Genomic DNA, 576,716 nt, shown 5'->3' with positions numbered 1-576,716 from the left:
ATCTTGGTTGGGATTCTCTGCACTCACTGGACTTACACATCTATTCCCTTCACCAGGTTAGGGAAGTTTTCTGTCATTATTTTTTCATAGACATTTTTAATTTCTTTCTCTCTCTCTTTTCCAACTATATATTTTTGGATTTATTTTTCTCTTTGCTGTTCTGATTGGGTGTTTTCTGCTTTCTTATATTCCAAATAGCTGATTTGATTCTCGCCTGCATCTACTCTACTGTTGATTCCCTGTAAATGATTCTTCATTTCAGTTAGTGTATCCTTTATTTTTGACTGGTTTCTTTTTATGGTTTCTATGTCTTCACCAAGTTCCTTAAGCATCTTTATAACCATTGTTTTAAACTCTGTGTCTGGTACTTTGTTTGCCTCCATTTCATTTACTTCTTTTCCTGGAGATTTCTCCTGTTTGTTCATTTGGGACATGTTTCTTTGTCCCTGCATTTTGACTGATTCTCTATGCTTGTTTCTAGGTATTAGATAGAGCTGCTACGTCTCCCAGACTTGGTAGGGTGGCCTTGTGTGGCAGGGGTCCTGTAGGGCCCAGTGGCTCAGCCTCCCCCATCACCTGAGCTGAGCACTCAAGGTGCGCTTCCGTGTGGGCTGTGTGTACTATCCTGTTGTAGTTGAGCCTTGACTGCTGTTGGCATCACTGGGAGGGACTGACCCCAGGCTGGTTGGCTGTGAGGACTGGCTACAACTGTAGCAGAGGAGCTGCTATGCAGGAGTCAACCTTATAGAGCAGGACTTGCTTCAGTGGGGCTTTGGTGTCATTAAGTCCGTCCCTTGAGTGTGTCACTCAGGGAGGTGGTAGGGTTGTACACTAGTGTAATCTGAAGCTGTCCACCTGCTGCACTGGCTCTGGGGCCTAAGGCCACCCAGCACGAGCTACAGAGTGCTATGCAGATGGCTGCTACTTGTGCTGGGCTTAGAGGTGCCCAACAGAGGCCCAGCTGTGAACCAAGGCCGGCTGCCACTAGTGCCAGGCCTGGGGCCACTTAGCAAGGAGTACAGGGTGAGCAGAAGCCAGATGCTGCTTATTTGAGAGATAAAGTAAAGTCTGACGCAGAAGCAAGGTAGGCCATCATTTGTATGGAAAAGTCACTAAAAAAAGCTAGGGTGGCCCCTCAAGTTGGGTGGGGCAGGGCCTCCAGGAATCACCTGCTTGGGGGGAACAGTGTGAGCCAGGTTGATGGAAACTCAGACATGGTGCCTACCTGCTAGCTGTGTGTGTGTGTGTGTGTGTGTGTGTGTGTCTGTATGGGGTCTCAGAAAAGGAACAATGGCTTCTGCCAGCACTTCTGTCTGGAAGAAAGTGCCCCCTCCCCCAGCTCTTGCCCTGATGATGCCCAACAATCCAGTTTTTTCCCCGTATGTTCCTGGTTCCTTTCAAGCTGCTGACCCAGGGCTGGGGCTCAGAGGGAGTGAGTCTGAGTAAGTCCATGCATGGGCCCTTTAAGAGGAGCTTCACATCACTCTCTTAATTCTTGATGAAATCTGGGATTAAGGTGAATCTGAAAGTTCCATAGAGGAGGAAGAAGAGATCATCTCTCGTTTGGCTTGACTGCTGGTTCAAACATAAATTTTATTAGCAGTTACCATTACCTGTCCGCATTCCTTCTTTAGACTCATTGATAAACTCAGTTCACTGGTTCAGAGGTATCTGAACTGTGTGGGGTGGTGTGGCCAATCTTTTCATCCCTTTGACCCTGTGATAGTGAAACGTAATCGTTAGGGGCAAGAATTTATAGCAGCTACTGCACCTGCCTCACACGGACTTGACCTCGTGTGTTCTTTATGACCCATCCACATGTTTCCCTTCACCATTCTGTAGGCCCACAGGTTTGCTACAGGGAGATTAAGGACTAAAGGCTAAAGAATGTTCCCATGTGGGTTAGTCACAGGGAGGGGCCAGTGACTAAATTTGCCCAAGAAAAGCACCAGGCTTTTTGGTTTTATCCAAATAATAGACTTTGAGTTGAAGCAGTTAAATCTTCCTCCAAATAGTACAAATTTTCTACCCAGACTATTAAAAACAATAAAAAAGAATAATTTTTGACTTTTATACAATCTGAATTATTGCCTTCAGATTCCACCCCCTCCACACACACACATATTTGTTTTGCCTTGCTCAAGTTAAAACAATGTACTTGACCATTCAGTTTTAATAAGGTAACTCAAAAACTGAATTAGAAAATATCATTGCCAATAGACTTCTTAAATGCTTTCAGAAACAGCAGTGAAAACAGTATCTGAATATAAGTATGTAAATTAATGTATATTCAAAGACCTAACATGTAAAAAAATTAGTTAGCCTTAAAGAAAAGATGCAAGTTATATATTTTGTTTAAAATATAAAACTTACGGCAAAATAATCAGTTCCCCAAATAAAAAACATTTGCAGAGATGGCAAAAGGAAACAAATTATGAAATTATATGATGCAGGAGAAGAAGCTTAGCATTTTAACCAGATCTCACCCTTGATGCAACTGGGCTGATGGCTTCCTGGGTAAATAGGAACAGTCTGTTGGATTCTGATTTTTCTCTGCTGTAAAACAATAATAATAATGAAAACTATATTAGAATTTATAAGGTTGAACAGTATTATATTGCCAATACTGGACCATTTTTGACCTGGAACAAAAGCCTTTTCTTATCATTCAAAAGAATAACAGAGAGGAGACATGATAAGGTGAGCTTTCTCCCCCATTTTAACATTGTCTTTATTAATGTTTCCCTGTGCCTATTACCTCTTTGTCTTACATGGACATTGGTGGTTATCTATGTCCCATATCGTCTCATATTGTTGTCATTCAGTAAAGCGTATTGCTTAACAATTAAGTTATTCTTAGCACTTCTCACTAGTAATTGGCTGCATTTATGATGCTCTTGGGTAACCAGGTCCAGCCTGTCCCAAAGGGAGAGCAGTTCACTGTCTTGTGACTGACAGGATGGAAGGCAGGTCACAGACACATTCCCTACGCTTTGAGTTTGTCTTTGTGACGTTATCTTACTACGGTCCTCTCTCAACTACACTCATTTAAAAAAAATTCTCACCTGTTTTCTAAGGAATACAAAATTTCTTTGTTACCATAAATTATTCCCTGGAAAGCATATTCACTGGCAAATTATTTTTGGAAAGGCTGAGTTAAATAAAAGTAAACAGATTTCTTTAAGTCAGAACTTCTTAGGAACTTTAATATGCAGTATCTGCATTGTGAATCTCTAAGAAAGGGATAGAGCAGGAGGTTTTTTTCCAAACTTATTTGCCTTCGTACACTATTTAAAATTTATTGATTTTATAGAGAGAGAGAAAAAGAGAAAGAGAGAAACATATATTTGTTTCACTTATTTATGCATTCATTGGTTGATTTTTAAAATAATTAAATTTTAAAGATTTTATTTATTCATTTAACAGAAGAAAGACAGAGAGATTGAGAGAGAGAGAGAGAGAGAGAAAGAGAGAGAGAGAGAGAGAGAGAGAGAGAGAGAAGGGGGAGGGAGGATCAGGAAGCATCAACTCTCATATATGCCTTGACCAGGCAAGCCCAGGATTTCGAACTGGCAACCTCAGCGTTCCAGGTCGTTGTAAGCACTGTGCCACCATGGGTCAGGCTGGTTGATTCTTGTATGTACCCTGATTGGGGGTATTGAACCCAAATATTGGCATATCAGGATGACAGTCGAACTAACTGAGCCACCTGCCCAGGGCCTTGAATTCACTTTTAACATCATAAGAAATGTTCTTTGGAATATAGTTTGCCAATGTATGTAGCAATTGTCCTTAATAACCCAAATTTACTTAAAAAAAAATCTTGAACCTATTAGTTTGGGATGTAAGCTTAGATCTTTATAGTAGAACAATATTTAGGTAAACAAAAATTTAACACCATCCCTGACATCACAGTTCTCTTAGATATCTTATCCATAACCTCATGCAATAATAAAAAAAAAAATCCCTCTAGAAGGAGAAATGTATGGTTCCCAAATCAACTCAATGTAGCTAAGTTAACATTTCAATACATATATCTCACCCTTAGATAATGAAGAGGGGCCTACAATTGAGTTTTGCACATTTGTATTTTCTTATGATGATAAAATTGAAATGCTTTAAAATGAATTTTAGTTCATGTTCACTGTGGTTTGCAAGAGACATTCTGGGTTTGGGAGAGAGCATGTTGGTAGCTCCTTCACTGAATGGGACAGTTGTACAACCTGAGAAGCATCCTTCCTCACAAGTCACCTCCTGGGAAGACCCACCTCAGAAAGAAGTGGATGTAGTGTATTGAATATACCAGAGCAAGATTTTAAAATTAAACTGATTTAAGGTTTTGAGATTATTGGAGAAGGGGCAAGCTTTACTGGTTCACTTTAATGGCACACTGAGGAAAGGGATTATATGTTGAAAAGAGACATGGAAACTCAGTTCGGTGCAGGCAGGAAACCTGGGTTGAATAGATCTCACAGAGTTCCCACAATGTGACATCTAGTCTAGCTGAACCGAAGAGGGTCTTTCACTGTCCACTACACGGTTTGTAACATGCTGTGCTAACTATCGATGACATAGTTGAATCTGGGTTTTTCCATGATTGTCTAACAGCTGAGAACTGCCAAGAATACTGTGTGTGTGTGGAGCAGGTGATCATACCTTTCGATTTACCTGAAGTCTCGTTCATGTGTTGTCCCACTCAAACATGTCTGGGTTTAGAGGATACATACTTGACTGCCCTAGGAAATTTCCATTGTCATTTTGCCTGCGCTGAAGGTTGCTGAGAGGCATCTAGGATGCCCCATTCCCGTGTTACTGCTCACTTGATTTCAGTTCTGTCTCCTAGGAAAGGTAGGGTGGAATTTTCACTATGACTAGTGTCTCTGACCTGATCTTTATGCTTCGTTAAACAGAGCAGCAGGAAAATGAATCCAAGCTATTCAAATGTATTCAGACCCTCCACACTCTATGCTTTCTTTCTTCATCTGCTATTAAGACCAGTAGGACAATGGTGGTAGAAATATATATATATACATATATATGTATATACAATATATATATATATATATATATATATATATATATATTGATGATAGTCAATGGTACTGGTACCGTCTGATAAATGAAAATAAAAGAAATGTATTTGGGCAGAAAATGGCTTTTCTAATCCCTAATCTTTTATAGATGCTGGGTCATAATCAATTACTTGTCATTTCAACTTGGAGGTATATGGCTATAGTAACAGTGACATGATTTCATCTTGGCTTCAGAGAGGAAGGACTCAAATAGAAATGCCGAGTCCTTGTCTCCAATAAGAGTGACTTCCTTCACTTCCAGTGGATACAACCAAAAAAAAAAAAAAAAAACTTGACAAGAGAAGTGAATGAATTTGTAATGTCCTCTGAGAAGAGTAGATTTCACTGGTTTAAAAATAAAATGTTCTATGGGGTACAGTAAAGCTCTTAAGGAAATGAGAGTTTAAATCTATCCATACTATCTTTTTTTTTGGGTCAATATTAGCTGAAATGCCAACACAAAGTAAGCATACCAAGATGTCATTTAATTATTTGTCTAAGAAAGGCAGTTATAAAATAATATTTTTCTGTGCTCCTAGATACATCAAAGGGATTTTACCTTGACCTTTTAGTAACACTGTCAATGGGCTGGAGCATTTAGAATGTCAGCCGAATCCGTGCATTTTCCGGGCTTAGCTAGGAACTAAATGTGATAATGTACTACTCTGTAGCAGCAAATTTAGCTGCTTTAGCGAGGTCGCTAATACACTGAACTAGACTGCAGAGCAATTTTAAATTTTCATCATGGGTTGCTGGACTCGGAGTGGCGTTTCTCTCAGCACTAAAGGTAGAGTGATGTCATGGTTACTCGAAGCTATCCTTTTATTTTAATGGAGAGAAGAACAAAAGCAGGAAATAAGATCAGGAGTCTTAATTTTAAAAATGAGACTTCTGTTACAAACATTTAAAGATTTCCAAGAATTAGTAGTCAAAAGAAACATACTTTTAGAAATCTCTGGGCTACATCAATATTTTTGTTTACACCCGAAAGTTTGTGATTTAAAAAAAATACATCTACTACACAGCACGTCACAATCCTCCAAATTCTTATAAAGAATGTGTGTGTGGGGGTTCTTATCCCTCCGCTCTTATAGTTTGGCATCCACATGACTGAAGGAACTTATTTTGTATAAAATGTCATGTACTTTAGGTACACAGACAAGTCTGAATTTTCCCAGGTGATCTGGTGACTTTCTTTCAGTGAGGTGCTATGAGCTTCCCAGGAAAAGTGTGAGATGTACCGATATTATGTCCCTAGAACCAGTCTGATGTTCACACATAACCAGTGTTTGCAGGGCAAGCTTCCTGTTGACATGAGGGGTTTTAGGCCAATAAAGTGGACAGAATCTCAGTGTTTGGTTATATGTCAGCCTGCTGACCAGGCTGACGTTGTTGAGGGTTGCTCTGCAGATACGCTGTGCTTGTTTTCAGTAGTGGGCGTGGAGTGGAAGGTGGTCCTCTGACGGGCCGGTTTGGGACAAGGTCGCTCACTTTACCTAACACAGCAAAACAGCACAAAGTGCATCTCTCACTGGAGTGTTCAAACATCAGGCAGGCCCTGAGGAAGAGTGAGCGTTTGAGGACTTTGAGCGAGGATTCCCTGGACGTAAGAAAATGTATAAATAAAATCTTTTGGAGAATGAAGGATTTAGTTTGCTTGTGTTTGTCTGTGTTCTTGGTAGTAGACCCTATTTCTTTGGATTGGGTGAAGCACTTAGGTGTTTAGAAGGCAAGTGTTTAACTATTTCTCATAAAGCTTTTAGCAGTATATTAATTCAATGTCTTTTTGAAACCAAAAGAAAGGTAGAAAAACTAAATAACAATAACCCCCATTAAGAAAAAGTTTGTTTGCTATGAATAGTCGATAATGTATACCATTCATGGAAATCCAAATGTGTGACTTTTAGGTACTGTCGGAAAAACACCTCTAGCATTTCAAGGTCAATCTTTTTTTTTTTTTTTTTTTGTATTTTTCCGAAGCTGGAAACGGGGAGAGACAGTCAGACAGACTCCCGCGTGCGCCTGACCGGGATCCACCCGGCACGCCCACCAGGGGCGACGCTCTGCCCACCAGGGGGCCATGCTCTGCCCCTCTGGGGGGGTCGCTCTGCCGTGACCAGAGCCATTCTAGCGCCTGGGGCAGAGGCCAAGGAGCCATCCCCAGCGCCCAGGCCATCTTTGCTCCAATGGAGCCTTGGCTGCGGGAGAGGAAGAGAGAGACAGAGAGGAAGGAGGGGAGGGGGTGGAGAAGCAAATGGGCGCTTCTCCTATGTGCCCTGGTCGGGAATCGAACCCAGGTCCCCCGCACGCCAGGCTGACGCTCTACCGCTGAGCCAACCGGCCAGGGCCTCAAGGTCAATCTTGATGGCCAACAGCCACTTTATGGAAAGCCTTGTTGGCTCCTGTGCTTTCGACAGTCCAACGCAGTGAGAAGGTTTGCACTTCTTCTCTAACAATGGGTTCTCAGGAATGAGCACACCCCATACCCCTGCAGCACAGATGTCTCTGGCTGGCCAGTCTCCTCCTCAGTAACCCTGACTGGGGAAGTGGTCTTCACCCGGAAGGCTGCGTCTGCCCATGCCTGCATGGCAGCTTTCTCTGGAAACCACACATGCCATAGTTCCCTGAGTGGGAGGCAGGCCGCTGACTAGTGAAGATTGTCACTGTGATTGTGAAAGTCACCAGGGCCAGCAGATAGTGAGTCCCTGCTGCGCTGTGGAGTGAAACGATGCATTGTAGAGACAGAGGCTGCTCTGTTCCCTCGTGCTTCTTCCTGAGCCAGCGTCCGCAGACCCATGGTCCCCTATGCACATGTGACAGACCATGTCTGTGTCCTCAGTGACACAAACCGAGCAGACAAGTCTCTGCTGGAAGCGCAGACCGTGAGACCTCAGCCTCAGCCCTGGGCTGGGAAATGGCAGGATCTGTAACTTTGGAAAGTCCGCTTACTGCCCAGGCACTTAAAAAAAGAAAAAAAATGTAATAAAAATAATTCAAATTGTGATGAGTTCAGTGCAGCAAGCAGTGTAGTGAAATCTTCATTTCAATTTTAAAATCATATTTAAATGTGCTCATTATAAATCTCACATTTCTATTTTTCAACAGCTCTTAGAAATCATCTCTTTTGCAGCATTTTAGGGGCATGAGATGGTGATTCTAGAGCCGTCAGTGGGCAGCACTATTACCTTCATCGTTCTGACATCAGAGAGATCAATCGTCAGAGAAGTTGACAGCTTGCTCATTCCAGAGACAGAGGTAAATAGAACCGGAAGACAAAAAGGCAAATAAAATAAAGTTCATCACTTTTTTCCCACTATATCCAACATTTAAAAAAAGATCATGGCCCTGGCCAGTTGGCTAAGCGGTAGAGCATCGGCCTGGCGTGTGGGGGACCCGGGTTCGATTCCCGACCAGGGCACACAGGAGAAGCGCCCATTTGCTTCTCCACCCCCCCCCCCCCCCTTCCTCTCTGTCTCTCTCTTCCCCTCCCACAGCCAAGGCTCCATTGGAGCAAAGATGGCCCGGGCGCTGGGGATGGCTCCTTGGCCTCTGCCCCAGGCGTTAGAGTGGCTCTGGTTGCAACAGAGCGATGCCCCGGAGGGGCAGATCATCGCCCCCTGGTGGGCAGAGCGTCGCCCCTGGTGGGCGTGCCGGGTGGATCCCGGTCGGGCGCATGCGGGAGTCTGTCTGACTGTCTCTCCCTGTTTCCAGCTTCAGAAAAAAAAAAAAAGAAAAAAAAAATAAAATAAAAAAAGATCATATTGCCCCTAAATCCATCGGAATAAGCAAAACCTAATGGTGACTCTTCCCAAGGGATGAGGGGTCATTTCTTCAGAAGCTCAGCCGCGGGCAGAGAGGCAACCTGGGAGCTACCTGGGGTCCGCATCTCTGGCTGGGCCACTCACTGGCTCTGAGACCCGACCACACCCCCTGAGGCTGTGTCCTCCTTGGCAGGTCAAGGCTGGCACTACCCTAACTCCCCGTCGTGGGTCCGGTGAGGATCATGTTTAGATCACAAATTGGAAATGTTTTTGTAGAGTGCAGCGTGCTCTGTCGAATGAGACATTATCACTGACCATTAGTGCAAGCGTCCTAAGCAAAGCCCTGACAGGCAGAAGCTCCTTCTTCTGGGGGACCTGGGGACGCCGTGAGGACTTGGCATGGAGCTGTGACGGGCCCAGAGCCGCACTTCCATCAGGGACAAAGGAAGGCTGGGCCACTCTTCATGACCCAGGCCTCGCTCAGGGGAAACACATGGCAGATGGTGTGTTTGTGAGGTGATCCCAGATCCTGAGGCCACCCTGTGAGTGGACCCCAGATCCTTGGCAACATTCCTGGACACCCAGCAGACTCTTCTTTCTGACCTCCTGACTCAGTTCCTGTCACAACCAGCATGTCACTCCGGCACTTCAGACTGTGAGCAGAGAAAGTGGCCTGTCTGTCTCCCCAGGGACGTGCGCATGTGTGTGCAGCTGAGCTATAACCATTCTTGTCAGTAGATCCTGTCAACATCTGCTGACCATTTTGGCCTTGAATATAAAACCTTCAGACCAGCTTGACCTTCCTCCTCCCTAGTAGTTGTCACTGGAATGGTCACAGCCACGAAGCACAAAGGTTTCTCATCTATAGGCCCCCAAAAATGTCAGAAGCGTGAAGCAAAACCAACCAAAACCCCACCATGATGGGTGTTGGGTAGCAGCCCTGTCCTGGCTCCCACAGGTGGCCATGGTGTTGACATGTTTTCCTTGGCTACTTCCTAAACCTATGTATTAACGTTGCATATAATTACAATGTCAATTTGCTTTTTTTGGCCAGAGACAATTATATGCTCAGAGACAAAGATAAACTGGGTGTTGCTTGCCACATTATGACTTGCTGCCGATAATGCACAGTGAGCCCATGTACGAGGAAAACATGATAGGCAAAGACATCAACAGTGGACGAGAAATGTTTGCATGTGTCCGAGGGTTGGTGTATGAAAGATGCTGTCAGGGGCTGAATGACAGTCCACCATCTCGGGGACAGGTAAAAGTAGAGTGAGGAGGGCAGTGAGGGTGTGGTTTTCTGGGCTCCATTCCCACCGGGTAACAGACTCTTTAACTGCTGGTAACATGCTTCCTTCCTCTTGCTTCTGGAGTCAGTGGGGAAGTCTCACTGCTGTTCCCCTTGGAGTTTGAGCACTTCAGCCCCAGGCTGCTGTGTTCCTGTTCTAGCCTCTCATAAAACTGCAGAGGCTCCCACAGAAGAAGAGGTCCTTCTTCTGGGGGACCTGGGGACGCTGTGCTCCGAGGTTCCATCACGAGTGACAGCCTGCTCCCAGTCCAAACCCGCCGAATGCTGAGGGGAGAGTGTGTGTTTGGGACACGTTCGTGGCTGAAGACAGGAGGAATGTGAGGTGCTGTGTGTCGCTCTGTCATGTGAGTATCAATGTATTGCTGTTGTGGGAGTTTTTAGTGAAAACAACTACTTCAGGTTTTACTTGAAGTGTCTTCTCTTGCGGGGATTGTCACAGGTGTACGGGGTCAGGAGTGACAGTGAGCTGGGTGACAGACTTCATACAAACACTAGACTTTTCTCCTACCTGACGAGGTGATGAAGATGCTGGTTCCAGGATGGAAGCACGGTCCGAGTCCAGCTCTATGCACACTAGTTCTGTGGCTTTGGGTGGGCCGCTGACTTCTCCGTCTGGGCGCTTGTCTCTTCCCCTAGAAGTTAAACCTAAAATCCGTGTCATAGTACTATGAACCTTCCAAAGACGTGGCAAAATAATCCATGATAAGTCGTTGGCATAGAGAAAAGACTCAATAAATATCCGCTATCTTATTCCTCAAAACATTCACAGTTCAGGGAAATCTAATTCTTAATGTGAAAACAAACTGAGACACACTAGTGTCAAGTGAGCAGAGGAAATACGTCTTTTACGGAAGCGTTTTTGTGGGCACAGGAAGGAAGTCCTTCTACCTTCACAGGGTGAAGTGGCTCCCCACACTGGCTCATCTCCATGCGTTAACTCACATGCTGGGCAGGTGCGGGGGTCTGAGGTTCCTAACACGTTTGTGTCTTGGGTCCCTGTAGTCACATCATTTAGGGCAGGGGTCAGCAAACTGTGGACCATAGACCAAGTATGGCCCATAACCTGATTTTACAAACAAGTTTTATTGGAAGGAAGTCATGTTTATTTATGAACTGTCCATTGTTGTGTTCATACATAAACAGCAGAATTGAGTAGTTTCAGCAGGGACTATATGGCCTGTAAAGCCAGAAACATTTACTATCTGGCCCTTTACAAGAAAAGTCTGCTGACCCCCAATTTAGGGCATCGCTATAAAAGTATGCATTTATCTTGTTTGGTTTTATTTATTCTCCAGATGTGTGTGCCATGGTCTTGATCATGGCTGGGCTGCTATGTTTCCCTCCATGTCTGGAGCAGCTACAACCCCGGAAGAAAATGGGTATTTTGGGCACAGTGTAAGGCAGAGCCTCAGTGTCTCCATTCACGCTGACTTTCTTTGTCAAATGACAATAACCATACAACTGCAGGGGATGCACTGGGAAGTGACGAGGAAAGTCATCCCAACACTCAGAAATTCAAAGTCTCTATAAATAGTAACGATGCACGGGAGCTACAACACCGAGGACCTGCTTTATTCCTGAAAACAAGCATCTGCCATATACCCACATCACAGGAGATGGGAGGCCACCTTACGCTCAAGTCAGGCTCCACACCTGACCCCTGTCCACATACACAGGAGGACAAGGGAACTGGGGTCGGAATGGGAACCTAGGCATTTCTATTGGCATGAACAAAGCAGAGTTATTTTATATTTTCTGAATCTCATCTGCTGCATCTTCTCAAGGGATAATCTATGAAATAATAATAATAAATACCCCACAAGCTTCAAAAAATTAAATTTTCTCTTCGTTTTGTATAGATACTTTGAAGCATGAAGTTCAAATTCCAAAAAGTGCCTCAGTAGTGGAAGGTTTTGACTGAAGAAACAAACCCTTGTGTGATGAAAATTGCCTGAGAGGGTTTCATTGCACTGACATTCTTTTATTCATGAGTAATAAATGCCAAAACTCATTTCAGAGTTCAGTGATGAATATGCTAATACAAATTATGTTCTCTCCACAAGAAATTGAATCTCTTACAGGCAAGAACTAGCTCGTTGTCACAATGCGAAGGCTGAACTGAGTGGGTTGTTAGGGGTGTTCTTGACCTCTTCTGCATAAACAAGACCGCCTGAAATCAAGTTGTTATAAATACATTTGTACAATGTCAATTTCCCCTCCATTTGGGTCAGCTGAAACTATCACATGGTATTTCCTAATAGCAAAACAAAGAATATTTTTCCTACCTGTTACTACAGTGGTGGTTCTAAGATATCAAGATATAAAGTCACTGATAATTGCTGGTTGAAAGTTATAGTTCTATGGAGAAAAAATGAAACCAAGCTTTATTTATACTCAATCTGGTAAGATGTAGAGGTGTTCCTGAAAACAAGAGGTTTGAATAATGGACATGTTACTACCAAATCAAGAAATGTACACTGTATCTAATAGAGGTAACATTTATTTATTAGACTAAATAACAACTAAAAGAAATAGTATGTGTATAACACTTACAAAAATTAGATCATTGTCAAAATATCACCACATTATTGATAAAATGACATAAGTATTACATTATTTTATTTTTTTTTACTGTGGATTTTAGGTGCTTCTAAAGTACCAAACCTTAATATTGTATATTTCAAAATTGAAGTTTGAAAATCTTCAATTAAATAACCAAATCCAGTGTTTAGATATCAAGCTGTAAGACACTCTGTTACTGTGTTTTAATGTCAACTGGTAGTTTTACAAATTTAAAGAGATTTGGGAAGTTATTCTTGTGTGAGCAAAGAAGAGAGGTCTCTTGTTTGTGGGTGGTTTTCACAGAGGGATGAAGAAATGTTCTTGGAGTAGTTGAGTCAGACTGTACCTTTTGTTCTCAAATGGATATTTGCCATCTCCAAAATGAAAGGCCAGAAATATCTTTCTTACACATCCATCACTTTGCTCAGATTTTCTTACTGCTCTGTCCTAACTCCTGATGCTGAGTGTGATGTTTATTGTGGGGGAATTGCCATTCTCACCATTTGATTTGATATTTAAAAAGCAACGGTACTAGTTTCAGAATGCCACTGATTTTAAATGATCAAACAAAAGACATGTATGGGTTTGAGTCTACAGCATTCATAGTAACATTTTTTGATTCATTTCTTTAAAATCCCCGCTTCCACCCAGCAAGGACGCCTATTTGTGGACAGGCTTCTCTTTGGAGGTGCTGGTGGTGGCCTGCCTCCCGGGCGGTGATGCTGGCCACTGCTCTCCTCGCTGGTTGGCTTCTTGGTCAAACTGCAGCAGGATATTTGTTTTCATTAGAAAAAAAGAAAAAAGAACCAGAAACAAACAAACAAAAACAACCCTCACTGAATTGAGCTTTTCTTACTAATGAAGACAGTATTTGTGTAAATGAGACATTTCATAAAAGATAGATACTTTATCGTGGAAGCCTCTTTTGCAGAACTTGGGTGGGTGTCAGGGAAGGTTGCTGTCTCACTTACTTCCAAAATGGGCACCTTTTATTTCACAAAGTGGAGTATTTTTTTTTTTTTAAACCAGAGGGCGCCTTCAAAACCATTTTTCTCCCATCAGGTCGTTTGGGAAATGCTCTGTGAGCTCAAGAGAGGCTTAATGGGAATGACATAACTCTGTCTAGAAACAGGGCTTCCCAGGTGGGGAAGCCTGGGTGCTTCTGCTTCAGAGTTACACGTGAGAGTGAGACCGGGTTCTGGTGAGCAACCTCCCGCCACGCTTGCTTAGATCATCTCAGGGATAAACGGTGCCTATTCCGCCAGCACTCCCTGGATGGCAGGGACCCAGACCCTTGTCACTCTTCAATATCAACCGCCTCCCTCTGGAAGTCCTCCAGCTTGCCCTGTCCCTCCTGGTGCAGGCGGTACAATCCTCGCTGCTGATGGGCACTTGGTCTGTTTCCAGGTCTTGGTTATTATAAATAATTCTGTAATAAATGTCCTGCTTTTGATACTGTTCTGTGATTATGTGAGATGCTATGTTGGGGGAGTCTAGGGGGATGGCACATATGACCTCTCTGTTGCTGTTTTGGAAGTTCTGGTGTAAATTTATAAATATTTATAAATAAAAAGTGTTAATAAAATTAGTAATTTACATTGTTTAAGACCACCCGTCAATGTTTTGGCTCAAGTCTCTGGTCATATCTTCATTGCTTTAAAGAAGCAATGTGTCCTTCATTGTCCAAATGTGATGAGCCCTCATGTTACCTCTTGGTAGTTCTGTGAAGTTTAATTAACTCTTCTTAGTACCCATTTCCTCATTTTTGCAGTAACCACATGCATAGTAGTCACTTAAGGATGGAGTTAACACGTGCTGGGAACAGCACCTGGCACATAGTAGGCACCTGTGAGCACTGACCTGCTGATGTAAACTAATGAGGGTGACACAGGGGACCTGTGCTCAGCTGATCTCTGACAGCGGGTATCTGACCACCCCCCTGCCCCCGTCCCCCACCCTCACAGCTGGCCACACAATGCTCTGAGTGGGACATGTGGGCAGGAATGGGTCTAGGACAGGATGCAGGGGCAGGAAAGGCCACACTTCAGGTTTGCCAGGAACACGCACAGAATCAGGAAGGTTGAGCAACTGTGGGGGTCCCATCGTGTGCACAGCCGCCTGCAGAGGGAAAGAGGGTCATTCTTAGGAAAATGCCAGAAGTCACTAGAAGATTCACCTGTGCTGTGGCTCACACACTGGCTTGCTACTGTCCCAGGAGCAACAATGTGGTTGTGTCTTGTCTGCCTCCACATTTTCTGTAAGTGCCTCTCGTGGCCAGATCCTACCCAGAGTGTAACTAGCAAGAGACCCATGGAAATGCAGCTCCCAGTCTCCAGCCCCACAGGGCAGGAGAATGACAGAGACACAGGAAGGACCCCAGCTGGACAGTGGATGATGGACACCATGCTCTTCTTGACTCCTGTGGTCACCATCCCAGCCAGTTCTCTTTATACCCTTTCTGGAGCTTCTTACATGCGACCTGATACTGTAGCCAGCTGTGAATGTGCTCTAGAAGCTTACCACGGGTTTCTGAGTATAATATACTCTCAGTATATATTTAAAAATAAATGAGCATACTGATGTGTCCTACTCTTATTTTTTAGTAATTTATTGTTTGATATCCATAAAAATTTATAATAAACAAACCCAAAACTCTGAGTAAAAAAGACAGAAAAAAGAATCATTGAAATAAAGAAAAACTGAGTAGTCTGTTTCACATCTTCTAAAAAATATGTGCAATGTTTCAATAAAACCCGAAGACCTCAAGCATGGATTGAATGCTCTGCAGAGGGTGACCAGCAGCCTGTGGTGACACCCTTCCAACAACTTCTGCCACATAGAGAGGGGCCTCTTGCCCAAGCACCTGTCCTGGCTCATGGGGTGCTCAGGCTCCAGCTTCCACATCTCACCCCGCCTGCCGGCCAAGCTGCGTGGATGGAACGGAAAATGCTGGGCTCAGAAAAGTCGGGACTTGGACTCAGAGAGCACAGAAGGTAAGTCATTGCATCAGGTGTGTCCCTTGTAGATTTACTGACTTGCACAGGACTGTGTGATAAAACAGCACAGAGTCACTGTGAGGATGTGCTGTTCCACTTTTGGAGGAGAAATAGCCCCCGCTGCGCATGAGGAGGAGCAGTGCGTGTGGCTCAGAAGCCAACATTGGGAACTGCAATTAGCAGCTGCTTCTCCAAATAAACATTTTTCCCCCTTTGGGGCTGAAATTCTTCACTGAGGCAGCTGCTAATTTCCCAATCAATTTTGCTGGGTGAAGAGTGTCTATTTATAGAGGTTCTATTTGGGAAATTTTGAGAAAGACACGAGCTAGAACTGACATTCTCTGGTCATGAACTCACTCTGCTCTTTTTGTTTTTATCATGACCTTGGAAGACTCAGTGCAGTTGAGAGTTCATCGTGGGACCATTCTCTCTGTTCTTACCTGTGTAACCTGCACACTTCCAAAGGTAACATATACAGGGCCCTCATTATTTGCCACTTAATTATTTCCTTCTGCAGCTCCAAAAATGAAGAGAGATTATTTTAGAGGCTACATGAGGGGCCCAATATATAAGTACTAGCTTGCTGATAGTGTCAAGTGGATGGAAAGTTTCATTGATAACACAATGGCTCTGCCCTCAGCAGTGTTGGTTGTGACATTTATCTTTTATAATCTGCTCATAGGACACAATCCACTGACATACATTTTCACCCAAATATACTACTGCTTTAAGTCTAATTTAGAATGGGCACATATCCCTCATGTACAAGAACTTTAGGCTTCCAAAGCCAAGTAAATATGGTGTCTGAGGGGACGGCGTGCCCTTTCTGCCGCCTTCACACCCTGCAGGGTGATAGTCCCGTGTGAGGACATGACTCCGGCTCAGAGGTGGAGACTCACTCACCATTTGTCCCCGAGCAAGAGGGTTCCTCACAGAATCTCACCTTCTGCAGCTGCAAGATAAAGGAGGCTGTGTGAACCCCATGAGTTTATTCCATATAGGGTGTCAGCGCCGTCCTCGCTCTGGGCAGCTTTGCCTTCAGTGGCAGCTCCCCACCCCCCGTCACCCTGTAAGACAGCTGTCTGGGCTGCAGGGTGATTATCGTTTTCAAACAACGTACTGGTTACAATAACACACAAACAGGAAGGAAGAGGATGAGGCAATGCACTTTGCATTCAGAAAATTATCAAAGCCTTTTCTAAATGTCAATAAGTTTTCATTTAGGTGGAAGGAATCAGCCTCTTTGAAGATACATGTGGATATTCTGGATTGCTTTAAAAATAAATCCAGGCCTGTCTGATTCAGGGTTACTTCTCTTTGTCACTGTCACAAAAAAAAATCGTGCAGGAAGTATTGAGCGCCAAGAGTACATGAAGCCACAATAACACATCCCCGACCTCACAAGAAATAAAAGCAAATACAGTACAGATGATGTAGAGTCACGAAATATTTGTGGCTCCTTTTCTTTAGCTCCCTCCCGCCTCCTTGTTTTCCCACTCCCATGATTATTAAAAAGTGTTTCTGTATCAATGTGATTAAAGAAGCTTTAGAAATATCAGGCTCATGATTCTTTCCGTTTTCAAAATGAAATGGGAATGATGGTCATGGGACAACTTAAACCTAATTTAAATAATCGGGTAAAACCATAACCTATAAGCACCACTTTCTACCTTGGGGGAACACAGTAGAGTACACCTTTCTGAATCTGGGTACATTGGCTCAAGCCTCCTACCGTTCATGACGATGATACTAGAAGTCTTTCCCATGATGCTCAGATTTAGAGAGGCACAGGCAAAGTGCCTCCAATAGCTTTGAATGGTCCTTCTGTTCAGCGCGGAAGAATCTACCCTTCACACTCTCCTCTCTGTCTCTCACCAGTGGCCGACCCAGAGACAATTTCATCTTCAAAACACGTCTCTGGTTCTCCACCTTGCTCCCGGCTGTCTTTCCCCTCTTCCTAATGGGAATTCCCACTCTGTCTCCCCTTTAAATGTTGGTCTTCAATGGTGTGGTCCAAGGTCCATTCTTCTCCACTTCTCATTCAATTGTGACTTATTTGCAGGTGGCTGACAGCAGACATCTGCAGCTCTGACCTCTTTTCTGAGCCTATTTGAAAAATCAATGTGGAAGCCTCATATTAGATTAAATTTAGCATGTCCAAATCTGAATTTATAAACTTCTTGCTTAAATCCTAGACTTACTTATTTCATTTCTCAGTGACTAACATGTCCCCCCACCATCCAAGCAGTTGTATTAGTCTGAGAGCTCACAATTACCCTTGACACCTCCCTCTCACACATCAAATTGTCAGTCTTACCAAAAAAAAAAAAAAAAAAAAAAAAAATCTATCCACTTCTTTCCATCCAAACCACAGCTTATCTCATTCCAAGTTATACTCACCCCTCGCCTGACCGCTTCTCTGCCCGTGGTCCCCCAAATCACTGTCCCCCAAATCACCATCCTCTCCCCTCCCTAGGCCTGAAACCCTAACCCTTCCCATTGCAAACTTGAAAACAAAATTCCCTAAGCTGACTCACATGGCTTTGCACGGTCTCATCCTGAGCTGCTCCTTGTCTTTGCTTGCCCTTGGCCTCCTCTGCTGGAGACAGACCCCCAACCTCAGTCCAGTGTCCCATATTCTCTATGTTTCTTTCAACCACAGGGCCTTTGCAAAACCATTTCTTTTTTTATTTTTTTATTTTTCTGAAGCTGGAAACGGGGAGAGACAGTCAGACAGACTCCCGCATGCGCCTGACCAGGATCCACCCGGCACGCCCACCAGGGGGCGATGCTCTGCCCACCAGGAGGCCATGCTCTGCCCCTCCGGGGCGTCACTCTGTTGTGACCAGAGCCACTCTAGCACCTGGGGCAGAGGCCAAGGAGCCATCCCCAGCACCCGGGCCATCTTTGCTCCAATGGAGCCCCGCTGCAGGAGGGGAAGAGAGAGACAGAGAGGAAGGAGAGGGGGAGTGGTGGAGAAGCAGATGGGCGCCTTTCCTGTGTGCCCTGGCTGGGAATTGAACCCGGGACTTCTACACGCCAGGCCGATGCTCTACCACTGAGCCAACCGGCCAGGGCCGCAAAACCCATTTCATCGTTCTGGCATGCCTGTGACTTTCCCATCTCTGACACAGTGAATCTGTCTCATTCTTTAGACTTTAACTCAGTACTTCTCCAGGAAAACCTTTCCTAAGCTCCTTGACACAGTCAAATCTTACTAGTCTAGACTCTAACGATACTTTGTATCCCTCTTATGTCATCTACACAGTATTTCTGTCTCACTTTTGTTTACATAATTGTTTGATAATTACCTGACTCTCCCAGTTGCTCTAGAGAGGACAGTATACTGAGTGCTTCTGTTTTATTTTGTTTTCCTTTTGTTTTCCATGAGAGTCTTATACCTGGTGAAATGTTGAGTACATTGCAGAGGTTGAATTAATATTTATAAATTTCACGGATCTGGGTGACAGGACACTTGTATTGTCATCGTGGAGAGAATTCCCACAGTCAGCTCATTCTCAACGCCCTCTCTTCAACTCTTCATTCTCATTTCCACATGGTCCTCTCCTCTCCCGGCTGTGAGCTGCCCGCCCACCTCCTGGGAGTCGTCGGTGGGTTCCTGCCTCCCTAGGACAGACAAGCTTACACTCATGAAAATGAAACAACAAACACTCATCTCTTTAAAAATCTTCTATAAAAAAATTATAGAAATGATGAGAGAACACCTGCCACAATTTCTTACTATAGGACACAAATGAAAATCGAGGTCACAACGTTAGAATAAAATGCTTAATTACCACCGTTCCTTACAGCAGTGATTTTCAACATTTTTCATCTCATGGCACACAGAAACTAATTACTAAAATTTTGCACCACACCAAAAATATGTATTTTGCCAATATGACCAAAAAATAGATATAGTTTTGATCTATTCATACCAGGTGGCTATTGTTATGTTGACTGTTGACATTTTGTTATTTGACAATCTAAGGGAAAAGAGGTCAGTGCCCCTGACTAAATAGTCAGCACACATTTTAAAAATTCTTATGGCACATAGGTTGAAAATCACTGCCTTTAAGCAAACAGTATAGCTGTCTAATGCACTTTGTCTCTTAGGTTGTACTTCTCTGTGTCTTGTGGACATTGTACAAGTATCAACTCATTGATAATAATTTTAATTCTGGCTTCACCTTGGAGTCAAAACTTTCCTGCTAACTCTTTGCATAATGAGGAGAGAGCAGGTGTAACAGAGTCAATATGAAGTGTGTAAGCACTCAGTAAAATTGTCAAAGCCTCAGAGGAAGAGAGATGGTGAACACTTGATCCCCCCTCCCCGCATTTTTAGATGGCTGTCACGTTTGCTCTCAGTGTCTCCTTCCCAAGCTTAATGTTGCCGGTTCCCTGAGGTCATCTTTCACTGTCCCCTCTCTACCCTGCCACCCTCCACGCTACCGCTCTGGAACATCCTTGGCATGTGTTCTTGTCTCTTGATCCCTCTTTCCAAGTGCATCACCCCAAATTTGAGACATTGCTCCAAGAATGGCAATCGCAGTGCAGAGAACAAACACCATTCCATATGTGTCTGTCAGTTTGGACGACTATAGCAAACAATAGAAATTTGTTTTCACAGTTCTGGAGGCTGGAAAACTCAAAATCAAGGTGTCGTATAGTCGGGTACCTGGTAAGAGCCTCTTCCTGGTTTGCAGATCAGCTAGATGCCTTCTTGTTAAATGCTCACATGGACAATAGAGACAGATGATGGAAAAGTTCTCTTGTGTCTCCTCTTATATGAGCACTCATCCCTTCATGAGGGTGACCTAATTAGCTCCCAAAGTCCTATCTCCAAATACCATCACACTGAAGATTAGGGTTTCATAATACAAAGTTTTTTAGGGGGGTGCATAGACATGTACTTCATAACATGATCAGGGTACCACTCTTCCAGTCTCCTTCCCTGTGAATAGGCCCTTAGGCTCAGTGGGATGAAGTCTAACTTTGAAATCATTGTGCATGAAAACAGCATGTAAAGGTAATTCATTTTCTCACCCACTGGTCACCAGCGGAGCCAGTGCCACACATTTCAGTTTTTTTTTTTATTAAGAGACCACTGACAGGATATAATTTATGCAAAAGTTATGAATGTCTGTGTTAGTTAAATGAATGCTAACGACTGTAAACAGATACATCCCCCCAGATCAGTGGCCCGAAAATTTCTCTTTCTTTCACAGAACAACCTGACATAGCTGTCCTGTGTGTGGTCTTCCATGCCGTGATTCAGGGGTCAAGGTTTTCTCCATCTGTGTCTCTGCCCTCTGGTAAGTCCTTCTAACACCCTTGGAGAACGGGCAATGGGAAAGGAAGCCATGGGGGAAGCACCTCTACTCGACAGTCCGATCTGGGGAGGGGCAAAGCCTGGTTCTGCTCAGAGGCACTGGCCAGAGCTCAGGCGCCTGGTCTCATGCAAGAGCAAGGAGGCAGGAAAATGCAGTCTGCCTACAAGGAAGAGAAAATGGATTTTGGTAAATATGTTATTGTGCCAACACTTTTCTGACCTGTGTGAGCTGGCCCCTGTTCCTCTCTGGCTGCTTCTCACACCTCAGCCCTCACACCAGACCCCTGCACCTCCTGGGGTTTGCATGGCCGTCCTCTCTGCCAAGGACAGTCTGCTCACTGACCCAGGCGTCCTCGGTCCCTCTGCAGCTGTCCACTCTCCAGTAGCCATTAGTTGTTCTTATCATCACTTAATAATAGCTTATGATTTTAAAACAATATCAATTTACTCATTAGCTCGTTGCTTGCTTTTTCTTGTTTGTAAGAATTTATTATTAGTTTGTATCAGTACTTACTTCTGATTTAGTGTATGCTCTACTACAGGATACTATTCCTAGCTGTGGAGACTGAATAAGTCAGCAAAGATCCCATCCCTCCAGCCCCTGTTCCTCCATCTGGTTTACATGTGTGATAAGATCAATAATGTCCCCCCCCCCCCCAATGTGTCCAGCCATGGTTCCTGGAACCTGTGAATATAGTAACCTTCCCTGGCAAAAGGGACATGGGACTTTGTAGATGTGATGAAGTTAAGGATCTTCTGATGGGGAGATTTTCCTGGATTATCCAGGTAGACCTATGAAATCGTAGGGCTCTTACAACAGGAGACAAGATTTTCTGTACACTTGAAACCTATATAATTTTATTAACAAATGTCACCCCAATAAATTTAATTAAAAAGTATGGCTTTCACTGATATTTTCCTTTGAAGAGAGAAAGAGAAAGGGGTGGGGGAGAGAACAGAGTATCTGGATACCTAGGAAGAAACAAGGGATACAAAGAAAGCATTCATAAGAGATCACTTCAGTAGGAGCTTCTGTATAACAAAGACACTCGGAACATAGAACATGACTTTTAAGGTTTGCTTAGAACCTGGGTTTTCTGACAATGATAAATTGTTCTACTGCCTGGAAAGCAAAACTTTATCTTAGTACCAGACATCCTTTATTAATTAATACTGCAAAGTTAGCTGTAGCATTCTTAAAGAGAATAGTGAGCAAGGCTGAATGGTAGACCACGCTGACACTGTTGGTTTGGGGAATCCCACAGGGAGGCAATTCCAACCCTTGGGGCAGTATTTCCAGCAGATTCTTTATAATCCAATGTGGTCTTTCACTGGCACCTTCCTGGGCCGCCTCCTGACCTCTCTGATTACACTATTTTCTTTACACAATCAGCCTGGACACCATGACTCTAGCACCCCATTTTTATAGAGCAAATAAAATTCATGTAACTGTCACCCAAAACGATAGCTTACATCTTCTCAGAGCAAGATCACTTAATTCATGTGACATTTTACCAAGAGATATAAGTCAGAGCTCAAACCAGATAACAATAGATCTATTTTCATTAAAGGTTCTTGAAAGATGTATTACTTGGAATCTGTAATAAGATTTGACTATTACTCAAAAAGAGGAGGCGATGTCCTAAGAAACAAGAACAGATTCATTATGATTCAAATTGTGAATTCCATTCCCTTGCTAGTTAGCTCATCTGGACAGAATACTGGGGGAGTAAAGGAAGATAAGCATTTCTCATCATTTGGTGCTATTCACATGTAGAATATAGCCCCCTCTTCTGCAAAATCAGTGGACTTTTATTGCAACCATGTCCTTTTTCATGATTGGCAACTAAAGAAAACATCTTTAGCAACTTTAAAGGGTAGGATAGCTGTGAGAATGAGTCACTCAAATTAGCATTATAATAGAAATGTATTTAAATTATATATTTTTTGAAAATTAAAATATACAAAATTCTGTAAGGTAAAAATATAAAATAAGATAAATGTATTTTAATGTCCTCTTATACATTAAAAGGATGCAATTTACAGTGCAGGAGAATATGAATTTACAAAACATGATATTGAAAGCCATTATTACTAGTTCATTAGCTTGCTAGACAGACAGGTAAAGCAGTTTAGCTTCAGTCTTGAATAACACCACCACAGAACCCAGCCCTACCATGCTAATCAAAAGAATGCAAAAACCTTCCTTTTTGGAGGCCTTTTAGATCAGCTTTGATAACCCAAAGGTAAAATTATGATCCAATTATAAGATATATACAAGAAACATGTTAAAGAAAGACTTTCTTTATTGTCCTTTTCACGTGATATGCTGAAATACAGCCCATTTGCAAAGTGGAAACTTGAATTAATAAGGCACACATCCATACAGAGATGATAGTTAATCCTCTAACTTCTGGAGCCCCACATGCGTCCTGAATTCTTCCCACCAGGCCTCATCGCTCATACCCACTGGATAAGCTTAATTCATTTTCAAAGGAGCTGGTATAAGGTGAGTGAATCATCATCATCTTAATAAAGACAATGCATCCATAAATATAGTGACAACATGGCCAAATATTAAAATGCTTAAAAACAATAAATTATTTATTATGCTTTGAATTTTCCTGGATCTGAGTTATGTTTCTTTTTCTTTTTTTAATTTATTAATTGATTCATTGTTTTTTTTTGTTTGTTTGTTTTTGACAGAAATTCATGACTTTAATTGGATGTATATATGTGAAGGGGCAGGAGTTCTTTTTGTTTAAATAAATTTTTATTAATGTTAATGGGATGACATTAATAAATCAGGGTACATATATTCAAAGAAAACATGTCTAGGTTATCTTGTCATTAAATTATGTTGCATACCCCTCGCCCAGAGTCAGATTGTCCTCCATCACCCTCTATCTAGTTTTCTCTGTGCCCCTCCCCCTAACTCTCTCCCTCCCTCCCTCCTGCGTCCTCCCTTCCCCCACCCCTGGTAACCACCACTCTATTGTCCATGTCTCTTAGTCTCATTTTTATGTTCCACCAATGTATGGAATCATGTAGTTCTTGTTTTTTTCTGATTTACTTATTTCACTCCGTATAATGTTATCAAGATCCCACCATTTTGCTGTAAATGATCTGATGTCATCATTTCTTATGGCTGAGTAGTATTCCATAGTGTATATGTGCCACATCTTCTTTATCCAGTCTTCTATTGAAGGGCTTTTTGGTTGTTTCCATGTCTTGGCCACTGTGAACAGTGCTGCAATGAACATGGGGCTACATGTGTCTTTACGTATCAATGTTTCTGAGATTATGGGGTATATACCCAGTAGAGGGATTGCTGGGTCATAAGGTAGTTCTATTTGCAGTTTTTTGAGGAATCACCATACTTTCCTCCATAATGGTTGTACTACTTTACAGTCCCACCAACAGTGGATGAGAGTTCCCTTTTCTCCGCAGCCTCTCCAACATTTGCTATTACCCGTCTTGTTGATAATAGCTAATCTAACAGGAGTGAGGTGGTATCTCATTGTAGTTTTGATTTGCATTTCTCTAATAACTAACGAAGCTGAGCATCTTTTCATATATCTGTTGGCCATTTGTATTTCTTCCTGGGAGAAGTGTCTGTTCATATCCTCTTCCCATTTTTTTATTGGATTGTTTGTTTGTTTGTTGTTGAGTTTTATGAGTTCTTTGTAAATTTTGGATATTAGGCCCTTATCTGAGCTGTTGTTTGAAAATATCATTTCCCATTTAGTTGGCTGTCTGTTTATTTTGATATCAGTTTCTCTTGCTGAGCAAAAACTTTTTATTCTGATGTAGTCCCATTCATTTATCTTTGCCTTCACTTCTCTTGCCATTGGAGTCAAGTTCATAAAATGCTCTTTAAAACCCAGGTCCATGAGTTTAGTACCTATGTCTTCTTCTATGTACTTTATTGTTTCAGGTCTTATATTTAGGTCTTTGATCCATTTTGAATTAATTTTAGTATACGGGGACAGGCTGTAGTCGAGTTTTATTCTTTTGCATGTGGCTTTCCAGTTTTCCCAACACCATTTGTTGAAGAGGCTTTCTTTTCTCCACTGTGTGTTGTTGGCCCCTTTATCAAAGATTATTTGACCATATATATGAGGTTTTATTTCTGGACTTTCTATTCTGTTCCATTGGTCTGAGTGTCTATTTTTCTGCCAGTACCATGCTGTTTTGATTATCGTGGCCCTATAATATAGTTTGAAGTCAGGTATTGTAATGCCCCCAGCTTCATTCTTTTTCCTTAGGATTGCTTTGGCTATTCGGGATTTTTTATAGTTCCATATAAATCTAATGATTTTTTGTTCCATTTCTTTAAAAAATGTCATAGGAATTTTGATGGGAATTGCATTAAATTTATATATTGCTTTGGGTAATATGGCCATTTTAATTATATTTATTCTTCCTATCCAAGAACAAGGAATATTTTTCCATCTCATTGTGTCTTTTTCTATTTCTCTTAACAATGCCTTGTAGTTTTCGTTATATAGGTCCTTTACATTCTTTGTATGTTTATTCCTAGGTATTTTATTTTTTTGTTGCAATTGTGAAGGGGATTATTTTTTTGAGTTTGTTTTCTAATATTTCATTGTTGGCATATAGAAAGGTTATGAACTTTTGTATGTTAATTTTGTATCCTGCGACCTTACTGTATTGGTTTATTGTTTCTAGTAATCTTTTTGTGGAGTCCTTCGGGTTTTCGATGTATAGGATCATATCATCAGCAAAAAGTGATACCTTTACTTCTTCTTTTCCGATATGGATGCCTTTTATTTCTTTGTCTTGTCTGATTGCTCTGGCCAGAACTTCTAGCACCACGTTAAATAAGAGTGGAGAGAGTGGACAACCCTGTCTTGTTCCTGATTTAAGGTGGAAAGCCCTCAGTTTTATGTCATTTAATATGATGTTGGCTGATGGTTTATCATATATGGCCTTTATCATGTTGAGATATTTTCCTTTTATACCCATTTTGTTGAGAGTCTTAAACATAAAATTGTGTTGTATTTTATCAAAAGCCTTTTCTGCATCTATTGATAAGATCATGTGGTTTTTGTTCTTTGTTTTGTTGATATGGTGTATTACGTTAACCGTTTTACATATGTTGAACCATCCTTGATTCATTGACTTTAGTGAGAAAGGAAGGGAAAGCGAGAGAGACATGAACATAGATCTGTGCCTGTATGTACCCTGACCGGGGATCGAACCCACAACCTTGTCATTTCAGGATGATGCTCTTAACTGACTGAGCTAATCAGCCAGGGTGCAGATATAACCACTTTTAACTTTTCTGTTTCTCTGTCTCTCACACACATACATATGTGATGTTTAAGATTACAAATGACAAGTAACACTGTTAAATTACATAAAATAGCTCAGCTGATCACTAGGCGGGGGAGTGTCAGGGGGGAATTTAATGGAATTAATATGTAAAAGAGTTTTGTATGTATTGGCTAGTTTATTTCTACAACCACTTGCACTAAGTATTATCTCTGTTTGCAGAAGAGGTGGGCGTATTCAAAGAGATTAAATATTTATGCCAGGTCTAGGAAGTGGGGGCGCTCATGTCCCATCCACCGCCCTCTCAGGTCTGTGGAGGAGGCAGGTGTGTGGTCAGGATCACTTGGTATAGAGCTGAACAGTCTACTCTAAGGTAGGAAGGTCTAAGAGCTTGGTAGTTACTCTGTTCAGTGCTGATTACACTCAGGCGAAGAAGTGACTTGTGTTGACCACATTCACAAGACACCAATTGTAAAAAGTCAGTGTATTATTTAAAAACTGTTCAATAGACCAGAATGTTTGTGTTGGCTTTTTCTTCCTTGTAAAGAGTTCTGACAGGTCACCAAGTTATGATGACATGTTTGCTCAAACTAAACAGATTATACTAGTCGTTGAGAATATTGCCACTAATTCACAGAGAGTCTGATACACACGCCTCCATTGTGAGGAGATGTGGAGCCACCGTGAACCACGGCTGTCCATGTTGGCTGCTGGGGTATCCACTCTGAACACTGGGGTCACAGGCTGTGTTCTGCTGTCCCCTCCCATGGGCCCCCTGCAGAACCCCTGCCTCTCCTCCTCACACGCTTCTCCCCACTTACATGAATGTCCTTGTTCAGCTCCGTCCACCATACTGCATTATGGTTGGAGTCCTGGGAAGCCTCCTCCTGCTCTGTCTAGTGGGACATCCTGCTCCCTGACTTCGTGGTGCTCAGATTGTGGTACTTGCGATAGGAGCGTCCCAGTCATGTGAAGTCCTTATAAACAAAAATGTAGAGCAAGTACTAGTCATAATCCCCAAGCAGGGACCTGAGGACCCCGGTTTTTAGGACAGACCTGGGTGATCTGCGTGCAGACCGTGAGGTCATTCTGCAAAGGGCTCCCCTCACCTATCCCTCGCTGGTTGTACTGATTTAACCCTGAACAGGCATCTTAGTTTCAAAATGTCAGGTCACTTAAAGTGAGTCCTGTACCCAGAGTATGGTTACAAGTCAGCTCAAGTTAAACATAAGAGGAGTTATAAAATCTGACCACCAATTGTTGAAACAATGGACAAAAGAATCCATTGTAATTTAAACATCCATTTAAATATTTAAGTAACATTTAAACATTTTATGATAAAATCAACTAGAACATTATCATGCTTCACTGAGTGTCAAACACAGGAGACCAAAGAAAAGAAAAAAATGAGGAGGATTGGACTGCATCTGTGACATAAAAAAAAAAAAAAGATGTAAGAATGACCCAGAGGCTTCAGTGTGTCTAACACCTGGTCTGTGTCCGGGCATGGTTGATCGGGTCGCGCTGATATTAGGACGCTGCAGTCAGGAAGGACTGAAAAGTGATCACCTCCAAGGCCCCAGAGACCAGGGGAGACAGACATGTTCAGCAGACAGGGATTTGCAGGGAAGAGACAGTCTCCTTCATGGTTCATCTAGGATTATCTAGAGGGCCTGCGACCTGATACCATGATCCAAAGTGATTTTTCTAAGTCACTGGCTCTAATCTACTTAGTCCCTAAAATCCTACCTGGAAGACGGTAGTGGAAATGGAGGATGACAAACACAAGAAGCCAGCAGAGACCACGAGGTCCCTGTTAGCTTGGACGGGAAGGAAGTGAGCTTCTTAGCTCAGCCTGTGGCCACCAGACAGATGTCTGCACTTGGGCCAGTGGGCAGCCCTTCGCCGCGTCTGGTGAGGAGGGGAGCGGGGAGACTTTCTGTTAAGGCAGGGCCGTGCAGTAGCTCCGAGGAGATGCTTTCTGCCTGAGAGGGTGGGAGCGACTATCCACGAGCACCAGTTCTCTGGGTCTCTCTAGAAAGCTTCAGAAACTGATGGAGACCCTGTAAGAACAAACGAGACACTGTTTAGTTGGTGACTCTCTGCCTCTTCCCAGATACCAGGGCTGGGGACCCCTTGTCTTGCCTTCTCTGTCTTCCAGATGGGGGTGGGTTTCTCCCAGCCCAGTTAACACCCAGTGGGACTCCACCAAAGTGTCACTTCAGCAATTTCACAGGAAATCAACATAAAACCGTAGAGTTGAGTCTATCGGAAAGTAGGAGAATTTTAATTTTTTTTTTTTTAATATTTTATTTATTGATTTTTAGAGAGAGGGGAGAGAGAGAGAAGGGGGAGGAGCAGGAAGCATCAACTCCCATATGTGCCTTGACCAGGCAAGCCCAAGGTTTTGAACTGGCAACTTCAGTGTTCCAGCTCGATGCTTTATCCCACTGCGCCACCACAGGTCAGGCAGAATTTTAATTTTTTGACTCCATTTTTTTTCACTCCTCATACTAATTGTAGTGAATTTGAAGCAGAATGGAAAATTCAGTTTTAGGTGTTGAATGATAACATTTCAGGCACACATGGGGGCTCTGAAGGGCTGAGATACTCTGCTGTGCAGCAGGGTCTGATGAGAACAGCACTCAGACAGGCGAGCTCCTGCAGTTAGCTTTGGAGATAAATGCCAAGCCCCAGAGAAGTTAGTGTTGGCTTAGTTACAAACAATGAACAGAGTGGCTATTGCATGTTTTCCACTTTTTATCTCTTTATGTTTTGGGGGGAGCAAGAAGCTCTTGAGTTGGTCCATTTTGATTACTGTCCTGTCCGTTTAATTCAATCATGGGTTCATTTAATCAGACAGTCAGTTGATATTGATTGAACTGAATGGACATGTTGTTCTGAGGTCTTTAGGAAATCAACTCTGAGGCTGTTTAGTCTGCTGGTGTGTGTGTGTTTGTCCATCTTCTGTCCCCATGAGGGTGGTCCAGGGGAGAATTACAGTGTTAACTGTAAGAGTATAGCTTTATTTAAATATATCTAGAGCCAGTGTACACACAGCAGGTTCAATATAATCCTGTGCGACCTACATTTTCTTTTTTAAAAGTTCAAAAGTCAGTAGAATTATTTTTTTAAAAAAGGACTGACTCTGTCAACAACCACAGTGATACTTTAATTCCTGTCCACCTTCATAAAGGCATCACCCACTTGTAACAATATTAAAAACATTGCTTTGCACGATGTCACGTTCTCAGACATCTCTTAAGCTGGGTTGGTGAGAGTATCCTCTGCTATATCTGTGACCAAGACATCGTAGCTCCCCTGCTTTCGTCAGAAAGTGTAAGAAGCAATTTGACAACATTGAGTACTGTCGGGGACATCATGGTGCTCGTTTAGTGGTCTAACTTCAAGTGGATTTACGTCTGTGCAGAGAAAGAGGGAGATGCTGTCGGGAATGGGCAGCGGGGAGCAGAACCCCGGGATGCTTCGTTCCGGGTCTGTTGGACAAGTGGTCCCTTCCATTACTTCATACCACGGTGTAACTCTAAAACAGCTCGTGACCCTTTCTGCGTGCCTAACGTCAGCACAGATGCTGGGCCCTTCTCTGTGAGGTGGAATGAGCTCAAAGACATATTTGAACTCATTTTAAAAGGGACTGTTTATCAAATCCTCCGTTTCCTACACCCATCCACTCCTCCCCTGAGGGAGACCTACTCTGAAACTCCTGGGTTGCCATCGTGGGCCCTGGAGAAAAGTAATGAACTAACTTATTGTGTTCGTTTGTTTTTAACTTACAAGTTCCGTGGAAATAAGCAGCAAATCTGAAGAGTTATTTTCCAGGAAACTTACATGGGTCTTATATAAACTATGATGCATCACCCACAAGAGGAGCAAAGTCAAGTGAAAAAAAAAACACCTGACTGTGACCATGACGACTGAGCTCTGTGTGTCTCCCCACCCCGCAGTCTGCTCACGTCAACACACGAGCGAGCTCCTGACACTCTCCTTTCCTCCCCACGACCTCCTCAGACATCCTCGCCCGGCTGAGAGCATTGGAAACTGCCCTTCTCAGCTACCTACACAAATATTCCCCTTATTGATCACGGACTAGTCTTCACGGAGTGTCAGGGGAGTGGGAAGGAAAGGTATTCATAGACGATTTTAATTTGCATTCCTTTTGAACAGAGGAGCATTTACAAAGCGTTGACCTCATCCCAGATACCAGCCTGCTGTTCCCCAGGTGTCCAGGGAGCAAACGGTATCAGCTTCTATCACTGCAGGAAGAGCCTCCCCTTGTGCAGTCTCAGGCCCTGAGAACAATGACCAAGGTCACCCGCGCAGCCCGGCGGTGCTTTTGTTTGGGAAGAGATAGCCCTTCAATGCTGAGAACCGCAGCTTCCAGGAACTCCGGCTGCAGCCCAGGCCCAGGCTTTCACGTAGCCCGTGGAGAACAATTGTGTGAAGCACAGTGACCTCACAGGCCCAGAGCCCGGCCGGCTATTTATGAACTCAGAGTACTGAGAGAACAGCTCAGGATGAGGAAACCCCATCATCACAGCCCGATTTAGCTCTGCTCTGGGAGCATCCTCTGAGAACACAGAGTAAATATAGCAAAAGGTCCCGTGCAAAGGGAGGGGGCATGCCGCATATCCTGCTCAGAGGGCTCCAGTGATGGGTCAGCCAGAGAAGCAGAATTCTGGGGGCATTTGTCACCCAGTGAGACAATCAGTTTTCTGTTATGGCCCTTGTCTGATGAAGGTAAAATCTAGGCAATGAATTCTTACCCATGTGAGAAAATATTTTACGTTGACATGAGAATTCTATCATTCACCTTTAAAATGTGATGGCTCTGCCATTATCTCCAGAGCACGCTAGGGACATGACATGACTTCTTTCCCAGCAGGGCAGCCATGCGGGGTGAATGCAGCTCAGCGTGTTTTGTTGTGGGAAGCAGTCCTGGCCTGAAATGACCTCAGCGGGCTGCTGTATCGTGTGCCTGATGTGACACAGTCATGTGGGTAGCAATGACGGAGGAGGGTCACCCCCCCCCCGTGCCCGCCCCCAGCACAGAGGACGAGGCCCCTCGAGTCACGGACAGCAATGCAGAACGACGCAGACCCCAGGCTCCCGCTGGGCCGACTTTCCCTCTTTGTGAACTGCTCCTCTCCCTTTCCAGAGCATCCAGGCTGCCCGGGATCCAGAGTTCCTTTAGTGCCATGTCACTGCCTGGTTGAGACAAATGCTGATTTGATAAAAGTGTCAGGAAGCACCTGTGTTGTCCCCTCCAACCGGCGCTTTAGGGGGAAGCACGTGGTGTTCAGCAGCCGTTCAGGTTGTGGCAACAGAGAAAGTGAAGGTGGGGGTCGCTGGGGTGGGAAATGCTACAATTCTGCCAACAAGCAACACCAAGGGTGCCCAGGGGACATCTAGTGCTGACTCGGTCACGCTTTCTGAGCTTTCCCTAAATAATCAGTAAGGGAAGAAACCAAAATCACAAGTACAAAAGGGTTCGTTGCATCAAGGTCTGTGACAGCCAATACTGCCATCTGCACAGAACAGAACACAAAGCCTCCATCATAGACGCATGTGGTGTCCCAGTCTGGCCACGGGTGTAACGACCCAGACATACTCTAACTTCAAAAATTACATATGTAGGCCTGGCCAAATAGTTCAGTGGGTTAGAGCATCGTCCCAAAGCACAGAAGTTGCTGGTTCGATCCCCAGTCAGGGCACATACAGGAGCAGATGGATGTTCCTGTCCCTCTCTCCCTCTCTCTCTAAAATCAATAAAATAAACATTAAAAAAATGATATATATATGCATATATATGTTCTCCACATAGCTACAAAACAGCTATATATACACACACACATACACACATATACATACATACATATATACATAACTAAAACATATATACATTAGTTTGAAAATGTGAGTCGAGTGTTAGTTGCCCAAAGAGATTTGCCAAGTTAGTACAAATAATCTCGATGTAATTTCCTGGAAAGATTATAAGACTTGTTTTGATCTTTTTTGTATCAAAACAAAACTCTGTTGATAAAGGAAGAAGTGCTTCCACCCAGAGCTCCTTAGTGTCAGGCGCTCTCCACCTGTCACCATGGGCGGGTGGCCGTGTCTCCCCCAAGTCCCAGGGTCACATACGGTGAGGCTCGATGACCTCAGGCCTGGCCTTTTCTTGTTCTTGGTCTTACTCAAAGACGTGGACCCCATGCCCAGGACAATGGAGCCTTTTGGGAAACAATAGAATTCATAAAACGGCAATGGCCCCTTGAAAACAAAGCTTTGCAAGTGGCACGAAGGAGATGACGTCACTTTGAGACTGACCAAGAGCTGCTTATGTTTCAGAGACCATGAGAACGTGGTTGTCCACCCTGACAGAACATGCCCGTGCCCAGTCACCTCCAGAGCAGGGTCAGAATGATGCAGAGGTCAGAGGGTGCAACAAAAGGAACAGACTTTTAACCTTTTTAAATTCTGCATCATTATTCTGAGGGTTATAAAAGTGACCAAGGACAATGGCTCACTGGCTTTCTGAGTATTTTACCTGAGACAGTAAAAATTTCCAAATGCACAAGTTTTTAGAAGTCAAACGAGCACTTGGCACTGTTCAACGGAAAAGAATAAAAAGCACTTCTGCAAAATTGTTTTTCATCTGAGGGGATAGATTTCAAATCATATTCAAGGTTGTGGCTGATGAGTTGATATAAAAGTCTGACCTTTACGAAGGAACAGGAATTCAAGGGGAAAAATGTGTTTTGAGGAGGAACGTGCTTTATGTAAAAGACATTGAAATAGAGATTTAAAAACCTGTATGTGCTCAGGGAATAAGAAAGGAGAAATTCGCTCACAAGGGACAAGGACAGATGTGACATGTGGAAGGAGAGAGGTCCACAGACACACATGTGAGGACAGTGCCCTGCAGCCTGCAGACCGAGCGGTCACTCTGGGCTCTGACACATGAGGATTTTATCCTGCTCTGCAGCGGTCTCTGTGACCACATGGGACTTTTGTTCCCACAGCTCATGTTCCTGAACAAATAATAAAATTTCAAATTTACCCATCTGAGTTCTGTTGAGAGTTTCATTATAAAGTCTCCAAATCCAGCAGCTTAATTATGAGTTCAGCCTTGGCGGAGAATGCCAGGCTGGGTCAATATTGGCTGAATCTGGTGTGTGACATTTGAAAGTTTGGAAATTATAATGCATTGACTTTGACCACCAACCTAGGAAGTCTAAAGGCAGCGAGACTGACATAAACCTTATTTCAAATACATAACTAGGGCTGCGGGCTTAAGTATAATAAGAACCCTTCATAAATCTTTTAACATGGTATATGCTCACGTCAGCCTCTCTCCAACGTCCGAACCATCTCAAAAAGGGGAGTTGTGCGGACTTCATCACAGTCATTCCGGACTTCATCTCAGACTATTGAGGGAGGTGTTTTTATGGGTGCACGGGAAGTATCCACAGACCTTCCTGGGAGAGGTAGGGCACTGTGCACCTGCTGTTCCCATCATTGTTCCTAACACAATGATTTGCCTTCAAAAGCTGTTCCTAAGTGACTAAAACATAAACTGCTTCCTGTGTGCATTACCCAGTCGACAAAATTAGAAATAATTTTTTGCTTTCATGTCAGGAAGGTGACTGTGCGTTTCTAGCTACAATTCTGCAGTGGGCACTGTGGAAACAGGTGGGCTGAGCTGGGTCGGTGCCTGGTCCTTCTTCTCAGTGAGGTCACCTCAAGAGGAGAGCTGAAACTTCCTCCCGATACTGGGAGACAGGAGAGAAAATGTACCTGGCCTCTTTCCTAAGACTGTGTGAAGACTGATTGTGAGACATGTGAATGTCTGGTGTAAAACATACAACGCACACCTGCGTGCGTCCTCACAGAATTGACAACCACATCACCTTGCCAGTCTGCTGCCGACCCTCTCACTGTCCTCATGTTTATATTTACAAGACCTTTCCTGTTGCCAGCGAGGACCACCACCAGGATTCAGGTAACACAGAGACCACTCAACGAGGCTTCCATAGAGCGAACATTCACAGCTCCTGCAAGCTGTTTCTCATTCTGGTGAAAGCTTTCATTTTGAAGGGAAGCTCATGTTTTGCCAACCAAGGGAACGTGCAAACAATGTGAAAATTATTGTGTGCAACTCTTTTCTATACCTAATTCTAGGACTGCCGAGGAAACGGAAGGGAGAAAATGAAACCTGCACCAGCTCCAAATGTATACGTTGCCTCAACCCGCTCACTTTGTGAGCGCCGGGGTCTGAGGCTGATTTCTAAATTAGGAATGGTTTCCTAGAGGTTCTATATTTGGGAGAAGGAGATTTCCCTTGTGTAGAAATACACCCTTTCCGGTGTGTGGTGCAAAAACCCAGCGGGGAGTGTCCCCAAACCAAGTAAACAACCCTAGCCCCTTGGCTGTGACCTTAAATTTGAATGGAGATGAGTAGCCTTGGACAGACATCCGGCTGGGTGACAGGAGCTGACTGCCCTGCTGTAAGAAAGGTGAGGTCCCGCCTCTTCTCAGCTCTCTCACCTGGTCGTGGTCCCATGCTGCCTGTGACACGTGACAAGTGCTGGTCTTCATCTCTCCTTGCTACAGACTCATCTTTAGTTCTCCCGGGCTTGGCATGGGTTTGGCACGAGCTATGTGTCTGGTAAGCTCTTGTGGAAGGGATGAAGAAACAGATTGCCTATGTGTGTGTATGTAAATTTAAATCAAATCATAAAGTGAAATGAATCTATGGGACAATCAAAACACGCTGGTTTAACCCACGTTGTTGGGTAATTCAATCAGGGGTGGCAGGCGGCGTAGAGCTAAAGGAAACAGGTTTGGACTGAGATGGAACTGGGTTCAAGGTCACCTCCGCCCCTTTCCCTGGCTTTGTGACTTGGGTAGGTTATTCATCTTTTTGTAATAATTATAATTCTACCTCTTGGACTCTCATTCTCTTCACCTGAGAAGTGTGAGATGAGGCATAAGAGCCAAGGAAACCAAATGTGCATGACATCTAGCAGTGGTCGGGTGCATGGCAAATCCTCGGTAAAGGGTCATGCTTGCCATTAAGTGCTGGTTATGGTAGAAAAATTAAGAATGGCCTGACCAGGCGGTGGCGCAGTGAATAGAGCGTCAGACTGGGACGTGGAGGACCCAGGTTGAAACCCCAACACCACCAGCTTGAGCACGGGCTCATCTGGTTTGAGCAAGGCTCATCAGCTTGAGCCCCAGGTTGCCAGCTTGAGTGCAAGATCACTGGCTTGAGCAAGAGGTCACTTGGTCTGCTGTAGCCCCCCGGGTCAAAGTACATATGAGAAAGCAATCAATGAACAACTAAGGTGCCACAACTTAGAATTGATGCTTTTCCTCTTTCTCCCTTCCTGTCTGTCTGTCCCTATCTGCCCTTCTCTCTGTCTCTCTCTCTGTTTCTGTCACATACAAAAAAATAATAATGTTTTAATAGTTTTTTTGTTTTACCAAAAAAAGACTTTTGACCACTAGAAACACTATTGTTATTGTTTTGGAGTTATTCTTCCTTCATAGAGCTTTTCATTCAATCTTATCCAAGTTTGGCCCTGGCCAGTTGGCTCAGTGGTAGAGTGTTGGCCTGGCGTGCAGGAGTCCCAGGTTCGATTCCTGGCCAGGGCACACAGGAGAAGTGCCCATCTGCTTCTCCACCCCTCCCCTTCTCCTTCCTCTTTGTCTCTCTCTTCCCCTCCTGCAGCCGAGGCTCCATCAGAGCAAGGTTGGCCCGGGCGCTGAAGATGGCTCCATGGCCTCAGCCTCAGGTGCTAAAATGGCTCTGGTTGCAACAGAGCAATGCCCCAGATGGGCAGAGCATCACCCCCTGGTGGGCATGCTGGGTGGATCCCGGTTGGGTGCATGCGGGGAGTCTGTCTGACTGCCTCCCCGTTTCCAACTTCAGAAAAATACAAAAAAAAAAATCTTATCCAAGTTTAAGCTTTTCTTTTAGCAAATTGTTCCATTTCCAGTTCTCCCTAAAGGGTGAAATCTTACCCCCCCATTTATGATACATTAAACAGGGGAAGCTGGTGGCCACAGACCCCTCTAACTTCCTTTAGAAATTACTTCATTGTCTTCTGAAATGGTGGAGGAGCCACAGTGCACCTATAAATACTCTTTACGTCACACACTGCTCACGGCAGCAGAGGAAATCTCAGAACACCATCCAGGCATGTTCCTCCCCAAACACGCACATTTCTCAAGGGCCCGGCCAGATCCACTGCCATCCGTGCAGCTGGAGCCGGAGCCACGAGGCACAGTTGGTCCCAGTTCTTCATCTTCTCTGAGTGCCCACGGGGGCCCAGGCACGGGCCGACACCGTGGGTCAGCGCTTGGGGCATCTGCACAAAGTGAGAGGAATGTTCACTGTTTGCTTTTCTGTTCCAGGATCGGGGATCGGGCACCACAGGTGTTTTGTTTGGAAGCATCACACTGGGGCTCCGTGCTCTGGGACAGGTGGGTCTGCCCACACTCGTTACAGCCAAACCAAACATGAGGATGTCAGTGTCGGTCTCACGACGTGTAAGTGAGCTCCCGCATGCTGACCAAAAGGAGACAGTGCTTCACACCTCCATCTGGAGCAGGGGGAGCCTTCAGACCATTGTCTCAAAGCCCAGTGTACACACCCATGGTAGGCATGCACCAGCAGTGACATTTTAAAGCTCAGTCAAGCTCTGATCTTGCTGGGGGCCTTGATGACAAAAGTCATTTTTTCTTCATAGTGTGTGTGTGTTCTCCTCGGACCCCACACTGACTACTTTCTCCTCCTCCCCCCAAACCCTCCAGGACCTGCAGTTTTACAAGTGTCTAAATAATACAATTCTGTGTTATGTGGACGAGCACACAAACGCAGCAGCCTTCGGGCCGGCCGCCGCCGTGGCCTGGAATACACACTCATGAGTGCCTTGTGCTGCTGGAAGGACGGTGGTGCCCTCGGCTGTGGGGGTGGCATGGCTCTGCTTCCACCAAAGAGGCTTCACAAGGGAACGGCTCGTACACAGAAAGGTAGCAGTTTGACCCAAGTGCGGCATAATCTCCTTCTGATAATGCACCTTACATTTATTTCTCATGTGCTCTGTGGGGACTTATCATCCCCTTGAGGACAGCAGGGTGCTTCAGGGTCACCTGAAGGGTGCATATTAAATTCCTGTGTTCACTTCCTTAAATGGGTCCCATTGTTCTTGGCTTTTGTGGAATGGAAAGAGTGAAAGGAGCCCAGCAGGCACTGGGACCAGCAGCCCAGAGAGAGAAGTGACCCTGAGGGGGCTCTGGGGTCCCTTTCTTCAGAAAAGTGATCAGGGGTTTACGCGGTTTCTCCTGGAGAGAATCCACCATGTGTCTGCAGTGACTCCAGTTCCCTCCTCTCGCACCTGCCCTGACACGAGCCCCACATTAAGCCTGGAGTTTAATCCTCCGTGTGGCTGCTTCATACTGTGTCCACCCTCTTGCCGTGGGAATAGGTCTACAGCTTTTCCACTTATTAATAACTATTAATTTCTGTCATGGCCAGCCATGTATATGTATTTTTTAAAAGGAAACTCTGGTGCAGACTTCGCCTATTTTTTCATAGAATGAGAATTAATCTCCACTCCTATCTTCCACCATCGGGAGACTTCTGTGTCTCCAGTAGCCTTTACATCAATCTCCTTGTGGCCATTTAAGTCTGGCTGGTGCGCAGGGAGGCCGCCTGCCTGAGCTCTTGAAGGCAAGGGCCGGCATACCCTCTGATGGTTAAAATGTGAATAATTCCAGACAGGGGCATTTGAAAGCTGACAACAAGATGCTTTATATCGGCAATTTTTGGATAGAAATTTTTCTAAAGGCTTTGACCTCTTTCTTAAACTATTCTATACATGATCTTCATTCAGCTTCTTCATACCCTAAGTAATTGCGATGAGGGTGACTACATCCCTGTGCAAGGACACGGTGGCCTGGGAGCTGCTGAGCTCTGTGACTGCACGCCGGTGTGTCGGCAGCCCACACTGCTGGACGTTCACTGTCCTCGGTCTGGAATTTCTAAACTACCTTCTTTATTGCTCTTACCGGATGCCGTCGCCTCACTATGAGCTCTGGGTGTCTCTCAGCACCCCACCCCAGACTAGTAGAGTACATGAACTCTGGCGCCTGAACCTGAAGGCACATGTTTTGACTGTCCTGTCCCCCGAGAACACGGGGTTCAGTAGGTTTTCTTGTCTCATGTACAACCATGACCCAGGTCATTCTGACATCGAAAGGGGTCTGTTATGGTAGGACACGAAGTATTGGTTTGTGACGTGACTGTAAATGTGTAGGGCATAAAATTCAGAAAAGCAAACACGGATATAGACTGTCATTAAAAACCCAGATGGACTAGAATTATAATTTAATCTTTTCTTAAACTATATATGATGACTAAGGACTATGTTAAAAATTCAGGTTCCTTCTGGGTCAGAATTTCCTGAGGTAGAATTTGGGATTGTTAAACAAGGAACAGGAGTAATTCTGACATACACACACAGAGAAATTGACTTTGGGTCACACTCTGCAAAATGCTGAGCATGGGTTATCAATATAATAATGAATAATATGCTGTTGAAGCACAGGGTTCCTGGATATAGGAAATACTACTTCATAAATAATATAATTTCTCTTTCTTTCTTTCTTTTTTTTTTTTTTTTTTTTACAGAGACAGAGAGAGAGTCAGAGAGAGGGATAGATAGGGACAGACAGGAACAGAGAGATGAGAAGCATCAATCATTAGTTTTTTGTTGCGCATTGCGACACCTTAGTTGTTCATTGATTGCTTTCTCCTATGTGCCTTGACCGCGGGCCTTCAGCAGACCAAGTAACCCTCTTGCTCGAGCCAGCGACCTTGGATCCAAGCTGGTGAGCCTGCGCTCAAGCTGGCAACCTCAGGGTCTCGAACCTGGGTCCTCGGCATCCCAGTCCGACGCTCTATCCACTGTACCACTGCCTGGTCAGGGTAGAATTTCTTTTTTATTTATTTATTTATTTTATTTTATTTTTCTGAAGCTGGAAACGGGAGGCAGCCAGACAGACTTCGGCATGCGCCCAACTGGGATCCACCCGGCATGCCCATGGGGGCGCAATGCTCTGCCCATCTGGGGCGTTGCTCTGTTGCGACCAGAGCCATTCTAGCACCCGAGGCAGAGGCCACAGAGCCATCCTCAGCGCCCGGGCCAACTTTGCTCCAGTGGAGCCTTGACTGCGGGAGGGGAAGAGAGAGACAGAGAGGAAGGAGAGGGGGAGGGGTGGAGAAGCAGATGGGCGCTTCTCCTGTGTGCCCTGGCCGGGAATCGAACCTGGGACTTCCACATGCCAGGCTGATGCTCTACCACTGAGCCAACCGGCCAGGGCCAGAATTTCTTAATAGTCCTTCCATCGTCATGAATCTTCCATTTAGAAAAGTTCTGTGAAATGAAAGTTTTATCTCAGAGTTAAAAAAAAGAATTAGGTAGGTGTTTTTACTCTCAAGACACTGCATGGGCTGCAAGAGTATTCGTGAACCTCTCAAAGTACACGTAGAATTTTTGGTAGAGACGTACTTTTCCAAGAAGAGAGTTGATAACCAAGTCTTGGGCCCCAATTTAGAGATGAGAAAAGTAAACTCAGAGAGATGAGGGATCTTGCCCCCAGGAGCTAAGAGAGAAATATTCTTGCCCTGAGTAGATAAGAAAATTCTTAGCTGGATAGAACTGGCCTCCCAAAGGCTTGGAATCCAGTTCCAAGTTCTAGTGTTTGCCACTCAAGTTCAGGGCCTCTTAAGTGGCTCAAATGCTTCCCTTCATTATTCTCAGAGAACTGGCCGGCTGTTGTCACGAGGCTGTCCTTTCCATGGCCCTGAGCACTCTCTAAGGCTTAGTTCACCCTCTGACAGGCCGGCTGTGTCTCCTGACCACAGCGCTGTCAAATGCCTTTCTGACCATCGTCCTGATCTCTGTCCTGTGTGACTGCATGCCGCTCCCAGTTATTGCTGACTTGGTTTCTCCAGGAGGGTTGCCACAAGATTATCAGGTGACGACCACAGCACACCCGTGCCCGGACTCTGTCCATGTAGTCGCTGAAGAACAGCGTCCAGATCCTGTCTGAGGACCACCAGCTTGATTTCTGCCTAGCAATAGGGCACCGGCTCCCCGCCAATGGCAATGCTGATCTCACACAAGTGCCTGCACCTCTGAGAAGCAAGCCAGTCCTCTCGGTGGGGTCATTATCTGTTTCTAAATAATTGTCTCTCTTTTATCATTCATCTAAGATGGATCATTATTAACAGGTGGGCTGCCCCCCCCCCCCCATGGCTTGGTAATACTCTCAATCTGTAGCAGGTATGATATCCTCTAACTCCCACACAGAAGCCCAAGGACAGCCCAGGGGATAGAGAAAAGTGTGTGATGTTGGGGGAGGACCCTGTGGCGTTGGGAAGAGGGACATCTGGAAGCCCTGTGAGGTTACCACAGCTCCTGGCTGTGGTCAGCGCAGTATGTTTTAGGGCATCTGCTGTGTGTCATGTGCATGACTGGCAGCCAGGGACACCCAGGCTGTCCTCACTAAGCCCGGTATCTAAATAAGGAGACAGGGAGGGGGCTGTAGTCTGCGTGTGTGTTAGGGACACTCAGTGATGACACGTAACAGCTGGTGTCATGGGACATGCAGGGAGTAACGGCTCCTTTGTCCGACCTTGGGTTTTCTAGTCACTGGTCACCCCCTCGAGTCACATCAGTCTGATGGTCTACTCCAGGAAAAGCACATGCTCGCAGATAGTTAGATTTCTGAGGGCTTGAGGCCTTTAATCGCCCAGAGCTACTCCCCTAAAGCGGCAGAGAGCCCATCAGCCTGTTGCTGAAGCCTGCCAGCGGTGTGCTGTCCAGTGGGAGGGATCGAGAGTTGGTCTTTTCCAGAGCTCTCGAGACTGGAAACTGCTCACGGCGGAAATCAGAACTGACCCCAGGGAACAATGCTCCTGGACAACACCTGATACCTTAGAGAGAGAGCCCAGAGCTACCCTGACGTTTTCCCTGAAGCTATTCCGATTTTTTCCTGAAATACATTTTGCCCTGGTTGCTTCAACCACCTTAGATTCAGATTCGACCAGAGTTCTATGATTCAACTAATGGGATTAATTTCGGCTGATTTACATGCAATTGGGTTAGCAAATAAAATCAACCACACGCCAATTAGTTAGCATTGTGCTAAAACGTGTGAGAGGTAGTAAAATACATTTTTTGAGTTATGCTTTTGAAAAGCCTTTTACAGAAGGGTTCAATCAACGCTATATTCCCTCTTTTTCAGATGCCATCGGAATAATAAATAGTTCTCAAACCCACAAAATTATATTTTTTATATTGCACCTATCAGCCTGTCTTTCTCTGTTGATTTGTTTTGAAATGATACATCAAGTGGCTCCCAGGTGCCGGCTCCCTTCCATGCTCCCCACCGTGGAAGCAAATGGCAGGAACAGCCCCTCTTCAGAGCTCAGTGGTAGCCACAGCTTTAAATACTTAAAAGTAATTTTCAAACTGGAATCAAAATAGACATTGATTTTAAAGTTTAAGCCACAGTGATCTGACCACCTTACCTTCACACGGGGGAGGGATCTCACAGGACTTCCTTCCGGAAGGAAGCAAGGCTGGGCGATGCTCAGGACTCTCGCGTGGAAACCCTAGTGATGGTCACGGAGCCCCTCCTCGCCACGTCCGGCCCACTCCAGGTGTTGGGGATGCAGGTAACGCCTTCTTCCACGGAGGGGCAGCCAATGACCCAGCAAGCCAGCAGGCTGACCAATAACCAAACAGCATATACAGGACTCACAAGAAAGAGGCGGGTGTTGTGCTGGATTAAAATCGGTGATGAGATGGACAGAAGGGGCCCTGAGGGTACGGCGTTTGCAGCCTGAATGACCAGGAAGAAAGCTCTCTGGCCAGAGCGTCACAGGAGTGAGGGGTCAGCGACAGGCCCTGCAGAGCCAGGTGCCAATGTGGGTGTCAGCACCCGGGGGATGGGAAAGCCTCGGGGCCTTTACAAGCAGGGAGTGCGTCTGAAGGAGCAGCTTCAGAAGGTTCATCTGTGTGGGGAGGGGCTGTAGTGGCCAGAACAGAAGCAGGGAGTGGTCAGGACTCTGAGAAGGCGCGTGAACGCGGGAACCTGGGAACGTGCGCGGTGAGGGTGCGTTCTGGAGTAGGTGATGTTTCATCGTGGACAGTTGTGGGGGGCGGTGGGGATCGAGAATGCGCCCTATGTTGTTTCACCCACACCTGCCATGGTTATGTCTCTAAGACGTGGTGGTTCCAGAGATTTCCAGGTCGCTGTGTGCAGTCAGACAACTATCTGTAACACTTCACATGCCCAGCTAAACCAAAGGACGCTACTGGACACATTTTTATTAAGAGTGTGGAATTCTATGCTGTTAATGTCTCATTAGGCTCAGATTTCCTGTCCCAAGACCTGATGGTACAGTTGGCTTTCTGTCCTGGACCGAGATGACATCTTTATTCTCATAATTTTGTATAGAAACACTGCCCCGCCCCCCATTATAGGTGATGCTTTCTCTCCACTCAGGCCTTGGGGGTTAACAGGGACCAACCACCCTCTTGCATGAGAACAGGAGCTGTCCCCTACAATGTGGGGTTAGAACTTCTCACCCAGGAAAGGCAACTACAAAACATCAATGATTTATCTTTTTGTCGGGTACATTTACATACATATTTGGGTGAGATTTTATCCAACAGTGAAGTACACTCCGACTTTCACTACAAAAACAAATGTGTAATATGTACCTGTCGCATCTGCACGCAGCTGCTTCGTCATTTTGCGACAGTCTCCAGGAGCCAGGGGTTGGCATTTGCTATATTTTCCTCTTGACTAGATAAAATTCTTATTGAATGGCTTTGTCCATGTTTTGGGGATATTTGGCTTTTTTTTTTGAAACAAAGTGATTCTTCTCCAAAAATAATGGTTCTCAACCTGTAGAAGCCAGTCAGTTCTAACAGGGTCCTTACGTCACTTTTCCATAAGTAAAACAATAAGGCAGTTTAACACGACTCCCTTTGATTGTTTCTTTGCTTGTAATTTCTACACCAGGGGTCGGGAACCTTTTTGGCTGAGAGAGCCATGAACGCCACATATTTTAAAATGTAATTCCATGAGAGCCATACAATATGTTTAACACTAAATACATGTAAATGTGTGCATTTTATGTAAGACCAACACTTTTAAAGTATACATACAATAAGTTTTTGAATTATTTTTAATAACGTTATGTTGTTGCTAACCAATGATGAATAAAGTACTTCTTACCATTAATGCGACTTCTGGTGCTGCATGGTTTTGCTGCTGGAGATCAAGATGGTTTTGTAGTCTGGTTGATACGTGGTGAGATTAAGCTTCATGCAGGCGTTGAGACTTCCATCCATTAAACATGATCGTAGGTTGGTCTTAACGTTCTTTAGATGTGAGAAAGACTGCTCACATGCATACGTAGAGCCAAACATTGTCAGTACAGCAATACTCACACGCTGCAGTGTGTGGTATGTGACGGGAAGCACGTTCCAAGTTTTGATAATCAGCTGGTCTGCGGGTTGAAGTCTTTTCATTTCTCCCCACTTGTGTTTGCTCGCCAACTCTGCTTGCTGTCATGCAAGTCTTTCCAAGTCTTCATTCAGTGACTTGAACTTATTCACCCACATGTCTGAGGCCTTCAGGTCAGCAGCTTGTAGCTCAAAATCTCTGATGGAGACACCAGGGATGTAACTCCGGTCAGTGCTGTCCACTACACACTCGTGTGGATGAGTGATGAACTTAAAAAGACGAGTGCACTCACGAAATTCTCCAAAGTGCACTTTGAATGACTGCAGGAGATTAGATGTGAAGCCCGCTAGCTGCTGGAGATCAAGATGTTGAGCAGGGTCACTTGCTGTGCATGCATCTTTAAACTCCCAGTTTTTCAGAGCGTAGTAAACGACCTGTTTCAATGTCAGCGATGAAGAGTTCCAGCTTGTTTTCAAATGCAAACACTGCTTGTTGAAGGGATAAGACTGCATTTCCAATGCCTTGCATTTTCACATTGAGCTGGTTCAGATGTTCAGTCACGTCCACAAGATAGTAGAACTTCAGGAGTCACTCAGTGTTAGCTAACTCAGGATGCTTCACATTTTTTATTTCAAGAAATGTCTGGATTTTGCTCAGACAAGCCGTGAAACAGCTGAGCACCTTCCCTCTTGACAACCAACACACATTGCTGTGCAGAAGCAGACCAGGATAATTATTCCCAACTTCATCCAGCAGTGTTTTAAACTGGCAATCATTTAAAGCTCGGGCACCAATAAAATTGACCCCTGAATGACCAGCAACATCACCTCACCAAGCTGCTCGCCACACATCTGAGCACGAAGCACCTCCTGATGTAGGATGCAGTGAAAACTTAGGATGGGTCTCTTTTCACATTCATGAAGAAGCGCTACGAATCCTCTGTTTTTCCCCACTATGCACAGAGCACCATCAGTACACACTGAAATAAGTTTATCCATCGGTAGATTTTTTTCTTTAGTGAACTCAGTGAAAGACGAATAAATCCTCCCCTCTCGTTGTCTCTTTCATAGGGCAAAACAACAAGACTTTCCTCACATAGTGTGTCACCAACAGCATACCTTGCAATCACACTGAACTGGGATAAATGGCTTACGTCTGTTGACTCATCCAAAGCGAGAGAAAAGAATGGTGCTACATTTATGTCCTTCACTTGTGTTGCCTCAATTTCATTTGCCATCATGATGGTACAAACATGAACAGTTCTTGCCAACAGAGGCATGTCTTTTATTTGTTTGATTATCTTGTCTTTATCGGAAAAGTCGTCAAAAAGTTCATTGGTAACATCAAGCATGATTGTTTTGGCATACTCCCCATCTGTGAATGGCTTTCCATTTCTCTCAATTGCTAAAGCACCAGCAAAGCTAGCCAAATTCCAGTCACCTTGTTGGGTCCAAACACAGAGTTGCTGCTGACTAGCTTGCATTCTGCACAGTAGCTCTTGACATGCTTTCTTTCTGCTGTCCTCCACTGGATATCTTGATGCAAATGTAGGATGGCATGTGTTGAAGTGCCACTTTATATTTGACCATTTCATCGATGCAATTATATCATTGCATATTAGACACACTGCAGAACCTGCTCTTTTCACAAAGGCGAATTCCTCTGTCCATTCCTGCGGAAAAGTACAATACTCCTCATCTTTTTTTCTTTTAGCCATCTTCTTTGTCAAAAGGGTTTCTGTAATTAGCTAGCTGACTACTTGATTAAAAGGAGGGAAGTTTACTTCCTGACCTCACAACAACCCGTGTACGTTACACATTATCCAATATAATTTGGTGTTGTCCCGGAGGACAGCTGTGATTGGCTTCAGCCACCCACAACCATGAACATGAGTGGTAGGAAATGAATGGATTGTAATACATGAGAATGTTTTATATTTTTAACGTTATTATTATTTTTTATTAAAGATTTGTCTGTGAGCCTGATGCAGCCATCAAAAGAGCCACATCTGGATTGTGAGCCATAGGTTCCCGACCCCTGTTCTACACTGTCATCAAAGGGGAGGGGGCATGGAGAAGAGAACACTCTAGTTCGTTTCAGTAATAAGTGGGGATTATGTGTCCCCATGGTTTCAGTGAAGGGGTTGAGGGGGTTTGCATTAAAATCACCTGAGAAACGGTTTTAGGTACACGTTGCTCCTTCTGTCCCTGTCAACCAGTAACTTACCATCAGCGAAGTAACAGAAAAGGCCCATGCACATTCCATTCTGCAAAGCCAGCTTTATAAATTCTGGTTATTCACAAAAGAATGAGTCATGGAGCTCAGGAACCACCTGGTTCACATGTGACGCTATTATGTAACCGACAGAATAGCATCATTTCCATTTTTTTCATGACTCAGGAAAACACACTGCCGTTGCATGTTTTATGACTTCTGGGTCCGGAAGATGACAGAAAATATTGAATGTGCTTCTCTGAAGAATGAGGAAAATACACAAGCCACATTTAACATGTAAGATTCTGGCTTTTCTGATAACATTTCATTTTCTTTGGGTGATGGTTGTAGCTTCACCTAAAACAAACTGGATCACAGAACTGGAACACAGAGAGGAGGAGCATGTTTGGGGGGCATAGGGTTGCTCCGGCAAGTGGAGCCCCGGCTCTCAGGTGTGCCAACCCCACCACACCTGCCCCGTGGTCCGCTCCTCTATCCTTCCCATCGCTCCTCTTCTGTCTCTGCCTCTCTTTCTCACTGTCTCTGCCTCACACTCCTACACACACCGACCTACCTTTTACAAAGTGAAAAATAAAAATAAGTAAATAAATCACTGGCATTTGAGAGACGGTGACACAGCAATTTTGGCAAATGATTCCAGGAAATTCTAGCAAATCTCTCTGCTCCAGACCAGGCCCTTGCAGAGAAGAGCTCGTGAAAAGAAGAGCTCCGTGTCAGGTGCCTTCCCTGTCACAACCCGTGTGCCCTGGGTGTTTCCCTGTGAAAACAGCCCCTAGACTAGAGGATGGTCACTCAGCCCCTGTGTTCCTTGCTGGCACCTTCCTCAGGCCACCTTGACCTCAGGCGTGCATCCGTCAAAGGCCCCGCGAGCAACCTCACTACTCACTCAGCTTCAGGCCTGAGTGTGTTGGAGACACAGACAAGGCATTGCGGGAGGGCGCCCTGTGGGCCCGGGCAGCTGGCCTCCCTCTGCCGCAAGCTCACCCACCTCCACTGCCCGGCAGGCAGAGCGAGTGGCTGCTTCCAGCCCGGGAAGCCGTCCACAGGCCTGCTTAGTGCTCCTCAGTCACAGTTCTCCCCAGTCCTGGCTCTGAACCCTCCCCATGACCCGACTTTACCTTTCTCTCTTCAGTCTGCACGTCCCAGTGACCCTCCCATTCTCACCAAAGCCAACAATGCCAAGTCCTTCTTCACATAGCTGATTCCAGCAGAAATTCATCTACTTTCCTTGAAGCCCAGAGCCCTACTTGTACAACAGAACCCTGCTGGAACTTTCTCTCTTGTTACACAGGTGACCTGGTTTCCCTGCAGGTTCCTGCTGCCCCGATGACATTCCTGGCTTTGCACCCGTCTCATAAATGCACCCACGTTGGGGATGCCACTCACATTTCCAGGACAGTTTCACAAAATCTCCGGTGCCTCTCAGCATGGGATGATTTTCCCCAAACCTGATCGGTTCTACTTAAGCTCCTCTGTTGGCTTTTGACGAAATGTGTTTATTTATAGTTTTAAAATGAGAGGAGAAAATAACATACTCTGGGGAAATTTACAATACCATGGTTCTGTCTCCGAGCAGCTCCTCATATTCAGGACTATTAATACTTCCCCCGAGGTCCCCAGACCGATGCCACGGGTGCCGTATTCCTGTCGGCACAAACTGTCCCCGGAAAACACTCAGCACCCACCTCCCCGGGCCTCGCTGACACAGTGAGCAGGCAGGAGACCGGACAGTGAGGGGACAGCATGTGCTGCCTGAGCTCCCCGGCTCTGCTCACACACGTGTCCCCCGGTGCACACAGGTGAGGCGATGCTGTTCCCTGCAGGCCGAGTAACTGTGTGATGAGGAGCATTCGCGAACCTGTCTTCATGTCGGACGCCAACAGTCCCACATCTGTGTGAGAACTCGTCCATCATCACTGGAAGGGTCCAGGGTCACTCCACCAACCACAGAATCACCTGCAGCTCGGGTACAAAGCCGTGATGCCCCAACTTCTTTCTAGTCTGAACATGGAAAGTCCAGTGGGATGGAGCCAGGCCAGGGCTGCTGAGATGAGTGCTGGTGGATAGTTACGGGGTGCCGGAGCGGACACTGGAGAAACAGACGGGACGCTTCTGCCACCCCCCCAGACGCTCAAAACCACATGTGTGGCAACAAAACCCACATTTCTCCAAATCGGAGGAGCGTAGAAATGTTGGAAAAAGAGATGATTAGCTTACACGCCTTCCACTAGAATTCTTCAAAGCCCACGAGGACCTCTGTGTGGGGCCTGGTGGGGAAAAGGGAGATGTGGTTAAACCCGAGGGTCAGGACAGGTCAGGGTGGTCAGTTAACTGTCTGGGGAACCAAAAACCACACACGAAGCGGGTGGGAGTCAAGGTCTCAGTCTTCTCGTGCTAGAAGGTGAGGCGCAGAAGGTATGTGTGGGAAAGCAGGGATCGCCCTTCAGCGCCAGCCGACCTCAAAGGGCAGACGCCTCGACAGGCTGAGCTCTCTGACTTGATACTTTCCCAAAGAACTTCAAGAATGTTCTCCCTGTAATGTGAACAGAAATAGCACATTTTGCCTTGCACCTGTGATTCAGGCCTGGGTCCAGAGGGGGGACACATCATTGTCTGTTTAGGTGTCTGCTCTGCTCTGCTTGTCCCTCCCGGTGACTGGCTACTGCCGGCTCAAGTACAGTCCTGGGCTGCCCCGGGCAGCTGGGCCAGCAAGCAGTTGGGGGGCTTCGGGCTTCATGGCAAGAGGTGGGCGTTTCACAGGGGAGAGTGGACGGAGCCCAGGTCTAATTTGTTCTGTAAGGTGCCAACAGCTGGGGTGGTCCAGGACAGAAGACCACATGTCAGGGTAAGACATGATTGCAGAGAGGGGTGATAACATTAAAAATGATAATTAGTGTGCTACTAAAATGCAAAGAAAGGGAACAGGAACAGGTCTCTCTCCTGATCTGAGGGGAACCCAGCAGCCAAATGGAGGAGTGAGAACAGCGCTTTGCATCTCCCCCAGTGTTGGCGGAGGCCTGCCTATCGAATGTCAGTGCCCGCGGGAACAAACACGAACCCTATCGTAGGTGGAAAGGGAGTCAAGAATAATAATTAAATGGCCCCTGTATTCCTTCTGTACGTCTGGCTCTCAGTTCAGCATCCACTGACGGGAACCAGCAGCCTGTCTACATTCACTGTCGGAACCTACAGTCCACCTGCCCCCCACCTCCAAGCTCCTCCTCACCTTGTGGAAGGAGAGCGAGAGGCTAGGTTGGGGGTCTGTGGGCACAGGGGCTGGAACTGGCCACCCCTCTTGGAGCTACTTCTAACTAACATGACGTCTGGAGAATGCATATTGGTGACTGACAGGGGTCCGGCCAGGAGCTCCTGAGCCAGAGCCAAGTGCAGAGTTGCCCAGAGGTGCCCAGGTGTCTACATCCCAGGGCTGAAGCTGCCCTGTGGACTTCTCCTCATCATGACAAGGACACGCCAATAATAACAGAGCATGTTTACTATAAAGCAGCCCCCTCATTTCCTTCCTTCAACATACATGACCTGATCCGTGTGTGTATGTGTGTGTGTGAGTGTTAGTGCTGCTTCTCTCATCCGTGTGGCCTGACGTGCCCATGGACTGGACAACAGGAAGTGCGGGAGGGTGTCTGGAGGCGGCCACTGGCTTCGGCAGAGCGGCCTTGAGAGCAGGAGCCTCTTCCAGGAAGCCGGGCCAGGAACGCCCACCTCTGTGTTCCTCTGCTTGTGGTGGTGGGGCGGGAGAAGCGGGAGGAAGAAGAGGTTTTGCAGGCAGCATGGCCACTCCCTGGTCTCATCCTGCCCCAAAAGGGTGTCAGAAATGACTTTCTTCTCACAACTAGAGGCACACACAGGTGACAACAGGGGTTGCCATGCCGACAGCCATGGGAGCTGCCCTGGCACTGGGTGGGTGTCCTTGCATGGGCCACGCCTGGAAAGGAGGACTTGCTGAGAGAAAGGACATCAGTGCGCCCCTCATGTCTACAGATTGTGCAAAGTCACGCCCAGAGCTTGGGGCTCCCGGTATGGGAAGCGCCCAGGGTGCCCACGGCTGGAACTGTTCCCTGCACGTGGGGGTCTCAGCTACGTAGTGTGGACGGCAGCAGAGTGGTCACTTTCATCCCTCGTGCAGCCCAGGGGACTGTCCTGTCACGGGGGCCTCAGGCCGGGGGTCAGGGGCTGCCGCTCACGTTGGCGTCCCCACAGGGAGCATGCCCCCGCGAGCCTCTCCACAAGCGAGAAATAATTAACCTCCCTGTGTTTAATGAATGGAGGGAAGTGACCTACTTGCCTTCCGGTGTTTGCGGTGACTGAGGGTGGCCAGCGCGCATGCAGGCGGCTTTGAGTGAGCATCGCATTTAGGTAACGGTTGGAGGAAACGACAGACGAACGAACTGACGTGTCAGACCAGCGGCTCCACTGTCCCCTGCGATGTGCCCTTTATTCAGAGCGCTCTCCAGCCTACAGGGCGCTGTTCTGGGTGCCACTTCACTGTGCGGGGCCTCACAGGCGGGCGTGGTGCATTGTGTTACTGACACTCCACTTCCCATCGCGGAAGCTGAGGGTCAGCCAGGGTGGGGGCCTCCAGACCCTCAGCCCACAGGTGCTGGAGGGACAGAGACCCCGAGGCTCTGGTTCCCACCAGTGACCTAGCTGCTCCCACAGCTGTCCGACGCTCCTCTGCCATCGGAGTCGGCTCGTCATCAGCACGCTGACTCTGACCTGCCCCAAGGCTACACACACATGGTCATCTTGGGCCCAGTCTCAGCATCCTGTCTAGGGAAGACGTGGCGACCCTCCTCTCAAGCTGCCCCCTGCCCGGTGCCCCCAGCTTGCGTGACTTCCATGTCCTGTCTGTTTGCACAATCAGCTTGTCCTGCCTTCGTTTACTTCTCTTGAATTCGGGACACAGCAGCGTCCCCGGCAGGAGCTGGGAACCCGGCCCCGCCCACAGCGCTCCGCCCCATCCCTTCCCACAGGGTCCCCGTGGCGTTCAGCACTGTGACGGTTCCTCCAATACTCGTTCCTTCACTGTGTCCTGTTGGCTCAGACTCGAGGGGGGAGGCAGAGGCTATCCTGTGCCCCCCACCCACGCCCAGTCTCCATCAGTGTCGTGAGTCATTAGACAGTGGGGGGTGGTGATTCTGCACACAGTATGTTGCTTACATCACACCCTGGCCTTGGGTGGAGGCTGAGTTTAAAATAATAAAAAGAGAGAAAAAGAATGTTTGTTCTCTTGGTCATTGGGATTGATTTTCTTAATTCCTTTAAGCCTGATTTCCATGTCTATGCACCTAAGAGAACAGGAGAATGCACCTGGTGGAACGATTCCTGACCTGTGTCCACTCTGGTCTGGGGGAGGGATGTGGGGCACTCCTGTGTGCTCTCGGATCAGTAGGACTGAGCTTCATCTGTGAGGAACACGCTCAGAAAAAGCACCAGAAAAAGGGATTTAGGAGTAAACACCATGTCTGCCGTCAAGAGTTAACTTTATGTATATCCTTTAAAAAAATAGAGTGAACCACAGTCCAGCCTGAGACCCCTGTGAACGCCAAGTTTGTGGCTCATCTTTAAAGGGCAGTGAGAGGGACGAGAAGCACTGGCCACAGATGAAAATGGATCCTTGGTCATGCTGTCCAGGAAGTGAAGCACCAGCAGGACTGGACGTCTAAGATTCAGTTGATCTTTTAAGCTTCAAAGGAAAGCTGATATAGGACAGGGAAGTGGGAGAGAAGCAGCAGCCCCATGGAGCTGCTAAACCCCCTGCCCCGGGAGGGAGGCCACTGAGGTCCCACGGCCACCGTCACCCTTGTTCACCTTTGACTGAGATTCAATGGGTGTCATTTTAGCTTTCTGATGATCAGACAGCTGAAAAATAGCCAACCAACTAATTTGCTTTGTATTAGGACAGAGTCTCGATGTAAAAGGAGTAAAAGAAATAATAGGAATATATATATATATATATATATATATATATATATATATATATTTTTTTTTTTTTTTTTTTTTTTTTTTTTTTTTTTTTTTTTCCCCATGGGGGTGGGGAATGGAGAGCACATCACCTGGGTCAGAGCTTTCTAAGAAGAGATCTCGTGTGTGTGTGTGTGTGTGTGTGTGTGTGTGTGTCAGAGACAGAGTCAGAGAGAGGGGCAGATAGAGACAGACAGACAGGAAGGGAGAGAGATGAGAAACATCAATTTTTTGTTGCAGTTCCTTAGTTGTTCATTGATTCATTTCTCATGTGTCTTGACCGAGGGTTACAGCAGACTGAGTGCCCCCTTGCTCAAGCCAGCAACCTTGGGCTCAAGCTGGTGAGCCTTGCTCAAACCAGATGAGCCCACACTCAAGCTGGCGACCTCGGGGTCTTGAACCAGGATCCTCCATATCCCAGTCCTACGCTCTATACACTGTACCACCACCTGTGCAGGCTAAGAAGAGATCTTAACTGAGTAAATCTGAAGGTTTGTGAACAATTTCAGGTTTTGGTTTCTCACAGCCTTTACATGTCATGATACTATGTTCAAGGGAGGACAGCTCCACTGAAGTCATTTATACTTCAGTCCTTCCCTTCATTACGGTTTTTCCTGTGTGATAGGTCTGCTTTAAACTAAAAAACGCAGTTCGGGGGCCGAGCAGACACAGAATGGAGGTCGGGGAGTCATCTCCTGGAGCCGTGGCGTGGGTCTTTGCTTGCTCCTGACACCCTGACTGTACTAAGTTCTCTCCGTGTGTACCCCCCTCACCCCCATACTCCAAACGCTCAGTGAGGTGTGGAGCCCATGGTGCAGAACACACAGAAACATCAACAGGCCCGGAGCTCCCAAAAAGATTTTCCTACAGACTCGAACGTGCAAGTGGCAGTTCCTTTGAGTACAAATATTGATCGACTTACAACCTATGTAACTTACGACCATTTGACTTTACGACCACAATCGCTAGCCACGATTGCTCCATGTCTGGCAGTGCAAACATTGCCCACCGGCAACACTACCATCTCCACGGGCACCATTTCAACTGTTATCCCAGACTGGCAGACTGGGTACAGCAATTTGTGTTTTGTGTCTTGGATATTTTTCATCAAACCCCTCCCAAGATGTCTACCAAGAAGAAATTGTCTTTGCAAATATTAAACCAGTTGTACTGGTAATGCAGTGTTTTACTTAAACCTGACGAATGTAAAAATAAGGAACAAAATGGTGTAGAGATGATACAAATGGCATAAAATGAACAAATAAAATTATGATATATAACAATAATAAAAGAAAATTATGATAAAATATGACTTAAAGATTTTTATAACATCATTTCACAGTACTGTACATATAGCCTACTCAACTTACGACCAAATCGTGTTATGACCGGTCTGTCAGAACCAATCGTGGTCGTAAGTCGAGCACCAGCTGTGACAAAATGTGAGGGTTGTGACAATGCCACAAGGAAAGACCAAGTGGCAGTTCCTTCGAGTACAAATATTGATCGACTTACAACCTATGTAACTTATGACCATTTGACTTTACGACCACAATCGCTAGCCACGACTGCTCCGTGTCAAGCGATCTCAGCTGAGTTCCTATCAGAAAGCATTTCCTGTGGCCGAGAGTGTCCCCAGAGGAGCTAGAAAAGCCCTTTGACAAACACAGGGACTGAAAGATGAGGGAAGCCGGCCTCACCCTCGCGGAGAATCCGGGATGCGGGCCCTTGAAATGACCCTGGCTTTTATGTATGTGATCAAGAAGAAAAGCAGAGACCGAGTACGCATTGATTTAGTTATCCTAAGTGACCCTGTGTGGTGCTTAAAACAGAGTCCATTTGAAAGGTACACACTTTTTTCCTGAAGTGTGCCCTCGGTCCCTCTTCCTCACACACCTGTCGCTGACCTGCCACCTCGCACACCTGTTGGTGACCTGCCACCTTATACTTGGGGCTCTGGAACCTGAAGCTGTCCATTGGTTTAGTCACTGTTAGTGAAACTCCTTCTGTTTGTTCCCCTTAAACATTCACTACCCTGAGAATGGGCCCCGACATTGGCTTTCAAGTCCCCTTCAAGTTCAAGTGGCTCTCAGTAAATAATGACTGAAATAATTCTCAGCACTGAACAGCATGAAGCCATGACGGATGCCCCCCTCCCCCACCTCCCCATGTCTGTAACTGTTTACATTCCTCAGTTTATCTAGAGACCCAGTTAAGTTGGTGGCATTCTGAATCTCACCAAGACTTAAAATAGCAAGTTAAAATGTTTAGGGATCTCCTAAATCGTTGTTTCTCAACCTCAGCCCGGCAGAAGTTTGGGACTCAATTTTTCTTTGCTGTGGGGACCGCCCTGTGCACTTTATCTGGTCTGTGTGTGTGTTCATGGTCTGTTTATAATGAGAACCACAAAAGGGATTTTGTGGAGGGTGTGATCTGACTATACATTCCAAGTGCCCCGGGCTCAGAACTCCCCTGGTGAGAGGTCAGCTTTGGCATAAGTGAGCCCTGCTGGTTGTTTCTGTGCATCTGGGTTCACACACTTTCAAAACGCCTCTGTTCAGACCCCTCCCTCTGAAGCAGATGCCCCTCAAGAGAGCGCATAATCTTAACTGTCCTGTGATCCAAGCTCACCTTGCTTTCTTCCGCCTTCGTACAACCTTCCTCTACATTCTCTCCTTGATCTCGAATACACCAAACAAACAAAACCTGCAAGCTGTTACTCTGCAGAGCATCTGATATCTTGCTCCCTGGCTTATATCCTCAGTTTGGCTCAAATAAAACTTTATAAAACTTCCCTGCAGATGTAGACATTTCTTACATGGTCTACATATATAATATATTTAAGTGGTCCACATATACTTACGCGGTTGATGTACATGTGTGTACATACATCTGTGTACACACACCTGATCTATGGATATGTGTGTGGTCTATGTACATATATCAGCTGTTGCTTTTGAGCAGCAACTTTGAAAAAAAAAACTGTAGCAAAGAGGAAACCATGGGGGAATCCAGAGAAGAGAGGACTTCAGATTCCAGAAAGGTCAAGTTTAACATGCACACTGAGACAGCCCCATGTGGCTTGTTCCACCGAATAAAGCAACTCTTCCCAGAGATGTAGAATTAAGGAAGAATAAAGCTAATTGGAGCAGTTTAGTGATAGCCCCATTTTGCTAAGGAATTTTTTTGGTTTTATTCCAGTTCAATTCACCTTGTCTGTATTTGGAAATTTTACTGCATCTTGGAACTAAACATATTGATTGATAAAGGTCTTATGGAAACACGTGAACTCTCATCCTCCAGGATGGCCAGCCCCGCACAGGCCTCGGGGCACCTCCCCACGATGTCCACCCACGAGCGCCATAGGCGACTGTCGGCTCCCTGGGCTTCGTGACCCTCCAAGCTCATCACGACTCACTGGGGTCTTTCCACCTGAAACATCAGCCTTCGGGGTCCTCGGGCCAGTGCTGGGCACGTCAGCACGCTAAGTGAAAAACGGAATGTCCGCAGAGGTGATGACGGGGAGGGGGGCTTGCCATCGGCCTTGCACAGCTTAAAAGTAAAATACACAGGGACTGTCCAATCTACCAGCCAAGAGGTGGAGCTCAAGGTAAAGTATACACCAAATAATCTTTATTGCTTAAAATTTTATTTATTTTTTTCTACTTCTTGACTAGGTCTCACTCTAAGAAGAAGAGTCCCACCTGCAGCTTGAAGTGCAACAAAACCCAACTAGAATATTTCCACTTAAATATTGATAGGAAAGCATAAAAGGAGACACTGCTTTGGGAGAAACATAGACCGTCTCTCTCTAACAGCCTCAGCAATCAACCTGAAGTCTGATGCCTGAACTTTCAGGAACCTAACCCGGCTGATCCGTAGGTGACACAGAGCACACCTTCCCGGAGACTTCCCAGGTCATGGCTCACTGGGGGCTCGTTAACCAAAAACCACTTCAAATATCTGCATGTGACAGAAACTGCTTGCTGGTGGTGAGCCCCTAGCACCCCGTAAATGAGTCATCAATAGTGACTCTAAGCAGCAGCTGCCTCCGGATGGCATTTAAGCTCCTTGCCAACACTTGGGAATATTCAAGTGCTCTCCTACATGCTTGCTACACTCCATAATTAAAGCCTAATCCCAATAAAACTTAACTCTTAGGCTTTAGGTAAATGTGAATTATGCTTATATTATCTATTGCTATGTAGCAGATTACTCCAAAATTTAGTGGCTTAAAACAAGAAGCATGTATTATCTCACAGTCTCTGTCAGCGAGGGGTTAGGGAGCAGCTCGGCTGGGCCGTTCTGGACTGGAACCTCTGTGAATTTGCAGTAAAGATGTCGAACATAGATTCAGTTGTCTGAAGGCCGCCCTGGGCTGCAGAAGCAATTCTCAAGATGGCTCACCAACCCGGCTGCTGGCCAATAGCCTCTGTTTTAGCCACACCGACTTGTATGTCACCCGATCACAATGCAGGAAACACAGGACCTCACTTCTCTAACTTGACATTTCTCAGATCAGTATTTAGTAACTACAGCCTCAGAGAAACATCCTTAAAATCATTCCTTATTTATACAATTTTGCCCAGTTTTGCATAGTTAAAACATCCATATTCCATGCACACATACAGAGTCATGTGGAACTCTCCCTGGGCAGACGGCCGTGCGCACACTAACATGCAAACCCCGCCGAAGCATGCCACGTGCAGGATGGCGAGGCTGCCAGTGACCTTGGTGGGGCACCTGCTCTGTAGCCATGATGCTAACAGCTCAATCGTCGACGTGAGGGACCCTGTGCAGAGCCCGAGGACGTATGCATCGCGGCCCAGACACAGCCACCTTGCCACCTCACTGGGGATGGAAATGTGACAGTAAGTTACCATGGAGACGGAGCAGCGAGTGCAGCCGCTAACTCCGAATACCAGTAACAGCTAGTGCTTCTTTATGTTACTAAGATTGGTTGCCAGGGAAACTCACAGGATTGGCTCAGGTTATCAAACAAATTACAAACCAAATCCAAAATGTTTGGTTCTCTGGATCTTAGAGAAAGTGTGTGTATGTGGAGATCCGTGCTACCCTGAGGTCTCAGGATAGAATCTTGTTCTTCCCGGTCCTTCCTTCTCCCTGCTCTTCTTTCCTTTAAAACCTTTAGCAAGAGACTGAGACATGTACCTTAATATCCCCATTTATGTCAGCAACAAAAGTAAAATAAAATAAAATAAAAAAAAGTACCATCATGTAACAAGTTCTTTGAACGCAGGTGAATGCAGACATTCTAGGTCAGGGGTAGTCAACCATTTTATACTTACCGCTCACTTTTGTATCTGTTAGTAAAATTTTCTAACCGCCTACCGGTTCCACAGTAATGGCGATTTATAAAGTAGGGAAGTAATTTTACTTTATAAAATTTATAAAGCAGTTACAGCAAGTTAAAGCATATAATAATAATTACTTACCAAGTACTTTATGTCAGATTTTCGTTAAGTTTGGCAGAATAAATCTTTATGAAACAACTTACTATAGTTAAATCTATCTTTTTATTTATACTTTGGTTGCTCTGCTTCTACCCACCATGAAAACTGGAATGCCCACTAGTGGGTGGTAGGGACCAGGTTGACCACCACTGTTCTAGGTTATGCCTACACAAGATGGCTGATCCCTGGATAGTCACATTTTATGAAGGAGCTGCTCTCTCTTAGCTGAGAGATGCTTCATGTGTTGTCTCTGGTTCTCAGGCATCCAGAATGGTTTGCTGAGCATTGAGAGTTAAGTTGCACTGTTTGCCAGGGGCAGGGCTCAACCTGAAACCACCATGTCTTCCAGGGTCCGTGGTGTAAGCACGGCAGAGCCTGCCCTGCCCTGCACTCTCATTCAGCAACCCGGCTTCTCACTGCTCACTGAGCGTCTGTCCTCATGACTGAGGGCCTCCCAGAGGTATGATCCCTTCTCCTGCGTCCACCGCAGCCTGGCTGGAGGTGTCACCTTCCCAATCTGTCCCCAGCACCCAGCACTCAGCTGCCGGAGACAAGAAAGGGTGTTGTGAATGGGGGCTCACTCACACCTGTCTGCATCCAAGCTACCTGAGGGTCAAGTCAAGCTAATCTAAACAGAGATGCTCCAAGTCCAAAGGCAGGTCCGGCCCCCCACTCTCCTCCCTCACAGGATATCACAACCTGTTCTCCTATCAGCATAATCAGCAGCTATGTCACTCTGGCTCTGAGATAAATACTAATTAAGGAACACTTTTATGCCAGTAAACACTTGCCTCGCAAACCAGTGCTTTGAGATGTGTTATCACCTGGTTCTATAAAAAGCAGGCTGGGTGGAGGCCTCCGCTGGGGTAAATATTTGCCACTATTCCCAGCGAGCAAGAGGAGGCTTCTTTTGCACACAAACCGCTTTGTAAATATAGCTCACAATTGTCAGGCTGGAAAACAGGGAAGAGAGTTTCAGCGGAGAAAACAGAACTGTTTGCTTATTTCCACAGATCCGGTGGTTCCGACTGGGCCCCTGCTTGGGGGCGGCCACCACAGCGGGCCATGCCAGGGTGGACAAATAACACTTCCCCCCACCCCACTCTCCTCCTCGGCCACCCCTGAACACAGGCAAAGTTCGTTTACAGCTATTTCAAGGGCAGACTGGAGATGACTTCCAGGGCTGGAACGATATTTGCTTTGCTGAGGAGGCACGATACCTCCTCTTGGCCGGCTCACAGACTTTTAAGCCTTAGAGTATCTCTATACACCGGGCAAACCTCCATAACGATAAAACACACACTCTGGCCATCCACACGCCTTAGCAAAACAACTTGAAAACAATGTACATTTTCTCCGTTTCCTTTGGTATAAACTTCCTCGGAGCAAAGCACTCTCAGGTTTCTTGATAGCAGAAGGAGATTAAACAAATGCTGAAAACAAACCATTGGGTTTGCTGGGCTGGATGTTTGAACGGCGTCCAAATTCCAACACGGCCACTTCTTTCTGATGTGCCCTTTTCAGCCCCGGGATATTAGAGCGACGGTAAACATTAACTCACAGGGCCTCTTAAAAATCCTTCTTCGTGGTGGTGTCTGAGCTCACAGGGGGGTGTTGGCAGGCGTCCACCTGAACTCAGGCTCAGACCCGGCCCTTCTCACTTTCACAGGGGTCTGTCGCTGCCTGGTCAGGGCCTGTCCATCACAGATGCTCAATGCACCTTGTCAAATGAATGAGATGGCACGCTATTCAGTGGTGGGATTCAGCTGGTTCACAGTGGTTCGGCAGAACTGATACCTAATATTTTGTTGTGTTCAGCACACCGGTTGCTAATCACTTGGTACCAGGGTTCTCTCTCAGGTGGGTGCCTGGGCAGCTGCCCAATGTGGAAATCAAACATTGACATTCCTTACTCTTAACATTCACCTGCATAATAGCGTATTCTAAGTGCCGAAAAAACGCAAGTGAGGACGCCAATCAAGAAGCAATATGGACATATCTTAAATAACAGTCTTATTTTTATTTTTTTGGTCAGATATTATTAAATATTTTCTCATTCATATTTTAAAACTTTCTTATAATCTAGTTTTGTGTGCCTCTTTTATTTTTCTTACTGAACTAGTAAATGCATGAAATAATAAACCACCTTTCGGTATATCTTTTTTTTTATACTTAAGTCAGTCCAAAAATATAGTTTAAAACGTCATTTTCCTCCATATTTCTATTGGTCGTCACTCCTTTGGTCACTACTGTCAACATGACACCTGTCGATTACTGCTCAGCCACCCCTGTGGGGAGACGAGTGAGGTCTGGGGGTAAGGTTCAAGGACTGTAGCTTATCTCCTTACTTGTAGGGCTTTAGTCCTGTGAGTGAACTATGTTCAGTGACCAGTCTCTGTGCTGGGTAATTACTGAGGTACGACACTCCAGCTCCCCCAGATCCACCACTTGGTGCCCGCGAACCCCAGCGTAGGTGAGTTGTGGGCGTGCGAGGCTGCTGCAACACCACCTTCCTTACGGGGAGAATTCTTCAGCTTTATGGTCCTACAGTGAGGCTAGAAATGCCAGGAATTAGAAACGATGACTTAGGCAGCCCGTGTGGGAGGGAGATGATCGCATTTCAGCAGGAGCATGAAGGCCCCCTGTTAACCATCTTACTTACTGGGGGAAGGATGTCTTGGGATAAAAACTCCAACACAGTTCTCAGGCCACAGAAGTGTTTCTGTCCTGAGAACAGATGGCCTTGTGTTATTGAGAGGAAACAGAACTATTTAAACCAGATCATGGTTAAAACGTTTACACTGCACAGCGTAGAAATGAAACGGAGGTGCGCAGCCTGCCCCCTCTCATGCTCCCTACTTCAGGTCGTGAGCAGATTGTGGTAAGTACGTTTGACATTCCACTTTCTGGGGTCCTGTAACATTAGCTACGTGAGTGGTTTTACTTTAGCAACACTGATCTTAAAGAAGTCGGTGGTTTTTCTCCTGGGCGCAGTGACCAGAGGGAGTGATTGAGGCATCAGCGGCTCAACCATTAGGATTTCTCTGAGTGAGCAGTCGGGAAAGTGGACATAGTGCAGATGCCACCTGGCCATGCTTTTACTTTTTTAAAACATAAAATTGTCACTTTATTTCCTGGGTCGAAATCTGGCCTGTGCTTGCACCCGTGAATGTTCTGCTTGTTAAAGCATCGAAGTGCTTCCCCACAAATTGGTCAATAATTACTGCCTGGGGCTCCCTGATGCTCTCCCAGAGCCTGAGCTGACTCCGAGCCTCTCCTGCACCCCACACCTCACCCACCAAATTCCCCTCAAATCACTTTCTTCCCTGTACCCACACCCCTTTGCTGTGTGACTTGTGGTTGTACCCATCAATAGGTGGAGTCTTTTTTCTTCTTGAGTTCAGGATGATCTTGGGACATGACTTCACCCACAGAATGCAGTGTCATGGTGTTGACCTACACAGGTCCTGTGCACACGTGCTTGCTCTCAAGCAAACCCAGATGTCCTGGGAGGATGGGGGACCCAGTGCGGTAGAACAGGACTACAAATCTGGCCCATCTCAGACCAGACTAACTGGTTGCTGACCAAAGGTGGAGCAGTTTGCCCGGCTGAGACCCAGACTGCGGAACCCAGATCTGTGGCTAATATTTCAAGCCCCTGGATTTTGAGATAGTTTCTGGTGCAGGGACATTGCACATTGAGAAGATTATATATAGTTTATAATATTGTCTGTACAGAAATAGGTACATGATACACCACCGATTCAGCATCCAGGGGGCTGGCACCTGGGACAGCTCGGAACCCAGAAAGTTGCCCACTGGCCAACGCCAGTCTCTGTTTTGATTGGTGACCCTCCTGGTGCAGCAATTATTTCATTAGGAAGGAGAGTGAGAACTTGTACATTTTAAACTTCTCTATTGAGTTCAAAAAGCCAGTGAGTACAACTTATACGTTAGGTTCTAGGTACGGGGAGATTTGCCATATTTCAGAAGAAATGATGCTACTTTGGAATGCTTACACACTAGCTGCCTTCTTTCATTTGGGAGCTGCCCTGGGAAATTCCTGGATGAAACTTTAGAACATTTTTTTAAAGTTTAAATTACTCATTAAGATGAATTTTTAGCGATCACAGTTTATCATCCCAAAGTGAATTAGAAAGAAAAACTTCTCACTGAAGTAAAAAAATTCCCATCTAGGTAAAATTGAGTAAGAAGACAAACAACCCAATTTTACCAAAGGGTAAAAGAAACCCACAAATGACCTGAAAATTGGCGTCCACATAAAAATCTGCATTTAGATGTAGATAGCGACTTTCTTCACGATTGCCAAAATGAGGCCACAAACGAGACATCTTTCCATGGATAAACGGATAAACCAATGGTGGTGCACGCATATGATAAAATATTGTTCGAAGGTGAAAAGAAATGAGCTGTCAAACCATGGAAGGCCGTGGAGGAAACACAAATGCATATTACTGCGTGACAGAACCATCAGAAAGGGCTATGCCGGGAGGAGTCCAGCTGTGTGACATCTGGGAAAGGCAGAGCTCTGGAGGCAGGGAAAAGTCCATGGTGTTGGGGTTCGGGGGGAGGGGGGTGCAAAGACAGCACAGGAGAGCCTTACACAGTGGACACAATCTGCAGGATGCTACAATGGTGGACACATGTCACTACACACTTTTCAAAAACTCAAAGAAGAATAAGAATCCATAGAACACCAAGAGTGAAACCTAGTATCAACTCTGGACTTTGGTTGATAATAATAATGTGACAACGTTGGTTCACTGATTGGAACAAATGCACCCCACTGGTGTGGGATGTTGGCGGTGGTGGTGGGGGTAGGCTGTGTATGCATCTATGTGGACAGGGGAGATACATGACAATGTTCTATTTTGCTGTGAGACTAAAACTACTCTAAAAAATAAAGACTGTATTTTAAAAAAATTGTGTAATAGACTTGAACAGACCTTTGTAACAAAGGGCAATGGGCACATGAGAAATATCCTCAGCGTTATTTGTCACCAGGGAATGCAAATTATGACAGCAATGAGCACCCACCAGCAGCAGCAAAGCTGAGGATAAAAGAGACCGTCGGCCCCGCTGTGGGCCAGGGTATGGGAGACCCAGAGCATCGCTGTCGGGAGTAAAGCGGAGCGACCACTATTTTGTGTAAAGTCACAGCTGCCTTCACACAGTAGATCTGCTCTTTGGTGCTGACCCGTGAGGACCAGAAACATTATAATAAAAATGTGTGCACAAATGCTCACAACCTGTGTCATCCATAGTAGCTCCATACTAGGAACAACCAAACGGCTACCCTCTGGTGAATGGGTACACAAATCATGGTATGTTCTTGCAGTAAACTATAATAAGCGATAAACTGAAATGAGCTGATCCAGGACTCTAGGTGGATGGACCTCACAGTCGCTCTTTCAGGCAGGTGAAGTCACACACAGAACAGTGCTTACTGCGTGATTGAATTTACAGGGAAACCCATACCTGGAGGAACTCATCTACATGACGAGAGCAGGGTGGTGGTGTTCGGGACTGGGGGAGGTGGGAGAGGCTACAAAGGGCATGGGGACCTTTCTGGGCAGACTGACTGTCTGGTGTTTTGAATGGGTTGGTGATCATATACAAAGGTACATATTTGTCAAACGTAAGAGAACTGTACCTTTAAAATGTGATATATAAAAATTATACCTTATAAATAAAGTAGATTAAAAAAAATTCTTCCTAAAGTGAGGTGTCATTTCTAGGGATGGCAGACATATCCCTTGCTCATGATAAAGGTTGCTAACTCATTATTGTGCATTTTACAGCTTGCTAGGCACTCAGGCCCGGTGCCCCAGGCAGTCCCGAGGGACCATTAAATGTAGGCCGGGTTCTTGAACCTCCTTGCTCTTCCAGATGAAGGGCATCCCAGGCTAGGGCTCCCCATTGCTGAGCCCCCGCGCAGGGAGCAGCGCTGCTCCCGGAGACGTGGTGTGAGCAGCTGCACTGAGGTGCAGTGGCTGCGTGCCTGGCTTCACATTCGGCTGTGTGTTCTGCAAGCCAGGAGCCACTTCTGACATGTGGCTCCGGCCCCTGCCTGCCTCCCAGCCTTCCTGACAGCTGCCTCTGGGTCCTGAAGCCCCTGGACTCAGTTCAACTTCAGTTTTTAGTCTTTAGTTTTCTTAAGATGTAAAGATAATATCCGTCCTTCCCTTAATGTTTTCCTTTCTCAGTAAAGTAGGCTGAAAAATCTTCTGTGATGGGAATCAACATTATACTCTCTCTCGAGTCAGGAAGGAGTAATTGCTGCTTTGAATGGGCTTGATTTCTAAGAAGACTTAGCTGAGATTTTTGTTTTCCCACAAGGCTCCCTGTAAAGAGGCCAGGCCTCTGAGTGCCCGGAGCTTTAAACCACAGGATGGGCATTGTCGGTGGACTCAGTTTACAGTCTTCCTTTGGAATCCAATTTCTTTTATTGCTTTAGCACTGGTGTTAGCATGAAGTATAATAAAAATTTCTCTCTACTACTGTTATGGGTTGAATTATGTCCTCCAAAACAGGTTGCAATCCTCACCTCCAATAACAGCTGTGAACGAGACCTTATTTGGGGAAGATGTGAGACAGAGAGAGAGCACGCCTTCGGAGCCAAGCACACCGGAGGCCACCAGAGCTCAGCGAGGAGCACAGACAGATCTTCCCCCGGAGTCTTCAGAAGGAACCAGACTGGGGACACTTCGTCTCAGATGTCTGGCCTCCAGACGGTGAGATGCGACGTGAGTTTCCGTTGTTGAAGATGCCTGACCTGCGATGCTCTGCACGGCAGCCCCGGCCAAGTAACGGGGGCCCGAAGTCGAGGGACAGAAACCTGTTATGATCTGGCTACACCCCAGGATGAACTGTGGGTCTCCTCTGTCTTCTCCATTATTTGACACGTGTGTGTGTGTGTGTGTGTGTGTGTGTGTGTGTGTGTGTGTGTATCTGTTTCCTCATCAACACTCTTGTGGGCTTTTCTTGATTCGAAGATACTCTCAATGTAAGAAACTTCCAAACCTGTGAGACCATTGTATAAGTTCATTTGAGCCAAACTGTCAACAACTGCTGGGAAGCAAAGTCTCAATGGATTGAGAAAACACTCTGGAAAATGGCGGTTTCACCACTTATTTTATACACTATGATCACAGGGAAAGGGGGGGTTACACGACATCCACTGGCGATCAATCAGGGAGGTGGGAGAGAGCGGAGTGGGGCGATGGGTGAGCACTCGAGTTGAGGGGCGGTGAACACGCGATACAGTGTATAGGTGAGGTGTTGTAGAACTGGGCACCTGAAACCTGTATGCTTTTATTAACCAGTGTTTCCCCAATAAATTCAATACATTTTTTAAAAAGTAAAACAGACACATACTTGTTTTCATTGGTGGAAATAAGATAGTTAACAGTTAACAATTAATATCATATAATAATAATAACAGGGAGGGGATTTGAGGGCTCTGGTCTGTTCTGGTGGTTGCGTTGAGGGGCTTCAGGAAAAAGGAAACTGCTTTGATATTCTCAAGGTAGTTCACTAAAGGTAAATTAAACACTGACCTTTGTTAGGAAAAAATACCAGCCTAGGACAGGACTCCCCACCATGAACTGCTTTTAGTTAGAAAGTTTTAATTTCAGACCATCCTGGGTGGCTACTTTGGGTCTCCGAGTCTGCAAGGCGGCTGTGCAGGCCTCCCCTGTGCTTGTCAGGTGCAGCATGTGGCCCCGTTTTCGTCCACACTTCCACTGAACCGGTAATCTGATGTAGCAACCATCAAAGTGTGTACAGCGCACACTAAAGGTCTGAGAGGAGCTTGTCTGCAACATGGTTTCTGACCAGCCCAGAGCTGCAGACCCACACTCTGGAGAAAAACAGCCCAGGAATCTTTATCTTGTAAAAGCTCCCAGGTGTTTCTGAAGTCTAGTTAACTATAGTGGGTATAGAGTGTCTGGCTGGATGGCCAAGCACCACACAAGGGATCAATTCACAGACAAGGACAACCTGCCCTCCCTGGGGTCTGTGGACCCAAGAAGAAAGATTCATTCAATGTGAACCCCGAGAAAGAGCTAATCGGCTGAGATGAACTCCCCAGGGTCACCCACCAGCCCAAATGTGATACATAATGCGTCTAGCAGCCCCGTGCTGATGGGGTGCCTCACATCCTCTGCACCCGGCAGGAATCCCAGACAGAGCTCGCTCCCCCCCCCCCCACCACAGGTGCTCTGCTCGTGAGCCTCCCAGTCACCTCTCACACGGAGTTCCTGCTTTTGTCTTTCCTCCAACTTACTGAGACCTGCTCCTTCCACTCAGGACTGTGACTTTGGCCAATCAGAACCGTCAGGATTGGGATACCTCATTTACATAAAGCGGACCTAATTAGAACCCTGGGTAGGAACTTTCTGTGTAAAACAGGCACACACTCTTTTCTGCTGGAGGCTGCTAGTGTAAAAACCTTTTTAAATTTGTTCACACTTCAGCTCTCTCTGGAGCTAACAGCCCCCACTCCTTCACCTGGACCCTCTACCCCAGAGGAAGGAGCCACTGGGCCCATGCCCCGGCTGTGGGGGAGACCGCTCCGTCCAAGTCAGGAGCATCGGCGGGTCTGGAGCCAGACCTTCCTCCCGCGTCCTCCTCCCCCGAAAGTCCCCACCCACAGGCAAGGGGTATCTGAGCAAAATGGTGAGCTCTTACTGACAGTGATTTTACCTCCTCACCACGGAAAACCAGCCTGCACACTGGGAGCTTCTGTGCTACATTTGCTTCAGTGAAACTCCCCTATGGGCAAAAAGCTGTGCTGCCCGGCACCCGAAGGTGACCTCTGGCTGCTGCGCAGCCCAGAGAGACCTGTGTGGGGCAGCTTAGGAAGTCCTGGGCCCCCACGACGCTAGTTCACATGTCCCTCTTGTGGCGTCTGCCTGTTAACTTCACACGACAATGCAGGACAAATAACTGTGTCTTGAAAGAAAAGGGGTCAGACCTCAAATAGAACGAGGCAGCCACAGAAGGAAGCCGGCGGTGGAACGACCAAAATCCCCCGAGTTCCTGAGGTGTGTGTACACGGAAGTGGTTGCAGGCCGCTTGCCTTTTATCTTATCTGTGAGACAAGGAAGGTGCTGGAAGGCGGGGTGGGGGAGGGTGTGTGTGTGTGTGTGTGTGGGGTGGCGGCTCTCCAGGTTCTTCTATCCACAGCTTGGGGTCTTCCTGGATCAACCCCACCAGCCTCTCTGAACCCTGCTTGCTAACTCAAAGATCACATCTCCTCTGCCCTCTCCTTCCCCCTTTCTCAATGCAAAGTCAAGTATAAGACATATGACTTCAGATCTGATCCATTTGAACCAATCACAGCACTGAGCTTCCCGGCTTGAGCAGATTGGACCACCAGGGTCCACTATTCCTAGACCCCTCCAAATAATAACATGTGGTTTTCTTTACACCTTCCTCCTTTGAGTCAGTCTCCGGTACGGTACCTCTAGTTAGCATAATGAACTTCTAAGTTTACTGTCAATGCCCAAGTTCAAGAAGCAAATGTTTGCAAAATGAGATATTGCCGCTTCTGGATGCTTCCTGGTGTGGTTCCTCCTCGCCTGTGCCCTCAGCCTCACATGGCTGTGAAGGCATGGAGTGCACACGTGTGGGAGGTGAGCACGTGTGAGGCTAGCATGTGGCAGGTGCCTGTACTGTGTCTGGGGTTTGCTCCCAGAGGAATATCAGCTCACAGGCTTACGCAAAAGTCTTTTTTTCTCTCAAGTCAGTTCTGTTTTAATTGTTTGGACTTGTAAATTAATTTTAATACTTACTTATAACATGTGACTTATTAGCCCTTATCAGACTTTTGAAAAGTGGAGACAATTGTGCAGGAAAGGAGCTATTAGATTTTAAGTGCAAGTTCAAGAAAAATTTAGAAACAATTTTCCCTCACACAGGCCAACATTATCAGCCATGACCATTTTCATATGGCCCCATAGTCCATAAAATTTATAAATATGATTTATGAAAAGTAACAATTTACTTAAGATTAAATTTATTTTTTAAATATCATAATTTCTTGCTTTCAAGGGAAATACCCCAACAGAACCAGGTATTTCATAAATTGAACTGTAATTTTTTTCTTCTTAAAACCATTCCAATTTATTTAGATTTAGCAAATAAATACCACATACCCCAGTAACTGATCTTTTATCACCATCAACTATATGGAAACAGTATTTCACAATGGAGAAGTTCATCGCATGTAACAGCAGACTACTACACTATTATTGAACTGAACAACGTATAGGGCAGACCTTTGTACCTAGGTAAATTCTGATAAGAAAGACAAATGAAAAATAAGGAAAAAGAAATGCTAGGAATAAAGTGTAGTTAAATAAAAAAACACACAACTATTTTTAAATATCAAAACTCACCACATTTCATATAATTTTTAGGAACGTCATGAGAGATGCTGCCCATGTGACCTAGAATCAGCACCTGGGGCTGTAGCTGAATAAATGTGGAGGCAAAAACAGGGGACTCGTCCAGGAGGAGACTGCTACTTAAACAAACAGATAAATAAAAACTGAATTTAGGATGGTGGCCCCTACATGATTACTAAACTCCCTCCCCCCAAAAGAAATAGCCATATGTTGTGTTCTTCCAGGTAGCCTGTCTTTCTTGGAAAAGACATCCCAACCTTGCTTAAAACAACAAGCAAAACACCTGACCTGTGGTGGCTCAGTGGATGAGGCGTCCACCTGGAACGCTGAGGTCACCAGTTCGCAGCCCCAGGCTTTCCCAGTCAAGGCACCTACAAGAAGCAGCTACTAAGAGTTTATGCTTCTGGTTTCTCCTGCCTCTGTCTCTTCCTCTCTCTCCTTTCTCTAAAATCAATAAATAAAATCTTTTTTTTTAATAAAGCAAGTACACATATAAAATAATAATCAAAAGATCAAACAATAACAACAAAAGCCTGTTACAGCGAATCCTGTCCCTACCAGGACAGCTAGGGACTCAGCAACACCCGTGCCACCTGCCCCTATGCGGCTCTCCCTCCTGGCTGTCACCTGTCCAGGACCAAAGGGCAGTGACTGCGGATTTGGAGGCTCGCTCATGAAAGCCACATACACAGGTGTGGCCAGTGCCGATATTCATGTCTACCGGCTGTGTGTTTCTCGGGAAACACTTACAGGACCTTTTTCTTCACAAACAAGTTCTTGTCAATATGATTTAGAAAGAATCTTCATTCACCTACTTGGATCTTGGTGGAACAGAAAACAACTCCAATCACGTCCCTTTTGCTAAATCCCAGAGCCTCTGTTATATCACCTGACCGACTTCATTAATGTGGCAGAGATTTAAAATAGTGCAGGTACTTGCCGCATTTAAAAAATACTTTTTTTTCTAGATTTTAGAATCCCATATCCCAAATTTCATATTTTTTATGTGAATTGATTTTACATAGGGTGGATTTTTTTCAGAACACCATGCTTCATAAAAATGCATGTTTGGTATATAAGAGTCACAAAGCATTCTATTTTAAGTTATATGCTATGTTTTTCTAGAGACATTCTGTATTTAATCTAAAATTGTAGTCAATATTTTTCTGGAAACATTTTGGACAATAGTTGCAATAAAAAGAATTATCCTTAGAATTATATCATTTTTACATTTTTTATTTGTGTTTGCAAATCATAAGGTCTATACCAACTGCTTCTCTCTCTCTCTGTCTCTCTCTCTCTATATATATATATATATTTTTTTTTTTTTTTTTTTCTTCTTCTTTTCTCTAAAGACAAAGTTCTGGAAATCTGGCCCGTAGAACAGCTGTCTTTGAGTTGTGGTCTGTTAGTCATAATCTTCTTATGAAAAAGCTCTTCTGCTTTTTTTTTTTTTTTTTAATTTTATTTTTTTAATGGGGTGACATCAATAAATCAGGATACATATATTCAAAGATAACAAGTCCAGGTTATCTTGTCGTTCAATTATGTTGCATACCCACCACCCAAAGTCAGATTGTCCTCTGTCACCTTCTATCTTGTTTTCTTTGTGCCCCTCCCCACCCCCTATCCCTCTCCCATTCCCCCTCCCCCCCCGTAACCACCACACTCTTATCAATGTCTCTTAGTTTCACTATTATGTCCCACCTACATATAGAATAATACAGTTCCTGTTTTTTTCTGATTTACTTATTTCACTTCGTATCATGTTATCAAGATCCCACCATTTTGCTGTAAATGTTCCGATGTCATCATTTCTTATGGCTGAGTAGTATTCCATAGTGTATATGTGCCACATCTTCTTTATCCAGTCATCTACTGATGGGCTTTTTGGTTGTTTCCATGTCCTGGCCACTGTGAACAATGCTGCAATAAACATGGGGCTGCATGTGTCTTTACGTATCAATGTTTCTGAGTTTTTGGGATATATACCCAGTAGAGGGATTGCTGGGTCATAAGGTAGTTCTATTTTCAGTTTTTTGAGGAACCACCATACTTTCTTCCATAATGGTTGTACTACTTTACATTCCCACCAACAGTGTATGAGGGTTCCTTTTTCTTCACAGCCTCTCCAACATTTGCTATTACCTGACTTGCTAATAACAGCTAATCGAACAGGTGTGAGGTGGTATCTCATTGCCGTTTTGATTTGCATTTCTCTAATAGCTAAAGAAGATGAGCATCTTTTCATATATCTGTTGGCCATTTGTATTTCTTCCTGGGAGAAGTGTCTATTCATATCCTCTTCCCATTTTTTTATTGGATTGTTTGTTTGTTTGTTGTTGAGTTTTATGAGTTCTTTGTATATTTTGGATATTAGGCCCTTATCTGAGCTGTTGTTTGAAAAAATCATTTCCCATTTAGTTGGCTTTCTGTTTATTTTGTTATCAGTTTCTCTTGCTGAGCAAAAACTTCTTAGTCTGATGTAGTCCCATTCATTAATTTTTGCCTTCACTTCTCTTGCCATTGGAGTCAAATTCATAAAATGCTCTTTAAAACCCAGGTCCATGAGTTGAGTACCTATGTCTTCTTCTATGTACTTTATTGTTTCAGGTCTTATGTTTAGATCTTTGATCCATTTTGAGTTAATTTTTGTACAGGGGGAGAGACTGTAGTCCAGTTTCATTCTTTTGCATGTGGCTTTCCAGTTTTCCCAGCACCATTTATTGAAGAGGCTTTCTTTTCTCCATTGTATGTTGTTGGCCCCTTTATCAAAAATTATTTGACTATATATATGTGGTTTTATTTCTGGACTTTCTATTCTGTTCCATTGGTCTGAGTGTCTATTTTTCTGCCAATACCATGCTGTTTTGATTGTCGTGGCCCTATAATAGAGTTTGAAGTCAGGTATTATAATGCCCCCAGCTTCATTCTTTTTCTTTAGGATTGCTTTGGCTATTTGGGGTTTTTTATAGTTCCATATAAATCTGATGATTTTTTGCTCTATTTCTTTAAAAAACATCATTGGAAGTTTGATGGGAATTGCATTAAATTTGTATATTGCTTTGGGTAATATAGCCATCTTGATTATATTTATTCTTCCTAGCCAAGAACAAGGTATATTCTTCCATCTCATCATATCTTTTTCGATTTCCCTTAACAATGGTTTATAGTTTTCATTATATAAGTCCTTTACATTCTTTGTTATGTTTATTCCTAAGTATTTTATTTTTTTTGTTGCAATCGTGAAGGGGATTATTCTTTTGAGTTCCTTCTCAGTTGTTTCATTGTTGGCATATAGAAAGGCTATTGACTTCTGTATGTTAATTTTGTATCCTGCGACCTTACTGTATTGGCTTATTGTTTCTGGTAGTCTTTTTGTGGATTCTTTGGGGTTTTCGATGTATAGGATCATATCATCTGCAAAAAGTGATACCTTTACTTCTTCTTTTCCGATATGGATGCCTTTTATTTCTTTGTCTTGTCTGATTGCTCTGGCTAGAACCTCTAGTATCACATTAAATAACAGTGGAGAGAGTGGACAACCCTGTCTTGTTCCTGATTTAAGGGGAAAAGCCTTCAGTTTAGTGCCATTTAATATGATGTTAGCTGATGGTTTATCATATATGGCCTTTATCATGTTGAGATATTTTCCTTCTATACCCAGTTTGTTGAGAGTCTTAAACATAAAATTGTGTTGTATTTTATCGAAAGCCTTTTCTGCGTCTATTGATAAGATCATATGGTTTTTGTTCTTTGTTTTGTTGATATGGTGTATTACATTAACCGTTTTACGTATGTTGAACCATCCTTGAGATTCTGGGATGAATCCCACTTGATCATGATGTATTATTTTTTTTAATATGTTGTTGTATTCGATTTGCTAGTATTTTGTTTAGTATTTTAGCATCTGTATTCATTAGAGATATTGGTCTGTAGTTTTCTTTTTTTGTGCCATCCTTGCCTGGTTTTGGTATGAGGGTTATGTTGGCCTCATAAAATGTGTTTGGAAGTATTGCTTCTTCTTCAATTTTTTGGAAGACTTTGAGTAGAATAGGAACCAAGTCTTCTTTGAATGTTTGATAAAATTCGCTGGTATAGCCGTCAGGGCCTGGACTTTTATTTTTGGGGAGGTTTTTAATGGTTTTTTCTATTTCTTCTCTACTGATAGGTCTGTTTAGGCTTTCTGCTTCTTCTTGACTCAGTCTAGGAAGGTTGTATTTTTCTAGAAATTTATCCATTTCTTCTAGGTTGTTGAATTTAGTGGCATAAAGTTTTTCATAGTATTCTACAATAATTCTTTGTATATCTATGGTGTCCGTGGTGATTTCTCCTCTTTCATTTTGGATTTTGTTTATATGAGTTCTTTCTCTTTTTTCCTTGGTAAGTCTTGCCAAGGGTTTGTCAATTTTGTTGATCTTTTCAAAGAACCAGCTCCTTGTTCTATTAATTTTTTCTATAGTTTTTCTGTTCTCTAATTCATTTATTTCTGCTCTGATTTTTATTATCTCCTTTCTTCGGCTGGTTTCGGGTTGTCTTTGTTCTTCTTTTTCTAGTTCCTTAAGGTGGGAAGTTAAGTGGTTCACTTGGGCTCTCTCTTGTTTGTTCATATATGCCTGGAGCGATATGAACTTCCCTCTTATCACTGCTTTTGCTGCATCCCATAGATTCTGATATGTCGTATTGTCATTTTCATTAGTCTGTATATATCTTTTGATCTCCGCACTTATTTCTTCTTTGACCCATTCATTTTTTAAAAGTATGTTGTTTAGTTTCCACATTTTTGTGGGATTTTTTCCCTCTTTTTTGCAGTTGAATTCTAGTTTCAAGGCTTTATGATCAGAAAATATGCTTGGTACAACTTCAATTTTTCTGAATTTGCTGATGTTGTTTTTGTGGCCCAACATATGGTCAATTCTTGAGAATGATCCATGTACACTGGAGAAAAATGTATACTCAGTCACTTTGGGATGAAATGTCCTGTAGATGTCTATCATATCCAGGTGCTCTAGTGTTTTGTTTAAGGCCACTATGTCTTTGTTGATTCTCTGTTTGGATGACCGATCTAGAGCCGTCAGCGGTGTATTGAGGTCTCCAAGTATGATTGTATTTTTGTCAGTTTTTGTTTTAAGATCAATAAGTAGCTGTCATATATTTTGGTGCTCCTTGGTTTGGTGCATATATATTAAGAATTGTTATGTCTTCTTGATTCAGTGTCCCCTTAGCCATTATGAAATGGCCATTTTTGTCTCTGAGTACTTTTCCTGTCTTGTAGTCAGCATTATCCGATATGAGTATTGCTACACCTGCTTTTTTTTTGGATGTTATTTGCTTGGAGTATTGTTTTCCAGCCTTTCACTTTGAATTTGTTTTTATCCTTGTTACTTAGATGAGTTTCCTGTAGGCAGCATACAGTTGGATTTTCTTTTTTAATCCATTCTGCTACTCTGTGTCTTTTTATTGGTGAGTTTAATCCGTTTACATTTAGTGTAATTATTGATACTTGTGAGTTCCCTATTGCCATTTTATATCTTGCTTTCTGTTAGTTTTGTGTCTTGTTTGATCCTTCTCTTTTGTTTTTCTATCTTTTGTTTTTATTTGGTTGTATTCCATACATCTTTCCTCTGTTGCTATCTTTTTTATCTCATGTGCTTCTGTGGTGGTTTTTTCAATGGTGGTTACCTTTGAGTAATGAAAAGGGTCCCTACCCTGTTCATTGTAGTGAACTATTTTGTGAGTACTTTTGCACTCCATCGTCCTTTGCTACTGTTAATCTCCATCTTCTCCCCCTCTTTCTTTTTGTTGTTGTCACAGTTTAAATTTGGTTTTATTGTGTTCTTCTTGGAGCTTTTACTTGTGGCTCTGTTTTTTTTGTTCTTTGTATCTGATTGGAGAACCCCCTTTAGTAATTCCTGGAGTGGGGGTTTTCTGATGATAAATTCCCTCATCTTTTCTGTATCTGTGAATGTTTTTATTTCTCCTTCGTATTTGAAGGATAGCTTTGATGGGTATAGTATTCGTGGCTGAAAGTTCCTCTCTTTCAGGACTTTAAATATTGGGGTCCACTCTCTTCTAGCTTGTAGAGTTTCTGCTGAGAAATCTGATGATAATCTAATGGGCCTTCCTTTATATGTTGTATTCTTCTTTTCCCTGGCTGCCTTGAGAATTTTTTCTTTGCTGTTGGTTTGTGTCAATTTCATTATGATATGCCTTGGAGTAGGTTTGTTGGGGTTAAGAAAACTTGGAGTTCTGTTTGCTTCTTGAACTTGAGGCTTTAGTTCTTTCCACAGGCTTGGGAAGTTCTCATCTATTATTTGTTTGAGTATGTTCTCCATTCCATTTTTTCTCTCTTCTCCCTCTGATATACCTATTATTCTTATGTTATTCTTTTTGATGGAGTCAGATAATTCTTGTAGGGCTATCTCATTTTTTTTAATTTTTGAGTCTCTTTCTTCTTCTCTCTGTTGTGCCTCAAGTTGCTTGTCTTCTATTTCACTAATCCTCTCTTCTATCTGACCTGTTCTATTAGCTAAGCTTGTTATTTCGTTTTTCAGCTCGTGAATTGAGTTTTTCATCTCTGTTTGATTTGTTTTTATAGTTTCAATTTCCTTGGACATATATTCTTTGTGTTCATTGAGTTGTTTTCTGAGCTCCCTAAATTGCCTTTCTGTGTTTTCTTGTATATCTCAGAGGATTTTTAGGATTTCTATCTTGAATTCTCTGTCATTTAGCTCCAAGGTTTCCAATATATTAAATTTTTTCTCCATAGATTTTTCCTCATCTAGCTGTGTTACCTCTCTTTCTTTTGTATCCATGATATTCGATTTTCTCTTCCTTAATGGCATCTGAGGGTGGTTTTGTTGATAGTATTAATGAGATTTAATAAAGAATAAAAAGTTAAAAAAATAATAAAAAAAATAAAAAATTGAAAAGAGTTGTTTTTTTAAAAAAAATTAATAATGAAATAAAGAAAAATAAAATAAAATAAAAATTAAAAAAAGGAAATTATTCCCCCCCTCCTTTTTTCCTCTCCTCTCCTCTCCCCTCTTTCTTGAGAAAATCTTGTGGTGGACTGTGAATTATAACAAACAATGCCTGTGATGGAGGGCCTGAATTGGGGAAAAGTAATAAAGGGTCAAAAAAAAAAAAAAGAAAAAAGAAAAAAGAAAAAAAAAGAGCGTATGGACCCACAAAAAGCAAATAAGGAAAAAATTTGGGTCAAGAATAAAATGATTTGCTTTTAGGTGTTGGTTGTCTAAGAGTTATGATGAGAGGAATAAGAGGAAAATGGAAAAATGGGGGGACAAATTAAAAAATTACTATTGTATTTAGTGGAACAAGAACTAGATAATATGGAGAGCCAGGGATGGGAGCACTGCTAGTGAGTTAAAAAGGTGAAGTAAAAACCCCCCAAAATGCCACAAACATAAGTTTGAGTCCCAGATAAGATAATTTGTTTGTTATTGAGGTTTGAATGAGAGGAGATGTAAAGGAGAAAGGAAGAAACTAATGTAGAGGGAGAAAAGAAAGAGAGAGAGAGAAAAAAAGAGGGAACCACTAAAAGAAGAAAAAAGAAAGGAGAGAGAGAGAGAGAGAGTTAAGGGTTTTGGAGTGCAACCCTCATAGAGAGAAAGGAAGAGAAGAGAAAAGATAATGGGAGATGTAACACTTATGGTTAGTGTAGTTCAAGGAGAGGAGAGAGTAAGACCGGTAGAGAGTTAATCGGCCAAATTGGAGGAGGAAAAAAAAGTATCAAGAATGAAGATAAGAGAAACAAACGAACAAATATAATAAAATAGGATAGGTTATAAAGTCTGCAGATTATTCTTGATTTTGAGAGGTTATCTTCTTGCTTTTTCTTTTCTCTCCCTCTTCCTGGTCGGTGACTCTGTACCCCGGGTTCTGCCCCTTTGGCACGCTCAGGTAGAGATTTGCAGTTGATAAGTATCTTTGGGTGTATTGCGAAGCATCTGGAAGCTCCAAGTATAGGTTTTTCTGTTTCTGGTTGAAGATCTTGTTGAGTTTTGGGGGAGATTTATCGGTATCGCTTCCTACCCCGCCATTACTCTGACGTCATCTCCTCTTCTGCTTTAAGAACTAATCAGGACAGAACTCATTTGCTGTAGAGGAAAAGGACTTTAGTTTCCTGGCTGGATTAGGCAGTAGGACACCCAAACAATCTTGACACTGGGAGGAGAACATGCTAAGAAACAGTACTAATTTAACATACCTGTTCATCAACATGTTCTACAGTTGTATACCTTTTACCTAGTTCTCTAGCCCGTTTACGCTTCTGCATGTGAGCACTCATTGTCTCCCTGCCAGACTACAGAGCCCTGTCGGAATCAGCTCTTCTCTCCCTAGCCTACATATGCTTATTACGTAACGCCTTTAGGCATGGTATAATTCATAGTTACGAGACACTTTTTCAATGTGTGCCTTATGTTAATTTAAAGTCCAGATTGTCCTCTCCTGCTTTTCCTGAGACCTGAGTGGCACCATCCTAGTGTTGAACAGGTCTATCCGACGCCCCCCAGTGAGCTCAGCAGAAGCTCAGTGGTCCCATCATTAGTGTCCTGCACAAGAGTGCTAGGTTGCTAGGGACTACAGTTCTTATTGTCGGCTGCATCTGACCATGTCATACGGTTTCATTCAGTTGTCTTCCTCAGTGTATAATGTTGGCTCATCCGAAAAATCCTGCGCACTGTGGAACAAGAACTTCTCTCTCAGAGAAGATGAAGCTGAGGGGCCTGCCTGCCCCATCATGTCACCAAAGCCCAGCGACCACATCAGACAAAAGACTTCCATAGACTTGGGACCCCAAAGTGAATTCATTTCCTTGACTCATAAAAGATAAAACCAGTGGTCCCTGAGTTGTATGTGACTTTAAGAATCAAAACTTTCAAGTTCAGCTGAATCGGGAGCAAGATACCAAGTTTTCAATATTCACTACCAGTTCTCTGCTTGTCAACTGTTCTTAAGATCAGGGGGGAAAAAACCAAATTGAAATATCAAAAAGAGAGCCCATATTTAAATGGAACATTAGCTCAACATTTTGTATTTGACATGTATTCTTGTTCTTTAGTTAATGTCTATGTTAGTGTGTATAGAATCAATTAATCCAAGTAGATGAACTCTATCTAATCACGGCAGTTGCATAACCGGCGATCAGCTGCATTTGCATGGCAGGAGGACCTGGTGGCTTCGATGGTGGCTGGTGACCCGCCCAGCAGAGTTGTCACTGCAGTTTTCTGCGGTGTCAGCTCGAGACAGTCCCGTGCCACCCTGTTTCCTTAATCAAACAGGCAAAGAGCTTATTTCTGTGCTTGGTTTTTCCCAGAAAGTCTAACAAACGTTTTTTAGTCTCAAGATAAAGTGAGGTCCAAATGCCTCAAAAAATATGAAAGAATGAGTATTTTGAGGGAATTAGTAAATGTGCTGTCAGTGACTCACCCTAATCCTACAAAACGGCTCCCTCAGAGAGAGGTTATGGCAGTTCATTTTGCATAACTAAAAATGTGATATTACGTGCCACATAAATGGGGGTTTTGGAAAAGACTGCTCCTAAGACTCTCTTGGGGGGGGGGTTATGGCCCCACAAACATTGCATTCTGGTGCAGTAACAGGTATTTCAAGAAACTTCTCCCCAGCGGCTCTGCCTGGGTCAGAACACCTCTCTGTAAGCACTCACAAGCAGCCAGCAAACACGCTGTGTCTGTTCCTGCACACGCGCCTGGTGGTGCACCGGGCTTTGCTCTGGCCCCTCAGCACTGGGGTTCCCAGAGCTGAGGGGTGGGTGTGTGGCCCCTCACACTCGGCTGAGTCCAGAGAGACAGCCGTCTGTGCACTTGACTCTGCAGGGCAGCTAGTTTCACACCTGAGGTCCTGCTTCTCCTCGGGAGCCCTGTCTGGCGAGCCAGGGTGACAGCAGCTGACTCCATATGGGAGGGACCACCAGAGAACCGGGCTTTTCCAGAACTTGACCAGAAACTTCTTCTTAGAAGACGAAGATCTTTTTGGCCCCACAAATACCTGATCATCTATCTGAGAGATGTAACTAACTTGTCACTGAACTTGAGGCAGAGGCAGGAACACCAGGGAGCTGTGCCCCCGGCTCGGCCATGACAGGTGCTGATCGTGAGGGACAGCAACAAGCAGTCAGAAGCAGCTTACCTGCAAGGTGCTGCAACCACTTTCCGGGAAGCCCAGCTTCTCGTTTTAGAGAAATCTTGATTGTTTGCATTTCTCAATCTGTAATCTCGACGCAAACTTTCTTGGAAACTAAATCTATTATTTAGTTTCCACCGAGGAGAAAGGCTATCCTTGTAGTTCAGGGAAATGCAGACAAGGAGACGAGTGAGCTAGAAGCAGGACCAGCCGGGCGGAGAAGCCGCTCGTGGTGAGAAGCAGGGCGTGTGATGTTCTGATGCAGAACAGAGAATCCTGGTCCATCTCCCCTAGAAAACAGCTGAATCTCCGCAGCACACTGCACTCTCCCTAACCTCCTGCACTCTCCCTAACTCTCCCACATCCCTCCGTTCTGGGCCGTGCGAGGCCAACTGCGCCCTACACCCGGAGAAGTGAGGGGGGACAGTGTTACAACTGTGCCTCCTTCGTCTGGAAAATGCACGCATGTCTCTTCAGGAACAAAATTACCTCCAACTCGCATGTCTGGTCTCCCCAGCTTCTGGGAACGCGAGGACAGCCCCAGCTGTGTAGACACAGTCAGAGCGCGCAGAGAGGCTGACCACCACGGCAGCTCGGGATGCAGCTCCTGACCCTGCTGTCACGTAACCTGCGTCCTCAGGGGCTGCTTCAGCCGTGCCTGTGCCCTGGGCTGTGGTTTCCAGGTCTCTGTTTTCAGTCAGCCTGGCACTGCCCGTGGCTGTGAGGAACAGTCTGAAGGCAGCTTGGCTGAATGCTATCTGTATGTCCCCAGTGGCACCCCAGGAGTGGGGACTTGGGGGCAGTTAACTCCTCATGCCAGTGTGACCTCCAAGTGAGGCTGAGACCATCCAAACGCTAACACTATTGAGCCAACAGTTGACATTAAAACTCTCGATCTGAGTCACTGGAAAACCTAATGCCACCATGTGGAAAACAAAGTGCCTGAAAGCTATAATGTTATTTTCATTATTGTGACCTTTGAAAAAGAATGCAGTCTCCCCTTTCCGGCAAAAGCTACTTAGTAATGTGGACTATTTGTGGGTTGTGCCCACCACTCCTGATGCACATGGACGTCCCTGTGTAAACCACGCGGCCGGGGCCGAGGTGATCGGCACACCGTGTAGGCAGCAGGGTAAGGACCTAGCAAACAGACCACCCTGGACCCGGGAAAAGGATCTGTCCACCCTGCGGCCTCACCTCAGTTGTTTTAGGCTCTGAATGTTGAGGATTCTCGAGAATATATTATGTTCCAACTGAGTGCGTCTCAGATATGTGGTTGCGCAAATTTCGACCCAGCACTTTGAACGTTTGTTAATTCATCATTGACTAAACACCTGGTATGTGCCGGGTCTGTAACCAACACTGGAATTAGTCGCAGAGAAACTCGCTGCCCGCCCTCGGGGCCCGCAGGTGTAATGGGAAGTGCAGAGACCGACATGGGTATTTCATTACGGGGTTTGCAGGTAAGGCAAGGTAACCTCGGGCAACTCAGGAGCCCAAGAGAGCTCGTGGGGACTGGCAGGGGAGGCCCCGGGTATGAGGTCACTGTGAAATGGGAACTCACTGGGTTGAATGTGCAGAAGTAGGAAGACCCATTGGCTGAATGAGGGGCAGGGGGGCACCAGGGAGAGTCTGGGCCAGGGCAGGAGCTGCACGTGTTACAGTTTAGAGTGAGCAAGATGAGGCCAGGACATGGGCAGGCAGGGGCCGGACCTTGCTGGGGAGGCTGGCCTTATCCCGAGGGCAGTGGACTCCATTGAAGGACTCTGATGGGAAGCGACATGACCCCACTGGCAGCTTAGGAAATCCATCCCAGCAGCCTTAGTGGGACGCACCAGAGGACAGGACAAGAGAGTTGGGGACAGTCAGTTAGAAGAAGAAACAGGCCAAGGAACTGAATGGATGTGGGCAGGCTGAGCTGCGGCACACACGTGCTCACGCATGCAGTGAGGGAGTGGAGGTGGTGCATGCTGTGCTCACGCCCCGTGTGTCCACACTAACAGACTGGCTCGTTCCCATGCATCATGCTCCTGAGCTTAGGTGTTAGGTGACAGTGCTCCACAGGGCTTGACAATTCTTTGCTCTTCATCCAGTGCCAGAAAACTGGGTTTCGGGAGAAGAGAGGAATGAGGTCCCCTCCACCCACTGGTCTGCTCAGATCCTGGCTCTTGAACTGAGAGATAAACAGCAATGAGTCAGCCCCAGATTGGCACCTGCTGTTCATTCGGATTTCATTCTCACCATTGCCGAGTGCGGCTACACCAACCACGCGGTTTGATGTGGCGTCAACAGCAGTGGCCACACAGACATTCTCTGAGTCACGCTGGGATCAACCAGGCTTGTTGAGGAATTTCAGAATACTGACAGGACTCTAAAGGTATTTTAGGTATGGCAGGATGTCGGGGACTCCCTTATTTATTAACCAGGGTGGAGAGCAGGAAAATATCCATGCAAACATTAACTGAAATATTTGCATCCCCGGATTCCAGGATAAAAAAGATATTTCTGCACAAAACCCTGTCAGTGTGTCCCATGTTAGTGATGAATGGATGAACAGAAGTCTCTGGGCATCTCCCTGCATCGAGCACTGTGTGGTGTGTACGTGCACGTGTGTATCCGTGCATGCATGTATCTGTGCACACGTGTATCTGTATATACAGATGTGTTCCCACCTGAGGTCCCATCAACCTCGAGGTAAAGTAACCTCTGCAACTAGGGTCGGGTCCATCCCCAGGTGTGACATCGAACAGTGTGCCCTCCCTCTGTGCTGACCGGTCCACCAGCCTGCTGTCTCTGGAATATGCACCTGTTCCCTTCTTTGGGAGAGAGGGGTATTTCTGCACCTGCGTGGCCTCACCTCTGAAGGAACCTCTCATCCAGGGGGTTCTGAGTATGTCTGGCGGCTCCAGTTCTCATTCACAGACACGTGGAGGAGAGCAGTTACCATCCCCTCCGTTCTGCAGAAGTAACAGCCAAGAGCATAACTCACCTTGAGCTGGGCTCCTAGTATAGCCTCGAGTTTGTGCTAAGCACGTTACATCACTTCGTTTAATCTTTACCCTAGTATCTATGAGACAGGTCTGTCCCAATTGTGTAGGAGAGGAAATTGGATCAAAGACATTGAGCGATTCATTCAAGGTCATTCAACTGCCGACTGCTGGGCCAGGGTTCCGACTACAGAACCAAGAGTCTAAGCTCTACCGAGTATATGGTGGTCAAAGTGGTATGAGAGTGACCCCAGTGCAGTCCGTCTACCAGGGTTACTGGGCCCCAAAGGGATAAAGACTTCTCCCCCAGAATCTGAATTCACACACCGCTTCCTTTCTTGGGAAAAGTATGATATTAAAGAATGTCTAGTTACTGGTGTCGTGGCCCAGGGCTGGTCAAGCTCGGGCTCACCGGCTGCAGCTCAGTGACAGTCACAGACGTGGTCGCTGGCCTCGGACCAGGTCATCGTGCAAAGCCATCCCAGGGAACCTGCCACGAAACAGTCCATGAGCCCGTGCATGCATCATAGTGAACAAACATTAACTAATAACTAAAGGAGTTTCATAGGCATATTTGAAATTTTTAAGTGAGATCCATAAATCTTCTTTTAAAAAGAAATATTTATCATATCTTGTATTCCAAAATGAAGTTAACTTTTTAGAGTTCTGAGGTAGACAGAGTGCTACAATTACACGCTGATTTACAAGACTCTATTCATAGGATTTATAATGGCTATATTATTCAATGATTTGGGCATATGATATATTTATTTAGTTCATGTTCACATTTTTTATATGCCCTTTAAACATATGAATAGGATGCTATAAATGTATCTATAGTGAATTAAAATAATAGGAAAGGTATAGAGAAGTAAATGAACAACTCTCCCTAACAAGCATCTGCAATAAGGCTTTGGTGAGTTGTGACAAAGCTATTTGAAAAAGCACAATTCCCAAGTGTACTGCAGTTCTGAGGTCTTTTGGTCAAAGTCTACTTCATACAAGTATATTTACCAATAGCGTAGGGAGAAGGCTTTGTCTACAACATCACTGGATAGTTCCCCTTTTCTCTTCTCCCTCTCTCTCTTAAAAAAAAACCTGGTCTGTCCAAACCAAGTTCAATGCCTTTCTAAATTCTAAGAAGGCAAGGACTCCATTATTTAACTTAATGGCTGTTGTTTAGCTAGGAGCAATTTCAAACCCAGTCGAGACACTGCTTTTAACTATGTGGGCACTTCTCAGCACACTGAAGTATTGTATACAATTTTTGAAAACTGCAGCGTGCTGATGGCCATTGGTCTCTGGACATAATTTTGCACTTTTCAATGATATAAATAAAGGTTTTGAGTTGCTATATTTCTTGCCTACGGGGCGCCAGGTCAGAAATGCCACATGAATCTGTCTAATGAGGCAGGAACTATTTATACAGGGGTAAGCTTTTCATCCAAAATTGTTGACTAAGCACCAATTATGTACAAGGACTTAGGAAACATCTTGGCCCTGTTTCTGAAATGTACTAATGGAGAAACAATGTTATTTTTTCCATTTGGGCTATAATTCTGTTCCAAAATTCAAGAGCAAAGATTGTGAGTGTGTGTGTGTGTGTGTGTGTGTGTGTGTCTCTCTCCCTTGGACTCAATAGGTAACTACACAAACCTGGGAGGCAACACGAACTCATGTTAGCATGTTGGTTTGGCTTTCAGCAGACAGCACGTACTTTAACATGCTGGTTTACACATGTGCTTCACAGTCGTTCCTGAACGCATGACAAGGGTAGCTTCTATATATCATGGAAAATAATACCCCGAATTGATAAACTAGAAGCTGTAAATTTCCCAATAACCCTTTCTGAAGATGATACTTTTTTTTTTCCAATTTCTCCCTCGATATTGAAGTTCACAGGAGAAATATGATTTTGCTGGCACTTGGTGCCTGAAATAAGTCGTCTCCGTGTCCCATCTTCCGTGAGACCTTTCAGTCCTCATGGCCTCAGGAGGCGGAGAGCAGAGCATCTGGGTTGAGGAGGGTGGCGACAGTCATCCGCACACTGGGACAGCCTTCTCCATCCCAGAGCAGGTTGCTCTTCTCATGGGGCATGGGGCTGTCTGCGTGGGTTCAAATCCGACTTCACGCTTGCCCAGTGTGTGTGATTCGGGGCAGTTCCTTACGGGCTTTTGCCTCAGTTTCTCCGTCAGTGAATTGTGGGCTAACAACACCCGCCTCACTGGACTGTTAGGATGACTTGGGTCAGTCTGTGTGAGGTGGGCCTGAGAGTAGTGCTCGGGACGCGGGAGCCACCTCGCAGCAGGGTCGGACCTGGGCTTCTGACTGTGTGTCTGGAGTCCCTCCTGTCACAGTTGTGTCTCAGCAACACTGTCTGTGTCCACTTCTTATGGTCATACCAAACTGAGGGACAGAGCTTATCTATGGCTTTCTCACCTTCCTGAATTAAATGCAACCCACATGACAACAATGCCAATGCAAGGAGTTCACTGGTTCAATAAAAATGACTCTCAGGTAAGTTGTTTGGGGACACACAAAGGTTTGGGTTTACGTAAATGAGAAACCAGTTACCCCACTAAGTTTAGAGCATTCACTCGGACTGTGGAAGAGATACACAGTAAGCTCTGTAGGTGACAGGTGTCCCTTTCTACGTGACGGTCACTGATGCTTCCCCAGCGGAGAAGGAGTCATGTTACTTGAGCACAGAGAGGTGAGCCTGTCCCCCAAGGTCACCTGGTGCTTTGCCATGAAAGTATGGTACACACTTGCAACCTGCTGTTATCAGATGCATTTTTCAGGGCTTCTGTGTAGAAAAGGAGATACTAAAAGATTACTGTGGGCCCTGGCCAGCTGGCTCAGTGGTAGAGTGTTGGCTCGGCATGTGGATGTCCCAGGTTCGATTCCCGGTCAGGGCACACAGGAGATGTGACCATCTGCTTCACCACCCCTCTCCCTCTTGCTTCTCTCTCTATCTCTCCTCCCCCCCACCCCTGCAGCCATGGCTCCATTGGAGTAAGTTGGCCCTGGCTGCTGAGGATGACTCCATGGCCTCGCCTCAGGCACTAAGAAGAGTTCAGTTGCTGAGCAATGGAGCAATGCCCCAAATGAGCAGAGCATCACCCTCTAGTGGGCTTGCCAGATGGATTCCAGTTGGGGCACATGTGGGAGTCTGTCTCTCTGCCTCCCCTCCTCTCACTGAACAAAAAGAAAAAACAAAGGATTTCTTTAAAAAAAATCTTTTCTCTGTATCTTTTTATTTTTCTGTGCTTGCCATTTTCTATAAGAAGTGCTTCATGTGAACAAAATCTTACACATCAAAGACATAGTCTCCACAAGGGAATTCCACCACGTGCAACAAAACTACCATGACAGGATGGTGGTAACGGACAGAAATGGACATGTGAATCAGTGTGATTTTGTTTCCGTCAGCTCTTCTCTGGAACAAACTGCCCGGCTGATTCTGCTCAGATCTGTGGGGACCTTCTATAGCTGGCCAGCCCTGCCCAGCTCCTGGCAGGACGGCTGCTGTTCTCTATATCTAACAGCATTTCCTATTGTTTTTAGATTCTCACAGGCTGATATGCTGGTTCTGTTCTGATGGAGAACCCATTAACTGTTGCCTTCTTTGCCAGAGAAAGCATTCCAGGAAGGCTACAGCCGTCTGTGATAAATCTTTTACCGAAGAGTAAAAAAACGGTGGAAGCTAACCTGCCAAACTGGGAGAGGAAAGAGGCTCAGACCGCCTAGCTCTGGTCCCTGCGTGTCATAGGAAACACCAAGGAATCAGCAGAAGCTGTATTTAGCTCAACAGGAAAAAACACAAATATTTGGACTTCTTGTCATTTTCAACTCCAGTTTCCTAACACGTGGACAGTTTTGCTTCATTCTCAACCCTCCGCAGAGAGACGAGCTGTTTGTTACCTTGGTCAAGCGCTGTTTTTTGTGGAAGGTTATTTTGATGGTCCCGCCTGGTGAAACCGTTAAAAATAGTCTTGCTTTCAGGACTGGAAAAGGAAAAGGACTTTCTATCAAAATTGGAAAACAGTTGCGTGGCTGAGTCAGAACCTCAATGCGGAGTTTGACCTTTGGGAAGTCTTGATAAGAATTATGCCTGCAAGAGAAAAGACAAGCAAAACAACAACCCACAAGGGGCAGTAAACACAGTCTTCATGAAGTTAGGGAAGGAAACTATCAGCAAAACGCATGTTTGTATCAAGCTCTCTTATTTAAGATGCGCATGAATTTAACAGATGTTTTTGTGTTGTTGGTGTCTCTACTGAGGATGTCGCTGATCGGCTGAAATCTGTTGTTGGCTCAGTTCACATCTCTGACCACAAAGGTCCCCCTGCTCCTCCCACCAGAGGGCAAAGTCACAATCATGGGGTCTAACAGAAATAAAATAAAACTCTTATTTCAAGAGAAATAGGGATTTACGTTCACACAAACACTTGTACACAGTGTTTCTAACAGTGCTGTCCTCAAATTTCCTGAATAGGTGGACGGATAAACAAACCATGGTACACGGAACACTCACACGCAAATCAGGGGTGGGTCTTCGTCATTGCGGTGGGAGTAGCTGGTCTCCAAAGATGACATCATACGCGATTCCCTTATGTGACTTCCTCAAGAAGTCAACACTATTGTGACGGAAATGGACCAGTAGCTGTCAGGAGTTGCAGGTGGAGGGGGTTTTGCCGCAAAGGAGCAGTGGGGAAGTATTTCTCGTGGTGATATCACAGTTCTCTCTTCTGATTGTGTGGTAGTTACACAACCCTACACATGGCTGAACATTCCTAAAACTGTGCAACAAAAGAAGTCAACTTGGTGATAATTTTTAAAATACAACTTACTATAAAAGTAGTAAACGAGATTTTAAAGATCTTTCTCACCACCGTCACTTCCTCTAAAATTCCATGGGAAGGATTCCGCTCTTGGCAGGTAACAGAAGACTCGTTCTCTGTAACCCTTGGACCTCCGCAGGCTAACACCAGCTTATCCTTCTTAAGGTCAAACCTGGTGATGACAGTGACAATGAGGTATTCGACCATGCCAGACATTATCCTAAGCACTCACACATTTCCATATTCCTTATTCATAACAACATGGAGGAAGTAGAAATTTTCAGGGTCTCCCTTGTGTAGTGGAGAACACTGAAGTGTAGAAATGTGAAATAACGTCCCCAAGATCACTGAGTTGGCATGGGGCTGACATCACGCTCAAGCTGAGGCTGTCTGGGTACAGAGTCTGTGTCCCCAACCCTGATACTAGACCACCTTCTGAAGGCTGCTGGGTGAACCCTACCAACAAAGGGAGGCTCAAACCACTGGGCTGGACTTGAGTCTCTAAACTCGGGCGAAGGCAGCGTGTAGGCACAGGCTCTCCAGAGTCTCTCCTCTCCTACTCAGACCCGCCTTCCAACCCTCCTATTTCTGAAGGTGTGTTACTAGCTCTTGAACATTTTAATAGTTTGTAGTTAACTCTTTGAGTATAGTGTCTGAATCTAAAAAATATCATTTGTCATCTTCCTGTTGCTAACATGGGTCAGATCTTAAACACAAATTTTATTGTCATGTTATGTGACTGAATGAGACATGTCACTGTGAGAGGTTCATGCTTTTTTTCCCCCCTAAGTATGAGGAGAGAAACAGACTCCTGTATGTACCCTAACCAGGATCCACCCGGCAACACCCATCTAGGGCCGATGTTCTGCCCATCTGAGGCCACGTTCAAAACTGAGCTATTTTTAGCACCTGAGGTGGAGGCTCCATGGAGCCATCTTCAGCACCTTGGGTCAATGCACTCACTCCAATCCAGCCATGGCTGTGGGAGAGAAAGAGAGAGAGAGAGAGAGAAAGAAAGAGAGAGAGAGAAAGAAAGAGACAAGAAGAGGAGGGATGAAGAAGTAGATGGTCACATTTCCTGTGTGCCCTGACCAGGAATTGAACCTGGAACACTTACACACCAGGCTAATGCTCTACCACTGAGCCAACCAGCCAGGTTGTAAAATGAAACTTTTTCTGAGCATCCAGAATTAACTAACATTTTCTCTTTATCATTTGCATAAACACAAGACCACTCAATTTTGGATCTTTTTAATTTCTATAAGCTCATTAGCACCATTGAATGAATATTAAACTGAAGTAGGACTCTAGTGTCTAAAGAAAAAACACTGCATCATAGAAAAAGTGTGATTCATTTTAGGTATTGAAAATTTCCCCCCAGATCTTTTGTGAATACCTGAAGTTATTTGCACCTTATCATTCTTCAACAGGTCAAACACTGCTACTGCCACCCTGCTTGACACTCCAAAAATAATAAATAGATGTACAAAGAGAAAAGCTGATCTCAAGAATAAATCTGTCATTCCGTCCCAGAGACAAACAGTGGTGGTTGTGCACTTCCCACAAGGAGACAGACAGTTCTGGCCTCCCCGCGGTCCCGAAGCACTGAGCCAGGCGGCTGATCTGAAATAATATAAAGGGCTCAGGTGATGGTAGGACCTCCAGCTTCAGGATGTGGTAGTAAACCCCAGGGGCAGGAAGAAATAAGAGGAACCGTGTCACAGAGATGAACAGTAGGAAACCCAGGGCGGCCGAATGACAGCCTGCAATCGCAGGGCCCACGCGTGGACGGACATCATTGGTGTGTTCCTCCTGCTCTTTAAGTGAAGGAACCAGTTGACTGTGACCTAGTTGTTTGACCTGAGTCACGCTCTGCCATTTACTGATATCAACTAAGTTACCACGGAAACCCTAAAACGGGCTGCCCCATGCGTGCCGAGCTGGTGAACGTGGGCGACACTCCCTGTTCTCCCCTGGCCCCTGCCCAGAAGAGAGGGACCCTAGAGAAATGCGCATTAGTCACCCCTGCCTGCAACCATCCAGCGGCTTCTCAGCACAGTTAGAATAGGACCCAACCAGCACAAGTCCGTCTGGCTGGCCAAGATCACGGACGAGACTCCTACTGTCTAAAGTCATAGAAGCAGAATGCAGAAACCGTCACGTTTGATCAGCAATATGGCATCACAGACTACTTCAAACCATGATGGTTACTGCATTAAAACTGAAATGATTAGCCTGCTCCAGGAATTTGATTTTATAATATTTATTCATCAGGATGCTCAAAGAAGGATGAAAACTGTTCGAATAAAGGCTTCTGTGAATAGCTCCCAAATTTTGTCATGATATCAAAAATATATTCCTGCCCACACTGTAATACATTTCCATTTCTTTTTATTTTTTTCATTTAGCCTTTAGAAGTTATTTTTTCACAGAGCATTGACAAGGGTGTTGGCGGAATGAAGAGCCCAGTTCCTGCTAATTCTGCAGCAGGAGGGAGGAGGAAGGATACGCTCTCAGGGGCCCTGGGACACGGCAGAGGAGGGGGGCCCTCTTCTCAGGCAGAGACTCATAAACATGGTGGCCTCCTGCACTTTCTCCAGCTCTGGGTCACCCCCAGGAGCCTTTCAGGCTGCAAACATTTGCCACAGGGCACTATGCCAACATGCACGCATGACCCCGACCTTGGCTTGCCTGCCACAGAGGTGTAGGCAGGAAGGAAGGGCCGCAAAACAACCCCTCTTCTGGGAGACAGTTTCCTTCTCAAATCTACCCTCACCCCAGAGAGCGTGGACTCTTCTATGAGTCAACAGAAAGGGGGTGCGTGAGCCTCCCACATGTGTTCACTCTTGGTGGGAGGACAAGCGGATACATCCGTTCTCGGGGGCAATTTTGTAACTTGCATCAAAGCCCTTAAAAATAGTACATTCCAACCGGCAAGTCCCACATCTATGAATATATATCCAAAGGAGATCATCAGACAATTGAAAATATGAATCTTTGGGAGCATTCATTCCAATTTCATTATTCATGATTTGTAACCACATGAAATAGAAACAGTCACCTAAAGGAAACTCTGTAGCAGGTACACCCTGATGTCAATCTATTGTCTGACATGTAAAGATGCTCATAATATAGCAGCAAATAGAGAATTCTTAAGTAGACACAGTCTGTTGCCATTAAAGATTATATTAATTATATAAATTAAGATAAGGTAGTTGCATAGGAAACTTTTTAAAAGGTTATATGTACCCAACTGGTTGTTGCTGGGTGATGGGCTTTTGTTTGTTTGTTTTATTCTTAATTTTTAGAATGAAAAGTTTTGTGTTCTATGATGAAGAAAATGGTAATTCTTTCTGTTTTGAAAAAAAAATAACTGGGGGAGGTAGGAGAGGTGGTTTTTCTCTCCACTTTAAGAACTCTGATTTGCAAGGAGAGCCCTCTCCTCCCCGCAGCTCAGATGCAAATAGAGCAAATGCTTTGGTTACTTCCTGTCAGTAACCGGCTCTGGGAAGCCATGGAAGGGCCAGGCTCTCAGCCGAAAGGACTGATGCGGATGAGGCAACTCAGGATTAGTAAGTGGCTGGACAGTGGTTGGATTCATGCACGTGCCCAGAGCTGCTGCTCTCAGAGGCAGAGGCCAGTGCTGGGGGGGCAGGCAGGGCGGGGTGCAGAGCTATCCCCGGGAAGCCTGGGCACTGGTGAGCCACAGCCCCCTGGAGTCTCCCATCCCACCAGGCCCTCCTGATCCTGAGGGAACAGCCTCCTGATTTGGGCCCGCAGAGCCTGCAGGCACACCCGATGGCACTGTGCATACACGCTCGTGAAACTGCTGTCGTTAGTTGTGCACAACACCAGATGGAGGTGTGATGATGCTCTGTGTGTCCACATTAGACATGGGGTTGCAAAACAGACTCAGCTTTTTCTTGCATAAAAGTCCTCTGCAGCCATCAAAATAAATTCGTGATTATTTCAAAGCCACTTTATGAAACATACTTAGGATAAGTAATTTCTTAGCTATTTTACTGGCCCTGATGTGTTGCTTCAGAGACACCTGTGCAAAGTTTTCAGCAGAAAATTAGTAATATTCTTTAAAAGCAATCTATTGACTTTGTAGACATTTAAGGAGACATACCGGGACATCTGTTATAGTCATTCTATAAGGGCTGAATGTAGCCTAGAAATTCTTATCTCTGTTTTTCTTTTCTGATAGTGAAGCTTATGAAAAATGAGTCTATTCCAAAAATATGAACTTGGCAGAGATTTTTTTTTTGCCCTCAGAGATATAAAACTCAATGTCCTCAGGTATAGTATTTTTATAGCATTATAAAACGTAAGATTAAAGAATGCCTTCCCATCATTCCCCAACATCAGCACAAACCCTAAGATCAACATATGAGGTTGAACCAGGAAAATGCCAATACTCGACTGAAGCTATTGGCAAAATCATAAGTTTCTGGCAGAATGAGCCAAAGTCTGTCTTTAAACAATCTCTGGAGGGACTCATAATATTGGCCATAATTATTTTTGGTAGAATATTATATTTTATATTACATTCCTACCCTGTTTTGTTTTTCTAATCACTTCTAACCCTCAAAGAATTCAGTCTACTTTGTAACTCAATCACATGTGTGAGGATTTCCAGAGCGGGAGTGGGGGCATGGCTGGTCCCACAGTTGAGATGATTTCTGTATCAGCCTGAAGGCGGAACAACACCGAGTACCATAGCACAGGGGTCCCCAACCTCTTTTGGGCCACGGACCTGTTTAATGTCAGAAAATATTTTCACAGACTGGCCTTTAGGGTGGGACAGATAAATGTATCACGTGATTGAGACAAGTTTATAGAGTGAGTCTTAAACAGATGTAACAGAGGGAATCTGGTCATTTTTAAAAAATAAAACATCGTTCAGACTTAAAATATAAATAAAACGGAAATAATGTAAGTTATTTATTCTTCCTCTGTGGACCGGTACCAAATGGCCCACGGACTGGTACCGGTCCGTGGCCCGGGGGTTGGGGATCACTGCCATAGGAGACACACCTGAATTTGACTTCATGCCCCCCACTTGAGAGCCTGTATCTCATCTTCTCGTCTATGGACGGGAGAGGCAGCCACGTGAGCTGCAGAGTATTGGCTGGGCATGCGGAATTCCTCAGAAACGACCTCTCCTCTCAGTAAGGTGGCCAAGTTTTTTACAACGAAAAGGAGGACAAAATAAATTGAAGAAAACAATATCATAAATAAAAGAAACATTTTATTCATTGCAACAGTAATACACTATAATATGATAAATGCATAATAAAAACATTTGTAATATTTTATATTGTAATTATGCTTACATGTCTATTAATTTTTAATAATAATCGTAAGAAAAAAGAACTCATTTAGATACAAATACGTCACATCACATGCAATGGATCGACGCTGCATCGATCGAATACAGACATATACAGATTAGTCTTCCAATATCAGAAAGGAGCACATGTAGGAGGACACTTTTCTAGGGAGGACAGAACTTACAAAAGAGGGACTGTCTTCCCTAAAGGAGGACGATTGGTCACCTTACCTCTTAGACAGCTGAGGCCGAGGTCAGGATGTCAGAGGCCCTCGTGGATACTCACGATTGTGGTCTAACACTAGAAGTTCGGCTATGTGCACACCTCCGTAACCCTCCCTTACAGGCTTATTCCACTTTGCTTGAGTGGAGCTACAACAGTTATCTTTTATGTCTCTATCTGCAACTTTCCATTAGCATTCTAATTTTAAGTATGTGATCTAAATTAGTGGTTTTCAGCCAGAGGCTCATTAGCCCCCAAGGGACATTTGACAAAACCTAAAGACACTGTGATGTCACAACACAGGGTGCAGTGGGGTGCTTCTGGCATCTGGTGGGTTTACAGTCAAGGATGCTGTTAAATAGCCCCCAGCACGGGACAGCCCACAACAGCAGGTTAATCAGCCCAATGTGTCAGGGTAACCGAGGTAGAGAAACTGGACTAAATAAAGAAACCCCAGTATCTGTGTCCGTGCCATTTGTTCTTTCCCTAAACATAAAGAGCCAAATAAAGTTTCAGTTACCTATGGGCTACATTTACATGAAACTGAAAAAATAATTCTGTAGACACAGTAGTCAGTAATGACAAAAACAAACAAACAAACAAACAAAAAAACAAAAAACAAGCAAGCAAAACAAAAACTGTCAAATCTGGGTAAAATTTTTCTTTTTTAAAAAATTTATTTATATAATTAATTTTAACAGGGTGACATTGATCAATAAGTGTACATAGATTTCAGATGAACATCATTCCACAATCTGATTAGTCAGTTATGTTGTATATCCATCACCTAATGTCAAATCATTTTCCGTCACCTTCTATTTGTCCTTCTTTACACCCTTCCCCCAACCTCCCCTCCTCCCCTACATCCCCCCCCCCCCCGTAACCACGACACTCTTACCTGTGGCTGTGAGTCTCTCTGCTTTGTATCCCACCTACATGCAAATAATTCCAATAATTCTTTCAAGCCAGCTGACATTGTACAGAGAGACAGATGAATGTTCTTACTTCCTCAGCAAGGCTGCTAGTCCATCTGTAACAAGTTCCTTCGGCGTAGCCTGAGAACCAGCCTAAATGTTCTCCTGCTGTTGTGGTGAGTGAACACTCAGGAAAGGGTTGTGAAGCACCTGTTGGCACCTAAGTCCAGTGGAAACAACCAAGGCTAGTTTTTCACCTGCACATCTTCAGCTCTTGGACCAGGAGTAAACGGAGTATTTCAGATGGGCTGCGTGGGCCCCTGCCGTCCCTGGGCTGAGCCCAGGACTTCCCAGTAGTCACTCATAACCACCCTCCGTATAGGCGTGAGCTTCCTGAGCTTCCTCAGACTCGTCCCTGCTGTGGGCCACCCATTCATCTCCGGCGTCTCAGCTGAAATATGAAAACCTCCTGCTGAGGTCACCTGGGGAGGAGATGGCTTGTGGCTAAGGACACATATGGCTTTCACACACTTCGTCTCCAGCTCCAGGGCTGGGTTTCCCATGTGCTGGGCTGGTCACTGTCACCTTTTAAGAAGGAAACGTTTCCAGGACAGCAACCTTGTCCTCTGATCACCACATGATATTTTCTCCATTTTAATGAAAACTCGACTGCATTTCATACATTTGAAGATTCACAAGGGAACGCAGAATAGGGCACAATGGGCAGCTTTTCCCCATCCCCGTTTTAAGCATAGGTGCATATTTCTTAAACGTAGGTCCAGCTAGATAATAGCTTGATTCCCTTTTCCTGGGGAAATCAAAATTCATGTAAAGGAAATATAGATATAAGTGTATAAGACAAAACTCGAGTACATTTCCTCATCGTGTAGGATTGCTCTCTAAAGGTGGAGTTAATGTTCCATTTTTTCCTTGTATTGATACATTTGCCTTTAATTTACTTCTTATTGTTTTCTACATTAGTTCTACCTAAACTTTCTATGTCGTTCTTCTTCTTTTTTTTACTTCAAGGAAGATGATGGATGATATAGGCTCTCCACACTTTTCACAGACAGTCCCTATTTGATGATAAATGTGCTAAAATGCAGCCCTATTAATTTAATGAGCAAAAGTTACTGATGGAGTGATGACTGACGAACTTGACTGAGCATGTTACAGGCACTGACGGACTGATAGCCAGGAATTCACACAACACTGAGAAGGGTCCGTGTATTTAAAAGAGGCGGTTGAGACAACTTGATATTAATGTGTAAAATAAGTTGGAAGTTAAAAGGAGTTAGGACACCATGATATGCTCCTTTGAAGGGAATCTCACAGAGTACCTGTGATGGGCTGAACAGTACGCCAATCACTGGAGTTACCCGAATGAATGGCATTGTCCCTGCCTCCTGGGAGGTGCCTGAGGTTCACGTCATCAAAGAGAATAGGCAGGCAGTTCTCTTGGGCTCCCAGATGCTGGGAAAGCATGACTAAGAGGCAATATGAGAATGTACAGGAAGTCATCCATGTATAACAAGTAAAAACTGTATCTGTAAATGTGGATAAAAGCAATGTAAATAATATGCTCACATTTATCATAATTGTGGAGAATGCATTTAAGCTATGGACAGAGTTTTAAAATTTATTTGGTCTTTTTTTCCTTGTTTTATTTATTTATTTATTTATTTATTTATTTATTTATTTATTCAGTGAGAGGAGGGGAGGCAGAGACAAGACTCCTGCATGTACCCCAACTGGGATCCACCCAGCAAGCCCACTAGAGGGCAATGCTCTGCCTATCTGGGGCATTGCTCCGTTGCTCAGCAACCGAGCTCTTCTTAGCACCTGAGATGGAGGCCATGGAGCCATCTTCAGCTCCTAGAGCCAACTTGCTCTAATCGAGCCATTGCTACTGGAGGGAGGGAGGAAGGGAGGGAGGGAGGGAGGGAGGGGGAGGAGATAGAGAGAGAAATGAGAGGGGAGGGGTGGAGAAGCAGATGGGAGTTTCACTTGTGTGCCCTGACTGGGAACCAAAACAGTGATTTCCATACAACGGCTGACGCTCTACAACTGAGTCAACTGGCCAGCACATCTTCTTCCCTTGTAAAGTTGGCTGCATTTATAATGTTTTAATTGCCAATGAGAAAGAAAGCCACTTATCATAATCTCTTTACTCCTTTTCTTAGTCCTTAAAATAATCCTCTTTTTAGATACACTCTGAAGGTAAAGAGGAAACAGAGCTAACTTCTTGAGAGGTGCTGTGCTCTGAGCTTTGTATGTTTATGTCAATGTATTTAATCCTGTCTTCAATTCTATAACTTTAAAAAATCCTTACAGAAAGAGGATGTGAGACACAGAGGGATTATAGACTCTCTGTGAGAAAGAAGAGTAGTGGTTTCCAAAGGCTGCTCTTCCTCCCCATGCGCCTTTTCCTAGGAGATTAGTAAACCCAACAAAAGAAGGGATTCTGTTTCAGCAACACAATCGAGTTCACTGCACGGCTGATAAGCTGCTGCCAGTCCGCTGTGAGCCCTGGGGGTGTTTCTGGCCTCAGTGTCCTCTGTAAGTTGGAGAAGTTGTTGGGGTCCACTGAGCAGGTCTGAGAAGCCACGCCTCTGTGGGTGATGAGGGTGTATTATTCTCAACCATCCAAAAGTAGCCGTTTCACAAGCAACTTCCATCAGAGCAAATAACATGAGTGTCATAACCCCTGAGAAAACCTATGGTTCCATGTTGCTTGGAGTTGGACTGTGTGAGCACTTACACGGATAGAGGCATTTCAAACATTTTCATTCCTGTTCATGTTGACAACACATGCATTTGACTTCTCTTTGTCCATGTGTCTATCATAGGCGCAAGCAAAAGAAGCTCATTGTACATTTGGCTCATTTAAAATGAGAATTATTTTTTTAGGATACTTCCTTTTAAAGGATTCAAAAACTAATTTTCTGCATGCTAAACCACACTGAGTTCCGCAGGGTCCCCTGAGCACCTGTCATGAGGTCAGCGTGCTCCACTTCCACACTGCCCACCACAGGTCCATCTGCTATCCACTATGTCCACCTGTGCCGCACATCATTTAATAGTTTTGGTTAACGCTGACTTCGAGTTTTAACCTAAATACATTTATTTTGATAAATATGGATCGCTCGCCACAGTTACAAACCAAAGGCAGCAATAAAATACGTTACTCCTGGCTTTTTTTGCTCATGTCAAATCCCACCATCCGTGGGATGCTTACAGCAGCTGCATACTAGACTTCTGAGAGCTCATTCCCCCAATATGGACTGATCCAATGAGCTCCCTCCCGACAAACAGGCATTTATTTAGACTGTAAAACTGAGGCTTACTCAGGACAAATAAACCGGGCAGCTTGGGCATGTCACAGTCACTTCATTTTATCTGATTCATTTAGGGCTCTGGTAAACAAATCAGAAGATGAGTGCAGAAGCACACCCTTTAAGCACTGGCCTGCAGTACAATTATAAGCTAGCAGCATGCCTTTGGGAACCCCCATGCCAGGGACCCAGCCTCTCCGCCCTGACCTCATTTCCAGCTCCAGGCCACATCCTCCTCCACGTTACCCTCCCTGCTCCTCAGTGCTTCTTACAACCTTCAGAAAAGGACCGAGCTTGCTCACACGAAGCTGACCACGGTTAGGGGTTTCCGTCCCCAGGACTATTCCCTTGCAGGAAGAGGGAACTTGACAGCAAAGTCCGGGGTAGAGCGCTTGGGTTTGAGCGTTGCTGCCCCAACGCACCCCACACGCCCCCATCCCACACCCCCAATCCTACGTGATGCTGAGTATATGGCTTCCTTATGTGCGCTTCCTTATGGGCAAAGTGGGAATAATGATGTTTTCTTCCTCATAGGTGTGTTAGAGACTCTGACGAGATAACTGGAAGTGCCTAGCAAGCTTCCGCCCCGACGTGACGTGTGAACTTCATGGACAAGAATTGATGTTGTTACGTAACAGGGTCCACCAAAGAAGAAGGCCAGCCCGACCCGAGTAAAATTCAAAACATTCTGCAAACTACAGGTGGGACCTGATACCTTTCTGCTGTTCAGCAAATGCTTGTTGACAACAAGCTTTATTTGTCAGGGTATTGTTTTATTTCCTTTAAAATCTTAAATGATTAGTAGAAATGACTCAACAACCTTGCAGGACAACTAACCAAAAGGGAAACACTTTGAAGCTATTTCACTCAAACAGAAAAGTTACAAGAAGAAGTTTTATAACAGAAAGTCATCCTTGCCTACCCTCCCCCCACCTCTAACCATCACCCAACAAAGGACTTAAAGTTTGGCTCCAAAACACCACCTTGCTTTCTATCCTGCAGGCTGCAAGGGCTGAACCCACCTTCCCGATTGTTCCCACAGTGTGGGTGCCACAGACCCAGCTGATCCAATGTTCTGTTTCTTCTCTACTTGCGTTGTGGGAGGGGGACCCCAGCATCTGGAGGACTGGCCCAGGTCAGCTTCACCAGGACTTGAACGGAGACAGAGCAAAAGGTTGTGACCAGCATGTGACATGTGTTATTTCCTGAACATGAAGGTGTTTATTCAGACTCCTTGCCTGGGGTCCTGTTCCAGGGTTATCAACTGAGAACATCACCTCCAACTGCTGCTGCTGTTGTCCAGGGATCCCCGACCCAGGGCTGACTGGTCCGAGAGCACCTGCTGGCGAAGGAGGGGAGGGCATGAGAGTCAACTACGTGATGGGCGTTTCCTGAGCCGTGCTGACCCGACCCTTGGAGACGGCCCACCTTCTCCCGCGGGCCTATTGTGAGCCTAGTGAGCCCGGCAGGACCAGTAAGGCTCAGCAGGCTCAGCATGCACTCTGGCCAGAACCAGCTTCCCATCTGGGGCACTGCTGTGTCCACACATGGCCGTGCCTCCCCACCCTCCCAGCCCCTTCTCTTAGGCTTCTGTTCTTTCTTCTCCCAATCAGCTGGGGTGATTCTTTTAAGCTTGACTTTCTGTCGTTTGTATTGCAGAAAAAACCAGATGAAATAGGTTTCACGTTTTATTTCATACAATGTCTCAAATTATATTCAGCCCTATTTGGCACGGCGTCCCTTACCACCTGACCCCATGCCTTCGAGACTCTCGGGCCAGTGAGCCTAGACTGGCCTTCATTCCACAAACATCCCAGGACCCAAGCTAAGAGAAATGTTTCCATCCCAGAATCCCAAGAAAGAGTCTGAACATGGTTCATTATCCCTCCAATAATTTGTTTCAGGAACGTCTCTAATGTTGAGCTAATAGAAGTATTAGGATCTTGCAGGAATTGGAGGAGGTGTATCGGATAAGAGATTGAAACACACGTCGCGTGCTCTGTGCTGTTCAAAGGAGCCAAGTCTACCCTTCCCGGGGAGCCAGTCGTCAGTCTGGGAAACTTCTGAGGAAAATAATAATGGACTGGGGCGGACCCCGAGGGCCTCTCTGACAATAACTGTAAAGGCAATGCTGTGGGTTACAGGAACCTCTGATGGAGTATGTGGGAACCGGGTATAAACTTACTGGAAGGAGCTTCATTTACATTAAAACCCTGTTAGAAGCTGAGTGCCTGAGCCCTTGCGTCTCCATCTCTAGAAACAAGGAGTTGGTGACTCTCAGCTCCCCTCCACGCCCACTGTTCAGCCTCCTTGATAAACATTCCTAAGATGCACAGACTGAAGTGCATCATTTGACAAGACAGTATCTGTTGTTTTGTGAAAGTCATGTGTGCACACGTATGGCGACACCATAGTTGATGATGGAGCTTCATTCTTTTTCCTGTTAACAAGGATTTGGGGGGAGGTCAGGGTGGTTGTCAACAGCAGACACAAGTTGAGTGCCCACCATGGGCGGCGCTTCAGGAGATGCAGGTTCAGGCCGTGCAGAATGGAGGGCAGAGGTGTCCCCATGGCTGAGACCTTCCAACACCCTGGTCCTCCTAGGAAGAGCAGGTCCACCCTGAGCCCCATCAGCCAGTGCAGGAAGGTGGGGGAGACCCACCTTCTGACCTTATCAGCCGCTGCCCACCTGGGAGAGCGCATTTCAGCCCCATTGTTCCGCGCTTCCTGAGCCCCTGCTCCCTCTGACTCACCACACATGAAGTCACAGTGCAGGAAGCTTCAAGGGGCCCACGGAAAGCCCTTGGCACCCCGGCCTCCATGATTAAATGGTGCCAACTGTGACGAGGCCACCAACAAAACTGAGACAGCTGTCCGATGTGAAGAGTGCCCCCAGATACAGCTGGGGTCCCTTAGGCTGCTGCCCAGGCCTCGCAAATCCCAGCTACCCCTTCTTTCAGTCTGTGCAGGTGTGACGTTCCAACCCTTCTGTACGCGACATGCTTGTTTCTGACTGTGACCTTTGAACTTAGTGTCACACGTCCAGCACACCGTATCCACTTGACGAAGTCCTGGGCACAGAGAGCGAGCTCAGCCATGTGAATTATTGACCAGATGGAAATTTCTGAGTGGACAGTGAGTACTGGCAGTGATAAATGAAGACCCCTGGATGGCAGAGGTGCATGTGCCCACAGCCTGCGCTGACGGGACACAAGCTGCACCCTCGTGACCTTTCCCTTCTCTGTGCCCATGCAGTGCCTTGCGTCCCTTCACATGGCACTGTGCCGAGCCCGTGGCTGGTGAGCAGCTGAGATCTGGTAATGAGAGAGCAACATCACCAAAGTTCCAACTGAAAAGCTGGCCACTAGTTTCTCCATTTGTCCACCAGCATGTCTCCCTTGTAGCCCTGCCCGACACAGCGGCCCTCCTGTCCTGCTGACCACAAGTCCCCAGGGCAGGAGGCTCCCGAGCGTGGCACACAGATCTGTGGCCCTTCACGTGGAAACTGGCTGCCCACAGGAACCACGCTGCTGGGATTCAGCGGTTTGTGTGTGGGGGTTGGGTGTCTTCCCCGCAGGCTGGGGGCCTCGGCAGCGACTCTTCTTTCCACCGTCCTGACCCGTGTGCCCACCCAGACGTGGCACAGGACCAGTGGCAGGAGCTGTGGCAGAATGATAGTCCCTGTCCCCCCTGACAGCCGCCACCCAGCAGCTGCTGCGGAGCAGAAAGAGGAGCTGGGGGTGGGGGGAGTTTGAGGCCATTGCCGGCAGAGGAGGAGGGGACAGCTGGTGGAGCCAGGGACCATGGAGTTGAACCCCGCTGAGTCACCACCCAGAAAACAGAACATCAGAGCTGAGACTATGATGGTGAGGGGGGAAGTGAGCCACCCAGGGTACGAAGGAAGTGTCCAAGGGAGGTGGGGACGTGACAGTCTAGGCTCAGAATCACTGATTTCTGAAGTCAAAGTCAGGAAGGTCCAGATGCCCAGGCCGCTGGCCCAGCAGGAGGCCTGTCCCCCCTTCCTGATGGGCTGTGACAGGAAGCCCCTCTCCCGGCCCTGCACAGGGCTCCTGGTCCACGGGGCCCCCCACTTGGTCTCCTCTCTGTGGTCTTGCAGGAGAATGGCCACAGACTCAGCTGCTCCTCAGTTTTGCTGGACAATGTTGGCGAGTGATAGTGTCCAGGATCAAAACGTCAGGAGCTCGTGGCAGCATATTTATGCTGTGGTACAATCGCAGAGGGCTCTGCTGACACAGCCTTCCTGTCCCCACATCTTGCTTCCCCTCAGGAAAGTGGGACGTGTTGGATGATTTCCCAGCTTCGAGTTGGAGAGGAAGTGACCAGGCCTCCTCCGGCCGCCCCCGCCCATCTGCACCAGGAGAAACACCTGCGACCACAGCGAGGCTGCCCCCTTTGTGCCTTTGCAACTATCCAAACAACCTGCATCCTGCAGGCGAGCTCCGCCTCTGCCCAGAGCAACCCCTGCCCTGCGCGCTCTGGATGACACGCCCCAAGGTCACGCACACTCATCACAGCCAGTAGGTGACCAGCGGGTGCTCTGCGTTCACATCACTGACCATCTCAGAAGAAAGAGCTTCTGGAAGAGCTCAGGCCTGGGGTTTTCCCTGGGTCCTGCCCATTTATTCGTCACATAATAGGTGCTTTTTTTTTTGAGAGAGAGAGACAGACAGACAGACAGGGATAGACAGGAAGGGAGAGAGATGAGAAGTATCAATTCTTCATTGCAGCATCTTAGTTGTTCATTGCTTTCTCATATGTGCCTTGACTGGGGGGCTCCAGTAGAGCCAGTGACCCCTTGCTCAAGCCAGCAACCCTGCGCTCAAGCTGATGATCTTGGGGTTTCGAACTTGGGTCCTCAGCATTCCAGGTCGACACTCTATTCACTGTGCCACCACAAGTCAGGTTTCAAACAGTAGGTACTCAAATCCACGTGATAATGGAACACGGGGACCGGCCTGCCTCCCTACCCGCCCGGAGGAGTCGCTCACACAGCACTAACAGCCCTTGCTGGGTCTGGTCCTCTCCCCCTCACCCGTGTGCTCCCGTGCGAAGCATCTGTCTCACACGCCAGTGTTCCACAACAAATGCTGACACTGTGCTCCCCCGCCCCGCCCTGGGCTCTCACGTTGGCTCCGACAACCAGGAGCTATGGCAGCTTCGTGCTCAGCCCACAGCTGGACACAGAGACAGAGCTGTGTGCTAAGATGCATGTTCATTTATTGCTATTTGCAACCATGGCTTTGAGAATGAAAATAACCCCTTGAAATTCCTTTGATATCACACATAGGTGGGATATAAAACTGATACTCATGGACATAGATAAAAGTGAAGTGGTTACTAGGGGAAGGGGGGTGGGAAAGAGGGACAAATATTTATATATGGTGATGGAAAATGATTTCACTTTGGGTGATGGACACACAACACAATCAACAGTTCAAATGCTATAGAGATGTTTACCTGAAACCTATGTCCTCTTATTGACCAATGTCATCACCATGTTTAACTAAGTTTTCTAAATAAATTTTTCTTAAAAATAAAGAAATCACTTTGATAGAAAAACAATAAAGAGGACAAAAATCCACAAAGAACCTGCTCACTAGACCAGAGGAGCCCCAATGCCTCCCTGGCTCTCTAACATGTCAGTTATTGGGGTGCCTTGGTAGCCGCAGGGGGTGCAAGGGGGGGTTGTGAGAGCACAGATAGGTCTGTCCACCATGACGCAGAGTGCTGGTGCGTGAGCCCGCCTCCTGCTAGGGCTTGCTGGTCCCCGTGGCCGGGTGTGGAGGGAACAGACGGTGCTGCAGGCTCATCCTTCCTCGGGCTTCCTGACACGCCAGTGGCCCCACACCAGAAGTGACCACGTCCTGTTCCATCAATCACTCCACAGGGATGGGTCACTTCCTTCAGAGTGACTCAGTGCCAGGAGATCAGAACCTTCAAAGAATGCCACTCCTGACCTTTTCTGCTCAGACTGACGTCACAGGAACGTCCGCCCAGCGCCCATCTCCTCCAAGTCCCTCTGATGTTTTCAGTCTTCTTGTAAAATACTCTTGTCTCTGTCTTCACTATAGACAGGGAGCTTTCTACTCAGAAAAATGCCACATTTTCTCCTTACGTTGACTTGTCCCATCTGTCCCAAACTCACCATCTTTTCTGTTTATACAAAGTCGACCAATTCTTCAAGGACCCAACAGGAGTCCGTCTCTGAGAAGAAAGCCCACTCTGAGCTCCCCCTAGGACCCCCAGGGGGGCTCTCTGCCCGCTGAACTCACTGGTCAGTGGTCATGTGGCCCCCATCATGGTCGGTCACTTTTATACATACAGGTCTTGCCATCAGCTAGACGGGAAAATTTCCTAAGAGTCAGCAGTGCACCTGGCAACAGTCGGTTCAGGTGCTTGGCTGACCACAGAGCTTGGCTCAGGCTCAGTCCCCCGACAGGGTGCTTGGTAACGGAGCAGTAGCAGGGTCCATGGCTGGCCAGTGAATGCACCTCCTGCATCAGTGGAAAAACACTGTGGTCACTGGACCCCCTCCAACCAGGTCTCCCTAACTACGATGATGTGAAGTGTCCCCTGCCCAGAGCTGACTCCACCACAGGCTGCCCTGACCCCACTCCTCTCTCTCTCCCGCGAGCCCGTGTTCCTCTTTCGTCTCCACAACGGCTCTCTCCTGACCCCAAGTCTCACGTCCTCGGTGGCTTCACTCACCACCTCCCCCAGCTCTTCAGAAGACTGCTCCATGTAAGCCACTCCATCTCTCCATCTCATCCTTCCCGATCCTCTGCCGCTGGGCTTTAGTCCGCTGCCCCAGCCCTGCTCACGCTCACTGGCCACCTGCCTGTCCAGCGGCCAGCACGCCAGCACCATGGCCACATAGCCTCCGCTGCATCGCACATCGGGGCTCCTTTCTTTTTCAGGCTTCTGACTGATTGGCTCTTTGACACTAAACCCTCTGCTTTGCCTCCTGCTTGTCCAGTAATCCCTTAAATGCAGACTTTTCCCAGGAGTCTGTGCACAAGTGGCTTCTCCGTATCCACATTCCCGGGTGGCCAGTTCACACTGGACACGGGAGATGGAGCGTTCTTGCAATAATACTAATTACTAATATTCATGAAGCACTTAACCGCACAGCATTCTAAGTGTTTGTGTGTGTGGTGACCTCCTCAAACCCACAGTTGCTGTGGGGCAACAAAGCATCTCAAATGAAATGTAAATCTGACAATGTCACCTCCCCACTTTAAACTCTGTCAATGGGTCCCAAGTCAGTGGGCTCATGTCCACGTTCTGGAAAATGGCACACAGAGCCCTGGATCTTGCCGGCCCCTCTGCTTCCTTGGTCACAGGAAATCACTCGCAGTCCCTGTACTGAGGGCTTCTGTCTTCTCCGCACTGTCTCCTCGCTTACCTTGTCTGTGTGCCTTCAGGTCTCACCCAAGGCTACACGGCCTGTCCTCCTAGTTAGTCTGATTGCATTTTTTACAAAGTAGTGACCACCTGTGTAAGAATCTGTCCTCCCACGGGGTTATGAGCTCCCGAACATCAGGGCTTGTCCCTATTCCCTTCGGATTTGCAATGTTCATTGTGCTGGCTACAAAATATACACTTTATAAATGTCTGTTTTTTTTTAAATTTTTTTTTTTTTATTATTCATTTTTAGAGAGGAGAGAGAGAGGGAGAGACAGAGAGGGAGAGAGAGGAGAGAGAGACAGAGAGAGAGAAGGGGGGAGGAGCTGGAAGCATCAACTCTCATATGTGCCTTGACCAGGCAAGTCCAGGGTTTCGAACCGGCGACCTCAGCATTTCCAGGTCGACGCTTTATCCACTGCGCCACCACAGGTCAGGCATAAATGTCTGTTTTAACAAACATGCTAGTGAACAAATAAATGAGCAAGTGGCTATGTTGCTGTTTTTCTTTTTCCATGAATTATTTTTCAATAGAGTGCACGTGCACGCATGTGCACACACAAACACACTCCCACAACTTGAGCAAAAAAAAATGTTCCTGTTTATACTGATGGACATTTTATAGCAACAAGTATCAATTACAATAGGGGTCGGGAACTTTTTTGGCTGAGAGAACCACAAATGCCACATATTTTAAAATGTAATTCCATGAGAACCATACAATGACCTGTGTACATTACGCATTATCCAATAAAAATCTGGTGTTTTCCCGGAGGACAGCAGTGATTGGCTCCAGACACCCAAAACCATGAACATGAGCAGTAGGAAATGAAAGTTTTATATTTTTAATGTTATTTTTTTCTATTAAAGATTTGTTTGTGAGCCAGATGCAGCCATCAAAAGAGCCACATCTGGCTCACGAGCCATAGATTCCCAACCCCTGAATTATAACATTGTTATTTTTCTCAAAGCAAGACAAACATTATAAAAAATGCCACCGAGGGAGATGACGTCAGAGTAATGGCGGGGTAGGAAGCGATACCGATAAATCTCCCCCAAAACTCAACAAGATCTTCAACCAGAAACAGAAAAACCTATACTTGGAGCTTCCAGATGCTTCGCAATACACCCAAAGGTATGATTGAGTGAAAAATTGGCTAAATATATAACCAAACCCCGAAGGAAATAGGGAGTAAGAAATGCTCCGCCTTCCTCACTAACCTAAACAGGGCGGCTTTCTCTGGTAACTGTGAATATAGAAACTGAGGCGGGCAAAGGGGGTGAATAGATCCAGGCCGCCACGGCACAAACGGCCGAACCAGGCTGTGGCACGAAGATCCAAGCCGAGGAAAATCTGATCCTGTGGCAACCTGGGCAATACAAGCTAACACTCGCGCCAAACCCAAACAAAGAAAGACAAGCAGAGCGGCCATTTTACCCGGTCTCCTGGTCGGTGCGCAGTTAGTGGGCGAGAATTTCTTCCTAGGCCCTGAGAGTGGGTGCCCGTGTTGCCCCACGGAGAGGCAGGGTCAGAGGCCTTTCTGTGGGCCGAGGGCAGAGTCTCTGGGCATCCGCAGCACCCTGGGAAAGCCACGCACGGGAGGGAGTGAGAACTAATTCCAACGGTGGAGATTTTCCGTGCTGGAGGGTGATTCACTCAGAGGGAAACGCGGCCGGCCTCATATCCTGGTTTGCGCGCGCAGATAAGGAGTGAGCAATTCCTCCGAGTGCCTCGGCAGTGCGCGCCCGTGTTATCGCAGAGAGGGGCAGAGTCAGGGGCCTTTGTGTGGGCCAAAGCGGAATCTCGAGCTGCCCCAGCGCCTTGCAAAAGCCGCGCACGGGGACGGAGCGAGACTCAATTCCAACGCTGCAACTTTTCCCTGCAGTTGGGGGTTTCACTCAGAGCGTGAGACTGCTGGCCGGATATCCTGGTCGCAGACAGTGAGTGAGAGTTTCCTCCAAGCGCCCCGGAAGTGGGCGCCCGCTTGTGTTACCGGACAGAGTGGCAGAGCCAGAGGTCTTTGAGTGGGCGGAAAGCCCGCCTGATTATGCTAGCAGCTCTGACTGACTGAGCCTTACCCAGAGCCCTGTGCTGAGTGGAAATAGAGTGGGGAGTTGCCAGCTCCTTGAGCTCTTACTATCCAGGAAGAGGCAGCAGCAACCCCATAGCTGGATTATCAGGCTACTAATTGAGGAAGGAAAGATTAGGAGAAAGGCTCCAGGAACACGGACTCTCTCACTGTCGGAGCCTATAAATGCTAATGAGCTTCGACTGCCAACGAGAATAAAGCACAATACATGACATTGCCATAGAGACTTATGAACTGCAAACCTCTACCTGAGCGTGCCAAAGGGGCAGAACCCGGGGTACAGAGTCACCGACCAGGAAGAGGGAGAGAAAAGAAAAAGCAAGAAGATAACCTCTCAAAATCAAGAATAATCTGCAGACTTTATAACCTATCCCATTTTATTATATTTGTTCATTTGTTTCTCTTATCTTCATTCTTGAGACTTTTTTTTCCTCCTCCAATTTGGCCGATTAACTCTCTACCGGTCTTACTCTCTCCTCTCCTTGAACTACACTAACCATAAGTGTTACATCTCCCATTATCTTTTCTCTTCTCTTCCTTTCTCTCTATGAGGGTTGTACTCCAAAACCCTTAACTCTCTCTCTCTCTCTCTCTCCTTTCTTTTTTCTTCTTTTAGTGGTTCCCTCTTTTTTTTTCTCTCTCTCTTTCTTTTCTCCCTCTATATTAGTTTCTTCCTTTCTCCTTTACATCTCCTCTCATTCAAACCTCAATAACAAACAAATTATCTTATCTGGGACTCAAACCTATGTTTGTGGCATTTTGGGGGGGTTTTACTTCACCTTTTTAACTCACTAGCAGTGCTCCCATCCCTGGCTCTCCATATTATCTAGTTCTTGTTCCACTAAATACAATAGTAATATTTTAATTTGTCCCCCCATTTTTCCATTTTCCTCTTATTCCTCTCATCATAACTCTTAGACAACCAACACCTAAAAGCAAATCATTTTATTCTTGACCCAAATTTTTTCCTTATTTGCTTTTTGTGGGTCCATACGCTCTTTTTTATAATTTTTTCTTTTTCTTTTTTTTTCTTTTTTTTTTCTTTTTTCCCCTTTATTACTTTTCCCCAATTCAGGCCCTCCATCACAGGGATTGTTTGTTATATTTCACAGACCACCACAAGATTTTCTCAAGAAAGAGGGGAGAGGAGAGGAGAGGAAAAAAGGAGGGGGGGAATAATTTCCTTTTTTTAAAATTTTTATTTTATTTTATTTTTCTTTATTTCATTATTAATTTTTTTTAAAAAAACAACTCTTTCGATTTTTTATTTTTTTATTATTTTTTAAACTTTTTATTCTTTATTAAATCTCATTAATACTATCAACAAAACCACCCTCAGATGCCATTAAGGAAGAGAAAATCGAATATCATGGATACAAAAGAAAGAGAGGTAACACAGCTAGATGAGGAAAAATCTATGGAGAAAAAATTTAATATATTGGAAACCTTGGAGCTAAATGACAGAGAATTCAAGATAGAAATCCTAAAAATACTCAGAGATATACAAGAAAACACAGAAAGGCAATTTAGGGAGCTCAGAAAACAACTCAATGAACACAAAGAATATATGTCCAAGGAAATTGAAACTATAAAAACAAATCAAACAGAGATGAAAAACTCAATTCACGAGCTGAAAAACAAAGTAACAAGCTTAGCTAATAGAACAGGTCAGATAGAAGAGAGGATTAGTGAAATAGAAGACAAGCAACTTGAGGCACAACAGAGAGAAGAAGAAAGAGACTCAAAAATTAAAAAAAATGAGATAGCCCTACAAGAATTATCTGACTCCATCAAAAAGAATAACATAAGAATAATAGGTATATCAGAGGGAGAAGAGAGAGAAAATGGAATGGAGAACATACTCAAACAAATAATAGATGAGAACTTCCCAAGCCTGTGGAAAGAACTAAAGCCTCAAGTTCAAGAAGCAAACAGAACTCCAAGTTTTCTTAACCCCAACAAACCTACTCCAAGGCATATCATAATGAAATTGACACAAACCAACAGCAAAGAAAAAATTCTCAAGGCAGCCAGGGAAAAGAAGAATACAACATATAAAGGAAGGCCCATTAGATTATCATCAGATTTCTCAGCAGAAACTCTACAAGCTAGAAGAGAGTGGACCCCAATATTTAAAGTCCTGAAAGAGAGGAACTTTCAGCCACGAATACTATACCCATCAAAGCTATCCTTCAAATACGAAGGAGAAATAAAAACATTCACAGATACAGAAAAGATGAGGGAATTTATCATCAGAAAACCCCCACTCCAGGAATTACTAAAGGGGGTTCTCCAATCAGATACAAAGAACAAAAAAAAACAGAGCCACAAGTAAAAGCTCCAAGAAGAACACAATAAAACCAAATTTAAACTGTGACAACAACAAAAAGAAAGAGGGGGAGAAGATAGAGATTAACAGTAGCAAAGGACGATGGAGTGCAAAAGTACTCACAAAATAGTTCGCTACAATGAACAGGGTAGGGACCCTTTTCATTACTCAAAGGTAACCACCATTGAAAAAACCACCACAGAAGCACATGAGATAAAAAAGATAGCAACAGAGGAAAGATGTATGGAATACAACCAAATAAAAACAAAAGATAGAAAAACAAAAGAGAAGGATCAAACAAGACACAAAACTAACAGAAAGCAAGATATAAAATGGCAATAGGGAACTCACAAGTATCAATAATTACACTAAATGTAAACGGATTAAACTCACCAATAAAAAGGCACAGAGTAGCAGAATGGATTAAAAAAGAAAATCCAACTGTATTCTGCCTACAGGAAACTCATCTAAGTAACAAGGATAAAAACAAATTCAAAGTGAAAGGCTGGAAAACAATACTCCAAGCAAATAACATCCAAAAAAAAGCAGGTGTAGCAATACTCATATCGGATAATGCTGACTACAAGACAGGAAAAGTACTCAGAGACAAAAATGGCCATTTCATAATGGCTAAGGGGACACTGAATCAAGAAGACATAACAATTCTTAATATATATGCACCAAACCAAGGAGCACCAAAATATATGACAGCTACTTATTGATCTTAAAACAAAAACTGACAAAAATACAATCATACTTGGAGACCTCAATACACCGCTGACGGCTCTAGATCGGTCATCCGAACAGAGAATCAACAAAGACATAGTGGCCTTAAACAAAACACTAGAGCACCTGGATATGATAGACATCTACAGGACATTTCATCCCAAAGTGACTGAGTATACATTTTTCTCCAGTGTACATGGATCATTCTCAAGAATTGACCATATGTTGGGCCACAAAAACAACATCAGCAAATTCAGAAAAATTGAAGTTGTACCAAGCATATTTTCTGATCATAAAGCCTTGAAACTAGAATTCAACTGCAAAAAAGAGGAAAAAAATCCCACAAAAATGTGGAAACTAAACAACATACTTTTAAAAAATGAATGGGTCAAAGAAGAAATAAGTGCAGAGATCAAAAGATATATACAGACTAATGAAAATGACAATACGACATATCAGAATCTATGGGATGCAGCAAAAGCAGTGATAAGAGGGAAGTTCATATCACTTCAGGCATATATGAACAAACAAGAGAGAGCCCAAGTGAACCACTTAACTTCACACCTTAAGGAACTAGAAAAAGAAGAACAAAGACAACCCGAAACCAGCCGAAGAAAGGAGATAATAAAAATCAGAGCAGAAATAAATGAATTAGAGAACAGAAAAACTATAGAAAAAATTAATAGAACAAGGAGCTGGTTCTTTGAAAAGATCAACAAAATTGACAAACCCTTGGCAAGACTTACCAAGGAAAAAAGAGAAAGAACTCATATAAACAAAATCCAAAATGAAAGAGGAGAAATCACCACGGACACCATAGATATACAAAGAATTATTGTAGAATACTATGAAAAACTTTATGCCACTAAATTCAACAACCTAGAAGAAATGGATAAATTTCTAGAAAAATACAACCTTCCTAGACTGAGTCAAGAAGAAGCAGAAAGCCTAAACAGACCTATCAGTAGAGAAGAAATAGAAAAAACCATTAAAAACCTCCCCAAAAATAAAAGTCCAGGCCCTGACGGCTATACCAGCGAATTTTATCAAACATTCAAAGAAGACTTGGTTCCTATTCTACTCAAAGTCTTCCAAAAAATTGAAGAAGAAGCAATACTTCCAAACACATTTTATGAGGCCAACATAACCCTCATACCAAAACCAGGCAAGGATGGCACAAAAAAAGAAAACTACAGACCAATATCTCTAATGAATACAGATGCTAAAATACTAAACAAAATACTAGCAAATCGAATACAACAACATATTAAAAAAATAATACATCATGATCAAGTGGGATTCATCCCAGAATCTCAAGGATGGTTCAACATACGTAAAACGGTTAATGTAATACACCATATCAACAAAACAAAGAACAAAAACCATATGATCTTATCAATAGACGCAGAAAAGGCTTTCGATAAAATACAACACAATTTTATGTTTAAGACTCTCAACAAACTGGGTATAGAAGGAAAATATCTCAACATGATAAAGGCCATATATGATAAACCATCAGCTAACATCATATTAAATGGCACTAAACTGAAGGCTTTCCCCCTTAAATCAGGAACAAGACAGGGTTGTCCACTCTCTCCACTGTTATTTAATGTGGTACTAGAGGTTCTAGCCAGAGCAATCAGACAAGACAAAGAAATAAAAGGCATCCATATCGGAAAAGAAGAAGTAAAGGTATCACTTTTTGCAGATGATATGATCCTATACATCGAAAACCCCAAAGAATCCACAAAAAGACTACCAGAAACAATAAGCCAATACAGTAAGGTCGCAGGATACAAAATTAACATATAAAAGTCAATAGCCTTTCTATATGCCAACAATGAAACAACTGAGAAGGAACTCAAAAGAATAATCCCCTTCACGATTGCAACAAAAAAAATAAAATACTTAGGAATAAACATAACAAAGAATGTAAAGGACTTATATAATGAAAACTATAAACCATTGTTAAGGGAAATCGAAAAAGATATAATGAGATGGAAGAATATACCTTGTTCTTGGCTAGGAAGAATAAATATAATCAAGATGGCTATATTACCCAAAGCAATATACAAATTTAATGCAATTCCCATCAAACTTCCAATGATATTTTTTAAAGAAATAGAGCAAAAAATCATCAGATTTATATGGAACTATAAAAAACCCCGAATAGCCAAAGCAATCCTAAAGAAAAAGAATGAAGCTGGGGGCATTACAATACCTGACTTCAAACTCTATTATAGGGCCACGACAATCAAAGCAGCATGGTATTGGCAGAAAAATAGACACTCAGACCAATGGAACAGAATAGAAAGTCCAGAAATAAAACCACATATATATAGTCAAATAATTTTTGACAAAGGGGCCAACCACATACAATGGAGAAAAGAAAGCCTCTTCAATAAATGGTGCTGGGAAAACTGGAAAGCCACATGCAAAAGAATGAAACTGGACTACAGTCTCTCCCCCTGTACAAAAATTAACTCAAAATGGATCAAAGATCTAAACATAAGACCTGAAACAATTAAGTACATAGAAGAAGACATAGGTACTCAACTCATGGACCTGGGTTTTAAAGAGCATTTTATGAATTTGACTCCAATGGCAAGAGAAGTGAAGGCAAAAATTAATGAATGGGACTACATCAGCCTAAGAAGTTTTTGCTCAGCAAGAGAAACTGATAGCAAAATAAACAGAAAGCCAACTAAATGGGAAATGATATTTTCAAACAACAGCTCAGATAAGGGCCTAATATCCAAAATATACAAAGAACTCATAAAACTCAACAACAAACAAACAAACAATCCAATAAAAAAATGGGAAGAGGATATGAACAGACACTTCTCCCAGGAAGAAATCCAAATGGCCAACAGATATATGAAAAGATGCTCATCTTCTTTAGCTATTAGAGAAATGCAAATCAAAACGGCAATGAGATACCACCTCACACCTGTTCGATTAGCTATTATTAGCAAGACAGGTAATAGCAAATGTTGGAGAGGCTGTGGAGAAAAAGGAACCCTCATACACTGTTGGTGGGAATGTAAAGTAGTACAACCATTATGGAAGAAAGTATGGTGGTTCCTCAAAAAACTGAAAATAGAACTACCTTATGACCCAGCAATCCCTCTACTGGGTATATACCCCAAAAACTCAGAAACATTGATACGTAAAGACACATGCAGCCCCATGTTTATTGCAGCATTGTTCACAGTGGCCAGGACATGGAAACAACCAAAAAGCCCGTCAATAGATGACTGGATAAAGAAGATGTGGCACATATACACTATGGAATACTACTCAGCCATAAGAAATGATGACATCGGAACATTTACAGCAAAATGGTGGGATCCTGATAACATGATACGAAGCGAAATAAGTAAATCAGAAAAAAACAGGAACTGTATTATTCCATACGTAGGTGGGACATAATAGTGAAACTAAGAGACATTGATAAGAGTGTGGTGGTTACGGGGGCGGGGGAGGGGGAATGGGAGAGGGATAGGGGGTGGGGGCACAAAGAAAACAAGATAGAAGGTGACAGAGGACAATCTGACTTTGGGTGGTGGGTATGCAATATAATTGAACGACAAGATAACCTGGACTTGTTATCTTTGAATATATGTATCCTGATTTATTGATGTCACCCCATTAAAAAAATAAAATTATAATAAAAAAAAAAAAGAAAAAAAAATGCCACCGAATTCCACAGCACGGGCCCCAATTATTTTTCTATCTTCCTTTTCCAAAATGTCCATTCATATTTTCCTAAAGCAAAATGTAAACGATCCCCCAATCACAGCACGTGCTCACTAGTAGTTGTATGTATTAGATTAGGATTAACTGCATGTTATAAAAAACAACAACACACACACACAAGTGCGTAAGAACAATAGAAATCTCTTTCAGTCTGATAATGAAGAGCTCTGAGCTGGCGGTCCAGGGCCGACAGGGCAGCTCTGAGGACACGGGCTTTGGCTACCTCCTATGTTGCTGCTCTGTGATCACGGCCTCGTAGTTGGAGACGGTGGCTGGCAGTGTGGTTACCGTGCCTGCACCCCAGAAGGCAGCAAGAAGAGGACAAGAAGAGGTTCTGTCCCTCCCTTTCAGGAATGCTTCCTGGCCTGACCTTTGGTGGTGCAGTGGATAAAGTGTCGACCTGGAAAGTTAAGGTCGCTGGTTCAAAACCCTGGGCTTGCCTCGTCAAGGCATATATGGGAGTTGATGCTTCCTGCTCCTCCCCCTCTTCTCTCTCTCTCTCTCTCTCTCTCTCGTTTTCTCTCTTTCTAAAATGAATAAATTTTGGGCCTGACCTGTGGTGGTGCAGTGGATAAAGTGTTGATCTGGAACGCTGAGGTTGCTGTTCAAAATGAATGAAAAAAAAAAAGGAATGCTTTCTGGTCAAGGGATTAAGCAAAGAAAAAATATACAGACACAGACAACAGTGAGGGGACTGCAGGAGGGCGGGGGGTGGGGGTGAATGGAGAGGGAGGGAGACGTGACTTGGGGTGCTGAACACACAATACAACAGACAGACGATGGGTTGTAGAATTGTACACCTGAAACCTGTATAACTGTATTAACAAATGTAACCTCAATAGAGTCAATATAATTTTTTTTTTAAAAAGATAATGCTTTCTGAAAATCCCATGCAACCTATAGACTGACAAGCCACATTAGCAGTGAAGACAATCATAAAATACAGTTTTTGCTTGTTTGTTCATGGGTTATGTTGGCTGGTGGTAGTGTGAGCAGTAAAAGATATTTAAATTTTGGTTAGAAGGAGGAGGAGATGTTGATGTCGGCAACTGATCGTCTCCACCTCCATTTATAGACACCTCAGGAGTATTTTTCCGATGAACAGCCTGTGATCAGCTGAAAGATGACCCAGTCACCACCACCCAGGTAGCAAACTTGCAGATAAAACCACGAGCAAATTAACAGAGTGAATGAAGTCCCACATTGCCCCTCCGAAACCAAAGGTCAGGAGTAGAAGTGTCACTTCACTGAACCAAGAAAATGTATGTGGTCTTTCTGCCGTTACTTAAATTCACTATAACAAACACCAAGTAAACAGACGAGAGACTCATTCTGCATATACATAGTCCTAGAAATGGGGTTAGAAAGGTCATGAGATTCACGTACATACCAACTTGTTTGGGTTGGCCCAATCCTCTAGACCAGTGCTTCTCCGACTTGACAGAGCATAGGAATGACCTGACACCTTGCTGAGGGTCTAGTTCAGCAGGTATCAGGTGACGTCACAAGTCTGTTGAACTTTGGGTAGCAAGGCTCGGGAGCCTCCGCACCTGTCCATCCAGGTGTGAGTTCAGGTTTCCAAGGATTTGTACAAGATTCGTGAAAGGCCTGGAGAGTAGAGAAGAGAGGGGCCAAAGAAGGTAGGAGAGGCTGCAGACCTGACCGGCGAGTCTGACCTGGACAGGAGAGGGCGGAGGAAGAAAGGACGGTGGGCAGTGTCCTTTGACCACATTCTGCAGAGAGACCAGAAGGGAAGTGACCCAAGGTGCCCATCACAGTCCAACGGCTCACGGGAAGTGGTTGGCCCAGGGCCCGCAGCCACGCTCAGTCGTCATCGGGGCAGCTGGCGGGAAGCAAGACCTCGGAGGTGACAGAGAGGTGGATGGGGGGTGAATGCGGGGGCAGCTGGGGCTCCACACAGCAGGACATCTGCAGGCTGTGCTCTGATTGCTGCCAAGTCACTACCTGGGAACGTTTACTACAAATACTCATTTTCCAACATTATTCCCAGCACACTGCCTAGAGAGAGCAGCCAGTAAATATTTGTTACCGAAAAAAACAAACTGAAGCTGAAGGGAGGACCACAGTAAGGAGTGAGTCGGGATAGGACCCAAGACGCACAGCAGAGTCTGCATGGGCAGTGAGGACCGTCTGCAGCCTACAGTCACGGTTTCGCTTCTTCCTCATAAAAGCTGACAGCAGCGAATGCTATCCGATTTCAGGTTCCAGGGCGCAGTATTTGATTGCAATTAGTTTAACAATGTGGAGGCATTTTCCTCTAAAGAGACCGTGGAAGGATAATTTAATGGAAACAAATTAACCATCGTGGAATTTATACCATCCACCCATATGCACTTTGAACACCAACGTAATTACATCACAATTTTAATTTAAAATGAAATCATTGAGTTACACTTTTGCAGAATGAAAATTAGCAAAGTCCAATTTAATTTGTGTTAGGGCACCAATATCCTCTGCTTCTGGAAATAAAAGTCCTTGGGAGATAAAAATTCAATTGAAAGTATATATATTACAGCTTTGCTCAGATTCATTTTTCAATTTGTTATAGTTCATAAAATTACAAGTCGAAATGATGGTTTCTGAATTTATAAAATGTGTAAAACTTCACAGAAAACTATATTATGATTTTGATGAGTTTAGGGGTTTCAAATTTTCTCCAGTTTTTTTCTTTCTTCTTATCAGAATCATAAGTCAAATGATGTACATCTTTATTATTATATAAATAGTGATAAAACTCGGTACCTTTATACCAAAGTGATTGACAGAATTTATGGAAAAAGGTGCCATGTATTACAGAGAAAAGTGTCACACTATAAAATCTGGGGATGAGTGGCTTCCCCTGCACACCAAAACAATCAACAACCCATCCATTGTGTCATCTTCATCATGACTTGACATCTGAAAGCATCATTCATTCATTCATCTAATAATTATAATTTTAATGTACTTATTGATTTTAGAGAAAGAGGGAAGGAGAGAGAGAGAAAAAAATATTGATTTGTTGTTCCACTTATTCATGCATCTCTTGGTTGATTCTTGTATGTGTCCTGATGAGGAATCGAATCTGCAATCTTGGTGCATTGAGACAACATTCTAACCACCTGAACTTCTTGGCCAGGGCTTTCTCATTCAATAATTACTGTGGAGGCTAAGGACAAGTCACTGTGGTAAACTGGGAATTTAAGGACGAACTAGGCCTCCAATGGGCCCTGAGAAGAATTCAGAACATGCAGGTGCTGGGAGCCCTTAGGGAAAGGACCTCGTGACTCTCTCTCTGTGACCCTCAGAAGCAAGCTTCTTATCCCAAGTCAGCGTAAAGGAGGGTGTGGAAGTTCTGGGGAGAGAACATCTATGTTTTGCTCATTGTATTCTGAGTTCAGAAGAGTTATATTTTGCTTTGCTTACGTGATAATGGAGCTGCCCAAAGAGGTTCCCTTTGACTTTGGAAGGGAAGAGTAGTGAGTGTGTCCGTGAATGAAAATGATGGAATGAGCCTCCTAGACCACAGGAATGATGAGATCAAAGACCCAAAGGGAAAAGAAACAGCCAAGGTTCCAGAAAGAATGAGGGTTCTGGATGGTGTAGAATGTAGGGAAGTTGTAAAAGAGAAATAAACAGATCTGGATCACACTTAGGGCTCCAAGTAGCAGGCTGAGGAATTCAGACATCTTGTAGGGAATGGGAAGCAAGTCAGCCTTCCAGAGAGGGTGCTGGTGTCATTCTTTAAGCAAGTTGACCTCATGGCAAAGGGTATGTGGTGACAGAGTGAATTTGTAGCTTTTTGGACAATAAAGTTTTTCAGTGGCTGTTTTGGAAAATTAACGAGGTAACTCCCGAGAGATGACAGGAAGGATTTCTGGGGAGGGGAGTAAGGGAAACAGCAAAAGTTAAGGAAATAAATATACAGTGGGCTGGGTTCTCGTGTTTTACGTGTTTCTCAATAACACTGGAAGTGGGAATAAAAAAAGAAAACAAGACAGTTGGGATGTTCCAAGACTGGAGACGGCAGAGCAGAGATGGAGATGGAGAACAGAGTTGGGTCTATGTTGATAACATTAATACTTTCCGTAATTTAGCTCCAATCTGCTACTGAACTCTCTCCCCAGACACATGCGTGCTGAGCCTGGACACCGGTGTGATGGCCCTGGAGGTGCAGCCTGTGGGTTCTCCGGATGGGACCAGTGACAAGGAAAGCCTGAGGGAGCACAAGCCTCCCTGTGCAGATGAGGCAAGAGGCTGCGGCCCACACTCCAGGGAGAGCCCGCACCAGCAGGAACGGGCGAGGCGGCACCTTCGGCGTGGACATCCAGCCCCAGAACTGTAGGGGGGTCAGCACCGCGTTTCAACCCGTCTGTGGCGCTCTGTTGTGGCAGCATGAGCAGACCACACACAGTGTCCAGCAAACACAGACTCCCGAATCCTGGGCTCCCTGACTTCCAGCTGCCCGCCCCATGCCATTCAGGGCGGAGTTTCCTTTGCCCTCTCTATCCGTGACTGGGTTCTACCTGACGCAGGAGCCCCCTCTCATCTGAGCCTTCCCTGATCTCCCTTTATTTTTGTGTCCTCTGAAGTGTCACACCTCTCCTCCAGTGTTCATCAGACACCAAGTACCAGTGCTTGTGTGCTTAGCGACAGTATGTGACTGTGAGCTCGCCCAATGTGGAGACCATGTCAGATGCATGTGTGTCCCCCAGCACTGAACTCAGGGCCTGGACCACTGAAGAAGCAGAAGGCATAAAACACCACATTCTAGCTGAACAGAGACGCGAATGCGACCAGAGGTGTCCGATAGCCAAGGTTCAGCTCCTGTGAACACAAGAGCTGCGGGTTTGACAAAGACAGGAAGGACCTCAGTTCTTCTCTGTTGAGATGGAGGTATCATCTCAGATATTGAGAGAGAGAGAGAGAGAGAGAGAGTATTTTTTCCCCAATTTGTCAAAATTACCTGGTATCCAATATAGGAAACATGTGTCAGCTGACAAAAGAATGTAATGGGCCTAAAATATCCCATTAAATTCCCACTGCAATGCGCCTCATTCAAAAGATAAAGGGAAATACATTCTGGCTAAATGCCCAGCCTGAGATTTCTGTAAAACAGAACAAAGTGTTTAAACAAGCTCTGAAGAGGCATCGACTTTTCCGTCTGATTTCAGGTGGAAAGTCCTGTCATTCAAGCCTTGTTGGTCATCTTTTTAAAAATGACCGTTAATGTGTTTTGATTCTATTTAAAGAAAAAGCATGAGGTCATACCAACAACCCAAATTCTGTGAAAATCAAGTAAACGGGAGACATAAAAGACAGTGAGGAATAACTTCTCTTGTGTCACATTGTTTTGTATTTCTTGTGAGCCAGTTCAAAGCGGAGCCTGTTGACTATGTTTGAAATTTTTTTCAGAGACCCGATTTAATGATTTTGCATGGAAACCAGTGAATATATTACTTAAGGATAGAATAAAGAAAAAAATATTCAAACACCCTCCTAAGCAAGCCAACCAGCACACACCCCGTTCAACAGTGTCCTTCCTGCTTCTCCTCAAAGCTACAGGAAGTGTGCCCCGTTTCCTAGGGACGCACTGTCCATGCCGTGCTGCTTGGGGCTTGCTCACGCCTTTCCCCGCCGGGACGCCTCCCCTGTCATCAGTCACTGCTGACCGTCCATCCCAGCTCACACGCGGTTCCTCTGTGAGGCCTTCCTGACTCCCCAGTCTCTGAGCTGCCACCCCCCACCCACGCTGTGGTCACTGCTGACCCGAGGGGCCTCCTAGGTCTACGGAGCAACTCCACCTGGGCTCTCGGCACATCTGCTCGGTGAGCCACTTCATCACAAAACAATAAAAATTACATTTTATAACTGCATTGGTATAAAGAGAGTGTAATCCAGGCTGGACTCATTATTATATACCCATTATTATGATGATATGCATTTTTAAATTCTAATTTCTTTTAAGATATTAAAATTAAACACTCTCTGGGCCCCTTAAAGTATTGTGGAGCTTTGCCTCCTGTTCATGGGGGACTGGCCCCCCTCGGACTCATCCTGTAATTGTTTTCCTCCCTCTGTCTCCCTCCCTGGGGCGGGCTTCAGGTCAGACACTGGACAGCCCGGCTCTCCGGGCGTCAGAAAGCACACAGCACAGGCTCTCCAGAGGGGATGCCCCAGGACTGACTGAGCTCTGCGTTTGTGGATGCAGGGCGGTGACCCCTCTGTGTGTGACTGGGAGTCCCGCTTTTTCCGGTGATAACACTGCACTATTATTATTAGACCAAACGTTCCTGTTTTCCATGCAGCATTGAGGGAACAAAGTTAGAACAAACTGGTCATGGAGAATCCCAGAGACTTGTTTCCATGTTCAAAGTTTCCTCTGTGGGTCAGCGCTTTGTTTACAGAAGCACGTGTGTGTGTGTGTGTGTGTGTGTGTGTGTGCGCGCGTGCACATGTACAGAAACACTCCGGAAGGAATCTGGAAAACAAGGCTTTCCTCTATTTCAATCTAGTATATGAGATTAACCAATTTAAAACCAGGCTACCACCTAAAACGCACACCCCCATGTCCATGGCTGGTCACAGGCCCACTGCATTGAGCATCTCCACGACATCCCTATTCCCAGTGTCCAAGTCATCACAGGGCTCTGCCCCTGACACCCTAAGTCTGAGTGACTTAAATATACGTGTCGCTACAGCTGGTGCCCTTCGCAACGCCCTTGACCTAGCCCAGTTTCCACGGGAGCCGTTTTACAGATGAAGGGCTCTCTCTCTGACCGTCCCACAGCCCGGGCTGCGCCGGCAAAAATCACTCCAACGCCTGTTCCTGAAGGAGCAGTCGCACACTCTGGTCACTTTTAAGGTATATTTTGCCACCGTGGCAGATGTCTGGCAGGAAAACTCAACTCTAAGCGTGTTACAGGCAAGGCTCAACAGATGACACCCTCGCAGCTCCCGCTCCCAAAAGGTCCCAGCGCCCTGAAACCAGCGATTTCTATGGTGGTGTCAAATAAAGTTTCTCCAGACAATGTCCCCCGACTTTGAACCTTGCTCATGGTGTCTGCGGCGAGCATTTGGAGAAGTGGTTTTGTGGGCACGTCGGGATGAGGAAGAGTCGCTGGAAGGTTCACTTCCCCTTGCTCTGCAGGCACCGGAGCTGACCGGTGGATGAGCGGCTCTCATCACGGGCTCTGGGAGGACCTCACACTCAGCACTGCCACGCAGCCGAGCAATACCCTCTTCAGGGGACACTGTCATCCTATCACATTACACAGAGCACACACGGGCAGCTTCTGGGCTGGCACCTTTATTGCTCTGTGACATATCCTGGCTGTACACAGGCAGCTCCCAATGCTGCTCCCCGCAGACGCCGCCTAGACTGCCCCCATCCAGTGTGAGGATGTGGCAACTTTCCTGTGTCTGTCTGTGTCCCCAGTAAGCCAGGGTCCCTGCACGAGCCATCACCTACAGGGTAAAAGCAAACACAATGGAAACAAGCCACATACAACGACCATGGCTCCTGATGCGCTGGGATCCTCATCCAGAGGGGAAATGACCATGAAATAAAACCGAGTCCCGAGCTCCAGAGAGTGATGCATTTGCTTGTCCATCATCCAGAGGAGGCAGCAGGCGCCTCATTCTCTGCCTTCAGATTAGGTGTCAGAGCCCGTCCCCAGGGACTTTCCCCACCTGCTGGAGTCACTCCTCTGGAATGCAGGACAGTGTGTGTGGTGGCTGAGGTGGCTGTGTGGCCAGTTTCCAGGGGCATTTCCAGCTCTCCTGCCTTCTGCCCACAGTGACAAAGCACATTCCTGCCCTCTCACTGGCCCTGTGAACCCCTGAGGGGAATGGTCATGCTCAGCATGAGTCAGCAACACCAGCTGTTTACAGAGCAACTGACCTGATGCTGGGCGCACAGTAGGGGTGAGGGGTGTGTGTGACAAAATGCTCCCTGTGCACCCAGCCTGGCTCTCACCCGTGCTGGGTGACTTGCCCGCTGTTAGGCCCCCAAGAAATTCTAGGTGGACTGCCGGGTAAACCACAGAACACCCAGTTACAATTTGACTTTCAGAAAAAAATCAGTGGATGTTAAAGACATCAACTGGGATCAGTAATAATGGCAACAACCAGCATAGACAAAGACCTTTACACAAAGACCATTCCACTCTCTAGAATCCTCGTCACCTCCCTTGGCATTCATTTCAGCTCCTCCTCACCACTCCTGAAAATTGATGCTGTTGGGAGACTCACCTGAAAGTAAGTCAGTTTCTCACTCAGGCAAACAGGGTCAGAATCCTGTCTGTGGGCCCTCGGCATCTCCACGTCTCACAACAGAACGTACAGAATTCTCTCAGATGCTCCTCTACACCCCTTGCTTTACCTGGATGTGGAGTTTTGTGAGGTGAGAGGTGACTGTTTGTTCAGTTTTTTTTTTTATTTTTTTTAATTTTTTTATTTTTCTGAAGCTGGAAACGGGGAGAGACAGTCAGACAGACTCCCGCATGCGCCCGACCGGGATCCACCCGGCACGCCCACCAGGGGCGACGCTCTGCCCACCAGGGGGCGATGCTCTGCCCCTCCGGGGCGTCGACCAGAGCCACTCTAGCGCCTGGGGAGAGGCCAAGGAGCCATCCCTAGCGCCCGGGCCATCTTTGCTCCAATGGAGCTTCGGCTGCGGGAGGGGAAGAGAGAGACAGAGAGGAAGGAGAGGGGGAGGGGTGGAGAAGCAGATGGGCGCTTCTCCTGTGTGCCCTGGCTGGGAATCGAACCCGGGACTTCTGCACGCCAGGCCGATGCTCTACCACTGAGCCAACCAGCCAAGGCTGTTCAGTTTTGCTAACCTCACAGTGCCCTGGTGTTCACTAATAGGTTTGTTGATTCGAATGGGATCAGGGTCACCAACATTTTCAAGTTAGCCAAGATGACCACACGTCCATGTGGTCCAGCACGTTCCTACCAGATGGAAGACAACTGTGATTAATCTACGTCTCTGCTCAAAGGGACAAGGCGAATTGGTACAATGAGAATGAGATCTGGGGTCCACTGTGTGAGTCCATGGTCCTCACGTGCTTTGTGGTTTATCATCAATGCCAGCATCATCTAGGGTCCCCCTGTTGGTGAGACAGGATGTGGGTGACCTACAGAAGGATCCAGTAGGAATACGCCTTCAAAGCATAGAGATCAGCCTCCCACCTCAGCCGTGGCTGGCCAGCACCGGTGATGTGTGCAGTTGCCAAGTCTCTTTCTTGGAAGGAAGGTGAAAACCTCATAAACACAAGTGCAATGGTCCTTGATGTTATTTATATTCATGGATCTCGGTATCCAATGGTTACACCCCACAGAGCCATCCACGTGAGCCATGCTGAGATGGGCCAGGATGGGTAGAACTGAACTTCAGGTTCCCCTGGACGGATGATGGAACTGGCCTGGACAGTGGCTGGGCTGGCTCAGCCCGGTGGCAAAGGGGAGCAGGCTGTGCCCAGCCAGAGGTAGATGCCGGGCCAGCCCAGGGCCAGGCTATGTCCCACCGGTCTCCTCATCCTGCATCAGACACATGTTCTCAACTCAGCAAGATGGGGTGTCCTGCTTCGGTGAGCTGCAGGGCAGAATTCCACAGGGTTCCTTCCCCCTGTGTCCTCACACACCACAGGTCCAGAGAGGGAGCAGCTCTACTGAGGCTGCTGCAGATTTTCTGTTATGTCCCTTGGACAGAAGTGTATTTACTAAGCAAAGCAGCAGCAGGATTACATAATTGCATGGGGGTTGGAGACCGGCCAAACGAATTCCAAATCCTGTCTCCTCCCTGTAGGACCTTGAACAAGTTACTTACCTCCTTGAATCTGCAATCATCTCTTTTGTAAACAGACCTAATGATCACGACCTCACAGGTTTTTGGTGAAGATCAAATAAAATGCCATTGATTCAAATCGTGGAGCGTAATACTTAATATATGGAAAATCCTTGACAAGCACAGGGATGGCTGTTATTCTTTAAAACACAAAGCATTAAAACATATTTCCAAAACTATCTGCCTCAGTTCACACATATATGATAACACTATTTTCCAACGTCTGGATTTGGTGCATAGGCATTCGTTTCTGAAAGATCCTTGTGGGATGCTAATACGAGGATGGAGTTGAGGTCTACGGCTCTGGAGCGGGACTGGTGGTGAGAACAGGTTAGGTCCTTGACAGGCACCCGCCAATCAGGAAGAACCCTGACCAAGCAGGAAGAACCCAGGTGGCCACCAACCAGCCCAGCTGCACAGTGGCTGACAGTCTGGTGTGAACACGTCCCTTGTTCAGATACGTTTGGAAAATGCTTCTTCTCAAAGTTTCCACGGGATTATTAAAGGCTCTGATAGGTCATGCAATTAAAAACAAATAAGTACCAGCTTACAAATATTCCAAACTCATCGGTACATGGGGTGTTTTTGTTCACATCGGGGACCATCTCAAGGGACCCGGTCCATGGGGCGTCTGAGGGAAAGAGAAGCACCCAGTCTGAACAGGTTTGATTGAATCAACACCTGGATTGTGATTCTATTGACCTAGTTCTCCATATCTGTTCAGCAATTCTGACTCGTTGGAAATCTCAAAGTCTCAAACAGGGTCTCTAAGGTGGTCCCCAAGAGTCCCAGTGCTGAGTAGAATTCTCCTGAGTGTGGAGGATGGACCCATGGATATCAGGAAGCGCCACTCCCTGGTTTGTGACATATGGCAAAGGGTCAAACTCCTAACAAAAGCAAGTTTCCTTGGCTGGTTGCAGGGGAAGAAGTCAAACGGATGTGCTACTGGTGGCCTGGAGTCCCATACTCACTGTACTGTGAGCTGCCTGCAGAGAAGCGTGGTCCGGGAGCACAGAGCTGTCCCCAGCCAGCAGGGACCTCTGTTTTACAGCTCAAGGGACTGACTCCTGCTAGTAACCGGGATGAACTTGGAAGAGGACTCCACTACTCAGGTGGCACACAGCTCCGGTTGGACATATCTGAACTGTTCTATCTGGACAGACACTGGAATCCTGGATACAGAATGAAGGACCCTGGCTTGCAGGACCAGTGTTATTTGTTCTGTAAAAGTCTAGATTTTAGGGAAAGGGGATATCAACTGGGCTTGGCATGTAGAGAAGACATTGGGAGATGTCTGGAGACAGGGTGGCATTCAGGAAGAACCAGCAGTCACAGACCCGGTTCATGAAACTGTGAACTATGTGAGTGCATGGCTGCTCTGTGTGCTTGAAAGCACAAGGTTGTAGCTGAGTGGAGCGTTCAAGGGGTCAGAGCAGGGCAGGAGGACAAGGAGGGCAGCTCCCATTGTTCACAACCTGCAGATATCTAATGACATCTTCTGTTTGTGCCAAACCAAGCTGACACCCCCTTTCCCTAAAATCCAGACTTTTAGGGAGCAGTCACACTGCGTGCACACTAGTGTCTTGCGTCCTGTGTCTAGTGCGTCCTGAGGGGCCTCAGGCTCATGCCTGGGCGGCTGAACACATGCTCATGGCACCTCGCTGACTGGACACCCTATGGGAGCAGAGGTCAGAGGGAAAGAGCGAGTCCCTCCTGGGGACGCAGTCCGTGACCGAGGACATGAGGGAGGGGCTGCCACACCTGGGCTGGAGCTCTGGCCTCTGCTGTGCTGAATTGGACCGTGTATATGGCCCTCCCAGTTCTAATATTCTGTGAGGCTATGAACTGGGATCACAGCACATGAAAGGAATTATAGGCTAAAGAAGAAAACCATAGGAAAGAAAACCACATTGAATGTCAATGGAGATGAACAAAAACATCCATTTAGACAGGACACGAAGGTAACTGGCCAAGATGAAGGAGAAACTGATTCAAGGGAATAAGAAGGGGCCAATTTTCACCTGCTGCATACCCTTCTTGTTTCCGTTAAAAATAAAATTTCTCAGCCCTGGCCGGTTGGCTCAGCGGTAGAGCGTCGGCCTGGTGTGCGGGGGACCCGGGTTCGATTCCTGGCCAGGGCACATAGGAGAAGCGCCCATTTGCTTCTCCACCCCACCCCCTCCTTCCTCTCTGTCTCTCTCTTCCCCTCCCGCAGCCAAGGCTCCATTGGAGCAAAGATGGCCCAGGTGCTGGGGATGGCTCCTTGGCCTCTGCCCCAGGTGCTAGAGTGGCTCTGGTCGCGGCAGAGTGACGCCCCGGAGGGGCAGAGCATCGCCCCCTGGTGGGCAGAGCGTCGCCCCTAGTGGGCGTGCCGGGTGGATCCCGGTCGGGCGCATGCGGGAGTCTGTCTGACTGTCTCTCCCCGTTTCCAGCTTCAGAAAAATAATAATAATTAAAAAAAATAAAATAAAATAAAATTTCTCAGAGTGACTGCTTGGTAACAAATTTCTTATTACCTAATGGCATTGAAGATAATAACCTTCTGTTCATAAATGGCTCTCCTGAGGGCTGTATTTAACATAGAGTGCTTATTAATGATATATTCCCAGGGCAGTTCTGTGTCCCAGATGTAAGTCGCTGATGAGCACACACCTATGAGGTATATTTCGTGCAACATTCTCATGGAAACCACAGCCTGAATTTATCTCTGAATATGTGACGCCTTCTCCTTAGTGACCCCAAGGCAGTATGGGACATTAATAATTCATAAAATGCCACATTGGTTTCCATTTTTTAAAAATGAAGCAGGGAGTTGATAAAAATAAAAAATAATCACTATTTTTATATAAAAATTTTAATACAGTCTATTCTAGTATATCAGTGACCAAAAGCCTGACAGGTACAGGTAATGGGACAGACGCCACCGAGAGAAGAGACTTCCATTCCTGCCCTCTGTGGTTTCCATGGCTACAAGCCCATCTGAACTGCATGAGTCACTCATCCCACCAGGCAGGAACGGGGGAGATGGAAGAATAAATGGCATCAGAATGTCACAAGAAGGGAAGGTGGTGACAGGTACTTCTGAGAGGAACGCCGTGTGTCACTTTCAGAACCCTCTGAGTGAGGGTCCCCATCCTTCACTAAAAGGTGTCTGTGCTCAGGGCTGGAAATTTTTATTACAAGTCGCCCAAGACCTCAGAAACAAACTTGGAGAGAATTGCCCTGTTGCAAACCAATCAATGTCTTGGTGGCTGGGTGGCATTTTGGGCATTCACAACATTCTGACACTCTCAGAAATGCAAGCGGAGACTCCACAGAGGGAAAGAGTCGTGCCCCGTCAGGAATGCATGCTGTTGGTTTTATTCAAGTTCCTTATTGTATCAGAGTTATTAATATAGGTGGTTTGCTGGCTGTTTGTTAAAAATATATACATAGCACTATTTTAAATACCATATTAGGTTCTTCTGCCTGTTAACAAACAAGCACTTCCCAGAAAAATAAAACAAAACAAAGTTGAGGATGGTTCCTAGGCAACACGTGCCGTCTCTGAGGAAGGCAGACCCAGACTCAGCCCAAGTCTCCAACTGATGCCAAGAGTCCCTTCCAAATGCTCTTCAAGTCAGCAGTTATGTGATTAGGGGCAGCGTCTCCTACAAACTAAGCACCTCATGTGCATCTCTGCCCAGGTCTGCCCCTCGTTGAACTCTCGACATCTCACACAGTGAGCTGAGATGCTCAAAAAATAAATGAATGGTGTCAGTGTCACCTTGGCAATCTCTTCATTTCACTTACGGCAGTCCCCCCAATCTATCAATCAATTAATCACATCAATAAAAAACATACCATCATTTGAGATTCTCAAGTAAAATAAACCTCCTGTGCACACCAATGTCAATTAATGTTATGCTTTTTAAATGCAAAATTTATAGCACGGGGTTTGTAGCAATGATCCCCAGCCAAGAGCTGGTAAAGGCATGTGTGTCACCTGTGCTCGTCACATAAACAGCAGCACAAGTCAGGAGAAAATGTTTTCCCTTTGGTCCTTCTGTCGCCTTCCACGGGGGTTTAATCCTCACACAAATTTCTGCCATCTCATTTAGTGATGGCTTCCAATATTTTTAACTTGAAAGGAGTCTGGAAATCATGATGTTCTCTGTCACGGAGGGATCTCTTTCACATCCCACAGGTGCCCAATGAGGTTAAATGCCACTCCTGCTGTAAGCTGTCCTTGACACGGGTTTGCTCAGTAAGCTCGGACGCCCTGCACCTGTCCTCACTGCCTATGTTTGGTCCCCTTTCTGTCCATGGGCTCACTACCTGCCCTTCGTCCTTTGTCTTCCTTTCTTCTTGACCCCAGGATCTCCTAGTCCAGAAGAAAGCAAACCTGGCTGGGCATGTTCAGGTAAGTATTTGCATTTCAAATGAGAACTCTAAGCAATGGAGTTGGGAAATGCAGGTTTACAGGAAAATCTGGGAGTAAAATGACCTCAATCACAAATGGTAAGGGTGGATTTGGGCCTTCTTTGCATGTCTGAAATTGATGCCAGTCACCAGGAAAAAATTAAAAGTTTAGTTGGCTTGACTTTAGTTTCATTTGGACTCCATTCTGCTACCCTCAACCTACTGGGTCAGAGAAGGACTCTATCCACTAAGGACCGTCCCATCTGGAGAGTGGAGTCACAGTGTAGGGCCCCTCAAGGTTGTGAACTCCTATGTAGTCGTGTTGGCCATTATTTCTGCGGCTCACAGCAAGTCCACCAGGCCCCCAGCCGCTCTCCTGAAGCCATGTCCTGCTCCACTCTGTCTCTGCTGGGACCAGTGCAGGTCCAGAGATTCTCCATCCTAGTGGAGGAGGATGCCTGGTCCCCACCTCAGCCCTATCCTCCCCACCCACCAAGGCACACAGCAGCAAGGTGTCCAGGTGGTCTCCGGCTTCCCTGTGGGGATTGAGTTCCAGAGACACTGAACCTGGTGCAGGCTTTAGCTGGCTTTCCGTGAACCCTGCAGATCTAAAATATGGACTGAAGGAGGTTCTCCTGACCATTGATTAACAATCACATGCTTAAAAAACCTTAAACAATAACTAGCTAGGTCCCTTGACCTGGGGCTTTGCAGTTTCTGAAACTTAGAAGCCGCCTTGACTGAATGACCCTCCACGCCCCGGGGCTCTGTAGGGAGAGAGGAAAGAGAGAGGAAAGGGAGCAATGGAGCCCTGGAACGCTGAACAAAGTAAGAGGTGCTGACGAGGAAACCACGTTTTTCTCTAACAATAGATCTTTTGAACTCCACCAAATATTTGAGCGTTACTCTGCCCATAAAAAAAACTTTCTGGGCAAAAGCCACCTGATGGAGCAGCCAACATTGGGTAACGCAGAAACATGACACCGGCTTTTATCACAGTGAGTTTATAACCCGAGTGAAGGGAGAAAATTACCAAATGAGGTTATTGGAGGCAGATGACTTCCTGAAACCCAGGGCATGTAAGAGCTAGAAGCATCAAGAAACGGTGATTAGAAATGCTGATGGGACACAGACATCTGCAACTAAGACACAGCTCAGTGCACGGCCCTGGACCACACTGACTGACACCTGCTAGGAGAGAACTGCTTTGAAATACAGAAGCACTTTAAATACCATGGGCCAGCCAGGTGGCCATGCCTCCTAGACCTCAGGAGAGATGGACGTCACCACCTCTGTGGGAGTCACCCCCTCCTGCTCGTGTGGGCGCCCCTCTTCCATGGAGGGGATTCCAGCACTGACAGCTTTTTTGTGGTTGATGGAAGGGAATTTCCAAGGGTGGTTCGAATACATGTAAATATCACCTTTAAAATAATTTTTCATATATTCCCTTGCCTTAGTATAACACGTAGGCTATTTCCGTAATCTACACACTGGATTTTTCTCCTTTTAATCACCTGCCTGAAAAGAATCAAGAGGAAGGGGCTGGTGTAGCAATTTGCTGATTGTCATGTGAGTGACTGATTGTGTCGTGCGTTCATTGCCAAGTCCAGAGCAAACAACGGTCAGTTTCTGCTTCTGCAAGGCACACTGGACTTCAGGGAGGTGTTTAGAATAATAATTTTTCATGGGTGTTCACTCTAAAAGGATAGTTGATATGTATTTTATATAGTATATAATAAGTGAATTTTCTTCGATATCTTTAACATTGACTTTATAGACAGAAAACTAGACAGGCACACTTTCTTGGCCTTGTTGGACATCAGGCCTGGGATACCGACAGAGGTGATTTTCTGTGTTCCATGCTGAAAGTCTGACTTGATTGGCACCTCATGTATGTCGCAGTAAGTGGTGGTAAGATGTCGGGCACAGACGGGACGTTCCCTTTGCTTTGCAGCATGTGGCCATGTGGAGCCAGCCTTCAGACACACACACACACACACACACACACACACACACACACACACACACACACACCCGTGCACAGGCTTGCCTTCCCTCCCAGGGGGACCCGCAGACCCCAGGCTGGTTGGGAGCAAACAGCAGTCCATAGAGCCTGAGAAAGAGACGCCCACCCAGACTCTCCCCCAGACCCTCACATGCCTGCTTACCCACAGCCACGCCAGCACATGGCTAGAACCCTCTGAAGGCAGCCTGTGGTGTTCTGTGCGGGAAACTGGCACCTTAGAACGCTGCAGCATGTAAGATCCAAAACACTGTCGCTTGCTGCGGATATTTTGTTTTGGGGGTAAATAACCCTTTACATACACGTCTTAAACATAAGCCTGCTCCTTCTCCTTCAGAAATCCTGAACTGTAAACGGCTCCCTTAGGGTAGACAGCAATGCGGAAGCCTGTTTGCCTCTAGGGGTGTGAACCTGCTCACAATTTAGTGAGCGAGCTGCAACAATTAAAAAAATAGCTGAGAAGAAGTTAGTGATGGTCAAGAATTCTGAGCTGTTATTCTACTGAGAACAGCAGCATTTTTCTTGTGGCTGAAAAGGGAAGCAAAACATCTTCTTGCAGGTTTTGACAAAGGACACAAAATGACCGTTTAAACGTTGAAGCATAAGACAATTCAACAGTAGGAGGAACACAAAATGTAAATTCGTTTTAGTAAAATGCACCCTCATTTCAAGAGGCATGCTGCTCTTCTGGGCAGGAAAGGAGGTATAGGCTTGCCGAGGCTGTGAACATTTACATTAAATCTTTCTGCCAGTAAAATACATGCTTCAGGAATGAATGTTAATGATTTTTATGCAAAGCCATAAAAGCCAAATGGCACACTATGCATAGACATATCCATTCTTGCAAGGAAGTAACTTTGATTCAGGGAGGGGAAAAAAGTAATTACAATTTTTTTCAGAGAGGAACTTACCAAAAAATAAAACCCACACCCACACCAGCATATTGTTCATTTTAAGAGCCAAATAATATAAAAATAAGTGAAAGTGGGAACACTGGTTTTAAGGAGTATTTTTATAAGGAAATTGCCCGCTAAAATTAGAACCACGTAGATACAAAATCATACTGTTTAACTCTTGTGAATGGTTTTGTGACATCCTTTATCCTTCATAGTTTTAGATTTTCAAAATTCACTGTGGTTTGTCCTGATAGTTTAGCAGAGTTAGAGAAGGCTCAGTTCACTTGAATGAACAAGTTCAGGCACAGTGAGAACAGGAAAGCCCGTTCCTTCTTCGCTTATGGATGGGAGGGGGAAGGGAGGCAGGGAGAGGCTGGGAGAGGCTGGGAGGCTGGGTATTGTTCCTTTTCCTCTTAAACAGGATCAGCACTTTGAAATTAAGGGGGGGGGGGGGAATGTGAGCCTGATTTCTGGCAACCAGACAGCATTTATAATTGACTTCAGCAGATTTCTGCTGAGAACATCTGCCTGAAAGTAATGTTGGACTAAGATTGATTGTCACTTTTCTGAAAGGAATTCCTGTTTCCCTTCCCCTCTCTCTCTCTCTCTCTCTCTCTCTCTCTCTCTCTCACACACACACACACACGCACACACACACACATACACACACACACACACACACAGCTTATCTGGCGATCTTGAGAGCACACAGAGAAATCTGGGAAACCAAAGAGTGAGATCCCAACCTCCCCGGCCTCTTATCATCTTCCCTGGCAGGGAGGAAATGTATTTTAGATTTCATTGAAACTACAGACAATGCTACGCTCACAGCTGTGTTCCAACCCTGATGTCAACAGGACTAAGTGCTTGTTTTCATCTTGGGCAAACTTATCAGAAACATCCAGAACCAGAGTATAAGATTCTATTGAAAACAGCCCGCAGAAAACATCTCTGCTCCTTTTCTTGCCATGTCACGTGTTTATCATTAGGAACTGCCAACGTATTCATTGATTAGTCACTGCCCATCTCACAGGCTCAGCAACATGAGATTTCAGGGCCAGAATTTTGAATTTGGACACAGTTTTCTATTTTTAGTTGTTCAGAAGCATCATGAGTACTCTCTTTGGCTACAAAATCGAGTGAGAAAACTCTCTTAAGGTTCTATGAAGTCTGTATTCTGCTAAGAAAAAAAAAAGACAAAGAAATAGCAATAAGAAAATGATGGAAAACTTACAATGGCAGACATTTGTTTATTATTAACCCATTGACATGGAATCAGGTTTTCCCTAAATGAATGCTTTTGTTTTTTTCTGCAAGATGAAGAGAGAAAGCTATAGTCTCGATTGTCAAGTGGGGAGGGACCAGCCCACTCACGGTTTATACCGAGGCCAAAAGGACTGACTCGTCAGTGAGGGGACACATTTTGTGCTGCTCTGATCTCAGTCACCTCCCTACTGTGTCAGGCTAGGTATCCTGGTCCCAGTGTGCCATGTTACAAGGTAAAACTTTGTCAGAAACAACTTGGCAATGTGTCACAAGTCTTTAAATGACTCATATGCTTGACTTCCGTGATCTCACATCCTGAAAATATTAAGAAAAAGAGACAAAGTGTCCATCTCAGGATTAGGTCAAATAATCAAAAGTCGAAGACATAAAGGTCCAGCAATCAAAACGTGACCGAGCGCTTTGCTAAGGGGAGGGTGCATGGTGCAGTGCACCGATGGGGTTGTAGTGAGTTGTACACTTGAGCTCTGTATGGTTTTGCAAACCAATGCCATCCCAATGAATTCAATTAAACAACGGTCAAATAAACTGTGGCACAGCCACAAACTGTAATTGACTGCAACCATTAAGATCATGTGTTAATAAAATATTTAATACTATAAATGGCAAAATGTATGTTATGTGAAAAAAATTAAAAAATATACTTTAATTTGGCCCTGGCCGGTTGGCTCAGTGGTAGAGCGTTGGCCTGGTGTGCAGAAGTCCCGGGTTTGATTCCCGGCCAGGGCACACAGGAGAAGTGCCCATCTGCTTCTCCACCCCTCCCCCTCTCCTTCCTCTCTGTCTCTCTCTTCCCCTCCCGCAGCCGAGGCTCCATTGGAGCAAAGATGGCCCGGGCGCTGGGGAGGGCTCCTTGGCCTCTGCCCCAGGCGCTAGAGTGGCTCTGGTCGCGGCAGAGCAAGGCCCTGGAGGGGCAGAGCATTGCCCCCTGGTGGGCGTGCCAGGTGGATCCCGGTCGGGCGCATGCGGGAGTCTGTCTGACTGTCTCTCCCCATTTCTAGCTTCAGAAAAATATTAATACAAAAAAAAAAAAAAATATATATATATATATATACTTTAATTCTAGTATAAAAAGAAATGTATTTCTGTATACCTACATGTGTATATGACCCTAACAGTAGTATTTATATAATATAAACATCAGAAGAAAAACAAGAATGTACTGGACAAAGTGTACAAACAGAAACACTGGGCAAACAAAACTAAAAATGGCTGCCATATCTGTCTTGCTCATGAAGCGACCCTCCCCCAAATGAGAATGGAGGCTCACTGGGTGCAGACAGTGGCTCGCTCAGAAGACAAAAGGCTTAACTCACTAGAGGAAGATGTGACAAGTCTGAACGAGGATGCTTACAGCAAAGTAGCTGTAAAGTATGGTCACAAAACTGCTGAAACTCTGACCTCTCAATCAATGTAATGAGACATTGCCGAGCAGTTCCATCAATTATTGTTGATAGCAAGCACACACACACACAAAAATCAATGAAAACAGAGAAGAATAGAAAGCATCCTATACACTTGGTTTCACAGGTCTAAATGGGAACTGGCATCCAACTGCTAGAAAAGATGAGCTCTGTTCAAGGCCATGTGGGACACTTTTATGACTAACTGGGTATGAGGCCACAAGCAAGTCTCAGCACATTTCAAAGAACAGGTGCCACAGAAACCAGCTTCTCTGATGAGAAGCAATTGAGGAGAAGTCATAATAAATGGCAAAGTTTTAAACCCCCACATATTGAGGAGTTGGGAAACACATTTCTACTTAATTCATAAGTCAAAGAAGAAATGTTAGTGGACATTAAAAAACGAAAACATGGCCCTGGCCAGCGGGCTCAGTGGTAGAGCATTGGCCAAGTATGCGAATGTCCCAGTTTCAGTTCCCAGTCAGGGCACACAGGAGAAGTGACCATTCTTCACCCCACTCCCTGTCACTTCTCTCTCTTTCTCTCTCTCTCTTCCCCTCCTGCAGCCATGGCTCAGTTGGTTCGAGTTCATCAGACCCGGGCTCTGAGGATGGCTCCATGGAGCCTCCACCTCAGGTGCTAAAAATAGCTTGGTTGCGAGCATGGTCCCAGATGGGCAGAGCATTAGCCCCAGATGGAACTTGCTAGGTGAATCCTGGTCGGGGAGTATATGGGAGCTTGTCTGGCTAACTCCACTCCTCTCAATTGGAAAAAGAAAAAGAAAATCACAAACACCAGAACCTAGAACTGAAGGGCAACAAAAGTCTACGTCAGGGGTCGGAAACCTATGGCTTGCGAGCCAGATGTGGCTCTTTTGATGGCTGCATCTGGCTCACAGACAAATCTTTAATGAGAAAAATAATAACGTTAAAAATATAAAACATTCTCATGTATTACAATCCATTCATTTCCTACCGCTGCTCATGTTCATGGTTGTGGGTGGCTGGAGCCAATCACAGCTGTCCTCCAGGACAACACCAAATTTTTATTGGATAATGCGTAATGTACACAGGTTGTTGTCAGGTCAGGAAGTAAACTTCCCTCCTTTTAATCAAGTAGTCAGCTAGCTAATTGCAGAAACACTTTTGACGAAGAAGATGGCTAAAAGAAAAAAAGATGAGGAGTATCGTACTTTTCAGCAGGAATAGACAGAGGAATTCGCCTTTGTGGAGAGAGCAGGTTCTGCAGTGTGTCTAATATGCAATGATATAATTGCATTGATGAAATGGTCAAATATAAAGTGGCACTTCGACACACGCCATACTACATTTGCATCAAGATATCCAGTGGGGGACAGCAGGAAGAAAGCATGTCAAGAGCTACTGTGCAGAGTGCAAGCTAGTCAGCAGCAACTCCGTGTTTGGACCCAACAAGGTGACTGGAATTCGGCTAGCTTTGCTGGTGCTTTAGCAACTGTGAGAAACGGAAAGCCATTCACAGATGGGGAGTATGCCAAAACAATCATGCTTGATGTTGCCAATGAACTTTTTGACAACTTTTCGAATAAAGACAAGATAATCAAACGAATAGAAGACATGCCTCTGTTGGCAAGAACTGTTCACGATTGTACCATCATGATGGCAAATCAAATTGAGGCAACACAAGTGAAAGACATAAATGTTGCACCATTCTTTTCTCTAGCTTTGGATGAGTCAACAGACGTAAGCCATTTATCCCAGTTCAGCATGACTGCAAGGTATGCTGTCGGTGACACACTAAGCAAGGAAAGTCTTGCTGTTTTGCCTATGAAAGAGACAACGAGAGGGGAGGATTTATTCGTCTTTCACTGAGTTCACTAAAGAAAAAAATCTACCGATGGATAAACTTATTTCAGTGTATACTGATGGTGCTCCGTGCATGGTGGGGAAAAACAGAGGATTTGTAGTGCTTCATCGTGGACATGAAAAGAGACCCATCCTAAGTTTTTACTACATCCTACATCAGGAGGTGCTTTGTGCTCAGATGTGTGGCGAGCAGCTTGGTGAGGTGATGCTGCTGGTCATTCGGGTGGTCAATTTTATTGGTGCCCGAGCTTTAAATGATCGCCAGTTTAAATCATTGCTGGATGATGCTGGGAATAATTATCCTGGTCTGCTTCTGCACAGCAATGTATGATGGCTGTCAAGAGGGAAGATGCTCAGCCGTTTCGCGGCTTGTGTGAGCGAAATTCGGACTTTTCTTGAAATGGAAAACGTTGAGCATTCTGAGTTAGCTAACACTGATTGGCTCCTGAAGTTCTACTATCCTGTGGACATGACTGAACATCTGAACCAGCTCAATGTGAAAGTGCAAGGTGTTGGAAATACAGTCTTATCCCTTCAACAAGCAGTGTTTGCATTTGAAAACAAGCTAGAATTCTTCATCGCTGACATTGAAACAGGTCGTTTACTACACTCTGAAAAACTGGGAGAGTTTAAAGATGCATGCACAGCAAGTGACCCTGTTCCACATCTTAATCTCCAGCAGCTAGCAGGCTTCACATCTAATCTCCTGCAGTCATTCAAAGCGCGCTTTGGAGAATTTCGTGAGCGCACTCGTCTTTTTAAGTTCATCACCCATCCACAAGAGTGTTCAATGGAGAGTGCTGACCTGAGTTACATCCCCGCTGTCCCCATCAGAGATTTTGAGCTACAAGCTGCTGACCTGAAGGCCTCAGATATGTGGGTGAATAAGTTTAAGTCACTGAATGAAGATTTGGAAAGACTTGCACGACAGCAAGCAGGGTTGGTGAGCCAACACAAGTGGGGAGAAATAAAAAAACTTCAACCCGTGGACCAGCTGATTGTCAAAACTTGGAATGCACTTCACATTACATACCACACACTACAGCATGTGAGTATTGCTGTACTGATTATGTTTGGCTCTACGTATGCATGTGAGCAGTCTTTCTCACATCTAAAGAACGTTAAGACCAACCTATGATCATGTTTAACAGACGGAAGTCTCAACGCCTGCATGAATCTTAACCTCACCACGTATCAAACAGGCTACAAAGCCATCAACAAAACCATGCACCACCAGAAGTTGCATTAATGGTAAGAAGTACTTTATTCATCATTGTTAGCAACAGTATAACAACGTTATTAAAAAGAATTCTGAGACTTATTGTACTTTAAAAGTGTTGGTCTTACATAAAATGCACACATTTACTTGTATTTAGTGTTAAACATATTGTATGGCTCTCACAGAATTACATTTTAAAATATGTGGCATTCATGGCTCTCTCAGTCATAAGGTTCCTGACCCCTGGTCTACGTGTTAAAACTTGTGGGAAACAGTAAAAGTGGTGTTTGGAGGCCTGCTAAGCTTTAAGTGAATCTATTACTAAAGAAAAAAGATTGAAAAGTTTGGAGTGTTTTCAAATTAAATGTTGTAGAAAGAGTAGAAGAATGAATTCTAAGGCAGACAGATGCTCATTAAAGCAGCTGTTGAAATAGGACACAAAGGTACACAAGAGCATCAACAGAGCTCAATTTGATCAAAAAGGGGAGAGAGAGACACACAGAGATAAAAACCACCAAGAAGTAGCACACTAGATGAAAAAAGCATATGGCAAAAACATGAGGCCAAAATGAAAATACATGAGAACATCATCAACAATTTCATGCCAGTAAATTATAAAATATAATCACAGAAAAAAAGAGAGTGAAAATTATAATTTGCCAAGAGAACCTCAAGAAGAAATACAAATCTTAACATTCTTTTTATTTATTTATTTATTATTTTTTTTAAAATTTTTAAATTTTATTTTTTTAATGGGGTGACATCAATAAATCAGGATACATATATTCAAAGATAACAAGTCCAGGTTATCTTGTCGTTCAATTATGTTGCATACCCATCACCCAAAGTCAGATTGTCCTCTGTCACCTTCTATCTTGTTTTCTTTGTGCCCCTCCCCCTCCTCCTTTCCCTCTCCCATTCCCCGCTCCCCCCCCCCCCCCCCGTAACCACCATACTCTTATCAATGTCTCTTAGTTTCACTTTTATGTCCCACCTACGTATGGAATAATGCAGTTCTTGGTTTTTTCTGATTTACTTATTTCGCTTCGTATCATGTTATCAAGATCCCACCATTTTGCTGTAAATGTTCCGATGTCATCATTTCTTATGGCTGAGTAGTATTCCATAGTGTATATGTGCCACATCTTCTTTATCCAGTCATCTATTGATGGGCTTTTTGGTTGTTTCCATGTCCTGGCCACTGTGAACAATGCTGCAATAAACATGGGGCTGCATGTGTCTTTACGTATCAATGTTTCTGAGTTTTTGGGGTATATACCCAGTAGAGGGATTGCTGGGTCATAAGGTAGTTCTATTTTCAGTTTTTTGAGGAACCACCATACTTTCTTCCATAATGGTTGTACTACTTTACATTCCCACCAACAGTGGATGAGGGTTCCTTTTTCTCCACAGCCTCTCCAACATTTGCTATTACCTGTCTTGCTAATAATAGCTAATCGAATAGGTGTGAGGTGGTATCTCATTGCCGTTTTGATTTGCATTTCTCTAATAGCTAAAGAAGATGAGCATCTTTTCATATATCTGTTGGCCATTTGTATTTCTTCCTGGGAGAAGTGTCTGTTCATATCCTCTTACCATTTTTTTATTGGATTGTTTGTTTGTTGTTGAGTTTTATGAGTTCTTTGTATATTTTGGATATTAGGCCCTTATCTGAGCTGTTGTTTGAAAATATCATTTCCCATTTAGTTGGCTTTCTGTTTATTTTGCTATCAGTTTCTCTTGCTGAGCAAAAACTTCTTAGGCTGATGTAGTCCCATTCATTAATTTTTGCCTTCACTTCTCTTGCCATTGGAGTCAAATTCATAAAATGCTCTTTAAAACCCAGGTCCATGAGTTGAGTACCTATGTCTTCTTCTATGTACTTAATTGTTTCAGGTCTTATGTTTAGATCTTTGATCCATTTTGAGTTAATTTTTGTACAGGGGGAGAGACTGTAGTCCAGTTTCATTCTTTTGCATGTGGCTTTCCAGTTTTCCCAGCACCATTTATTGAAGAGGCTTTCTTTTCTCCATTGTATGTTGTTGGCCCCTTTATCAAAAATTATTTGACTATATATATGTGGTTTTATTTCTGGACTTTCTATTCTGTTCCATTGGTCTGAGTGTCTATTTTTCTGCCAATACCATGCTGTTTTGATTGTCGTGGCCCTATAATAGAGTTTGAAGTCAGGTATTGTAATGCCCCCAGCTTCATTCTTTTTCTTTAGGATTGCTTTGGCTATTCGGGGTTTTTTATAGTTCCATATAAATCTGATGATTTTTTGCTCTATTTCTTTAAAAAACATCATTGGAAGTTTGATGGGAATTGCATTAAATTTGTATATTGCTTTGGGTAATATAGCCATCTTGATTATATTTATTCTTCCTAGCCAAGAACAAGGTATATTCTTCCATCTCATTATATCTTTTTCGATTTCCCTTAACAATGGTTTATAGTTTTCATTATATAAGTCCTTTACATTCTTTGTTATGTTTATTCCTAAGTATTTTATTTTTTTTGTTGCAATCGTGAAGGGGATTATTCTTTTGAGTTCCTTCTCAGTTGTTTCATTGTTGGCATATAGAAAGGCTATTGACTTCTGTATGTTAATTTTGTATCCTGCGACCTTACTGTATTGGCTTATTGTTTCTGGTAGTCTTTTTGTGGATTCTTTAGGGTTTTCGATGTATAGGATCATATCATCTGCAAAAAGTGATACCTTTACTTCTTCTTTTCCGATATGGATGCCTTTTATTTCTTTGTCTTGTCTGATTGCTCTGGCTAGAACCTCTAGTACCACATTAAATAACAGTGGAGAGAGTGGACAACCCTGTCTTGTTCCTGATTTAAGGGGGAAAGCCTTCAGTTTAGTGCCATTTAATATGATGTTAGCTGATGGTTTATCATATATGGCCTTTATCATGTTGAGATATTTTCCTTCTATACCCATTTTGTTGAGAGTCTTAAACATAAAATTGTGTTGTATTTTATCAAAAGCCTTTTCTGCGTCTATTGATAAGATCATGTGGTTTTTGTTCTTTATTTTGTTGATATGGTGTATTATGTTAACCGTTTTACGTATGTTGAACCATCCTTAAGATTCTGGGATGAATCCCACTTGATCATGATGTATTATTTTTTTAATATGTTGTTGTATTTGATTTGCTAGTATTTTGTTTAGTATTTTAGCGTCTGTATTCATTAGAGATCAAATCTTAACATTCTTACAGCCAGGAGGAATCCCTGGATAATTCTACAAGGTCAATACAACCTTGATACAGAAGCTGGCAAGGACAGAGTGAGAAAGAAAAGTTATGGTACCCAGTTTCTCATGAATATAGGTGCAAAGATTCTAAACAAAATATTTACCAGAAAACATCCAACAATATATAAAAAGATAATACATGATAACAAGATTGGGATTACTCTGTGAATAAGAGGATAGTTTTTAGAATATGTCAGTATTTTTCAAACTATTAACAGATTAAATGGGAAATATGGTCATCTAAATAAATAGAGAAAAAGAGTTTTACAAAGTTGAGTACCTCCTCTTAATTCCAAAAGTAGTCAGTCAGTAAACTGAGAAACTTTTGTTAACCTGATAATGTATATATCTACCTATGTCTATAGAAAACTTAGAATTAATGTCATGCTAAATAAGAAATTTTTGCTCTGTCCATCTGGGGCGTTGCTCCATCGCAGCCAGAGCCATTCTAGCACCTGAAGCGGAGGCCATGGAGCCATCCTCAGCGCCTGGGTCAACTTTGCTCAAATGGAGCCTTGGCTGTGGGAGGGGAAGAGAGAGATAGAGAGAAAGGAGAGGGGGAAGGGTGGAGAAGTAGATGGGCGCTTCTCCTGTGTGCCCTGACCTGGAATCGAACCCTGGACTTCCACACGCTGGGCTGACGCTCTACTCTATCACTGAACCAACCAGCCAGGGTTGAAGTAAGAAATTAAAAATTTTTTATAATATAATACATAAAATCATTTGCTGATGGGCTCTGTATTTATATCTAAAATACAAAACTTTAAAATTTTGGGGGGAAAATTTCTGGCTGTTGAGTAGGAAGTAATTTTTTTTAAAAAATAAAACAAAAAAATATTAAATTGAAATTAGAGTTAAAATGCAAGCAAGAACTGGAAGTTATAGTAACACACTCAGCAACTGATCAGGAACATGAATATTTAACTCATACATTTCAGTAAGAAAAATACCAACTACTCAATACAAAAATGGGGAAGAGACATTAATAAGTAACAACTACATAAGGCAATGCACATACATAAAGATATATTCAACCATGTTAGTATCCAAATCAAATGCCACAGTGACCGACTATATCACATTTATTCAAATGACAAAAATTAAGAAGTCTGACTATTTCACATGTTGGACAGGATGTGGAATAAAGGAAACAGATACACTTTTCTGGTGGGAGTAAACACTGGTGCATCCACTTGGGAAAACAATTGGATATTCTTACAAAATTGATACTTGGCATATTCTCTTACTGAGCATAGTCACTCTTCAGTATAGTCCTCAAAGAAACTGCATGGAGTGTTTATAGCAACACTCTGTAAAAGCATAACCTAAAAAAAAAAATCCATACGTCTCTGACAGGAGCAGGGATAAATCAAGCGTAACATAATGCAATGTTCTGCACCAGGGACAATGAATGTATTCACAGCTTTCTGTATAACATAAACTTTAACTGATTGCATAAGAACAACAAGTTCTAGACAATACACCCGATACCGCTTTAATGAAGTTGGAAATAAGTAACATACAACAATGTGTTTGTTAGGTGTGCATTGGTATGCACCATGGAAGAGTGTGTATGTATGTGAGTGAGGACATATCTATATATATGTCTTCTTTAAAGAAATGCCAACTCACAAGTTTAGGACAAGGGTTCCCTGTAACGGAAGACAGCCGAGAGTCAGAGCAGTACACAAGAAGGTGTGTGTTACTGGCAATGTTTTCATTTCTGGTCTGAGTGGTGGATTCATAGCTATTAATTATACTTTTAAATAATAAACAAATGAGCACTGGTTGGTTGGCTCACTGGTAGAACATTGGCCCAGTGTGTGGACGTCTAGGTCTTGATTCCGGGTCAGGGCACACAGGAGAAGCGATCATTTGCTTTTGCTTTTTGCCCCTCAATCTCTCTCTCTCTCTCTCTCTCTCTCTCTCTCTCTCTCTTTCCTCTCTCACAGCCATTGCTCAGTTGGAGCAAGTTGGCCCTGGGCTCTGAGGATGGCTCCATGGCCTTGCCTCAGGCACTAAAATAGCTCTGTTGCCAAGCAACAGAGCAGCAGCCACAGATGGGCAGAGCATTGCCCAGTAGGGGGCTTGCTGGGTGGATCCCGGTCGGGCGCATGCAGGAGTCTGTCTCTCTGTTAAGGATAATAATAATAATAATAAATGAAATAAGTAAAATAAAAGCCAAAATTTGACAAATAAGGACTGCTTTATTAACTGAGGACCCTGATTAACCCAGTTCTGTGCATCTCCTTTAACTAAGTCACAGACGGGGCACACGCTGGAAACACGCAGACAGCAGAGAAGGAGCAGCAGGAGATGTCAGGGAAGACGTCACGGGCTGGAGCTCTGCATCAACGACTACAGAGAAGGTGAACTGAATGAAATCTGCTCCACAGGCATCCTGAGATACTTCATTTAATGCTGGTTCTTTTTTTCTCTAATATTGCATTGTTAAAAAAAATGCACAGCATTAGTACTGACAGAGAAAGATGCTCTTATTAGGATGCATAACCTTAATAATAAATCATGTATGTCCGAGCTGTTCCGTGTCGGTGTTCACGTTCATACAGGTAGAAGGCTAGGCCAGCTGTGTTATATTTTAAGAGTAACACAATAGTTGAATTATTAAATAAGGACGAGTTATGATGTCGTACACAGTTAGTCCACCCTTGCCTGCAGTCTGAAATGTGCTGTGAGTGAGGAAAAAGGGGATGTACAGGGCCCGCCACCTTGCACACAGCCTGCTGTGGCTTCATGCCTGAGAAGCAGCTCCGCTGCCGTCTGCCAGCCTGGGCGCAGAGTGGCCTGTGCGCTTTGAGGGGCAGGCAGGTGGCCACTAGGCTGCTTCACCCTCCAGGGTCTGTGCGTGGCACCTGCGCGGCTCTGTGCTGCTTCTCCAGCGCCTGGGTTCCCAGCGCCTGGGCTCCCAGCGCCTGGGCTCTGCCTCGTCGTCTGCTTCGGGGCGCGTGCATGTGGAGCCTGGTGAGGAAGGGCCGCCAACATGCCACACAGACCCGCAGGGGAGCGTCTTGCACAGATGCCGGTCCGCCCCTGTGTGCCTGGGCTCGGCCTTGCGGCCTCTACTTCATTTTGTTCCCCAACTTCATGTCCGCCTGCTCCCCTCGGCTGCCTGCCTCAGGCTTCAGGATTCAGCCCCAGACGCAGCCTCATGGAGACTATGAAACCAGCTCCTTCAAGGGCATCTCACCAAACGCCCATACATGCCCTCGTCACAGGCACCTCTCGGTCCTCCCGTGTCCCTGAAGGCACCCTGAGTGGCACAGAGTACAAGTGGGAAGACACACCTTCCTGATGTGTGCACCAGTCTCAGTTCAGTTTGGAGGCAGCCGAGCATGATAGAGTCGAGTGAACGTGATCGGAGGTCAAATTCCAAGTCCTCCCCTTATTCTTGGGTTTGTACCTTCATTTCTCTGAGCATTAGTCTCTCCATGTGCAAAGTGTTCCGGTCATAGCCCCCACTTTCTCAGATGGATGGAAGAACCCACCTAAATGCTACCTTTCAAATCCTGAGCCCCGTACCTGGTTCTCCATAAATGTCATTCTTTCTGCCCAGGGCTTTGCAGTCCTTAGGAAATAGCAGGGTGACTGAATCCATCAGCTGACGCTTCTTAGGGCTTTAACATAATTAATTGACTGTTTCCTTCCTTGAGTGAGTCCTTCTACATGACTAAAGGGAAGATTTACTAAGTTTTAAGCACACTGGAATCTATGTTTCAAATCTAGGGCTCCACGAACCCCGAACAGCTCTCCACAATGGTGCATGAATTAACGCAGAAGTCCAACAAGAGGTCCTTTGTTGCACGGGTCTGGATAAACTAAATCCTGAGAGCACACAGAGCACAAAATACAGTAGAAGCAGAAAACCTGGAAAAATTCAAAGTGCATCTTTATGCATTCCAGGGAAATGACCTAAATGGTTCGCCGTGTGCCTGTGTTCTTTCAGTCCATGGAAAATCCTTTTGGGACACATGATGTCTAATATCCAAAACTTCTTGTCTCAGCATTGAAGCTGCTGTGGGTAAGTTAGGGCTGAAGGAAACAGACTCTTCCTGCTCTCAGGAGGCTGTCTGTGCCCTTGGATGACAGCATGTCCCGCTGCTTGGGCTTAAAGCCAGCTCCGCACATGTGACGTTCAAGACAGCATAGTACAAGGGGCTCTGGTTATACAGAAATGCTTACCACTTTTCCTTTTGGCCGGTGAATGCCTTTCCTTAGGTAAAATTTAAAAAGTGTTCACAAGATAATGTTAATCTTACTGAGAAGATGAGCTACTCTTAGAAACAGCTCAATGGCCCTGGCTGCTTGGCTCAGTGGTAGAGCGTCAGCCCGGCCGGTGGACATTGCAGGTTCAATTCCAGGTCATGGCACACAGGAGAAGTGACCGTCTGCTCCTCTCCCCCTCCCCTTTCTCTTTCTCTCTCTTTCTTCCCCTCCCTGTTAAACTATATTCACACATTCTGATATACCTCATTGGTTAACCTGCGTTAGCCCGTGTCTCCCGATGAAGACATCGGAGTGCACAGAGACAAGGCACTGTGCCCGGAACCACACCGCTGACACGACGGAACCAAACTCAAACCGGCTGACAACAAAAATTACCTGTGGACTCCTTTTACACAGAGAGCCCTGGAGGCCAGCAAGATGCTGAAGCTGTGTCAGTGGTGGAGATGTGACCACCAGCGTCTGTGCTTCCAAAGGCTCTGGCCAGACTGACACAGCAGCAGGGTTATAATTGCTAAGGGCGCACACTGGTCACATGCTGTCCCAGCCGACTCTAGAGAGCATCTGCCTTCATCCTCAATCGATCCTGTTTCCAAGTGGGTCATTAGACACAGCCAGGGACCCTTCCACAAGGTCAAGATTTTGCTGGAAGATATATTTGGAGTGATCATATCTGACCTGCTAATAGCAGGTCGTGAGATGCAGTCTGACAAAGGCTTTCTCTCAGCCCCGATGTGAGAGTGTAACAGCATTTCCAGTTCCCCTTTCTGTGTGCCACAGTATGCATCGAAAACAGGAACTTCCGTAAAAAAGAAGCTCTTGCTTCAAGTCCTGGAAAGAGCACGTGAGCATGACTGACCCAGGGTCACCCCGGTCACACAGCTCCCAGAGAAGACACTGTTCACAAACACTCACGGGGGAGGGGGAACCAGTCACCACCCCCACCCTCCAGAGGACATGAGGATAATCACTGTGACAACACTTGGCTTCAGTTAAGACCCGCAAGGGAGGGAGGACGGCAGGAGAGCACGGTGCACAATGGCACCTGACCAACGGTCTCCTAAGACGGACAAGGTGAATGGGAGAAGCGCCTCAGTCTAATGATGTGTCACGGCGACCCGAAAGAACTGGAAACCGTCTGCACCTCGATTCTGGACTCAAAGCAACACTGAATTAATAGTCCACTCTGTCCGTTTTCCTTCAAACACCCCACAGCAGTGCTCTACTGGTGGTTTAACCATGTTTGTGGGAAGGAGTTTAAAAACCACCTGTTCACCTGCTTTTATGCTGATTTTAAAATGAGCTGACTTTTTTCTACACGATTCATTCACCTCCCTGTGCAACAGATTAAGGTCTGAAGCTGGTTCCTCTTATGAAAAACTAATCACTGATACACATGTACTTCTGTTGAATTGAAGAGTCAATATGCTACAAGTGCTCAATCTTCAAAAAAAAAAAGGGGGGGGGGAACTACCAGTAATCCAATTCTCTTCTGATGCCTGGCTGGCAGCCTTCTAGAAGGTTAGTTGCATTAACTCAAAATCATATCATGATGACTCCAGGAGAACACTGCCACATCTGAAATAACACACCTTTGAGCAAGGCTACTGCCCACGGGCAGTGGTGTGTAAGTGAGCCCAGCAGCCGTCCACAGGAAGGTGAGCACACGGGCGTGGTTGTCCAGGGCTGTGCTGTCCCAGTGCCCGGTGTCTTTCTACTATAATCTTCCATTTCCTCATTTCTCTCTAAACAAAGCTGAGAGGGGAGGGGTGGCCAGACCAGGGGGACCCCCACCTCCTGACCACCACGCTGTGACTTGGGGGTCAGAGGACTTTAAACAGCTGGCTCTCACCATCTCATTTGCGGGGTCCAGATCCACACGCCAGTGAGACAGCAGAGAAAGCCATTTGTTTAAAGGCATTTTCAAATAGCATGGCTGTTACCAAGGGCACAGGACCGCATGTAATTATATGTACATGTACACTGTGGAGGATGCATGACTGAGAGGGGAAGGAACTCCCATCAGAGCCAGAAGGATCTGGGTTCGAATCTTGCTCTGCCACGTCATAGGTCATTCCTCCTTTAGATCAGTCAGCTTTCCCATCTGTAATTGTGATGCCTAATAACTCCCCTCGAGGGGTACTGGGAGAGTAGAAAGGTTTCACCCAAAAGTTGAAGAAATGGCAGTTACGATTGTTATTGGTGATAACAACCACTACACAATGGTTCAGGGCAGCCTGGGCCACTTCCCACCCCCTCAGGCAGACCGTGAGTCTAAGCAGAGACTGGCTCTTCAGTACCCCTCTGGGGCCCCCACCTGCAGGTCACACAAGGGGCCACACAGTGATGGAGTAATGCTTGTGGATGAAGAAGATAACTTCATAGCATTTCAGAAAACACTCCCCGCCCCTCCTCAGTCAGCAAAGCGCTGCTTTATACCACGAGACAGCGGCCTCATTCCACACCTGCTTGAGTATGTTTAATGAGGTTGTTTCTGACAGCGCATCGGAGACTGCTCAACCTCAAGTTTCATCTCAAAAAGGCGTTGAAAGATTTCTGTCGATTGGGGCAAATGAACTTAGATGCAATCTTTTTTCTTTGACAATTAAACAGGGGAGGCAGGTCCCTCTGAGAAATGAACCCCAGTTCCTAAGGACTCCCCTTAGCTCATCTTCCTTCAGCTTTTCTTACATGGGGCAAGGTGGCCATTGTCTCTTCCATTTGCTTCTTTGAGCATTTGAATAAAACGTATTTTGACTTAAAAACATGTCTGTCCATGGATTTCTCAGCTCACTGCACACACCCTCACGGCTTTCCTCGTGTATTCCCAGAAGGGCTTCGGCTCAAGAAGCAAAGCCAGGGGCTGGCGGGACCATGGGTCCATTGTTACAAACATCCAGAGCAGCACAGCAAGACACAGGGAGACTCTAATTAGGCAGAAAGAAGCCTGCTCTTCTGTGCTCTCTTCCAAGCACTGTGAGGGTCAGCTTTGAAATGCAGTTACCCTGAGACGAACTTGTCCTGTTCTCCTTACTGAATGACCTGTCTCCCCGCATGACCTGCATGCTCTCCTCTGCCCACCGGCTGTATGGCTGAGGGAACAGTGACTTGTGAGAAACACATCTTGGAACCATGAGTCTGAGAAAGTCAATTGACTGCGTTGAAAACTGGTGGTTTATTTTAAATGGCTGCTTTGTCCTAGGGACCACATGGTATCTCAGAAAGTCACCTTTGGGGCCATGTATTCTTCCCACTATGACTCCATGTAACAAGGAAAAATAGGTAAGAGCAGAGTCCACGCTTATCTGGTGAAAACACTGTTCAGATGAGGGGGGCACACATCCTCGGGAAGAGCATGTGAACCAGCAGCAGAGGCAGGAACACTGAGTGAACCTCACCTTACAGGGACCCACACTGCTTCTCAATGGGAGGGGACTCGGCAGGTGAGTTTGACACAGGCTCTGACTCCCTTGTCTAAGGTAATACAGGCAGTCCCCCGATTACGAACAACACATGTTCTGTAGGTTTGGAAGTGTTTAAGCGTAAAGGGCACACAAAACTAGACAATTCATGCACCAGATACACACACTGGGTGTCACCTTGGCGAGAACATTCTCACCTATCATGGGAAACACAAACCAGGAAAACAGATCACATCGTGTCTGGAACATGAAAGGTTTTTTTCTCCACAGATAAATGTGGAATAAATGTCCACAGAAAACAGTGCTTCCCAGTGAACATTCTTTCTTGGAGGAAAAGACAAGAAATAGACATAATATAAGGAAAAAGTAATGCTGAGTTCCATAGAGAAGAGAAGGAATATTAGTTAGAGCTACAACGGCTGATATTTACAGACTGCTTGGCAGTGTTCTAAGATGGCACCGAGGGTCGACCTCATGTTCACATGCATGTACAGAGCATGTGGAGTGCAATCTGTTGGAGCAGACATAATGCAATGTAAATGTAAACACCCAACAGGTTTCAGACTTAGTATGAAAAGAGGAAAACATGGCCAAGACATGGAAACAACCCAAGTGTCCCTTGATAGAGAATTGGATAAAGAAGATGGGGTACATATATACAATGGAATGCTACTCAGACATAAGAAATGATGACATAGTGACATTTACAACAACATGGATGGACTTGGAGAACATTATGCTGAGAGAAGTAAGTAAATCAGAGAAAGCTAAGAACTGTATGATTTCACACATAGGTGGGATATAAAACTGAGACTCATGGGCATAGATAAAAGTGAAGTGGTTACCAGGAGGAGGGGACTGAGGGGGAGGGGAGTAAAGAGGGACAAGGATATGATGACAGAAAATGATTTGACTGTTCAAATGCTATAGAGGTGTTTACCTGAAACCTATGTGTTTTCATGGACCAATGTCACACAATTAAATTTAATCGCTAAGTAAGAAAAAAGAAAAATATTTTATTCATTGATTTCATATACTGACTGCATCAAATGATTTCAATAACTACTGTACATATTAATTAAATGTTAAATTGATAATATTTTAGGTATATTGAAGAAAATACTGAAATTGTTTTCAACTGTTTTACCATTGTTTTTAAATTGAACTACAAGAAACTTTAAAGTGATTTTTACTTATTAATTTTTAGAGAGAGAGGAAGAGAGAGAGACAGAGAGATAGAAACATCAATTTGTTGTTCTACTTATTCATGCATCACTGGGTGATTCTTGTAAGTGCCCTGACCAGGGATCGAACCGGCAACCTCAACATGTCAGGACAACACTCAGAACAACTGAGCTACCCAGCCAGGGCTGACTGTGAGATACCCTAAAACAACAACCATGCTCATGTGTGCAACCACATTTATTGGAAGCACTATGGATCTAAGAGCTTCAGCAACATGTTATCTCACTGAGTCTTATCCTAAGAAGTAAGTACTGCAGGATACAAGGCACATGTTACACAAACTGTCTAGAATTACCCCAAGTAGAGGGCTTACCTTACAGCTAGTGCTGTGGGTAAACTGAGGAAAGCTACCTGATAGATGACGTCAGTGACTCAGTCATGAATGAGCATAGTTAAGTAGCTTTTCTTGGTCCAAACTGTGCAGAGCGATGAAGGTGTTAATTTTAAATTCACTAAAGTTAGCAACCTGTGAGGATGAGGGTTTCTGAGGAGTTAAGGAGTATTACGGGGTGTTATTTGAGAAGCTAAGCTGTGTCTTCTCGGGTTAGCCATGAAGCCAGCACAGCCGTCCCCGCTGCCCCCAGACCTCACACAGTGAGACCACGTGGCCCGCACAGCTGAGCGTCTCCTTCACCGTGGGTGGGAACACACAGGGTGCTGCTCCGGCTCCGACCTTCGGGAAGTCACCCAACTTAAGCAAATTCAAATTTCTCATGAAGAGGAAGTCTTAGCGTGCTTCCTCATATTTCTATCTGCAGGTGATGGGCAAATATCAGCACAAAAGGCCCAGAAGAGTGACTAATAGGACTTTTGTGTGGAGCCAGTCACACTCGGGCCTGACACGGTGCAGTCGTGGGATGCATGCGTGAAGGAAACGAGGAGGCTCTGGCCCCGGAGCACCGACCTCGGCTGAGTGCCATCATCCAGAGCTGGAGACGGGCTGGCACATGGGCAGCGTGGAGACGTGGCCTGCTTCCAGCCCCTGAGCACGGGGAGAGAGGGCTGGATGGAACTCTGCTGGGTCAGTGCAGTGTCAGCTACAGAGAGTCCCCCCTGCAAACTGTCCCCAGTCCGGCTCCTCGGCAGGGGCAGCTCGGGCTGATTCACCTGAGCAGCTGTCTGAGCTCACCTCCGGGTCTGCTGGCCCCTGAGGACCAGGCAGGAGAGAGTCTCTGCAGAGCTCAGGAGACCTCTGGGGATTGGGCAAGCCTTTCAGTCACTGTGGGCAAAAAGGGAAACAGAACACGAGAATCTGTCCTGTGACGGGCTCGGGGGACTTGACGTCGCAGGGTTACAGGACCAACCTGTGAGTCCGAGGCTCCACATTTCAGAGTCCAGAGCTCATGGCAAGGCAGAGTTTACATAAAACCCTCCATTTGAGGCAAATGCTTTGATTCTCAAATTTCAGTCCATCAAAAACTAGCAGGACACTACGTGCCTATCACTCCTTATACTCCCACACGGACTCACCTCAGGCTTCCCTTCAATGATTTGAGATTAAACAACAGCGAACTGACTTAAGAACATGTTCTCACAGTGATGGCAAAAGCAGTCTAGCCAACATTTCTGCCATGACCCAGTTTAACATCTGGGAATTGATTCCATAAATATTGGGACATCTGTGACAGACCATGTCTTTCAGGATATTTACTGCAGCATTATATATAACAGTAGGAGTCAGAAAAAAATTCTCAGTGCCTATGAAAAGCTGCTTGGTAAAATAGACCGCTATACAGCTGTAAGAGGGATATTATGGGCTCATTTCTAAACAGAAAAAGCTTGGGAGTACTAAACAGTTTTTTAAATACTAAAATGGAATTACAGTCCTAATAAATATTGTTTTAAAGCAAATGGCAGACAGCGGTCAAGCACACACTTCGTCCCCGCGAGGTCGGAGATACGTGGGTACCTGGCTGCCTGGCCACGGAAGGGCTCCCGCGCAGGGAGCATCATCTGCTGACAAGAGCATCACTTGCCGTCTGGGAGCATCACCTGCCCGTGGGCAGGCTGCATGGTGGCTGCCCGGGGCAAGCACTGACTTTCTCTCCAAATCATCCAGGTTGAATTTGGTAACATGAATTTGCATTATCTCCAAATAGAAATAAACTTTTATTTTTAAGTGGGTGCTTGCAGGAGGCAGGTGGTGAGGGAAAGAAACAAAGGAAACATCACTTGAAAAATCAGCTACCTGTGCACAGCCAAGACTGGGAGGGCTGTCTCCCCCCCCCCCCCCCCCCCCCAGGTACAGCCACCATCAGGCCATGGAGCCAGAGTGCATGGGAAACACTGTTTTGCCATGAACACACATAGCTGCAGGTACAGGAAGGAGACGTGTGTGCAGGGCAGCAGGCTCTCCCCACGCCCATGTGGCCCATGTCCTCTGGGTAGACTGTCCACCAGGAAACCTGTGCCCTGCAGCCAGCACGGCTCAGACACGTGCAGGAAAGGGGCCAACACAGAAGAAGGCAAAAGAGGGTGACAGGGTGGTCAGAGGACAGCCAGACTGCCTGGATGATGTCAGTGCTGAGAGTGACTCTGGGGACACACACAGGAAGCGCAGAGAGGACGTGACAGTCCCTGTGCTTACTCGCTGGGAGACCTGCTGCCCGGCCACAGGGGACTTGGAGGTCAAGGGCTCAGGCTCCGTGCCTTGCAGACTGTGCAGTTCCATGGGCAATGTTTACTGAGCACCGCCTCGAGGGTACCTGGCTGATTCAGAGGTGAGCAGACGGAGAGCTGCCATCCGGGACCGTACTGTCTCATCAAACACCATCCAGGGAAAATCCAAATTCAAAATCATTTTTTAATTATTAAGCCCTTCTCTCTAGAACACTTCTCTCAGGGTCGACATCTATAAATAAAGATTCAGTTCCCCTCAATTATTCATTCCTTGGAGGCACACCAGAGAATTATCTGTATTAACCCCTGAGTTTTCATAGTCAATCAACATTTCTCTATAAAGAACAACTTTTCTCTTTGTCTTTATACCTAAGATATATTAAAGTTCATAGTCAGTAATAGCTCAAGCAATATAGGATCTTGAAAAGTTAGGTGGAGAAAATGTTTCTATTCCAAGATCTTCAGAATGAGAATCTGTTGAGTCCAAATAGCTCTCCCTGAAGCCTCATCAAATTCTTCCTGCTGCAATTCTGACCCGTCTTTGGGCTCTGTTTATTTTAACTCATATTCTCATTTTAAAAAATTCTTAACACAACCAGAATTTAAACAAAACAAAGAGCATCAATCCCCCAAACACCCCCCTACCTTAAACACAACTCGGGAAAGGTTGCAAGATGGAATATAGAACAACCAGGTACGTTTGAATGTCAGAGAAAAAAACAGGTAAGTTTTTAGTGTAAGTCTGTCCCAAACATTGCATTAGACACAGAGATACTAAAAAGATATTTATTGTTTTTCTGAAATTCAAATTTAACTGGGTAACCTTGTATTTTTATTGGCCAACTCTGATCATCTTAAACTCAAGTAATTAGAAAGAAAAGTTGATTATAAAATGGAACTGAAATTTTAAAGATTTAAGAATTTAAAATGATAAACTGCTACTTAGCAGTTCACCAAGTCTGAGACAAAGATGGCTATTTCTGGAGCATATGGAACTTTTCTCTTAGGGAGCTAGCTAGAGTGAGGACAGAGCATCCTCTGGATGGAAAATCAGTGTAAACCGCTGCCTTCAGAGACTCTGAACAACTCACCACCTTGTTCTCCTTTGTTAGCACGCAGGGTGTGGGCGCTTTCATGGTGACAGAACACATCCCTATCAGGGGCTGTTGTCCCATGTGTAACAGAAGGTGTGACCTGAAAGGAAACTCAGCAGCTACTCCGTGACTCACTTTGACCAGGGAGGCGGCCCCAGTGTATTTGTGTGTGTGCCGTTCTCGGCCAACAAAAGTCCTCTTGCTAGAGGTATGTGAGATAGTTCAAAAAATGTTTAATGTGGAAACTTGGTGGTAACATGAAATATGAATTAAACTCAAAGAAATAACCAGAGAAAGTAGACTATGGAGAGCAGTGAATAAAACTCCTTAAAAAACACATGTAAGAGGGAAGATGGGCACAGTGAATAACTCTATAACGTTTAAGGAATTTGCAAGTGATTAGATCCTAGAAGCAAACATGTCTTGAAAAAAACCTCAGAAGAGCAAACACGCTGAGCACTCTGTGTGCAGCAAGCTGGAATGGGTTTGGAAAGACAGTGAGTAGATTGGCCACCGTTCATTCGTTCGCTCAGTAGACATGTACTGAACATCCATTAGGCGCCACGTACTGTTCCAGCACTGTGGGACACAGCTGTGACTGAGATCTGTCAATCTCTGGTTTGTGGGACTCACAGTAGGTTTGGAAAACTTAAAAATAAAAACATGGAATAGAAATCAGGGTTTTCAGTCCAGATGTCAGGAGTGTAGAAGTCACTACTTTATTCTAACAAGCAAAGCACGGAACCAACTGGAAAACCAGCCATTCTCCTTAGACCCATCCAAGAGGTAGGGTCACAGGACACACTGCTGCCCACAAAACTGGAAGGTCAGCTGAACACAGAGAATCACAGACTGCCGGAGCAGAAACCTCAACTAGAAGGCAGAGGCATGGTAGAAAAACCAAGTTGTCCTTGACAAACAACTGGAGAGTCGGTGTGGACAAGTCTAGGAGTTAAAACTCCAATAGAACCAGTCACTTCACCAAAGAGGAACAAAGATAATAATGACATCTGACTCCTTTTCAGGTGCCAGGCAAGCAGGAACGGAGTAGAATAAAAATATTGACAGTACGAAGAGAAAAATTAAAAAATAGCAATGCAGAATTCTACACCCTGTGAGATTATCATCCCAAGGTGAAGAAGAAATAAAGACTTTCTCAGATACAAAATGAGGTAATTTGATGTGAGTAGATCTGCCTTATAAGAAGTATTAAAAAGAAACTATTCAGGGAGAAGGCAAACAATACAGGTCAGAAACTCAGACCTTCATAAAGAAAGGAAGAGCTTCAGGGAGAGGACACATGCAGAAATAGAAATGTCTATGTTCCTTATTCTTCATTAATGTTACAGACAATAATTTGTTCAAAATAATAACAGCAACAGTGCATTGAATTAGGTATGTTTATGTATATGTGTGTGTATGTGCTCATGTGTAAGTGTAATGAATGATAGCAAATGGTACAAATGATAGGCAGGTAGAATCAAGACTATTTTGTTATTATAAAGGACTTGCACTACCCATGAAGGGGTGTGGTGTTATTTTAAAGAAGACTTGGATTAGTTATAAATACATATTGCAAAATATAGGGCAATAAAAAAGGTAAATGTATGTATATATGTTATAAATGATACAGTAAGAAGGGAAAATGGAATTATAAAATGCTCAATTGAAACCACAAAGGCTTGCCAGACCAGGTGGTGATGCAGTGGATAGAGTGTCATCCTGGGACACTGAGGTCCCAGGTTCAAAACCTAGAGGCTTCTGGTTTGAGCCAAGGTTGCTGGTTTGAGTAAGGGGTCACTGGCTCAGTTGGAGCCCCCCAGGTAAGGCACATATGAGAAAGCAATCAATAAACAATTGAGATGCCACAGCAAAGAACTGATGCTTTTTATCTCTCTCCTTTCCTGTCTGCCTGCCTGTCTGCCTGTTTCTCTGTGTCCTGCAAAAAAAAAAAAAGAAAGAAAAGAAAAAAATTTAAAAAGGCAGGAGAAGAATGGAAGACAGAAATAGGAGAAAAGAACAAGGACAATGAATAGAAAACATTAACATATAATATTTATCCAACTATATCAGTAATCATTTTAACCCTCAATGGTCTAAAGACACTGATTAAAGACAAAGATTGTCAGAGTGCATTGAAAAACAAGACCCTCCTGCATGCCATCTATAAGAAGTGCACTCTAGATATAAAGAGACAAATGGGGTAAAAGTGAATGAACGGAGAGAGACGCACCATGGTAACATTAACCAGAAGGAAGCAGAGGTGGTTGTATTAACTTCAGACGGAGCAGATCTCAGAACAACCAGAGTTACCAGTGAGGAAGAGGGACATTACATAAAGATAAAGCAGTGACTTTCAAACTTTTTTTTCTTATTTCATGGCACATAAACTAATTATTAAAATCATATGGCACACCAAAAAATATATTTTTTGCCAATCTGACAAAAAAAATAGGTATAATTTTGATTCATTTATACCAGATGGCTATTGCTGTGTTGGCTGTTGTCATTTTTTCATTTGACAGTCTAGAGCAGTGGTAGTCAACCTGGCCCCTACTGCCCACTACTGGGCATTCCAGCTTTCATGGTGTGCAGTAGCGGAGCAACCAAAGTATAAATAATAAGATAGATTTAACTATAGTAAGTTGTTTTATAAAGATGCATTCTGCCAAACTTAGTGAAAATCCAACATAAAGTACTTGGTAAGTAATTATTATTACATGCTTTAACTTGCTGTAACTCTGCTTTATAAATTTTATAAAGTAAAGTTACTTCCCTACTTTATAAATCACCATTACTGTGGAACTGGTGGGCGGTTAGAAAATTTTACTACTGCCTGACCTGTGGTGGCGCAGTGGATAAAGCGTCGACCTGGAATGCTGAGGTCGCCGGTTTGAAACCTGCACTTGTCTGGTCATGGCACATATGGGAGTTGATGCTTCCTGCTCCTCCCTCCTTCTCTCTCTCTCTCTCTCCTCTCTAAAATGAATCAATAAAAAAAAGAAAAAGAAAATTTTACTAACAGAGATACAAAAGTGGGCTGTAGGTATAAAAAGGTTGACTACCTCTGGTCTAGAGGGAAAAGAGGTCAGTGTCCCTGACTAAACAGTTAGCTACTGCATGTTTTAAAAATTCTTGTGGCACACCAGTTGAAAACTGCTGTGATAAAGGGCTCAACTTTCCAAGAAACCATAACAATCCTTAACATATATGTGCAAACAACACAGCACCTAAATACACAAGGCAAAAACTGAGAGCCTGTGAAGAGAAATATGTCCATCAGCTATTACAGTTGTAGATCTGAACACCCCTCAGTCAAAAATGGACAAATCCGACAGCCAGAAAATCAATAAGGACATAGTTGAACTCAACAACGTCATCAATAACCTAGATAAAATCAACATCTATTGATTAGTTCAAGCAGCAAAAACAGAACACACATTCTTCTCAAATTCACATAGCACACACCTCATGAGAGACCACATTCTGCACCGTATCATGCAGCTTCACAAGCTCAAAAGACTAGAAATCATGTCATGTCTGCTTTCAGAACATAGTGAAATTAAACGAGACCAGTAACAGAAAGATAGCTTGGAAATCCCAAAATACTTATAGATTAAACAACACATAGATCAAAGAACGAATCTCAAGAGAAATTTAAAAATATTTTGCACTAAATGAAAATGAACATACTGCTTACTAAAATTTATGAAATGAAGCAAAAACAGGGCATCGAGAGAAACTTGTAGCAATATATACAATGAGTATTAGAAAAGAATAAATATCGAAAATCAGTAATTTCAGCTTCCACCTTAGGAAACTTATAAAAAATAAATCAACTCCAAAGTAAACAAAAAAGAAGACATAACAAAAGTTAGAGCAGAAATCAGTGAAATTTAAGACAGAAATCAATAGAAAAAATTAAAATCAGAAGATTTTAAAATTAATTTTGAAAAATTAAAATCTTTGAGAAGATTAGTGGAACAGGTTGGCTTTTTGCCAGGCTAACCAAGAGAAAAGAGAGAGGGGGGACACAAATGGTTAATAACAGACAATAAAGGGGGCCCATCACTACAGACCCCATGGACCTTAAAACAACAACGTATCAAAAGAATTTGTACATTACAAGCAAGTGAGATTTATCCCAGATATACAAGGCTGATTCAACATTCAAAAACCAATTAACGTAACCCATTACATCAAAAGGCTAAAGAAGAAAAATCACTAATCATATTAGTTGAATCAAAGCAAAAAAAAAAAAAAAAATGTGCCAAAATTTAACACTCATTCACGATAAAAACTTTCAGCAAATTAGAAATAGAGAGGAACACCTACCAAAAGCCTACAGCTAATGTCACACTTGCTGGTGAGAAACTAGAGGCCTTCTCACGAAGACCAGGCTAACGGCCACTGTGGTGGACCGGGCAGAGACCACACTTCCATCCCTGTGGAGATTCTGCTGGACAAGTAGCTCCACATGGCAGAGAACCAACACTGGAGACATGGGAGGCCACTCCTCACCTGGAATCTCTTCCTAATGAAGAGTTTCAAAAACACTTGTGTTCTCATGACAGAATCAAAGGGTCGTTTACGTTCATGAAACCGAGAGATATACAATGAATGTCAAGACAAGTTTTAAAGTATAGTTCCTGGTCATGTTCTGTCCACTACACCCACATTGGAAAGAGGTAGAGTCCGTCACCTCAACCTCACCACCTAGATGGCCCCGTGTGTGTGTGTGTGTGTCTTAGACAGAGGTGCAAGTGCTGTACTTCATTAAGGAGTGCAATCTGCAGGACAGGAATGGGCCGACGGGAGAGGAGCTGGGAGGGAGGCACCTCCAGCACCAGGACACTGTCCAGCTGGGCCGGGGGTATGGTGGACTGCTGGGTCTCTCAGGACCACCCTCTAAGAAGCCGTATGGAATGCACTGCGGGACGCACGCCCAGCAGTGCCTGAACCTCCGGCGGGTGAGGCCAGAGGACCTGAGCTGCTGTGGGAGACACATCTGAGGAAAAATCCTTCCACACCCAGTCCGTGCACTTCCCAGCATGTGAACTGAACAGGAGCTCTGCACACCGTCCTGCAGCTACCTGCTTCATGGATGAACTGTTATTTGTATTATTAGATCACTCTTCCTGCATACAGACCAGCTCATTCTTCCACAGGCTACAGAGGGAAGAGAGAAAACACAGACCATAGGCCAATGATTTGGAGCTTAGATTGTATTTTACTTTTACTCTTCTTTGTTGTCTTTTTGGGGAAAACAATGATGCATTTTATCGTATACACTACAGTATCATTTCACTTAAACCTAGGGAAGCTTGATGTCATGTCACTGAACTTTTGTTTATTCAACAGTTTTGCCTTTAATTATTCAAAATATGACTAGCTGTGTGGGCATCTGTTTCTGATTTGTCAGTGTTTTATTTGGTGTATTCCTGAGGAAAGAGAGCCTTGTTGTTTCAAGTCAGGGTTAGCATGGCTATGATCACCGTATGAGGTTACTACGGTAACTGTAAAGCTCTGTTACATATGAATACCTAGCATTCTACAGTACTGTCTTTGGAGCTCTGTGTTGACCAGTTTCTCTCATGAGTGCCTTCTCTGCACCTGAATATTGACTGGAAGGAAGGAAAGAGGGAGGGAGTTGAGTTAGTCTCCTTGACTGTGTTACAAATGGCTCGACTTCCCTGTGACTTCAGCTGTCTATTTTAATGGGGTACTCAGCCTCTCCCTGAGTCCCCATCTGGAGGGTCAGGCTGCCTTGTGCTCGGGGACCCCTGAGATTTGTCGAGCACTGAGTTAGCAAATCTTCCCCATGTGCTGGCTCTGCACACAGCCCCCCTCCAGGGAAAACTGGACCGGTCCAAAGGAGAACTATAACACAGCCCCGTGGTTACTTTACACAGTTAGAGTTTTAACAAAGAAAAGTTGGAAGTGAAGCAAAAGGAAAAGATGTTTTGCCAACAGATAACCAGACTGCCAAGCGCTGACCCCCCACCCCTCCCTAAGGAACACAGACCAACTGGGAAATGATCAACAGGAAAACAGGGACACAGTGCCTCCTCCACCTGGTGAACATTCCTCTGCAGAAATACAAGTCATGATTCTCTGCACATTTCCCCTTTACCTTCACCAAGAAGCAAAAAGAACTCTTCTTACAAAAACGTTAAAATTCAGCCCTCAGGTGAGCACCATGAGGGTCTCCTTTGTGGGACGGTTGAGGGCCATCTGTCAGATGGTACGTTTTCCCTGCTGCTAAAGAATCAGCTTATGGGCCCTGGCCGGTTGGCTCAGTGGTAGAGCGTCGGCCTGGTGTGCAGAAGTCCCGGGTTCAATTCCCGGCCAGGGCACACAGGAGAAGCGCCCATCTGCTTCTCCACCCCTCCCCCTCTCCTTCCTCTCTGTCTCTCTCTTCCCCTCCCGCAGCCGAGGCTCCATTGGAGCAAGGATGGCCCAGGTGCTGGGGATGGCTCCTTGGCCTCTGCCCCAGGCGCTAGAGTGGCTCTGGTCGCAACAGAGCGACGCCCTGGAGGGGCAGAGCATCGCCCCCAGGTGGGCGTGCCAGGTGGATCCCGGTCGGGCGCATGTGGGAGTCTGTCTGACTGTCTCTCCTCATTTCCAGCTTCAGAAAAATACAAAAAAAAAAAAAAAGAATCAGCTTATGTTTTTATCGTTTTCCCACAATTGCACTGGAAGAGATTAGGAGGAGGAGGAAAAATAATTCATGTAATAGCTCTCTACAAAAGGTGAACCCATTTATCTGTCAAGTCATAATGAGCTCGTCTGAGAAAGGCCTTTGAACTTGCTCCTGGCAAGTGGAAACGTTAACAAGCTCATTTGAGGAAATCTTTGAACTTCTGGGAGTGGGAGCCTCAGCCCCAAGAATCACTGGAAGAGCTCGGGTCAAAAGTGCAGCCACAGGACGACGTCCCCATTAGTGTCTTGGAAGGATCCTGGTCGGCATGAACAGTCATGTTGTGCACATCTGCACCAACGCTCAACGAGGCTTCCCGTCCAGGAATGGATAAAGATGATTCCAGTATTGCTCAGGGCAGCATTTTTAAAAAAGATTTTATTTATTGCACTGGCTGGTTGGCTCAGTGGTAGAGTATCAGTTGGGCATGTGGGTGTCCCAGTTCAATTCCAAGTCAGGGCACACAGGAGAAGCGTCCATCTGCTTCTCCCCCTTTCCCCCTCTTGCTTTTCTCTCTCTCTTCCCCTCTTGAAGTCAAGACTCTATTGGAGCGAGTTGGCACTGGGCACAGAGGATGGCTTCAAAGCCTCGCCTCAGGCATTAAAACAGCTCAGTTGCTGAGCAACGGAGCGATGCCTCAGATGGGCAGGCCATTGCTCCCTAGTGGGCTTGCCAGGTGGATCCCGGTCAGGGCACAGGTGGGAGTCTCTCTCCGTCTCCCCTCCTCTCACTGAATAAAAAAATATATTTATTGATATTTTAGAGAGAGGAGAGAGAGAGAGGAGGGGGTGAGCAAGAAGCCTCACCTTGTAGTAGTTCCTTCTTATATGTACCATGACTGGGGTTTTGAATTGGTGACCTCAGCATTCCAGGTCGATGTTTTATTCACTGTGCTGCCACAGGTCAGGCAGGGAAGTATTTTAGAACTACAGTTTGCAACCCATCAGTGGTCAAAAGAGTCATTTAGTGGGTCTCAACCACCATTTTAATAATAATGACACAATGAAATATAGAAAATGGCACAAAAATCAATCGTGAAACTTCTGCTTCGGGCATGTGATTGCGTTTGATCTCAAAGTAAAATGTGTTTCTTACTGTGAGCTGTCACCAAAGAGGCAGAAAAGCACTGGTCTGGGTTCTGAGCGGTCCGAGTAAAGACGTTCTGTGGAACAAAGGGCTGTGTCTGTGAAGCTGACCCTGAGAGACTGTAGAGTTCAATGCTTCTCCCCATTCTTCTCCAAGTCAGGTAGTGCGTTATGGAAAAGATGGGGCACGGACCAGCTACCTTGCATTGTTTGCCATGGGTAGATAAATTCTAGTAGCTATAAAATAATTTCCTTCAACTCTGCCTTTAGCACCGAACTCTAACAGACCCACAGTGGTCTGAAAATCATAGCAGCACTGCTGTGTGCCGACCTGCCTCCTCTTCTTTCACTTTCAGAAACTGTCACAAGAGCCTGACCAGGTGGAGTGGATAAAACGTTGACCTGGGATGATAAGGACCCAGGTTCAAAACCCCGAGGTCGCCAGCTTGACTGCGGGGTCATAGGCTTGAACCCAAAGGGCGCTGGCTTGAGCCCATGGTTACTGGCTTGAAGCCCAAGGTCTCTGGCTTGAGCTCAAGGTTGCTGGCTTGAGCAAGGGGTCACTGGCTCAACTGGAGCCTCCCAGGCAAGGCACAGATGAGAAAGCAATCAATGAACAACTAAGATGCTGCAACTATGAGCTGATGCTTCTCATCTCTCTCCCTTTCTGTCTGTCTGTCCCTGTCTATTGCCCCTTACTGGAAGGAAGGAAAAATAGGAAAGAGGGAAGGGAGGGAGGGAGGGAGGGAAGGAGGGAAGGAGGGAAAGAGGAAAGGGAGGGAGAGAAGGAAGGAAGGGAAGGAAGGAAGGAAGGAAGGGAGGGAGGGAGGGAGGGAGGGAGGGAGGGAGGAAGGGCAAGGGAAGGGAAGGGAAGGGAAGGAAAGGAAAGGAAAGGAAAGGAAAGGAAGGAACTTCTGCAAGAGATTCAATACCTTGATGGACACAGAGCTCTGCATTGTCTTGCAGCTTATGTACCACTTAAGCTTCTAGGAAAATTTTACAGAAGTTACGAGGACTAGCCTCTGCCCTAATTACTTCTCCTCCATCATAACACGAGGACCACTTGACAACAGTATGAGCTAATCATCTCAAACAGTTGCACTAAGGTGGAGGAGAGTTTGAAATGTCAGATGAAAAAAAACAAATTTAAAGGTAACTCCACACTCAACCCCATTAGTCCACATGAGTGAACTCATAAACGTCTCTAAAGGAAACGAATGCTGGTTGGCTGCCGACAACAATCCCTCACTGGATTTTTATAAAAGACAATAAAATATAAGTTAAGCTCTCATTAATTTGTATAATTTTGGCATGTGGCAGTTTTAATTTTGCCCAAAGATGATTTAAATGCTCCAAAGGAGATTATTATTATAGAGCAGCAGTATCCACAGAACTTCCTGGGATAAGGAAAAGCTCTATACTTGTGTTGCCCAAACAGTAGCCATCAGCCACACAAGACTTTGAAATGTAGCCAGTGTGAAAAAAACAAGTAAAATTTTCATTTTGTTTAATTTTGATTAATTTAAATAGAAAGTTAAATAGCTGTGTAGAGCTAGTGGTCAAGAAACTGAACCGCAGGTCCCGTCTGCTATTTCCATTCGAATCGAAAACAAAGGTGAGAGACATTGTTTTCCAGTCCTCCCTTGGCGTTCATCTATGAGTGCTGTTTTATACAAAGTGGACACTCAGTAAATGTTAGCTGTTACTGTTGTTACTATGTACTATTATTTATTACCTACTTTTGACACTAAATTATCCTTCACATGTAAGTTTATCAGAGTGCTTTAAGGATTTGTCATGAAGAATTCAAAGATATAGGCATTATTTTGGGCAGAGTTTTTCAAATGCAGATCAGAATCCATCAGTCATTCGTGAAAGCAATTTAGTGACATAAAAGAATTGTTACATGAATTCTGTTTTGTCTCTAAGATGTATAATGAAAGTCTGTTTCACTACATATTATTTTAAAGTAACACATGGTAGGTTCTGGGGGGATAAGTTGTTTTAAATTTACTTGGGCAACTCTTTTCACTTTGGGGCCCAAGAGTATTGATTGATTGCACGGGGATGAGACTACTCCACACATCACAGGTGCAGTGCCCTGATCTCAACGGTGTCCTCACAGACACAGCAGGTGAAGTGTGAGACAGTCAGGTATGGAGAGACTGTGTGGAACTGGACAATTCATGTCCAGTCTAAAACAGTGAATGCCACTCAGCTGCAGCCAAGATGTCCATGTGCAAATTCAGACCCTGTGCTGCTCTTAAACGCTTTCATTTTTCAAGATCAAGCAACATTACATTGCATGAAGGTCAACACTAAACCCATGTAAAAAAATAATGTGAGTCAAGTGAATTTTAAGGTATGCAGATAACATTTCCATAAACCCATTAAACAGCATTGTGCGTGGGCCTGCGGGTCACCAATCTGCAAGTGCTGGATGAGCTGATGTTCAGGATTCTGATCGGAAGGTCGGAGGGCTGAGAGTCTGCATTTCTAGCAAGCGTGCAGGTGCCGCTGCTGCGGTCTGTGAGCTGCCCAGGAGAGGCAAGGCCAGGAATGCAGCTGGTGACTGCTTTGCAAGGACAAAGAGCGTGTGGCTGCTCCTCAAAGAATGAACAAAAAATGCTTCACTAGAATCAAATCACACTCTGCTGCTCTGCATACATAATGCTTTTGCTTCAACTATGATCATGGTCCCCAAGTCAACAGTAATGACAGGACACCACTGATTTCAAGACATGTTCATGATGTAAAAATGTACATGTTAGAGCTGATAAAACGTAGGGTTCAATACATCAATCCTTAAACCGTCGTGAGCACCGCCAACCACCACGCCTGGGGTAAGAACACATCGGACTGCTCGGGGGCTGTGAATGCACGGACAGGCAACACCCAGTCAGAACGTCACAGTAGGCTACTGCCGTCAGCTGGGGCCAGGTAGGAACATAAACTCCGGGGAACAGTTTTCTCCTCCCTGCATTCACAGTTAACCTAAATCAAGACCCAGAAGAACAGTTTGCAACAGCGGGTCTTGCTCTCTGTGTGGCAATGAGGACACAATGCAGAGCTGCACGTCCCTCTGGAGGTCACAGGTCACCACGGCCCCGGGATCGAGGGAACACTGGGGCGTCATATATTAAAAAGTACATATAGGTTTAAAATTTCCTCCCCAGGACACAAGTTGGACATTCTGCCTCAGGTGTTCAGTGGGCTCCAGAGACACCCCGCACTCTCCATTCCAACTTTGTCAAAGAAGCTGTTTCTGTGTTCTATTTGAGATATGCCTATAAGGACCATATACTGTATTTCAAAACTTAAAACACTCAAGTAGAATTGCAGTCAAGGTGAGAAGTTGAAAAAAAATGCATCATTGGTTTTGAACGTATGAATTTAAGAAAACATATTCACATAAAGGCAACCTACATTTAAAACACAGAAGGGGAGAGGGGGGTGGGGAGGAGAAGCAGATGGTTACTTCTCCTGTGTGCCTTGACCAGGGAGTGAACCCGGGACATCTGCACGTGGGGCCAACACTCTATCCACTGAGCCAACTGGCCAGGGCCAGACTGGCTCTTATATTTGACAGAATTTCTCATCTTTGTGGTATTAAATCTCAGAAAAATGTCAAATTTGAAACATATTTTCTTTTTCAAGTCTGTAAGTAAATAAATGTGTATAGAGGAACACATACATATATGTATCATCTTCAGTGACAATGTTTTAAGACTGTAACTACGGCATTGTAAGTGTTGCATTTTTAGTTATACTATCTAAGTGAACAGCATTGCTTACAGTTCTATGAAAATTATCCTAATTTATCTTCTCTTTTCAACAAAAGATAGTTTGCATAATTATATCCACCTATTAAAATACTGACACGTTAAAACTGCAGCATAGTTCCCGGCAGTCAAACTGGTTTTCAAAAGGTCACTCAGAGATTAAAAAAAGAGAAAACAAATTTGTTGCCATTTTTTTAAAAAAAGAAGAAAAATGTTCAGATTGGAGCTTAATGTACACTTTAAAAGAGATCACAGGAATGCCTGGAATGGTTCTCATGGGTTGTCTAACTTGTGCTCATTAATAGTAAATGCCGTAACGACATATTTTCTGAGAGACAGGGATGAGGAGTGACGTAGTCACCACTGTCACTTTCTGGAAAGAGGTGTGGGCTACCTGCTTCATGCCTCCAGGTGAGGATTGCTCATTTCCTCTGACATTTTCAAATACTGTCCAAACTTCAGGTGACAAAATCTGTTGCTACAGTAACTTATCCAAATGCGTCAGAAGACTCCGAATCAAAGGGAGTCAGCGTCAACGGGTTTTTGCCACAACCGAGGCTCCTGTTCTCCAAGGGTCTAGAGCCCAAGATTTGAAAGTATCTCTGAGGCTGCCAACCAGCAGCCCTTTAAAGCACAGTGAGCCATCTTCTGTCTCCCTGAGTGGCCCAGGGACAGATACTCACTTCCTGCTGAAATGAAAATGTACCCTAATGCAGAAGTTGTGAAATACTTCAGACAGCCAAAGTCTTTGACTAACTGCTTTATCTTCTCTTAACAAGTTTAATGAGGTGATAAGAGAAATAAAGTCTAGAAAATAGGACACAAACGAATAGAAAAGACAAATTGGCTCTTCTTTATTTTTTTAAGTGAGAGGAGGAGATTTAGTGAGACAGACTCTCACATGCACCCCGACTAGGATCCACCTGGCAACCACCATCTGGGGCCAATGCTCAAATCAACTGAGCTATTGTTAGTATCTCAGGCTGACACACTGGGACCATCCGAGCTATCCTCAGAGCCTGGGGCTGACACTCTAACCAATTGAGCCACTGGCTGTGGGAGGGGAAGACGGAGAGAGGGGGAGGGGGAGGGGTGGAGAAGCAGGTGGTCACTTCTCCTGTGTGCCCTGACCAGGGAGTGAATCGTGGGGTCAACAATCTATACACTGAGACAACTGGCAGGGCCAGATTGGCTTTTATATTTGACAGAATTTCTCTTCTTTGTGGTATTAAATCTCACAAAAATATCAAATTTGAATTTTGAAAATAGTGTCAATATGAGTTTCCTTCAAAGGCATGACTAAATCACTGTCAGAAAGACACAGTTTTGGAGTTGTTTGCCCTTCGCAGCAAAAAGCCATAGAAAGACTGCCAGGTAGACCTGAGGGGTATTTTTTTCTATTATTTTACTGAATTTTCTTTCTGTTCTTTTCTATCAGCAAATGAATTTGAGGTGGTGATATATCTGACTGTAAAGTATAGTTTTCAGAATCAAAATGACACCTTCATGAGCTTCAAGATCCAGAAATCATCAGGATGAAGTATGAAAATAATAAAAATGGGTCATTCCAAAGTAACTGTATTTTCCCATCAGTCCAAGTCTTTTCTTGGACAAGACTTGTATTTTGACTTGAACTCTGTCCTTGGATAACATTTTTTTTATAAATAAATTTTTATTAATTTTAATGGGGTGACATCAATAAATCAGGGTACATATATTCAAAGAAAACATGTCCAGGTTATCTTGTCCTTTAATTATGTTGCATACCCATCACCCAAAGTCAGATTGTCCTCCGTCACCTTCTATCTATTAATAATTTTCTTTGTGCCCCTCCCCCTCCCCTTCCCCTCTCCCTCCTTCCCCCCCTCCCGTAACCACCACACTCTTGTCCATGTCTCTTAGTCTTGTTTTTATGTCCCACCAATGTATGGAATCATGCAGTTCTTGTTTTTTTCTGATTTACTTATTTCACTCCGTATAATGTTATCAAGATCCCACCATCTTGTTGTAAATGATCCGATGTCATCATTTCTTATGGCTGAGTAGCATACCCTAGTGTATATGTGCCACATTTTCTTTATCCAGTCTTCTATTTTTTTTACAGTGATTAAAGCCTTTAAGCAAACTCTTGGCCAATACAACAATCCATAAAAGAGTAGTGTCCTTAACATGTTCACCAAGTCCAAGTTGGCACCAACACCATTCCAGATCCCTGCAAATGCAACCCAACCCCAGTTCAGTCCATTATGAACTGTCACAAGGAGCAGGAGTCCAGGAAAAGTCCACATGGCACTGGAATTGTTGTCACAATTCTATACTTTGCAGCTCACGTCCAAGTCCCAATGACAGCTGCTTCTAGCTGGGAATGATTCAGGTAGACTGGAAAAGCCATCTGCAGCATGTGTGGAGATGGAGCTTCTGTTCTCCTCTGCCTGGACAGATGAGACCCGGTTACTTTTCCCTGGAGCTCTGCAACTGTGGCATGGTAAAGAGAACCTTGGGTGGCAAAGGTAAATTCATAATGGAAGTTGGCAAAAGGGGGAAAGAAAGCTCTAAATTAGGAATAGGTCCCAGCCTGAAATATGAGTGGGGCAGTGAGGTAGGAGGAATAAAGGAAACACTATATATTAAACAATGCAGCAGAAAATAGGACTATCAACACCCACAACAGAGATCTTCAAGGGAAGAATAAAAAACCTGACTATTCAGGCAAGACATAGTTAAGTGGCCCTTGTGCAAATGAGATCAGTTTACCTGCTTTTTGGAAGAAATACCCTAGGCTCGTCCACAGTGTTGTAGATGGGGCTGACGGCCCTGGGCACCTTCAGCCTTCAGTGGCAAAACCCAGCTTTCTGGGCAAGGTTAGGTCATAGGTGGCTGGAGCAGGGCTGGAAGAGACTGAACCCTCCCTTAGAGGAGCGAGGGGGAAGCCTACCTTCCAGTGTCCCTGTTTCCTCACAGCAGAGGCATGTAAGCCTGGCAGGCTTTAGCTCAATGACCTTCCTTTCCACTATTGAAGCAGGACCCAGATGGAATCCTATGAGACCCTTTTGGGGCGTTGGAGCCTTTAAGGGCGTATCCTAAAAGCTGGTAGTTCCCCTGATCTCTACTGGGCTTTTTCTGCCTCTTGGTGCCTTAAAAGCCATGCTCAGAAGATCTCACTGAGGGATTTGAGGATCCCCATCTGCCTATATAAACCTTTTCTGTATATCTGGAGCTATTTGGAAAAAGACAAAACAGTGTTATTAGCTGGATCAAATAAAAGAAGGTAGAAGTTTGCAGGAGAAAAAGATTTGGTGTCTCCTATTCATCAGCATTCAAAAGAAATTTAAAAAAATTTAAGTAAAAAGCGTGATATGGTAGACTCGTAGGAGTTCCAGGATATGACTCCTCCCTTTAAAATTTTTTTTTAAATTGACCTTAAAATATTTGCTGGGTACACTTTTATAATACCTTGACTTTAAAGATTGTGAGAAATACCCATAATTCGAAAGGTTTGACAAAATACAGTAAATGCTTTTGCTACATATGCAGGAGCATTGTCCATTTTAACCAGTTTAGGAAATCCAATAATAGAACAATGCATATAGACAATGAGCTATAACATGCTTAGCAGCCTCTCCTGTTCTGGCAGAGGTTACTATAAACTTTGGATAACATTTTAAACTCACACCTGGGTTACTCTGTACACAGCAGCCGCACAGCCGCCTGACTTCACGCTGACGCCCTAGTGGCCCGTTCACATGCAAAGCAGTGTTTGGTTGGAGACACAATCATCAAATGTACTCTCCTCAGGGCTCCATGGTCACCAGTCACCGGGGAATCAAGGATATGACCAAGTCGCTATGACGCCATGGCAACAATGTACAGATGCCACGGGACTTCCATACGCAGCACTTGACCCAGACTGGTCATAACGAGGGGCTCCCAGAGCTGGAGCTCTGTGGCTGGAAGGAAATAGCTACAGACGGCACCCCGGGAGGGAGGGACAATAGGTACAAGGCCAGAGCAGAGCAACGAGAGTCCTCCCCGAAGGCAAGGCTGGATTCTAGATGGTGCAGCTCATAGGAACTGGAGGGTTGGGGAAGAGCCACCAGGAGCCAGCTCGAGGTCACGAGGCACTCCAGGTGCCTGTCAGGGACACGGGAATCGGCAAATGCACTCTGGCCTTGTTGGCATAAGGTCTAACCATCTCAACAAAAATTACTTGACAAACAGATGAGTCTTGCTTGGATTTGGTCTTTCTGAAGCCTATGAAATATCTATACCAAATTCTCCTGCACTGCTGTGCACATCAGGACATGAAATTCCAGCCGCACGGCCCAGCAGCCTGACGCCTGCACATCCCCGCGGCGCAGAGACTGGCACTCCAGCGGTCAGACGGCAGTGATGCTGGGAAGGACAACAGTGTCTTCCTCAGGTAAGACATGGTACCAGTTAGAGGACAGATTAAGCATATTGCTTATTAAACTGTGAAGGCCAAAGGTAAGACCTTCAATTCTGTAGTGGTTGAAAGACAGGTTCCCTGAGGACGTGGTGGGCAGCCGGGGGACCAGGCAAACAGTGCCATGTGTCACACACTTGACGGCCGCCGAGAGAGTCACCCTCAGAAGCTTGTATCAAAAGGAAAAAATTATAACTATCTGAGGTGATCAATGTCGACTTGAGCTGCTGTGGTGACCATTTCATAACATATACAAACATCAAATCATAGTGTTGTCCCTCTGAAACTAATGTAATGCCATGTCAATTATATTTCAAAAACCAAGTAATTAAATAACTCTAAGTGCGAATTCCCTGAGGCCGCTCTTGGCTGAGGGATGATGAAGAAAAAAAGGGAACAGAATGGGCAGAGAGATCAAGGATTAACTGGGAGAAAGGAAGGAACAATGATTTTTTTAAAAAAAGGCAGAACTTTTGGTGATAAGTAAGTGTGGACTGGGGGTGGGTGGGTCCAGGGAACTCACAGAGCAAACCCCAGTCACAGGGCAGCAGGGCCCTGTCCACAGGTCTCCCCTTCACCTTCCTTCCATGTAAGGGAGCCCCCCTCTAGCTCCTTCCGGGTTTGTCCTTCTCTAAGCCTGGGGTATGTTTGTTTAACGACAAACATGGTAAAAGTGGAAATTGCCATGGAAACTGGTTTCTACCTCGATCACTCCTCAATCCCTCCCGACCACCATAGGCTCCCGTGGCCTTTGCCCAGGGCCGGCCAGGAGGGCAGCTCATGGCCAGGTCCCCGCAGATGCTTTGGGAACATGGGGCTGCCGTGTGACCCCGAGGTGGCAACTCTTCTCTACATTTTCTTGGGGGAAAGGATTAACTGCCCCTTGACTCTGTTTTAAAGTATATATTTAAAAATAAGATCATACCGGCCTTATGAGACTGACCTAACACCAGGGCCTGCTGCTGGGGAAATCTGATGGGGGCAGGGCCGTTGCAGGCGTCACACACCTGGGCCCCAACGGTCTTGGGCATCTGGGCTGGTCCTGGTGACCACCCCCACCTGGCTCCATGCAGGAAAGCAGACACAGAAAGCACAAAAGCTGCTTCATTTATATTGTGTTACCTGCAGCCACCTTTCATATCTAACTAGCAAAACAGTCCCCCCAAACCCAGAGTCCCCCCCCCCAGATCCAGCCCCTTCACGCTGTTTGCTCTCCAACTGTTTCAGGGGGTTCAGAGCTGCCCCTTCCCCGGGGTCCTCACCTTACTCATCTTAATCTTACCTCTCGTTTGCACTTAAACATGGCTGCCTTACCCCTTGTTGATTCCTAGTGGATTTCTAGACTCTAAACCAGTGGTTTGCAACCTTTTTACACTTGGGGTTCCATGAAAATAGAAGAATTATTTCAGGATCGCTAAGGCGGAAATCACTGTGAGCATAAGCAAATTCGACTAAGATCACTGGGTCTATCTATATCTTTATACAACATCAGGGTGGTTAACTCTTTTGCAGAACGGTGGGACATTTTTGGTGGACCGGTCTGCGGACTGGCAGTTGAAATACACAGCTATAAGCTATGTAGGTGAGGCTGGGGCAGTGTCCTTTTGCCTAAGGGGTCAATAAATAGAATGTTGTGTTAGAGATCTCTGTTTACTGCATGGCTGAGGTAAAGCAGGCATTTTTTAAAGGCATTATTTTCTTTAAAAACGTTTCCATGGTCTGAAAAAGCAGGCAAATAGTTCTGAGGTAGTAGGCTGTATCTGTTACTTTGTATTTTTTTTAAAAAAGAAAAACACACATACATAGGCATTTAGTCACTTGCATGCTAAAAATAAGTAATATCTGACTTTGTCCTCAGTTTCCCAAAGCAGAGTGTGGTGGTGATTTCCCTCCATGGTTCCGCTGATTGGAAGTCTCCATCCAGGATTGAGCCAAGGTTCTTGCACTGGTGGGCCCTTGCTTCTAGAGATAACCACTGAGAAACGGCCGATCTTACTAAGATTCCCTCCTCAGACCCTCACTAACCAGCGTGGGTGCCTAGCTCACCTGTCGCCATTATGTCGACTCAGGAAGCACACAAGGACCCTCCCACTCACTCAGCGTGTCCTTCCTTCACACTTGCCCCTCATGCTACACCCCGTTCTTCTGACTCAACAGCACACGCAAGAGGCCCCTGCCCTCAGCTTCCTCGTGTGCGTCTGCTCTGCACGTCCTCAAAGGCTGAAGGAGGGGAACCCCCACCCACACACTCACACTCACATGCTTAATTGCTAATATGCGTGCAGGTGCTCTGTGTCCCACTGGAAAAGCCTTTAGGGGACTCACGCATTTGATGGTCATTGCACCCCTCTCCTTCCCCGGGGTAAAATGAGGAGGTGATTAGATACGTCTTAGTGATCCTGATATACTGGGGCAAAAACAGAAATTTTAGAAAGTAAGGAGACTATTTTGCCCACAGCATAGCTGCGTGTTTCTGTGTAAGATGCCCTGACGGTGTCAGATCAAGGAGGGGAGTGTGGTTGAGAATGACATGCTATTCTGCACACTATCTGAAACAAGCTATGAAGCAGTCATGTCCGTGCAGAATTCTTCCTGCATTCTGAAATTTGGGCAGTCGCCCTTCTCGACTCGCTTGCTCTGCTGCGAGAGGACACGGACAAGGTCATGCAGAAGAGCATGCATCCCTGTGAGGCTGAGCAGCACCCCCAGGACAGACTGCAGAGGGTGTGCCTCAACTGGAGGCCTCCGCTCCAAACATGGGCTGTTTCTGCACAGAAGGACATGTCTGCCATCCCCCAAGAGGCCAAAGCTTCCTTGCTCTTTCCCTTCGAGATACAACTGAAAACCTGTCTGATCCTGCCCATCGCTGATTTCCCCTCTCTGCATTCCTGTGGCTCAGGAGGCTCCTAGTTTGCCAACCAGCCCTTCCTGTCCTCATTACAGGTTAGTCCCTCACTCTCAGATACATCGCCGTGTTCCTGGAGGTCACGGCACTGTTTCCTATGTCTCTGCCTCTTGACCCCCATCGCACAGATATTTTGCCGAAACCGCTGCATGATCTGACAGTGAGCATGTGGTGACCTACTTGGCTTTTCACTAAAATCTGTTTCTCTGTTTTCTAGACACTCAGTACCTTCAGTGTGACTGCCTTCCCCAGGGTCCCCCGCAGGGCAGTGAGGCCCCATGAGGACGGTGGCTAGGCGTGCTCAGTCTGAGCTTGTCTTCCCTCCTCTGCTCCTTCCTCCTCCACCTCTTCCTCCTCTGGTCAGGGTGCGTCCTTAGCGACTGGCGAGGACACAGACAGATGGAGTTGGGGTCCTAGCGCTCTTGCCGAGGACACTGCATAGTGACGGGATGTCTGCTTGGAGCTGGCGTGTATCTGTGGGTCTACTTGTTACAGCAGCTAGCGCCATGCTGGAGTCAGCAGAAGGGTCAGCACTTAGCTCAGCTGCAATGACTGACTGTGGGATTTAAGTTACTACATTTTTCTGAGCCTTAACTTCCTTATCTGTGAAATGCAGATTATAGCAACAACCTCAGTCTGTGGTGAGAACTAACTTAAGCAGTCACTCAGTGAGTATCAGTTCAGCACTGCTCAGTGGGTGCTTAGGGTTAGTTCTCGATAAGCAAAAGCTACATTCCAAGAAAGTCCAGAAAAATGGCATCAAAATAATTTTTAAATTTTTTTAAATGCATTGATTTGAGAGAGAGAAACTTCGATTTGTTGTTCCACTTATTGATATACTCATTAGTTGATTCTTGTATGTTTCCTGACTGAGGATCGAACCTACAACCATGGCATATGAGGACGATGTTCCAACCAACTGAGCTACCTGGCCAGGGTTTTAAAATGATTTGTTTTGATGTCTAACGACAACAGTTGTAGTAGAATTTCCCTGAAGATGAGAAATACGGGTAGGGGTAGCAGTCCACAGGAGATGTTGAGACAGGGAATAAAGCTAAACAAAACCAAACGATAACATTCCTTGAACTCTTAGGACTTGAACTCCCAGCAGGGACCTGAGAGTTTAGTGTAGAGTAGGTCAGGCTGTATCTAAACAGGTAATTAAGGATAGACAATTATCCTGCTATTTAGGTCAAAGGTACTCTCCTTTCTGGTTGGGCTATTCAAGACTTGGGGAGTTAGTTTGCCCTTCCCTTGGACATTGATGATTAAATGACAAATTGTTCACCTAATCGTTGGTTGCAAATAGAGCAAGACTGGGTGACATTGACATCGGCTTGATATGGTCAAGCCAGACTTAGATGGAGGAATCAAGTAGCCATCACGGCTGCCGCTGGCCCGTGGCCACCTGAGTTCCCACCTCCCAGCAGGCTCTCAGGCAGCACACCCCACATTGCGCAGTTAATGAGGCATAAATTGCAGGCCGAATACAGCTCTGACATCTCCCTTCGGGTAATTTTAGGTTTCTTGCATTTATATATTTAGTCTTATTTAGATAACAGTCTGTCTTCATGTTTAACGTTTGAACATATAATTTACTATCATCTCCTTAATTCATTCTTTCCATTTTTAGGAGATTTAATATTTTTTTAATAATGAGGGTTAGGGGAGTGGGAGTCTGCAGTAATTTTTCCAAAGATGAAAGTTGTGTCTCTAACTAAAATTTAACATAAACTTATGCTAGCCTGTGCTATGATTTTGTATCAAGAAAGTCACAGAGATTTGGCACTGTTTAATTTTTTAAGTAAGAAAAAAATAATAACATGATAGATGTTTTTAAAGGTCAAACATTAAGTTTATTACCCAAATCTGGAAACAAGGCAAGGATAAATATTTAAAACTGACAAAATAAATTTAGATGTTACTGCAGCATGGCTTGTAGTTATAAAAGAAAATAAAAAGAAAACAAAATATAAACAACAAACAAACTATAGAAGTGATCCCTGAAAGTATAGTCTTTATATATAAACAACAAAAAAACACACCTAATGTCCATGAATATGGAAATGGCTGGATAAAATACATGAGTATACATATATGTATAGTATAATTCTATATTTGTAAAAAAAAAAATACAAACAAAACCAGAGCAAACTCCCAGGTCATAAACACACATTTAGTATAATCATATGCACAGGAAGAACGGGGAACCAGCACGAGGCCTCCATGTGGTCACTGTGGCCTGGACAGTTGGTGGTCATTAGGGCAGTGTGCATGGATCTCTGTGCTGTCTGACGGGTATGGAAGGAAGGTGTTACTATTGTGATTTTAAATGACGTATGTTGTTCTCCTAAGTCCTCAAACATGGAAGGCATTCTTGATGGAAGGACAAGAGTAACCACAAAACACAGGTAACTTTACACCTCCTAGGACTTTACAAAGGTTTTTTACTGGAACTTGTGTTTCACATCCCTGACTCTACAAAAAAAAAAAAAAAAAAAATCACTGACATTCCATCAGAAACATGCAGTACTACAGAGATCATGAAAGCAACACATGTTTGTTTCAAAAGAAATGTGAATCACTGCAAGTTTGAAAATACAAGTGGTGAAAACAAGCTCATCTTAAATAAAAGAATTTAAATTATTACTATGAAAAAGTGTCCACATTCATCAATTTAAAAAAGGAAGGAAAGAAGAAAGAAGGGAGGAAGGAGGAAAGAAGGGAGGGAGGAGGAAAGAAGGGAGGGAGGAAGAAAGGAAGGAAGGAAGAGACAGACGGAGATAGCCTAACGCCATCTCCACGGCTGGCCCCTGTGAGAGCTGAGACACAGGTTCCACATCAGATGAGATGCGGCCGTGTCGGCAGCAGCCAGGGTCAGACATCCGACCAGGACAGTGTGGGGAGGGTCAGACGGAGGAGTTGAGGACGTGCAGAATTAATTGGCACCAGGGTTCTAGAACGGCAGGGACTCTGCACTTGGGTTGCTCTTTCTTCCACCTCAACTCAGACACAGCCACACGGTCACCCGAGTGGAAAGTCACAGCAGCCCCACGGGGCCCAGGTGCCCCGTGTGTCCGTGCAGGGACTACAAACATCTCCCTGATGACATTTCTCCTTGCTCCAAATTCATGAGCAGCTAGCAATCACAACCAGGTGCCGAAACCAGAATCTCTCCTCGGTGAGGAATGGAGTTTACCTGGACTGAGAGCCAAGCGGACAGCGTCCCCAGAGGGGCAAGGACAAGAGGGATGATCGGAGTGAGTCCCAGGGGAGGGCAGTTGGCCTAACTCTTCGGGATGGTCTGAGAGGTGGGAGGGGGCACACTGTAGGAATGACTTAAATTGGGGGAACAGTCTTAAGAAAGCCAGACGTTTCAGAAAGAAAACAGCATGAGTCAAGTTGGGGAAGACGGTGGCCCCATCGCCAGATTGTGGATTATTTGAGGGTGAAGCACGTGCTAAGAACAGTCCGGGGGAGGACACGGAGGATGGTGAGAGTGTGGGTTAACTTTCCATCCTGGTGGAGGGCCAATGGCCCCGTATGCCGGGGGCACGAGGGCTTTTTAGGACAACAGGCTGGCGAGAGACCATGCCTCGTGGGGCTGGGGATTTCCTCTCCAACTCGCTGGTATTTGGGGCCAAATCCAACCTTTTGTTTTTAGACAATGCTCCATTCTAACGTGCTTCTTAGGAGACTCCTGCCCCTGGATGGCCCTAACACCTCAGAGGAAGGATCCCGAAAAGCTTCCCTGGAGTCACAGTGAGAGTCTGGCCCATCGGTGCTGCTAGTTTCTCTGACTGCCCAGCGCTGTGTCCCTTAGCCTGCCTGAGGACGGCTGATGTCCAGCTGTGGGCAGCTGGGCAGGTGACCCTGTGCCCTTCCTCATAGCTGCTCTGAAGAGCGGCCCTCAGCGCACGGCTGGAAGAGAGGAGAGGGTCCTTGAGACTCAGACATCTGTGTGATGTTTGCTCATCTCCTGTGTATCTTTTTACCTGTCTCCACAGGTTTGCGCCTGGACTGGTCATTGCAGACAAGAAACGATTGTTTAATTTGACTATTTAGGACCCAACAATGAAGATAGGGACCTAATAAAAGAGTTAGGATATAAAAATAATGACCGTCTTGTTCTATGTAAACAAAGATTCCATGTGCCAACCCTCCTGGGTCGGAGTATGAAAATTCACCCAAAGGTGACTGAAGCAGGAGGCAGTGCAGGCAAACCAGAGGCAAAGGCCAGGAAGACGTGAGCAGGCAGGACCCTGGTCCCCTCCTCAGCACCCCCCCTCAGCCTTCTCCCGTAGTTTCCCACCTATGGTTCTTACTGATGATACTCCTTCATATAAAACTACTTTGAATTAATGTCCTTAAGAAAGCAAAAAAACTTGAAGAGCTACTTTAAATTAAATTACATGAACTGAAATATAAAATATATGAACATAAAAATATTTTTAAAACACCTAACAATCTTTAAAGCAAAGATGATAATAAGTAGCTTGAGTACAATAAGAAGAACTCCAGAATTCACTTACTTTTTCTGCAAGTGCAGGTGACCTAACGTGGCTTTGCTAGTTAACAGAGTAGATAGGAAGCAAAGCCCAATCTCCCAACTTTCAAACTGGTCTTCTTTCTGCCCAGCTGGGTAGTCCCAGGGGAGTCCTTATGCCTTTTCCTGCCCCAGTTTCCTCAGCAGTGAAGTGAGCTTCATGCTGGACTCTAACCCCCAGAAGAGTACCTGATACCTGGTACATATTAGCCATTGATATTTACTCCTTTGCCTTTCAGTTCATGTCCTGCTTAAACGGCCTTTTCAATCAGTATGTCTGAGGGTTTTGCTACTGGAAATACAGTGTAAGGTACGGGATCCAAAATTCCTTCTTGTTTCTTTTCCTTCCTGTTCCCAAAGACTATTTTGTAGATAGTCTTCTGTCTTGGAGCCCACCTCACTCCTTAGATAATCAATAACGCTGTTCATCGTGATGTAGACAAGAGCACAGGGAAGGAGGACTGATTTTTGTCTCCTCCCAAACTAGATGTAGAGTCCAGGATGTACCTCTCGTTGCCATGGTAATTATTGTGACCCACTGATCAGGAATCAACTGAGTCTACAGATATAACTGGGGAAAAACACAGCCTATTACTCCCCCGCCCCTTCATTGCCACCCCCTCAGAGACGCTATACCTGTCCCACCACCGGACTGAATTCCTCCCGAGCAACATTCATGTTTAGCTTGTCGACAGGTCACATTTGCCCCCAAGTCCTATCCGCCCTGTCCTTGTTCTCCACTGGTTGGGTGCAGACCCCTGGGGAGCTGAGTCCAATTCTCACTGTCCTCTGCCTCCAGAACTCAAACCACCTCCCAGTGGTAACAGGTGTGCCGTGAGCATCTACTTAACTACACTCACAGAACTCACCTAGACGTGAGAAGAGACGCTTCTCTTAAAGATACTACTGTTTATGGAACACACATCACGGATTCAAAATCCTGGCAGGTCCACCATGACTGTGTAAAATGTTATCATTGTGTTCATTTGTCTAGGTAAAAAAAAACCTGTGGCTCAGAGAGGGTGGGCACTTTGTGGGCAGCGCCTCCATAAGTGGCACGAAAAGGGTGCAAACCCAGTTCCATCTGCTGCTACTCCTGAGAGAGAATGAAATAAGACCTGAACACTCCTTACTCTCACTTCTAATCCCATATAATTCCTCCTGGAATGGGTTCCGAGTTCAGGGACATGTCCTCTGTCCTCTGTTGGACATGCTGTGATCCCGAGGGTCTTCCAGGAACGCCACTGCCATCAGCAAGACGGCCAGGGCTCCATCGCACAGGGCAGCGGTGGACACCCAGCACGTGAGCTCCAAGAGTCCTGTGGACGGACAGATTCCTCAACCCAGCCTGATTTATTTGTGGCTCCTGCTTGCTCCTCCATGTGGAGGACACACCTGCAGGTTGTCACAACAGGGCCCGATCCAGCAGAACCTGTCTGCTTGTGCTCATGGGATTGGCTTCCAGCTGCTTTGCTCCAGAGTGCAAATGAAGCAGCACGTTCCAGCCAGGAGCCCAACTAGCCCTGCACAGCTTGAATGCATTAGTACCTGAAACCAGCCTGGTAAACGCCACCATGACCTTCAAAGTTTCCAATCTGCAACGTGTTCTGAATCCTTTCAATAGCTTGCTTCCCCTGGGCTTTTCAACCATACAATTTTTTAGTAATTATTCTTTTTAAAATTTCTTGGCCATTTTAAGATCTTTTGTTTGAATACCCTTTGCAAACTCTCTGCAGTATTTGGCTGATACAGCTTTCTCACACTGAGAAGAATGGTGCCCATTGTAGTTTTGCATGTGTTGAGCATTAGAAAATCCAATATATTAAGTGCATATTAGTAAAAAAAAAATCAAAGTAGAGAACAGAGTAATAGATGAAATGTTTTAAAAATGATTCAGTCCCTGATTCGATGTTACTAACTAGCACATCCAACAGTAACTCCATTCTCTCTCTGCATGCTATGATTGCCAATGGCAAAACAAATGAATGTTGAGAAATGTTGAGAGGTTTAAAAGAAGCCTTTTTAAACAAGTAAAGCCTGAAGCCTTTTCTATTTTTGGTTGGGAGTCAGTGTGAAATCAGGATAATGGGCCAGGGGAGCAGAAGTCACCCGGGAGGCATGGAAGAGTGCCTTCAAACACAGCCAGGGACAGAGGGGACCCTTCGTGTGCACCCCGAACAGGCCCCTTCACACCAGGCAGGCTACGAGTAGACACATGTCTCAGCATCCCAATGCCCCGTGGGCCCGGGAAGCCTGGCCGGGGTCCCCAGTACCCACTCATGGCAGAGAGCAGCCCCCCCACCCACACCCCCTTCTCTATGGGCTGGTTCATCTCCCTGTCCTGGGGACGCCTGTCCTCATGGGAGCTCTGCACCAGGAGCATGACACTGAGCTGCTGCATGTTCTGTGGCCAGTTGAGTGATGGTCAGAGAATCCCCTGGGGGCTCCTTGTGGATCACCCTCCCTGAGAGGCTGCTTCCTGACCTCCCTCCCCAGGGAGAAAGGCTCACGCTGCGGTGGCTTTCCTGGGGACCTGCACCAAGGGCGACCCTCTGTCTGGTCTTTCTGTTCTCATAGCATGTTGGGTCTAGGTGCAACTTGAGGACAGGACCAAAGCAAGGAAGGAGGAACAGAAAACACAACAAGTCTCTAAGCTGCCAGGCCACAACAACAAAGCGATGTCCTGTGGCCGAGGGAAGCATTATCTGGCCTTGGTCATTCTCAGTCTGACACGAACCTGAAGACAAACCAGAGGGCTCTTCCTTCTCACGTTTCTACTGACGTTGCGACCACAGTTCACTACATCCTGGAAATGTCAGAACGGCGGGAGGTGTGGCCCCATGCAGTCGGGAGGCCAGAGCACAGCACGTCAGGGCCTGCGTTCTGGTTACCACTTTTCTCCCCAGTCTCTAACTGGGAGGGCACTTTACAGGGACGGCTACCTTCATCTGTAAACAAGAAGGGGCCATGCAGCACCGACAGGAGCTTGTGAGGACTGTATCCAGCCAGGTGCTTGTCCAGACGATGGACGTCAGGGCTCTGCTGCATTCTTTGAACGGGGCCGGCTGCTTTTCCAACTGTGAGGACTCTGAGTTTTAACAGGAGGATAAACTAGACCACTTGCTGCTGGGACATGTGTGTGCACGTTCTCATGACTCCATGTTAATTCCGAGAGCTACACAAGCTGCTCAGACTGAGAGTCTACGTTACACCCTTTCGGCCGCCCTCCCCAAGCCCTAAACCCCCTCCCCCCAGGCCCTCTGGAGTCTGCTATCCATGCTGCACATCCGGGCCCAGCCCTCTCGCCATGTCCACTGAGCCCATCTACAGTGGGAGGCCCCTCACTCCTATTTTATCTTTGTATCTAATTTTTATTTAATGTTTAGATACAAAGATACCATTGTATTGATTTAATCCTACTCAGGTGTGCCTACCTTTCAACTTGACCTGTGCCCCAACCCCCACCCCCCTGGCCCTGCCCAGACTTGGAACTGGCTGCTGTCTCGGGGCTGCCTGTTGTGGAGACAGACGGGCCCAGTGTCAGGAAGCAGGTCAGAACAGCACACTGTCATGGGACCACTGCATCCTGAGGTGTATGTCTGTCTGTCTGCTCTTGGCTCATCTGGACTTATTTCAGTGCGCCCTCGGTTCGTGGGGGCCCTGAGGTTCCAGAGGGGTATGTGTCACCTGACCACTCACAGAGCAGGAGGGTACACAGAGGGCCACTTTTTTCCCATTGTTGAGTTGGCTCCTCTCCAAATGTCCAGGTCGTATCTGTTGACCACCACAAGGGGCAGAGGGCTCTGCCCCAGTGGGCTCTGTTGCCTGAGAAAGGCTCATTAGAAACAGCAACATGGGAGTGCCTCCTCATCCTCGCTGTCCCTGAGCTGACCTGCTTGGCAGGTGCCACCTCCTACACAAGGCAAACAAGGAGCTCACAGCAGCTCTGTCATCATAATAACCAAGCAGGCTCTTGAGCCAAGTGGCCCAAATGCCATTCTCAGTTTATAAAGCAGGCAGGGATGCACGAGGTGGGGTGGCCGTGCCGAGCCAGCACCCGGGCTCTGCACGCAGGGCGGGGGCCTCCGGATAAACTGCGCAGAGTTCCTCAGACGACGAGGAGCAGTGACAGGCCCCAGGCCCTGCGTCACTCCTGCGTGTGTGCAATGTATATACTATTTGTTAGGGTGGTTTTTTTTCTTTAAACAGAGACTTAAAACCAATTTGGCACCTTAGAGCCAGACACTACGGACCATCTCACAGCCAGGTTCTTCAAAATAAACACGTGCCTCAAAGTGGAATTATTCCAGGTTCTAAAAACAGGATGGAAAGAGCTGACGGGAAGGGAGGCTGCTTGACTCCTTGTTTACTCCGTCGCAGTGACAACAGCTACAATTGGGCCCATGCTGGTGGCTTTAACTCCAAGTGCAAAACTCACCAGCCAAGTACATCACTGTAGTTTCTTAATTTAGGGGCACATTTGGTTAACCTGTTACTATTTTTGAAATCAGGTATTCATTGCATAATAAAATGAAAGGCAACCTGCAGGCTCCTAGAGGCATAAATTATACTTTGTGGCAACTGCCCCAACTGTGTGCTATTTAACTGTGTGTAAAGGTACCTGTCCATGTCATGGAGATATTTGCAACTGCAGTACCACCTGTGATTGAATTTCCATCAAAACTGTCATTCGCTAATTGCCATTTGGAACGCTGTAACAGCTGTAACAGCCGCCGTGCCTCAGCAGAGAAATGGGGAGTCCACAAGTGCAGACCGTGGTCACCTGCCACACTGTTTGGAAACGGAATGGAAACCACCCATCACTCAGAACCGGCACGGATTGCCAAAGCTTGGCGAGCTTGATTCAATGTGACCCATTTAAGTGTGACTTAGAATTATCGCTGATGTCAAAGAGCAACTCTTGAATTCCCAAAATGTTTAAGTTGGTTAAACAACAGCAACTGACTGGAAAGTTTAAAATAGGAAAAGTGAAGGGGGAGAACCCATAGATCACCAAGTATTCACAGCACAGTCCTAAGGCTGCTGAGAGTGTCAAGACTGTGCTCACAACTTATAACAGTAAGTGTAGAATAAGTGTGACAGATGTTTTAAAATCCACGATACACCCTGAAATCCTGCGAAAGGGAACCGGAGACAGGAACGAGAGGATTCATTTACAACAACACGGGTGATGGTGGTGGCAGTGACCAGACTCTCATTTCCTTTTGCTCTGGCATTGAAGTTGAGCTGGGAATAAATGGATGAAAATATATTTGGAGCCATGAGTGAGAACATATTTCTTCTGCCTCATCCCTCAAAATTCATCTGTTTACTCTGACCAGACTCTGAAGCCAGGGAAGCCCTTCCCTCTGCACCTGGTGGGGAATAGAGCAAACACCCGGCAGGTTCCGTTTCTCGGTGGCCTTCCCCTTCCCTCTCTCTCTCTCTCTCTCTGAACAATGACCCAAAATAGTTCACAGGCACAAATTTCATTTAAGAAATACTCAGTCCTTAGTTGAGAGGAAGACGCAGTTCCCTGCACGTCTAGAGCGTTGTCTGTGGCTGCCAGCCCTTCGGCTAGGCTCACGTGGAGGTGCCCGAGAGCGTGCATCTGTGTCCAGGTGTCTCTTCCCCACTGGCATTTTCCAGACAAAGCTTCCCTGATTAGTAACAGACAATACGATCATTCATACATGATACACTAAGTAGACTAGAGAATTAAAAAATCAGTCTCAAGAAAATATATGTCAATTCAATCAATTTTTTTTTTTTTACAGAGACAGAGAGAGAGTCAGAGAAAGGGATAGATAGGGACAGACAGACAGGAACGGAGAGAGATGAGAAGCATCAATCATCAGTTTTTTGTTGCGACACCTTAGTTGTTAATTGATTGCTTTCTCATATGTGCCTTGACCATGGGGCTACAGCAGACCGACTAACCCCTTGCTCAAGCCAGCGACCTTGGGTCCAAGCTGGGGAGCTTTGCTCAAACCAGATGAGCCCGTGCTCAAGCTGGCGACCTTGGGGTCTCGAACCTGGGTCCTCTGCATCCCAGTTTGATGCTCTATCCACTGCGCCACCATCTGGTCAGACAAATTTCTTTTTTTATTTCTAAGTGAGAGGATAGTGGATAGAGGGATAGACTCTTTTTTTTTTTTTTTTCATTTTTTTCTGAAGCTGGAAACAGGGAGAGACAGTCTGACAGACTCCCGCATGCGCCCGACCGGGATCCACCCGGCACGCCCACCAGGGGCGACGCTCTGCCCACCAGGGGGCGATGCTCTGCCTATCCTGGACGTCGCCATGTTGCGACCAGAGCCGCTCTAGCGCCTGAGGCAGAGGCCACAGAGCCATCCCCAGCGCCCGGGCCATCTTTGCTCCAATGGAGCCTTGGCTGCGGGAGGGGAAGAGAGAGACAGAGGAAAGCGCGGTGGAGAAGCAAATGGGCGCTTCTCCTGTGTGCCCTGGCCGGGAATCGAACCTGGGTCCTCCGCACGCTAGGCCGACGCTCTACCGCTGAGCCAACCGGCCAGGGCAAAAGAGGGATAGACTCTTGCTTGCACCCCAATTGGGATCCACCTAGGAACCCTATCAGGGGCCAATGCTCTGCCCATCTGGGACCATGTTCACAACTGAGCTATTTTTAGTGCCTGAGATGGAGGACCCATGGAGCCATCCTCAGTGCTCAGGGCCAATGTGCTCAAACCAATTGAGCCATAGCAGTGGGAGGAGAAGAAAGAGAGAAAGAAGAGGAGGGTGAAGGAGGAGAAACAGATGGGCACTTGTCCCATGTGCCCTGACTGGGAATTGAACCCGGGACATCCACATGAGGGGCCAATGCTCTGCCACTGAGCCAACTGGCCAGGGCCTCAATCAAATTTCTTATATATGGCATCAACCAAACTTCCAGAGAAAAATTTTAGGATACACACCTTGCATACCAACACTACCTTCAAAGCAAAGAACATAAACACACGACACTTTAACATCTCTGAGGCCTAGTAAAATTTCTGGTGACAGAATTGTCCTTTGCTGTATGTCACATGGAACTGAATTTAGGAGACAGGTATATATGGCCATGAGTCACCTCCTCACAGTGCTGGGCGGTGCAGCCTGAGCCTGACAGGCGAGCACAGGACCAGGAATGCACAGCCCCCCAGAGGGCGGAGGGGGCGTGAGCCACACTCACTCATTCCTTTCGATGACGCATGCGTTTTGAAAAAAGGCGGCAACACGGTGCAAATCTGCCATATTCCTGCCAATGGACACTAAGCAAAGAGTAACACGCAAGCCCTAAACAGCTCCCATAGGTATTCTTGGAAAAGACTCATCTCATTGTACGAGAATTTGTTTCCAGGTGGAGTGCTGAAACTCTGACCCAGGCTTTCCTGTTGCAAACACGGGAAACAGAGAGCAAGGGTCTCACATTGTTCCAGAATTTAATTATTTTAGTGATATCATCACAAACGAGTTATCATGTCTCTCAGTAAAAGATAAAATAAAAAATTTTGGAGCTGCCTGTCCGCTGTTTGTTACTCAAGTAACTTGATCTGCGTGCCTCGCGCTTTTCTGGTCCTAGCTTCACTGTGACAGTCACTGGGTAGGGTGACTGTCTGAGGTTTTTCTTCTACCCGTGCTCATCACCAGCTGTGATTGTTAGAATGAGAAACATTCACACTGTAAGTTCTAGACACATCACATTTGTTTAACTGGGTAGCTGGTGTTCGCAGCAAAGCGATTGAATGCTACCTCCTTCTCCCCCCACCCCAGAAGAAAACTAGGGTTGCAAATGCGGGGAGGGGGGGAACCTCCCCACCTCCAACAGCTCTTAGATCATGGCACAACCCTTGCGAGGACTCCACGCCCTGCCCAGGTCACTGGGGAGAGGCGGAAGACAGAGGTGGGCTGTCCACCTGAACACACTGAGAACTATGGGCTCTCCTTCCCCCTCCCAGTCCCAAATACCTGACTCAGCACTGTTAACGCCTGCAGGGTGTTCCATTCTCTGTAGTTATGATGCACAACCTGCAGGTGCCCACTGACACCCTGAAGGGGCTTGAAAGTTAAGTCCAGGAAGGGGCAGGAGACAGAGGGCTCCTCTCTCCTGGGCGCCGAGAAGCCATTTCATAGGAGATTCGGATTAGACACCCGTGAAAAACTTTTTAAAATCCCAAATCCTGGTTGGCAAGCATGCTGTGAAGTTTCCAGTCTCCTCTTGCATCCTCAAAGACGCATGCGAGATGGGAGCCTGCCTCTTCTCCTGAGACCGTTTAATGTCAAGATGCATTGCCCTGGTCGGTTGGCTCAGCAGTAGAGCATCGGCCTAGCATGCGGAGGACCCGGGTTCGATTCCCAGCCAGGGCACACAGGAGAAGCGCCCATTTGCTTCTCCACCCCTCCGCCGCGCCTTCCTCTCTGTCTCTCTCTTCCCCTCCCGCAGCCAAGGCTCCATTGGAGCAAAGATGGCCCAGGCGCTGGGGATGGCTCCTTGGCCTCTGCCCCAGGCGCTAGAGTAGCTCTGGTCGCAACATGGCGATGCCCAGGATGGGCAGAGCATCGCCCCCTGGTGGGCAGAGCGTTGCCCCATGGTGGGCGTGCCGGGTGGATCCCGGTCGGGCGCATGTGGGAGTCTGTCTGTCTCTCCCTGTTTCCAGCTTCAGAAAAATGCAAAAAAAAAAAAAAAAAAAAAAAAAAGATGCATTGACTCTGGTGATCTTTATACACAGCGCGTTTCCCTTCTGCTGAACATTCGATTATGGAAGACAGTTTGACCATGCTACAGTTTTTACAGAAACCAGAATACATTTTATCAAAGATGGTTTCAGACTTCAATACTAGAACCAGCATAGGCAGCAGTGAACACATTCCTCATGTCTGGTTGGTACAAGAGCTCAACTCCACGCTATGTTCCCTGCATATGATAGCGAGGACTCAGGCTTCGAGCTGCGGTTTTATGGGAATAGGAATTTCTGCAGAACAGGAGGATGGCTGTTTCGCACAAAAGCTGAGACCAGGGCAGGGAGCCCACGGCAGAGACCCTCGTGTGTGTGGCCACCTCCCTCCTCATGGCCTGGCCTGTGAGAGGCCAGTACCACAACCCCCGCCCAGTGGTAATTGTCTCCACATGGCGTCACTGAGTGCGGTGACTGTGGGTCGCACAGGGTGATCTGAGAGCACAGAGGGTGCAGGAGGACCCACAAAACTTGGTGCATGGCGTGCCTGGGTCAATGGCGAGCGGAAGGGTTAGGGAAAGTTTGTAGAGAACATATACTTCTTCAACTACATTTCTTCAACTGTGGATTTCTTAGTATATGAGCTTTGGTCCAGAAGGCAAAATGCCACATTCTAAATCCTTAGACAATCCAGCTCCTATCCAAACAAATGCATGATTAGCAGATACAGTCCTGGAACCTAACATCTTCCTTCTTGGATGAAAACTTGGACTTCATCATCAACTCAACTTTGAGAACACTGTATCTGGAAATTAAATCTGCACGGTCTTTCAGATTTTTTCTGTAAAAATAAAATATTTTTGTGAACTTGGAATCATTGAGTTGCTTTGACCTAAATAGACCTGCTCTTATCACTGATGGTCGCTCTCAGAAGCGTTACCACTATTTATATGAAAATTGCCAAAAAAAAACCCCTTTCAGGTAAACAGGTGCTTTCCTCAGAACTCACTCCACTCCCAGTGAGCAGACAAGCTAATGCAGGCTCTCGGGATCAAGCACTATTGTGGACTTGTCCCTGGACCCATGCTCTGTGGAATATCAGCTGCCTCCCTCTCCGTAGCCTGTGAGAGGCCAGTACCACAACCCCCACCCAGAAGTAATAAATTGTCTCCACACGGCGTCACTGAGTGCAGTGACTGGGTCGCACAGGGTGATCTGAGAGCACAGAGGATGCAGGAGGACCCACAAAACTTGGGGGAACAGGCTGAGGGGCGTGTGAGAAGCAGCATGCTGTGAATGAGGGAGTGGCTGGCACCCACAGGTCCTGGCCAGGTGGGTAAGAGGTCCGTCATGCTGTTTATAAAGCATTACATGAAACATTTTAAATATTGACAACAGACTATCAGCAGCATTCTTATGGATGAATTAAACCATATTCATGGGTCAAGTTTACTCTGTGATGCCCAAACATAATTTCAGACCCTGAAAATTCAGAGAAGTGTCGGTGGCGGGGTCAGGAGCCAGGACCCTGGAGCCCGCCACTCTGCTGCTGCCTGGACTGAAAGTTCCTGGTAGGATGAACTTGGGCAGCTCCCTGAGCCATTGTGTGCGGTTCAGTGTCCCCACTTGTGAAATACGGGGACATCCTAGGCTCGTGGATGCCCTATCCGGCGGCTTCCTGGGGTTACATGTGTCTGCACGGGAAGAGCTTAGAACAGCGCCCGGTGCAGGGTAAGCTCTGCTTAATGTCAGCTGTTTTTAATATTATCAGTGCTGGAATCTGTTGCCAGTGGTGGTACTTCCTGTTAGTATTGTTTAGGGGGAGGGGGAGGGGGTGAGCGTAGTTTTCAGTTCTTCTTTGAGACCGAGCCAATGGCTTTGAGGGTCTCACCCTCCCTAGGAATTGGTTTATAGAAAAGGCATCTGACAGCCTTGCCCTTCGCCTGCAGTCACAGGTGCAGGTGCTGTCAGATGACAGGTAATCCACCAGGAATGTGGTTTGCTCACAGCAGGGTCCATGATGCAAGAGGCTACCTGCTCTTCCATTGGAAATCTACTTCCTGCCCAGTCACTGCCACCACAGGGGACAGCGGGTGGAAATCCACTGTCTGCAGACGCCAAGTTTTCTGAAAAGACAATGTGTGCTCCTTAAACAAGCAGTTCTCAATCTTCCTCATCCCATGGCACACATAAACTAATTACTAAAGTTCTACGGCACACGAAAATTATATTTTTTTGCTGATCTGACCAAAAAAAATAGGTATAATTTGGATTCAGTCATACCAGATGGCTCTTATGATGCTGGCTACTGTCATTCTTTTTTTATTTGACAATCTAAGGGAAAAGAGGTCAGTGTCCCTGATAGTCAGGTCCTGCAGGTTGTAAATAGTCTCATGGCATCCCAGGATGCCAAGACACACCAGTTAAAAATCGCTGCTCTTGAACAATTGAAATGGAATCAGCACTGATCAGTTGAATTGGATTTCACCCAATTTAGCTCCATGTCAAGAAGAGATCGTTTCTGGCAGCTGCAGACAGAGAACAAAACAATGTAACATTTAGGACTAATTTCAATTCTATCGCATGAATCTGCAAATTATCATTCACCTTTGAAATGAGCTCCTGGCTGAGCCTGGGAATGGCTGCTGGACACGTGCAGAACAGCCTGATTCAGGGGTCATTTCTGCCCTGAGAGGTAGGTGACATAGGTCTCTGTGTGTGGGGGGTGTAACTGTCTTCCCAGGAGTAATGACGGGGAAGAAAAGCAGCCATTTTGCAGCGTGTACAACCCACAACGCAGGGGGAATTCTGCACCCTGTCAACAGGGCCCCTGTATACATAGGAAAAACAGAGGAATACACACTTCCAAGTGCAAGCTGTCTTAGCTGGCTCAAGTCCCGATTACTGCAATAGAGGAACACCGTGAATACTGAGGTTTCAGGAAAGAGCTGACTGTTGGCCTTGGCACTAGCTGTAACTAAAGGTGACAATGCCATCTGCCATCAACCGTACATCTCCAAAGTACCTGCCCCTGCGACACTTCCAGAGGTCCACAATCAACTGTGAAATACGCTACTCTACAGCCCACTGAAGTGCACAGGTGTGTGCACACCTGCTTTGACTTGCACTTGGTTCAGAGCGACAGCGTGGACGGCGCCTCCCTCTAGCACCGTGCAGGCAGGCAGGGGGACCACTGCAGGCAGAAGTCTGCGTGTGTGTCTGCGTGTTGTTTGCTGCTAACATGATAGGCTCCCCACAGATCATCTCAGCATTCTGCAGCTAAAACATCTCCCATACTTGTATTAGAGTGCTGTTTTCCCACTGACAAAACCCTTCTTTTCAAGCAAACCACCACAAATTTCCCCCTGCTAGAGCTCATCTCTTGTCTTGAACTGTCTGCCCCCAACCCCTGCCGCTCCTCCTGATGAGCCCTCCCTGTTCCCACACCTCCCCTATGCACATGGGGTCAAAAGCATTCACTGGTCTAATTTCACAGAGCTTTCTAAAGTCCTAGTGATCAATAATATTTATTGAGATCCACTTATGTCTAATACTGCTCAGCATTCTGAGAAATCATCCATTTCCCACAGTATCTGCAGACTGGAAGAAAATGGAACATGTGATGAATCACAAAATCTGAGAGCGGGAAGAACCTGAGAAGCAATCTGATCAACCTTCTTAGTCCTGGGGAGGGGGGGAATCTTTTTTACAAAACACTGCCAGGCCCTGGCCAGGTTGCTAAGCGGTCAAAGCATCGTCCCAACACACCAAGCTTGCGGGTTTGATCCCATCAGGGCGTGTACAAGAATTAACCAATGAATGCATAAATGAGTGGAATGAAAAACGATGTTTCTCTTTCTGTCTCTCTCTTACCCTCTTTCTAAAATTTAACATTTTTTAAAATTTATAACAAAATATTGATAAAACTGTCTCAGCCCAGGCTCCCAGTTCTTCCTAGGAGGGAAGTCACTGCCTTTGACAGACCCACTTAGTGCACATTTCCACCAAACAAAGGGCTACAACTGGGCCTCTTACACTTTTCCCAGGGCCTAGTGAAGCTAAGTGGATTCTTCTGCCCCATGTAAGCTTCTCAGACATTGGAAGTTGTCTAATAATGTCAGGGGCAGGTCCTAGAGTATTTCTTCTCATCCTGTGTTCTTTCCCGAATGATCATATTTCCTCTGTGGGTTATCATTTCAATGTCATGATGACTCCCAAGTGTCTATTGCCAGCTCAGTTCTCTCCCCAACCCCGAGCGCCTGCTCTGAGCACCGTCCTCCTGGCTGTCCAGGCATCACCTCCCTGGACCTCCCGCCTCTCCTCTCCTGGGTCCCTAGGCGACACCCCTGCCTCTCTAGCTGCTCAGACCTCAGAGCCATCTCTGACTCTTCCCTTCCTCTCTCTCCCACAGGAGAAACAGAGAGTCACTAGAGATCTTTAAATATTTGCACAACATGGACTTTTAAAGGATAATTGATCTGCAGTAATGTATTAAATAGACTAGAGATTATGGGATTGACAAACGGAACAGATTTGCCGGCAACAAAGTAGAGGTGGATGGACACATGTCTGCACAAGAGATTTCGAAGTAAAGTAAGGACAGAGAAGAAGTCAGTATAAAGAAAGAAGCAGTAAGACAATTCACATATGAATATAATATATAGCCACAATTTCATCTAACCCTAACTGGCTTAAAACAGAGTGGAGAATCATGTACTTGAAATCTGATCATCAGCTGTTTAACCTCTCTTTTCCTCCATAAGGAACCATCATCCGTAAGCAATAACTTTACAATTCTTACTTCTGTTCTCATCATCCTCTGGGAATGTCTCCAGGTCATTTCCTGCTGTGAGTGACAGGGAGAGTCCCAGGCTGGTGTCCGAGTCTCGGTGATACCAGCACTTCACTTTGAAGATAATTTCATACGCCAATAATTCTCACAGACAGGGAATTCCATCATGTAATAAACGGTAGCTTTCATGAGTCTAAATAATTACCATGAACAAAGAGTGTCAGTTAACTTTAGGTGGGGTAATGATGATGACCTCTAATTGAGGCCCCACATTTAGCTGAAGGGGTCCTTGAAGCTTCACGGAGCAAACTGACAGCTCAGAGTAACAGCGCGGGCAGTGTGGTTGTCCGCTGGTGTTCACAGGACAGGTACTAACTGGATAGTTTAATTGTTGGCTGAGCCTGCGTGAGACACAGAATTCATTCCCAGGGAACTGAAATGTGGCTGAGACAAATTGGTGAAGACATGTGCCCGGCTGTGAAAGAGCTGGGGTTAGGATTGTAAGGACTTCCCACCAGATACCTACAATATTTATTCTGCAACACTCTGACCCAACCAGAGGTCCTGCCTCCAGTTCTGTTTCACCTTCTTCACATCACAGTCCTCATACCTGATGTGTGCATGGTGTCCCCCTTCCTGACTCCGTGGCCATCACGGCACAGGTGGTTAAGGGACTGACGTCACACGGTTGCACACGGCAGTCCCGGGGTCTGAAGCAAAGCAACAGGATGCAAGCCTCATACTCTCAATCACTAGGCTGGGCTGTCTCTGTATGCTAATCAGTCATCAAGTGCACATGAGCTTTGTATCCATACGTAACATAAAGGTTAGACTCTGTTCTCACCGATTCCTGTTTAGAAATAAATTAACCCCTGCTGCCTTCTTTAATAGAAACTGAGTGAACAGGTTCAGCCGTGTTAAATTCTCAGTTGATGAACGAGTTCATACACAGATACGTGAGTGGCGCTGCACTTCCCCCGCTGTGAAGGTTGGGCTCACTACTTGCCGTTAGAACATGACTTTAAAAATACCTTAAAGAGGTGATATTCACATCCACCTTAAAAAGTCATTGAGACTGAGCCGGTTTAGAAAGAGGAGGACAAAATAAAGCAGAACACCAGACTAGAATAAAGCAAACAGAAGCAAAGAAGGTGGAGGTGCGTTTGTCAACTCCCTGTCTTAGACCCACGTGCAGACCCAACCACCATGGGCTGTTTTTCTGTCGGACGGAAGCCATCCAGACGCAGGTCAGCCCAGCTGCGAGAGGCGTGGTGTGTCCGGCATCTCATCCTTCTGTCCTGTCACCTGTGCGGGACTTTTGTCGTCAGCTCACACGTGGCTGCTGTCCCCTAGGACTCATGTGCACCTCCCGGGCAGAAAGAAAGGGAAAGGGGAAAGGCAAAGGGCAGAATGCCTCATGAGTCTGACCAGAACACCCAAAGGTGGTAGAAGACTCAGGCACACACCGGTCAGAACCAGGGAGCCTCGCACCTGCGCTCAGAGGGATTCCGAAGACGTAGTCAGGTCGCTGGGTTCAGTGAACAACATTAGAAGCTATCATCCTGAAAGACAGTGGGAATGAACACAAGGGACAAGCCTCATTATCGACCACGGAGAGACAGCAACAAAACCGTCATTCACAGACAACGGGCTTGAGAAATAAAAGCCTAAAAAAAAAAACCCCTATGGAGAAACAACTACAACTAAAAATGCCAGATAAATATTATACACACAATTATATTCCTACATACTAGTCATAATAAAAAGTATTTTGAAAAGAATATCTATGATAAAAAAATTAATGCTAGAAATTTAATAAAAGGTGCAAGTTTATGTAGAAACATGTACAATTTTATTTAAAAAACATAAATACTATATAAGCAGAGATCTGTGCTGTGTTAACAAATGTGAAGATTCAATATTATTGGCATAACTGACTTCAAGTTAATCCAGAAATTCAGAACAAGAAGACGTTTTTGAGTTAGGTTTTATAATGCTATGGTTTGCCAAAGCTGATCATAAAAGGCATAATGAATTGTATGGTGTCTTTTATTTTATTTTTGTTATTAATTTTGATGCAGGCAAATCTACCAATGTTCTTACCTATGGTTCATGGTGTCTGTATTCTATAATAGAGTCCTCCCTACCTTGAGGTTCTAAGGATAGTGTCTCTGCATGTTTTTAGAAGTTTCTTTTTTTCCCCCAATCTAAACTGTTTCTTGCTGGGACTGGAGAGTAAGTTCTGGTTCCCAAACGGGTTCCACAGGGCACAGTGATGGGCATGTCGGCTCATCTCCTCCAGACCTGGGAGCAAATAAAACAGCGCCCTCAGCTGGGAGCCCTCCAGGCCACTTGCTCCATTCAGGCACCCACATCAGCCTGCACGAGAACAGCTGCAGGACGTCATTGCGTTCAGGTAACTGGACAGGCTGCCTGCGCCCGGACACCCGTCGTCTGTCCCTGAGCTTGGTCTTTGCCCGGAGGCTGACAGAGACCACACAGGACCAGTTCCCGCTCTTCCTTGGCTCCACAGTGCTTTTTACAAAGTCCCCTAATACTTCTCCAAGCTTTATATTTTCGTCTTCCTCCTAAATAACTTCCTCTCTTGAACATCTCAGATAAACATACATGTACAAACGTACATAAACTCTTTTCTCCTGACTTGTGCTGATGTTCACAGGAACATCTCTTTGGGAAACAATATGGGCAGAGTTGGTTCTCACCCAGTGGTGGGATTCAAATAATCTGACAACCAGTTCTCTGCCTTACTGACTGTTTTAATTATTAAAAAAAAGACATACCAAAAGGTAGTTTATTATTTCTTGCATTTACTACTTAAAGAACAATAAAAGAGGTACACAAAATTAGATTATATTGTAAGAAAGTTTTAAAATATTAATGAAAAAACATTAAACACTTACTTGACCAAAAACAATAAAACTGTTATTTAAGATATTCCCATATTGCTTCTTGTTTGTTTGGGCATCAGGAGAGCTGAGTTTTAAAGAAGGAGTAGCCACATAGCCAAATGCCACAAGATTAAATAAGATAATTATAAAATCTGTAATTTTTAACTATTTTCTCTACAAACAGGTCTGGATGACTGTAAGTATTTTCTAAGTTTCCACACAAGAGCCATTCATGTGACAGACAAGCAGAGTCTCCAGAGAGAAAACCGCTCAGACACAGGCATGGGGACCCTGTGCTGCGGGCCCTACAAGCCCCGGCCTGGGCACAGGTCCTGCCCTCTCACGCGGCATCTGGCCAGATGCCTATGAGGGGGGAGCTAAGCGGCCAACGTGGAACCCGGGCACACATTACCTGCTGGGCACTTGTGCCGCTCAGAAAATCCAGCTTGGTGAGAATCCGTCCCTGGGCAGTGGCCCCTGAGAGCAAGGCCAGGCCCTGAGGTCATCCTGTTCTGTCCTTTCTGTTTGCCCCTCATAATGGAATTATAGTTGTAAATTTACTATACTTTTTTTTTTACTTTTTACTAAGATTTTTAATAATATATTGCCAAAATCGATACTTTCTTATCTGACCCAAAGAAAATATATGCATATTCGATTTTCACAAAAGGCTGAGGTGAGATCATCATGAAGAAGAAAAAGCCCACAGACAGTGCATCAGGACCCAGGCTGAGTGCTGCCCGGGTCACACAAGGACACTGTGCCCTGACCTTGCTCTCCACACGGCAGACAGCCCTCTGTGAAGCTGTGTGATTTATGCAATAGCCCTTCAACTCTATAATTAAATCAAACTTGTAAACACAGCCCTAGATTTTGGGGGTTGACTACGTTTCTTTGAGTATTTTACTGGAGGAATGTAGGAATTCTTTAAAGAGCGCATTAGGAGGAAGTTTGGAACTCCTGACGAGACTATACTGCAAGGATACTTCCAACCAAAGAAAGACCAAATAAAAAAATTCTAAGTGAAGAACGTTCATCAGAATTGGAATGAAGGAACTGGGATGACCCCTTACCACAAAATTTGGAAAACTCTGATACAGTGGATTTGAAACAATATCAGAGACTGACTCACGATTTCTCTCCCCAAGAGAATGGAGAAACATTACAGAGAACAAGTAAAGGAAGCCCTGGGAACGGGTGTCTGGCAGAATTTTCCAGAAATCCTGATTTTGGAGGGCTGGGCTGACCCCAGAGTCCACTGGCGCAGTGGGCATCATGGCAGGGCCCTGACCAGCATGGACAGGGAGTGGCCTGAGCCTCCAGGAGCCCGGCTTTGAGGGAGAGGGCCGCTGTGCCCAAAGACACCTTGGGGGTGGAAAGGGTCTTCATAGGTCAGCTTCGCAGTGGTATCAGGAGCTGACCGACAGGAGGTGGCAATTTCTGAAATAAGGAGAAATCCTCTGACCTAGAGACCATCTCGCCCAGAGCTGCAGCTGTGGCTGGACTGCTCAGTGTGGCCAGCTGACCCTGATACTCACACCTAGGCACCAGTGTGACAGATGCCCATGAAGGAGCTGGATGACAAGCCCCACCATGCCTGGAGTGGAGGTGAGTCCCACTAGACAGACAGACAGATGGACAGAAAGCTGGTGCAGGGTGCCACGGCACAAGAAAGCAGACCACGCAGAGAAAGCTGTGACTGCTTACCCAGTCACCTCCCCTCTGGTGAGACACCCAGATTTTGAATGAGCAACATATTCTTTTTCTCCTTAATTTTTATTCAGGACTCCAGACTAATTTCTAAAAGAAGACTGTGATGAAGCCAGAAACCCAAGAAGCCACCCACGGACAATCAGCTCGGATTATTCTGACATGCCAGCGAGCGCGTCCTCGTTCAAGGGTGAGTGACCAGAGAGTGACAGACGCGACCGAGCCACGTGGGCCCTGATACCACAGGAGACAGACGCGGCACGGAGGGCCGGGCACAGAGCACAATGCCGCAGCTTCACTCCAGGAAACAGAAGTATACTTCTGGGTGGAAATGTTTTGCCTTGAAAATAAATTAAAGAAAATATGGTACAATGAAAAGAAGATGATAAAATGAGGAATTAAGATGAGGTGACAGCCGGCAAAGCTGTGTGTAAAGTTTAAAAAATTATACCATGACAGCATTTTAAAAAGAACCAGTAAAAACAATCTATGTTATAGGAAGTTGAACCAAAAATGCTGTTTTAATAATAAGCAACTGACATCTACACACAGCCCAGAAAAATGAATGGCGTGCAAGGACTAAGAAAAAAAGACTCATCCAAACATCCAACTATAAAGTGAAAAACTGGGAGCATCACAGGGTTGAAATAAAATCAAACGCCTTTTATGAAACAAAGAATATAGTATAATATAGTAGCTGCCCAAATAACACAAACAGTATAAGTGGCCGTTTCAAGTCCTGAAAAGGAAAGATTAAAATCTGAAGGTATTACATCCATTCAAGTTACAGTCCATGTTTATTTACAAGGAAGGGAAAAGACCCCAGAGGAATACCTCCAAAACCCAGCCCCTTCAAAAAATGATTTAAGGCCCTGGCCGGTTGGCTCAGCGGTAGAGCGTCGGCCTAGCGTGCGGAGGACCTGGGTTCGATTCCCGGCCAGGGCACACAGGAAGCGCCCATTTGCTTCTCCACCCCTCCGCCGCACTTTCCTCTCTGTCTCTCTCTTCCCCTCCCGCAGCCAAGGCTCCATTGGAGCAAAGATGGAGGCTCCATTGGAGCAAAGATGGCCCAGGCGTTGGGGATGGCTCTGTGGCCTCTGCCCCAGGCGCTAGAGTGGCTCTGGTCGCAACATGGCAACGTCCAGGATGGGCAGAGCATCGCCCCCTGGTGGGCAGAGCGTCGCCCCATGGTGGGCGTGCTGGGTGGATCCCGGTCGGGCGCATGCGGGAGTCTGTCTGACTGTCTCTCCCTGTTTCCAGCTTCAGAAAAATGAAAAAAAAAAAAAAGATTTAAAATTAAGATCTCACACACAACCTACTTGTTACAGAACCAGTGATGAACACAGGAACTGTGCATTCTGCTTTAAAAACTATAGTTACAAAGAGAGTGCACTCACACACTTCTTCTGTACCTAAGACTTGGAACAGTGTGACAATGAGGGGGAACAGACTGGCGGGCAAGCAAGCGAGTGCGGGGAGACCGGGCTTCTTCCCTTCCTGGTGCAGAACTCATTCAATGAACAGTTGAATTGTCTTTTCTATCATTTTTTTTTCTTTGATGAGGAAAACAAACAACTCTTGAGTTTGCCTCTAGAATATCGTTTGTTCCCGACCAAGAACGTAACTTCAGCCTGACCCTGAATCAGCTGCTCAGGGAGCAGGAATGAAGCCTCATGCATGGCCTGGCTTGGCCTGGCATGGATGGAGCAGCACCTGGACCTGGGACGCTGAGTCGCCAGCTCAGAACCACTCGTTCAGGGCACAGGTGTGGAGCAACTAAGGGTTGATGCTTCCTGCTCCTCCCCCCTTCTCTCTCTTTTCTCTCAATTCAATAAATAAAATCTTTTTTTTTTATTTTTTTTTATTTTTTTTATTTTATAATTTTATTTTTTTAATGGGGTGACATCAATAAATCAGGATACATATATTCAAAGATAACAAGTCCAGGTTATCTTGTCGTTCAATTATGTTGCATACCCACCACCCAAAGTCAGATTGTCCTCTGTCACCTTCTATCTTGTTTTCTTTGTGCCCCTCCCACCCCCTATCCCTCTCCCCTTCCCCCCTCCCCACCGTAACCACCACACTCTTATCAATGTCTCTTAGTTTCACTATTATGTCCCACCTACGTATGGAATAATACAGTTCCTGTTTTTTTCTGATTTACTTATTTCGCTTCGTATCATGTTATCAAGATCCCACCATTTTGCTGTAAATGTTCCGATGTCATCATTTCTTGTGGCTGAGTAGTATTCCATAGTGTATATGTGCCACATCTTCTTTATCCAGTCATCTATTGATGGGCTTTTTGGTTGTTTCCATGTCCTGGCCACTGTGAACAATGCTGCAATAAACATGGGGCTGCATGTGTCTTTACGTATCAATGTTTCTGAGTTTTGGGGATATATACCCAGTAGAGGGATTGCTGGGTCATAAGGTAGTTCTATTTTCAGTTTTTTGAGGAACCACCATACTTTCTTCCATAATGGTTGTACTACTTTACATTCCCACCAACAGTGTATGAGGGTTCCTTTTTCTCCACAGCCTCTCCAACATTTGCTATTACCTGACTTGCTAATAACAGCTAATCGAACAGGTGTGAGGTGGTATCTCATTGCCGTTTTGATTTGCATTTCTCTAATAGCTAAAGAAGATGAGCATCTTTTCATATATCTGTTGGCCATTTGTATTTCTTCCTGGGAGAAGTGTCTATTCATATCCTCTTCCCATTTTTTTATTGGATTGTTTGTTTGTTTGTTGTTGAGTTTTATGAGTTCTTTGTATATTTTGGATATTAGGCCCTTATCTGAGCTGTTGTTTGAAAATATCATTTCCCATTTAGTTGGCTTTCTGTTTATTTTGTTATCAGTTTCACTTGCTGAGCAAAAACTTCTTAGTCTGATGTAGTCCCATTCATTAATTTTTGCCTTCACTTCTCTTGCCATTGGAGTCAAATTCATAAAATGCTCTTTAAAACCCAGGTCCATGAGTTGAGTACCTATGTCTTCTTCTATGTACTTAATTGTTTCAGGTCTTATGTTTAGATCTTTGATCCATTTTGAGTTAATTTTTGTACAGGGGGAGAGACTGTAGTCCAGTTTCATTCTTTTGCATGTGGCTTTCCAGTTTTCCCAGCACCATTTATTGAAGAGGCTTTCTTTTCTCCATTGTGTGTTGTAGGCCCCTTTATCAAAAATTATTTGACTATATATATGTGGTTTTATTTCTGGACTTTCTATTCTGTTCCATTGGTCTGAGTGTCTATTTTTCTGCCAATACCATGCTGTTTTGATGGTCGTGGCCCTATAATAGAGTTTGAAGTCAGGTATTGTTATGCCCCCAGCTTCATTCTTTTTCTTTAGGATTGCTTTGGCTATTCTGGGTTTTTTATAGTTCCATATAAATCTGATGATTTTTTGCTCTATTTCTTTAAAAAATGTCATTGGAATTTTGATGGGAATTGCATTAAATTTGTATATTGCTTTGGGTAATATAGCCATCTTGATTATATTTATTCTTCCTAGCCAAGAACAAGGTATATTCTTCCATCTCATTATATCTTTTTCAATTTCCCTTAACAATGGTTTATAGTTTTCATTATATAAGTCCTTTACATTCTTTGTTATGTTTATTCCTAAGTATTTTATTTTTTTTGTTGCAATCGTGAAGGGGATTATTCTTTTGAGTTCCTTCTCAGTTGTTTCATTGTTGGCATATAGAAAGGCTATTGACTTCTGTATGTTAATTTTGTATCCTGCGACCTTACTGTATTGGCTTATTGTTTCTAGTAGTCTTTTTGTGGATTCTTTGGGGTTTTCGATGTATAGGATCATATCATCTGCAAAAAGTGATACCTTTACTTCTTCTTTTCCGATATGGATGCCTTTTATTTCTTTGTCTTGTCTGATTGCTCTGGCTAGAACCTCTAGTACCACATTAAATAAGAGTGGAGAGAGTGGACAACCCTGTCTTGTTCCTGATTTAAGGGGGAAAGCCTTCAGTTTAGTGCCATTTAATATGATGTTAGCTGATGGTTTATCATATATGGCCTTTATCATGTTGAGATATTTTCCTTCTATACCCAGTTTGTTGAGAGTCTTAAACATAAAATTGTGTTGTATTTTATCGAAAGCCTTTTCTGCGTCTATTGATAAGATCATGTGGTTTTTGTTCTTTGTTTTGTTGATATGGTGTATTACATTAACCGTTTTACGTATGTTGAACCATCCTTGAGATTCTGGGATGAATCCTACTTGATCATGATGTATTATTTTTTTAATATGTTGTTGTATTCGATTTGCTAGTATTTTGTTTAGTATTTTAGCATCTGTATTCATTAGAGATATTGGTCTGTAGTTTTCTTTTTTTGTGCCATCCTTGCCTGGTTTTGGTATGAGGGTTATGTTGGCCTCATAAAATGTGTTTGGAAGTATTGCTTCTTCTTCAATTTTTTGGAAGACTTTGAGTAGAATAGGAACCAAGTCTTCTTTGAATGTTTGATAAAATTCGCTGGTATAGCCGTCAGGGCCTGGACTTTTATTTTTGGGGAGGTTTTTAATGGTTTTTTCTATTTCTTCTCTACTGATAGGTCTGTTTAGGCTTTCTGCTTCTTCTTGACTCAGTCTAGGAAGGTTGTATTTTTCTAGGAATTTATCCATTTCTTCTAGGTTGTTGAATTTAGTGGCATAAAGTTTTTCGTAGTATTCTACAATAATTCTTTGTATATCTACGGTGTCCGTGGTGATTTCTCCTCTTTCATTTTGGATTTTGTTTATATGAGTTCTTTCTCTTTTTTCCTTGGTAAGTCTTGCCAAGGGTTTGTCAATTTTGTTGATCTTTTCAAAGAACCAGCTCCTTGTTCTATTAATTTTTTCTATAGTTTTTCTGTTCTCTAATTCATTTATTTCTGCTCTGATTTTTATTATCTCCTTTCTTCGGCTGGTTTTGGGTTGTCTTTGTTCTTCTTTTTCTAGTTCCTTAAGGTGGGAAGTTAAGTGGTTCACTTGGGCTCTCTCTTGTTTGTTCATATATGCCTGAAGCGATATGAACTTCCCTCTTATCACTGCTTTTGCTGCATCCCATAGATTCTGATATGTCGTATTGTCATTTTCATTAGTCTGTATATATCTTTTGATCTCCGCACTTATTTCTTCTTTGACCCATTCATTTTTTAAAAGTATGTTGTTTAGTTTCCACATTTTTGTGGGATTTTTTTCCTCTTTTTTGCAGTTGAATTCTAGTTTCAAGGCTTTATGATCAGAAAATATGCTTGGTACAACTTCAATTTTTCTGAATTTGCTGATATTGTTTTTGTGGCCCAACATATGGTCAATTCTTGAGAATGATCCATGTACACTGGAGAAAAATGTATACTCAGTCACTTTGGGATGAAATGTCCTGTAGATGTCTATCATATCCAGGTGCTCTAGTGTTTTGTTTAAGGTCTCTATGTCTTTGTTGATTCTCTGTTTGGATGACCGATCTAGAGCCGTCAGCGGTGTATTGAGGTCTCCAAGTATGATTGTATTTTTGTCAGTTTTTGTTTTAAGATCAATAAGTAGCTGTCTTATATATTTTGGTGCTCCTTGGTTTGGTGCATATATATTAAGAATTGTTATGTCTTCTTGATTCAGTGTCCCCTTAGCCATTATGAAATGGCCATTTTTGTCTCTAAGTACTTTTCCTGTCTTGTAGTCAGCATTATCCGATATGAGTATTGCTACACCTGCTTTTTTTTGGATGTTATTTGCTTGGAGTATTGTTTTCCAGCCTTTCACTTTGAATTTGTTTTTATCCTTGTTACTTAGATGAGTTTCCTGTAGGCAGCATACAGTTGGATTTTCTTTTTTAATCCATTCTGCTACTCTGTGCCTTTTTATTGGTGAGTTTAATCCATTTACATTTAGTGTAATTATTGATACTTGTGAGTTCCCTATTGCCATTTTATATCTTGCTTTCTGTTAGTTTTGTGTCTTGTTTGATCCTTCTCTTTCGTTTTTCTATCTTTTGTTTTTATTTGGTTGTATTCCATACATCTTTCCTCTGTTGCTATCTTTTTTATCTCATGTGCTTCTGTGGTGGTTTTTTCAATGGTGGTTACCTTTGAGTAATGAAAAGGGTTCCTACCCTGTTCATTGTAGCGAACTATTTTGTGAGTACTTTTGCACTCCATCGTCCTTTGCTACTGTTAATCTCCGTCTTCTCCCCCTCTTTCTTTTTGTTGTTGTCACAGTTTAAATTTGGTTTTATTGTGTTCTTCTTGGAGCTTTTACTTGTGGCTCTGTTTTTTTTTGTTCTTTGTATCTGATTGGAGAACCCCCTTTAGTAATTCCTGGAGTGGGGGTTTTCTGATGATAAATTCCCTCATCTTTTCTGTATCTGTGAATGTTTTTATTTCTCCTTCATATTTGAAGGATAGCTTTGATGGGTATAGTATTCGTGGCTGAAAGTTCCTCTCTTTCAGGACTTTAAATATTGGGGTCCACTCTCTTCTAGCTTGTAGAGTTTCTGCTGAGAAATCTGATGATAATCTAATGGGCCTTCCTTTATATGTTGTATTCTTCTTTTCCCTGGCTGCCTTGAGAATTTTTTCTTTGCTGTTGGTTTGTGTCAATTTCATTATGATATGCCTTGGAGTAGGTTTGTTGGGGTTAAGAAAACTTGGAGTTCTGTTTGCTTCTTGAACTTGAGGCTTTAGTTCTTTCCACAGGCTTGGGAAGTTCTCATCAATTATTTGTTTAAGTATGTTCTCCATTCCATTTTCTCTCTCTTCTCCCTCTGATATACCTATTATTCTTATGTTATTCTTTTTGATGGAGTCAGATAATTCTTGTAGGGCTATCTCATTTTTTTTAATTTTTGAGTCTCTTTCTTCTTCTCTCTGTTGTGCCTCAAGTTGCTTGTCTTCTATTTCACTAATCCTCTCTTCTATCTGACCTGTTCTATTAGCTAAGCTTGTTACTTCGTTTTTCAGCTCGTGAATTGAGTTTTTCATCTCTGTTTGATTTGTTTTTATAGTTTCAATTTCCTTGGACATATATTCTTTGTGTTCATGGAGTTGTTTTCTGAGCTCCCTATATTGCCTTTCTGTGTTTTCTTGTATATCTCGGAGGATTTTTAGGATTTCTATCTTGAATTCTCTGTCATTTAGCTCCAAGGTTTCCAATATATTAAATTTTTTCTCCATAGATTTTTCCTCATCTAGCTGTGTTACCTCTCTTTCTTTTGTATCCATGATATTCGATTTTCTCTTCCTTAATGGCATCTGAGGGTGGTTTTGTTGATAGTATTAATGAGATTTAATAAAGAATAAAAAGTTAAAAAAAATAAAAAAATAACAAATCGAAAAGAGTTGTTTTTTTTTTAAAAAATTAATAATGAAATAAAGAAAAATAAAATAAAATAAAAATTTTTTAAAAAAGGAAATTATTCCCCCCCTCTTTTTTTCCTCTCCTCTCCTCTCCCCTCTTTCTTGAGAAAATCTTGTGGTGGACTGTGAGTTATAACAAACAATGCCTGTGATGGAGGGCCTGAATTGGGGAAAAGTAATAAAGGGGCAAAAAAGAGAGAAAGAAACAAAAAAAAAAAAAAAAAAAAGGAAAAAAATGAAAAAAGAAAAAAAAAAAGAGCGTATGGACCCACAAAAAGCAAATAAGGAAAAAATTTGGGTCAAGAATAAAATGATTTGCTTTTAGGTGTTGGTTGTCTAAGAGTTATGATGAGAGGAATAAGAGGAAAATGGAAAAATGGGGGGACAAATTAAAAAATTACTATTGTATTTAGTGGAACAAGAACTAGATAATATGGAGAGCCAGGGATGGGAGCACTGCTAGTGAGTTAAAAAGGTGAAGTAAAAACCCCCCAAAATGCCACAAACATAGGTTTGAGTCCCAGATAAGATAATTTGTTTGTTATTGAGGTTTGAATGAGAGGAGATGTAAAGGAGAAAGGAAGAAACTAATATAGAGGGAGAAAAGAAAGAGAGAGAGAGAAAAAAAGAGGGAACCACTAAAAGAAGAAAAAATAAAGGAGAGAGAGAGAGAGTTAAGGGTTTTGGAGTGCAACCCTCATAGAGAGAAAGGAAGAGAAGAGAAATGATAATGGGAGATGTAACACTTATGGGTAGTGTAGTTCAGGGAGAGGAGAGAGTAAGACCGGTAGAGAGTTAATCGGCCAAATTGGAGGAGGAAAAAAAAGTCTCAAGAATGAAGATAAGAGAAACAAACGAACAAATATAATAAAATGGGATAGGTTATAAAGTCTGCAGATTATTCTTGATTTTGAGAGGTTATCTTCTTGCTTTTTCTTTTCTCTCCCTCTTCCTGGTCGGTGACTCTGTACCCCGGGTTCTGCCCCTTTGGCACGCTCAGGTAGAGGTTTGCAGTTGATAAGTCTCTATGGCAATGTCATGTATTGTGCTTTATTCTCGTTGGGAGTCGAGGCTCATTAGCATTTATAGGCTCCGACAGTGAGAGAGTCCGTGTTCCTGGAGCCTTTCTCCTAGTCTTTCCTTCCTCAATTAGTAGCCTGATAGTCCAGATATGGGGTTGCTGCTGCCTCTGCCTGGATAGTAAGAGGCTCAAATTGCTGGCAACTCCCCACTCTATTTCCACTCAGCACAGGGCTCTGGGTAAGGCTCAGTCAGTCAGAGCTGCTAGCATAATCAGGCGGGCTTTCCGCCCACTCGAAGACCTCTGGCTCTGCCACTCTATCCGGTAACACAAGCGGGTGCCCACTTCCGGGGCGCTTGGAGGAAACTCTCACTCACTGTCTGCAACCAGGATATCCGGCCAGCAGTCTCACGCTCTGAGTGAAACCCCCAACCGCAGGGAAAAGTTGCAGCGTTGGAATTGAGTCTCGCTCCGTCCCCGTGTGCGGCTTTTGCAAGGCGCTGGGGCGGCCCGAGATTCCGCTTTGGCCCACACAAAGGCCCCTGACTCTGCCCCTCTGTGCGATAACACGGGCGCACACTGCCGAGGCACTCGGAGGAATCGCTCACTCCTTATCTGTGCGCGCAAACCAGGATATGAGGCCGGCCCCGTTTCCCTCTGAGTGAAACAGCCTCCAGCACAGAAAATCTCCACCGTTTGAATTAGTTCTCACTCCCTCCCGTGCGTGGCTTTCCCAGGGCGCTGGGGATGCCCAGAGACTCTGCCCTCAGCCCACAGAAAGGCCTCTGACCCTGCCTCTCCGTGGGGCAACACGGGCACCCACTTCCGCGGCTTAGGAAGAAATCTCTCTTCCACTAACTGCGCACCGACCAGGAGACCGGGTAAAATGGCCGATCCGCTTGTCTTTCTTTGTTTGGGTTTGGCGCGAGTGTTAGCTTGTATTGCCCGGGTTGCCACAGGATCAGATTTTCCTCGGCTTGGATCTCTGAGCCACAGCCTGGTTCGGCCGTTTTTTGCTGTGGCGGCCTGGATCTATTCACCCCCTTTGCCCGCCTCAGTTTCTAAATTCACAGTTACCAGAAAAAGCTGCCCTGTTTAGGTTAGTGAGGAAGGTGGAGCATTTCTTACTCCCTATTTCCTTCGGGGTTTGGTTATATATTTAGCCAATTTTTCACTCAATCATACCTTTGGGTGTATTGCGAAGAATCTGGAAGCTCCAAGTATAGGTTTTTCTGTTTCTGGTTGAAGATCTTGTTGAGTTTTGGGGGAGATTTATCGGTATCGCTTCCTACTCCGCCATTACTCTGACGTCATCTCGGATTAGCTTCTAAAACCAATAAATAAAATCTTTAAAGAAAAAAGTATAACGTATGACTCCTGTAAAAAGATAAGCTTTGTTGTCACTACCATCACTTTGTTAGGCAAGAAAAACACGAGGATTGTTGAAGTTTCCTAATTATTCTGCGTGCACCTTACTAGAAAGAGATTCACGTGCATTTAGCCAGGTAGGAGATAGGAAAAAGAAATGGAACAGGAATTACTGAAGGTGTGAATTACAGGCATGCCTTTAACTGAAATGCGTCTTCAATCCTGCTTACGAATGCCTTCGGAATGTCAGACACAGCTTTTCCAGCTGTCCAACCTCCAAACGCCCGGCTGCTTATGGAATTTAGGAGAGATGGTGATAAAACAGAGGGCTGCTAACCCAGGGCCGTTCCTCACTCCTGTCTCCTGAGCCGTGACCTGTTGGGCTCAGGCAGCAGCCAGAGGCCCCACCCTCCACTCCTGAAGCTGAGATGTTGCAGCAGCCGGCCTTACCCAACAGGTCCTGGAGCATTTTAAAGGTTTTATGGAGCAGCTGCTCCGAGCGAGTCCAGTACGATCTTCTCAAGACAAGCTTTTGCTGACCAGCAGCCCTTGCCAGAGATCAAAGGCGAGACGTACTCCTCTGAGTAACAGGAGGATAATGGCAGAGACCACGAAGTGCGTGCTGAAAGGGAGAGGTGGACGGTCACGGAGAGGAAGAGAACAGTGGCCGGGAACGCAGCAGCAGACCCGGGTCAGGGGAGGAAGGTGCATGCAGAGAAGCTGCCAGCCTGTGTAGACACAGACAGCTCAGCGTTGGCTCTGAACCGGGTCAGATCCCAAAGCCTGTATCTCAGCACTATAATCTTCTACCTGCTGGGTTTGCTGAAAATTGAAATTAAAAAACACAGTAGAGGGGACAAATAATTCTCATACCCTTCTCTTAATTCGTAGGAAAAGAGAAGTCCTCAAAATAGGGATATAGAGTTTATATTATAGATGGAGGTCCTCGACGTGAAATCTTGTGGTTTGGACCTGCTCTGAAATTTCAGAACCAGACATTGGACACATTTGTTGTTGAACTCTGTTTGCTAATGAAAACCGTGCACAGACTGAGGTGCGGAGTTGGTAGTCACCTAATCACAACAGGGTGACAGCCAAACCAGCTCCTTCTTACCAAATTGTCGGGGACATTTTTAAATTCTGTTTTAAGCAGTTTTATTATGTACTATGTTAATCAAATTAACGAACCATGAACTTGCTACTTCATTTTGTGCTGTACACACTCCCTGACCTGCCTCCGGGCCTCCCTCACTTCTCATGTCCACTGGAGCCCCAGCCACACCCACCTCACCTCCGTGTGTATGTCCACAGTCACGCCCCCACCCTCTCTCCTGGGCGACAGTGCGATCTGCCTCACTATTCTCCCTGCACTCGCTCTTGTATTCGCTGTAATTCATTTTCAGTATCATAGAAGGACAACAGTTTTATAAAGGAAAACCTGACTGTGGGATCTTCATGCTTGAGGTGTACTACAACCCTTCAGGAAAACAAAAGCCGTTTGCAACCCCCTCCTCAGTGCCCGGCTGTGTGCTTCCTGCCCCGCAGTGGGGCAACTATTATAACCTGTGAGTGGCATTAACAAACAAGCACTTGTGTCAGCGTGTTCAAGTGTTAGAATTTTTGACAGATAAACGGTATGAACCGATCTGTGAGGAAGAGGACAAAGAACAGATTTTGATTTGATTTTGGTCTGTTTCCCGTTTTTCCCACCATTCTTGTATTAGTAAGTCCTCCTGCCCTACACACACACACACCGGCTCACACTTAGAGGTCTGGAACCAGCGTCCCTGTGTGCTGGTTCCCGCCCAGAATCTCAGGGCGGGGCGGCAGGTGGCAGTCAGACACAAGCCAGAACAGGAGTCGTCTGCAGTTGCTGCCTCAGGATGTCATGCTCCCAAAGCCCGTGAGTACGAAGCTGCCTGCTGCACGTCACATGCAGCATCGTCCTCACGGGAAATAAACTCCTCACATGTGGGGAGAAATTAAAGCATTTCTTGGTTCTTCACTTCTGTGCCGACTGGTGTGGCAGAGGTGACCCAGAGTCACCCTGAGTGAAACAGAAGGAAGAATACACCAGGAATAAAGATTTCGGCTCTGACGAGACCCCGAAGCTGACCCCACCCAGCCCAGGACCGCAGTCTCCCGCTAAGCCGTCTTGCTTTTATTTTCAAACACCTTTGCTTGACTGACCCCTGTTCGAGTGTCAGAGGACACCATGTGCAGCTAAGTGACCTCACATTCATGTGTCATCAGTCAAGCAGCAGTTTGAAAAATATGCAAATCTTGCTGGCTACTCCCTTCACTACCATTTCCCAAAAGAAAATATGACGTTCATGGGACAATTAGTGTCACAGTCCCCCATCCATAGACGACGTAACCTAGTAGCTTTGTCCTAGACTCAAGTATGACTTAGCTGCCCAGGACAGCACGGAGTTGAGGCCACAAAGTCACACAAGCACAGAGGATGCCACCCTCAGACCTGGAAGCCTGCAGGTTCCCACACAAGGAGTGAATGGGCCTTTACACAACTCTCTTGAGGAGCGTCCACACTGTCTGCAAGCTCCCCTTCCCCTAACCCTGCACTTAACTACCTACTAGACGTCCTTGTCAACACAAACCCTTCCACATGCAGATAAGGAAGCGATCAGTGGTGGAGGCCCCTCCTGGCCTCCTACCTGAAATCCTGGCTCACTCTGAGCACTGGCCATTGGCAGAGGAGAAGGGACCTTTTGTGAGAGCTGCAGAAGCTGTCCCATGGCCCCAGGATGGTCTGAGAGGATGCCTGTCAGAACAGGTGGCCCCACAGAGCACTTCTGAGTCCGTTTCTGTCCCTGACCATCCTGGGAGCACCACTGGGATGAGCTCATCTCCCACTCAGCCCCACGGGTGATGGCTGGGTCATGGACCCAGACAGATATGTCCAGACACCTGGAGGCGGATAGAAAAGACTCTTCTCCTAAAGCATTTAGGCATTAAGAGGAAATACGGCTCATTATTATATTATTTTGTGACTCTGGAGAATGAGATGAATACAGCCAACACCTACCTATCTAAATGAAAGTCAGACATTTAGAAGTCACAAAGCATTGAATTATGAGTAGACTCTCTCTGCAGAGCTGCACCTGGGCAGAGACGTGAAGGAACAGGAATCCATATGAAATCATTCAAATACCTTAGTGTGCAAATCCCAAGTGGAAAGAATGTGAATGTGTGTGACACGGACGTTGCTCTACTGTATAACTATAAAGGTCTAGAACCCTTGTGAGCTTGTTTTGTCAAAACTAAAATACATACACCTAACTGTAACCTCCTCAGGTGCATTAGAGAAATAGTTCTCATTCTCTACCTGTCTCCCCTCAAAAACAAAGAAAACTGTATGAATTTGTGCTTTAATTACTTCAAAATGGTTATTCAATACATGTTCATTCTTTTTTTTTTTTTTAAGTGAGAGGAAAGATAAGACAGACTCTCGCACATGTACCCTGACTGGTATCTACCTGACAACCCCTGACTGGGGCTGATGCTCAAATACCAAGCTGTTTTTAGTGAGTGAAGCTGATATGCTCCAACCAAGCTATCCTCAGTGTTTGGGGCCAATGCATCAACCAGTTGAGCCACTTACTGGCTGGGAGAGGGGAGGAGAGAGAGAAGGGGCAGATGGCTGGTTTTCTTATGTGCCCTGACTGGGGATCAAACCCAGGACGTCTACATGCTGGGCTAATGCTCTATCCACTGAGTCAACTGGCCAGGGCCATATGTTCATTCTTAAAAATTTTTTCACGGGCCTGATGCAAACCATTAGTCGCACCTGATAATCAACATCAAAAATTAAAATTAGCGTGACTAACAGAGGGAGACGCGTCTGTTCATGAAATCTTAGGGCTGAGTTACAAAGGTCAAGTCTGCAGAACCAGTTGCTGGGTGAAATTTTTATAGAACACACTCTCCATATGTCTTTCACCAAATGATGTCTTAAATGTGTCTGACTTACCGTCAGGCAACAAACGTGCGCTGTGACTTCACCACGTTTGAATGTGCCTATTTTTGCTTTCCTTCTGTTCCATCCTTAATTACTGGAAGAGGTTAGGACAACTGATTTGCTGGTGAAAATAAGGCTTCTTGTGCATGTCATGTGACTGCGAGAGCCAACCGCCTGCCAACCAGAAGCGCCAACGCCCTACCTGAGAGGGATTGTCCCTTTGCAGCCTGACACCGTCTTTTACTGGAAAGATGAGTGTCTGCTTTAGGGAATAGCCCTTTGAAAATGAGAATTCCATCCCATTTTATGGGCAGAACTCCGACCGTCTGGGTGCCTGAGTTGAGCTCGGTGGGGGCTATGCAATCATGCTCCTCCCAAGGCATGGCCGGTCTGGGGCCCACAGGTAGTAAGGAAATGGGCGAGTCTGATTCTGCATGCAAACTCACAGCCATAAAGAGGTCACCCGAGGCCCCATGAAATGACATGACACCTGAGGGAAGACCTCCCACAGCCCTGGGCTGGCCCTGTGCACGGAAGGGCCCCCATGGGCTGCATCGCCAGCTGGCCGGTCTGGGTGGCAGATGCTGACTTCAGTGGGAAATGAGAAGGTGCCTGCCGCCCAGAAAGACCAGTCCCGCGTCCTCCTGCTTCCTGTGTCTACCCCTCCCCTCCCTCTACTTTCTCTGTGACCAAGAAAGCGGGTGTCAGGCAGCAGTCAAGTCAGTCGGAGACCGAGCTGAGTTGGTGGGTACGGGTGTCACAGAAAATATCACACAGCCCCGCCGTGCTGGGATCCTGCAGCTTCTCTGTCAGGAGAGCCTGTCATTAATTTTATCCCTAAATAAAGACAATTGGTGTAACATGCAAAGAAGCACTGACAAGACCCCTCCGGTGTGGCCTCCAGGAGGAGCATCTCTGTGCATCTGCCTCTGTCACAGTCCCCTGGGCTCACAGAGCTGCCGGGAACCTGTGTTTTAGCAGGAGAAGGTCCATCTTCACGTGGCCCTGACCCCTTCTGTGTCGGTTACCTGCGTGTCCCTAAGCAGCTCCCCACCCCTGGGGACCTGGCACCCTGAGGCCCTAAGGCCCTCCCCTGCTGATGATGCTTCTATCCCGGCCTCTGCTCTGCCACCACGGTGGGTGAGGCCTGGGGCGCACCCTCTGCCCCTAGGGGTCTGCCCTTACAGCATAAAACAGTCTTTGAGACGCTCTCCTCCAACTCCAGAACTTGTGTGACCATCAGGTGACACTGATTCCTCCATTTAAAAATTTAATAACTCTCGAGCTTCCTTATCGGAAGGCCCCACCAGAGGCAAACTTGTGCAGCTAAAAGGGACACACAGGGGCTGTGTCATGGCCCAAAGCTGCAAAGGTGCTGGCAGCAGAGGCAGGGATTGAGGTCAGACCTGTGTTTTGTTATTCAGATTGTACGTCTGCATTTAACCAACATTCCTGGAGAAAACTCCTTGACCTCAAAGGCAGAATGTTAGTTCTGATTGACTGGTGTGGCTAGCAGTCTTCCCTGGGTACCTGGGACCCAAGGAATGCCAATGGCCACTCGGGGTACCCAAATCGTATGACCCTGCCAGGCAGCCCTGCTTTGCAAGAGTATGGTGGAAACCGAGGCTCTTCTGTCTGCAGGGCAGCCTGAATCACCGGAGAAAATGTCTTGTCAAGGAACATCTAAGAACTAATGGTGACAACCAACACTCCTGGCTACTTTGCAAATCGCACCTGAACTTGAAGGCTGGGAGACAGTTTATTACGGTATTTCCTGTTGCCCGTCTGAGTCAGCAAAAACCCTGGAACATCAGGCACAGCCTTCCTCCCTCAAATATCAGTTCAGGTTGATTACTAACACAGCTGCTATGGTTACCTTTCCATTCACAAGGGCACCCGGGTGACGCCACATGTCATTTCCTAAAAACTCATGCCGGTAACATTTTCTAACACTTGAGTCATAGTTTAAATGCTTTAGATAATTTCACTATTTCAGAGAGTCTCTACTTGAAAAGCTTTTTCCAAGGAAGTCTGAGGTTACCCAAATTCATTTCGTTTTGCCAGTTTAGATTTCCAGGTGCTGTGTCCTGCGAATTACAAATGTTTTGAGAGTGGGTTGACGCGTACTCCAGAGTCCAGAGCTTATTGTCATGATGACTTCAAGATGCACAGTTTTTATGTCACACTAGAACTGTATTTTCAGTAAAACAACTTTGAGAAAGATCTCCTTGGTCTTGCCTTTCTCTTGTTTTAGGAAAAAAGTGCACGCAGATAGGCAGCTCTCGACTACAGGGTAAGGACAGACGCTTGTGAGACACAAAGGGATTACTCAGGGTGGCATCCAGGGGTGGGCGCGGCTGGGAACACAGGCTGTGGCTGGGGGACCAGGGACAGGACTCTGTTGCAAGGAGTCAGCTGAGGGTGAGGGGCATCTGGGGCCAAGGTCACATGCAAGCTTGAAAACACACTTTTTTCATCCAAAAACATAAACAACCCCTTTCCTATTGGTGAGTTTCCATCGATGGAAGAAGGTTCTTCTGCCCTGGCTGGGGAGGTCAGCTGAGTGGAGGGCCATCTTCATACTGTAGGGTTGCAGGTTTGGTCCCTGGTCAGGGCACATACAGGAAGGCATGGGTGGGTGGGGCAGGGTCACTGTCTCTCTCTCTCTCTCCCCCCTTCCCCCTTTCTCTCCAAAATTAATAAACAAACAAAATTCAAAACATAAAAGTTTACCTTAAAAAAAGAAAGAACGTTCTTCCCACTATGCAGGCCTGCAACCTTTGAGTCAGCTCTGAGCCAGAGAGGTACAGAATGTCAGGTGGTGAAATGCCCCTTGTCCAACCTGTCTCCACACCGGGACACGCAGCTGTTCCCTGCAGGGTGCTCGGCTCACTGCCGCCACCCCCTCTGCCCCGTCACTCAGGTAGACACCAGACCCACCCACTCGCGTCTGGAACATCCCCGTGTCTTCCCTTCCCTCTGCCACCAGCCCTGGGGCTCCCCTGAAAGCTACCTCCTGAAAACGCTCCCTGCCCCTCGGGCCTTGGTTCCAGCCCATTCACTCAGGACAGTTGTTGTGTTTATTTATCTCCATTAAACTTATTTGTGTAAAGCAGGTTAATGTTACATAAATTTCATGTGCATGATTTTCAATTATGACCTCTATATACTCTGTTGTGCTCATTTTAATCCTCTTCAGACATTAATTTCATCACATTTCTCAAGAACCCCCTCAGTAAATTTAGATAACATGGGACAAAAAGTGAGTTGGGTTTTGGAATCAAATAAATTAGGGCTCAAATCCCTGACCTACCCCTACATCAGGTAGTTACTTCACCTCCCTGAAATTCATTTTCCTCATCAATAAAATGGAAATCGCAGTTTTAAATAAAAACACAAACAGTCGTCACAGTGAGAATGGAGTGACTGTATTTATATTAAATTGCCCAGCAATTTAAAAGGTGTTCAGAAGGGGTCAACTCCCTTGCTGGAACCCACACCCTCTGGCGCGTGACTCCTACCCACCCACATCCCCTCCTGCCTCCGCTGCCCCACTGGGCACACCGCTGTGTTGTTGTGGGAGCTGCCCCCACGTCCGGAAGGAGGTCCAACCCCTTCCCTACTGTCTGTATGAACCCCGATTTCCTACAGCCTGTGTCCCTGTTCTCCCTTCTGTGCTCCAGGAGGGAAAATGGGGTTCAAACAGAGCACGTAGGAAACAGGCGAGTCTTTGCTGTGAACTTCCAAGCAGGCCTCTGTCCTGTGGCAGGGACCTGTTGGGACCACGTCACCCCTCTGCTGCCAATCCCAGCTTCCTGCCTTGCTGCAAGTCACCCGTCCTCACCTCACGTTCTCCTCGGGGGCACTGTGGCTGCCCACCCCCAGCATGGTCCCCAGAGTTCCTTCCTGTGCTGTCCCATCTGATGGCATTAAATCCCGGCTAATTCTGGAGTCTGCGGCTGGCTGAGGCAATGGTTCCTGCCCCTCAGAGCTTTACCTTATCAGTTCCAGGTACGTCCATTTAGCTAAAGGCAGCAGTGACTGCGCGTGACACAGCCCTGCTTAATCCGTGAACCACCCTCTTTCTGAGGTGTTAGTCACTGTTTCACACTTTTGCTACTTTCCCAGCTTGCCCCCCGCCCTGCTCACTCCCCGGGAGGCAAGCACGAGGTGTCCAAGCTGATGGGTGGAAGACATTCCCAGCTGGGCACTGTCAAGAAGCTGGGAACCCCACTCCGTCCCTCTGTACTCCTCTCTCATAGGTAAGTTACTTAGGGTCACTGTGCTTTTAAAGAGAGTTCCCACACCATGCAGGTCTTGTATCCACAACCGAGTGAGCTAATGCACACAAGCCCTTCCCACTGTGTGGGTGTGCAGGTTACACCACAGACAGGGTGTCCTGCTGAGGAAGCAAATGGAGCTAAAATCCCATCCACGCTCCACTCTCCAGGCCTGGGCAGCACGGGGCAGGGCCCCCAGTCCACGCTCCACGGGGCGGGGTCTGACCTGGAGGCTGGGGCAGCACGTTGCTGAACCTGCAGGAAGGCACCATGCTTGTCGAGCCCCAAGTCCACCAGACAGGGGGCTTCTAAGTCATAGGACAGCTCTGTGTAGCCAGTGCGGGCCATGCTAGGACATGACCCAAGTTTGATAACCTCAATGATCACAACTCTTATTACGGAGCCCAAATAGTGACGGCCTCAGAGAGACGTCTCAGAACAGATTCCTGAGACACCAAGTATTAGGGGCTTCAGGGGACGGACACACACAGCACACAGGCAAAGGACGTGCGTTGTCACCTCACTCAGTGTTCTCCTTGACCCATTGTCACTGCTCATAAACTAGCCACAAGTAATTCCTTGATGTAGCTGGCCTCATTCAGGCTTTGAAAATAGGAATCTTTCCTTTAAAAGAGAATCTCTCCCTTACTTTAATTCTGAAACTGAACTCTAACCTACTCATCCAGCAAGTCAGAGGACTGGCTCATAGTTGTCCTAGAGGGACAATCGGGCACAGGACACGTTTATTTTAGGCAAGAGAGAAAGAAAATAGTGTTTCATTCAGAGAGGAAAAGATAAAAAATGCTTTCCTTCCCATTGTAATTGCCACACAATGGCATTCTTAGACATGACGTCATCGGTTCCTGGTTTCACAACAGGAGACTCTTGTCCATAGAGCTGGTCAGGGGAGAATGAGGCCATTCTTCAGCATTTAAAACTTTTAAACTTTAAAGGACAGTTACTTTTTTCTTATGGTATCCACTTGAATAAGCTTTCTAGGAATTGTAGAATCTTTTTCTAAGACCAAAGGTGTGGGGATTAATGTGGTTAAAGAAGAGTAAGGTATTCAAGAGTTATTTGATCTGTAATATGTGACTGCAGTAAAAATGTTGAATACTATGTTTCCGGGCAAAATTTTGTTTTAGCTTTAAGAAAATTAAAGTCATCAAAGAGGCTTAGAGAAATTCCTAGATTCTATTGTTTATGAACATTTCCAGATAAATGGCACAACTTTCAAAGTAGCTAAGGGGAACAGATACAAATACTTGAATTTCAGAATGCGGTATAAAACGTTCAACAGAACATATGATTTGAAGGTTAAGGATTTGGAGAAACATTGTTGAGAAACCACAAAGCTGCAATTTAAAGATGATGAAGTATCTATTAGGGAACAGAGACTAAGTTCAAGTTCACTGTTGACAGTACATCTGACATAAGAAAAAACAGGGACCCATCACCCACTCTAAGTACATGTGAATTGTTAAAAAAAATAGCAAAGAAGACATGTTCTTTAGAAATGTTAGTGTCAAGAGTGCAACATCTTCCAAGTCCAACCTACAATACTAAGGGCTGATGCTTTCTTTTAAATCGTATGGGGTTTATTATCTACTATTTTCATAGAAGAATCACAGAAAGACTAGCTTTGTCACATTCAGGAAATGTCAATAATCCAGACCAGGAACATATTTTCCATAAACACAGAAAAAAAAATTCTATCAATCATATATAAGTAAATAAAATTTGTACAACACTGACACCCAAATACTTCAGAAGAGAAACAAAGCATAGCCACATTGACACATGAAGCAGATGGTCAATTTCACTCACTAAAGACACTGCAATGACACGGACTCCAAACTTTGTCTGTTACCTGGCTACAGTTACATGAAAAGGTAGCTACAGCTACAATTGCTGATACAGTTAAAGCTCAGCACTGTATTTCCTGAAGCTCAATTTGGCAAAATGTAAAAATAACTGTTAACTCTTGGAATCATAAGTTTGATTTCTAGTCATTTATCTTAAGAAAGCATTCATAAATTTTAAAAAAGAAAATGTCCATATGAGATTGTTCACTGTAGTATTGTTCTCAATAGACACACATTAAAAAGTAAACTAAAACATTCAACTGTAGTGAGTTTAAAAAGTAAAATATAATTTGTAAGATGATGTAATGTTATGCAGCCACTAAATAAATCATGCTTTAAAGCAGGGGTCCCCAAACTTTTTACACAGGGGGCCAGTTCACTGTCCCTCAGATCGTTGGAGGGCCGGAGTATAAAAAAAAACTATGTAACAAATACCTATGCACACTACACATATCTTATTTTAAAGTAAAAAAAAAAAAAGGGAACAAATACAATATTTAAAATAAAGAACAAGTAAATTTAAATCAACAAATTGACCAGTATTTCAATGGGAACTATGTTCCTCTCACTGACCACCAATGAAAGAGGTGCCCCTTCGGGAAGTGCGGCGGGGGCCGGATAAATGGCCTCAGGGGGCCGCATGTGGCCCATGGGCCGTAGTTTGGGGACCCCTGCTTTAAAGGCTATATGATATTGGGGGGGGAGGGGACTAGAGAATTGTTCACGGGATAATGTGAGAAGCCAGCTAGATGCATACCCAAGTACATACTACAGTCTCAGGAGGGGGAGGGAGTGTGTGCGGGGCACGTGTCTGTCTGTGTGTGCAGGAGGCAACAGAAACAATGTTAATGATGATTATCTCTGCGTGGTGGAATTAAAATAATTTTTATGGAGAAAATAGGTAACCAACCTGTATATCAATCGAGGTATTATGAAATAGTTCTTATGCTGTGGTGAGTGTCTTTGCTTGACACTTCAGCACACATTCAACCCTTGAGCGGAGGAAATGCAGTCACAGTAATTCTTAAGGGCTTGAATGGGTTTGCAGAAACATCTGGTGACCTAATAAACAACTAAGGTGTGGTGGGAACCAAAGTGGAAAGCCAGGATCCCAGACAGCACCTCACCTCACAGCCGGCTGCGTCCTGGGACACACAGAGCCAACCTCAGCCGAACAGCATGAATAACTGCAGGGTATCCCTGACCCAGAGGGGTCAGAAGTCTCAGCTCAGGGGGCAGAAATGAAGGGTCCTGCTCTTCCTGACCCCGTCGGGTTGGGGAAGAGCCATTGCTTTTTCTTCCTGTTTGAGCACAAGACTCCTGTACCTCTGCCTTCAGTGTATCCAGGTTCAAGTCCCAGAAACTCCAAGCAAGCAATGGCTTAAACCATTTAAGGGTTTTATTTTCATTGCAAAGCACCATGTTGGGCAAGTCAAGCCAAAATGGACGTGGGAGCTCCACAGTGTCCTCAGGACCAGGGCTCCTTCCACCTTCTGCTCAGTCACTTTCACAGATGGCATTCACCCACCTGCATGCTTGGTGCAGAAGGGCAAAGGGGGCGGGGAGGGCAAAGCCCATGCCAAAGAAGCTGCCACCTTGAAGAACTTTCCCAGCCAGAGACAGCCCCACAAACTCACTGGCCAGAAGGATATCAGACAATGGTTTTAGCTGGAGTTGTAGTCTTCTACCTGAGCTCATCACTTCCCCTCGCTGACTAATAAGGAAGAAAATGGAGAAGGAGCAGGGAACAATCACTCTACCTCCCTGTTACCCAACTCAAGTCAGACAGTTTGTGTGGACCAAGAAGAGGCCGCAGGTCTGTCTAACCGACTCCCTGCAAGGATTCTTGTAACAACTCCACAGCACGAGAGCATAAGCCAATAAGTGTGTAGGGCAGCGGTTCTCAACCTGTGGGTCGCGACCCGTGTTTTGGTCATTCGACCCCCGCCAGGGTCGCGACCCACAGGTTGAGAACCGCTGGCATAGGGGAACATTTCTGTCCTCAATTGCTGATGCTGCTACTCTCTGTAAATGATACCCACCCCTCTCCCTTGCTCATAACAGAATCCCAGTGTGGTTTGGAAGCAATGCACCAAGTTCCAGGTTAGAGGTCAGTAAACTACATCCCACTGCCCATTCGTAAATAAAGTTTTATTGGAACACACAGATGGACCCATTTGTTCACATGTTGTCTACAAGCTGCCCACTTCCCTTTCTGACCAGGGATTCATAGTGTTAAAGAATCACACACAGAGCAGGAATGTGAGCTCAAAGGGTCTGGGCTCTGCTCAGAGTGAATGCTCTGGCTCTACCTCTTTTCAGTCTATGACTTTGGACAAGTTATTGAACTTATATAGGAATTGCATTAAATGGGAAAAACAATTCTCCTACCTCATATGACTTTTTGAGGATTAAAGGAAATTAATGAAAGTATTGCACTCAGCTGGTCTGCCAATGCTCATTATCTTATTTAAGTTATTGATTGACATCTGGTTCATAAACTCAATTTAATAGCTGTCTCAATTCTTTAATCCAGAAGGAAAACAGAGTGTTAAAGAAATTATAGGCATCCTTGACTAATAAAAAGCACAAGATGAAAAAAATCAACCTTATTAGCCTATGAAAGAAGGTGTTTTTTAAGTGTCTATTTGGCAGCCTTACCCATTGAAATCCTACCTCCTCCAACCTGGAAAATTGGTTGTGCCTCTCTAACACCTTTAAGATATACCTTTATCTCTTCACATTTTCATTTGTCCATTTTGCCTTATTTTCATTGCCTTCAGCGATATTCACTCACCAGTTAATTATTAAGTCAACAATGTTTTTTGAGCATCTATGTGTTCAGCAAGTTCAATGGAGATAAGAAAAGAACAAAACAAGAAGCATTTTTATTCTTCTAGGAAAGGAAAGACAAATTTGAAAATCCTACATCTGACCCTTGGAGAGTCTGACCATTTTGAAGCCAGATATTTTTGTAATATATAATTCTGTGGAATTTGTGACTGATAATCCATTGCATATATTACGTGTGACTGAACCCATCAAAGTTTGGAGGCATCCCCTTAAAATTACCACACTACTGCAGTAAAATATATTAATTCTCTGAAGAAGAATGAATAAATACTGTAAACAGACTCATGTTAACTTATGTTAACTTCTGCTGCCAATAGGTCAGACCAAATGGAGGTTTTGTCACCAAACGAGTTACAGAATCTTTTAACTTTTTTCAGGCCTCTGAATTTCAGAATTGGACAAAAGGGAACTCCAGGCTTGGTCCCTACAAGTAGGCTATGAGGCTGTTTAGACAGGTGAGCAAGCCAAAATGGCTTTTCTCTCAATAATCTTCTGTTATATAAATGCAGCCAAGTACAGACACAGATGTGCTCAGATCCCGCTTATAAACTATACAGGAGAAACTGAAATGCAATGAACCTCCGAGAGCTATTCAACAGTGTGCCCCCTGCATCCAAATTTCAACTCTGGAAAAATCAGCCCCCACGGAAGAAAAGAAAACCTGTGCTCTACTAGGAGGGAAACGTATAAATAAATGTGACCAAGACCCTCCTTTTACATTTCGGAAAAGTCAAAGAAATTATTTTTATTATGTTTTTAAGATTGTGGCCTGGGTGAATAGAACAGGGAGTCCCATCCATTCATCTCTTTTTCCTCTTTTAATTTTTTTCTTTTTTTTGAAATATGTGATGCATGTCCAATGCCCAGAAAACCAGAAAATAACCCATTTCAAACATTCCTTCTCCCACATCTAGTTCAATTTTCCATTTAGCTGGAAAGTTGGAAAATGAATCCACCCTCCTCAAAAGGACATACAGCACGCAGAACAACTTTGCAGATCTCTTAAGCTGAGCAGCTAGCAAGCTGGCAAACAGATTGTTAATAATATCCATTATTAGTTGAAAAGCAAGGTAAGCAAATTTGCAGAGTTACTCCAAGCTAGACTTGGAGTTAAAGTCAAAATAACAGGCTTCTTGGAAAAATTTTCAAGTCTATACATTGATTAAACTACACACACACACACACACACACACACACACACACACACACGGTCTACCGGAAAGTTCTGTCCGTTTTTGGAATAAGACAAAATACAAATTTTTCTACCGTCAATAAACTTTATTAAATAATATAATTGCCATTATTATTAATGATTTCTTGCCAGCATGAGGGCAATTTGTATATCCCATTTTTGAAAAATGTTTTATCTTTTGATGCGAAAAATTGAATCAGTGCTTGTTTGATATCTTCTTCATTTTTATATTTTTGCCCTTTAAAAAATTTTGTAAGGACAAAAACAAGTGATAGTCGGAGGGTGATAAGTCTGGGGAATATGGTGGATGTGACAGAATTTCCCAGCCTAGTTCTGCAATTTTTTGATGAGTTCCCAAAGCAGCATGTGGCCTGGCATTATCATGATGCAGTATGGTGTTCTTCCTATTGAACATCGCCGGCCTCTTTTCTTGGACTGCTGTCTTTAAATTATCCAGTTGCTGACAATACTTCTCCGAATTGAGCTTTTCGTTCAGTTTTAAAAGCTCATAATGTATTGGTTCTCGAATGTTCCACCATATACACAAGATTCTCTTATTCAGAGTCAAATTTGGTTTAGAGGTGGAAGAGCTAGGTTTTCCTAGGATTACCTAGGTTCACAGGTAATCCACTTTTCATCCCCAGTTCTCATCCAGTTCAAGAAAGGCTCGATTTTGTTGTGAGCAAGCAGAGATGTGCATATGACAACTCGATCATCCAAATTCTTCTGACTTAATTCATGTGGCAGTCATCTTGAATATTTCCACACCAATCCTATCTTCTGAATATGGTCCGGAAGGTTTGCTGAGCTGAATTAAGACTTTCTGCGATCTCCGATGTTGTCAGAAAAGGATCTTGCTCCAACCTGGTCTTAACAACATCGTCATCGATCAAAGATGGTCGCCCAGAACGTGGCTTATCAGAAAGGTCGAAATCACCTGTTTCGAATTTTTCGAACCATCTTCTGCATGTCCTATCAGAAACTGTACCTTCACCAAACACTTTCAATAAATTTCTACATGCTTCTGTAGCATTTCTTCCTTGTTGAAATTTGTAAAAATTAGTGGTGTAAATGAACTTTATCAGTAGCCATGGGTACACTATCACTTCACACATAAGACTAACGTGAATTAACTTTGTTTTAGTTAATTTGCTACGTCAGTATGTATACATTAAGTGATAAAAATAGAGAGGCACACATGCGCCAAATAAACATGTGCTTATGTGTCGAAACTTGTTGTGATAGAAACGGACAGAACTTTCCGGTAGACCTGATATTTTAAATCTATCATTTAACTTAGCATTCCATCTCTGGTAGCGGATTCTACATTAACATGCTCACAGGTGCAGAAATGTGTACTGACGTCTTGATCTTGACTTATCTTCACCTTGAGTCTCTGGCTTTCTGCATCTCCTTTGGGGTAAAGGGTAAACCCCCATTTTAATGGGGTCAGCTCATTATGACACATTTGAGCAAACTACTGAATGAGCTGGAGCAGAACTGAGGACAGGATGGCAGCTCCCACCAGTCCCCAGCGGAAAACCCCTGTAGCCACACAGACCTACAGCTCTATGGGGGGCCCAGTGGTGCTCTTGTCAAAGAAATCATTAAATTTTTCGCTGAAGCTGAACATTTCATAATTGGATCAACCTTTTAACATCATTTAAAATTTTTGTGTTCTTTAAATTTCGGGGTCTTAGAACAAAGCATTTGTTCTCCTGCTTTAGTTACTGGTCCTCAAATCACCCAATCACCCTGAATCGTCTGCCAACTCCCACCCTCATCTTCTCAATCACTGAGATTCTGCCTCTGGTGCTGCAAATACCCACCCTGCTCCTTTCTCTGCCCTCAGCAACGATAGGTTGGCATTTACTGACTGTGATGCCACATCCCTTGGGTTTGAACGACATTGATGAGAAAAGTCTGGAGCCAAAAGGGAGACTGGGTGTGGATGCCCAAGTCCACCACCCACTCTGCTCCCTCCTGATTTGCCAGGCTCCAGCGCCAGGACCTATCTTGTGACCTCTCAGGGGGCCCCACCTCCATGGAGGCTTCAGCTCTTCGGGTTTCTTGGTTCCCATAATAGCACTCCATCAACTGACCAGGTGGGAATTATGACCAGTTTCCGGGGCCCAGGAGCCTCAGCACGGTTGCTTGGCTACTTCACCTGTGAAGAGTGAGCCCATCAGCAAACTCTCTGCAGCCAGACTCACAGAAATCCTGACATCTTCCCTCCCAGTGCTGCACGTCCTTTCTCATCTGAGGCTCCCCTCCTGGGCTCGCTCCCTGCGTCCCCTGCAAAGCAGACCTGAGCAAACAGGCCAGGCCCAATGCACTGACCATCGTCCTGAGGCTCCCACACAGCATCTCCGTCGAGGACAGAGCACTTGGACCAGCACCACAGTCCCAGGTCCAGCTGAGTGAAGGCCGCGCCACTGCAGGGCTGAGGCTCGGGGTGGTCTGCGTGGAGCCTCAGCTTGTGCACAGCAGAACGGGCCGGACCACACGCATGCGTACACACACTCACTGCACTTCTCTCTCCTCCCCACACCCTTCTCACCCCCACTGGCAGCCGCCGGGATACAGGCGGCACCTCCAAGGCCGTAGTTCTCTGGAAACGTCTCCATGTTCACATCAGTTTAGCTGCACCAACACTGGGCAGCGCGTTCTGGGCACCTACGAGTTTCCCGCGGTGCAGTTTTCAGTGTGCACGCGCCGCTGCACTGTGCCCTCAACTGTAATGACGCATCGGCTGTGCACCTGCTTCTCACCTGCCCTCAGGAGCGCCCAGGCCCCACCACACCTGTTCCCGCAGAAGCCTCTCGACCATGATCACGTACTGGGGGCCGGACCAGGCTCATGTCCTCCACGGTACCAGGTCAATAACACACACAAACCACGAGGGAGCTGCAGCCCTGAGGCTGGCAGGGAAGGCTCACCCAGAAACAGCTCAGCCAATGAGAGCCTCCCAGAACTCAGCCAATGACAAGTCTCTGTACTTCGTCCTCCAGGAACCACTCAGCCAATGGGAGCTTGCCAGAACGCAGCCAATGACAGGTCTCTATACTTCATCTTCACCTAGAAACAGCTCGGCCACTGGGAGTGGCCAGAACTCAGCCAATGAAAAGTCTCTGTACTTCTTCCAGAAACCATTCAGCCAATGGGAGCCTCCCAGAACACAACCAATGACAAGTCTCTCTACTTCAAAATTTTCGTTTCCTCCCAAGTCCATAAAGAGGTTCCTCTCCTGTTTTCTGGGCTTGGGCTTAAGTTACCATTAGAGTGCATTTGTCCAATTGCAATTCTTTAACTGTAATAAATCCATTTTGCTGGAGAAACATATTGTTATTTGTTCAAAGTGAACAATATCTTCCTTGGCCTTTCAGCTTCTTACCTTCACTTAAGGATTTTTTGCCCATTCACCATTGCCCCATTATAGCAGCCTGTATATAATTCTATTACCTGTTCCATTTTCTCGGATTTGTCTACGTGTCATTTTCCCCTTTAGCCCCTTGAAAGTGGAGGCTGCGGACCTGCCAGTGATGGGAAAATGTAGGCATTTAGTACCTAGAAAGAGAGGACGGAAGGAGACTGGGGAAAGGAATCGCAGTGTCCAGAATGCAGAGTGCCTGAGTGACGCTGTGAACCACAAAAATGTCAGTGCCTGTCCCAGAGATTGGACGTGTTTTTTAAGTCCATGCAAGATTTTCATAGTACTAATGAATGAGTACAAATATTCTACACTTCTCAGTGTGAAACTAAAAATAGAATTTTTAAAATAAAATTATTTAAAAGTTCTAAAAACAAATTCAGATAGAAATAAGTAAAGAACAATTTCTCTAGCTTGTAAAATGCAAATGCAACATAGTACAATTAAAAATCAAGATATCTGCATTTAACTACTTTTCGACAGCCATTTTTTATTAACAAAATGTAATTCAGGATACACAGTGGTATCACTGAAAATATGCAAGAGAAATTACTCAATAATATATACAAGTTTATCACTAATCACCAAGGAAATGCAAATGAAAAAAATACAAGTTTGGATTTCAATATACCCCATGTTAAAAAAAAAAGACTAATCTTACTGAGTGTCCTTTTAAGATGCCAGTAATGCAACTGTGAGAAATAGTAAACATAGTTTCAGTTCCTACCATGATGAAGTTAACAGTCTGTTTGAGAAGAGAGACTTCAACCAAATGTTAGTTAATATTTATGTTTGTAACTTAGCATGGCTCAAGTACTGCTCTACAAAATTTACAAAGTGTAGTTTATTTGTAAGGAAATTACTTATCTCTCTCTTTTTATAGATTATACAATTGAGGCACAGGAATTAAGAAAGTTCCTGAGTCACACAGACAGTGACAGAACCAGGATTCAAATCTAGGCAGTTCGGTGCAAGAATTTGTGCTTGTAAAATATCTTGATAGGTTATCACATCTATGCAGTAAATGTTCAAGTTTATAAAGTCAAATTATATAAAATATCAAATAGTAAAGACACCCAAGAATTTATTTCTGTGCTCATTACAGTCCTGAATGGTACAGTCCTGAATGGTACAGTTAATGGTACAGAATGAATTTATTCTTTTTCAAGACCCAAGACCTAACTAAAACGATGTCATCATCATATTTCCTCTCTGAGCTCTTAATTGAACCATCTGTTGAACCAACGTTTACTGACTGCCTAATAGACACTAAGCACTTTTACTTTTGTGTGAAGAAGCCTTAGGTCCTGGCTGTCATGGAATAGTTTTCAATATCAGGAGATGATCTTGGCCAATTTCTGCAGACTAGTAAAGCTCAGTTAGTGTTCCTGATGCCTATGAAACTCAAAGTTTACCCACATTAAGTGAATTAGTATTCAAATAAAGGGACATAACTGCCCTCCCCGGATAGCTCTGTTACTTAGAGCATTGGGCTCGTAGTGTAGAGGTTGCCAGTTCAATCCCTGGTCAGGGCGCATACAGGGACAGATCGATGTTCCTGTTTCTTTCTCTATCTCTCTCTCTCAAAAAAAAAAAAAAAAGAAAAGAAAAAGTGGTTATACTGAGTGGTGCAAAAATTTGTTTTTCTGTTCTCCAAACTCACGTACAATTTTAATGTATTTCAGATCACCATTAAACTTCATTAATCTAATTCCCTGATCCTTAAACGTGCTGCATGTGAGCATCCTCACTGCAGGGATGAGCAGGTCTGACAGCAGGACCAGGAATCAGTGGTCTTCTCCTACTCCCTGCGTTTCCCCTCTGCAGCCAACATTGAAAACCTCTGGTCTGATTTCAGTGCACTTAAAGTCAACTCCGCAGAGTCGAGAAATGACATCTTATGAAAGTTTGTAACATCTTGAGATTTAAATAATCACCCCCCCCCCAAGTATGGTAAAAGTAGTTTAGTAAATCTTGCTACAAATCAAAATGGTTGAATTTTCCAGGATCCATATTTAATATAATTTCAGAATCTCAGGTTTTATTTATTTTGTTGAGCCTATTACTCTTTTGTAGGGAATCTGAACCTCTGCATATACAGAGTTAGGATGCTGTGTCTCAAACAGAAACTGGGGCAGCTTGGAACAACTGACTTGGGAGAGCTCCCGAGGACCCACAGAGATGTCAGGGGTGGCTGATCGCCGCAGACTGGTGAGGGAGGGACCCACACCAACCCTTTCTGTGGGGAGAGACTTGAGGAGACGCAGCAGCAGGTCACTGGCTAAAAACACAAGCAGATGGCACAGACTCCAGAGCTGGACACAAAGCGAGACAGTGTTAGCGCTGATTAAGCGCAGCATGAGTCAGCACAGTGCAGGAGGCTCCCACAGCAGGGTGGAAGGCAAGGTGGGACTGTCTGGGCAGAACGGGCCAACTTTCAGGAATGCAGATGGTTTGACGTCGGGAGGTCAGGCTTAGGGGACTAGAGCGGGACTCCAGGATCGACCAGGAGGATTACTAGGAAGTTCTTGAGGTAATTCAGAATTCAGTTTTTATGAAGTCAGAGAAATAGATGCTGATGTCTGAGAGAAAAGACAAAAGCCATGTGAATGTAATCCATGGACAAAGTCCGGCTTGGACGAGCAGTTGAGCTGGCTCTGTAGGCTTCCTAAATTCTGCCAGGGAAGAAACAAACTGATGCGGTCCGCAGGGCAGAGCTCACCTGGGGGAGCAGAGCAGCCCTGCCTCTGGGAGTCCTCAGGACACCCAACGCAATTTCAGCGTCTAGGGAGAACACATGCAGCTTACAAGGGAGCTGACAGGAGAGGAAGGCATTTCTCATCTGGGACACCCCAGCTGGAATGTTGTGGGTCATCCTGGGGCAGGGATGGCCTTTTCCTTCAGAAAATCTGGTCAGTCACACCCTGAATCATTCAATCACCAACTTCTGAGAATCCTAACTCAACAGCATTGCTTAAAAATACACAACTAACTCAAGCTCTCTGTGTAACTGCAGTAATGGAGGCCAGCAGATCGCTCACGCTGATTACTCCATCAACCTCCTCATTGGTCTCTTCTCACTCAGGTCCACTCTGGGCAGGGCCCTGGCCAGTTGGCTCAGTCAGTTAAGAGCATCCTGCTGGAACGACAAAGTTGCGGGCTCAATTCCCAGTCATGGCATATACAGGACACAATAAAAAAAGAAAGCACGACTGAGTGGAACAAATGCTTCCCTTCCCCCTCCTCTCTCTTTCCCTTTCCTTTCCTCCCTTCCTGTTTCTCTAAAAATCAATAAAAATTAAGCCCTCGCCGAATAGCTTGGTTGGTTGGAGCCAATCTGGAGCACAGACCGTTTGGTTCCCCTAGTCAGGGCATACAGTCAGGGCATATACAGGAGCAGTTCCATGTTCCTGTCTCTCTCCCTGCCTTCCAAAAAAAAAAAAAAAAAAAAAAAAAATCCATCGTGAGCTGAGGCCTTTGTGAGCATTACCTGGGTTTTTCTGGTTCCTCTCTTTGCATGTTAGTTAGAACTAGATCCCCATAATCACTTCCTCAGAGTGCATCTGGGAGTCCAGGGATGCCCCACACGGCTCACGGCTCACCGCTCACAAGTCCGTCCTGCTGGTCTTTGGCGCTGCTCTCTCCAAGTAGACTTGTCTCCTGCTCCAGCCACCTCATCTCAACACCACCGTGTTTCTGGGATGCCAAAGACCACTAGCAGGCTGGTTTTCATCTGTTTCCTCAAGTGTCTGTAGATACCTGGAGTACTCAGAGATGGTTGTCTATACTCAAAGGGATGTTAACAACTTGTGCTAGGGTAGAAAAAAATGAACAGAAACAGAGAATGGTGTCTTTATTCTTTTATGTTTGCAGACAAAAGTTACAGGTCCAATGCTAACCTAGTTTGCTTTTTATCCTTGATGGCCACTCGTCCCCACTTAGGGAACGAGGAGAGGAAGTCACTCAGCCAGGCATGTAGACTGACTTCCCTTCTGAATATCTAGAATGTGGTCCCCCCCCCCCCGAGGGCACACCTGGTGGACAAATGGGAATCCACAAGCCAGTCCAGAAGATGGAGAGCCACTTGGACGGTGATTCCTCTTTGAGAGCTCTCATGGCTCCGACTGGTTCTAACTTTGTTTTGTTTGGGGGTTGGAGGAGGTAGTAATTGGAAAAGAAAGTTTTGATTTCACAGAGCTGGCATGAGGCCTTGGAATAAGCACCTGGTGGCTTTGCTTACTTCTTTACAAATTCCTCTCTTCTTAGAGGTAGACAAATAACCTGATCCTGGGGTGGTGTCCACACATGGAATTCAGGAAGGAAATCTCAGGCATGTAGGGCAGGGAGTCCTGCAGCTTTGCAAGCCTTGATCTTATGGGTCTGGATTCAAAAATCTTACCTGTATTTCAAGGAGCAAGATGTTAAAGACATTCTTTTTAAAAATTTTTTTAACTTATGAGCATCCTGGGGGTTAAGTAGGGAGGCATCCATTACTCAGTGGACCTCAAGTTGAAAATTAAAAAAACTTGGAGTTTGTTGTTGTTGTTTTTTTGAGAGGATGAAAGACAGGAACATAGGGGCTGCTCCTGTAAGTACCCTAACTGAGGATTGAACTGGCAATCTCTGTGTCCCGACGATGTTCCAACCAACCAATCTATCTGGCCAGGGCTTACTTTTTATTTAATTTTTAGAGAAACAGAGAGAGGAAAGGAGAGAGAGTGAGGGAGGGGAATGGAAGCATTTGCTGTTCCACTCCATCATGAATTTTCTGGTTGCTTCCTGAGTGTGCTGTGACAGGGGATGGAACATGCAACCTCACTGTTTCCAGATGATGCTCTTAAGCAACTGAGCTAAGTGGCCAGGACAAAAACCTTGTGTTTAAGCCCCGATCGCCCGGGCCACTGCCTTGGTCACGGCCTGGTGCTACAGCCTTGGTCAGAGTCTGGCTGGACTGTCCACCAGGCCCGGCTGGGCTAAGGTGCAGCAGGAGAACCAGGTGTCCGCACACAGGGCAGCTGCTCAGCACCAGCCAGCGACCCTGCCCCTCAGAGCCGCACCTCCCTGAAGGGTCCTTAGAAGAGGGCAGGACGGTCCCCAGTGTCACTGTCCTGCAGGAGCCGTTCCTTCTGGGGAGTCCGCTTCCGCTTCCCGCAGGAGGCACCCCAGTTGCAGTGCAGAGGCTGCTGGGCAGCAGCACAGGGGCTACAGGACCGGCCTCACAGGAGCCCGGCCACGCCTGGCCCTCCAGAAACCTGCATCCTGAGCTCAGCACGCTGGTTCCGCTCCACCCGAGGGAGACAGCGGTTCGGGCCGGGCCGCCAATGTTCTGAATCTCGGAGCGGGCCATCCCGTAACCACTGGGACAGCTGCTGGGTCAAGGGGGCAGCCTGACGCTAGGCCCAGATGTTGCTGCCCCTCAGAGCGCTGCTTGCGCGACAGAGCCTGGGCCTCTGAGGCTGGCCGCTCGCCAGAACTTCACGGTCTGTCCCACTTGGTGCCGACCTCATGCACCGCCTGTACGTCTGCGTCAGGGCGCTCCTGCTTGCTCACAAGGCGCACGTGCTGCGTCTGAGTCACGGAGCATGTGCTATGTCACAGGGCGCACCTGCTAAGTCACGCACAGTACACCTCTCCTCTGCCTGCTCAGTGGGTCCTGGCCGTGAACCCACTGCCAGTGGGATTGCAGAATTGGTAGGAAGTCCACGGTGTTGCAGTCCAGTCTGTGCGCGGGCAGCTAACGCCTCTGGAACAGAAGCAGGAGAAAGACCCCCAGAGGTGCGCTGCACAGTTGCTGTCACTGTAAAACACTCTTCCTCGCATTTACGTGGTCACCCTCGTGGCTCGGTGTCACTGCGCCGGTGTCCACTACAGAGCTGGACTTGGCTTTCCCGGCAGGCCTGCGTGTGTGCAGAGAGTGAATCCCTGCCGGCTGGTGTGGCCCTGTGCCTCCGGTGCCCCCAGTGTGCTGCTCTCCTGACCCACAGGCCCCTGCACCCTGATCACGTGATGTCATCGGGTCGCTGGCGTGGACACCGGGGGGCCCCAGCTTGTGACACGCAAGGTGGCTGTCAGGGCATTGTTCTCACACCTTTGCTGGTTCCCTCTCACTTTTCTGACCCTCGAACATGGGATGAACCAGCAAGATGCAGGGTTCCCACCTCTTCTCTGCTCTGGACTCACCTTCTGGGCGATTTTGTCCACTCTTATGGCTTCAATACCAGCTGTATACTGTTGGTGCTCACCTTTGTCTTTCCAGCACTCATGTCTCCCCTGTGTCTGCCTTTCTATTTCCAGCTACTTACTGGACACCCTTGTTTGGTTGTCTGATGGTCATCCCTGACTCACCTCAGAGCTTCTGTTTCTGTCGACCACAGTGCATTTCCCCCCACCACACCCCACTTGATCTTAGAAGTTCCACCTTTCCAGATACTCAGACCAATGTCCATCAGAAAATGTTTGCCTCTGCTTTATAAAATATGCCCAGGATCTTGCCACGTCTCCAAACCTATACTGCAACCGCGCTGGACCAGACGTGTTCACTTCTTCCCGCCCAGCTGCCGCAGCCCGCACCTGACCTCCGGCTCCAGCCACGCCGCTTACCTGGAGCTCTTGCTTTCTATTGAGGTGAAATTCACATCCAATGCAATTCGTCTACTTACGTATTTATGTGCATATAGTTGATATACAGTATTATTTCGTTTCAGGTGAACAATATAGTAATTCAACATTTTTATGCCTGTACTATCAGGTATTCCTAAGAAGGTGGCTGTAAATTTGTGGTGAGCTAATATATGTTTAAACGACATTATAAACTCCAAAGGGTTGTTCAGATGGGATGTACTGAACCATTGCTATAACGACAGTCTTTCGTGTGAGTGTGATCTCTGTTTTAGCTAGCAGGATTTGCATTTTCCCTCTTGTATCAGCAATCACACCTCTCCTTCACTGTCTGACTCTTTTGGCTCTTGAACATGGTCAACAAAACAACTGAACTCACTTGCAGGGTCAGTCTACATTAGAATTTGCATTTTCATATCGGGACTGGTCCTGAGGTGGGCGTTGACCGATCCTAGGTGACATATCTGCTTCAGTCAACTTCTCTGAGACAGGGATTTAGTGCCCTCAGCTCTGCATTCAGCTGTAATGCAGCTAGTGAATTAGCCCAGCTTTACCGTGCAACTCGTTCAAAGGAGTTATGCAGATGCAAACTTTGAAAATGCCTCTGCTGGTTAGTCACAGAGGGGTGAACAGCTCCATTTCTGCAAGGACAGGCAGCCAGAATGCCTTTCCAGAGTCACTCAAAAGACAGGCACATTTACAACGAAGATGTTATGCACCCTTTGAACCAGAGATTCCGTGTTCCCACTTTCTGGTTTCACTATGTGCAAGAACGCAAAGCTCAACCTAAGGAATGCAGATCAAGTTGAGAAGAGAAAAAAATAAGTAATCCAGGGAAGGAGCATGAGGGCTTGAAGAATAAAACTGAACTGTTAATATTTTCTCCTATTGTGCATCGAATCATCAGATTGACAATAGCCATTATGTTCCCAGAGTTTTATTGCAACCAGGCTATTGGGAACTGGGAATCTGTGTTATCTTAAAAACAATCTCAGAGAGTGCTGGCTAGATTCCCAGGCCATCCACCAGAGCTCATTTAACTCATAATGTAAATAACTGTGACTGATAAAAACTCAGGCTAAAGAATAAATATTTTTTTAAATTATAATAAATATTTAAACATTGCCAGAATCTAAAATCTTTAAGTGCAGATACAAAACACTGGTAATCTAAATTTTTAAACAATGCACTGAGTGACCTCGCTGGTTGAGTTAATGGTTGTAGACAGAGTGTTAGGAGGGAGACTCTGTTTGGGACTTTGGCCACTTGTCAGGATGCTAGGGACGGAGATCCTGTGTCCTTATGGTGCCTGACATTGCCTCAAATTCAGAAGTTTTCTTTCTGTAATAAAAGTGTCTCAACCACAAACATTAATCTCTTGCCCATCAGATATTTTAAACTCCTAAAAGAAATTCATGCATGGTCTATTTCCAAATGTTTGCAGTTAGAATTGTGCTTTTATAACTAAATTCCACCCCCCACCTCCGCCTTAAACCGTAGCAACAACTAATTGGTTCTCCATTTCTATAATTTTGTCATTCCAAAATGATTATATAAATGGAGTCATACAATATAGTCTTTTGTAATTTTTTTTCTCAGCATAAAGAGATTGGTCACGGAAATTGACCAACAATGTTGTGTGTATCTATAGTTTGTTCTTTTTATTGCTGAGTAGTATTCCCTGGTGTGGTTGGACCTCAGTTTGACCATTTACCCCTGAAAGGCTTATGGGCTATTTTGGGTGTTGCTATTACACTTGCTGCTATAAGCCTTTGTGCGTGGGTTTCACATGAGTATAAATCATCAGCTCCCTCAGGTCAATGCACCAGAAGATGCAGGTCATATGGCAAGTACACATTTGGTTGTGGGAGAAACTACCGCACATTTTTCCAGTGTGGCTTCACCATCTCTCCAGCGAGACGTGAGTGATCTGGCATCTCCAAGCCTTTGTCCGCACTGGCCTGGGCCCTGGGCTATTGTTAGGCATGCGGATAGGTGTGCAGTGATATTTCGTGATGATTTTGAAGTGCATGTCTCCAATGGCCAGTGGTGGTGAGCACGTTTCATGCACTAATCCTTATTGTCCGTCTTCACATTCTCTTCAGCGAAATACCTCTTTACATCTTTTGCCTGTTTTCTAATTGAGTTGCTTGTTTTTTCATTATTGCCCAGTGGAGGTTGAGGAGCAGGGTCCTCACGCGACCTCCCTGACACCCACGTGGGATGGCTCCTGGTAACCACCTGTTAGATCCACGTGGAGAAAGGGCAGCTGGAGGGCATGGCATCCGGGTCGGTCCTGGTGGTGGGAGCCCCTGGTTACAGGACTGTGAGGGTGGACCTGCGCTCAGCCTGGCTGGGGGAGGGTCCCTTCCCAGTGTTTTCTGTGTTTTTTTCGGTCTGCACTTACTTGCCTCATGAGGCAGAAAAGAACGCTTCCCCCCTGTGCCATTCCTGAAGTTCTGCATCCCGACCTCGGCCTTCTTCTTTCCGGCTGTCAGAGCCTGTGTGTGCTTCTTTCACTTAAATGTCCCCCGATGTCACTGTGCTTAAAGGGAGAAATGGGGAAAATCTATCTCCTCCATCTTTCTGGAAGACAAAGTCCCTAAATTCCAGCCACAGAGTTTTAGACATGATCCTGTCAAGGAATCTGTGCTGATTAATGCCTGTGTGGTTCACGTAGAACTTAACTCTGCCGTAGGAAACCCCTGAGACTTTTGGGCATGTACAAGATATCCTTTAAGTTTCAGAAAACCTTTGCTAGCTACTTCGGTAATTGTGAATGTTGACAATATTAACTTGAGAACTGTAGTAAGGAAGCTATTGGTGGGCTTTCCTCTTTCACAGAATACTTGCGTTCTGTTCTTTATACCCAGTGAGCTTTGCTGTTGAGCCTCGGGTGTGTCTGTGTGTGTCTCTGTGTGTGTTTTGTGTGTCTGTGTATCTGTATGTGTGTCTGTGTGTTTTTTTTGTGTGTGTAGTCTGTTTTGTGTATGTCTGTGTGTGTGTGTCTGTGTGTGAATGTGTTTTGTGTCTGTGAGTCTCTGTGTATGTTTGGTGTCTGTGTGTGTGTTTGTGTGTGACTCTATGAGTCTCTGTGTGAGTCTGTGTGTCTGTGTGTGAGTCTGTGTGTGTGTCTGTGTGTGTGTTTCCAGTTCCACAGAGGAGTTGTAGGACCTTCTCCCATCAGCATCCAGCCCAGGCTGTAGCTGGTGAAAACCGATGTCCTGAGAGAGGGTAGTCAGTTCTTTGACATGTGACTCAAATGTGTAGATTTATCCGTGATCATGGTTTGTACAATCCTCTCAGGATTACCTGGATATGAAAGTTAACGTTGAGATCACAACCACTCTTTACATTGTCAAAACACTTGGAACTTTCTGAGTTACAGAAACAGGTGTTCCAAATCTCATACCAAAACACTGGAAGCAGATGCGTATGTGATACTGACTTATGAAGATCTTTTCGTGATCGTGATGAGAGATACGATCGGGGTGTCGGGTGCATGTGAGCCGTTTTAGTGGAATGGGTGTGAATCTCAGAGTTTCTAGGACGAAGGGACGTTTCTTTTCATCAGACTACAAGCTCCCACGGAGCAGGGGCAGAGCTGCATGCTCCATCACTTGGCCTGTAGTGAGTAGTTGATATGTTTGTTGAATGAATTAACAAATAATAAAACAGTGATCTGTTCAAAAATTAAACCAGAAGAAAGGTTACTTCTATTTTTACAGAGAGGCATTTCTTTAAGAGAAGGACAGAGTCCCCCCACCAAGAGCCACTCTGGGGACTTCCTAGGACTGAGTCATCATTTGTCACATCTCTCTGCAAGGGGACAGGCCCACAGATGGGGGGGGGGTGACAGCAAACATGGGTCAAGCTGACTTCTCCTCCTTTGATCACTTTTTCTCCTGCTTTGATGTGGTGGACCCGGGTGCTCTCAGGGGCCACTGCTGCCCTCTACAGAGACGAGTTCACACTGCGCACATGGTCATGGTCTGTTCATGTGGCCCCAGAGGCTAGGGTGTTTGGTCATGCCCAGCAACCGCCATGTGCATCCTTCAAGCGTGACCAGGAAACCCTAACTTCCAGGAGCTCTGGCTGCGGATGTCACACCTGACCCATGGGCAGCGCAGGTTGAGCATTTCTGGGTGAAGTTGACTTCTTATACCTCCCCATCCTCACCCACATCCTCATCTTTCTGCCGGGTCCCTGTATTACTGACAGTCATGTCCACGTCTCTCAGATGTGCTTACCCTGCAGAGGAGGGGTCACTCACCAGGCATTCACTGACTCCGCAGCCCAGGCTAGCGGTTTCCTGGAAATTGTAGGCAAAGTGATATCTATACAAGCACCTGTAAACTTTCTAAGTGGAGAGTCTTATGGGTTTCATCAAATTTTAAAGGAGCTAATAATCTACATAAACATGTTGCACAACCGGACATTGATGGCGAGATGAAGGTGGTGTGAGAAGGGACGGCCACACGCGGCCTGCAGACCTGAGTCCCTCTGACTCCTCTCAGCGGACTTTAGAAGGCCCCAGCAGTGGCACGCTGGGCCACCCGGCGAATATTACAGTAAGAACAAGTCTCAGAAAGAGTTCCGCTATCTGCACAAATGTGCATTAGCAAACAGCTACGGAGGGTCTAAAAAAATGCCATCTGCCAAAAGGCAAGAAAAGTGGGGGGTATTGTTGAGAATGAACTTGAACTGGGAGCCCTCGGGGCCAATGTGACCATGCTCAGTCGTGCCTAGTGAACACACGGCCCCAACCACACACAGTGTGAAAGGAAGGGAATGAGCATCCTCATAGGACACAAGCTCCCCTACCTCCTGCGGTTTGGCCAAATGTCACCGAGTAATGGGACTCTGAACACCTTGTGCCCCGACCTGCTGATGAGGCTGAAAAGTTAGGACCCGGTGAAAGATGGCAGCAATGAAGAAGAGAAGGAATGAGTGACAGCTGTGCTGAGTGGGGAAGGTTTGATTATGTGTGACAACGGCTGGACTGGATGGACAGATAGTTTGGAAAGTGAGACATCGGCACTGTGCTTCTCCAGAAGACAAAATTTATCTCAAAACCAAGCGGAGGGGGTGCCGGGCGAGACGGGAAAGGTCCAAGCTGATCTTGGAAAGAGTTGGCTCACAGGGCTCACCTCAGGATGGGGCGGCGAGAGAGGCGTGGAGGGCCTCGCAGCAGAAGGAATGCCGGACTCTGAGTCCAGCCCCTTGGGTCACCAGGGTGTGAGGTCTGCGGCAGCTGGAGGACGTCTGTGAGGAGTTCCCTGTTCCCTGTACAGACGCGATGGGCAGTAGAGTGAGTTGATCAGGGGAAGGATGGGGTCACCGTGACATCACGGAGAGTCACTCCCTAGGGCGAGTGACGGGGGCAGTGTGGCCGCAGCTCCTGCAGGCATGATCACCCAGGCATATTATAGGACAGGAGAACCCGAATCTTCCCTCCACCCTCTGAATGCTTAGCTGAGACCTGCACATAGAGGTCAGATAAACCAGAGAAAAACAGAAGCGTGTGAACGTGCGTTCCTCACGCACACATGGCAGATACCCGGGGAAACACGAGACTCCCAGAGGGGGTTTACCATTCAGAGTTACAGTTGTTGGTTTTTTTTAATGATTCCTAATATTTTATTTAGGGTTTTAGCATATATATTCACAAAGTGATTGGTCTGTGCTTTTTTAAACAAACTTTTTAATGAAATTATACTTGGCATGTGGTATTGTGTTAGCTTCAGGCATGCAGCCTGTAAACACCATCTTAGCAGGAGAAGCAGGAGGAGGCAGACCTCTTGGAGGTGAGGAGATGATTCTTAGAAAAGATGAAGGGGTCCGGTGACATGACGGGAGGTGTGATTGTGACAACAGGAGTCTCAGTGTGGTGTGGACATTCTCCTCTCCTGTAGTGTGAGTCTTCCTTGGCGGATGGAACTCCCAGGAGGAGGCTTATGATGACTGTGTTCCTTTCAGAGGTCTGCCTCTGGGCAGGTAAGTGGGCTCAGAGGAAGCCTGTTCCTGCATCCGCTGCTTTTCGACACCAATAAGCAAGTCAGCACAGGGGTGTATTTGGCGATAGCTTGTCTGCTCCCTCCTCACAGTCTCCTTCAGTGCAGACTGTTTCAGATCATGTGGATTTCAGGGAGGGGACTGGGCTGAAGACCCTGATGGAATTAAGCTTCCTCTGGGACCCACTGACCCGCTTGGTGTCGACACCACTGGGGTTGTCTACACTTCTGACTTCCCGTATGTTTTTTTGGATCTCAGTGTTCATGACCAAGTGGGATTAAAGCTGTCGAGTGTGAGCGCCCAGAGTCCACACACTTCGTGGTTCTGGGCTCCTTGGGCTCTGAGCAAGCAGGTCTGCCAGCGAGATGTACACTCCTTGTTCCCACATACCTCCCCTGGGGATGAGGACAATAGCGCAGCTTCCCAATGTCCCCTCTGGCCTTGGAGGCACAGGATTAAATTCTGAACTCAACATTTTCATCAGCTAGTCACAGCATTAAAAGTGAATGAAATAGTTGGCAAAAAGCAGGGGGAGATTTTAAAAACATTGTAATACCATCTGTCCCCTCGTCTTCAGGACTCCATGGCAGAAAACTGTGGATGCGTGGTCCCACATGGCCGTGAGACTTCAGGCAATCTTGTGTCAACAGTCAGGTGGGTCACAGGAGAACGTTGTTTGCTCCGTGTGCCGGCCATTAGGGCAAACAAGGAAATGCTTGTTCTAGGAATACATGCTTTCTTAGAAACATCACAACAGTATTTATTTTATAAATAAGTTAACAGGGGTGTAACATCAGAGACCCTGGAGCAAAGTCAGCCTTCAGGATTCATTAGCAGGGGGGCCTTTGATGTTTCGCTGGAGGGAAATGTTTTGATTATAGGCTAATGTAGTATAGTGACGATCAATTTATCATCTCCCACTGGCTCTTCTCTTTCCCTACTTCTCTAACTTTAAAATTCATAAATATTTCAAGAGCAGAATGCACATCTGTTTCCCATTCATTTAATTATGTTTGTTGTGATGTTTTATACGAACTGGTAGGAGTTCCAGAAGCCTCTATGCTTTTATGGAGGGGACTCCCCTTTTCTCTTTGAGCAACGATGGAGCACTTCACCCCAGGAAAGACAATTCAGCCTCTGAAGGTTCCAACCTAATTTGAAATTTGAACTCCAAAGCTTCAAGTGGACTTTCAGTGTTGACACATTGCATGGTTCTGGTGTTGCCCTGAAGAATTTCAAGAGGTCTTGTTTCCCAGCCCGCGGCTCTGCTGTGATGTTTTCTTACTGCAAAGATGTATGTTTCGATGAGTTCTGCAATGTCACTGCACAGTGGTAACCCTATAGTCAAGTTTAAAAACTCAAATATCAATAGAACATCAGACCCATTTTATAAAAGACTTCTCGAGCCCTCACCAGAGATCAATTAACTGTAAGTTTGCAGAAGTCTAATTCTGCTAATTTTCAGTGTATCAATCAATGTAAGATGGACTTAACCCCTCTAACAGGGGTCCCCAAACTTTTTACACAGGAGGCCAGTTCACTGTCCCTCAGACCGTTGGAGGGCCGGACTATAAAAAAAAACTATGAACAAATTCCTATGCACACTGCACATATCTTATTTTAAAGTAAGTAAAAAAACAAAACGGAAACAAATACAATATTTAAAATAAAGAACAAGTAAATTTAAATCAACAAACTGACCAGTATTTCAATAGGAACTATGGGCCTGCTTTTGGCTAATGAGATGGTCAATGTCCGGTTCCCTATTTGTCACTGCTAGTCGTAACAAGTGATATGACATGCTTCCGGAGCCCTGATGCGTGCGTCCCGCGTCACCAGAAGTAGTACTGTACGTGAGCAAGGTCACGCTTTGCGGCGCCGCCACATACAGTACTCAGGAGCACCTTTCACTGACCACCAATGAAAGAGGTGCCCCTTCCGGAAGTGCGGTGGGGGCCGGATAAATGGCCTCAGGGGGCCACATGTGGCCCACGGGCCGTAGTTTGGGGACCCCTGACCTCTAATGTAAACTGTCCCCCCAAAAACACATCAACAAAACAAAACAAAAAAAACCCAGAGTGCTTTTTTTGTTCCTAATTCAGGCAACAGAGGATCATTCCCAGACTTGAAAAACCAGAGGCAAATATGTTGTTCTTCACCATCTTACTCATTTACTGAGTTGAGTTCTTCATCTTTTGTCCTGTCTTTGGCCACCAGTTGGTTTAGATGAGTTATAGGAAATTGTCTCGTCAATAACGACCTTTTAAGTTGGCCCACTGCTTTCATATCAGGCACTCACAGGAAGGATCTTCCAAAAGTAAGGGGGTGGCCTTAGAGGTAGACTGTGCCACACTGCATGGAGATCTCTCCTCGAAACTCTTCTCTCTGCTTCCACGTTCTACGATTATTTCATAAAAATAATGTTACTGTTTATGAACATGCTTTGCCTCGTGTTCAAGGGGACACATCTTGTAAACACAGTCCACTGGGGGTCTGGAGTCTGGAGCTGGAGGGAAGGCGGAGTCGGAATGACAACGTTGCAGCCACGTCAGGCACGCTGGAAGGGGACGTGAGTCGTGGTGCCAACCACTCCGCTGTTCGGAGATGGGGAGCCCTGGCCTGGACACGGATAGAGGCTGAGGACTGTGATAATGTAGCTACATACTTACGGGTGCCTGTACTCTGTTGTCCTAAGAACATGTGCTAGCCTATGTCGTCTTTACTACAGCCCTATGACGTAACAATTACTATCCTCTTTCTCTCAGATGGATGAGCTGAAGCACGGGAGGTCCAATGACATGTCCAAGGTCACACCACCTGCAACAGTGGTGTGGGGATTAAAACCCCAGCAGTGTGGCCCAGGCTCGTGCCTATACCCACTGCACCACACTACCCCTCATACTGCCTCTAACTGAGGGCTGGAGAGTTTCTTCAGCCGGTCAAAACCTGAAAACAGAATCCCCTATGTTGGATGTTGAATGAATATTACAAAAAACTTAGGAAATACAAAGGCAGGAGTTACAACCCAGGGAATGCATTATCCTCAACTAGCAGCAACAAGGCCCTGCTGTGGCCTTCCACCTCCAGGGAAGGTGCTATAAATTAAAAATTCCTGCCTGACCAGGCAGTGGTGCAGTGGATAGAGGGTCAGACTGGGATGCAGAGGACCCAGGTTCAAAACCTCGAGGTCACCACTTGAGCGCGGGGTCACTGGCTTGAGCATGGGATCATAGACATGATCCTATGGTCACTAGCTTAAGCCCAAGGTTGCTGGCTTGAACAAGGGGTCACTTACTCTGCTGTAATGCCCCCCAGTCAAAGGCACATATGTGAAAGCAATCAATGAACAACTAAAGTGCCACAACAAAGAACTGATGCTTCTTATCTCTTTCCCTGTCTGTCTGTTCCTATCTGTCCTTCTCTTTGTCCCTTTCTCTGCCACACACACACACACACACACACACACACACACACACACAACCCCACAAAAAAACCAACTCCCCAGCAGGACGTCACTATTCATCAGCATAGGAACGTGGATGGTGATGTCACTGCACAGCTGTGTGGTGACTGTTTTGTTGTTGTTTTGATGGGGCTGGAAGTTCAGTGTGGTCAGGAAGGGTCTGGGTTTAGGAGACCTGTCCTCGGCCCCCACAAGAGTCCAGTGTAGCATCCGTGTGAGGCCGCGAGGTAGGCTCTGCCCCACGCTGGGGTTATTTCAGTCTGAGCTTCATCTGCCTCCCTCTGTCTTCTTGAACACAGTGACTCAGACAGAGCCAAGTCTTGTCCTGAATCATCACCTCTTGCCTCATGGAAAGTAAGGTAGTCCTAGAGCATTTCTAGAATATTCTGGTCATGCTTGGTTTGCTTCTTGGTCCAATGCAAACACAGAACAAACATTTGTGGTAAAGAACCGTCCCAGCCCAGACCTCCAGGTAAAGAGGAGGCTGGGTCCAGAGGGGACGTTTGTGGCCTGATGAGTTCACATCTCGGAATCCGGACAACCCCCAGCTCTCTTCCTGTCAGCGCCGCACCCCCTTCCCAAATGAACATCACCTCTTTCCTGAGGGCACACGTACTCTCCCAGAACTCTTTCAGAGTTTGTGCGAACCTGCAGGGACCCCGCCCTCAGGTGCTCCGTGTGATCAGAGCCGTGTCCACTGCAGCCACTGGACTCTCACAACCTGAGCCATGGAACCGGGCAAACTGCTGGTTATGCAGGTCCGTCCCTGCTCCGCGTGTAAAATTCATAAAATAGACTCTAATGCAACACTCATCGCTTTTACGGTCACTTGCCCAAGGAGGCATTAGGATATTCTGGAATATCTAGCCTGACGCTTAAATACAATTCCAAGGGAAATTCCATTATTCTTTACATAAAACCATCACCAGTTTTTAAAAATATGTATTTTAAACAAGAGTTGAGGACAGTGAAACCTGTGGTTTTTACCGATTTTTTTTTTTAAGGACAGTAATCTTAAAAAAATTTTTAAAGATTTTTTTGTGGTAACACTTGTCTCTTTTTAAAAAACAAAATGCATGTAAACCTCTCTCACTCGCATAATTACTAAATGACCTTTTAATAAGAGCAGTTAGAAAACTTAATATTTTTTCCTTGAAATCATGGGGGGGGGGGGGTAAAAAAAGAAGCCAAGAAATTTATAGCAGGAGCCCTGCTGTGGCCTTCCACCTCCAGCTCAGTTATTTCGACAGAAATCAGGAATACGGCCATCGTGGGAGGTTTCCTTGAAGTCCTGGAAAAAGAGCACGATGCCAACCACATGTCACCGACAAGCGAGGTCCCTGGTGCTGTTCCTCCCCCTCTGTGACAGTGTGGAAAGAACTGGGTGGTCATTTCCTGTTTCTTTCTCGTTCACGTCCCTGTGAGCAGGCACTGAAGAGTTCTGCACAGTTATTAAGCGTGCTGTCATGGAAGAGCCGGAGACCCTGCCCAGTTTCTGGTCGTGTTGAAGGTCTGATCTCTGCACAGCGCTGACCAGGACAGTGCATGCGGGCGGTCACGAGGGCAGGAGGCAGGGAGCGAGGCTGGGGGCACACCCTTTGTATGTCATAAACTGGGGCAGAGGAGCTGGGAGGAGGGGCCAGGTCCTGCAGGTGAGACCACCAGGAGATCTCTTTTCAACCGCGTCCCCCATTGCTTACAATCGAGGGAAGGTCCTCTAAGCTTCTGTTTTAAAATGCAAGGCATACCTGCATGTGACTCAGCACAGACATGCTGAATAAATCCTTCCCAGCCCCTCAGTGGACCTGTGAGGAAACCATTGCCGGACACACACACAGCTTGTCAGTGGGGAGAGGCCGAGTGAGGACCTCAGTGCCCCGCCTGTCTGGCCAGTGCTCTGTCCCAACTGTCGGATTCCCAGGCACAATCTGGGCCTGCGGTGTGTGCATGTGAAGTCAGGCTTGCTGGAGGTGGCAGTGAGCATGTCCCCAGGGGGTGCACAGTTCTCTTCAAGGACCCCCTGGCCATGTGCTGCTAAGTCCAACCATCAGTTCTCCACCTTCAGTGTAATGGAATTTTCAGCAGCAGCTGAACAACTCGATCACTCCCTGAGCCTTTCCCGCACCTGGACTCCAGCACACCACACTCTCCCGCTTTAACCTGAAGTTTCTCCATCTCTTCTGCTAAGTCCCCCTCTGCCACCCGAGCTCCCAGAGTTGGCATTCCCATGCCTGGGTCTTCTGACTTTCTGTCATTTGTTTTCATGGAAGGTGATCTCACCTGGTTCCATCAACACCTACACAGAGATAACTTTCAAACGTTTGCTTTCCATGCCAATCACCTTTCAACTAGACTCACATGTAAGTTTCTGTGGCATCTCCCATTGGATAACTAGTGAGCACATCAGAGTTAAATGTCCCAGCCGCACCCCTAAGCTGTTCCCGCTCAGAAAATAGACAACATTTAGTCAATAACTCAGGTTAAATAAGTCGTGGTAGCCTTCAGCACCTCTTATGGGCTCTGCCTACCCCACCAACACTGTCTCACAACCTTCAGCATTGTCAGCATGGCCAGGCCACCACCACCCGACCCCTGGAACAGAACAATCGTCCGGGTCCCCCTTCTCTCTTGCTCACTGCAGTCCAGTCCTCACACAGCAAAGTGATTCTTGAAAATCAAACTCAGATAATTTAATTTCTTTGCTCAAAACTAAGCTCTCATACTATCCCATCACCTTCGGGGAAAACAAACAAAGCCCAGTTCCTACCACCAACAACACCTCTGATATCAGACCCTCGCTACCTGCCTGAAGCTGTAGGCCACAGTCCCCTCACCTGCTGAGAAATCGGCCCTCAGTTATGCCAGATCTGTTCTTGCCTCACCTTGATAAGAAACTGCATTATTAACAACAGAACCAAAGTACAGATAGGTGGAGGGAGTGAAAGTTAGAATTCAGGAGATAAGACTGTCCTCAGGATTGTGCTAAAACCCAACAGATCTTAACGTACCCAGAGGCTTAAACAGAATAAACGTTAAGTGAAAACCCGTCGGCATCATTAGAGTTGGCAGTCAGTGAGGGACCAAGGACAGAAGAACCCATCGGCTAGTCTCAGGTTTTCTGTGTGGTCACCTGGGAGGGTGGTTGTGCAAATTTACTCGCTTGGAACCAACAAGACTGAGTAGGAGAAACCAGCACCCCTTACCTAAAGAATTGATAAATTATTACACAGAAATAGAAACACTTGCAAAATAGAAATCTACTTGCAAATAAATAAGCAGTTTTCAACACAAAGAGCTCAAGCTGACTTCATTTGTTGGGCTAGATCAATGAAATTTTTTGAAAATCTCAAAAAAAAGGGCTTTCATTTTGATGAACATAATTAAGCTACATTGAAATTTTAAAAATCATCATAATAACAAAGGCAAGAATAGTCTATTTCAGGTATTTCTTTTATCTTAAAATTTATTTTTTTTTACTTATTGATTTTAGAGAAAGAAGAGACAGAAAGAGATTGATCTATTTGTCCTTCCACTTATCTATGCATTCATTGGCTGATTCTCATACATGCCCTGACCTGGGATTGAACCCACAACCTTGGCATGTGGGGACAATGCTCTCACCGACTGAGCTGCCTGGCCAGGGCAGGTGCTTCCTGCACACAGATGAAGTGGCAGCTCTGCCCGTGCTGGCTTCTGGCAGTGCAAGGAAGAGCCTGGAATAGAATGATGTCCTATGAGCTTTCCCAACAACACAGGAGTGGGGACCCGGTAGCATCTGAATGAGCTACGTTCCCACCGTGTGTCACAGGTGTAACTGCGTTGTAACCCGTGGGTGGGTTTTGCCCGTTCCTGAAATGCATGTCCACTGCTTCTGCCCAGTCTGCTGTTTCTGAGATGACCCCATGCTGCTGCCCGTGTCTGAGTTTCATGCTTTCATCGCTGTGTTATAATTCCGGGGGAGTCACAGTGCTCCTTGTCTCTCCCATTCCTCGTGACTGACATTTGTGTTGTTATCTCAGCTGTGTGGATAAAGCTGCTATGAACATTTTGGGTGTAAGTCTTTAGAATGTATGGCCTTATTATTTTTTTAAATCTTTTTTAGGTTAAGTATAATCAGCATATAACGTCCTGTTAGGTTCAGGTGAACGCCATAGAGACTTGGCATTTACACACATTACGACGAAGTGGTCCCCACCATACGTCTAGTCACCACCTTCCCCACAGAGTTGTTACATTGCGGCCCTTCGTAAGGCATCTTGTGCTGTCCTTTACCTCCCATGACTTGTTTGTTTTATACCTGGAGGCGTGGGCCCCGATGCTCCTGAGGACTAGAATTTCTGCCTGGGTTCACGTGTTGCACGTGCACATTTGGTTTAGCTTCTGATTGCTCTTGTAACAAACAATACCCCAAGTTTAGTGAATTAAAACACAGACCTATTACAGCTCTGGAGGTCAGAAGGCTGAATGGGGTTGCACTGGGTGAAAATCAAGGTGCTGTGGGGCCGTCCCTTCCAGAGGTCCCAGGGGAGCACCTCTTTCTTACCTGGTCCAGCTCCGGAGGCCGACGTTCCGGGGCTTGGACGTCTTCCATGGTCAGAGCCACACTGAGCCCTCCTCAGACTGCTTCTTTCTGGTTCTCTCTGTAGCCCTGCCTTCTGCCTTAGGACCCTTGTATTGGGCCCACCTGACCACCCAAGAGAAGCTTCTTTGGTAATCATGTCAGCTGGCTGGCAACCTCCATTCTACCTGTAGCCTCAATGGCCCTTTGCCATGACACCAAATATAGTGCTGGGTTCAGACATGGACTTTTTTGAGGACCATTCTTCTACCTACATGGTATCTAATGGTTTCAGCACCATTTCTTGAAAAGACTATCTTTTCTTTATTGAATTGCTCTTGTACTTTTGTCAAAAACAGTTGAATATATTTGCACAAACTCACTATGATTTTAATTTACATTTTCCTGATAACCAATATTGTCACAGGACCTTTTCATCTGCCCATTGACCATTCAGTTGTCTTTTGTGAAACACCCACCTGTTCAAGTCTTACTCTCATTTTTTTTTGAGAGTGAGAGAAAGAGGAAGAAAAAGAGAGAGAAACATCAACTCATTGCACTTAGTTGTATTTAATTGTTCATCAGAGCTTCTCATATGTGCCCTGATGGGGGATAGAACTGTGACCTCGATGCACCAGAACAACACACTATCCATTGAGCTGCCCGGCTAGAGCCAGGAGTTTTACATTTGTTCTGTATATAGGTCCTTCGGTAGGTAGGTTTTTGAAATATTTTCTTTCCGTCTGTGGCTTGCCCTTTTGCTTTCTTCATGATGTCTTTTGATGAGCAGAAGTTTTAATTATGATGAAGTCTAAGCTGTCATTTTTCCGTATCTGATTAATACTTTGTGTGAGTGTGTCCTTTAGGTCTTGAGGACATTTTCCCATGTTTTTTTCTATAGCAGCATTCATTGTTTTATGGAAATGTGATGAGTCACATGTATAAATTGAGATTTTTCTAATCATCACATTAAAAATAATAAAAGATGAATTCATTATAATAATTTATTTTGTTTAACCCAACACATCAAAATATCATTTCAGCATATAATCAATATAGACATTATCAATGAGCTGGTTCATATTCTCTTCTGCATGGTCTCTGAGGTCAGTGTACAGTGTACATTGGTGACACATCTCAGTTTGGACTGGCTACATTTCAAGCGTTTAACAGCAGCATGTGGTCAGTGGCTGGGGGGGGGGGGTTAGACAGCACCATTCTAGAAGCTGGCTTATTTGAGTATGGAAATTAAAGTCTGTAATCCATTTGAATGTAAATTCTGTATATGCCCTCAGAGAGGAACCAAAGATCACTTTTTTAAATACAGACATTGGGTTGCTTCAACATGTTCATTGTAAAGACTTTCCTCTCCTCCTTGACTCGTGTTGGCTCCTTTTCTGAAAATCAAGTAATTATGCATGCCCTTCCCTGTATTCTGTCCCTTTGATCAATTTGTCTATCTTTGTGCCAATTTAAGATTATCCTTAATTACTGTGTATTAGAGTAAAACCTAAAAGCTGATAGGGTAAGTCCTTTAACTTCATTCTTCTTTGGCAAGGAACATTGTTCTTTGAACTCTGATAATCAGCAATGTATTATTATTACTATTAATTAATTAGAAATGCACATAAATTTCCTGAATTCCCAATGTCTAAGGCTCAGTACAGAGCTACACCAGAAAGAGGAGGGCAGGCTCCATGCCCTCTGCTAGTGAGAAAAGCAGGTGGTTACAGGAACCAAAGCCTTCTGTGTTGACTGCTGCTGACCAGCTGCCCTCTGTGACCTCCAACACCAGAGGACAGGACAAGTAGATGACCAACACAAGCAGAGTGAGGGTGGAGGACACGTTTACGGGAAGGCTGAAGTTCACCAGACCACAAAGGACTTCTAATGAGACTTCCTGTAGAAGCCGTAACAGTGAAGACTTCCTTCTAAGCATCAAATGAAATGTATTATTTTAGCCCTGGCCGGTTGGCTCATTGGTAGAGTGTCAGCCTGGTGTGTGGCTCTCTCAGGTTTGATTCCCAATCAGGGCATACAGGAGAAGCACCCATCTGCTTCTCCACTCCTCCAATCTCACTTCTCTCTCTCTCTCTCTCTCTCTTTCTCTCTCTCTCTCCCTCCTGTAGCCATGGCTCAATTGGAGTATGTTGGCCCCAGGCACTGAGAATAGCTCCATGGCCTCCGCCTCAGTCACAAGGAAGAACTCGGTTGTTGAACAACAAAGCATTGCCCCCTAGTGGGCTTGTCTGTTAGATCCCAGTCAGGGCACATACAGGAGTCTGTCTCTGCCTCTTCTCCTCACACTGAATTAAAAAAAAAAAGCATTATTTAAAAATATTAGCAAAGGGTTGAACTGGATGAGCTGGGCTTGTTTCTAGCTCCTGTTCCGTGATTTGCTTAAATCTAGGTCCGTGAGTGAAGAGTTCTTGTAAAATCTTTCAACACAATGTGGTCATCAGAAATGAGACTCTAGTCCTATGAGAAGCCAATTAAAATGGAAATAGACTGCAGGTCCCTGCTGAGGCTCCCTGTGCTTTCTGCCATCTGGTGGATGTCAGGTGACATTGAGAATGGCCAGTCGTGGTCGATGGAGATGCTCCGGCTCTCCCTGTCCAACCCAAGCTACTGCTTTAAAATTCACAGGTAGTACAGGGCCCAGCAGACTAGCAGGAAAGCACAATCCAACTGGGTGTGTCAGCTGTCCTAGCATCCATATCTCAACCTCCCATGGACCTCACTTTTCTCTGATGTGAAGAGAGTCACGTTCTACACACTGACCAACAGAGTCCTGGAACAGCGTTCCTCTGAGCTGCTCCCCACCCACAAAATCACTGCTGCAATGCTAGGGGACGTGACACTGTAGTTTCACCTCTGTTACCGGACAGGGAAAAAAATGAGCGACTGCAACATCCATTTATCTCTGCTGTTCTGTTTTTATGTTGCATGCATGGAATGAGGAGGTTATCCAGGGTAATCTCTAAGTCAATTAATGGTATGTTAATCACATCTGCAAAATGTCTTCACGGCAACATTTAGGCTAGTGTTTGACCAAAAAAACTGGGAAGAAGAGCCTGGCCAAATTGACACAGAAAATTTAACCATCGCAGACCTATTGGGACCATCCCGGTCGATGCTCGCATGCTCACTGTGCACAGCCTCTTCAGATCCAATACCTGTTGGCAAAAGAGATTGGGTTCCAGTATGCACAGCATCCTGCCCCATGGACACTGCGCCTCAATTTCCTGCCACTTCTACAGCCCCAACCGCAACACCTGCCTCCTTTCTTGGAGACCTCTGTGGTCTGCCTGTCCCCATCATCCAGGACTTAGAGTGTCCCAGGCTGATAGGGGGACAAATGTGGACATCGTCTTGTTCGTTTCCCTTTCTCAGGGATCACAGACCTCTATGTGTATTGTCCGATGCCTGAAAATGGTGGGCTCATAGATTGTGCCCAGTTATAAAGATGCTCCTCGTTGGGAGGGCTTGTCCTATGCCAGTTCCTCTGTGGTGGTCAAAGTAGAACTCAGGAGTCGCATAACTAGTGCTTGGTGATCTGTGTGGACAATGCTCTAACATCCCCTTTGGAATAGAGCATAAATTACACTGTGGGGTTCTATGTTACATGTTTTAATTAAAAATAAAATGGCCCTGATCAGGTCGCTTAGTTAGTTAGAACACTGTTTTACAACTGCTGTTAAAAATGATTACAGACTCTATAATCTTCAAACAACATCAGGGTGGTTAACTCCTTTGCAGACCAGCAAGACATTTCTGGTGGACTAGCACAGATCCACGGACCAGCGGTTGAAAACCTCTGGGTTAGAGTCTCCTCCTAATACACCAAGGTTGCAGGTTTGATGCCCAGTCAGGGCACACACAAGAATCAACCAAAGAGTGCATCAATAAGTGGAACAACAAATCAATCTCTCTCTCTCCCTATAAAAGCAATCAATAAAAATAATTTAAAAAATAAAATTAATAAAAATGTATACAACATTTTAAGACTTTCCCCCTTATCTGATATTTTTAATTTATTGAGAACTCATAATTGGCTTAAAGATAGGGGCTTAGACTATGACTCTTCCAACATAGCATAAATGCAGTTATATTACTGAAAGCTTGGGAATTATTCAATATTAAAGGCCTTCTTTAAAGTAGTTATCAAAAGAATGAGTAAAATAATCAATAACAAGTATTTATACTGCAAAAAAATATTGTGTTAAAAGTTATGGGTAATGTCATATCTTCAAAAGTTGATTGTTTTAACAAATGGTGTGGGAACAACTGTATATCCACATGTAAAAGTTTGAGTCTAGTCATAGACTTATACTTCACAGAAATGAACTCAAAATGAATCAGAGAAGTGAATGCCAACACAAGACTACAAAATTCCTAGAAGATAGCAGAGGAGAAAACTGAGATGATCTTGGATATGATGATGACTTTCATATACAATAACAATGATATTATACATGACACAAATTATTGATAAGCTGGACCTCATTAAAATTAAAAATGGTGCAGCCACTTTGGGAGAAATGGTACATATACTTTGGAAGTTTGGCAGCTTTTCATAAAACTAACCATATCTTACCATATCACCCAATGATTATGCATACACCGAAAGGAGATAAAAAAAAGTTATGTCCACAGGAAAACCAGCACACAGATGTTTGTGGCAACTGCTTTAGTCATAATTGTCAAAACTGGGAAGCAACCAAGAAGACCTTTAGCAGGTGATGGATAAATACACTGAGCTACATCCATTTAATAGAATATTATTCAGAGGTAAAAATAAATAAACTATCAAGTCCTGAAAAGATATGGAGAAACCTTACATGTATAAAAAACTAAGTGGCCTGACCAGGCGGTGGCGCAGTAGATAGAGTGTTGGACTGGGATGCAGAGGACCCAGGTTTGAGACCCTGAGGTTGCCAGCTTGAGCGCAGGCTCATCTGGCTTGAGCAAAAAAAAAGCTCACCTGCTTAGACCCAAGGTCGCTGGCTTGAGCAAGGGGTTACTCAGTCTGCTGAAGGCCCATGGTCAAGGCACATATGAGAAAGCAATCAATGAACAACTAAGGTGTCACAATGTGCAATGAAAAACTAATGATTAATGCTTCTCATCTCTCTGATCCTATCTGTCTGTCCCTATCTATCCCTCTCTCTGACTCTCTCTCCATCTCTGTAAAAAATAAATAAATTAATAAAATAAACAAACAAAAAAGTAAACAAAACAAAACAAAACAAAACTAAGTGAACGAAGCCAATCTGAAAAGCCTACCTACTGTATGACTTCAACTACAGAACACCTGGAAGAGGCAAAGCTATGGGGACAATAAAAAGGCCAGGTTGCCATGGATTGGGGGTGAGGAAGGTATGAATAGAAAGAGCACAGAGGATTTTTAAGGATTTTTACTGTGATTGATACTATAATGATAGATACATGTCTTTATACATTTGTCCAAACCTATAGAATCTGCAGTACCAAGACTGAATGCTAGCATAAACGATGGACTTTGGGTAATAATGACGTTCTGATAAAGTTTCATCAATTATAACAAATGCACCATTCTGGCGGGGGGTGTTGACCTGCTTGGGGGCAGGAGGTGTATTAGAAATCCCTGTACTCTCCCCTCAATTTTGATGGGAACCTAGAACTGCTCTTAAAAAATGAAGTCAAACAAATGTTTAGAGTGTAAGCCAGGAGCCAGGAAATTCAACCCTGCTGAGTGTGATATCCCCAGCTTTATAGAACATTGGGCAACAAGCACTGTGTTCTTGTTCTTCTCCTACACCGAGTGTCCCAGGGACACAGTGCTTGTTCCCAGGGGCAGATGAGCATCATTTTTCATAAATTAACAAAATTCAGAGAGGGTGCATGAGTTGACATTTCAGCAAATGTTCAAATAAAAGAGGATTTAGCAAATCATGGAGATGATTGGTCTAAGTAAACAAAATGAAAAAAAAAATCTCATGAAACTCTTCAAATGCAAGCATGTGTCATCCCAGTCTCTCTTTGAAGGAGCACTGTCATACCCTTTATGCTAGTTTTTAAGTAAATTCTATAGAATTAAGCCAGGGCATTAATCAAGAGGAAAGTGTAAAAGGTGAGGGTAGGGATAAAAACTGTAACTTGAGAGCTAAGCAGATGTTATTTTTACCTGAGATGGGTTTTCTGAGTTTATTTGCAAATATTTATTAAGTCCTTACTGTTTGCCAGAAACGGGATAGCAGATGGTGATGCCATGGAGGCCAGGTATGTAGGGTCAGTTGTGCTGAGCAAGGACATGTAGAAGACAGAACTACACCTCCCATCAGCTGCACGGCAGGTGAGCCCAGCCTTCAGAACCAGGCTGTCCTGGTTGCATCTGAACAGGAATAGCAGAAAGGGAAATTTATAGTTTTGAAGGTCCCATAGGGACCAAAGAGGTATAAAACAACAGCTGGAGCTCAGTTTTCATCTGGCTGGACAGCTGAGAGAATCAATCCAGGAGTTCACAAAGCCAGAGGGCAAAGTTGAGGAATGGCCCGTGCCGGGAGGAGCAGCAGAGCTGTCTCGGAATTGTGGGGTGGTGTGACAATGCTTGGTTAGCTCTCTTCTGCTGAGCTAAGCTCGTGTTCTTAAAAATAGTGAAATAAACCAAGTAAGGAAAAGTCCTGGTCCTACTGTTGCAGGGAATTTTAGCCTGGTAGGCAAACACCACAGCCAACAGGCATGGCTCAGAACCACCATGTATATCAAGGGTTTGTAAAGTAGAGCAGAGGAATCTTCCAAAGTGCCATTGAGGATTGGTGACAAGGACTCTGGGGTCCAGTGGCAATCAGAGTGTGAGCCATAGCCATTGAGAGGCTCTCTCTTCAGGGAGCAAAACTCCAAATAAGAGTGGATTTTCAGGAGTAGACTGCAGGTCTTGGAGAGATTTCTGCAGTGGATGCTGTTTCCAAACCAATCCTAAAATATGAGAACAAGAAAAGCATGTTGTTAGAATAACAGAAGTCCAAGCTGGTATCCAGACTGTAGACAGAGTCCCAGCACACAGAACCAGGCTTGAAGGTCAAAGCCAGGACTCTGTAAATACCTCTGCCTGTACATTAGAAAAAAATTTGTACTAGAGACAGGAAAATGTTCCAGCTGATAAATGGTCAAATTCAGAGACAAGAAACTGGGCTTGGACCATCAAAGGACTTTTTCACCAACTTGGAAATTGACATCTAAGATAACTAACAGATGAGTTGACTTAAACATTAATCAATTTTATCAGGATATCTTTGTTTCACACCACTGTGGCATTGACCTTCACAGTACAACCAACAGCAACGTTTCAAACTTGTCCATCTCTTTAATACGGTTTTCCCATGAAAGACTTTCAAATTTGTGATGTGATACCTGCTACTACAGGACGTTAGCTTAGAACAACCACAATGATAAAATTTAGTTTCTTACTTTTAACTCTGCTACTTGAAGGCCCATTGAGAAGAGGGTACAAGTTTCCCCAAATAAGAGCAAAGGATACATTAATGGACATCAGAAGCGTGTGCCTTTCTGCCCCACCCCCGTGTAATTTCCTGTTACAACATCTTCTCGGTCCACCCTATTTCTCCTACTCTCACTTACAGTTAAGTGTTTCCTTTTCCCTGCATCCTCTAAATTCCTGGACACCTAGGTGAGAGCATTTATTATACTTCAGAAGAAGAAGAATATTAGTAATGATCAGTTATTATGGTGTCATGCTGTCTCTAGAATAGAGTTCTTTGAAAAGAGAGGCTTGGCCCTATCTTTGCATTTTCCTATCCCAACATTGTGTCTGACCCACAGGAGCTCAGCAAGAATGTTTGCCAAACAAATCAATGACTGAATAAGTAAACACCCATTTATTCTTTAATTTTTCTGAAGAACTGTGGTGTACTGTTAAAGGAAGAAGAAGTCGGTGAATTTATGTTTTTCTTGGGCATTTCGTTGCCTTTGAATACTTTCCTTTACTCCTTATAAATTTCCTTCGCCCTTCTTATCACCAAGGACTCTGGCTGAAGTATTGTTGTTTGGAGAACAGCCAACTGATAAAATTATTCCTCCTCAAAGGAAGAAAGTTTTTTAAATCTGCAAAATTTTACTCTGTCCCTTTGATGTGAAAACTTTTATCATCTATTTCTGGGAGAGTTGGCTATGTTACATAAGAACATAAAGAAAGAAATGAAGAGAGGCGACCAGCCTCGACTTTTGCAATATACAGCTTTCAGCTTCAAAGTAAAAACGGCAGATTAATTTCTCTCAAGTCTTGAGTTTTTACTTGGAAGAAAAACAACATTCAGACCTATTTGCATCTGACGGCTCGGTTTTATAAATGGCAAAGCCGTAAGCTTGTGCACAGAACTCCGTCTGGGCTGGGCATCTGTCTGCGCCTGGAGGGGGTGGAGAGCTTCCTACCTATATCTGCTTTTTGGAAGATGAAACTGTGAGATGTGTTCCTGTCTCTCCCATGTGAACAAACCCTCAGCCAGAACCCTGTCATCCTCTGTTGTTGGGGACAGTTTACTCTGCGGCAATCTTTGTGATGCTGGTCTCTCCTCTGTGGAAGAGCTGCACTCAGAACGCTCGCCTCTTTCTGCCAGCTTCTGGTCCGAACCTTTCCTCTGCATCAGGGAGCTGCTTTCTTCCGGTCCCTGCATTTCCTTCTCATGTTCCCTGTCCTTCCCGAGGCAGAACTGAGAGCCAGGTGGTGTAACACGGGCAGGTGAGAAGCCCTGCCGCCATCTCCCTCGGGAATTACACCATTTGGAAACCTGAAAGGTTAAGATTGGGGAAACCAATCATTCCAAGTGACAGCTTATGTAAAAGAAATCTAATTTTACCTTATTGCTAAATTTTTATGCAGCTGATTCAATCTGTGAATTTTCCCACTTATAACCAGCCCCCAGTCTCTTCAAATTATGTACAGCCTATGTAGTTTGTGCATTTCACATACTCACACACACACCCAGACCCACACACTCACTCACAGAGACGCATGCTCACATATACACGCACAGAGTCATTATGTTGGTATTTACCCTTCCTCGACAGATGCCTTACCCTACAAGTCATGTCATTCCTACTTCAGGATGGCCAAGTTGAGGCTGAGCCTAGACCAAACACCAGTCACAGACAGCTTGTTTACTTCTTTTTATCATCCTAAAAAAAAAATCAATGAAAAACAAATGAGATGATTTAGGAGAAAATTTTCTTGTAAAAAATTTGGCATTTTTGTGGTTTTAGGTTAGCACATCTGATTTATCTAATGCACTTTACGGAAGACCGGGTGTCGGTAGGTGGACTGCAGGAATAATTTCACATCAATTTCTAAGCTTAGAACAGGTGCCTCCGGTTGGAAAACCCGGGAGGTGAAGGAGAGGGCTCAGCGTCAGGAAGCTGCAGAACCGAGGTGTGAGCGCACGCCCATGTTCTCCAGTGTGCGTCCTTTGGCGAAGGCAGTGGTTCTCCAACACTGCTCAGCCGAACGCCTGCATACGAGTGACCTGCTGGCTACCGACAATCAGATTTCTGTAGCCAACCAAAGGGGTTTTGATTCAGATCATTTGTGGGAGCCTGGAAGTCCATTATTTAGAAACTTTTCAGACGATTCTAAGGTACAGCTAGATTTGGGAACTGAGGCAGAAGCTTGTTTGTTCTAGGCATGAAGCCTTATAACCAAGGACGCTGCCTTGTGAATATCAACTCTAGATCGGTGAACTCCAGACCTGAGCAAGAGGCAGATGCCTGGGTTGGTCTCACGGTCTCAGGAAACAGAAAAGGCACCAAGAAGCAGCTTTGGCAGGCAGGGGATCTGATGTAGCCCCTTAGAATCTTCACTGAACAAAAAAGACATACAGTCTAAGTATAAACATGTTCTCGTGCGAAAGGACCTCATGGTACTCATTTGCTGACCGCTGACCCCTTCACTCCAGCTCGGTACTGGGTCCCACATCTTAGCAATTAAGGCACTAAGTTCAGCAGGTGTCACAATACTCTGAATTCTGACCTCTCACTTCAAACCAGATCAGATCAGAGGAATCTCGACCCCCAGGAAAGGATTAGCACCCTGGGGAAGGCTTCCCTCAGAATACACCCTATGGTCACATGCTATTGCAGTGGACTAGCCCATCTCCTGCAGTCACACTGTGTGCAATGGCCCCAGTCCCAGGCGCGTAGATAGGCAGGGTGGACACAAGGTCAAGGGAAATCTGAAACCCTGCAGTTGGGACAAAGGATACTCAGTAAATCTGAGAGCCCTTTTTTCTATTCAACCATCTCCCTTTGAGAAGGAGACGTGACAATGTGAGCGGAAAGAGAAGAATGAGGAGCATTTGTCAGCCTCAGTTTACCCACATCTTGCCTCCATACTTAGGACCTCTAAGCACACTGCTCCTTGGCCGAGGCCCGGAGGCAGAGCCCAGCGCTGACCCCGGGCCACACCCTCTGCGTCCTTCATGCTGCGCCCCTCCCACCTTATGAATCCTGTGTCCGTGTCATCCTAGAAGCCCCAGTTTCCTGCTGGACAAAGCCTTGGTGACCCCAGGACTCGCCAGCTCCCTGTCCCTGCTGATGGGGCCAGGTCTGCAGCTTGGCCTTCACTCAGAAGCGCCAGATCTTTGGATGGTCTTGAGCCAAAGCCTCGGTGGGAGAGGAAGCGCGGAGCAGCGCCTTTGCGCACAGATAAGATTTAATGAGCCTAGGGGATGTGTGATTACAGGAAACTCTCAGGAAGCGAGGCTGGAGCTTTCCAATGACAGCTTAAGTGGCTCTGACTTGGTTGTTCGAGTCAAAAAAATTAAACACAAAAGAAAAAGTCAAGGGAGGCTTTCCATTCACATTGTAAAGGTCAGACCATGGGTCTGAGGCAGGAGGGCTAAAGGGTAAAGGTTGAGGTGACAATAAGAGACAGTTACTCACAGTTAATTGCTACAACCTGAACGGACCTCCAGTCTCTCACAAGCTCACACTAGCGGTTAGGTAATTCCTTATTATTCTGAAGCCTGAGGCCGAAAAAAGCAAGTTCTAAAAGGAAAAAATGTCCCCTTTTCTTTACATCCAGGAGGGGATATGATGAGAGGTGGGAACATAGGTGTATGGGCATCCACTGCTGAGATGTGTTAGTCCACTCAGGATGAACCAGTTAATACACGTTGGCAGGAACTTGAAAAGCTAGTGTCAGGAAGTCACCCAGTTTACCCCATGGGACTGTGACATGAATGCGTGTTCCTAAGAACCAGAGATGATGTGCTGTTTCCCCGAGGTTGGCTGTGTGACGGGAGCAGCACCAAACACCATGGCTCTAAACCCAGTGCTGATCATGCTGTCCCAGCATGCGTGGTGGGAGCCGTGAGGTCAGGACCAAGAGACTTGGTGCTGGGCGTGGAGCAGGTGCCTGTAGGTCCTGAGAAAGCCATCCGCCCTCCCTGACCATCTTGTTTTCTCCCTGTCCAGTGAAGAGTTGGAACTCTATGTGCTTTAAGAAATAAGCAAGCTCTGCCTTTTAGTAACATCAGTGGATTGATCCATAGCCAACAATTATGTGGCAGTTTCACTGAGTTTGTTAGATTAGCTAGTCCAAGGAAGAGAAACCCAGATTGTCTGGGTTTTTGTCTTCTGGGCTCCAGAGAGAGGAGAAACCCAGAGTGACTGGGTCTTCTTCTGCCAGCAGGATCAGTGAGATTGAGGAGCGGAGGGGGAGGCACACTAAACCAAAGCAGCGGCAGAATGAGGAATCACAGAGTTTCTGCAGTCTTCTGGCAGCCCACACTCCACACAGAGACAGAGGAAAACAAATGTGGCCTCCAGCCTCCCAGATTCCACCTTCTTCCCCTAGTGGGATACAGAGAGTGGCAGAGACATACCCCACAACTAGTTCGACAGGGCCACTATCTCCTAAAGAATGCAGGTGCTTCATGTTTGGCACCCTGGTCTGTTGAGAGGAGGGGAGAAGCATCTGGAGGCCTGAGATTGCCATTGCTAAAACCCGAAAGCCCTCACAACATGCCCCACCCATCATCTTGACTGCAGCCTCACCTCCATCATTGCAACAGCAATATCTCAGCAGAGATCAGCCCAGGAATTTCATAGAGCTAAAAAATTTAATGAAGTGCCACCTACTGGAAGAAAACAGAAAAAACTCAAATCTAAAATTTCTTCTCTTTTTTCTTTTGAATTTCATCTTCTTTAATTTTAATATTTTTTATTTTTTTGTGGGAGTTTTGTTTATTTTTATTACATTTTGGTTTCTTGCTCTTTTGTTTTCTGTGCTTTTTCTTTTTTACTTTTTATTATTATTTTAATTATTTTTTAAAGTTTTTAACTTTTTAGTTGCTTTTTGTTAGACTTATTAATAATACCACTCTCAAATGACATCAAGAAAGAATAAATGAATACCACTGATGCACAAAAAGAGATGTAGTTCAGAAAGGAAATTTTAAAAATCTCCAGAAAGTAATCTCAATCATATGGAAAACTTAGAGTTAAACTATAAAGAATTCAAAATTGAAGTTTTGAAAAACTCAATTATATGTGAGGAAACACTGATAAGCAATTTAATGAGCTCAAAAAACAAATTAATGAACAAATGAGTAATTCACTAGGCAGATTGAAACTTTAAAAACAGAGATGAAGAACTCAATACATGAATTTAAAACTGAGGTAGCAAGTTTAGCTAATATAACAGGCCAGATAGAGGAAAGAATCAGTGACATCAAAGACAAGCACCTAGAGATGTTACAGAAAGAAGAGGAGAGGAACTCATGGATTAAAAAAACAGAGAGAGCTCTACAAGAATTGTCTGACTCCATCAGAAAGAGCAATATAAGAATAATGTTTATATTAGAAGAAGAAGAGAGGGAGAAGGGAATGGAGAGCCTATTCAAACAAATAATTGATGAGAACTTTCCTATCTTATAGAAGGAGTTAGATCCTTGAATCCAAGAAGCAACCAAAATGCTGTTACCTTAACCCAAGCAGACCTTCTCAAAGGCACATTGTAATAAAATTATCAAAAATAATGACAAAGAAAGAATCCTCAAAAAAGCTAGGGAAAAGAAGAACCTAATATAAAAGAAAGCCCATTAGGTTATCATCAGACTTCTCAGCAGAAACTCTACAAGCCAGAAAAGAGTGGACCCAAACATTCAAAGTACTGAAAGAAGAATTACCAGCCAACAATACTCTCATCAAAGTTATCCTTCAATATTACGGAGAAATAAAAATACTTGCAGACATACAGGAGGTGAGGGAATTTATCACCAGAAAACCCCCACTGCAGGAAATACTAAGGGAGTTATTTTACTTTATACAAAGAACAAAACAAAACAAAGCTACTAGTAAAAGCTCTAATAAGGTCCAATAAAAACAAGGTTAATATGTGACAACAATAGCATAAAAGTGGAGTGGATAAGATTTGCCATAGCACAGGAGGATGGACAGCAGAAGCACTCATAAGACAAAGATCTCTTGTACATATGAAAATTCTCTTAATCTAGTGGTAACCACCCACAAAAAAAAAAAAAACCCAATACTGAAACACACAGCTTAAAAAAAGAAAAAACAGGAGAAAGAAGTATGGAATACCACCAAACAAAACCAACTGACAGAAACACAAAAGAGAAGAACCAATGAAGACACAGAGCTACCAAAAACCAAAACATAAAATGGCTATAAGAAATTCTCAAGCATCAACAATTACCCAATGTTAATAGACTGAACTCACGAATAAAATGGCATAGAGAAGCATATTGGATCAAAAAGCAAAACCCAACCATATGCTGCCTTCAGGAGACACATCTAAGCTGCAAGGACAAAAGTAGATTCAAAGTGAAAGGTTGGAATATGATTCTCCAAGCAAATAATACCCAAAATAAGCTGGTGTAGCCATACTCATATCAGACAATGCTGACTTCAACAAAACAAAGGTAACCAGAGATAATGATGGACATTCCATAATGATAAAAGGCACACTATATCATCAATAAGACATAACACTCCTTAATATAAACACATCAAATCATGAAACACCAAAATGTATAAGACATCTACTAATTGATCTAAAAATAGAAACAGACAAAAATACAATCATACTTGGAGATTTCAACACACCACCGATGGCTTTAGATAGATCATGCAAACAAAAATCAATAGAGAGCTAATGACATACTGGACCAAATAGACAAACATTTACAGAACATTTTATCCCAGAACATAAAAAGTTATATATTTTTTCCAGTGAATATGGAGCACTCTTAAGGATAGGCCATATGTTAAGCCACAAAAATAATCTCAAAAAATTCAAAAATATTGAAATTATACCAAGCATATTCTCTGACCATAAGGCTCTGAAATTAGAATTCAACTAGAAAAAGGAAGTAAAGAAACCCTTAAAATGTGGAAATTCAACAACTTATTTCTAAAAAGTGACTGGGTCAAAGTAGAAATAAAAGCAGAGATCAAAAGATACAGACAAATGAGAATGAGAGCATGACATATCAAAACTTCTGTGATACAGTGAAAGCAATAATAAGAGGGTAATTTATATCATTATATCCTTTTATCAAGAAGCAAGTGAGATCACAAGTAAACAACCTAACATTACATCCTAGAGAACTAGAAAAAGAACAAAGGCAACCAAAAGTTAGCTGGAGAAAGAAAATAGTATCAATAAAAATTAGAGAAGAACTAAATGAAATAGAGAACAAAAAAAACTATAGAAAAAATTAAGAAAACAAAAAGCTAGTTCTTTGAAATCAATAAAATTGACAAACTCCTGGCTAGACTCAATAAAGAAGAAAAAGAAATGATTCATATAAACAAAATCCAAAATGAAAGAGAAAAAATTACCATAGGCATCATAGATATATCAATACAAAGGATCATACTAGAATACTAAGAAAGATTACACTGAGGAACAATATTTTTATTTTCTGTTGCATGAGGTTTTAGAACTGTTTCTATATATGTCTGCATTGCTGATTCCAAATCTGAAACCTGTTTTTTTGGTGCATGCTCTAGTTTTTATGCAATTTTAATTTCTTTTTATTACAGTTGATGGCATGCATTGGTTTTTAAATTGGAGTTAAAGGGCAATGACTCTTGGATTGAACATAACCACAAGGCAATTAATGTTTTACAAACATCACTTTTACATAATTGTAGTTGTTTTTAAATGTAAAAATTATTATCTGATAAAAAAAAGACACCCTCTTATTTTGTTTTAAGATTGAATCATGGCTTCTTCGAGTAGGCATAAATGTAAAAATAGTCCTGACACCTTTTGTTATATAGGTGGCTGTTACAAACCTCAATGTCAAAGGTGCAATATTTCATCATTTGTGACACATGCATATATTGCCTATTTTCAAGTTCCCCTTGGTGATCAAGACAAGAATTGGGCTCCTCATATTGTGTGTCATAATTGTGAGAAAATGCTTCATGAATGGACAAAGGAAAATGCAAAGAAATGCCTTTTGGTATTCCCATGGTTTGGCGTGAAACTAAGGACCATAGCAGTGATTGTTATTTCTGTCTGATTCATACAAAGGGCATCGGCAAAAAAAAACCTCAGCATATAATCACATATCCTAATATTCCTTCAGCAATATGACCTATCCCACACTCTGAGACACTCCTAGTTCCAGTTTTTAATGGTTTTATTTCTTCTAAGGATAAAGAAAGTGAACATGGTAATAAAGTATATTTTGATAAGATGCATGAGGAAATGGTTGTAGAATCTGAAGGGTCTTCTTCTGATGCCAAGCAGTCATTAACCCCTCAGCAGTTTAGCCAACCCCAATTGAATGACTTAGTAAGAGATTTGGGCCTATATAAGAAAGCAGCTGAGTTCTTAGCCTCCAGGCTTCAAGAAAAGAATGTACTTCACCGGTCAGCTAAAGTATCCCATTTCAGGAAACGTGAACAAATTTTTGTGGACTATTTTCCGAAGACAATCGCTTTGTTTACTGTCATGATATCAGTAGTCTTCTCAGCCAGCTAGGTGTCACCACTTTCAGTCCAACAGAATGGCAGCTATTTTTTGACACCTGTAAACAAAGTCTGAAATGTGTTCTCCTACACAATGGTAGTGTTTATGCGGTGGTTCCAATTAGTTATTCAACTCATCTGCGAGAAGATTACAATGACATAAAAATTGTCCTCAACTTTTTGAAGTAGGAGGAGCATAACTGGATTATTTGTGTGGATCTTAAAATGGTAAATTTCCTGCTAGGACAACAGAGAGGTTTCATGAAGTATCCTTGCTTTCTGTGTTTGTGGGACAGCCAAGCTTGGGAGAAACACTGAACACAGAAGAAGTGGCCGAAACGTGAAGCTCTGGAAGTAGGAATGCAAAATATTGTGAATGAACCTGTAGTTAATTGAGACAGGATCATTTTCCCCCCACTTCACATCAAACTTGGCTTAGTGAAGCAGTTTGTTCAAGCTTTGAATAGAGAAAGTGAATGCTTTCAACATATTATTTCTGCTTTTCCTGCCTTGTCTTTTGAGAAGATAAAAGCAGGTGTATTCGACGGATCTCAAATTCGAACCCTCATACGTGATGAAGAATTTGCCAGGAAGATGAATAAGGAGGACAAAGCAGCATGGCAGTCTTTTGTGGCAGTTCCAAAGAACTTCCTTGGCAACAAAAAAGCAGAAAACTATGAACTTCTGGTTCAAAGGATGCTGTTGGCTTTCTGCAACATTGGATGTAACATGAGAATTAAGATTCACTTCCTGAACAGTCACCTTGATAAGTTTCCTGAAAATCTTGGAGCTGTTAGTGATGAGCAGACTATTGCTGGACCATCAAACAAGATTGTCCTCAACAAGTACATAAACACAAGAGCTATAAACCCAAATTTTTGCCTAAATAGAATTTAAATAAGTTTTGTGCAAATTTTATGATTAAAATAAGTGTTTTCATATGTTCTATTTCAAAATTGTAGACAAATTCTGATGCAATCATATCTTTTAGTGTATTAGTGTACTTACTGCATTATATAAATTATTATATTTTCACAAAGATGATGCCCAAGAAGACATTCTACTTCATTATGTTAAACTAAATGTTGAAAATTTTACAATAAGATGAAAACCTAAAATCTTGAATTGTAAAAAAACTGTAGCTTACAGAGAAAAAATAATGTCAGATTTTAGATTGGTACACTCAAATTAGGTAAGATCAAGTGTTTTTGTGGATGCAACAAAGATTTTGTTCTCCAGTTTTATATGCCAACAAATTCTATAATCTAGAAGAAATAGGTAACTTCCTAGAACTATACAATTTTCCTAGACTGAGTCATGAAGAAGTGGAAAGAGGAAATAAAACAAACTATCAAAAATATCCCCCAAAATAAAAGACCAGGACCATATGGCTACACTAGTGAATTCTACCAAACATTCAAAGAAGATTTGGTACCTATTCTTCTCAAAGTCTTTCAAAATATTGGAGAAGCAATACTTACTAACATATTTTATGAGGCCAACATAACCCTGATATCAAACCTCACAAAGACAACACACACAAAAAAGAAATCTATAGACCAATATCTCTAATGAGTATAGATTAAAAAATTCTAAACAAAATACTATCAAATCAAATATAATAATACATTAAAATAATAACACATCAAAATCATGTGGGGTTTATTCCAGGAGCACAAGGATGTTTCAACATATGTAAATAGATCAATGTAGTACACCTCATCAACAAAACAAAGGACAAAAATTATATGATCTTATCAATAGATGCAGAAAAGGCATTCAATAAGATACAACATCATTTATGTTTAAAACATTCCATAAAATAGGTATAGAATGAAAGTACCTCAACATAATAAAGGCCATATATGACAAACCATCAGCCAATATCATACTAAATGGTGAAAAACTGAAGACTTTTCCTCTAAAATCAGAAACAAGACAAGGTTGCCCACTCTCTTTACTCTTATTCAACATAGCTCTGGAAGTATTAGCCAGAGCAATGAGGCAAGAGAAAGAAATGAAAGGCGTCCATATTAGGAAAGAAGAAGTAAAAGTATCAGTTTTTGAAGATGACATGATCCTGTATATAGAAAACCCCAAAGACTCCACCAAAAAAACTATTAGAAACAATAAATCAATACAGTAAAGTCGCAGGATACAAAATCAACATACAAAAGTCCACTGCTTTCCTATATGCCAACAATAAAATATCAGAAAATGGACTAAAAATATCCAATTCCTTTTACAATTGCAACAAAAAAATACCTAGGAATAAACTTAACAAAGGATGTGAAGGACCTATATACTAAAAACTATAAAACATTATTGAAAGAAATTGAAAGACACAATGAAATGGAAAAATGTTCCATGTTCATGGACCAGAAGAGTCAATCAACATCATTAAAATGGCCATATTATTGAAAGCAATATACAAATTTAATGCAATCCCAATTAAAACCCCAATGTATGAAACCATAAAAAAAACCCGAATAGCCTAAACAGTCCTTAAAAAAAGAATGAAGCTGGAGGTATCACACCACCTGACCTCACTGTACTATAGAGCCATGATAATCAAACAAGCATGGTATTGGTAGAAAAACAGACACATAGACCAAAGGAACAGACTAGAGGCCAGAAATAAAACTACATACATTTGGACAAATAATCTTTGACAAAAGAGGCAAAACACACAATGGACGAAAAGAAAGCTTCTTCAATAAATGGTGCTGGACAAATTGAAAAGCCACATGCAAAAGAATGAAACTTGACTAAACCCTGTTCACATGCACAAAAATTAATTCAAAATAAATCAAAGACCTAAATATACTATCTGTAACAATAAATTACATAGAAGAAAACATAGGTACTAAATTGATGGACTTTGGTCGTAGAGAACATTTTATGAATTTGACTCCAAAGGCAAGGAAAGTAAAGGCTAAAATAAATGAATTAGACATATCAAACTAAAAAGCTTCTGCACAGCAAAAGAAACCAACAACACAACAAAAAGGCAGCCTACAGCCTGACCAGGCAGTGGCACAGTGGATAGAGCGTCAGACTGGGATGTAGAGGACCCAGGTTCGAGACTCTGAGGTCGCCAGCTTGAGTGCGGACTCATCTGGTTTGAGCAAAGCTCATTAGCTTTCACCAGCTTGAGGCCAAGGTCACTGGCTCGAGCAAGGGGTCACTCGGTCTACTGTAGCCCCCTGGTCAAGGTACATATGAGAAATCAATCAATGAGCAACTAAAGAGCCACAACAAAAAATTGATGTTTCTCATCTCTCTCCCTTCCTGTCTGTCCCTATCTGTTCCTCCCTTTGACTCTCTGTCTCTACCACAAAAAAAAAAAAAAAAAAAAAAAAAAAAAAAGGAGATGATATTTGCAAACAACAGCTCTGATAAGGGGTTAATATTCCAAATATATAAAGAACTCACAAAGCTCAGCAACAAACAAGCAAACAATCCAACTAAAAAATGGGGAGAGGACATGAACAGACAATTCTTCCAAGAGGACAATCAAATGGCCAACAGATATATGAAAAGATGTTCATCTTCACTAGCTATTTGAGAAATGCAAATCAAAACTACAATGAGATACCAGCTCTCACCTGTTAGATTAGCTATTATCAACAAGACAGATAATAACAAGTGTTGGAGAGGCCATGGAGAAAAAGGAACCTTCATTCACTGCTGGTGGGAATGTACACTGGTACATACAGTCATTATGGAAGGAAGTTCCTTTAAAAACTAAGATTAGAACTGCCATATGACTCAGCAATCCCTCTACTGGGTATCTAGCTTAAAAGCTCAAAAAGATTGACACATAAAGACACATGCACCCCCATGTTCATTGCAGCATTATCCACAGTGGCCAAGACATGGAGATAATGAGTGTCCCTCAATAGAAGACTGCATAAAGAAGATGTGGTACATTTATACAATGGAATACTACTCAGCCATAGGAAAGGATGACATATTGCTATTTATGACAACATGAATGGAACTCGAGAGCATTATACTGAGTAAAATAAGTCAATCAGGAAAAGCTAAGAACTGTATGATTTCACACATAGATGGGATATAAAACTGAGACTAATGGACATAGATAAAAGTGAAGTGGTTATTAAGAGTAAGGGATTGGGGGTTGAGGGTTGGGGGGAGGGGAGTAAAGAGGGACAGATGTATGGTGGAAAATGATCTAATTTTGGGTGATGGGCACACAATGCAATCAACAGTTCAAATGCTATAGAGATGTTTACCTGAAGCCTATGTCCTCTTATTGATCAATGCTACCTCATTAAATTTAATTTTCTAAATAAAAATTTTTAAAAATCTCTCTAAAAAAAGAATTTTATTCCTATAGGGCACATTTTAAACATATTGTGTAACAGTATCCCATAGCACACCAGTTTAGAAAATATTTGCAATAAATCTGTGAGTGAAATATGCATTTTGAAATATTATGGGATGTTTGAGGATATATTGAAAATACAGCTATACAGATGAATACGGGCAGACAGACAATGGAGACCAATACAGACATTTTCCCCCTGGTTTTAGACAAGGTATACAGTCAACCATAGAATTAGGTAAGGTTTGAGGAGAAGGGAGTTTATGGTATATATATTCTTGCAAAATAATCACATTTAAAAAGAAAGAGAGAGAGAGAGAGAGAGAGAAAGAAATAAGAATGAAGAAAGAAAGAAAGAAAGAAAGAAAGAAAGAAAGAAAGAAAGAAAGAAAGAATAGCTACTCAGATAACCTGCACAGAAACCAACTCTTACAAACCACTCAGAATGGGCAACTCCCTGAACAGAAATTACTTTTGTGGAAACCTCTGTCCTTTCTCCCTGCTTGTGCTTTTGGCTTTCTTGTCTCTATTCTCGTGGCTTCAAAGATGAACCCACTAAATAAATCTTTAGAGGGGGCATGCTACCTGCATTGTAAGAAACATGTCATTGTCAAAATGCTCTAAGGCAGCGGTTCTCAACCTATGGGTCGCGACCCCGTATTGTATAATATGTATTTTCCGATGACTTTAGGCAACCCCTGTGTTTTGGTCATTCGACCCCTGCTGGGGTCGCGACCCACAGGTTGAGAACCGCTGCTCTAAGGTAAGCTTCATGGCTCCCAGTTTGCAGATGAAGAGACTGAGGCTAGGCCACAACCTAAGGTCTCAGTGCTGGAACATTAGGTTTAAATTCAGGAATAGCTTCCAAGTCCACGTCCTTCTCCGAGACCAGCTGCTCCAGCCAAGTGTCTTAGGAAACAGCAAATAAGGCTCTGTCTGCCTGAGTCCAACCCAATCCACCCCCTGGACAGTGCAAACTGGCCGGACTCGAGGGTCTTGGTATACCACAGGCGCATCAGCCAACACGCTGGAGAGACCTGGGGAAGAGCCAAGTCCCACACATTTCCTTGTGTTATTTTAGGGCTTAAAATACCACTCAAACAACCCTATTTCTTCAGCTGTGACTATCTCTGTGCCTAGAAGTGTTGTTTTTGTTCTCCTGTTGGCTGCTTGCTCACTGGACCAGAGTCAGTTTCTATAGCTGCCAAGGAGCATCTTATGTATGGTGGCATTAACTGGCACCTGGAGCTGGGTTCTGCTTTCCTTCCTTTCAGCCCAACTCAGATTTGGAAACCATGTCCCCCCAGAGTGAGGACCGGGTAGCCAGGTGCCTTGTGAAAACTTCCTCTCTACCTTCGGAGAGTCCTGGGTAGCTCATGAAGAAGAATAGAGAGTTTTTATCGGAAGGAAGAGCCTCATTCTCTCAGGATGCTCCCTAGCACTAGCTCTAGGTGACTTCCAGTTAGGGAAACGAAGAATCTGCATCCGCTGTAGCTGTGTTTTCATGAACTTCACCCCTTTTCCGGCGGTGGGATTCAGCTGGTTTACACTAGTTATGCAGAACCAAGACTTAATTTTTTGATGAACTCTGTGCACCGGTTGTTAATCACTTGTTATCAGGGTTCTCTCTAAGGTGGGCACCTGGGCAGCCGCCCAATGTGGAAATCACCAGTTGACATTCCTTACTCTTTTTTAACATTCATCTGCACAACAGCTTATTCTAAGAGCCCGTAGTCATGTTCATTTCATCCATAGGTGAAAAAAATTGCAAGTGAGAGTGCCAATCAAGGAGCAATATGGACATATTTTAAATAACAGTCTCATTGTTTTTTGTCAGATATTTTTCAATATTTTTTCATTAATATTTTAAAACTTTTATAGCATCATCTACTTTTGTATATCTTTTACTCTTGTATTGTTCTTATTTCAGTATTTAATGCATGAAATAATAAACTACCTTTCAGTATATCTTTTTTTATATTTAAAACAGTCATTAGGGCAGAGAACTGATTGTTAAATTATTTGAATCCCACCACTGCCCTTCCCCCCAAAATAAAAAGATGCAACAAGGAAATGTACACACTCAAAAGAACACTGGGGAAATGTGTACGATGCCGGAAATGAGTTCCATCCTCCGGGAAAGAGAGAGTAAACTATTTATATAATTGCCACTTTGAGTTGCATCTCTGTGATAATGGAGTTTAATCCTTTGCCTACTATTGTAAAGGAAAAAGCAAAAATAAGCTTTTATTATTAAAAGCCTGTTTAGTAAAAAAACACTTTCCCAATATTTAAAAAACAAACAACAACTAAAATTTCCCCAAAGAACACATTGCCTTCATTGATTTAACTGGCTGTATTTTAGCCCTAAGAGAAATGGCAGCTTCAGAAATAGAAATCGTTGGCACCTACATGTGGTGAAAATGAAACAGACAGTCATGCCCTGAGAGGAAAGAGGAAGGCTTGGCACCTGTTCCCCTGTCAGTTCACACTCCGTGGAGCTCCAGCATTGCCCAGGACTTGGGAGGATGGCACAGTATTAGCAGCCAATCCGCCAACACAGACGGCCTGTTCCTTGCTTGGAGTCATCAGCCCATTCAGTTAGTGCTTTCACCTGTGGGTGCAAGAATCCCCCAGCTCGGGGGCCACAATAAGGTTGTTTCCACCAGTGGACACTGCATACCAAGCAGAAGGCACCACAGGACAGGGGTATTTTGTAACTAGGACAAAATTCTGTCATGAAAAGATAAGTTTTCAAATAGTGCTTTATAACTGCAAGGAACTATGATTGGTTTAGAGACACTCTGCTTTTGTTAAAATTGCATTTGAGCTCTAGAGCGACACTCCCAGGAAGAGTTCTGTCTTCAGCCCACCTGGCTAGAGTTGCCCCCCACCCCATGCTCGCCTGGCAGAGGGATGGCTCCCACGGGGATACCTGGGCTCTTTGTGTGCTGACTACACCATAGAAACGCTAGCAGGCGGAGCCAGAGCTTCCCCACGGCTACAGTGCTGCTCTTCTATGCAGGTTCCAAGAGAACTTTCACTGTCCTATGTCAGGAACCCACTGTCCTATATCAGGGACACCTGCCTGATGCACCTTAGCTCAGGCATCGTCACTAGGGAGCAGGTCCGTAGTGGCCAGGCCTGCCCACAGCACGAACACCAAGATTGCTGTACATTCAAGTTCAAGAATGGATAAAGTCACACATGTGTATACTTGTATACTGTTCAGGGTCTATCTACCTACTATCTATGCATCTATCATCTATCTGTTTATACATCTATCATCTATTTATAACTATCAATCATCTATCTATCTATTTATTTTTCATCTGTCTATAACTGTCTAACATCTATTTATCTATCCCTTGTTTCTCTCTCTATATATATATCACTGTCCACCTACACTTGTTCCTCTTGTTCTCATGTCTGTGATCACACTATTTCCACTAAATTAGTGTATATAGGGGACATTGATTCATTTGAACTAAACTTTCAACATCCTTTGTGGGGGAAGGGCATGTATACTGTACACTGTGCACCGACTCAGTTGTGTCTCTCTCTGCCCTTTCTCTCTGGGTATACACTGTGGTGTGTGTGTGTGTATGTGTGTGTGTGTGTGTGTGTGTGATGACACTTGAACAATGAGGCTATCTTCAGCAGTGGTAGGTTCCCCACCAATCCAGGTGTTCACACGTGTGTACACTGTTTGGGGTTCACTTATCGCCTATCTATCAGTAGACAGAATAAGCAAATTGGCAATTTGACAAAGAGGTTTCACAGGTGAACAGACATTCACTCACGTGTCCACAGTCCTTTGTAATCCTTAATATGTATTAAGTACACTGTTACATTCTGGAGATGACTAACTCAATTAGTTGACAGGGAGGAATTCCAGCTTCTAAGATAGGCTCTGCCTTTGCCCCTGTTTCTTCTAGAACTCTGTCTGGTTATAGATATTATTAAACTAAGAGATCTATTATCCTTATGAATAAAAAATGTTGAACACACAATTCCAATATAGGTAGATACAAATGGTATTATTAATGTTATTCAATTTGTAAAGACAAAAAACCTCACTTAGGTTGAAGTTCATGGTGATGACACCGTTTGTATTGTAGCTATAAATTTGCACTTAAAACAGTCCCGCTATTATTTTTGAAATCTTGGTTTTCCGCTCATGACACCTCATTAGTTCATAAATGTGCTTGGTGCCAGTTTGGCTGTTTTCTGCGCCTCCCCCACCCTCCACCCCCACTGACCTGGCGTTATCAGAATTGTTTTAAATTCCAGGTATCTGTTTCTAATGGTTAATCTAGTTCCAACGGTATACTATTACCTATAAACACACTTCATGAGGATCAAGGAAAGGGGACCATGTCCCAATGTGCAGAACAGGAATTAGAGGTGGTGTGACAGCCTATGTCCCTCCTGCACTGTGACGGCTGGGGCCACCTTCATGAGTGGCACACGGGCCTCACGGTCAGGAAGGTCCACCCTTGGCATGATGTGCTGCAACCACAGTATTAAAACTATTAATAATTTTGTCTTTGAATTTGTGTTTGAGACAAACACAATCTTTGAATGTGGTTTGGGAATTTTAAGAAAAGGTGAAATTGTCTCCTCAAAGATTGGGGAGGTAGAGTGTGGAGCATCAGAAACTGATTAGTGCATAGAGTAGGGCCTCCTGGTGGTGTGGGGCTCCCGAAGTTGTCATCACGCCTGTGTGATTGTCTAGCCGTGTTCCTCCACACAGGTGTGAGTGGGCAGTAGCTGAAGTTGCCTAGGAGCAGGTGGAAGGTTCATAGGCAAACACGATGGAGGAGAGCATGGCATGAGGTGAGGGAAAGAAGGAAAGTGATGCCTCCCGGGAGGGGCTGACGTGGATGTGGGACAGAGGCCTCGGTGGGTGTGAGACACTTCTGACGTGCAGAGGACAAGCCAGCTGGGAAGACCAGCAATGCCGGCTGGTGGGGGGGCTGACACCCAGACTTGTGGTTACAGGGTACCAGTGGTTACAGAGTCTAAGATTCGAGTATGGGGGGATACTGGTGGGCATAAGAGAGAAATGAAATGCACAAGACAGTCCCCCACAGCAGCCCTAGGACAGAGGCAGAGGCACTGAGATCTCACATGGCGACAGCGACTGGGGGTACATGGGTGTTTTCACCTAAAGGGGTGGGCCGCCTGCTGAGGAGAGGAGGCTCACCATCACCTGACACCAGTCCCTTCATACTGAAGAGGGGACTGATCTCAAGGCCTGTGGAGTGGGGGAGGGGAGGTGTTTTTCATCACCAAAGGACGAGGAAAGAGAGGTGTAAAGGTGAGAATAATAGGCTTTTGAAAATCACTCCAAATATCTCATGAAAACCCTCAGGGATTAGGTTCATAACAATTCTAGTCCATCGGGCAGTTACGCATCCAACCAGCTAACTTTGTCAGTCAAGCTCCCTCTTCTTCACACTGTCTTCTGTTGACTCACACATCACCAGGTGGAGATACCACGAGCGTCATCAGACTCACTTCTCATGCAACAGCCTCAGTCTGGAGTGTCACCAGAGTCCAAGTGTGGGAGAGGAAGACATCACACCCTGTATTCCTTCAGCAAGCACCCATATTCCAGGGTCTTCTGTCTGCAAAGCACAGACAAACCATGGGGGACAAAAACAGGCGGGGTACTGTTCCCATCCTGAGGACTTCTTAGACTCTAGCCAGTGACATGTTGTCACGGCAACTAGAAGCACATGTCTCTCCATAGAGGGAGCAGTGATCAGGCGGAATCCTCCCCTCTCAGTCTCTGATCTGGCAGAGAAGCCCAGATCGACACCGGCCGGGGTGTACTGGACTCCATCCGCATCTCAGAGGGGCTAAACTGGCTACTATCTCTGCAGTTTGGTCAGGCGGGGCTTGGCTTCCAGAGACCCAGGGACTCAGGGACATCGTAGACCTCAGGACATGACGGTGCCATCGGCCGCCAGAACTCTCCACTGAGCCAGCAGCCAAGTTCCAGTAGCAAACGGAATACAAACAACTGGGGGATGGTCATAGCATAGATCCCACCAGAGAACTGCATCTGACACTGCCATTCCTGACCTTGTGCTGAACGGTAGTATAAATGTAATTTAAAGTGCTGGGGGTTTGTAGCCCAAGGCTGTGTCTGCCTGCCTTTCTTCCCTGGGTCTTCCTTCAGGACTGATATTCAACCAAAATATTAGGCACGAGTCTACATCCTCCATCTAGTGACCTACTGCAGGGAACACAGCGGCCCAGCTGTTCTGGGTCATTGACTGAGAGCATCCACACCTTCTGGCTCAGGTACTTACTTCTCTACACCGTATGCCCGCTTTTGTTATATGGCATTAAACCAACCCCAATGCCCCATCCTGTAGGGCTGCTAAAATAATGCCCTAGTGCAGGTTCCGTATATTATTTTTTAACTAGCTTCTCTCATAAAATCTCACCATCAACCAGGGTGGTTAGGGGATAGGATGGCGGAAGCTCTAAATACGATGTATGATTCATCAGAAATGTTTCCCTTCTGCCCCCTCAGCTGCCCTCCTACCTGACCTTCACCACAATTCCGGATGCTGTTTTCATTATAGAATTATATACTTAGGGCTGGAAAGAACCTTAGGAATGATAACACCAGCTGAAATGACTTGTCAAAATCACACCATAATATAGTGTCAGAGCCAGATTAAAAAATGTAAGATGTGGTGTGAGAAGAGCCCAGCCAAGCACATCCTCAGTATCATTTTTCTTTAGTAAATCTGATATGAGTGCCCTCGTATAGATGGCTCTTCCACTAAAAAAAAATTATACACCGAAACATATTTCAGACTGTTCGGGTGCTCAGGTTGGCCACAGATCATGGCAATGTTCCTTTCATGGATGTTAGAGGATGTTTTTCTGTTCATATCATTATTCTTAATTTCAGCCACAATCACTATTTAGAAAAGAAAAACCAGAAAGCAAAGTTAGATTTGGAAGGAAGCTGCAAATTCATGTTGCTCTGAGTTATATGCTACACGAATTTCTTCATGTTTTCACCAATTTAAATACAAATGCTACAGATTACTTTGCATGACCTTCACAAGGTCATTGCACATGGATGAGTCAGCACGCTGCTACCTGCGAATGGTTTTAGGAATAAGCCAGACGGAAGGTTGAGAAGAGCCTGTTTCTCACAATGACAGTTATGCAAGTGGAAAAAACAGCCAGGGATCCAAGGAAAGGAACAAGCATGAGCTGGTGCATTTCACAACCGAAAGGAATATATTTACCTCCAGAAAATGAACTTGTTTGTCTGTATTAACCATAGAGTTCTGTGTTAATTTATTCATTTGCTTCCTGGGAAGAGACTTTCCAACATAATCCTAATTAATATGGATATACCCACAGCTACCAGCATCTCAGTTGTTTGGCCAAGTGCAACCCTAATGAGGCAGATGTCGAGTTTAGACACAAATCCCTATAGCATTTAGCTTGGGAAGAATGAGTTTACTTTTCAGGGTTGAAGGTCCATTTCAGACCACAGGTATAGAGGGATAATGTTTTATTTTGTCACTTAATATGTCCTGGGTAATTAATTTTATTAATTACAACTAGCATGGGTCCTTCAGAGTGGAGCTTTATAACATTTAGACTGTTTGTTGATGTATGTGGATGTTTAGACCTATATCTGTAGAGTCTATTAAATGAACCAGTGGAGAGCTTGAATCTTTTTTATCTTATTTTTAACTTCCTCATTTTGTCATCCTCTTGGGCACTAGTCTTAAGAGCTCTCAAATACCTCTATTTCTCAGGAATATCACTTTAACCTGCCTGAGAAGACCTCAAGTTTCAGTGCTATTAACCTTGGGTTCCTAGAGGAGAGAATATCGTGGTAACAGAAGCTTAACAGAGGGGTTCCTATGGAGACAGTCTGTTTACAAGGGCCTGAGCAAAGTCAAGGTCATTTCAAGGAGCGGGACCCATCATCAGAACATTGTCCTTGTGCTGGGTGTAAGATTCATCTATGATCCACACACCAACCCCCTCAGAGCATCCTTGAGATCCACAGCTCAAGCCTTATGTAACCTAGGCCCCTAGAAAGCCCTGGCCAGATGAAGACCTTTATAAAAGTGGAAACTGTCCACTTTTATAAAAGAAGAGTTCTGAGACAGACATTGATAGTTGGGGAAGTGATATCTCACAGTACGTTTCCCTGAGTGAGGCTGGTTTGCGGGCTCCTGACTTTCAGAGCTGCAATCGTGTTAGCCACGGTCATCTCGAGCCTGGGCCTGCCTCCATGTTAGTTTACAGAAAGCTCTGGGTTAGAGCCCCTCAGTGGTCTTGCACAGTAACTTTCATAACCATTATTTTATGGCTGAGGAAAGAGGGGCATGGATAGCAAAGGGCTAACTGAAGGCAGTTCAGCTAGGAGATGGTAAGGAGAAGATCTGACGTGTTCTTTCCACCTGGCACAGGGCAGCCCACCAGTCAGTGACTATCAACCATAATCACCAATTAACTTGAAAAAGTCCTCTTATCAAGGTCATGATTCTGATGACAATCATCATTTATCCAACTGTTCATTGGACATTTATTATTGACCTACTGTATGCCAGGTATAGATGAATAATCATTACCTTAGATATTCATGATCTAAAAATAGTTAACTAAATTTAAATATGTCAAGTCTTGTTCATTACTCACTGTACTTATTATAGTCTATAAAATCTTCACAAATACAGAATTAGCAAATCCTAAGTCATTGCCTCACAGGAAAAAATAGGGTTAGTTTCCTGTGAGCCTTGATTCACATTTTCACCCACCACTAACCCACAGGCTTATTCTATGTGTGCTTCTGTTTACACATGGCTTATTTACTCTGTATTGTTGATTCATTACCATTGAACTCAGCCAACAGCCCGGTAACCCATACCCGTGTGAAGCACTTCTAACCCAGGTATGTTTCCTGTAAGCTAGACCACAGCCTTCTTGCACTTGGGACACTAGCCCGTCCCTCAGAACTGTGAGTGAGGAACATTTTAAACAGTGAAACTATCAATAAAAGAAACAAAGATTCAAAACAGGAGGCACTAAGTAGATCCTGGAGAAAGACTCTGTTTAGATGTCTTCTGAGAAAAGTGTCTGTTCAGGTCCACTCCCCATGCTTTCACTGGATTGCTTGCTTGTTTGTTGCTGAGCTTTGTGAGTTCTTTATATATTTTGGATATTAACCCCTTAATGTAGCTGTTGTTTATGAATATCATCTTCTATTTGGCTGGCTTCCTTTTTGTTTTGTTGTCTGTTTTTTTTTTTTTTACTGTGCAGAAACTTTCTATTGATAGTTTGATATAGTCCCATTTATTTATTTTTGCCTTTACCTCCCTTGCCTTTGGGGTCAAATTCATAAAATGTTCTCTATGGGCAAGCATTATAAGTTTAGTACCTGTGTTTTCTTCTATGTCATTTATTGCTTCAGGTCTTATATTTAGATTTTTGCTCTACTTTGAATTAATTTATGTGCATGGGAACAAGGTATAGTCAAGTTTTATTCTTTTGCATGTGACTTTCCAATTTTCCCAACAACAAATAGATATATGAAAAGATGCTCATCTTCACTAGCTATTAAAGAAATATAATTAGATACAATTAGATGGGCTGTTATAAAAAAGACAGGTAATAACAAGTGCTGGAGAGGTTGTGGAGAAAAAGGAACTATCATTCACTGCTGGTAGGAATGTAAACTGGTACAACCACTATGGAAGACAGTATGACAGTTCCTCAAAAAACTAAGAATAGAACTATCATATGACTCAGAAATTCCTCCACTGCGTATCTATCCAAAAAACTTGCAAATTGGTGTGTAAAGACACACGCACCTCCATGTTCATCTCGGCATTATTCACAGTGGACAAGACACGAAAACAATCAAAATGTCCCTTGATAGAGAATTGGATAAAGAAGATGTGGTACATATATACAGTGGAATACTACTCAGCCATAAGAGATGATGGCATAGTGACATTTATGAAAACATGGATAAACCTAGAGAACTTTATACTGAGTGAAATAAATAAATCAGAAAAAGCCAAAAACTGTATGATTTCACACATAGGTGGGATATAAAACTGAGACTCATGAACATAGATTAAAGTGAAGTGGTTACCAGGGGGAGGGGTATAAAGAATGACAAATACACAGTGACAAATAATGATTTGACTTTGGGGGATGGGCATATAATACAATTAACAGTTCAAAAGCTATAGAAATATTTACCTGAAACCTGTGTGTTCTTATTGATCATGACAAATTCACTCCATTAAATTTAACTTCTAAAAAAATTAAATTAAAAAAGGACACTGTTTACAGTGTGAGGGCTGACACAGAAAGCCGCCTCCTTGTCCGACCTCAGCTGGGATCATGAGGTCAGGGGCACCTTCACTTGTGAGGAAGCGGCCCCTGCAGTCTCAGATGGGGGCTCGCAGATAAGCCCAGGGAGTGCATGAATTTGCACGTATGGAATCCATGAAAGATGAGGACCAACTACAATTAAATTATTGATTAAACTGACTATAATTACTAAATTAAATAATAAATTCAAGTTTAAAATACAATAAAAATAAATTTAAAAGGAAAGCCTCCTTAAGTGTTCACTAGTTTAAAATAAAATAAAATCTGACCCTTGTGTTGATAGGGCTTGCAATCTAGTCCCAAAGGCAAACGGTCAACAAACAAACATAAAATACCCGATTTTTATATAGAACTTATGTGAAGGCAAAGAATGGGGCATGAAGAGAATGTTGTGGGAGCCCTTGTGTCCTGCATGGTCAGCAGTAACTGAAGCTTTGAGTGCAAACAGCACAGGAAGTTATCGGTAGGGATGTCACCTCAGGAGTGTCCGCTGTCCCATGCCGCCTGCTCATCCATGTGTCCTGGAGGGAGGAAGCAGGTCATCCCAAACAACTTCCACCAGAGCTGTGTGTGTGTGTGTCTGTGTGTGTGTGCATGCACATATATCTACATGTGCACACATATGTACATGTATATGACACACACATGTCAGGCCCCTCCCGTGAGTCGGCCCACTGTCTCTGTCCCTCACTTCACTCCAGAAACAACACCCTATTGTATGTGAAAATCAGTTAGTGCCCCTATCAATGAAGAGTTGCTGACATGGACATGTTGTTACAAATTAAAAGTACAATAACGAGGCAGAACCTGATGAAAGGTTTTCTAAAGAAACATGCCAGCCCCTTATCACATAGCAGATTAGTGCATTTACAGTTAGAATAGGCTGCAGACATCTTCCTTCCAGACTCCTCTGGAGACAGAAGCCGTGGGTCAAGGTCACAAAGGTACTGACGTGCAGGGTCTGATTGAGTACATCAGCTTTAGATGACAAATTCACTTGAAATAAGACATGTTTATATGTCTTAAAGACTTCATAAATTTTTAGTGTTTGATAGAAGTTGGAAAGTGAGTGTACATATGGTACATTTAAATGTCAGTTGAATACATTTTAAAGATTGAATGCATTTTTAAATGTTTGACGGCTGACTCATTCTTTACTAATAGGTGATGTGGCACTCACTGTCCACACATCAAACACTGATGAGAAAGCTTTAGTTCCAGCAAAGATCCCCTTCCTTACCCAACTGCAGCGCTGTGGGCCACAGGACTTGGGGTTGGATCAGGCTTCTTCAAAATCAACTGTAATCACGGAGCCTATAACATGCAGTAAGGTTTTAAAAACGTGAACTGCCTAAAAAGTGTTCTATATCAGCTTTCATCCTTAACGAAGATATATACATCCCCCAGGGACTGATTATAGGTCAGATCTATTCAATTTAAGAAATAAAGGTCTTAAAAATGCGTTCAGAATAGCAATAAATAAAGAACCCTTTATTAGCAAATGATGAACAAATGAACTAGGAAAAAACATTTGTGACATAACTCAAATGATTAATAACTTTAATATCAGAATGACTTTCACACATGGGAAAGGGGATATTTATGGCCTGGAAAAATATGTTGGATAGAAGAGTAGATAGTTCACTAAAGAAAGAAACACCGATGGCTGTTAACTGTATGAAAATTAAGTCTCATATTTTTACCAGTACGAGACAATTAAAATTAAAACGACACTGAGAAGCCATTTCCACCTATCAGATTGCAAAAATTTAACTGACAACATCTTCCAAAACTACGTATGCATTTACCGTGCGCACAGAATGGAATGACTAGCCATTCCATTCCCAGGAATCCTCCCAAAGTACAAAGGCAAAAATACAAAATGGTGTGTTATGGACAAAGCTTTTCACAGCAGCTTTGCTTACAAGAGCAAAAGACTATAAACTTCTGGAGTGGCCAGCAGTGGGTGTGGTCCTTTCCTAGGATTGCCACAACAAATTTCCACAAAGTGGATGCTTGAAGCAGCAGGAAGTTCCTGTGTTCTGGTTCTGAAGTCTAAGACATCTGAAATCAAGGTGTGGGTGGGGTACACTCCCTCTGAACCCGTAGGGGGGCACCCTTCCCTCCTTTTCTAGTTTCCTGGGTTTCATCACTCCAATCCCCGTCTTCGTTGTCACCTGGTCATCTTCTCCCTGTGAGGCTCTTTTTCTATAAGGACAACAGTCATGTTGGATTAGAGCCCCCCTTAAAGTATGAATATGACTTTATTTTAACTTGATTACAATGGCAAAGACCTTATTTCTAAATAAGGTTGCGTTCATAGGTACAGGGGTTAGGACATGAACATATCATTTTTGTGAAAACACAATTCAACTCATAACGGTAGTGGATGGATAATGAACCATGGTACATCAACACAGTGGCAATCTATGCACCGACCACAGTATGATTCATTGATCTATACACTACTAGGGAGTAGTCTCTAGAATATACTGTTAAGTAAAAAAGCACAGTAAAGAAAAGTATGTATAGTATGCTACTATTTAATTATTCCAGACTATGCCTATGTATTGATTTTAAATGGAATAATAATAATAATAGTGATAATAATCATAAACGTTACTTGCATAGGGAGGCAAGTAATATGGGAGAGTCAGGAAGAGAGGTGAAACCTCCATGGATATCTGTTGTTCTGTGGACTTCAGAACCATGTGAATTTTTATATAATTACAAAACAAAATTTAAATTTAAAAGGAAACTATAAACACCAAAAGTCAAATAAAATAAATGTGAATGATTTTTTTTGCAATGGATGGAACAGATACAGGAGCTATTCCAAACGACTGTAAACCACGGGAACTTGAAAGCCCAACCCTCAGCACAAAGCGGGTGGGAAACACTGTTAAACTGTCTCTCAGCGGTCATTGAGAGGGGTCATTGTAAGCCTGTCCTGTGTGTCATAGATATGATAAAGATATAAAGAAACTGAGTGACTACATCAGTGTCATTGAAAACCAGGATTTTGTCTGGGAGAAAATTCATACAGAATCAGATACAGGTTAAGTAAAAATCCTATATAATTCATCATTTCAATTGCGTGTAAGATGATGGCAGTGTTGTGGTTATATTTAAAGGGGGCTCTTGCCTTTTAGGGACAAACACTAAAATAGTTATGATAAAATAATATCATGTCTGGAATTTGTTTCAGAAATACTCAGGAAGGAGGACGTGGAAACGAGAGAAGGCACAGAAGAAACAAATGGACAATGAGTGGAGAGATGTTGACTTTGGCATGAGAAACTCATTGTACCATCGTCTCTACTTTTACTTAGGTTTAAAATTTTCCATAATGTAGTGTTCTATATATATAGTATTCATTACACACATATATGATATGTATGTTACAAATGTGAATATGCACATGCCGATACATACTCTAAACATTTATATGTTCTTACGTACGCATCAGTACATGAACCTCATAAGAATGGTAAAAATGTGTTAAGTGTTGGTTGGCCCCTGGCCCTGTCATTCAACCCATTGACACTGAATCTTCATTGCTTTTGGGCAGCAACGTCAGTCATGGTCATCAGACTAAACACACGCACCTTCTTTTAGGGACATTTGCTACATCTATGGGAACTTCATAGGAAAGCTAGAGAACCTCTAGTGGTTCCCAGCTTTCTCTCTGATTTCTCAGCCCCAAGCCCTTCCTAACTCCCAGTTACCAGCATGACGTGGGCATGGCAGTCAGAGGCGTGTGTGGATTGTGGGTATAGTTTCTTACTGCATTTGTGCAGTAGGGTGGACGGATGTCACCTCCAACACCTGCTTCTTTCCCAGCCAATGCCAGATGCCTCGTAGGTTTGATCTAATTAAATGTGGTGTCTTTTCACTCTGATCCTTTGCTCACCAAATTAATTTGTTCACAAATGTTCAAGTTCCATGACTCTGAAGTGTGATGATGAATCAGATCTACCACCCCTCCTCCCCTGAGAAGGGATTAGTAAGGATTTACAGGCGGAACCTGGGTTTGGGACTTACTACTGAAAACCCCTCCATGAGGGTCGCGAGGCCAGGAGCGCAGAGCTCCCCCTGCAGACCCCCGTGGACACTTATCCTTTTCTCTGCTTCACAAACTCTCCTTTTTCTCACCTTCAAGTCACACTCTTAATGTCTTAAATGTATATGCACATGCATATGTTCACGCACATTTATTCACGTCAGGGGCTGGGTGTTGATAACCTGTGGTGGAATGAATACATATGTCCCACCTCAACCTATGTATAAGGACTGATTCCTATTGGAGGATCTGTCTTCCCCAGGGTTCTCCGTTCAGGTTTGCTGGCCCGTCTCAGCTCCCGAGCGTCTCAGAGCGGGGCTCTTAGAGAAAAGAAAACGTTTCAGTCACTCTGGCTGCCTGCCTTCAAGCACTTTAGCTTTTTATGACTCTTCCCAGGAGTGTTAATACTGAGAACATTATTTTTTTTTATGGTGAGTCTCGATGCCATGTTCCTGCTGAGATCCCCACTAAGACAGTCTCTGGACCAGAACTAACAAGGTCAGTGGAATGTTGTGGAAAACTAAAGCAGGCTGTTGGTGTCAGGAACAACCTGTTAAGCTTTAAATTTAAAATAAATGTTTTGTACTTGACACACAGTCTTAACAATTTGCATTCCTTGTGGTTGAAAATTTAAAATCCTGGCTTAGGGTTCCCACTGACACTGATTTGAGCCGATCCCATGACCAATTGTGTGACACAAAGGCTTGGCCAAGAACTGGTTAGAAACCACCTGAGCCCTGGGATACCCGGGTCTAAATACAATGGTGAGGAGGGGTCAGGAGCCAATCGCGCTCCCTTTGATGGCGGGAATCCCACGTGCCTCTTCCCCATCACACAGAGTCTCTGTTCTGTTATTATCAAAAGCATTTGCTGCTTCCCCCAAACTGTTAACTGCTCAACACTCCATAGACTTACACTTGCCTGGGTGTGACTTCTCCTTTCTTGGGGCTTTCTAAGAATTGAGGAAGCTCTCAGAGTGAGAAGGACAAGGCTTCACCTTGGGTGCAGCTGTGACCAGCAGTGAGCACTGGCTGTTGACAATCCAAGGTGACCTGACCATTAGGCGGTGCATCCTCTGGCCATTAGACATGCCAGTAGGGGTGGGAGTAAGTTGAGGCACACTCCAGATGTCCCACCCATTCCCGCATCATTGAGAAGCAGTGTCCTGGCCTCAGGCTGTGTGGTCCTGACACCAGTCAGTGGGAAAGACCACGGGATGGGGCAATACTTCCATTCTCCTTCCACCTAAAAGAGAAGGGCAGGTCCCCTGAGAAGACTTCACATGGCCACAAAGCCCAAGAAATGCTGCTAAAAATGAGGGCGTAGGTAAGCATAAGGCAAAGTTCCCCCTGATGTCTAGGGGGCAGGGTGTTTCTGAATGGGGAGTGTGGTAGCCATTGTTCTAATCTGAAACATGATGCTCATTTTTCTTGCAAGAACATAATGCCTGTCAGTTTCCCTGTTGTGGGGACGTGGTACCAGTGCCCTAGGAGGCCAACGCCAAACTTCTTTTATCCCTCACAGGGAGGCTGTCTCTTCATCCACAAAGAAGAACACTAGAGCTATTTACAGAGGGAAATCCTAAAGGAAAGATAAAGAGCCAGGGTCCTTTGGCAAATCTAATGATTAAAAATATGTGATAAGGTTAGTTTTACCTTCAATCTTATAGAATAATTAGACAAGGTTTTTTTGGTAAGCTACAGAGTCTACACTGCCTTAAACCTCTCTTTTTGATTTGGTTTCAGGGGTGCAGTTCTTGTTTGCCCAGGACAATTTACTACCCCACAATCCAATCTAGAAAAATTTATTTTATTTTTATTTATTTGACTGCTTTGGCAACTTAACAAGGCTTTATTTAGACCCAAGTCTGTGAGTCAATATTGGGGACAATTAGTAATGTAATCACAGATTTCAATTCAAGTCCTTGGTCCATAGGTCCTAGCTACATGATTTTAGGCAAATTTATACTCTAAATCTCAGTTTTATAATTTGTGAAACTGTGGTGAATTAAACAGCAACATCACAGGGATGGTGAAAGGGTCAGACACATGTGTAGGTACTTAGCACAGCCTGGGACAAAGTATAAGGCTGAAGTTAGTGATGACTCTTGTTAGATTAGACACACCAAGCCTGCACTGTCAGGAAGTCTTGTTCCTGTACTCTTGACTATGACCCTGAGCTCTGTCATTCCTAAGTAAAAGCTGGGAGAGAGGAACGGAGCCTACAGCAGCTGAATGGTTATTGGACACATGCAACTGTACTTTCTGTTAGAGTACTGCACAGCCAAAGGTGAATTTGCTTGAAAGATTACAGTGAGCAGATGAAAAATTTGAAATCAAAGTCTTGCGATTCTGGTTCTTTTGTGGCTATACATTTTAGGACTTAATTCAAGAGAATATTAGTGAAGTTTCAGTGCTGTGATACTTGGAAAAAGTTTTTGGTTAGAGTGTGAGCTAATCTATCATTTAATTGGGTACTGATGGTGAGACTCAAGTCACTTATCTGTAGTACCGTAGATGAACAGCTAGAAATATCAGATTAAAATTAGAAAATGATCCATTCTCTACTTGGGTAACCATTTTTCAGAAACAAACAAACAAAAAGAATATCAGCTTAGAATATTTTGCAAGCTGTCTAGAAATGGAAATAAAGTCATCTAAATATATTTACCAAATATAGCAGAAATGGAAAAAATAGAGGAGCCCTCAAGTGTGATTTTATTTGAACATGTGTTTCAGATAATCACTTTTCCCGAGAATATTCTACAATGCTGAGATGAACTCTTGGTTGGGAAGGAGTCAATTTAGCAAACAAAACCTGCCCTATGTTAACCCTGACCCCTACCTCTAACCCCTCTTGTCACAGTTCCGAAGACCTTGTTGCTTCAGGCTCAAAACACTAGTGTTACTTTGCCCACTGTTGGACGGGATGGTGACTGCTGATGACTGTGCTTCCACCATCACCCGTCTGCTCTCTGTCTTTCCTGGGTGTGAAGTCAAAGCCAGATGCAACTTCCCCTGCCTCTCACCTTGCCTTTGGAAGCAGCCTGCTACTTGCTGTTTAGGAATCCTATCTTGTCCCTTGTCCTTCCTGCATGACTGCTTGGCACCTGTACCTGCAAAGTAGCTTCAGTTCTCCCTGCATTTGACCCAAATAACTGACGGTTTGGGCAACGTCCAAACTCCAGCGCCCAGTGAACTAGGGCCCCACCAACGTGGTCACCGCCTTTGACAGCTCCCTGAACACACCTCTCGAGTAGCCTGCAACTTCCGACACATCAAAGTTGCTTTACATCCAAATGCATAGGGTGCTGCCCATCTCTGACGCTCAGTTCTGCTGGTTTTGGTCGCTTACTCCTTCCCACACCATCCTGAAGGGTCATGTTAATCAACAGCAGCATCTTTCTTGCTTGCTTAGGTTGCCCGTGGCTCAGGGTCAATGGAACTTATATCCAGACCACTACTGTGACTGATGAGATCTGCCATTCACAATATCATTACTGGCTTTTTATCACTGAATACCTTAATGAACGCTTGCATTAAGTAGGTGGTAGACATGGAATAGGTCGCATTGGCTCCAAGGAGAAAGGAAGAAATAGGTTGAGATTAAGAAGGTCAAAGATGTTGCTGTAGGTGACAGAGGACTGAACCTGGTCCCCACATGACAGCAATGGAATATGTGGACGTGGACGTAACCAGATCTACCGTACACGTTGTTGTAGAACAAGGAAGATTAAATGTGCCCTGGTTGATTAGAGAGGAAGAAAGGAAAGGTTGGCCCGAAGTGTTTCAGGACCTCGACAGTTTTCTTCGAGTCTGCTCTGCAGTCTGGGGGGAAATACGGCCAGTGAATCTGGGGACCTGGGTCCCCGCCCTGGTTCCGTGCCTGAGTCTCTGTGAGACTTCCAACCCACCTTCTCCCTGCACTGTATCTTTTTATAAACAAATGCGACCCCTTTCTCAGGGCCCCTACCACCCTGAGTAATAGGACAACGATCTATGAATTCTATAAAAACTGCAGTTCCTTTTATGCAAACATTTGAGTACTAGACAAGACAGAACAATTACTGACAGACGTGTGTGTGTTAAAATTCTCACAGCAAACTCTCCTTGATCTCTTTCATGATGTTGAATCTCAGTGGTTATTGGTTGTAAGCTGCCTGAGTTATTATGGAAATCAGCCGCACATTGACAGTCTCTCCTCTGGTGGTCATCCTTCCCTCTTCCCCAAGCCAGCCGAAATCTTTCTTCCGTTCTGAGGCACAACGGGTATGGACCACTTAAACACCAGTATGTTTTGCAAGGAAAATGGGTTTTCTCTATTTTTTTCTGTATTTGTTGGCTCACAGCTCATGTCCTCTGTAAAATCCAATACTGTTGCATTTTTGTTACAATATTTGCTCCATGTTTTAGCAAATGTGAGCTAATTCAGAAGGCATATTTTTCCCAGAACCAGAATTTGTTTCTTAAACCAATGGGAACTAACAGGATGATCATTTTGTACGATACGTCTCACCAACAGAATTAATAATTGCCTTCAATCAAAGAAGGTGTCAAACACAGGGTTCCCACAAGGCCATCATTACCTCCATTTTGCTCTCAACAGTCTTAGAACCGGAATCAGAGGAAATCCACCAGAAAGCATAAGACTGAAATCGTTGACTCAGCCATGGAGGGTGCTTAGCAAACAACTTGCCAGGGAGTCTGACTGTCATGAACAATACCTTAAAGCCATAGCGCTCCCCAGCATGTTAATAACACATTCCCTATTAACTGTTATTCCTAATTGTCATTTCAGGTAATACAGTGTTTGTTACTTTAATTGAAGAGACCCTCCCCCCCCGAACAACTTTACTTTCTCTAATCTTCTAAAATGTGGAAACACAGAATAACACATCTATGTCTAGACCAGTGGTCCCCAACCCCCGGGCTGTGGACTGGTACCGGTCCGTGGGCCATTTGGTACTGGTCCTCAGAGAAAGAATAAATAACTTACATTATTTTTGTTTTATTTATATTTAAGTCTGAACGATGTTTTATTTTTTAAAAATGACCAGATTCCCTCTGTTACATTCATCTAAGACTCACTCTTGACGCTTGTCTCGGTCACTTGATACATTTATCCATCCCACCCTAAAGGCCGGTCCGTGAAAATATTTTCTGACATTAAACCGGTCCGTGGCCCATAAAAGGTTGGGGACCACTGCCTTAGACATCCTGATTATCACGTGACTCCAAAGCAATGATTGGAGATTGCTTCCTGGCTTGCGTGTCTGACTTTTGGCCAGACTGGAATCTCTTTTTTGAGGACTTTGCTGGCTCTGCCCGCAGGTAGGCGGTGACTTGTCCCCTGCGGGAGCAGAGCGGTTCTGTTCAGGTAAAAACTATTTCGGCTACTTCATTTCCAAACAGAATAACAACAGTGCTGAGTCACTCCTGAGCGTGTGCTGTCTCCTCGACAATTAACAACGGAATGCAAACAGCTGCCCTTCCGTCATTCTCCGGAGAGCTCTTATCGAAAGTGGACTCCAGATTAATGATATTCAAGAGACTCCATTACAGCAACATTTAGACTTGGACTGAATTTGCTTAATTCCCTTCCCATTGCCTCTGGCGCCAACTGCCAGCTGTCTCCTCCAGGGGCTGCTCCCGCCGGTGTTGGGCACTGCAACGCCGGAGGCTCTGCTGCCCCTGCTGCCTTTCCTGGTGTAGGGAGCAGCTCATCCTGGCTGCCACCCACCCTGCTGGGCTCCACTGCAGATGCCAGCACCCAGGACGCCAATATCCCAAGCGTATAACCCCCAACGGGCACTTTGTTCTCTGTAATCTACCAGGTGCCAGAAAAATTTTGGGAGCATCATTAAAGTGGTGTTCTAGAGGTTAATGTCACTCAGCTCGGACACCTTTTGGATTCAGCAGTGGCTAATGGTAAACAGTCCTAGCTTCTTTAAGATGTGGGGGAAAAAAGTAAAAACAATAAAAGGGTTAGCAGACAAGCCCCTTAAATAAATATTTTAAAAGTTGTAGTTATTTAACTTGGATACAAAAGGGCTGTCTCCATTTATTTGCATGAAGAATGACCAGGGGGTTCCACTTCCTTCAGGCCTAGAGAAGAGGAAATGAGGCAGAGGGGAGGTCAGTTGTGAGGAGGACTATCTGCCTATAGATGCCCTTGAACAGCAGCTGCGATTCCCCTGGGGCAGGCAGGCGTGGGCGGGCTCCACCAGACCTTTACTTTCAGGAAGGAAACCATCCATCAGGGACTTTATCATTAGAAACCAGGCCTTACTCTTCCTGAAATATATTTTTTTCAACTCTTGGAAGAAATAGTGTTCTTTCGCAAGAAAACGCTCTTGACTGTGTTTCTCTCACTCCTTAGTACTCCCCACTAAGAAGCTCCTTCATATCCAGGTAATCTGGGTACCAGAGTGTGGCGAAAGTTTCATGAGTCACTCGTAGTCCTAAATGGTCCCCTCTCTCAGGGAGGAATAGCCAAAGGAAGATGAGTATGAAGATTGAGTCAGAATCTGACCATTCTCCTCAGAAGGTTGGTCAGCAAATACAGTCATGTCTCCTGCACAAGGAGGCTTTGGTTGCCGTTTTTAGAATTCAATTATTGCTAGGAAATTGTTTTGTCTTTTGAGCCAACCTTACCAAGGCAGGTACGTTCAAAGAACATGGGGGTAAGCTCACGAGAGGAAGGGTGTCTGCATGCATTCCTCTGTCACCAAGGCCACAGGCTTCTCTGAGGTCAAGGCTGCAGGCTGGTGTGACAGCACACTCTGCCCACACATGTCACTCCAGCCTTAATGTCGATGGTGAACATATGGCCTTTCCATGGAACCTGCCGGCTCCATCCCCAAAGCTGCCTGTGTCTCCAAAGAACACCATGTTCCTGTATATGTGTGTGTGTGTGTGTGTGTGTGTGTGTGTGTGTGTATATACACACACACACACACATAAATCATTCTTAAATTCTAGTACCCCAAAGTATTTGGGCTTTGTTTACAAGTGTGACAATTGGTGATCCCGAAACCAATCAGGAGCTACGCAGAATACCAGTTCCCCCAAACAAGTCACTGAGTCATGAATCATATATAATTGGATTGACCAAGAATCATAGTCAGAAAGATTCTAGGAGCATTATATTAGCTGTGTGTGTGCCTGTGTGTGTATAAATCATAATTTTATTTTCTCATAGTTCTGAGGGCTGGAAAACCAAGATCAAGATGCCGACAGGTTTGGGTTCTGGTGAGGGCTCCCTCTCTGCTTGTAGATGGCCACCTTCTTGTCCTCACATGGCCCTTTCTCTTTGGATACACGTTCTCTGTGTCTCTTCTTCTATCAAGGACACTAGTCCTAAGGGATTCGGATCCTACCCCTATGACCTCATTTAACCTTAATTATCCCATTACAGGTCTACCTCTAAATATAGCCTCACTGGGGTTCAGCATGTGACTTCTAGAGGAACATAATCGGTCCATGATATCAGCTCACTCTAGAACCCTGAAGAAAACCATCTATTATCCCTCCAAAATGGTGACCAACCATGTCTGGAAACACGAGAGGCTATGCTTTTTCCTCTAGCTTTGTTTAATGGTCAGTCAGCAACACTTAGCAGACCCCAGGGGAAGATATCAGTGTGGTGGGCACTTACCTGTCCTGCCTTTTAAAACAGCAGGCTTGTGCGCCCTGGTGCTGAACTGATTACAGGCTACAAGTGTTCTCTGAGCTCCAACCAGAGAACTCACATAATTCAAACAATTCTAAGTAATTTTTTTTCTGTATTTTTCTGAAGTGAGAAACAGGGAGGCAGAGAGACAGACTTTCGCATGTGCCCAACCGGGATCCACCCAGCATGCCCACTAGGGGGTGATGCTCTACCCATCTGGGGTGTTGCTCCACTGCAACAGGAGCCATTCTAGAGTCTGAGGCAGAGGCCATGGAGCTGTCCTCAGCGTCCGGGCCAACTTTGCTCCAGTGGAGCCTTAGCTGCCGGAGGGGAAGAGAGAGATAGAGAGAAAGGAGAGGGGGAAGGGTGGAGAAGCAGATGGGAGCTTCTCCTGTGTGCCCTAGCTGGGAATTGAACGTGGGACTTGCACACGCCAGGCCAACGCTCTACCACTGAGACAGCCGGCCCAGGCTCTAAGTATTTTTAATGCAATTCCATCTTTTACCCGTAACAGCAGCATACAACGATTAAAGCCAGTATTCTCACGAGTAGTTCCTTTCTACAACACCTATTTCCCAAACAGTTTCGATGTTGTGTTGCTTTTATTTCTAGTACAAAAGGGAATTTTTCCCTTTTAATGACTTGTGTTAGAATTTATTTTTCTATAGTTAAAAAATGAAATTGAACTGAGGACCTAAGGTCAACAATCTCTCGAATCCAAGTTGAGTGAAGCAAAGACTTTGACCAGAACTTAAGATGTCTACCTGTTTTTCTAACCATCCATGGTTCTAACTGCCTAACACAGTGACACAACCTCTGGCTTCCTGAAAAAATTTGACAGGACCGCAGTGGTACTTTACCCTGTAATGTTCACCGTCATTTTTTTACCTGGCCTCGGCAAGATTTCATGAACGAGTAGACTGATATTAATTTACACAGCTCTTTCAACATCCTTTATCCAAGATGGGAAATGAGGGAGAATTAAAAACATCACCTCAAAAAGCAAGGTTTTCCACTAATTTGTATTAAGTATTTCCATAGTTCTCAGGAATTATAGAAAAGTAACACATTTTATACCCAAGCATGCAAATTAAACTCATCGATTCACCTCATTGGTGGGCTACTTCAGCTACTGGGGCTTCTACTCCAGCCGCACATCCTTGGGCAACCCCGAGGGATCTGTGGTGGAGCCGCATCCAAACTGAATCGCTGCCCACACGACCTCCAGTATGGAACCAAATGTGTTCCTGGGATAATCAACTCCTAGACAACCCATTAGGGCCAAGTCCAATACCAAGTCTTGCCAACGCGTTGGCCTTGGACATTTCTCTTTCTCCATCAGGATGAGAAAAAAGAAAAGAATAAAAATGGAAATTGGCAGGAAGCTTACAGGCAGAGTCAAAATCGCTGAAGGTAACGAGGGGAGAGCCAAGAACCCAGTCATAAATATGATGTTAGAGTCAAATGGACAATTATTCGAACAGTGAGACACAGTGAGTCATTTTGCAACTCTTACCATTCATCAGGAGAGCCCTCTTTAAAACGCCACAAACAGGAAGCTATTGAATAATTAATGTGAGCTATTAGCAGCCAGGAGCACTTTAGATTCAAGGTTATTATTACTTTGATAATGCAGAACTGACTCTCACTCTTCCAAGTTGAAACATTTTATTAAAATATTTTTCCTGGTTCATAAAACGAACGGAAGATTGACAGATAGATGGAGGGAGTTGGGGGCTGGATGAAAAAGGTGGAGGGATTGAGAAGACAGGTTGGTAGTTACAGAACAGTCACAAGGACGTAAAGGACAGCACAGGGAACAGACTCCATAGTATTTGTAATAACTACGTGTGGGGCCCGGTGGGTGCTGGAAATATTGGGGGAAACAACTTTGTAAGTGTATGATTGTCTAACCACTAATCTAAAATAATATTGAATGTCAACTGTAAATGAAAAATTAAAAAAATATGATAAAACATTTTCTCTGATTCCTACTTTACAGTTGTTGTTGATGGAAGAAGAGCATAGGAGAGTAACTGATGGAAAATGAGCTTTTTTTTTCTTTATCAGAGCCTCCCAACAAGGGTTTCCATGGTGATGACTACATCATCTGATTGACCTGATAATTATTCAAGGCTGTTTTAAAACTCAGAAATCAGGTTAATCTCATTGAAATGCTGAGAAATACACTTGCCATTTTCACTAACAAGGAAAACATTTACCTTTGAGAAGAAACTATGAGAAGATGCAAGTAGTACATTCTTATACCTGGCCATCATATTTCTTTATTCTTGATAACAACAAGAAAAAAAAATCTACTTCTTAAAGAAACAGAAAAAGAAATCTTTAAGTTTGTATGGAACCACAAAAGACCCTAAATAGGCAATACAGTTGAGGAAAAAAGCCAAGTGGCGTTATCACATGTCCTAATTTCAAACTATCTTTCGAAGCTATAGTAATCAAAACAGTATATTGTTGGCATAGAAACAGACACATGAGACAAAATCAAGAGCCTGAAACTAAAAACATGCTTATGTGGTCAAGGACTTTCAACAAGGGAGCCCAGAACTGTCCCCTGGGGGGTGGGGGGCATGTTCCCGGAGCGAGGATGACGCACTCATTTTCCTTGCATAGTGCTTGTGAAAGAGTCAGGGCACCCACTTAGAACTGCCGAACCGAGGCTGAATGGGTTCTGTAGATGAAGCACTTACTGTGCTGACCAGGTGAAGTGCTTCATTTACCACCACTTTCAGAATGCAGATCTTTCTATAAAAGTAGCACAATCAACAGAAATCCTCACACATTCGTCTTTTCATTATTTATCTTGAACGATCCTTCTGAAGCATCTACTCAGGGAAAAACACCCAGAAGGGATAGCACCAGATAAAAAACAAGTGAGAAGTGGTCCCACCTCTCAGGAGCTTCTCAGAAGAGAGAGATAATGAGTCAATAAATGGTGCTGATCTCAGGGCAGGTGCGTGAAGAACCACAACACGTGTCCAAAAGAAAAAAAATATTACGGAGGCCTCTTGGGGATCCTGAGCATTAGGAAGGTGACTGTTTTCCAAATAAAGTGTCCAAAATGTGCTAATAGATTACTCCTCAGAATGAGTGTGAGCATCTGAACATGCCTGGTGTTTTCAGAGGAGAGAAGAATTCATAGAAAATAACACGTTGGCTCTGCTTGGACAGTGTGAGGTTTTTTTGTGGTAGATTAAAGTTGACCACAGGATTCTTAGACACTCTTGTCATTGACTTCTAGGGCACATTTCCCTAGTCTTGAATCGGGGCTGGATCTGCGACAGCTTTTCTCAAAGAATCTGGCAGACCAGATGCTGCCTCCTTGCCGGAGCCCAGAGACGGGCAGCTTCCACTTCTTGCTCCTGGGTCACTCGCTTCGAGGAAAGCCAGCCAGTGTAGAAGAAGGCTGGCCGACAAAGTGGAACTCGACATGTCACAAGGCTGCACAGGATGGGAAGATCAGCCAGTGCCCAACGTCCGAGCCATCCCAGCCAGGACTTGTGAGTGAAGAAGCCATCATGCATACAGAGAAGACCCAAGGAGCTGACTCCAGAGTGCCCAAATGCAGGCCACCTCCAGCCACTGAGCCACCATCCACATCCCCAGATGTCACGAGGGCAGAGCAGGCACCCACTGTGCCCAGCTGGTTTCTGACCCATTAACCTGCATGATTTCTGTTCTCACCCCTAAGTTGTGTGTGTGTGGGGGGAGCGAGGTTTGTGCACAGTAACAGATAATCAGGATGGAATTTTTGCTAGGCTTAAAAGACAAGAGAGCTTTTTCTTTTTTTTAATAAACATAAAATTTGCTACTTAAAGTATACTGCTCACAAAAATTAGGGGATATTTATTATAGCTTCATATTCATTTTGAAATATCCCCTATTTTTTGTGAGCAGTATATTAGTATTCAAAGCAGTATATTAGTATTCAAAGCTACTGCTTTGAATATTATTACTTATTTTATAAGTTTTCTATGCTGAAATTATTTTTGAAATTTTCTTCAGAGGAAAATTTTATGAGTCAAAAGGAAGAGGAGGAGGAGGAAGAGGAAGGAAAGAAGGAAGGAAGGAAGGAAGGAAGGAAGGAAGGAAGGAAGGAAGGAAGGAAGGAAGAGAGGGAGGGAAGGAAAAAAATCTTGCTTGTCATTGTATAATCACATCTCAATTGGAGCAAGTAAAGCAATTATTGTCATATTCTCTAGACTTGGCTGCAAATAGCTTTCTCTTTTTTTCCCCTTTTTTCTTCACATGTCAAACCAGTCCCCAAAGGCAGAAGCATTGTCACCACTGAAAATGTTAGCAAGGATGTGCCAGGTGCCCTCAGTCAGTTCAAGGGGACCACTGGACTCATTTTCTGGGTGCTCAGCACCCCAGGGTGTCTGTGATAAAGGACAGAACTCACGTTGGGACTTATGATCCTGAGAGATTAAAAACGTAACCAACGCCATTCTGCAGGCAGCTACAGAGGGACACACCGGCGAGGAGGGACAGGAACTCGGTTGCTGCTACTTCTGTGACATCATCCTCAGCGCCACCATGTGACTGTTTATCCATGTAGGTTTGTCCCAGCCTCTCCCGCCATCTGCAACATGAGGGGGCTCAGTGAGCACCACATAGCAAGGCTGATAAAAGTAGTTGCTTTTCTTTTTGTCTGTAAGAAGAGAATTGTAACCCACTGAAAAGGGCCGATTTGTAGAAATGACGGATGTTTTTAAACTGCGAAGCCCACACCAAATCCCATTTATTTTTACAAAGTAACAAGCAGTCATTTAGGTTATTATTGTTGTACTTTCTTTTTGCCTGCCACTGGTCTTGGTTACAGGGGTCTCAAACTCGCGGCCCGTGGGCCAGCCCGCCGAACAATTTTGTGCGGCCCACAGACTAATCCACGAAGTTCAAAATATTTTGGATAAAATTAAGTAAGCCCGTGGATTAGTCTGCGGGCCGCACAAAATTGTTCGGCGGGCCGCGAGTTTGAGACCCCTGGTTTACAAGGAAGCTGTCCCCACGTCCTGGAGAACTTCCTCTCTTTCACCGGGATAGAGACAGGAGGAGACTGCATTCAAACATCGAGGACTAATTCTAAACTTAGAAGATATTGAAGTGAAAGAGAAATATGGTCATTGCATATTTGCAGAATGTTGCCAAAGACGGCAAAGGCAGGGTCACTTACAGTGCCGTAGCAAACGTAACTGGTGCCCGGGCACAACGCTTTATTGGCGCACCCTTCCCCCAACTATGCTTCTACTACGCTTTTCTTGTTTGCCTCGGAGACCATTTGGCGCCCCTCTGAGAATGGCGCCTGGGGCATGATAGACCCCCTTGCCCCCTCCTCCTTGCTACGCCACTGGTCACTTACTTGTTCGACAGTAGGAATAGAAGTTGAATATGAAAATGACAAGGCGATCATGTTCTGACCACAGGGACAGTGTTGCTGAGACAGAGTACGGTCATCACCTGGAATTAGGAAAACGGGTTTGGGGTAATTTTCTTCATAAAACCAACAAAACAATAACGGCCTAAGCAAAACGAGACATGTAGGCGTGATAAACCGAGCCTCCCTCTCCCCGACCTCCCACTCACTGGCTCCAGCAATGCCGATGTTCGCTCTGATTCTTGAAGCAGCAGCAAGTGGATGAGATGGTGTCACAGAAGATATGTGCGGACTCGTCGTCCGTCGTGGAGTCCCTGAGGCAACCACAGAAAACCTCCGACTTTGGAAAAGAAAAAATTTAAGAAGATTATCACAAGGCAGTTGCCAAGTATTTAGCACAGACACGAAAGCCAGGCTTGCATCAAAGAGCTGACGGCCAGGGACAGAGAATTAACGCGTTTGAGCACATCCGTGGTAGGCCAGGCGTCCTGCTAGGGGCTTATGGCCCATTATTTTATTTCCACAGTGGTTGGGTCATAAAACCTCCATTCTGATCTGATCATGAGATTCCATTTCGTCTGTTAAATTAGACTGTGTTTCATTCATTTTTTTTTTTTTTCACTGAGCAGGCTGCTCTGACAGCAGCAATGGGAACAGATCCAGCCCCCCTGAGTAAAGCCCACATAGCCTCACCTGTCCCAGGCATCATACCCTCATGTGCGTCCACAGGAGAAAAGGCCCCGGTGGGTCCAGACCTGTGTGAAGCTCGGGGCACCACAGAGTGGTGAGCTCATGAGGCAGGTGGCCTGGAGGGAGGAGCAGAGCTGTGTTCCACCCGTGACAAGCAGTCCTGGTGATGGCAGACACGGTCACCTCCAGCATGGAGAAGAACCCACTGTCAGGCTTAGCTCGAGGATACAAGCAGTTTTCAGGGTCTGGAGAGGGGGCACAGACAGGTGTCAGGACTTCCAGGACAGGAAGGCACAAGGCAAACTTGTCTAGAGCCCTGAGGCCGGACCCGAGCATAGAGGAGTTGGTAGGGGTCTGAAAACCCCTGGGCTGAAGGAGGAGGGGGCAGGGCACAACAAGAGAAAGCAGTAAGAACCTGAACAACCCACAATGCCACGGAGCAGCCTGCACCACCGGGAAGCACCACTGGTGGTGTGCCTGCTCAGACCGGTTTGCAGTTACGCTCTGAAGTGGTGACGAGAGAGGAGACGCTCTGGAGAGAGATGCTTCTCAGTGGCAAACAGCATGTACCAGCATGGAAAGCTCCCGTTGGTGAAGCCAGGATGCTGCAAACGCATCCAGTGCCCTCCCTGGGCACACCTGGTAATGGCTGCTTGCACCTGTGTGACATCGTAACTATTGTCAGTGCCAGAACATAACGGCCCCAGAGCTGGGCTCCTCAGACTTCAGTGTGTGCAGAGACCACCACATGCTCTTGGGGAAACCCAGAGTCTGATTCTGCAGGTCTGGGTGAGAATCCTCATTTCCAACAAGCCCTCAAGTGCATCTGATGTCACCCTTTAAGTAGCAAGGCTCCAGATTAAGGATAGGGACCTTAATTTTGTGTTCTACAACAACAAATATGCATAAAAATCCAATGGAACGAGCCACCCAACACTGGCCTTGAACAGAACATAGACCCTTGCTTTCTTCGTAGATAATTATTTGGGTTTTACATATTTGGATAATTGTTTCCATTAAACAACACCCTCATTTAAGGATTCACTCAAAATTGCAAGTAAGATTTTTTTTTTCTTTTAGTTTACTAAGGTTTTATAAGGTTTGTTGTGCACATGTAGAGTCAGGGAGACTCCCATTACCAGAAGTGGGTTTCCTCACACCCAGCCTGACCCTGTTTCCCATGCATCACACAATAGTGATATCACGCAAAGTGATCTTAGACCCATCCTTGTCTTTATAAAAACTCCCAGAAATTTTACTGAAATTCCAGTTTTTCAATCTTGATGTTTTTAAAGACAGCCTGGAATTTTGAAGGTTGTCAAACCAGTGTTGTTTTGTTTGTATGAATTGTTTTGTTTCCAAACGCAAGCCACAACCAAAGCTGACTCAATTTATCCTGATTGATGAGACAAATAATCACTTCTTTACAGTTGTCTGGTCAAGAGCCGATCTGACAAACAACTAGAGCATTTGCTAAACTATTTTGGGGGATTACGTGAGTACCTCAAAGAACATGTGAGAAATAATTCCCGGGTGAAGCAGGGAGCGTGGGACTGGGTGTGTGCCTTGGTCTGAGCTGAAAAAGTGACTGATGGTGTCTGAGCCTCCCCGACTGTCCCTGTCTCACAAGCACAGAGTCACCGGGTTCGCTCCCTCAAAGGTTCCTCTAGCTCACGGCACACAGCTTCGTGGGAATGAGATGTCCCCTTGGGCGAAGCCAGCTGGGGCAAGCTCACAGGGTAGTGCTTGTCCTGTGGACTGGGCTTGAGGCCCCACTGTCCCCTCCACTGGGGCTCCCGTGTGATGAACCAGCTTGTATGTCTGCACTCCTAGGCAACGGCCTGTCTCACAGCACGGCGGTGAGGAGAAGAGGAGGCTACTTGCAAAACATACAAGGCAAGTGGAGGAGAATTGTAAGGACACGGATACAATCAAGAATTGGTTCTTTCAGACAAAAGGGTTAGAAAGATCCCATGCATGTGAATTTCCCCCCAATTTTAAATCAGGACACACAGATCACAAGGCCAACCCCCAATAAGTCAGCCACGCAGTATTCAGTAGGTCTGTGATTCTTCGGCAGAGTGAAGGAAGGGCCAGAGGCACCTGAAATCTACTAAAAAAGACACATGAGGGCCCTGCTTCTGAAACTGGAGGTCTGAGAGCCTTTGACATTCTTACACAGAAGGCTCCTCAGATTTTCCTTCGTGTGCACCCTCGTTTGAGGGTCACAGGCTTAGGGAGCTCAAGCCTAGCAGCCAATTAACATATTTTTAAACCACACTCTCTTTTGTTTTTCTCTTGCCTGAACTATCCAGAAAGCCTTCCAATGAAAAGGAATGAAGGAATGCATGAGGCAATAAGAATAATAAAAAATATTAAAGAAGATAGAGTGCTGTGTTCTCCATAAAAAGAATCAGCTAGGATGTTGCTCGATAAATTGATAGCTCATAAAGCATTTATAAAATGCACATGTGTTGGAGCACATGGCACAAAGCACCTCTGCACAGTCCCCCCATCCTGCCCCACCAAGCCACCACCACCAAAGCCCAAACCCCAACCCCCACAAGCTGACAGTGCCCGAGAGGCCATGGGGCTCCCAGGTGAGCACGTCTGTCCACATCCGCTAAACCCACCACAAATCACATCAGAGCAACCAGTCATCGTCCTGCTTTTCTATAGAACCAGCACCATCACGCCACGGCGATCATGCTAAGCCCAAGCATGGCAGTAGTTTGCACCACTTATAAATTTGATCCTTTATGGAAGCACCCTCATTTCCCCCTTTCCACTTAGATATGAAGGCACTTGTTAGCAGGCTTCCATCTCCTCTGCCGCTCTGTCTTCCAGGGATGGGAGAGGAGACGGCACTGCCTTCCAGGTACCATTAGTGCCGTTGGCAGGGGAAGCTATAAAATTCAGAACAAAGTGGAAATGTCCCATTTCAATCTATCAAGAAAAGCCAGCTAATTTCCCCAGGCTGACATAGTAAATTATTGCAATAAGAACATGAGCCCTGCATTTCTATGAATTCTCTAGAATTGTTCTATTACCACAGAAAAGTCAAAAGGAGAATGAACATCAACTAGACAAGTGGCCAGGGACTCGAGTTTTGAACTGATGTGTCACCTGCACCCGCCTCACTAAATAGTCAATTGCCTTCAGCCTATTGGAACCCTCACCAGTGAAGAAACCAGCTTAGAACCCAATGTCTAATGTGTCCCAAAATGTTGTGGGGGAAAAGAAAGGCATCTGTGTGAGACTGATTAGATCTGGCATGTGGAATTCTTTTATGTAATGGATTTATGAAGTAACCATTCATAGCCAATGACAAGACTAGAAGATGAATTTCTGGTTGTCATGACAATTCAGACAGCTGCTACTGCCCCCTCTAACAGCAATACTTAAATAAGGAACACAAAGACAGATAGCGGAGCCCACACAGACGTGGGTGTCAGGAGCAAAGAAATTAGACTCCAGGTATGGTGGCCGGGATAAGTCTGCAGGGTGCTTGTCCCAGGAGGGAAGGAGTTCAAGACCCCACCCGCCATGTAAGCAAGCACGTATTGCAAGTTGCCTAAAAAAAAAGTGATGAATGTTCTGTTTTAAATTGCAAATTATGAGAAATGAATATCAAACCCCTTAATGTAGGGAAGGAACAGCCCTACCGGGTAGAAATACAGAAGACTCCGGTAAAGGAGGAACTATGAACAGGATTTTATTGAGATTAAAAACAAAAATTATTGTAAGGGGTGTCATTTTTTCTATGAAAGGAAAAGTGTTGAAAATATTATCCACTTAAGACTCATCTTAATTTCAGAGATATTAGAGTGTGAAATTTTGCTTGTTAGACATGATAAAGTGTAGTCTCTTGTTAGTGGGAACTCATATGCACCGGTTCTTGTAGCATCGGTTCATTCACTCATCACTTTAGCCAGTGAGTGCTTCAAGACCACTGACGTACCAGTGACCTGTGCAGAGACCAGGGTCCCACTGCTAGACAATAGTTTTGTTGTTTGAACCCTGAGTTGAGACTCTTGTCTCTACACACTGACCACTGTGAACATGTTCTGTGAGTAACTCTATAAGGTGTGTCTCTGGCTGGTGTGTTCTATTTGAGGCAATCACAGTGATATAGTTTTCAAGTTACAAATGTCAGTGTAGTGTCAAAACCCAAAGAGTCTATGTCTTTGTCATTTATCTCCAACTTTACAACACGCCATCCAACAAAAATTTACTGATAAGTTAATGTGTTTCCTATGAAACAATATGCAAATTTTGGGATGGGACTGAGGCCGGATTATAAATACTGCTTAATCCCTAACGAGCTAGTTTATTATCCTGGAGTTGCATCTCAGACCACAGAAGGCCACCCGAACCCAGGACGGCTTCTCCTCTCCCCTCTCCTGCCCTCCCCTCCCCTCCTGTCCCCTCTCCTCTCCTCTCCTCCTCTTCCCTCCTCTTCCTCGTGGTGGCAGCAAGGGCGAAACGTCTCCTAGGTGCTTGGGGCCATCTGCAGAAGCTCTGGGGATCCTGGTTCATGTCCACAGAGCAACTGCAGCATTTCTGGGACAGATAGAATGAGTAGTGTCAGTTAACACAATTGTAGGAATACCCCAAAGGAGCACCCATTCCCAAGTTCAGGATGTTCCAACATGGGGTGTTCACATTTCCAGTGAGAGGCCACTCAGATTAAACTGGACCAGAAACCTGATTCTGTGCTCAGCCCTAGTCCATGTTTAAACACTCTTTGCCTCAATGAAGAAAGGTGGGTGGATGTAGTTCTTCTCTGGCCTTGTGATATGGACATACACCCTTTTCTAAAAGCCAGCAATATGGAGTCAGAGAACTGAGCAGCTGCTGTGAGTTCTACCAATAGGGTTTCACACAAGTTCCTTAACCTTCCTGAGGCTCAGTGTTCTGACTCTAATTATAAGGCCAAAGGCTTGGGAAGTATAGAAGTCAGTTATGATTGTGGCAAAAACAGAAACAAAACCAAAAACCCTTTTTTATTTTCAGAAAAAAAGTTTTACATATATATATTTCCATTTATATATATATGTATACATATATATAAATATAAATACTATATATATAAATAATGATATAATCCAGATGGTGGGTATATGCTTAACATTTTCTATAACAAACTGTTGAGAAAGAAAGAAAATACGGTTGAAAATACGGACAAGATCCCCACCTCAGAGTCTCTCTGGTGTTAAGAATTATGAAAGGTCTGACATCAGACCCTTTTTTCAAGCTGACAATTTAGCCCAGCCCATGGGGGTGTAAGAAGACCTGAGACTCCTGGATCAGAGAAGGAAGAGTGTATCCCTCACAGAGTGTCAGCAGGTGTTCAGCTCCCAGGCTCACCCTCCCACAGGGCCACACAGAGATAGGGTGTTGCACCTGCGGCCACAGAGGAGGACCCACACCTGTAACAGGAGAAAGCCAGCCTGACATTCACCCCAGTGGCAGACAGTATCCTCGTGTTCACGGACAGACGCTGCTCTGTGTACCAGACGGAGGCTCCATCGCTGTCTGTTGAGTCCACCTGCCCCTCAACACCCCTGTGCAGAGTCTTCAGCAATGGCCACTGGGCCTCTGCATGTGAGACGCGCAGAACACATTGTCTCCCCAACACATGGTATGGACTAAAGAAAGAAAAAACCTGCCAAGCAAAATAATAACAACAGCTACCATTTGAGCAAATGCAGATGTTGCTCAGGTGTTTAACGTTAATCATCCCATTAAATGGGCACAAAGTAATTCCAAAGAGGCAACTATGTTTTCCTAGCCTCGTTTTACAGAGGAAGAAAATAAAGCTGTAATTCAAGTAAGTAATAAAACTACAGTCCATAAGTGTATGACATAACGGAACTAGAATTTAAACACAGACCCTGTGCTTTTAATCACGAGGCTTTCCTACTACTGTGCAATGAATGATATGCTACATACTTCTGCCCTTGCATGTACCTTATTACTTCGCAATTAATTGTGCGTGTGTGTGTCTGTCTTCCTCACTAAACTATTGGGTTGGGGAATAAGTTCGTAGCGTTTTTATATTTTCTTTTATTTTACAACGATTTGTTTGCTGTTTGGCAAAGGGTAAGTATTCATTCGATAAAACTCTTTCTGCTCTACAAAATTATGTTAATTGTACTTTTGAGTTATTTAATTTTTTATTAGTTTTGAGGCTTAGAAATGGAATACCCAGGAGGCAAAAAATCAACATTTTCGACACCTGCTCTTCTTTGCTTTTCATTGAGGTCAAAAAGCTGCCGAAGCAGCCCAGGACATTTGCGACGTGTATGGAGAAGGTGTCATAGGCAAGTCTACAGCACGGAAATGGTTTGCAAAGTTAAAAAATGGCAACTTTGACGTCGATGACACGTGCCGCAGTGGAAGGCCTTCTGAATTCGATGAAGAACTGGGAAATGCTCGAAAAGAATGCCACGGTCAACAAGGAGCTCTACATTGCCCAGCTACACCGCATGAATGAGGCTATTCGACTGAAAAGACCTGATCGACATGGTCAAACCATACTCTTTCACGACAACGCCAGGCCCCATGTTGCACAAGTCGTCAAAGCCGCACTCCAAGAGCTCGAATGGGAGGTCCTTCAGCATCCGCCGTATTCTCCGGACCTTGCACCAACCGATTACCATCTTTTCCGCTCCCTGTCAAACCATATGAAGGGCGTTACCTTCGATAACAAAGAGGTCCTTAAAAACTGGCTCAACAACTTCTTTGACACCAGACCAGGCGATTTTTGGTGGAACGACATCAACAAATTGGTCGAGAGGTGGGAAGAGGTTGTAAACAGCAATGGCGAATATATAATTGATTAACTTATTGATATAATTATTGTTTTTTGTTTAAATAAAAGTCTTCGGTAAAAACGCTACGAACTTATTCCCCAACCCAATATATTCTTTAAGGTCGGGGACATGTTTGGTGCTTTTATTTACAAAGCCCAATAGCAGTGCCTGGCTAGTTCATCATACCAGATTGTCCAACAATGTTGGTTGAAAGACTTTTCTTAAAATCAGTTTCTTATTTCCAGAATACTTTTCTATGTTTCTTGGTGCTCTATTCCGGGAATAACATCTCAGATGAATATTCAGGATGTACATCAAAATAGGTGAAACATTTTTGTTCTTTTTTTTTAAAGATAAACTACAGATGGGGCATTTATGACAGCTTTCAAATGATTTTTTCCAAATAATTTTTTTAAAGCCTAATTTATTCTGGAAACATCTTAAGCTGAATTTCTAAGCAATTCAATATGTGAGTTTTGGAAGTTTTAAGATCAAGAACAAATTAGTAGGATATTAGGGCAGCAAGGACCCTTGGAGAGAATCTGTTTAACGACTTAGAAAGGAAATGAACAGAGGAACCATTTCCCCAAAGAAAATGTTCTAAGGAAGTCCAATATTTAAAAGAAATCAGCATAGAGGTTCTGGTTAAAATGTCAGTGGAAATATGGAGGTCCACCTAAATATTTTCTCTGCTCCCCACTTAGTGGTCTTTGCGGGAGGTGGGGGCCCTCAGGATCCTGAGGCACAGTTTGGGATCGGCTAACCTAGTCCATTTCTCTCATCTTTGAGTTGAAATACTTAAAACCTACAGTAGCTCATCCAAGAGCTCTATTTCATTCGTGGCTGAATCTTATACTTAAGAATTCAGATTTTTAGCCTGACCAGGCGGTGGTGCAGTGGATAGAGCGTCGGACTGGGACGCGGAGGAACCAGGTTCGCAGACCGCGAGGTCACCAGCTTGAGCGCGGGCTCATCAGGTTTGAGCAAGGCTCACCAGCAGCTCGAGCAAGGGGTCACTCAGTCTGCTGTAACCCCGGCCAAGGCACATATGAGAAATCAATCAATAGACAACTAAGAAACCGCAACGAAGAATTTATGTTTCTCATCTCTCTCCCTTCCTGTCTGTCTGTCCCTATCTGTCCCTCTATCTGACTCTCTCTGTCTCTTCCACAAAAAAATAAAAAAATAAATTAAAAAAAAATTAGATTTTTAAAGTCTCAGTCTAGTATTCATTTGACGCCATTGCCCCTTAATTACAGAAACCTGGTAACATCACAGACTCGGTTTTACCCTACACGGTATCAGTATAAATCGAGATAACTAAAGCAAAAGGTCTGAATGCCAGCGTAGACGTTCCATGCTGGAACTAGCCTGTGCTAACTCGGGTTGCAGAAGAAATGTGTCAGGAAGCCTCCAGCTAGTCCCCATTCTCCACTGACACGGACACCGTCGTGTCTAATAGTAGCACCCTCAGGGATGGTGCTTCCATTGGCAATGCAGGGAGTGGGCTGGTCTGCTTTTTCTCCCCTTGGGTGACTAGACATTTGGTGCCTTCATAGCAGAATGATGAGATTTACTTTGATAATACTTAGGATATTAATTCTTAAAAGGGAAAGTCCTAGCTAATGCCACAGTGATAATCCAAAACAAGAAAACTGCTTCCCTGCGCCTCCTTCCCAACCTCTCTCTCCTGAAAAGGGTTCTCTGTTTAAGCCACCAACAGCACAGTCCGTCTGCAAGGGGCAAAACCCATGGTCATTTGTCAGCCTCAGGAATGGTGTGCCAACAGTGTGTCCTCATTCAAATTCCCATTCTTTCCTCCCTGAACCATGAAGACATTCCAAGAGCTTTGAGAACATCAGCACTGTTTTGGTGATCGAACCTCATGACTTGGGGGTTGTTCAGAATTGCTGTGCTGGGGACCAATTTCCAAACTCCTTTACAGACCCTGAAGCCTACATAATGACCCAGCGAGGAGCAGAAAGCCATGTTTCGAATGGTGCACATCTACAAAACCAACTCTCCTTCCGTGGACTGAGTCCTCAGTGCCACACAAACGTCCCTGGACATTATTTATTGTGCATGAAGTTTCTCAGGTGAGTTGGGAGTAATAGCACTGTGTCTATTACTAGTAATAGGTGAGTGAAGAGCAGTGACAATAGTTCCCACACCCGGCAATGAGCACTTGTTGTCGTTGTGAATGGAACTGATTTGAACAGGCCTTGACCATACCTCACCACAAAGACAAAGCAAACCACGTGGTTCCCATCGCCACCCGCAGTCGCTGCCCTCTGGGGACTTCTCTCACATCAGTCTAGTAAATTAATTGGCAAAGTTAACTAAGCCTCTCTCATATATCAGATACTCTGGAGGTGTTGGATTATGATGGGAACAAGTCAAGCACCAAACTCTTTCCAGATTGGGGAAGAAAGTGAAGAGGGCAGGCAAACATGGCACATGGCAAGTCACGCTGAGGACGAGTGAAGATTCCGAGGAAGGACAGGAGGAGTAACGTCTGAGCTGAGCCCCCAGGGACCTGGTCCTCTGGCCTCTTCCCCTCACTCTGCATTTAACCAGTTCCTGCCACTGTTTAGGCTTTAGTTCAAGTGTCATCTGCAGGGACGCTCACTGCCCCCTAAACCAGCTTCTTGCCTCCCTCTGCAGTGGGTGTGACAGAGTGTGAGGGTGAGGATGATGCCTGTTTAGCTGTAGCTAACATAGGCATGGGGCAGGCAAGGAGGAGAGCGGGAGGTGACGGGACAAGGGAGTTGAGAACGGTGGCCAGGAAGAGGCTGAGCTGACTGACCGTGGGTCTGCCTACCCGCCTGCCGCTGCCTGAGAGCAGCCACCGGGTACCTTCTGTGAGCCAGGAGACCTGCTAGGGAAGCAGGGGGGGGGGGCTCAGAAACAGGGCAAAAGCGAGAGACGTGGGAGACACCCTTGGCGTGTTGACCTCGGAGACGACGAAGTAGTGACCCAGCCATCGGTGGGAGGCTTGAGGTGAGAGCAGGAGCAACCTCAGGAAGAGACTGAGAAGTTGCACATTGATTGATGGATGAAGGTGCAGATTAGAAACAGGAGGAAATTTGCAAACCAGAGCAAAGGGGAGGGGCATCAGTCACACATCAGCGGGGGCTTTCCACAGACATGACGGGGCACAGGGGCTTGAATGTCATGCGAATCATCAGGCACATACGCGACCTGCCCCAGCAGATTGAATGTGGCCCCCAAAAGACATGGCCATGTCCTCATCCTCAGAAACTCTGAATTCTACTTTACTTTGGGGGGGAAAAAAACACAACAGGTCTTATTATATAAACCAATGAGAAAATATAGATATAACCTGGCAAACCCTTATCCGACGTATGATTTTCTTCGTTGTCCAAAAGTGTTTTAGTTTAATGTAGTCTCATTTTTAAAAAAATCAAGTGAGAGGCAAGGAGGCAGAGAGACTTCCTGCATGTGCCCAAACTGGGATCCATCTGGCACCCCCCGTCTGAGGCTGATATTCTGCCCATCTGGGGCTGCTGCTCTGTTGCTTGGCAAGCAAGCTATTTTAGCACCTGAGGTGGAAGCCATGGAGCCATCCTCAGTGTCTGGGGCCAACTTGCTCATTCAAGTTATGGCTGCAGAAGGGGAAGAGAGAGAGAGAGAGAGAGAGAGAGAGAGAAGGGGAAGGGGAGGAGTGGAGAAGCAGATGGTCATTTCTCCTGTGTGCCCTGACCGGTAATTGAACCTGGGACTTCCACACGCTGGAGTAATGCTCTACCACTGAGCCAACCAGCCAGGGCCCCATTTGTTTGTTTTTGTTGTTGTTGCCCAAGGACACTGTCCCTCTGTCTCTCACACGGGACCTCTCAGCCATCCGGCTGACAGTGACAAGGTCAAGGAGGAAAGCCTGTTTGCAGCACTAGCCTGAGGTGGTCTCATCAGCTCCTAAGTTTTCTCAGGGAACAGCAGCCATGGCTCAAGCTTATAGGCTCATCAAACCTACTTGCTGGAGTAAGGTTCAATAACTATTTTATTATCATCACTATTATTATTTAATAAAAAGGGCCTACAAGATAATCAGAGACATGATTTAGGATTAGGTTTCATTTGCCAAAGAATCGTTAGAACTGTAGAGCCCTTCTAAAAGAACTCTTTATATATATATATAATTTTTTTTTTAAATTGATTTTAGCGAGAGAGAGAAAAACAACAATCTGTTGTTCCACTTATTTATGCATTCATTGATTGATTCTTATATGTGCCCTGACTGGGGATCAAACCCACAACCTTGGCGTATCAGGACAAAGTCTTTTCAACTGAATTACCTGGCCTGGGCTCTTGGTCCCTTCTAAAATATTGTACATCCTTTTCAAAATAGTGAGTAATCCTGAGAAGTCCTCATTTCCAATCTCCCTAAATCTTAATATACCCGTGGTAAGCATAACAAACAAGACTTCCATCAGAGAAATATTCCCTGAGACCCACACAGGCTCATCTAATCAGTAGCAGAAACCCCTTATCTTCATGACTGTCAGTCATTAAATATCATTTCATTCACCCTTATTCGGTTTACTAACAGGATGCCTATTTACGTAGACTGAGGAGAGTGGACAAAGAGTTCCTGGGCTGGTGGTAATTAGGTCAGCCGTTTACACACACATTTTTCAAATTACTACATTCACTTGGCATCTTTAAATCATCCTGCCCAAATCTCAGTTGTTTGGGGTTCTTAACATAAAAAAGGAACCCTACCAACTAATCAAATTTTGGTTTAAACTTTCCTGAGAGGAAATTAGTACGTGACTCACTTCAAAGACAGAGACTACAATAGGGTGGCCCTTTGGCGAGGGGGGCGCCTTCTCTCCAGGCAATAGTTTCAGAGGTCAAAGCTATTAACATTTTTGGTAACTTAAGCTGGGCACATTTTGGAAGGGTCTCTGAAACTCTTGTCAAACATCAGGGCTCAAGTGCACAATAGTTTAAAGTCCTCTCTGATCTGTGGTCTTTTGCAAAACCCAAACTACTAAGGAGTCGGCCAGAGTCGTACCAGATGCCTTCATTGACCGGCCCCTGGCCGGAGGAAAAGAGAGTGTCGGAAACAAAGATGACAACGGGCTACAGGACGTGTAGCCAGGCCAGCTCCCTCGCCGGCTGTATACACTCTGAGTCTGTCCTCCATAAACACAACCCTATGAGGAGCAGTAAGTGAAGTACATGAAGTGTTCAGAGGTTCAACTTCCAAAACCAAAGACCAGTGTGTCAAGGCAGAATTGATTTTGATTGACTGGGCTGCTTTGATCTTTTATCTCAAAGTTGGATTGGCCATGGGCCAAATTCTTATGAGAGAAACTTATTATAATGTGTCAGTGTGTCGTCAAATGTCCTGTGCCAATGAAGACATGCCATGAATTGGACATATGATTTTGTTGGGTCACATTGGTCTGTTGTACTTTGTTAATGTTTGGTGTGCTTGTCTCAGTGCCACGTTGGAAGTGTCGGTATGCATAAGCAAAATCTTTTTTGGCAAAGCCAACAAATTAAATATACCCTGAACTTGAAATAACTTTCTTTTAATCAAAATTTAAATATAGTTTTAAAATAATTTGCTTCATTTTAAACTACATTTTCCTTATGTCCTTGCAGAGCAAAAGCATATCTTAATGACTCTGGTTGCTCAGTAGTCATACAGGCAGACAAAAATTTGATATAAAAGGTAGTTTTTGGAGTTTTAATCAAGTGACGTCATGGAAATGGCGCCATGAGCAGCGCGTCCGACAGATCTCCCCAAAATCACAACAAATTTATCAACTAGAAACAGAAAAATTTATCCTCGGAGCATTCCGGAGTTCCACACAAACTGAAAGCGAAAGGACTGTTATCACTTGAATCTGAGAGACGAGGGTGTGGAGGAAGCTACCACAGGGACGTTCATTCAAGCCGCGGAGGGAGTTCGCCTGTGGTGAGTCTGCCCACACTCGAGAGCGGCGAGCAGCCGCCGGCGCGCAACGGGTCCGGTTGCAGAGCGAGCACCGCTAATGTTCCCAGCGGCCCGCGCACTGCGAGTGAGAGTCCCCAGTCACCGGTGCCCGGAGCACCCCATTCGCGCGCATGCCCTGGGCATTCCACGCGCCCAGAGCGCCCTACTGGCCCGCACACCCAGGGTGCCCCATTATCCTGCGCCCGGTGCGCCCCAGCCGTCAGCAGCAGGGCGAGCGGGAGAGGCGCCAGGGCGGTCTTCCTACTTGGGAGATTCTCTCCGTGGGTGGGGCACCTCACCCAGCCATTCAAGCTAACAATCAAGCCTTGGGGGAGGGGTGCGCAGGCAGCCTGAAATACCTTCGGGAGCACAGCTGCGGACCCAATCACTGAAATTAGCTTAACCCATGAAATCTGCGCACCCATGGGTTCTAATTGATAAGATCTCTCTCAGTTCAGCGATCCAAGACAAGAGGCGTGATATTTTTTAGTGCCTCTCGCTAAAGGGGCGGGGGCAACTTCTGATTGATAGAGCCTCCATATTCAGGGATAAACGCTAACAAGAGGGACTTGGCAGATAATAAGATCTATACTACACTAGTCGCAAGCAGAGACTAGTGCCTCTTCTTCCCAGCCAAAACAGGCTACAAAGTGTGGAAAGCCTGGGTTGAGTGGTCCAACTGAATGCTAGGCGCTGAACAGTCACCTTGACAACAATTGACTCCCACCCCCGCCTGATTACACTGGAGGCTCTGACTGCCAGAGCCTTTCCCAAAGCCTTGTGCTGAGTGGGGATAGAGTGGGGATTTCCCAGCTCTTTGAGCCTCTTACTCCCCAGGCAGAAGCAGTAGCAGCCTTATAGCTGGATCACCAGGCTGCTAATTCAGGAAGGGGGGACTAGGAGAGAGACTCCAGGAAAGCAAACTCTCTCATCGTTGGACCCTGCAAACACCAACAAGCCTTGACTACCAGCAAGACTAAAGCCAATTATATGACATTGCCATAGAATCCCATCAACTGCAAATCCCTACCTAAGTGTGACACAGGGGCAGAGCCTGGGGTACAGAGTCACCGACCAGGAAGAGGGAGAGAAAAGAAAAAGGAAGAAGTTAACCTCTCAAAATCAAGAAAAATCCACAGACTTTACAACTTGTTCCACTAATTTTTTTGTTGTTGTTGTTTGTTTCTTGTATCTTATTGCCTTTATTATTATTATTTCTATTTCCTCCACCTCGGTCCTTCTATTCTCTGCCCATCTTATGCTTCCCTTTTCTTGAACTACACTACCCATGAGTGTTACATTTTATTTCTCTTCTTCATCCTCACCCTCCTTTAAGGTTATACTCCAAAACACTTAACTCTCACTCTCTCCTCTTTTGTTTTTTTTTTTGTTTTGCTTTATTTTGTTTTTTTCTCTTCCTTTTTTTTCTTCCTTCATTTTTCTCTTTTTCTTATTTTTACCTTTCTATTCATTTTTTCTTTTCTTGTTTTACTTTCCTCCCATTTAATCCTCAATCACGAACAAATTAGTTAATTTGGGACTTAAGGGTTTTTTTTGGCTTTATTTTTCTTTTTTGCTTTCGTTTTTGTTTTTTTCTTGTTTGTTTGTTTATTTTTGTGGCATTTTGGGTACTTTTTACGTTGCTTTTTAACTCACTAGCATTCCTCCCAACCCAAGGTCTCCATTGTATTTAGACTTCGCTCCACTTAATACAACAGATTTTTACTTATTATTTTTTTCTTTATTATTCTTTTTTTTTCCTCCTTTTTTTTGGTTCCCTCTTATCCCTCTCATTATATCTCTTAGTCAACCATCACTTACAAGCAAATCATCTTATGCTTGTCTAAGATTTTCTTCCTTCTTTTTTTTTTTTTTTTTTTTTTTGCATTTAGTAGGTCCCTACTCCCTTTTTTTGCCCCTTGAACTCTTCACCCCAAATCAGGCCCTCCATTATAGGCAGTTTTTGTTCCATTTAGCATAATATAATTCACAGGTCATGACGATATTTCCCTGAGGAGGGGAGAGGAGGGAAAGAGAAGAAAGAAAAAAGGGGGAAATAATAAATTATTACTGTTTTTTTTTGTGAGGTGTTTTACCTTTTCTTTTTTTTACTTTTTACTCTTTAATTCTAATTAGTGCTATCAAGAAGACCACCCTCAGATGCCAATAAGAAAGAGGAAATCAAATATTATGGATACAAAAGAAAGAGAGGTAACACAAATAGATGTGGAAAAATCTATGGAGAAAAGACTTAACATATTGGAAGCCTTGGAGCTAAATGACAGAGAATTTAAAATAGAAATCTTAAAAATACTCAGAGATATACAAGAAAACACAGAAAGGCAATTTAGGGAGATCAGAAAACAACTCAATGAACACAAAGAATATATTACCAAGGAAATTGAAACTATAAAAACAAATCAAACAGAAATGAAAAACTCAATTCACGAGCTGAAAAATGAGGTAACAAGCTTAGCTAACAGAACAGCCCAGATTGAAGATAGGATTAGTGAAATAGAAGACAAACAACTTGAGGCACAACAGAGAGAAGAAGAAAGAGACTCAAAAATAATAAAAAACGAGAAAGCCCTACAGGAATTGTCTGACTCCATCAGAAAGAATAACATAAGAATAATAGGTATATCAGAGGGAGAAGAGAAAGAAAATGGAATGGAGAATATACTCAAACAAATAATAGACGAGAACTTCCCAAGCCTGTGGAAAGAACTAAAGTCTCAAATTCAAGAAGCAATCAGAACACCGAGTTTTCTTAACCCCAACAAACCCACTTCAAGGCACATCATAATAAAGATGACACAAACCAATGACAAAGAAAAAATTCTCAAGGCAGCCAGGGAAAAGAAGAGTACAACATATAAAGGAAGGCCTATTAGATTATCATCAGATTTCTCAGCAGAAACTCTACAAGCTAGAAGAGAGTGGACCTCAATATTTAAAGCCCTGAAAGAGAGGAACTTTCAGCCAAGAATACTATACCCATCAAAGCTATCCTTCAAGTATGAAGGAGATATAAAAACATTCACAAATACAGAAAAGATGAGAGAATTTATCAGCAGAAAGCCCCCACTCCAGGAAATACTAAAGGGGGTTTTCCAACCAGATTCAAAGAACAAAAGAAAACAACACCACAAGTAATAGCTCCACCAAGAACACAATAAAACCAAACTTAAACTGTGACAACAAAGGAAAAAAAGGTGGGAGAGGATGGAGATTAACAGTAGCAAAGAACGATGAAGTGCAGAAATACTCATAAGATAGGGTACTACAATGAATATGGTAGGTACCCTTTTCATTACTTAATGGTAACCACCCTTGAAAAAACCACCACAAAAACACTTGACTTAAAAAAGGTAGCAACAGAGGAAAGAAGTATGGAACACAAACAAACAAAAACAAATGATAGAAAAACAAAAGAGAAGAATCAAACAAGATACAAAACTAATAGAAAGCAATTTATAAAATGGCAGTAGGGAACCCACAAGTGTCAATAATTACACTAAATGTAAATGGATTAAACTTACCAATAAAAAGACACAGAGTAGCAGAATGGATTAAAAAAGAAAATCCAACTATATGCTGCCTACAAGAAACACATCTAAGCAACAAGGATAAAAACAAATTCAAAGTGAAAGGCTGGAAAACAATACTCCAAGCAAACAAAACCCAAAAAAAGGCAGGTATAGCAATACTCATATCTAATAATGCTGACTACAAGACAGAAAAAGTACTGAGAGACAAAAATGGTCATTTCATAATGATTAAGGGGAAGTTGAATCAAGAAGACATAACAATCCTTAATATATATGCACCAAACCAAGGAGCACCAAAATATATAAGACAGCTACTTATTGACCTTAAAACAAAAACTAACAAAAATACAATCATACTTGGAGACCTCAATACACAGCTGACGGCTCTAGATCGGTCATCCAAACAGAGAATCAATAAAGATATAGTGGCCTTAAACGAAATACTAGAACACCTGGATATGATAGACATCTATAGGACACTTCATTTCAAAGCGACAGAGTATACATTTTTCTCTAGTGTACATGGAACATTCTCAAGAATTGACCATATGTTGGGCCACAAAGACAATATCAGCAAATTTAGAAAAATTGAAATTGTACCAAGCATATTTTCTGATCATAAAGCCTTGAAACTAGAATTCAACTGCAAAAAAGAGGGGTAAAAACCCACAAAAATGTGGAAACTAAACAACATACTTCTAAAAAATGAATGGGTCAAAGAAGAAATAAGCGCAGAAATCAAAAGATATATACAGACAAATGAAAATGAAAATACGACATATCAGAATCTCTGGGATGCAGCAAAAGCAGTAATAAGAGGAAAGTTCATATTACTTCAGGCCTATATGAACAAACAAGAGAGAGCCGAAGTAAACCACTTAACTTCACACCTTAAGGAACTAGAAAAAGAAGAACAAAGACAACCCAAAACCAGTCGAAGAAAGGAGATAATAAAAATCAGAGCGGAAATAAATGAAATAGAGAACAGAAAAACTATAGAAAAAATCAATAAAACAAGGAGCTGGTTCTTTGAAAAGATCAACAAAATTGACAAACCCTTGGCAAGACTCACCAAGGAAAAAAGGCACAGGACTCAAATAAATAAAATCCAAAATGAAAGAGGAGAGATCACCACAGACATCATAGATATACAAAGATTTATTGTAGAATACTATGAAAAATTATATGCCGCCAAATACAACAATCTAGAAGAAATGGATAAATTCCTAGAACAATACAACCTTCCTAGACTGAGTCATGAAGAGGTAGAAAGCCTAAACAGACCAATCAGCAGGGAGGAAATAGAAAAAACTATTAAAAACCTCCCCCAAAATAAAAGTCCAGGCCCAGATGGTTATACTAGTGAATTCTATCAAACATTCAAAGAAGACTTGGTTCCTATTCTACTCAAAGTCTTCCAAAAAATTGAAGAAGAAGCAATACTTCCAAACACATTTTATGAGGCCAACATAACCCTCATACCAAAACCTGGCAAGGATGGCACAAAGAAAGAAAACTACAGACCAATATCTCTAATGAATACAGATGCTAAAATACTAAACAAAATACTGGCAAACTGAATACAACAACATATTAAAAAACTAATACATCATGATCAAGTGGGATTCATCCCAGAATCTCAAGGATGGTTCAACATATGCAAAACGGTTAATGTAATACACCATATCAACAAAACAAAGAACAAAAACCACATGATCTTATCAATAGATGCAGAAAAGGCTTTTGATAAAATACAACACAATTTTATGTTTAAGACTCTCAACAAAATGGGTATAGAAGGAAAATATCTCAACATGATAAAGGCCATATATGATAAACCATCAGCCAACATCCTATTAAACGGCATAAAACTGAGGACTTTCTACCTTAAATCAGGAACAAGACAGGGTTGTCCACTCTCTCCACTCTTATTTAACATGGTGCTAGAAGTTCTGGCCAGAGAAATCAGACAAGACAAAGAAATAAAAGGCATCCATATCGGAAAAGAAGAAGTAAAGGTATCACTTTTTGCTGATGATATGATCCTATACATCGAAAACCCGAAGGACTCCACAAAAAGATTATTAGAAACAATAAACCAATACAGTAAGGTCGCAGGATACAAAATTAACATACAAAAGTCCATAGCCTTTCTATATGCCAACAATGGAATATTAGAAAATGAACTCAAAAAAATAATCCCCTTCACGATTGCAACAAAAAAAATAAAATATCTAGGAATAAACATAACAAAGAATGTAAAGGACCTTTATAATGAAAATTACAAAGCATTGTTAAGGGAAATCGAAAAAGATACAATGAGATGGAAAAATATTCCTTGTTCTTGGATAGGAAGAATAAATATAATCAAAATGGCCATATTACCCAAAGCAATATACAAATTTAATGCAATTCCCATCAAAATTCCTATGACATTTTTTAAAGAAATGGAACAAAAAATTATCAGATTTATATGGAACAATAAAAAACCCCGAATAGCCAAAACAATCCTAAGGAAAAAGAATGAAGCTGGGGGCATTACAATACCTGACTTTAAACTATATTATAGGGCCACGATAATCAAAACAGCATGGTATTGGCAGAAAAATAGACACTCAGACCAATGGAACAGAATAGAAAGCCCAGAAATAAAACCACATATATATGGTCAAATAATCTTTGATAAAGGGGCCAACAACACACAATGGAGAAAAGAAAGCCTCTTCAACAAATGGTGTTGGGAAAACTGGAAAGCCACATACAAAAGAATGAAACTCGACTACAGCCTGTCCCCGTGTACTAAAATTAATTCAAAATGGATCAAAGACCTAAATATAAGACCTGAAACAATAAAGTACATAGAAGAAGACATAGGTACTAAAATCATGGACCTGGATTTTAAAGAACATTTTATGGACTTGACTCCAATGGCAAGAGAAGTGAAGGCAAAGATAAATGAATGGGACTACATCAGAATAAAAAGTTTTTGCTCAGCAAGAGAAACTGATATCAAAATAAACAGACAGCCAACTAAATGGGAAATGATATTTTCAAACAACAGCTCAGATAAGGGCCTAATATCCAAAATTTACAAAGAACTCATAAAACTCAACAACAAACAAACAAACAATCCAATAAAAAAATGGGAAGACTTTTTTTTTAATTATTTTTAAAATTATTTATTTATTTATTCATTTTTAGAGAGGAGAGAGAGAGAGGGAGAGAGAGAGAGACAGAGAGGGAAAGAGAGGAGAGAGAGACAGAGAGATAGAGAAGGAGGGAGGAGCTGGAAGCATCAACTCCCATATGTGCCTTGACCAGGCAAGCCCAGGGTTTCGAACCGGCGACCTCAGCATTTCCAGTTCGACGCTTTATCCACTGCGCCACCACAGGTCAGGCCAGAGCTAGTAGAAGGAAGGAAATAATAAAGATCAGAGCAGAAATAAATGACATAGAGGCTAAAGAAACAATACAGAGCATCAATGAAACCAGGAGCTGGTTCTTTGAAAAGGTAAACAAGATCAATGAACCTTTAACAAGACTCATCAAGAAAAAAAGAGAGAGGACTCAAATAAATAAAATTAGAAACGAGAGTGGAGAAATAACAACTGACACAACAGAAATACAAAATATTGTAAGAAAATACTATGAAGAACTGTACGCCAAAAAACTAGACAACCTAGATGAAATGGACAATTTCCTTGAATCATATAATCTTCCAAAAATCAATCTGGAAGAATCAGAAAACCTAAACAGACCAATTACAACAAATGAGATTGAAACAGCTATCGAAAAACTCCCAAAAAAGAAAAGTCCTGGGCCTGATGGCTTCACAAGTGAATTCTACCAAATATTCAAAGAAGAACTAACTCCTATCCTTCTCAAGCTATTTCAAAAAATTCAAGAGGAAGGAAGACTTCCAAACTCCTTTTATGAGGCGAGCATAATTCTGATTCCAAAACCAGGCAAAGACAACACAAAAAAAGAAAATTATAAGCCAATATCCCTGATGAACTTAGATGCAAAAATCCTCAACAAAATATTAGCAAACCGGATCCAGCAATATATGGAAAAAATCATACATCATGATCAAGTAGGATTTATTCTTGGGAGGCAAGGCTGGTACAATATTTGCAAATCAATCAATGTGATTCATCACATAAACAAAAGAAAGGAGAAAAACCACATGATAATTTCAATAGATGCAGAAAAAGCATTTGATAAAGTCCAGCACCCATTCATGATCAAAACTCTCAGCAAAGTGGGAATACAGGGAACATACCTCAACATGATAAAGGCCATCTATGACAAACCCACAGCCAACATCATACTCAATGGGCAAAAATTAAAAGCAATCCCCTTAAGATCAGGAACAAGGCAGGGGTGCCCCCTTTCACCACTCTTATTCAACATAGTTCTGGAAGTCCTCGCCACAGCAATCAGACAAGAAAAAGAAATAAAAGGCATCCAAATTGGAAAAGAAGAAGTAAAACTATCATTATTTGCAGATGACATGATATTGTATATAGAAAACCCTAAAGTCTCAGTCAAAAAACTACTAGACCTGATAAAAGAATTTGGCAAGGTGGCAGGATATAAAATCAATACTCAGAAATCAGAGGCATTTTTATACACTAATAATGAACTGTCAGAAAGAGAAATCAGGGAATCAATCCCCTTTACCATTGCAACCAAAAAAATAAAGTACCTAGGAATAAATCTAACCAAGGAGATTAAAGACTTGTACTTGGAAAATTATAAAACATTGATAAAAGAAATCAGGGAAGATACGAGTAAGTGGAGGCATATACCGTGCTCATGGTTAGGAAGAATAAACATCATTAAAATGTCTATATTACCCAAAGCAATTTATAAATTCAATGCAATACCAATGAAAATACCAATGACTTACTTCAAAGACATAGAACACATATTCCAAAAATTTATATGGAACCAAAAAAGAACACGAATAGCCTCAGCAATCCTGAAAAGGAAGAAAAAAGCGGGAGGTATCACACTTCCAGATATCAAGTTATATTATAAGGCCATAGTACTCAAAACAGCATGGTACTGGCATAAGAACAGGCACATAGATCAATGGAACAGAACAGAGAACTCAGAAATAAACCCACAGCTCTATGGACAACTGGTATTTGACAAAGGAGGTAAGACAATACAATGGAGTAAAGACAGCCTCTTCAACAAATGGTGTTGGGAAAACTGGACAGCTACCTGCAAAAAAATGAAGCTAGACCACCAACTTACACCACTCACAAAAATAAACTCAAAATGGATAAAAGACTTGAATATAAGCCGTGAAACCATAAGCATCTTAGAAGAAAACATAGGCAGTAAGCTCTCTGACATCTGTCGCAGCAATATATTTGCTGATTTGTCTCCACAGGCAAGTGAAATGAAAGACAGGATAAACAAATGGGACTTTATCAAACTAAAAAGCTTCTGCACAGCTAAAGACAATAAGAACAGAATAAAAAGACAAACTACACAATGGGAGAATATATTTGACATAGCGTCTGATAAGGGGTTAATAACCAAAATTTATAAAGAACTTGTAAAACTTACTACCAGGAAAACAAACAATCCAATCCAAAAATGGGCAAAGGAAATGAATAGACACTTCTCCAAAGAGGACACACAGATGGCCAATAGGCATATGAAAAAATGCTCAACATCACTAATCATTAGAGAAATGCAAATTAAAACCACAATGAGATATCACCTCACACCAGTCAGAATGGCGCTCATCAATAAAACAACACAGAATAAGTGCTGGTGAGGATGTGGAGAAAAGGGAACCCTCCTGCACTGCTGGTGGGAATGCAGACTGGTGCAGCCACTGTGGAAAACAGTATGGAGATTCCTCAAGAAATTAAAAATCGAACTGCCTTTTGACCCAGCTATACCACTGTTAGGAATATACCCCAAGAACACCATAGCACTGTTTGAAAAGAAGAAATGCACCCTCATGTTTATGGCAGCATTGTTCACAATAGCAAGGATTTGGAAACAGCCCAAGTGTCCATCAGAGGACGAGTAGATTAAAAAGCTTTGGTATATATATACTATGGAATACTACTCAGCCATAAGAAATGATGACATCGGATCTTTTACAACATGGATGGGCCTTGATAACATTATACTGAGTGAAAGAAGTAAATCAGAAAAAACTAAGAACTATATGTTTCCACACATAGGTGGGACATAAAGATGAGACTCAGAGACATGAACAACAGTGTGGGGGTTACAGGGTGGGGGGAGGAGAGGGAGGGGGTTGGGGGAGGCGAGGGGCACAAAGATCATGGCTTTTCAGCATTTGCCATATTCCCCCCTTAATCTATAGACAGACAGCATATATTTACGTATGGTGTTCGCACTATAAAGACTGCTGTCTTAGGGACAAATGCAGATAAACTATTTCAGCAGTTCCTCCTTCTTCAAAGACTTATATGTAAACATAGAGCTCCATGTTTCATAGGACATACTCAAGCTCACTCCATGCTCCCTGGTGCTTTAGCACAAGGGAATGCCCCCCCCTTTTTTTTGCCTACCAGGGGGAATGCTCTGCCCATCTGGGATGTTGCTGTGTTACAACCGGAGCCATTCTAGCGACTGGGGTGGAGGCCATGGGGCCATCCTTAGGGTCCAGGGTGGATTTGCTCTGGTGGAACCTTGGCTGCGGGCGGGAGGAGAGAGACCAAGAGGAAGGAGAGGGGGAGGAGTGGAGAGGTAGATGGGCACTTCTCCTGTGTGCTCTGGCCGGGAATCGAACCCGGGAATCCTGCATACCAGGCCAATGACTCCGACGGGTCTACCATATCATGCTTTTTACTTAAAAAAAAAAAATTTACATTTCTTTTGAATGCTGATGAACAGGAGACACCAAATCTTTTTCGCCTGCAAACTACTACCTTCTTTATTAGATCTAGCTAATAACACTGTTCTGTCTTTTTTCCAAATAGCTCCAGATATATGGAAAAGATTCATATAGGCGGAAGGGGATCCTCAAACTCCTCAGCGAGATCTTCTGAGAATGGCTTTTAAGATACCTAGAGGCAGAAAAAGCCCAATAGAGATCAGGTGAACTACCAGCTTTTAGGATACACCCTTATAGGCTCCAACACCCCAAAGGGTCTCATAGGATGCCATCTGGGTCCTGCTTCAATAGTGGAAAGGAAGGTCATTGAGCTAAAGCCTGCCAGGCTTACACGCCTCTGCTGTGAGGAAACAGGGACACTGGAAGGTGGGCTTCCCCCTCGCTCCTCTAAGGGAGGGTTCAGTCTCTTCCAGCCCTGCTCCAGCCACCTATGACCTAACCTTGCCCAGAAAGCTGGGGTTTGCCACTGAAGGCTGAAGGTGCCCAGGGCCGTCAGCCCCATCTATGACACTGTGGACGAGCCCAGGGTATTTCTTCCAAGAAGCAGGTAAACTGATCTCATTCGCACAAGGGCCACTTAACTATGTTTTGCCTGAGTAGTCAGGTTTTTTATTCTTCCCTCAAAGATCTCTGTTGTGGGTGTTGATAGTCCTATTTTCTGCTGCTTTGCTTAATATATAGTGTTTCCTTTATCCCTCCTACCTCAGTGCCCCACTCATATTTCAGGCTGGGACCTACTCCTAATTTAGAGCTCTCTTTCCTCCTTTTGCCAACTTGTATTATGAATTTACCTTTGCCACCCAGTTTAGTGTATCCCAAGGTTCTCTTTACCATGCCACAGTCACAGAGCTCCAGGGAAAAGCAACCTGGTCTCAACTCTCCAGGCAGAGGAGAACAGAAGCTCCATATCCACGCATACTGCAAATGGCTTTTTCCAGTCTACCTGAACCATTACCAGCTAGAAGCAGTGGGTCATTGGGACTTGGACATGAGCTGCAAAGTATAGAATGGTGACAACAATTCCAGTGCCATGTGGACTTTTCCTGTGGGGAACTTTCCTGGACTCCTGCTCCCTGTGACAGCTCCTAACAGACTGAACTGTGGTTGGGTTGCATTTTTCAGGGATTTGGCATGGTGATGGGGCCAACTTGGACTTGGTGAACATGTTAAGGACACTACTCTTTTATGTATTCTTGCTGTATTGGCCAAGAGTTTGCTTAAAGGCTTTTAATCACTGTAAAAAAAAAAAATAGAGGACTGAATGAAGAAGATGGGGCACATATACACCATGGTATACTATTCAGCTAGGAGAAATGATGACATCGGATCACTTACAGCAGAATGGTGGAGTCTTGGTAGCATTGTGCGGGGTGAAATAAGCGAATCAGAAAAAAACAGGAACTGCAGGATTCCATACATTGGTGGGACATAAAAGTGAGACTAAAAGGCATGGACAGGAGTGTGGTGGTTACAGGGGGGTGGGAGGAGGGAAGGAGGGAGAGGGGTAGGGGGAGGGGTACAGAGAGAACTGGATGGAGGGTGGCGGAGGACGATCTCTCTTCGGGTGATGGGTATGCAACATAACTAAATGACAAGATAACCTGGAAATGTTTTCTTTGAATGTATGTACCCTGATTTATTGATGTCACCCCATTAAAATAAAAATTTATTTATAAAAAAAGAAAAAAGAAACAGTTGCTAGGATGATATGTCTTTATAATTATAGTAAATATTTAATGTTTCCCTATAAAATAATTGTATTCTTAATTAGTTATCCAACTGTTGAAAGTGCAATAAACTGAATACCCGGGTGACAGTAGTTATCAAATAAATAATTTGGTATAAAAAAAAATGGGAAGAGGACATGAACAGACAACAGACACTTCTCCCAGGAAGAGATACAAATGGCCAACAGATATATGAAAAGATGCTCAGCTTCATTAGTTATTAGAGAAATGCAAATCAAAACTACAATGAGATACCACCTCACCCCTGTTAGATTAGCTATTATCAACAAGACGGGTAATAGCAAATGTTGGAGAGGCTGTGGAGAAAAAGGAACCCTCATTCACTGTTGGTGGGACTGTAAAGTAGTACAACCATTATGGAGGAAAGTATGGTGGTTCCTCAAAAAACTGCAAATAGAACTACCTTATGACCCAGCAATCCCTCTACTGGGTATATACCCCAAAACCTCAGAAACATTGATACGTGAAGACACATGTAGCCCCATGTTCATTGCAGCACTGTTCACAGTGGCCAAGACATGGAAACAACCAAAAAGCCCTTCAATAGAAGACTGGATAAAGAAGATGTGGCACATATACACTATGGAATACTACTCAGCCATAAGAAATGATGACATCAGATCATTTACAGCAAAATGGTGGGAACTTGATAACATTATACGGAGTGAAATAAGTAAATCAGAAAAAAAACAAGAACTACATGATTCCATACATTGGTGGAACATAAAAACGAGACTAAGAGACATGGACAAGAGTGTGGTGGTTACCAGGGGTGGGGGGAGGGAGGACATGGGAGGGAGGGAGGGAGAGAGTTAGGGGGAGGGGGAGGGGCACAGAGAACTAGATAGAGGGTAGCGGAAGACAATCTGACTTTGGGCGAGGGGTATGCAACATAATTTAATGACAAAATAACCTAGACATGTTTTCTTTGAATATATGTACCCTGATTCATTAATGTCATCCCATTACCATTAATAAAAATTTATTAAAAAATAAAAATAAATAAAAAAAAATAAAAGGTAGTTTTTGATCAATGACACATCATAATACATTCCGTTGTTAGTATTTTTAAAGTTATTTTTATTGCTTTCAGATGATGTCTTTTCTTGTTCTTTTCACTCATATCCAGGTCTGAATAGGAAGGAATTACACAGACCATTTCAGCTCCCCTGATAAATAACTCTTGATAACTAATTGACTTGAAATCCTAACAGTTCTGCATTAAACCTGTGAACACAGTGTTGTGTACAGCTCCAGTGATGGTGATATAAGAGGAAAAGTCAGCTGAAGACATTGGAGCCACAAATGGTTTTCTATTAATGGTTCCATTTCTATTCTATTTATAATTCCCATCAACTACAGTATTGTATTGTATTGTGTAAGTCGTCACTGAGCTAATGTAGTTGTTGAGAGAATGCCTATGCCAGCTCACCTGGGACTGACAGGGTAGGTAGGTGCTAGGCTTTATACACATATTAAATATATATATATATATATATATATATATATATATATATATCTCATAAAAATTAGGGAATATTTCAAAATGAATATGAAGTGATAAAATATCTCCTAATTTATATATATATTTATATATGTCTATATATATTGTCTATATATATATATATATATATATATATATATATATATAGTCTTTACAATATTTCTCGACAGGAACAAATTAAGTCTTGAACACCCTTATTTAAAGAAGGGGTGAACCCTGTCAGCGAGCCTGGCAGCCACAGGCTGGTCTGAGATGAAGGTTCCTGAAAAGCCCCGGACAGACCCTTGTTCTGTTGCTATGGGAGCGTTTCCCTGTAGCACAGTTTCCTCACAGAAATTCTTCCAGACCTGGCCAGTGTGACTCTATTTTGGCCATTTTGAATATTTCCCCCAAAGAGCACAAAAGCCTTCTCTTACTCGTCCTGTGAGCACACCAGTGCTGTGACAGAATCTGCTTCTCGTTAATACACTGCTCACAAAAATGAGGGGATTGAGGTACGTGCAGATACTACAGGACTTTCAGCCTTTTGTCTAGTGCATTTGCACCAATGAAATAAAAGTTGGTTTTGCATCTCATCTGCATGATCAAACAACTTTCTTTGACTTGTCGTTTACTTTTCTGATGTTCTTGTTTAATAAAAAGAAAATCAAATGCTTTTTCTTATTGCTTCATAATTCGTTTTGAAATATCCCCTAATTTTTGTGAGCAGTATATTTGAATCAACAGAAAAATTTTCAAAAGAAGAAATAGAGCAGAATAAATTAGAAATAAAATGTTATTAGAATGTGAGAGTGCTTTTGAAGTTAACCTTCCTGTTTCCTTTGCATGTGGTTACCTGTTCTTGTGGTGATGGTCCCTAAGTAACGACGGAGGGGGAGGGGGCAGAGGACACTTTCCGAGGTCCCAGGGGAGCGTAGAGGAGGACAGCACCAGTCTCCTTGTGGATCTTTGGGCAGTTACAGCGACTGGCACGGGTTCCAGCCCCCAGAACAAGCTGGTGGGACAGCTCTATTCTCAGAAGTGGGAACCTTGCTGCTCCACGGCAGGAGGGAGGCTGCAGAGACTTCAGGTTAATGATTGCTGAAGATAACATGTTGCTAAGTAACTAAACGATACATTTCACTGTGATCCTAGTTTGTTATTTCTCTAATAAGTGCACAGTTTATGTTGCCAAGGTAAGATTTAGAAGATCCATACAGTTTAATAGAGTCTTACCAGTTTGAAACTCTGCACAAAACACAGTCAAAGGGCACAGTGGGCTATCAACAAATGTTATTTTGTTTTAAATTTACTTGGAATAAGGTCAGATCACAGTAGTCTAGTGCCCAGCATGTCCACTCTGAAAACCATCCTATTACTCTAAAAAGAGTATTTTGGTCAGTGCAGTCAATAGTGGTAATGACCCCCGTGGCCCCTGCCTGAAGGCAAGGTGAGAACAAGCCATTGGCTCCAACCTTTTAATTATGATAATAGTGTTATATATAGCATGTCACCACCCAGTGGCCTTGGGGCTTGGGCAGGACTCCATACACCTGAAACCAACACAAAATAATGCTGAATGCAAAATGCAATTGAAAAATACAGTGTGTCTGTCAAGTCATGGTGCACTTTTGACCGGTCACAGGAAAGCAACAAAAGATGATAGAAATGTGAAATCTGCACCAAATAAAAGGAAAACTCTCCCAGTTTCATACTTATTCAGTGCAGTTCGATGTGGGCTCATACACAGATATTTTAGGGCTCCTTAGGTAGCTATCCCGTATAGCCTCTACAGACTCATCACTGACTGATGGCCTACCAGAACGGGGTTTCTCCACCAAACTGCCGGTTTCCTTCAATTGCTTATCCCACTGAGTAATGTTATTCCTATGTGGTGGTGCTTCATTATAAACGCACCAATATTCACGTTGCACTTTGGTCACGGATTCTAATTTAGCGAGCTACAAAACACACTGAACTTTCCTCTGTACCGTCCACATCTTGACGGGCATGGCCGTGGGCTGCTCCGCTGTATACATGGTGTTACGTCATCATCTGCACATGCGCATATGCCACATCATCCTACAGAAACTGGGAGGGTTTTCCTTTTATTTGGTGCAGATTTCACGTTTCTATCGTCTTTTGTTACTTTCCTATGACCGGTCAAAAGTCCATCATGACTTTATGAACACACTGTAGAATTTAAAATCATCTTCCAAAAAAATAAGACAATCCTAAAAAAAAAGGTCAATGAGTTGCAGACGTGCCATCCAGTAAGGTAAAATCTTGAGCAGCTAGTACCGTGAGAAAGGTGCAATAGAGTAAAACAGTGATTTACACTTCGCACAGTGATGCGTTCAGCCTGAAAGACTGTGCAGCCGTTCAGCTGAAGCTTTGCAACAGCTTTCAGAGCGAGGACAATGAGCAAAGTGACAATCCTTCAAAATGCGGAGATACTTGGAGGTACACGCTCGTTTGGGCCGGAATCATGGGAGCAGGAGATTTTTTTTTTTTCAAAATAGGTCAACATCAGTGAGTATTGTCAGTTTTAAGAATTAGACATGAAAAGTATGGACATAGGACATAATGATGACATTGATGATGATGATGATGACATTGATTATGAAGAGGATGATGAAGAGGAGGAGGAGGATGGACCAGCTAACACTGACCGAGTCTGACCATATGCCAGACACTTTCAGCACCTTGCACACATTACCTCAGTGAATTCCTGTAACAACGTAATGAGATACATACAGTACTACCATCACCCCGTGTTATCAGTGGCGACACCAGGGCCTAAAGATGCTGTGGGTGTTGTCCATGGTTAGCTTCCACTACAACCTAGACTCGAGCAGACCTGCATCCTGGCTTAACCATCTCATACACCAGGTGACACAGACGCCGCCAGTGATTACGCTTCCATAGTGGTCACCATGAAATGGTGAACAGGTCCCCTTAACCCTGGGTGACAGTTTGGAACATGTGAATTTCCCTTTATCAATCAAGAGTATGTATGAAATCCCAGAGCCCAGGCACTGCATTAGGCAGGAGAAAATAACAATGAGACTGGAAGACGGGATGGGGGTCTGCTCCCCAAGTGTCCCTCTGCTGTCAGAGTAAGGACAAGGGAAACAGAAAGATGGTGACAAATATGCCAGGACATCATGGAGAATAAAGAAGACGTTAGAGCCGTCTGCAGGTTGAAACCATGGGAGGTGGACGGGCGCTTCGTAAAACAGCCTTTGTGTCCCCTTGTCTCCTGCTCTGACTGTCTGAAAACTTCTGCGTAGACCTCTGTGCTCATCCCTAGATCTCAAAATGCAAACTCTTCCCAGTGTGAAGTCGCAAGGTTGTTCTCAGGAGATGAAGAAAGAAGAGAGGGCAGGTTTTGTTATTGTCCCCATCTGTCCCCTTCATCCTGCCCCCAGCCTTCTGCCCCTGGGCTCCTGTTAGGGTTTACAGTACTGGGGACTCATCATGCTCCACCATTGTAATTCCAATATCATCAAAGAGTCAACAACACTGTGCAACATTGTACAACAATACTCTGCCCTTCATTTCACCTTTGGTGAACGAGGGTGCTCAGTTTGCCTCTGTCACCACCCGGGAAACCGGCATGGTCCCCCCCCACCTTGGAGGGTCACTGAAATCCCCAAGTCATGGTCCTTCCTTAGACAGTGAACTATGGAATGATTCTCATAACCCCTAAACTAGGTTTTACTACCTAATTTCTACTAAAACTTGTTGGAATGCATGGGAGTCCAAAAAGACCAGAGTAACAGGCTTTATTGAAAGGAAGAAAGGAACCCTGCCAGGCACTTCTCCAGGGAGAAGGGCACTGGTTACAGACTAGGGGTGAATTTTATAGTGTTTGGAAGAGCCTGAGGGGGTACTGAGTCAAAAGTTCTGGTATGTTCCCTTTTACAGTTTTACGGTTTCAGCTTTCTGGAATTCTTCTTCCTGGGCAGGTTGACCAGCTTTCTGGAACTCTTCTGCCTCAGGAACAATTATCCAGTAAGTAAGGGTGAGGTCAGGCAGCCAGGTGGGACAACAAAAGGGCAGTTGGAATTTCATATATGTATCAAAACTGATTTTATTTACACTGATGGAGCTAAAAACTGTTACAATGACTGAAAAGCTTTATAGTATTTTAGAGTCAAAAGGTCATCCCAGCCTGACCTGTGGTGGTGCAGTGGATAAAGAGTTGACCTGGAACACTGAGGTCACTGGTTCAAAACCTTGGGCTTGCCTGGTGACGGCACATATGAGAGTTGATTCTTCCTGTTCCTCCTCCCCATCTCTCTCCAGCTCTCTCCTCTCTAAAATAAATAAATAAAATCTTTAAAAAAAGAAGGTCACCTCAAAGTCCAGACACTTATTATTGGGTAGGTAATGACTGAAGAACAAATGTTTTACAAACAAATGGGAGCTTTATATCAGGAGGACTGATCTGACCCTAATTTCCAAGATATCTTTATTTGTCTGACTTTTCAGAACAACAATAACAACAAAAGCATTACTACTTATCTACTTCAAAAGAAAAAAAATGGCACTCTTTAATAAAAATTTGCATTATTTATTATGCAACAGTCAAGGTTGGGGTGTATCAGCAGATATGGCCATTTAAGGACATACCGTAAGCAATTGGTTTTAACTTCATGGCAAAGTTCTCGGAATGCCTTGGTTTTTGCAGACTTGTCAAGGTCAAGGAGTTTAGGGAAGTGTTGTAATGCTGGTATGATTTACCTAATAAAAATGAAACCTGTCATTACCTAGGGATGTGCTCTGCTGTGGGCAGAGAGGGAAGGAAGAGCCACCTGATTGGCCAGCAGAATCAACATAGTGTCTGGTCACTGGACATCTTCCCTGTCGGCGTGGCCAGGCCCAGATCTAGGGAAAAATGGAGGACTCAAGCTGGGTCCTGTCCTGAGTTTGGGGATACACTGGGCCAGCTTGCCCTGACTGCTTTCAGGAAATCTCTCAGGCTTGACCATGATCACCAACACTCAGCCCAAGATTGGAACTATGTTCCTGACCTCCTGACAGAATGCCAAATTTCCGTCTACCTAGGAGGCAAGCAGCAACTTTCTATGAAAGCTATATTCTCTGCAGACAGACTACAAATTATAAATAACAAGGTTTGAGAGGAAAGAATTAAATAAAAACAGAAAGAAAAAACTAACAACACTTTTTTATTTCCCGTATTTTTCGCTCCATAAGACGTACTTCCCCCCCCCCAAAAAAAGTGGAGGGAAAAATGCCCATGTGTCTTATGGAGTGAAAAATATGGTATTTTACTAAATATTTTAACACCATTTGGTTCAAAAAAATTTTTTTCTTATTTTTCTTCTTAAATCCCTAGGTGTGTTTTATGGTCAGGTGCATCTTATGGAACAAAAAATAAGGTATTTAGAAGTTAAATTTAATGGGATGGCATTGACCAATAAGGGTACATAGGTTTCGGGTAAACAGCTCTATAGCATTTGAACTGTTGATTGCGTTGTGTGCCCATCACTCAAAGTCAAATCATTTTCCGTCACCATATATTTATTTCTCTTCAATCCTCTCTTCCCACTCCCCTCTCCCTGGTAACCACTTCACTTTTATCTATGTCCATAAGTCTCAGTTTTATATCCCACCTATGTGTGAAATCATACAGTTCTCAGCTTTCTCTGATTTACTTATTTCACTCAGTATAATGTTCTCAATGTCCATCCATATTGTCGTAGATGGCAATATGTCATCATTTCTTATGGCTGAGTAGTATTCCATTGTATATATGTACCACATCTTCTTTATCTAATCCTTTATTAAGGGACACTTTAGTTGTTTCCATATTTGGCCACTGTGAATAATGCTGTGACAAACATGGGGGTGCACATGTCTTCATATACCAATGTTTTCTAGTTTTGGGGTAGAAATCCAGTCGAAGGATTGCTGGGTCATATGGTAGTTCTATTCTTAATTTTTTAAGGAACTGTCATACTTTCTTCCACAGTGGCTATTCCAGTTTACATTCCTACCAGCAGTGAATGAGGGTTCCTTCTTCTCCACAGCCTCTCCAGCACCTATTATCCATCTTGTTGACAACAACCAAACTAACAGGTGTGAGATAGTATCTCATTGTAATTTTGATTTGCATTTCTCTAATAGCTAGTGAAGATGAGCATCTTTTCATACATCTATTTGTTTTTGTATAAGACTCACAACATTTAAGGCTGCGTATGATGGCCCCAAATTCTTGACACTCCTCCCATTGAGAGCCAGTGATTGTCTCTGCTACTCTCGAATGTGGGCTAGCTGTGACAAAACCAGTCATCATGTACCAAGTCCAGTCCAATCATGCGGAGGGACCAGTGTAGAGACAGAGAGGTCTAGAGGTCCCTGCCACTCCTCAGACACGTGAGGGAGCCAGGCAGACACTCCAGGTGTGGTTGCCATCTTGCCGCAGCTGCAGAGACTGCGGACAACAGCAGCGGGAAGAAAGGTGGTCCTTGCTGAAGCCACTACGTGTGGGGTGGCTTTTTACGGAGCAGTGGATGACAGTAACAGCTAAGCCACATTTCTGGAAAATATTTCTCTGTTCCCTTGCATGTACACACTGCTGAGATCATGGCAATGAACTGATTCAACCTCACAAGTGACCAGACCAAAGACAAATAAGTCATGAGTCCAGAAGTCCCTGAAGGGCTTAAAGAATTTGAAGTTCTAGCAAGTAACCCCTTTTGTTGTTAATTATTAATCTTCCTTCGCCGTGATTTGTTTATTCATCTTGATCTGAGTTTGCCAAGGGACAGTTTTAGGTTAAATGTCTTTAATAAGAAAAGCAGTCAGATGATAGCTTTTAATCATCGGATGACTAGAGAACAAAACAGCTGTAAATTGGGGGGGAAATGTTGGCTGTGTCACAAGCGCTGAGCTTCCCTGATGCAGCATAACCTTTTCTTCTATACACACTCGATTGCCTTTGAAAACTGGGAAAGGTCAGCTTTCAAAGGTGGCTCAATGGCTGGCTGATGGGCAAGAGTGAAAATGACTGGGACTCACTTCAGTGTTGCTTTTTGCCTTGGCTCCTCCGAGATGCAGCTAACAAGGGCTGCAAAGTGGACACAGGAGGAAGACGTGTGAGGGAGTCGGCAGGTGCTCACATATCCTTTGCTCTCATGGGCATACATCCTGAGTGGGTGGTTCGGGCAGCCAGGTGGAGGGAGACCCCATGAGGTCAGATGAGCACAGGGCTTCTCTCTACGTCCTGGGCAAATCAGCATCCGTAAATAACTGACAAGCACTGGATGCACTCCTGAGCGTGGTACCGAGGCTGCCCAGCCAGGCCCCTGGGCTTGTAGTGTTTGCCAAACCAGCCCTGGGCAGTCTCCCTTGCTCTGCATCTATGTCTCGGCCCAGGAATGCTCCATTTGTGTCACTGAAGAACTCTTCATGGGCAGGTCTTCATGGGCAGGTCTGGCCAAAGATTTTTTTTTGCAAGAAATTAGCTATTGCTCACTCTTATATTACTGATTCTCAAGAAAAAGTAGTAAAAATGGGTTCCTGTGACATTGAGTATGTCAGTGGTCTCTGACACGTTCATTTGCATCAGCCCCATGACCTCAGGGTGGTGGGCATAAAGGCAAACCTAAGGCTGGGCTCCAGGATTCATCAAGTACAGCAGCCGATGTTCCTCCATCTTCCTCTTCTTCAGGTTAGAATATTGCCATTTCTTTAAATCCTAGGTGGTGTTGCCTTTGGTCCATGGCGGGATGAAAGAGCACATCCTGGTGTCTACTCAACGTTTAATGGCTGTATTTTTAGTAGTAACCACAAAAACTGAACAACAGCCCAAATAAAGAAAATATGTAAGACGCACTGTGAATCACAGAGTTAGGATTTGAACCTGTATTTGTTTACTCCAAAGTCAATTTAACAATAGAAACATTTAGCAGTAACTGACACATTGAATTCCCTATTCCCACAAAGATTTCAGCCACTGTAGGCATAATCTTTCACAGAGACCAAAGAACATCTAGAGTCTAGACCAGGGGTCCCCAAACTACGGCCCGTGGGCCACATGAGGCCCCCTGACGCCATTTATCTGGCCCCCGCCACACTTCCAGAAGGAGCACCTCTTTCATTGGTGGTCAGTGAGAGGAGCACATTGACCATCTCATTAGCCAAAAGCAGGCCCATAGTTTCCAGTGAAATACTGGTCAGTTTGTTGATTTAAATTTACTTTTCTTTATTGTAAATATTGTATTTGTTCCCGTTTTGTTTTTTTTACTTTAAAATAAGATATGTGCAGTGTGCATAGGGATTTGTTCATAATTTTTTTTATAGTCTGGCCCTCCAACAGTCTGAGGGACAGTGAACTGGCCCCTGTGTAAAAAGTTTGGGGACCCCTGGTCTAGACCAAGGAAGGTCTACTTGTCTATTCGTTAGTCAGTCAGTCTTCTGGTTTGCTTTAGATTCTAGAAGTCAACGAGGGGTGATTGCTACCACCTATTGCCATTAAAGCGCACCAGATCACCGACTTATCTGCCACCTTCCCCGGCATCCTTCATAACTGCCCCAGAGATTATGCAAACTAGAACAGGTTACACTACTCTCATTTGCAAGGTAGAATTAGTGTTCATTATCAACCAAAATACGTTAGATTGCACAGACACGGTTTAATAATGGCCATTTTTAGAAATGTGTTTATATTCCATTGTGCCCTTTTAGGCTGGGTTCCATGTTTGCTAGTTGAGAAATAATTAACCTATATTTTTCAGGACAACCACACAATCTGTATGTCATACTTTTTCTCCATTTCGTGAATTCTTTCAGTCATATTTGATACAAACTTGTAGATTGCATGTTTAAATATCCAGTTTTATTTATATACAATTTGACATTGCTTCAGACTCACGTAAAGATACATACACTGAGGTATGTGTGTATTAGCTTTCCTGGGCTGGGCTGTACAAAAGCCCTCAGCCCTGAGAGAGATAGAGATAGAGAGATAGAGATAGAGATAGAGATAAGAAGAGAGAGAGAGAGAGAGAGAGAGAGAGAGAGAGAGAGAGAGAAGGAGGGAGCTTCCATCTAAGCGGGTGAGCTCCACTGTATTTATGAGTCCGGATCCTTCTCTTTCATATCCGTGAATGGGAACTCAATACCCAGTCCTGCCCATAAGCTGGACAGGTGCGCCTTCTGTTGGGAAGACAGCATGCATCTAAAGCAGTGCTTCTTACATATTTTTCATTATTTGGGTTGTTGTTCAGTTTTTGTGGTTACTACTAAAAATATAGCCCGCGCTGAGCACCCTCTGGCACGCTCCACGTGGAACCCGGCTTCTCCAAACGGGCACTTTGCTAGTTGAAAACACATATCCCAACAGAAAACTTTCACGATCACACACACAGTAAATGGCTTTGTAGTCGGGAGTTACACTAAAGGAACTAACATCTTAATTAGCCAAAACTTTCTTTGAATGAACTTTGAATCAAGATTTAACGGTGAGGAAAATCTGAGTGTCCTGATTAGGGAAGCTGAGTGCATAGGGGAATGCCCAGCCACAGAGCCTCACAGCTGGAGGAGGGAAGGTGGGGGTTTGGAAATACCCAGCAGTTGTTCCAACCACAGCACCGCTAATTAAGTAGGAATGAGCAGTTGGCTCCCTCTGAGGTCAAGTATGTCACTGCGGCAGGAATGGAAAACGGGGATTTGAGAAGCAGGAAGGTGTCTGTCCCTTGGAACACCTGGGACAGTCAGGCACTTAATAGAAGTGATGGCCAGCATATGCAGACAACAAACTTGTAAGAGACAGCGTGTGGCACAGACATAGAGAATAAAAGAACTAGAGTCTGTCAAGGTTGAGGCAGGGTGGCCGTGACCTCTGTGGGAAGGAGTGCCAGTCAGTCAGTGGCTGGAGCAGTCAGCGAGCCTCTGCCACACCATGGAGCGAGGCTAGGTGGAGCGTGGTCAGGGGTGTAGGAACAGACGTGGCATATGGATGAAGAAATGTGTCAGACTGCTGTCATTGATTCAATACCTTACAGTAAAAATAACATATTGGGACTGCCTTCCAACAGAGGGAACTTTATTGCATTTGATTATATGCTGTAAAGCCCAGGAAACTCTGATTTCTAAGATTCCCCATCAGATGGTGTGACTGCAAGCTTACGATTAAAATGTTTCCTGTGGGGATGATATGATTATAGTAGATCTTGGTGAATTTAGAACAAACACACAAGAAGTAGTCAACAGCAATTACCTTGAGAAAAATCGGATCATAGTTGAAGTGAGAATGGGAGTTTTACTTTTTGTCTTGTCATGGAATTTAGTATTTTTAAATCCTAAGTATGATTTTATTAAAACTTAGTTCATTAGGAAACAAAGTTACTTGCATGGCACGCTGTCAGTTTGACACCATGTACAAACACACACAATTCCTCAAGACAGAAAAATATTTATATGCATCTTACAGGAGTAGAGATGGTGTATCACGATGACAAGTGTTATCTCTCAACAGAACGTTGGCAGAATTTTGAACTTTTAACATAATTGCTGTGCTTCTTAAATTTTTTAATGAACCTTTGCTATTTTCAGAATCACAAATAAAACAGAAGTTATGAAATAAAGGATGGATTTAAGCAATCTCTTTTCCTCCTTTCCTACTGCGGTTGAATGTCATTGTACATAGACTGGCCTTTGATTCTGTGTATTAAGCATTCCACGTCTGCTCCCACCTTAGACCTCACATCCCATTCGAGTCTCTTTCTGCACAGACACAGCGGGAGTCTGTGCCACATTCACTGTGGTTTCAAAATCAGCGCGTGGGCATCGTACAAACTCAAGGACACCACAGAGAATGTTCACCCAGGTTACATAAATAAGTATGAAGAGATATAATTTGGTTTCACTCTGCTGTAGATTTGGTATTTTTCTTATAAATAAGCGCACACATATTTGAGTGTAACTTTATCACACACAGAGCCAACACCACATTTGCACACACCAATGAATGTTATCTGACCTTCACTGCTTCCCCCCAGCCTCACCCCACTTTGCCGGCACATGTGCCCCTGAGAAGGAGTCACCAAGGGTACAAACTTCTTCCCAATGTGTTTTCAGTGCTCAGATTATAGACAAGAGAACTGGCTGACGTCTTGAGACTGTTTTCAAATTCATCCTCAGTGTGGAGGTTTAATTCCTCTTTGCTTTGTCACTGTGCACTCCGGGAGGGCTTAGTCCCCAGACCGTGTTCTTTTTTTCTTATTTTCTGGGAGTCCCCAACTCCCCAAGCACTTGTTCTGCAAACCCTGCCGGGTGTACACTCCATGGGTTAGCAGTCAACCCTTGGAGTGTGGTCATGTCTGCACATTGTCCCGAAGGCTGGATGGCTTACGTCTCCTGAGAAAAATGAAAATCTGAATGCAAACAATGGTGCATCAACTACCTTCCTGATTGAATTCTGGAAGAATTTTGTCTATAGGCATCAGGGCTTCTCAGAGATCAGAACCAACAAGAAAAAGAACCGATAAAGGACTGGTCCATGCAACTATGGAGGTAGGATAGTCCCACCATTTGCTGTCTTCCAGCTGGGGTCTCGGGGAGCCAATGGTGAAGTTCAGACCGAGAAGCAGAGTCCCACATTGAAGGTCCCAGTCTGCATCTGGAGGACTGAGAACCAGGGGCATGGAGGTCAGAGGACAAACTCCCAACTCCCAACTCAGCCAGATGCTGGGCTAGCACGAATCCAAACTCCTTCTGCCTCTTTGTTCTGCCCAAACCTTCAACAGACTGGGGAACGTCCCCCCCACCCCCCACAGTGGGGAGGGCACCTGCTTACTTAGTCTACAGCTTCAAATGCTGGTCTCTTCTGGAAATACCTCACAGACATTGCCATTGGCATCGTATGGGCAGGCACATAAAATTAACCTTTATACGTTTGGGGGGTTTTGTTTTTTTTACTTGCCCAAGCTTTTCCTCTGACGAGCCAGGACTGAAATGGTGATCAGTAGTCAACAGGTGTTCTGACTGGTTTCTCTTTTGATTCTTAAGGACCATCTGACTCTCCTCCAGTCTCACAGATACCCTTCCATAACAGCAGATGTGCTCCTGCCTTTGGGACATGCTGGTGCCCCGAGAGCCTGTGTGCCCACCCTCTCAGTACCCAGGGGCCCACACCCTCGGGTCCCCATCCGTGGTCACAGACTGAAGCGGCATCTGCCACTGTCTGCTCACCTGACCCCTTCCACCTTCCTCTGCTCCTTCTCCACTGCACCTGCCTCGTGGGGCACAGCTCTCTCCCACTTAAAATAAACACTTGAATTAAAAATCCAGACAACGTGAGTGCAGAAGGATGAGCAGCTGACTCTTCCCTGGGTGACCGACTGCTTTTCCACTTTTTAACGAGGTGGTTGGGGCAGAGCAGTTTCCTCAACTACGTGTTTTGTGTCTGAAAGTCAGAGACTTTCTCATCTCCAGTAAGAAAATATCTGTCAGACCATTCCTAATTAGTATTATCCTTCAAAACGAATTAGAGCAGCCACTAGAGTGAAGCATAGGGAGGTCTCTCAAAATATAAGAATAGACCTACCATCTGACCTACTTATTCCACTTCTAGATATTTACCCGAAGAATGTAAGAACATTAATTTGCAAGGATGTCTGCACCCCTATGTTCACTGTAGTATTATCTATAGTAGCCAAGATCTGGAAACAATCTCTGGCTTACCAATGGAAGAGTGGGTAGTTATGAGGTGGAACGTGCATAGAGTGGAATATTACTCAGCCATAAAATGGCAAAATCTTGCCATTTGCAACAACCTGAGGGTATTCTACTAAATGAAATAAGTCAGACCAGAAAGGACAACAATTGTATTATTTCATTCATATGTGGACTAAAATACATGCATACACATACACACACACACACACACACACACCAAACCAAACCAAACCAAACAAAAACAAACTCATAGATATAAAAACAAACATATTGGTGGAGGGTCAAAGGGGCCAATGTGTGGTCATGGATGGACACTAGGCTTTTGGTGGTGAGCACGCTATAATGCATATTAATACTGAATTATAATACCGTCATCCACCAGAAACTTAGGTTGTGTCAACCAACGTTCCATCAAATTAAAAAAGGAAAATTAACAGTAGAGGCTGTTTTCTTTCCAGTGATAAAACATTACCTAGTTCACTAAAACCTGCTGCTACAGCACTGCAGGGGGCATCGTGGGATATGACCATCTACAGGTGATTCAATACCATCAGGTTAGTGAGAACATTCGACATTTGTCCCCATCATGCATGTTTGCTAGACTAGAGGCACAATAGCATCGCCTGATTTGAGCTTTATATCCTATGCCAAAAGATATGTATGTCCTGATAAGTGAGTGAGAGAAGCCAGAAAAGCTTCCAAAAGTTAAGAACAGAAATAAAGGGCAGGGGAAAGGGACACCGGATCACCTAAACACTGGAATGTCAGGGACGGTTACCTGGTACCTTCCACCTTTGAAATTATAGCGTTGGGAATTCCTTTGTTGATGCCAAGCTTCAGACGGGGCCTTGGAAACCCTTGGTCCCCTCCCTGACACTGACTCATCTTGTGTCCTGTGTAGCCACAGAACCTTGCTGGACCTCAGTCCCTCCACTTGCAGGATGGAACTAATAATATGTGTGGGACATGGGGCGTTGCAGGGTTTAATTAGCATTTCTGAAATACTTGGAGATGACCAGATGAAAGGCGTACTTTAAATTTACTACATTAATTATTATTTTTATTGTATGTAATCATTCAAAAATATAAGAAGCTGTTGAATGTTGTTGTTGTTGTTTTTGCCATCCCTAACGTGTATCAACCACAGTGTAACCTGTTTCTGACAACCACGCTCTCACGGTCAATATGACCTGACCTACTCGCTCATAGATTATTGCCAAAGAAATCAAACTGGGAGGCATATGCAATGCAGGCTAATGCACAGGGACAGGGCAAGGCGGACCAGGGAAGTGTTGGTTGGACCAGTTGGGGCAACCGCACCTCACTGCTGGAGTAAACACAAGAGCAGCTGGGATAATTGAAGGAAACAAAGAGAGAGGTCGATTGCAAAACAACCTAATGTCGCTTCTCTTTGAAATGTGCCTCTCTCCTGCCCAGAACGCAGAGCAATTTACCCGTGTTTTCTCCTTCAACCCCATCAGGAAGAGCGCAAAGAGGAGTCCACTTGGCAGACAGACCGCACGAAGACCTAGTGACTAAAGAGGTTTGCCGGAGGTGGCGAGTCCTTGGCCAGCCGCGGATTAGCCTGTTTCTTTTCTGGACAAGGTCAAAGAGCTTGCTAGAGGCGGGTGGGGATGGGAACTCTGATGTTCTGTGTCTAATAATCAGGTGGTGTTACCTCTCTTCAGACAAATGGGGACAGTCGGAGGATAAAGACGCTGCACAGAAGAAAGCTGTGTGAAGTCTAACCAAAAGCTGCATTGATGTTTAGGGATTCTTAGCAAGGTTGAGCATGTCTCTCCTGGATGGAAAGTACCCTGGGGGAAAAAATAAGTACCCAAGAAAAGCATTTCTTATTTCAGCACTTAATTGCTGCAATTTCTGTTTCCATCAGTGATCATAAAGATTTCAAAGGAGCTTTGTTTTTATGGTACATGTCACATCACTGGGGGAAAATAATAGGGTTTTGTTTCGTTTCCTTTGTTTGTTTATTGGGAGACCATTTGTTTCCTATCGGAAAATTTTCCAAATGGTTGAATCCAGCCTCAGTTTAGGAAACACCAGCAGGTAGGAATCTCAGTAAAATCAGAACTTAAAATTCTCTTTCCCCCGTATGTCTACATTTTTGGGCTTCATATACATTCTTACTACAATTCTCACTCAAACTTACAAGATTCAGAATATGGGAGAAACCCCATTGTATTAGATTTGGGTGTCTTGCCATATTTGAAACCACTCAACTGTCAAAAAGCACTGGAAATATATCATCATCGGCTTTTATTTTATATTGACTGGAGCTATTAGCAGAAATCTTATACATAATTAAAGTGCATCATGAGATAACACAATGCTATTTTGGGATATGAGCAGGATTTCTCACTAATGCTTTATTTGCAAGTTGAAGATTTTTCTTTTCCTCTCTCTCTCTCTCTTCCTCTCTCTCGCTCCCCCTCCCCTTGATAAAGACATACTATAAATTGTTTCATGGAGAGACTCAAAAATATATAGAATACAAAGACAAGGGATTTAAAAAATAAAGTAGAAAGGACAAGCAATGTATGAAAAGTTTCCCTTAAGCCCAAGACCAAACCTGGGTGGGAAGGAGGAGAGTTGATGAGGGGGCTTGATGTCTAAGAAATCATCACATTGAAGAAAGTGTTTACACGTCTGCCAGTTATTAAACAAATTATAACTCTTAGAATTCCTCCTGTGGGATTCTTTATGATCCAATTGGTGTTTATTATTGAATTAATCTGTTAAAAAATAATTGTGCTAAGTGGCAATGTCTGTCACCTGTAACCATGGTTTGAATCATGTTCTTTGTTTAGCACTGAGATCTCAGATGGTGGCTGCCTTTTCATTGGGTACTGTCACACAGACCCATTCCACCCAGTTGGATGTCTGTGACTCATGCCACGCGGGTTCACAGGATTCTGCCTAATTAGCGGGCAAGTTTCTACTGTGCACTATTTATCACACCATCTCCAACTTTTAAGATTTCTATCAACTCTCTGGGCCAACACAACACAACACCAGAAAATACAGCGCAGAGCAACCCGCTGAGATCTTTTCCAATAAACCGAGCTTCAAAACAACCAACACCCACACCGTCTGCGACAGTTTGTCTGCTGGTGCCCACGTCATCACACAGTGTGGCTATGATAATCAGCCAGAGTTTGTGACTCCTGTGGAGGAAGACAAAAAGCACCTTGAGTGGTTTGGATTTTCCCGGCCATGCTTAGCACCTAGAAAGGTATTCTGTAGTAAGCAGCTAAAAAGCATTGCTGTGAATACACTCCCTTGGCCCAAAGCCTAAGTTGTGTTTAGTGTTGGACACTCAGAGCCTTCCTCCTTCCGCCCATCAGTGTCACGGTGGGTTTCTCTGTGACCATGTCCATGACAGCTGGATATCTTCTCCATTCATAATTACACTTCTCAGCAAGGGAAGGAAATGGTACCAGTGGGGAGACCCAACTGAAAAACACAATGTACAGGAGGAAACAGGTGACCTTGGGGGTGACAATGAATTTTTAGATAGAACATCAAAGGCATGATTCATGAAAGACATAATTGATAAGCTAGACTTCATTGAAATTAAACAAACAAACAAACAAAACTGGCTCTACAAACAACAGTGTCAAGAGAGTGAGAAGACAGGTCACACACTGGGAGAAAATATTTGTAAAAGATGCACCTGAGGACTGTTATCCGACAAACACAGGGGGCTCTTAACACTCAACACTAAGAACACAAACAACCCACATGAAAAATGGATCCAAAGACCTTGAGACACCTCTCCGGAATTATATATACAGACATCAGTGAAGCTTATGAAAAGATAGTCTGCATCATCACGAAGTGTAAATTAGAACAACAATGAGACACCGCTGCACACTGATCAGCGTGGCTGACGTCTGGAACTCGGACGCTACCAAACGCTGCGGAGGCCGTGCGGGCACAAGAACCCTCACTCTCTGCTGGTGGGAATGGCCCACAGAACAGCCACTGTGCACGGCAGTTCGGGAGTTTCTTGTAAAACTAACTATACTCTTCACGTAGGATCCAAGAGTCCCAACTCTCCGACCTTCTGAAATGCCGACCTTGGAGATGGTGAACGGGTCCAGGGTTGCCAGGGCTTGGGAGTGAAGGGAGGGAGGAGTAGGCAGAGCCCAGAGGATTTTTAGGGTGGAGTAAATACCCTATATGTTGGGATATTTTCACAATCGTGATGGATCTGTGTCAATATACATTTGTCCAAACCACAGAATGTACAATGCTGAGGGAACCCTAAGGCAAACTAGGGGCTCTGGGTATTAATTATGTATCAGTGAAGTTTCATCAGTTGTAGTACATGTACCTCTCTAGTGGGGGGCGCTATTATTGGAGGGGGCTGTGCATGTGTGGGGGCAAGGGGTTGGGAAACCCCTGCACCTTTCTCTTATTTTTCCTGTAAGTCTAAAACTGTTTTGGCCCTGGCCAGATGGCTCAGCCGGTTAGAGCATCATCCCAAAGCACAGAGGTTGCCGGTTCAATTCCTGCTCAGGGCACATACAGGAACAGATCAATGTTCCTGTCTCTCTCTCCCTCTCTCCATTTCTTACTCTCTCTCTCTATGTCTCTCAAATCAATACAATAAGCATTTAAAAAAAAAAAGACTGCTTTAAAGAAATGAGGACTGCACACACACACACACACACACACACACACCTCCCAGCTCAAACTGAGCTGTAGAATCCAGTGGTTGAGGGCAGCCTCACACAGTGGTGTGGGGAGAGTCGGGAGGGAGGACAGGTGTGTGTCCACATGCTCACAGAAGTGCCGCGGTGGGGGGCCCTCAGCACAGCTTCAGTTTATGGGGAGCAATGACGCTGCGTGTGGGCGAGATCCTGTCTGAAACACACTATTCTGTTTGATTTGCCTGGCTTAAAAAGTCACTTATGTTTCATTTGGAAATGGGATAGAGGATCCCAATGTAACTTTTAAAGGTTTTCATTACAGGGTCCACTCTACCTGCAAAACGCTGCATAGACCGCTTCTGGGAGCTGCGGCTGAGGCCTCGAGCGGCTCTGAGCGGAGACCTCGCCCCTCGCCCCTCGCCCCTCGCCGTGATGAGATGCGGCCGTCCCGCAGTCCCGAGAGCCCAGGCACAGCTGGAACGTGTTTGCCCTGAACAGCAGTAGCCCGACAGGTGTCTGAGCAGCGGTGTGTCTTACCGAGGGCGTCCTTGGCCCAGTCCACCCAGGCCTCTACATAAAGCCATGTGAACTCCATTCTTCATGTCCTCTCATTGCTTAGTTTTCAAACCCGAGTGGGGCCAGAGCCAGAGCCAGCTGCCTCCTCGCTGGTGGAGGTCCCTCCTGGTTGAGAAAACTGCTTGCTTGGTGATGCCAGCTGGAGACTGCTCAGCTCTGAGAAGCCAGCAGCAGGGACCCAGGCTGCCCACCACTCCTCCCTGCAGAGCTGCTCCGACTCGGAGGGTGTCCGGCCGGCTGAGTCATGTAATTACCCCATGGGAAACAGAGTCAGGCTGCATTTATGGCGCTGAGAACTGATCCCATAAGCTCCACTATTTATTTTTAATAAAACACAGTCGTGCTTGTTTGGTGTTTGTTTTAATAGGTATCAAAATGACATGGACTCTAATTTCCAATGAGGGTATTTTCATCCCAGAGAAAGGCATTGCTCACTGGTTTAGTAGTCTGTTCGCCCTCCCCCCCTTCCCCACACCGCTGTGTGAGGCCACAGGGGCATTTAGATTGTCATAGGCTTTTTTCTATAAGTAGGCGTTAACTGAGACTTCGATGGTCCCCCTGTACGGCAAGGACAAAAGTAAGCAGTGGTCATTCTGTCATCTATACTCAATCAAAAATCTTATTAATGTGTGGGTGTTAGGATGAGGGTGTCTTTAAGCGAGGTTCATCAGATATAAAACGTCATGGCTTCTAGATCTTTCCACCCAAGGCTTGTTCTGGGTTATTTTTGTCTCTGTCCATGATTCAGTGTTATGTGGGTAGGAGCTTTCACTCTCTGAGGATTTCTTGGCTTACGCATTAAACCATGAGCAGACACACACACCCCGGGTGACATTTTTCTCTTCTCAATTCCCACATAAAACTCCCACTCGAGCGCAGCTGAAGACATGTGAGTATGTGGGGGGGAGGAAGGCTCACAGCCAGCAGAGGGAGGAGCTGCATTTGTGTGCTCACCACGTGCCCGTGCCGGGTGACCTTGCCTCCCGGTATCCAGAACCGCATTTCAGTTCAGCCCCCCGCAGGGGAAGTCTGGCACTGGCCCCAGCGTCCCAGCGTCCGGCTCCACCAACGACACTTGGTTTTGCTAGAACGGACCGCATTAGGCTACTGTGGGAACCAGCGCAAGGCGGCCAAACCCCACGCAGCTGGAGAGCTCAGAGGGGGAGTGGCCGTCGGCCTGCCCGCGGACAGGTGAGGCAACATCGAAGTGTAATTGTCCCTGCTGTTTGCCAGGAACTGTGAGCAGATACTTACCCTGGCCTCACCTGGCTGGTTCACCAGCATTTTTCAGCTGGGAAAGTCACTGTGCAGACTACTGTGACCGGGCTGGGTGAGAACAGGTGTATGAACGCTGGCCCCATGTGCGAGCCTGTGAGACTTCACATCTCAGGGCCCCGGGACAGCGCAGGGGAGCAGCTCTCTGTGTGTGGCAATGGGCCAACTTGATGGAAGGTTGTCCTCCCCCCCAAAATGTCAAGTGGTTTACAGTATCAGCCAGGAAGTCTCACACACAGGGTGACGTTCTCTGCTCAGAAAAGTCTGGGAACTCACTTTCCTTACTCATTCACAGGCTTGTGCATCTACGGATACAGGACTTGATGCCAGAGGCTCCTAATGCTTCCTTCTACAAGGAATCAAATCACAAATGCACGGACTCAAGACTAGTGACTTATAAGACAGAATAAGGTTCAGCATTTGAGTCTTGAGTTACGAAATGCTAGAGCTTCTGCACGGTAAGTTGGCCAAGGTAATTTTAGTTAAGCTCTTAATTTTTTTAAAAATCATATCCTTAATATTTTAGAACACGTAAAAATCCACAGGTAATCACCAATGTTATTTCTATCTTTCCCCCAGTCCTCTCTCCCTCCCCGGATCTCCAGCAAGCCCCTGGCAGGTGAAAGTGTGACTCTGTGTCTCACTTTTATTTCTCTCTCCTCCAGAGAACAACCAGGGACGGGCAAACACTCGCAGTGAGCAGGGAGGAGCCAGGAGATCATTGGCAGCTGAGTAATCATGAGCAACCGTGCTCAGCAGGAAGGAGCTCCCCATGGGCACGAGGAGGGTGCTGTGCCCACACAACCTTCTTGATCAGAAGGAAGTCTGCTTCATGACACAAGAAACCTGACAACCTGTGCAGAGTCTGTGGGATCACGTCAGGCGGTCAGTGGCTTTGGGCAAACCATGTGACCTCTATAGGTCCAAGTTTCCTAAAGGACTTGGTTATTTTTAAGGACCCTTATATATCTGAAGTCTATGCCATGACCACTTGTACAATGACTTTGCTAGTCTACTTGACTGGAAGAAGTCAGGAATGAAATTCTTTCATATTTTTCCTCTTCGATGATCTATCTTTGGAAAAATGTATTACCCAAGAACCCCGTAGTGGAGCACAGATGGTGTTTTTGCTTCTGTGTACTGCCTTTAGGAGAAGAAGCTCCTTCTCATGCTACCAAGTTCTCATCGGCTCTTACAATCACCATTGACCATCTCTGATACCAGAAATAGGTAGAAACACATATGCCGTCACCAGTGAATGGCTGGGTAGCACCGCAGGTGTTGTGGACATTTAAGATGCCATGGCTTGTAGAAGGAATCCTTTATTATGTTTGAGGTGTTTTGGGTGCTAAGGGAGAGAGCAAGATCGTTTCTAGTCCTTACCTACCTGGGACGACCTCAGTGCTACTTGCTGTGTTGTGGGTTCACCAAGGGAAACGTGGTTCTATACCGAGGGGAAAATGAGAGCTCCTCCCAGCCCGACCTCAGCCTCGGTCACAAATAATTCACAGCCATTGAACTTTTCAGTGCAGACTTCTTCTTCAACCTTACGGTAAATTTATCATGGGTGCCGTGAAACACTGGCCATGTAGAGCCTCCGAAGTTCTGACACATGTGCCCACCGACCATCACCAAAGTCTTGCACTCTCAGAAGAAATCATATTTATAACAAGGAAGGGAAATTCACTGCAGAAGACCATGACACAGGGGGCAGGCTCCCCAGCACCAAAGATGAAGTAGGTACCAACTGACATAGGACCTCAGGATGGCAACAGCTGTTATTTGTTGACACAAACCCTGTGTGCCTCTGGTCAGCTCATCCTGTGGCCAAACGAAAGCAAGCTCTCAATGGCCCAGGTGATTCAAGGTCAGCACCTTGGACCCGCTGGCTTCACCCGGCTTTGACCCCCTCCCCCCCCAAACACTCACTCTGGTCTAGTATTCCCCTGACGTGAGGACTCTTGATTTATTTCAGAATTTTGTTCTCACCCACTTGACTCTCAGGTACATGCAGTGATACCAACCCTCAGTTCCCACCTCCGGACACAACTGGCCCCCAAACACAAGTCTCATTCCACCTGAGATCAGAAAGTGCCTTTCCTGGCCTAATGCCAGCCCCTGAGCCTACCAGAGACAGACCCTGTGCTTTGTGCTTTGTTGATATGTGAACGGCCTACCGCCGGGGCCTGGTCCTTGCTCAACAGTCAGCAGGCTATGGGACTGATCAGCCCCTACCAGCTCCGGCAGCGCACAGGGCTGAATCTGTGGAATTAATCTGAGCAGTCTGGCTCAGATTAAGGAGCCCCTTGTGGCAAGTGACTGTAGGCGTTTGGCATATAGTTTTTTATATAAAAAAAAAAAGAAGAGAAAGCTATCTCAAAGGTAAACATTCATGTCTGTTTCTGTACTAAATATTTACCAATCTGGAAATCACCCCATTTTAGTGGCTCTCAACTTTGGAATCACCTGAGGAGCTCTAGACACTACAGATGCCTGGCCCTGGCCCGTGGGTTCTCATGTGATTAGTGGAGGAGGCGGCTCGGACCCAGAACTCCATGCTCTCAGCGCTGCGTGTGCAGAGTCCCGGGCTACCCTGTAAGTCGCAGACTCAGAGGCAGCAGATGTGGGGGAACCTGAGGGTCTGCGTACCTGACCCCGGGGCGCCCAGCAGAGTGACTGGACATGTGCCTGAGAGTGGGGTTCTACAAAGGCTGCCTCAGCTCCTGCTGCTGCAAGTGCCCAGCCTGCCAGGAGCCGAGACCAGCACCCATGCCCTGCATGGCACTGGCTCTCAAGGGGACCGACTGGCCACCTGGTTTGCCCTCTCACAGTCAGGGCCTCAGGCAGCACCACTGTCCATGGTTTTAGGGGAAAATATATGGTTCTAAGAACATAGGGATGGAAACAACAGTGGGCCCATCCCTACCTTTCCCAGTGACCAACTTGAATGACGTGTGATCCCTTCTCCAAAACTCTGGATTCTGTGGGCTTCAAGATGCTGGTTCTCAGAGGGACAACATCTCTGCCGAGGAGGAGAGCAATAGCCCACAGTGCTCTCGGCTCTGATGACGCCTGGGCAGCCAGATTCCCTGTGCCCAGGAACCAGCTGGCAAGAAAGTGACCGTTGTTTTGGGAGGTAACTGACCAGTCAGGTCACAGGGCTGTGATTACACAACAGGACAGGAAGAGTAAGCCTGGCACCCAGGCAATCTGCCTGGACACCTCTGGGTCCTCCCTGGCCCAGGTGTGGCAGCAAATGGACAAGCACAGCAATCCCGGTGTGAGGAGGCATGGAGACCAAGGCCTGAGGCACGTGGTGTGGGCTACACCATCAGGTAAGGCACTGAGACCCACAGAGGTGCAAGGTGAAGGTGAGGGAAACCTGGAACCAAGAGTGGACAGGCAGGCAAGGAGGGTCAGCTGTGGCATCAGGCTACCATTTGCCCCATGAACTCCTGTTCTCAGTTTACCCCAGGGAAAGAAGGGCATTGGAGTCCTAAGACAGCTGCTTCCCAAGTGCCAATGGAGAACTGAATTTAAATCAAACAAGGGATGGATGGTGGGGGATACTATGTCCACACAGCTCTTCTTTCAGTAGGAGGCTATGTCCCACATCTGGAATGGCCCCAGTGAGCAGACATCAACCTTCTGTCCTCTGGGGTTGCTGCAGACGCAGAGACCTGTTGCCGAGGTTACGCCCTAGTCTAGGGTATCCCCAACTGATACCTGATTGATGCAAGGAGGGTAAGGCCTTGACCCAACCCAGGACAGCCCTGGAGGGTCAGTCTCATCCCTGTGGAGTCGACCGTGGCTGCTGCTGGGTCTGTGCTCAGCCCAGCTGCCCCTCCTTCCAGTCCTGTTCCCCTTCGCAGCCGCCAAGAGGTGCTGGTCCCAGGACAGCCCACAGCCAACACTCTGTGTTCTAAATCCCACCTCAGAGTCTCTGCGTGTACCCCAGCCTGCCACAGGTGAGGTTCTGGGTCTTTCGCCTATCGGGGAAAGAAAATACCTTTTCTTTCCTAAAGCAACATCACAGCAGAGTGCTCGAGGGCCACAAGTAAAGTTATTTAATGGACATGAGGAGGGAGGGAAGCTGTTCAAATTTGCATTCCTGTCCACTAGAGATTCTGCCACGAGGTGGGGATGGGGAACAACCATGGACAGCAGAAAAGGGGAGATTTGGCCATGTGACCAAGTCCTCTTGTGGGGCAGGTCCATTGTTGTCCTCGGGAAGAAGGCTAGCCTTCGACCATCCTTGGGCTCCTTCCCAGCCGAGATCTGGCAAAAGGCTTCTCCTTGGGGTGGAGAAGAGGCTACCTTGGGCCAGTTCCAGAGAAAGTCTTGCCACTTAGGTAAGAAGATATAGGTGGTCCGTCCCTGCTGACTGCTCTCAGGGACAGCATTTGATCCCAGAGACCCGAGACCCGCGAGTCACAAGACCCTGACCAGGCAAGCCCAGGAAAGACCACAGCCGGTGGCCTTAGCAGAGCAGGAAACCGACCAAACTCCCAGTCCAAATGACCAGCATCTTGGCAGACAAGTCAGGTTCTGAGGACAGAAGGAAACCTTCCAATGTTTACATAATTTTGTACAGGGGAAGAGTCTGCTGATTGTAGGAAGGGCGGCACTCCAGGGCTCGTGGCCACCCTCCGGTAATTACTCTCAGCCTTAACACTTTGGAAAGACACCTTTGAAATTTATTGTCTGAGCTTTAAGGCACAATAGACAATTCACTCATTTCCTCCCCGAGGACCTGGCACACGGACTGTCCCCCTGAGAAAGGCAATTATCACCTCAAGGTGGTCTGCCTGGAACGCCCTCTCCCCCATGGACTTAGAGGAAGTGAGCCCGTGTGGCCATCTAGGGAGCCTGATTTACGAGATTGGGAAACAAGACATCCTGAAGAATCCTTATAAACGGCTTCCAAGTGACGCACACACACGCAGCTTCAAACCCAGAGCATGTTTCCCCAGATTCCCCATTGTCATTTATTGTTTGCCCCACAGTTTTCTAGGCCGGCACACTTTCTGTTACTTGCTGTGCTCACTCTTTAACCTGTCTCTACTGCACTGTGCGCAGAGTGGACCGTGGGCAGGCGGCTCCTGGAAGGGGCAGACCCTTGATCCAGTCGCAGAAGATGGACCCAGAGTGGTGGCTCAGGATGGAGAAAACCTAGCTGAGTGCTTCCTCTGGAGGCGGTGACCCCCTGCTCTTGCCCCCTCACCCCGGGTCCTAGCCCCCTGCTGCCGCCTTCACAGGGCCCCATGCACCAGCCTGGTCGATGAGCCTCTCCTGTGTCTCTGTTTGCGTTTCTTCCATCGTGGCACTTCTGTAGGCTGCCCACTGCCGGCCATCTCCTCAAGGACGGGGCGTGTATCTCATTATCTTAGACATGGTCAGAGTGCCGCGTATACGGTAAGTGCTGTTGAAAGGCCTCATCATGATGCCATCATGTCACAGGAACAGTTAGTTCTTCAAAAAGATAGGAGAGTGCAGAACGGGAAGACATGCCACCCCTGCATTAAGAAGAAGACTGTAGCCGGCTCTCGGGATTTCAATCTTCTCACAGGACATAAGCAACTAGCTGGCTTTTGCTACAATTTTGCACATCGAAATCGAACATGTGTAGTCCACGTGATTTTTAAAGTAGAGAGAATATGAACATGGAAGCACACATAAAGGTGAGTGGCGGAGAGCGAACACGCTGGGAATAACTCACCTGAGGCTGCAGGACACAGGTGTCCGGGAGACACGAGAGCTGGACCAGCGAGACCACGGCGTATCTGAGCGGGTGGGGCCGCCCGCAGCAGCAGGTGCCATGCCCTGCAGGAGAGCCATGTCGAATGTCCTGTCACAGAACAAAGAAAAGCTCCTGAGAAACATAATAATTGTAGAAACAAAAAAATGTGCAAGTTGAGCCAAGAGCAAGCAGTTCTGAGGAGGTTGAGTTGCAGGTAAAAAGCTTCCGGGAAAACCAGAAGGACGAAACTGAGAGGAGGAAGAGGAGAGGGACGCATCAGTAAATATCAGCCAAGTTGGGAGCATAGGCCCTGCCCTCGGAAGACAGGGCTTCTGCTCACCCGTCCGCCCGTTAAGCTCGCCCGACACGGAAACACAAGAAATGTACTCTTGTGAACATCAGGGACGTCCAGCCGCTGCAAACAGTGTGAAGTCCCAGTGACGGACAGAGAAACACCATGCAGCTCTCTTTGGGGAAAGATGTAGGAAGCTGTTAGCTCATTTTATAAAAACCAACACTGTATAGTGTCAAGTGGTAGAGAGAGAAAATAACTGTGCCTTAACCTGGATTCGAATCCTAGCCAATTACACTTACCGGAGAGGCGCTAAACCCCTGTGATAATGACGTTTTCCTCAGGACACTCTCATTCTGTTGCTTTGTAATGGTCACCCAATGGTGGAAAACATTATTTCCCACCACACTGTACTGTGATTCATACTTTCTGTGCAGCCTCGACCACCAAGAGGCTCAGAAAGCAGGGCGAGGGCCTCCCCAGACCTCACCTGTGGCCGTTCTGTTGGGCACAAGAGGCCATGAGCCTGGGAGAAAGGCAGCATGAGGCAGGAAGGAGACTCCTGGTGGCCAGCCGTCAATGTCAACGACGCAAACAAAATTCTTCCCATTCCAAACTGCTGAGGTCGGTCAAGAAGTAATGATTTTCCATTGCCCCAAAGGTCATAGTAATGAACTGGCAATTACAGAGAGAAACAAAATTAAGAACTTGCAGCTCCAGGTTCTTTCTGTACTCCCCTTCGTCAGTCCCTGGGCTCACCCTAACAGGAATCTTGCTCATCGATATAAAAGCACAATGAGACTGTGTCAGGGTATAGTGTTATAGCTCCAGGACACCAAAGTACACTTTCCTTCCAACGGTCCTATCATAGAGCCCGCACACTCGTCAGACTTCCGTTCAGTACTTATCTGAAACAGTGATCAGAGCAGGTACAGTGGTTCACAGACTTACAACACCCTTGTTTTGTGGGATATTCTTACAAGTTAAGTTCTTAAACTCATTGGGGTGAAGTTTAAAAAATGAAAAAGGTGAAGAAGGAGAACAGCAGAGCCTAGAGGTGAGACCTGCCCTTGTGTGTTGTGTGCTGTGCATGAAAGGGGTCCTGCTTGGTCCTGGCCGGTGACTTAGTGGATAGGTCAGGGGTCAGAAACCTGTGGCTTCAGAGCCAGATGTGGATCTTTTGATGGTTGCATCTGGCTCGCAGACAAATCTTTAATAAAAAATAATAATGTTAAAAATATAAAACATTCTCATGTATTACAATCCATTCATTTCCTACCGCTCATGTTCATGGTTGCGGGTGGCTGGAGCCAATCACAGCTGTCCTCCGGGACAACACCAAATTTTTATTGGATAATGCATAACATACACAGGTTGTTGTATGACTCTCACGGAATTACATTTTAAGATATATGGCGTTCATGGCTCTCTCAGCCAAAAAGATTCTCGACCCTTGAGATAGAGCATTGGCCTGGCACATGGATTTCTTGGATTCGATTCCTGGTCAGGGCACACAGGAGAAGCAACCATCTGCTTCTCTCTCTCTCCCTTTCCTTCTTTTCTCCCTCTTACCCTCCTGCAGCTAGTGGCTTGATAGGTTTGAGCATCAACCTGGATGCTGAGGATAGCTCAGTTGGTCTGAGCGTGTTGACCTCAGACACTAAAAATAGCTTGGTACTCAGGCATTGGCCCCAGTGAGGGGTTGCTGGATAGATCCCCACCCATCTGGGTGCATGCAAGAATTTGTCTTACTATTTCTCCTCCTTTCAGTTAAAAAGAGAAAGAAAGACAGAAAGAAAGAAAAGAAAAGAAAAGAAAGAAAGAAAGAAAGAAAGAAAGAAAGAAAGAAAGAAAGAAAGAAAGAAAGAAAGAAAGAAAAGAGTCCTGCCTCCCTCCTTCCCCAACCCAGACCTGGCACCGGTTGGCCCTGAGTTGAGAATCTTGAGCATGCTAACCACACCACACATCAAAGAAACAATTATTTCATATTACAGGGCTCGGTGCACTGACTCAGTGAGCTGATTACCTCCACTCTCCTGCCCTGCTCCTGCCGCGGGACAACGGGATGAAAGAACACAGCACCCGGAAGTGACCAGTGATCTCACCACCTGGAAACCTGCCATACAACATGCTCTGAGTGTCACCGCCGCCAGGTCCGATTTCAGCAGATAGTGACCTGAGCAGTTCTGAATGAAATTACATGTCTTACTTTCTCATCAATCTCTCAGGACAGAGCCTCATTCATTTTATAGATTTTTTAAAAAATAATTATTTTAGTGTTTTGAATGCTTGAGATTAGAATGACATTCCTTCTTCAGAGTCATAGCCTTCTATTTCTTCTCCAAGAGGCCTAATTATTGCTCAAATCCTTGGATTTGGGAAATCCAGAGATTGGTCATAAACAAAATCTTTCCACTGAATTAAGCCTCTGATTGGACACCACCATGATGTTGAAAACAGTCATCATGAGCATATAAAATAGCAGCTTAGTTTTAGTCCATGGATTAGTGTAATGGAGGGTAATTGATTCAATTACCATATCAAGAGAAAAAGGGAAAATAATTACTTGGGCTATTGATTCATCTGACTCCTAACTCTCCTTAGCAAAAGGCTGGAAGGTCAAGGTGAAGACGGAATCTTTCTGTCTTCAGAACTGATTTCCACGGAATGAAGGAGTCAGTAGACACCATGGGAAGAGAAGACGTTTCTTGGGTTGACCCAGATGTTCTCAGCTCCCAACACATAGTAAACGCTCCCCAACATCTACTTCATAATCAGTCTCAATGGTCCTCTGTCAGGATACCAGTTGTAGTTACATTATAATCACTGAGACTTCCAAACGATGCATCTATGACTAGATATACACACATAATGTAATATATAAATTTATACTCTGCAATATTTATAATAGTAATACATCTATAAATCTAAAAAAAAAAAACCCCAAAGTGCTATGATTATCCCACTAAATTAAGTAACAATGAGTCAGATAGAGGATGATACGAATGATCCATATGTTCGATAAATATTTATGTACTAGCATGTGTTAGAACCTGTCATCTGTAGTGATCAATTACTGCAGACCAGCCACCAGCAGAATACACACAAAATACAAGGCTGCACTGAGCACAGTCTTTTAAATTAGCCTTCTGGGATTAGATTTAAAGCAGCTTAACCATGTTTGAAATGAAACCTCTCTAAACAAGATTCGGTCTGCTGCATGGACTGATGGTTAGGAAATTCCTAAATTGAACATTTGGAACGCATGCAGCAGAGAACATCGTCCAAAGGAGAGCTCGTGGGTCGTGGCTCCATTTCCCCAGGAAAGTAGCAAAAGGGCCTTGGAAATAATTGTAACCCTCCCATCAGGTTAAGGGTTGTTCCAATTGGGCCGTTAAGAAAATAGTTTAGATCATAAGTTACAACTGGAATTGCTCTTTAGAAGAGTTCTACTGTCCAGTAGGATGAAATGGACCACGTCATGTTGGACACTTTTGCCTTAAAAATAGAAGGACTGATGTGTCACAGCCCACCACAGGGAAGGAATTCTGCAACGCATCTAGACGAATTGATGGGCTCATCGTCACCACATTTCTGTGACTCACTCTTCTGCAGTTTAGAAAACCAAGAACTAAAGTCACGTGGGACTGCAGCCATTGGTCACAACAAACACATTACCACTCTGAGCTCCTTCTGAAGGTGAGAGGTTCCCCTGCTTTCACTAGGCACCTGACAATGTTATCGGTTTGATTCTCATAACATCCAAGGTGTGTGGGTATGTTAGGGTTATTATCCCATTCTGCAAGTGGAGAAGTTGAGGTTCATGGAGTTTGACAAGCTCACAGCCACGATGCAATCGATCAAGGCACCAAATCTACAGACACTCAGATGTGAGGGGCTCCCGATGAAGTTCTCAGGGGTTGAGAAACAGTCAGCGCCCAGCAAGCAGCAGTGATATGATGAGAAAGTGGAATCAAATTAGTTCTGACAAGGCAATCAGCGTAGGATGGTGTGAGGTTTGACAAAGGCTGGAGCCCATCAAGAGTCAGTGACCCAGGGCTGTAGCCTGGGTGCTGGCTTCACTGGGGATAAAAAGAAGCAAGAAAGAGTCGGGTGTCTGAATAATGATGTTATTTAGAGAAAATGAGGGAGATAATAGAAGAAAAGCCAATTGGCTGCTCCCCTGTCACAGTAATAATCAGACAAAGAGAAACCCTGTCCCTGTGAATACCCAGGTCTGACTCAGACAATATTCTTATTTATTTATTTTTATTCAGTGAGAGGAGAGGAGGCAGAGAGACAGACTCCCACATGTGCCTCGATTGAGATCCACCCAAAAAGCCCACTAGAGGGCAATGATCTGCCCATCTGGAGCATTGCTCAGCAACCAAGCTCTTCTTAGCACCTGAGGCAGAGGCCAGGGAGCCATCCTCAGTGCCTGGGGCCATTTCACTCAAATTAAGTCATGGCTGAAGGAGGGGAGGAGAGAGAGATAGAGAGAGGGGGGAAGAGTGGAGAAGCAGATGGTTGCTTCTCCTGTGTGCCCTGACCAGGAATCAAACCAAGGATATCCACATGCCAGGTGGATGCTCTACCACTGAGCCAACCAGTCAGGGCCGTATGTTTACTCTTGAGAGGTAGTATACATTGGAGGCTGTTGCACAGGCAGCAGAGGTTACCCTGGCTTATGGACCAGGTCAGGGCAGACAGAGGTTCATGGCTGGCAGTGCTTAGTGTGCCCACCGTGCATTAGAACGGACAAAATCCTGAAGTGCACTTGCCAGTGTCCCGGTTCAGGATGGTTTCTGTGAGTGTAGTGTTTCAGTAAAATTCTGAGCCACAAAGTATCCTTCAACCTGGCCACCTGGGAAAGGTGTGTGTTTAATCCCTCTGGAATCAGTTTTCTAATCTAGGAAAAAGAAATAGGGAGAGTAGCTAAGCTCATTGCTGAGATATTGGATTTAAATTAATTTTTCATGTAGTTCAGGTAGAACAGTGCCTGGGTACATGGTAAGCACTCCACTCATCTTAGTGACTCTTACTGGTGCTCATGGCGTCTGATTCCCGAGTAGCTGTCTGTCTCTTTTCTTGACACTCACCACACTTTCAGTTACTTGATTCCCATCTGTTTTTACTTCTAGACTGGAATCTTCATGAGTTCCGGGACAATCTTGTATAACTTAGAGTACTTGCTCAGGAAATAATCAATTGCTTCACATGCTAAATGTAGAACCATCAACCTATCACATGAAGTGTGCAAGCTGGAAGGGGGAGGATGTGAAGGAGGTACAGTTAGAGAGATGATGTATCCACAAATGCACACACATACATGTATGATGCACATGTACACACACATTCACACATCCATACATATATGTACCCATTTGCACACACATGTATACATGCACACATACACCAAATGCATATACACATACATCCATGCATATACATACATACACACACATATATACACATTTGTACATACACACACATGCATACGTACATAGGTCAAGTGGGGCAAAATATTCAAATTTTGCTTATTCTAAGCCATTGGTATATCTCCCCTTGCACTACATCATATCAAAGGGAAGTGTAGTTTTCTGAGGAACACTTTTCAAAGTCCAGCAGGAGGACACTGCCCTTCCAAGCCCAGTCCAATGGAATTCTCTATGTGATTCCCAGCTACAGCTTTCTGGTACAACTGGTGTTAGTCATGCCCTCGACATGAACAGTATTCTATTCAAATTTCTTGCCAGATGCCTTGACAAGCTAAGTGTGCTCCGTGGGAGCCCCGGGCACAGCCCCTGGAAGGACACGTCATGCTCTGCCATAAATTAAGCTGTCATATGTGCTCCCCTCTTATCCAGATCTGGCAGGGAAGCTGTTAAATGCATTTTTCCTTCTTTCCTGTGAGCGGCTTTGCCTTTGAAGCCTTGGGAAGCTCTGTCCACAGGGCGGGGGCGGGATTACAGCTGCAGCAGGCTGATGGTCATCTCCTTGGAATGCCGCTTCCTCTCGCCCTGAGCTGGGGAAGATCCCACCCATCCTGGGCATTTCTCCCGAGCTAGTCTCATCAGGGAAAGGCGGGGAGGAAGCTCTTCCCATCCTCCAGGGCGCAGTCACAAGGGAAGGTCGCAATTAATTTCTCAGGATGTTGTTTGGGCAGAGGGCAGACCAGCCCCCTTCCCTTCTGAGCCTCAGAGAGCTTCTTGGACTCTCTTCAGGGTGTCCTGAGGTTCCTGGCACGGCCCACACTGCAATCTCACACTTTCTGCACATGTAGGTGAATTGTGCCTGTCCCGTTTGCTGAGGGTTCTGTGGAGGCGAGGTCAGTTTGATTTTCGTCTCCATGATACCCTGAGCACCAAGCACACAGCAGGCGCTCAATGAGTAGATGCAAAATAAAACAATGAACAAGCGATTGAAGAAGTGCCCTCTATATCAAAGAAAATGGCGCCTGGGAGCAGTGTGGCCCTCAGAGGTCGCCTCTCCACGGAGCTCTGGGAAGGACTGTTGATGGCACGGTGCCCCCTCTGCACCAGTCTCTCCACTGGTGCAGCCCATGGCTGTGCCAATTAACTCAAATAATCCTCATAGCAACACCATGGGCTAGATTCTCCATTTATCCCCATCTGACAGACAAAAGCCTGGAGACAGACAGAGGGGTTAGTGACATTTCCCCAGATCCCCCACATAGCATCAGAGCCCAAACTCAGCACAGCCAATGGCTCCAGCCTGTGCCAACCCACAGCAGAGTCCTGCCCCCTGGGGCAGCTCAGATGGCACTCCGGGTCCAGACCACTGTGTACGAGTGAGAATAGTTCTGGCAAAGACAAAATCAATTCAGGTCTGGACTGGTGTGGATCAATTTCTGAACCATCTTTGATACTTAGAGATGCCCTTGGACAAACAGATGTTTTAGACTAAACAAGATGAAAGACTATGTATCCACCCAGGCAAAAGTAAATACGGACAAATATTACTGAATGTCAAGAGCACTTACAAATATCTAGTGCAGTGTTTCCCAACCTTTTTTGTGCCATGCCCCACCTTAACCTTTCTAAAATTTTTATGTCCCCCCCTATGTAACATACATAATTTTTAACATTAAAAAATTGATTTGTTCACTTAATAAACATAAATGATAGGTTCTAGAAAGAAATCACTATGAAATTGTTAATAAAACACAGTAAGTAAAATTTCAAAACATATAATGAAAAACAGAAATTTAAATTCCAAATAATTTTAATACAGATTTTTCTATATTAATTTATTATTTTAATTTAGTGTGATCCTTGCGCTTGATGCTTGCTGCACAGAGATTTTATATTAGGTTCCAATTTGGTTAGCTTTAGTCTCAAGTCTCCACGTTGTGTTATATCAAGCCGATTTCTTTTTTTTTACCAGTAAATCATTTACAGCACTAAATCCACATTCAGCTAAAAATGAAGATGGAAACGGTAGCAATAGTTTTCTTGCACATTTGGTTAAATTTGGGTATTTGATTTCTGTTTCCTCACAAAGCCATGCCATCGCTCCTTTGATATGAAATAAAGCTTTAACTGACTCATCATTTTGCAATTCTGCAAGTTCTTCTTGATACTGCATATTTGATATATCAGACAAATCCACTAACATTGGCTGCATCATCCATGTTGGGAAATCAATTTGTTTTAAATCAGAAAATCTTTATTTTAAATCAGCCGATAGAATATTCAAATGATTGATAATAACAAGTAAAGCGGTATCAGTTACTTCACATTTTTGGAGCCAATGAAACTGTTTAAAGTTTTTGTTGTTAATATGTTTCTGACATAACTCAATATTGGTAATGAAACCAAATATCTTTGCTTTTGCATCGACAAGAGTTTTATTTGTTCCTTGAAGTTACTTATTTAATATATTTAGTTTTTCAAAGATATCGGCTAAATAACTTACAAATGCTTTACCATCTATTAACAGATACTTCATTTCAGGTTTGTCGCTTAAAAAATCACTAAGAGTATCAAACAGTTCCATAAATCTTTTCAAACAGTTTCCTTTAGATAGCCATTTTACTTCAGTATGAAGTAAAAGTCTCACATGGCTTCATTTTGTTCTTCACAAAATAGCTTGAAAAGACGCTCACATTTGGCACTAGCTTTAATAGCATTAACACACTTTATTACTGTATGTAATACTTCATTCAGAATAGGCGAGATGTTTTTAGCTACCAAGTTTTCCCTATGAATAACAAATGCACAAGAATCATTTCTGGATTCGCATCTTTCATCAATTTTAAGCAGCCATTTTTCTTGCCCATCATATTGGGAGCACCATCTGCAGCACAAGATGTTATATTTTTCATTGGTATATCATTGACATCTAAGTAATTTTTTAGCTTATTATATATGTCTTTGGAGGTAGTGGTGCTTTCTAATCTTTTACAGAACAACATTTCTTCAGCAAAATGTCCTTTATCAATATATCTTATGTAAGTTATCAATACTGCCTCACTATCTCTCAAAGTTGATTTATCCATTTGCAAGGAGAATTTTCTTGTTTTCAGCTTTTCAATAAGTTGTTTTTCAATATCCTCACTCATTTCATCTATTCTTCTGCTAACAGTATTGTCACTGAGTGGCATAGCTTTTACATCTTTGTCATCTTTTTCAAGAACCGTTTTAAGAAATGCTGATATTGACAGTTTTATTAAATTCTCTCCTATAGTGTGATTTTCTCCAGTTTTAGCAATGAATAAAGAACACGATTATTAGTTGAAGTATGAGCAGTAAATAGAGACTTTAATGTTGTTCTTTTTTCAAAATTTTTCTTTAAAGTTTTAAAGTAACTCAAATCTGAATTAATATGAGCACTATGTTTCACCTTCAAATGCACCTCAAGATGACCTCATTTCATTGATTCGTTGGTCAAGCATTGCTGGCATAAAAGACAAAAAGGAATCCGCTCATCGTGAACAGCGGGTATGAACCCAAATTTTAAATATTCCTCCGAATATTGACAAGTTTTTTTCTTGCTTATTAAAACAACTTATTGAAAAGCTGAAATGAGCACCACTCATTTTACTATGGGCTATAAGAAATAAAAATAAGATCAATTAAAAACTAATATTAAAATATGTGTTAAAATATATTCAATGTGACATAGAGTAAATGTATACTAAAAATTCATATTTATTTAAATGTATATAACACATTTACTACACTACCACCGCAAATCAAAAGGTATCTATATTTTTTCCACTTGACAAAATTTTCTGGAAAGTTATGCTTCTAAAGTTAAAATTGTCGTGCATGCACTATTATAGCCCCAATAGTATTTATAAAATATTAGTGCTTTCTAGCCCGATGCAAGAAGTACTTAATAAAGAGTTTAATATTGATAAAAATAAAATCAAATACTTACCAATTATATCTATACAATATATATATGTATATTTATTAAATCAACGAGCTTTTACAACAGTTTTGACTGACACTTATTTCAAATTAACACCAACTGAATGATGTGAAACACTACAGAAGTTGTGATGGGCCAATTAGGTGAGAATAACTGCGTTGTTTAGCAAGTTTTTAAAACGTTCGGGGTTCCCCGCGGCAGACGGCATGCTCCGCGGTGAACCCAGGACGAAGTTTACTTGACGATGCCAATCACCCAGTTGATATTTTGGTCTCGTCAAACGAAATTATACTTAATAATTATTTACCGCAATTATTTAAGAATTGCATTTTTTGTTAAATTTGGCACCGATATCTAGCATTGCATTTAAATGGCCCGGGGCGAAAGAGTTAAAGTCGTGTCGAGTCCATTTTCAAATTGCCCCTCTTAACTATCGAATTGCCCCCCTGTGGGGCGTGGGCTCCACGTTGGGAAACACCGATCTAGTGAGTCAAAAATCCACCTTCCTATTTTCTAAAGTATCGCCTTCACGACAGTCACGTAACAACACAAATTACCCACTTCTCTCCAAAGACTTCATGGAATCCCAAGTGGCCTACGAGGGGTGGTTAAGTCCCATTCTGCTTTCTGTTTGAAGAAATGTCCCTACGGTCCTGACAGATTCATACTCACTAGGAGAAGGGTGAGAAGACATTCCTTTCTCCTCCGAGTTCCCATTGTGGTTTGGGGCATTTTTCTTGCTCTTGACCTTCAATGCGCTGTATTCTGAGGTCTGTGTATCTTATCTTTTCTCTCTTCAAAACCGTGAACCCCATAAAACAGCAACCTTGTCTTCTAATAAACTGAGGGTGCTGGGAGGATAAGTGTTTTATTAGCAAGTGCAATTACCACATAGTATTTGTACAGCCTTCCTGGTTAATTCATCTGTAAAATGAGGTTAGATAATGCTATGTAGTATTACTAGCTAAGTATTTAAAAAGAGTATTTGTGACTCTGGTTAACTACAGCCAATGTAAACTTCTGTGCTTTACTCCAGACACACATTCAAGTTTCAGTAAGTAAAAACTGCTTAAGCCGTGAGGGGCAGAGAACGCAAGAGAGGAGAGATGGGACACTATCCAGAGGTTTGATGGACTGACCTGGTAACTGATTTGGCTGCAGACCAGCCTTCCCGGAAAACCCTCATGAGTGACCTAATATGACGGGTGTTGGGGTGGGGGCACTTGGGAAGTGGGTGTTGACAATGGAGCATGAGAACACCCCCTGAAAGTCTATATCAGGGGCAGGGATGCCTTGGGGTCCCTCGTTTGCATGGCTTCACTGTGAATGATGTTTGTGTCAATACGGAATGTACAGGCTGAATGTTAATCTGACTGAAGGTTATAATTCATGTTGTGTTATAAAGACAGAGAGAGCAGACGTGTGTGTTTAAGGAGAGAGAGGGTACTTAAGAAAGCTTAGTCCCTGCCTTCCTTTGTAAGATGTTCAGAGAAGTACCTAAAATTAACTACTTAATATAGAGCAGTTAGGCCCTGGCCTGTTGGCTCAGCGTCAGAGTGTCAGCCAGCATGTGGATCTCTTGGACTCGATTCCTGGTCAGGGCACACAGAGGAAGTGACCATCTGCTTCTCCACCCCTCCCTTTCCCCCGTCACTCTCTCTCTCTCTTCTCCTCCCATAGCCATGGCTCAATTGATTCAAGCGCATCAGCCCTGGGCACAGAGGATGGCTCTGTGGAGCCTCCACCTCAGGTGTTAAAAGTAGCTTGGTTGCTGAGCAAAGGAGCAACATCCCTAATGGGCAGAGCATCACCCCCTAGTAGGCTTGCCAGGTGGATCCTGGTTGGGGTGCATGTGGGAGTCTGTCTCTCTCTCTCTCCTCTCCTCTCACTTGGAAAAGAAAAAAATATATAATAAAATAGAGTAGTGAGTAGATTACGTAGAACGCTGGAGGCCAAAGCAGAAGACACAGCTGAGGGGACTGAGAGCAGTGTCCCCAAGGGGGCAAGAAGGAGCTGAGCTGGGGGAGTTGGGGCAAACACTTTGCCTTACAAGCCTGCAGAATGGCCTTATACATCTTGTCCGTTTTAATCACATAAAAACACTTCTACAAAACGAGCGCTGGCCGCTGCAGGCGGCATCACACACAAGCGGAAGCAACTCAGTCCCCGTTCATGTTTATTTCCCCCGCAAAGCTGTCCCCGCTCACAGTTACTGCCCTGCAGGTCCTTGTTAAATATTTACTTAATGACTGAGCAAAGGAACCATTGAGGTTCAGGTATTGAATCAACCGCGGACTCTTCCAGAGGGGGGAAAGGAACAGAAACATTTATTGCCTCAGATTTTATAATATGATGAGCAGACTGTCACAGAGTTTTGAAAAATTAATGATCTGCCTTCTTGGCACTTTTTATGGGCGGGAATAGAGAGGAGATGCTAAAAATAGGACACTGGGGACCTGTCCCAAAGGTGTGGCCTATGGATGGTGAGAAGTGTTTTCAAATTGAAATACTCCCTTAGAACTACAGTTAGCTACCAAAATGTGACAAGTAGGTAAGTCTGAGAGCATCAACTCTTAAGATGACCTTTGCTGTCCTGTGGGTCGTCATTCTGGTGCCCATATCCCCACACCACTGCACACGCATGGCGGTGACTGACTGGGGTAGAGCAGGTGATGTGGTCACGGAGCCGGGGCACACTTGTCTCAGGAAGCTGGGCACACACGCCAACATCCACACGCACACCTGGGACTCACAGGGCACAGACAGGCAGCCACCGCCTCTAAGGGCCAAGTTCACGTTTTGGTTCTGTATTTAGTGTTCTTGCCAGAGAGGGTCTCTGCTCAGAGCTCTGCACCTTGAGTCTCTCCCTCTGGCTTTTTTCGCTGGGATCAACAGAGGAAATGGGAGGAGGAGACAAAACCCTCGTGGGAGGGTTGTCTGCTCCCCATCCACTCCGCTGCGACCTTGCTGCCACACCACAACCTCTCCACTGAGGCCCAGTATGTGGAGGACTGTGGAGGTCTGTGGAGGTCAATGGAGATCAAGGGTCTGGACTCAGCCGAGGAGGAAGGATGCCACTTTGTTGATGCATGGAGGGCGGACAGCATGAGGGGACACCATAGTAAAACTTTCTTTTTCCAAGAAAGTTGCTTCTGAAAAGCCAGATTAATGTGCCCTTTCGAAGATTTTTAAACATCCCATTTCCCACAGTAACAATAAACTCTCCTGACCACCACCCACACTGCTCAGCCAGTCGGGTGGATTCATGATGAATATCGCCTCAGAAATACAAAATCCAGGTGCACAACAAAGGTGCAGGCGAAACCCAAGCCAAGTCAGCAGATGCCTACCCTGTGCTGATTGCTACCAAACGCAGCCTCTGGTGGCATGCTCGAAGGAGGGCATTCCAGGAGGCTCCCTGAGTCCACCGTTCCCACCGCTGGGTGGGGCGGGACATGGGAGAGACCCAGGTGAGGAGTTCCAGCGTCGCTATGCCCGTATTCTTACTGAAAACCTACAGTGACACATAGTTTCTAACCGTGGAACAATCATCGAAGGCTGGGTGATTCTGTTTCATAAAAATTCAGTGTCAAAAGGGAATAAGAATGGTGTTCCAGTCCTGGCTGGGCGGCTCAGTGGATAAAGCATTGCCCCCAGTGCACCAGAGCTCATAGGTTTGACCCCCAGGAAGGGCACGAATGAGAAGTGCAGGGCACGTATGAGAAGTGATCAATGAATACACAGCTAAGTGAAACATAATTTGATGCTTCTCTTTCTCTCTCTCAAAAAAAAAATAAAAAAAAATAATAATATTGTTCCAAAGGCGACAGAAGATTTACAATGATGGGAAGATGTCCATGGCTGCTGTTCCCAATCACCAGGTGCTCCCTGGTAGGTGCATCCTCTAGGAGCGGGCACGTCAGGGTTCTCGGTCTCCTTCCTGTCACCTTGCCAGCGTGTGTGATCACAAGCCCCACACCAAGTTCTTCTATATGTGTTTACTATAATATAAAACGGTCGCAGAGAGCATTGCCCAGGCAGCACCACAAGCTCTGCACAGGTCCAGCTTGATGACTTCCGAGGTGCTCGAACCACATCCTGTATGGAGAGGCCCCTCGAAGTAAATGCAACAGCATCTCATAAGCAGGATTTAGCTACATTCTAGCAAACAGGTATACCCAGTCAGTGAGCTAACTGGAGATTCAGAGCTAAGTTTGCCCACGCTGAAGGGCACGGATGACCTGGCTTGCTACCTTTTTATTTTTTTCTTTTTTGTATTTTTTCTAAAGTTAGAAGTGGGGAGGCAGTCAGACAGACTGCTGCATATGCCTGACCAGGATCCACCTGGCATGCCCACCAGGCGGCGATGCTCTGCCCATCTGGGGCGTCGCTCTGTTGCAACCGGAGCCATTCTAGAGCCTGAGGTGGAGGCTATGGAGCCATCCTCAGCGCCCGGTCCAACTTTGCTCCAATGGAGCCTTGGCTGCAGGAGGGGAAGAGAGAGATAGAGAAAAAGGAGAGGGGGAAGGATGGAGAAGCAGATGAGCGATTCTCCTGTGTGTCCTGACTGGGAATCGAACCCGGGACTTCCACACACCAAGCGAATGCTCTACTGCTGAGCCAACCAGACAGGGCCTTGCTACATTTTTATACCTCGTTCATGCAAGAAGGATTCACCTACTATTTCTAGCCAGTCTGCATATCCAGACACCACTAATTTAATGAATGAAAACCTATTTTTTTTAACATTTGTTGTGCTACTTTATAAACGCCGACATTGTTGAAGAGCATTCTGCCCCCCAAATTCTTGTGCACCAGAAAAATTGTGAATGTGAGCTCATCGGAAATAGAATCTTCGCAGATGCAATCAAGTTAAGACAGGGTTACGTTGGATTAGAGTCAGTTCTAATGCAAGGACTGGTATCCTAGTAAGAAGTGAAGGAATTGGACACAGGGGCTGACAGGAGAGCACGTTGTGAAGTCTGAGGCAGAGAGTGGATGGATGCCTCTCAAAGCCAAGGCACCTCACGGATTGCTGGCAGCCACCCAAAAAGAAGCCAGGAGGGGAGAAGGGAATGAGGTCTCTCTCAGAGCCCCAGGAGGAATCAGCCCCACTGACACCTCATATTGGGTTTCCAGCCTCTTGAGCTGTGAGAAAATGATTTTCTACTGTCAGAAGCCCATCTGTGGCACTTTGCCAGGACCACCTTTAGGAGGCAGATACACCACAGAATATGTATTTCCCGCAGGGCCACCCAGCACCCCAGGGAGGGAGCAGGTTGGAACGAACCATTATACTGGGGAACAAAATTTTTTTCATTTTCTATTACATGTGGTTTTAGAACTGTTTCTATATATTTCTGCATTGCTGATTCCAAATCTGAAATCCGTTTTTAGGTGCATGCTCTAGTTTTTATGCAATTTTAATTTTTTTTTATTACAGTTGATGGCATGCATTGGTTTTTAAATTGGAGTTAAAGGGCAACGACTCTTGGATTGAACATAACCACAAGGCAATTAATGTTTTACAAACATCACTTTTACATAATTGTAGTTGTTTTTAAATGTAACAATTATTATCTGATTAAAAGAACACCTCTTATTTTGTTTTAAGATTGAATCATGGCTTCTTCGAGTAGGCATAAATGTAAGAATAGTCCTGACACCTTCTGTTATATATGTGGCTGTTACACACTTCAATGTCAAAGGTGCAATATTTCATCATTTGTGACACATGCATATATTGCCTATTTTCAAGTTCCCCTTGGCAATCAAGACAAGAATTGGGCTCCTCATATTGTGTGTCATAATTGTGAGGAAATGCTTCGTGACTGGACAAAAGGAAAATGCAAAGGAATACCTTTTGGTATTCCCATGGTTTGGCGTGAACCTAAGGACCACAGCAGTGACTGTTATTTCTGTCTGATTCATACAAAGGGCATTGGCAAGAAAAAACAGCATATGATCGCATATCCTAATATTCCTTCAGCAATATGACCTATCCTATACTCTGAGACACTCCCAGTTCCAGTTTTTAATGGTTTTATTTCTTCTAAGGACGAAGGAAGTGAACATGGTGACCAAGTGTATTTTTTGATAAGATGCATGAGGAAATGGTTGTAGAATCTGAAGGGTCTTCTTCTGATGCCAAGCAGTCATTAACCCTTCAGCAGTTTAGCCAAGCCCAATTGAATGACTTAGTAAGAGATGTGGGCCTATCAAAGAAAGCAGCTGAGTTATTAGCCTCCAGGCTTCAAGAAAAGAATGTCCTTCATCAGTCAGCTAAAGTATCCCATTTCAGGAAGCATGAACAAGTTTTTGTGGGCTTTTTTCCGAAGACAAACACTTTGTTTACTGTCATGATATAAGTAGTCTTCTCAGCCAGATGATTTTACCACTTACAGTCCAACAGAATGGCGGCTATTTCTTGACAGCTCTAAATGGAGACTGAAATGTGTTCTCCTACACAATGGTAATGTTTATGCAATGGTTCCAATTGGTTATTCAATTCATCTGCGAGAAGATTATAATGACATAAAAATTGTCCTCAACTTTCTGAAGTAGGAGGAGCATAACTGGATCATTTGTGTGGATCTTAAAATGGTAAATTTCCTGCTAGGCCACAGAGACGTTTTATGAAGTATCCTTGCTTTCTGTGTTCATGGGATAGCCGAGCTTGGGAGAAACACTGGCACAGAAGGAGTGGCTGAAACATGAAGCTCTGGAAGTAGGGATGCAAAATATTGTGAATGAACCTGTAGTTAATCGAGACAGGATCATTTTCCCCCACTTCACATCAAACTTGGCTTAGTGAAGCAGTTTGTTCAAGCTTTGGATAGAGAAAGTGAATGCTTTCCACATATTATTTCTGCTTTTCCTGACTTGTCTTTTGAGAAGATAAAAGCAGGTGTATTTGATGGACCTCAAATTTGAACCCTCATACGTGATGAAGAATTTGCCAGGAAGATGAATAAGGAGGAGAAAGCAGCATGGCAGTCTTTTGTGGAAGTTACAAAGAACTTCCTTGGCAACAAAAAAGCAGAAAACTATGAACTTCTGGTTCAAAGGATGCTGTTTGTTTTCTGCAACATTGGATGTAACATGAGCGTTAAGACTCACTTCCTGAACAGTTACCTTGATGAGTTTCCTGAAAATCTTGGAGCTGTTAGTGATGAGCAGACTCCTGCTGGAGCATCAAACGAGATTGTCCTCAACAAGTACACAAACACAAGAGCTACAAATGCAAATTTTTGCTTAAATAGAATTTAAATAAGTTTTGAGCAAATTTTATGATTAAAATAAGTGTTTTTATATGTTCCATTTCAAAATTGTAGACAAATTCTTTTGCAATCATATCTTTTAGTGTATTAGTGTACTTACTGCATTATATAAATTATTATATTTTCACAAAGATGATGCCCAAGAAGACATTCTACTTCATTATGTTAAACTAAATGTTGACAATTTTACAATAAGATGAAAACCTAAAATCTTGAATTGCAAAAAAACCCTGTAGCTTACAGAAAAAAACTAATGTCAGATTTGAGATCAGCATACTTGAATTAGGTTTTTGTGGATGCAACAAAAATTTTGTTCCCCAGTGTTATTTATACCATAACACCAATGCTGGAGTATTTCAAAGTATATTATAGGCAACATGACAGTATGCGAGTATACATCCACTTAGCAGATGTATTTTGAACAGCTGTACACAGCAGCCTAGGGTGCAGGTGGGAGGCAGGTCACCTCTGCGTCCTTGACCCTGCAGATTCAGGCCACTCCACTTTTTTCAGCCTTAGAAGACAATGTAGTCTCCACCTCTTCTCTTCCAAATGGCTTATTCACAGGGACAGTCTGCGACTGTTCAATAGACTCCATGTATGTAACATGCAATAGGTAAAACATCCTCTCACTCCACCAGAAGTCTTATATGTTGAGATGAAAAGATTTTTAAAAAATTACTTGAAAGCATCTTTAGGTCATTTATTTCCATAAAAGGAAATAAAAGTGCATCATTTAGTAAATGGAAAATGAGAACTATAGCTCATGATCATTTACCCAGGTTATTTGATGTGTAATTTCTCAGCACATACTTTATTTCAATCTTCATATGTTTGTGCCTGTTCAATCTTTAAAAAAAATTTTTTTAAAATACAGTTGACATTCGATATCATTCTGTCTTGGTGTCATGTGAACAACAGCATGTTTAGACAACCACATACTTCCTGAAGACTTGCCCTGACCCTGATACTTCTAGTACCCTCCTGGCACTATACCCAGTCATGACGATATTATTGACTACATGCTCTAGGTTGTAGTTTATGTCCCTGTGACTGTTTTTTGTTTGTTTGCTTGTTTGTTTTGCATTTTTCTGAAGTTAGAAGTGGGGAGGCAGTCAAACAGATTCTCACATGCGCCCAACCGGGATCCACCCGGCATGCCCACCAGGGAGTGATGCTCTGCCCATCTGAGGCACTGCTCCTTTACGACCAGAGCCATTGTAGCACCTGAGGCAGAGGTCATGGACCCATCCTCGGCTCCGGAGCCAACTTTGCTTCGTTGGAGCCTCAGCTGCAGGAGGGGAAGAGAGAGACAGAGAGAAAGGAGAGGGGGAGGGGTGGAGAAGCAGATGGGCACTTCTGTGTGCCCTGGCCGGGAATCAAACCCGGGACTTCCACAAGCTGAGCCAACGCTCTACTGCTGAGCCAACCGGCCAGGGCCCCCTATGACTGTTTTGTAACTTCCCATCTGTCCTTCTCAATCCCTTTGCCAATTTTTCCCAGTCCCCCAACCCCCTGCCCTCTGGCAACTGTCTGTCTGTTCTCTGTGTTCGTGTTGAATCTTTGGTCTTAAATCTTCCTGAATATGAAACTGCAGTCCTGAAACCTCTCGTCTGTGTGACTGGGAGAAAGCCTGTTTGCTATCTGCACAAACAAGGATGTGCGTCTCATAGGCTGGTAGAGAGACCGCAGACGGCCCATGGGAACTTTACCCAGGGCTGGAGCAACGTGGGCTTCTTTCCTCCACGTCTTGCACTATGTCAGATTGCCTTTGTTTCTACACGAACCCCATCGTCTCTGTTAGGGGACCCAGGACAAGCAAAGGCACAAGTAACAGGTGCAGAAGCTCACTGTCTCCGTCAGGTGTGCCTCTAGACCTGAGAGCCACAGACCCAGAACAGGACCACCCAGCCCTACAGAGCGGAAAGCTGGGAGCCTTGCCCACAGAATGACAGTGGCCAGAAGAGTTGTAATGCCTCAGGACATGCTGAGTTCCATCCCACATTCCACCCCTGCACTTTGCAACTAGAATGGGCTGAATGGACCACCCAAGAAGGGTGTCCTCACCAACTCCAAGACCACAGTGCTGGCCTGCCTCAGTGCAAAGCCCACAAACTTGGGAACCTGAGAGATAGATTTGAATCCAGGTTTTAACCCTGCATCATCTTAAGAAACTTAAGGTTCCTCAGCCTCAACGTCTCACTGGAGGAACGTAGCTCTTATTGCTGACTTGCAGCAAAGACGAAATAAGAAGATGTGCGGATCGCACTTTGCAGGGCATCTGATGCAGAACCGGCTCCCAGCAAACAATAGTGTGGTCCCCCCTCACCCTACATGTGCTGCACTTGCTGTGATCTCCTTTCCTCCTATGCTTGTGGAAACCCCATCTACCCTCAAAGTCCGGCTGCTCACTACCGACCTCTGTCTTCTCACGCCTCGCTCCCTGTGAGCTCGTGCTCCGCCACGTCACCAGTTGTGATAACTAGACATCCAAGGGTTCTGAGCCTTAGGTGCCATGATCACTGTGACCTTCAAACACAGATCCCACATCCCTTACTTTCCAAGACAGGAAGTAAGGCTGGAAGGGACCGAGTGGCACAGCAATCAAGTGAGTGACCAGTGTGTCCCTGCCACGGCCCTTTTGTGCTGTCTTCATGGCCTCTCACATCACGTCACGTTGTGGGTGTGGAATCCAGATGCCAGATGCCAACCAGGCTGAGCACAGCGGTCAGTCCATAGCAACGCCGAGTGAGTGGTCGCTCATGTTCACTACCAACAGTTAACTAGTAATTGGTGAATTGATGGTGATTAAATAACTGAATGTGCTTATTACCCTCTAGAGCAGGGGTCTCAAACTCAACTCAGCATGTGGGCCGCAGAGCAAGATCACAGCCGTTCGGTGGGCCGCACTAGGTCTACAAAAGGCAACTGTTACGCAACACTTTTCTCACTGCAGTTGAAAACAAAAAAAAATCAGTACAACAAGCACAATCGTACATGCAGTTTACTCAGTGTCACAAAACGACCAGAAACTGTAGTTCGCATCACAACTGCTGTTAACTAAGCTAATATCTAGCTAGGATGCTAGAGAAATGAAAAATACAAGTAGGCCCCTAGGTTTACTTAATTTTATCCAAAATATTTTGAACCTCGTGGATTAGTCTGCGGGCCGCACAAAATTGTTCGGCAGGCCGCATGCGGCCCGCGGGCCGTGAGTTTGAGACCCCTGCTCTAGATATTTTCAGGCAAAAGAAAATCCTGAAGCAAGAAATGGTTTACCTTTATTTATTCAGAAAAAAAGGATCTTTCAAAGTTATGGATTAAGTCAGACTGCAGCCATGTTTTTATAAAACCAGATGGTTGTAAAACAACTAGGGAGATGGGTCTCCATTTCAGAAGGTAACAGACTCTGCCTCAGCACAGCCTTCGATGGTGCCTTCAGGGGTGGCACGTTGGTGTGTAACCCTCCATTGTGAAGGTTGTAATGAAAAGACACTACAGAAAAAGGAGATGGAATCGTGACCATGAGCTGTGTAGAAATGGCGATTGCGGGACTGTCTCTCCAACCAACAGGGAGGCCCACCCATCCTCAGTCACCCTGTCAGAACCCAGCGACATCACAGCCCAGGCTCAGAGCACACAGAGAACCATGCCATGATGGGAGTCAGGTTCCATCACACCCAGGAATGAGGAAAGACCGCTCATGATCTACCAACGTGTGCACAGAGACCCTGAGCTGATTTGCTCTCTGCATCCCCTCATCCTGGCCTCAGCCGGTCATTTGAGTAGACTCGCTCATTCCCCCACCCCATTGTCGAGACCACATGGCCAGCCATGGAGGAGAGTGAGACCTCCACCTGCACCCCAGGGAGGAGTGTAGCCAGGTCGGTGCCCAGGGCTTGGCCATTTCAGCTGAGAAAGGCGTTCACACCAGTGTGAGTCAGTTACTCTGATAAGAATCTCATCACCAGCCCTGGCCGGTTGGCTCAGCGGTAGAGCATCGGCTCAGCATGTGGAAGGCCCAGGTTTAATTGCCAGTCAGGGCACACAGAAGTGCCCATCTGCTTCCCCATCCTTCCCCTTCTCCTTTTCCTCTATCTCTCTCTTCCCCTCCCGCAGCCAAGGCTCCATTGGAGCAAAGTTGGCCCGGGCGCTGGGGATGGTTCCATGGCCTCCACCTCAGGCACTAGAATGGCTCTGGCTGCAGCAGAGCAACGCCCCAGATGGGCAGAGCATCGCCCCCTAGTGGGCATGCCGGGTGGAACCCGGTCCGGTGCATGCGGGAGTCTGTCTGCCTTCCCCCCACCCCACCCCGCTTCTTACTTCGGAAAAATACAAATAAAAGAAAAAGAAAAAAAAGAATCTCACCACCGATTTCCTGAGGATGGAAAAGGGAGACCTCCGTGGTCTGGGCAGAGCTGCTGGTGCTGAGTCAAAAGTGGCTGTTACTATTCAATATTTGGTCTGGTTTCCCCGCAGGAGGAGGGGTGCATGTCTTGGCTTCACACTTGGCACCCACCCCCTCCAAGGGGAGGGCTCTGACCCCGGGCAGTAGCAGACTTGCTTGGTTGGAACTAGATTTTATTAACTGGACGACCAGGCACTCAGAGCCCAGCAGAAAGGAGGCTTCCCCAAGCCACCATGAGGGGCACGGTGCTCACACACCGACCCTCACTAGGACATGTGCTCAGCCAGCCTAGACTTAGGTCCTGTGGGGGTAGTAGGCAACTCCTTGTGACAGGTTCACGGCCGGACGTTCCCAGATGCCCGAAGTCCTTAGATCCAATAACATTAACAGCAATTCCTGGCAAGCATGAAAGTTAAAGACAGAAAAGGAAATCTCAAAAACTAACTACCATGATCTAACCATCATCATTTCATAAAACAAGGAGATTTCAAGAACAAAAAAGGTAGACAGTTCACGAGCTCAAAATACAGGATCGTCTTTTAAATGACAAAAAAAAAAAGTCTGGACTATTCTTATGAAACTACAAACCTGTGGGAATATAAAACACTCCGAGTGGTGTTTCCTATATTCTGGGAAATCCTTAACTAGGACCCTGTGAGTGATTCTAAAGAAGGGGTTCTCATCTATCACACGTATTTAAGGCATGCACTTAGAGTCTTGATATGAAGTTCATAAAGGGGTGAGTTTGGGTTAATGCAATCTTGGAAATAATAATGAAATCCTTCCTGGAAATAGATTTGTCTTCGATGGGCTGAGACCACAGCTGACCCCCTGTGTGTTTCCCAGACAAGCAGTTCTGACACCTGCTGGGGTCCCACAATTTAACTAAGTTCTGGCACTTCCTACCTGGAGGTCGGTGAGGGGCTCAGTCCCAGGGGCCGGTCGCCCACTTCAGATGCCCATCACAAGTTGTAGGTCCCCGAGTTACCCACTACTTCTGTCTGATGTGGAACCTACACATCAGCTGTCCCCACAAACCCTGCTGCAGTCCAGTGAGTTTGCAGGTTGCGTGGCTCACAGAACTCAGGGAAAAACTCGCGTGGACCAGTTTACTGAAGGCCGTGATAAAGGACACAAACCAAGTATGAGAAGCAGATACACAGGGCGAGGTCTGGGGAGACCGTAATGAAGGAGCTTCTGTCTCCATAAAGTCGGGGTGTGTCACCCTCTGGTGTGGTGGTGTTTCCCCATCTGGAAGCCCCCCAAGCCCCCTACTGTTGGAATGTCAGGGAGGAGTCCTCACATGGGCATGATCAATGAGAACTCCATTTCCAGCCTGTCTCCCCATCTAGAGAAGTTGGAGGAGGGGGTCAGGGCTGACAATGTCAAGTTTCTAATCATGGCTTTGTCTTTCTAATGACCAGTCCCCATCCAGGACCGCACCCTGCGTCCACTCATTGAACAAGAGATGCTCCTGGTGCTCCAATCACTTAGAAATCTACAAGGGTTTTAGACGGTCTGTGTGGGGACCTGGGGCCGGGATGGAGCAGCAGGCAGAGACCAACATACACGTTTTCCATGATCTCGCAGTGAGGAAGGAAGTTTGAAGTGGACCCCCTCACGCAAGGGTCTCCCTGGTCAATGGGATCAGCCCAATCATTCCATCCGCTCCAAGTATCCCAGGATGAGGCAGAACATCTTTCAAACGAACTCACAGGAGTAACCTCTAGGGTTTGCTTTTGTGATAAATGTCTTTACCTAATGTCTACGCTGTGAAATAAATTTTATTGCGTTGTTCGTTTTTGTCACTTGTACTTGGTTACAACAAATCGAGCTCATCTGGATTCATACACATTTTCAATACATTCTAGTAGTAGTACACATTATTTTCAGATAGACAAAGTAAGTCACTTACATCCCTGTTTTCCTTTTGTGTACAAACAAGGTGCTTTAAGTGTCAAGGTGTTTATAAGCCTTATTAAATCAGATGAAGTAAAAAAATTACCTAAGCCATATCAAAGTGCAAGGGAAAAGAGACACATCGGAAATGAGGTTTGTTTTAAAATCTAAACAACTATGCAGAAAGCCATGGGGTGAAGGCTGAACCATGATAGTTGCCCCTCAGCAGGGTATTCTTGGTAACCAGCATGGCCCCTCAAAGACAGCCCAGACCCAATAAATATTTGTTCAAAGAATGTGTACATCAAAGTGCAAATAGAAGCAAATATTAGGCTTTCCCAAATTAGAACCTCTAAGATAATAAAACCTTTAGTGGGCAAATAGATAGCACTGTTTGGTGAGATCTTATAAGGGAAGAGGTTTTTTTCATTTCCAATATCGTTTTACTCACTCCTGTTTCTGAACGAAAACAGGACATTATTGAGTTAGAGAATAAAAAGGGGTATTGTGACTGACCTCAGGAATACAGACAATCCCTGAGGCATTCGTTCTAAGATGAGGTCAAGTTGTGACCTTGCTCTCTCAGACGGTTTATGCTATCTCAGATAATACAACAAGCAGCAAACAGACACAGAGCTGGTGTTGGCACCTAGCTCTTGTCTGGGTATAAAAAAAATGGCAGAAAACAACCCAATGACCATCACACATTGACCAAAGCATTGTAAATCCACTGAGGTCCAGGATACTAATTTTGTTCAATGTTTATCAGCACCGCAACACAACGGTCCGAAACAAACGCAAGTGCAATGGGCATTCCCACTCACGAACAGCACCACTAGCTGTGCATGAAGCTAGCTCCCCCCTTAGCTTCTTGCAAAAGCTGAGATCAAAGCCTCCAGCTGTTGCCTCTGATGTGAGGCTGATGAACGGATACAGTCACGGATCTGCTCCCTTGTGGAGACCTGGACAGATGACAAGGAGGCTAAGTGGCCGCTTGAGAGACTTGTCTGAAACAGAAGCAGAATTCCCTAGTTATCTGGGCTCAGGGGAAAGGGGCTGACGCATGAGCTTTGTTAGTAACCCTCTTATTTTATTGGAAATAGTGATCATTACATGCTCTATTGCATTAAGCAGTTATCTGGAAGCGACACAGAAACCAGGTCATCAAATTTAAGAGTCAAAGAGTAACCAGCATTGTCAGAAAGGATCCGAGAGTGACTGAGGGAGCCTCCGGAAAGGAGTGTGGGCTGTGCCGCCGGCGAACAGAGCCCATGCTGTGGGTCCCCACTTCCTAGCGGAATGGCCCACAGCACGCATAACGGTCTGAAGTTTCCTGTCTCCATCTGTCAAGTGAAAGTCAAACCGTGGACTGTGGGACCAGTTAGGTGAACACATGAGACAATCTATACCCGTCGCTGGCACACCACAGGGGTCGACCACAGGCAAAGGAATGCCGACGGCGCAGCCAGTGAATGTGCGGTGACGGGTCTCCCTGTTGAGTCAGGTCCCGGTAGTGGATGGAGTTGTCAAACGAGCTATGTCGGCAGGCTCTCCTGCACCAGGTGTCAGCTTCCAAACAGTGCCCTTGGTTCCGCATTCACCAAGTCTGGGGATGAGGAATTCATAAGAAAGGCTCTTGTACGTGTGCCCTCACCTTACCTGGCTTGTCTGTCATCAATGACAAGAAGTGCTCTGCACTGTTTGCCTGTGTTTACATGGACCAATGTTGACCTGACGCCAGCCTGTGGGAATGTGGTTCTTCCTCATACCTGCAACCCAGGAGGCTGTCCTGACCCAACACCTCACCTCATCGAGAGCATCGGCAGCCATGAAGGTTCCTATGATTTCAATAAGAATATCAGATAGCCTTGATTCAAAAAAAAAATCTACAGATTCAATTCCAAGTAATATTTATAAAAAAACTATTTTGGGAATCCAGGTATATCTGATTGGGCTGTTTTATACACAGAAGATGCACATGAGATGCCATGCAACTTACTTGATGCACATTTAGTCATTTCTTTTTAAGCTGTCAGGGCAGTTAACACGACCAAGTTCTGTTCATAGTCGAATGCTTGGCAACTCATTTTAATAAGATAACAGGGCTCCAGCTGGGCGGTGTTCAGATGATTGTAAAGGGGAAGAGAGCTCTCTTGCATTTCATCTATGACCTAAGACAGTGAAAATACAGCGGGCACAAACAGGATGGAGCACTCTCCTTGTTTAGGAAGCAGAGGCAGTTGGCTGAGGAGCTGACGGTGACCCCTTGAGAACGCTGACCGCAGAGGGAGCCATGTGAACCAAGCTGACCGGGCAGCAGCCCGGCAACTGAGGAGCAGACCTTGGGCCACAAAAGTCTCGCATTTCCATGTGGGAGAGAGTCAAGCAGTGTGAGAAGTCCACGCTTGGTCCCATGCTGTGTATCTCACCTGGTGCCTGACTTCACGAGCCCGTGAGAAGTCCTGTCTCTGCTAGGGCACTCATCGTATCCACACAGAGAGAAGGTGGGTTTACATTTTGGAGAGAAGATTTTTCCTTTCACCTGTATGTTTCTCGGATGCCCTGAGACACCCGCATCGGCTCCTGCTCCTTTTTCTCTCAGTTCGTGCAGTGATTACACCCCACACGCTGTCTGTCCCGCCCTGCCCCGTGCATCATGGCTTGTCTGCTAATGGACATGGTTGGAGGAAACCGACCCACCTTCTCAGCCCTTGTCATACTGAGAATGCCAGTGTGGAGGGTGAATATGGGCAAGGCTGCAACTGGGAATGATCCGAGGGACCACGGAGCAGCCAAGGGCCGAAACCAACACACTGGGAGGATCAAATGAGAGCATGTCTGTGAGTGTGCTCGTAAACAGTCGGGCACACCAACCGCATGCTGGGGACACAGCTGGTGCAGCTTCACAGAGGCCAGCGCTTGTCCTCGCTCCCGCGCCACAATGCTGCCATTGTGTGTCGGACGGGAGACCCACGGTGGAGCGAGGCTGTGGGGCCTGGGGGCCCGGAAAGACTTGGGTCATCTGCAATCCCGGGTGGGGAGGCCGTGTCTGGCTGCTGTGCTTATTTCTGGGAGCTACAGGCTAACAGCAGAGGGCCACAGAGGGCCACAGAAGAGAATGAGCAAGGGAATGAGACGTTGGACCCCTGTCACTGGGGACAGATCGAGAGGGACGGAAATAAATGTCTGTCCTCTGGTGTTTGACGAGAGCAGAGCTATGGGGATGTAGAAGAGCAGAGAGCAAGACCAGGGTAGGAGTTGGATAGAGGTAAGTTTCAGCTCAAAACAAGGAAACTCTCTGATCATGAGACCTCTGAGAATATGGAATATACTTCTCCTTTCTTTCAGTCCGACACTGACCCTTTCAGAAAGGGCTGTGAGGGGCCACGTCACATGGCATGTGTCCCTCCCTACCTGCTGGTCATTGCTGACCTGAAGACCCCAGCCAGTGAGGTGGTTGAATATGACTCACCAGTCTAATGGGCTCTCTATGTAGGATAATGGTTACAACAGCTGGGCAGATCCTCTCTCTTGCATGTCTGATTTTTGTAGGCACCTAGAGGGATCTTCTACCTCAGGGGTAGTCAACCTTTTTATACCTACCGCCCACTTTTGTATCTCTGTTAGTAGTAAAAATTTCTAACCGCCCACTGGTTCCACAGTAATAGTGATTTATAAAGTAGGGAAGTAACTTTACTTTGTAAAATTTATAAAGCAGAGTTACAGCAAGTTAAAGCATATAATAATAATTACTTACCAAGTACTTTATGTAGGATTTTCGCTAAGTTTGGCAGAATAAATCTTTATACAACAACTTACTATAGTTAAACCTATCTTTTTATTAATACTTTGGTTGCTCCGCTACCGCCCACCATGAAAGCTGGAACGCTCACTACTGGGCGGTAGGGACCAGGTTGACCACCACTGGTCTAGCTGATAGCTGTGGAAGTAAAAGCAAAGAGAGCGGGAGCCAACAGAGAGAGAGAAACAGGGTCAGAGAACACCTGAGGCCGCCACCGTGGCTTCGAGGAGGTGGGAGTTGGGATCAGTGACCCAGTGCACTAGCACCACGCCCTGATATTATCGTTCATGTTAGGGACAAGGCGGATGGAACAGGGCTGTGCCCTGGCTAGCACTCACAGTACACGCCATGGAGGTGTGACCGTGATGTTGGCTTTGCTGTCCCTGGTCCAGTGGACAGGGAGACCTTTCCCTCTTTCCACCCCCTCCCTCACCGTGTTCTTGTGCTCATCTGCAAGCTCAGAGATAACGTGGTCAAGGGCAACCTTTCAGCTTCTAGGACCTTAGCTCTACCCTAATGTAGATAATGCAGACAAAGAGAAGAAAATTATCACACACCCGACACCAGATGGAAGAATGACTAACACGCAGCACGTGAGTCTGCACAGTCCCCATGCAGACGGACTCACGTGAACAAGCTCAAGCCCACCTACGGAGGGGTCTTGTGACACGTCTGTTCTGGAATCTGAAACCTTTTACTCAAATGGATCTTTCTGCAGCTTGAAATATACCTTTTAAAACAATTGTGTAGTATTTCCTTACATGACAGTATCGTGACATACTTCTAAAATCCCTTTTTTGAATTTTAAGCCTGGTACACCCATTGACAATTTTTTAAGGATAAAATTCTGTCCAATAATACGGTCATGTTGAAGATTTTGGACTCAAGGTCGCCCAAGTGCCCTCTAAAAGATTTGATCAATGTCCACTTCCAATTGTGGTGTTCCTTAAACTAGACAGTCTGCACCACTAAAAATTAATTAATTAATTAATTAATTTAAAAAAGGGACTGACGTTATGATCATGTTTTAGAGAAATTTTGGAAAATTTTCCTGAATTTGCATGATACTGTAGTTCAGCGGTTCTCAACCTGTGGGTCGCGACACACAGGGGTCTAGGTGACCCCCGTGTTTTGGTCGTTCAACCCCCGCCGGGGTAGCGACCCACAGGTTGAAAACCGCTGCTGTAGTTGATATAATATCTAAGCACTAAATATTACATCACAAGCTGTTATATAGCTAAAAGTATGGGTTGAACCCTTTGAGTTTATATACCTATTTGTTCAGACAATGTTCTTGGGAGCACTGAGCTTCAGTCTTGACATTACAGAATGCCCTGTAAACCCCTAAGACAGGGGTCGGAAGCTTTTTGGCTGAGAGCCATGAATGCCACATATTTTAAAATGTAATTTCATGAGAGCCATACAATGACCCGTGTATGTTACGCATTATCCAATAAAAATTTGGTGTTGTCCCGGAGGACAGCTGTGATTGGCTCCAGCCACCCACAACCATGAACATGAGCAGTAGGAAATGAATGGATTGTAATACATGAGAATGTTTTATATTTTTAACGTTATTTTTTTTTATTATTATTAAAGATTTGTCTGCGAGCCAGCCAGATGCAGCCATCAAAAGAGCCACATCTGGCTCGCGAGCCATAGGTTCCCAACCCCTGCTCTAAGTTTTCCCTGCTGGAATCATTCAGTAGTAGGATTCCGGTTAGGCACCCCATGAACATTTCACAGGGACAACTCCACTATAGGACACAGGTTCTGACCAACCCGAATAAACCGAAGGAGAGTCATAGACAGCACCCTGCGTGCATCACAGCAGGTGACCAGTGAGCGCTTGTTAATGAATGAGTGAATGGATGGATAAATAAATCAGAGTTATTCCTTGAGACATGGTAACCTGTGTACAGATAAGAATTAGATATAATTTTGCAAGTAAAATAATTTGCTATTGTATAAAATGAGATGAAATATATTAATATTTGATTACCTTCCCCAGGGAACTAAGATGATTATTTCTCTATCTAAACTGTTGGAAAGACCCTGATTTAAGTATTTACTATTAATAGGCAAACCGCAGTGTCCCTACAGTGATTCTGAGAGATAATGACTGTTTTATATGAGAAAGAAGAAAGCAAGAAACCAGCTCTTTTGGAAGTATAAAAGTAGAATGATACAAAAAGGAAATAAAACTCGCACGAGAGCTTCTGGGTGGGCGGTGGCTATGAGATCGATGGACATAAAAAGGTAAGTAATGCTCCCTCTTTTCATTTCTTAACATTACATTAATTGATTTGTACTTCTAGATTTGCCCTCCTTCTTGAAACAATAAAATAAACAAGCAAAAAACCTAGACAAATGATTGGAAACAATGGTTTTCAAGACTCTGGCACCAGACCCCATGGGACAGCAAACCCTGAGAGATGGGAACAGGTGAGATGAGCCCGGGTCAGGGTTCTGCGTCCAGGGTACGTGGCACAAGGTCGAGCCTGGGGCCCTGACGCTGGGGAAATCCTGCAGAGCCCAGAGAGGACCAGGTGGCTGGGGTCACAGGGCAGAGTCCCTGAGAGGAGACTACCATGTAGAGACAGAGACCTGAGCGCTCAAGAGCCTCTGCCAGGAACTCCGCATGGTGATGACATGTAATGAGAAGACTCGTCCAAAAGGTTGAGAAGGACCAACAAAGGACGCTTGGCAAACTGTATAGCCATGTGCAAAAAAATATACTTTGATCAATACCTCTTACCATATAAACAATTTGTTCAAAATTGGACCATAGACATAATTTTAAAACCTAAAACTAGCCTGACCTGTGGTGGCGCAGTGGATAAAGCGTCAACCTGGAAACACTGAGGTTGCCGGTTCGAAACCCTGGGCTTGCCTGGTCAAGGCACATACAGGAGTTGATGCTTCCTGCTCCTCCCCCCTTCTCTCTCTCTCTCTCTCTCTCCCCTTTCTATAATGAATAAATAAAATTTTAAAAAAACCAAATAGAAAATTTGTAAATATTTAAAAAAAAAAAAAACCTAAAACTACACAACTTGTGTAGCAGACAGGAGACCAACGTTGTGGCCTTGAGTTCACCAGAGATTTGTTAGATGGGACCCCAGAAACAAAATCCATAAAAGAAAAAAATGATCATTTGAACTTCTTCAAAATTAAAAACCACTGCTTTTTAAAAGATTATGATACAAGATGGAAACACAGCCATAAACTCGGAGACAGTATTTGCAAATCAAATATCTGGTAAAAGATTTTGCACCTGCAAGTACAGCTATAGTGTCCAGTTGAGAGTGTATTGACTAGTGTCACCCTGATAAATTCAACTAAATGAAAAAAGTCTGGACCCTGGCCAGTTGTTTCAGTGGATAGAGCATCAGCCTGGCATATGGACATTCTGGGTTTGATCCCTAGTAAGGGCACACAGGAGAAGTGACCTTCTGTTTCTCCCCTCCCCCTCTCCTCCTTCTCTCCCTCTTCCCCTCCCACAGTCAGTGGTTCTATTGATCTGAATGTTGGCCTTAGGTGCTGAGGATGGCTCAGTTGATTTGAGCATCGGCCTCAGATGGGAGTTGCTGAGTGGATTCCGGTCAGGGCGCATGCAGGAGTCTGTCTCACTATCTCCCCTCCAATCACTAAAAAAGCAAAACAAAACAAACAAGCAAACAAACAAACAAAAAAGAGTCTGGTTTCAGGAGGCAGGCTACCTAGGTGACATCATTAGTATCTGCTGTATGACCCTTCACCATTTTCTTATCTGCAAAAGAAGAGAAAACTTGGAATAACTATCTCACAGCACTGTTAGGAGGATTAAATGCATTCATTGGGCTCATAGACTAGAAAATCGAAAACCAGCAGAGAGAAAGAGAGAGAGAGAGAGAGCCTCTGGCTGGTGTTATGCTTTTAAACATTAGCCTAGGAATTCATTTCTCCAAAAATGAAAGCCTGTGGTAGTGACACAGGCCACAGAAATAAAATCTGCACCTGAGAAGCACCATTTTGTCTTAAAAAAGTAAAAGAGAAAATTGGGTCAAGAACTCTATTTTCTGCTATGACCACATTTTTTCTGGAGGGAGGGGGCTTAGAAATCACCTATGATCATCTTGGTAACCATGGAATCGAGCCTCTGCTTCTGGATGCAGTGTGACCCAGGCTGCGAGGGGGCAGCTCTTGGTCACAGGTGACAGGTGTGTCAGGAAGTGAATCCTGACCAGGAAAGTGAAGCGCCCTATGCCTCTGGGAGTTGCTGCTCCTGCTAAGAGTTGACCAAAAGATGGTATTATCTGTGCATCCTCCTCCCCCACAAAAAAACACAGAAAATTCACACCAAATAAAATGTTGAATCAGTCTACTTCTTAATCAACAGACTTTCCCATTAACAAAAGATAATGGAATTTTTAGTGGCCTCTATGCTTGGTGATTTACGGGTGATGCATGGCGTCACAGGGCTTCCGTGATGTCTCAGTGCACTCTGCTCACTGTGACCTGAGTTCACCTGACTCTCCCATCTCTAGGGACCTGTCAACTGAGCACAACAACATCACGCGTTGTGGACCGGTCGTTGCTAAGGTAAGTCTGTCCAGGTGTCTCTGCAGCTAGTGGGTTTGAAACAGTATGAACACGGTTGTTCTGAGGAGCAAAAATAGATGCTGGGAATAAAACAGAGAGAGAGGAGGAGCTTAAAGGGGAAGAGTCCCTGTCACATCTGGAGTCCACCTGGGGGAAGCATCACATCGCTTTGGAAAAGGTGCATTCCCATGTGCAACTGATGATGCTCTCAGCCCGGCCACTGAATTTCCAGATGAGCCCCTCCACCCACCCAGGGCTCCAAAGTGAAAACTGCTTTGTACACTCCTGCATTGGAGGGAGATTTCCACCTTGTTTCCCAAATCGTTTTTCATACATCCTTCTTCCTTGTGCATTAGACCTAATGCATCCCTTCAAAGCAGAAATAGGAATGTTCTCAGGGACAGAAGATTTGTGGATCTCTTGTTTATCTTGGAAAACTGGCTTTGCAAATTCCCTAACAGATCAAACCAGCCACCCTTGCTCTGGGGCGGCTCCCTACTCTGCTCTTAACAGCATTTACGGCTGTTTGCAGACGGGGACCAGGAGTTTTATAGTTTCCACATGCAAAGGAGCACCCTCCTCCATGTGTAAAATGTCTAGACGCAAAAGATGATCTCAGTCCCAACAAACAGCAGATGATCTCAGTCCCAACTGGTGCTGTGGGGAAGGTGTTGTTCAGGTGATACAAAACCCCCGACCAAGACCAACTGTGAATGGCAAGCCAGGCACGTTCTCTGGCTCAGATCCAGCGAGCCCCGCATGGCTGCACGCACGCCACACAGAATGCATAAAACCTCAGTAGACTAAGTGCTCTCAGTTATTCCATCCAAATCAACAACGACTTACTACACAACCCCAGCACCAGGACCCGTGATCTCAGTGAGGAACACAAGCCAGCCCTCGGGGACTGCGTGATCTATGGCCGTGATGCTCGGGGCCTTTTCCTAGTCGGTTTGTTTTATGTCTGGAGAGTCTGAGAGAGGGAGAGAGGACCTGTCGTAAGCAAACCAGTGCACCACGTTTGTGTCTTAGATCCCAGGATCAGGTTGGTGGGTCTTCGGGACGGAGGGATAAGACCTACTTTACTGGCTCCCTTCTCTGAGAATGCTCAGGATGCTGAACTTTGACATTTGAAAATGCTCATGTTGAAATTTTGGCCCCTTTGAAAATTTGCGTGTAAAACCTTCCCGCCTTCTTTGAGTGAATATATACAGGCCCTGGATGGGTGGTTCAGTGGCTATAATGCATTATGCTGGCACATCAAGGTCACAGGTTGGATCCCTGATCAGGACACGTACAAGAAGCAGCCAGTGGAGGCACAACTAAGTGGTATGACGAGCTGATGTTTCTTTCTCTTTCTCTCTTACATCAATGGAAAAGTAAAAATATAGACAGATAGACAGATAGACAGAAGCCCTGTCCATGTGTAAGCTCCCAGCCTCCTGTACTTGCGTCTGAGAACTGAAGTCGGCTTCCAAGTGTCTCTGGCATTTCAAGTTGGCAGAGCACCCGGGGAAACCAACCTGGACAGGCACAGTTGCGTGACTGCTGCCCGGGCAGTGACTCATCGCCTCAGAACGCAATACTAACTGTGAGGCCGACCTCAGAGCAAGTGCAGCGGAAGCTGGAGACCCAGCCACGTGAGACAGGGCTCCCCAAGATAAGAGGGGATTTCTCCAGCCCAACACAGTGCAAGAGGAGGAGCCCAGCTAGAGAAAGCATTCTCCACAAGTTGATGGATAGAACCAACTCAGCAGGGCTAGGCAAGCTCATCTTGACCTTGAGCGCTTGAATCAAAATAAACCCATATATATATATTTTTTTCTGCTGAGAATATAAATAATTTTATATTGCAAGAGCAAACAGAGATGATAAAAGAAATTCACTGGGTTTATGGAGGGACTTGGATTTTCTCATGTAATGCCCTAAAATGCTATTTTTTCTACCATTTTAGCAGCTGAATGGCTATAAACCAGCTCCCTACGCTTATCGGTTTCATTAAGTTCTGTCCTCAGGTATTTATTTCACCCCCTAATTCTTCTGAGTTGTTGAAACAAATGTTCAATGACACTTTGGGGTCAATTCCATTTTACTGACTACTGAGTGACTCTACACATTATAAAAAATGGAGACAGAATTGGACAGAAGCCTAGACTAGGGAGTCCCACTTATTCGCTTTTGAGACACGTATTTAACTGATGAATTACAATTTTCAGGGAACAAAGATACTGAAGGGTTTTTATGATAAATGATTTCAAAATCCAATAAGAGGGAAAATATTGTTTTCCGAGTTGCCAGACTGGTTAGCTCTAGGGACAGACCCCCTTTTAAAAACGAACGGTAGCCTGACCTGTGGTGGCGCAGTAGATAAAACATCGACCTGGAAATGCTGAGGTCGCCGGTTCAAAACCCTGGGCTTGCCTGGTCAAGGCACATATGGGAGTTGATGCTTCCAGCTCCTCCCCACCTTCTCTCTCTGTCTCTCTCTCTTCTCTCTCTCTCTCTCTCTCTCTCCCTTTCTCTCTCCTCTCTAAAATGAATAAATAAAAAATAAAAATAAAAAAAATTAAAATAAAATTATTTTAAAAATAAATAAATAAAAAAATAAAAACCAACAGTAATGGCCTCTCTTATTTGCAGTTTGACTTCCCTGGGCCTACCTTGTCGGTATGGGCTCCTTGTGCCTACTGAGCAGCAGCAGTGTCCCCAAGTAAGAACATAAACCCCTGCTGGAACAAGACATATCACACAGATGCACTCAGTAAACATGTGTTCATGCATTGAGCCATTTACGTGGCGGTTTTTATCTGCACTTGTGATTCAGTGGTATCATGATTCAGTTTGCCAAAGAAATACCCAGGAGCTTATCTTCTAATTCATGCCTCCGCGGTATATCCAAGCTGCTTTAGCACAGAATTTTCTCTGACAATTCACATACTTATTTTTCTTTTCTTTTTTAATTTAAGTGAGGGGTGTGTTGGGGGAAAGATAGACTCCCGCATGCCCTCTGACCAGAATCCACCCAGCAACCCCCATCTGAGGCTGATGCTTGCAACTAAGCTATTTTCAGCTCCTGAGGTAGAGTATTGACAGAGCCATCCTCAGTGCTCAGGGCCAACACACTCGAATCAATAGAGCCACAGAAGTGGGAGGGGAAAAGAGAGAAGGGGACAGAGGAGGGGTAGAGAAGCAGATGGTCGTTTCTCCTGTGTACCCTGAATAGAAATTGAACCTGGGACACCCACATGCTGGATCAATGCTCTACCACTGAGCCAACTGGCCAGGGCCACCTACTGTATTTCTTCTGGTCAAACAGACATGGAATTTTTATAACCAAGTTTGGTGTGGAAAATAGCGAATCCCAACCTAAAAACAGTCCTGACCCACAACAGGCTGTGAGGTCAGAAGAAATCTCAGAGGGGAGACCTTGGACAAGGCTTAGCTGGAAGTAGAGTTCGTTAGAACCAAGCTTGTGTCAGGACGGAGCTAGGCGTGAAGCCAAGCGACATGGCACTGGAGCCCTAGCTTGTCTGAGCTCAGGGTGACAGAGGACCTCTGGCCGCTCACTTCTGAAAGAGAGAAGGAGAATAGAAGCCAGTTAAGGGACCAGGTGGGCACAGGGACCTGGGTGAAATAGGTTACCTTACAGGAGCTGATGTAGAAAAGCTCTGTGATTGTCAGGGAAGACTTATCATCCATGATGGCTGAGGCTTGGGAAAAAATAGCCATGCATGAATTTCAAGTCTTCTATTAGAAACAGACTGCCTTAAAAATAATACATTTTACCAAAGTAGATAATTTTAAAATAAAATAAACATTAAACACATATGCACACAAACACATGGAGTAGGGAGATGGGAAGTGAGTAAGAAAGGGATTGGGAAGGACAGACTGGTGGTAACAAAACAGTCACAGGGATGCAGAGGACAGCGCAGGGGATCCGGTCAATAGTGGAATGACTGGTATGGGGCCAGGCGGGAACATCAGCGGGAACACTTTGTAAATAAGGTATGTGACTGTCTTACCACTAAACACCTGAAACTAATATAAAATTTTAAAAGGCACCGTTTACAAAGACTTGATAGCATCTTTTTTTTCTAGATTTAACCTATACTATTTCAAAATATTACTAAGTTCATCTTTGACCTCGACTTAGGGAGTGAAGAAAAGAATCAAGAAACAGTATGTGTCTGTGTCAAGAGTTGAAGACGTGACGGTTTCTTTGTATGTCTTGAGCAGCGGACACACTCTAGAATAGTCTCAAAGCTCCCTTTCTCAGACAATGGGCTGCAAGCACATGTTTCTAATATGTCTATTCAAAAGAAAACAAAAGCACTCACAAAACACGTTTTCAAAACTCTGGTCTCAAACCAGCCCGTGTTTTGTCTTCCCTCCACGGAAATGGCAACTGATCAATCTTATCAAGATCCCTCTGGCTTTTCCCAGCACATTCATTTGATTTAACGACAACCATGTAGGTAAGAAAGCTTGGTTCACATGTGAATATAAAACCACACGTGGCTTTCTAGAAAATTACTGAAGTGTGCCCACAGCCAGGAAGCAAGACATTGGTCAGAGTTTCCACTGTGAACAACAGCACCAAAGGGTGGCAGCTCCTTCCAGACCTCCCTGGAAGAGGCGTACAGCAACCAGGCTTCCCGGATGGCCACATAACGTGGTCTGCTGGACTTTTCTCATTTGAAGAAGAGTTCTATCAAGACTCTAACATGAGCCTGGTGCTCTATAGTTCAGGAAATTGTGTGAAATGATTTCCAAGGTGGTTGATGGTTGTTAACTTTTTTAATTTTGCTGGCTTTCAGTCATAGAAACACATGATTTCGTATTTTTCAATTTTGTCATTTAAAGACAAATTTGTCAAGGTCACAGGTAGAACGTGTATTAAATTACCACCTGAGTTATTAGCTTAGTAACTGTCATATAACAAGACACATGGCATGTGGGTTTCCATTCTCTGCCTGGACCCCGGTCCATCTTTGAGACCCTCATCTGAGCCCTACCTCCTCTGCTTCTCCACCTCTTCAGCTTCTCCACCTCCTCAGTTTCTTCACTTCCTCAGCTTCTCCTCATCTGCCATAAGCCTCCTTTCTACTTCCACCATCTTCACTGAATCCTCCTAGGTAAGGGTCTCTAATTCCAGGGGAGGGACTGTACTCTGACACTATTTGAAATCCTTGTAGTGTGTCTCAGACATAATAAAGGCATAATAAATAATTGTGAATTGGACTGATTTGAGTTGAAAGGAAAAATCAGGGAAACAGCAGAGCTGACCCCCAAGAGAAACAAGTTGGTAGGTATGGGCAAAGGAAGCGAGGACATAACTAAGGAAGGCATTAGGATCCCAGGCTTGATTCTCAGTCAGGGCACACAAGAGAAGTGACCATCTGCTTCTCCACCCCTCCCTCTCCTCCTCTCCCTCATCATCTCCCGCAGCCATAGCTCAATTGGTTTGAGCATTGGCCCCAGACAGGGGTTGCCTGGTGGATCCCAGTTGAGGCACATGCGAGAATCTCTCTCACTATCTCCCCTCCTCTCACTTAAAAAAAAACAAAAAAGAAAGACAAAGTAAGTTATATTGGGTCTCAGGGAATACTGACCCAGGCAAGCCAACTTAAGTTATATCCTAGTTAAAAAGATTTTTCTTTTATTCAGTCAAAAAAAAAAAAAGTCAAATGATTATTCAACATATGAAAAATTGCCTCCTCCTTTTTTTTTTTTTACCATAAAAGAAATCCAAAATGACAATTGCAGTGACATACAATTTTCTATTTATGAGACTGTGGGGAAAATGTTGGCTAATGTACTCTGTTGGCGATGGTGTGGAGAAATGGGCACAAGAATACGCAGCCAGCCAAAGCATAAGTCCCTATGATTCTATCACAGGAAACTTGCGTATATCTGTACACACTTCAAATACACATCACCTAGACACAGCAATGTCTCCTTCAGAAATTTACCCTCTGTCTGAGATCCTGCATATTTGAAATGGCAAAATGTGTTATTCTTTGCAGTGTCATTTATAAGGGAACACAGTTATAAACAACACACATGCAATATGCACACACACATAGCCATCCAAAGGAAAACTATATCGTTTTCAAAATGAATGAGGAAATTCCTATGTACTCATTAGTACTATAGCCATTCTTGTGAATCTTAGGAAGAGCACACAACAGCTAAAGACATGAATTACTCTGTGGAGAGGACCAGGGATAAGGCTGAAGAATAAATAAATGTGAGTCAGAAAAATTGGAAATCACAGGAAAAATCTTATATGCATTTAGGTGTTATTCAGGTCTGGTGAGCAGTCATTTGCTGGAGAGAATACAATGACAGAAGCCTGAAAAATTTAGTGTAGACCAAGAAACAAGCTACAGTTAGAAAAGTTTGTTATGCCAGAGCGGCCCCGTAGAAATTTCTGCAATGACTGAAACATTTCATAATTCTGCATGGACCACAACAGTGGCCACGAACTATATGGAACTATAGCTAGTCAGCATTTGACATGTGGCTCTGTGACCAAAAACTGAATTTTTTTTTATTTTAATTCATTGAAATTTAAATGATTACATGTAAGCTAGTGGCTATCATACTGGAGAGCAGAGCATCCAACTAAAATGAAACCATTGAGCTCAAAGCATCAAAATGCTGAGCTCTGAGGTCAAAAGACATCCCTCACATAAACAATGTATATGGTCTCATTGCTAACACACCACTCTGTGTACCAAAGTCCAGTTTTCAGCCAGGTATCTTTCTGTTTCTCAAACTCCTCTGACCCATAGCTAGAGCCTTAGCCGGGCCACATGGTGTCTTTGTTGACATTGGAAGAAAGGATCAGACCCACAGGCAGATGGTTCGGCCAGTGGTCATTTGGTGTGAGCTGTGAGGCACCTTGACCCTTTCTCTGAGCAGCCACAGCCTCCAGCCATGGCACGCAGCTTGGTCAGCAGAGCAGGGAATGGCCTTCGCCAGTGACTCTGCCTTTGTGAGAGTGTGGTGCCCTTGTGCTATGATGACACACCTGTCCAGTATTCTTCCTCAAAACCAAGACAGGACTGGCCATTCAACCACAGCTGCCACTTCTCCGGCCTCTACTCTGTCAACCCCTAGACCTGCAACAGAAGCCTGACTCCTGAGTCTGAGCTTTCTCCCTCTGTTTCCTTCATAACTATTCTGTCAGTGGGAACCACTGTTGTGCTTGGCTCAGGACCTCTGACCGAAGGTGAAGAGGGCAATTCACACACAGCGCTGAGCCTTTGTTGAGCCTGCAGTGGATGTAAGTCTCAGTCCTCGTTGCCTGGAGGTTGGATGACACATGGACAAATCCTCAGTGAAGACATGTGAGAGGCAGGCCTGATAGGAAGCACTTGTGCACATGTATGTGAATTTGGGAGAGTCGTGTGTTAAACTGAATGGGGCCATGATGCTCCTTTTATCACTGTTAGTTAATGACACGAAAAGTTTCCATCCACCCTCACCTGTGTGCCATGTTGGATTCCATCCCATTTTTTATTAGTTTTAATGGGGTGACATTGATAAATCAGGGTACATATGTTCAGAGAAAACATCTCCAGATTATTTTGACATTTGATTATGTTGCATACCCCTCACCCACCTCCTTCTATCTGGTTTTCTTTGTGCCCCTCCCCTCCCCCCACCTCCTCCCTCTCCTTCCTCCCCCCACCCCCATAACCCTCACACTCTTGTTCATGTCTCTGAGTCTCATTTTTATGTCCCACCTATGTATGGAATCATATAGTTCTTAGTTTTTTCTGATTTACATCTTTCACTCAGTATAATGTTATCAAGGTCCATCCATGTTGTTGTAAATGATCCGATGTCATCATTTCTTATGGCTGAGTAGTATTCCATAGTGTATATGTACCAAAGCTTTTTAATCAACTCGTCCACTGATGGACACTTGGGCTGCTTCCAGATCTTCGCTATTGTGAACAATGCTGCCATAAACATGGGAGACCATTTCTCCTTTTCAAACACAGCTAAAGACAAAAAGAACAGAATAAAAAGACAACCCACACAATGGGAGAATATATTCAACAATATGTCTGATAAGGGGTTAATAACCAAAATTTATAAAGAACTTGTAAAACTCAACACCAGGAAGACAAACAATCCAATCAAAAAATGGAAAAGAAATTAATAGACACTTCTCCAAAGAGGACATACAGATGGCCAATAGGCATATGAAAAAATGCTCAACATCACTAATCATTAGAGAAATGCAAATTAAAACCACAATGAGATATCACCTCACACCAGTAGAATGATGCTCACCAACAAAACAACACAGAATAAGTGCTGGCAAGGATGTGGAGAAAAGGGAACCCTCCTGCACTGCTGGTGGGAATGCAGACTGGTACAGCCACTGTGAAAACAGTATGGAGATTCCTCAAAAAATTAAAAATCAAACTGCCTTTTGACCCAGCCATCCCACTTTTAGGAATATACCCCAAGAATACCATAGCACAGTTTGAAAAGGACTCCATCACATTTTAAAGATAAGGACATTGAGACTTAACTATTTCAAAGGAGGGACCAAAAATCATACAACTTGAGAAAAAGAGCATTCTTGTCACTCCAAGTCAAGCTTTCTTTTGACCAAACCTCAACCTTCTAAATACAATATGCCAACAATAACACATTCGCCTGTCACAGTGCAGAATACTGACCCAGCATGAAGTATGAATAGGGATGTTTGTGTATGACTCAGTCTATCACCAAGCTCACCTCGTTAGGATTTATTTTGGGACAGAACTTTCCCCTCACAGCCCTGCTGAACCCAAGTGTGAAAGATCACGGAACCCATGCTCCTCTATTTAACACGAAGGGACATGATTCATCCAGGCTGAATCACCTTTCTTTCCCGGGACCTTCTAATGACTTGTTCACACATAAGAAATAACTGGGTAAGCTGTGGTGAAGGGTTATTTCTCTACAGGAGAAACAGGAGATAATGTAAGTTTCTTAAGGGATGGGACCTTGGAGCTTTGATTCATTTGCAAGGAAGAGAAAGGTATTTTTCTACATGGTCCTTTAACACCCAAAGGCAACAAAGAAAGCTCTAAACACAACACACATATTATTTCATAATACACAGTGTATGTAAATTCTTATTTTGGTCTCTCTGGAGTCCAATGAAGGCACTCAGAAGAGAGGGTCTGACCTATTTCAGATCCCTGAACTAAATATAGCCAGTTATAAAATTAATCAGCACACCATTTATAAATAAAAACAAGACTCAGTCGAGCTGCGAACCCTTCCTCCCTGTCTCCCACCCTCCAAAGTGTTGCAAGCTACCTTTAGGACTAAAAATAGGGCAGCCTCACTGAGTCACTAACAACTATCAGCCCTGCACCTCCCAAGAAGATAAATGCTAGATAACAAGACTTGAAAACTTGTCTTCCTGATCCCACACTCCTGTCCTGAAGCCAGACCCAAGTACCTCGGTGGTTTCAGAGACCTGTTTCTGGAATGTTAGACCAATGCCAGAGACTGTGAGGGACTCACTCATGGTGATGAAGAGACGGGACTCTCCTCCTTACAGAAGCAGAGACGAGGTGCCTGACCTAGCTCCCTCCGTCACCAGACGCCCCTTGATACTTGATTTACTCTAAAAGCCTTGTCTTACCTTCTCTTACAATTGCTCAGACACAGAAACGGACTCACTAAGCCTGGGAGGGGCTCAGAGGCCGCAGACCCAAGATGCTCACTGTGCACCTGTGAACAGCAGCCATGGGCTGTCAGACAGGCCAACAGGGAACTCAGGAGTCCTGTGCTCACTCCGGACTTACTTGGTGGTTTGCATGAACAGTGAGGAAGGCAGGTGAAAGAGAGATCAGAGATACCTCATCTGGGTTAGGCAATAACACCTATGCTATCACCTAAACAAGTGAATTAGGAGTTAACTCAGACATGAGCATGGAGGTAAAAAAAAAAAAAAAAAGTGGGACCCAAACAAATTTTATAAAAAAGGAACAAGAAGTAAGTGAAATCAGTCAGGCTGGATGAATCAAAAGCCATTCAGTCTAGCAGGAGCCCAGAAGGGCTGGGCTGACAGCCTGGTGAGCCACGAGGTTGGAGAAACATGCACGGGTCAGATTATAAAATGCAATGATTGTAAGCTGCATGAAGAACTCTGGACTTCTATCTAAGAGCTTGGGAACCCAGTAAAAAATTTTGGCACCTGAGAGAGGTTACTGAAGTTATATCATGTGTGGGGAAATGCTTGGAAGAAAGACATCAGGCAAGGCTGCCGGTTATGGAAGGGCGGCTCAGGCATCTGGACAAGCGGCAGGGTGGTCAGACTTAGCAATAGTGAGTGCTTGCAGAAATGTTCATGCAGTTGCCTAGACAAAACTGTGAGTTTTATCAGGGCAAACAATACTGTCCCCAAAGGCTTTCCCTCCTCCACACCCCCTCGCCCAGCGGCCCATAAATCAGAGGTCACAGATGAAGCCAGAATCCAGCCCCCAGAGTGCCACCATCCAGCCTCCAGCGCGCTGGGCAGAGTTGCCTGGCTTGACGGGATGAAGCCTCCCTCTCACTGGCATTTGTTCGACAATAGCTATCGAGAGTCTGCGGTGTTTCAAACATTAGTTCAGGTCCTGGGAATAGAAATAAAAAGGACACAGTGTCCACTCTGAACAATCCCTGTGTCGTGATACCTAAATAGAGAGTATACAACAATGTCCTGAGTGAGGTGACAGGGACTCTGATGAGCATACAGAGCACATACCCATCTAAGGAGGTCTCTGCAGTTGGCCTCACAGAAGTGTCCAGGGCTGACTCGGAGAACGTAAGCCAGGAATATGTAGGACAAGGAGAGGGAGGGCAGGGCGTATCCACATAGGCGTGGAAGTGAGGGGCAGCTTGGTGTCAGGGTGCAGGTCAGGAGCAACTCTAAGCATGACAAGGGACAAAGGGTGGGCCATGCTGGCAAACTGGGATTTCATCCCTGGAAGACAAAGAGTCTCTGAAAATTGGAAAACAAAAGAACAGGTGGTTGAGCTAGTGACTGTCCAGAGCTCTTCCAAACAATAGTCCATGTGAATAGGGACATGTGACACACTATGCCTGGCTGTGATCATTGGCTTACAGACCCATGATCTCTTAGGTTATTCCCAAAGGCTCTCAGAAGCCGTGTGGTTGCCCCTTTCACGATGGAAAGTCCTGTGTTCCTCCCAAATAGGAAAGCAAAGTGAGAGGGGAAGCCTTTGTTTTCCTGAAGGATGAGGAAGCTTCTTGGATAAATCTGAGGGAAAGTACATCAGTGTCGTAATAAACACCCTCCTGGGGATTGGCTGCATTCAAAAAAAAAATTACAGATCTTTGGACCAGCACAAAACCATTATCATCAAAAGTTTTGTTCTTGAATGCTGACCAGCTAGCTGCTGTATTCCTTGAAATGCCCGCCTCATTAAATCACAGTCTTGCGCTAGACCCGGGAGGATTTCCTGAGTGACTCGCCATGTTCTGACAGCCCCTTGGAAGGAGACCCAGAGAGTTCCACCCAAATGAAAGCCTTGCTTCCCAGAGGTGGGGGCTGCGGGGGGAGGAGATGTCCTCCTATCTCGTTTCTGCAGGCTCGTCGGAAGGCTGTCGCAAACAATGGGGAACACGGAGATGATTGTTTAGACACACTTGGATTTGGAATTAGGAAAACCCAATCACCCAGCACCTGAAAACCCTACTGCAAATTTTTAATTTTACAAGTAAACTTAGGTGCATTTTAGAATACTAAAAAGCAGGGGAAAGGGGGTAAGGAATGTTTATCTTACCTGTTTTCAAAGAAATGGCAAAAAGGAATAGGGAAGGGAAAAAAGAATGCTTTTATTAACCTAGAAAGAACATACGGAGGATGCATATAATAATCAATGCCGCTTATGAAACATGCATCATCGTTGCCTGGGACTCGGAAGGCCCAACACAACCTCTTCTGGATACAACCCAAAATAGTCCTTAGGTCAAGTCGACCTGATATTGCAAAGCTGCCATGGGGCTTCAGTGACTCCCCAAAATGCGGGTATGTGTCAGACGCAATGGGGAGATCCACAGAACAGAAAGGAAAGGGAAGAGATAACCTTCCTGTGAATGACTCTGATTAGGACACAGTGGATCCCCTTATGGAGGGCGGAGGGCGTGGAAAAGAAAAAGAAATGTCTGTAGTAATGGAAGCGAGCTCACCTCCCCAGCCCGGCCACTCAGTGCATGCTGGAACTGCCTCCCGCCTCACGGACCCTGACACTCCCCTCGCATGCCCGCCACACTCCTCTCCCCACTTGCCCTCAACCCCTCATTTCCTGTGTCAGGCTAGGTGTCCAAAAAGAGCTCCATGAGGGGGCCTGAGGGTCTAAGGAAGGCGTGTGGCAGAGGCGTCCCCTCCAAACACGGTCCCTCACACAACTTTCACCTACCAAAGACCATAGTTGTCATATCAAGGTTGTTTTATAGTGACGTTGCTAAACAATCATTGGGATAAATGAACATTTTCATTCAATAATTTGAAAGGGAGCTGAGTTCAAACCCCAGCTCCTCTGGTTCCCAGCTGTACAAACATGTATACATTCCTTAACCTCTCTGAACCTCATTATCTCATCTATAAAATGCTGGCCCTGACCGGGTAGCTCAGTTGGTTAGAGCACTATCTTGATATGCCAAGGTTGTGAGTTCCATCCCCGGTCAGGGCGTGTACAAGAATCAGACATTAAATCCACAAAGAAGTGTTATGACAAACCAATGTTTCTCTCCTCCATCCCTCCCTCTAAAAATAAATAAATGAATAAAAATGTGGCAGTGACAATCCTTTCTTATACTTCATATGATAATGACATGAAATTGCACATTTAATAGTTGTAAAGACTCTAAACTCATGCTTAGAATCTTTGGAGTGCTGGATACATTGTCTTCTTTCCAGAAAACAGGACAGACCTGGAGAAACCAGAAGTAACAACTCAGACTAATACACAGCACTAAGGTTATGTGGCTCTGAAATATCACAATGGAAAAAGCAAAGAAAGGTGACCCCAGCCAGGGACTTGCTTGATTGCCATGTGTAGAAACTGCTTCATACTCAGACACCTGCCCTTTATTTCCTTTTTAAAAATAATTTCTTTTCTAAATTACAGTTGACTCACAATATATTATATGAGTTTCAGGTGTACAGCGTAGCAGTCAGACATTTATGTGACTATAGAGCGATCACCATGGTAAGTCCAGGGCCCACCCGGCACCGTGCAGAGTTATTACCACGTTATCAACGCTGTTTCCTACTGTGCTTTATTTTCAAGGAGGACAGGGTACTGAGGTCAGCAGTGAGGAGAGTGACATGCTTCCGTGGGTCAGGCAGACTTTAGGATCAGTGACAATGAACACAAGTCAAATGAATCCCCATGACCTGCGGAGGAAGCAGAGTGGAGACCCTGGGCTCTGGTTCCCCGCCGGGAGGAGGCAGCGTCAGGCACTGAGTGAAAGCTTCTGGGGAGACCACCCTGGGTGAGGGCGGACTGATTAGTGACAAGAGTCCTGACAGGAGCAGAGAAGGGAGGAAGGCGGGAAGGAGCCATGTGACAACTGAGCAGAACTCGAGTGACACAGCCTGAACCGAGAAATGTCTGGAGGTGTCAGAGGCCCAAGGTGACAGGAAGCATCTTCCCTGGGAAGGGGTGGGGGGGTCTTTGGAGGGAACACCGTTGGCTGATACCTGCTTTCATGCATCTGGTCTCCAGAACTTTGAAATTCACATAAATTTCTGCTTCCTAAGCCACCAAGTCTGTGGTGACGTACGTGGCCTTGGGACCCTGGGGCACTCACTGGACAATAAAAGTTATTTAACTTATCTGAGGGGAGTCTGCTGCCGCTGCCCCAAGTTGGTCCTGGCTGCGGCTGCCCAACCTGGATTCCCAGAGTGCCTTGCAGCTGTCATTCCCCAAGTTAAATCCCCTGTTTCCTGCGATTACTCATGTATCTCACACAGCGTCTCTTTCTTGTTTTCTTCTTGGCTTTTACAGAAGGTGGTGGAAAAAAAAAAAAGAAGGTGGTGGGACAAGCACCGGACTTGGAGTTTCATCTGATTCTGACCCCCCCCCAAGGGGGCAGTCATTTTAGCTGATGGGGACCTTGTTTTTTCACATGGAAAGTAAAAATGTCGGGCAGGATGATCTCAACCATAGGTGATCGTCAGCTCCCCTTGTCATGAGAGGTCTTAGCACAGAAAGCCTGTCCCCCACCCCCAGGAACCTCTCAGCCTTGAGCAAACAAGAAGGCTGGTTGCTCTATTTCAAAGGTCCTCCCAGCTCCGACTCTCCCTTTCCCAACATCCATAATGTTTTTCTTTTCTCTCATCCCCTGATTCCATTCCCACAGGCGTCCCAGGCCAAGGCCCTTTGATTCATACACGTGTTGATCTTAGTCCCAAAGGAACATCATGCTCTAGACTGGGGATCAGCCTGGAGACCCGCCCTTATCGGTGAATACAACGTTCAGAGGAACAAGAGCATTTCAAGTTTTCTTTCATTCTTACAATCTTGTAGTGGGTAAAAAATAATTCTGTGGAACAGACTGCCCTGTTGTGTGGTTCTGGGGCTGTCCACCAGGGTCACCAATGACTGTTGGAACCAGTGCAGTGCCTAATGGAGTCCATCCCCCAATCACACCCTCTTGTCTTCTCCAGACCTTGGCATCCCATCCTCCGGATTCCTTCACAGTCCTTCCCTGCGGTTCTAGTCAGGGGAGGGGACAACCTCACTGTAGAACAGTAAGGCATCTCTGTGCCTTCACCAGAGGAGACCACACGTGAGAGTAACAAAACACAGAGAATTATTTAATTAAACATGATCAATAGAATAAGCATTCCTGCCGCTCACAGCAGACTGGCACGGGAAGGGAGGGGACATCCACTCCACTGCCCAGAGGACCAGGTCTGTGGCTTCTGTGCTCAGGACCACACACGCGGTCAGCACCTGAGTGTGGGTGATGTGATGTGACGAGCTACCCACTGAAGTTTTTTCAGATGATAGGTTTCTCCTGCACGCATGATACATCAAGGAAAGAAGGACGAAACGGATATCTCTATGGCTCCATTATGAATCACCCAATGAAAATGTCCAGTGATTTTTAAAATCAGAAGCAAATAAAATAAAATAAAATCAGAAGAAAACAAATGAATTCTCTGAAAGGGTTATGCAGTGATGTGTCTCATCATTCACTACATTTTCACATGACTTGTCTCTTTCCCAGATTAAATCTCTGTTGTGCTGGAGTCACCCATGAAAAAGTATAGCCGCATTCCCCTGGAAGTCCCCCTGTGTGGCCAAGCTTTGATATGTGATAAGGCCGTTAGGAAAATCTCCCTGCATTTTATATGCTTCTGGCATTGGTTCCAACACAGTGCTATTTTTGTCCTCAGATTCTGCAAGAGAACCACTCCTCCAGGGTTTGTCTGCTGCTCCCTCTGAACCTGGAACTCAGACAGCACTGAGTGACAGCCGCTCTCCCTGCCCTCCTGCGGGCGTGACACCCCTGTGTGGCTCTCGTCTGGGTCCTCTGTGCCAGCTTCTGATGGCTCCTCCTCCCGTCTGTCAGAGGTGCCCAGGCATGTCCACGGTCCAGAGGACACAGATTGGACGTGACGTAAGCCGCCTGCCCAGAGAAGGGCCTCCCCCCGTCACCTCTGTTTTCAGCACTGGCTCTGCTGACCTCCACTGGCAGCTCAGGTGCCTGGTTGTAGAACTACCCGTTTCACATCCGGGGGTCTCTGAGCAGCAGCCTCAAGAATGACCTCTACGCCCGGCTGCTGGGTGCTCTGGGCCTCTGTGCCCGTGGAGAGAACAGGGCTCCTCCCCCCTTCCCGCAGCCCGGTTGCCACATCCTCGCTGCGATCAGGGAGCTGGAGCTCAGTGCTGGCCTCATCACCTGCCCGGGGGTCTCTGCACCCCAGGAGTCATGTCTGCAGGTGCCTCTTCTCCCAGAGGCCTGGCCATCTCCCCAAGACAGCCCTGCTCAGCCCCTGTAAAACATTCACCTGTCTTCGGACACATTGGTGACGCAGCAGCAGGAGGCCAGGCTTGGAGCCCTTCTGGAGAGCGGTGAAACCCACAGCGGGGGGCGCTCAGACTGGACTCGGTAGACCCTTGAGGACCAGGCTGGGAGCCTCAGTAAGGACACCACGCAGAGGAAGGCAGGAGCAGAGAGGGGCCTTGCCACAGCCCTCTGCCAACCGGTCGCGTCACATCCCTGCCACACCGCCACCCGGATAGTGAGATGGAATTAAGGGCTCCCTCTCCTGCTCACATCACTCTACGTCTCCACAGAGAAATGTGTGCTTCCGTGCCCAGAATAATGCAACTAAAATGGCAACAACAAACTTAGCAAACATCCGGAGTAAAATCAAAACCAGCTTGGACGTGCTCAAGTAGCTGAAGCGCTTTCTGAATGCCTGAATCCTGACCAACCAAACGCCTGAGTCCTGAACAATCAGGATGCTTCCAGTGAGACGCTGTCTGTCCCTTACCACACCCAGGTGGGCTCGGACCACAAGCCGAGTTCAAGCGCATCTGCCCCTCACCCTCCGGGAGGCTAGATGTGACTTAGAAGGAACTCCTTGAGATCCAGGAATACCGGCCTACTTTTTAATCAGTGTGTTTTGTTTTCTCCAAAAGGGGTAATAAGAATTCTAACACAAACCAAGTCAGCATTCTCCAAGTATCAGCAACAACTCCACCACAAATCCTGGAGTCAGGGTGCTGCTCTGTTTCCTAGTCACATGCCCATCTCCCCTGCATGTTTTCAGAGACGTTCTGTATCCTTGGTACAATCCCCACCCTTACACCTGGGTGTCTGTTGTCATGGCCATAATGGAGCCGAGCTAAGCCAGGGCATAGCGGGCTTTCTGCAGGTATCGTCAGCATGTGGGTGCTGGTGTCAATATTTATTTATTTACTTACTTACTTACTTACTTATTTATTTATTTATATTTTTCTGAAGTGAGAAGCAGGGAGGCAGAGAAACAGACTCCTGAATGCGTCTGACTGGGATCCACCCAGCAAGCCGACCAGGGGGCGATGGTCTGACCATCTGGGCTGTTGCTCTGTTGCAACCAGAGCCATTCTAGTGCCTGAGGCGGAGGCCATGGAACCGTCCTCAGTACCTGGGCCAACTTTGCTCCAATGCAGTCTTGGTTGCAGGAAGGGAAGAGAAAGAGAGGAAGGAGAGAGGGAAGGGTGGAGAAGCAGATGGTCACTTCTCCTGTGTGCCCTGGCCAGGAATTGAACCCAAGACTTTCACACACCAGGTCAATGCTCTACCACTGAGCCAAGCGGCCAGAGCCAGCGGGTATCAATTTTAACCCAGTTCCCAAACAGTGCTGGTAACCACCATGGTGGTGCCCAAGGTGGAACAGGAACCCTGAAACTCATCGCAGGAAAGGCTAGAGAAAGAGAGACGGGCTTACAGTATACCACACAACGCAGAGGGACCCCAAGAACCTCAGAAACGCCAGACAGAGAAATGGGCTATGAGCGGATGCTTGGCCGCTAAAGTGATGCTCACAGAGGCTTCCTCTGCCTCCTCAATGCAGAGTATTCTTCGGAATGAAGGGCCAGCCAAGGATCAGAGTGGAGAGCAGGAGAGGAGAGAGGCCAAGTAATGGACGACGCGGGTCAGGTGTCCAATTTTTTTTTTAATTTTATTTATTCATTTTAGAGAGGAGAGACAGAAAGGAGAGAGGGACAGAGAGAGAGAAGGGGGGAGGAGCAGGAAGCATCAACTCCCATATGTGCCTTGACCAGGCAAGACCAGGGTTTCGAACGGGCGACCTCAGCATTTCCAGGTCGACGCTTTATCCACTGCGCCACCACAGGTCAGGCCAGGTGTCCAATTTTAAAGGCTGGTGAACATCTTAGTAAAAATAAATACACCCCTTTAGAAGCAAGCGATGGAATTTGGAAGCGCGGGTTTAAGTGTTAGGCTTGTCCTGTTATGAGCCCAGTGAGCAGAGTCCCCACTTCTGCGTTCAGACACTAAGCTTCCCCACATGCTTGGAGGGATGACAACCTCTGTGTCACTGAGCCGTCCCCCAAAATGTCGCCCCCTCCCATACATGTGCCTCCTGTTTCCATGTGAAAGTCAGAGACCTACAAATATTCTCGCCTCAGGAACAAGGACTGAGAGGAGCTCAAGAAGACTCTGAGATTATAAAACGGAAAACAATTTTGAAAAGGAAGACACTGTGTTATTGAGAGAGATCTGATCACTGGGTAGGAAAATGAAGCAAAGTCCCCAGGTGAGTTTGGTCTTTTTCCTTCACCAGGGGGCAGCCAGCCTGGCCCAGGGATGTGAAACTACCCCAGGGGCTGCTCCAGAGTGGCGGTGAATCCACAGACATCTGACCCAGGTCACCCAAGATGCCTACAAGCCTGCTCTCCTGCCCCTAGGTTTGCTCCCTAGGTTTGGGCCTTTTGGATGGTTCCTGGACTGGGGTTACCCAGCTGGGTTGAGGGGGCACCAAGCTACAGAAATCAGTTCAGAAGCGAAAACTGGCCTTTGTCTTTCTTCCATGCCAAAGAGAAATATCTCCAGACCCTGAGAAAGAGCACCAGGAAACCCTGCAGAACAAAAGTGCTTTACTTCCTTGTGGATTAGTGATTTAAAAAGAAGTTAAACAAAGCTCATTGTGTGAAGACTGACTGCTCCCTATATCCTATAGAGAGGATAAGAAACTCCACAGTCAGCAACGTGGAAGGGGAGGGTGTAGGGAGAGAGGGCTCCACCCAGCACCCAGAGGCTCCCTGTAGTGCAGAGATGTTTCTTATCTAGAGGAAGGTTCTGTTTTCTTGTCAATCAACCCCAGTAGATCCTCCGAGGAGGGCTGGGCAGCCACACCTTGGGCTGGGGAGTGCTCGGGAAGGAATGTGGGCAGGACCTGGGGAGAGGTGATTTCCTGATGGGTCAGCTGCCACAAGTGCGTCTGGACCCTGGGAAAGTCGTGGTAATGGAATCTCTCCCCTTGGAGAGCAGCCCATGGCAGGAGCCAGGCTGGGATCCTTGGGCGGCAACTCCCAGGTCATGGCTTGAGCAACATAGGCCACCCGCCGAGGGCGGTGCCCTGACAGGTCCTGCTCTCTCTTGGCTGGCCATGCGCTGTCTGCTGCCTCCTGCTGGGTTCAGTCCAGCTGCCAACAGGCAGGACTGTTCTGGCTGCAGGTTCTCTCCTGGCCTGGCTGACAGCGCACTCAAGATTAAAGCTAGAGAGCTGCGGACAGCAGACCAGCTCGGGGAAAGCCCATGAGGATGTTTCAGCTGGCATCTTCTCGGCTCTTGGTGGATACTTCCTCTGAAGAGAAGGTACATGTTGGCTTCCACAGTGCTGCCTGCATGGGCAGTTTTTAATTCTGATCCCTTCTTGTGCCAGGAGGAAGGCATCCTACAGAAGCACCTCGGAGGTTATGTAACCTCCAGGGCCCTGCCCAGGGTGCCCGCCTCGCTCCTCCCCTGCCCTGGGAAGAGACATGCAAAGGTGGTCCTCCCCGTGACCAGACCATCACCTCTGACAACAGTGCTCAGCGGGTGGAGCCTGAAAGAGCTTATTTTACATCAGTGTTTCTCCCCTGTAGACAAGTGTCTTCTCCCACTTCCAAAACAAAGCCATCGGTAAAGATGCACTTAACCATCACAAGGGTTTCCTTCAGCTACATCAGTGCAGGGATGATCCACGATGAACCTGATAGATACGTGAATTCCAAACTGCCCTCTTGCCGTTCCGCTTATCTGTCAGACCTCACCCTTACTGGACTATCGCCCCTGAGACAAAGGAATTCCAAAAAGTTGACAACCCGCCCCAAGGAAGGGCTCTGGACATACCAGGACTTTTGGTTCAACACCCACATGCTCGAAGCCCCCCAAGGAGGAGCATTCCGGACATACCAGGACTTTTGCCTCAGTATCCCCTCAGGCTCTTCCAAACACTATATAACTGGCCTCTAGTCTGTAACCCGTGCTCTTCTCCCCCAGGAGAAGTGCCCGGCAGGGTTCCTTTCTTCCTTTCAATACAGCCTGTTACTCTGGTCTTTCGGACTCCCATGGATTCCAACAAAACCAAGAAAAATCAATAAAATATGCTCCCTTCAAAAGATTTCCATCTCTTAAGCAGCTAGCTGAAGGCAGCCCTCTCGATGAGTTTTCTCTTGAGGGACGCTTTTGGCTCTCCCCTCTCGGGGCCCTGAAACCTGGAGCGTTGGTGACCTCTAGAGGACACAATTTCTGTCCTCTGTGTTTGGATGAAACATTCATTGCTCTGGAGACATGAATATGTTACACATTTTATTGCCACAAAATAGCTCTTAGCTTTTACAGCACCAGGGATTTCAGGACATCATCTTCCTTCAGGTGAAATCTCTCTACAGTGTCAAGGGACCCTTTTCCCTATAAGTGAGAGACATTCGTTGTTGATGAAAATCAAAGAAACGACAGGTTACTATCCCCCCCCCCCCATGTGGAGCTCATTATTTCTCAAAGATCCCTGACGACTTGCTAGCCGGTGTGGTACGCCTCGCTCTCCTGCGCCTGCTCCACATGGTCAGGCCCGACCCGGTTCTCAACAGACAAACTGGACAGGGTCAGACGAAGTGTTCAGGAAAAGCGTTCTTAAATCTGTCCACACTGGCGTTCCCTGGGCTGACTGCATTTTCCTCATCAGCGTAACCGGCAACCCGCTGAGCCGGTTTGGGGAGGATCTCAGGACCATCGAGGTTGGGTTAAGGGTCCCTTAGGGTTTCCACGTGGCCCTGGGACAGAGGAGAGCCGAGACCTTGAGTGACTTCCTCTCTTAGGTGGTGACCAGACTGTAATGCCACGCATGGGTGGGGACAGGAGCCAGCCCAATGCTGCTACATGCGAGGTCATGCCCTCTAGGACTAGCTTACCAGCCCCAGTGAACACATTTTTTTAAAATTTAAAACCATCCACATTCTGGGCAGTTCGCCAGCACTCACTCTAAGTTACTTCTCATTTTCACAAGAGCCCAGAGAGCCCAATAACCCAGAAGGTTATTCCTGAAACGCAGAGTGCTCACCTTGACTGAAACCACACCGCACGTAACCAGACATTTGCTGATCTCTCTGCTGTTTCCAGTGTATTGCAAAGCTTCTAACATCGCCAACATCTAGAGCTGCAAGAGATGAATTAACCCTTTGAGTAGTGAGTTTTTTTCATGCTCGCTGATCCCTGGGAGGGATTTTTTTTTTTTTCAAAAAAAATAAAATTAGTTCCAGTTATAGTTTTATTAACTTAAAATCATGTTTGTTTGATAACCAATTTATGAAAACAAGAAGAACATACATTTGCCTTTGTTTAATGTTGCCTTACACATGTTTAAAATAAAAATTTTTGTTACTCTGGATGGTCAGGAGGCACGACCATATGAACGTTCGTACTACCCAAAGGGTTAATGCGGAGGTTAATCTCATCACTTTATAATGAGGAGACAGAGGGCCTCACTCTCCCCGGGCCAGTGCTGTGACATGACTCAGAGTCCTCAGCTGTGGGGGCGGCGGTGACTGTGGGACCAGCACACAAACACCAGAAAGCACTTCTTCACCATGCCTCCTCCTGGGCACATTGCCTCAGTTTCCACAGAGAGGAGCCCTTTCTGAGCTCCCCTCCCCGGGACCCCCGAGGCCCACACCCCCACACCAGGGCCACGTCTACGCTCTCTTTGGTCCCTCCTTCCCATCGACATTGCGAGGGATGCTGACTGTCAGGATAGAAACAAAAGCCGCTCAGTCAGACGGAGCAAGGCCAGGGCCATATGATTTCACTTATATGTGGAATCCGGAGAACAAATTAAACAAACAAAACAGAAACAGACTCACAGACGCAGAGACCAGGCTGATGGCTGCCAGATGGGAGGGGGTTGGGGGGCTTGGCCAACAAGGTGAAGGGACTGAGCAGCACAAATTGGCAGTCACAGCACAGTCCCGGGGACATCAAGGATACAGCACGGGGCATACAGCCAATAATATCGTAGTAACTACGTGGGATGTCAGACGCGTGCTGGGACTATCTGGGGGGAATACTCAGTGAAGTGTACGATTGACTAGGTGCTGAAACTAATATAGAATAACATGGACTACAACCTGCTGTCAAAATATTTTAAAAAACCAATAGCGATTATATTTTAAAAAAACAATTTTTTTAAAATAAATAAAAGTCCATTTGTCGAGATTGAAAAAACCAAATGGCATGTCCACCACCAGAAAGTTTACACTTTTCTAAGAGACCACACATCACATGACTTCAGGGAAAACCCTAATAATTTCTCAGCAGGTCGGTGTCGGACCCTAATGCCATACTTAAGTTCTTTGAGAAGATATTCTTTATCCTATTAAGGTTTAGAAATAAGGGATGAAACTGCTCTCTATTTTGAACTTGAACTGTGCTACTGATAAAAGGGGAAAATGATAAGAACACAAAGCTAGAAAACCCATTTGTTACAAGAATGAATGGTCAGTTTCTGCTTCTCTTTGTCTCCTTCCTACCTACCGCCCGGTTCCTGGCCTGGTCCTCAAGTTAACACTCTTCAGAAAGGTGCTAGCTCTTTGGAAACATCAGTAAAATGCTGTTACCAGCACTAGTGAAGATCTGTCCAGTTGTGACCCTGAGGCTACTCAGAAAATGGTGGCTTGGGGACCATCTGGGAATCTCACGGAGCCCCGTGAGCACTGTCTCCCTGCCGTGGCTGGGCCCACGTAGCCCATGACTCATCTTCGTGGTGAAAGGAAGGGATTTCTAGGAACGCCCACCCAGGTCTTTGAGGACAGTTGTGAACAAGTGACAGGCCTCCATCATGGTTATAACTCGGCTTCCCAGCTGGACGAAGGAACTGGACACATCGAGTCATGTTTGTTTGACCTCGGGGATCACCAGAGAGTTTGAGAGAATTCCCGAGTTGATTGGCCAGTGAGCAGGAGCTCTGACAGTCCTGGGAGGGGACAGGGACAAGAAGTCAAGCGGCACAAGGGGCTGACCACCCCGCGGTGGGCCTGGACGGGGTAGATGGAAGTTAGAGACCCTGGGGCTTTCGTGCTTCTCCCTGGGTTTTGATGTCTGATCTGCTTGCTGAGATTTCAAGCCAGTGGCCGACTGGCTGTCCACCCAGCGCTAATTGGAAAGTCCTTCCAGATTCCACTGGCCTTTTGCCAGAATGGAGCAGCTCATCACGGAGCTGCAGTGGGGTCCCAGACAGCGGGAAACTGAAGACAGTTCCCTGACCTCCATCTGTTTGTTCTGGTTCCCGCCCTAGGACAGGTGGTTAGGGTAGCGTTCCGAGGGACTTCTCAAATGTCAGCTGATATTCCTGCAGTGGCCACTTACTGATATACGTCTGGGGCTCAACACGCTCTTTCTACTCTTCAGCGGTTTCCAACCAGTGTGCTGCAGAATTTTTAAAATGTGCACTACCTGACTACTTAGTCAGGAACACTGACCCTTTCTGCCTTAGCTTGCCAAATTAAAAAAAAAAATGACAACAGCCAACCCAACAAGAGCCATTTGATGTGAATCAATCAAAATTATACCTTTTTTTTTTTTTTTGATTGGTGGAAAAAATATATTTTTGGTCTGCTGCAGAACTTTAGTAAATAGTTCATGTGTGCCATGAGATGAAAAGGGTTGAAACCCGCTGGTCTGGTCTGTCACCCTCCCCAAATTCTGCAGGAGGACAGCCCCACAAACCTCGCTGTAACGCGCAGGGCATACCAGTTCTTCTCACCAAGCGACACACACGGGAATTAAGCAGAGGGAGAGTGCTCCGCTGAGAAGTGTAGGGCAGGAAAACAGAGCAGAGAGGATGCACTTATGTGTTTTGGAGATAATTATCTGATAAGTATGAAAAGCAACAGTTAATCCTTACCTAACTTTCCCTGTAGGCTGAGGCAGCAGGACAAGTCTCGAACAATTTGGAAACAGTAAATAATAATGCAGGATCAGACAAAGGGTCTGGCTTTCCAAGGCAATATTGCTTTTGTCCATGTCCAACAATACAGAATCGGGAATTCTCGATCAAGTTCCAGTGACCTTGAGAACAGAAAATAAGGAAACTCGGGCATCAGAGAGCTCAGTGACGTCCAGGCTGATGGGACTTTTCTGTTGGGAGAGAGAGTTTTATTGACTAAAATGTCGTGACACCCTTTCGAATGTTGGCCCAGAAACAAGGGCAATGACTTGGCGTATTTCGTGGCATATCAGGCAAAGCGCAGACATTCAAGTAACCGAGAGCCCTGAGCACTGAGACCACAGCAGGTCTCCGGGCTGGCTGCCGACACCACCTTGTCGGAGAAAGGTATCTGGACAATCTTGTTCATAGACTCTATCATCTTTGCAAATCAAAGGTGAGTCTGTGGACACGGGAGCAGTTGCTATAAGATTATATAGGTTTTGAGTGTGCAATTCGATGAGACAGCATCTGTATCTTGCATTGTGTGCCCACCACCCAAAGTTACGTCTGCTTCCATACATTTGACCCCCTTCACCCTTTACTATTGTTTTCATGTTTTATTCATAGTATTCCTGGGCAAGCTCTTTTTGAAAACTTCATTGTGTGTGGAATGGGAGGCCATGCTCAGGGGAAAGACTCCTACTTGAGCCTGTCTGGTTTGAGTGCCCACAGACACTTGAAACCTGTCCCTCAAGTAGCTATTTCCTGGACTCCCCTCACTGGCTCCCCCACAATTTGGTGGGTGGGAGCTCACTAAGTACCCGGTACCATATGAGCACTTTTCTAAGCAATATCTCACTTAATTCTCCTAACCATCTTCGTAAGATAGGAAACCATTTCAGTTATCGCATTTGCGAAGCTCTGTGCAGTTAAGCAAATTACACAAAGTCAAGCCATAAGTAAACAGTGGAGATGTGATCCCAAACAACCATGGTTGTGTGGAGATGTCTGTCCAAACCTATGGCAGAAATATCCTGGTGAAAAGATTTGGACAAGGCTGCAAACTCAAATGGCCACTGAGAGAAAACTGACATTTTTATCTTTGCAACACCGTCTTCCTCCCTTCCACCTTCCTGGTAGGATCCCAGTTGCATTCAGATATACACCTTCCTCCGGGTGGTTCATCTAAGTCAGTGGTTTTAGTGTAACCACACAGTTGTATAACCACCTGCCTAATGCCACACTGTCACTGCCCCCCAACCCCTACCATCACCCCTTGTTCCTCCCTCTCTCCTCCCAGCCCCCGGCAAGAATGGACCTTCCTGTCACTACAGAGTGGTCTTGTCCTGGTACTTCACATAAACGGAATAAAAGAAACCATTCTGACTGGCTTCTCTCCTTTAGCATAATGTTTTCAAGATTCTTCCATGCTGTAACACGTCTCATAGTTTGTTCTTTTTTATTGCCGAATAATATTCCACCATGTGGAGAGACCACATTTATTTATTCATTTACCAAAGGACACTGGGTCGTTTTTACTTCTCAGCTATTATGAAGAAGGGTGCTGTAAACACTTGTGTACAAATTTTGTGTAGACAAAATAAGTCTTACTTGTCTTGGGTAGATACCCAGGAGGAATAGAGTGCTTATGGTGAGTAAAACTGGACATTCTTGGGACATGCTGAGTGGAGTGATGGTTTCAGTTATAAAGAGATCCCAGGGTGAATGGCTCTCCCCTTTACTGTACTTTCCAGATGTTGGGTTTTTTGTTTGTTTGTTTGTTGTCTGTTTGTTGTTGTTTTTACTTATGTCAGTACACCAGTTAATTTATTTACCTAGTGTCAAAGAACATACCATGAGTTTCACATGGATGTTTGGCTTCAGTGGTATTGTTTTTTGGGGAAGGGTTTAACTTTATTAAATTTATTAGGGTGACGTTGGTTACTAAGATTATATAAGTTTTAAGTGTATGATATTGTAATACATGATAATGTAATCTGCGTATTACATTTTGTGCATTTCACCCTAGATGTTGGGTTTTTTTAAAAAGTGAAGCCAAGACCCCCACACCCCACTTGCAAAAGGACGACAGCTGACGTTATTGCTGTGGTCTGGAACCGAACCCAGGATACCTCGGAGTTACGCCTGTATTTTGAGTTCTATGTAAAGAACAGATTACAGTTCAGAGTTCATCAGTAATGATGAACACAGTGGTAATTTCTTTTTTTTTTTTATTTTTTTTTTATTTATTCATTTTTTAGAGAGGAGGGGGGGAGAGAGAGAGAGAGAGAGAGAGAGAGGAGAGAGAGAGAGAGAGAGAGAGAGAGAGAGAAGGGGGGAGGAGCTGAAAGCATCAACTCCCATATGTGCCTTGACCAGGCAAGCCCAGGGTTTCGAACCGGCGACCTCAACATTTCCAGGTCGACACTTTACCCACTGCGCCACCACAGGTCAGGCAACACAGTGGTAATTTCTACCAATGCAAAAGGTTATTGTTTCAGTTGGGGTGAAGTCATTCAGAAGAATTTTGAATCTGAATAAGAAGGGACCTCTGGACTCTACTTCACAATTGATGGACTCTACTTCACTTAATTTTTGTATACATATCTGATTTTATGTTAAGTACACATATATACACACTATTTAAAACATTTAAAAAATCTATCTTTATAATAAGACTGTTTATTTGTTCTAAGCTAGTAGTTTTAGGTAAAGTAATTTATAATTCTTATTTGGTGAACAGTGAAACCCCAATTCGGTATGGCAAAAAGGTTTTCAAAATACCCATGTTTTAGTGCCTATTAAGGTAAGCTGTTCAACCCATCAATAAGAGAGAGAGAACAGATTGTGATTAGGGAGTAACGGAAGCTGGGGGACGAGTTGAGGCTGCTAGTCCAGCGCGGTGCGAGGGGCTCTGGCCGAGAGCTCAGCGGTCTGGCGAGAGGCCACGGGTCCGTAGACGCGCTCCCGGGTGGAGGTGCAGCAGGTGTGCGGTGAACGTGGGACTTGGGGAGGTCTGAGCTCATTTTGGGGGGAAACAACTGGAAATGTGGAGGTGCCACTCAGCAAGGGGGAGGGAGGTACTGGGTAGGAGCAGGTTGGCAGAGGAGATCGGAAGTTTGGGGTCTGTTGTTCAGTAGACACCCAAAGAGAGATCTGGGAACACCGTGAGACCTGGAGGTCAGAGAGGGAGAGGAACCAAAGATGGAAGTTTGAGAGGTCAGTGTACAGGTGGGATTTAAAACGTAATCATCTCATTCGGCAATAAAATAAAAATAAAAACAGAGCTGTCATACGACTACAACCCAGCAGTTCCACATCTGGGTATGTATCCAAAGAGAACAAAAACACTAATTCAAAAAAATGCATGCACCTCGATGTTCAGTGCAGCACCATGTACAATATACAAGTTATGGAAACAGCCCACATCTCCATCAATAGACAAGGAGATAAAAAAAGCTGAGGTGCACATATACATATACATGTACATACAACATACGTGATCAGCCATGAAAAAGAATAAAATCCTGCCATTTGCAACAACATGGATGAACCTAGCAGGTATGATACCAAGTGAAGTAAGTTCAACGGAGAAAGACAAACATTATATCATTTCACTTACATGTGGAATCTAAAAACATAATAAATGAACAAACATAATAAAACAAGAACAAACCCTTCTCTCTTCTTAAGAGCTTTTAATTTTTAAGTGATCAAGAAAATTGAAATCAAAACCATTTAACCTTCTGATGAACACCTCGTTGAAAGAATTTTCAAGTAGTTTGCTGAGATCCTACATAAGTATCCAAGCCAGGCCACCAAAGCAGGGACAGCCAACTAGCATAATTCCTCCCCATCCTCATAACCCTGCTCCCCCATGACACTTGATTCATATAATCTGTTTGATTATCTATTTTCTCCTATTAGTCCATGAGCTTCACGCACAAAGTGCTCCTTTGCCTCTCTACCTCATTCCTGAAACCCCCATGCTTGACACCCAGGAGAGGCCAATCCACCATCAGGGAATCACCATGTTAAATTACGAAGCCCAAAGGCATAGACAATGTTCTCATCACCCCTGCGGTCATCCTGAGACAGTGGAGACTCAGGCTTGTTGAAGTTTCTCTTGAGACATCGGCCCTTTGACTCACACTTTTGACACTGACCTACAGATTGCCTTGAACAGACACAAGTCAGTTAGTCAGCACACTGTTCTGTGAAGTGAGGACATGGCACACCACCACTGATTGTGTTCCTGACAAAGTCAAAGAAGTGAGAAATGTCCCTTCAGGGTATCTTGAGGCTTCCTCTTGACAAAGGAAACATTCTGTGGGTGTCATATGAGAACATGCTGTAAGCAAAATTTACAAATTGGGTTCATTCGATTTTTGTTGAGTTTCTCACATCTGACTCCCTTGAACTTGTGAGTAATCTTGTGCAATTATTCAAATGTGATTCATTCTGGGAAGCAAGTCCAAACACTTATCCTTTCAGAGGTGAGCTGCTTGTCATGACAGGCAAATGAGATCTTCAAACAGTGGAAACCACAGATTCCTAGGGGCTGTCGGGAAGCCTATTTATGGAAAACATGTGTACATGTTTTATCAAATCTCGACCCAACACACCATGAAAAGCTTTGGTGCTGGGGCATTAGAAAAGATGTTTAAAAATTTAAAAGCTTACACAGGGATATAAAGTAGAGCATAGGGGATATTGTCAATAATATTATAATAACTATGGATGGTGCCAGGTGGGTACTAGACTTACCAGGGTGATCACTTCGCAAGTTATATAAATGTCTAATCAATATACTGTACTCCTGAAACTAATATAATATTGTATGTCAACTGTAATTGAAAATTTTTTTTCTGAATTAAAAGCTTAGAGCACACAAAAAGAAAAGAATGTATTTCACAGAAATGAGCTCTCTCACCACTGAATTCCACTCACTGCCCACTCCAGCTCCAAGCTGCTTGGAGTCATGGCTTAAGAGTAAAAGAACCCTGGGCAAGAGTGCGTCACAGTGGAGATTCTGTCCAGAATCTCAAATTTGCCCAGAATGTACAGATGAGAGGCACCATGCTGCATAAACTTGAGGTGTTCAGGGACTCAAGGACTTCTCGAGAGTGTGGGTGTGGGGCAACCAGTCACCAGCTCTGTGATCTTGGGGGACGTTTCTGAATCTCGCCACCTCGGTGAACTCAACTATAAAGTAGAGCGTGATAATAACACATTAGGATGCTGAGGAAGGATAAGGAGGCTAGCTGAGTGTCTAGTGCTCAGAATGTGAATTTTCCAGGAGGTCCTGAAATAAGTGATAAAGAGAGGTACTTTTAACCTCGTCCTCCTGGGAAAGACCTTGTTGGAATAGTGGTGTCCTATGCTAATGAAGTGACAGTGAGCTGTGTGGGTATGGCTGGGGTGAGTGTTCATGAGTGTGATGCTCACTCTAGTGTGTGAAAACCCCTCAGCCTTCCCCCACCCTGGCGACACCCTCTGGTCCAGACATTTTCGTCTTTATTCATTTCGGCATTGATGTCTCCAGATGCCTCTCTTTACATATGATTTCCCTGGAGAGAGATAGAAAAACACATGGTTAAGGGGATGCACGATTAACCAGAAGTTCATGATCATTCAGTGATTAAATAAATTATTTAATGATTATGTTTTTTATCAGAAGTCATTCCCTTAAAATGTCCTGAGGGGCTAAGGCTTATAATTAGTTTTGGGGAAGGAGGGGGCTGATAGCTGCCCTGGAGGGCAGGCCACTGCCCAGGAAGGATGGGCTGAGGCTGCAGAAACCATGGCAACCAGAGTGGGTTGCAGTGACCGTCTCCAGCTGCCTTTCCAAGAATTACTCTGCGTCTGTATCTAGGTTCTCGGCTGATTCTTCCCCAAGAGTCACCTCCCTCTTTTGACGAAAGCACCTCGGGGGAGCGGGCACTGTGGGCTCACATGCGCCAACCATGGCTGCGCAGTGTGACGGAATGCTGGCGTTCACACGACACAGAGAGGAGGTGCACCTGTTCACAGGAGCCCCTTGGAGCCTCACGCTCTCAGACGCCCTTCCACTCTGTTCTCGCCATCATGGTTTGCTTTCCTACAAATCCCTTCTTGTTCTCTGTGCGGTGCTTCTATTTTATGTCAGATGTATATTTTTTAAATTATTTTCACTTCTTTCTTTTCACCCTCCAGTGACATACACACACACACACACACACACACACACACACATGGGTGGGTCAGAAGTAGGTTTATGGTTGTGAGTATATGAAACACAGAGTTTATTCTTGGATTATTATATATTAATGACTATAGTATACATTACATGACTTTGGTTACATTAAATGACTTTGGTTACATCACAACTGTAAACCTACTAGAGAGAGAGACAGACAGACAGACAGACAGACAGAGGTGAGTTACAGATAGATGTGTTTGTTCGATGGATATTTTTCAATATGGCCCCAGGTCCATTCCCTTACATTGAAGATAGAACTCTCACAGGGGTTATTCTCTGAATGAAATTCTTCAACAGCCTTCTGTGATCATTATGCTGCCAGTGCACCTCCAGTCACCTGCGCGATGACCCTTGCAGGCCATCTGGCAGCCTCCCGAGACCTTCCTCTGCTCATTAGCGGGCAGACCACACGGCACAGGCACCAACAGCATCCCCCTGAGTGTCTCCCTCAGTGGCCAGTGACCATCTGAAGGGAGCCTCACCCTCTGTCCATACACCAGAGGGATTTTTGCAGGCCTCCTCTAGCTGCAGGCGAACATGGAGGGACAGTCATGAATTCTGTGATCGACACAATGAGCTTGAGTTGTCTTTGAATCATCCATGTGGAGATATGAGGACAAGACTGCAGCTCAGATGAGAGTCAAAAAAAGAAAAAAGAAAAGAAAAGAAGAGCCCTGGCCAGTTGGCTCAGCGGTAGAGCGTCAGCCTGGCGTGCGGGGGACCTGGGTTCGATTCCCGGCCAGGGCACATAGGAGAAGTGCCCATTTGCTTCTCCATGCCCCCCTTCCTCTCTGTCTCTCTCTTCCCCTCCTGCAGCAAAGGCTCCATTGGAGCAAAGATGGCCCGGGCGCTGGGGATGGCTCCTTGGCCTCTGCCCCAGGCGCTAGAGTGGCCCTGGTCGTGGCAGAGCGACGCCCTGGAGGGGCAGAGCATCGTCCCCTGGTGGGCAGAACTTCACCCCTGGTGGGTGGATCCTGGTCGGGCGCATGCGGGAGTCTGTCTGACTGTCTCTCCCCGTTTCCAGCTTCAGAAAAATACAAAAAAAAAAAAAAAAAAAAAAAAGAAAAAAAAAAAGAAAAGAAAGGCACCCACATCGATCTACACATCGGCACGCGGGTGTATTTGAAGCCATGGAAACCGCAGCCTTGCTTGGGGAGAGGACGACAGGGAATGAGGAGGAGGTGTCCCTTGAGCTTGGAGGAGCTACCCAAATCAGTGTCCATGTAGGCAGAGGGGAGCCTAAGAAGGGATGGGACAGAATGAGAGACTGAACCAGCAATGAGCGTCCCGAGTCCCCCACCACCACCACTGAAACCAGCAAAGAACAGCACAGCAAGCTGCTCCCCAAGGCACCTAGACACGAGGCCATGGGAGGTGACATCCATTTCCATGCCACTCTTCTGAAGGACAACAAGACGTCTGTGTCATTTTCTTTGTCCACAGACAAACATGATGCACAAAGAGCGGAGCCCAATTTATCCCCGGAATGCTCATTGTATTCATGCGTACTGGAGTTGACAGAGTGATTATGGAACATTGGTTTTCCTAAATATATAAACGGAATCATCGAGTAATCCACCAGCACTCTCTGTACACAGTGTTCTCTGAGCTTCTTCCCACAACTCGCTTCGAATGCAATCATTTAAACCACGCTACCCTGTAGAAAATTTGATTTAAAAAAAATAATCAAAGCAACCGTATGGCCCAGAAAATGGTTATGTAAGATTCTCTCTCAAGTGTTGACCATAATAAATAAATAAATAAATGAATAAATAAATAAATAAATAAATGTAAGCAAGCATGAGTCAGGCAGAACAAAGTGCAATCCGCTAAATCCACTGAACACGGAACGAGAACAGCCCCCAGGGGTCATCAGACACGCGGTTCCCGGCAGCCCACACACAGGAGGACTCTCTGAGAGCTGAGAAATGAAAAGAGAAAAGCTTTCTGTGTTTAGAGGGCAGGTGGGAAATACGTCATGGGGTCCTTCACAGCGTGTTCTACTTAGTTTCTGCTCAAGACATCTCTGTGTTGTGTGGCCAAAACCCTCACTGAAATGAGTGTGTGTATGTGTGTGTGTGTAAGTGTGAGTGTGTGTGAGACACCAATGCACCATTAACAAGCACATGTTCACCCACACGCAGTTCCACCCGAGTGTTTGCAGTATCAAGGTCTAAACAGATCACAGGTGAATAAAGCACCCCCAAGAAGGAAGAGAAATGCTGTGTAAATGACAGTCACAGCTGCTCACTTCCTGAGGGAGGGGGGTCCTCACAGTCCTCCAGCTGACAGGACATGAGTAAAGAGTCTGGAGCCAGGGCCTGAGGTCTCGACCAGCTCCTCACACTCAAGTGGATAACGGAACAACCTGCAGCTCTGTCGAGCACAGATTCTACATTGGCGGGCCTGGGGTGGGGCCTGAGAGTCCCATGAGTAATCTCAGGGCTTTGGGGGGGTCTTAGTCTCCCCCTAGTGATTTTACCTGAGCAAGAGCAGTAGTCTGAGGTAGCTGTCTGAATTGGAAACTAGGGAAAAGACTGAGGTCAATGGAACAGCAGGAGCCTGAGCATGATGATGACATGCTGGCAGCCTGAGGGAGGGTGGGCACCAGTACAAAAGCAGGGTTCCAGCCGAGGGAGCGTCCTCCCCTCACAGAGGACGGAGGGCCTCCCCGCCTCTCCCTTAATAATAAAAAAAAGAAAAGAAAAAGAAATGTGGAAAAAAATGTAGAACTACTTTGGATAAAAAAGGAAACCGTTCCCGGTGAAATAAGAGGTCATCCATTAGAGCGGCACTTTCTATTTCATGATATAAAACATTGACTACAGTCACAGCTAGATTCAGAAGAACCATTCACAGGAGTTTCCGTGGGTGCTGTGACACCCAGGTTCCTGCGGATTCTGTGACCACTCGTCGCTGACATGGGTCGAGCTGTAGGAAACTGCAGGGCCACATGCCAGGCACGGTGCGAGGCCCTGGGGACACACAGGCATGTAGGAGAGAGGCATTGGGGGGGAGGGGTGGTGAAGGCCAGCCAGCCTGTACACAATGTTTCCAAAGACTCTCCTAAGGCAGTGTTCCTAACTTTCATGTGCACGTTAGCCCCTTGCCAACCCTGTGAGAGGTAGAGGTGTCCGCGGGTCGCAGATGATACTGACGTCCTGTCTCTGGGCTGCTCCCCGGGCAGTTGCCTAGAGTGCAGCCCAGTCAGCTCCATCTGCTGCAGGAACACTGCAGGCACCCGAGGCTCAGGCGGCCTCTGAGCCTGCTGTTCCGCACGCTGAGCGGCAAGCGGCGCTCTGCATGTCCCTCTAAGTTCGAGGGAACCCACCACATGGGCAGCAGCACAAAGCTGTATACAGATGAGACCAGGTTTCTCCTTTATTGGAAATCTCAGTGATGGCTGGAGTCAATTTTAAAGTGGATTAAATTAAAAGTGGATTTTTCTTATGACCCAGTGATTCCACTTCCAGGAGTAGATCCAGAGAAATCCAAAACAGTAATTTGAAAGAATATATGCACACTTATATTCACTGCAGCGTTATTTATAACAGCCAAGATCTGGAAGCAGCCCTAGTGCCCATCAGTTGCTGAGTGGATAGAAAAGCTGTGGTATATTTACAAGATGGAATACTATGCAGCCATAAAAAAGAAGGAAGTCCTACCTTTTGCAACAGCATGGATGGACCTGGAGATTATTATGCTGAGTGAAATGAACCCATCAGAGAAAGACAAATATGATTTCACTCAGATGTGGAATCTAATCAACAAAATAAATGAACAAACAAAACAGAAACAGATTCACAGACACAGAGAAGAGATGGGTGGTTTCCGGAAAGGACGGGGTTTGGGGGTCCGGGTGAGTGAAGAGGAGGGATTAGGAAGTGCAATTATGGCCGTGTGGTGAGAGCCGGTGTATGATTCTGACCTTCTCCAGAGGCCGATGAGGCTGCTCACCTGATAAGCTATCGTATCCCGTTCCTTCAGGGCAAAGTTGCAGCACAAAGCCCCCTCACTAGGCCCCAGCCCTCACCAAATGCGGTGACCGTGTCCGTGGCCACGGGAGGGTGCCACGTGGAGAGAAGCAGGGACCTGAGCCCTGTGGACCAGGCTCGCTGGGTGTGCCATGTGCGGGACAGGGCTAGGTGCCCGGGGACCTGGGACCAAGGCTGTAGACCTGCCCCCCCTCCAGGGTGCAGCCTAAGTGGAAATGCATCCACGGCTGACAAAAGACAGAACATCTCCCTTCTGGGTCCATCCCTGAACTGGAGGAAGCAGAGCAGAACCGTGGGGTCAGGTGGCTTTAAGCAGCAATTCAGATCATGGGGGCGGGGGCAGGGATCTAACCTCTAACCTGGTTCTTGATGGCAATTTTACCAAATACCCTCTCAGAGCCAGAGCCCAAGTTTCCTAGCTCCCTGACCTGGGCTGGGCTTTCCTTCCCCTGCCCACTTCTCCCCAGCCTTAAACCAGCCCCACCTTCCCAGTGCTGACCCCCCAACCCCTGCACCCACGCTCCCTCAGGATAGGGTGACCCCTCCCACCTGGACATGACTGCTGCTCCCCACCTGACTGAGCCCCTCCCAGTGCCCACCCCACTCCTTGGCTTCCACGAGCCCCTCGCTCTCTACATTCCACTCCAGACTTGCACTACTTTATATCCAGACACTGAGCTGCATGACTTCACTGAGCCGCCACAGAGGTCTCTACTTGTGCAAGGGAAACGGGCAGCATAGAAGAGGAAAGTTTCTCCGAGCTGAGCTGCTCTCCCTGGAGCGCAGAACCAGCAGACCATTCCAGTTTGGAGAACGTACGGCTCTTTTTTTTTTTCCTTTAATTTTAGTGAGAGGAGGAGAGGCAGAGACAGACTCCCTCATGCGCCCTGACCAGGATCCACCCAGAAAGCCTACTAGGGGGCGATGCTCTGCCCATCTGGGGCTTTGCACCTGAGGCAGAGGCCATGGAGTCATCCTCAGCACCCGGGCCAACTTTGCTCCATTGGAGCCTTGGCTGTGGGAGGGGAAGAGATAGAGAGGAAGGAGAGGGGGAGGGGTGGAGAAGCAGATGGGCACTTTTCCTGTGTGCGCTGACCGGGAATTGAACCTGGCACTTCCACACACTGGGCCAACACTCTACTACTAAGCCAACCAGCCAGAGCCAATGCAATATTTCCATAACTGAAAAGCTATTAACATATTCCAGCAGGGCCATCTAAGCATGTTTAAGCTACTCTGGAAGTTGACCACCTGGTAAACACACAGGAGGGGGAGGGCAGCTGTCATATCCATTTATTTCCCAAGTACAACATCACTTGACATTTATAGGATTTCATGTTTTATAAGCAAAGGAAGAAGCTTTGTTTTAAAAAAAAAAGACATGAAGGGGATGCTTACGTGGTTTTATTATTTAGGAAAACGATGCGTTGGTAATGAATCTGACCTCTCTAAACCAAGGTCAAAGCTTCTCAGCATTTTTTCCCCTGTCTTTGAACTAGCAGGAAGGCGGTCTTTTGAGAACACAGACAAAGGCTGTGTCCCTTTATCTCAACATCTCCAAACCACTTTCCACAGACATGATAACTAATTACCGAGCTGAAGAAAGCCATCTGGAGTGAGCTGGCCAGGCAAAGGAGCCCTCGAAGGAAACTGCTACAGCAGCCCCACCCCGTGGAGCTGACCTGTGGCAGGAGCTCACGCTAATCAGCACAGGAGATAGAGACCGATCAGGGCAGCCACACTCTGCCCTGGAAAACCAGGGGAACTAGAATTATACAGAAAATGCACTGTGACATCCTCAATGCCCCTGACACTCCCTACCAACCTGGGTGTTCCTCCCAGGGCCAGCCTGGCCCCTGACCTGGCCCCTTGAACAAAGCACAAGCAAAGGAGCAGCTTCTCAGAGCCCAGGGGGAAGTGATGGAAACAAAGGACAAGGACAGAACGTCTTGATTTGAGTTGCTAAAGGTGTGGGATGCTTGTGTCCCTGTCACCCAGAGGCAGTGTGAGGCTCTGGGACCACCCAGCAGCAGCAGGTGGGGGGCCATGGGTCCCTCTCCTCAAAGGGCAAACCGCAAAGGTAAGTCCCTCCTCAGACTCGTGAAGTCACACCGGTGCGGCTCCACCAGCCGGGGAGGGAAGGCCACCTCTGAGCTGAGGGAGGTGGGCACACTGGGGATGCCCACAGGCCATTTCCTTTCATTAGAGGATGTCACACGCAGACATCTGTGGTGTTACCCTGCAGGCAATGCGGCCTGAGTGGGTGTCCAGGACACACATATTTAACTTCCTCAGGAACGTACCCAAGGACGGCAGGCAGTGCGGCCTGAGTGGGTGTCCAGGACGCACATATTTAACTTCCTCAGGAACGTACCCAAGGACGGCAGGCAGTGCGGCCTGAGTGGGTGTCCAGGACACACATATTTAACTTCCTCAGGAACGTACCCAAGGACGGCAGGCAGTGCGGCCTGAGTGGGTGTCCAGGACGCACAGATTTAACTTCCTCAGGAACGTCCCCAAGGACGTGCAGAACAGTGAGAGCTATCTGGGCTCCCAGCGAAGCTGCAGCTGTGCCCTGGTGGTCATTACTTACATGTGACACGGCTCTACCTGGGGCCCCGTGCGACTCTCTTAGAATCAGTGCCCTCTCTCCATCCTAACAGGACCAAGAGCCCTTCAGTCCTCTCTAGTGGTTACTATATCTCCATAGCACACCAGCAACAGCCCTCCTTGCTACAAATGTTCTGACGGACCCCATCCAGCTTTTCTGAAAAAAAAAAAACCCTCCTGTGCACCCCTAAATATGTCACCAGATTAAGATTGGGGACTAACGCTATGACTAACCTCCTCCCCAGCTAATGGCTTTGAAGCTTGTGGCAGATTGTGTGGTGATGCGCACTCCTTCCAACAAGTACCTTCAGGAGTTAGTAACCATGGGCATGAGCTCCATCTGTGTCCAGCAAAATGAAGTCTCAACAGACCTCGGTGATGGGACTCAACACCGATGAGCACAGGAGAGGGTCAGACCAATATGTTCTGCATGAGAACACATTGTGCCCCTATAAACCGTCTCCTGTGGAGCTGCGTTGCCAGCGAGGATGTCCCCGATGGTTTATCGGGCCTTGTGGTGATTCAGAAAGCCCACTGTGGGGGGGGGCAGCTGTCTTTCACATCCGACACCTGGGTTTTCTTGGGTCTCCAGGGTCAAGTACAGTGCCTGTCACATGGAGGCAAGAACAGCATCTGCTCACAAGAGACATGAAGGAGAAGGTGTGGAATACTGTGTTTCAGAAATACCACCAGTGGAATTTGTTTTAAAATAGAAGGATTGTTTTGAATGTTATTATCTATGAGCCCAGTGTTAAGAAGAGAGGAGACAGGCTTGGTCAGTTAAAGAACAGTGGATTATTAACCCAGTGTTTCCAATCAGAAAGGCCTAATTACTGCGGAGCCTGAGACGAGGTGGCTTCCTGAGCGTTGGAGCAGTCATCAGGAAGGTGACTGGGCTCATGAGGTCAGTACATGACCAACAGCCTCACACTCATCAGTACCACGTGCACACTCTACACAATGTCTCAGGTGTGACAGAAACTCTAAGACGTGCAGACATTGGAAGACTCTAACAAGAAGGGACCCCCGGAAAGTCCATCAAAGTCTACACACAGACACGCTTTTAAAGAAAACAACGTATCAAGGTGGAACCCAAGCAGTCTCATAATGAATGAACTACATCAGTGTAAGAAGGACTGGTGTGGGCCCTGGCCGGTTGGCTCAGTGGTAGAGCGTCGGCCTGGCGTGCAGAAGTCCTGGGTTCGATTCCCGGCCAGGGCACACAGGAAAGGCACCCATCTGCTTCTCCACCCCTCCCCCTCTCCTTCCTCTCTGTCTCTATTTTCCCCTCCCTGCAGTGAGGCTCCATTGGAGCAAAGATGGCCTGGGTGCTGGGGATGGCTCCTTGGCCTCTGCCCCAGGTGCTAGAGTGGCTCTGGTCGCAACAGAGCGACGCCCCAAAGGGGCAGAGCAATGCCCCCTGGTAGGCAGAGCGTCGCCCCCTGGTGGGCGTGCCGGGTGGATCCCGGTCGGGCACATGCGGGAGTCTGTCTGACTGTCTCTCCCCGTTTCCAGCTTCAGAAAAATACAAATAAATAAATAAATAAATAAATAAAAAATAAAGGACTGGTGTGGCATATGTTAGCATAAATATTATATTTAATTTTAAAAAATCACTGAACTAACCCTGTTGTCTGTTTGCCCTAAGTTTTCTTCTCATAAATTCAAAGCTCTCTCCTGTTTTTCTCCCTTGGGTTTGATTTGATGATGTTGACAAAGTTTCTTAAGTCTAGCAATGACCATAGTAGAGCTAGTCGTTTAAATCCTAGGAGACATCATTTATATTCAGAGCTATCTTCCTATCTTAGTAAGTAAGCAAAAATCTAAAATTTTCCCCAACCAGATATTGGGGGAAGAAAAAAACAGTTTTTAAATCATTTAACTGAAGAGGGGAAGAGACCACACACAGAGAGAAACAATTCTCACCAAATTTTAAAAAGTACATTCACAGCTTATTTCAAAACTGCCGGAGAAGCTCAGCATGCACAAACTCCAGCCCACAGTCGTCATAAATAACAGAGGCCACCAGATAACCTAAGGACACCACAGAGCTACATGACAAGACCCACCGATAAGAGACACCCATTCACCCTGGCCTCAGTTCCCCAAGAAATCCTTTGATGGGGTGAGTTGAAAGCTTTTATTCCTGACCCCAGGAAGGATGAAGACCTCAAGACACCATAGTCAGGAATAGAATTGAACTTCTAAGAAAGCACAGGAGTAAGTTACATTGTTTACTCTTTCCCTCTCTCATTTTACAAGACCGCTACAAATGTTTACAAGAAGCACTTTCTTTCCTTCCTTCCTTCCTTCCTTCCTTCCTTCCTTCCTTCCTTCCTTCCTTCCTTCCTTCCTTCCTTCCTTCCTTCCTTCCTTCCATCCTTTCTTTTTTTCTTTCTTTCTTTCCTTTCTTTCTTCTTTCTTTCTTTCTTCTTTCTTTCTCTTTCTCTCTCTCTCTCTCTTTCTTTCTTCTTTCTTTCTTTCTTTCTTTCTTTCTTTCTTTCTTTCTTTCTTTCTTTCTTTCTTTCTTTCTTCTTTCTTCTTTTTTTAACTAAAGTAACCCTGAGAACAAATGTGGCTGCCCAGCCAGTTGCAATTCTACATAAGTGATATTTGATACCTACTCTAAGCCACCACAGACCTTCATCAGCAAAAATATATCTCCTTTCACCCAAATTCCATTTATCTTCTAAACCTCCTAGGAGCGCCCTGGCCGGTTGGCTCAGAGGTAGAGCGTCGGCCTGGCGTGCGGGGGACCCAGGTTCGATTCCTGGCCAGGGCACATAGGAGAAGCGCCCATTTGCTTCTCCACCCCCCCCCCTCTTTCCTCTCTGTCTCTCTCTTCCCCTCCCGCAGCCATGGCTCCTTGGCCTCTGCCCCAGGCGCTGGAGTGGCTCTGGTCGGCAGAGCGACGCCCCGGAGGGGCAGAGCATCGCCCCCTGGTGGGCAGAGCGTAGCCCCTGGTGGGCGTGCCGGGTGGATCCCGGTTGGGCGCATGCAGGAGTCTGTCTGACTGTCTCCCCGTTTCCAGCTTCAGGGGGGGGGGAAAAATATATATATATATATATACACACACACACACACACACACACACGCACACACACACACACACACACACCTCCTAGGAGCCCCGTGGAGACAGTTCTCATTAGCAAAACTGGCAGAAGCAGGAAGATGCCCAGGTGGCACGTGAGCCTAAGGGAGACCGCAAGTTTACCAAGGAAATCACTAGCAAACCTGTTGAGGACACTGGACTCTGGGGTCTTCCGTTGGATTCTTGGACAATCAGAACTTGAATTAACAGAATGCAAATTGCCTTCAAACCTTAATCACTGGGATGTTGTAGAAAGCCAGAAATGGACACAATTTCCAAACCATTCACCTCATAGGTTTTGGTGATTATGAAACTATAATTTCATGAAAGCTGAGTATAAAGCTGTTATCAGTTTGAGAACCAAGTCTTTTGAAAAGGGCCCTGTACTCGCCTCTCTCCGATGGAGACCCACATAGCCGAGGAGCGCTGTGCCTTTGGCAGGGTGCGCGGAGATGGCTGTGTTTCTAACACAGTGGGGAATAAATAAAGAATGGGTCGATGTGCAGTTTGAAACACTGAGACCAGCAGAGAGTTCAATAAGCATTCTGTTTTTCTTCCCCTCTCCACCACCATATCCCCCAAACCTCCACAGTGGTGATGGCTAAATCCACACATAAAGCCTGATGCTCGCCCTTGAGGTCAAGGATAAATGTCACCATCTATCCATTACTGAAGGAACACACATGTCGCCATATGGATCGGGCCATGGGTCGGCCGCTTAAACGCTGGGCACAGGGCGCCCTTCCCTTTGTGAGACCACAATCCCAGGGCTCTTTTGTAACCATGGAAACAGATGATTAGTGTTTGTGTCATGAACATAATGTCTTGTTTAACCCATGGGCATAAATACCATTAAGTAGGAACTCAGTGACAAAGCTGTATAGAGATTTGTAGAATAAAATTGAAAAGACATTACCAGGCAACATGTGTCCTTCAAACATACTCACTGGAAATACAAACAAGGACTGATTCTCTCTCTGAAAGCCTGAAACATTCATTCTTCACACATCCAATCTCAGCCTTTATTACAGAGAAAGCTATGATTTGGGTAATTCTTTAATGTGATCATACCTTTTCTCGTTAGTCACAAATGGCAACACTGCCCAAGGCTCTGAGGTCAGAGAGATGTCCAGAGGAAAGCTTTGGGGGGAGAGACAGAGCACAGGGTTGAAAACTCCCTTCAGCTTGTATTGAGCACCCTTCCCACTGTGAGCAAAAGGAGCCCAATTCAAACTGGCTTTGGGGGGCAGGGTGGGAAAATGGTCATTTATGTCACTGAGAAATCCAACGGTGGCATCTGGGTGAATCTAACACACCATCAAACTGTCTCTCAGCTCTGGGGCCCATTGATTCCCTGAGTCAATGCTATTTAAAGCATATGTTTGTGTGACGTGCCAGGGACCAGAGCTGGGAAGGCCACCTGGTTCAGCTCCCACCTATCAGACATTAGAGGCCATCAGGACGACCAAATATTGCACGTATGTGAGTGCATGTGTACGCACACATGTCGCTCATGTGGTAAGCAAAGACTGATGCTATCTGGAGGCTTAGGCTTCACTGGGCTGGACACCAGGGAGTCTGGTGCCAGGACAGGATGCCTGGCACCTGGGTTTACCTGGAAGCCGGTGCACCAAGGGCCAGCACACACCCGAGTGTCCATACACACTGTCCCCCCACACGGCAGTCTCGGAATATCACACTTCTCACAGAGCAGCTCAGGACTCCAGGAAAAAACCTGCAGTTTCTTTTGACCAAACCTCAGCAGTCACGTGGCTCAATGTCCCCCCCCCCCATTCTCAGATGCTATCACAGGCCCGCCAGGATTCTAGGCAGGGGACCGCGCAGGCCTGAGCATGGCAGCTGCAGCTTAGGGGGAGGAAGCAGCTGTAGCGTTTCCTACAAAATCAGAGCAGAGCAACACATCCTATTGTCAGTAAGCCGATAGGGGTCATTGAGTATAATGTGCTCCGCTCCCCACAGGACTCACTGAACTGTAGCTGCCCAGGTCACAGAAGTGACCGTATCCATGGTAGACGCTGTATAATAGAGGCTCTATTTCTGGGAAAGCCAATAATTTACCCTGAACTGGAGAAAGTTATCCATATCTTCCTGGGCAGCTCTCCCAGCAACAACACCCACACGTGTTCATCGTGCCACTAAATGATGCAGGGAGGGAACAGGATTGCTCAGAGCTGCCCACTTCCTACAGGTTTGGCTTTGTGGGTGTGTCAGTCAACAAAAACTGGCCTGCCTGTGCAGTGTTTGGGGAGGTGGGAGGGCCTGAAGCCGTGCTTTCTGTCCTTGAGAAACAGGCCAATTCCCAAACCAAAACCTGAAAGTAACGTTTGCCCGTGAGCAGAAAGGATGCAGCCTAGAGTTTAGCTGATAAAGGAAGACTTTGCATGGGGGGGGGGGGGGGTATGAAATTTCCCAGTGAGGCAGCCCAGCTTTTGTGGTCTCGTAGTTTCCTAATCATTCTTCATCTTTTGGACAGCAGGACCTGGGTGTTAGATGGGAGGTAAACCCACCAAGTGTTTTTGTCTTAGTTGATGCTCTTCCTGATGTTCAGGATAACTTTGGGATAAGGCCCTTGTCCCCTACATTGCTGTTTAGAATCCAGGTGAATGCTTCAATTTTAATGACTGAAGCCAGATTAGATGACACATCTGGTTTCCAGAAAGCCCTCTAGAGATGTGAACCCCATGGTAACTATAAAATGCACAGAGGCTCCCACGCGGATGGTGAACACCTTCTCTTTGCTCTTTTTTCCTGTACCAAGAGGTGCTAGAAATACATAAGGAATCTCTTTTTTTTTAAGTTTTATTTATTTATTTAGAAATTAAACTTCATGGGGCAACATTAATCAATAAGAATACATAGGTTTCAGCCTGACCTATGGTGGTACAGTAGATAAAGTGTCAACCTGGAATGCTGAGGTCACCGGTTCAAAAACCCAGGCTTGCCTGGTCAAGGCACATATGGGAGTTGATGCTTCCTGCTCCTCTCCCTGTTCTCTCTCTCTCTCTCTTTCCTCTCTCTCTCTCTCTCTCTTTCTCTCCTATCTCTAATAAAAATGAATAAATAAAAATTTAAATATATATATTTAGAAAAAATAAATAAAAAATATTTTAAAAAAGAAGAGTACATAGGTTTCAAGGTTATAGGTAAACATCTCTACAGCCTTTGAACTGTTGATTGTGTTGTATGCCCATCACTCAAACTCAGATCATAATATCCTAATGTTAGTACACAGAAAACACTACATCAAAACCACAGGGTCCGGGCCCTGGCCAGTTGGCTCAGCGGTAGAGCATCGGCCTGGTATGTGGAAGTCCCAGGTTCGATTCCTGGCCAGGGCACACAGGAGAAGCACCCATCTGCTTCTCTACCATTCCCTCTCTCCTTTCTCTTCCCTTCCCACAGCCAAGGCTCCTTTGGAGCACTGTTGGCCTGGGTGCTGAAGACAGCTCCATGGCCTCCACCTCAGGCACTAGAATGGCTCCAGCCAAAACAGAGCAATGCCCAGATGGGCAGAGCATCTCCCTCTAGTGGGTATGCCAGGTGGATCCGGGTTGGGCGCATGTGAGAGTCTATCTGTCTGCCTCCCAGCTTCTCACTTCAGAAAAATAAAAAAATTTTTAAAAACCCACAAAAAAAATCCCACGGGTCCGGCTCACAAAGTGGAAGCCACAATCACGCTTGTGTAAATGGTGTTTAGCACATCAATAAATTTCAGAAGCCAACGCCATTGTAAAAACAGGATGAAGGCATGTTTTCCTCAGAGACCCCACGTCCACCTGGGGCTCTCTCTAGCCTGAGGGTCCTCTGAATGTAAACTTACAAGGCTCTCAGCCCCTAGGAAGGCACCCGTGGAACGAGGGCAAGAAGGGGGAAAATCAGGTCCAGAGAAAGTGGTTTTCCCTCCCCAGGATCTGAAACCATGAGAAATCAGTGGGGATTCTGATGTTTCTGCCCTAAATCCATCTTAAAAGACTAAGAAATGTTCTTGTGGCCAACCACAAGCCAGGTATTTCTCTGTGAACAACCGGAACCACCAACCCCCTTCTCAAGCCCACGGCATGGGGGACACCATTGAGTGAAACCCTCCGATGGAACCCGTCGTCGGTTCGCTGATCGTAAAGCAGCCCTTATGTGGAAATCCAAAAGCCTTAGGAAACAGTCATTGGATGATTTGAATCTTCAACTTTTCTGCCACGTGAGCCCATGCCCAGCAGACACCAATCCATTCCCTCTACCCAGTACAGGGCGGCTGAGCTGCCACTGCCTTCCCTCTACCTCATACAGGGTGGCTGAGCCGCCACTGCCTTCCCTCTACCTCATACAGGGTGGCTGAGCCGCCACTGCCTTCCCTCTACCTCATACAGGGTGGTTGACCGTGTAGCCACTGGACCAGTGCCCAGCAAACCGCTGTTACTGCTCCACCAGAGAGAAGCCCAGACAGAAATCATGCAGAAACGGTTGCTGCTGTTGGACATAGTCCTTTTATATCTATTCTTCTAAACATAGAAAGTTGGGGCTTCTCTTTTATGTCCTTTCTTTCTTTTTTAAGAACTCGTTTTTCTTATACTTTACAGAAGTATCAGTCCACCATAGATTGGAAAGTTGAAAAGGGTCTGTAACCATTGTTCATGTGAGAAGTACCACTGTAAGAAGCCCAGCTTTTCTTTTGTTCCCAATGAAGAACTTTTGATATGGGAATATTCAGAGTGGTGCCCTTCCCCGAGGTGTTTCATATGTGCCTGTCTGGGGCTGATGGAGAGCTTGTGACTTTGTTCTTCTAATTTGTCCAGGTCCTCAGAGAAGCAGACAAGACAGGCTTAGATATTAAAGAGGTTTACTGAGGGGAGAGCTGCCAGAGAGGGGAAATGGGGCAGGGAAAGCTGAGGGGAGGATTTACCTTCCAGTGCTAGGCTGACCCTGGAAGGGAGGGATGGAGGGAGAGAGAAAGGTGGGAGGGAGAGGCTTAGACTGTGGTGCATTTCTAAGAAAGTTCAGCAAGGCTAGTTAGAGTCTTCCTGAGCCAGAAGCACCTTCAGACTCAGAGGAGGCCCTTGTCTCCAGCCTTAGCATGAGCCAGGAGCAGCCTTTGGGACGAGAGCCCTGGGCACAAATACAGGGTGAATTCCAAAACAAAGAAGTTAGGGTATTAGGACACCTAAGGGGCACACATTCATGGCCACCACACTCCTCCTGATCCCACTGATCCCCTGGAGGGGAAGCGGCTTCCTTTCTCCTAGGCCTGTGATGGCGGACCTTTTTATAAAAACTGCCCATTTTTGCAGTGCTGGTCAACCTAGTCCCTCCTGCCCACTAGTGGGCGTAGCGGAGCAACCAAACTGCTCCGTGATTGGCCCATCATGAAAGCTGGACCGCCCACTAGTGGGTGGGAGGGAACCAGGTTGATTGACTAGCACTGCAAAAGTGGGCGGTTTTTATAAAAAGGTTTGCCATCACTGTCCCAGGGGCAAGGAACAGTGGAGTGGCCCTCCATCCCTGCTGACTCACCCCTGTGAACTCACCTAACAGAGAAGGCCCAGGACCATTTCACATTCGCTGGGCTGTGCTGACCTGTGGGCAAGACCACAGGGTTGTACAAGGCAAGGTGGGCGGTCTCCGGGTCTGCAAACAATTAGATTTTGTGCCACAGGCCACCGTGGTCCTTTTAACTAGCTAGGCGGCTCCTGGAATTGTATCACTCGGAAGATTTAGGAGAAGTTGCCTAATGCATAAGCATATCTACTTTGTTTTTAATATTAAATTATTCCTTTTTTCTAGCTGTCATTTGAAGGAAGCTCAGAAGGGAGCTTGATGAGTCATTTGTATAACCTAATTTCCAATGCATAGATGAATGTGTGCCTCTTTATCCAAAACACCCATATTGTCCTATTATAATGCATGAGTCCTGCAGTGTACTTTGCACTGCTGAATATATTCAATATATCTGCTGCTAATTAGTCCTTGTAACTGAAACACCAGTGTCCACCAATACTCCACAGAGAACCAGGCTGGCTGTTGAGGACAAAGGTCTATAATCAAACACTCTAAGACCTTAAAAAAAAAAAAAAAAAGGAACTACAGTTGGCTTCTCAGGAAAGCAAGGTGAAGGCTTTGGTAAGACTATCTTCATGAAGGTCTCTTTATAAATGAAAGTCTCCAAATCACCACCCACCCAGGAAACAAGGAGAGAGTTCCTCTTGTAAGAAGGGACATTCCACTGTGAGACGCTCACAATAGCTCTATTAGGAATGTCTGAACAGAACTGCACCTATAGCACACAGGGCTCCGATCACCATGAGGCCCTCTAAGGGATGGTGGTGTCACCACGGGGAAACAGGAAGCTATCCTGTAGTCAAGGGGAGAAGACTGTAGGCAGAAAAAGCAATTGGGAGTTCCGGCATTGCCTTGCCACAGAAAATCCTAAATTAATCTCTGGACTGATAATATTCTTCTGATAGTCATTAAATAGCAAAGAAAATCTGTTTGCCCTATTACAAATGTAATGAATGTATTGAATCTCAAGAACAGAAGCCTGGAACACATTATTTTTAATGGTAGAGGCATTGTGACTAGTGTCCCTACAAAGTAGAGGGCATAATTCAAAAGGTGTGTACACCAACGCTAACTAAAGACAATGTCCCAGATGCACTTTGCAAAGAGTTTTCAAAAGAGCATCTGAAATTAGTTGGTTTTGAAGTAAATTTTCCTGGAGAATAAAATATAGTCAAAGCCATTTTTTTTCCTGTTCTTTTTAGGGATAATGCAATGTTTTTCAGGAGAGAAATAGAAAATTACTCAAATTAATGAAACATATATCATTAAAACATCTACATCTCTCTCTCTGGTTGTAGGTCCAGCTGCATAAAAAGCAAAACTATGTTTTGTTTTATTTTTCCACTATCAGATCTCATAAAGACAAAATGTTCCCATGAATTCTAAATCGGTAAAAAAAAAAATTCTTTTAATGTCCAGCAATTCACCCCAAAACCTATATTTTCTTGGGCTAATTAGGATAATTGCCCTAGTAAATCATCCAGCTCCCAAAGAGATATTTTGCTTGCATAAATGAATTCCTAGTCACATAGAGAAGCTCATTAAATCCTGTGACCTAGAATTATAAGCAATGAGGCAAAGCTGGCATGATGAGCAGGTGATGATAAAACGTGGCCTTTTCTCCGGGGCTTTGACTCTGTCACTTAGGAGAAATGGCAAAGATTTCATCGATGACCTACTTGTGAAACAGCGCAGGTCACAGCTTCCTCCCACACACACTGGTCCACCTCCTGTGATGCCCAGTAAGCCCATGTGTTTGCATGGGTATCTGGTCAAAGAACAACATGTGGTACATATCCCCATCGAAATTATGAGGGAAGTCCCACTTGCGACCTGGGGAAGGAGATTATTAAAGGAGCTTCACACCTGATACTCTCAGAGGGTGCTTTGCGTGGAGTCTGTGCTCGTCCTACATGATTCATGCACAAATGGGCCTCATAGACCACCATCTGTGGGCATGTCACTGTCTCACATGCCACATGAATTCAAATTGCAACCTTTAAAACTCTGCCTAGCCCTGGCCAGTTGGCTCAGTGGTACAGCATCGGCCTGGCGTGCAGAAGTCCCGGGTTTGATTCCCGGCCAGGGCACACAGGAGAGGCGCCCATCTGCTTCTCCACCCCCCCTCCTTCCTCTCTGTCTCTCTCTTCCCCTCCCGCAGCCGAGGCTCCATTGGAGCAAAGATAGCCCAGGTGCTGGGGATGGCTCCTTGGCCTCTGCCCCAGGCACTAGAGTGGCTCTGGTTGCAACAGAGCTACGCCCCGGAGGGGCAGAGCAAAGTCCCCTGGTGGGCAGAGCATCGCCCCCTGGTGGGCGTGCCGGGTGGATCCCGGTCAGGTGCATGAGGGAGTCTGTCTGACTGTCTCTCCCCGTTTCCAGCTTCAGAAAAAAAAAAAAAAAAACTCTGCCTATAGGCCTGACCTGTGGTGGCGCAGTGGATAAAGCGTCAACCTGGAAACGCTGAGGTTGCCAGTTCAAAACCCTGGGCTTGCCTGGTCAAGGCACATATGGAAGTTGATGCTTCTTGCTCCTCCCCCCCCCTTCCCTCTCTATAATGAATAAATAAAATCTTCTAAAAAAATTTAAAACTCTGCCTATAAATAAACAGGAAAGATATAGATGAGATGTTTCTGTATCTACCATGTTAAATTCCCAATCTCATCATTTTCCTTGTGTGTGTCCCCTGAAGAAATAGTTAAGGTTACTTCCCTGTGTGATTTTCCTGCTAATGCTGTTGGGGGGACAGGCAGTTAACTAACCCAACATGAACTTTATATGCAGGACATTTTCCCCTTTGGGCATTCATCAAACTTTAAGCTACATATGAAAAGAAGGGGAGAAGATAAACAAAGGTCATTTAAAAGCAGAGCAGAAATTCCCAATAAAATTTTGGAAATAAAACCCAATGATGTGTATAAAAATAAAATACACCACCTCAGCCAAGTGGGATTTATTCTAGGTTAGGGGTCCCCAAACTATGGCCCACGGGCCACATGCGGCCCCCTGAGGCCATTTATCCGGCCCCCGCTGCACTTCTGGAAGGGGCACCTCTTTCATTGGTGGTCAATGAAAGGAGCGCATTGACCATCTCATTAGCCAAAAGCAGGCCCATAGTTCCCATTGAAATACTGGTCAGTTTCTTGATTTAAATTTATTTTTTATTTTAAATATTGTATTTGTTCCCATTTTGTTTTTTTACTTTAAAATAAGATATGTGCAGTGGCATAGGGATTTGTTCATAGTTTTTTTTATAGTCCGGCCCTCCAACGGTCTGAGGGACAGTGAACTGGCCCCCTGTGTAAAAAGTTTGGGGACCCCTGTTCTAGGTATTAAAAAAATCAATCATTTTCATCCATCACATGAACAGGCCAAAGGGAAAAAAAACATCATATAATTATATTGATATCATTTTATTCAGAAAAAGCTTTTGACAAAATTTAACACCCATTCGTTATAAAAACCCTCAGTACCCTAGGAATAGAGGCTACTTCCTTCAGCTCATGAAGAGCATCTACAAAGAAACATTTAGGTAGCATCACACATAAAGATGAAAAGCTGAATGCATTATGGATTTCCTCTAAGATCAGGAAGAAGATAAAAGTGTGTTTTTACCACTAATATTTAAGACATGACGCTATGACATACAATAAGGGACAGGAACTGTTCTCCAGTTTTCTTGAGAAGACAAGGCTTTCTCAGGAAATGTTGAGCCATGAAATCTAACTAAACGTTTCCCGGAGAGCAGCTTATCTAGGTAACATGACCAGAGCTCCAGTCCTGTCTCTGGTCTACACCTCTTCGTAACCACAGATTAGCCCCCACCCTTCTCCATCCTTCAGCTGTAAGGAAGGGTTAGGGCAGACCCCACCATTTTCAGGGCCTGGGGGCCAAGTTCAGACAGTGCTCCCACCCCCATGCTCTGCTCTTCCCAGTGCCCGTCCCACCTATGCAGGGCCTCACATGGATGTTTGTGGGGCGCCAGCCACACCCCTTCCGGGTTGCCTGCCCGCAGCCACCTCCAAGGGATGGAAAGCTTCGGGCTTCCCGGGTTGTGAGGATCCAATGTGCAGAAAGGAAAGATGCTGGCTTTGGCCCCTTAGACTCTCGTCCGTGAGGAGAGACAAGGCTGGAGAAAGGAGAAAGGTCAGAGTGGAGCCCTCCAAAACGCAGGACCCCAGGCAAGGACCAGGTGCCCAGGTCTGAGATGCGGTGGGAACTGTAACGCTGCCTAGAGCCCTCCGTGGTGCTGAAGGACTCTTTCTCCTCCTCCCTCTCTCCCTCTGGGTCTCCCCACCTCTCCTCAGCCCCTGCAGCCCTGGCAGGATGAACAGAAACCCCTCTGGGCAGAGGTTGCACAACCTCTCTGCTGTTCCCTAAGCCACACCCAACCCCTCATAAATAGGCTTTTCATCAAACTCCTCTCAATTTACCCAATCTTAATGTACCATCTGCTTCATGTCAAAATCTTGACTGATACCATATTGAAAATGTTGGCAAGGACCTACAAGCCTCACCAAAACTCTATAAAATCCCCATTTAAGATGCAATCTCAAAAATGAGGAGAGAGGTCTTTTCTAAAGACCTGGCTCTCATGTATGAGGGTGTAATTATCACTGACTCTGTCTGATTCAGAGGGAAGAAAGGAGGTCTTCTTTGTATTGCATAAGTAAAATATTGCCAATATAATATAGCAGAAGAGAAAGAGATGGGTTTAATTTTACATTATTGGGGTTGTGGTGCCCTGACCTGCAGTGTTGTTGAGGAACCCCAAATGCCTGAAAGTACCAGGGACCCTCCTTGTTGGTCTTGCTCTCTTGCCTTCTTGAGTCTGGGTACACAGAGGTCTCCCTGAGTCCAGGTATCGGGAATCCAGCCCTTGCTCTGACACTTAATAACTCTGACCTTGGTTCTTTTATATAATCTCCCTCAGCCTGTGTCCCTGTTATGGACTGAATGTTGTTGGATCCCCAAAATGTACACATAAAACCCCGTATTCCTGATGTGATGGTATTTGGAGCTGGGGTCTGTGGGAGGTAATCAGGACTAGATGAGGTCATGAGGGTGGCCCCTTAGGATGTCATTAGTGCCCTTATCAGAAGAGACACCACAGAGCTTTCTCTCTCCTCCATGGAGGGCACAGTGAGAGGGTGGCCATTTGCAAGCTAGGAAGGAAGCTCTCAGCAGAAACAGAACCCTGCTGGACCTTGATCTTGCACTTTCTAGCCTCCAGAACTGTAAGTAAAGAAATCTGCAGTATTTTGTGACGGTAACTGAGCAGACTGGCACAGTCTCCTTACCTTTAAACAGGAGGTAATTATACTCGACTACCCACATTGGAATGTCTTGGAAACCCAGCATGAACATCTCTGCCAGGGACAGGACAGTCAGCAAAGCCTTCTTAGAAGTGGTGATGAGGAAAGTAAGTTAACCTATACCACAGTCAGCCCTTTTGGCATCCCCAATATAGCTCACCCCATGTAAGCTTGTTACCTGCTCTTTAATGAAGGCAGTAATGTCTGAAACAATAATTAGCTTACAAATGCATGAGTATGATCATGTACAACTTCCATTATGAGCCACTGAAGAGAAAGGCAGGAGAATGGGCTGACTGGTGAAAAGGGAATTTAGCAGACACTTCATGAGTTCACTGCTTGTCCCTGTGGATGAAGGGACAAGGGAGGATGGGACATGGGCTGCTGGAGAGAGAACATACTTAATCGGAAATGTCTTTATGACAGGAGGCACAGCCTTGCTGAATTCTGTCAGTGTGAATTCCCTAACCAGGCGGGCTATTCCTCCAGGTCAAAAAATCACACTCTCTTTTACACTGGACTCCCCACGAGCATCTCAGAGCTCTGAGCACACAGTGGATGTCCACACGTCCTCACCGAGTGAACGAGGGCTAAGCAGATGGCCCATTCACACTCCCCGTCCACCGGGAAGGGAGAATTGGAGGAACTCTCTGAGTGACAGGTACCAGATGGCGAATTCACAGAAAGGAGGTTGTTTCTGGGCAGAGAAATGGCTTACAAAAGCTCAGATTTCTAAGAGCATTTTGGAACACTTTTTTCCTAGTTTTATTTTTAAAAAACTGCATAATGTGAAGAAAAAGAAGCAGAAGGCAGAAGGTGCAGGGGGCTAGAGAAGAGGGAGAAGGTGGAGGAGGAAGAGGAGGAGGATGGGAGGCAAAGCCCAGAGACAGGTTGGGGCAGGTACTCTTGAAACAGTGGGGGTCCTCACCTCTCCTTCTGTGGAAAATGGGGGATGTTGAAGCCAACTATACGGTGAGGTAACAGGACCATCATCCACTCTATAACCCAAGCCTGATTCACATAAACAAACAAGATCAAGAATTGCTCAATGATCAACCCTCCCCATGTTTCTCTAGAATTGTCAGAATGCATTCAGTCCATATTCACAGAGTTTTTAGGGGACTCACCACTTGTTAGACTCAATTGCTGGGGACTAATGACAGACAGCAAGATAAACTAGACTACATATCTGTTCCTGGTGACTTTCCAGTTGAGGGACATAAGACGCACAGAAATGACCACATAGAAAAGAACATTGTGTGTTGGAGAGATGGACTCAACCACCAAAATTGATATGAATCTCTGTTCATTATAAGGCTGATCAGAGAAGAGGGATAGGGGTACAGGGTGTCTCATAGGAAGTGAGTCTGAGATGTCTTGAATAAATGGGGAACTTGCCTTAACCAGAGTGAGATCACTCCAAATTAAGGCTGGGGCAACAGTCTGAAGAAAATTGGACAAAAATAGGCAAGATATTTTTATCATTTAGAAATTGTGTTCCAACCCTTCTCCCTCCCCTCAAAATAGCGTTATTGAGTATATTCGGGATTTATTGTTCCCTTGGGTAAAAGCAATCCAAAGGGGGCTGATCCAGATCTGGATGGTGTTCCTTGCTGTCACCAGAGACCCAGGCTCTTTCTGGTTTCCCACCTCCCCATCCTTGAGATGTGGCCTTCATTCTTATGTTCTCACAATGGCTGCTGAAGCTCCAGCCATCATGTCCACTTTTCAGACAAAAGGAAGGAGGAGTAGAATTTGTGGGGTTTTTTGTTTTCTTTTTTTAAATAGCTGATGTAAATGAATAGGCACATGCTTCTCTTTTGAAGAACTTAACCAACAACTTCCATTTATATGTCACTGGCTGGAATTCTGTCACATGGCTGCCCGCCCCCACCCCACCATCACAAGAGGCTCGGGTGGACACTACTTTGCTGGGCACAAAACCACGCCCAACCGAATATTCATGAGTAAGGAATAATCCTAGAGTTAAACAACAAGTAGTAGCAGAAGGCTTCTCCACAAAGGATGGTGAGTGCAGGTCAAATGCTAACGCTGCCATTTGTGGTCTAGGTGAGACTTTGAAGAAGGGGTTGAAGCAAAGAATGGAAGCTGAGGCTCTTGCAAAGTAAGCTGGTTTTGAGGCAAGGATTAAAAGGTTTGTTAAAGAGCCCTTGACAAACCTCACGCAGAGGAATTAAGTGTGAAGCTAGTTCCCCTGGATGCCTGGATGCACAGTGCCTGTCAGTCGCCGTGGAAACAGCGTCAGGACTAGCAGGCACAGGGTAGCACCTGGTGGGGAGGGGCTCACACGAAGTATGACACTGTGATTCCTTTCTGGGACCATCAACATCCAACTGCCTCTGCTAAGACCTTCAAATTGTCTCCTGTTGACATTTTCAAACTGTCCTCGTGTCCTTCTGAGGGACTCCCCATTGCTTGAGTTTAAAATAGAGATTTCCTTACACTATTTTGTACACAGTACTTTTGCTGTATTTTAGGGGCATAAATGTAATTTTTATCAACACAGGTCAAAACTTTACTCCTGAATTCTCCATTTTGTAAGCCTACTGCTTGTGGATGTAATAATGTCTCCTTTTATACATTGGAGGACATTAATTGAGAGATAAAATTCTATGCTTTTTTTCTTTTTTATTTGTTTTGTTTTCTTTGCTCTGTTCTTTGATATTTATGCTAGAGACTTTCTTTACTACCTGTAACTTTTTGGCTGTTCACTCATATTCGAGCTCTGTCTGACCCTAAGGGGTAACACTGATGCTTTGCCCAGATGTTCTGGAATGCCTTCTTACTGACCGCTGTGGGCAGAGGGCTTCAGAGCAATGCCATCCAGTGGGAGCCTGCCTGGGACCACAACTGCTCCTCTCCTTCCTCCTCCTGACCTGCAACCTCAGCTTGTGTTTTCTTTCTTTGAGATTTTATAACTGAAAGAATTTTTAATCACAGTTGACATTCAATATTATATTAGTTTCAGATGTACAACACAGTGGTAAGACAGTTATATACTTTACGAAGCTTACCCCCCCCATCTTCCCAGTACCGACCTGGCCCCGTATGTAGTCATTACAATATTATTGGCTGTATTCTCTGTCCTGTACTTTATGTCCCTGTGACTATTCTATGACTACCAATCTGTATTTCTCAATCCCCTCACCTTTTCCACTCAGCCCGCCAACTCCCTTCCCCTCTGGCGACCATCAGTCTGTTCTCTGTATCTGGGAGTCTGTTTCTGTTTTTCCTTCACGACCCACTGTGTGCCAGCATCTGTCCCAGGACCTGCCTCTGGGGGAAGCCACCCCACAACAGAGTCTAAAGCCCTTGCTCTTAATTATAATGCTACCCTTCTGGAAGAGTCTAGCCCCGTCCCTATGCATAATGCTGCTATAACCATCCTTGTCAAATACATTCATTTTTCTGCTCTAAGTTCTAGGAAATGGCAGGCTGTTTGAATAAATGTAGATGGAAACCCGTTTTCTCTTTTATGTAGCTATTTGATGTTGATACATAAAAACAGGACAATGATTTGTCAGATAATTTTTAAAAAAATATATATGCTATCAAATAGGAAGAGATCACCTAAAATTGTCTGTCAGATTTGATTTAGTGAGTAGAAATCAGAGGAATAAATGGTTAAGCAAATGTTGTCAGGTTGAAATAAATTCTATAGTGTTGGAACAGTGCCTCAGAATGCTAAAAATGGCCCCATCTTAATAAATGTTGTAACGTTGGGCATTCTCGCCCTTTGATTTCATATATTTGAAATTTCTGAGAAACTTTTTAGAACACACCCTCTCGACTCGGGGTTTTGTACCAGCACACACAACACCCACACAGTCAGGCTCTTCCCTGTGGAGTCACATATGGTAGGACAATAGAAAATGCTTGAGCATTTACAGAGCTACTTTGGGTTGTTGGGCTGAAGTCTCCGTCATTATCCTGGGACAAACCCAGGCATTAAAAAAATAATAATAATAACTGCTGGTCGGCTTCATCCCTGCAAACGGGTGGGAACAAGACACAGCAAGTTCAGGTTTACCTTGGAAAAGGCATAGGGGTGATAGGCTGTTTTCCCCACGAAGACAAAGTCAGGTTGCTAGGGCAGCCCCTAGCCAGCTGATAGGCAGTGTCTATAGGGGTGGCCTGGAAGAAAAGCACCCACACTCCAAAGAAAATTACTGACTGTGGAGGCAGGGGAGGGCTATGCTGGGCTCTATGTTTCTGGTGCCCGAAGGCGCCGGCCTGGGCTGCAGTCTCTGGGGGCTGCAGCACCTCATTCCATTTACATGAAACAGCTGCTGTTATCGGAGTGGAGCGGGCCCCCTTCCCAGCTGCTGCCTCCAAACCCACTCCCACGGGACTGGTTCTGAGTCTACCTCAGCCCATCCTGTGCCCAGCTCGTGTCCCAGGACCAGGCACATACCCAGGCCCCCCTACCCAGAGTGGGCCTTCAGTCACTGACCCCTGCCTGGACTCCCGCCTGGTTTCCACGCTTGCTGTCTGGTCACCACAACGCCTCATTCCTTCTGAGCCCATCCAGTCTCAATGATGATGAAGAAGCCCCCATCTGTGCTCTGTCCCCTAGACCCTATTTTGTCCCACAGCCGCCACAACCTGTTGCTGCTGAGACGTTAGGAACCACTGTGGGCCTGACCTGTGGTGGCGCAATGGATAAAGTGTCGACCTAGACCGCTGAGGTCAGCGGTTCAATACACCTGGCTTGCGCGGTCAAGGCACATATGGGAGCTGATGCTTCCTGTTCCTCCCCACTTCCTGCCCTCTCCTCTCTGAAATGAATAAATAAAAAAATAAAAAGGAACCACTGTGGATTTTAGTGGAGAAAAGTCTCTTATCTGCAGCAAGGAACAAGCGTTTCCGAGGACTAGATGCATGAAGAGGGGTTAGAACAAGTGAGACATGGGTGAGAAGCCCCGCCCTCCAGACCCAGGGGCCTGAGTGTCTGTGACTCACACTGTCTCTGCATCCTCACACAGACCCACGTGCCTCAACGCCAGGTTCTTAGAGAACAACAAATAAACCACAGAGTGAGGGGAGGGCTAACAGCACCTGTGGCGGCTCCCCGGGTCCCTGTGGTGGAAGGGCCCATGAGCGTCTCAGCACACCATGGGCCCCAGAGACCTGGAGAGTGAATCATTCTGCAGATGACTCTGATTTTCAGAGCTGAGATGTTTACATCCTATTGACCGAAAACCTTCGAAACGCGTATTTTACACTTCCCGGGTTGGCTGGTCAGGAGACAATCAGGCACCGGATGACTCAGCCATGCCAATCACCATCAGGTACTGTACACTCCGCAGTGCAGAGAGCCGGGAGCCGGGGCGGGGGGGGGGGGTGCTCACCCACGTGCGATGGCGCAGGTCGTCGTACCTGGGGGTTGATCATCTGCCACCCACAGCTTCCTGTTGTCCCCAGCGTACCTGCTTCTAAAAGCCCTCTCTCTTCCTGTGCTAATTTATTGCCGTTATCACCCCCGTGGCTCTGCAAATCACATCACCGGGCAATTCAGCACAATCCATTTGGTTGCCAGAAACTGTCACGTAGGCAGGTCTCTACGGAGGGTAATGTGACTCAATAAAGTCAGATAAGAACATTCTCTTAAGATATTATATGTGGACATTGGAAAAACAAAATTTCTCTCTCAAACCATGAGCCTTAGGATGTGAAGCCACCTCCCTGTGCCACAGACAGAGAGTTAGTCTGAAGACAGAGAACAGGTTTGGAAAGCCAAGCTCAGAGAACAGCCCGATCCATCAACTACAGCATTCGAGTCCCAGAACCCAGCCACACCTGAAGCTGTCTCCTCCTTCATTAGTTCTCTATTGCTGCAGATCAAAGTAACCCCCAGCACATGACAATGTGAACACCAATCGGTATTTCTCGGTTTCTGAGAGCCAGGACACTGGACTGGCGTAACCGAGTGATTCCAGCTTGGAGTCCCGCATGTGTTGACAGTCCAGTTATGGGTCAGGCTGCACATTTGAAGGTTTGTCTGTAGCGGGAGGATCCATATCAAAGAAGACGTTGGCACAAGACCTCAGTTCACTTCCCAGTAGGCCCTTCCACAGGGCTGAGTGTCCTCACGACATGATGCCCCAGTGTGAGTGTCCCGAGAGTGAGCGCAAGCAAAAAATCACAGTCCAAGGTCACCCACGGCTCAGCCACCGTACCCGACGCATAGATGTGAGCCACTGAATGAATCCAGTACACAGTCCAAGAGAAGGGAATTAGTTTCAACGTCCACAAAGTGTTTGTTTGTGGCCATTTAAAACCTCTCACTTCCCCTGGACCTCTAAATTATACCCTCCTACAATTTCCATTTTATCCTGACCTAGACGGACTGGATTTCCACCGCTTGCCATTAGGACTGCACACGTTTCTTCTCTGGCCCTGAGCTTGATTTCACATGCTAAAAAGTGGGGCTGTCTCCAGAGGCCGAGATGCCACCTTCCTGGCTTTTCTGTGTCGATGCCCCACTGCTGGTAACTGCTCCAGGACTGAGCCTTAGTGACCCACCTGAGACTCCGAGAAACTGGTGGCCAGGCCAAGCTTAGTGCTGCTGACACGTTCCTTTGCAGGTTCTTTGGGCCATCTGCCTGTTCTCAGCATCTGTATCTCCTGGTGTGCCCTGTCTGCTTCTACCAACCTGAATCTCTTCTCTTTATCAACACTAGGGACTCCCCGCCATGTTGGCAGCCCTGTCTCTTCCCTGACCACGATGGTTTCTCGGATCATAGTGCAAAAGCATTGGTTCATCTCTCCGCGGCTCACTCTTCCTCATCTGTTTGATTTATAAGCTATAATGCCCTAAAATTCTTTTCATAAAAAAATTGATGTAGCTTTACTTAATAGAACCTTGACTTAAGAAGAAAATGACAGACCACCTTGACATTACTAAAATTTGCTCCCCGGCTAAAGAGTTTCTAAAAGACGACATCTGGTAGGAAAGCTCATATGTGGCCACAGGATCTTTAAAGTTAAAAGTTTCACAAATAGGAACCAGAATATATTAAATGTGATCGTAGCCAAAGGATGACAAAGTGAGAGGCACTAGGCATTCCCAAGTCAACGCTTGCCCATCTGGGCTGCTGAGCATCATAATAGCCATCGTGAGATAGTTTCTGATATATATTTTAAGTGGAACTATTCTCTGACAAAGAGGATATCAGAGCGACCAAAGGTCTTTGCTTGTGCACAGAATTTTATCAGATCTACGAGGCACTACGTAGAATTGTACTAGAGTACTGGTTACCTCTGTGTGACAGCTGGTTCACACTTGTTTACACAGTCTTAGAGAAGGAGGTCTCAGGACCCCTAACTGAAGACGTCTGCTCGACTACCAACCCTGGAGTGAGAAAGAGAGTCAGAGCAAACGCCAATGGCCCTTTGCAGATAAAAGTACTGAGTTATGTCTGTACTTAAACTTCATTTCTGAGATGTCATACCGTCGTAGCCAACAAGCCATAATTGTCAAGGCATTGCAATCTGGACCAGCGTAGAAAAACATTGGTGACATAGATGAAATTAGCATAGGATTTCTTAGTGAATGCTATATGTTAGTATGATAAAAAAAAATTCAAAACATGACATCAAGGAAGGAAAATTAACAGAAGGAAACTGTTGATGGTGAATCGGTTGAAAAACGCTAATGGAGTTTAAAACCTGTCCTTCACACACAGGGTAATGAGTCTTATCAGAGGGGGGAAGCTGTTGTTGGATTCACACAAGACAGGGGCAGAGCTGGAAACCACCTCTCAGGTCAGGCGTTGGCCTCTTGAAGATGTCACGCCTTCTTTTAGGACCTAGAACTTTGGTCTGTGTAGTCACATGCTAACTATTCTGACTTTCCCACTCATTGATGTACACCCACCTACTTCATTTAACATGCATGCAGGCAGCTCAGACTTCACAGACCTAGAAATTAACTCCTCACTGGTCATCTAAACTCACTCCTTGTCCAATTCTCCATCTCACTCAACACACAGGGCCTTCGAGTCCCAGGACAGAAATCTGAGGGTCCAGCCTGAGTCATTGTCCTCCCTCGGCACTCAGTCAACCGCTGGTGAGTATGACACTCCCACTCCCAAAACCAATGCTTCTCTGCATCCTAACTTCCACCACAGTGACTCAGGAGCCTGTACCGTGTGCCTAGGACACCGTAGTGGCATCCTACGGTCCTTCTGTCTCCACTCTTCTTCTTCCCTTCTGCCTCCAATCCACTTTCCTCACAATGGTCAGAGGATTTTTTTTTTCCTGAGAGAAATTTTTTAAATACACATAGGGGGATGCAGCTTCTTCATTTAAAAACTTTTCAATAGCATCTCTTCACTCCTGAATTTCTCAACCCAGGAACGACCGATATTCTGGACCAGATAACTCTTTGTCGGGGGGGAGGGGGCCACCCTGTGTACTGTAAGATGTTTAGCAGCCTCCCTGATTTCTCCTCATCAGATGCCAGCAGCATTCCCCACCCCACCCCCATACACATACACACACACACTATAGTGAAAATTTTTAAATGTCTCAAAAGGAGCCCCACGGAAAACACCCCCCCCCCAGTTGAAAACCACAGTCGATTCACAAGATAAAAATCTAAAAGTTCCATGTTTTGAAATGTGAATTGTGTCTCTCTAACGGTTGCTGACTGTAAATGTTATAAAGAAGTTTGGGGTTTTTTCCAGTGTTAGTTAGATTCCAGACAAATGACTAAAATGACCAGTAAGAGAGACAGGCTCTATTTCTGGATGAAGAAAAAGAGATTGACACATTAACAACAACTTCAACACAGCTCAGCCAGAGTTCCGATGAACAGGAAAGAAGGTAACAGAAATCAGCGTCCACACTCAGAAGACCAGCAGGAAGACCGTGAGAGCCTACCTTATAAGGAAGAGATGCCATGACCCTTCTCAGGTTCACATTTGGTCTTCCCACGTCTCCTGAATAAGCATTTGATCTCACTCCTCCAGAGGAGTATTCTATCAGGCTGACCCTAAGCCTCTGTGGACTCTGGAGTCCAGCATGGAAAGCAGAGGTGGACCATCAAATGGAAGGACATCAACCAGGAAGAGAGAAGAGCCCGGCGCCAGCTTGCCCGTGCCCCCTGCAGCCTGTCTACACTGCACGTCCTGATTGCTTGTCCACTGCGGGACTAGATGGCAACCATCTGGTGATGGTGGCAACCTTGACATTCCTGGTCAGGATTTAGAGAGATGTAAGACGTCCAGGCAATGTCTCATTCACTTCTCTGATTGATCAGCCTTTGAGACACCTGCTAACCCAGAAACCTCCATACAGATCATTGTTTGAATGTCATCCTTCCAATGTATCTCTGTTTGCTCACTCTACACATGCCCTGGGCTATCGCGCCCACGTCAGTCATCTCAGTGACCATCTTGTGCTGGTGAACCCCACTTTCATTCTTCCAGCTCCAATCTCTCCCCTGGCCTCCGAGGATACACCTGCAGTATACCCACTGTACAGACACACCCCACCGATGCCTCAAATTCACACACTTAAAAGAACACTCAGGACAGAGGTATTCTCAAGTTCAAGTCACACAGCCAAAAATTTGGAGGGGGACCCTGTTAGAATCACGGGGGTGACCAGGAGGGAAGAGATCAGTGGAATTATAAGTCCCTTTTTCTGACACATCAGAGCATGTCTGTGACCTGCCTCTGAGAGGTTATAGGCTCATATTATAGGGGTGTGGGTGGGGGGTTGTCCAGATAATAAAGACCAGATACAGACAAGATTGTGCTCAGAAAGATTCAAGTGAGTTCTGGATGAAAAGGTTTCCATTTTACTTCTTTAAAGAAAAAAAAAAAAAAGACAAGTCAAGAAAAAGACCTAGAAAAAAATTGTACATAAAAACAAATGGTACATTTTGACATAGTTGGCATCAAAATGTATTATAATATCTTATTCCCAAATAATGGCCCCAGGAAGTTGATAATTTTGCGTTCCTGCCGTGCCAAATCCCACTCGAGTCAGACCACCCATCCTGAGCGGAAGGCCCTGCAGCCCGAGGCCTTGCTCTGATAACGTGCGTTTCCAAGTGGGCCCCGTGTCCACATTCCAGTATATCTTGGCCTTGAACCTGGGCTCTCGGGAGCTGGAATGAGGAGCAGTGTGCCCTGACACGAATCCAGCCTGACCAGGCGATCTAGATGAAGCAGCGAGGCACAGTGACCAGCAGAGAAAATGTTGACAGAGTTGCTGTTGTTTTTTTTTTTGTTTTTTTGTGTTTTTTTGTATTTTTCTGAAGCTGGAAACGGGGAGAGACAGTCAGAGACTCCCGCATGCGCCCGACCGGGATCCACCCGGCACGCCCACCAGGGGTGACGCTCTGCCCACCAGGGGGCGATGCTCTGCCCCTCCGGGGCGTCGCTCTGCCGCGACCAGAGCCACTCTAGCGCCTGGGGCAGAGGCCAAAGAGCCATCCCCAGTGCCCGGGCCATCTTTGCTCCAATGGAGCCTTGGCTGCGGGAGGGGAAGAGAGAGACAGAGAGGAAGGAGGGGGGGGCGGGGGTGGAGAAGCAAATGGGCGCTTCTCCTATGTGCCCTGGCCAGGAATCGAACCCGGGTCCCCCCGCACGCCAGGCCGACGCTCTACCTCTGAGCCAACCGGCCAGGGCTGCTGTTGTTTTTTTAATAGCTGGCCCAAACCGTAGCCCAAGTCAGGCCCAGAAAGTCGCCAGTGTGGTTTGCGTTGGCTCTCAGAGCGCTCCCCGGACACCATGGCCCCATCTCGTTACAACGGAGCTGTGACAGCAAATCCAAAAGATTTCCTTCTTTAAAAAAAAAAAATCTCCATTTTACTGCTTAAGAGAACTGCCTAAGAGAACTTCAGAGCATTTTTTATCAATCTCTCTTAAATTTTACATTTTCACAAGCTAGTATAAGTAATGCATAACCCATGTTAAATACTTGTGAGGAACTTTTTATATTTCAGAATGCCACTGAGTGTCCCCAGGAACCATTTTGGAAACCATTATCGAAGACATCACCTCAGCACTGAGAATAAAATGACTTGACGAGGCCACCCAGCCAGTTTAGTGGGAGAGAGAATTAAGAACTGGTCTTCAAGAGAAATATCTATTAGAAATGTTATGGGGGCCCTGGCCAGTTGGCTCAGCGGTAGAGCATCGGCCTGGCGTGCAGGGAACCCGGGTTCGATTCCCGGCCAGGGCACATAGGAGAAGCGCCTATTTGCTTCTCCACCACCCCCCCTCCTTTCTCTCTGTCTCTCTCTTCCCTTCCCGCAGTGAGGCTCCATTGGAGCAAAGATGGCCCGGGTGCTGGGGATGGCTCCTTGGCCTCTGCCCCAGGCGCTAGAGTGGCTCTGGTCATGGCAGAGCGACACCCCGGAGGGGCAGAGCATCGCTCCCTGGTGGGCAGAGCATTGCCCCTGGTAGGCGTGCCAGGTGGATCCCAGTTGGGCACATGCAGGAGTCTGTCTGACTGTCTCTCCCCGTTTCCAGCTTCAGAAAAAAAAAAAAGAAAGAAATGTTATGGGATAGTTGTCTCAGTGGATGGAGCATCGGCCCAGCCTATGGACATCCTGGGTTTGACTCCTGGCCAGGGCACTCAAGAGAAGTGACCATCTGCTTGTCTCCCCTGACCCCCTTCCTTTCCTCTTCCCCTCCCATAGCCAGTGGCTCAAATGGTTCAAGCATTGGCCTTGGGTGCTTATAATAGCTCAGTTGATTCAAGCATGGTCCCCAGATTTGCGAGATTGATCCTGCTTGGGATACATGCAGGAATCTGTCTCTCTAACTCTCCTCTTCTCACTTAAAAAAAAAAGAAAGAAAGAAATGTTAATTTTCAATGTTTCATATTATTAAAAAATAAAATATTTATAAAACACACACACACACACAAAGAACTGGTCTTCTTACCCCTATGCCCCCCTCACTTTCTAGGACACCTTTCAGGGGTGGTGTTGGTAGGACATCCAGGTGGAGATAGCTGGACTGGAATTTGGAAGGGAGGCAGGATGGAGAGCCACCACTTAGGAATGATTCATGCTGAGACAAGACTGGTAGATCAGATGACCAAATAAGAAAAGAGTTAGAAAGAATAGAAGTTGGGCTATAATTTCAATGAAACTTCTTATACCACATTATGATCAAGTTCCTGAAAAGTTATTTCAGAAAACAGGGGCTTGGCTAACATGAAACAGTAAAGAACTTTAGGGCATAAAATGTTTCTATTGGTTTCATACTTATTTAGCAGCAGCATCTAGTGGAGTGTGCCCTGCGGTGGGACACAGAGGTGAATGAACACTTTCAACATCGAGCTGATCCTCACCTGCTGGAAGACAGTAACAGTGAGTTATTAGGCAGCAGTAGAGCAATATTTAAGTGTCACGGGAGCTCAGAGATGGTACCCAGCTCTGCCTGAAGTCTCGTTAGCTTCCCTTTGAGAATGGAAGTGTGGAGTGTAAGGCTCAATTGAGGAGCTCCTCATCAACAGGGTGCTAGGTGTTGGGAGTTTTCTCTACAGGTGACAGACTCAGGTTTGTGAGAGCTGTAACCACTCACTAATTCCATGTGTAGAGTGAATTTATACCCAGCCCATCTATCTATGGCAGCGGTTCTCAACCTGTGGGTTGCGACCCCGGCGGGGGTCAAACGACCAAAACACAGGGGTTGCCTAAAGCCATCGGAAAATACATATTTATTATACAATATATTTTTAAAATATGTATTTTCCGATGGCTTTATGCGACCCCTGTGTTTTGGTCGTTCGACCCCCGCCGGGGTCGCGACCCACAAGTTGAGAACCGCTGATCTTTGGTGACGGCTTGTAGAAAGCCCTAGCACTGCATGTGGCTCTAGTCAGTGTCCTATGCCCCGGGTACCCCGTTCGAACCCAAACTCTCAGCTTCGGACACCTGGCTATGCCCCAAGCAGATGCTGGTTTAGAGGATTTGCCAACTACCTCTGCCCAAGCTTATTTGTTTCTCATGGTCGCCAAAGACTGCATCTACTGTATCCAGCTCAACTGTATAACTTGAACCACCAATTCTTTAAACTGACAGTTTCAATGGCTCTAGACTGGAAAAAATTTCTCAGTACCTCTATACTAGTGATTTAAGAGGAAAGAAAAGCACATATAAATATTTCCTTATTTTCTTTTCAATAGGTTTTTACTTTCAAGTAAGATATTTCAAACATAGAAACATGTATAACAGTAAATATAACAAAGATCTGGGTCCTTAGGACCTGGACTGAGTCATTGCGTGTGAGACAAGCAGGACCTAACTGTATCTGCTCCCATCCCTGCAGATGCCCGTCCCAGCATGCTGATGATTCCTCTTTCCCCTTCAGAAATGTAACGCCCCCTACCACACGCCTCCTTGAGTGGGAGGGGATGCATCTCTGCACTCCGTTCTGATTTGGGCACACCACAAATCCCCCCAGTGATCACTGCAGCTCTGTGAGACCTCCAGGGGTCTTACAGTACAAGCTCCACCCACTCCCTGCCCTGTTGTTATTTTCTAACTTGTCTCTGCTTTTCTCAAAATTTATCAGTCCATTCCCGGTCTGTGTCTTTGCCGTGCCATTCCCTCTGCCTGACTCCCTCCCCTGATGCAAATCTGACTCACAGTCTCAGGTCAGTGCCCGCTCCTCCATGACACCCTCCCTGAGTGCTGGCGCAACCTCTCTCCTCTCTGAACCCCTCACTTTATCTGTGTCTTGCTTCCACTTTTCGCCAGACGACTACAGCCTCAGCTCTCAGAGAGCAAGACCCTGCCCAACTCACTGCCGATTCCACCCAATTCCCAGTCCAGGGCTTTTTGGACTGAAGTGACTCTCTTAGCACTGATTGATCTTAAATACTAAAGCTCTCTTTATCATTCCATTTTTCTTGTATGTTAACACAGTGATCTTATCAGGGATACTTTAACATCTGTGAACCATTTTCTATCTGTATATAATGGATACTCAATTCTTCTAACTCACCTTTCATTTGCCCATTCTCCTTTTTAACTATGTTTGGTTCAGGTATGTAACTAACCCCTGGGCAGCTGGCTCTATTCCCAGCTTCAGAGGGTAGTCCCCAAGTATTTTCCACTGACCAACGCAAGACTCGGGCTAATAACTGCTGTTGGTCTAGGCATGGGAAGAGACCTAAGGGGGCTCAATCAGACCAGAGGGAAGACTGTTATTTCATCGAGAAGGACAGTCTCTCTCCCACCCCTGAAACTCCTCTAACTATTGTGCATGAACACTGAAGCATGTAGCCAGAGTTATCTATCAACATGTAACAAATTAGCCCAGAATTCAGTGATAAACCGGCAATGACCATAGCCATCTCCCTGGATTTCTGTGGGTCGGATTCAGCAGAGCATACAGGGGGTGGGGTGCCTCTTCCCTGCGGTAGATGAGGCCATGGGGCGAGGGGTCGGATGCAGCGGAAACCCATCCCTCAGTGGTAGTTGAGGTTGCCTGCTTGTCAGCCAGAAGTTACTGGGCCGTCAGGTGGACACTGGCACGTGGCCTCTCACACCCAGATGTCCTCACCCAAAGGGACTGGGTTCCAAAGGCAAGTATCTCAAACCATAGCCGCCTTCCGTCAGAGAGACATGCTGAAAACCAAGTGCACTCGCGTGAGGCAGATGAGCACGGTGGTGGTAATTTGGTCTCGATTGCCCGGACAGCCTGCAAATCACCCAACCCTGATGCCAGACTTTCTACAGGAGCCAATGCATTTCAGCTGATTGGAGTTTGGCTTTCCATCACCTGCATTCAAAATGACCCTAATTAACATATTGCAGTTCAACTATCAGTAACAGGCGGGGAAGAGAGTTAGGAATGGAGAGGCCATAAATCATACCATGTATACAACTCCCGGGAAGCCGGGTCCATGGGCTGCATTCAGTGGCCCAAGGGCTCTTGATTTAAAGTAAGTCCGCATGTCTCATTACTTTTCCATTATATTTTTTAGTGATATTCACCTAAACAATACACTCACATTTCTATTGCAACAAAGCAAGCCCTGGCTAGAGGTATGTAGGGTGCTCTCACTGGGTGTCATGGAGCCCAGTTATTTCCCTGTTTCATTGGTGATACCCCATCCGGAAATTGAATCTGTTTTATTTGTCAGTGATCAGCAAGAAAACACCACCTCACTCCTATTCTTGCAACCGATGCTGCTATTCGGATTTTCAGTCTGTGTCGTTACTGAGAAGTTACAGAGGATGATGTTGAGAATTTGCGTTACTTGTACCGCCTGTGTTTTCTCAAGGAGGAAGAACTTGTGCAAGCAGCCTGGTTCCATCCTGAAAATTTGATATGCCCAGAAACAACAAATAATTGTTTTTAGAAAAACGGGATGTCTTCTATAAGTTGAAATGAACATGGAGCTGAAATACTCACATTTCTATGGTGCTTGATGCACCCGTGAACTTGATTTTATATATAGATGATTGGCATATTCACAGATGCCTCAATACCTTGCTTTAGTTTTTTAAAAATTGTTTTACTGCAGGTCTGTGTATGAGTCAGCACACACTGTGTCACAGACAACTCAAATTCAGAAACCAAATCTCCAAAATTTGAAGAAATAGATGACTTAGAGCACTTTGAAAATTCTTTAGTTTAGAGAGTTCCAGGATTTTAAAAAAAAAGTAAGCTTTGCCTTCCCTCCATTATTTTATTATATGACAATTATTCTTAGTATTATGTTGTCTTTTTAAGACAGAAAAAAGTCACCATACCCCATAGGTCACCAGTGTGGTCACTAATGAACAAGTGCACATGAATAAAATCGGCCAGGCTGGATGAAGACAGGCAGGTACACAGGGGATGCAGCAAAAGTAGGTTCATAGCTGTGTGTATGCCAAACAGATTAGTAAATAGTACGCTATTTACTAATTATCGTATTCTTTTCCATAAGAGCCACCGCACCCACCAAGAAACGCCATCGGTTTCTTAAAACCGAGCAAAGGGGAGCAGGAGGTTCAACTCTACCGGAATGCTCTGAATAAACCTGCAAAATGGGCTATAAAACTGCTCGCACCTGGGAAACATGAAACCCAATGGATCCCGTCTTCTAGACAGCAGAGTTCATCATTCAAAATATAAGTAACAGAATAAATGAGTGGGTGATAAACATCCTTGAAATTAAAAATAAAAAGAAAAGGTAGAGTTTCAAAACAAGCAGTTGAAAAAAAATGGGTTGGGCAGCATGTTCTTTACAACACAATCTGGAAAGAACAAGAGTCCCCATTCCACGCAGACCTTGAGTTTTCTGAAGTCAACTTCTTTCTGTCCCTGAAGCAGGTCGTCTACCCAGCACTGGGCAACTGTTGCCATAGGAGACGTCCCCGCTTTCCACACAATGAGTCCTTATATAAGACATTTATTTTCCCATCTCGGTGACTTCTGTCTCCCTCTTTCTTCTTGGCAACGTCTTTAAGTCAACCCCCACCCCCTCTTCCTTCTTTCTCCTTCCTCCAGAAAAGAGAAATATAGCCAGAAAAACAGCACTAACATTCTGAAGCAAATGTATATTGCCTGGTGGGAAGGAGATGGAAGGAGACAAAATCCAGGACTGAAGTGTGACAGGTGAACAGGAGAGGCTAAAGCCCTGAGCAAGTCTCGGGAGGAAGAGGAGAAGACAGCAGCTTCTGTGTGCACCGTGGAGCTGGGAGCCCCCCAAGTTGGAACTATTGGTTTCTGAGTGGAGTGTTTAGAGTGGACACCTGCTCCTTCTCCCATGGTCAACACAGCCACAAGAAAAGCTGTTGCTTTGTTATTCTGTGCTCTCTGTTATATATCCTTCACGATGAATTGTGACGTAGCAACAGAAAGAAGGCAGAAAGAGGGGGTCTGCTGTTAACAAGATGGAGCTTCTTCCTGAAAAATTATTTCAAATTAGATTTGATTGGCAACCCTTAACCTAATAAATAGCCCATTGTTGTCACCCACCTCCCCTCTCTCCCTCTCCAGCCAGGGGCCCTCCATCCCACATGTGAACTTTATGCCTTGATCCTTCTTTTTTATTTATATATATATATATTTTTTTCTTATTGATTAACTGATTTGAGAGTGACAGAGAGAAACAGTGAGAAGCATTCACAGGTCTTGACTCCACCTATACCCTAACCCAGAACTCTATTCCTCAAACCCTCCTGAGCCCTCTCTGCAGTTCCACACACAGAGCCAAACTTCTCTGTCTTCGGCAGCCTCCTCCTGCTGACCCCTCTTCACAGAGTAGATTTTCTCCCCTCTTAATGATATTATGTCTTCAGCATACTGGGCATTGTGTAAGCCTCAAAAAACCAGTTCTTTCTATCACTATAACTTCAAATTCCCTGAGACACTACCATGACAACTTGACTTTCCAACCTGGTATCACCGAGGTCATCTCCAAGTTAGATATTTCAAGCCCTTGATTTTTCTCCTTGTCTTTATACTTCCTGCCTTCCCCTCCTGAGTAAGTGTAGAATGTTCAAGTGGTCCTGAAGTTTCCGGCGGCTAGTTTTATTTTTCAAATAAAAATTTTTTTTGTCTTAATTTAAAATTTTAAACACAGTTGTGTTTTCTTATAAATTTGTTCATTCAATTCTATCCATAGTAAGGGAGTATAATGGTTTCAGATCTATGCTATAAGCCAGGGGTCCCCAAACTACGGCCTGCAGGCCACATGCGGCCCCTTGAGGCCATTTATCCGGCCCCCACCACACTTCCGGAAGGGGCACCTCTTTCATTGGTGATCAGTGAGAGGAGCATAGTTCCCATTGAAATACTGGTCAGTTTGTTGATTTAAATTTACTTGTTCTTTATTTTAAATATTGTATTTATTTCAGTTTTGTCTTTTTACTTTAAAATAAGATATGTGCAGTGTGCATAGGGATTTGTTCATAGTTTTCTTTATAGTCCGGCCCTCCAACAGTCTGAGGGACAGTGAACTGGCCCCCTGTGTAAAAAGTTTGGGGACCCCTGCTATAAGCTATGAAAAATTACAAAAAAAACGTGTCCCATTGTGCTCATAGCAAAGACTACAGGGAAAGATGGGAGAGAACTAGACAAACGCCCTCAGAATTTCAACACACTACATCTCTGCAGTTGAATCAGTTAAATATTTATGCAGCTGCCTTCCCGTGATAAACGACCTTTGTATTTTGACTTTCTGTCTAAATGACAGATCATCTCTCCTTTCTAGCAAGGACAATTGTTTGCCGAAAGAGCCAGTGATTTCTGACACAATTAACATCCACTCCTTGCCTCTCTTTGAACTCCAAAAACCTCATTATGTTTCCTTAACTTAATGCCACAGTAGATAAAGTTGTTTGGGGACAACTTGAGAAACACTATCAGAGGCCCCTGTCTTCTTTTAAAATGTTTAAACGCTTCTCTCTCTCTCTCTCTCTCTCTCTCTCTCTCTCTCTTCCAAACTGTTTTCCTGGAGGACAGGGAACAACCTCTCGCTCTCTATTTATTACCTGACGTATGTGAGGAAACCATACCTTCTGAGGCATAGCAAAAACAGGTCTGAGAAATTTGGGGACCCATCAGTAGATGGTGGGGATGATTGATGAGATTGGAGCCGTCTCTGAAGGAGCTCTGTCTTGGTGTCTTGCTCAAAGTTCAGGTCTTGTAAGGTCCATTTATTAACAAAGTGATGACTATGAGCCTGAACTATCCATTTCAACTGTTAGCCCTCCGCCTAGGACAGAAACGGTATATTCCTAAACGTCCCTTCCCATCCATCTGCTCTGCTCACTCCATCCTACCTTCACAGATGGCTGTCCTTTAGGGTCCAGGAACTTCTCAGCAGACACCCTCAAAGTTCCCGTCTTCTGCTCACATTTTTCTTCAGCTAACACCCTTTTCTCTTAAATAACCTATGTAGAGGCACCTGTGTTTGCTTCTCTTTTTCATACCTGGAGCTTTTTCTCCACACGTGCACCCCGACTTAGCCGAGTAATTTCCCACTTCACTGTAATTTCTGTCTCAAGGATCCTTACTAGGAATCTTAAAGAGCTCTGAACTGAAATGATTGCATAGCTGTGGATAATCTGGGATAGGTGTCAACAAATTGAGACTGATCCTAAAGTTTCCCTCTGTCATATTCCTAAAAACTTGACACCCTGAGGCAGAGCATAAATACAGCCTTACAGAAACAACCTCGGGGCAGGTGTCAGCCTTCTGCTAACCGTTTTCCACCTCTGCAGAACAGCATCGCACAGCTCTCTCCTGGCAGTCTGATCGCACAGAAGAGCGGCATCTTAGCACTTGGAAGCAATCTTGGTGATGCTATCTACTCTCCCTTTCTTGTCTCAGAGAGAGACTGTCATTCAGGGAAAGTGACTTCTCAGAGCCAAGCAGCTAGTTAGCAGCAGATCTGGGACTAGAATTCAAGTCTTTCTCACTACAACCCGACGTTCTTTCCACGATTTTCTTTCATTGACAATAAGACATCCCAATCAAATAAGGAGTTGAGTCAAATAAAGTTCTGCTTATAAATTCCTCCAAAAACCTATCACCATCCTTGAGAAAGAGAAGCAAATGCGTAGATACAATTAAACTGAGTCACAATTGCCAAAAACGCACATAATATAAAAACATTGCCAGGACTATTCATGTTGCGAGGGGGCTGGAGAGATACATCTGAAAATCCCTAAGACATGAAGTGTCTTCTCTTTGGATGGAGGGTGGAGGATAATTACTTAGAAATTGCCAAGGGTTCTGAAGCAGCTTGAGGTCAAGCCTGACCCTGGAAACCAGGGCCTGAGCAAATGCCGTGAGGTGGTACCCTTGTAAATATCTTATGGAGGGGAGATAGTGGGCATGCAGCACCTGGAAAAGGCAAAGGAAATCTCTTCAAGGATGCCATGTGGTTTGGTCAGACAGAACCTCCCCCATTCCTTACTCCTGAAATATAAACGAGTTAAAACCCATAACGTGCCTCCCCTGTGTTCTGCTCCTCCTGTACCCCTGGGTGCAGTGATCTGCTCTCCACAACTCTGTTGGGAGAAATCCTCTTGAGTAGTTCCTTTGAAAAAAAAATCCAAGGTCCTGGCTGGTTGGCTCAGAGGTAGAGTGTCAGCCCAGTGTGTGGATGTCTTGGGTTCAATTCCCAGTCAGGGCACACAGGAGAAGCGACCATCTGCTTCTCCACCCCTCCTCTTTCCCTATCACATTTGGAAGGCGGACAGTTGTTCAACATTTTGAGCCTCAGGATTTGGGAAGTGGTGAAAATATCAATGCATCAGGTTTTTTTGTGAGGTGTAAGTAATCTGAAACATGGCACACATGGAATGATTTAGAGCACTATTTGGTAATTCACAGGAACTATTATTGTTAGTATCAGAGTTTCATGAAGAGGAGCCACAAAGGAATGAGGCAGCAACAATACTGCAAGTGGAGGACCCCAATCTCTCCAGGACTGAGGTACTTTAGAGAGATCAGCTATCCAAGTTATTAAGCAGAAACATGACATCATGCGTGAGAAACTAACAAACAGAATACAGTGTACAATTTTATTATTTAGTTTTGCAAAACATTAGATTTCTCTTGCCCTTTCTGAGACATGCCACCACACCATCTGCTGTCTGATTCCTGACCTGCAGAAAGCTCCAGCAAGGCCAAGCATTGCGTCCTTGAGCCTTCCCTGGACGTGACTGCCTTCAGTCATGTATGCTTGGTCTCAGCCTTCACTTCCTCAGGATGGGAACAGAGAGTCACTCGGTGCTTTGGCTTTCCTCCAACAACTATTAATATTATTATGGCATGTCCAAGCATATTGGTTTTGCACACAACTGAGGCATATCTGAAGTGTAATACCAGAAAATAAAGCTTTTTCTATTTATTATTTATTTATTCATTTTAGAGAGGAGAGGGAGAGACAGAGAGAGAGAGAGGAGAGACAGAGAGAGAGAAGGGGGGAGGAGCTGGAAGCATCAACTCCCATATGTGCCTTGACCAGGAAAGTCCAGGGTTTTGAACCGGCGACCTCACCATTTCCAGGTCGATGCTTTATCCACTGCGCCACCACAGGTCAGGCCTAAAGCTTTTTCTTACATAAGACTAGTAGGAAGCTGTGTCAGAATTCTGATAGTCAGAATGCCTACAGTTTATCTAGATCTCCAGCACACATACATGCATGCACTCACATATACATGTGCATACATATACACGGTCACACGCACACACATGTACACACATGCACATCATCTCTCTCATACACACGCCTTTAATTATTTATTTATTTATTCATTTTAGAGAAGAGAGACAGAGAGAGATAGAGAAAGAAGGGGGGGAGGAGCAGGAAGTATCAATTCCCTTATGTGCCTTGATCGGGCAAGCCCAGGGTTTTGAACCAGTGACCTCAGTGTTCCAGGTCAATGCTTGATCCACTGCGCCACCACAGGCCAGGCCTACACACACCTTTAAAGCTGAGCCAGTTCCCCAAATCTCCACCCACAGAACATACATCAGCCAGCAGCACAATCAAACTACAAGAAGAACGAGTCTGAGGACACAGCAGCCACCTTTCTACACAGTCTGTGTCATTCTGAGGATGAGTTACCCCTCAAACTGACTTACGAGTCACACACAGGCCACCCAAGATTCTGCCGTCACCCTCAGGAAGATCTAGATGCCAAAGACACAGGTCTCCTCCTTTCCTGCCCACTTAGCCATCGCCCCGTGAATCCTGGCCCTGTCACATGGCAGTATGGGCAGGAAACACACATTTAGTCGAATCAGCAGAGTGGCTTTCTCCTACACGTTGTTCATGCTGCACAAGAGATGAGGTCTGGGGCCTGACATTTCATTCTGTGGAGTAAGCAACATCCGAAAAAGCTATACATATGGGAAAGGTTCTTTTTCATCCTCTGGAAAATGAAGTGAGACATTCTAAACTATCCAAATGCACCTCAGCTGAGGCATGGACGTGGATGAGGAGAACACTGGGGTGGAAACGAGAGCCTCTCCCACCACTTAGAACTGCGGGGCGTTGATCACCCTCTCTGAGCCCCTGTTTGGCTCATGAGGTCTGCCACCCGCAGCCCCTACGGCATTATTGACCACGTCTGTACTGTGTGCCCCAGAGCCAACTGCATCAGTGTGCACCGTTAAAAACAAGGTAACCCATTCAAGCTCTAGACTTAGCTCTTTGACCTGAACCAATCAAACTCCATTCTTCAGAGTCTGGCACTAGGAAACCCATCAGGTGCTGAGGCACCTGATAAAGGGGCGGAGCTAAGAGGGACATTAGACATGTCCTTGGCAGAGAGAGGGGCCAGCAAGAACACAGCAAGACGGCCCCTTGGAAGCTGGTGTTTTCTTCTTTATCTGGCTCCTCCCTCCTCTGCCCTTCCTGGTGAGCCCCTGGCTAAGGCCTTGGGGCATCCCTCCCACGCTGCTCCCTGTGCTCTGTTCACCTGCCTAAGCGGCCCCACTTGGCTGTGGCTTTGGGTGAGCAGTCCTGGACTGGGCCCCAGACTCTGTGGGCCATTTTCTTTCCCAAGTAACAGTCCAGGGGCTAGCCTGACCAGTGAGGTTTCTCTAGAGGGGGGCAAAGCATGGAGATCCAAGAGGGACTGACACCTGAGACCAGACCCAGTGCAAACCTTCCAGGCTGAACAAGGCGAGTATCACCCTGACTCTGAGGACCATCGAAAGGGCTGGGACAGCTTTTCATGAATAAAGCCCCATGACATGGGCCCCACTGGCCATGTCCAGGCTGGACCCACTTTCTCTCTTACATATGTTTGCAATTCCAATCACGGGCAGGCTCCAAGTTTGGTTCTAGACCTTGGAATTCGGAATTTGGTGGCAGTCAGCCCAGCCTTCTGCTTCGTGCTATGCTCCTCCGAGATAAAAGGAGGAAATGGATGCAGGAATCTCGGGCTATGAGAGTACGGATACCCTGTGATACCAGAAGCTAAGATGTACTCATCCTTGACTGGATAACTGGAGACAGAAACAGGAAAAAAACACACACAAAAGACATCTTATTTCAGAATCTCTGTTCTAAAGAAGGGCTTTGATAGAAGCTTCTAATTGAAGCTGGAACTTGAGCCTTTTCAATTATTTTTTCATAATATGTTAAATAGGCATAAATTATATGCATCCAGAAAAGTATATGTGGAAAGAGGCCTTGACAATGAGATTGGAGGCCTTAGGCAGCGTTATTAACCCTGAACATTTAGGAATATGGTCTCCACCCCCTGCCGCCCTCCCCATGGGCGCCTGCAATGTTTCCGGACTATCTCAGAGGTGAAGGAGAAAGATCAACATGTACTTCTCAGGATTTTTAGATCAGGAAACCAAATTTTTATGGCCACTTAAAAGAATCAAGAAGCAGTTTCAGGATGCTGACAAATTAGGTGAATGAATGAAACTGACCAAACCCGATAAACTGTAGCCACATTGAAATCGTCCCTGCAACAGGATTTTAAGATGGTCAAACACAAGAGAAAAAAGAAAAAAGAAAGAAAACACAAATATTTGTGAGGCTTACTTAAGGGCTTTTTTCAGTTGTGTCTATGTCCAGGTTTGCTGTCCACCCAGAGCCCAGAGGACCGTGCCTTCCCTCAAAGGACAGACCTGCACGTGTCCAGCCAGCCGACGCACATGGGGGAAAATTCTGCGCAGCCTGAGACTGGACATTTGGCAGCTGCGTCACCGGGCCAGGCACCCTGACAGACCAGACAGAACTCCCGGTTGTGGATGGGTCCACAAAAGATGAAAATCAGATATTCTGCCTTGATGGCCATGTAACCTCTAACAGAAGCTGCAAGGTCTCACAGCCCAAAGTGAGGGTATGCTGGAGAGCTGGGTGAGTGCACACCTATGCTCGAGCCCCTGAAAAACCACCATTTTCTCTCTCTCTCTCTCTCTCTCTCTTTTTTATTTTAATGAAAAGTATGTCTCACCTCCACCTCCATACTCCAGAACAGTGCAGGTGGGAACTGACAACACAGAGGAGATACATTTCAGAGGCATTGAACACATCAAACATTAAATCAAAATTTGGTTTGTACTTCCCCCTTCGCTGAACCATCACTCAGTGAGAGTTTTATTATGCAAATTCACATACATCGTGTTTGTCAGGAAACATTGTAACGTGAGGACAGGAACCAGAGCCGATACAAAATTTTAATAGGTTCATCTTCTCCACACAGTCATATCTTAAGACACAATAAATAACACCCCGACGCGGGCTCTTCTGTGCCACGCCAAGCAGAAGGAAAATGCGTTCTGAGCTCAGCCTTAAAATACTAATTAGGCTTCCAACCAGGGCTCCAGCTCTGCGGTAGTCGGTACACTGTGCTTAGGCCTGTTTTTTCTTGCCGTTAGCTATATAAGTTATGTTTGCTTCCTTTTTTTGTATTGGAAGTATTGACCTATGTATAACCCTCTGAGATCAACCCCCAGTCCCATTGCAAATAGTTCAGTTTCCCCTGTAGCTTCACGTTCATTAGAATATCTCAATGCATGGGACCAGATGAGTCACTGAAGAGGTTCTCGCTCACACACGCAAATGACTTAAAGGGCTCACGCTTATGTGTCCTTAGGCAACTGGTAAGTTCCCTGAGCCGTTTCCCAGGAGCTTAGATGCACTTGGAAAACCTTAAGCCGTGTAACTACCTACGAAATGAACTCATTAACTTTATGAAACTGCAATGAAGCCCGTTACCGCTCTCTAAGCACAGTGTTTATTCCAATCCCCACTCCCAGGAAGTTCTGTTTACATTATGTGTGCATGGTCGGAGGGCTGGGAGTCTTCCTTTCTAAGAAACATTAGAAGACCTCCCACTTTGGAATACAGAATTCTAAACCCAGAAGATTTTGTTTCCCTATTGGAAAAGCATCTAAGTTCCCTAACCTAGCCCCACACATCTGGTCCCAGCTTAATTCCAATTGTTTAGAGTGAATCTAAGCACCCCCATGATAGTCCAAGTCAAATAGCATGAGAACCCCTCAAAAAATAGTTCTCCCTTGGACCCAGTCTGAAGCTTACTTCCTCGGTTTTCTGTCTTGGCATCAGCCTCTTCTGATTGACAATGGAAAATGTCCTTATATTTCTGAGATAACATTGTCTCCAACCCATGGTAACCTCACCCCTTATCTCTCAATGCCAATGATATCAGAATCTGAAAATATTTTTTCACAAAGACACATGCACCCCCATGTTCTTCGCAGCATTATTCACAGTGGCCAAGACATGGAAACAACCACAATGTCCCTCGATAGAGGATTGGATAAAGATGTGGTACATATATACAATAAAATACTACTCAGCCATTAGAAATGATGACATATTGTCATTTACAACAAAATGGATGGATCTTGAGAATGTCACACTAAGCAAACTAAGTAAGACAGAAAAAGTAAATAACCATATGATTTCACTCAACTGTGGGATATAAAAATGAAACCAACAAATAAACAGACAAGAAAAACAAGGAAAACTCATAGACACAGACCACAGTATGGGGGTCACCAGAGCGTAGAGGATGGCGGGGAGCAGTAAAGGGGGTCAAATATATGGTGATGGAAGGAGGTTTGATATCGGGTGGTAGGCACACAATGCAATCTACAGGTCACGTATTATAGAACTGCACACTTGAAACCTATAGACTCTTATTACCTTAATTAATTTTAAAAATGGAGCCACATGGCAAGACTTTTTTCCTCGCAGCCCGGGTTACTCATTCACTGTCCCTCACTGAGGACAGCAGCGCCTGTGTCGGAGACGCTGTCACTGACGCCTTCTTGTCCTGAACACTCGTGGGGATCCCACATAGAGAGCTGGAGGACGTCCCCCACCACAGCTTGGCCCACTCCTCAAGGCTCTGGCCAATGGGGAACTGCAGAGATGGTGACATGCCCATGCCAGACCTCACTGCTGAGGCCATCAGCAGCTGTAGGTCACCAGCTCCCAACCAAGCACCCAGCACCCTCCGAGCAACTGGTGGGAAGTCTGGCTCTGAGACCACGCAGGTTGAGCTCTGCCTGGCTGAGTCCCATGACCGCGTGGTGAGAAGTAGGTTTGCTGCCTCTCTTGCTGTCCATTCAACCTCAGCTTTGGGTTCTCATCAGCAATCCAACACGATACATATTCACGCATACACCTACACACTCTTCTGTTGCAGTAAGCAATGTGTTTCCCATGCAGAAATATCTAGAACCCCATCAAGAAACTAAGCATTTCTGTTTAGAAACAAAACCCATCCAATAGACCCCTGATTCAACCTTAACATAATAATTTCTACCATTAAACTGTTGAAAACACTAGCCATCAAATAAATAGTTTCTTCCCACTCCCCCACCCCCAGGGAGGCATATGCTTCTGTATTTGCATTTGCATTTCAGCCAACAGTTGACTTAGTTTTATCTGAACAAATACAGACGTCTGCTGTGTTCCTACCTCTTTTAAGAGGAACACTTTGAGACACTTTCCATAAGCAGTTTTTTCTTTTCTGCCACTTCCTTCAAAGTTTTAAAAGCCTCAGGGAATGCACACAAGGAATGGTTTATGCTCACACACCTGCAGGCAGAAGCTTTAGTCTGAGGAACCTTCAGCAGGAGGCAGGTGGGCTTCATGTGGCTCTCCACGCTGGTTGTGGCCGGACGGTGTGATGTGGGAAGAGCAGGGGTGCAGCGGGCAGGAGAGGGGCTGCCGCCCAGGGGCTTGAGCCATTTCAGTAGACAGAAGCTGAAAGGAGACCCAGAGCTCCATTTCTGATTCTTTTCTCCCTCCTCAAACGGCCCCTGGGGGGCTCCGTGCACCTCCCAAACACAGCGTCCAGACCAGCATACAGATTCTCCAGCACCAAGCCTTGACAGCTGATCCACAGCTGTGCCCTCAGGCATCCAGGGGGTGGCATTCTCACTGCCAACTCTGTCACCGTTCCTGGCTGTACCCTAAGACCTCTGAGATGAGCTGAGCCACCTGCTTAGGTTACAGAAGTGAAGGCTCAGTTTACCCAAATTACATTTCTATAACGAAAGCGAAAACAGTCATTTATCATTCAGCGTTCAAGTTTTTAAAAAGCGTTTCTGAATGTTTTGTTTTCAAATTGTTTTAAAAGGGTAAATATCAGTGTGCCCCAAGCATAGAGTCTATATGCATTGCTGATGTTTGACTAAAAAATATAGACACTTCATAAAGAAGTACAGAAGTCAGAAAAGGCTGTGTTACAACCCAGTAAATAAAGATAGATAAAAATGTCATCAATTGCTAATCCAGTTGGACTACAGGCCTTCAAAATACCAGGAAGTTGTAAACTGAGTAAGAATGAACAAGAAGACCAATGTGTCTACTGAGAAGTTATCAAAGAGTCCTCAGAACCCACAGATAGAAATGCAGACACTACGGTTAAAAATTATGCTGACTTATTTCTCTTTAAAAGTGAAATATTAATGTATTTCCCATTCCACAGGCTTTTAACCATAGTCATGACTTTGTAAAATATTAGAGATAAAAAAATATATATTAGGCCTGACCAGGTGGTGGCGCAGTGGATAGAGCATTGACCTGGGATGCTGAGGACCCAGGTTTGAAACCTAGAGGTCACCAGCTTGAGCATGGGATCATAGACATGATCTCAGGGTCATTGGCTTGAAGCCCAAGGTCATTGGCTTGAGCCCAAGGTTACTGGATTGAGCAAGGGGTCACTTGGTCTGCTGTAGCCCCCTGGTCAAGGCACATATGAGAAAGCAATCAATGAACAACAAAAGTAATGCAGTGATGCAACTATGAGTTGATGCTTCTCATCTCTCTCCCTTCCTGTCTGTCCCTGTCTGCACCTCTTTCTCCCTCTGTCAAAAAAAAAAAAAAAAAAAAAGTCTTAGGAATTCCTGAGAGTCCCGTATTTTCTAGTGTACTTGTTAGTGTGCTCTGAGAAGAACTAGACCACCTCCCTGATCAAACTGTTCATGGCTCCCTGTCACCCACCACCAAGGTGACTTGGCTTCCGGGTTTCCCGGGGCTCCATCCACCGTTCCAACACAGATGCAGCTGAGACTCACACTGATCCTGAACACGGCTGCTCCGGACGTAACTGTGCTAAACACAGGCCTGAGCTCCTTGTAGGTCTGCGGGGCCAGCTGACTGCCCTGCCACCCTTTGCCCTGAACATTTACGGGACAGAGACCTGTCCTTTGGAATTGCAGGGCCTGTAGGAGAGGGTCTCCAGCAGTGCCCCACTTTTCCCGATGGGCAAACGATCACACATAGCTGTCCGCGCCCCCAGCTCTGTGTTCAGAGGTTCATTCTGCAAAGACTGTGGAGTCAGGATGCTGGGAATCTGGGAAGGATGCTTGCCCGGTATTAGGACCATGTCCTGTGAGGCTGTTCACAGGCCCCCTGCCCAGCAGCGGGGCAGCATTTATGAGGCCTTCCCCAGGGCAAGGGGTATGGCCTATTCCTGAATCATAGCACAGAGATGACCCGAGAGCACACACTCAGGGCCCAACGGTGTCACCAGGGCCTGCACCACAAAGGAAGAAAGCAGATGCCCGTGTAACCCCAAGGAGCTGGGGCCTCCAAACAAATGAGAAGTGGGGCCCAAGCTCCCTTGATCGGCTTTTCCTTTCCAGTGCACGGGCTCTGAGCACAGGTTTGCTCTTGTTCCCCCACCTCGCTTCGTCTCCCTTCTGGCCCTCTGCCTCCCGGGCACTTCTCCACCCCAAGTGGAGGGACAGGGGCTGAGCCTGGGTCTGCCCCTCGTCCCTGGGCTGCTCCCAGGGCCACACTCACTGGAAGAGTAACAAACACGTCACCTGAGCCAGGTTACCTCTGTGTTGGGCGCGGTCCAGCTGTTTTGAGGGACTGAGTGCAAGGTGGGCGAGGGGGGTATGTTGTTCGCAGCACAGAGTTTCCGTTTTGCAGAATGAAACACTTCTGGATTTCTGTTGTGTGACAACGTACACAGGGTCAGCACTGCTGGACTGGGCGCTGAAGAGTGGTCAAGATGGTAAATTTATGTTTTTACCCTCAAAAAGAGGAAAGCATAGGCGGTGTGATGGTTTTGTGTGTCAGCCAGGCTATATAGGCTGTAGTCTCCGGTTCTCCGGCCACACAACAGTCCAGGTGTGGCTTTGAGAGTGTTTTGCAGATGTGATTAACGTCTACAAGCAGTGGAGGGAAATTTCAGGAGGGTTCATCCTAGGAGGTCAGGGCCATGGACCACATGGACCCATATCCTGGGGACGGCCTGGTAGTTCACAGGCTCCCGGGTGACTCTCTGAGCCAGGGCTGACAGGCACTAGATCTGACAGACCCGTTGTAATTATAACCTCAGTGTCAGCTGATGTCCCTGTGCCCTAGAAAATCGAGATAAGATTGTCTGAAACCCTATTCAGCACCATGCAAAATCCAGCATCCATACCAGGATGTCTGCACACTCACCAGGGCCTTGGGCTCTCTGGACCGGTTCCCAGATTTAGCGAATAAAACCGCAGGATACCCAACGCAACAGCAGATTTTGCAACTGACTGAAGAAAGGCTGAATATAGAGTATAGGCACCTGAGAAAGTCAGTTCCTGTTCAGGAGAAAACCTTGAAATACAGGAAAGTGCTGTGTGTAATCTGCACGATGCCTGGCGACCCCCTGACCCAAGGTCACCCTCAGGCCAAGTCCCTTGTCCCGATGAGCTGGTTTGATTTATTAAGTCAACTTGCAATCCTTGGGGTCCTGTGGGGTTTCCATAGCTGTGACTGTGGCAGGTAGCTCTCCTCCTGTCCTTGTGTTCACCGGGGAAGTGAGGTGGCTTCGTTGGGGGTCCAGGGAAAGGTGTGGGTGAGGGGCCCTGCTCCCCACGGCTGCTGCCATGTCACCGTCCTGCTCTGGCGCCTCCTCCTCTGTCCCCTTCTCTTCAGCTCCTCCCCAAACCCAGACCCATCAATGTCATATGATCAAGGCATTCTCCAAGTTGGCAGAGAGACAGACAGATACATAATTTTAGAAAAAGGATTTAAACTTTGGGAGCGTATTGCAGAGGATCAGGTTGGAGAAGGAGAGAGAAGAGGGTTCCACAGGGGCTCGGGCGGCGGGTGTTGGATGAAATCTCTTCCCGAACCCCCTCTTCATGCTTGTGGGTTGTGGCAGCAGAGAAGGAGCCCAGGGGACGAGGTGGAGAACTTGACCGCATTCTTCTGGAAGCTGCCGTTGGTCTCCCGCCCAGTGCTCTGCTGTCCACCCCAGCCACAGGGCGGTTTTGACCTTGACTTCAAAAGAGAGCTCTGACTACAGCAGCCAACGGAGCTATAACCCCCACGGGGAAGCGTCTTGCCAAATAGAGCCAATAAAGTTCAAGGGACTTGACGTTCAGTTCAAAATAAATATGTTTCTAATCAAACTGTGTTTTTATAGATCTTCACTGAGGCTGATGTTCTTGGCCCGGGAAGCACTTGGGGTTTTATCTCTAAAGAAGGCAGGTCCATGAACGGAGATGAAGAAGAGGGTGTAGCCATGGAATTATGTGACCAAGCCACCTCAGAGATGAACTTACCTTTGATATTTATATAAAAGAGAAGGGGCTAGGGCGTTTAGAATGATCTGTGCAGAGAGACAGAATCTTGTCCATTCCATTTTTCGGCCAGAATACACAAATCATGGCGTATCTACTGCATTGTTGTACACTGTTCATTAAAACCACATTATTTATATGCATTTTAACTACATGACATCCCAAGCATTTTGTAGAAAATTAGAGTCCCCGTTGGAGCTACAGTCTCATGCAATTCTTTAAGCAATTTATGTCTTCGGAAACTCCTAATGAAGCCATAAAAACTTCTTTTTTTATAAACACTGGCAAATATATCTGCCACAGGATGGTTCCAAGTATTTTAATGAACATGTTAATAGATTACTCTTAAATTATCCTTCACTCTCATGGATCTAAGAGTTATGACTTAGAGAGTCTCTGATCCAAGGGGGTTATTTTAAACAATTCTCTTAAAAAGAGTTAAGGAATTTTTTTTTAAATAAGAGATTTAAAACCTACCAAAGGTAGATTAAATCTTGCCATACCACCCAAAAATAACACTTAACATAGTGATCCCTGACCATCAGTCAATTGAGCACTGATTTTTATAGTCAGGTCCAGTAAAAGAAAATGACCTTTGTGATGGACTGAATCGTGTCCCCTCAAAACCCCTATGTTGAAGCCCAAACCCCAATGTGACTGTATCTGGAGATGAGGGCTTTAAGGAGGTAATAGGTTAAATGAGGTCCTAAGGGTGGGCCCTGATCCAACAGGACTGTTGTCCTCATAAAAAAAGGAAGAGATACCACCCACCCTCCTGCTCACACACAGAGGACAGGTCCTGTGGGGACGCAGCAAGAAGGCATTGTCAACCATCCAGGTAGAGACCTCACCAGGAACCAACGGTGACAGCACCTTGATCTTGGACTTCTGGCCCCTGAACTTTGAGAAGGTAAATTTCTGTTGTTTAAACCACCCAGTCTGTGTTACGTCAGCCTGACCTAACTTATACAGCCCTTAACAAGAAATGCCAAAGGCGTGTGACATGTGCCCTCGAAGGAAAGGAAGCCCCGGATACCACAGCATCCATAGGAGACGCATCAGCATCAGCATGGGCCTGCGACAGGAAGGGCCAGCAGAGAGCGACAGCTTCCCAGCTGGGCCTTCCTCCACGTGTGGCCCGAGGACATCTGGGAGATGCTGAGGCCTGAAGTCCTACCTCCTCCAGTTGTGAGTTGAAATCTGTCCCCAGAAAAGACATCTTAGAGTCCTCTTCTTCAGTACCTCCAAATGTGACTTCATTTGGAGATGGTATTTACAGACAAAATTAGGAACCAGTGAGGTCATTAGAGTGGGTATCAATCCAACTGGTGTCCTTATGAAAAGGGGACATGTTTCTCACACACACACACACACACACACACACACACACACACACACACACGGTCACATGAAGATCGGCGTGATGTTGCCATGAGCCAGGGAAGCTGGGGAGAGAATAGACCTCCCCAGCACTGTAGATATTCTGACCTCAACCCCCCCACCCCATCTCCAGAGCTGCAAGGCAGCCCATCTCTCTTGTTTAAGCTGCTTAGATGGTGGCACTTTGTTACACAGCCCTAGCAGACTAATACACAGCAACAGCTCACTTTGAGACCAGACTTCTCTCTGGTGCTTCAACCAAAACAGTGATGGCAAAGGCTGAGTCAGAAGCAAACACTGGAGTCCCAGGTCCTCTGCCAAGCCAGGCAGCAAAGGCACTCATGGAAACCTGCAATACGCCACCCTCTCACTGAGTTTCTCTGTCACAGATAGTCACCTTTATAAAATATGTTATTTGTGTTATTGTCATTATCCTCTTAAAACCCATGAATAATTATTTTTGAAATATTTTGGTTTTCATTGCTTATATGGCTAGCCCCCATCAACAAGAATTCTTTAGGGTCAGTCCTCAATCATTTTTAATGGTTTTAAAGAGTTCTCAAACAAACAACAAAAAAATAGTTTGAGAACTTCTGGTGTTAGGTTAATCAGGGAGAGAAAGTGTAAGGAACAGTATCTAAGACAGAGAAACAGAGTGTGCAAAGAGGAAATGGAATGGCGTGCAGATACCACAGGTGTATCTAGGAAGCCCAGGGACAGGACAGGGGGAGAGGGAAAGGAAGCTCAATCGGCTGGGCCAGAGGCCTATGTAACTCGTTAAGGAGTGAAGTTTCAGCAAAGCAGCACAGGAATGACTAGCCATTTCCCCTTAGGGCCCCCCAAAATGCAGTGAGGAGGGGGCAGAGGGGCAGAGCTGAAGGCGAGGCTCCAGTCGGGAGGCAACGGCGTTGAGAAAAGATAAAGTAGCAATGGGAAGGCAGAAATCCGTGAATCTGGAAAGATATCAATTGAGGCGATTCAGAAGGACTTGAGGCTCATTTGACAATGGGAGGTGAGAGACAGGAAGACATTTAATTGGAACAACACCCAGTTTCAGACCCGAGCGATTGAACTGGCAGAGGTACCATTTAGTGACACGGGACACAAAGGGGGAGGGACAGTAAATGATTTTGCAGGTAGTGACTGGGGTGCCTGAGAACACCCTGGAGGGGGTGACTGTTGAGCTGGTCACTGTAGACCCAGAGAGTGGGAGGAGTCGTGGATGGGCAGGTGTGGCTGGGAGGCATCTGTGTAGCATTGTGAGTAAGCCTTGGGTGGATGAAATATTGAGAGAAATAGATGAAGAATGAAGACCAGAGGGTCCGAGATGGAACCACCAGACAGTCACCACTGAGGAAAGGGCAGACAGGGGTCCCAGGGAGGAGTGGCCAGAGAAGTCTCTGGGGCACCAGAAGCAGGTGTCAGAAGCCCAGAGAAGTAAGAATTCAAGGAAGAAAGTGGTGTTCACCCGAGGTTCGTGAACAAGGCAGATCCAAAGTCACTGGAAAGTGTCACTGCATTTCACAGAAGAGATCTTCACCTGGTGACTGAGTTTGACTTGGATACTTTTCTTCAAGCAGATGAATACATGTTTGCATTCATAACAGCTCATCCCAGCCACTGAACTCTATTTATAGCAATTAATGTATCCACTTAAATGAGATCCGAGCTGCTTTCTGGGGGACACTTAACTGCAGCTTGTCGTGTAACTGTCACCCACAGGCTACATGCCCACCCACAGAGATGGACTGCCCATGTGGCCAAAGAGCCAACAATGGGGCACACCACCGTCAGCGAGCTCTCCTTGCATCTCCTTGGCCAGACCAGAGCCACGTGCCCCTTCCTGGACCAGTCGCTGGCCAGGGGGACAAGGCATGGGTAATCGGTCTTGACATGGGTAGAGACCCGAATACAGGTGCCTGGCCGGGGGAAGAGGGTGGGGGCTCTGTGGCATGGCCACCTCAGTCAGCCCCAAAGGACGAGTGCACACACAGGGGAACCTTGCTCAACCTTAAAAATAAGGAGTTCTTGCCTGACCAGGCGGTGGCGCAGTAGATAGAGCGTTGGACCCAGGTTCGAGACCCCGAGGTCACCAGCTTGAGTGCGGGCTCATCCGGTTTGAGCAAAGCTCACCAGCTTGGACCCAAGGTCGCTGACTCGAGCAAGAGGTTACTCAGTCTGCTGAAGGTTCACGGTCAAGGCACATATGAGAAAGCAATCAATGAACAACTAAGGTGTCGCAACAAAAAACTAATGATCGATGCTTCTCATCTCTCTCTGTTCTTGTCTGTCTGTCCTTATCTATCGCTCTCTCTGACTCTCTCTCTCTGTCTGTAAAAATAAATAAGTAAATAAATAAAAAGTAAAATAAAATTTCCACGTTTAAAAAAAAAAAATAAGGAGGTCCGGCCACTGTGACAACAGGGCTAGACCTTGAGGGCATTGTGCTCAGTGAGGTGAGTCAGACAGAGAGAGACAAATACACGTAATCTCACTTGTATGTGGACTCTGAGGGAAACAACTCATGATACAGAGGACAGGTTGGTGGTGTCATAGGTGGAGGAAGGGGGAGTGGGTGACCATGGTTAAAAGGTACAAAGTTCCAACGATAAAGTTAATGAGTCCCAGGGACATGGTGGACAGCGTGGAGGCTTTGGTTAGCGATACCATATTGCGCATTTGGAAGTTGACAAGAGAGTTGATCTTACAAGTCCTTATCACGAGAAAAAAAATTTTTTAATGCTCTGTGGTGACTGTTTCACAATATATACATATATGAAATAACTACATTATACACCAAAGTCAATACCGCGCTATACGCCAATTATAACTCAATTGAAAAATAATAAATAAAAAGGAGCTGGTAGAGGAAGGCTTAGGAACAAAAGGGGGGATGAACGTTTCTGGTCAGTTCTTCAGCCCTGAGCCACCCCTCTCTCGGCCTCACACCAGCCCCTCCCCCCACCGGCTCGGCTCAGGGAAAGCCACCTAAGCTTGAGTGGCGAAAGCCAGAGGTCACTGCAACAGTAAAAGCATTCTAACAACCCCATTTCAAAGTTGAGTGTCAGTGACTCTCAGAATGTCTTTCATTGGGTGCTCTCTGGGTCTCCTGCTCTACGTGGTGGTCTGCACGGTGAAGACTCCCCTATGGTGCACTCAGCTCCTGGCCCTCCCGGCAGACACGGCGTCCTCAGGACCCCCCTCGGCCCTCCCGCACCCTTGCCAGGCCCTGTCATGGGACTGTGCTGTCAAGGGATGGCTTCCAGGCTCCTGCTGACCCAGACGAGCTGTGGTCTAAGGGGAGAGGGTAAGCCGTGGGATCAGGGCTGGCTCTGTGACTCGATGGAGACAAAGGATGTCCTTGAGTGACTGTTGTGTTTGTCACAAAAACAGCTGGGCTTGACAAGCCTTGGCACGAAACACACTAGTTCCCCCGCACGACCCTCTCTGCCGCAGCCCAAAGGTCAAGAGCCTCAGCAGGGCCCGGGACTCCACAGAGCCGTCTGTTCACAGAGCACAATGAACACTGAGGGTACACGGCCGTGCTGGCGACTGTGTGAGGCAGACCGTGCTGACGTGGTCCCTGGGGCCCCGTGGAATCCGGAGTCAGGGAAAGTCCAGCCAGACAATCCAGCCCTCTGTGGTCAGCAGAATGGGGTCCCCACCCAGCACATCCGTGCCCTACTCCTCAGACCTGTGACCGTGCTAGCCTGTGCAACGAAAGGAACCATAGATGTCACTGAGGAACGTGAGGTGAAGATGCTCCCAGACGGCCGTCTGAGTGAGCCTGGCAGAGTCACGGGGTTTGTGTGCATGGGGGAGGGGGAGGCGGGCTCCCAGAACTGTAAGAGAATGAACTTGTGTTGTTTTCAGCCACTACGATTGCGGTCATTGGTCACAGCAGCCATAGGACATGGAAACACTGATCTCGTTTCATGAATGATATGCCCGGTACCTGCTGCATCGAGATGCTGGCACTTTCCCTGGCTTATCCTTGTGTCCCCATGTGGCAGCAATGATGTGTGTATCTGCTAAGAGCACCTCCGGGGCAGAGACCCCTTTTCTTTCCATCTCCAATCATGCCTAACAGACTTCCGACCCCCCGAAATCACCCACTGAATCTCTGTTAGCTGGAAGGAGTCAGGAAATTGAGAAAATACACAATTAGGGCCCCATCTAAATAAACAGCCCCCCGATGACCCTAAGTCACAGGGAACTAAGGACAGTGTCCTCCACCCTCATGGGTAAAACTCAACAGTGAGACCTCCTTCTAGTAAGTGGTGGGATGTGGGCCAGAGGTAGGGCTTTGGCTTCTGAACTTTAAGATGGTGTGTGTGCACCTGAGCAGGGTTGCAGGTAACACCTGTATGGCCCTCACAGAGTGCGTCCTGGGGCACGTGCATCTCCCTGGCCCCATCCTCAGAGCTAGATGGTGTTGGTAGCTGAGCCCTCAGGCCAGAGCCAAACCAGGAGGCTGCCTTGGGACAGAGCCAAACCGGGGACCTGTCGCGGCATGTTGCTACTTAATGTCTGAGGGCTCCCAGGCAACCAGCCATCACGATGACCACAAGGTCACATAGGAAGTTAAGTGACTGGGACTCAAAGTCAAGTCTGAATTGCAAGTCAGTGCTCTTAACCTTTTGGCAGAAGAGATGGAAACTTTTTATAAGGAGCAGCTGATGTGAGAGAGGGAGAGATACAGAGATAGAGAGATGGATAGACACACACAGAGTGCACAAATGTGGCAAAATATTAACATGAAAAATTTGTCTGAAGGGATATAAGAGTTCTTTGTACTGTGCTGGTAAATTTTTATGTGTCTGAAATTATTTCAAAATAAATTATTCAGAAAAAAAATTGTGCTATCATGGAGTACTCTCACAACTTTCTGAACTCTGCCCATCTGATCAGAAAAAAAGCTTGTCCCAATTTACGTTTCTTTGTTAGTGAGCACTGAGTTAATGCATTGTGAATTTAGAAAACAAGTGATTTTCAAATGTAATAAATAACCTGACTAATAGAGCACTGAGCACTATTTTTCTTTGCCATTTGTATGTTCATTTGTCGTCCATTACCTGTTTTGTGACTTTGTCCACGTTTTCTGATGGGTGTGGTGCCCCACCCAGGCCCCATAGGCAGGGCAAGAACACTGAGCTTCTGCTGCTGCAAAGACTCCTGCTGGGAGGGGGGGTCCCCAGTGTGTCCCCATTGGGAGGTCCCCATACTCACAGGCACTGCCACAGCCATGGGATCCGGGGAGGAGGAAGGTAAATGCTGACTCACCTGTCTCTCTAAATGTCAGGTTCACAACTGTCCTGTCAGAGCATTTGGAAAGAACCGCGTCCCCACCTGCATTCATTGGGCACTACACACGGTGACGTTCACAGCCCAGAAGGGGCCACATCCAGGACCACAGGCACATCCACACTAGAGCTGGGCTGGACAATGCCTACCGGTTTCACTTCACCAAGGGCCACAGTGAGGCATTTAGAATGCTCTTCAAAGTATGAGTTCATTAACAGTAAGGCAGCTCAGCTCTACCCCTCACTGCGCATCATGTTCAGTGATGCCACAGGTCAGCTCCCCCCTTTGTCCCCCAGTTTTCTTATCCACAATATGTGGGTGATGACAGTGTCAACTCTGGGGACTTTTAAAATAAATTTATGGACCTCAGAGCTGTCCCTGGACCATAATAAACCCTTTATAAGCATCAGCTACGATAGCCTCATTGTTAACCATCATAATCACCATTATCGCGCTTATGAAGCATGTTTTAGTCCATGTGCAAAGCAAAACCATTGTATTCATTTACACCCTGTGATGAATCAGTGTTTCTTTCTTGCTCACACTAGTGTTCTTGTACCTCTTGATACACATGAGTGAGGTCTGACAATCACACTTGCTGTTCATAATGTGGCAGGAACCTACCACAAGATTTTCAAATGTAAATACAGCCTCATAATTCTTTTCATAAAGGAGCAAAGGCAATATTTAATTCTGTTTTATTCTTAATTGGAGACATTGGCTCTGTTCCTAATTGAGAATTGTAAGACCCCAAAGCTAGAGAGAGTTCAACATAAAGGTCATTTGCCATCTTGCCAAATTCCTGTCAGGACAAGCTCATGGCAGAATTCTGGGACTAACGACAGACACCAAACGTCAGGATAATCACTGGGGTGCTCATAGGTTACTACATTTGAAAATCACTTGTTTTCTAAATTCACAATGCATAGTTTTCATTTCTTTTCATTTTTTTTCATGCAAAAGGAAACAAATACATGAACATAAATAATACAAAAGTCGGTTTTCTTCCCTTCAGTGGAAAACAGTGATTTAAACATAACAACATTGAAGAATCAGGTCAGCCAATCAGGCAGCTAATTGGACTTGACTCATAAAAGAACAGTCTAGAAAAGAGTGGCAGACAAGAGGAGGTGGGTAGGTGGCACCATGACAGCCGTTTGTAACTGTGCCAACCTGCCCTTTGGCACAGGTTGTGGTGCAGGCGGCATTGAGAGTGGAGGTGAGAGACATGAAGTAGTCTTGGTTGTAGATTCTTGTTCTGCATCACTTTGGATATTTCTTGCAATTCCCTTCTGGTTTAAAGTGTTTCTGTTGAGAAGTCTAATGTCATCCTTATGGGGGCTTCTCTGTAGGTAATTAACTGCTTCTCTCTTGCAGCTTTTAGTATCCTTTCTTTGTCTCTTAACTTTGGCACTTTAATTATAATGTGTCTTGGTATAGGCCTCCTTGGGTTCCTCTTGAATGGGACTCTCTGTGCTTCTTGAACTTGTGTGACTTTTTCTTTCATCAATTTAGGGAAGTTTTCAGCTATGATTTCTTCAAACAGGTTCTCTATCCTTTGTTCGTTCTCTTCTCCTTCAGGAACCCCTATGATGCAGATGTTGTTTATCTTCATGTTGTCATAGAGTTCTCTTCGAGTTTCCTCAGTTTTTTTGTGCCTCTTTTCTTTTTGCTGCTCTGCTTCCGTGCTTTTGTTTATCTTGTCTTCTAAATCTCTGATTTGATCCTCTGCTTCATTCAGCCTGCTATTGATTCTTTCTAGTGCAGTCTTCACTTCTGATTTTGTATTTGTCATTTCTGACTGGTTCGTTTTTATGAGTTCAATGTCCTTTTTAATGCTTACTAAGCCCTCACTCTAATCATCCATTCTTACTCTAAGATCCTTGAGCATCCTAATCACCCATTATTTTAAACTCTGCATCTGGTAGTTTAGTTACTTCTATTTCATTTAGTTCTTTGTCTGGAAATTTCTCTTGTTGACTTATTTGGGTCACATTTCTCTGTCTGCTCATTTTGTCTGTGTATTAGGTAGCTCAACTCTGACTCCCAAATTTGTTGTGGATTTAAATCTTTGTTTTACAGATGAGAAAATCAAAGGTCAGAAATCAAGAACAGAGAGCCCATAGTCTTTCTGTCTTCAAAGTTGAATGCTGGTCATGGTGTAATGGCTGATGACAGACTGGAACATTGGAAACATCTCCTAGTCCCGATCAGAGTAGCACAGCTATGTCTACCCTCAGCCTGGGCCTGGCAGGGTTGGCCAGCAGTGTAGGGGCCCCACGGAGGGCTGCTCGCCTGGCTGGCACTTCCTCCTTCCTCGTGAGGCCTTGCCTCTCACTGTGCCTCCTTCTGTCTGAACATTGTCACTTTGCCTGCCTGCCTGAAGGTGCATGACCATTGTCCACCCCTGTGTATGGCTGTGTCACATCCCTGCACACTTCATCCTCTGTCTCCTCATCACGCACAGGCATTGGCATCCAGGGACCTGTGGTGGCTCTCTCTGCTGCAATGCCGTGACCAAAGTGCTGGTAACAACATGGAAACCAGGGCTCTCAGACATTTCTATCCTTCGAGAGTCCTGACTCCAGCAAGTCCCCACCACACACACTCACACACACTCACTCACTTTGCTTCTGTTGGAGAGCTGGTAATGTCCCATTCATTTGTCCACTCTGTATGGCCCATTTATGGCTCTGAAGTTCACAAGGATTCTTTTTCTAAACACTTAACAAACGGGTGGCACCTACTATACACCAGGTGCTGTTCTAAGCACTTGAGAGATAACAGCTCATCTAATACTCATGGAAGTCCATGCCACCTCTCAAGACAGGAAAACTGACCTGGTGAGGGGCCTTGGCCACCATCACTCACTAGGAGGGCATCTAACTCAGGAGGTCTGGTTCCTGCATCCATCTCTCAAGCCCACACTCCACAGTCTCCTGGTCAGGGACATCAGAGGTAATTTCAAGGGAGGTAGTGATCTTGAACACTGGCGTGGAGTGACTCAGGATGAGGAGACACAAGAGTGCTCTCAGAGGGTTGGTACGGGGACAATGTAGGCTCTCTGCTCACAGATCACACCTTCCTTGGGGATCTCAGGCTCCCCAAAGTTCTTAGCACCCCCTCACCCCTCCCCTTCCCCACATGCCAAACTGAACCAAAGCAGACTTCTCCCCAGCCATTCCTTCCCATCTACAATAACGAAGGCCTTGTTCACAATGTACCTGCCTCCCCACTATCAAGATGTCTTGTTTTCCCCGGATGCTGGTTTGTTGTGTGTGAAGGCATAAAGTGGCAACATTGCACAGCTGAGGGTTTATGTTAAAACATGGGTCCTCCTCTGGCCCGAGAAGGACAAGCTGTTCCGAGTCCTGCGCTCAGTGGCTTGCTCCCCACCAGCGACTGCCAACGGCACATCACTGTCACTGTCTGAGCGGCTCCTGTGACAAGGAAGCTGCATCTCCACTATCCTGGGGACAGCCACTGTGCAGCAACCCTCCCAGAAACGGCTCACAGTCACCAAGACGCTGGCTCCAGGGCCCTGGGTGTTCTTTCTCTGTTCTTCAGGCCGTAAAACTACAACCATATGATGAGAATGCCTCTTTTAAAAACTGGGTAATTTACTGCACCCTTGCTTATGGCCGGGTTCTCTTGTTCTCTGATACCTCATTTCTCCATTGGACAGTGGCTTGGAAAATACTACAGACTCCTTCAAACGATACTTTAATCCAGATCCCAATAAGGACCAGATTTTGAATATTTAACCCTGAACCTCAGCATTTGAAAAAAATAAAAAGAGAGAGAGAGGAGAGAGAAGGAGGAGGAGAGAGAAAGAGAATATTGTGGAGCTACACGTCGTTGGCATAAAAGTCCTAGAATCCAGAAATGAATACAAATTCGACTTCTCCAAGCACCTCCCAAGCATCCAAGAAAAAGGAAAACATCCTTAGGCTCCTGTCTCCTACATCCAAAACTCAAGAGATTAGACGGATCATTTAAAAGTAGGCTGGGCTGCCTTATAAAAGAAACAAAAATAGCATTGTACATGTAGAGACACACTGGAAGCCCAGGGTGAGCAGGGGGGCTAGCCTGCTGACCCCCAGTCAGGGGCCTGGCCCCCACCCTGTGCCCGCTCTCTGTCCTGAGCAGCTCCAGGTCTAAGATGGTTCCTGGAGCTCCAGCCACTGTGCCCACCATCGAAACAACAGGGAAAGGAAATGAACAAAGAAGGCACACGCGCCCTCCCTTAAAGAACACACTTGGGAAGTCACCGCACACACCTCTACATCACATGTCGTCCAAACATCGTCGCATGGCCACACCTTCATCACAAGGAATCAAGAGACGTGATGCTTTTACTGGGGACAAAGTGCCCAGTGTAAAAAATGAGACACCAGGCCCAAAATGGAGTCACTTGTGCAAAGTCCTACTTCACCACACTGAGACTTAATTACATTTTTGGCTCTCCAGGAAAAAATCTTCCCTAGTTAGCTATCCATCTGACAGACCTTCCTCAAAGGCAAGGGACCTTGTAATAACTAACCTGTTTCTTTTCTTTTATCAGTCTAACTTCCTCATTCCCACTCCCTTCTGTCTACAAAGTCTTTTATTTATACAGCTCCTCGGTGCTTCTCTTTATCTGCTAGATTGGATGTTGCCCAATTTAAGTTGATTTTGCTAAAATAAATAAATAAATAAAACTCTTCTAAAAGTTAATATGCCCCAGTTTATGTTTTAACAGGAGCTAAGCAGGAAGCAGAGAACAGAGTTGGAGAAGCATTTAGCAGTGCCTGCCACACAGAAAAGCAAGCTTCCCTTCTAGGGTGTTGAAATGTGTCATTGGGATGCTGATAGTCTTTCTCCTGATGTGGCATTTCGACAGCATTCTATAGTGGTCAACGGTCTTCTCTCCTCGACCCGGCCCTCTGGGACACGTACCACTGTGGGTATGGATGGTCCACCAGCACCATCCCAAAACCTGACGATGCTGGGGTGTTCAGTGAGGACAATCACACTGCATCATGTGACTATCTTTTCTGGGGAAAAGCCTCCCAAAACAAGAAAATATAACAGTGAATTCAAGACGTCACCACAAACTAACATGAGACAGAATTCGCCTCTGAAACTGTTCAGGTGATGATGGTGGGGAGAGGGGGCGATGGAGAGCTGTGGTCACGGTAACAAGAGACATGAGGACAGAGAGAGCTGACACTCTAGGTCATGTGATCCTCACACCAGCTCTACGCTGACCCTGCATCAACTGTCTCACTATCACAAGAACCCTACGAAACAAGTCACCTTTTTTTTCTTACTATTTTAGAAATAAGGAAGTTAAAGTTCAGAGGCTGCTTTGGGTCATATACAGTAAGTGTCAGAAATAAAGTGAAGAGAGACTTAGATTATAAAGATGACTGACCAGTAACATGACCCAGGGGAGAGCCTTTGCACAACAGCAAAAGCAGGGCCCCCTCCACTGGAAGGACACAGCTGGGTGGGGCAGCCTGGCGTGAGGGAGCCAGGGCCTCGCCTAGACTTCTGCCCACTCCTGCATATGCCCCCGGTGGCTGAACCCAACCAAGTGTCCCAGGCAAGGCGTTCCTGATAGAGTCCACGCAGGTCAGCCTCCCAGCACAGAACTCAGGGGTGACAGGGGAAGGCTGCATCCAGAGGGGCAAACAAGCTCCTGACGCAGAAGGTGGACATCACTGCCCTCTCCTCTCTGCATTCTAGGACCATAATGCAGGAGGGAGAACCCTCTGCCACTTTGCCGTCGGTCTCCCTTCGATGACCCCTCCCCCCCCCCCCTTGCCGGCACCAGGGAGTCAGGTGCAGGGTGTGATTCTCCACCCTTCTCCTGCCGGCAGGTAGGAAGTTAGAGCATTGGCCAACTGCATTTAATGGTTTCCAGCATCTGATTTAAACTGTGATCTAAACTGTGTTAGAGAGAGCCAGTTGACTATCCTATTTTTAAATTGTGCCGGGGGTGGAAATCATAACATTCTTGCACATAATTTCTTCCATGGTTTGGAGGCACAATCCAGAACTCACTCCCTGGGAATGAGGCAGGTGTCACTGAGTGTCCTCTGTGTGGTGTCTCGATTCTCGTAGAGAAAAGAGAACATTAAGGCAGCAATATCTCCAACAGGCTGTGTCCCCTGAGATCTCTTCCCCTAGGTGGGCAGCTCTCCATACTGTCCTCCATGAGTGGTGTTTCCCTTTCTTTTCTTCTTCTTTTTTTTTTTTTTTTTTTTTTTGCATTTTTCCAAAGCTGGAAACGGGGAGGCAGTCAGACTCCCGCATGCGCCGGACCGGGATCCACCCGGCATGCCCACCAGGGGGCGATGCTCTGCCCATCTGGGGCATTGCTCTTTTGCAACCAGAGCCATTCTAGCGTTTGAGGCAGAGGCCATAGAGCCATCCTCAGCGCCGGGCCAACTTTGCTCCAATGGAGCCTTGGCTGCAGGAGGGGAAGAGAGGGAGAGAGAGGAAGGAGAGGGGGAGGGTGAAGAAGCAGATGGGCACTTCTCCTGTGTGCCCTGGCCGGGAATCGAACCCAGGACTCCCGCATGCCAGGCCAACACTCTACCACTGAGCTAACCAGCCAGGGCCATGTTTCCCTTTCTCTGTTCCTTAGCACATTGTTCGTGGCCTCACTTGTCCCTCCTGAGATGCTGGCTTTGCTGGCTCAACGCTTGCTTCCCACCGCCTCATTTCTCCAAGAAAGCCTGCTTAGACTAACTCGCTCCCCCAGAGGGGTCTGGCTCTACTTTGAATTTCCATAGTAACCGTGCTTCCCCGTAGAACAAGGTGGGTGTTGGGTATGTCAGGACTGCCTGCATTTTTCAGTAAGGAGACTTGGTGTGTTGAGTTCAGCCTCATTCTTTTCCACAAAGATGTCCTGTTTCATGGCATGAACCTACTACCACCATCATTTTTCATCAGTCCCTTGCTGATGGACATGCATTGTGTCACCATCATCGACAAAGCTTTGAGGAATCTAATTACCACGATATCTCTGCGCCCTCTGGGAATACGTCCTCACAGGACAGAGGCCGAGCTGCAGGTTTGGTTGGTCAAAGGATGCCATGTGTATTATTTCAGGAGACACTGCCAAATGTCATTTTTTTTTAGGTGTCAGTCGTTTGCACACCTACCGAGCACCTGAGTCTCTTGTCCATCCTGCTCACCTCGCAGCAATGAATATAGCTCATTGGTACGCGGCTTCCCAGTTGCACAGGCATGCATGGTGTCTGAATCTGTTCATCTGGATTTCTGCGATTCCCAGGAAGATTGAGTTACTTCTTTGTGTGTGTGTTTCTTTTCCACGTTGCCCTTCTTGGCCTTTGCTCCTGGACTTGCAGAAATTCTCTATATAACATCGATCAAGCCTTCGCTCCTTCCTATCTTGTTTTACAAATATTTCCTCTGGCGCTTGCCATTCATTAATTGGTTTCTTTGTGGATACACTTTTTTGAGCTTATGTGGTGAAACATATGAACCTTTTAAAATCTCTTCACAACGATCAAAATACAGAGTTGTGAGGTGGGGCTAGGTGAGGGGTTAAGGGATTGGGTTAAGAAAAGAGATAAAACTCATGGACATGGACAACAGAGGGGTGATTGCTGGAGGAGGGGGTGGAGGAGGGGGAGGAGGGAAGAGGAGGGATATCTGGTGTTGGACAGATGACTTGGGGTTGTGAACCCATAGCACAATACACGGGGGATGTGTTGTGGAATTGTGTGCCTGAAACCTGTGTAATTATGTTAATGTGACCTTAATAAGTTCAATGAAAAGGAGGAAAAAGGCCAAGTATGTATTTCATATTATAAATCACAAGAAACACAAAAATTTATAAAAGCACAAAACTTTCCTCTCAATCTGAAAACAGTCCAAAGCCTTAGAAATGTTTCTTGGATTATTTTTTTTTTAATGCCCTTTACTGTTTTCTTTATTCTCACTTTCTGAAACTTCTGAAACTCTTAGGAAAGTCCTTTAAAGTTTTCTTTTTCTCTCTCATCTGTCTTTTGTTTCATTTTTGTTTGTCTGTTTTTTGTTTTTGTTTTTGTTTTTTTGCTATACTCTTTCTAGGACAATTTTCTCAATGTTATCTTACAAATCTATTCAGTTTTAAATTTGTTTTCATAGTGATGTCAGAGAAATGGTGCTGTGAGGAGCGCAGCTGACAGATCTCCCCAAAATTTCAACAAGTTCATCAACAGGAGACAGAAAAATCTATCCTTGAAGCATCCGGGAGTTCCACACACTGAAGGTGAAGGTAGGATTGAGTGAAAAAATGACTAAATTTATAATCAACCCTGAAGGAAATAAGTCGGACAAAGGAACACTCTGCCTTCCTCACTAACCTGAGCAAAGGGTGCTTTCACTTGGAACTGAGAGTCCGGGGGGGGGCTAAGGGTGTGGAGGAAGTTCGGCACGGACGTTCGTTCAAGCCGAGGAAAGAGTGTGCCTGTGGTGAATCAGCCCTTGCAAGCAAACGGCTGGGCTCCGGGAGCAGCAGCTGACAGCAGCACGAGGGGAGTGCGCCACAGCGAACTTCCCTACACCCGAGCTTCTCTAGGTGGGTGGGGGGCCTCACCCAGCCATTCAAGCTAACAATCAAGCATCGGGGGAGGGGTGCGCAGGCAGCTTGCAGTCCTTTCTGGAGCAGATCTGCAGATCCAATTGCTGAAATTACCTTAACCCACAGTCTGCTCACCTCCCAACTGACCTATGCAGCTCTAATTGTCGAGATCTCTCTCAGTTCAGCGATCTAAGACAAGAGGCGTGATATTTATTAGTGCCTCTTGCTAAAGGGGTGGGAGCAACTTCTGATGGGCAGAGCTTTCATACTCAGGGATATATGCTAAAAAAAAGGGACTTGGCAGATGTTAAGACCTCCTGTACTGCAGGCAGTGACTAGAGCATCTTCATCCCAGCCAAAATAGGTTACAAAGTGTGGAAAGCCTGGGGAGAGTGGTCCCACAGAGTGCTAGGCATGCTGAACAGGCCTGGAGGCTCATAGAAAGTCACCTTGAGAGCAATTGGCTCCCAGCCCCACCTGATTATGCTGGCAGCTCTGACTGACAGAGCCTTACCCAGAGCCCTGCATTGAGTGCTGATTGAGTGGGGATTTGCCAGCTCTTTGAGCCTCTTACTCCCCAGGCAGAGGCAGTGGCAGCCTCATAGCTGGATTATCAAGCTGCTAATTCAGGAAGGAGAGACTAGGAGAGAGGCTCTGGGAAAACAGACTCTCTCATTGTCGGAGCCTGCAAATGCTAACAAGCCTTGACTACCAATGAGATTAAAGCCTAATATATGACATTGCCATAGAGTCTCATCAACTGCAAATCTCTACCTAAGCATGCCACAGGGGCAGAGCCTGGGGTACAGAGTCACTGACCAGGAAGAGGGAGAGGGGAAAAAAAGGGAAGAAGTTAACCTCTCAAAATCAAGAAAAATCCACAGACTTTATAACTTGTTCCACTATTTTTTTTCTTTCATCATCTGGCCTTTATTATTATTATTTTTTCCTCCACCTTGGTCCGTTTATTCTCTGCCCATCTTATTCTTTCCTCTTCTTGAACTACCCTACCCATAAGTGTTAAACATTTTCTATTTTATTTCTTTTCTTCTTCTTTACTCTCCATGAGGGTTACACTCCAAAACCCTTAACTCTCTCTCTCTCTCTCTCTCTCTCTCTCTCTCTTTCTTCTTTTTCTTTTCCTCTTTTTCTTTTTTCTCCCTCTCTATTAGTTTCTTCTTTTCTCCTTTTACTTTTCTTCTCATTCAATCCTCAATCATGAACAAATTATTTTATTTGGGACTCAGGGTTTTTTTGTGGCATTTTGGGTGCTTTTTACTTTGCTTTTTAACTCATTAGCATTCCTCCCAACCCAGGATCTCCATTCTATTTCGTTTTTGCTCCACTTAATACAATAGTTATATTTTTTCTCCTTTTTCCTGTTTCCTTCTTATTCCTCTCAATATATCTCTTAGTCGACCATGACTTACAAGCAAATCATTTTATACTTGACCCAAATTTTTTCCTTTTTTGCATTTTGTGGGTTCCTACTTCCTTTATGCCCCTTGAACACTTCCCCCAACTCTGGCCCTCTGTTATAGGCAGTTTTTGTTCCATTTAGCATAATATAATTCACAGTTCATCATGATATTTTCCTAAGGAGGAGGGGAGGAGAAGAAAGAAAAGGGGGGGAATAATAAATTATTATTTGGGTTTTTTTCCAAAATTTTTTTCTATTTTTTTTTCACTTTTTTTTTTACTATTTATTCTTTATTAATTCTCATTAGTGCTATCAACAAGACCACCCTCAGATGCCATTAAGAAAAAGGAAATCAAATATCATGGATACAAAAGATAGAGAAATAGCACAGATAGATGTGAGAAAATCTATGGAGAAAAAATTTAATATATTAAAAAACTTGGAGCTAAATGACAGAGAATTTAAAGTAGAAATCCTAAAAATACTCAGATATATACAAGAAAACACAGAAAGGCAATCTAGGGAGCTCAGAAAACAACTCAATGAACACAAAGAATATATTACCAAGGAAATTGAAACTATAAAAACAAATCAAACAGAGATGAAAAACTCAATTTATGAACTGAAAAACGAGGTAACAAGCTTAGCTAATAGAACAGGCCAGATAGAAGGTAGGATTAGTGACATAGAAGACAAGCAACTTCAGGAACAACAGAGAGAAGAAGAGAGAGAACTCAAAAATTTAAAAAAATGAGAAAGCCCTACAGGAATTGTCTGACTCCATCAAAAAGAATAACATAAGAATAATAGGTATATCAAAGGGAGAAGAGAGAGAAAATGGAATGGGGAATATATTCAAACAAATAATAGACGAGAACTCCCCAAGCCTGTGGAAAGAAATAAAGCCTCAAATTCAAGAAGCAAACAGAACACTGAGTTTTCTTAACCACAACAAACCTACTCTAAGGCACATCATAATGAAAATGGCACAAACCAATGACAAAGAAAAAATTGTCAAGGCAGCCAGGGAAAAGAAGAATACAACATATAAAGGAAGGCCTATTAGATTATCATCAGATTTCTCAGCAGAAACTCTACAAGCTAGAATAGAGTGGACCCCAATATTTAAAGCCCTGAAAGAGAGGAACTTTCAGCCAAGAATATTATACCCATCAAAGCTATCCTTCAAATACGAAGGAGAAATAAAAACATTCACAAATACAGAAAAGATGAGGTAATTTATCATCAGAAAACCACCACTCCAGGAAATACTAAAGGGAGTTTTCTAACCAGACTCAAAGAACAAAAAAACAAACAAAACCACAAGTAAAAGCTACATGAAGAACACAATAAAACCAAATTTAAACTGTGACAACAAAAGCAAAAAAAGGGGGGAAGACGGAGATTAACAGTAGCAAAGGACAATGAAGTGCAGAAATACTCATAAGATAGGATACTACAATAAATATGGTAGGTACCCTTTTCATTACTTAATGGTAACCACCCTTGAAAAAACCACCATAGAAGCACATGTCTTAAAAAAGGTAGCAACAGAGGAAAAAAGTATGGAATACAAACAAACAAAAACAAATGATAGAAAAACAAAAGAGAAGAATCAAACAAGATACCAAACTAACAGAAAGCAATTTATAAAATGACAATAGGGAAGCCACAAGTGTCAATAATTACACTAAATGTAAATGGTTTAAACACACCAATAAAAAGGCACAGAGTAGCAGAATGGATTAAAAAAGAAAATCTAACTGTATGCTGCCTACAAGAAACACATCTAAGCAACAAGGGTAAAAACAAATTCAAAGTGAAGGCTAGAGAACAATACTCCAAGCAAATAACATCCAAAAAAAAGCAGGTGTAGTAATACTCATATCTAATAATGCTGACTACAAGACAGCAAAAGTACTCAGAGACAAAAATGGTCATTTCATAATGATTAAGGGGACACTGAATCAAGAAGACATAACAAACCTTAATATATATGCTCCAAACGAAGGAGCACCAAAATATATAAGACAGCCACATATTGACCTAAAAACAAAAACTGACAAAAATACAATCATACTTGGAGACCTCAATACACCACTGATGGCTCTAGATCGGTCATCCAAACAGAGAATCAATAAAGATATATTGGCCTTAAAAACCAAGATGAGCCCGCACTCAAGCTGGTGACCTCGGGGTCTTGAACCTGGGTTCTCGGCATCCCAGTTCGATGCTCTATTCACTGCGCCACTGCCTGGTCAGGCTGAGTATTAATGTTATATCCTGCCACCTTGCTGAATTCATTTATCAGGTAGTTTTTTTACTCTGACTTTAGGGTTTTCTAGGTACAGTTTCATATCATCAGCAAATAATGATAGTTTTACTTCTTTTCCAATTTGGATGCCTTTTATTTCTTCTTCTTGTCTGATTGCTGTGGCTAGGACTTCTAGAACTATATTAAATAAGAGTGGTGAAAGGGGGCACCCTTGCCTTGTTCCTTCCTGATCTTAAGGGGTTGCTTTTAACTTTTGCCCATTGAGTATGATGTTGACTATGGGCCTGTCATAGATGGCCTTTATCATGTTGAGGTATGTTTTGTGTATTCCCGATTTGCTGAGAGTTTTGATCATAAATGGGTACTGGATTTTATCTAATGCTTTTTCTGCATCTATTGATATTATCATGTGGTTTTTCTCCTTCCTTTTGTTTATGTGATGAATCATATTGATTGATTTGCAAATATTGTACCAGACTTGCCTCCCCAGAATAAATCCCACTTGATCATGGTGTATGATTTTTTTAATGTATTGCTGAATCCAGTTTGCTAATATTTTGTTGAGAATTTTAGCATCTACATTCATCAGGGATATTGGCCTATAGTTTTCTTTCTTTGTGTTGTCTTTGCCTGGTTTTGGAATGAGAATTATGCTCGCCTCATAAAAGGAGTTTAGAAGTCTTCCCTCCTCTTGAATTTTTTGAAATAGCTTGAGAAGGATAGAAGTTAGTTCTTCTTTGAATGTTTGGTAGAATTCTCCTGTGAAGCCATCTGGCCCAGGGCTTTTGTTTTTTGGGATTTTTTTGATAACTGCCTCAATTTCATTTGTTGTAATTGGTCTATTTAGATTTTCTGATTCTTCCAGATTGATTTTTGAAAGATAACATTCTTCAAGGAATTTGTCCATTTCACCTAGGTTGTCTAATTTTTTGGCATACAGTTCTTCATAGTATTTTCTTACAATCTTTTGTATTTCTGCTGTGTCTGTTGTTACTTCTCCACCCTCGTTTCTAATTTTATTTATATGAGTCCTTTCTCTTTTTTTCTTGGTGAGTCTGGCTAAGGGTTTATCTATCTTGTTTATTTTTTCAAAGAATCAGCTCTTGGTTTCATTGATCCTCTGTATTGTTTTTTTATTCTCTATGTCATTTATTTATGCTCTGATCTTTATTATTTCCTTCCTCTAGGCTTTACTTGATGTTCTTTTCTAGTTCTTTTAGTTGCAAGAGTAAGTTGTGGGGTTTTTTTTTTTAGCTTTTTCTAGCTTCTTAAGGTATGCCTGTAATGCTATGAACTTCCCTTTCAGGACTGCTTTTGCTGTGTCCCACAGATTTTGAGTTGTTGTGTGCTCATTTTCATTTGTTTCAAGGAAATATTTTATTTCTTCCTTGACTTCATTGTTGACCCAGTTGTTGTTTAATAACATGCTGTTTGGTTTCCAAGTGTTTGACTATTTTTCAGTTTTCCTATTGTAGTTGATTTCTAGTTTCATGCCATTGTGGTCAGAGAAGATGCTTGTTATGGTTTAAATCTTCTTAAATTTGTTGAGACTCATTTTATGCCCTAATATGTGGTCTATCCTAGAGAATGTACCATGAGCACTTGAAAAGAATGTATATTCTGCTGCTTTAGGGTAGAAGGTTCTGAAGATACCTATTAAATCCAGTTGATCTATTGTATCCTTAATTCTGTTGTTTTTTGTTAATTTTCTTTCTTGAGGATCTATTCATTGATGTTAGTGGGGTATAGAAATCCCCTACTTTTATAGTATTGCTGTTCATCTCTCCCTTTATGTCCATCAAAATCTGCTTTATATATTTAGGTGCTCCTATATTAGGTGCATATATATTTATAATGGTTTTATCTCTTCCTGTTGGAATGCTCCCATTATCATAATGTAGTGACCTTCTTTATCCCTTAATAGAGTCTTTGTTTTTAAAGTCTATTTTGTCAGATATAAGTATTGCTACCCCAGCTTTTTTTTTATTTCCATTTGCATGAAATATTTTTTCCATCCTTTTACTTTCAGTCTATGTGTATCTTTTGTTTTGAGGTACGTCTCCTATAGACAGCATATGTATGGGTCCTGTTTTCTTATCCATTCAGCTACCCTATGTCTTTTGATTGGAGCATTTAACCATTTACATTTAAGGTTGTTATTGATATGTAGTTGTTTATTGCCATTTTATTCTTTAAAGTTATATTCCTCTTTTAGTATATTCTTTTCCCCCTTTATTCTGTTTACAACAGGCCCCTTAACATTTCTTGCAGCATTGGTTTGGTTGTAATAAATTCCTTGAGTTTTTTTTGTCTGGGAAGCTTTTTATTTCTCCTTCAATTTTAAATGATAGCCTTGCTGGATAAAGAAGTCTTGGTTGTAGGCTCTTGTTATGAATTACTTTAAATATGTCTTGTCATTCACTTCTGGCCTCAACTGTTTCTGTTGAGAAGTCGAATGTCATCCTTATGGCGGCTCCTTTGTAGGTGATAGCCTTTTTTTTCTCTAGCAGCTTTTAATTTTTTCTCTTTATCTCTTAGCTTTGGTATTTTAATTATGATGTGTCTTGGTGTAGATTTTTTGGGGTTTCTCTTTAATGGAATTCTCTGTGCTTCTTGAATTTTTTTGCATCAATTTAGGGAAGTTTTCAGCTGTGATTTCATTGAACAAGGTCTCTAACCCTTGTTCTTTCTCTTCTTCATGAACCCCTATGATGCGGAAGTTGTTCCTCTTTAGGTTGTCACAGAGCTCTCTTAGAGTTTCCTCAGATTTTTTGAGTCTCTTTTCTTTTTGCTGCTCTGTTTTTATGTGATTAATTTCCAAACAATCTTATTTTTTTCTTTAAATATCTTATTTTTTCATAGCTTTCTGCTTTTAGATCATCAGTGGAATACATTATTTCTCAAAGGATCTTAATGAGAGTAAGTTTGTTCTTTTTCTTTTTAAGGTTCTGTTTTCCCCAAGTTGCTTTTTTGTGTTTTTTCCCTGGTCTCCAGCTTTTGTGTCAGAGGTTTCCTTAAATGAATAGTGACTCTGGCCATCCACATGTGTTTCAGAGCAAGGTTTCGTGTGAGGAAGGTCTGCTTGAGCCACCTTGCTGAAGCAACTCCAATATCTGTCTTTTTTAGATCTTGTCTTGGACTGATTAGGCCCTATGCTAATAGGGTGGAATTCTAGACAAACATTCAAACATGGAGGAAAAAATTTGCTGGTCTTAATAGTCAGGGTGTAAATTTTCACTTAACCCCCCCTCCCAGTGGGCATGCTGGGTGGATACCAGTTGGGCACATGCGGGTGTCTGTCTCTCTACCTCTTTGCTTCTCACTTAAGAAAAATAAAGAAAAAAACCCACTTAATTTTAAAATGAAAAAAGAACTTGAATAAACATTTCTCCAAAGAAGATACACAGACAATGATAACATGAAAGATAGTCAACATCATCAGTCATTAAGGTAACGCAAATCAAAACTACAGAAAGATACCACTGCATACCCACTAGGATAGCTATAATGTTAAAAAAAAAAAAGGAAAGAAAAATAATGTTGTAGACACTAGAACCCTGGTACATTGTGGGTGGTATTATAAAATGATTCAGTCTTCGTGAAAAATAGTTTGGTGGTACTCCAAAAACATTAAACATAAATTTACCCTATGACTCAGAAATGCAAAAGATATCCAAAAGAATTGAAAGCAGGTTCTCAAATAAGTACCTGCAGCTCAATGTTCCTAGCAGCACTGCCCATAGTAACTGTTCAATGAGTCTCAGTTTTGCAAAATAAAGAAGTTTTGAAGATTGGTTACACAATCAAGGGAACATATTTAACACTACTGGACCTCACCTTTAAAATAGTTGAGATGGTAAATTTTATGTATGTGTCTTTTACCAGTTCTCTGGGTTTTTTTAATCAATGCACCAGTTTCAATATCCAAACTTTAAATCACTCCCTCTTCTCAAGAAGCATTCTTGGGACATCTCAAATATCTGAATTGAAGTGAAAAGTAAGGATTTCTTTTGGTTGACTAAGCGTTCTTACACACATTCTTTGTCTAAAACGAGAACTTGCACAGGGTGTGATCATGTCTGGCCGTTAGCCTTCCCATCCACCTTCCAACCGTCTTGAGCAGATGACAGCAGAGACTGCGTCTCAGAGATAAGCAAGGTGGAACAGGGGAGACAGGCAGACCTTGAGCTCAGTGCATAGAACCGTGAGACCTGAAATGTTTCAGAATGATTTATTTTTGGAGAAAATTGAGATTCGTGCTTAAAATATTTTCTATACAACCTGAACAGAAAATCAAGAGATACACAGACCCTAATTTATCTCTGTAAGTCCCTCAGAACTGTCCTCTACACCCCCCCCCCACTACTGCCATCACCACCACCACATACCACCGGGGTGCTCATGGGAAACCAGGTGCTGAGACTGCAGCCTGGTTGTCATGGCAACACAGCAAATTCTGATCAGCTAGAATTACTATATTTTTAGGATGCTCAGAAAGCCCTAATTGTGACACACAGACTCAAATAAGCCTTTTATGTAAGATTAGAGTTCATTGGTATAATGGACATGGTAAGTGTCCACAGATCAGAAATTTAGCAGCTGTTTCAAAATAAAATTTCATTTTATCCCTAAATATATCTCTACTGCCAAACAGTACCAACTTAGACTCACCACACTTGGGAACGTTAAACCAGACCCATGTGAGCAGCTCCCTGGTTGCCTACTTGGTCATGTGATAGCCAGGCAGGAGGACATGACCCAGGTACTAGACCGGGCATGGCCAACATATGGCCAGCAGACTGGATCCAGCCCACGTCATGAGTTTATGCAGCCCGCGATTAAATTTTTAATATTCTCCGCTACTTTAAAATCTCAGCTATTCAGAAGCGGAAGCATCTTTGATTATTGGAAATCGAAATATTTAAGAAGATAGTGATACGCGGAAAAGAATTCCACATGTGACTAATCTAGGGTTAATTTCCAACTGTTCAAATGGATTCGCAGTATTTCTTTATTTTTTTAAAAAATTCCATTATAAAGATTTACAACTTTTGTATTTGTCTGTACTCAATATGAAACTGTTTGACGTTTAGTGGCGATGTGAAACCCACATTCTTTTAGATGGAGTTTGCCAGTGCTCACCCAAGGTCAAACAATTTGTTATTTTTGTGGTCAAGTGTGCTGAATCAAGTGGCATTATAGCATAGACAATAGCTGCAGTTGATAACTGAAAACGTGTCCAGGTTGTGTGTTTTATTTGCTATATAACCTCTTCAAGTTCATTCTATTAATTAAATATTGTTTCGATTGATTGCGATATAGTTTGGATATTTATATGGTATGTAATTATATTTTTATTAAAATAATATTGTATATTAAAATTTTTTCAATCACTTACATTTATTCATAAACAAATTACATAATAAAATTTTATTTACTTAAATGTATCTTTTTGTATTTAACATTTTTTAAATTCAATATTTAGTCTGGCCCGTGAAAAAAGTTTTCTTTCTAATCTGGCCCAGGGGCAAAAACTGTTTGGGGATACCTGTACTAGACCCTTAAAAGGTTCAATGGAAAAGTTTCCTGAGTCTACGGACACGCATTGCTTTTCCCGGTCCTGTCGTGCCTGCCTGGGCCAGCGAAACACAAGCTCTGTGCTCTTTCTGTCTGTCTCTGTCACACACATACACACACACATACACTCACACTCACGTGTGCCTCTCCAAACGCCCCTTGTTCTCACCAGGGTTAGGATGACCTCCTGGATATAGGTGTGCTGAACCATGACTAGTTTTGTAAAATTCTCATTCCTTGCCACGATGTGCATATCCTTGGGAAGGGGCTCTTCCCTGAGGACTCCCACAACCCTAAATCATACCACTAAGAGGCTTCCCTCGCCCAATGGCCACAGCCAGGAGGTTGTGGGCGAGTATAGGTACCACTCAGAGCCGGCTCTCGTGATCCCTGCCCTCTCCCTCCTCCTTGGGCTCCTGTTTCCAGAAACCAAGTGAGACTGTACATGCATCCATGACTTGCATCTCCCCCCACCAAACCTCCCCATGCATGGAACAGCACATGACCACAGGGACACCTGCTAGAGAGGGGACTGCGTGAGTGCTGACCATGCCCCTGAAATACAGGGACCCTTGCTCAGCAGAGTGCAGGATTTCTGTGTATTGTCCATGTGCAGATGCACAATGGCACATTCTTGCATAGTTCAGGTCACAGCGACCTCAGAGGTGAACATGATGAGCCCGTGCTCCATGCGTGAAGGACACATCATGAAGCGGCCTCTTGTGTGAGCCTGTCTCACAGTTGCCATCCTCTCTAAATCTCTAGGTGCAACTCACTGCAGTGAGAGGCTTTGGAAAATGCGCTGCCTTCTGCCAACTTTGTCCTGGGGACCCTCCTTGGCAAACCCCACCTGGAAGGCTGTGCCACCACGAGCCAGAATCTTCTGTCAGACTTCATAGTGGTAGAACAGACAGTGCTCAGAAAACTCTCGAAGAACTGGAGAATAAAGGAGAAAAGCAATTATTTAAAAACTTTGTGTGACTCGGGCTTGGATTTTGTTTCCCCTGAAAAATATTTCCAGATTTCCCAGTGGCCTCGAGTAGATCCATCGTCTAGTCGGCCTCCCCCGGGCCAGGAACAGCTGGCGTCTGTGTGTGGCCTGTGTGGATGGGCAGGGCGTACTCTCTGCCGCCGTCCCAGGGGACCGAAGGACCGGAAGGCTCCTGCTAGTTTGCTGCCCACAGAAGACACAAAATTAAAAAATAAAGGCAAACAATAAGAAGCACATGGAAGACACCAGGGTCTTTCTCTTGACAGCCACACAGCTCCTCCTGCAGGGATCTGACGCATCCATGCGCAGAGGCCCCGGACGGAAGCAGGCCCTCTCCCTTCTTCTCCACCCTCTGCATCCACCGCAGCCTTGGATATGCTCCAAAGTGATCCTGCTTAGTAGTAGAAGTTTCCGGGGCAGTCTGCTGGGACAGGGTTCTATCAAGCCTTCAGCCCATGCTTTGCCTCCAAAACCAACCCAAAGGGCATTCTGTAAGCTCAGGCTTGTGGGACAGCTACCATGTACAAGGCACTGTGATGCAGGGCAGAGACCCTGCTGGGGACAACCTGTTAGGAGCTAGCAGCGGTCCCTGTGCAATTGCTTCCTCATCCACTTCTCCTCCCCAGACATGTCTGCATTCTAACCCCTGGCACTTAGGAATATGCCCCCTCACATGGCGAAGGGGACATTGCAGGTGTGGCCAAAAGTCTGAGGATGGACGGGAGACTCTCCTGGATTGTCTGAGTGGCCCCAATATAAACACACAAGGGAGACAAGAGGACCGAGTCACAAAAGGGAGACGTATCACTGAACCCAGGGGTTGGCGTAATGCACTTGGAAGACAGAGGCTGGGGCCACGAGCCAGGAAGTGCCAGCAGCCTCCTGAGGCAGGGACAGGGAAGGAAGCAGATGTCCCCAAGAAGTCCCAGAGGTAACCTCTGCTGACACCTTCATTTTAGATTTCTGACCTCAAGGACCATGAAGGAGTGAATCTGCACTATTTTCAGCCGCTAGGTTGTGGTCATTGGCGACAACTGCTCCCCTCGCCACTGGCCAAGTACAGTCCCCAGGGCCTGGCTGCATCCCACTCTCCTCACCCTGGAGAGAGAAGAAGGTATCTTCAGGAGGAGGGAGAAGCCAGGTGTCACCCTCCCCCCGCCCTGCTCCCGACAATAACTCTGGCAGGTTTGGGTTCCTGTCCGCAGACTTGGGCCCTGTCTTATCGCCCAGGTCACATGCTCTAGAAACACCACCACCTCCTTCTGTCCCTCCTGCCCGATCTCCAAGTGGCCTCACCATCCTCTGTGTGCTTATGTAGCTCTTCTCACGCCTTCAGAACAAAGTCCACACATTAAGCTCCTTCCGTTGAAGTATCTGACATGGGTTGGACCCTTTCAAGAACCAAGCATTCATCATGTCTGCTTATGTTTATTTCCTCTAGAGTCTCTTGTTCACCAGTGGTTGAGATGACTCATACATTTATTCCCCCACCCCCGCCATATTCTTTAGAATGATAGCTTTCCAGGGAATGAGGTGGTCTTCTTCCCTCCCCTGCTCCTGCCAACATAATGAATGTGGGTAACTCCTCACACAGGGGTTGAGTTGCAATTGCATTCATTTATGCAAATTTGGTGTGATGCAGGTGTGAATCAGTCATACTCCTTCTATGATCTAGTGACCCAGAAAAGTGAGGGCAGCTACGTCCAGTGAGGCACGCTCTCTCTGGTCCGACACGCCTCAACTTTGTCAATCAGAACTCACATGTTCTGGTGTACAGACTCCAAGGTCATTCTAACCAGTGTTACTGGGCATTGCTGCTGCTGCTGAGTATTCGGACAAGCTTTCATTTGAGATAGTGTTAAAGGACGTTACCATTGGAAGATTCAATGTGCTATTAGTTCCTGCTCTCTATTTGCCACAGTCTGGGGAACAGGGAGGGGTCTTTGAAGTCACAGCACCAGCCCCTGTAAATAGAACCTTGAGCGCCTGTGCTATTGTATTAACTTACTAGAGCTGGCCACTAAAATATACCGCAGATTCAGTGGCTTAAATCACAGAAATGCATCGTCTCCCACTTCTAGAGACTAGACATTCCAATCAAAGTGTCCCCGGCGTTTGAAGGCAAAACCGGCAGTCTCTGGTGTTTCTTGGCTTTTAAAGCCTTGCCCCATTTCGGTCTGCCAGGCTTCTCACATGGTGTTCTCGCCCTGTGTACACATCAGTCTCCAAATCCCCCCTCTTTATTAGACACATTGGATCAGGGCTCCCCCTAATGACTAGGTATGAATTTGATAACTCCATCTCCACATTTAGAAACATGGGGCTGAGGACTTTCACATATGAATCTGGAGAGGGAGGAACACAATTCAACCCACGCCACCTGCTCACCAAGGAAAGCCATTGGTGTTCCTGATTTCCATGGTTGGGGGTGGGTTTCCAGTCCCCACAGGCCCTTCACGGGCTCCCTTTGTGCCGATGCCAAAACAAAGTCTCACTCGACCCAATGGACTACTTTCTCTATTGTTCAAGTTCCTTCCATGGGAACAGCAAGAGCAACTCTGAGAGATCTTTCTCATTGATCACAAGGATATGGAAGCAGATTGAGGACTCCCCTCTGTGCCTCTTCCATTACTGTTTGTGACTTAGGGGCCATGGGACCGGCAATCCGAGTATGTGTTTCTTGTTATCAAGTTCTGTGGAGTCAGGATAAAGGTTGAGTATGTTCGGGACTGTCGGCTGGGATGGAGCAGAGACAGATGACACACTTCAGATGGAGGCTGATGCCCAGGGCCCTGTGTGAACACAAAGCTGGGAGCATTCTGCCCATGTCCCTCTCCTTCGCCTCCAAACACCCATGCCGGAATTAAGAACTAGTGCATCAAGTTCTTAAGAGAATATACTCCCTACTTCTTAGTCATTCTTTAGTTTTATTTATTTCTTCTGGGCTTTCTGAGGGAGAGTTTATCTTAGAATATTTTGAAATAAAAGATAGGTAGGGTGTTCAAGAAAAATACAATACTCTATTTGGGGGGTTTTTTTTGCACAAGAGAGAAACAAACAGACAAGGGAGAGAGATGAGAAGCATCAATTCTTTGTTGAGGCTCCTTAGTTTTTCATTGATTGCTTTCTCATATGTGCCTTGACCAGCGGCTGCAGCAGACTGAGTGACCCCTTGCTCAAGCCAGATGAACCCGCACTCAAGCCGACAACCTTTGGGGTCAAGCCAGTGACCACGGGGTCATGTCTATGATCCACGCTCAAGCCAGCAACCCTTCACTCAAACTGGAGAGCCCACACTCAAGCCAGTGACCTTGGGGTTTCAAACCTGGGTCCTCAGCATCCCAGGTTGATGCTCTATTCACTGCGCCACTGCCTGGTCAGACAACACAGTACTCACTTCAAATCATACTGTGAGTCACTGAGAAGCGTGGAACTAGAGACACAGCGTGAGGCCCAGAGGGGCAACTATACTTATGAGGTTCTATATGATAAAGGTAGGTATGCAAAGGCCTGCTCTCCAAACATATGGAACAGACTTCTTTCCTCAGTTTCAGAAAAAATGACACAAAACTACAAAAGCATATTTAACCAGATCAAAGTTGAGAGTGTTGAGGTCGCAGCTTTACTGAAAAACAGTTTCTTAGAACAACCTGAACTAATTCAAGGCCAACCCATTCGTGTTGAGAAGCAAAGAGTTTCTCTTTCTCTTTTTTTAAAGCCATCAGTAACAGTTAGCTTCATTCTTTAAAGAAATTATCCGTCACCATTCTTCACCTTCATGAGTCACGTTCTTCTGAACTCGCATGAGCCATCCATGCACAGGAACCACAGTAAGGGTGATTTGTGATACTGGGTAAATGAGTTGTCATTAAACTAGTCCATGCCGATTTTTAAGATCTTTTAGCACTACTGAGGAGGGACATTATAGAAAATGAGCAGAGGCTCAGGCTACAGTTCTCCACAGGGATGTCTTTAGCTGGATACTCATGACCACATGGCCAGCTGTGTGACACAAGCACATGCACCCCCAGCCCAGCCTGCCCCCCCCACAGGCTGCTTTCCCACCACAGGTCGTGGGCTACCTCCAGTGACTCTACCAGGTCCCAGGCCAGAAGTCCTAAGTCTCTATAGGGCACACCTTGTTTCTTCTCCTATGCTTACGTCATCGCCACATTGGCTCAGGTACCACGCTAAGCTACAGCCTGCGCTGTTCACATAGAGCCCTTTTGTTGGGACTGAGAACTGCGGCATGATCAGGTTGTCAGTGAGAAGCACAGAGAAACAAATACTCCTTGTACGAAGCTTCCCTCCTCTGGGAACCACACAAACTAAAAATTAGTTGATTACAGCCCTCCAGCAGGAAACACTTTTATCCAGCACCAGAGGTGGGGCAGGGCGGCTACCGCATGCCACCTCTGGATGGATGTCTCGTCTTTGTTGTGTCTTCAGTGTGTGTTAGTCACTCCAAAGGATCAAACACAGCAAGGAGTCTGGCAGGAGCTCCTTCCTTCCTTCCTTCCCCAGTTCCCCATGGACTCTTCCAGACATTGGCCCTCGAACACACAAAACCCTACAAGCCCACACTGGAAACGTCCTCTGCTCAAAAATTAATAGACAGAGAGCAACTTGATACTCCAGTGGTCGTCCAAAATTGCAGCACTCGGGAATTGAAACCACACTGCAAATTATACGTCAGAACAAAGGGTATTTCAGCCCCGTACCTATGTCTGAAAGAAAATGAGTGTTAATACCTGCCGTCTCTAAGGGCATGTGGGCCATAGAAAGGGAGAGCCTGTCATTTCAGCCCCGTCCTCAGGTCCCAGCCCCCCCACCCCCCCACACACACACACATCCTCCTCACACCGTCTTTGTGGGCACATTTCTAGTCTTAGGACCCCATCACGTACAAACCGGGGGACCCAGTAATGTATTTTAACCCGGTGGGGGGGTTCTTCTTGAAAACTGACAGTTATTGGCATGTGCGCTTGTCATAATAATAGTGTAGAGCCCAGGGCTGCCACCGCCCCTCACGATTAAGTGGAAACATACAAAATTGCCTCTTCTGCAGGAAAGGCAAAAGCAATCTAATACTTATAATTCTGCATACTTCAACGTAATTGCTGTCTCACCTATCTAGGAAAAAAGAAAAAAAAAGAATAATAATAGCTGCTTGGAGTAATTCGTGAAATAATAAAAGGGTTTTGGTTGCATAATTAAGTATGAGCCAAGTGGCAAGTAATAAATATGAGACGGGGCTTCTGACACTCCAGGAGTCCTCACCGGGAATTCTCATTGATATGCACGTCCCGGTTCAGCAGTCCGGGGCCCAGCGCCCACGCGATGTGGTGCCGCTACCCAAGGACCAGTGTGCGGCACGTGTGACAAGAAATTCCCTCCTCTGATGACAGGAACCCCTGGCAGGTGCCTCCCTCAGACGTCTGCTCCATAGGTCTAGGCTGGCCCAGGTTTTGTTTCTTTACTTAACGAGCACCTGAAGGTGAGTCTCCGCATTAGACCAGGGTGGGAAGCACTATGGGAAAACAGGTGGGAACCACCTGCCACTTCAGTCAAGAGGAGGAAGAGACCATTGCCACAGAGAGGTCAGCAGGCTTCCCAGAGGAAGTCCCCTGTGAAACCGGCTCTGAAAGACGGGTAGGACCAGGCTCTGCAGACACATGGAGGACGGTGCTCCGGGACATAGCTGGAAGGGGTGCAAACCGAGGGCGTGGGGTCCCGAGCCACCGGGCGGGGCCAACGCCAGCAGCTCCGTCACCCAAGGCACAGACACTCCTCATTTAATGCATTCACTTCATTGAGCTTCACGGGTGTTGCATTTTTTCATAAAGTGAAGGCAAGCCTGTCCACCAGCACAAAGACCACGGCACAAGCTTCACCGTGGTGCTCTGGGGCCAGACACCCAGTCAACCCTAGTGATGCCTATCACGGAGGCGGGAAGGGGAAGACGTCAAATACCAGTAGAGATGGGAGGGCTTCATTTTGCAAAAAATTAGGCAGACACTGAGCATCTCTGAGCAGAGAAGAGGCATAATCAGAACTGGGCTTTCAGCTGCACCATGTCCGTGACTAAGACTGAGCCAGGCTGGTGCGGGTGGGTCACTGTGGAGCCCAAAGCAGGCCTGGGACTAATAGGGGCGGGGCCCCGGGATGTAGTGGGTGGGGCTCGGGGCATAGTAAGTGGGGGCCCCCGGGGCATAGTGGGCAGGGCCAGGGGAGCCCCACCACTGTCACAGTCTCAGCAAGGACACAGTTTTTATTCATATGTCGTGTGACCTGGGATGTTTCTTTGGATTTTATATCCCCTCTCAGAGAAAACCATGAACGTCTGTGCAAAGCCCCACAACAATGGAATGATTGAGCGTCCTTCCGGGAATCACAATATCCGCCCTCATCACCCACAGAGACTATCAGACGTGGAGACGCTCAGACAGAGTCCTGAGGACTCCCCATAGCTCACCCCAAACCTCATCACTCTGGCGTTTGAGCATTTCCTACAACAGCTTTTTGTGAAATCCAGCCCCTTAGCTGCCGAAGGACTGGACACTCCTGTCTCAGCAAAGCCCCAGTCTGTCAACTCCAGGACCCCTAGGGACACCTCCCCTTCATTTAGGACAATGTGATGTGGATGTGGCAAAGTGTCTACCTTTCTCCCAAACGAGGAGTCGGTTGGAGGGGTGCTTGGACGAGTGGGTGGGTAGTATACACTTCTCCGTCACCCAGTCCACTGGAGTGCTGAGTTCCACTTTGAAACTTCTCCAATCCCTCACCTGTCAGTCTCTTGCATTCACCCCAGTGCGCCCCCCCCCCCCCGCACCCTCACTACCCCAGCTCCCTCTCTACCACCAGTCCATAGGAGGGCCCGTTAACACACTGCCTCCCCGCACACCTGCCCCCTAAGTGGTCACGTTTTGTCCCGCCTCACGATGACCCAACAGCATACATGGGAAGCTGGTGATGCTCTGGTCACTGGGACGTTCTCACTCCACCCGGTTCACGGTACAAGGTTTTCAGCCATGGCAGACATCTCGCATGTGGAAGTCGCCCCCTCTTACACACATAGCTTCAGGCCCATTCTTTCTCCAGGGCAAGTGGGACCCAGGGCTCTCTGAGAGGGCTGTGCTGGCCCAGGGGAGAGTCCTCGGTGAAGAATGGCATGTGCCCTGTGAGTGTGCCAGGTGAACAAGGGGCACCTGGGAGACCCAGGATGTGGGTGGGAAAGGAGAGGGGAGAACAACACTTGGGTCAGGCACTTAGGAGGCAATAAAGGAACACTTGACTTCTTTCTTAAGTTCTGACCCAGCAGTCTTACTGATGCCCTCCACAAGACCCAAATATACACAGAATCAAAAACATACATTACCATTCACGGGCTCTTAGGCATTTTTGCCCGAGAAAGAGCCAGCAATAACCACCTCTCAGCCCCCGTGCATGGGCCATGTGCAGTTGTCCTGTCCCAGCAGGAGGCAGAAATGGTTCTGAGATGGTTCTGCACATTCAAGCTCTGATTCTCAAACATAACACATTTGCTTTCCTTCCCGGGAACATGGCGCCCTGCTGCCCTGCGCCATGTTCGGCAGCCTCAGCCTCCCATGGACTCGCCGTGGTCCCCAGTCCTATGCCCAGTAACCACCTCTGTGAAAGGGACACAGCGCCAACGTGGCCACCAGATAACAACCACTGCCATTTAGTAAGCACCTACTGTGCGTCGGGCCACTTGGTGCGGTCCTGCTCATCCTCACACCAACCTGCAAGTGCACGTGTCACTCCATCCATTTTACGGGTGAAGAAGCCAAAATGTAGAGACCAGGCCACCTGCCCAAAGCCACACAGTCACTGGCACCACCAAGACCTGCACCCGCACAGCTCTCGCCCCCAGGTGGTCATCGCCATGCTTCCCCGAAAGGCACAGCAATTCCCCTGTTTCTGGGCACTTCATCACAAGCCCGTGTAAAGCGATCAAGGACTGAAAGTGCAGGGGCACAGCCTACTTGATACTTACAAGCGTGGTCCTCATCGGCAACCTCCAGCACCTCCTGGTGACAGCGCCCCCTAGGCATCATGGTAGTGGACCCCACACACTCTCTCCACTCCCCAACTTCCACGATGATGAGAGTGTCCTCTGTGACCACAGCACGCACTCTTAACTGCCCGGGGGGTTGGTAGGGATCACTTGGGGGCTGCCCACCCCTATGTCATAGCTGAATACGGCAAGGAGGAGCTCCCACCAGAAGACAATCATGTAGAAGGTGAGAAGGCAATTAGCATCCCCAAATTGGCCACCATGAGCTGAACCACCATGGAGCTAGTTTGATCGTTTCCCAGGCACTTGAATTTACTCCACCAGGGAAAACAAATAGGCACTATTTTTCCCTTAATCGCTTTGAGATATGATTTATCCATCCACTCAGTAACATCATGTGACTGTTAACATGCATAAATTGCAGATTTGGGGAAGTGTTATTAATACCTGGCCGATATGTAGATTCTCCCTTAGCTACAGCATGACTGAAGAGTATCTAATCTTTAAATGAACTCACCCCACATCACAAAGCCCTGGGCATGTGGAGGTATTGTTAACACCAGAGTCGGAGGCAGCCTGCCGCGGGGCAGAGGGCAAGCTGGAGCCCATTTGCTTAACTGCGGCCAAGTGAACCAGAGCCAGCTGACCACTACCACACAGGGCTTGCGTGAACTCCTCGGCACCAATGGAATAGATTCCTGAAGGCCCTAAAGGCCAAGTGAAACTTGTTCAACCAAGGGTGTTGCTCTCATTAGCTCATGACCTTGATGTTCGCTCATAAATGCTGACATTGGTCAAACTAAGGGTCATCAAAGGGGAAGCCCCTCCCCTAACAAACCTCACAATGACCCAGCAGGTGGTTCTACATCAGGACTAGGGCCCAGAGAGGGACGCTGGGACATTGGTCTCTGTGGCGGCATTCCCCAGCCCCGGGAGCTGCCCAGCTAAGGGACACTGTGCTCTCTGCCAAGTGAGGGGCCATCAGAGCCCCACCATCTGCTTTTCTAGGTAGAGAGCTAGGATCACCTCAGTGCAACAGAACGTGAGTGTATCTTTACTCTTCTTGTCTCCTTTGCTCACAGTGTATCTCTTTGATGATAGGATATCCTATCTGTGGAGCCTCTGCCTCAGATGCTAAAAATAGCGCCAATATGGCCCAAGATGGGCAGAGCACTGGCCCCAGAATGTAGGGTGGCAGGTGGATCCGTCGGGGTACATACAGGACTCTGCCTCTCTATCTCCCCTCCTCTCACTTGGAAAAAGAAGAAAAAGAAAAAAAAAATTTTTTTTTAAATTTTGTTACTTATTAAGTGGGTGAGTTGACATTTCTTGGCTCAGAAACCCATATTTTTTTCCCAAAGGATCTGATCTGAATCCTTCTGGGTGATTGTTAGGGTTCCCAAGGGGCCCCTGTCATGCTGCACTGACCAGGTAGCAATGCAGTCCTCGAGACGACCACGAAGACTTTACGTGCACAATGCTGATGGTTCTCCATGTCCACGTAAATGGTCTCCCCGGAGTCTCACACCACCCTGTGAGGTTAGTACAACGGAGGCTGCCTACTCTTTATAACAGCACTGTGGCTAAGAAGCATGAACTGGCTCACACAGGGAGTTCATGGAAGGGCCAGGACCGAAGCCTGAGGTCTCTAACTTGGAGGTCAGGACATGACCCATCTCTCAGAGCTCCCTCACTAGTAAAGGGAGAACTACAACTGTATGTAGGTGACATGTATAGAGGGGACTTTGTGAATGTATAGACAATATTTGGAATGAGAGGAATGTGCAGGTGTGTCTGATGCTCATGTTGTCAAAGGACCAGAACATAACAGGGATGTACATCATTACTTGACCTAACAATGAGACTATTTTTGCAAATTATTCCAGGACTAAACTTGTTCATTTCCTGTTGACTGCCCTCTATTTAACATGGAGACAGGGGTCCTACCAGATTTTCCTACCTACAGGAAGTCATCGTGAAGACAGCCACCTGTAGCCATGTGACTTCACATTTTTCCTTCCTTCCAGAAAATAGGCAACGTCCTTCTATAGCAAAAAAGTTTTGTTCCTAGCAGTTCACTTACTGATTTTTTATCTTCCCTGGTGCTTTTTACTAAGTATCACTTTTAAACTAGAACTGTGTGATTGAACTAGACCATGTCCATAACTCATAAGAAGAGACGACGGAAGTCCTCAGACATCTTTGTCAGGGTAACAGATGAGTCAGTCCTGGGAAGGGCAGCATTAGTATCTGTTATTTCCAGACAAAAGCAAATCCTTGTGGTGAGAAAATAAAATAAAAATGAGTCTGGCTCCGAATCAGAAACCCACTGTGGCTATTAATAGCAGCAACCTACACACAGAGCCCGGCCCTAGACAGAGCAGGACAATGACAGCCACATCAGCAGACAGAGCAGGTGACAGGCCTTCGACCTCCAGCAGGGACTCCTGTGGGGAGATGTGGCCAGGACCCCGGGTGACAATTCTGGCAGGAATCTCTCACAGGACAGGACACATCCGCTCGAGTGCTGACGGGCCCATCAGCCCGGGGGCGGCCCTCGGCCCCTTCTCTGACGCACGGTGAATGTGCTCCATTTGCTCACCACTGGCGTCTGGCGGAGGATCTAACCAAATCTGCATACCCTGGAGTCTTACGTGGTGTTCTCATCAAACATCTGGGCTGGTCAGGGCTGCAGAGTGAATTCCACGACATTTCTGTGAATTGTGTAAACCACTGCATTTTCTTCATCAGATGCAAAGGGGGTGGGGTTCCGGGGGGGGGTGTCTCTGAACCCTGAGACCTTGACCCAGTAGCATGGGAAACATTCTTCCATCCGTTAAATGGTGCTCACACTATGACTTTACCCTCCTTGGTTTTTGTTCTGAGGCTTACCCAGGTTATTTGTTGATTTCTTCCCCCATCAAATCCTTATGGAACATACATTTCAAGCGGGCCCCTGTTAGATGGAGGAGGGTAGGGGGGAAGAATATAGCTGTGAACAAAGGTCCCCACATGATGGAGCTCACCTTCGGGAGCAGAGACGGGGAGGAGAGAGAAGATCTGACAAAAAATAAAGAAGCAAAATGTATAACATGTCAAAACCGGTGTCTGCAAGGAAAACAAGGACAGCTAGGGGGGTGGGGTGGGCAAAGGTTTTCTGTTTTGGATGAGGGGTCAGGAAAGTTCTCACTGCTGAGGTGCCAAAAGCGTTAAATGTTTTTCATTCTTTCTATCTTCCCAAAGGGCAGGAAATACTCAGGTCAGTGAAGGGCGTCTCTTCCAGGAGGAACAAGGAGTCTGCTCTTCATTGCATTCACGCTATTCTTTTTTTTTTTTTTTCAAAGATAACAACTCCAGGTTATCTTGTCGTTCACTTATGTTGCATACCCATCACCCAAAATCAGATTGTCCCCTGTTACCTTCTATCTAGTTTTCTTTGTGCCCCTCCCCCTTTCCCTCTCCCCCCCCCCCCCCCCCCGTAACCACCACACTCTTATTAATGTCTCTTAGTTTCACTTTTATGTCCCACCTACGTATGGAATAATGCAGTTCCTGGTTTTTTCTGATTTACTTATTTCACTTCGTATAATGTTATCAAGATCCCACCATTTTGCTGTAAATGATACGATGTCATCATTTCTTATGGCTGAGTAGTATTCCATAGTGTATATGTGCCACATCTTCTTTATCCAGTCATCTATTGACGGGCTTTTTGGTTGTTTCCATGTCCTGGCCACTGCATTCACGCTATTCTAACCTTCTCCCGAAAGAAATAAACCTGTGTAACGGAATATGTGGCTGCCCGGGGGTCAGTACTCCATAGCACCCAGGATAAGTCAAAACTGCACCCTCGGATCTGATGCTTTGCATCAGGGACACATGAGAGGCACCATCTTGGAAAGAGAGAACATGGGACTGAAACTGGGGCTATGCAGCTCTAGTTCCCCCTCTGCCGATTTGTTAATCCTTCTGTTACTTTATGCCAAGCACAGCTGTTTGTGTTTGCGTGTTTGTCTTCATAGACCTCTATGAAATGAAGATCATGAATTAAATCACAGAGAAAAAGAAAGCTTCCCAACACTACTTCTAGAGATCTGGAGAATGAGAGTAAAGTAATTTGTCACCTGGGGGCGGGGGTGACAAGGAAATCAAACCTTCAGGAGAAAGCGCACAGGGAAGGAGGGTCTAAGGGGTGGGGGAAGATGAGAAAGAAAAGTTATTTCCTTGCCAGGAGTCAAAATACTGGAGAGAGGCCAATTCTAGATGATGAAAGGACCCACGTAAACTTGAACAAACAGACCAGCATAAGGAGAGGAGAAACTTTGTGTCTGATCCAGAATTTCAATAAAAAAGGAGGTTTCACCCTGCTAATTACATAGGAAAAACTATGCACTCACAGCACGTCAGGAGAGAGCACTGGCGGCTCAGTGGATAGAGTGTCAGCCTGGCGTGTGGAAGTCCCAGGCTCAATCCCCGGTCAGCGCATGCAGGATAAGCTCCCATCTACTTCTTTACCCTCCCCCCTCTTCCCTTCTCTCTCTGTCTCAGATCAGCTGTGACCTTCCAGGCTCCTCAGGCTGCCTGTGTATCTCAGCTCAACTCCAGTCCATGCACTTTCACCACGACCTGGAAACAGACGGAGCAGAGAGCAGAGAGGTAGGGTGCCCGCGCAGGTGCGATCTCCACTCCTGTCTCCAGGAAATGTCACGGACTGGGAAGCATCAACGCTGACAGCCAGAGTCCAGGTCGAGGCTGAGCACCTCACATGCTTCAACTCCTCACTTTCTCAACAACCCTGACATAAGTACTATTATTTTCCGCCATACTGTTGACAAGGAATTGGGAGCACAAAGGTTAGTCTGCCCCAGGTACAAGCCAATGTGGTGCATTCAGGATTAACAAACTCCAGGTACCCGACCAGAGGGTTAAACTGTCCTTGGGACACCTGCCAGCCCACAGGTGGGAAGAGGCAGTGGACAGTGTCAGGAGTCAGGAAGGGGCACATCCCTTTACCCCCTTCTCAGTCCCACCTCTAATGTAAGCTAGCAGTGAATTCTGCCTCTGCCCCATTCTCTAATCAGTTGGCTTGGTTCTCCCCAAATACTTGACTCCTTCATTTAAATCAGGGCTTTGTTCGCAGGTGTTTGATCGGGGTCTCCCGGTTCCAGATTTTCGCTCCACCTCTGCCTTTCCTGACTCGTTCTTCTTCACTCACCTTCCAGCCTGTTAATCCCACCCTAATTTCATGGGTCTAGTCACTCTCTCCTGGTCACCTCGACACTACTGACCTTCACGGCATCCTCGCTGCCATCCCTCCACCTACAGCAGCCTTCCTCCCCCTCTCCACCTCTCAAAGCCTGTGCGCCCATTCGAATGTACGTGGGTCCTTCTCCTGCATGACTCCTCCTTCCTCTCCTGGTCCCTTGGTGAGGAGACCTGTCACCCCTCTGGGTTTCTATAATCCACATCGCTTGTGGCACCCCTTCAGCAAATGCTCACGGGCATCTCCTACATTTCAAAACACCCTTCTCTCCTAACACAATGCTTTGTATGTGGCAGAAGCAAGATAAGCCATGGGCGACACCCAGGTGCTCATCAATCATGCCAGGTACATTGGCCACATCCACTGCCTCCCTGGGCCCACTCTGAACTTAACATTCACCAAACCCACACCTGCCATGGTCATTCTTAACACCAACATGAACCAACACAAGTCCATGGAGCGCACTGTGAGAAAGGGAGCCACCCCACACACAGATAGAGAGGAGGACCTACCAGCGTCCTCAGGAAGAGGAGGGGAACAGTGCTTCCGAAGCAGGAAAGGGAAGAGCAGGAGGTTGGATCTGGGGGATCTTGGAATACAGTCACCACCCCCCACCGCCTACTCAGAAAGAGAAGAGAGGTTCAAGACAAACACTGAGGATATACAGACATAGCGTGTCAATAAATTCAGTGTATTTAAATCCCCTGCTCTCCATTATGAAAGAGCTCTATGAAATCATGCCCATTTTTTATTTTATTTACTTTTTGATTCACAAATATTTGTGTAGCTCTGGGGTAAAAAAAGGGGGGTCAGGATTTTGTTTGTCTACATTATGTTGTTTTTGCTAATCATGTTGAACTAAAAGGAGCTTTCACTTTTGATTAAAAATAAGTCAAAACAATTGACTGTGATGCTCACTGACACTTTCCGAACTCACCCCACCATGGCGAGCCAACGCACCAACGTCGGAAAGCTGCCACAGCCCCTTCTTGTTACAGAGCAAGCGCTGTTTCTCCCCAGGAAACTTCAAAGCCCTCTGTGGACGCTGGGCTCCACCACTGCCAGGAAAGAAATGTGGCTCCACTTACCACAGAGGGGACGTCAGGAGTGTGGGAGGTGGCTGACCCGCAGCATGAGTGCCCAGCTCCTCCCCACTGCCTCCACTGTGTGGGGGACACACCCCAAGCTCTGGGTAGGGGGCGAGGAGATGAAAGAGCAGCAGCATCCCATGGCTCCCGTCCCTCCCCCACCCATACGGGCATCCTGAGCACAGGAGTGACCAGATGCAACATGGGGACTGAGGAAACTGTGTAAGCTGTGAGAACAGAATGGATGGCAGCCAAACAGGCAAAACTGGGCACCTCTCCACCCATGGCAAACTGTCCTGGGCTAAGACGGCCGTCCTACAAGAACAAAACATGCCTGCCAGCCTGGTGTCTCAACTCACACTCACCTTGCCCCTGAGATGAAACAGGTGAACTCTTATTGACTGAGCATCAAGTATGTGTGATGCCTCTCAGTTTTACTGCTATGAATGCTCACTGTCATCCTCAGAGGGAGATGTTCCCATCCGTATTTTACAAGGGGTGACTTTAAGAGGCAGAACAATCCTGTTTAAAAGAAAATCAATGCTAGACAAGTAGGAGGAAGTGTTTCCGATGCGCCTGCACCACCGGCTGGCCCTGGAGGAATAACGGTACCACTCCTGGCACGCAAAAACCCAGGTGCCATCTCCTGCACAGACTCGGGTTGGTGTGATGGCCCCACAGCTCAGGCAACAGAGCCTCCCCTCCTCCATCCACCTCCACACACGGCCGTGGTGGCTCACTGGGCAAATCCAGCCTTCAAGACGCGAGCGAGGTCAGTAACTGTTGGAAAAGGACAGGGTTTGGAGACCGAGTCAGGACACGAGGGCTCTGGTCCAGGCCTTGCTGGGCTGCTGTGTGACTTCAGGTGGCGGGCAGGAGGGCACCCGACACGAGGGCCGCTCCTAACCCATCCCAGGTGTGTGCTGTGTGCTTCCCACAGCTTGCCTCGCTTAACCCTCTCTGAACACACGCATGTCTCCCGTTTCGTGGGTTAGAAAACCGAGACTCCCCTCACTCACAGAAGAGCAAACAGCAAATCATGGGACAAGGAATCAGTTTCTAACTTCAGAACTCTTTTCATTACCCAAATTGCTTTTCTGCTTCAAATACAAAGACCCTCCTCTATGTCTTCGTCCGCATTGGCGCTAAAATTCTAATAGTATTCCCATTCTGGGGAGAGTCATGACAGTTGAGTTCTTTCTTTCAGTGGATTTATTTTTTTTTCATTTTTTTTATCGAGGTAGGTACTGTTGACATATAACATTGTATTGGTTTCAGGTGTACAGCATAAAAATTTGATGTATGTATCTACTGTAAAAATAGTTGAGTTCTAAATATGAAGAATTGTATCCACATGCCCCATGAACAATTATCAAAGGAGACCAAAATAAATGAAAGCATGGTCAACTCCTCAGGGATTGTAATAAAATTCAAATAACAAGGTACACTTTCTCCCTCATGCCTTTGATGTTTCAAGAAATATGTGGAGAAGGAACCTCATGAATATATGAATTATTCTGAAACAATGAATCCATTGTCAATCCACAATTCGTTTTTGTTTTGTTTTTTTAAGTCTGCAAAAAATGTGTTTCAAGGAGGTACTTGATTTATCACTCAGGAATATTACTCCATTTCCGGGAGTGTGTACACGTGTGTATATGTACACGCACATATATGCAGATACAGAGAGAGCTCTCCATCCAGCCAAACCTTGTGCACGACCACCTCTATCTGGTCTTCCTCGCAGTGGCATCTGGCAGCGACTGCCTCCCGGTTCTGAAACTCTGCACCCACTGGTTGGCTGGGGTCACACTTGGCCAGTCCACCAGCTCCCCAGTCTCCTTTGCTCCCTCCCTCTCCTCTCTAAACACCAGAGCACGCCAGGACCCAGGCTTCTTCCCACATTATCCCTAAATCTACCTCATCTAGACTCACGACTTTAAACTACGTTTACACCCTGTGGCCCCAGAGTGGGCACCTCCAGTTCTAGCTCCTCTGAGCTCCTGGTTCGTGTCTCTAGTTACCTTCTTGACATCCCCTGTTAGCACCCAGCAGGCATTTCAAACTTGATGCGTCTACAACGTCACTCCCAGTAAAGTGAGCCCGTATCACGTCACTGTTAAGTCCCAAAACCCGGGAGTCATCCTGAGTCTTCTTTTTCCTCTGGCCCTTTATCCAATCCATCAACAGGTCCTCTTGGCTCTCTCTTCACAATATGCCCCAAGTTCAAACGTTCTGCCAATTCCTTGCAGCCCGTCCCCCCCACCCCCCACTCGGGCTCCTTCTCCCCCCACCCTCCCGTCTCGATGTAGCAGCCAGTCACAGCTCCCTCACGTGAATCGTATGATGCCGTCCACCCTGCCCTAATTTTTCATAGGATTTTCATCCCACACTTAATAAAAGGCAATGGCCTGCAGTGCCCTGTGTGAGTTGGACCTGCCCACCCCTGCGGTCTCATCACCCAACCCCGCCCACTAACTCAGACCACCACCCCCCGGGCCTTCTGCAGTTTTTGGGTTTGCTTGAAGCGCGGTCCTTTCTCGGGTCTGTGCTCTACCGCCCCCTCCTCCTGTGACATTTCCCCCGATATTCCCAGAGCCCCTTCTTCTCATAAGTCAGGGCCCCTGCTTGAATGGAACCCCCTCAGAGGGGACGTCCCTGAGTGTTCTGGCTAAATCCATGCTGTTAACTGCAGCCAGCCCCGGCCTTATTCTCTCACCTCTAACATCTTCAGAGCCTTTGTGTTACCTGACATTATACCACTGCGATTATTGTTGTAACGACTATACTCTCGTTTGTCCACGTGCACTTAACTATAGGTGGACTTCAGTGCCCCCATGTGCCTTCATTTTCCTCCTCCTCCTTAGAGTGTGTTCTCCAGAGACCCTGCCCACTGCTCCCTGCTGTGTCCAGGGCCCCTGCAGAGCTGGACCAGCAGACCCTCCGTAGACAAGTGCAGACTGAACGACTGCGTCTGTCAGTGACTGTGCCTTCTGTGAGAGCTTGTTGCCCTTTCGAGTGTGGCCTGCATGTCTGGTATCCACCTACAGACTTGCCTGAAGTTCACTTTGTTTCTAGTTCTCCTCTCCTGCAATGCCAGCCACCCACATCACTGATGGTGGCCAGAATCAGTGCTTTCCCTAGTTTTTCAAGGTTGTCCATCTGCCCTCTTTGCCATCACACTCTTTTCTCTGTGCTGTCCACAGGCAGCCTCTGTGCCCACTACTACGAGGGTACTTGCATTAAAGCCCCTCTGGGGACAAGTGTAACCTGATTCCTCTCTAGAGAGCAAACATTTCTCATTCCTATCCACGCCCAGCCCACTGCCGCACTGGACACACATGTGTGCCAGCCAGCAGGACTGGCATGAAGATCACCTCCCACCCTGGACTGCGTATCATCACATCCACTGCTGTGTGTGCTGCATGACCACAGAAGGAGCGTGAGGAAATGCCGTGTGATGGCTCTGTCTACCTGCATGGGGCAGAGGCTATCACAGCAGGGACACGGTGTATGTCCATGGTCAGCTGGGGCACACAGGCAGAAGGAGAACCTTTGTCAGATTGGCCCCAGTCTGGAAATGGCCCATTAGTGATGGTCACAAACTAGAAAAAAAAATAAAGAAAGGAAGACCTCTCCAGACTGCCCTGAAAATCACCCTTTGAAAGAGGTATATCAGAAACCATTTCTAGAAGACGTTTACAAACTCGTAGCTCCTCCTACGAAGTACATGGACATTTGTGAGGTCAACGGGAGGGGGGCAGTTGCTCTTTCTGAGTGGCGCGTCCCCTGGAAGGCTTTCCAAAATGATCGATGGACACATCGCTTTCTCCTACGTCACAGGGACCACATTTGCATAATGGCATACATTGATTCGGAATCGGCCTCACTTAGGAAAAAACAGGCACCAGATGGCGTTAGAATGTGCTTCTGAAGGAAAACGTATAATGGAAATCGCTTCCAAAAAGTGAGCTCAGCTCTGTGTCTCGGAGTCCATTTGCCACGAGATTCGTTCCCTGTGGGAGATACAGCTCACGTTATATATATCCATGGCCTTGGGTTTCGTGTGTGTGTGTGTGTGTGTGTGTGTGTGTGTGTGTGTGTGTGTGTGTTTTACTTAACATTGGTGGAGGAGGAAGAAAGAGCTTCCATCATCTTAGTGGCCCACACAACCCCATCTTCTTCGTTTCCAACATCCTTTTTCAATCTCCTCTGTTCTGAATGTAATCCCCTAGCTGTCCTCAGACAGCCCACTCTGGGAGGATTTGCGGGTGCCCACTCTTGTTCCCCCACCCCCATTGGCCTGGAGTTCATTAGGAGCAGCTCAAATTTCAAGCCACTTGATTGAGTGAACATTGGATACAAATAGAATTTCAATTTTTGTTGAGTCAAGGTAGGAAAACTTGAATTCCTGGAGAAAAAATAAACACGGATAGAAACAGTGTTTTCTTTTGTAACGTACACAACCCAGGTTGAAACAAAAAGAAAGCAGCTGTATCCCAAAGGGACCTATGGCTTTCTCCTAACACTGTTCATTTCCCGGGGTACAAACCTATGAGAATTTATCTACACTGCTACATTTCCCTCCAGAGGTGTCACATTCATTATTAGAGAAAATGTGATCAGTACAGGTGCATGGTTGCTAGGTAACACTTGCTGTAGACCTACTATGTGCCAGGGGTGTATCCTGAGCTTCAAAAACAGAAGGCAAAGAGTGTATTGCAACGTCGTGACTGACAAAGCCACTCACTGTGTAAAATGGGCAGCTCTGAGTGCAGGAGAGTGCCCCCACCACCGAACCCAGTGATCGCCCATGGGACACTTGTCACTCATCGAGGGGGACGGCTCCCCCGGCCTCACCTGCACGCTCAGCTGGCACGAGCCCCTGCTTGCCATCTGCCCTGCTCCTTCCAAGACCCTGGCCATGCTGCCCACACCCGAAGCACAGCCCTGAGAAGCACAGCTTTCTCTGCGGTCCCTTAGGGGCGTCCATGGGAATGTCTGCTCTCTGAGTGGGTGTGAACGCCTCCCCACCATTAGGCTCAGTGAAGACCCCGCATTTGTACCCCTGGCTCTCTTGGGAGGCCTGTGCTCCTGGCCGACATTTCACCTGGTGGGGGAGAGAGAATGGAGGTAATGATCCCCTTAGAACCCCGATAAGGGTGGATAGGTTCTCGACATATCTGTCCGTACCTAAACCTTTTCTCCCCTGCCTGCAGAAAAACACGTGGAAGGCAGAGCCCATCTAAAATCGCCAATATTCAACCGCTTCTCTCACAGTGAAAATTTCCATGTCGCAGTCTTCAATCCAACAATAAAGTATCTTGACTCGTTGGCTCTGTTTGTCCTAAAGTCCAGCCTTTTAAGGATTCGGGAGACTACTGTGACCTGCACGTTCCTTTGTAGCTTTGTTTCCATGGGGACTGGCTTCCCACATTTCAGGCCAATGACCACAAACCAATTCTGAAACACAACCCACTTATAAGCCGAGGCCTGCCCACAAAGGGTGCTCTCTCTTATGCCCGACAAGGCTGGTGGCATGCATTCTTTAGAATTCCAGGCTCAGGAAGCCACAGCACCTTACTTTTGGGTCTCCAGATCTCCCTCTCAGCCTTCTGGCTCCAAAACATAATCACCGTGTAAGGTTGCATGGGGGCAAGCCAGGCCCTCCCAGGGAAGGGGATCTGGGGGTGTGGTCGGCCTCATGAGGCTGAGCGGAGCCATAGGTCCCTGCATGGAGGCTCAGCACAGGCTGATGGACATAAGGACAGACAGATGTGGGGGGACATGAGGCTGAAACGGTGGTTCCATCCATACCTGCCCTGCCCATCAGAACAATCAATCTGTGGAGGTTTAAGCATCTTGACACCTGCGCACCCCCAGAAATCCTGGTGCCGCTGATGGGCAGTCCAGCCTGAGCTCCGGACAATTCTAATGAGCTCTTGATCTAGGATGTCACCCAAACAGGCGAGGCCAGTGGTCAGAGTGCACGGGGCGGGTGCCCAGAGGTGTGCGGGTGCCAGAGGGTCAGTCAGGAAGGCTATGGGGGTAGCAGGATGTGGTAGAGGGTCCCGGCCCCGTCCAGCTCCGTGAGGAAGGGGTGTCCATGAGGGGTGCATGGTAGAGGAGTGGCATCCAGGCACAGGATTCCATTTCCAGAAAACTCTGAATTTACCACGGAATGCCAACAGGAAGCAACTGTGCAGACAGTTCGAGGCGACAGCAGCACGCAGCGGCGAGGTGGGGGAGACACACCTGGTTCTGAGTTCTCGGGCCGGACTGCCTCTCCCTCTCCCCACGTCAGGATTGCTCCTGCAGCCGATAGGACTCTTTGTAACCCAGCTGGAGGGGCCGAGGTGTCAAAGGCAAGAACCCAGCAGGTCTCTGCAGTTTCCCCTCAGAATAAACAAGCTGCTCCCTCCCTCTGCCTCCTTTACCTAGTCTTTTTTATTTTGTTACTGATGGACTGTACTGGGGTGACATTGGTTCGCAAAGCCACAGGTCTCAAGTGCACCACTCAACACATCACCATCTGCCCACACACCGTGCGCTCCCCTTCCCAAGCAATGTCTCTGTGTGCCCTCACTCCCCGCCCCTTTGCCCACCTCCACCTGCCCGCACCCCCTTCCCCCTGAACACCTCCACCCTGTTGTCTGTGTCTCTGTGTGACATACATTCATAAACATTTATGTATATAGGGTTTACTGTTAATCCTTCCACCTTCTTTGTTCCCGTCCCCTTACCCCTTTCCCTCTGACAGCTGTCTGTCTGTTTCTATTTTCTCTATCAGTTTATTGTGTTCATTAGATATACCACATATGAGTGAGATCACATGGTATTTGTCTTTCTCTGCCTGGCCTATTTCACTGAGCATAACACTCCAGGTCCATCTACGCCATCACAAAAGGTGAGACTCGCGGCCTAGCCTTCAGGAAACTTCCCACCTAACGGCGTGATTGGCTCCCACACCCTCACCTCCATGTGCAGTCAGGCACAGTCTGCATCCCACGCAGAGATCGACTCAGAGGGCAACAGAGACCCCAGTCGTGTGGCCGCATCAGGGCTCTTTCTGCTCTGGGGACCCCACTTTCTCTAACTGGCACAGCTCAGGGTAGGCTAGCTTTGTGCCCACGGCTCTGACAATGACAACTGATCTGTAGCTTTCAGATATTTGTTGACTGAGTGGTTCATCTATGTACTCCTCTCCTACCAAAATGAGTGAGTCAATGCTACATTGTAGACACTTCACAGAGAATTCTGCAAGCATGCATTTTCTTCCTGACTAAGCTCATGCAACAACAACAAAAAAATTTCCATGGAGTGCAGCAGGAGAGAGCGTGTCCTCTGCTCGGCCGACTCCATCCACTGACGGCGGCAGAGGAAGCACAAGGGGCCCTTGTTCTGCTGTGTTTGTTCCTCATGTTCTGAGGGAAACTGCACAGGAATTGTGAACAGTTAGCAAATGGTGTAGAAGTGGCCAGAAATCTCAGGACACCTTGTGGACAGAACCAGACGGGCCCCAGTGAAGTCAGGCTGCCGGAGTTCTGGGACAAGAATAATTAGGGAACCGAGTTTTTGCGGTGGCCCTATCTGTCCCTGTTTGCCATTGACCTTGTCTGGCTCTTTGATCCTCAGTCCCCCCCACACACACACACACACAGTGCTGTGTGGCTCAAGGTGCAGCGCAAAGATCACCCAAATAGCACATGAAAGAATCAGACATCTCCAATGGGAGCCACAAAGTTCAGTCACTGCTGCAAGATGGCCTCAGGTGCGTCCCTCCCGGGGTCCACTCTCTGAGGGGTCATTCTCTGGGGCTATTCCACTGCTGTCTGCATGTCAGTCTTTGACTCAGGGAGACTCATGGAAGAAGACATAGGTTGTGGGGAACATCTCATTTCCCAGCGGGACAGACATTGTCCACAGAGCTTAACCCAACAGTGTTGAAAGTTTCAATTAAAATATGACTGCATCTTCATTTGAACCTGGCTTTCTCTCTGTCCCCTCCTCCAGCCCCTCCCCCAGGCCTCACCCAATACCACACCCTTTAGTACAGGGGTCGGGAACCTATGGCTCCCAAGACAGATGTAGCTCTTTTGATGGCTGCATTTGGCTTGCAGACAAATCTTTAATAAAAAATAATAACGTTAAAAATATAAAACATTCTCATGTATTACAATCCATTCATTTCCTACCACTCATGTTCATGGTTGCAGGTGGCTGGAGCCAATCACAGCTGTCCTCCGGGATAACACCAAATTTTTATTGGATAATGCGTAACATACACGGGTGGTTGTATGGCTCTCACGGAATTACATTTTAAAATATGTGGCGTTCATGGCTCTCTCAACCAAAGAGGTTCCTGACCTCTGCTTTAGTACCATGTGTTCGATCCCACGATTCCACCACAAATGTGACAGCTCAGAGGAAGGTGACCCAGGTGGTCCCATGCAGAACTCCTTGCTTTCGGAGCTGCATCCCTTCTGTTTTGTATCATCTGCTCGAAAGGTGGAAATGTGGTGCCTCCCAGCTGACAGGCTCTCTGGAGACGTGTCCAAGCCTGATCTGGTCAGTTGTCCCATTAATTTTCTTCCTTCTCTAAAACTGAGGCGGGGAGGTGGGGAACCCCCCTGTTTGGGTTCCAGTTGCACATCCGTTTCTTCCACTTCCTCACTGGAACGCAGTAATGAACGCGCAGTGTTCGGCTCAAACAGAGAAAAGAAGTTCCCACTTGATCTAAGGTGAAGTTGTTGCGATTACACCTGGTCCCATCACCCTCTTAGGGGGGCTTGACTCAGAGGTCCTGATGTAATAGTGCCCCTGGTCCTGGTGGTGGCTGCTTCTGAGAATTTACCACACAAGACTGGGTGGGGAAGGGCAGTCTTTGTTTTTGTTTTTTGTTTTTTGCAAATAACCAACTCCCTCTCTCTCACTCTCTCTCTCACTCTTTCACTCTCTCCCTCTCTCCCTCTCTCCATCTCCCTCTCTGTCTCTTCCTCTCTATCACTCTCTCTCACTCTCTCTCTCACTCTCTCCCTCTCTCCCTCTCCCTCTCTGTCTCTCCCTCCCTCTCCCTTTCTCCCTCTCTCCCTTTCTCCCCTTCTCTCTCTCTCTTTCTCTCCCTCTCCCTCTCTCTGTCTCTCTCTCCCTCTCCCTCTCTGTCTCTCTCTCCCTCTCTCTCTCCCCCCTCCTTCTCCCTCCCCTTCTACAATGGTGTCTCCCTTGCTCCCCTAGGAGAGGGCACAGGCCTGAGAACCTGTAATGACACTGTCCCCGCTTCCACTCAGCTCACACTCCAACCCGGGCACAAGTTAGACCAACTGACCCCTAAAGTCCTTTCCAACTTGAAACTTTTTCATACACTGAAGAAATTTCTGCAAGTGCAGCCTCGTGGGATTCCCCATGTCCTCATGATTGACACTCAGCCAGGCTGACTGGCCTCACCCAGTAACAGAATCAGGTGTCTGTGATCACCTGCAAACCTAGATCTTCTCATTCGGGACTGAGACAGATGACATCTATGCTTGTATCTCTCTGTCTTCCCTACTTTATTTGTTCTTCTCCAGAGAAAGGATCCGCCAAGCAAACAAACAAAAAGGTAAAATATATATGTTATAAGCAGATTCAATTGGATTTATCCACCCCTACCCACAAAAGTAAATGGGTAGGAATGCAGGGTCCAATCTTCGGAGAGACTTAAACCCACAGGGTTTAGTGGTTCTCACCAGAGGCAATTTTGCCCCCAGGGGACATTTGGCAATGTCTGGGAACATCTTTGGTTGTCACAAATGGAGAGAGCAGCTATTAGCATCTAGTGGGTAAAGTCCAGAAATGCTGCTACACATCCTCAGAAGCATAGGATCCATGGTACAGAAGGATCCAGCCCAGAGTGTCCATGTCAACGTCGAGAAACCCTGGTTGAGATTTATGAATGGTTCTGGAAACACAGAGCCATTATTTTTCCAGACAAAAGCGAAAATCATGTAGCCCCATTAATAAATAGTGGACTCATGAAGTCAGGCAGCTGCAGAAATAACAGCAGTCAGTTTAAAGGGACAGTGTGCATTTAAGTGCAAAGGCTGAACAGGGGTGGTTTTTTCATCTTCCTTGAGTGGAGGTTGGCCCTGCTGGACCACAGTGCAGGATGCTGCTGCCACCTAGGGCTTGAGGAGGGATCCTCTCTTAGAGGCACCCATCCAGGCACAAGCCGCAGGGTCTGCAGCAGGCAGCCACATACATCCCTGGCCCCAGAAAGGAAAACACTTCGGGTTGGAGGGCAGGCCATTGTTTACAACTTTTTAAATACATATATACATATATGACTCAGAGCCTGTAATGCTTTCGGTTAATTTGTTTCTCCATTTCTCGTGCGTGGGATGAACCAGAAGGTCCAGGTTCCTGATAAGGGTGATGGGTGTTTGATGGCTTCTTTGTTCTCAGAGTCAACTGGGGACAAGGGAAGGTGAACCGATGGCCCAGGACTCTCTGGTAGGACCTGTCTTTCCGCTCACCCTTTTCTCAGGATCACACCAAGACAAGGGTGAGTTCTAAGTAAATATAAATCAAGGGAATTCCTTTGCTTTTAAAAACTATGAAAGGTTATGAATTCACTTGACTCTAATGAGTGGGGTGTGAGAGCTCTTAGAAGAGTGGAAAGAGGCACTTGCTCCCCTTTCCCTGGAGATCCCGGGGAAGCTGGACCTCCGACTGGAGGGGTACAGATCTCCCAGAGCAGGAGCTCCCTTCCCAGTCTTCCTGAGGGTCCTCCTCGGACTTTATCATGCTGGCGGGGGGGGGGGGGGGGGGGGGAGTGCTGAACCAAGACTGGATTTTGTGTGCCAGATGTAGATAGCTTCCAATGTCTTCAGCATAAGGATTCTTAAACATTCTAAAGCAGTAAGAAAGCTGACTGGGATCTTCACCACCTGCCTTTCGCATAGGTTCTGAACTCTATTCCTGTGTTTTAGACAGAGATAATTTTTTTGCTTTTGAAGATTAAAGCGTTTTTGTCCTAAACTCCCCCCTCCCCCCAAGCCTCTCGTTCCCAAACCAGCTCACAATTCAGGAGAGGGGCAGGAAATGAGATGGCCCCACCCCTTTTCTGTTTTAATGTGGCAGCCATGCCTTCCCCTCCAACTCTGCTGGGGCCCTGCAAGTACCACGCCCACAGCTTAGTCTTCTCAGGGAAAGCCTGAGGGAAAATATCATGAGATTAAGAGCAAACTCATGTTGTAACCAGGACATCATTCCATAATTGGCCAAAAGGAAGAATTATCTGATCATCTTTTACAGACCACAAATGAGTGGATGCACGAGTGGATGGATAGATGGATGGATGGATGGATGGATGGATGGATGGATGGATGGATGATCGTCGGATGGGCAGACAGACGGACGGATGGATGGATGGATGGATGGGTGATTGGTGGATAGATGGACAAATGGATGGATAGATGATGGATGGGTGGATTATTGATAGACAGATGGACAAATGGATGGATGGATGATGGATGGATGCATGGATGAGCCAAAGGGAGATACTTAAGGCACAAAATTTTCATTAAAATTTCAGCATTTCCATGAAGTTCCTACAGCCCAATTCTCTTAAATAAAGAACATCACAAGAATCCTTTCTTAAACAAATGCAAGGTGTTGTTATTTAGGATAAGTACTGTACTGAACATTTACATTATATTAGATATTAAAGTGTTTGGTTTGCACCCAAAACATCACCTAATTACTGACCATAGAGAGTTATTGTGAAAATCAAGTGAGGTAAGGCAAAGAAATCTCTTAAATGTTCATAAAAGGATGCTATGCATATATAAGATGTCATTGTTGTTATCAAATACAGTAAAACTAAATTGAAACAACTCATATCACAGTCAGTTTTCCTGACAGCCTGTCTCCATAGACACAGAATCTTATTTCTTCAAAGATCACAGATTCTGGCCCCCCCAAAAAAAACAGAAACATGATTTCACAAGTGGACAGCATAGTTTGAAACCGAGACTGTCCCCCACCCAATTTCAGGAAATATGGTCCTGGTATCTAATCCAACTCATTAAATTCTCTTATCTTAAGGAAAGGGCCCTTAAAGAATATCTGCTGGAAGTTTATTTACTGTTTGTATTTTATATGACATGGGGGCAATGTTTCTGAGCTGCTGACATATAAGGAAAACCATATCCAAAGCTCATATTTACAAGGTCTCAACTAGGCAGAAAAAAATAAGTGAAAATAATAGAAGTGATTATCTCTGGAGAGTGAGATTACCTATTTTTTCCGCTTTAATGAGGGTACAACCCTTTTTACTCTTTGGAGTTTTATCCAAATTTATATGCATATTTTAAAGTTATTTAGTTATAAACAGTTTATAATTTTAAGAAAATGAATTTTTCTGACCCACTTCTTTCTTCCACCAATTTCTCTCCTCAGAGAAATTATACCAATTCTTTTGACAAAAGTAGGAGATACATTTTTGAGACTTCCTTGTCTGAAAAGGCTTTTATTGTTCCCTCACATGAATTGGGAGACTGGCTGGGTATAAAACTCTAGGTTGGACATCATTTTCCCTCAGAATTCCCCATGTTTCTATTGAGAAAACATCTGGCACTTTGGTTCTTTGATTGTAATCTGTTGGGGTCTTTTTTATTTCTACTTAAATCTTTTGGGATCTTTTCTCTATCCCAGTATTCTAAAATTTCACAACAACATAGGTTGTGATGTGGGTCTTCTCAGCCAATTGTTAAGTTTAACAATTCAATCTAGAAATTTGGTACCTTCTAGTTCTGAAAATGTTTCTTAATTCATTTCTTTTATAATATCCTGCCTTATGTGTTTTCTCTCTCTCTCTCTCTCTCTCTCTCTCTCTCTCTCTTTCTCTGTACTTGCTATTAGTTGAGTTTCACACTTCTTTGATTAATTTTCTAATTTTTAAAAATTTACTCTCTCGTTCTGGCCAGTTGGCCCAGTGGTAGAGCATTGGCCCAGCATGTGGATGTCCTGGGTTTGATTCCTGGCTAGGGCACACAGGAGAAGCACCCATCTGCTTCTCCACCCCTTCCCACAGCTCCAAGGCTCCACTGGAGCAGAGTTGGCCCAGGTGCTGAGGATGGCTCCATGGTCTCCACCTCAGATGCTAGACTAGCTCCAGTTGAAATGGAGTAATGCCCCAGATGGGCAGAGCATTGCTCCCTGGTGGGCATGCTGGGTGGGTCCTGGTCGGGTGCATGTGAGAGTCTGTCTCTCTGCCTCCCGGCTTCTCACTTCAGAAAAATACAAAAAAGAATTTTTTTTACTTTTTCCTATTTTTTCTGTCCCTGTATTATTTTATCATACTTTCTGAGAGTTTCCATCAACTTTATTCTCCAACTGTGCTACTGAAATTTTTATTTGTATCATCTTGGTTTTACGTTCTCTTAAGCTCTTCTTGGTGCTTTGAATATTTCTTTGTGTTTTACTCAGTTCTTACTTTATAGCTGCAATATTGCCATTCATCTCTCTGATGATATTCAAAGTTTTAATTTTTTTAGGCCTTTCTTCTGTTTCTTATATTTTCTCTGCTACTCTCACATTCCCTTTATTTTGTTCTCCTTTTGGAGTCTGTCTCTCATGTTAGAAGCTGTCATCAGATGGCTGGCATGCTTGGCCATCAGTCACGCGGAAGAATGAGGCAGGGAAAGGCTGACTAGAAGCCCTGTGTGCTGGACGTGACAGGCTCCCTGTGGATGATGGAGAGCTCCCTAATGACAGCATCTGTGGTCCTTTCCTCCTCTTGCCTGCGGAGTGGGGGCAGCTGGAGTCTTGCTTGGAAGCCAGTCTGGGAAAGGGGCGTGTATCTCTCTGCACACTGTGTGGACTTTCCCTCAGTCCCGCTGTGGGGTCCCGTCCTCTACAGGGTGTCTCTGCACAATAGAGATTAGCTCAGACACTGTCAGTACACAGAGAAATGATGTCGGGGTGCTAGAGAAGCCGCATTGATTCGGTGAACCCTAGGTATGGGAGAACAGAATGGGGAGCAGATTACAAATCTCAGCAGAAAAGGAGAAGCTTTCAAATCAGGTGCTGCACTGACAGCAGGAACCATTTTACCTACATCTTGAAAGTGAAAAAGCAAGCGCCCGCACCTGGGTTTCCATCCCACTGAGGCGACAGCCCAGACCTGCGTGGCTCTTGATGGCTGGCAGACTATGTCACCCCATGACACCTCAGGGCAGCCACCCTGTCTGCATCTTACTTCTGCCTGCACGGTGTCAGGTCCCTGCAGCCCTGCCCCATGGACGTGTCACCAGCATTGCCACCCGGTTACTTCTCTGACTTCTCATTACCAGCCACCAGAGGCCACCAGCCTCGATGGTCCGAGTTATTTCCTCGGATCAGTTAGTTTTATTAGTGCTTTCTGTATGTTTTGAGTTCTCTGCCCCAATCCACAATCTTGTTGTTTGTTTTTGTTTCCCTTTTATTTTCAGTGTGCAAGTGTGCAAACTGAACTTTTTCAGAAATTCCCAACCTTATCATGTCTTAGAGTAAACTGTTTGCAAAAACGATCGCACATTTTCCTCCCTCTACACCCACAGCCTTGTGCAGCAGACAGAACTGGGCAGCTCTGCCCATCAGGAAGTGGACTCGACCTCCTGCCCTTCAGTCTGAGCTGCCTCGTAATGGGCTTTGCCCAGGTGAAAGCGTGGAAGAGACAGTGTGTCATTTCTACATCTAGGCCTCAGCAGTCCTTGCGTGCTCCAACTCGCTCTCGGCACCCCGCCCACCCCAGGTGACAAGCCGGGACTTTGCCCTCTGGAGGAGGAAGGACCCACCGTTGGGACAAGAAATGAGCCAGCCCAGCTTTTAGCTGAGGCCCCAGAAACAGGGGCCAGGACGGGGAAGGCATCTTGGCTCTGCCTGCTTTTCATCCATATTTTTAGCTAATTTTCCTGTTTCTGACCCCAGTGTGCCCCAAGTTTTAGCAATCCGGGGGTCTCAGGTAACTGAGCCTTTCTGGGACCCATCAATACGAGCACGACTGCTTCGGGGACACCTAGGCAACGTGGGTCAAAGGTGCAAACAGTGGGTCAAAGTTGCACATGGTGAGGTCACAGGTGCACACAGTGAGGTCAAGGGTGCACACAGTGAGGTCAAAATTACAAACAAAACCTCTCAGTCCTCCACCTTGGGAGCATGAAAGCACCACATAGAAGTAAGTCACCTCTGGTCATGTATTTTCTACACTTGTATGTCCTCTAAATCAATGAGTTCCGAAAAACAATTCGGCTTCCACCTCCACTCAGTGTGCGGCCACCCCAGCAGCAGGGTGACCAACTGCTGCCTCACTATGGAATGCACAGCCCTCAGGATTGGCTCCAGGGTCTCTCACGGTTATCCATCTCCCTTTGACCATCCTGTGTCTCCTTTTCTGAGTGCTAGACACCTGCCCAGTACATAGGCTTTGCTTAGTCCCCATTAGGACACTTTCCAGGGACAGTCTGCCCAGGCCTGTCACCCTCCTGCACAGTGAGTAGGCACGGTTAGACAGAGCCAAGCAGGCACCCCAGAGAGTCATGGGAAAGGCAAAATCGCTGCCAATAGAGAGAGAGAGAATAAAATGATTGAGTCAAAAATGACCTCCGAATTAGAAAATTGAGGGATTCTGAAAACGTTGAGGCCAGTGATGTAATCAGAGCCCCATGGAGAAGCTGATGAATTTAGTTAGCATTGGGCATGTTAGCTTAGAGCTTATACCACGCTGACATGTTAACATAGTCCAATCGATGAAATAGTTGTTTAAAAATTAGCATTGGCAGTACAGGCCGGTAGTCAGTGATTAGACAATGATTATCAAGGGGCCCTGTTATCGGCACTTGTGGGAAACAGGGTGAGAGTGAGCTGGAGAGTGAGCTTGAGGACGTCACCATGGACACACCCAATATAACACACCAAGGGGCAAGCACAACAGACATATGAGCTAAGTGCTCTGGGGCTTGAGAGGTGCAGAAGGTTAATTCCCCCCAGGGCAGATGAGGAGGCTTCACTGGGGAGCCGGTGTGCGTCTGAGATGGCCAGAACCCCCAAGGACAGGGAAGGCGGGCAGGACATCCCTGGTGAGGTGAGCCATGTCAGCAGGTCCAGGGAACTGGAATAGCAATTAGCCTGGGGGACCGGATGGGGCAGGAGAGGATGGCAAATGTCAGGCAAGGGAAGTAGGTTGGAGCCAGATAATAGAAGGCCTGAAGGGCCATGCTAAGCCACGCGGACCTTGTCTAACAGTGGACGGGAGTCTTCAAAGGTTTCAGAGCAAGGAGCAGTTGGTTCCTGTGTGAATCACACACTGATCTGCTGTTTCCATAAATGAATGTTTGGTCTGCATAAAATAAATGAAAGTTTGCTTTCAGCCTCTCCCCCGTCACTACAGTGGATCCTTGAACAACATGGGTTTGAACTGAGCAGGTCCATTTATGCACAGATATGTTTTAATAAATACTATCAATGCATTTTCTCTCCCTTATGATTTTCTTAACATTTTTCCTTAGCTTACTTTATTGCAATACAGTATATTATATATATAATATATATAACATATTTATATATATATATCATATATATAACATATATCTATGACAGAATATGTGTTAATCAACTGTTGATGTTATCAGTAAGGCTTCTGGTCCACAGTAGGCAATTAGTAGTTAAGTTTTGGGGGAGTCAAAGTTATACACAGATTTTTGAGTGCATGGGGGTGGGTGTTGGACCCCCTGACTTTCTTTGGCAAATCTAGCCCTGGTGTTAAAATTTCTGAATTCTTGTGCATGTTTTTATGTTCTGTACAATACTTTTAATTTAATTAAACATTTGTTTCATCTGAAGCTCTTCTTCCCTCTCTCCTTTCTGGTTGGAACTAAAAATATCATTGCTGTTAACCAGGGATATCAACAAAAGAATTCTTCCCCCTCAATCTTAACATCACAGCCCAAGTCAGGGCTCCCCTCGTCTGACCCAAATACAAACTCTTATATGAGAGCATCTTTGGGTCCTTCTTCAGAGAACTCATAGCTTCAGAAGGAAAAGATCTGAAGAAGTCAAAAATGCATCCATTTGCCTCACGAAGGTAGTCTTCCTGCCTTCCAGAGGAAAAATGTCACAGAACGTGGTAAGTCATTTAAAAAACCCAGGGCAGTCTCTTTAAACCTGTCCAACCGGAGCAGGGGAACATTCCAGGGGCCAGACCTCTGAACGTTCCCCTCAAAGTGGGCGACAGACAGTTCACCAGAAAACTGAGCAGCCATTCATGATCTTCTCGGCAACTTTCTTTTAATTGTGTAGTTAAAAGTGTTCATTTTGGAACACAGACTCATTCCTCCACACCCTGTCCTCAGCAAAGCAGTGGAGAACAGAGCTCCCTCCCTGCCCTCCCATTTTCTTTTTGTTTGTTTGTTGTTTGGTGGGTTTGTTTTTATTGTTTTTTTACAATTCTATGATACATCATCTGCACACTGTATGGTGTGTTCACCTCCCCAAGTCAGGTCTCCTTCCATCACCATTTATCCCCCTTTACCCTCTTCTACCTCCCCCACCCCCTTTTCCCTCTGGAAACCAATCACGTTTCTTTCTGTCTCTAAAGACTACGTGTCACATCTGGACATTTCTCGTGTAACTAAAGCTATTCAGCCACACAGTGTGTTTCCATCCTGTAGATATCAAGCCATCCCCCAAGCAAGACAGGACTGTCAGGCACCGGCATCCACTTGACTTTGTCCCACCCCAGACCTTGAAGTGGTGCTTTTTCAGGTTCTCGGGACACAGGAAACTCACGTGCCCATGGGGAGTGTGACAGAGCAGGGTGGGGACAGCCTACAGGATGGGGCGGGGAACAGGGAGGGGATGCACACCCCTTCCATGCAGCCACTATTGGGCATGAGGTCCAGTGTTGCTTGATCTTCCTCGTTTTTCAAGACAAGTGGGAGTTCAGGCATCAACTTATTTTGCAAATATTCAAAATAAAGAATGAAAAGAAATCTGTGGGACACTGTAAGCCGGGGCCCCAGCCTGCCAACTCTACCCCAGCCAGGGTAGGCCCCCAAGAACAGTCTAGAATCTACAACACATGCAGAGCCGTCTTCCAGGGGCTTCTTGGGGGCAGTCTTTCCTGGACTTGGTCAGTGACTCTACAGGACGGAAAACCAGCACAGACAGTTTTGGTGCTGCCTCCGCTGCCCTTGCCGTCACCTGGGTCTTAAATTATTAATGACAAGAACTTAAGCTTTATTTGAAAACTACATAATTGATGAAAAATTTCTCTGGGAACAACAAAATTAAAACAGAAGCCTTGTAGGGGGCCTTTTAACAAAGTCACATGTCAGCTTCCCTCTCAGGGCGACCACTGTGCCCTGGGAACCAGAACCAAACAAGTCTAGACTCCAAGGCGGTTCTAAGAACCCACCAGTAAACCTAGAGTCTGAGGGTCATGCCCAGTGCCACCCAGACTTCCCCACGGGCCTGGCTTTGTTTTATGTCCCAGACTGGGAACGCACACTCATCGGGACTGGTGCTACTCGCATGCATCTTCCCCACAGTTTTGTAGGATGTTCGTGTGGTTTGTTACAAGTCTAAAGAAAAGAAAAAGGCACTCCCTGAAGCAGCATCCGGCTAAAGTCAAATGTCGTAGGAATGGAAAGCCTGGCTGTGCTGCATGGAAGGAAGAACAAAACCATTCCATTGAAGGTCGGAGGGTGAATTCTTTCCTTCTGTCCAAGGAGGAATTGATTTTGCAGTTACAGGAAAATTTAGGGGAAAGGACAGTCCTAGTAGGGAGGGAAAAAGCAAAACTATCAATTTTGTAGTAAAACACACGTTCTATCATGACTGATGATTCTTAGCAAGAAGGTGTTGAAGGCCCGTTACTGGGGACAGCATGGGAGAAATCCACAGAAAGGTAATTCTGTATCAAGCCATAAACGAAGAAGACACTGGATACCTACAGCTCCCCTAGCGGGCAAGGACACTGACTGGTTCCCCTGACCTTGACCCAAAGGTCACATTTCTGTCCAGTTCTGTAGGGTGGCTGCCTCTTCTTACAAAGTGAACATTGTTGAATGAAGGAATGAACTAAGATGAAGGTGATTTGGGAGAACTCCTGTGTGTGTGTGGCGGGGGAGGGGAAGGCATGAAAATTTGCTTTGCTTTAGAAGAGCAGGCATGTCCTATTTACTACCGATCATGTATGGAAACAAAGAAATGAACTTTCTTCATCATTGGTCCTCTGTACACATCACTACATTTTAAACGTCCTCCATGTGGTCATGGTGCATATTTTATACAGTTGTCTACATTCTCAGTTTAAAAATAAAATCCAAACAAAACTGTTCCCATGAAACGAGCCGGGTACAATATATCCTAAAAATCAAAGTGAAGCTAATATGATTCCAATGGTGCAGATTCTCGTAACAACTCATGTTATAATTCAGTATACACACCTTGAAGGTCAGAGTGTTTTAAAGATATTATACAATATTTCAAAATGTATCTTATCCCTTCATCTTGTTCATTGTGATATAACTCAAGCATGGTTGCAAATAAATAAAATTTTTAAAATTGGCATCATTTTAACCAATCATTCATGCACCGGAGTTGGACCTTCAGCCTCTTTGTTATCATCTCAGTATGGACCCAGGAGCCCTAGTTCCGTGAACACCTTCTCAGCATGGTAGGGCTCAGTGACATTTTGGCTATTAGAAATTTACTTCAGGAATGAAAACTCTGCAGCAGTGTACTAACATTGAGTGTTTTCTTGCTTTTGCTTGAGCTTTGATGGGTGAGAAGTCTATGACATGTTCCTAAATTTCACACAACACCAGTGCCGAAAACTCCAGGTGTTAGACATCCTTGCTCACTCACTATTTTTATTTATCAAAGTGGTTTTCTGTCATGATGACATCCAGGGGTTGGGGGAGTTAGAAATGTAATAGTAAAAACGATCATAATAAAGAGAAGTCTGGCCTGACCAGGTGGTGGCGCAGTGAATAGAGCGTCATACTGGGACACGGAGGACCCAAGTTCGAAACCCCAAGATCACGGGCTTGAGGCTAAAGGTCACTGGCTTGAAGCCCAAGGTCATTGGCTTGATCCCAAGGTCACTAGCTTGAGCAAGGGGTCACTCGCTCTGCTGCAGCCCCCGGTCAAGGCACATATGAGAAAGCAATCAGTGAACAACTAAGGTGCCGCAACGAAGAATTGATGCTTCTCATCTCTCTCCCTTCCTGTCTGTCTGTCCCTATCTGTCCCTCTCTCTGTCTCTGTCACACACACACACACACACACACACACACACAAAACACAACTCTGTAGAGTTCAACTCCTCGTAGAACAATAGAACAGGATAAGAAGTTAAAGCTCTTATAGAAAAGGGGGCCCAGAAGGTGAGCTGAGATGAGGTAAGGTGAGGTAGTCCCGGCCCTGTCGCCACACCCACGAGCTGCCTCTCTTCCTGCCTGACACCCCCATCACCGCCCCCTCCTAACCCTGAGACCATGCAGGAACCAGGCGTGGGCTGCCTAATTACAGGAACCTGAAATGCGGCCAAGTGGTAGCCAATTTTCTCTGTATGAGAAAGGTCGCCGAAGGATTTATGGAATCACCATCATCATCATTAACACCTCAAAGGCAACGCTGCCCAGAAATTCTGAGCAGGGGCGGGAACAGACGTCGTAGGGGCGGCCGTACCTTTAAATCCCGGGCACCCCGGCTCAGATTCCCCGTTTGCAGACTGCTCTTTCTCTCACACACACCAGCATCCGGCAGTCACTCTGCGCTTCACGTCTGTCCACCTGTCTGGAAGAGTCTGGCCAGCGCCATGACGGATGACGAGCTGTCCGCCTTGGTGGTGGATAATGGCTCAGGAGTGTGCAAGGCAGGCTTTGGTGGTGATGACGCCCCCCGGGCTGTGTTCCCCTCCATGGTGGGGCGTCCCCGGCACCAGGGGGTCATGGTGGGCATGGGCCAGAAGGACTGCTACGTGGGCGATGAGGCCCAGAGCAAGAGGGGCATCCTGACCCTCAAGTACCCCATTGAGCACGGGGTGGTCACCAACTGGGACGACATGGAGAAGATCTGGCACCACACCTTCTACAATGAGCTCCGTGTGGCACCCGACGAGCATCCTATCCTCCTCACAGAGGCCCCCCTGAACCCCAAGATCAACCGTGAGAAGATGACCCAGATTATGTTCGAGGCCTTCAACACCCCGGCCATGTACGTGGCCATTCAGGCTGTGCTGTCCCTCTACGCCTCTGGGCGAACCACGGGCATCGTGATGGACTCTGGGGACGGGGTCACCCACACTGTGCCCATCTATGAGGGGTATGCCCTGCCCCACGCCATCCTGCGTCTGGACCTGGCTGGCCGGGACCTGACAGATTACCTCATGAAGATCCTCACAGAGCGCGGCTACAACTTCACCACCACCGCCGAGCGGGAGATCGTCCGCGATGTCAAGGAGAAGCTGTGTTACGTGGCCCTGGACTTCGAGCAGGAAATGGTCAGTGCTGCTGCGTCCTCCTCGCTGGAGAGGAGCTATGAGCTTCCTGACGGGCAGATGATCACCATCGGGAACGAACGCTTCCGATGCCCAGAGGCCATTTTCCAGCCTGCTTTCTTGGGCATTGAGTCCAGGGGGATCCACGAGACAGCCTTCAACTCCATCATGAAGTGCGACGTGGACATCCGCAAGGACCTGTACGCCAACACGGTGCTGTCGGGGGGCAGCACCATGTACCCAGGCATCGCGGACCGGATGCAGAAGGAGGTCGCCACCCTGGCCCCCGGCTCCATGAAAATCAAGATCATTGCCCCCCCGGAGCGGAAGTACTCGGTGTGGATCGGGGGCTCCATCCTGGCCTCACTGTCCACCTTCCAGCAGATGTGGATCAGCAAGCAGGAGTACGACGAGGCCGGCCCCCCCATCGTGCACAGGAAGTGCTTCTGAACGAGCTTCCACACGTGTGGGTCACTTTTCCCCTCTCCCTGGCCATCGCCATGGCAATGCCTTTAATCCACTGTCAGTTAAGTTGAGGTATCCGTTCACTCTCCATCCAAGTCTGTGGGGTCCCTGCCCGGCCGACCACTTCTCAACCTCTACCAACTTCAGAATTCAAGGAAAACAAGCGGTGAGCCGTGGAATCATGAGACACGTTCTTTCAGAAGGCAGAGCTAGACTCTCTGAGCCTGATAAATTTGTTCTTACAGAACATATGTGACCAGAGCAGGCTCTTCACCCCTGTAAAAAAACGTGCTTTGCTAACTAGTATTTTTGTTCTATTTTGCTTCTTTGTATAAAGATAGTGAATTGTACGGGTCAATCACATCTATCGACACATAAGCACCAGGGAAATGAAGTATCTTAAAATATACTGATAAATCTGGTCACTGTTTGAGTGGCTCCATATTTTACATATTTTTCTTATTAAACAAGCCCAATGAAACAGCAAGATCCCATTAATGTTTCTAAATCAACTAAATTTTCGGATCAGACACATAGTTTAATGTCTTACTTATTGAATGTCATTCTGCTTATCAGGCGCAAAACTATAGGTAATGCCTAACTTTCCAAATAGAGAGATATTGTCATATCAAATTGAGGTCAGTATGCTACAGTGTGACAAGAATAATTGTATTTCAATTTCCTAGCATGAGAGCACATGTCTTGAGTAATTTCTATGGAGCATGATTTCAAATATTTCTCTTAGCAAGAATTTCACTGCGAGAACAATGTAGCCATAGCATCTCTGTAAATTGTAAGTTCTAGTTCCAGTAGAATATTCCAATTTTATTCTTGGGAATGTTTTAGAATAATCTTTTTCTTCTTTTTCTTTTTCTTTTTTTTTTTTTTTTTTTGTCCAGTAGTTAGATAAGCTTCTTCATACAGAATCACTCTAAGATACTCAGATTTTAGACAATATCAGTGCATCTTCCCTTAATGCATAAAAATGTTCTAATGAATCTAATAATAATGTTCAACCAATTTTAAGGACTTGTGCTTTTATTTCAATATACACTGTAATTTGTGGGTTATTTGTATTTTTCAGGGTTTTTTCTAAAAATTTGAAATATCTTGGGTGGGGGTTGCTTATTAAGGTATCAGATTTTTAAGAAGAAGGAATTTCCTTTTTCCTTTTAGTTGGGAAAGTTATGCTTGCATATTTTAAAGCTCTAAATCGGAGTTTTGAGGCATTTTTTGCTTAAGATAAATCTTTTCAAGGAATTTGATCTTTCTTTATCTGACAGCACAATTTTCTTAAATTTCAATAAACCAAAAGTAATCTCCAAAGGCTCTTTATTTTATGAGACTTAGAGTTTCCTTTCTCATTTAAATAATTTTAAAGAATTAAAATTTCTTTATACTTGCATTTTTTGTTCTTTCCCCTCAATTTGCCCCCAAAGAAATGTAGAATGATCTAGAGAGAATCACTTTTTGTCCAAGGGTGGGGCAAAAATAGGTTTACCATTGCTCGTATGAAAGATAGTATAATAATTAACAAATACTAATACAAGAATAAACTCTGTTCCGTGTACTTACAACCATGAACCTACTTTTGCCCACCCTGGTATATGTGACCTAGTCATTCATACGTTGGTACCTGCTACATTTGATCATGTAAACATTAAAAGGCAGTTTAAAAAAAATAGACCACTAGTCAAGTAAGGTTATAAACTCTCTGTCCCCTCGATGTATAAGGTGGGCTTTAGTGGACAAACTGGTCTTCAGGTAATTACTAGGAAGAGAGGATAGCAATAGTAATCACCATCATCACAATCATAATATCCTGGATTTATATGCTGTGGCATTTTCTAGTTGCAAAGTGAGTTCTCACAAACACTTTGACCTACATTCTCAAGTACCAGAAAAAACGAAAACAAAAAAAAACACACATCTCTCCACCCACAGAAAATGCAGGGGACAGGGAAGGTGAACTCCCAAGAGAGAACTGCTGAGCCCGGGCTCATTAGATGACAATATGCATCCCATTACACAAACAGTAATCTAAACCCAGGCCTTCGGAGATTCTCCTGCGCGTCAACGCAGACTGATGGAGGACTGGGCCGTGGAGACGGTCCGCCTCACAGCTTTGTACTTTAGGATCAATACCATCCATTTAGGAACACCGTTGGCATGTCGCTTACCCCTAGCACCCTAACCTGGCTCTTCAACCAAGTTACTTAGAGAACTTGATGTAAACGCAGATTCTCTGGCCCTGGGCTCGGCCGTGCTGGTTCAGGAGGTCTAGGCTGAGGACTGAGAACACAAATGTGCCGCCTACTCAAGGCTCTAAACAACCAGAACCCAAAACACACTCCTGACCCCAAAGGCAGGATAGGACTGTGGATGCTGACCTTCTCCGTCTTTTGTGTACGATGGGAGAGTGTGATGTAGTTGTCATGGATCAGGTCTACACCACTGTACATGATTCCCACTCTCCTCAGATGACCCCCATGAACAGAGATCAGGGGCTTGGGCTGCACCTCAGTTCCCCCCAACTGTTATCTCCTCATCACAGGTAGCACGGTCCAGCACCCACATGGCTTTTTCCTATGTGTGCCTATTGCTCAATAACAGGGCACAGTCACGCTAGAGACTTGCACGCACAATTACATCATACAGAAGGGGCTAGAAATGAGCGTTACATTTTCCAGATAATCTAAGAATACTCCTTGGAGGTCTCAAGGGCCTCGCCACATTTATTCACACATTTTACAACTAGACTTTCCACGCCCCGTGCCAGAATTTAGTGTTTCAGGACCCTGGGGAATTGGCCGTATGCTGTGAAAAGGGGGGATAGACACAGCCCCAGGTGCTAGGATCATCCAAACAGGACGGGGAAGGTCAGGATGATGCGAGAACGGTCCACAGAGCAGACGGAGTCCCTGAGTTAAGTCTTCAGGCTCACATGAGTCATATTAAATGTATAAACATGTCTTAGAGGACTCAGGCTTTACTCTGATCCATATTTATTGGGATGGGTTGGGTGGTTAATTCTTCTTTTTGAATGTTTCCCTGGACTATTCCAGAACCTCTAAGGCTCAGTTCAATTGTCCCCTCTTTTACAGAAGCTTTTTCAGCCATCCCTCCCCCACTTTCCAAGGAAAAGCACTAAGCCCCTCCTCTGTGCTCCCACTGGAATGTGTGCGTGCACACAGCACCACACCTGTGCCAGGTGTCCACACTCTCCCACGCTCACCCACTAACCAGCGCCTGGAGGACAAGGCAGGGGCAGTGTTTATTCCTCTTCCAATCTTCCAAGGTTTCCCTCGTGCTGGACACACGGTATCAACTCCACAAACATGATCTGGATGCCTAATAGTGAGTTCATAGGTTCCGGTGTGCATCCGAACATCACTGGTCTGCATTACTCATTGTCACTCTGTTCCCAGCTCCTATCTGCTGGCGTTTGCCGCGTTCGTGGGGGTTGTCTTTCCTCTGCAGCATGTATTACTTACTTTTTCCTTTCTTCTTCCTCTCCTCTCTCCGTTTCCACCCACTTCTCTCATCTTTCCCAACGTGCGGAGCTGGCATTTTCAAGTTTTTGCTTCTTAGTAAACGTTTCCCATTCTTCTGACTGGTCGAAGGATCAACCAGCCTTATCTATGGAGTATGTGTTGGCTATGTGGTCATAAAAATGCGTGTGCATGTGCGTGCGTGTGTGTGTGAGAGAGAGAGAGAAAGGGAGAGAGAGAGAGGGAGAGAAAGAGAGAGAGAGAGAGAGAGAGAGAGAGGAGGAGGAGGAGGAGGAGGAGGAGGAGGAAGAGGAAAGAAAGAGAGGGAGGGAAGAGACAGCCAGAGCCTTTCAGTGAGCACAATAGTGTATTCAGCTCTTCGAATCTATTCACATTCTTGCTAATTTTTTTTTTCTTTTTTGCTATGCTCCAAATTGCTCTAGAGTTGAGTTTCAGGCATCTGACTCCCTAACAACTCAGACATAATAATACATTGAAAAGTGTGTTTTCCTGGTAACTATTCATTGCTGCCTTCCAGAAGAATTTACAAAAGGTTCCTTTCAAAAAATGTTTGAAGTTAGGAACTAAGCATGTGGTTTGCCCAGTACTGCTTCCAGATGTTGATAAATGCAGTTGGAATGTCTCTAGGGATATATATACATATCAGCATAGAGACTGCTCATTAAATTTAATTGATACTTTAAGACTTCCTTTTTAAATATGAAAGGACCTGTCTGAACTATAAGAGCCATTTTTAAGCAAGCACCCTAAGTAATAAAGACCATAGAGCTTGCTTGAGATGCCTGCCTTGTTTTTCATCCCATTCCAAATCGGCTGTCCCAACCACCTTATAATTTTAGGCTCAGTTAAAAACCAGTCAACAGATGTACCGGTGTGATAAGACGACAGATATTTTATCTAGACTACACCCTGACACCACTTAAAAATGGAAAATGTTATTTAATTGGCTGTTTGACAACATGTAAGTCGAGTCAAAAGCCAAGTCGAGTTGTTCTCTCTGGACTTGGAAATGAGGCATTTGTGAACAAGACACGTACCATGTGACGGAGCAGCCACGCGGTCTAGCCGGAAGGACGAAGTTCCCGCTCACGTCCTTTCTGGGGGCTCACTGCAGTGGGGACGTCTTTCTTCACTGTGTTCCAGGCAAGGGGGGACCGAAGGGAGCCAGACACTGACATGGCATTTTAACTTCATGGCTCCTGCGTGTTCCAGTGAGCCACTCAGAACGTTCCCAAATGTCATCCCCTCTTTTTTTTAAGTGAGAAATTGAATTGTCTATTTTTTTCATACTGGATAACAAGGGAGAATCTGGTCTCACCGAGGAAGACAAAATCACATTCATCGGCAGGAAAGCCAGGATCTTCTGGCTCATCCAAGGCGTGGATAGTTTCACAATATAAGCTTTTTGTACATTTTTGATTACCAGAGTAATTGAAGAGTTTACTCGAAGTGAAATCTGTAATTTCTCGCTGATGGGTTGTGAAATGCCAGGAGAAATAGAGATCGTGCCCTCATTTAATGTAAAAATGCATTAATCCAACAATGAGAATCAAAATGTTACTTTACCAAAATGCAAGAAATTATATGCAGCAAAATAAATACAAAATGTACAAAAACTACAAAGTTTTTTTTTATGTGAGAGGAGGGGAGATAGTGAGACAGACCCCCACACGCGCCCCGACTGGGATCCACCCAGCAACCCCTGTCTGGGGCAGATACTGGTACCACTAGAGCCACTGGCTATAGGACGGGAAGGAAAGAAAGGGGAGAGGGAGGGGGAGGGGTAGAGAAGCAGATGGTCTTTCTCCTGTGTGCCCTGACCGGGGATTGAACCTAGGACATCCATATGCCAGGCTCGTACTCTACCCACTGAGCCAACCAGCCAGGGCCCAAAATACAAAATTCTTAAATTTTCATGGACTCAGGGAAACAAAAAGTTGGAACAGAGAAAAAGAAATTATATCAAAGGAGAAGAGAAATTTGGTAAAGTGACAATTAAAAAAAACCAATATTCTTCCCTTTGCCTGGTCTCAGCACTTCTTTATTAATGTTGGGTTCCAGGTATGTCACTTACTGATTTGACTAATCTGCCAAAATAACAAATAATAAAAAGTAGCCTGACTAGGCAGTGGCACAGTGGATAAAGCATTGGACTGGGAGGCGGAGGACCAGGGTTCGAGACTCTGAGGTCGCCAGCTTGAGTGTGGGCTCATCTGGTTTGAGCAAAAGCTCACCAGCTTGAACACAAGATCACTGGCTCGAGCAAGGGGTCACTCAGTCTGCTGTAGCCCTCGGGTCAAGGCACAAATGAGAAATCAATTAATGAACAACTAAGGAACCACAACAAAGAATTGATGTTTCTCATCTCTCTGCCTTCCTGTCTGTTTGTACCTATCTGTCCCTCTCTCTGACTCTCTCTGTCTCTGTCACAAAAAAAAAATAATAAATAAAATCATTGAAACTCTGTGGTTGTGTGAAATGTGAATCGACAAAGTTCTGACGCATTGGGATATTAGGGAGAAGGAGGAAAGGGAGAGGTGCAGTTTCGTATGTGCACAACCCCATCACCAGGTTCAAGGGGTCAGGGCTTCCTATCTGAGTCACGGTGGCCGAGAACTGCAGCCTGTGGCCAGGCTGCTTGGTTGCTCTTGGAACACTGGCTCCATGGATGGACTGTGGCCATTCAGAGAATCAGGGAGGAAGGTGGGAACAATAGACCCTGATGGCTTCATTTGCTTTTTGTCTTGATTTTCAGCTAACCAGCAACTGAGTGTTCCTTTAATCTCACATGAATTCCCTTTCGGGTGAACTTCAATGGCAGGCAGGACCCCGGCTCACAGTCATCCCACGACCAGAGTTCAGACTCAGTCTGTCAGAGGCTCCCTTCTGGGACTTGGACACTTGGAACCTGAGAGAGTGACCCAAACATGCAAGAGCAGTGGACAGATTCTTCACAGCCTCAATGACACAGGGAAGCCATCAGTGCCTCTGAGCAGGTACCATGCTAGAATCCTGACCAGACCATTGCTCTGAGATGACTTGAGCTAATTGTTTGAGACTCTTTACTCAGTTTCTGTCCATTTTCCAAGAATGGAGCTGTGAGCTCCTTACACATCGCCCTTCCAAAACCCCCCTTTCTGGCTTACACTCTCCAAAGGCAGTTTCAGCTGCAATCAGGTGTGCTGATTGAAACATTCTGCTACCAGGGGAAGGAATAACAAGTAAGAGACCCTTAAGGAAATGGGCAAATGTAGAAATGGACAGCTGGCCCAACTCAGGCTGTTGGCAGAAAGAACCCCACGAGTGTTCAGCACAGGAAGTCTGTGGCCGGCTCCCAGCCAACAGTGACAAGCAGAGCATCATATCTCTCCCAGGGTCACATCAGATGAAGAGCTGTCTGTGAGGAACCAACCCTTCATGATCACAGAATACTAGAAAAGATGTGAGCAATTCGGTGTGGTGGGGGGCAAGGGCTTCTTCCGCTGACTCTGGCCACTTTAAAAGAGCAAATAACAAATTCAAATCCCTACACACATCTCAAAGCGCAGACTGAACAAAAAGAATCTTTTATCTTTCAGAGACATCAGGCTGCCGTCTCTGAAAAAAACCAACTCCACTGATTGAAGTCGCAAAGTCATCGGGACTTTCATGCTAAATGTAGGGTGATGATGGAAAAGAATGAAACCCCAAGAACTGGAGTGGAGTTGTGCAGAGGAATCTGAGGACTAGGAGACCCCAAACATCCAACCCCACCCCCTTATAGCTAAAGCAACCTCTTGCCCTTGTCTGATGGAGCCTTTATCATTTGGTTGCATACATATGAAAGAAACCACCTTACATGATTGGAAATATCTGAAAAGGCAAAGGTAACTGATTAGTTAGGGCCCTTGGAGGTTGTATATGGAATACCCAAGGGCACTGGTGGGATTCAGCCAGTTCGCACCAGTTTGGCAAAACTGGCGCCTAATTTTTTGTTGAGTCCGGGAACCGGTTGTTAAAATGGCACTTGTCATCAGGGTTCTCTCTAAGGTGGGCGCCTGGGCAGCCACCCAATGTGGAAATCACAATTGACATTCCTTACTCTTTTTAACGTTCATCTGCACAACAGTGTATTCTAAGCAGCCATAGGAATGTTCATTCCACCCATAGGTGAAAAAAATTGCAAGTGAGGATGCCAATCAAAAAGCAATATGGAAATATCTTAAACAGACGTCCCCAAACTACAGCCTGCGGGCCGCATGCGGCCCCCTGAGGCCATTTATCCGCCCCCCCCCACACTTCCAGAAGGGGTGTTTCTTTCATTGGGAGTCAGTGAGAGGATCCACATCCTGTGCTCCTGGAGTACGGTATGTGGCGGCGCTGCAAAGCACGTGTCGCTCATGTACAATACTATTTCCGGTGACGCGGGCGCATGCCTCAGGGCTCTGGAAACGTGTCATATCACTTGTTACAGCTAGCAGTAACAAATATGGAACCGGACATTGATCATCTCATTAGCCAAAAGCAGGCTCATATTTCCCATTGAAATACTGGTCAGTTTGTTGATTTAAATTTACTTGTTCTTTATTTTAAATATTGTATTTGTTCCCGTTTTGTTTTTTTACTTTAAAATAAGATGTGTACAGTGTGCATAGGGATTTGTTCATAGTTTTTTTTATAGTCTGGCCCTCCAACGGTCTGAGGGACAGTGAACTGGCCCTCTGTGTAAAAAGTTTGGGGACCCCTGATCTTAAATAACAGTTTTATTGTTTTTTGTCAGATATTATTTAATATTTTTTCATAAATATTTTAAAACTCTTATAACACAATCTAGTTTTGTGTACCTCTTTTGTTGTTCTTAAGTATTAAATGCATGAAACAATAAACTCCCTTTCACTATATTGTTCTTTTATACCTAAAACGGTCATGAGAACCAGTTATTAAATTATTTGAATCCCACCACTGTATGTTGGTGATAGGCAGGACGTAGCCATCTCCTCCAGGCCCCAACACTGACCGAGTCAGAGGGGACTAATGGACAGAACAGAGCAAAGAAGGGTAGGAAATACCTTCCAAAAACCCAGGTGCCTCCAGTCCCGGAATGGAAAACAGTTCCTCTGCCCATCCACTTAACGAAGTCTATCTGCAGGCAAGAGAAAACGGATCCCAGGTCCTACCACACCCTCCGTGGGAAAGGAAGTTGGATCTGCAGCTACAGAATGGCCAAAACCCTTCAAATCTGACCCTTTCTCATGCCACATGGTCTTCCCCTCAGAAAGGAAGTGGTGGTCTGGGTCGCACAAGTGAGTCCAGGGGAAATGGGTCTGGAAGGGCCGGGGAGGGGGGGTGGTCAGCAGCCGCTTCCTCGGGAAGGGCTCACCTGCACTGTCTGGGACCCCTGCCAGGTCTGGGCTGAGACCCAGCCTTTGACAGGGAGCCTGGCTGCCCACCATCCACTGTCCTTAGCCACCCTCTCTGATGTTCCTACTATAGGGTCTCATTGAAGAAAATCTGCAGCACAGATGTAGGAAATGTCTTTCTTAGGAAACATCCCAAGAGGGGAAATCAATCACAGATAGGAGAGCTGATCAAAAGGAACCCCTTCAGCCAAGAAAATGAACGAGCCCACATGGTGACCAGGTCGGGGGACAACAGACAATCACCCCAAGCGGACCTGGGGTAGGCTCGGGGCAGTTGCCGGCCATGGGCAGCTCAGGCTTGAAAGTCCCTTGTCAACCATACTGGGGCCATCGAGGGACCTGCCGTGCTTCTTCCCTCTTCTCTCCTTTGTCCCCACTGCTCAGCCCTCTCCTCCTTTCCTGCGTCCCCAGCTCTGTCCCCAAACCTGCCGGGAAAACTCCTACCTCCGCTGGCACCAGCGTCTAAATGAGGCACGTGGCACATCCCAGGACAGGAACGTGTCACAGGAACAAAGGGACAGAGGAAACTCGAGTCCAGAGCTTTAAACCAATCATCTCTGCAAAATGAGGGGAACAGCAGCTGGAACGGCTGGGGCGCCCTGTGCCACACTCCCTGGGAGGCCCCCCAGGAGCTCTTCTGAAAGGTTGGGAGAAGGGAGAACACAGGCAGGTAGTGTCAAGTTGTTTCCTTCCCTGAACAATGCTGTCTTTGTAAGCTTACAGCAGGCTTTCTGAAGGGCGCTGTGAAATCCTATGCTCCCCAGCTGGACTTCGAGAGGGCCATAAGGCTTAGCCCCCCAGGGGTAGGCTCCTTTCTCCATTCAAGGGCACAGTTTTAGAATTAAAAAGTGGTCTCCTCCATCACTTGGGGAGGCAATGGAGGACAGCAGGGCCAGTAGCTGTCAACCACTTCCCCTTGGTGTTCGGTGGTCTTCTTTCTGCTCAGTGAGGTCCCCGAGGCTGCTGGGCTTTCTCCTCCCTCCCAACTCCTTCCTCCCCAACACCTTGGGTTGTGAATTCAAAGTCTTATCATTCCCCAGAACAGTTTCCACTCCCCTGGGTAGATGGAAGGCTTGTTCAGAGTAAAACCACTGTGTCTCTGTCCCACCCAGCTGGGCCCCATGTGTCCTTCAGGAACCTGATGGAAGTGCAGTGCCTCCTGGGGGTGGGGGGTGGGGGCAGGCAGTCCATGGGCAGAGACCAGCGTGGGCAGAGACCAGCGTGGGCAGAGATGCACCAGGCAGCAGCTCCCTCCTGAGAGAGCCAGATCACCCTGAATCCCTCCTCGTGGCTCAGGAAGCTGCCTTACGTATCTGCTCTTGTTTCTGTCTGGAAAGTGGAAATAACACTCCCCGCTTCGTAGCATAGGCCCAAACTGAGGACATTGGGCACTGTATGCAGCTGGGTGACACCCCCAAAAAAAATTTTATATATTAGGTTCCTGGAGAGGTTTCAGTATTTTAAAGGAAAAAATAGCTTAAGAAAATCAAGAGTTGGGGTGAGATCCCAAAGGGCGATCTGAGGCAGAGAGGACATGACCACACAGAGTGCTCCCCCTTGAGCTTCTAGTTCCTCACTCACACGGGGTGGGGGCGGGAGGGGCTAGTAACCCGCCTCTAATGGGCTGCGGTCCTATGGGATTGGGGTTACATAGAACAGCCCCCGTGAGTGCCTACAGTGTGCCCCAATCGCCGAAGACGGCATCACCTGACCTTTCCTTCTTCGCATCTGGGATGATTGCCCATCTGCTCCTCACCTGCCAAGAACCTTTATTCAAACTTGCCCAGGACCTCCAAGGAAACAGACCCTGTACCGGGAAAGGATGGGAGATGTCCCCCACTGGGCGCTCTAACCAAGCGCCCCGTCCCCCTTCCTTTTCAGAATTTTGCGGGATGGCTTCCCTCCCCTCGCTACGGGAACATTTTGTTTCCAACCAGTCTGTTTATGCTCCGCGTCTGTTTGTACTTGTGCAATTGCTGATGTGTTTCTTTTTCCTATTTATTATGCCCTAGAATGAATCTGGCTTAAGTGGCCACCACATGAGCCCAGGGGGCCGATGTGGACCTGCATCCCTTGGTTTGCACAGCGCCTGGGACAGGGCGGTAAAATCAGTCTCAAGCTGGTGGACCTAAAGCAAACATTAATATTTCCTAGAGCCTTTATTCTTCACAACAAACTCCTTGGCAGGTCTTATAAGGTGGGTCCGAATGATCAGTCCTGTATTTCAGCCAGGACTCCAGGTCTCAAGAGGTGGGCAGACTCATCCTCCTGGGGGGCTGCAGTTCTGCCCACAGGCCCAGGAAGCAACGTGACAGGGAACCCGGTGACAGAGAAACACCAAACCTGGGTCCTAACCTGGGCTCCTCTCCTTTTATGAACAAGGACAAGCAGGTCAACCTCTCCGAGCCTTGGTTTTATCATCTTTAAAAGTATACAGTGATACCTATACTTGTCAGGGATGGGCTTAGGATTGAGGACAACAACAAGAGCTCTTTAGAATTCTTGCTAATAGGATGCTATCAACAAATACTAGTTCTCCTTCGTCTTTCCTTCCTGAGCTTGTGAGAAACTCTAGAGACCGAAGATGTGTTATTTAGGAGAACAGAGATCAAAACTGGAAGACGGTTCCCCTGAGAGTCCCTGGTGCCCGTGACCGGAACAGAAGCTATGGCATGTTCTGGAAGGCCGGAGCTGTGAGCTAGAACCACAACAGCTGCTCCTTGTCTTGGGCTTTGTTTGACCACTGCTCATGATCCCTACCTGTCCTCTGGACTCCTGACCAATAAGAAATGTGGAGAGAGAGTGGGCAGATGTGGAGACAGGAGGAACCATGCTTCCTAGAGATGGGTCCTCTCTCTGGGCAACCGCTCCCCATCAACTGTTTGTGTGGTCTTCATGCTATGAAATCTGTGAGCCTCGGGCCAGCACCCGTCTGGCTGGGCAGAGCCTTCACAGGTCAGCTCTCATCACTCAGCCTAACAAGCAATGGCTTCATCTCTGTAATAAAGGACAACCGGGATCATAAACTCAGCGTCAGAAGGTTTGATGCTCCAAAGCACAGCACACCAGTTAGCACGGTTGGCACATCTCAGGGCTCTACATTTAATTTGGCAGGAAGCTGCCGAATGCAGCATTATTGCGGCTGACCCAGGCCTGAGATCAGAGCCTGCTGCATACCGTACCCTGACCTCTTCAATGGGAGCTTATCATTCTCTGCCTTTCTCCCCCGGTGACTAATAACAAAAGACAAGCCAGCTTCAGAAGTGACCCCACCCCATGGACAGCATCTAAGCGGCTTCCAACCTTGCATCCTTTTCCTACTCCCCGATGCTGGTTTTCCCGAGAGAGCCGCTGGGGTCAATGAACACAGAGGGACCTCCCAGGCTCTGAGGATGAGTACCAGCTGCATGGATGCTGCCTTCTGCACAATATTAAAGTCCTTGTGAATCAGACCCACCTTCTCTGAAAATACAGCTCAAAGACTGGCTCGCTAGTCACAGGAGAGATGGTGAAATTCAAGTCACAATGTGAGAAGTGCTTTGGTTACGTATCTTGGAGAACTCCCAGCTCCCATTCAAAGTTGTGCTTATTTTGACCAGAGAGGAAAGCCAGCCACTGTCCCTTTATTCACTGTGTCCTGTGTGGGTTCCAAAGAAAATAAAGCAAAAATTCTGCACAATGCAAAATTGTTTTTTATCTGCTCTTCCGTGAAAAATAAATAACATGGTATCACAAGAAGAATGAGTGCGTCTAGAGATTTTGATTACTTTGGACCCGTGGTCTGAAGTCTTTACATTCCAGAGGAAGGCTGTCCGAGACTGTGAAATCTCATTTGGCAGAATGGAATCACCTACAAGGGACTTCTATCTGAGAACATGATCTAGCCTTGTGGCTTCCTTCAAGTACGTACCCCATTCCTTCCTTCCCCCGGTTCTCTTCGTTCCTTGAGTTGATCTGTCTTGACTGCCTCTGACTCCATCCAGCTGTCTGTCAGAATTCCTCCCAGGGACGTGTTCAGAGAAGATCCATCTTAGCTGGGCTGCCTCACATGCCCAGTGGCACTGGGCACTCCAACCATTTCCTCCGGTGACGCTCACAAACTAAGTGAGACCCAGGTCCCTTCTCCATCTTCAAGCCCTAGGGGAAATGATACCCTCAGGTGGTCACCTCCCGGGCCAGCCCACTGCCCTCACCCAAGTTCAAGGCTGCTCCATCTTTCACAACAAAATGCTTTATCTGGAGTCCGCAAGCTTCCTCCAAATTAAACTCAGCATGCTGAAGTATAAAGAGGCCTTTATATCAATATAAACTCTTGTGGTTTAAGCTCCTCCGAGAAAGTCATTTCCCAACCTGAACAACACCCTGCTCCTGCAGTCACAGGGACAAGACTCCCGTCCCCAGAGTATCAGGGAGGAGGGGGAGGAGAGGGGTCCCCAGGCTCCAGTGGGGTGGGAGGACCCGCCCAGCCTCCCACATCACAGCCCCTCTGGAAAGGCACATGAACCCCCTTCTGCAGCAGGGCTGTGCAACCCGGTCGGACTTCAGGTGTCTCCGCAGCATGGCCTATGTGTGTTCTCACGGGGTGTATGCTCACACCCAGAGCCCCTCACTAGCCCTCGTTGGCACAGCTGGCTGAGGTCGTGGGTTACAGGCTGGACGTTGACAAGTGCTGGGTTCACTGATGTGTGCCCAGGACTCAGAAAAGCTCATGCAAATGTAGGGTCTCAGTGAGCAGACATCGACTGAGTGGGTAGTGAGGACTTCAGCAAACCCACCGGCCCCCGCCCATCCCCCGTTTCCAGTCATCCCAGTTAGAGTCAGTTTAGGCTCCCGCACAAACAGTGGTTGAGAGAAACGTCAAAAATAAAGATTCCATTGCGGAAACATCCTGAAATGCTCTGAAGCTACCAAACCCCCGCTTCCCCCAGAGAAACCAAAGGCTCAACACCCATGGAGCCAAGTTTCCTGGCGGACATGTGACAGCATCATTCCAAAGGAATTACGTGATGTTTGACACAACAAAGCTGACCCCAGACAGAGGTGACACTCAGAGGCACCAGCCCGAACCCTAAGATGCACTCTGGTTGCCAGACTCACAGCAGGTGTAGCAGCTTCCACAGCCCCGAGCATGGGCATCACAGAGGTGACGCTCCCTCACTGTGACTGCTCGGGTTGCCAGGTCCTGCTCAGTGTGTCCCCAGCCCACAAGAGCTCGGCAAGAATCATCGAGAAGCCCCAGCCTCTGAGGTTAGCATACAGGAGGGTGAGTCTCACTGCGGTGGGCGTGGAGGGACCCAGCAAACAGGGCCACACTTTCCAGAATCCGTGCTGCACTGGAATAGTCTTCTCATTCAAGGACAAGCAAAGAGAAAACAGGTGGAATGTGGCCACAGGGGATGCTGCGTGTCAGAGGAAGCAACACTCACAAAGAAGAGAAAGGAAGGAAGGAAGGAAGGAAGGAAGGAAGGAAGGAAGGAAGGAAGGAAGGGGAGGGGAGGGGAGGGGAGGGGAGGGGAGGGGAGGGGAGGGGAGGGGAGGGGAGGGGAGGGGAGGGGAGGGGAGGGGAGGGGAGGGGAGGGGAGGGGAGGGGAGGGGAGGGGAGGGGAGGGGAGGGGAGGGGAGGGGAGGGGAGGGGAGGAAGGAAGAAAATAAGAAAGAAGGAAAGAAGAAGGAAGGAACTATGCACAGTGGCTTTCCCAACAAAATTAATACAAAATTTTGGCATTTAAGCTATAAAATATGGAAGGATTAAGCATAAGACTAAGTCATCGAAAAAGCCCACAGAGTCAGAGAAAGGGTGCTACAACAGGCTTTAAACCGATCTTTCACAAAGCAGAATTGAGAATGCAGAAAATCAATCCCATGTAGCCAATCAACACAAGGATTTCACCAAGAAGCCAAGGAAAATGACGGGGGGGGGGGGGGGGGATAAACAAACATGGAAACAAGGAATTATTTGTGTGAATGACAAGCGTGCCCCTGCCCCCAATTTGTGGATGGTTAGTTTTCTTCCAGATGAGACCAGAACAAGTTGATTCAAAGCAATAGTGTAAAAAAGAATGTCAAAGAAGTTTTCTAAGAACTGAATTAGGATTCTTAGATCAAAACAGTATGGAGGTAAGTGGCCCCCAAGGCCAGCTTCCTGGGCTTGCTGCCTTATCCCATTGTGATGTCTCTCTCGGTCCAGAGCCACCTGCGGTGAGAATGGAAAGTGGCCACATGGAGAGGACACGTGGAGTGGTCCAGCTGGAGCTCCCTCCGGTGTCCCAGCCACAGGCAAAGTCGAATGCCAGACGTATGAGTGAGACTTGAGATCGTTCCAGCCCCCGCCAGCAAGTCACCTCCAGCTTCTCAGATTTCCCTGAATGACACTGCCCAGAGGAGCCGTCCCTGCCGGCCCTGACCAAAACACACGTTCATGAGCAAACTGACTGGCTGTGGTTGTTTCCAGCTGCTCTGTTGGGGGGGTTATTACACAACGGACCCCTGAATCCAGCCAGAAGCCTCCCAGCAGACAGTAGGCAGCAGACTATAAGCAGAGGATCCTGCATGGGGGCTCAGTGTAGCTGCCTCAGAACTGAGACATGAGTGACGTGGGGGTGGGAGGGGCGGAGGGTTCACCTGGGGACCCAGCTTCACGTCTGTCCCCCGTGGTGTCATGGAGGAGGCTGCCACCGAGAACAGTGAGCCTCTGGAGTGTCCTTCCCAGGCAGGACGAGTGTTCCACGCTCACGCACACCGCACAGCCGGGCTGTTGATGTGACTCACAAGGACGTCATTCAGTGTTTACAGCTCAGCCTGGGCTCGTCCCCACAAAGCAGCAGCCGCTGGGCTGGGATGAGCAAGAGAGTGTCCCCCGTAGTTTGAAACCGGCCTTGAGCCGTGGCCACTACAGGTCCCTCCGCCCCGAGGTGTTGGGGGAAGAAAGGACAGCTGGGGAGCCGAGTCCTCTTAGTGACTGCTGCCCTATTCCTATGGTCCCCAGAGTCTTGCTTCACTGTTTCCTGTGGACATGTGGCTCGCCACCTGCCCCAGTGGGACATGGGGCAATCTGGCAGGAAACAGCCCTGGGCAGGAACATCCCCTGGGGGTGGCTCAGCCCACATCCCCCAGGAAACCAAACAGCTGCTTAGCATACAACACAGCCCTGCAAAGGGGGCAGAAAGGGGAGCACTGAATTTTTTTTTAAACAAAAACAAAGGAGTTACTGTATTTCCCCACCTATAACACGCACCTTTTTTCAAAAACATTGCGGTCTAAAACCTGGGCGCGTCTTATATAGTGGTTGTATATTGTTTTACTTGCATTTCCCACTTTTTCGTGCAGATTAGGAGTTGTATGAATTTTACGATGAATAAAACTTGAGTTCAATAACTTTACATAATACATTTTTTTTCAAATTTTGAGCCCCAAAATTAAGGTGCATCTTATACATGGGAGCATCATACACATGGGGAAATACAGTGATTTGCAGTGGCCAAGCTTACTGGCTGTATCCCTGGCCACCAAGAGGCCAACCTGGGTCCACTGGACACAAAGGTATCCCCTCCCCTCAGACAATGGACTTCAGTGGGAAAACCCAGACCACCCTTCATGGCAGAGAGAATGGTCAGTTGAGTCAGAAATCAGCCATGGCACAGAATAGATGTGTGGCATGGGACAGAAACACTCTGCTCTCTGCACTTCAGCCTCTCCGTCTGCAAACCAGGAAGAGATAAACTGACACACAGGATACATGTGAGGACTCAACAAGAGCAAATAAGCATAAGGAATTACACTGCATTGCTTAATAAGAGAGGCCAGAAATAACAGTGCTTCAATAAGGTAGAAATTTGTTTTGTTCACACAGTTAAAAAAAAATGAGAGGGAGGCACGCTAAGCTGCTACGGCATCTCCACGGCCTAGTTAGGGATCCAGACACCTGTCTTTCTCTGCAGTCCTCAGCATAACTCTCCAGTTGCCCCATGACCCAATATGACTGCTGCAATTCCAGCCATCATGTCTACTTTCCAGGGAGATACAGGTTAGAAAATGTCAGCTTTGTTTACTGTCTCCCTTTCAAGGCTCTTTCTCAGAATTCTCACCCAACAACCTCTTCCATTCCATTGGTTAGAACTTAGTCACTTGACCATATCTAGCAGTGAAGAATTCTGGAAAACATGGTCTCATTACCGAGCACACCGCTGTCAAAAGAAATCCAGTCTCAGGTACTAACCGAAAAGGGAGTGGATGGCCCTGGCTGGTTAGGTCAGGGATGCTGCATCTAAAAACACTAAGGTGAGACCTGACAGGCTGGTGGTTTGAAGAGGAACTTCTTCACCTCCCAAGTTTTTCTTCTGCATTAATGTAGCTCAGTGGTCAGCAAACTCATTAGTCAACAAAGCCAAATATCAACAGTATAACAATTGAAATTTCTTTTGAGAGCCAAATTTTTTAAACTTAAACTAAAACTATGTAGGTAGGCACATTGTTATTAGCTTAATTAGGGTACTCCTAAACTGGCCTTTGCTAAAAACTCAAGGGGCCAAAGAGCCACATGTGGTTCACGAGCCATGGTTTGCCGACCACTGATGTAGCTCAAATATAACTCCTCTGAAGCAGAGGCAGTTCCATGGCTTAAGGAAGAGGCAAAAAAAATAAAAGGAGGGGGGTATTTCAAAGGACAGAAAGCACAGGAGGTGAAGGAGGCAGGGGGACAGGTGAGGAGAGGCATCAGCCGGTGGGACGAGGACATCTGGGAATGAGGGAGCTGAAAGGGAACCCGGGGACCCCCCACCTTTCTTCCACTCAGCGTCCCCTGGAGCTGAGAGCCCATCTCAACAGAGTGGGGCTTTTTAGAGGGTGACGTGGTCCCAGGTTTGCACAGGCTCCTGGCAGCAAGGTTCCCAGAGCTCTTCTGGCCAGTGATGCAGGAAGAGAGAACGGGAGGCCCATCCACGGGGTCAGTGTGTCCTCCCCACCCAGGTGAGTGCTGTCCCTACAGGTGGTGTGTAGTCAGAGCAGAAAGAGCCTCAAGCCACAGTTTCCTGTTTCAGTGCTGTGCTTAGATGCAGGTGAGAGGCCCTGCCGTTAACACCCGGCTGCAGCTCTGACCACGTCTATGGAGCAAGGAGTCCTCATAGCCAAGAAGACCTCATGTTTCTCTTGTCTAACTTTCTCTCGTGCTGAGGATACTGGAATTTCTCGCCCAGATATCTCCAAGACCTGCTTGAGGGTCTTTGTGGACCCCTCCCAGGTCTATCCCACTGAGAGGGGCCTGCACGGCTGGTGCGTGCCACCAACACCCAAGGGCACATATGTGAAGGGGGTGGACAGACGCGGACGTGGGCCACTATTGGTGCTGAGAAGGGAGAGGTTGGGTGCTGTCTGGGGACGATTCTTCCATGCCAGCCCATTGCTGTCCGAACTCGGAAGACCCTGAAAGTCAACATATAAACAGGCCTGGGGTCATCCTCAAGACACATTCAACAAGATGGGACACGTTTCATTACCATCCTGTAGCCTGACTTGGAACCGCCTCTGTTTAGACTCCGGATATGTGGGTTTCCCTTCTTACTCTTCTCCTGGGCCCCACCAATTTGAGGAAGAGCCCACCAGTTTTACTAAAGTCCCTTCATGTAAGCAGGAAGAAAGCCCTAGACCCACAAGCAGGATGGGGTGGGGGGACGAGGGTGTCTGTCGGAGTGCACCAGGGCCAGACATGTCCACTCTCTGAGACCCGGAGTCATCTTAAGGCGGCTGAGCAAGAAGCTGCATTAGGTTTCAACACTCGGACACCTGGGAAGCTGAGGGCTTGATTCACCGACAGGGAGAGGACCAGGTTCTGAACGTTAAAATCCTACAAGACTCAGTACCGAAAATATGCCCAACATCCTGCCTCTCGCCGTTCATCTTCCACTGAGAGGACTATTTTTAACACACCCTGCATAACAAGAAGAGACGTCCCCACGGACCTATAGCTTTGGAAACTCCTGCACTCTGAGTCCCCCAGGATCACATTCTTCTGGGATCAGCTCAAGGTTTCTCAGATAGGTATTTGTTTTCATTGCAGAAACGGTTCCAGAGTCAGTAAGAAATGTTATAACCCTTATCACTCCCAGAAAAAAAAAGAAAAAAAAGAACTTTGAAAGCATGTCTAGGAGGCTGGAAAGTGTACACATTCGTGTTTTAACACAGAACAGTCGCAGCCCCAGAGACAGGGTTTATCAACTCACCTCAAGGGTCACGCCTCCGGGCAGAGTGGGCAGCACAGAAACCATAACATGGGACAATTAGATTGACCAATGACTGTGCTTGTCACCTGCTTTCAGCCCCACAGGGGCAGGCACCAGGGAGCTCAGAGCCCGTTGGCGTGTATAGCGGTCCATGCAGTCTGGTTTCTGCTGGAGTGACACTACAACCCTCACATTATTTGAAAGGGATGAGAACGTGCTTAGAGCAATGGAAGGTAGGAAGTGGCAGGTTAGAGCCCAGAGATAAGTCACATCAAACGAAAATAAAAGAGATAGTGTAGCAGTCCCTGGACAAGACAGAACAAAGTATGGACACAGGAGTGGTCTATAACATGGCGGTGGTGTCGGGGAACGGAGGAGGGGACGTGGGCGTGAGAGGCGCTAGGAAGGATTGGGGTGCTGTAGTTGAAGGAGGAAAAAAACGTGGTCCAACACGATACAAAACGCCGACCTCAGGTGAGAGGAGAAGCAACGCCCCACCCTGGGGGACGGATGGGCAGGAGGAGTCTAAGTTCAGAGCTAAGGTGGCGGTGTGGCTGGGCATCCTGGGCAGAGCTGGGCCATGAGTGTCGAGAGGTTCAGGGAGGAACCGAGGGGAGAACACAGAGTTTGAGCTGGGGGTGGGGGGACACTCGACACTGGGCTCTGAGAGGAAACCACGGCTACAGCCGTATGACAGGAGGGAAAGGGACGAGGGCTTGGAGGGCCAGGGTTAAACCCACTGCTCTGATCTGAGAAGGAAAATGCAGCCAGCCTGACCAGGCGGTGGCACAGTGGATAGAGCATCGGACTGGGATGTGGAGGACCCAGATTCAAGACCCCGAGGTCACCAGCTTGAGCGCAGGCTCATCTGGTTTGAGCAAAAGCTCACCAGCTTGGACCCAAGGTCACTGGCCCAAGCAAGGGCTTACTCGGTCTGCTGAAGGCCCGCGGTCAAGGCATATATGAGAAAGCGATCAATGAACAACTAAGGTGTCACAATGCCCAACGAAAAACTAGTGATTGATGTTTCTCATCTCTCCATTCCTGTCTGTCTGTCCCTGTCTATCCCTCTCTCTGACTCTCTCTCTCTGTCTCTGTAAAAAAAAAGAAAGAAAGAAAGAAAGAAAGAAAGAAAGAAAGAAAGAAAGAAAAGAAAATGCAGCCAGAAGGCGTTGAGGGGGAAGAAGGTACCTAGCGAGCCGTCCGAGAGCCAAGCAGACAGGTGAGGGAGGCAGTTTTAGAAACAAACAGGAGAGTGAGTCCTAGTTGAAGGTGAGCAGGAGGAACTCTGAGAAAACATAAAAGGCCTTCCTCCTGGGGGGGGGGGTCACCCTGGGGGAGGCCAATGCCAAGGGAAGGTCTGAGTGAAGGCCAGCTCCTCAGACTGAGGCTCAGAGCCAAGGAATTAGGAATCCCAAGTGTGCACCCCTCTTTCAAGACACGTGGCACAAAGGGGATGACAGGCGAGAGAGAGGCCAGCGAGGGCACGGGAGCATGACCCGAGGAAGGGAAAGCCGGTCTAGCGCCTGCAGGCCGAGGGGGGCCGGTTCCCAAGCCCTGTCCTTGTTCCGGGAATGCCAGAGTGAGCAGGTCACCCTACAGCCGCTGGGCCAGAGCCAAGCGGCCCCCGTTTCTCCAGGCTTGCCCCCTGCTATCAGAGCTGATTAGACTTGAGCATCTGGAATGTGCCTGGGTTTTCTCAGAGACACACAAGACTCTGCGATAAGCAGCACGCGCGCACACACACACACACACACACACAGGAAAGAGCAGTCAGCTGGAGCAGCTCCCATGGCAAAGGTTGATCTTGACAGGACGTGACTCAATCTATTGAAAGAGGGTTTTCGCCAGCTAGAGTCCAATAGGCCATCAACACGAATTTGAAACAAAGGAACCTAATCATGGCCCGAGAGCTGCTGTCCCCTCTGGAGGACCCAGAACCAGCTCCTCAACCTCTGAGTTTCCATTTCCTCATCTGAGAAGAAGAATGTCTCCCTGGCCTATTGTTGGGAGAGGAAGATTCTCTGTAAACCACAGAGGCCTCCAGAAACATAGATTTTGTCATTCTTTCGTGGCACCATTGGGAAGAATAAAACTGCATCCTTAAGGGTCTCGGAAACCTGAACAGGAGGGTGGAGCCTCGTGCATCATGATAAAGTTGCGTGGAAGTTGCATCAACATCTGTCTTACTTTCTGAAATACTTGAGGGGAAAACTGTTCGCACAGGAGTAAGTCGGCTTTTCTCCCGACTCGGAAGGCTGACAGAGCGAACAGTTTGAGATGAAACGTTTCCACAGCCGGTCCCCCAAAGCCCTGCTCTCAGTGGCTACAGAGGAGAGGGCAGCCGAGGGAAACAAGCCAAGACTCTTACCAGCGGTTGGGGAGCCTTTAAAGTTTTCAAAGTTTCATTTCACATCGTTTGACAAAAGAATTTTTTTTTTAGCTCATGTTTTATGTGGGTGGGTTGCATGGACCAGCCAGGGACTAATTCAATCAAGCTGTTATTGTGTTTTTATGAGTTCATTTGAATTTCCTGACTGAATTACAGCTTCTTAATTCAATTTTTTTTTTCTTTCTTTCTTTTCCATTTAAAGGTTGGTGTGATAAAATACATTTCCATAGGGGGGAAAAACATCTGGTCTTTTAAACAGGAGCATTTGGTGGCCAAAAATAGAAAAATCAACCTTTCTTTTTAAATTCAAAGACACAGCTTTGTTCCTACCAAAAAGGGGGGTGGGGACAAAAAAGACGGTGACATTAGATAGGGTTCAGGTACAGTTAGACACTTAGATGTGGAGACCAAAATAATTGATCCAAGAAATTTGAACTGGAGAATAGTTAGATTTTTTTTTCTCTCAACTATAAGAAGGGCCTATTTAAAATGGAATATGATAGTTTTCTGGTTTTATTGGGGACCAGGTAGATGGGGTGGGCAAACGTAGGTTTATAGTTGTGAGCAAGCAAAACAGTTTATTCTTGTACTAGTATTAATTGATTATTGTATTGTTTATTTGCATTGTAACTGCAAACCCACATTTTCCCCATCTCTGCTCCTCCCAGCCCCTCACCGGTGTCAGAACACAGGACATCTTCAATCAATATATTGTCAAATGGGAATTTTTTTTTTTTTTGTATTTTTCTGAAGCTGGAAATGGGGAGAGACAGTCAGACAGACTCCCGCATGCGCCCGACCGGGATCCACCCGGCACGCCCACTAGGGGCGACGCTCCGCCCACCAGGGGGCGATGCTCTGCCCCTCCGGGGCGTCGCTCTGCCGCGACCAGAGCCACTCTAGCGCCTGGGGAGAGGCCAAGGAGCCATCCCTAGCGCCCGGGCCATCTTTGCTCCAATGGAGCTTCGGCTGCGGGAGGGGAAGAGAGAGACAGAGAGGAAGGAGAGGGGGAGGGGTGGAGAAGCAGATGGGCGCTTCTCCTGTGTGCCCTGGCTGGGAATCGAACCCGGGACTTCTGCACGCCAGGCCGACGCTCTACCACTGAGCCAACCGGCCAGGGCCAGGAATATTTTTAGAATGGATCTAAGTTCCACCAGTGGCACAGCATGGCCACCCCACAGATGCACAAATCAGCCAGGCCGTGGTGCCCAAGCCCCTTCCAGGGACGTTAAACATGAGGCGGGATTCTTATTATAACTCTTCTATGTGGTTTGCTTGCAGTTGTGTCCAAAGACAAAACATTTCTAGACAACCTACCAAGTTCACACCTTCCTGGAATCTCATAAAATATCCAAAAGGGTATGTAAATGACAGAAAGGGAAGAAATGGGGCCAGAAGAATCTTTTTCTTCCCATAAATAGAAAATCTTAGTTTGTCAACCTAGCTCTTTTGCTAAGTTGGAATGCTTCGGGCAAAGAGTAAAGATGGTGCCTCTAATATTCGAAGTTTAAGAACCTCACCATGCTTAGTACAAGGCCCGTCTGCTTCCCTGGGCAGAGGAGGAGTACAGCTCGCCTGTGTTGGCCTTTTTTAAGATAACCCTAGCCAGCTCCCACAATCATTTACTGAGTGTCTACTGTGTGTTCATAGCAATTATATTGTCCTCAAAGTCACCCTGCAGAACTCAGAAATGCAGTTACTTTGTCCCAGAATGTCTAGGTATTAATTGACAGACTCTAGACTTGTATCCCAGCATGCCTGACTCAAAGTTTAGTGGAAGCACCTCTTTGTTAGTGTGGCTGCTCCTACAGGACAAGAAAATCAGGGGCCAGTATATTGTCCCCACCTCCTGACCCTTCCGTGCGCAAGGAGAAAGCTGCTCTCAGTGCTCCCCAGGTTCCTGGGCTGCTGAGCCAGCACCCCCACCACCATAAGCCAAACTGTCACCTCAACAACCAACACGGCAAAGGCCCAAACACGAACAATGGAGACCGAGGCCTCTTCCCCCCAGCACATGTGGTTCCCAACGACAACTGAGGCCAAGACAAGGCCACTGCCTCTAACCTGGTCATCTCTCTCCCCAGAGAGTGTGCGGACTTCAGGGGCCACCCGGGGAACCCATGTTTCTACCATATCCATGAACAGAACGGCCATGCAGCTGGGACAGCTGAGTCTGTGCGTGTTGACTCCCCCACATTCCAGCTCTGTACGTGTGCCCAGGGGCCCTGGCAACAGGAGGGCTTTACAAGTCTAATAAATAATTATATGTAGTTTTTACTGCGGTCCATTCCTCTTACATAAGATCCTGTTAAATTCAAGAGGAAAACAAACACGGGTCCCCTCCCTCAAGCACTGCTTCACGTGCTATAAAGTGTGCCCACGATAGCCAGACCGGGAATACCCCCTCCACTAAGATAAGCCACACCAGTGTCAAAACTTCCTGAAGGTTCCGTCACTACTCGGTAGTCATGGGTGCATCGCCCGTCCCAGAGGGCTGCCGCGGCGAACAGTGCCAAGACACCAGAGGATCGTGCTTGCTGGTGAGCATATCGTCTGTCCAACTGACACTGGAGAATGGACAAATGAACGTTAAGACTCTGAGGTCTTCCTGTTGGCTTTACAGACTCAAACGCCCCCTTGGCCCCGAGATCAGCTTCTGTGTCCAAAGTCACTTCTCGTCAAGTCAGAAGAACTCACCGGACTTCCTCCTTTGCATTTTTATAATCAGAGAAATAGACCGAGAAAAATGTGAAAAACAAACAGTTGGCTGATCGTGTCTTATCTGTGGTGTTTTTCAGGATAAACAGCATGTCGTACTTCATTTTGTGTTATCCTGCCAAAAAAACTCAGTGAGTTTTGATGGTGCTTTTGCAGATAAAGGAAACTGAGGCTGGAAGAATTCTCATTCTGATCCAAGTTCACACACACTGCTGGCAGGAAGCCAATCTTGTTGCTCAAAACACTGCTTGTTATCCACTAATAGAGTCTCTCTCTTTCTTCATGTAGTCAGAGAACTCTCCATTCTTGGCTGGGCACATGGCCAGCCAGGAAAAAAAAAACTACCATTCCCAGCCTGCCTTGTAGCTAGACAGCACCACACACTATTGACTTTTGTCCAGTGGTATTGAAGAAAAAAGCATATGCAGCTTCTAGGAAGGGCCTGTGATAGGTACTGAGCAGACGTTCACATCTATCCTCTTCTGGTCGATAGAATGGGCACATGAGGGCAGGAACAGGTAACCACTGTATGGAGCCATGAGGTAACCTGAGCCATGAAGGTGCTGCCTGGCCCGGCCACAGGACAGAAGGAGCCTGGGTCCCCGCAGACTCCACGGGACAAGGCTAGCCACCCTGCCGCCCTGGACAGCCTGCACGCTGACCTTCACGTGAGAAAGACAGGCGCACGGTGCAGCCTGAACTCCGTCCTGTTGACTCAACTGTTGCTCTGATCACAACCACTCAAAATCGAGCCTCACTAAAAAAAAAAAAAAAAAATCGAGCCTCACTAAAACTGAGAACTAGACCTCAGCGGGCAGTCTGAGTCCTCTCTACGACACAACAAAGTGAGCAAGAGAGGGGGAGGGTCTGAGGAGACGGCCGCTGCTTTGCCAGTGGCCGGTTGAGATGGGAAGGCCGGGTGACTTCCAAGGCTTCTAATATAGTCGCTTGACCAATAAATTTGCATTGAGGCTCATTGTCCTGTTGCTGTGAACTAGTGCAACTAGTAATTCCACATCCTGAGTGAGAATGGCATAGAATGAAGAAATAAACTTAGAGAGAAAAAAGGATGGAATCAGGAGGTCTCTTTGTAAGCTACCCAAAGATAACTTACAAAACACGAGTCTCCACTCTCAAACCTCTATATTTATAGGGCAGAGCAAAGTCATTAGCAAATCAAAGAGATCTTTAAAACAAAGTCACATTTCTAAGGCAACTCAACAATTCTCCCAAGTGCAGAAAACCCCCACCATATATAACATCTTAACTCCACAAAACAAAGGATAAAAAGAAAACTGCCTCCAGTCTCTCTGAGGGACGAGGGATAGGAAGAGTAGAAACAATCCAGCATCACAGCTAACATGGAGGTGTGGAGAAAAACTTAGCCTTTAGCAACTTCACTAAGCAAGTGAGGTGGGGAGTTGGGCAGCCTGTCAGCTTACTGCCAGGCCCCACAACTCTGTTCCCCAAAAATCTAAACCGCAAGGACCCTGTCAGCTTGCGCTCCTCAACATTCTGTCTCTGTCCTCGTGGGTGGAAAAGCAACCAGATGAAGATACTTTCTCTATCCTGAGCCACTCAAATCCTCAAATGTCCACTCTGCTGAGTGGCAGACAGCCCTGTCATAAGGGAACATGGCAGACACCATCATGTTACTGCACTTGGCTTTCTTGGGCTTCGCAGATGCTGCATTTCATACAAACTGAAGGCTTGTAGCCACCCCACCCTGAGTAAGTCCGGTGATGCCGTTCTACAACAGGCGCAGATGGTGGTCAATATGTCTTAGCAATAAAGGGATTTTTTTATTATTAATTTTAATGGGGTGACATTAATCAATCAGGGTACATAGGTTCAGAGAAAACATCTCCAGGTTATTTTGACATTTGATTATGTTGCAAGCAATAAAGGGATTTTAATTAAGGCATGCACATGGCTTTTCTAGACACAGTGCTCTTGACACTTGACAGGCTACAGTACAGTGTGAGCACAACGTTCACGTGCACTGGGAGGCCATACAGGTCACGTGACTCGCTCTATTGGGCTGCACACTTGATTGGGGGCATCTGGGACCAAACGAAAAGTGCCTCCAAGGTCCGCCTGTGCGTTCGTCTGGCACGACGTGTCGGAGGCTGCGCTGCCTACCAGAGCCTGAGCGCTGCGTTCCCACACCGAGTCATGCAGTAACGACCACATCTGAGCCCCAGACTGGGCCGTGGTCCCTCCACACGCACAGTGCAGCTCAGAAGAGGTGCTGATTGTCTTCTACCCAGTGTCTGGGTGGCAGGTGTGCTGGCCAAACCCCCGCGGGCTCTGTCAGAAACAAGGTAAGAACGCAGCCCGGGCCTGAGCTGGGGAATGCACCCCAGAAGCCAAACTCGAGGCACAGCCCATCTGGGACCAGGCTGTGGCAGCCTCTGCCCACAGAGCTCAGAGAGGTCTGGCAAAGAACCAAAGACTCCAGATGGCAGCATGAGAGGGTGCGGGCACAGCCTTGTTGACCACGGGGCATGCAGCCGTACAGCCAGCTGCGGACTCAGTCGCAAAACCCAAGCTTCTGCTTCCAAAGGGGCCAACTGGCCAGAGCCACAACCCTATTATTCCCTCGCTGCTGCGATGGGCAGCCGGGGCTGGAGAGTGCCTGCGGTCATACATGGCCAGGGCTGGACGCTGCCAGGCCTCAGTGCCCTCACTCTATCCCCTGTACCTCCCTCAGGGGTCCTTTTTCAAAAGGTATCTTTTTTAATTTAAATTTTTCATTTAAGTATAATTGGTACACAACCGTATCTTGGTGATATATTGTACATTCCAGCGATACAATTTGGTGATTGGATATTTTTGTGACCTTGCCGTGTGATCACTCCACTGATTCTAGTGACGGTCTGTCAGTGGGTAAACTAACCACGGTGTTATTGACTACATTCCCCTTCCCTTCCCAGCCCATCCCGCACCCCACCCCCCAGAGGTGTTTGATGTGGTTTGCTCTGTTCAACAACATGTAGCAAAGCTGAGGAAGTCAGAACACGGAAGACAGAGGAAGACAAGCAGAGGAGAGCAGACACTCGATCAGAGAAGGTTCTCCATCCTGTCGTTCCATCCGCGTGTCAGCCCGAGGGGTTTCCCCGCCCTTGTGCTCGTGTCTTGAATTAAAATACACCATGCTAAGGATCTGTCCACTTGGTCAGAGATATGATTTCATTAATCACCAAAGAGCAATAAAACATCGCTGAGCTCACAGAGACCCAAACAGATGGTCCTCATCACTGAACGTGGCAACAGTCTAGACCAGGGGTAGTCAACCTTTTTATACCTACCACCCACTTTTGTATCTGTTAGTAGTAAAATTTTCTAACCACCCACCGGTTCCACAGTAATGGTGATTTTTAAAGCAGGGAAGTAACTTTACTTTATAAAATTTATAAAGCAGAGTTAAAGCATATAATAATAATTACTTACCAAGTACTGTATGTTGGATTTTTGCTAAGTTTGGCAGAATAAATCTTAATAAACTACTTACTATAGTTAAATCTATCTTTTTATTTATACTTTGGTTGTACTGCTACCGCCCACCATAAAAGCTGGAATGCCCACTAGTGGGCGGTAGGGACCAGTTGACCAGGTTAACTACCACTGGTCTAGACTGTGTGACCACTTATCACCAGAAGTTAACTGAGAACCCCCAGAGAGAGTGATTCCCTCCCTGTGGCTCCAGGCCGGCCTCCACTGTCAACATCCCATGCTCTCCCCACACCCCAGTCACTCGTTTTCTTTCCACTCCTCCCCCACGTCTGGGTCTGAATGTGCAGTTGTTCCTGCCTAGAATGGTCTCTTGTCCTCACTGGATCTTCTCCTCTGTCAGGCCTCTTGGGAGCCTGACTTCCTTCAGGGAGTCCCCTCCAAGGTCTTCACAGCCGAGCATGGGAGCCCCCTAGCCCTGCACGCCCACATGGCACATTCACGCCAGCAGGGAGTGTGGTCCTGGCTGGATCCCACACTTCAGGGCACGAGGGCATCTCTGTTGTATCTGCCCCTGCAGTCCCGGAGCCTCGCACACTTCCTGGCACACTCAACCAAGCGCTTGTTGAATAAACTGACAAAATGGACGTACAACAGTGCCATCACGTGATTTGCTACCAAACTGACACCTGGCAATCCTCCGCAGGCCGACAGGCTCGAGAGACAGCCAGCGGCAACAGGCGCAGACCCTACTGATTCCTCACAGGTCCAAACACAAGGAAACCCTTTAAGTTTCAAACACCAAGTGTCAATTCAGAAAGTGACCCGTGGAGGCAGCCAAGAGGTGGACGTGGAAGAAAAATAAATAAAAAGGCAGGACACGATTGGCCGTGCTCTGTCTAAGGAAAGCCCGAGAAGCCATGTGTGAAGTGATCTGTTCTCGGTTCGTTTCCAGAGCACCGTGTTGGAGGCTCGGCACGTGGAAATGCAGCTGGATTGGAAACAGATCATGTGTGTAAGCCCTGAATCAAGGCAAGCAGGTCGAGGCCTGCAGAAAAGCAGTTTTCAGATGGATGGGGGCTGGGGGGTGACTCAAACAGGAAGACAATTGAGTCTGATGTAACAGCCGCAGCTGACAGTACCGAGCAGTGGACATTACCCTGCAGCGTGGTAAGCAGTACAGGGAAGCATCTTACAAGGTCAGCACCTTACAATTCTCATTTCATAAGTGACGTGACCGAGGAGTTAAGTGGTTCAGTAATTTCCCCAGGGTCATTAAGTCAATTAGTGGGACACCTGTATTCAAACTCAAACGTTTGGGACCCAAATCCTTCAGCTCTCTGCCCTACACATTACCCAGATCAAACACCCTGCACGCTATTCCTGCTACATCCCCACCGACACCTGTGCCTTCGGGGATACCCCCAATTTCTCCATACGGCCCTCCCAGGTGTCCCGGTGAGCTGGTCAGGCTCCACAGGTGGACAATGTCCCTAAACGTAGGGCTCGCTTGCCCTGCAAACTTAGTAAATTAAGGTTTGTTTTTCAGAATTGGGGTCTGTTATCTGGTCACTATGCTTCTCCCCAGTGTTTCCATGGCCTACAGCCCTCCACGCTGCGGATGATCCCGCAGAGACGGTCAGCCCGGAACAGACAATAACCAGGTGATTGTTCAGGTGAGGGAAGGTGGACCCAGCAAAGCAGTACGAGGAGGTTTGTGAAGAGGCTCAGCTCTCTGGATTAAACCTGAGTTGACTCAGTCTCCAGTAAATGTTCCCAGCACATTCGGCCAGGCCCCCTCCCTGCCGGACAGAGGCCTCCAGAAACGGTGCCCAGATTGAGCCAAAACACTCAGTCACATGCAGTCATGAAAACAGACTGATTTCAGTTCTCGTCGGCTCCATCCAGTTTGTTCTAAAATGTCAGTCCTGCTTTGAGACAACCAAAGAGACTTTAGAACGGAATGCAGGGGAGGAGCATGGTGTGGTCCCCCAACGGGACAAGAAATCATGGCTTCCTGCCTTTTCTGCCTCTGCACTCAAGAAAAGCCAACATCTGAGAGTGGTGTCAAGGTCTTGGTCCCTCCCTGGGCATCCGTGCTTCTGGGGCACGGAGGTGTTGAGGGTGGGGGAAGGGAGAGAGAGAGACTTTACATGCATTCGTTCTGTACATATCATCTTTAATGCGTAGGTGGCATCGGGAGGACCTCATGATGAACTGCTTGTTGTTCTGGAGAAATAGCATTTCTGGATAAAGATAATGCCACCGATAGCCATTTAGGATGTGGCCTGTGCCATTTGTGGGCACACCCTGACACACCAGACCAATTCTGGTACGAGGTCTACTTGACTCAACAATGAAGCTATCTCCCTGGCCAGACAGCTCGGTTGGATAGAGCATCGTCCCAAAGCTCAGAGGTTACCAGTTATATCCCCGGTCAGGGCATACACAGGAACAGATTGACATTCCTATCTCTCTTTCTCTCCCTACCCCTCTCTCTAAAGTCAATAAAAAGAATCATTTTAAAAAAGAAAAATGACTTCTTTTGAAAAAAAAAACAAAACAATGATGCTATGCCCATGTGTGCCGAGTACTCAAACACTCGTATCATGCTCAGTTTATGACACTAAGAACATAAAGTGAACCATGAACCCAGCCTCACACATGACTCACATAAGATTGAATGCACTTAGTAGGACTGAGGGCGTCCAGAACCGGGAACCGCAGGCTGGCGGCTCAGGTTGCTCCACTGAGAAGTAATTGCGGTAAGAAACGTGATTGGTACCAACCACAACCAACCTGGACGACTCAGAAGAGTTCACTCATGTGAAATATTTTTAAGGTGAAAGGAAAAAAAAAAAAAACAGCTAAGGAAATAGGACCTGTGCTTCACACACGATCCCCAAAGCCCTGCTCCGGAGACATCTAATCACGGAATGTGTTTTCTCCCTGTGGCTTTGTTTGGGTCTGAGCCAAAAGTGCTCCTTGAATGAGTCACGGAGGACGGCGACAGGGAACTTGAGTCTGGCTTTACCTAGAGACGAGTGACACAGAGGAAAGATGAAAAGGTACAGAAATGCCCACGTGCAGTGCAGGAGAGGGGTCCTCGGAGGCAGGGAGGCAGGGAGGCAGGGGGGCAGGGGGGCAGGGAGGCAGGGAGGCAGGGAGGCAGGGGGGCAGGGAGGCAGGGAGGCAGGGAGGCAGGGAGGCAGGGAGGCAGGGGGCAGGGGGGCAGGGAGGCAGGGGGGCAGGGAGGCAGGGAGGCAGGGAGGCAGGGGGGCAGGGGGGCAGGGGGGCAGGGAGGCAGGGGGGCAGGGAGGCAGGGGGCAGGGAGGCAGGGAGGCAGGGGGGCAGGGGGGCAGGGGGGCAGGGAGGCAGGGAGGCAGGGAGGCAGGGAGGCAGGGAGGCAGGGAGGCAGGCCACGCAGCCGGCGGGTTCTTCTGACAGCCACGGAGAAAGGAGAGCCAACATCGTGTCCTGCTGGCGAGGCTGCCCTGGGCCCTGGGCCTTGGTCCTTCCACAAGCAAGTTGGCTCAGCGTAGACCTGGCAGAAATGTCCAGCTGCTGATGGCCTTCTTGCCACTAGTCTTCTGTCGCCATAGCAACAGCCACCCTCTATTTTTCTGGAAAGTGGTTCATAATTAAATTTGGGAGAAAGAAAATTCTATTTCAAGCTTGGGCTCAGCTCCCTCCTGCCTCTGCTCCCACCGTCGCAGGTGTTAGGGCTGAGAATCCAGAGCATGCTGGGGGCTGACATCCGGGGGGAAGACGGCTGGTCCAGAGTCCAGGATCTGTTTACCCAGACCCTCGGGTGGGTCTACGAGGCAGGACTACGAAATCATGATGTGCGTTTGCGTGGAGAGTGTGTCTCAGAAACCAGCCACATCCTGTGCATGTATGTGGGCCCACAATGCCATCACTGTACAAGTTTCCCCGAGTCCCCTCAGATACCATCCTCTGAGCCACTCCGCTGACCCCCCGGGAAGTCCATTTCCCAGCGTGACATCCGTGCCAAAGGTCGCTGTGATTCTAGAGCAGGAGAGAACAAACTATTCTTGTTCAAACTAAAACAAGAAGAAGCACTAATCTTTAAAAGTTTTGTCTACACATACCCATGAGGCTGGCCATTATCAAAAAAATTAAAAGAAAAAGAAAGTAATGAGTATGTTGGCCAGGAGGCAGAAAAATTGTGACCTTCTTGCACAGCTGGTGGGAGTGCAAGGTGGTGTAGCCACCGTGGAAGACAGCTCGTTGGGTCCTAAGAGAATTTAACATAGATTCATCATAGGATTCAGCAATCCTACTTCTAAGAACATATTCAAAAAATCAAAAGCAGAGGCTTAAAGAGGCGTTTGTACCCCAGAGTTCAGACAGCATTATCCACGGTCGCTGAGACATGGAAGCAGCCCAAATGTGCATTGTCCGACGAATGGGTAAACAAAATGTGGGCAACACGTGGGTGAGATGTACACTCTTGTTACGCATAACTTATGTCAATAAAAAGTTACGTCTGTAGAACCAAAGCCAGGGAACCCTAAGTGTCCTCAATCCTGCCAACAGTGAGTCACACCTCCTCCTACTACAAGTGGTTACGGAAGTCCTCAGGGACCAACCCCAAACATTCGAGGGGAAGCTCCTTTCCCGCCACCTGAGCAGACCATGGTTTGAATTAAGAAAGAAATTTTAAAAAGCAACGTTTCTATGACAAAACTCACTCCTGAGTGTCAGGTGGGCAGGTTTGGCAAATAAAAACACAGGCTCCCTAGTTATGTTTAAATTACAGAGGATCATCCAAAAATGATTTGACATGCGTACATCCTACATGTTGCACGGGGGCATCCTTACCCTAAAAACTGCTTGTGGTCCACCTGAAGTTCGGATGTAACCGGGAATCTTATGTTTTACCTGGGAACCCTAGTCCTCCATGGTTTGCTTCTTGCCAGCAGTACTGTGCCTTGTCTCACACCCTGGCAGCAGCTAGCCACTGCCTGACCTCCTGCACTGGGGCATGAGCTAAGCTGTTATCATCCATCCAGGGCAGAAATCAGAAAATGAAGCATGGATCTGGTCAGTCATCTACCCCCATTATGCAAGTCAGTGATCTCCAAAATCCAGCATGCAGCCCTTGTCCTCAGCCCGGGGTGAAGTACTATTCCACTCTCCCCATTGGCTTAGCTCTCCCCCAAGGTCTGGAGCCGAGTGGAGCTTGCTGGGCCCTGTCTGTCCTCCTAATTAGCCGTTAGATTTGAAATGATCGACATTGCAAAGCTGTGAGCCGTCTCACTGAGCTCGCCTTATCTCAACGTGTCTGTGACAATGTGCAGCAACAGGAAGGCCATTGGAAGGCCGTCTCCGCCAAGCTCTTCTGTAAATATATCCCCTGGGTTATTAAACATGCACCGTTCTCAAGTGAACTTCAGGGAAAGGATGAGCTATTGTCCTACAGAAACAGAACAGGCCCGGACTTTCTCCATCAATAGTCCACCTCCACCCCTCACTTTTCTCTCCCTACCTGCCTTCCCATGGCTCCCCAAATACCCTTCTTTTCTTAAAATCAGGCTGACTAAGGATGGGTACACTTTCTATCTGGACCCTGCTTGGCTTGTTCCCTTTGGCCCAGTCATTCTCACTGTTACAGCCACAGGAAGGAAATATTCAGAAGCTTAAGAATAAAACTAACATGAACCTGACCATCAGGGCTGTTTGTCCTCTGCTGTGTCATTCCTGGGTCCGCTAGTAAAGTAGGTCAAGACTGACGGAAGTCACACTGCCCTTTCCACCGAGCCTCCTGCATTCTCGGTTTCCCAGAACCAAAAATATGCAACTCAGTTCAACAACACCTACGGGGTTCCTATCACACGTTAAGGCACCTCTGACCGATGCCCGGGAGTCAAATGACTCAGCCACTGTCCCAGCCCACGGGGCACTTACAAGCTCAAAGAACCTGAAAGTTAACAAATTACTTTATCATTGGCTCAGACCCAAAGTGACCACACCACTGGTCTGAAATGAAAACTTCCAGCTAAAAGCGAGTCGGGACAGGTGGTCGTGTCCCAGGCTGGTATCTTCCCTGACAAAGGTCAGTCTTGACCCTCACTGAGTCTGCCTACAGTCGGTTTGCATCTCAGCCAACACGCCTACGGAATGTCAGCGTCCTCATCCTTTCCAGACCCCTCAGGGCACAACCCCTCATCAGGGCAGAGCCCCTGGTTGTGACCCTGCTCTCCGCACACCATCGCCGCGCACTGCGGTGCTCACTGTGAACTGCCCCGTACCCCGATGAGAGAGAAGGATGTGTCTCCCCTTTCCTTCTTTATCCAGCCCAGAGATCTCCACGCCTTGCTCTCCCCCGCCCCCTAATCTACCGCCCACGGACTCCATGTGCCCCTCACGTCCCCTCCTCTGACTGTAACGTGTAAAGTCAAGCGTGAACTGCCGTCCCCGAGAGTGAGTTCTCAGTCTGTGGACATTTTGCTCCCACAGTTGTTGTCCGTTCAGCTCAAATAAACTAAAAAATTCTTACAGGTTTGTATGTTTTGTACGCCAACTGGGGCAACCCTACACCCCAACTCTCACAGCGGGTGCTCCCGCATGAGGCGTTGGAGGGCTCTGAGCACTGAGGGGCCTTCCTCACCCCTCTGCCCCTCTCACTCCGGCTCCCCCGAGTCCTCCACAGAAATCTCAGCGTCAGGGACTCCCCCTCCCCTTCCTTGGAGGACATCTGTCATGCTCTCCACAAAATCCTCTCCTCATACTGTCCACACCGATGGCAAGCGTTCATTCAGGGAGAAGGGGGTCCCGGGCAGGCTGGGTCTGAGTGGTTCCCTGGATCTGTGAGCATGATTCAGCTCGCCACCCCAAGGGGGTGGGGGACACAAAGCTCATCACCATAAACACTCTGCACATCTCTGACCATCACTGACTCTGTCACTGCCTGCCCACCCCTCCAGGGGTTCTCCTGGAGACCTGAGCTGAAGTGAGGGGCATGGCTGTAGGACCTCGTCCGTGGCTCTGGTTCGCATTGCTAGTTACAGAGCATCAGAAAAATCCTCACTGCGGCCCCCACTGCTCCTCGGGCCTTTGGGGACGGTCACCAACTAGACACTCAGATCTCCTAACCATACCTTCCTTAGGCCATGGCTGGCCTTACCCTACAATTTCCTATTGAGCTTCTACAGGGAGCAGCTATGAAAACAGGGAGTCCCTCCCTGTGGAAGTCACTGTCCCAGAGAGCGGGCTGACCAGTGACAACAAAATGAGTACATGGCCTCATTATTCACGTGTGAAACCCATGAGGAGAGAAACCACATTCTGGAACGGAAACACAGGGCTGGGATGTGACGAGCAAACTGGATGGAACCTGGCTGCCCCTCACTCCCCTTCTCTCCTGAGGACAAGCCACCTGTCCCAGGGGCTCCTGGCATGCGGCACGGATCAGGCAGCACGCAGACGCAGGTCAGTCTGAGGCTCCATCTGTCTCTCACGAAGCCAGACAGGGAGGAGATTCGCAAAGACGGTGAGAGGATGCCATCTGTCTCACTATTTTTGCTTGGTAAAATAGTTGTTTCCATAAAATGTGCTTAGTTTCCATGTGTCATAAGTGGGGTTTTGTTATTTCTTAAGTAATGAACTACTTTAAATTATTTCTCCGTTTTCATCTCTAGTGCAGTCAATATCAATAGATAAAACCCCTAGAAACAAAGCTCCCTGGGGTGTGTTACGACGGAACACTAGAAGCCCTCACCCCTGTGGTGGTGGTATTTGGGGGCAGTGTCTTGGAGAAGTAATCAGGTTTACTGAGGCCTGGAGGACAGCCCCTATGACGGTGTTCCCATCCGTATGGGAAAAGGAAAGGAGACCTGAGCTCGCTCTCTCTCTCTGCCAGGTGAGGACACAGGGAAGGTGGCTGTCTACAGGCCAGGAAGGGGCCTCCTAGGAACCAAAGTTGCCGATACCATGACCTTGGACGTCCAGCCTCCAGGACCATGGGAAAAAATGTCTGTGGTCTCAGCCCTCCATGTGGTATTTTCTTCTAGACGTTCAAGCTGACAACACAGGACTCCTGTTCATTGTTAGGAGGCAAGGGGTCCCAACACTAATGACTTGAGGACATTTATCTGGTCAGCGACCTGCCTCGAAACCTGGGTGCACACCTGGCTCTCACTGCCAGCCAGCTGCCCCTTCTGAAACGCCCCGCGAGAAGGTGGCACAGTCTGGACAGGCCTCTTCTGACCGTGACTCCTGAGGCCGCTGATTCTACGCACCACCCATCCTTTAACCTGCGTTTCTCAGAGGCCTAACCTTGGCCTTGCTGGTTTTTGTCCTGGTCTCTGTTCTTACTGGGGTGTGACCTCGGCCTCTCTTCTGTGTCTGCTGAATCCCCTAACCCCGCCCTCAGTCCAGATTCCCCAAATTCCCACTGGACCTCTCTTCTCTACCTGGAGTCACATCGCCCCTCACATCCAATGTACTTCAACCCCAGCCGCCACCCTCTGGGCCCGGCCCCTGTGTCCTGAGAACTGTATCCCTGTTTTCCCACCGTGGAAACATTCCCCCCTCACAGGCGGTCACCACACCCAGCCAGCTGCACTTCTACGGTGCCTCCCACCTGTCCCTCTCCCTCCCACGTACCCTGCCGTGCCCATCCCCTGTCCCCACACCTGTGTGCCCCCTTGGCTTTGTGACTGTCCCCCAACGTCTGGTCTGTCCCTCCTCACACCCACACTCAGGTCCCCACCAGAGCCGTCCCACAATCACCCTCCCCACGGAAGCCCGTGACATCCCCCAACTGCCTGGAGAACAAACCCTGTGAAATGTCCTTCAAGGTCTGCCGTCAGCACAACTTCACTGCCCCAAATATACCACACTCAGGCCATACAGGGCCTTGCAGTGTCTCCAAAACTGCCCACACAGCTGGCCCACCGGTCCCCCCCTCTCGGACTGCCTGTCTCTCTAGGGTCTCTAGGGAAAGGCACAGGTGCCGAGGGCAACACAGCAGAGTTCAGGCACGCTCTGTGATGCGAGTCAGGTTGCATGTACCTCAGTGTGCCGCCACCACCAACCCCTTCCCCCGCCACACACACACACACACACACGGAACCATAATTATGCATCCCTCTAAGAGCTCCTGCAAGGTTTACAATACCTAACAACTTCAGCTCTCAGTTCCTGTCGTTGCTGTGGTTAATTTACCTGTGTTTATCATACACAACTCATTCTTCGGGGCCCTGATAAAACCACATGTCCTCGTGGAAATGGCCTCGGTTGTCGTAGCAACCCCTCCGATGTCTGTCACTCACGGTAACACATCTTCACTCTGCACGGCAGTCTAATCAGTTCCTTGTACACCCATCCCCCCAAACATCCCTCCCAGCACATGCATGCACACACACACTTACATACCCATGCACACTCACACACATGCTCACACACACTCACTCAAATGCACACTCACTCGCACATATTCCCTTGCACACTCACACATGCTCACATACACTCACTCAAATGCACACTCACTCACACATATTCCCTTGCGCACTCACACAGGGAAGCAACCTCTAATTAATTCAGGACCATCTAGGGCTCCTGCTAGAAGTTTCCACTTAGCCCCTCATGGTCAAACTCAGAGCCCACGTGGCAGCACCGCGCTCAGGAGCACTCGGGTCACCGAAGGCTCCCTGTGTCCTCTCACTCCCGCCTGTCTCCGTGCCCAGATGTGCCCCTCATCACACTCAACTCTCACTGAACAGTTTCCACATGTTTTTTCATGTTTTCTTTCTAATGCCCTGAAAATCACAACCTTCTCTTCAACTTTTCCTTACACTCTGCAGCCCCCATTTCCTGGTGACAAATACTAAACCACCAGAGCAGAGTTGCCATGGCATCAGCCAATACAGTTGAGCGAACACACACCGTACCTGTGGGTCTGGGAGAGCCCACGCGCTGGAACGCTCTCGCTCACCCAAGAAGCGGACGTTTCCCAAGGACACTCGTGGTCTAGAGTGGAACGAGTTTGGACGTTGCAAACTGCACATTTTGATCATTTTTCTGAGGGGGAAGGTGGACTGCCACACTAATGAAATCGGGCGGGACTTTTGCTCAGAAGACACTCATGTCCCAGCAGAGAGCGAGTGAGGCTGCTGGGAGCTGGCTAGACGGCGAGGACACCTGCTCCCCCCCCAGGCTCTGCGCCCTGAGGAAGGTAAGTGCCTTCACTGGCATGCTCTCCTCCTTCTCGAGCATTTTCAAATTCAAAGTCAGCTTGGTGGACAGGAAGTTGAACATCGCTCTGTTTACTCTGCACATTAGGGGGATCTGCCTACAAATATTTACTGGACGTGAAAAGTCAACGTCCTAACACAAACCATCTGACGTTCAGAAGTGGGACGCTCATAGGGCAGTGATTAACAACAGAAGAAACCGAAGCTTTGCAAACCCCACGTCAGAAAAGGAGGCATGCCCTCGGGGGTAGGCGCTTCTGAGGATGAGGGGGCCTTTTGAGGAGTGTGTTTTCATTGCTGAGGCCCGTTTCTATAGCTCCGCTCAAACACAGGAAAACATTCTCCTCTGAACTGGTGTGGTTAAAAATGGAAAGCAGATTCGGAGCCAATCTCTGGGATTTCCTAGGTGGAACTTTGGTCCTGTTGGGGGGAAGGGCGGGAAGAGGTTATTGTGAAACCTTTCTTTTTAGCTACAACAAAGAAGCAGCTAAAAGAATTCATAAGAGCCCAGCAGGGAGGCAGGTGGCTCTGTACCTCCCAAGCGAGAAGCTGGAGCCTGAGCTTCTGCTTTATAACATGATGTTTCTCCGCATGCACACATGACATCACCCAGGTCCTCCATGTCCATCCGTGACCACAGAACTGCAGAATTTTACAGGTGAAGAGAAGCAGTCATAGGTCCAGAGTAACATCTCTAATTAATTGCACCTTTGGGAAATAGTCCTCTGACCTCCTACCTCAGGGTCCTTTTCTTTCCAAAACCAGGTATGGCAACACCTCCAGCCAGAACCAGACCCCAAAGGTGCAGGACCCCAAGGGAGGACAAAGGAAGCCAGCCCACTGGACAGAGCAGGTCACCCTTGCTGGCCGACCCTGATCGGCAGCACGGAGCCCACCGCCCTTACCCTACTCTGAGCGTGTGTCCACATCCCAGATCCTGGCGGACATCTGGGTAGGACAGCCAAAGCACACCGTGAGGGAAGCAGAGCCTCTGAGAGCAGGCTCCATGCTCTCTCCAGGGCCGTGCGTAGAGGGGGGCAGGCAGGGACTGCCTGCTGTTCTCTGCCAGGACTGTCCATTCCCAGTCCCCCCGTGGGAACAAGGCCCCCTGTGTCCATCCGCTCCTGCCACACCAAAACAAAGCCCGTGGGCCGTGTGCCTTCCACGGAAATGCGTCTCCTCACAGCTCTAGGGGTGGGGAGTCCAGTATCAATGTGTTCGCAGGGCTGGTTCCCTCAGAGGCCTCCACAAAACCGGCTTTTTGTGATGCCCACTCTTGTGACCACACATAGTACCAGGAGATAAGAGTGGCCTGGAGGTTGTTCGGCAACAATTTGAAAGAAATGAAGTGAGAATATAAAGAAGGCCCAGCGAGCAATGGGTAAAAATAGCCATCCGGGAAAAGAACACCCCAGCTCCAGGCACGAACCCCCTGAGAGGACAACGGAAGAACCCAGACCTGTTTTGGCCTAAGAGTCTCAGGACAGAAATAGCACCAACCTGCCTCCAGGGCACCCCAGTGAGCTCTTCCCAGCCAAGAATCCTTTTCTGTAACTAGGAGGTCCTAGGGCTTCTTTGGCAAGGAAAAGAAGGCCTTAGACCTGCAAGCAATGCCGATGATCCTGGCCACCCCTCTCCCGAATGTTATCTCCCAGTTCCAGATCCTGGTCACTGGTGCCCAGCTGGACATTTCTGTCTAAGTCTCCCGTGGGCACCACAGACAACGCTGCAACTCACCTGAGTCCATCCTCTCTGTCTCGGAAGCACCCCACTCCGCTTTCTCTTCATCTGAACCACCACCTCTGGAACCACTGCGTTACACAGGCCTGGTGCTCCACGGGCTCACACACAACCTTCACGTGAGCTCACAGCATCACAGTGCAGGACTGCGTGTTACACAGGCTGAGGTGCTTCCTCAGGTGAAAACCAAGCCAGCTGAGCCCTGTGCTTTGCTGGAAAGTCCAGGGGGAGCACCAGACTCAGACGTCCCTTCCAGGGCTGCTGGGAGCTATCTTGCCTGTCAGGTGCAGACAGGGAAGGACACCCTGACAGAGGGAAATGGAAACATGGGGTTGGGAGGGGGGGGTGGAGATCGCGGTCCCCATCACCTGAGTATTTAGATCAGGTTCCTGTTGCCACATCTGTGTGTTCTGGTGATGTGACCAGCAAACCCTGCTTCCTGTTCAGCCCCAGGGGAAGGTTCTGCCGTTTGCAACCAAGTGTCTCTGCCAGCATTTCCCTTCTCCAAGAAACTGCTGCCATGTTTTCTTTCCTTCTTCTCTTCTTCATTTAATAATCATGCAACTGTGGCTGATGAAATTACGCCAGCACGCTGTGATTTTAGTTAACAATTCAGATCTATTGGAAATAAGTTAAAGCCATTGTGTGGTGTGTCTATAAAATTTTTGCAGGTTTCTTTGGTTGGCCATCTGTTGCTTTCTATTCGTTGTGTGTGTTAAGCTGCCCAAACTTTTATCTACAACTAAAAAATGTTTGCCCTTCCAATAGAAAAGAGAATCCAGCCCATCAAAAGGGAAAACTAAAATCTTGCCTGTTAGGATTTACTGCAACCTGTGTGATCTATTCTCAATGTTTCTGTGTCCATGTTGTCTCTCAACAATTTCAATTCTGTAATATAATCATACTTAAGTTCTAAAATTGGATCCACATAGAGTTTAACAAAAATCAAATAATGCTTTAAACTGTTTACTAGTTTTCAAGTTATTTTGTTAAAAGGGTGAGTGTTTTCTTGGAAAGAAGGAAGAGAGGGAGGGAAGGAGGGAGGGAAAGAGGGAGGGAGGAAGTGAAGTGGGGGAGGAAGGGAGGCAGGGAGGAAAGACAGGCTAAATTCCCAAACTAATAGGTATATGAATGGTCAGTTAGATAAGGACTTGCCAAATGGGGTAGAGGGACTCTCACCTAAGGTAGTGTCAAATGAATAGTCAGGATTTCTTTTCAGAAATAATTACATTTGAGAAGTAGAGTATAATGTTCAAGTTTATGAAAAATAAAATGTTATTCGGGTAGAAACATTCCTCCTACGTGAAATCAGTAAGCCTTTCTCAGGTCACTTTGACAGAACACACAAAAACGTGCACACACAGTAGTCCTCACTTGGAGGAATCCATTCTCCGAGTACAAGAACATTCCCAGCAGGAATGCACACAAGAGGAGAACTGGCCACCGGAATGTCCCTCCAGGATTTCAAAGATGACGCTCATGTGTGTGAAAGAATGTTATGCAGCTATTAAAGAAAATCTACTAGCCTGGAAAGAAATCACCTGACCCGTGGTGGGGCAGTAGAGTGTCAACATGGAATGCTGAGGTCTCTGGTTCTAAACCTTGGGCTTGCCTGGTCAAGACAGCTATGACAAGCAATCAATGAACAGCTAAAGTGAAGCAACTACTTCCTGTCCCCACCCTTCCTTTGTAAAATCAATAAATAAAATCTTTTTAAAAATAATAAAGGAATTGCAGTATGTTGCTTTGACATAAGCGATAGAGCCGTGTACACGGTGCACAGGAGATAAAACACACAGACATCACAAAGTATCTTAGTAGCCTTTGACCTCCGGCCCCTCCCACCCCAGTGCAGTATTCTCAAAGCACACACCCGCAGGTCCACCCTCTTTCCAGCCCCACCTCACGTGGGTGCTCCAGGTCCTTGCCTGCCACCCTGTAGATACAGACCAGAATCCAACCCCTGGCCTGGCTCCGCTGATGCCCCAGCCCTGGAGGTCACCTCGTGCCTGCCCCCTCTGCCTGCAGGCACCTCCCCCTATTATGTCACTTCTTTCCCTGGAAGTCTGTTAGACAGTCCCTCCTTCCTCCCCAGATCCACTCCCCACCCTTTCCGGCTCCATTCACTGCCCAAGCAGTTGGCCGCTTGCACCTGGCTCCCTTGCCAGCCCTATGCCCTGTGGTTCAGCCAGTGAGAGGTAGGGAGGAGTAGGGGGAGGCTGAGGCTTTGATCTCCTCAGCTTCTGCAAATGATGCAAATGACAAACACTTTCCTGCAGGGTCACAGCAGTGGTCACTGTCCTTGAAGCAAAGGCCCCTGTCTTCTTTCTCCAGGAGGCTCTGTCTGGGTAGGCTCTGAATCAGCCCTCATCCAACAGCCCCAGGGAGGCTGAACACCAATCCTTACGGCTTCCCTACACCCAGCCCAAGTATCATCATTTGCATGTGCAGAGACCCTGACGGATGCATCGTCCTTCCTGTGGGTTTCAGCGTCACTTCCTCAGAGAACAGACCCCAGGCTCAGTCGGCCTGAAAAACAGGGCACCCTGACTGCTAATTTACAGCATGCACCATAGCCTGTGATCATACTGATCTCTGTATTTCGTTTCTTCTCCTCCCCTCGTCCTGTCCACACCCCCACTGGACAGCAGAGGCCCTGTCTTCCTAGTCTTCCTGGGGCTGCCGAGACCCACTCAGTGCGCCTCGCACTGTGTGAACAGCACCTATCACTGGGCTAGTGTGTAACTATTGTCCTGTTACCGCCGGCATCCTTACAGGCCCCTTTCCCCTCGGAGAGCAAGCACCGACAGTGCCTCCCATCTGTCTCCTTGCCCGGCATGCATGGTGACTGACACATGTTGTTGTACTAAAACTGCAGGCCGCAGGGAGTCCGTGCTCACTTTAGAGGAATGATCTTTGACAGTGTTTCACGTTGGCTGAGACTTTGGAAAAACACTGCGGATCCAACACATACAAAGAAGAGTGAGTGAACCGTCTTGGGGGAGGGAAAAAAAGGCAGTCTTCTTAGGGTTACATTTATTTTCCTTGATGATGTGAAATTCTTTTGTCTTCTGTTCACACACGTGGAGTTCATTAAGTCGGAAAGATCATGTTCCCTGATGATATGGTTTCACAACGTCTTTCCCCAAAATGGACATCTCTCGGCCGTTTTAAATGTCATTTCATTAAAAAAAAAGTCTCATCTTAAAATGAGCCAACACAATGCAAATGAAACACCATGGGTGCTTAATACCCCCCCGGAGAGGAAACTACAGCAACGGAAGTGGGAAGAGGGGTGCCGGAGGGAGTGCTGGCCAAGGATGGGGGGGTTCAGTCAAAGCTGTGAGCTTGGTTATCACCCGCTCACCAAGTGCAGAAGAGTCAATCCTTTCAAAGGGGATTGGTTTAATGTGGATAGTGTCAGAGAACATGTCTGCCAAGCAGCCTGCGTGTTTCCATGGCAGCAACATGTCATTTACCAACATGTCTTCACCCTCGAAGATAGGGGACTTGATATCAGTGGTGGGGTTCAGCCGGTTCACACCAGTTCTGCAGAACCAATACCTAGTTTTGTGTTGAGTTGGGTGAACTGGTTGTTAAAATGGTACCTGTAGAGGATCTGAAGATGGCAGCAGAGTAGGCAGATGCACAGACACCCAGCTCTCACCACCAAACTGGAATACAAATCAATTTAGTAAAAATCAGCATGAAAAACCAACTCTGGACTACAAGAACAGCTCTCAAAAACCAAGGAGCAAAGAAGAAGCCACAACAAACCTGGTAGGGAGTGCCTGAATCTCCCCTGCTTACAGAAATGGAGGGGGGGGGTGAGGCTGAGAACCCAGAGGGGATCTCACCCCAGGGAAAAGAGCAGAAAATTCTGCTCACAGCCACTTGCCTGGTGACCAGGGAGTGAGGTGTGTTGAAAAGACCAGCTTATCTCCCAAGTGGAAAGAAAAGAGAGAGGGTCAGACTGTGAGGGGCTAAAGAATGCAGGAGATGATCTAAAAAAAGCTGACTCATCCGTGCTGGAGGCGGCCATAGCTGGGGGAGGGACTGATCCTTCCCCACAAAACATTACTGAATTGCTTCTGGATCAGAGATCTCCAGACATCTCTCCAGCTCTAATCAGTGCAACAAGACACAGCTGAAAACAAAAAGTGGGGAGGAGGGGCAGTAACTCAGTTCTCCATGGAGATCTGAGATACACCTCCCCCTACTGAAGCTGAGAAAACACCCTGCCCCCAGAGAGATTAGTTGGTGGAAGCCGGCCTTCAGAGTCTCAGGTTACACCCAATGCATTTCTGGATACAGTTTCAAGGAAGCCCCCTGCTGAGATCAGTAAACAAGACTATCACCTGTTAAGAAAACAAACAAATCAAGACTTCAAAGCTGCCCAAATCCGAAAGTGGATTACAAATAATAGCTGATACCAACCCAAGAAGACCTAGAAATAACACAACTGAAAACTGGAGGCAGACAACACCAAGCCTAGACTCAACCAACTCTACAAACAAAAGACAGACAATGAGAAGACAAAAAAGTGCAATCCAAATGAAACCTTCAGGAGATGAACTGAGTGATATGGACATAATCAAACTTCCAGAAGCAGAGTTCAAAATAATGATTGTAAGGATGCTTAGGGATCTTAGAACAACAATGGATGGTCATTTTGAACACCTAAATAAAGAAATAGCAAGTATAAAAAAGAATCAGTCGGAGATGACAAATATAATATCAGAAATAAAGACCACAATGGAAGGAATTGAAAACAGGATAGACAGAGTTGAAGATAGAATCAGCGAGTTGGAGGACAACTGGAATGAAGGCATGAAAGCAGAGAAGAAAAAAGAAAAGAGACTCAAAAAGTCTGAGGAAACTCTTAGAGAGCTCTGTGACAACATGAAGAGAAATAACATCCGCATCATAGGGGTTCCTGAAGAAAAAGAAAAAGAACAAGGGATAGAGACTTTGTTCAATCATATCATAGCTGGAAACTTCCCTAAATTAATGCAGGAGAAACTCTCACAAGTTCAAGAAGCACAGAGGACTCCATTAAAGAGAAACCCAAAGAAACCTATACCAAGACACATCATAATTAAAATACCAAAGCTAAGTGATAAAGAGAAAATATTAAAAGCTGCAAGAGAAAAAAAAGCTATCACCTACAAAGGAGCCCCCATAAGGATGACATCTGACTTCTCAACAGAAACACTTGAGGCCAGAAGGGAATGGCAAGAAATATTCAAAGTAATGCAGAACAAGAACCTACAACCAAGACTACTTTATCCAGCAAGGCTATCGTTTAAAATTGAAGGAGAAATAAAAAGCTTCCCAGACAAAAAACAACTCAAGGAATTCATTACAACCAAACCAATGCTGCAGGAAATGTTAAGGGGCCTGTTGTAAACAGATCAAAGTGGGAAAAAATATAGCAAAAAAGGAATACAGCTTTAAAGAATAAAATGGCAATAAACAACTACATATCAATAATAACCTTAAATGTAAATGGATTAAATGACCCAATCAAAAGACATAGAGTAGCTGCATGGATAAGAAAACAGGACCTGTACATATGCTGTCTACAAGAGACACACCTTAGAACAAAAGATACACAAAGATTGAAGGTAAAAGGATGGAAAAAAACATTTCATGCAAATGGAAATGAAAAAAAAGCTGGGGTAGCAATACTTATATCAGACAAATTGGACTTTAAAACAAAGGATATAGTAAGAGATAAAGAAGGCCTCTACATAATGATAAAGGGAGTAATCCAACAGGAAGATATAACCATCATAAATATCTATGCACCTAATATAGGAGCACCTAAATATATAAAGCAGACTTTGATGGATTTAAAGGGTGAGATCAACAGCAATACTATAACATAGTAAGGGATTTCAATACCCCACTAACATCAATAAATAGATCCTCAAGAAAATTAACAAAGAAACAGCAGACTTATTGGACACACTAGATCAACTCGATTTAATAAATATCTTCAAAACCTTTTGCCCTAAAGCAGCAGAATATACATTCTTTTCAAGTGCTCATGGTACATTCTCTAGGATAGACCACATTTAGGGCACAAAAGTGGTCTCAACAAATTTAAGAAGATTGAAGTCATATCAAGCACTTTCTCCGATCACAACAGCATGAAACTAGAAATGAACCACAACAGAAAAGCTCAAAAATTCTCAAACACATGGAAACTAAATAGCAGGTTGTTAAATAACAAATGGATTAAGAATGAGATCAAAGAAGAAATAAAAAATTCCTAGAAACGAATGACAATGAGCATACAACAACTCAAAATTTATGGGACACAGCAAAAGCAGTCCTGACAGGGAAGTTCATAGCACTACACGCACACTTTCAGAAGCTAGAAAAAGCTCAAATAAACAACCTAACCCTGCATCTAAAAGAACTAGTAAAAGAACAGCAAGTAAAGCCCAAATGTAGTAGAAGGAAGGAAATAATAAAGATCAGAGCAGAAATAAATGACATAGAGGCTAAAGAAACAATACAGAGGATCAATAAAACTAGGAGCTGGTTCTTTGAAAAGGTAAACAAGATTGATGAACCTTTAACTAGAATCACCAAGAAAAAGAGAGAGAAAACTCAAATAAATAAAATTAGAAATGAGAGTGGAGAAATAACAACTGACACAACAGAAATACAAAATATTGTAAGAAAATACTATGAAGAACTGTATGCCAAAAAACTAGACAACCTAGATGAAATGGACAAATTCCTTGAAACATACAATCTTCCAAAAATCAATCTGGAAGAATCAGAAAACCTAAACAGATCAATTACACCAAATGAGATCGAAACAGTTATCAAAAAATCCCAACAGCCCTGGCCGGTTGGCTCAGCGGTAGAGCATCGGCCTGGCGTGCGGGGGATCCGGGTTTGATTCCTGGCCAGGGCACATAGGAGAAGCGCCCATTTGCTTCTCCACCCCCACCCCCTCCTTCCTCTCTGTCTCTCTCTTCCCCTCCTGCAGCCAAGGCTCCATTGAAGCAAAGATGGCCCGGGCGCTGGGGATGGCTCCTCGGCCTCTGCCCCAGGCACTAGAGTGGCTCTGGTCGTGGCAGAGCAACCCCCTGGAGGGGCAGAGCATCGCCCCATGGTGGGCAGAGCGTCGCCCCTGGTGGGCGTGCCGGGTGGATCCCAGTCGGGTGCATGTGGGAGTCTGTCTGGCTGTCTCTCCCCGTTTCCAGCTTCAGAAAAATACCAAAAAAAAAAAAACTCCCAACAAAGAAAAGTGGGGCCTGATGGCTTCACAACTGAATTCTACCAAATATTCAAAGAAGAAATAACTCCTATCCTTCTCAAACTATTTCAAAAAATTCAAGAGGAAGGAAGACTTCCAAGCTGCTTTTATGAGGCGAGCATAATTCTGATTCCAAAACCAGGCAAAGACAACACAAAGAAAGAAAATTATAGGCCAATATCCCTGATGAATATAGATGCTAAAATCCTCAACAAAATATTAACAAACCGGATCCAACAATATATGGAAAATATCATACACCATGATCAAGTGGGATTTATTCTGGGGAGGCAAGGCTGGTACAATATTCGTAAATCAATCAATGTGATTCATCACATAAACAAAAAGAAGGAGAAAAACCATATGATAATTTTAATAGATGCAGAAAAAGCATTTGATAAAATCTAGCACCCAGTCATGATCAAAACTCTCAGCAAAGTGAGAATACAGGGAACATACCTCAACATGATAAAAGTCATCTATGAGAAACCCACAGCCAACATCATACTCAATGGGCAAAAATTAAAAGCAATCCCCTTAAGATCAGGAACAAGGCAGGGGTGCCCCCTTTCACCACTCTTATTTAACATAGTCCTGGAAGTCCTAGCCACAGCAATCAGACAAGAAGAAGAAATAAAAGGCATTCAAGTTGGAAAAGAAGAAGTAAAACTATCATTATTTGCAGATGATATGATATTGTATATAGAAAACCCTAAAGTCTCAGTCAAAAAAACTACTGGACCTGATAAGTGAATTCAGCAAAGTGGCAGGATATAAAATCAATACTCAGAAATCAGAGGCATTTTTATACGCCAACAATGAACAGTCAGAAAGAGAAATTAAGGAAACCATCCCCTTCAAAATTACAACCAAAAAAATAAAGTACCTAGGAGTAAACTTAACCAAGGAGACTAAAGACTTGTACTCGGAAAATTACAAAGCATTGATAAAAGAAATCAAGGAAGATACAAACAAGTGGAAGCATATACCATGCTCATGGTTAGGAAGAATAAACATCATTAAAATGTCTATATTACCCAAAGCAATCTGTAAATTCAATGCAATACCAATTAAAATACCAATGACATACTTCAAAGATATAGATCACATGTTCCAAAAATTTATATGGAACCAAAAAAGAACACGAATAGCCTCAGCAATCTTAAAAAAGAAGAATAAAGTGGGAGGTATCACACTTCCTGATATCAAGTTATACTACAAGGCCATTGTACTAAAAACAGCCTGGTACTGGCATAAGAACAGGCATATAGATCAATGGAACAGAACAGAGAACCCAGAAATAAACCCACAGCTCTATGGACAACTGATATTTGACCAAGGAGATAAGGAAATACAATGGAGTAAAGACAGCCTCTTTAATAAATGGTGTTGGGAAAATTGGACAGCTACCTGCAAAAAACTGAAACTAGATCACCAGCTTACACCACTCACAAAAATACACTCAAAATGGATAAAAGACTTAAATGTAGGCCGTGAAACCATAAGCATCTTAGAAGAAAACATAGGCAGTAAGCTCTTGTTTACATCTCTTGGAGCAATATATTTGCTGATTTATCTCCACGGGGAAGTGAAATAAAAGACAGGATAAACAAATGGGACTATATCAAACTAAAAAGCTTTTGCACAGCTAAAGACAATAAGAACAGAATAAAAAGACAAACTACACAATGGGAGAACATATTTGACAATACGTCTGATAAGGGGTTAATAACCAAAATTTATAAAGAACTGGTAAATCTCAACACCAGGAAGACAAACAATCCAATCCAAAAATGGGAAAAAGAAATGAATAGACACTTTTCCAAAGAGGACATACAGATGGCCCATAGGCATATGAAAAAATGCTCAACATCACTAATCATCAGAGAAATGCAAATTAAATCCATAATGAGATATCACCTCACACCAGCCAGAATGGCGCTCATCAACAAAACAACACAGAATAAGTTCTGGCAAGGATGTGGAGAAAAGGGAACCCTCCTGCACTGCTGGTGGGAATGCAGACTGGTGCAGCCTCTGTGGAAAACAGTATGGAGATTCCTCAAAAAACTGAAAATCGAACTGCCTTTTGACCCAGCTATCCCACTTTTAGGAATATACCCCAAGAACACCATAGAACGGCTCCAAAAGGAGAAATGCACCCCATGTTTGTGGCAGCATTGTTCACAATAGCGAAGACCTGGAAACAGCCCAAGTGTCCATCAGAGGACGAGTGGATTAAAAAGCTTTGGTATATATATACTATGGAATACTACTCAGCCATAAGAAATGATGACATTGGATCAATAACATAGATGGACCTTGATAACATCATATGGAGTGAAATAAGTAAATCAGAAAAAACTAAGAACTATATGAATCCATATATAGATGGGACATAAAAATGAGACTCAGAGGCATGAACAAGAATGTGATGGCAATGGGGGTGAGGGGGTGGGGGAGGGGGGAGGGGGCGAGGAAGGAGAGAGGGGGTGGGGGAGGGGAGGGGCACAAAGAAAACCAGATAGAAGGTGACAGAAGACAATTTGACTTTGGGTGAGGGGTATACAGCACAATCAAATGTCAAAATAATCTGGAGATGTTTTCTCTCAACATATGTACCCTGATTTATCAATGTCACTGCATTAAATTTAATAATAAATAAATAAATAAATAAATAAATAAATAAATAAATAAAAATGGCACCTGTATAATCAGGGTTCTCTCTAAGGTGGGCGCCTGGGCAGCCACGCAATGTGGAAATCACAAATTCGCATTCCTTATTCTTCTTTAACGTTCATCTGCACAACAGTGTAGTCTAAGCACCTGTAGTCATGTTCATTCCGTCTATAGGTACAAAAAAATTTGATGGAACTATGCTTGTAATATGTATTTATTCAATTCATAAAACTCATTATGCTTTTGATGAAATACTACATTTTAATTCCCTCATGTTTGTTACTTTAGTAAACAAACATATAACATCAAGAGGAAAAGTGCCAAACAACCAGGAGTGACAAGCTGTCATTGGAAATATCTTAAATAACAGTTTTATTGGTTTTTGTCAGGCATTATTGAATACTTCTTCATGACTATTTTAAAACTCTTTCTTATAACAATCTAGTTTTGTGTACCTCTTTTATTGCTCTTATTTAAGTATTAAATGTATGAAATAATAAACTACCTTTCGGTATATTGGTTTTTTATGCTTAAAACGATCATGAGGGCAGAGAACCGGTTGTTAAATTATTTGAATCCCACCACTGCTTGGCATACATGTGGTCTAAATAAAAGCACAACTGATCCCAAGGTCCTCATGGGGACACAGATTACAGAATTATTATCATTGTTTAGCCGAGACGTTATAAACAGTAATGAACCATTTATTGACCGCTGTTTTTCTTACCCTTTCCTTAGAATTTAAAAGAACTCATCATGCATGATTTATAAAGTTTGTGTCTTAAAAAAAAAAAACTTTCCAGAGAGGTTTCCACAAATGCTCACATCTTATTCATGTGTTTGCAGGCAGAAAGGCTAAAAGTTTACCCACGGACATTACAACCGCATTAAAAGTGCAATTGTCCTTTTCAAAATAACCCCTGCAAGATGTAAATATTTGTGTTCCCAGTAAGGACTTGGTTGCGAGAGGCCCTTCGTGAGACCAGCGTTCACCTTCCATCACGTGGTGGAATCTCAGGAGTACAGGGCAGGGAGCCACATGGCACGTGGCTATAGTGCCCAGAGGATTAGAAGGGGAACTAAGAAAAGATTTGGGGCCCAGTTACGCCCAAAATGATGCTATTGCGTTTCTCCTGCTTTGTCTGACTTGGATCAGAGCCCCAGCCAAGGGCCGAGCTGGGGTGGGAGTTGGGTGTGCGGAAATCGGGCCATACAGCCCCCCACACTCCCGGCGAGAGCTCCCCACCACCATCCACCACTGTCAGGTGGCTTCTCCCCACCCCCACCCCACCCCAGAAATTAAAGTAAGGGACAATGGCGAACATGATGCGTGTACTCTAAAAGAAAATGTTGCCACAATAGAAGTTGTTTCCTAGTGTTTCTACCAAGAGTTCCCAGAAAACTTGACATTTCTGGAAATTAACACCTGAGTCTCATGTCCTCTGTTGCCATCAGTTTCCCAGAAAGTATCCCTACTTGGGGCTCCGAGGTGGGACTTCAGAAGTAGAGTTGGAAAGTCATGTCCTCCGGTGCGTTTGCTAATGGAGGTGTCTCTCTTCCCAGCCCCCCGAGGCAGCTCGGACGAAGACAGCACCCATGCAGGACTGTCAACATAACCTTCACAGTGAGACCTGGCGTCTCTTCGCTCCATCTCCAAATTACTTTTCAATTTCCTCCAAATTGCTGGATGAAATGCCAGGTCAGGACAATAAGTTTTCAAATGAGAAAACAGAGAGTCGGCCACCAGACAAGGACAAAGGCCAGGAGCTGTCTTTAAGACAAGCACATTGACTAATGGCTTAATAAACAGGCTTCCCCTAAGGAGTGAGACAAAAATAAGCTGAGTGGCAGCCACTCAGTGGGAAAGAGACTGTGACAGAGCCCTCTGCTGACCCTCACTTCCAGCAGGTCAGCTCGGGCGCCGTCTGCAACAAGCAGGAGATGCAGGAATGAACGGTTCTCTCGGAAGGCTTCCATGTGAACCTTTGTAGGCATGCTCAAACCACCTATGTTACTAACCAGGGCCTTGTGCTCTGGGGGGGCTGGCCGCAGTTACTCTGAGCCCCACAGAACAGGGCAAGGTGTCTAAGCACTGAGGACCTTCTCAAGTTCATTTGCAACCCCATTTCCTGTCTCCCCTGACCCTTCTCCCCCACCCCGTACTGCCAATCCCACGCTTCCAGGCTCCTTTCCAAGCTCTGATGTCTTGACCAATCTGTATTCCTACTCTTCCAAGCACAGTGCCCGAGACCATACTTAGTGTCACATTTGTCATAGGCGCACTCGGAAAGCAACCCCTTGGGATTTTGGGGGGATTGAGGGACCACGCCATTTGGTTGGACCCCCTTCCTCTCTTCCCCAACACTGTCACCTGCTCCCAGCATGGGGCAGTCTTCTGTTTTATAGAGCTTAGGAAAATGGCCAATAGTGAAACTAAGCCAATGAGTGTCAGAAAAACATAGTAACAGCAGATTTCATTTAGTGGGAGTGGGGACACTTCCCTCATGAGGTGGATGCACCAAGGCAGGTGCTTTTGTCTTTTTACCCTTAACTTCTTTAGTGAGCTGTCCTCGTGGGTGCAGGATGGCTACCAAACCTCCAGACATCACACCCATGTTCCATGTTTCCAAGAAAAGGAACGGTTGAAAGGTCCCATCTCATAAAGCTTTTTTTTCCCCTCACCTGGACCCCCAACAAACAAGTCCATCCCCTACAGACTTCCCCTTACACCTTGTTTATCAGAAGTGGGTTAAATGGAAATCTTAGACAACCACTATTCAAAAGGCATGACATGCCCTGGTTTGGCTGGCAAAGGATCTGTCTGCACAAAATCCACCCGCTCCCTGAATAAACCAGGGTTCTGTTAGCAGGAAAGAGGGTGTAGAAAGGGCACGGCCCTCGTGTGGACAATGGGTGGCAGAGTCTGCTCCACCCTGTAGGAACACCGTGGCGTGCGAGGCTGTGGCGCCATGTCCGGATGGGGAGGCTGAGGGGCATGTGTGGATGGCGTCGTCAGTGGTAGTGCACAAGGAAGAGTGGACAGCTGACGTCTTACTCTTTTCTTGTCATTCCAGACCCTTCCGCAGGCTCTCCCACACAAACACACATGCACACACACACACACATGCATGCACGCATGCTCCTGGACTGTGCCAAAGGGACCAACAAGCACGTGGGTGCCCTGGACCCAGAGGTCAGTGAGAAAAGGTTGATCCCTTGCTCTCCAGAAGACCCAGGTGCAAAACCTCCCAGGAGCGCCCCTGATAGCATGCCCCTCTGTTGGGTGGGGCCACTTCCCACTCCAGAGTCCAGGGGTGCCCTGTCCCTCTCCAGCCGAGGACCTCTGTGCTTGCTGACCACACTCACACCCACTGCTCTTGGCCAGAAGTGCTTGTTGTTTGCATAGTGGTGTGGGAAACAAAGGAAAGCCTCTCTGGACTTTGTAGGGGAACCCACTTCACTGATCAAACCTATGTTAACGTCAAACTGAACCACCAGAAATGTGTAATTGTGCAGCTAATGGGGGCGGTTGCTCGTTTTCCTAAAGTGCTCAAGGTTACAAAGGGCATCCCAGCCACAGATAGAGTGCCCGAGTGCATCTGCAGTGTTTGGGCATCCCGGGGACTCCAAACAGACTGGCATGCAGTCCTGCAAAGTCACCCCCTGCCCATCACCTCTGCCCAGGGGGCGGCTCCACCACTGCGAGTTCACAGAAACCTCCAGAAACCCTGAGGCCTTCACCCACGCTCACACCGCTCACATCGAGATGGAAATACTCAGATCAACATCTCTCACTGCTCTGCGGCCAGCATGCCCTCAGGTGGCGAGTGAGTCATCATCGTTCAGAAATTATTTTGATACACAAGTTAAACATTAAAGACTACACCAAATAAAGTTTTCATAAAGAGGTTTCTGTGGCAACAGTTCCTTCTCTGGCACTGACTCTAGGAAATGATGAAATGTGACTCATTAGCATAGAACAAGTCATACTGCAAACAGTGTGACCGCTCAAAACCGTTCTCATCGCTTTGCTGAGAGGCCAGCCTGGGGGCTGACCACCATCCTTGGTTGTTGTCCTTCTCGGATCAGGCCTTGCTTAGAAACTGAGGCAGATCATCTCCGTGCTGCAGGGGCAATGGTGCAGCTTGGTCCCCGTGCTTTTGTGAAAGTGTCACAGACGTCCACTCAGAGCAACATCCCCTCTCGGAGGCCAAAGCAGTCATCTGGCTTATTGCTCACTGTTACGCACTGTCTCAATAGTTAATATCTTAAAAGTTCTCTCTCCCTGTAAGTGAGACTCCTTTATTCCAAATTCTAACACAATTAAATTTATCACCAGGAGAATTCCTTTTCTGGTTTACAAGAATTATGAATAATGCAACATGAAAATGACTGTGTTGATGAAAATTAGCAAAAGAGAGGGAGGTGTGAGGAACACTGAAGAGTTGTATAAGGGCAATAACAAAGAGTTTTATTTAGTGTTTACTGTGGGCTGTGCTAAGCAGCCCCCATGCATGGGCATCTAACCATCACAACCCCCGAGAAGCATATACTTAACTCCTCAGTAAACCCCTTGTACAGATGAGGAGATGGGAGGCTGGGAGGTACAATGGGACCCCCAACGAGTCTCCTCTTCTGGGCTCACAGCATACTAGCTTCTGTGCTGGACCGAATCACTGGCCCATTTCTGTACCTCCCCGTCTGTTCTTACCCTGTGACAAGTGACCGGAGGCGAGGTCTACTTCCCCGCCCCCTTGACCTTGGGCTTAGCCATGTGACTTGCTTTCGCTGTCATGAGCAGATGTGAAGTACTTAGTTGCCTGCTCAGTCTTATCCTTCCATCGTGGATACAGTAGTGTCCCACAAAAGCTCACATCTACTTGGCACCTTTCGACCTTACTCGGAAATAGGGTCTTTGTAGATACACTTAAGGATGCCGTGGGTGATAAAGACATTGAACCCTCAGACAAGAACCAAAGGCAGGAGCAAAGTCTCTAAGTATTCTTACTTCCCCCAACACCACTTAAAGTTACAGGGGTCTTGATGGAACAAAGGATAAGCCTGTCAAGTTTTATAATTAAGGGATAGAGAGGGAAATGAACATTTCAGCATCCATGAAATTAAATACAAATTTACATTTGGGCAATGTTTGCTAAGTCGACTCTGCAGGGTCCCTCAATCTGCATTCTTTCTGTTCTAGTTTCGCTTAGACTCTTGTCAATTCTGTTTGGGGACCGGACCATTGTAACCACTTTCGGAGTGGGTCCTCCACCTGCCTCCTCTGCCTCCTCTCACCTATTTCTGTGACTTGCTCAGGGTTGCTCTCCCCAGGGGTCTCGCTTCCTCTGGTGTCCCTCACCCACTCAACCATCATCAGCAGCTCCCCGTTGGCTGCAAACCTCCTGTTCCCCCACTGCATGCTCTGCTGGTCACCTCACCCTTTGCTAAAACTGGGCCCCCGCCCTTCCTTGACCACACCTCCTGACCTCAGCTGCTCATTACCTCCGTCTCCTAATCCAGGCCATTTTCATGCCCCTGTCCAAGCACACTGACCCCCTGAGCTGGTTCCCCCTTCCCCTCAGCCGTCCCATTTCCTGCCAGTCCTGGCATCCTGTGGGGCCTGCAGTACCTCTCTGTTGTGACTATCACCCTCAGCCGCCCTCGGACAGCCACGGATATGCCGGTCAGTGCACACAGTGCTGGAGTCCCAGCAAAGGCTGTAGCCCCAGTAAATACTCTCTGAACAAGTGAATTTCTCAGAGCCCAGGCCGTACATGCCCACTTACAGAATCACAATCACTTTCTGAGAACGGACAGTTTATAGTATATTTGCACACATAGATGCACATCATACACCTGTGACCTGCATGTATAAGTGTGCATGTACACGTGTGTGTGTGCATGTTTGTGAGTGCGTGCGTGCGTGTGTATGTGTGTGTGTGTGTGTGTGTGTGAATGCCAGCTCACCTCCCTCAATCAATCACCAACAAGCCTCCCCAGGGGCTAATTAGGATCTAATTTATGTGAGGTGTCAAACTATAATTTAGGGATCTCTGATGCCCATGAACCCCACAATTACTTTCAAGGACTAACCTGGCAGTGCTGACAGCCACATAAAACCCTCTTGTCCCACCAACACCGCTCCAAAGCGGGGCGGAAACTGCACCTGCCACCTGAACACGGTCCTCTGTGCCACCGCCTGTCTGAAGAGCACTAATAAATGTCAGTGGTGTGAGGGCCAGGGGCAGAGGCTGTAGAAAAATACCACTGGCGGCAGGCTGGAAGCCAGCGTGGGTCACTAGCTGGGTCGTTCAGCCACAGGCGCAGGTCAGTGTGAGCACAGGCGTTAGTGAGGGACGGCCGTCCTCTGAAATCCACCCAGTCTCGTGGTCGAAGTTCACGCGCAGGCAGAGGTCATGAGTTGGGATCTACATATAGGAACCCTTCTTACTAGGAGTCCACAGTTCACTGGTTCACTCACTAAGAAGGTTGATGGGGGACAAGGACTGGGGTAGATATTCTAGCACAGAGCTGTCCAGAAGAAATGTCACACAGGCCACAGAGATGATTTTTTAAAATTTTCCTCTAGCTACATTTAAAAGGGCAAAATAAACACGTGGAAATAATTTTAACAATCTATCCTATGTAATCCAATGGATCAAATGGAGGATCACTACCATATAATTGATATAAAAACTATTGAGATGTTTTATGTGTATTTAGCACTACATCCTTAAAACCCAGTGTGTGTTTTCAACTTTTATCTCACTCTGGACCAGTCACATGTCAAGGGCTCACAGTCACATGTGTGTAGAGACGGTGGTTGTCAGGAGCTATCAGGAAGTTACAGGGTTCAGAGGACGTGTAGGGCACTAATGGTGGACACACATCATTCTACCTTTGTCCAAATCCGCAGAACCTACACCACCAAGAGCGGCCCTCATGTCAACTCTGGACTTGGGTGACAAGCATGCGTCAGTGCAAGTTCATCTGCTGTAACAAAGCCACCCCTCTGGTGGACGTTGGGCACGTCCCGCATGGCGGACGAGGTGAGGTCTGACAGCGGTCTGGGAGGCGGGGCACGCCTGCCCCATGCCCGCCCCACGCCCGCCTGGCGCACACAGGTTTGAGTCATGCTTCAAGCCAAAGAATCCTGGCTAACAGCGCCGCGCGTCTGAGCAAACCTCCCCTTGTCCAGGGCTATGTTGTGGTGCAGTTCTAGAACGCCATTGTCCCATGGTACTCATATGTAACTTTTAAAAATAGATAGTGTTTTTAAAGCAGTTTTAGGTTCATGGCAAAACTAAGCAGAAGGTACAGAAATTGTTCACAGGCAGCCTTGCTCACAGACATGCACCGCCTCCTCCCATCAGCATCACAGAAACCAGGGAGGGGGATCTCCCTGCAGGACAGGCTCCTGCTCACCAACCCTCTCAGACACCAAGCCGGAAGTGCCCACCACCACGGAAAGCCTGGTGGTCCTGCTCCCGCAGAGACAGCTGGAGAAGACGGGACTTGGGGTCCGGGTTCCTAAGCTCAGAATTCAGCCTCCCTCTTATTCTCAGGGTAGTTTTCATTGGAAGTGTCACCACACCTGAAGGGGGACTTTAAACTTTATCAGGGGCAGTTCTGATTGTCATACTGACCACAGGCAGGGTTGGGGGAGGAGCCAGAGACGTACTGATAGGAAGATGGTGCACTGCTCTGCCCGTTTGTGCACATTGAAGTATTTCAGTGCCAACCAGCTGCGTCTGCGGCTGAAACAGGACGTGTTCCCTGTCAGGAGCTGCGAGCCCCCCTCCTCCTCCCCCCAATGAGACAACTGGTGTCTGAGCCCTTGCACGCGTGCACCATTTTATTTTAAATTGATTTCCTTTCATTTTTTCTTTATCTTACAGTTAAGAGCACTATACTGGTTTTTAAATGATGGGATTTGAGCTCCTTTGACCCATAGATTTTATGTCAAAGCAGTAAAGAGGGTGTTACCAAATATGTGTGTTAAAAGTAGGCATGGATAGGGGTGAGACTCTCTGAACTACCCTAAGTGGGGGGGGGGGGGCTAGGAGAGAGGAGGAAGAAGGGATCAGAACAAAGGGAGGCTAAGAATGGTGGGTGCAGAGAGAGCTGACCATAGGCAGAAAGGAAGTGAAAGAAAGAAAGAGAGACAGGGTGGGAGGAGGCCACCGACCAGGCCACAGGAATCTGTCTCCCTGTGAGCCCCACCCCCATATCTGTCTCTACCATCCTGTTTCTCTTCCTTCTTGGCTGTCCCCAGCCTGTGGGGGACATAAGATGCCCAATGACAGCTCACCTCTGGCAAAATCAACTACAACCAACTAATTTCATGATTCTTGATACAGACTTCCCACGGGCTTTGCCCCCGGGGCTGTGGAATAGTGACAAGAAGTGGAAGTCAGTGGCCAGATGCAGGAACAGAGGGACAGCACCATGAGAACAGGACGGAGCCGTTCTAGAAGTCAGTGAAGGAGACCAGGCATTAACACTGACCTCTGCCAAAGGGCATCTTCAGTTCACGGTGGAATAATTTGTTGCAAGTACCCTGCATTAAAACAATGTTCTTGCAATTCTACACATGATCATAAGCAAAGCTTGGCAAGGCAGGGACAGGTGCTTCCAAAAAGGCAAAACGAATTGCGATGATAATATTGTACGATGTCTTTATTTATCGGGTTTTTTTCTGTAATCATTTTTCTTTACAACTAAATATAAGGCCTACCGGAAAGTTCTGTCCGTTTCTATCACAACAAGTTTCGACACGTAAGCACATGTTTATTTGGTGCATGAGTGCCTCTCTATTTTTATCACTTAATGTATACATACTGACATAGCAAATTAACTAAAACAAAGTTGATTCACATTAGTCTTATGTGTGAAGCAATAGTGTACACATGGCTACTGATAAAGTTCATTTACGCTACTGTATTGTATATGAATTTCAACAAGGAAGAAATGCTACAGAAGCATGTAGAAATTTATTGAAAGTGTTTAGTGAAGGTACAGTTTCTGATAGAACATGCAGAAGATGGTTCAAAAAAATTCGAAACAGGTGATTTTGACCTTTCTGATAAGCCACGTTCTGGGCGACCATCTTTGATTGATGACGATGTTGTTAAGACCATGTTGGAGCAAAATCCTTTTCTAACAACATCGGAGATCGCAGAAAGGCTTATTTCAGCTCAGCAAACCATTTCGGACCATATTCAGAAGATAGGATTGGTGTGGAAATATATTATTTAATAAAGTTTATTGACGGTAAGAAAAATTTATATTTTGTTTTATTCCAAAAATGGACAGAACTTTCCAGTAGACTTTATATATTCCCCCAAAACAATCTGTTCATTGCACTCGTCCCTCCTTATCGAAGCATCTCCCCCCACACACACACTTCCCATCGACTTACTCCTAAACTTCCAAGTCAGGTGAGTCCTCTCTTCCAGAGTCAGTCCTCCAACTTCCCCATAAAAAACTTAACGAGCATTACCGGGAGATCAGTAATCAGCACCTATGGCATCAGGGTTTCCACTTAATCCCCCCCCCATAAATTTCTCTCAGGATGTTATTATCAACCATATACCTTGGCCAAATGTCAAAATAAATGGCTTAATAACAGTAACTCTTTAACGTAATCAAAGCCTACAGGGCATACGCACCAGGTAGAGGCGTCTTCAGGAGGGGAAATTAAAGAAAGCACTGTTTAATGTTTAAGAGGTGGATGGAGGTGGAATTTTCCTCATTGGCATGGACAGGCACCATGAGCAAGTTCTCCTAGGCTTGTGCAGGACAGCAATGGTGCCCTTGGGTGATCTGCACCCCTTTCTCCACAAAGAAGCTGAGAGGTGGTCCCACCTGCTGACCACGCCAAGCCAGACTCATCAAACCTCATTCTCCTTGACCTCTCCACGTCACTTAGAATGGTTGCCCATTCTCTCCTGGCTTTTCAGCATTTGCCATATTCCCCCCTTAATCTATAGACAGACAGCAAATATTTATGTATGGTGTTCCCACTATAAAGACTGCTGTCTTAGGGACAAATGCTGATAAACTATTTCAGCAGTTCCTCCTTCTTCAAAGACTTATATGTCAACATAGAGCTCCATGTTTCATAGGACATAGTCAAGCTCACTCCATGCTCCCTGGAGCTTTAGCACAAGGGAATGCCCCCCCCTTTTTTTTTAGTATTTTTTCTTTTATTTATTTATTTTTTGTATTTTTCTGAGGATGGAGATGGGGAGGCAGTCAGACAGACTCCTGCATGCGCCTGACTGGGATCCACCTGGCATGCCTACCGGGGGGAATGCTCTGCCCATCTGGGGTGTTGCTCTGTTACAACCGGAGCCATTCTAGCGACTGGGGCAGAGGCCATGGGGCCATCCTTAGTGCCCGGGGTGGCTTTGCTCCGGTGGAGCCTTGGCTGCGGGCGGGAGGAGAGAGATGAAGAGGAAGGAGAGGGGGAGGGGTGGAGAGGTAGATGGGCGCTTCTCCTGTATGCTCTGGCCAGGAATCGAACCCGGGAATCCTGCACACCAGGCCAATGACTCCGACAGGTCTACCATATCATGCTTTTTACTTAAAAAAAAAAAATTTACGTTTCTTTTGAATGCTGATGAACAGGAGACACCAAATCTTTTTTGCCTGCGAACTACTACCTTCTTTATTAGATCTAGCTAATAACACTGTTTTGTCTTTTTCCAAATAGCTCCAGATATATGGAAAAGATTTAAATAGGTGGATGGGGATCCTCAAACCCCTCAGCGAGATCTTCTGAGAATGGCTTTTAAGATACCTAGAGGCAGAAAAAGCCCAATAGAGATCAGGGGAACTACCAGCTTTTAGGATACACCCTTAAAGGCTCCAACGCCCCAAAGGGGTCTCATAGGATGCCATCTGGGTCCTGCTTCAATAGTGGAAAGGAAGGTCATTGAGCTAAAGCCTGCCAGGCTTACATGCCTCTGCTGTGAGGAAACAGGGACACTGGAAGGTGGGCTTCCCCCTCGCTCCTCTAAGGGAGGGTTCAGTCTCTTCCAGCCCTGCTCCAGCCACCTATGACCTAACCTTGCCCAGAAAGCTGGGGTTTGCCACTGAAGGCTGAAGGTGCCCAGGGCCGTCAGCCCCATCTACAACACTGTGGACGAGCCCAGGGTATTTCTTCCAAGAAGCAGGTAAACTGATCTCATTTGCACAAGGGCCACTTAACTATGTTTTGCCTGAATAGTCAGGTTTTTTATTCTTCCCTCAAAGATCTCTGTTGTGGGTGTTGATAGTCCTATTTTCTGCTGCTTTGCTTAATATATAGTGTTTCCTTTATCCCTCCTACCTCAGTGCCCCACTCATATTTCAGGCTGGGACCTACTCCTAATTTAGAGCTCTCTTTCCTCCTTTTGCCAACTTGTATTATGAATTTACCTTTGCCACCCAGTTTAGTGTATCCCAAGGTTCTCTTTACCATGCCACAGTCACAGAGCTCCAGGGAAAAGCAACCTGGTCTCAACTCTCCAGGCAGAGGAGAACAGAAGCTCCATATCCACGCATACTGCAAATGGCTTTTTCCAGTCTACCTGAACCATTACCAGCTAGAAGCAGTGGGTCATTGGGACTTGGACATGAGCTACAAAGTATAGAATGGTGACAACAATTCCAGTGCCATGTGGACTTTTCCTGTGGGGAACTTT

The 576,716-nt window shown here is 45.6% G+C and overlaps 1 protein-coding gene across 1 annotated transcript; it reads left to right on the top strand.

Moving 5' to 3' along the window:
- Nucleotides 1–514,274: 514,274 nt before the first annotated feature.
- ACTBL2 (actin beta like 2) lies at nucleotides 514,275–515,405 on the top strand. The gene has a single exon (XM_066253566.1). It carries the CDS (start codon nucleotides 514,275–514,277, stop codon nucleotides 515,403–515,405), a length of 1,131 nt encoding a protein of 376 aa, XP_066109663.1.
- Nucleotides 515,406–576,716: the final 61,311 nt, after the last annotated feature.

The sequence above is a fragment of the Saccopteryx bilineata genome, chromosome 1, assembly GCF_036850765.1.
Source record: "Saccopteryx bilineata isolate mSacBil1 chromosome 1, mSacBil1_pri_phased_curated, whole genome shotgun sequence".
Lineage (NCBI taxonomy): Eukaryota > Metazoa > Chordata > Mammalia > Chiroptera > Emballonuridae > Saccopteryx > Saccopteryx bilineata.
Note: the sequence above shows the minus strand (reverse complement) of the source record. Positions and strands in the feature narration are given on the sequence as shown.

Bases quoted from the DNA above. Each gene is read 5' to 3' on its own strand.
- ACTBL2 (XM_066253566.1), top strand. From the start codon at position 514,275: ATGACGGATGACGAGCTGTCCGCCTTGGTGGTGGATAATGGCTCAGGA.